General features: G+C 39.0%; 3 protein-coding genes, 2 long non-coding RNA genes and 1 other non-coding gene across 7 annotated transcripts; 3 read left to right on the forward strand and 3 right to left on the reverse strand.

The window, feature by feature from the left end:
• The first annotated feature begins 17,448 nt into the window (after positions 1–17,448).
• On the forward strand, positions 17,449–42,832 carry LOC124171317. The gene is made up of 3 exons (XR_006867675.1): positions 17,449–17,944; positions 18,362–18,547; positions 42,732–42,832. It is a non-coding gene; the product is annotated as an uncharacterized LOC124171317 (long non-coding RNA).
• Positions 26,988–27,981, reverse strand: LOC124171316. The gene is made up of 3 exons (XR_006867674.1): positions 27,830–27,981; positions 27,543–27,721; positions 26,988–27,454 (listed from the first exon to the last, which is right to left on the reverse strand). It is a non-coding gene; the product is annotated as an uncharacterized LOC124171316 (long non-coding RNA).
• Positions 42,833–120,361: 77,529 nt separating the features above from the next.
• On the reverse strand, positions 120,362–120,468 carry LOC124171944. Its single transcript, XR_006868022.1, has one exon. It is a non-coding gene; the product is annotated as a U6 spliceosomal RNA (small nuclear RNA).
• Positions 120,469–202,271: 81,803 nt separating this feature from the next.
• Positions 202,272–233,865, forward strand: LOC124171300. The gene is made up of 2 exons (XM_046550447.1): positions 202,272–204,039; positions 233,831–233,865. The coding sequence occupies exons 1-2, from the start codon at positions 202,272–202,274 to the stop codon at positions 233,863–233,865; spliced, it is 1,803 nt and encodes a 600-aa protein (XP_046406403.1).
• A 1,128-nt stretch (positions 233,866–234,993) lies between these two features.
• On the reverse strand, positions 234,994–478,350 carry LOC124170878 (A disintegrin and metalloproteinase with thrombospondin motifs 20-like). The gene is made up of 3 exons (XM_046549895.1): positions 478,078–478,350; positions 239,351–239,523; positions 234,994–235,569 (listed from the first exon to the last, which is right to left on the reverse strand). Exons 2-3 carry the CDS (start codon positions 239,513–239,515, stop codon positions 235,327–235,329), a joined length of 408 nt encoding a protein of 135 aa, XP_046405851.1. The 5' UTR covers positions 239,516–239,523; positions 478,078–478,350; the 3' UTR covers positions 234,994–235,326.
• On the forward strand, positions 402,219–404,800 carry LOC124170877 (lysine-specific demethylase 6B-like). Of its 2 annotated transcripts, XR_006867602.1 has the most exons (3): positions 402,219–403,174; positions 403,463–403,658; positions 404,424–404,800. XR_006867602.1 is itself a non-coding variant. In XM_046549894.1 (2 exons), exons 1-2 carry the CDS (start codon positions 402,369–402,371, stop codon positions 403,584–403,586), a joined length of 930 nt encoding a protein of 309 aa, XP_046405850.1. In that variant the 5' UTR covers positions 402,219–402,368; the 3' UTR covers positions 403,587–404,800. The 2 variants fall into 2 exon arrangements, 1 of the variants encoding a protein (XP_046405850.1); XM_046549894.1 differs by having other exon boundaries at positions 403,463–404,800.
• Positions 478,351–487,587: the final 9,237 nt, after the last annotated feature.

A 487,587-nucleotide genomic window follows, 5' to 3' on the forward strand; every position in this document is an offset into this window, starting at 1 on the left:
CGCACTCCCGCCAATCAAGCACGTCTTTGAACCGTGTTTCTACGATGAAAAATAACGATTTTGTTAACTCTTCTAGAGACGTGGCTGCGGACAACCGGAAAAATGGCCATTTTAGCAAAGTTAACAAAATCGTTATTTTTCATCGATGAAACACGGTTCAAAGACGTACTTGATTGCATGATTAGCGGGAGTGCGATGAAAACAATCATTCTTTCATGATCGGGTTGAGTGATTGATTTTCAACTTGCAGTCGGAGAGGTCACTTTTCGGGACGTAGGCTGCCTGCTCGTAGGGTCGAGGAGACGGTCCTGCGTGGGTGAGCTGGTCGCGGATTAGCGACCCTTCGAAGTGCTTCGGCGAAAGAACTGACCGCATGTCTCCACTCTGTCCAGAGCTCTGCCACATGTGCCGTAAATACTTTTTTGTATTGCTCTAGCTCTTTTGGGAGGAAACTCTTTTCGGAGGAAAGCCTTTTCATTCACCTCTTGACATATGCTGGAGGAGAAAAAAGCTCTGAGAGTTTTTTTATTTCCTCTGAACAGAGTTCTCCTCCCAAGAGTTTCGGAGGTAAGGAGTTTGGAGGAATACCTCCTGAGTTTCCCCCAAGGAGGACTCCCAAACCCTGGTGACAAGAATATAAAAAATTAAATTATGTCGTAAATTGTTTAAAAAAATTTAATTGAAGTATGTACAGTGTAAGTACACACGTACAACATTAGATGAAAAGATTTAATAAGTTATTCAATATATTAAATATAATTGATTGTTATAAAGCAAATTTATTTTTAAAATTATTTTAATTCAATCCTCTCTTTCTTTCTAATTATAAATATGTTGATAGGCATTATTTGTTCCCAGAATTTTCCGTAGCGTACGTAAATCGTAGTTGTCACTTGCAAAGCCGGCGCTGGACTTTTTTCCACCATCACAAAATATAAATAACACGAGAGCTGTCTGCTAAGTAAAAAATTATGCATTTATGAAATAACTAAATTACTTACCTAAATAATATGAATGCTGATTTGTTGACATCCCTTTTTAATAGCACTAGCGCGCAGTTCAATTTGCATCGCATAATTGACCGTTTAAAAATTACTTTATGCGAAGGCGTTGCCGCGTTACTTCGTGGACGACCGGCAAATTCTTTACACCATGAACCTTTTCCTTTCTAAATTTCCCCCCGTTTACAACTTTTGTGTAATATTTCATGCTTTTATAACGATGTTCTGAATGATGCTAGATCGCTAACGGGATAAGAAAAAAATCTGCGGAAGTTTACCAAGGGCTTTGTCTTCATTTTACTGCCACAATATTTTTTCGTCGCTGCCAATGCCGAAAAATGCCACTGTTCATTAATTGTAAGTCCACCAATCCAACCATGGCTGAGAGAATACTTCTCATACATAACGCAATAAATATTAGTACTTCTAATTGAAAAATCGCGAAGAAAATTGTCAGAATACCGCAGTGATACAGTGAATCCCGATTCGTAGCAATGCGCTACGACGATGAGCGTCCCAACCGTGTCGTCACGCCGCTTTAAAAGTGGGCGGGGAAGGAAGGGAGCCGAGGGGAGATGTTGGCCACACGGCGAGACATGGGTAGGGGTGGGGAATGGCGGGTCTAGTTCTTATATGGTCTAAGTGTCGAGCCTTAGACCATTTAAGTAAGTAGACCTGCCATTCGGGCGGAACGCTGTGGCCAACATCGCACGGCGTGGAAGTGGGTGGGATGAGGGAGCGTGACGTCACGGTTGGGACTGCAGACGATATTCCGTATGCGCGCTTGAGATATTTTAACGCTCATCCGCTGCAAAGTCGCTGAAAAGTGACGATATTGGGCACGCAAAATGATTATTCACTTAATAAATATATTTTTACGATGAACTAAGGCATTTAATAACATTGACTGTGCGCAAAAAGCTAAGTAAATCAAGATAAAGCGAGAAGCGATCGTATTAAATAAATTGATTAAGAATGTCATATGTAAACATGACCGTACCCAGCGAAGGGCAGGGGGAGCAGCTGTCCCCCTAGAAGCAAAAATCGCAAAAGTGTTTAAGCAAAATCAGTACTGAATTAAAACGAAAGTATTCAACAAATTTTCCTCAAACCATGAACGAAAAATGATATGTATTATTATAAGTTAAGTAACTGAAATAAAACTATTTTTTCAATGAAATAATCTCATAAACTAAAAAAGCGCTGTTATAATGTTCTTATAATGTTGGTTTAATTCATCTTTTTCATGCTAAAATGTCACAACTTGGCTTGCCCCCCCTCGTAGATCATGGCTTCCCGCCCTAGACCATGGCTTTCCTCCCCCTAGACCATGGCTTCACCCCCTCTAGGTAAAAAGTAGGGGTTCTGGAATGTATCACGTAATTTTTTCCGCAAAAACCAGTTTATTGCGATCTCGGTAATCTTCAATAAAAATAATTAAACAAATCGTTTTATTTATGAGCCCAAAACAATTAAGCCTAGATTAACGTATTTACACTGAAAATACGAATTTTGAAAAATCCTACGTGAGATTAGAAAGAAGGCGAGGAGTAAAATCCTACGATATCTCATATAGGATGAAGGGAGGGGTCCATAAAAAGGCAAAATTTTTTTAGAAATATTACTTATTACTAGTAGGTTAACCTAACGGTGACATTCCTAGAAAATGAATATTAAGACTGTCCCAACGGTCGTGTGTCATTTTTAACCCGTAATTTTAGTAACTTTGCATCGAGCAATATTCATGAGAATTGGCACACTTATACGGGGAAAGGTCCTAAGTTTTGTTGAGTTTAAGCAAAATTTTACAATTTTGACCTTTTGACCTCACAATGTGGGTCCAAACCAAAAATTTTAATTTGCCTTATGTGGTTTTAATGTAAAAAATCGATATTGAAAAATGTCTGAATTTCATTGACCAAAATGTTAATTCTTGGGTTTTCGGACACATGAAACCCGAAAAAAACACTTTCATTTACGAAAATTCAGCCTTTGACCCAGTAAGGTCACCGTCAAGGTCATAAGGGTGGCAAAAAGAATAGCATATACCAACAAAGGTGTCGATCCATGGATTTTATAGGGCACCCAAGTCATTGGTATTGTCCAAATACCCGTATTATTCACTAATTGACCTCCAAAGTTAATACGTAGGTCAAAGGCCATAGAGGTAAACGTCCGGCCATCGTGACACACAGGTTTCGAACCATATGTTTTGAAGGGTGCCAAAGTCGATTTTTCAGTTAATAGATCCGTATTGTTGATTTTTTGACCACCGAGGTCTCAATGGGGGTCAAAGGTCATAGAGTTAAATGTCTGGCCATCATGACAACCAACGTGTCAAACCATAGGTTTTGAACGGTGCCAAAGTCGGTTACGCAGTTCATTCTTCGTACAACAATTTACTTTGACCTCCGAAAGTCATATTGGGGGTCAAAGTCATAGAGATTTTAGTCGACCGCTTTGACTTTCTGACCACTTTTGATTAAGATATTTTAAACTTCATTCGCTACTTCGATTACCAAAATTTTATCACCCTCAATAACTTCAATAGCATTTTAAAAAAAGGTGATTGATTGTTTTTAAACTCTAGCTAAATTTGAGGATTCTTTTTCAAAACTCTCCTCTACAATTCTAGGACATTAAACCTGATATAGAAAGTAGGAATTCATGGTGTGGTATAATTTAAAAATTCTATCTACTGCTGACGAAAGAGATAACTAGCGCGTTTTACAGTAACCAAGTATTTTCTTATACATGCGACTTCCGCAGTTTCACAAAATTCTTTCAGCATTTGAAGACGCACAGTGTAATGTAGAAATAGAAATATATTTTAATGAAAATATTTTCCTCACCTGCGGGCAACAAAACAGCAGCTTTTTGAACGGCGTTGTTTATCATGTGCGCAGCAAAACCGTTTTGATAACTTGTGATGTACAGTAGGGCGGATCGCAAAAATCGATTTTTTTCAAATCCATCTGGCCCAATGAAAAAAAGTTGTGGGACCGATCAAAAATAAGGCCTGAAAAATTTGAGACCTGTACGTGAACCCCTGACCCTCGCTCAAATGCAATTTAGGGGGGGAGGGTCAAAATTCGAAAAATATAATATTCAATGGTCATTCCCTATAGATTTTGCCGAGTTACTGCCCTTCTAGGACAAAAATTTCGTGCACTTTGACGTATCTGCCACCGTTTAGCCACAAAATGCCTAATTTGAGTCCGCGTCCGCGAAGAAAATATTCCAACGCCCACGCAGCGTCGCGGATACCAGAGCCGCAGGCCGATCCCTTCCCCTCCACGCTCGCTTCTCCCCCTCCCACGCCTCTAATGCAGCAAAATTCATCCCGCGCATGCTGCTAGGAGGTATTTTATCTTTGATAATATAAATCAGAAGATGGTAGAAGGTAAAAAACGATGCGTAGTGAGACGACTTGTCCCTTATTTGGCGCCTCGTCGGCGTTAAACAAATCGATGTTACCAACTTTTAGAGAATTGATGAAATATTTTTAGATCTGCGCACGCAGGAAAGGAGACTACGGTGTATGAAGACGCCTCTCGAGTGGCTATGAAGGTTCGGGAACTTAGGTTATACACTTATATTCCGGTATTGTCCGACAGCTGTGACTAAATGGATTAATAAGGGTGAAGGCCACCGTCGTACCCTCCCCGCTACCCTCTCGAACGCCCCAGATGCACCAAAATTCACACCAAGTGCGTCTTTCTTCGTTAGTCTTACTAATATTTGATGTATCAGCATCGTCCAGTGAGGAACAATCACGAAGGAATTACTCAATTACCTGCTTTCCAGTCTGTATTTCTTATGTTAGTGTCATTCCTCGTCTTTTGCTGCTGTCAACAAAGTTTTGGTAAATTCTTTCGCGAATCTCTCGTCCGTATGAATAATTAAAGGAATATTGAAATTAAAATTTGAGCTTTCATCAATAGATTTTTAAACACCACAGCGCTAAGCTCAGATATAGCCGAAGGAACCGGAGTCTCTCTCCAATATATCATCAGCGGGTAGTCCTTTACATCGATATTAAAATCCAGCATTAAAAAAAATCTCGGATTGGTCGCCAAACGCATCCTTGCAGGAAATGCAAATTGGGTGCCTAGATTACCCTCCCAACGTTTATGTCGCAAATCCAAGTCAACATAGTGCAATTAGCAAATAGACCACTGTAAGGGATGAAACACGATTTGATGCTTTCCCGGCGAATGATATGGGTAAACTCTTTTCGGGGTTCAACAAAATTTATCCCTTAGGATGAGCCCCCAGTCGGAGCTTGAAATGTTGGCCATTATGGAAAAATTAACCCGGTGGGAATCCCGAGAAGACTCTACCCACACTGCAAGGGATGTTGGAATTATGCTTTTAGCAAAGGGATGATGCCTCCTTTTTGGGCGGTATTCGCTTGGTTCCATCACAATCAAATCCTTTTTAATTCTGTGTATCTAATTTTTACTCGTGTGGCTAAACGGTGGCAGATACGTCAAAGTGCACGAAATTTTTGTCCTAGAAGGGCAGTAACTCGGCAAAATCTATAGGGAATGACCATTGAATATTATATTTTTCGAATTTTGACCCTCCCCCCCTAAATTGCATTTGAGCGAGGGTCAGGGGTTCACGTACAGGTCTCAAATTTTTCAGGCCTTATTTTTGATCGGTCCCACAACTTTTTTTCATTGGGCCAGATGGATTTGAAAAAAATCGATTTTTGCGATCCGCCCTAATGTACAGGCCTTAGATCTGAAGGAATGACTCTGAAAAATGGCATGGAAAGACATCCTTCTGCTGATGCAAGTTTCTTTTCTTCGTTTTTATTATAAATTTCTGTATTTTGGAGGAAGATGCAGAAGTATTTAAATATCTTTTATGCTCTTGCGTCTCCAAGTGCTTTGAAATACCATTCCTACTGCCGTGAAAAATAGAAAACTACCCGTACATTTCACACATTAGACAAAGTAATCGCTCCTGGATTTTTTAAATGAAATGTGATTCACTTCTTAAATGATCTTTGAATTTGCATCCTCTTTTGTTACGCATTATGACAAAAATCTAAAAAATAAATTATGTCATAAAGAGTTTTTAAAAATACATACGTACAAAATTACAAGAATTTATTTATTAAGTTATTCAATGAATATATATAATTGATTTTTTTAAAGCAAATTTATCTCTAAAATTATTTTAATCCAATCCTCTCTTTCTTTCTAATTATAAATATGTTAATAGGTATTATTTATTCCCAGAATTTTCTGTAGCGTATGTAAATCGTGGGTGTCACTTGCAATGCCGGCGCTAGACCTTTTTCCACCATCACAAAATATAAATAACACGAGAGCTGTCTGCTAAGTAAAAAATTATGCATTTATGAAATAACTAAATTACTTACCTAAATAATATGAATTCTGACTTGTTGACATCCCTTTTTAGTAGCGCTAGCGCGCAGTTCAATTTGCATCGCATAATTGACCGTTTAAAAATTACTATATGCGAAGGCGTTGCCGCGTTACTTCGTGGACGACCGGCAAATTCTTTACACCATGACCCTTTTCCTATATAAAATTCCACCCGTTTACAATTTTTGTGCAAGATTTCATGTTTTTATAACGATGTTCCGAATGATGCTAGATCGCTAACGAGATAAGAAAAAAATCTGCGGAAGTTTACAAAGGGCTTTGTCTTCATTTTACTGCCACAATATTTTTTCGTCGCTGCCAATGCCGAAAAATGCCACTGTTCATTAATTGTAAGTTCACCAATCCAACCATGGCTGAGAGAATACTTCTTGTACATAACGCAATAAATATTAGTACTTCTAATTGAAAAATCGCGAAGAAAATTGTCAGAATACCGCAGTGATACAGTGAATCCCGATTCGTAGCAATGCGCTACGACGATGAGCGTCCCAACCGTGACGTCACGTCGCTTTAAAAGTGGGTGGGGAAGGAAGGGAGCGGAGGGGAGATGTTGGCCACACGGCGAGATATGGGTAGGGGTGGGGAATGGCGGGTCTAGTTCTTATATGGTCTAAGTGTCGAGCAATTCCGTGGTTCTCCTCCGCTTTGATCGCTCGCACAACGTTTCAAAATTCTTACACGGACGACTGAATGGACTACACACTTAAATAAAATCAATCATTTGATAGGTAATACTCTCATTTACGTAAATGCTATGATATATGCCATCGATAACATTGAACTTACCCGAGGTAGAGGGTTGAGAAGTTTCCGAGCTCGTTATATGGGGCTTGATTTTTTCCCGCCAAAAAAATCAATATCTGAATTAACCCACATATTTTTGTTCTGCAAAAACACGTTTATTGTTCTACGGCTCTTTTACCATCTCAGTGTCGCCCGAGTAATGAAAGAAAACAGCCAGTTTTGAATTCTTAGCTTCCTGTCATCTTTCACGTTCGACCTTCCTTGTGGCCTTAGAATAAGACACAAAAATGATATGATACGCCAACTATGGGTTAATGAATCACCTTAGTATGTTGCACCTCGGAATTAAATCACTTTCACCTACCTTAAAATGTACTCATATAGATGCTTGTAACGAACGCTGTCCTTCTCGGCCCACTTCTCTCGTAAATTGAAAAAAATATTCCTTCACGAGTGCCATATCCGAAGACTGGTTCATAGAAAATAAGTATTCAATTTTCACTGAACAATTAGAGGAATCTTAACAATAGCTGGAGTTGTCGCACACTGGAAGAAGCCTAGTGGCAGCCGAATTGTTAGTTTAAGCCGTGTCAAATGGGCTATATTGTTCCTGATATGGTCACTGAATCATGTAGTGTTTAGGCATGGATAAAATTGGTGCTGATAATGCTAATAAATGAACCAATTGCGTCTGATAGAGAGACTCAAAACGGAGGATTTTATCAGCGAAAGCGATTTGCCGAGAGATAGCGCGCCATGGCGTTAGGATAGCCAGGCGTCTCTGTAACACATTTCGGCTTATAAATTTAAAAAAGGCAACTAAAGGTAGATAATTCTTTCTAAATTGCTTCAAGGATAGTGTTTTCTTTGCATCCTATTACATGAGAACACAGTGGTAGAGCGTGGTTTTTTTTATATCTCTAACTGTGCATAATTAAAAAAAATATTTGCATATGATATTATAGCGCGCTATCCTGACACCCCGGACGCTTTCATAACATTAATAATTAGGTTTATGGATCATAAAAAAGGTGAGTTTGCTGAAATAAACTCAAAAGAAAACAAAAAAATGGCAATTGGTTATGGTATTTATCAAGTTAAAAAGCCGTCAAAAATTTGAGAAATTACACTCAAACAACTTTCGCTAAAAATCACTCCTGTAATTCGAAAAATGGGCAGTAAAGGAAGATATAAAGATCTATTCACAATGGAATGATGTTTTAGCTTCACATATTTAGCATTTTTGGATGGTTTGAACGCAATCGAAAAATCGACTTTTGTCCGCCGAAAAGGGCATCTCAGACCACTGTGCGGCGTATCGCTCGTTTAACTCAAGCGATGTCCCCTTAAAAGTATTCTATAAAATAGCTTAATACTCTAAATTAAAATGCGTATAGATGAGTATTTGCGACGCAAAATCCCACAATGACAAGTTATGCGAGTTACTGAATTGAACTTGTATGTTACCTAGGCATAGCCCAGACCTGGTGAACGTAGGTAGAGATGGGGCGGTTCTCCAAAACCTTGGTTGAGAGGTAGACAATTTATATTTATATTTTTATTAATAGAGCGCCAGGTGCATGCATTAGATGCACCACCAAGGAAGATAAGTCACCACCTTTTATGACGAGATGAAGTATAACAGATACAAGTTTTATTTTCACCAGGATTTAATATAAATTCACCAACATTCTGGGAATAGTAAGGAGTTTCCCCAATTCACAATTATGCCTCCAATCATGAAGTTTCCTCAAAGTTAAAACACGCTCACTCAGGTCACACTCCGCGAAAACATTTACTCTTCATCTTACCACACTTTGTAAGATAAAATAAAACAAAACAAAAATATAACTCCTGTCATTTCAAAATAAATATTCTGCTGCTTTCACCCATAAACTTGGGAGAGGAAGACAAAATCCACTCTGCAGCCATATGGCGATGTACGCCATCGAGAGAGAAACAGCTGGCTGCACTAAAATGGGACCCGATGCGGGCGAAGTGGGAGGCATGGCGGAGAGGACTGCGTCGGAGCGTGTCTGTTCAAACCAAGGGGGCGACAAACCCCTAACGATAATGGGTATAGGTTTTGATACATCAGTGCCATCTATGCCAGTGGTCCAAGGCTGCCGCGAAGTTTGAATGCCCATCTCAGCGCGTTTCAAACTTTTTTTACGCGTCACGATAGGGCATGCTGTTCAGGTTTAATAATGCTACTGCAATTGCGAGAAACTTAAAAGAAATGAATGTAGGAAAATCATCCCGATGAACTTCCCCAGGTTACTTAACTAGTAACCATAATATAAGATTAATGTACAAGGTCAACTGACGATCTGGTGGTTGGTAAGAATAATGATCATGGAAACTTAGTTCAGTGGACGTTGGTATTTATTGATACAATAACTGGTAAAAGAAATACAACAATAACAATTTAAATATGGCATTCTATAGATGAAATCTGTGGAAGTTAACAATTTTACAAGCACATGAGATTCACAAGCAACAAATATCAATGACAGCAGTACGTTGCAATAAGATATGAGCAGTCTTTGCGTAATAGGAGTAAGATTCCATTACTTAAGTAAACACACGATAGTTATAGACAATGAGGGTGACCCAATTTTCTTTGAGGTAGATGTATCTCGCAATAGCTCTGGTACAGGGAATATAATGCTAATTCTGAAACCATAGACCATAACAACACTTCACTAGAAATAAGTATGCAAGTTTGGATATCATTTCATGGAAGATAATTATTTAATTATGAAAGGACATTATTTCGTATAAAGTTGTTCATGATGAGTACCCATTAAGATATACAACATATCTTGGCAGAGTAGTCTTAAAATGAAAGGTTCTTATAAGTTAATAACCATCACTTATACGAAAGAAAGCATTCCAAATGTGGAAAACGAGAAAAGCGAAGAATATTTTACAACAATGTAGTATATAGGTTCTTACTTCAAAATAAAAGACATTAAAGTTTTAAGAAATGTAAATATCGTAGAACACTTAATGAATAATGCTCAATTAATGACAATTAAACAGTTGGAAGGACAGAGTTGAAATAGCAAATTACATACATAACCAACAAAATGGTAAGGTTAAACAAACCAAAGCGAAGCAGTAGCGATAAATGAGTAGTTTGAACACTACAAGTACTGCAAGTACAATGAAAAATACATTGAAATATAAGGAATACAAGACACCATGAAATTTTGAAAACATGAGAAAAAGTTAGCTAATCACAGGTTGAAATCAAAATGGAATAATGGAGGAAACAGAATTACTCACATTTTCATCTCCAAATACATTTCATACCCACGCAATTTAGCAATAGTCAAGATCATTGAGTCTCGTAGCCTTCTTCAAGCAGCTTCCAAAATCGTAAGGGACAATGTCAGCAATAAAAAGTCTGCAGTTAACACTAATATCTATCAATAAGCCTCAATACCACCTTTGTTTACAACGAGATTCAATATGGCAGCCCCCAGTTTATTACTGCCCAGCAGACTGCCCAGAAAAACAGGCTACACCAGCGCCTCTATGTTGGATAGGCCGTTGGACCACTGGGGCTCCAGAAAATCAAAACTAGAGGTTTTCTAAACGATATATTACAGTTCTGTCGCCCCCTTGGTTGTTCAGACTGCGCACGTCGCCGGGTTGGGAGGGCTCCCGGGAGGGGAGGCGAGGAGGGGGAGTAGGGGGTCAGAGGTCTGCGGGACGCCAGAGCCTGTTTTTTCGGACGCAAGTCGGATCGCGAAGAGTCCCTGTAACTAAAATTTTCCCTCAGCTGGTGGGCATGCACAGAAATCGCGGCGGAGACCGTGACAGATTTCTTAACACTGGAATGGTCAGGGTAATGGTTACCTGGATGCAGTGATACAATGGTAATTTTTGTTCGAACCCGCAATACTTCATCTGCAACTACATCTACATAATACCCCTTAAGCCGCCTAAAAGGCGTGTGGCAGGGGGTGTTAGGACACCAGTTTTTTACAGCTGCAAAAAATGAAGAACTCTAAAGAAGTTTGGACTAGCGTTTATTAAAGTCCTTCATGGTTCGGGGGAAACTCGAATTACCATATCTATCCGTTCAGCAAAACATTTCGCTTAATTTATCGCTTCTGTCGCACCTGGAAATATAGTGTGGCTCTAATATTATGTTCCCCATGTCGCCCTTAAAGATATCCATTCGCAATTGTTCAAGCTATCTAAGGCTATCGCGCAGCCTCCGAGTCTCCAGCGGCTCCCAGCCTCATTCGCATAAAATTTGGGTAACACTGTCTGTACGCCCCTTACAGTTTTTGACGATACGTACAGTCTTCCTTTGTATTTTATTCAGTTCGCGGATTAAGTCTTTCTGCATCCTGATTCAATCCATTCTGATCCCATACGCTCGCTGCATATTCAAGATGCAGTCGGACGAGTACGAAATCGCAACTTTCTTTTGCTTTTTCATGCGAAAATATTCCCACAATACGCTTGACGAATCCTAATTTCTTCAGGGCTATGCCGCAAATATTCTTTTTATGCGTTCCCCATGTGAGGTTCGAGGTTATCGTAACTCTCAGGTATTTCACTTCGTCTGTTGCCTTTATTTTAATACCATCCACTGCATAAACATGGTTAGAGTTGGGAAAATTCCGGAAGAAATGTACCGCCATGCATTTGCTCATATTAAGTTCCAATCCCCACTCCGGGCTCCATAATTGAACGTAGTTTAGGTCAGATAATAGAATTTCATTGTCAGAGTGATCACTAATTTCGCGATAAATGACCGCGTCGTCAGCAAATAAACGTATTTTAAATCTAATACGGGAACGAGATCATTAATGTATGTAATGAACAACAGGGGCCCTTTTACGCTTTCTCGTGGAACATCAAATGTAACATATACAACGTCAGAGGTAATACCGTCAAGAACTACTTCTTTTTACGATCACTGAGAAAGTATCCTATCCAGTTTAAAACTGTTTCGTTTAATCCGAATGGCTGTAATTTGTATGAAAGTTTATGTGAGGTACAGTCTCGAGAGCTTTCTTAAAATATAGAAAAAAACGTCGCCAGATTTTATAACGTCGCGAAGGAAGAACGCTATCTGTGGTTCGCATGATCTACCTTTTGGAATTCGTGCTGACAGTCATGGAGGAAGTTACGTTTGTCTAAGAAAGTCATCATATTGCAACATCAAAATGGCAAGACGTAAAGCAATGCAGTGATTTCTTGATAAAAAGCTCGCGTTACCATTACAAGTGAAATAGAAACGCCTCACCTGTCATTTTAACGGGCGTTGGTCTTTTAACACAATCAAGCCGGCGGACGCGAATACGCGTCCGGAGTGTTTTGCCAGGAAGCCTATGGACGCGCATTCGCGTCCCGTAACGATTCCGTTTCGTCGCCTTCCCCTACAATAGGGTTTTATTGTGTTCATTCTCTTCCGACGCCAGTTCCATAGTACCACTTGTGCCTTCGTGTTGGTGAGAATAGTTTTCGAAAATTACATTTTATTCCGTTCCTTCAAGGCATATTATGGTGAGCACTATTTGTAGCTTTTTTTCAATTTGCCATTACCAATTCGTGACATTACCGTTTTATTTTATATTACATTACGTCCCTGTTCTCTTTATTCTAGTGAGCACAGTATCTAACTTCTTTTCAATTTATCGTGACATTACAATTTTATTTTATATTGTATTTCGTCCATGTTGTCAATTTCTTACTAAAGGCATTTAACCCTCGAGCGGGCATGCCTGATATTTTTACACGACCGGGAGCGTGGCGTACTCTGTCCACGATGTATGCATTTATACGATAATACTTGATTTTTGTTGAAATTTATCTTTATTTGTAGAAATTAGTTCAAGCTCGTGCATTTATAGGTAATAAAAATTTAAAGGCACACTGTTGATACGAGGCTGGTTGTGCGGCGTAATGTATACGCCCCGGGGGTCGGGTTTCCTTGCCAATCTAAAAACAATTGCTGCAATACTTTTTGCTTTAAAAACTCGCGCTTTTGACAGAAAAAATGACATTGTAAGAATAAGCGAGGCCATTCAAGAATAGCAAAGGATGATATACACGGTCGCGCAGCATACTTTGTACGTCTTGACGTTGACGTAGTTCCTCTTGCCGATCTATATTTAAATTAGCTTCATTACCTAGACCTTTGAAAACTCGCACTATCGACAGTCAAAACTACATTGTAAGAATACACGAGGCCATTCCAGACAAGAATGTACGCACAATACTGAAATCCTTGGTTTTCGAAGATTGGCGCGCTTTATACGCCAACGTGCCCTCTCGAGGATATTCTAGAGGAGGAGGAGGTAATCAGAAATATTGATCGATCCGACGAAGACTCGGATGATGAAGAGCAAGTAAATACCCTAAGTGAGGGGGATAAGGGTATTTTTTGGTTCTTGGAGCCTTTCCACCGCGATAAGGTTGTAGCCCAAGGGAAAGGAATCTTTCCATTAAGGCAATAAAAATATAGGAAAAAACTTTATTGTCCTTTTCAATCTTTTTCGCCTTTTTGCTAATTTAACGTACGCAATATGCATTCTGCAATTTAGAAAACGGAAACAAGAATGTGAATATTATTACTATATCATAATTTTCTCTTGATACAGGTGGCTAAATATTCATAGTGACTACAATCAAGATCTCTTCAACGAGGGTACTAAAAAAAGATTTGCCTCTAGACCGCGAGCGGTAAGTATTATCAGTGCTTTACGCATCTAAATTGAGAATACACCAAATCATAACCAAAGATCACCAAATCTCGTGTTCTACCTCATAAATATCTAAGTCTTAGACAGAGTCAAAACTATTATGCTGCATGTGGGTAGAATAGGAACTTGTATGTTAATGTTTTAAAGAAGAATTGATACTTGTAAACACTGCCTGAAAATGATATTTGATACCTGTAAAAAATCCTGCCGGAAGACTGTATTCTGTGTTAACTAACTTTCACTATTATTAAAATATTCTACCGATTTATGTAGGTTTCCATGGAGTGATTAAGAAGGAATCATGGATCCTCCCCGTACATCATGCGCATCCCTCTTCATGCACAATAAGACCAACTACCTTTCATTCTATCCAAAAATCCTAATATCCTTCCCCTTCGTTTAGCACTAGCGGGTAATACGCTCGCAGCCACTATGGTTCAGAGAGCTGGCACGGGAGGGGACGCAATTTCACACTGACAATACCCTCGCGTCTTCAGCACTAGCGGCTAATACGCTCGCAGCAAGCTCGCGTCTTTACCACTAGCGGGTAATACGCTCGCAGCCACAATGGTCCAGAAAGCTAGCACGGGAGGGGACGTCATTTCACACTGACCATACGCTCGCGTCTTCAGCACTAGCGGCCGATACGCTCGCAGCAAGCTCGCGTCTTTACCACTAGCGGGTAATACGCTCGCAGCCACAATGGTCCAGAAAGCTAGCACGGGAGGGGACGTCATTTCACACTGACCATACGCTCGCGTCTTCAGCACTAGCGGCTGATACGCTCGCAGCAAGCTCGCGTCTTTACCACTAGCGGGTAATACGCTCGCAGCCACAATGGTCCAGAAAAGTAGCACGGGAGGGGACGTCATTTCACACTGACCATACGCTCGCGTCTTCAGCACTAGCGGCTGATACGCTCGCAGCAAGCTCGCGTCTTTACCACTAGCGGGTAATACGCTCGCAGCCACAATGGTCCAGAAAGCTAGCACGGGAGGGGACGTCATTTCACACTGACCATACGCTCGCGTCTTCAGCACTAGCGGCTGATACGCTCGCAGCAAGCTCGCGTCTTTACCACTAGCGGGTAATACGCTCGCAGCCACAATGGTCTAGAAAAGTAGCACGGGAGGGGACGTCATTTCACACTGATCATACGCTCGCGTCTTCAGCACTAGCGGCTAATACGCTCGCAGCAAGCTCGCGTCTTTACCACTAGCGGGTAATACGCTCGCAGCCACAATGGTCCAGAAAGCTAGCACGGGAGGGGACGTCATTTCACACTGACCATACGCTCGCGTCTTCAGCACTAGCGGCTGATACGCTCGCAGCAAGCTCGCGTCTTTACCACTAGCGGGTAATACGCTCGCAGCCACAATGGTCCAGAAAGCTAGCACGGGAGGGGACGTCATTTCACACTGACCATACGCTCGCGTCTTCAGCACTAGCGGCCGATACGCTCGCAGCAAGCTCGCGTCTTTACCACTAGCGGGTAATACGCTCGCAGCCACAATGGTCCAGAAAGCTAGCACGGGAGGGGACGTCATTTCACACTGACCATACGCTCGCGTCTTCAGCACTAGCGGCTGATACGCTCGCAGCAAGCTCGCGTCTTTACCACTAGCGGGTAATACGCTCGCAGCCACAATGGTCCAGAAAAGTAGCACGGGAGGGGACGTCATTTCACACTGACCATACGCTCGCGTCTTCAGCACTAGCGGCTGATACGCTCGCAGCAAGCTCGCGTCTTTACCACTAGCGGGTAATACGCTCGCAGCCACAATGGTCCAGAAAGCTAGCACGGGAGGGGACGTCATTTCACACTGACCATACGCTCGCGTCTTCAGCACTAGCGGCTGATACGCTCGCAGCAAGCTCGCGTCTTTACCACTAGCGGGTAATACGCTCGCAGCCACAATGGTCTAGAAAAGTAGCACGGGAGGGGACGTCATTTCACACTGATCATACGCTCGCGTCTTCAGCACTAGCGGCTAATACGCTCGCAGCAAGCTCGCGTCTTTACCACTAGCGGGTAATACGCTCGCAGCCACAATGGTCCAGAAAGCTAGCACGGGAGGGGACGTCATTTCACACTGACCATACGCTCGCGTCTTCAGCACTAGCGGCTGATACGCTCGCAGCAAGCTCGCGTCTTTACCACTAGCGGGTAATACGCTCGCAGCCACAATGGTCCAGAAAGCTAGCACGGGAGGGGACGTCATTTCACACTGACCATACGCTCGCGTCTTCAGCACTAGCGGCTGATACGCTCGCAGCAAGCTCGCGTCTTTACCACTAGCGGGTAATACGCTCGCAGCCACAATGGTCCAGAAAGCTAGCACGGGAGGGGACGTCATTTCACACTGACCACACGCTCGCGTCTTCAGCACTAGCGGCTGATACGCTCGCAGCACGCTCGCGTCTTTACCACTAAAGGGTAATACGCTCGCAGCCACAATGGACCAGAAAGCTAGCACGGGAGGGGACGTCATTTCACACTGACCACACGCTCGCGTCTTCAGCACTAGCGGCTGATACGCTCGCAGCAAGCTCGCGTCTTTATCACTAGCGGGTAATACGCTCGCAGCCACAATGGTCCAGAAAGCTAGCACGGGAGGGGACGTCATTTCACACTGACCATACGCTCGCGTCTTCAGCACTAGCGGCTGATACGCTCGCAGCAAGCTCGCGTCTTTACCACTAGCGGGTAATACGCTCGCAGCCACAATGGTCCAGAAAGCTAGCACGGGAGGGGACGTCATTTCACACTGACCACACGCTCGCGTCTTCAGCACTAGCGGCTGATACGCTCGCAGCAAGCTCGCGTCTTTACCACTAGCGGGTAATACGCTCGCAGCCACAATGGTCCAGAAAGCTAGCACGGGAGGGGACGTCATTTCACACTGACCATACGCTCGCGTCTTCAGCACTAGCGGCTGATACGCTCGCAGCAAGCTCGCGTCTTTACCACTAGCGGGTAATACGCTCGCAGCCACAATGGTCCAGAAAGCTAGCACGGGAGGGGACGTCATTTCACACTGACCACACGCTCGCGTCTTCAGCACTAGCGGCTGATACGCTCGCAGCAAGCTCGCGTCTTTACCACTAGCGGGTAATACGCTCGCAGCCACAATGGTCCAGAAAGCTAGCACGGGAGGGGACGTCATTTCACACTGACCATACGCTCGCGTCTTCAGCACTAGCGGCTGATACGCTCGCAGCAAGCTCGCGTCTTTACCACTAGCGGGTAATACGCTCGCAGCCACAATGGTCCAGAAAGCTAGCACGGGAGGGGACGTCATTTCTCACTGACCATACGCTCGCGTCTTCAGCACTAGCGGCTGATACGCTTGCAGCAAGCTCGCGTCTTTACCACTAGCGGGTAATACGCTCGCAGCCACAATGGTCCAGAAAGATAGCACGGGAGGGGACGTCATTTCACACTGACCACACGCTCGCGTCTTCAGCACTAGCGGCTGATACGCTCGCAGCAAGCTCGCGTCTTTACCACTAGCGGGTAATACGCTCGCAGCCACAATGGTCCAGAAAGCTAGCACGGGAGGGGACGTCATTTCACACTGACCATACGCTCGCGTCTTCAGCACTTGCGGCTAATACACTCTCAGCCACCATGGGTCATAAAGGTAGCACAGGATTTGACGAAGCCGCTCTCGCTCACCATGAAAAGAGTCGCCTTCTCCGACCTTTGTCCCCAAGACATCCCCATCGGGATCTCACATGTCCTCCTTTCCATCCAGCCTGCTCAACACGCGAGTCCAGCCGCCTACGTCGGAAGAGCCACCCTCCATGCTCCCTATCCCCCTTGATCCCATTACTGAGTCCAGGGCCCTGGGGATGGTCAGAGACATCTAGCCGCTGCCAGCGCTGCAACCGTAGTTCCAGACCCTGGCCCCAGGTCCAGCCACGGCATTCCTCTGACACAACATGAGCTGATATCGGAGACCACTCCTCTGGTCTCCTTCCCATCCCTGAATCCCAAGTTGTGCCACAGGACCACCACACGTTGGGGCCAAATGCTTCAAAGGTGATGTTAATTATTAAATTTCATGTAATTTGTTTGAATTTTGGAGTATAACAGTTTTCGACGTCACATATTCCGTACATAATATTGAAATATAAAGAAAACTTATATTTTTCCGAGAACTTGGAATTTTTGCGAAAATTAGACAGTAATTGTTCCTTATGTCCAGTAATTAGGGGGGATATTTTAATATATTATATTACGAATATGAAATTGATTTTGTACACGTTTTAAGCATGTATACATAGTTATGGCTTAAAAATATATCTAGGAACATAATAAGGTAGCAAAGAAATTATGAAACATTATTGTGTAACAGTCAATCTGTGTAGAATGAGAACAGGCCTACGACCACTGACTTAAAAAATGCTAACTCTAAATATAATCCGTCTCTAATTCGTGATTTCTCATATACAACAGTGACGACGAGGACACTGCTTCATTCTCAACTCAGCGCAGTGGATCACCCGTGGACCCTTATCACGTTGACGCCCCGGAGGACACCGTTTCCGGGGACCCGGATTCGGATACGTAGCTCCTGTCGACGGACCAGACACCCTTCCGCTGGAGGAGCTACTGGCTCGCCCTCCGTAACAACAGCTGGCGGTGAGTGTTGAATTCGAAATTTACCCAGGGTGAAGATATACCCAAATGGCGATGAATCAGTGCTTGATTTGGTATTGTCCGGTGCAAACATCCCAAAACCCACAAATACTCTTTGTTTTCTTAAGATCAACGCCCTCAGAAGAGTTAATTTCAGTTCTAGAATCAATGGTGTCCCGCAGAATTTTGATACGTGAAATACCGAAGTGTGGGTTTAAAGCGAATTTAATCCCTAAGTCCTCTGGTGGTTGCCGTTCAATTCACGACTTGAGTCCATGGACCGAATTTTATTATAGGCCAAAATCCCGCCTGAAATACGCCACCCAGGCGGTCAGCATAATTCAGTTAAACGCCTTTGTCTGCGAGCTCGACCTCTAAGACGCATTTTACCAGCGCTCTGTTCGTGCAGGCCACTGGCGGTTTTATGGAAATGCGTGCAATGATAAATACTTCGGTTTTACAAGGCTTCCTATGGGCCACTGTCTTGCTCCTGCTACCATGCAGCGGTGGGCGCGAGCGGTGGCCACGAAGTATATTCCTGGTTCCAGACTGTCCTCGTACCTTACTTAGACGACTGGTTAATTGTCTTCACCTGCGACCAGCATACTCCAAGGACCTTAGTGTTTGATATAGTGAAATTCCTGGTTGATGACGTGGGCATCAGCCTAAACAGCAGAAAATCATAATCAAATTTGTTTCAACTCCTGTAGAGGTCTTACCGTACCTCGGCGTGAAAATAGACAAGCATCAACTGTGCGACTGACGCCATGTCACACGCTTTCACGCTCGAATTTAGCAATTAAGAAAATTCCTCGCCTTCGGGAACTTGATATTCCTAAATTAGCTGGTTATATTAGTTGGATTGGTTATATTATGTATTTTCTTATTATTAATGTGTACCATCGCAAGACAATGTGGTTAGAAAAGTGTTACGAGGAAGGAATTTTCCATCAAGTGTGCCGGTGCCCGGCATTTAGTTTCTTCTTATGTTGGCTACGTCGACGCTACGCCCTTTCAGTGGGCTGCTGTATCCCCAATTGGGAATCGAAGTGATTGAACAGTTCTGAGCCCTGATGATATTTTTAAATAAACTGAAACGTTAGATAAATGCCTTATTGCATCGTATACATTTGATCTATACTCTGAGCAGTATTTTATCATTAATGGTGTTAGAGAAAGTTAAGGAAAAAATTTTTTGATACAGATAAGTGTGATAATACTCGGTGCAATTGCCATTTTCATTGAAAAATAAATGGACTCCTGAAGTGCCGGCATCGGTGGCGGCCGGGTATTGTCCACGACTGCCGAACATAAGGTCTTACGTTCGAGTCCCGCGTGTGTAAGTTTCCCCTATTCAGGGCATGGTTGTTCGTGTACGTTTAATTGTTAGATTTGTCGAATACCCTGATATAACATGGCCTAGGTGAGCTGTATTCGGTGGTTTGGGAATACAATTTAAAAAAATAAATAAAGTGTGGTTGCCAATAATACAAAATTTTATTCATATGTGTCTGATTTGGATCCAGGGCATATTCCATTGGAATATGCCCTGCCCTGGAAGTTTTATTTTTTCCGACGCTGCTATTAGCATTCTTACTCTTAGCCATTTTACACGTTACAGTTCCCCCGAATTTCCCCGGGTGAGATTTCGTAAACTACACTAAACGAATTCACACGGAGCAGACATCAGGTAACGCGGGGCAGTGGCGTAGCCAGGGGAGGTCCGGGGGGTCCGGAGCCCCCCAAAATATAAGAACAAAATTATTATCCGTCATAAAAGAAAATGAAAATTTGAAAAATCGTGAATTTACCACATATTTCTTTGGCAAATGGAGTTTTTTTGCATAAAATGTTAAAATTAGTTTAAACTCTCTGCTTAGTAGGTAGGGGAGACCGGGGCAGGCTTTCGCATTTTTTTATTTTGTTCCCCTGCATATTATATTAAGAAAGGTGTTTATAATGCCGCGTTTATGAATACGTCTCGAAATTCTTCGGATATGGCGTGGGAAAATATAACCTTACGGCGTTACGAGTAACAGAATCGTCTAGACCGTAATATTTATTAGCAGCGGATTTTCGAATAAAGTGTTGGCAACGACTAGCCTGTGCTCCGTGAAGAATTCCAGTAGCCTTTCTCCTCTTTCATTTCGGTTAGCTAACCCATATTTCCCAGTTATTATTCGGTCTTGACCTTCGCCGACGACGGCGTTCCTGTCACCTAAAATAATTAGATTTTCTCCCCCTCTTACCCGCTTGTTAACTTCCGCTATATCTTGGTAGACATCTTATACTTCTTCATCTTCATATTCTGATGTAGGCTTGTAAACCTGCACGACTACAGTAGCTACGTGTTTAGTATCTATCTTCATCATTACTATCCTTTCATTAAACTGCAGGTAGCTTTTAACACGCATCCCGGCACTCTTTCTAAGCATTATGCCTACTCTAGAATTACCATTTAGCGATCCTGTGTGTATAATTCTGTAGCTTCCGCTCCAAAAGTCTCCTTCCTGGGGCCATTTCATTTTGCTGATGCCTAATACATCGAGGTTCATTCTTCGCATCTCCACCTTCAAGTTCTCTAGCTTACCGCAGGTACGAAGTGATCTGACGTTCCATGTTCCTATCCGTAACTTTCTATCTCGTTTGACCGATGTACCCTCTCGAGTAGTCTCCGCCCGGAGATCCGAATGGGGGACTAGTTTACCTCCGGAATATTTAACCCGAGAGAATACCATCGTGTCATTATATAAATTGAGTGGAGTAGCTGTATAAGTAGAGTGGAGTACTAGTTCATATTCTGATATAGGCTTGTAAACCTGCACGACTACAGTAGCTACGGGTTTAGTATCTATCTTCATCATTACTATCCTTTCATTAAACTGCAGGTAGCTTTTAACACGCACATCGGCAATTTTTCTAAGCATTATCCCTACTCCAACATTACTATTTAGTGATCATGCGTGTATCATTATGTAGCTTCCACTCCAAAATTTCGCTGATGCCTAATGCGTTGAGGTTCATTCTTCGCATCTCCACCCTTTAGTTCTCTAGCCTACCGCAGGTACGAAGTGATCTGACGTCCCATGTTCCTATCCGTACTATTCTATCACCTTTGACCGATGTACCCTCTCGAGTAGTCCCCGCTCGGAGATCCGAATGGGGGACTAGTTTACCTCCGATTTAACCCGAGAGAATTCCATCGTGTCATTATATAAATTGAGTTGGAGTAGCTGCGACTCCTCGGGATGATAATGTGGTGGTTTCCCCTTGCCTTCCACATGGCAGTACTATAGCCGTTAAAGTAAATGTTACCACGCCCGTAGTGAAATGTGTGTCGCTGTACCGACCAGTATGGTCTCCACCTTCGCACATGTGAAGAAGAGCTGATGCCCTCTCCCCCGGGTGATGAGAGGCATAATTGTTGGCGGCTCCCAGTCGCCAAGTAACGGTATCTTAACAGGTTTCGGTATCATTTAAATGGTCTACCTTACCCAAAGGTAGCCGAATACCCACTCAGAACACCGCCGCTTTTTGTCCGTGACAGCTTTTTCGACGAGAGAACTTGCTCATCTCGCAGTTAACCTCTATATCAAGTTGATAGTCTGAGGCGTTACTTTATGGAAGTTGCTCATGATGAATGAAAAATTTTTTACTTTGTTTTTCCACATATTTATTAACACGCGACCATGGTTTCGACGCACTGCGTCATCATCCGGCGATGAGTACAATGAAGATTCTTCCTATATATAAACCAGAGTAGTGGGTGGGGGGTAATCAAGAGGTAGGGGAGAGAGGAAAGGATACAAAGGACATTAACCGAGTACAAAATTTCCCACGTTTGTGAGCATAGGCGGGGGTGGGAGTGGGTGACGGTTGAGGGAAAGGGAAACCACTAATTAGTAAGGGTCTCAGCACGATTAAAATGACTGCATGGTTTCTCAGATTGGAGGGATATATTCTCCATAAACTATATTAATGGTAACATTTATTCCTTTTCAGCTCATAGCGAATTTTTTATGGCAAGATCTGCCGGAATAAGTTAAAATGTGAGCATTTTGGCAATAAACTATCTCTCAGCACTGTTGCGAAACGGAAGTTAGTTTCGATAGGTGAGCGTAGAACTCAACACAGATCAATAAGCTGCAAGGCTAGTGAATTTCACGAATTCTTTTCAGGGAAATCTGTTCCTTCTTCTAGATCGCGTTGCATCGCATTTGTTTTTAATTTTGGGGCGTTCAAAGGCTAAAATATGATAAGTGTGTATCAACTAGCAAATCCGATTTTCGTAGTCTGCGGAAAGAAACGCAATGTAGTTCTTGGTATGTGATAAACCATACTCTTCAGTTGAATAGGGCACAAGTTCACCTCTATTAACCTTACTTATTTTTACGTAATTTTTTATGATATTAGATGAGAAATTATTTATTAGAAAAATTAATTCTAAAATTTTAATATTTGCTGGCCTTGATGAAGTCCTCGCCTGTCACAGAGGAGGTCGCGGGTTCGCCTACCGCCGACATGGGTTGCTCTTACACAGGACGTGGATATTCGTGCATGTTTAACTGTCAACTCATTCAAAAACCCCGATTTTAAGAGCCAAATTAGTGCGGTTTTCGGTGGTAAGGCGGATAAATGATAAAAAAGAGAACGAAATTCGTGTAATCAGTTGACCATGGTGATCGATCTCCATTCCTTTCGCGATAAGCTCATCGTGGCAATTGCAATCGTGATATCTTTCCGCATTTCAGTCACGCGTCGCCTTTGAACTGGACCCATTTCCTTCTTCCTCACAGTTTCGCTTACTTAACTTGCTAGACTTACGACAAGATTGCTTTCGGCAAGGAGGCGCGTGGTGGATGCTCTGAGGTCGGTAGTCTTCACGTTGTTAAGCAAGTGGACTCCGTCGAATTGGAGGTGCCACCGAAAAACTTATTCTTGTGTGTTTTGTTTTTACTGGAGTGGCAAGGCTTTAACCCTTTCACTGCTGTGGACGTACCTAGTACGTCCGCACGGTAGACTGCGGTGGACGTACTTTTTCTTCCTCCCTGCCATGCGGTCAGCACTTTCACCGAAGCACTTCGAAGGGACCCACTAATCCTCGACCCTTTCCTCGACGAATTCACCCTCGCAGGACCTTCTCATCGGCCCTACCAGCGGGGGCCCTACCTCCAGAAAAGTGACCGCTCGGACTGCAATTTGAAAATCAATCAATCAATCCGATCATCACAATATGATTGTTTTCATCGCACTCCTGCCAATCAAGCAATCAAGTACGTCTTTGAACCGTGTTTCTGCGATGAAAAATAACGATTTTGTTAACTTTGTTATAATGGCCGTTTTCCGGTGGTCCGCAGCCACGTTTTGTTTCAAAGTTAACAAAATCGTTATTTTTTATCGCAGAGACACGGTTCAAAGACGTACTTGATTGCTTGATTGGCAGGAGAGCGATGAAAACAATCATATTGTGATGATCGGATTGATTGGTTGATTTTCAAAATGCAGTCAGAGCGGTCACTTTTCGGGAGGTAGGGCCCCCGCTTGTAGGGCCGATGAGACGGTCCTGCGAGGGTGAGTTCGTCGAGGAAAGGGTCGCGGATTAGTGACCCTTCGGACGGTGTACCACACCCATCCTGGAAGTACCTGCTCCATGGGCCCAGGAAACGCATTTTAACATTTTCGCCGCATGTGAGGAGAAGGTTTCCGGAGATTGAATAGCAGCGAAAGGGTTAATCTGGGGTGTCATTAAAAACTTACCGACTTTTTTTTAAAACAATTAATAACATTTTCGTGTGGGTATTATGATCACTGTGTCTCCATGGTTGTGCGGCAATTTTCCTTGCTTTTACTGATGATGAGCTGATATTTATTCCCTCAAAGGCACTAAGGTGGAGAAACTGTAATTTCCTATTTTAAGAGTCACGTGCCTACAACAAAATCAAATTGGCACCGACCCTAGTTCGTGGAAATAAAAATAAAAAATTGCAGTAATTAAATGCCTGATATGGTTTGACGCTGTATGATCGCTGTTGAAACGATGGAAAAATTTCTTCCTCGTAAGCTGCTAAATTTTTTTCGATGTTAAATTTCCGTACTCAGGATAAATATTAAGAACAGGCAGTTACTGGTTATACATTCCTGAAAATTGCCTCATGATATTCAAGTTTCAAACTATTGATAGGTCAAAACTCACCAAATACTAGCAGTTTTGCGGGTATGTTGCGTTCTCTTTACCCATTTCACCCTACCATTCTGAGCATTTAAGGCTCTTGAAGAAAAACTGCTACTGTTTTTGTTTATTTTTGAAGCTGGTAGATAATAATAATAATCCCTCTTCCCTGAAAGAGACTAGTGCAAGTCGTAATATCAATATATACACCTAATGATTATGCAAATATTGTTTACCATGCAAAATTTTATTGAATTTTTCATGGTAAACATTCCCCGTTATATATTTTAATGCGTTCGTTCGTTCCCTCATTGACTGGGCTTTTGGCCCTTGCATTTAGCTTGCTGCCTTTGTGCGTCTTCAGACCACATTTTCAGCATTTTGGAGCGTGCCCTTGGCACTTAATTAGCATTGGAGAATTAGTCTTTAATTTGCATTGGAGAATAAATCTCGACATACGGGACATGACTTTTCAAGCGTGTAAGGGACCAGTATTTACCTTTCCAGTGTAAGTGAAGGAGAAAAGGAAAGAAAGTCTTCTAGTGAGCGTGTGCATTGCACTCTTAAAATTAGGAAGAATAAAAATTAATTACCTGATGATGAATTTCCCAAAGGTTTTATAGTTCTAAAATTAAACTTAAAAACTAATCGGCTTTACATGGCGCCGGCAGTGGGCATCTTAAAGCTTTTATAACGGGCAGTGCGAGGCCAAGAAACACAAACGCCCAGGATGAAGCCTCATGTAATCTTCGTCTAGGGCAGTGATCGTCAACCTTTTTTAATTCAAGGGTAAAAAATCGATTTCACAGCGTATGGAGGGCCATATTAATCCAATTAACATCATTGAAATAAATAAAAACGTGCAATTTCAACGTGCAATATTAATTATTGGTTAAAAATTTTAATCAATGAATTTGTCGATTTTTGGCATTTTTTAATTTTTGACGAGTGTGTCGATATACATTTTATATTCTGTGTGACTACATAATATTTTCTTTAACTCTTAAGGGCCGCAAATATTTATCCGCCGGGCAGCGTGTTTATGACCCTTGGTCTGGAGTTCGTTGCGCGAAGCATCTGCTCCCTATGGTGGACTCGGGGGGGTGTGCGGCAGCTACTATTGTGCGCTCCTCAAGGTCGTCCCTGGCGACAAGTCGAGTGCCTTCCAATCCCCCCCCCCTTTTCTCCACCCTTTCTCCCGGAAATCTTGGCCCCGAGTGCAACGCCTTGTCTTCCAGCTCCACAGACATCTCTTGCTTTCTCCGCCGACGGATCACAGACTCCGCACAGTGGGCTAGAATCAAAAAAAGCTGGCCAAAAGTCGCTAGAGTCCAAAGAATTGGAAAATGAACGAAACTTTTTACAAATTGTGTATTGTAAAAATACAACTTATTTAGGATTATTTAGGCCACAATATTGTTTAGAAGGGCGATAACAATTAAAATAGGCGAATGTGATACGGGAAGCAAACTCTACAGGGGCATGCCTACCTTCTGCTATGGAAATATCAAGGGAAAAACAGAATTTTTCTGCCGTTGAAGCTGTCAAATAGTTGTGCATAAGGTAAATTTTGAGTCCAAAAACAAACTTTTCTGGTATGTTTTTCCCGATATGTTATGGTCTTCTAACTTCCTCGTGTCGGGCTCCCAATGTCTCCTCGGAAAGCTGTCCTATAGGAAGAATGTAATGTTTCACAATTCCCGCTCCATGTATTAAAACTTTGTGAATAGTCCCCTCTCTATTTGCCAAGACCACATTATGTAAATCTTGACTAGTCACTTTCGTTGTATCCATAACTGAGCAACTACTCTGTGAACGTCATTCGGCAATTCGACTAGGAATACTGAAAGGAGACTGACTCGGCTAGAAATGAGCGAGCCAATCGCATAGGCGGCTTATTTCGGGAAAACTAAATTTCTCTACTGGAAATATTTGCACGTTTTCAAAGTAAAAGAACAAATTTGGGTGCACAAATGGGCAGCCGACGAGTGAAAAGGGCTTGGGGAGCGCGCGAACCGTTAGATTTCTTACCGTTTGCACGCGGCCTCCGCGCGAAGGCTCAAGGGTAAAACCGTCATGAAAGGGTACATACCATAAAGGCACCGCATATAATTAGTAGTTGAGTGCAATGCAACATAAATTTTAACCAGTGACAGAGACCATGATAATTTATAATTTGAATATTGAATAAATATTAGCCAATAATTTCATTGTCAAAAACTTGAATCAATATTTTTAATCAATTAATACATAAAATAAAAGTGGTCACTCATCCTCTGATGACTCGTCATCACTCTCATCTTCATATTCATCATTCCCGTTGTCAATAAGTTTTTTCACTTCTGGATCTAAATCTTCCTTCAATTTACTATTGCGAAATGAAATCGAAGATATCAAGGGATCAGAGGTGAGCAGCAACCTCCGAAATAAATCTTCATTAGTCGCCTCTCTTGATATCTTCCGCGTATTGTGTTGCCGGAATTTCCTAATATCTTTATTTCTCGATTCCAAGGCATCTTCTGAAAGCTGCCCGATGGGTAGAATAGCTTCCTTGGATATACCTGCACCATGAAATTAAAGCTTGTGCACCGTTGGCGGCATATAATACCAAGGGTATTTTTTCACATACAATTTTGCTGTCGCTAGACAGTATTTTCTGAACTCACTGTGTTTGAGTGCTCGACAGCTTGAGATTGCTTTCAAAATATTTGAAAGCCTTGAAATCAGTTGTTCATGTAGTCCTGAAAAATATTTAATTGACTAAAACATCTCTCTTAATTTCAGCACCGAAGATTTTCAAATTTTGTAGCTGTCGTCAGACTCTCTTACCGGTAATTTTTGCTGATAATTTTGGGTTCGAAAAGAAGCGTCTAGCTGTGTTACCATCGTTTGTGGTGCCGTATCCTGGTTTTGGTACATGTATTATCAGGCCCATTTTTTTTAAATAACCTCTGAATCCTTTCTCTCCTAGCCTGCATTTTCTGTTTACTCCCATCACTAACCTTTGCCTTAAATATGAAGTTTCAAAATGAAATCAGAATTAAAATACACGGACAGACACATTACTAATGTATTACAAGCAATAAAAGCTTCACGTAGGTTTAAAATACACTCACTTTCCACTGCTTTATGTCCAAGCGATAGGATATGCGTTAAAGACACTCCAAGCACCGAATATAGCAATGGAGAGGGGATAAGCCAAATGAAAATCTTAAGGTACTGATTGTAGTCCTCAAGTTCTCCAGATTGTTCATTTCGGATATCCTTGCCCCACAAATATAACACTTGATTGAACTGGCATTAGTAAGAGCATTGCACACCTAAAATAGATAATCATGAGCTCCTGTAGTACACTCAAACCAGGCCACAAGAGAAAAACAAAATGATGTCAATGATAGAGGTCTATTACTCGTACTAACCTTTCCGTCTATCATTGTGAGTACCATACAAAATTTTACTGAACATTTTTCAATCTCTAGATTCTTAAGCGTCTTTATTTGCCTTTCTATATACTTTTCTTCCTCAATTGAAAGCTTTTTACTTTCATTAGCCCACTGAAGACGAATCGGTCGGCAATATCTTACCGATGAAGGGCAGGGATTGGACCACAAAAAATTTCCTGGAATAAAGTCTTTCATGAAGGAGGTTTATCCGATAGAGCAGACTACATTATTTAAAGAAATAATTTCTCTTACCAGAAATATTGCTTTTCAAATGGAGAGGAACCAATGAACTTGCAAATAAATATTCATCATTCAGTTCATCCCTCGTCCATTTTTGCTTATATTGAGAATGCCCCGCACTGCCGTCGAAGCCGTACTTGCAGATCAACGTGCATTCATGTGGAATGGCGATATGTTCCATAGAATCATTTGTCATGGATTCAATGATCCATTGTGCCGTATGGTTAAGTAACTCTTATGTGCCCACCTCACACGTTTCCTCGCTGATATGTATTCCATTTGGATAAGTTGATTTTTTTGCGGAAAACACCTGATTGTAGCTGGGAAACAACTTATGCCCGTGATTTTTTGACACATGCCGGATGAGGTTGTACTGGAATTTTGCCATATTCACTGAAATAAAAAGGGAAAGTGCCGTTTCTGGTGTCATTTCCCTCTGAGAATGGTCCTTTTTCCTCCATTTGGAAAGAATTCTAGTAGCTCTTGTGGGAGTCGTCATTGTCACTTCTCTAATTTCTTCGGCAGTTGATTCCTCTCCTCGCTCGCGGAATTTCATGGACGCGGCGAATGATAACTCCTTTACTGATGTAACAGCTCTTAGCTGCTCCGTTTTCCTTAGTTTTGATCTTTCACTAGAAACTTCAAAGTGTAATGCAGGTCTACCAAACACGGTGTCCTGCGGTGAATCTGTAAAAATACGAATTAGTGACATAGAAAAGTGATTCTATCTAAAAAAAACTATTTATTAAACATTTTAATGAACGCACCGTAGGTAGCAGGAAGATATTTGTACACTACTTCAGGGAATTTGATTTCTTCCTCTAGCCATTTGCTATTTTTAGCTCTAAAGTAGCTTTCCCTTCGCTGCGCCTTCTTCCATTTCTCAAAATATCTTGCGAAAAAGTATGCTTGTAGGCACTTCGTCAAAATACCTTTTAAATTAGCATTCAATCGATATTTTTCAATCAAAAAATCTATCACAACATTTTTTATCTCACGTGCCGTGGTACTTTTTTTCTCTCCACAATTTTGTCATGAAGCTGTAACCGCGTCACTTCTCTACTCTCCATGGTTTATATCAAATTTAGTATCAAACACTACTATATGAAATAAAAAAATATCAGGTAATCAGTTCCATCGACAACCCAACTATCATCAGTCATACATGGGTAGCAAAAAAAAAATGCGGACTCTAACGAGGAATCCATTTTAAAAATGAACATTTTGCTTACCATTAGCACTCTTCTCACCACAATGGAGAGTAAAATCGTTTTCGATGGATGAGGAGTACACTTATTGTAGTCACAACGAAACGGAGGCGGGTGCAAGGAGGCTTTGCTTCCCAGGTACAACTATATCCTCCTTTGAAGTGCTTCTAACGTTGACAGATCAATCCAGTGTTATCACACAGCACAGTCACTTACAGTGGATGTTCACTCGACACTCTCTAGGACAACTGATGCATGTGGTGGGCAAAAACAACCGGAAAACCCCTAGGGACACTAACTGAGAATTCCATTTGTCGGAACAAGTGGCGGAAAGGGTCGGCAAGAGGCGAAAACGTGTAAAAAGCATAACTTGGGATAGCTACCATAGAATTAGGGGAAGTAGAAAAGAGTCATTACCAGCAAGGTTGTAAAACCAGCATTGCCGGGCCAGTAAGTACGGAGGGTCGCAAATCCTCAACCAGCCGGCGCGGGCGCCTGCCGCTGCATGTGCATGACCTTCCCTAAACCCCTCGACCACAGCCTGCTCATGATGCTTGAGGGAAATCCGAAATTCTGGAAAAATCTTTTCAAAGATTTTAGCCCATAACTCTGCTGAGAAACCTCCCAATTACCTCCTAATCGTAGAATTGCCAGTCACCAATTTAGCAAGAAACTGTTATCTGCGCCAAGATGTACGTTGAATTTAGCCATTTATAGTATAATATGCAAAAATCAAGGTTATTAGTATTCATAAAATATGTATTCAAGTGACTTATGTCATTGAACAGGCATTCCGTCGTCTTTATGCACGGATATCATATCCTTTCCTCGCTTAGTCCCGCCGCCGTTTCGTGGCCGCCACAGTGGTCCGAGTGGCCGGGGTGGATTCACATAAATATGGTTGTTAAAATTAGGATCGCAAGTTATCGCAAAAACTGCATTCTGTAAATTGTTCTACATGCTTTTTTCTATCTCACAGTATAAATAACTCTGTGTAGCCTGATGTACATATAAACGATAATTACCGTTAAACATAAAATTTCATGGAAAATCAACACAGTTTTTGAAAAATTATAAAAATATTAATTAGCAAGTAAAATCAAACAAAAACTCTCTCCATTCATTTAATAAAGATCAATGTTATGGATAAAAATACTTTGAAACCAATATTCTTAACAACGACTCTGTAATGAAGCCACAAATTTAGCTATTTTCAACGGAAAAAATCAGGTCACTAAAGTCTCTCTGACATGCTCTACTTTGACCAGCTGTAAAAATTATATTAACACATTCTATGCTCTGTATGGCACCCTATCTTAAAGAGTAAATGCTTAATAATAAATATCAACTGTTTTTGGTTGATTTGCGCTAACTTCATTTTTCGACTTTTGGCCAGTTTTTTTCGGTTTTGGCCCACTGTGCGCCGTACAGTGGTCTGAAATCGGAAAAAGCCGGACAAAAGTCCCAAATGGCTTTTATTGAGATAGGGACCTAAAACTTGGCACAAATACTCACACATGATGGTTAATTATGGACTTGTATGCCATTTTTCATAATTTTGATCCGTTGTTGAGATGCAGCAGCTCAAACATGACCAATTTCCAAAAACTCGGGCGAACTCGCTTTTCTCCGAAAATCTTTGAACTTATGCAGGTGGTGTTGCAGTTGTATGATATTTATGGAATAAAAAACACTAAATTCCTTTGAGCAAATGCTTTGGCCATATTGTTCATGATTTTTGAAGATTTTGGTTTACATTTACATGGTTTTACAACACAAAATGGCGTACCCATTTTTCGCGTGAAATTTCAAATATAGTAGATATTATCTTCCGTTTACGAAATATGGTAATCGGGAAATTTACATCACAGTGTGAAGTAGACATTTATTAAGAATACTGCGAAGAAATCTTGGAAAAATGTTTGCGACCACGAAAATGAGAGCGATTTTTCGATCGCGCGTCAAGTGAGAGCTACGCCACGCGGGACTCAGAGGCTCGGTAACTGCGGGCGATTTATCAGTTTTTTTTCAGAATTGCTTCTTAATAATCACCATTTGAAGCATGACACATAGTAAGCATTGACTTTAAACACTATTACCAAGATAATGGATCAATAGATTAACCGGTTAACGCATTACTCTAGTGAAGATGGTAAGGATTAGATTTTTGTCCGTACCATTCTACGTTCACGAAGTATGCTTCGGATATTGAAGTATTGTTAAGAGATTCAGTTGGCATGCGAAATAAAGAGAGAAGTAAACAGCTTCTGGGGAAGGCAACGACCTATATTCTTTGTCCCTACCACTAGCTACCCTCCCTTTTCAACCCTCGCAGAGGAGGGTCGCGCGGATAGTGGCGTTTAATGACCACGCAAGGCCTTTAAAGGCAAAGGTATGTAAAGGGTCCTTCTACACGGGTTTTTCCTTTTTGATGTCACCATACAATAGGAGAATGTTTGAGGGAGAAAGAAAAGATAACTTTTATCCTTGAATTCATAATTAAATATTATATTAATATGGTAAATAAAGAGTTAAATTGATTTTCTCAAATTTAACTTTTCATCCATCGTTATGCAGCATACAAGAAACACGTTTGATAAATGCAAAAATCATTATGAAATCAAACATTTGCGTTAATGAAGTTTGGAAACTGTTTTTTAAATTCGTAGTGGAATATTTCAATAATAAAAGAATGTAGAATTAGCGGATTACCAATCATTAGCTCTAAATCTTACGAATTAATTTAATGTGGAGTTATAAACAAGAATATAAAGAGAATACGTACTTCGGAATTCATCTTTTACATCACTTTTTTAATGAGGTTTTAGATTGTCTTTTTTCTAGAGATGTGCGAATAGTATCCGCGAATACTCGAATACCTCGAATACTAGAAAGTATTCGATATTCGAGATTTCGAATAGTTATGCGAAAAGTACCGCCTCGAATACCTCGAATACTTTGAATTTCGCGTCATACACTGTCGCACGCACGTCGTTGGTAGTGACTCGGAAAAATGTAGAGAACTGTAGTCATTTAGTGCTCGCAGCGCCGTTTTACGCAAGTTGACGAATTGCATCAAATTCGTGGATTTTAGCGGTGAAAAGTGTTCGACGAGGGGAACCGAAAATAGTCGGGTGAAAAAATCCGAAAATCCCCCATTCCCCCCACCAGGAGAAACTCAGTGCCGTGGGATAGCAACCTTAGGGCATTTCCCACGATCCTCTATCCCCCTCCATTCAGCACTCGCCTCAACCACTCTGACGCTTTCCTCTTCTCCGAAATCAAACATAAGGTCCCAGCTCGCGCAGGGATCGCATTACGAAGACCCCTGCTTCGAAAAAAATATCGAGTTACGAGAACAATAAAAACGTGTTTCACGCCCTCCCCCCTTTTCTCACCCACTGACCTTTTTCTGGCTACCTGCTTCGAAGTTCCCCATTTCTGGAGGTCAACTGCTGTGTGAGTACCGTGGGATACTTACATTAGCGCATTTCCCAAGGTCCGGTATCCCTCTCCATTCAGCACTAGCCCCCCTCTGAGGCTTTCCTCTTCTTCAAAATAAAAAAAGGTCACAGCTCGCGCAGGGATCATATTACGAAGACCTTAGCTTCGAAAAAATACGCGAGAACAATAGAAACGTGTTTCGGGCCCTCCCTCTCCTCCCCCACTGACCTTTTTTTTCCTACCAGCTTCGAAGTTCCCCATTTCTGTGGAGGTCAACCGCTGCATGAGTCATCTATTAGCACAAAGGGTGTCTAAGAATGACTTTCGTCAATTGATGTTACACCTTTATTGAATTGAAATATTAGTAATGTGCGCGTAATTTCAAAAAGAATAAGACCAAACACGACGTATTTCTGAGTTTATTTAAGCATTTTACGCAAAGAAATAAATGTCAAAACACGACGGAGACTTAGCATTCTGGCGAAACTCGATATGAGCAGCAGAGCTTCTCGGAAGTTGATGCGGTATTTTTTTCCAAAAACATATATCAAGTTACAATTTATGAGTGGTGCTATAAATCTTTATTGTTACAGTCACAGACAAAAGGATACTTTCTCAGAATATTTGGTTTTTCCCTGATAGCAATTTCAATTCATCTTCTTATCTCGTGAGAACTCCCAAAGATGGACTGAAAATAATTGAAGAAAATCCGGTGGAAAAGAGCTTGTATTTTGCAAAATGCCTCAGATTGTCAGCTAGCACTTGGCAGCAGGAGTGGGGGTAAAGCGATGTTAGTTGAATTAATTATATGCCCAATTGTTTCCATAAAATTAAATTATTCATTAATCAGCTAAATTCCTGTTCGAATCATTTTAAGGAAATCAAAATTACTCCCCAAAATCTTGTGTTGCCTGCTGCATAGGCAACCGAGTCAAACATTCCAGCATTCATCATTTAGTATTCGAGGTATTCGAAATTCGAGGTATTCGAATATTCGAGCTATGATTTAATATTCGAATTCGATAATCGAATTCGAGAAATCTGCTATTCGACCCATCTCTACTTTTTTCATTAACGGTAATTCAACTTTCAATCCCCGAATGAACTGTCGTCACTGATGTCTGAGTCCTCTTCTTCAACATCATCCAAAATCAGCAGATATCTTAAATCTTTTGGCATTTCTTTTGGTCTTCTCCGAGTTGATGTCAGTGTAGAGGAAAGAAACGGATCAGACGTTAACAGCAGTCTTTTGAATAGGTCGTCGTTTGTGGCCTCTCTGGAGTGCTTCCTACGAAATCTCATGCGGAATGTACGTGTGTTCTTATTCCGAGCTTCCAGTGCCTCTTCTGAAAGTTGCCCCAAGGAAAGAATCGCTTCTTTTGCAATTTCGCTTCCATGCAGCAGTACCTTATGCACCGTGGTTGGCATATAATACCACGGATACAGGTAAACATATAGCTGTGCAGTTCTCTGGCAATAGTCCGAGAAAGCTATATAATTTAGTGTTATGCCACTTGATACTGCCCTCAGAATGATGGAAGTTTTTTATTAGATCAACATTATTATTATTATTATAGTATTCTACCGATTAAGGTAGGTTTTCATGGAGTATCTCCCTTTCCTTCCAGCACTGCCTTCTTTAATTCACTGTAAGGCCTACTCTCCTTCAATCTATCTAAAAATTCTATTCTTTTCCTTCCCCTCCCTCGTTTACCTAACATTCTACCCTCTAATACCATTTTCAACATCCCCTCACCGCTAAGCACTAACTCCATCCATACCTTCTGTCTCCTGCGTATCTCATCTAAAAGCTGCCTCTCCTCGCCAACCATATCCAGCACTTCGTCGTTCCTTTTCCTCTCCGTCCATTTCACCCTCTCCATTCTTCTCCACACCCACATCTCGAATGTCTCCAATCTTCTCTCGTCTTCTTTCCTCAGTGTCCACGTTTCCGCACCGTAGAGAGCTACGCTCCAAATCAAACTCTTCACTAACCTTTTCTTTAAACTCTTACACAACGATCCTCTCAGAAGCTCCTTCCTGTTCATGAACGCCTCCTTTGCTAATGCTATTCTCTTCCTGATGTCCTTACTACTGTATCCGTTTTCCTCTAACGTACTGCCTAAATAGTTGAATTGTTCAACCTGCTCAAGTTTTTCACCACCCACCTTTATCTTGAGTCTCACATTCCTCGCTCGAGATGCTTTACAAAACCGCATAACCTTAGTTTTCTTGTGATTAATCCTCATCCCATACTCCTCGCAACGTTCGTATAACGCATCCACTAGAGCCTGAAGCCCCCTCGCTGACTGGCTGGTCAACGCCTGGTCATCCGCGAATCTCACTGATTTGAACATCATTCCTCCCACTTTTATCCCAGCTTCTAACTCATCCCACGCTTCCCTTACCATCTCCTCAGCGTACACGTTAAAGAGCAGCGGCGATAGAGGACAGCCTTGCCTCACACCTCGGCCGATGCTTGCCCACCCAGATTCTCCGTCCGCTACCCTCACTTGCGCCGTCTGGGCCATATAAAGATTACGAATCAGTCGTCTATCCCTCTAATCTACACCTATTCTCTTCAGAATATCCATCAACTTTGCCCAGTTCACCCTATCAAACGCTTTCTCAAAATCTACGAAACACGCATATACGTCCTGGTCGTATTCTAGGTTCCTCTCGACGAGGGACCTCATTATTGCTATCGCATCTCTAGTTGACTTCCCTTTTCTGAAACCAAATTGATCTTCGCCCAAATACTCATTTGCCCTCGCCTCCATTCGTCTGTTCAATATCCTCAGTACCACTTTCGCCGCATGCAATATTAGGCTGATAGTCCTATAATCTCCGCATTCCACAGCTTTCTTCTTTTTCGGAAGCGGAATTAAAACCGTCTTCACGAAATCTTCCGGCCAACATCCCTCCTCGTAGATCCTGCGCACTAGTTCGAAAAACCTTTTCTTACCTTCCTTCCCTAGATTCTTCAGAAGCTCACACGGAATATTGTCCACGCCTACTGCTTTCCTAGCCTTCATATCACGAAGTGCTCTCTCTATTTCTGAATCTAATATCTCCGGTCCAAGATTATCATCCTCCACTGCACTTTCCTCCTCTAGAGTCAATCTCTCTGGTCTGTTCGCTCCGTCATACAGGTCCTCCACGTATTCCTTCCATCTACTCTTTACCTCTTCTCGCTCGGTTAGCATCCTCCCATCTTTAGCCTTAATTTTAGACATGCCTTGTCCTCTTTTGCCGCCCAACAGCAACTTAACTTTGGCGTACAACGCGTCTACTTCTCCATCCTTCTGGAACTTTTCCATTTCCTCGCACTGTCCTTTCCACCAAGCCTCCCTTGCCCTCTTAGTTTCACGTCGTAATCGATTATTCAGTTCCCTGTACATTCTTTTTCCCTGTTCTGTGTCCACGTTCTTCCACTTCCTCCTCTCCTCCATTTCCCTTATCATCTTCTCCGTTATCCACGGCTTCTTTATCCTTCTACTGTTCACGTAGCCAATTGACTTCTCCGCCGCTTTGACTATTCCCGTTTTTATATTATCCCATCTTACCTCAACAGTCTTGGTGTTGTCAATGTCCCGCATACTAATGTCCACTAGTTCATGATATTCTCTCCTCATGCTCCCTTTCTGGGCTTCTACGTTCCATTTCTTCGTCTTCCTAACTCTTATAAGTCTTTTGAATCTTACGTTGCATTTCATGAGCACTAGATTGTGGTCCGAATCCGCATCCGCTGCAGGGAAGCTGCGCGAGTTTTTCACACTATTCCTAAACCTCTGTCTTACCATAATGTAGTCTATTTGATATCTCCCCGCATCCCCTGGACTTTTCCACGTGTACCTTCGCCCTTTATGATGATTGAACCACGTGTTTGTGATGAATAATTTGTTTCTCCTACAAAATTCTGCTGCTTTCTCTCCCCTGTCGTTCCGTTTTCCTAGACCAAAATCTCCCATTTCGTTTCCATCCCTGCCTTCCCCGACTGAGGCGTTCCAGTCCCCCATTACTACCAGATTTTTCTTACCCGGTGTGTCTCTAATTATTTCCTCGAGCTGTTCATACACCTCATCTACTTCTTCCTCCCCATGATTGCTAGTGGGCATGTAAACTTGGACCACCACAAGGTTGGTGGGCCGCGCCTCAATTTCTACCACCAGAATCCTATCGCTTACCTGGTCTATACCTACCACACGCTTACCCATCTTCCCGTTTAATACTAAAGCTACCCCCCGCTGGCTTTCTTCCCCTCCACTATATATAACCCTATACCCATCACTCCAATAGTCCTCGCCATCCCTCCACCTCACCTCGCATAATCCTAAGATATCTATCCTCCCTTTATCCATTTCCCTTTTGATATTTTCTAACTTCCCCGCCCTCATCATAGTCCTCACATTCCATGTCCCTATATTCATCGATGCCTTCTTCTTCCCCATCCACTTAGTCTTCTTGTCCTGCTCCTGGGATGCTACTGCTGATGCTGAAAAAGATGATGATGATATATTTCTGCAAGGATTTCGCATGATACGGACCCCGAGGACCTTGCCAATCTCGTTGCCACCTACGACACCCGCCCTTAAGGGCTGGGTCTCGCGATTAGACCATCCGGGGCTAGTTTGATCAAACTCCATGTTTTCAGGGAATAGATAGTTGGTAGGGTTTCCCACTTCCATTCCAGCAGTGTTTTTCACGTGACACCATCACGTGGACTACCTTTCGTCTGGCTCCTACCCTTCGACCTCTCTGGCTTGGGTGGCCCTACAGGGACTAATTTCGAATTAATCCCGCCAGTGCAGCTCTTAGGGTCATAGGAACGCACAAGCCTTTCCACCGTGACAAGGTTGTAGCCCAAGGGAAAGGATCAACATTGATACCTGTAATTAAAACAAGATAATTAATTTACTGCTAATGTCACATTATACTTTCCCATTTTTATATGCAAACATATGCGTGAAGTTATGCTATTACATATGTTTTCCTAATACAGAGCACGTTCACTCAATTACCTGTCAAATCAGCGGCCAATTCTGGGGAATCGAAGAAGCGCCTGGCCGAATTACCGTCATTTGTGTTACCAGATCCAGGTCTGGGAACATCAACGATTATCCCCATCCTTTCCTTGAAAACCTTCTGAATTCTTATTTTCCTCTTCGTAAGTAGCGTTTTGAGATTACCTCGAGCCTGTAAAGAGTTTTTTTCTCGTAATTTAATGGCATTTTCACCATTGAACTATATTCAAGCTTGTTTGTATTCTTTCTTACCTGCCACTTTCTGAACTCCAGCCTGTACGATATGTGTAGCAAACATTCAAAAAACCGGATATAGCAATGCAAGGTCAATATTCCGAAGGAATATTTGGTCACATATACAGGTCGATTCCTTAAATCCATCAAATTATTCATCTCCGCAGCTGTTGCTCCGCAGATGTAGCACCTCATACTCGGGTTGCCAGTCAATGCATTGCATACCTAAAATAATCGTCATTCATTAATTTTAATCCATAAACTTTAAAATATTCCAGTCTATCACGATATAAGCATGACTTTTTCTTACCTTTCCATTTATCACTGTTAGCAACAAGCTGAAGTTGACCGAGTAATTTCTATTGCTCCAATTTTTCAGGCCGTCAATCTGCCTTTGTATATATTTGCTTTCCTCAACAGCAACTTCCGTAGTTTCCTTCAACCACCGGAGGCGGATAGGCCGGCAAAATCTTGTTGACGATGGGCGAGGATTTTTCCATATTATTTCATCTAAAAGAGCAGAGTTGGAATAGAGTTATCAATTTTATTACAGTCTTATTTAACATTAATAAGCAAGATATGGAATTTAAAACGCCTTAAACTCATACCATTTTCGTCATTTACCAAACGAAGTGACACCACGGAGCTCATGAATAAATATTCATCCGAAGTATCCGCCTTTACCCAACCCTGTTTGTATTGGGAATGGCCCGAACTCCCATCAAATCCATATTTGCATATCAACGTGCAGTTCACCTTGCTGGACGCAGGAACAGTTGATTCGCACTCCAATATCCTCGATACTGTGTGGTTTAGCAAGGATTGTAGGCTAACTTCGCACTCATTCTCTGTTATGCGTATATCTTGTGGGTATGCAGCTATTTTTGCTGTCAACACCCGTGTGTAGCTGGGGTACAAAAAATGTTTGTGAGTGCGAGCGGAGAATTTTAACGCATTATATTGACTTTTGGTCAGCCCAATGGTGATGAAAAGAGATAATGGAGACATTTGTTTTTGCGCCTCATCACTTTTCTCTACTTACTTAGAACTTTCTTAGCTCTTGTTGGAGTTGTTGTAGTAACTTCCGTTATGAAATCCGCGGCTGCAGTATTTCCTTCCTCCCTTAAACCAAGGGTGATGGCTAATGCCAGCTCAGCTACCGAAGAAGTACTTTTTATGTTCTGAACTTTTCTTCTCTTGGATCTGTAACACGAAGAAGTAAAGTCTTTCTCGGGCCGCCCTAATGAACCTAACAAAGCAATAATAGTAGGATATAGAGTGGTATATAGAATGCATTGCATATGGAATAAGTTTAGATATTCAGAAATTAAATTTACTAAAAACGTTCAAAACATACGTAAATATAATACATACCTGTTGCCTTTGAGGAACCAGCAAAGTATTGCCGGACAGCTTCAAGGATAATTATTGGCTCCGCGAGCCATTCCTTACATCGCAATAAAAATCGTTTATTATTACGGTAACATTTGTTCCATAATTTTTCGTAATATAGCCAAAATTCCAACCTGAGAAATTCTCGGAGACCATCAACAGCTTCCTCATAGCTCTGGACATTTAGTCTCCGCGACAAAAAATCCAGTAAGAGTATTTTTTTCTCGCCTGATGTTTTACACTTTATTTCTAATATTTCATTATGCAACACAGAACGATTTATTTGATATGAATCCATTACCACCCTTGAAACCAAATCAAAATGATAATTGCCATGATGATAATCTAAAAGTGATATAACACATTGTTTAAGAAGTAGGCAAACACACCTATATTTGGTATGGGAATTGGTACAACTTACCTTAAACATTTTCAAGCTGAAGAATCACAGTTCCGTCCAACTCCGAGAAAAGATAGTAATTATTAGTGATAATTCAATAAAGGTCGAACGAAATCACTAGGCAAGATGAATTTAAGAATTACACTAGAGCACGACACGTCACTAGGGCAACAAACACGGCCTTTCTTCACCGATTCCAAAATAAAACTGCAAGTTGACGTACGTCTTTGCCTTGAAATTCACCCCACCAATGAATTTACTATAACCTAACACACAAACAGACTTCCGAGTCTCTTTTTTGCCTTTCAATACTATTGCCTTTTCGTAGGATCCCCAATTATAAAAAATACCACACACTTGAAGTACACCCGATGAGAATTTCAACACACTGCCTGAAAGAACACCACATAGCATGAATGACTCTAGTGGACTGAAGCTCGTGGTTTATAAGGCTCCTCAAGAGACGAGAAAATATCTCGAAGGAGTCCTGCTATACGCTGACTGTATATATGGAATCATATATTCGTTGATTACTGTCCAGAAAAAATAAAAAAAATAAATGCAGAGCGAAGCACATGGCCCCTTCGCTTAGGACGCTAAGGACTAATGAGGCGGACCAAACACACTTGGGGCTCGAGGTGACGACAAACAAAGAGAAGACGGAGAGAAGGCATTGAGCTTAGAAGATACCGTATCTCAAGCTAAAGTAGCTGACCTAGCTAAAGATTTAAGACTGCTAGATTTTGGATGATGTTGAAGAAGAGGACTCAGACATCAGTGACGACAGTTCATTCGGGGATTGAAAGTTGAATTACCGTTAATGAAAAAAGACAATCTAAAATCTCATAAAAAAGCGATGTATAATTTATCTGTATTATTTGTGTCTGTAACTTATTTTTATTGCACTGTTGGCGCAGTATAAGGGAGCATAAACGGAATGACAGAGAAATACCTTCTCGTTTTAATGTATAAGATAAAGGCATGTGAGCTCCTTTAAAGTAAATTTAATCCGACAGGAAAAATAGGCCAAGCGGACTGGAATGTCGCAGGAGTTGATGTGCTCTAGTCGGAGGACAGAACGAGAGAGAGCGAACGAAAGCTCGAAGGGGTAACTTTGCAGGTGCGCTAACAAGTTTCGCAGAAGACAGCTTCTCTAGCGGCAAGTGCTAGGACTAAAAGTTACGTAACTGCGCACATTAAAAAATATTCTCAACATTACCCATTACCTAAGGCAGTCATAACATATCTGATTTTTTTAAATTGGAGTGGCTGCGACTCTCCGGGGTAATTATGCGGCGGTTTCCCATTACCTTCCACATCGCAGCACTACAGCCGTTAAAGTAAATGTTACCGCGTCCACAGTGAAATTAGTGTCCTAGGACTAACCACTGTGGTCTTCTCCACTCATGTGAAGAAGAGCTGCTGCCCTCACCCCCGGGTGATGTGAGGCGTTATTGTTGGTGCCCTCTCATTGCCAAGTCACGGAATTTTCACAGGTTTATTGTAACATTAAGATGGCCAAATTTACCCTGGGATGGACCCATACCACTTCTGAATGCCATCGATTTTTGTCAACGAATGCTTATTATTTGAGTAAACTCGCTAATAGCGCAGTTTAGCTCTATATCTAGAGGTCGACTCACCATCCGAAACTGGTGGAGGCATTTGGTGGCTTTCAGCTCAGCGGATAATTACAGTCCCTTAAAAAACTTGGTGACCTCTGCACCTATGATAACGTATGGGTGTAGGTTAAATTTTTATATAAATGTCGAAAGAAATATTTTACTTGTAAAAATATTTCACGTACCTATTTCTTCCATTTTTGCTGTCCTGAGATATCACGCGATGATATCTAGTCATTTTCCGAAACTTCGGCAGGTATGGAAAGCCTAACCTGATGCATTGTTTGAGAAACATTTTTGAACGTTGGACACCGAAAAAATGTGTATTCTTAAATATATTCCCGGGGTGAGCTCTACCCCCATCTTCCCGATCCAACCCTTGGGTTTAATCCCTAAATGAGTGACTTTATGTGAAGTTTATGCAGGCCTCGGTGGCTGCGGGCTAAAGTCGTTTCATTCTGTTGGGCAGTTACTTCCCAGTGGATATTGTGATTTTTCTGAACACAGTGTTCAGCAATGGCCGATTTTTCAAACTGTCCGAGTCGGAGGTGGCGTCGATGCTCCTTCACCCTCGTCTCAATGGTCCTCTCCGTCTCTCCAATACACACTTTACCACATTCGCATGGAATGCGGTAAATGCCGGCTGTCTTCAGACCAATAGGGTCCTTAGCTCGGACTAACTGATCCCGGAGTTTGCCAGGAGGAAGGTGAATGCTACGAATATTGTGTTTAGCAACGTCGGCCTACACCATGCAGACCCTGACCCGGTTGGAAACCCGAGAAGCTTTCATCCACGCTATTCACCGGGAAAATCTCAGATTCTTCATTACCAAATAGCGTTGTTCTCGGGGGTGTGGCAATGAATAAATTAAACAAAAAAGTGATAGATTGCCCAGGGATCTGGATTTCCCCATTTCTTCCCTAACTCTGTGATTTCCATGCACCTTTGGCTTTGCTCAGGACGAGCTCTCCCCGAGCATTCACTGATGTGTTTCTCTTTCTCTCTTTCAGTGTCCACACTCTTTCCTCCGATGGGCATCGGACTGCTCGTGGTGAACACGACGGATGCCTCGCCTGCGGAGGTGCACCATCCGCAGTCGGTGGAGCTCGAGCCTCCCGCTCGGAGGAACCTGATCATCGGGGAGCCGTCCAGCAACCTGCACGTCATGGAGCACGTGCGACCCGCCAAATTGCCCTCGGCCACCGAGGCGCCATTGGACGAGGCATCTGCTAATGCAATGGACGAAACGATCGCCAAACTAAGGTTTGTACTACGTCTGAAAAAAACATGGATAAATGCACTGTATTCACTGGAATAGCTCTTTTCAGCATTCCTTCAGTAGGCGAAGTGCTTCCTCGGAAGGTTGCAGTGCTATAAATTTGAGAAAGAAGTCAATAATAGTGTTCGGAGGTAAATATATTAACGCAATAAAACTAAAATCTGTCCATTTGCGTCGCAAGATGTTTTCATCGTGGCAAAAGAATCGCCAGATAATTTGTTTTGCTCATTTTAGGTATTTTGCTGAAAAATATTAAAAATTAATTTTTCTCAATTTTCTAAAATTAGGTCATTATTAATTCGTACAAGATGTTAATCTCTAACGCAATCAGCTCCTTCATCAGCGTCCACGTTCCACGCTATAATCTTTTCCAGCCTATTCTTTTCAATTTTAACCTGCAATTCTATCAATAACTCTCTTCTGTTTATCAAGATCTCCCTTTACATTGGTATTCCCTTCCTTGTATCTTTATAGCTCCATTTAGTTATTTGTTATTCCTACATTGCAATTTTTAACGGGGAGTTTGCTTCTGATGAGTAAATTTGGTCGTTCTATATTAACTTCTTGGAAACAGTACTTCTCATTAATGTTTCTGCGGAGAATGGAAAGCTGCGCCTTATCCACTGACAACTGAAAAAGAGATACCTTATCCCTTATTCTTTTCCTCCCTCCCCTCTGTGGCGTCGTGTACAGGTATGTTTGCTAGCGATTTGTATGGGTGGCATGTAAAGACTACATTGTCATCACAGATTCATTAAATGCATTTAAAATCCATATTGACATGCTGTAGTGCCGACAAATTGATTTAAAAACAATGGCTGTGGTAATTCGCAAATTTCTCCTGCTCCCTGTTATCGTAATTAAATACGCAGTGCTATTCGCTTGCTTCTTTGGAGTTCATTGTTTGGAGTTATATCCTCTTAAGACCCAGTGCATCATATATGATACATCTGATTTAAAAAAATCATACCCTGATCTAAGAATGTCTCCAAGTGATCATTGCCGCTGGTATCGTATTCTACGCGTTGTTCGCTTGAACATGTTCAACTGTTTTCCATCTCTCTCATGAAACCCAAGCGTGGTTCATCACGAGAGTTTCTAGTTTTGGGGTTATTCTACAATGAGTGGCGTTAAGAGAGGTGCGCACCATTTATTGGTACTATTTTACTTAATTTCAATAATATGACCTTATGTAACATCAATACTATGCAATTTATTCTTTCATGCAAAAAACACTTCTTGTGATTACCTCATTATGTTTACGTACTGTAATTGATACGTTCATTATTGCTTAGTGATTTTTTCTAAAAGATTTTAATATAGTAAAAATCATTTTGAACATAACAATTTCTGAAGTGGATTAATATTTTTCGGTTCTATTTCTGTAGAAAAATGAGGAAAACGAAAATTTTCTGCGGAAAATACACTTTCAGGTCTGAGAAGGTTATCCTACCTCTGCACTGTGTCTTTCAAGCATATCCGAACGCCTTCTCACATAAAAAAGTGGAACCGTCCCGTGGAGAAATGAAATCGCTCTTGGCGTGATTTACAAGTTCCGTGATAGCGGATACCGTAACAATACCTTGATACTTCGAGGATAATAAAGGCATCGCGTGACATCACCTGATCGCCATTGAGTGGTCGGTTAGGTTATTGCGGCGGGAAGGTCGTTAATCTAGCTTACACCATTGAACATGGGAGTCATCAATCTTGCATTAAGCCTCAGTCAGAAAACCCATTCACCCGCCTTCGAGTGCTCATTTACTCTCTTTCAAGGTGGTAATGCTAGGAGCACTTAGTTGCCGTAAAATTGCTTCGATTCCGAACGAGAGTACCACCCAGGAATAAGACCGATCACCACACGGTGGCGTTTCCTGATTTTAGCTGTTGCCCGTTTCCGGTTCAGATTTATGAATGTATTTCATATTGCGAGCATTTATTATTGTTTCCAAAGGAAGAAAAGCTCTTTTATTGAGATGACTCCTCTCTTAAGACCTCTATATACAAAACGTCAAGTGTTATTTCTTTCCCTGGAATTTTCTTCGCTATCCCTTATACATATTTATTAACCTATATGATTTATTATTATACACTTAAAGGACACAAGTTGATCATCCCTTACTTTTAGTTGGAAAGAATTATCCAAAAATGTTTTAATAACAGGGAAACAGGTTGCAGTAATTTATCAAATAAAGTGATGAAAAATTGAAAGGGTTTAATTTTAATCTGAAGTAAATTCCTCCTCCTAACACTGTCCATTCTGTTCTTTTTCATCTCTAAAGACTTGCTACCGTTGACATTAGTTGGTCAGAGTGAGAATAGCAATCATTATTTCTATTGTCGTCAATGCTATTATTACCTTGAGTTAGCAACTACTAATGATGATTGGAATAAACGCCCGTTTGAAATAGCTGGTAACCTCTATCCTGCAAAAGAATGTTCTTTTTTCGAGTTAATACAATAAAACACGATCATGCACGTATCGAAATCCCACCTATAAAGAGGTGAGTTCACGGTCCATTTGGCTTTCCTATTATCGCCAAAAAACGACTTCGGATGATACGAATTCCCACCTATTACGAACTATTCTTTGTTCTTGAGGATTTATTTCCTCGTTTATAAAGAAATAAAAGCCATCTTCGTTACTTAACCATTACTTACCTTATTATCAGTTTTTCTCACGTGTGGCCATCACCACATAGTTTTCCGTTAATCTTGAAATCCTTCTATATACAACCATTTGATGGTAAGTGTGGGACATTGGTTTATTTTTACGAATTTTTTGCTTAAATAAGGACAATTTACGGAATATTAGCCGGCAATACAGTTATGGATACAGCAAAATCCTTTATCTTCGATGTACCGAAATCCCATTTATAACAAAATAGAAAGACGGTCCCCTGAAATTTGTTATAAGTGAGTTTTACTGTAGTTTTTTTCTGAATATTTGTATGAGGAGAGGCGTTTTCAAGTGGGTTAACAAAATTCAGATATCAGGACAACATCGCTAAGCAAGGTGACCGTGTCATTCGCCGCTCTTTTAAAAGGGGGAGGTGTCCAGCAGTTGGGAAATCTCTCCAGCCATAAATTGCCTTTTCTCCGTCAGAGAAGGATATTCACATAATTTGCCCTGTTTTTTGAGCCCACATTGTTATTTATTTGGACCTAGTGTTTCGGAGACCTGGTAGCGAGTGGTTTGCGTGACTGGAAAACTTGACATATTGTAATTGACGATCGGGAGTCTTTATGGAACGTTAGGAGCCGGAATGTCCCGAGGAAATAATTATATAACGCGTCGGGGATAGCGAATAAAATATGCTCGTGGATTTTCTTTTAAAGTGTCGAGACTGACCGCTGTGCCACACCTTGACATTACCCTTTGCCCGCCCAATAAGGAATAAGCTACTGTACTCGGCTGCACTTTCTACTAATGAGTGGCAAGTATATGCAAATGTATTAGATTGGGGTTGCGTAACTGACCGTCGGGAAATAAAGTAGCTGATTATTAGTTTTTTTTTCTATAGTCCTTTGGAGTGTTTTATTTAGCGTTCTAAGTCGGCAAGAATAAAGGACTCTGGAACCATCTACTTCTTCCCGAAAATGTGTCGCTTTTCTCTTACATGCATCGCTTAGCAACCCTGTGATTGGTTTTTCTTAGCTCTCCACAGAAGTGTCATCTAATCAAAAGCTCTGTAATGTCGGACATTATTTTTTTCATGATAAGCTATTTTTTCCCCTTACATTACTTTCTCTTGATATGTTGATAAATCGAATCATTTGTAATTAAAATATTCCGTCAGTTAAGCTACGTTTCCTTAAAGCATTTAACGATTCTCTTCCTCTTACCCCACATCTCTCATTGAACTTCCCTCTTCAGTTCACAATAAGACCTATTAAAGTATACCGGGACTAGCCACGGTGATAACTTTTTACGGAGTCACCCGCAATGCACAAATAGTGCGAAAAATCCACAGAGGAAAAATCATTCGCCTTGACCGGGATTCGAACCCGGATCCCTCGATTTCCGGCCGAGTGCTTTAGCCAGTTAAGCTACCGAGGCGTCATTCTCCCCTGTGGAAATTGGTGGACTATACCGGACAATGTCCGGTATAGTCCACCAATTTCCACAGGGGAGAATGACGCCTCGGTAGCTTAACTGGCTAAAGCACTCGGCCGGAAATCGAGGGATCCGGGTTCGAATCCCGGTCAAGGCGAATGATTTTTCCTCTGTGGATTTTTCGCACAATAAGACCCTTTCTCTTTCAATCTTCTATTTAAAATATCTCTTAGCTTCATCACCATACTCCAATAACTCAGGATTTCCTAATCCTCGTCTCTTTTCCTCTCTATGGATTACATACTTTCCACTATTCCAGTAATGTAGGCTGCAGAGTATTTATTTGATTCAATAAATGAAGAAAAAGATAGAATGAAGGTGCGTCCTTTGGGTCGACGCGTGCTAAAGGAAGATGCACGATTCCTGTGGAGTGGAGTGAGTTTTACTCTGTGGAGAAAGTGAGGAGAACTGTCGGATTTCAAGCAAGGAATTATTGAGCTGCTGATGAAGAGCACATTTTTTATTAGCACGAATACAGAAAGTAATTTATTACGCTTTCTTTGATAGAAAACATCAACTTCAAAGCAGGGAAACAAACAAACGTTTGACTTGCTTCTAGTGGAGGTCTACCCTGGCATTTATATTGAAGTGATAACTTGCTGTCGATGAACTGTGATATAAATTGTCAATGTAATTGGCTTCATAAACTCAGACCATAAAAGACATTTACACCGGCAAATTATATTACAATTCACTTGCAGCAAGTTACCGGCGCAGTTTATTTCTCAGAGTAATCTCTACCGTCTCGGATGAGGCCTTTCTAGGCTTATCTCGACTCCTTCGCCATGAATCAACAATGCAGCAATGTCAATTCCGTTTCATAATTTATACTTCCAATATATAAACGAGTCCCAAACAAAGTTATCGCGGTATATGCTGCATCACTGCATGTGTAAATGTCCTGAGATTTACGACGGAAAATCCCGCGGAGACAAAAGAGCTAAAAGAGCAGGAGCACCATCCATCCGCCTGCCAAGACCGAGGGAATGCTAAGGGTCGCTCATAAAATATTAAATCCGTAATTACGTGCTTATATAAGATCCCGCTATGATAGTCGAACCAGGTCGTAAATCGAGTCGAGCTGTTACCCTGAGATGTGCTCAGAGGTCAGGAATGTGATAAGAGTGAGAAGGAATGAATGCAGGGAGAAAGGGGCTCATCCGATCTGAGAATGGTAAACGTTGGAGATAATAGCTCTTTTTTAATCAAGTTTTCAAAATATCAGTCTACAAGACAATTCCATTGTAGTTTTTAATCGGGAATTTATGTATATAAAATGTCCTTTTCTTAGAATCTTGGAAATGACTTAACTAACTGGTAGCCATTTGCGAAATTCTCCTCGTTTACAGTTTTGTTTGTTCTCGGAAATAAATTAACATAATATTTCGAGTCGTGGCGCTAATGTATTCTAGTGATGTCTAACTTTTTATTTCCTTTAATGGCTTACTGTCAAGCTAAGTTTTGACTGTGAATAATGTGCTTATATAGAAGCTCTTAGGCTTCCTACATTAAAAGAGTATCTGCATTTTCAAAATGACTCTTCGATTGCGTAGCTCTATGTGAATAGTTATCGGAATACTCGTACTTGTGTAAAAACCTCCTGGATATTCATTTACTGTTATGATGAGTGGACCGACAGCTCAGGTTATTTGCGCCGTGCGTAAGGGTAATGGCGGAATAGAGAATGAGTAGAAACTCGGCGTCGGCCTAGCCTGCTCGTAACGAAAGGCACCGACCGAGAGGACCACACAGTGTGAATGACTCATTCGACGGAGCGCTGTTATAAGTGCCCTCCAAAAATCTCTCGTATTGAATAATCACTCCACAGCCAATTTTTATTCGATGTGTCATTAATTACGAATTTACTTATTGAATTATTTCGTAAATGTGATGCTGCCCTTTCATAAAATATTTCATTGTTAGAGTGTGCTTATTTTACATGATAAAGGTCACTTCAATGTGACGGCCTCGATGGAGGGTAAAGACCTAATCTGAAGGTCGCGGGTTAGAGTCCCGCTTGTGGAAGTTACCTTTATGCAAAGCATGGACATTTGTTTTTGTAGTGCTGTTCATTGATGACATCCTCCGGGTCAGGTTCTCCATGAGGGCCGACGTTTCGATGAACGAGTCGTTCATCGAAACGTCGTTCACACACAAATACGTGCTTCGTGTCGATCACTGGAATTCCAATTAACAGGGTTCCCACTCAACCGTGAAAACCTTAAAACCGTGAATAAGCCGTGAATTTCTTTTACCTTGAAAATACCTGGAAAAAGCCGTGAATTTCGTCATATGATCTTAAAAATTTCTCAAACTTCATTTCAGAAATACGATTGAAAGAGCAAAAGAAGAATCAAAAATGTGGATCATGTTTCAAGGTCAGTCATGCGCAGGCACTGTCCACACATTTATCTGCAAAAATATATTCTAAGCGCAGTTGTTGGTCCGTGTGCCATGGTTACGCATTGACCTTAAGCCTGTACCAAAGCCTGAATAATAGTAACCAAAAACCCTGTCGAAAATTCAGACACTTCTGAATTCTCCTGGCACCCTGGTCCCTCCATTTTCCCGCTCACAAACTTTACCCGGAGATGATTTTGTAAGCAACGACAAAGCACTTCCATTGCTGCGTTTGCATTCACAGCGTCTGTCGCGTTTGTAAAATTTTTAGTAAACATGCGGTCGATGATCGTTACGCGATCGATATATCTGCCTAAAATAGTTTATCTTAAAACCGTGAATTTGACGACATCTAGACCGTGAAAACCTGGAAAAAACCGTGAATTTTTTATTTCAGTTAGTGTGAGAACCATGAATTAACTAATCAATGATGAAGCGTATGGCTTGTTTAACGATCAAAGCAAATGAATGCATTAATTGACATGCGTTGATGAGGAGGGACGACTCGTTTATCGGAACATAGGCCGTGATGGAGAACCAGACCCGGTGGAAACCCCGAATATCCTTCTGCGATGCATTAATATGCAATAAGTATCCTAGATATAATCAGGGATGACAGTTTCTAATCGACTAATAGTCTCGTTAATCCACTATAAAAATTCTCTATGATAAAAATGGGTAAAAAATTCCCTTTGAGTGGTCTATGAAACAAGTGAAGGCAAAATTACGACTTCAATTGTATCTTGCCTATATTCTTTGGCTGAAAATGATCCAGAATGTAGTATTATGACGATTCATATTCATGCCGTATTTCTCCCATTGCCTACCCTTTTCGTTTCACTTTCAAGCACGTGAGGAACTCGAAGAATTTGGGTCCCGACTCGGCGCGTCTGCCTTTAAGGATTTTTCTCACGCCTCCCTTCCTTCGGCCAATGGTCGTGTGAGGTACAGCCGATTGCGTTGCGACACGATGTCTCCCGGACGTGCCAAAAATGATGCCGCGAATTAACGGCGACGCGGCTTTGTAATCGCGGACACCCTAAACCTCTCGGATTGGACAGTGGAGACATTAAATCCTACATGGGTGGCAATTTGGAGGGATGAGATAGCGATTATCAGATGGCGGCTTCGGATGAGGTGGGAAGGACCATGGGATGTGCCATGAAGACTCACGAATATTTTTCGAGTACCCTATCAAAATATTGCTCTGTCAATCGCAAGTCCTTAGTTACCTGTTGAACTATCGTGTTTGCATCCATGGGACGTGCCCCCGTGTCTTCCCTCCAGGATTAATTAGATAAGATTTTAATACGGTTTCCATGACGATCGTTTTATGTTGCTTAGTACGGAGCCTCAATCATTTAGTTTAATATTAATAACTTTTATATAAAAATAAAAATATATCATAGAGTAGTTGTTGTACTTCGTTTTTTATCACAAATACATGAGGACCTGTCAGGCCCCTTGTGCCCCCATAAAAAATCCTGGATCCTTCCCTGTTACTATATTATCTATCACTATTACTTTGGAACTGGTACCTCCTAAGTTCGTTTCCGTGTTAAAAAAATAAGGGTTGAGATAAAGACTGGATATTTCTATGCATACTCTATGTTGTCACATAGTCTTCCGTGACGTTATTGATTCGTGGATATCTCCGTCTTCCGGGTTTTCTTCACGTTGGTTGTCAGAGGTTTACAAACGTTTCGCCGGGATTCCTCCGGGCGTCTTCAGCTGGAAGAGCCAATGTTGGCATTTCCACCGCTTTTTCAAAACCATCGTCCCTCGCTGCTGTGCTGTGCAACGCACTCTTCAAAGTTTCTGCTACGCTCTCTTCCAAGCATTTGTCAGATGGAATCCGTCTTTCCTTCTATATTTCTTGGCGTTTTTGTGATTTCAATTGACTCTATTATCAATCTGGGATAATATCTTCTTTCCTTGGTGATGATTCTGGCTTCGCAACATTTTATTTCGTGTCCAGATTCGCTTCAGGCATGCCTGGCCACTGCTGATAGCCTGAATTTCTTATTCTGTGTGGCCGTCTTGTATATCAAATAAGTAATTTACAAAAAGACTGGAAAATTTTCAAATTTCAGGCACAGAAAATCGTTGAACAATGGGCACTTTCCGTACTTTAATTACCTTTTAAGACTGTGTGGAACGTGTAATACCTGGAGTGGAATAGAGGCACCACGCAATCGAAACTCAGGATTTTATTGCATCTTTCATTCCAAAGTGGCTGTTGCAGGTCACCTTCTTTGATTTCACCTTTAAATGCATTTCCGACACCGTACAGATAGGCATTTATGTTGGAAAAGAAAAATGATACCTTCACCCGCAACCTTTAACCGTATCCACACCTGCTTAAGTAGCACCGTTCGAATATCCATTATTATAAACTTTGAATAAAGTTGTTTATCGTACATATCGGATGTGTCTTTCAGGAAATCATTACTATCGTGCTTGATTCAATTAATTTATATTATATTAAGCTTATTTAATTAGTATTAAGCTTAATTTCTTTAAGACATGAGAATAAATTGAACAAATATTAAAAAAAAGGTGAACTTTCCGGGTGACAAGATCAAGAAAATAGCCTGACACAGTTTCGAATTTTTTTACTCGCAATTTTGTTTTGCAACAATGAACCTCTTAAGGGCCTATTACGAACGAGCGGGCGGTACGCTACCGCCGGGCGGAGTTTTCGTTCGGTATACGGTATCATACCGTCCCTTGCGATTACGAATGGGACGGTCGGAAAGTCACCGCTGGGCGGAGAGTACGTGTCAGGGGGTCGGTAAGGAGCGATGCGGCGGAAGTGACGTTTGTATGAATAATTCTGAGCTCCTTCAGCCCGAAAATGGTGTAGCCAATGGCAAGGGCGTGCGGTGTTCCAATACCGCAGCAACTGTTCCTAGCAGACGAATATTTCGGCAAGAGTTGTTGGCAGTGGATAAAGACAATCAGTGGTATTTATGGATTAATAAGGATGTGTTCTTCGTTGATTCACCTTAAAAGTTTGACAAATGAACGAATTTTGCTCCTCAATTCTTACTTATAGGATAAAAAGTTGAATAAAACAATAATTAGCAGTGACTTGCGGAAGATATCATCAAAAAATCACGTATGAGCAGACGCAGGTAATGACAAATTGCATGGCAGACCATCGAAAAATTACGATATAAGTACTTTTAGGGCCAACGGGCAAGGTGAACCACCAATTCCATTAGAGCTTTGACCGAAATGTCGATTCTTAAAAAATATATGAAAATCCACCACGAATACTTAGCTGGAGACCCTTAATCACAGACAATATAACACTCAACATCTGTGAAATGACAAAATATCTCCCACACAGCACAAAGTGAATAATATGCACATAATATTCAAATTTTATGCGAATATTATGCCACCACAATGGTATAAATGGTGCATAATATGTACATAATATGTGCATATAAATGGTATAATGTCCTCATAAATTGCGATATATGCGCATAATATGCGGAATATATGCACTGATGGAATGGTATAATGTTTGCATATATACGGAATATATGAGGATATTATACCATTTATATTATTCACTTAGAGCATATAAATGGTATAATGTCCTCATATATTCCGTATATATGCAAACATTATGCCATTCCATCAGTGCATATATTCCGCATATTATGCGCATATATCGCAATTTATGAGGACATTATACCATTTATATGCTCCTTTTATGTACATATTATGCACGATTTATACCATTGATGTGGCTATTAATATGCACATATTATACCCTTATATGCACCTTTTATGTACATATTATGCACAATTTATACCATGGTTGTGGCCTAAAATATATGCGCATATTATACCATTTATATGCTCCTTTTATGTACATTTAATGCACGATTTATACAATTGATGTGGCTATATATACGCACATATTATACCCATATATACCATTTATATGCACCTTTTAAGTACATATTATGCACATTTTATACCATCGATGTGGGCTGCCATATAGTTGCATATTATGCACATATATACCATATCTACGTACCTTTATCTATTCGAAAATTACATAAATAAAAAGTGATTTCTGGAAACGAGGAGAAATTTAATGAATCATTCATCTAGAGACAGCATAGGTACATTGCACTAAAACAGGGCACAATCCTCCTACCTTCATCGTTGTATCACAAATTTACAAATATTCAGTTAGGAGTCCTATATCATCGCAAATTTTGTTGAAATATCATGTGAATTACATCTAAAGACAAACATTCACCCTTCCATAATCGTTACTCATGAAATTGCGATTAGAAAGCACAAAGTAAGTCACACGAATGCACAATCACAACACTCGCGATGATTCCTTCCATGACATCCGCATGGTTGAACATCTACGGTCTTTTCTTAACGAATGTATTATAAATGGTCCAAAATGTGATTCCAAGCCACAAAAAGGTCTTCTAATCGCATAATTATCTCTGTTTTAGTCATAGAGTTCTGGCGCGCAATCACGCAAACGATGTAAGCAAGCCGTTCTTGAAAATGCACTCCGAAACAATAAAGATAATATTGTCATTAATAATCACAAATTAAAATAATTATATGCATATATGATCAAGTATGTGATATCTTCAGGGCGAAAATGCAGCTCACAACCTGGATCAGTACCTTAGTGCCAAAACTTCGTCTTTCCTTGGAATAGCCTTCCTTCACTATTCAAGCTGGGACTCTGACTGAAAAAGTACCGTCATAATATATACATTTAGGTAATTAGAAAATAATTAAAAACTGGGAATAACTCAAAATTACGAGCGTAATAATTTCAGATTTGCTTGCAAACCCTATGACAAACGACAACGACTCACGTGTACTTACTTTGATTTTAAATAAAGTCCTGTTCTTCATACCATGAAGTTTATTATTCCTTATCGTATATGCGTTACCAGAATAGTACTGTGACATAAAATAGCTCCGTAAACCCATCTTTTCCTCATTAATCTTAGATTTTTCAATATACGTTCAATTCACCCAACTACGGCAATAAGGCTACGGCAACAACTAACAATGACTAACAACTGCTAACAATGCTAACAACAATGCAACGTGACGCAACGGCAATATGGCTACCAAGCTGCCTACCTCGCGAGACCGGAGTATGCCGGTGTGGAAAATAAAAAAAATAATAATAATGATTGTGAAGTATTCATCGAACGATATAAAATTGTTAATGATATATTAAAACATAATTTTTCACATTTTTTTATACAGAGGATGTATGATCATCGATTTTTACGGATACAATCACAGTTTACGACGGCATAATATTTAAATATAATGTGCATATTATTCGCATATTATGTGCATAATCGACGGAATATTATTTGCATTTTATGCGTATCCATTTATGCAACTTTTATACTGAATAGGATTTTTGAGTTTGCTGGGTGGCCGCTGATTTATGATTCTTATATGAATCATAACGAACGATGAAATGTTACTAACAATGTAATAATATACATATTATTTCAATATTATATTAATAGTTTACGGCGGCATAATATTTAAATATTACCCAGACGGCACAGAACCCTCCGTATCTAATTCGTATGTACATAGTATCCATTGACTATGGGGATACTGTGCCGCTCCGTCGCTTTTCGTCAATGGATAATTTCCATTCGCGGCCTGTTGACAAAGCGCGTACGCAGCATGTGAATGTCCGCTACGAAGTACGTACGATAGGATACGAAGCGCGCAGGAACACAGCACTCAGTCTAATCTCAATCGATTAGGTCGAAAATTAGATATATATAGTAACCCGCACGATCGAAAAATGTGTCGAATGCAACACAATCGATAGCTACCGACCGTAGCGAGAACCTTAATACGAATCATTATGAATTGTAAGTTCTCAACAGGTAAATAATACTATATCATGGTATTTAGAATTCATGATACAGTATTATTTACCTATTGAGAACTTACAAAACTTATTCGGCCACTTAAATAACTGCGAAAAATGAGATTCTCAAGGCTAATTCACGCATCTAGCACTGTTAAGTGGCTCGTACTTACTTGGAAACCTTGAGATGTTAATAAGAGTAAATTCTTATTAATTTTGACACTAAATAAGACATCACATAGCCCACGAGCATTAAAATGCTTACCCTAAAGCCTGACGAAATAAAATTTTTAAATAAAAATTGCCGATGAAACAGGATTGCTGACACATCTGCTATTAGTACGATCGAATTCATCAAAATGCAAGCAAAAATTAACGTATAGTTCAGTCTCAGCTACTAAACTTACCCATATCAGGCGCTCAAGTATTTGAAAAATTATTTGGGATGAGTAAAAGTCTCTAGGTCACTGCAGTAAATGTATCAACCTATTAAAAATATGAAAGTCCTGCCAAATCACCAGCATAAACACTTGTAAAATAAAACATGTTATCTCTTAGATCACACCTCCGATTTTATACTTGCTTTGCATGAAGTCACCACCACAAGAAATTTTAACGAGGCAGGAAAGAAAAAACCCACAGAAATACAATACATATATTATGTATTTTCTATTGTCAACCACAATAATATTTCCAATTTTCTCTTCTATCCCACATCTAATTTAGCGAAACAATTACTCTTATTCTCTTTCGAATAGAAAATTATTTAAAAGAGGACTGGTCGATGCATAAAAACTATCTTCAATACTTTCTCCGATGAACGTCCACTATCACAGCATCAACTTGCACAAATCAAATCCACATCCACAAATATGTCACTTCTGCCACAATGTCTGTCTTCTTGGCGACAGGTAACAGTGAAGCAATGGTACCTTCCTCGAATCTGGGCACCTTCAATTCAGCAAGAATTTTCTCCTCGTCTTCTCGTCCAAGGCCACAGATTATTATCTGATATCACAAGGTGCGATGTGAAGCTCACACACCTAAAATTAATAAATAATAAAATACCATGTAACTTATTAGGTCAAATCATTTCCAATTTTTGGTATTTCTGCATGAGAAATCAAATTACTAGGCTCGTAAATATAGTAAATATTTGTATGCCTGATATTTTTATTGTTTTAAACTATAGCATAAGATAATTTGAAATGATGAAAGCCGACGTGTAATACACCATAGGGCAAGCTAAGAAGCAATATTCGATCCTATAAACTTGGCAGATTATTCCTAGTTTCTCCTTTAACCACACGTTTACCGAATGAATTAATACAAAAAGACAACTAAAATGCAAGAATTTTGAAAAGAAATGCTGCTACAATATTTTGAATCACCATTTTTAGTACTGAATAGTACTATAGTACTTCAGTACTGAATAGTTCGGGATGTTGATGCATCAACATCCCGAAGACACTTCTGACTTAAAATTACATCTAAATAATTACAGCGAGAAAGAGTACATACCTCACAGTTTTTCGTAGGGGTGAAATGTTTTCTTCTTATCGCCCAAATGCACTTCTTCTTCAACTCAGGATCTTTTGGAGAGCTAAAAAGTTGAAACATGTCCCGGAGTTCCCATTACATCCCGACAATACACACACGAAAGGCATTTTTAACAAAAATATCTCACAAACACGTTTCTGAAGCCCAGTGAATGAAATTTAAGAATAAGGGAAACTTCACCATTGCCAGACACTCTATTTTTCACAAACTTAACCACAAAAATCCCTGAAATGTGGTGGGACGTGACGTAAGCCATGCCATCTCCAACGGCTTGTGAAGGCATGTGATCTTTCTAGGAGGATATGGCACGATGGCACCAGATGGCACCACCCGCGAAAGAAAATAGTCCCAGACCGAATACAGTTTTATCGATGAGATACAATTTTATCGATGCATATGAATTTGCCAGTCCTCTTGCATCTTTTTTCGTCATTAAAGGAAATAAAGAAACAAAACCTTTTTAGTAACTTCCTAAGCGCGATTTTTGTATCTTGATGGTCCACCCTCGTATTCAGGTACGAAAACTTCCTGTGCCGTCTGGGTATGTGCATATTATTCGCACATTATGTGCATAATCGACGGAATATTATTTGCATATTATACATATCTATTTATGCAACTTTTATACGGTATAAATTTTGAGTGTACTGTGTGGGCTGTTGCTCTGCATTCATTTCGTGTTAATAACGGGGTTTGGAAACCTATTGCAAATTCAGAGAACAAGAAAGGCACTTTTGAAAATAATGAAAAATAACTTTTTGGCTGTTATCTATGAAAAGCAATGGAGAATTAAAAAAAACACAAGATATTCACTTCTGGTTACAATAAAATTTTATTTCAATATAATGTGACAGAGTTTCACCATTTCTTTGGTTTAATCACGGGTACACAACCACAGCAAAACAGTCTGCCCACAATAAACATGTGAGATCGCGAATCGGTTCCGCGGCAATCACACACACAGGCTACAACTTATTTCAATATTTCAGGTAAAATCCACAATCGATACAAGCTCACACCATTATAAATAATGGTAAATAGGCAAATACGATCATCAAAAACTGGAAGTCACTACCATTCTTATATTCATCACGTAAACATTACAATCAAGAGCTCGCTATGATGAAAACAACTATTTAATCACTGATTTTAAGCCTCACATTATCCTACGCAAGTGGCACAGGTGACTTTTCTCACTACAACTCCTTGGTACGAAATTGATATACTAGTATAAACAAATTTCACACACGGCTTTGAACTTGATAGCTTGATCGTGAAATGTTATCTCTGCGGTGAATGACGAAGGTATAAACGCCACTGAAAATCTTTACATTACTATGAGACACTTCTCGACAGCGTAAACCACTGTTTAAAAACCAACCACAATGGAACAGTGATAACTACAGCTCTTGGCAGATGTTTGTCAACCTCGTCAAACTTTGTGCATTACAACCACTGGCACTGTGATTAACGGTAGTTGTCAAATTGAAAATAACACTATTTTGAAACAAAAGATGTTCGTAGAAATCTCCAAGCAGCGAGAAAAAGTTACATTCAACTCTGATTCAACTCACAATTCAAGCAGTTATAACGTTGAAAATAACACTACTTTGGCACAGAAGATGTTCGTAGAAATCTCCAAGCAGCGAGCAAAAGTAGTATTCACCTTGCAATACAAGAAGTTGTCACATTGAAAAAATAATATTTTGCCACAAAAGATGTTCGTAGAAATCTCCAAGCGGCGAGCAACAGCTGTATTCACCATACAATACGAGCGCAGGCAGTCCTTAACGACGAATTTTCCGGCACCTATCAAGAAATGGAAGAAGTTTTTGCATATAAAAACATAGCGGACATTAAAAAACATCCAAATTGTTCCAATTAAATAAATGAAAGAGGGTCAACTTACAATCAACGTATCCATCTCCTACGGCCGTGGCTCAGACGGCTAAAACGTTGTTGTATGGGTATTATAAATTTTTTGTTCAACTGCTCCAGTCGGCTCCAGTTTTATATTTTATACGCTTACTCAGACATTAATATTGTAAATAACACAAAATATGATAGCTTCCGAGTTTCTATCGTCGGATATTTTGTTTTAAAAACGCCAGCTCGACCCGAAAAATGTAAACAGACGTCCGCCATTAGGGGGTCGGTATCTCACCACCGGGGTAGCTGGCCGTGGTATCATACCGACCCCTAAGCCGTGGTATGATACCGACCGGTGGCCACTCGTAATCGCTCAGGGGCGGTAAACGCGCTTCGGGGCGGTATCTCACCGCATGCGGTGAGCCGTTCGTAATAGGCCTCTTAGATTTCTTTAGGTATACTAGGAAGGTACCTGTCAGGTAAAATGGTGAATTAGCGTAGCTGTGAACTGGTAACACCTTCAACTAACCTGACATTAATAAATTACATCAAATTCCCCTATTTTTGTATTTAAGTTCTATAAAAATTTTAGTATCCCGTTTTTGCTGTTGAATTTGTATTGCTGCTTGAATATAGGATGTAATATAAATGTTATGCTTGCCATATGCCACTGTGTTGAATAACTTGACCCTTATGACAAGCCTTATAGTGTAGAAATACCAAGTTGTTTGTGAAATTAGGCCAATTAGTATTATGAAGTATTCTGGACCGCCTGGCCGCCACCGACAACTATGGCGTCGTGAACGCCGCGCCGCGCCGGCCCAATGGATGCCGCTCTCGTGTTATGGCGGCGGCTCTCTTGCCGCGATTCTCTCAGCCGATCTGCTCTCACTGCTCTCTATTCCCGTGTGTTTGCCTTTCTCGGCTTGAGGTGTCCCGTCGCCCAAAATAGGGAATTTGATCACGCCCTCCCACCCTTCTTTTGTTTCGTCGTTTGCGGACCACGTGACCGGCATTGTTCCTCACAGGCGTCGTCTCTCCTCCCTTTTGTGACGTCATCCGTGAAATGTACACACGATGGGGCTGGATAATAGATATCCGGGCCGGGATATTAAATGACATTGATATCCGCGGGTGATGTCAGATACGGGAAGAGAGCAAGCGAGGCCGTTGGGGGCGTCAGCTATTCTGGGCATGTGCGTCTGTCCTCCGCTGCAATGTTCGCCGTTGTCGAAGAAGTCTTCCTTCCTTCCTTCGTGGAGACGATCCCTTTTGGTTGGCCGGCCCCGATCTTCGGCGCTATTGATCTTGGAAGGCCGTGGCACAGCCAGAGGGCTAAATTAAGGGCGGAGCAGAGCCCGCTTTGGAACTTCAGTGGCCATAAGGCGGGGAACGATTGCTCGTCCCTTGCCAAAATTCTGACTGATAATGATTTATGTCTCATTGATTGATCTTCTCGCGAATATCGCAAATGAAGTTTTAGCATCGCGAATATCGGACGTATGATCCTCCATGAGAAGTGCGTTGGCCTAGTGGGTGGTGCGATGGGTTAGGTACAGACCAAAGGGTCCCGAGGTCTAATAACGGCTGAGACGCTCGCACACTTAAGAAAAAATCCTGCAAGTGCCACGGAGAGGAATTCGCTATCGCACCATGCATTTCTGGCTTTCGCGCACCTCTGCCATATGCCTATGTTCATGTAAATTAAGTAAAAAACCCAGATATTAAAGGCCAATGGTGCTATTTTAAGTGGTACAGGAATAAATAAATACATGCTGTCAATCTATTAACGAAGAGAAAGATGTGAATTATTAATGCCGTGCAAGGGTGAATGTAAGGAGGGACAGGGTCCTTGGCCCAAATGAGGACATTTATGAAGCAATAATAAAGTGACGTCTTAATTGAGATAATTAAACAAGTGCGTGGGTATAGCTGCAGATTACAATAATACTCCGTCATTTTTTTCATCTGTTTATGCATAAAATATCATAAGTTAGCAAACGAATACCAGGAGCGATAGACCGGGTGATTCGGACGGCGATATACCTCTACGGAATACTACATTTGTACTGAGGAAAGATCGTTTGCCTCGCTTGAGGTCGAACCTAAGTACCTACCCTCAATCCTCGGCGAGTGCTGTGGCCAAGTTCAACTTAATATTAACTTAAGTGGACGGGACTGATTATTAAGGCCGATTTACACGGGGCACGTACCTGCACAATCTGACGTGTGTTTGAAGGCGCAGTCGAAATTGCGTCGTGTAAAGCGGTGAATTGCTGAAACACATGTGAGAATGCGTGGACGTGAGATGGCAGAATAGCCCCTGTTCTAAGTTCGTTCATGCATTTGCGCAATTCCACGTCATTTTAGAAATTAATGCAGCTCAAACCTGCGCAATTCCGTGTCCCGTGTAAAACGGTCTTTAGTTCCTATCGTGCCGCCGTCGCCGAGTTTGCTGAAAATAAGATCTTTTGTCTCAAAAACTTGAACATTTGGAGTGATTTGGAGTATTCGCGAAAATTTTGAGTTTTTTTAATCCGAGTTTAAATTTGTAATTAGGGACCCCAAAAACCTGTACATGCATTACTACGGTTTCGACATTTTACCGTGCCGCACTTTCCAACATTCTGGTCTAGAGTGCGCTGTCCTCGTTGAATTTTCACTGCGTATGATGGAAGGGCGTGTGAAAGGGAAGAAGGGCAAGGGACGGCTCCGAATGAGTCACCCAGGACAGGCTGTAAATTATGTAAAAGAGAAGAAATGCGTCTCTAAGAAAAGTCTAGTGGATAGGAGCGAGGAATGGAGAGCTGCGTCTAACCAACCATAGGATTTTTGTTGATTTATGATTGTGACGCATCACACTTCTGGTTTGTACCAATTTAAAGATTGATGGTGTGGTCTATAACGAAGATAACCATTCACACGTACTGTGCCGTTACTCTTGGATGTTTAGTTGTAAAAAATGTAAATCTTCATTTGAATATTTTCTCTTTTTCGAGATTTGGAAAACGTTAGGGATGAGACGAGGTCATTGCTCTGCGACCGATCCATTGATTCCCCAATTCTCATTTTATTTCTGTCTTTTCACGCCTCGGAAGCGTTTGAATTTCCGTGTTTCCACTGACGACGCGAGGAGCCCCTTCAATGTTCTCTCCGTCACTTGACCCGTCCCGCCGTAAAACATGAGGGATCCGTGAATTTAGTGGAGTAAATTTTTTATAACTTGCCAGTTGACAGATGCGCTATAAAAGAGCCGAGAAAATTGCCCAAATTTCCAGATGGTCCATGTAGAGAGGACTCTTTCCACTCTTCAACGTTTGGCAGGCCATAAAACGTAAGTTCAGCCATAAAACGACTCTGTTCGGGCATCCGATTGCAGTTACTGTAATAAAGCGTTAGGGATGCGTCATCGCAGGATCGCTTGCTGCCAGATACGCATGAATTACGCTGATTCCTTTCTTTGGGTTGGTTTGAGGTGCGAAGTATCCTTATATTCATGAAAATACTAATATGAATAGTCTTCTGATTATACCGCATTTACTGGCGGTCCGAAAATATAAATTCACCATTTTATTTTCCAAAAATTGCATTTGTAATGGCAATTTTTATGCAAGCTTTCTGGCTTCTGCGGTACTTGTCTAAGGGCCGGTTGCAGGAATGATACATATGTATTCAATAAAGTTATGGGACTCATAAGCCATAGCAACCAAACAATTTGCGTTGCAGGAACGTTCAATAACTTTATGAGTCCCATAAACCATTTCATAACTTATCGGGCCGAATGAGCGGGGTTAAATAGTTATGAGTTCCATAACTCTTGAAAATGGCGGACGACTAATCAGCTGGTTGGATGATTTCTGAGGTAAGAGTAGAATTTAGCAAGAGAAACTGATTTTTACCATGCTCATAAAATCTCTAACTATCATTATATTGCAGTTTTTTGCTTTTGAATGAGTTTTGTCATAATAGAAGGCGTGTGGCGTACAATTTGAAATAAATACTGTGAGAAATTCTTGTAACTTGCAATATTACACTTGAATCTGCTGCGCTATGAAAAAAAGATAATCGACGTGTGCAAGAACGTATCAACGAGCATCGCCTGTTATTTGTCGTCTTTGTCGTCCGTGAAGGGATGTAATTTCCATTAATTTGAGTTAAACAGGGGTAATCTGTGTCCTGAATTGTAAATTCATCCTGTGGAATTGAGTTATTTTTTTATTGTACTTCGTCAGTTATCAGGTATGGGCAAGGCAAGGTTGCAGTATTTAGCTAGCATTCCATCATTTTTAGATTTTAAAGATTATGATATCACTCATCTTCTATTTGTATTGATATTACATATCCTTGAGATAGTCGCAGTGTTTTATGTTCACTTTATCGACTGTAAGTTTTACTATGAAGGAGGGCAAATTCAGTCAGAGTGTAAACTTTGTGGTATGAAAGTTGTCGTTTATTTTACGAACATTGAACATTAATTATCCGGGTCATCTCGAGTAAACTTGAAAAAGTGTATTTTAGAATGTTCCTGGAGCAGAATTTTGTGATAGCTGTGTGTAATTGAGGGATTACTTAACTTTGATAGAAGCATTGAGGACACACACGGAAAACTTCCTTTATTATTTAAATTTGGGTTGTCTCAAATTCTTTTTTGACCGATAAAGTTTACAATAGCAGAGTATGGAGAATAATAAAATAATGAAAGAGTGATTAACCTGAAAAACACGTTACAATTGGCATGAAATGTGACAATATTTAGTCCTAACAGTAATTGCCTCAGCTACACAATAATAAAGTATTTTATTTGGGCAGTGGCAAGTGCTAAGATCCAGGCAATCATATACTTATGTGAAGTATCTTCAATAGTAATAAATTCATAAGTGTTTGACGGAGCAGCTACAATAATTCTGTTGTTAGAGAACCTGTGAGGACAGAGTGCTGAAGGTGTATTTAGTGATTTTCAGCTAATTGGAATTCATTTGATTTCTATAGCTCCTGTGCTTAATAAAAAAATGATCATTACATAATTAGAAAGTAACCTTGTTTCATACTATCCATTGATGAAACTATCACAAATGTTAGAGGTCCTTAAATCAGCATTTCACTTTTAATTTAGTGTAATATACCAATGCCATGGATGCATGGAACTTATTCTCTTCAGAATAAAATAGCAATTACTATTGAATGATTGATTTTCTGTGTAAGTTATAGTAATGTTGAGAGGTATTTTCAAACACCATGCCGAATTGTTGTGCATTCTGTTTTCATCTTCCTTAAAAGAAAAGTCAAACATATTTAAAAAATACTCATGATGACTGGTAAAATCACATTCATCCAACAGGTTTGTAATGTTCCTTAGAATTTATCAGCACTTTTTCATGGTCTTCTAAAGATGATCATACAATTATATGTCTTGCATTTAGCATTTATGATTGAAGGAAAAAAAGTGTGCATAGAAGTTGGTGTACTACTATGAGGACATTAGTATTCATTCTTTTGAGTTGTAGCTACAACTGCTGCAATTTTGCTTATGCCTGTGGACTTTCTTAATATTTTTAAGAGTAAATATTGTGATAACTTTTTATAATTTCAATTTTGGAGAGAATATCAGTGATAAACCACGTTAATGCCTCTTGAAATTGCTGTGATAGTTTATGGATATGCTTCATGAATTTTCTGGTCGGAACATGTCACCTCAGTTACAGGATTTCATTTCCAAATATTTTTCCTAATAGCTTGTAATGCTGATTTAAAAAAAATTAAAATATCTCCATAGCCATAAAAACACCATTAACTATTGGTGCGTATGGGTTTCCGGGCGCTCCAGCCGCGTTCGTCGGTTTTGGGTGACGACGGTTTCGAGAGCCATCCTGCTCCCGTCTTCAGGTCGAAGTGGAGAAGCTTAATTTTCCGCCGAGTTATATAGGCAGGCCCCTGGGCGCTGATTGGCCAGGACCTTCTTCCATGTCTTGTCGATTGGGTAGCCGTGGTCTCTATTGAAGTTCTTCGTTTTGTATATCTCCAGGGCTTCTCTTATTTGCCGTGGGTAGTAACGGCTCTCCTTTACCAGTATTCTTGCCTTGTCGAACTCAATGGTATGTCCCGGCTCACTCCATGCGTGTTCTGCGATGGCCGACAAGTTGAACTGCTTCTGTCTCATGGCTCGGGCGTGTCCCTTCATCCTTGTGGCCATCCCTCGACACGTCTCTCCTGCATATGATTTCCCACATGAGCAGGGCACTTGGTAGACACCCTCTTGGATGGATCTTGGTCACGGTCATGACGCTGTGCCCGGGCCGAAAGACCAAATCCCACAGGAGCTATACGAAATACTATACGGAGCTATACGACAGGAGTCCCCTACATGCTATCTTTTGTTTTAGCGCTTAGGTGGTGTAAGGCTAAGAAATTAGCTTCAAATGGGTTGATATCAGTGAAATAGTCCTACAAAATTCCTTTTTATCTCTCTTTTGGTAATTATATCGATAATACTGCAATATTATTTTCTCGGCTTGTTGTAAGAAACTTGATCCAGGGGTTTCATCCCGCTGAAAAAGTGAGGAAAAATTTATGCCTTATTTCTACGCCTCAGAAGTTTACTTTGGAGGAAGTGTAGTGAATAATAATTTACAAGAGAGGTCGTTTATATTGTAAATTTATGGTTTTTAGGGAATATCCCGCGTCAGGTTATTAAAATGGCCGACGTTTCTTCTCCTATGAGAAAAAACGTCGGCCATTTTAATAACCTGACGCGGGATATTCCCAAAAAACCATAAATCTACAAACATGGACCGCGAAACCTTTAGTAATTTGTCGTTTATAATGTTTTCTAGACTTGGGAACTGCAATAAAAATTACATTATGTTAGTATTTCACATCTGGGTGTTTTCAGGAGGTGTACCACGGCCGAAAAATACTGGATGCAGTGGAATAACTTAGCGCAGAAAGTGATGAGGTCGATGCGTTGATACCGTTGATACTCTCCTCTGAAGTTCGTGACCTCACCGTCGAAGAAATACCGGCGATGGGGAGATAGTCATAAATGAGAGCGGTATTCCGCTACCTTCAGGCATTTCTGGGACTTTTGAAATTAATTTAAACGCGCTGAGATTGAGATCTTTCGCTTATTTCTCACTAAAGGATTACTTCAATTAGTTTCGAACTATTCTAATAAGTACGCTGAGGATAAAAATAAGCAAATGTATACTCCAAGTATGGCAGATCTAATAAAAATCATTGGGATCCTAATATTGTCGGAGTACAATACATTACCACGCACTAATATGTACTGGACAAAAGAAAGAGGATATGTATGTTCCAATTCTGAGACTTTGTATGACGTAGGATAGGTTTGATAAGATTAAAAAATATCTACGCCTCTCCGATGTTTGACAACTAGACAAAAGGGAAACATTTTCAAAAGTCAGGCCTTTTCCCAAAAGTCTAAACCAAAATTTTATTCACTTTGGAATTATTCAAAATAAATTGTGCATTGATTAGCAAATGGTTCCATATTTCGGGCGACACGCAGCTTAAATGTTCATCCGTGGGAAAAAATTAGACTTGGTTGTAAATTGTAGTGCCTAGCCCCATCTACAGACTATCTCCATCAGTTTTTGCCATATGGAGGCGCCGAGCCAGGAAGAGATAGTTCAATACCACTTGGAGAAAGGATTGCTCTAAACTTTTTGAATTTTTATAAATATCCGAAACACCATGCCGTGCATTTTGATAATTTCTTCACCAGTTTGTCTAATAGCCACTCAAAGTAGCAATGGTGTTTTTGCCATGGGAACAGATAAAGAAAATGAAACCGGACACTCCACACTCAAGTCTCCGAGGGATTGGACAAAAAACCTTGAGGATTTTGACTGTTTCTTGGGCAAGTCAAAAAATATTCTATTAGTGCGATAGTATAATAATTCTGTAGACGCCTTTGCTTCAACTTACGAGAATATTGAACCCATAGTAAGGACGAAAAGGTACAAATGGAGGCTGAATAAGAGTGATCTGATTCCGCAATCAAATGTCATCAACGATTACATTTAGGGAATGGTAGGGGTAAACGATAACTCTGTAGCATTTTTTTCAGTAGCCGTGAGAATGGGTAGCGAGTCGGTACCCGAAACGTCGGCGCTCTTAAATAATCTAACCCGCGCGGTATCCTGAGAAGATTTTTCTAAAGTTGTTCGCCGGGAAAGTGTAAAATCATATATAACTCTGTAGCATGTTACCTTATCCAGATTAGGGGCAATGGTTGTGGACTCTATTCATAAATGAGCTAGATAGAGCAATGGTGATTGCGTAACGATTTTACAAATTAGTCGCGGGTAAAGCCATTCCCTAGAGACTTCCGGTCTGAGATCGTAAGAATTTTACTGTAGCAGAAAGAAGTTTCCAAAATAAAGACTGATGAAGTTTGGCATAAAAATCGGAGCGCATATGCGGGACGCCCTCGGACAAAGGACAAACCCCAGCATGTTCGTCAAGACAGAATAAAGCATTTTATCAAAGGAATACTGATAACTCCCGGCGAAGATGTTGAGTATGCAAATCACGGTAAAAAATAAAATATAAAACCTAAGTTTTAAAAACCTTTTTGAATATTTTTACCGGAGTTTTCCCAGCGTTGCGTAAACGCAACATTATGAAAATCATTTAATATGTTGATAATAATTTATTTTATTGAATATATATCTTAATTAGGCCAAAATAAACTAGAAAATACGAAAAAACTAAAGTTAAAACCGCTACACACAGTCTGGGGAATAATGGGTTAAGTTACCTTGAATATCGGATCAAATCCTGGTTCTTGGATAATGTTAGCCCCAAATGAAGTCATTTGAAAACAGCCATTGTATTTTTAGGTGTTCGCAGGAAAACTCCGTGATTATGGTGTTTCACCGGAAAGCAATGAACGTAATGGCTCAGGTGGCGAAGTCAATAATGGGAGTTTAACTTTGCCATTAAGGCAGCACAATCCATGCGTTTCTCCAGCGAACTTTAAAGCACCACAATGCTCGCAAGCAACGTCCATTTGACCAATGCGAACGAAAGGATAATCAATTGTGCAATCGTAAAGAAACGCTGCTCGATTCAAATCAACACTCGAAGCAACTTGCCGAAGATTATGTCGCTGTTGGTCTCTACGTTGAGCTCGACAATTTCTCATTGCCATCCGGGCCGTTTCACGGGTCTCCTCTCGCTCCTCTTCTGTTTGAAAAGATCGAAGCCGGTCTTAATAACGCGACTTTCTTCGCGTGCGTTTTCTCTTTCTTCGGCGATGGATTCATTCATAATGTTTCGGAGCCTCATTGCAGTAAGGGTTTGCTGGGAAAGATGAGATCTTCTGCGTCGAGGCATTATAATACGCAGCAAAAAAACTGACCGGTAATCTAGGGTGCGTTCCGAAATTAACTGGCAGTACTGCCAAACCGTTCCGAAATAAACTGACATCACGGTGCAGTAATCGATGATGTCAGTCAATTGAATTACGTTTTCTACTATGAAATCTACTGTGACTACTGCAAGATTACTGATAATCAACAATTGCTTGGAGATTTGTTTACACACACGGTAGTTATGTTTTTGTTGGCAACTCAATTTGAGCTGATCTTACCTCTAATTAAATTATTTTAATATTACTTTAATATATTTAACATGTTTGATCATTGAATTTTTTTAAATATTGTCAAAAAGATCAGTCAATACATTAGTAAAAACAAAATAAATCACAAACAAAATAAATCTTATTTTTTTGACCGTCTTAACAATCAACTCCTAAAAACATATCTCAAAGATAAAGATGAATTTTTTTTTAGAATTTTTCCAATTTTTAATAGTCTATATGTTATCCGGCGCTGAGACGAACCCAAAGAGCCCAATATCACTAAGATCGGTGCAGCCGTTCTCGAGTTGTAAGTGTTCTAACCAACGCGATTTTCGACTTTAAGCTAATATAAGATGGCAAATCGATTGACTGACTGACTCATTGATACAATTTCGCAGCCCAAACTATGATAGGCGTGGGTATTTGGCTTAATGAACGTAAAAGTAAAAAAAATTCATCGGGACAAAAATTCTGAAAACTTGAAAAAGTCGATTTGTTTTCGAGATATATCGACTTGAAATAACATGGGAGCCTTATGGAACTAAAATATTTTCGCTCTTATTTTGTACTTTATCAAGTTTGAGGAACATGATATTCAATGGACGTAAAGTAGATTTTTTGGTCGATTTTTTGGTACGGTTGTCATAGCGACGAATTCATATTTAGTATTTTTTATAATTTTTTGAACGTTTTCTATGCTTTTCTTATGGAAAAAGTTTAGGAATTTTTTTGACCAACTTGCAATAATCGTAGGACAAATTCCTTGAAATATAAGGTGCAGGATTTTTGGTTGATTTTTTGGCTATCTTGTAATTTTCATGTGTCGAAACCATTCCGAGGAATAAACGATTTCGATTTTACATTGTCGTGATGGGCGAATTTTCAAACTCGGATTTTGGCCTTGAGACATGTGCCATGTGAAAATTTGGAATCTTCTAGAAAAACCGTTTAGGGTTCTTTGAACCCTAACGTTTCAGATTACTTTCTCCGTATCCCTCTTGGATAATTCATATTTAAATTCCGAAAAATATCCTGCTCGCGAAAAATCATTGTCGCCATTTTTTGTGGAGCATACAACCTTAAATATCTTAGAAATCATTTCAGCTAGATGAATGAAATTTTCAGGGCAATAGCATCATTACAATAGTCAACTTTTTTAATGGTGATAATTCCGCTCGATCGATTCATGTGCGAGTTATATCGATACCAATCTCCTTGGATACGCTTTAATCGCTAATAACTTTTTGTTAATCAAGTTTTGAACATGAAAGTCTTACACAATGCAACTGATAATGTCATTCATCCGACAAAAGTTAAATCAAGCGGGTCGATTGATTAGAGTCGAAGTTATGATCGATACAAGGTTGCATTCGATGGAGCCATTTTTCAGACCTATTTACATAGTTACGGGGATAAAAATTTTAACAATACGTAAGGGAAGGAATGAATTATGCGTACACATAAATTATTTAGATGAGTAATGTTTCCTAATGCAGACATATCAATATGAATTTAAATCTTTTTGTAATAGGCCCCCGTAAGAAATACTCGCATCGCGTCTATCAAGGTCACCAATATAAGAACATAGGCTAAATTTTGAAAGCTGGGATAGTAGAGAAGGCAGGGATAACAGAGTGACCATAGAATGGAAGGGATACAATAGGATTGCGGATTTTACAGTACAGATGTCAGTATAGTCGAAAGTACGATTCGATTAGTATAGCAAATACATACGCAAATTGGCATAACTTGATTAGTGTATACGTTGGACCAATGAAACTTGGTGAACGGGAACATCTTGGTATTCCTCACAATGGTCAATGGTAATATGTTTTGTATACAGTCTCACGTTCGATATATATCGAATCAACTATTTCTTAAAATATATCGAATTGCTATAACATGTAGGATTTTACATCCAAGGACATGGTTGACTAGGGATTAAATAGTAGATACCCATAGACTGGATTTTAAACCAATAGCATAGCGGATTTTACAGTACAGATGTCAGTATGATCGAAAAATTGATTCAGTTATTATAGCAAATACACAAATTGGTATAACTTGAAAAGTATACCCGTTGGACCAATGAAATTTGGCGAATGTGCACATCTTGGTATTCTTCAGAATGCCCAACAGAAAATTTTTTTGTACGTAGTCTAACGTGCGATATATATCGAATATGCTTTTTCTTCAAATATATCGAACTGCTATAACATATAGGATTTTATATCCATGGGCATAGTTGACCAGGTATTATATAGTAGATACCCATAGACTGAAAGTTAAACCAATAGCATTGCGGATTTTACAGTACAGATGTCAGTAAGATCGAAAAATCGATTTGATTATTACAGCAAATACGTAAATTGGCATAACTTCAATAGCTTTTCCGTTGGACCAATGACATTTGGTGAATAAGTACAGTCGGATTCAAAAGTATTGCAACAAATGGTGCGGCGCCACTTTCGCCACAGTTTTGAAATCGAGTTTCGGTATTTTCTATTGCACCAGTGGGAGGGAAATTTGAACAATACATGGCTCCGTAGCCGAGTGGGTCTATACTGTGCGCTGTAACTTAATGAAAATTTTGCGAGGGTTCAAGTCCGAAGTAATCAATTTTTTCTCTATCTCTCTCTCATATCTCTCTCAATTTGTCGTTTCTGTCGGACCCGGAAATGTAGTGGTATTCTAATATTATGTTCTTCATCCAACATCTATTGAGTGTAAGGTAAGGGAAAAAAATCAGCTCCTGTTCGAGAGCTCATGTTCATTTCCTATGGGGTCCTTCAGTCAGACCCAACATTACAATTCTACCAGGCAATTCTGTTCGTGGATGGAAAAGATAAGTCATGACAAAAAAGGTATTTCTCATTCAGTCATTTTCTCATAACTTTTAAGTGAAAAAATGCAAAATTTACCACTTATTTTTCATGAGTTAGTGATGTTGTTAAGCTCTGGTTCATTAATTCATTTAGATAAAAAGGTAGATTTTACTGTTAATTTTCATCCTTTTCAGTAAAAAGAGCGATTCTTGATGAACATATTACAGTTGAGGACCTCAAATCCGGAATCCAGAAATCCAGAACATTTGAAAATTCCTCTGCGTAGTGTTTTGACTTGCCACTCCAAGTGGCTTCACTTTATGACCATCAAATGATTCTAATATTTATGACGTGGGTTTCAATTCCACCTTCATCAAATTATCACTTTTACAATGTGTCAGTATTCTGTGAGGCAAAACATTCACTTGAGCACCGATATCTAGGTTAAATTTGACGTTTACACCATTAACATTAATAGTCTCAGACCAGACATTCGAATCATCTTTCATTCTTAAACTGTTCACAACACTTTCAATTACAAAATCATTAAGATCGTGTTCAACAATTACGTCTGGGGCAGATAAGTCAACTGATTTTACTTTAGTATTATTATACAATTTTCTAAATTTACATGCAATTGCAAAATGATTTTGCTTTCCACAATTATTGAAAATTTTACCAAATGCTCGACATTCTCCTTTTTTATGCTTAAAATTGCACGTTTTACACAAATTCACCACTGTCTCAGGTAGGTACTTATCAGTATGCCTCACTGAATCCTTCAATGCTTCAGCTCTCGTTCTTTTCCTGCTGACTGCATCCACGGATTTGGCTCCTTGCAGGGTCTCAGCCTGATGTTTCCCCATCTCAGCTGGCTTGCAGATCTCTTTTATGCACCCTGAAAATTCCAAGTTGGTACATGAGTTTTAAGCTAGTAATCCGTCACAAAAAAGACCGACTGAGCTCGAGGTATGCGTCCTCTTAAAAACTAAAACTGAATATCAGCGCTGATGTTGGGCACTACGTGATAGTTTTTGTATGAGCACATTTTTTTCGCATAATAAATCGAAGCTGTTAACTAGGGCTGGCAACTGATAAGCAACGGAGCTGTGGCAAGGCGACGTCACTGAAAATGAGTTCTAAGAGGTGTGTAAGGAATTGTAGAAGACCGATAGCTGCTTTGCAAAAGTTAGGCAAGGAAAACAAACCTGTCTAGAGACAAAAGAAAAACCAAAGCTTAAAATATAGGAGTTATTCGAAGATAAGATCCTAGTTTAGGCCGAGAAGTTCATTTCTTGTCCTGGTTGGTTAGTGCAGGCCGAAGCAAGGACAAGAGGTGGGATCTTAAAGGTTAGGAGGTAGAATGGTATGTATTGGTATATGGGCACTTTACTCGAGCAGAGAGGTTCAGATCCAGTTGAGTCTACCTGATTCACCCCAAAAAGAGGTAATGCGAAGTTGGATCTAACCGGTCATATCAACGTGTGGAAAATAGCTGGAGATTTATTGTGAGTGGTAAATAGGTCTAACGCCTCAACAGATGAAAGTTAGTAGGAAATAAGTTACATTTATAAATGTAACTTATTTCCTACTAACTACTGCATAAATACAAACTGAAGGTTTTTATTGAAGAAAATTGGCCACACCATTCCCCTGCAGTTAATTTCATGCCCTAGAGAAACATTTCCGCCCCCCAGTATTTACGGGAATAGCAATTGATATGCCATGAATTTTTCTCGGACTTCCGACATACTGTTAGTGAGACGCGTCCATCGAAACGTCGGCAGAAATTGGGGAGCCTAACCCGGACGGAAACCCAGAGAGAAAAAGACATCGCTGCAGCTCAACAGGAAAGCAGCAGCAGAAAAAATACTTCTCAGGCACTATAAATTTCATCGTTTAGCCCAACTTGTTGAAATTGTTGCGGTCTCGAAAATATTCACGCAAATGGCAGAAAATAATCATCAAGATGGACAGAGAATTTTGAATGATTTGTGGAATGTTATGTGAATTGGCATAGAAAATAGAGTAATTCGACACTTGAATAAACACTTGAAGAGGCATCGCATTGGTGTGAGCCATGCGTGAGAGAGTTACTATATTACCTTTACCGTTATTCAAATCTAGGCCGCAGTCGTAACATAGTGGGGATAGAACCACCCATGAAATTTCTGGGAAAATTGAAAATATTGCAATTGCTTTTAGGTGGCTTACCAATGAAAATTTTCGCATGACCAGATCATTGAACAATGTTTTAAAATAATTTATGAAAACCACAAAGTCACTCGTCAGCGTATATCAGGCTTCATACGTAATATCACTAACAGGTATTGCACACCACCAAGTCGCGGTATGGAAGTTAATGAACCCCCTAAACAACGATGTACAACGACTGCTCCAGCCATACACATAAAATTTCCGGGTAGGAGGGGTTCATTATGAGGGATTTCGCATATGATCATTCTCTCCTGAATTTCGATAGGAAGAGGAATTGAGAACTCCCTGACTTTCCCACCGCTACCACGCCAATGCCCTTAAGCTATTACCATTATTTCATTGAAAAAACATTACGAAAATACATGCAAATGCGGATGAGTTGATCTTTACCATTAAGTTCTTAATGTACTATGTGGAACTACCGAAACCGTAAATATATGGAAAGTGATAAGCAACACAAAAACAGCAATCCGATTGAATCTTAACGTACAACTCAACCACCCACTTAAAAGTGCGGCAAATTATCTCATTTAAATAATAATTTTAATGCTTTCAACACTGTCATGGAGATCAGTTAGCGACCGATTTTTACGTCCTTTAATTGCACTGCTATTTTGACGAAAAAATCACACCTCAAATAGCGAGATTTTACAAATGCCTATTACTTTTTTTTCGATTCTTCCCACCCTACAAATACAACCAGTAAAATAATTACGAACATTATCGTAAAATAGATCGCATGACTTTTTCAAAGTAAGTTTGTCCTATGAATTGTTCTACCGCCAGTAAAACCTTCTCGTACTCACGTAAATGGCCATCCGAAGAGTTATTATGTTTCTTTCGTAGTCTCCTTCGCACTGTCTTCTTACACTAACTTCGTAACTGCTGAGAAAGAAGGCGATCTTGACGAAGAGGGTTGGTTTGTATATCAGCTGTCTAATCAAGAAATAAGTTGCTTGAAATGGCACCAAGGTTTGTGACGAGTTAACTAGAGGGGGGAAAGACCTGATAGGAGGCGGGGTAGGGCAGTTACTGAGGCCGTCGAATTAAGGCAGGCTCGACATTAAACAGCCATGACTACTGCCCAATTTTACGTCGCGGAGCAGGCTGTTACGATAGGCAATGGAATAATGCAATACTTTCGTGAAATGATGATAATCTTGCGGATGACGTCTTTGAATGACCTTTGAAGCAGATTTTCCCCCTCCCACAATGGGATGATTTTTCTAGAAGGCGCGAAAAAAGGTTGGAAAAATTGCATCGAGACCCTCGCGGAAGGATACTGTTTTCCGCTAAAGTTATTCCGCGAAGACTTAAAATTAAATTCATTCTTCCGCGTAACGAATCAATTTTCTAATCGCACCTAAACGTATTATTAAATTAATAAGCAACATCAAATATTAAAATTAATAGATTTTAATATTTTATAAGTTATTTATGTTATGCTGTAGCTTGCTTTTTACTGTTTTTTTTAATTTATCGGAACTGTTTCTAGTGGTGGCTAGTTGTCACGTGACACTCGAAGAGGCCCACAATAGGGCGGATCGCAAAAATCGATTTTTTTCAAATCCATCTTGCCCAATGAAAAAAAGTTGTGGGACCGATCAAAAATAAGGCCTGAAAAATTTGAGACCTGTACGTGAACCCCTGACCCTCGCTCAAATGCAATTTAGGGGGGGAGGGTCAAAATTCGAAAAATACAATATTTTATGGCCATTCCCTATAGATTTTGCCGAGTTTCTGCCCTTCTAGGGCAAAAATTTCGTGAATTTTGACGTATCTGCCACCGTTTAGCCACAAAATGCCTAATTTGAGTCCGCGTCCGCGAAGAAAATATTCCAACGCCCACGCAGCGTCGCGGATACCAGTGCCGCAGGCCGATCCCTTCCCCTCCACGCTCGCTTCTCCCCCTCCCACGCCTCTAACACAGCAAAATTCATCCCGCGTATGCTGCTAGGAGGTCGTTTATCTTTGATAATATAAATCAGAAGATGGTAGAAGGTAAAAAGCGATGCGTAGTGAGACGACTTGTCCCTTATTTGGCGCCTCGTCGGCGTTAAACAAATCGATGTTACCAACTTCTGGAGAAGTTATGAAATAATTTTAGACCTGCGCACGCAGGAAAGGAGACTACGGTCTATGAAGACGCCTCTCGAGTGGCTATGAAGGTGTGCGAACTATGGTGACGCGCTTCTCTTCCATTATGAATGTGACTAAATGGATTTAGCGGTACCACAGGAAGTACTAAAACTTACGGAAAATCGTAATAGGCCAAAAGTGGGTTTTATTGAAGTATAAGACTCAAACAATTTTAAAGGAACATTTTAAATTGTGCGATATTTTTGCGTGTAAGTGCATGGAGGAGCATAAGGTTCCCCCAATGAGAGGTATTTTGAGAGACAATCTGACGAAAAGAAAGATGATGGCTGCTGGATTGAACCCTAAAGAAACTCGGCAACTGAGGAAAAAAGGGAATCAAAGGAGAGTGTTGAGTCGACATCGTCAATTCTTGTACGGGAAAATAGTATCAAAAATTTTCTTCATCAATTCATCCGAAGAAAATTAAACTGGCGAGAAATTAGCCGATTTGTATCTCTACTTTCCTCATGAAATAAACATTAAGGACTATAACCTCAAATTGGAACTTCTTCGGGGAAAATGCCTCTGCCAACTGTGATAGAGGTATATGCAAGAACTAAGCAACAGCAATGCTCGTTCCCGCAACTTTAGCTAACGCAAAAGTCATAACTTCGTAAGATACAAAGCTAGTGTACCAGAATTACTTACGTATACAGAAAAAGATGCTAAATCCTGTAAATAAGAAAAGAGGGGCGTCATCAAAGGGTTCCATTTCATTGGAATGAAAGACTATACTCTTGCCTGATGAAAAAAGGCAAGATGACTTATCAATACAAGTTTAGAGGGGAATGTGTGGTGTTAGTTGAAGAAACAGGGTCCCACTTTTGGAGGTTTGCCTCCCCCGTCGGAGGATTAGCAAAAGTTATAAAATCTGCGATTATCGATTCCTTTCAGAGTGAAAATTAGATACACAGAATTAAAAAGGATTTGATTATGATGGTACCAAGCGAATACCGCCCAAAAAGGAGGCATCATCCCTTTGCTATAAGCATAATTCCAACATCCCTTGCAGTGTGGGTAAACTCTTCTCGGGATTCCCACCGGGTTAATTTTTCCATAATGGCCAACATTTCAAGCTCCGACTGGGGACTCATCCTAAGGGATACATTTTGTTGAACCCCGAAAAGAGTTTACCCACATCATTCGCCGGGAAAGCATCAAATCGTATTTCATCCCTTACAGTGGTCTTTTTGCTAATTGCACTATGTTGACTTGGATTTGCGACATGAACGTTGGGAGGGTAATCTAGGGACCCAATTTGCGTTTCTGCAAGGATGCGTTTCGCGACCAATCCGAGATTTTTTTAATTGCTGGATTTTAATATCGACATAAAGGCTGATGATATATTGGAGAGAGACTCCGGTTCCTTCGGCTATATCTGAGCTTAGCGCTGTGGAATTTAAAAATCTATTGATGAAAGTTCAAATTTAAATTTCAATATTCCTTTTATTATACATAGGGACGAGAGATTCGTGTAAGAATTTACCAAAACTTTGTTGACAGCAGCAAAAGACGAGGAATGACACTAACATAAGAAATACAGACTGGAAAGCAGGTAATTGAGTAATTCCTTCGTGATTGTTCTTCACTGGACGATGCTGAAACACCAAATATTAGTAAGACTAACGAAGAAAGACGCACTTGGTGTGAATTTTGTTGCATCTGGGGCGTTCGAGAGGAGAGCGGGGAGGGTACACCGGCGGCCTTCACCCTTATTCATCAATTTATTCACAGCTGTCGGACAATACCGGAATAGAAATGCATAACCTAAGTTCCCAAACCTTCATAGCTACTCGAGAGGTGTCTTCAAGACCATAGTCTCCTTTCCTGCGTGCGCAGGTCTAAAATTATTTCATAACTTCTCTACAAGTTGGTAACATCGATTTGTTTAACGCCGACGAGGCGCCAAATAAGGGACAAGTCGTCTCACTACGCATCGCTTTTTACCTTCTACCATCTTCTGATTTATATTATCAAAGATAAACGACCTCCTAGCAGCATACGCGGGATGAATTTTGCTGTATTAGAGGCGTGGGAGGGGGAGAAGCGAGCGTGGAGGGGAAGGGATCGGCCTGCGGCACTGGTATCCGCGACGCTGCGTGGGCGTTGGAATATTTTCTTCGCGGACGCGGGCTCAAATTAGGCATTTTGTGGCTAAACGGTGGCAGATACGTCAAAATTCACGAAATTTATGTCCTAGAAGGACAGTAACTCGGCAAAATCTATAGGGAATGGCCATAAAATATTGTATTTTTCGAATTTTGACCCTCCCCCCCTAAATTGCATTTGAGCGAGGGTCAGGGGTTCACGTACAGGTCTCAAATTTTTCAGGCCTTATTTTTGATCGGTCCCACAACTTTTTTTCATTGGGCCAGATGGATTTGAAAAAAATCGACTTTTGCGATCCGCCCTAGCCCACAATGCTTCTCCTGAAAATCTTTCATCAGTCTGGCGGCAACTTGCATTGAGTTTAGAGGTGAGTACGGGAGTGTTCCCAAAAAAGTTAACAACTTGGATTTTGTAAGTTTTCTTCACTGTTGATTGTGTGTGATTTCGACTTAAGGCATGTGAAATAATTGTTGTAGCGACTGACTATGGAACCCGTGAAGTAAATTAATTTTGCGGAAAATCGTGTTCAACGAAGTGCTGAGAACCAGTGACCCCATATAGTCTTCAAGCTTATCAAGAGTAATTCTCATATATTATTCGATGTTTGAGGCTACGTAATGTAATCGTTATCGATATGATGGTCGTGAATATATTTTTCGGAGGAAAGTTTCCATCGTTCGTTTACCTGAACCGTTCTCGTTTGGTCATGATTTGGGACTTGCAAAATACTTGCAACGTATGAAATATCTATTTTTGTGTGTGGTGAATTTCTCTCGCCTCTCAAATTTTAAATTCACTATTTCTCGGCAAGCGTGAACCAAGGTCGTAGGAAGTGCTCCAGAAATTTTTAGACCGGGGTTTCAATGTAAGCTTTTGAATCGGCGATTCTCGGGACTATGCATTGCTATAAACCGTCATAATCAGTTGGTACTGACGTTGTCTTTTCAAGTTTTCACCGGTGTATTATATTGGTTGCGTCAAAAATTGTTAATCAAAGTATTCGTATATTCCATAACTATGTAGTGATGTTAATCAGAATCTGTGACATCATATATTTTGTCAATCTTAATTGGTATATTCCACCTTGCTGCCACTTATTCCACGGATTGGTCTAGGAAATGAATACATTTATACATAATGTGGAACGCTTCTTTGAAACTAAGGTTGGGCCATAATTCTGAGGGAGTTGGAAATAAGAATTAGAAATTAGACCACAAGAAGTTAGAAATTCTTTCCCTGTATCATTGGTTCCATCTGAACGGTTAAATTTACCGGAGATGTAATGACGTCATCAAATTGTGAAATGTGGGCGTTAGCTTCGCATGTTTTTCATTTTAAACTGAGAATGGCTTAGTTATGAAGATTATTATTCCTCGTAACTTAATAATCTTCGGACTTTCCTCTTAACTAATACAATGTCCCCACTTCCATTTACCGAATACGTATAATGAATTGCGGTTCGGGTCTTAAAAATCTACCCTACTGTGGCATTTTGCCTCCTAAACACTGCCACGAAATACATGGGTGACTACTGGTGACTACTAGTAGCGCTTGGTTCACTATTAGGCACGAATTTTTTTTAAATTCTCAGTCGGTAGGGATCGAATTCCAATAAATTTCTTTAATTTCGTTTATTTCTACTTGAAAAATGTATCAATATGGCTCACTCAGACATTCTCGCATATTTTAATTCTTTCTAGTGATAATATTTATGGTGTGGCTAGAGGTTTACAAAGGATAGTAATCGTTTGAATCGAGCACTAAGTCGAGGCGAAATTTAATTTGTTATTTTTCTTTCTTTACAGCAATTCAAATCCGTTGTCGCTGTCGATTGCGTGAAGTGAAATCAGATTTTGCGGGAAATCCTTACAAGATCACATGGGAGAGGTGTGCTGATTAAGATATGGTAAGTCAGTCAAATTTTCGTTCATTTTAATTTTATATATCCTTGGTTGTTCATTCGCTTCCTTTAGCCTTTGCTTCATTTACATTTTGCTTTTACTTCACATTGTCTCAATGCACTCGCAAAGTAGAACTATTTAACGACGTAGTGACCATTCATTTGGTGATTCACGGGCATTGTAAACTTTTTCTCGACATAGATTCCTCTGTCTGCTTTGTTCCTCCGTGAGGGAGACTCCCAGGAAAAAATATCCAAAATATACTAAAAAATTTTATGCAATGAGGTGGCATTAGGTAGGGTCATGTATCACGAGAACATTCAAGAAACCTTTTTAGAATTATGTTTCAATCATCAACGAATGAAACGTATGTTTCAGCTTCACAGTGATAAGTTAATAGTCGTCATGTTAATCCATTGCGAGGATTTACAGTTTTGTTCAGCTTCATTCAGATAAATAGGTTTACCTATAACCATGAATAATCATCATTATAGGTTAATTTTAATGACTTGCGCACTGCGATTTGCCCAGCTTACTTGTCCCCTTTGCCTCCTATGCACCATTCTTAATTCGATCTATTTCTCAGCTCGAGTGATACGTCTTTATTTGAGCTCACACTTGTTTTTGACACAATAGACCAGTTTAGGACTTTCTTTTATCGTCGATTTTGATAATGGCACGGACAAATTTTTCCGTTTACAACCCGTCGTCCACTTATCGAGCAATTCTCGGTGAAAAATCGAAGGTGTCGAGACTTTGGCAGAAAATTTAATACCGTCACAAATTAATGCGGAGCGAGTCACCGCCCCTAGATACTCCCAAGCATCTCTCGCGTAACAAGCGAAGTTAATTGCCGCTTATTTTAATTATTTCTTCCGACGATAACACTTTCATTACATGAATGAAAACAGTAGAAATATAGTAAGATGCGGATCAGCAGTGGCGGATCCAGAATAGGGAAAAGGGGGGAGGCTAAGTGGGGGTTAGCCGACCAGCAGTAGTGGGGGTCCGAATAAAATAACTATTTTATCTAAAGTGAATTGGACACCCAAGGGGGGGGGGCTATGGTCCCCTTAGCCCCCCCCCCCCCATAGATTCACCACTGTGCGTACAATTAAAATATAACTGCTTACAAAATAAATACAACAATTATTAGTCTCGCAAGGTTAGGCTTTCATTATAAGAGAGCAACTAGACGGTTCTCTAGTTAGAAATGCTTTCCCTCTCTGATCGGTTCTGATTTATCAGAGATGTAATGGCATCACCAACTCATGATATGTGGGGGTACCTTCTCGTATCTTTTCATTTTAAACAGAGAATGGCTGAGTGAAGAAAATCATTTTTCCTCGTAAGTAATCTTCCCACTTCATCAACCGAATTCTAATAATGAATTGCGGTTCCTTGTCTGAGTAATCGACCCTATTGTGACATTTTGCCTTCTAAGGGCTGCAGCGAAATACTTAGCGGCGTGGGTCTCTAGTGCTTGGTTCACTGTTGGGCAGTCCAGGCTCTCCTTTCACTTCGTGATAATTTTTTCAATTTCAAAATCAATTTCAATTTCAAAAAGTCAAATAAGTGTCTTAAGAGCCGTTTATTTATAATTGCCCAATGCATGATTTTAGCTTACTTCGACTGACTTGCGCACAACGACCCGGCCTGTTCTCGTATTTCTCATCGTGGCTAAAACTAAATTCCTTGTTATCATACACATGAGTAGGGTTCCTTTCCCCCAAATTAGGCGTGAAAATGCTTAAGACCTCTTATCTCTGCTGCCTAAGGGAATAGGAGGCAATCTATAAGGATATCTGTAAGAAAAAGAAATTCTTGATACTGATATAAATTCATTGATCTAGGACACGTCACAAAATACCAAGTACACTTCTTCCACATCTATGCAAGGATGCACAATAGTTTCCACCAATTATTAGCATGTTTCAATCAATTACAGGTCAACATTGACTAATGATAATGACTCGTCATTTTCATTTGTTACAAAATGTGATTTTCTTTTCTTTTCTCTCGAATGCCTGAAATTATAACTATGTCGAACCAACCGCAACTCAAATTTCGTTCTTTCAATAAATGCTAGCATAACTTTAGTTTTGAAAGACATATCAAATGAATGTCGTTTCAAAATCTTGAAAGGGAAGACTTAAGGGATGTAGTATGGAATGTGAGGTGAGGGTTGGTGGTGTGATGACAGGGGAGACCTTAGAGGCCTGGATTTGATCCCGTGAAACCAATCAGGAGTTTTCCTGTGAAAACATTTGTGGTGGTAGATCGGTTACTTTGCGAATTTTTTCCATTGACCTCCCACATAGGGTCTAGACTACGAGCAGACTTTCGTGCACAATATATTAGGCGAAGCTTCCCCCCTTTACTTCTTCTCAGTACCTACTCTTCTACATATGTATACTACGCAGGAAGCCGCGTCAATAAGCGTGTGGCAGGGGGTGTTAGGAAACCAGCCGTCAACGAATAAAAAGGAAAGGCTGTGACGAAGTCCTACCCAGAATTTATTAAATTCTTTTATCGTGCGGGAGGAAAACAAATTCAATTATTCATCCATTCGAAAAAATATCTCTTATTATCGTTTCTGAGGGAACTGGAAATACAGTGTTGTTCAAATATGATTTTCTCTGAGTCTTCCTCTTCTTGTCGTGCCTGTTTTCCAAAGTGGAAAAATGTCAAGCGAATTATGCCTACTATCTGTGGCCTGTCGCAACTAGACATTTACTTATGAAGCCAATTGTACAATAGTGAGTCGATTATTCAGTCATCTTTTTCTCCTACGGTTTTATTCATACCTGTCGCCATATTAATGCAAGCGTCTAAAACCCAAATGTACGAGCTCGTAATAAAACGTGTTTATCGTTTTTAAGTTTCCCGTTGATTTTAACCATTGGCTTTGACTTGCAATGGTGAAATGCCTACCTTTTATTTTTATCATCAGTCCTCCATAATAGTTACATGTATTTCTCCTTAAACAATTTAAAAAGTTAAATATCATACATACATAAATAATTTTGGAGCTATTGTTGACCTAGAGTCTATTGTCTGTTGGAGGGATCACCTTCAGAAATACAGTCGTAATTCTTTACATATTGCTGCGAAACAAGAAATGCCTTCCAGATGAACTTTTGATACATTATAAACACACAGTAAATATAAACTAAAAATGGAATTAACAATAAAAAAGGAATATGGTTTGAAAATAGTTCTATTTGATATCCCCTATAATATTTTTTTAGTATACAGCCAGGTTCACTTGCTTAAGGATGGTATATATGTTGTTACTCTCGTAGTCGTATACATGTTGTTACTCTCATTGATTGTTTTTCGCAAACTAGTGCAAATTTTTGGTCCCAAGAAAATAAAGCTGCCTTTAATAAAATAACATTGAGTTTGGGCAATTCATATGAAGTATTTGTTCGTAGATAGTATTATTGGGGCTCATCCAAGACTTTTGGACTACCTCCACCACCACGAAGGTAGAAAACCTTAGCATCTAATAGATGTATCAGTGTCTCAGGGGTAGTAAGTACCTGCAGTTTAAAAATTATAGGAAAAGAGAGTGAAAGGCCATCTGCTCCGGCTGCAGGAGCAAGTGTGATTGCTCTTAGAGCTGTATGTGTACGTTTGAGCGAATTTTAAATGCACTAGCCTAGCTCAACATACCATAATTTACCCCAGAATATACGATAGCATAATAAATACTGTAAATCACAGTTAAAGAACACTTATTACGAATAAAGTAGTGTTTCGTTCTACAATTTTTCAAACTATTTGCAATGTTATTTGTATAATGCTTCCATTTTAGATGCTCATCAATTGCTAATCCATGGTATTCCTCAACTCGAACCAGTGTGAAACTGTCAGCATGTCATTTTAGTACGCTTGGAAGAACGTTACACAACATTATTTAATGGGGAAGCTGTTGTATAAATTTTAACATAATTTAGGTTTTCTCGCTTAATTTAAGTTTTTTCGATGCAAACCATTGGTTGATATCGTTTATATCACATTTTATGTATGCTTTGCTGTAAATCAATCCGGTTCATACTTTTGTAAGACAGGACTAGGTTATCCGCAAAGGCGGTGAGTTTACCACCGAAATTTAGATTACACAGATGATTGATTTACAATAAAAATCATATTGGACCTAACGCTGATCCTTGAACCACTCCAGAACAAATATTTTCGGAACTTCTATGACTATTGTAGTACCTTAAAAACTTTAAGCGAGCAGTCAAGAAACTTTCGAAATGACTTTATATAAATGCTACGAATTTCTGCAAGATGTTGTTTATTCAAAAACATCTTGTATTTTATTGTATCAAAGGCTTTTTTATAACTATGTATACAGCAGTGGTCTATTTATTACATTTAATGGACTGAAAAATTGGAGTGATTAAGTTTTTCAAGCGTCCTGAGTACTTTTACCTATCCTAATACGAGGTTCGTTCTATAAGTCCTTAGAATTTCCGAATAATTGCTCTCTTAGTTTCCAAAATTAATATAAGTCAGAAATTAGCACTTGTGACTCGTCAACAGTTGAAGTTTGAACTTTATCCATCCCATAGTTTCTTTGTTGTTACCGATTGTAGAGAACAACTTTTGCTTACAAAAAAGTATAGAGCTGAAAGGAAACTAAAATCAAACATATATAATAATTGGTCCAATACAATTTGTTCTTATACCTTTTTCTAAAGACTTATTGAACGACCCTCGAACTATATTGATTGTCACACAACTACTTCCTATTCCGGAAAATTTACCAGTGTTCTTTTCACAAGTTTTTCAAGTACGTTAGAATAAATTTAGAGCAAAGAAATCGGACGGTAATTGTGAATACCGCGTAGTACGAATTTTTCGTGAACGGGAACAATAATTTCTTGCTTCAAGGATGCAGGGAATCTCACATTTGGCAAGCTTTCACTGAAGAAATGGCAGAGTACATCTGCAATGTCCTATATGATAATTTTATCAATCCAGCATTTATTTGATCCGGACGGGCAGCTTTTTTAAAGATTGGCTATTGGCAATTTTTAATACATCAGGCGTAGTGACTGGTTCCAAAAAGGAGTTTAGGCTTAGATGATTTTTACTATTTGATAAATTATCCATCATTGAATTATTTTTTACAAATGGATTCAATTTAGGAGACTCAAATGTGATTATGAACTCCTTCTTGAAGTCTATATCAATAATAACTGGGTCATTTAAGGTCCGATTTCCTTGTATTAGTTCATGCACTGTTCCTTTTTATTTCGATTTACTTTGTCCAATTGTTCCATGTAATAGGAGTTAGCCGCATTCCGGACACATATACACAGTTTATTCTTATCTTTACGTACTCTTTTCTCAAGCCGTTATTGTGCGGGTGATGGCGTAATTTCTTCCTATTCCGGAAAATTTACCAGTATTCTTTTCACAAGTTTTTCAAGTACGTTAGAATAAATTTAGAGCAAAGAAATCGGACGGTAATTGTGAATACCGCGTAGTACGAATTTTTCGTGAACGGGAACAATAATTTCTTGCTTCAAGGATGCAGGGAATCTCACATTTGGCAAGCTTTCACTGAAGAAATGGCAGAGTACATCTGCAATGTCCTATATGATAATTTTATCAATCCAGCATTTATTTGATCCGGACGGGCAGCTTTTTTAAAGATTGGCTATTGGCAATTTTTAATACATCAGGCGTAGTGACTGGTTCCAAAAAGGAGTTTAGGCTTAGATGATTTTTACTATTTGATAAATTATCCATCATTGAATTATTTTTTACAAATGGATTCAATTTAGGAGACTCAAATGTGATTATGAACTCCTTCTTGAAGTCTATATCAATAATAACTGGGTCATTTAAGGTCCGATTTCCTTGTATTAGTTCATGCACTGTTCCTTTTTATTTCGATTTACTTTGTCCAATTGTTCCATGTAATAGGAGTTAGCCGCATTCCGGACACATATACACAGTTTATTCTTATCTTTACGTACTCTTTTCTCAAGCCGTTATTGTGCGGGTGATGGCGTAATTTTAGAAAAAGATTTTTTTACGCGCAACTTTGCACATCGAGGAGTCAGTCATCCAGGGCTTTAATTTTACGGCACGTTCATTCCTGACCATACTTAAGACTCATTGACACATGTTAACAGTATCTTTGAAAATGAATTAAAAGTTTAGGAAATTTCATGTTCTTCATACAATACTTCCCAAGAATACAGTCGAACATTTTCATTTAATGATTTACGGCAGTGACATTAGATGGTGTACTTTCGTTTTCTTTGCGAGCAGAAAGATTGGAATTGGGTTGGACTCGAGAGTGATGCGTTATACCTATATGCATAAACTTGGCTTTGAGGTCTACATTAAGTGTGTTAAACCACCGAGTGATTACATGATCTGAACAGGTGGCTCATTGTCTAGTCATTCTGGTTGCTTCATTGATTAAGGTAGTCAAGCCACATCAACTCATGACATTTGTCAACTGCTTGGAGTCGCAGCTGGGCATTAGTAACTGAACATTCATATCACTGACCATTACTAATTTTTGATATATGCACCTTGATTAGGGTTCAAAATCGGAAACAAATTGATCAATAGAAATTTTGTCCCTGTAGACGACAAAGAGATGAAATATACAAAACTTGCATGAAACATTGATCAACAAGCAATCAGTAGGGTTTATATGACAAGGCCTCAGTACGGTTGTTATGTCATGTCTTATAAACGCTAACACACCTCTTGCTCTTTCAGAAGTATTACAACTTCCATAAGAATAGTACCTACCCACTCACTGTATATACATTAATTTAATCAGATTGTATTCCTATTTCATTCAAAGCTATAATATCGGGTTATTGTGAAATGCTATTTAAATGTGAAAGTAGTAAATTAAAGTTGCGTCTAACACTTCGGATATTTTGATGGACGATCAATAGGGAATTCATTCCATTAAAGGCATTTACAGTACTATTCATATCCATAAAATTGGCTTATAGTCAAGGTATACCTTCTATATCATTGAATTACGAATCACAAAATCAACGATCAAAGATGTTTTACATCATCCATGATGCTAACTACAAATGCTGGCTCCTTTTCTACTTTTCTCAAATAAATTTTACCTCCGCGAATCCATAGATGCTTACAGTGCTTATCATGCCGCGCCACCCCACCTTTCTACCAGCACAAAGGGTCTCATTGATGCAAACAAGTATTATCGCTTTCAATAATGTGCAGACACCTACCAGTCCCATTTCATTGATGGGGCCGTGTTGGTGACCACTTACGGGTTGGCACTCAATGCGAGCTGCTTCCTTTGCCTTTACGTCGCCGACGAGGTCGGACGCGGATGCAGCCTGGCTAGCGAAATGGGAGTCGAACTCCCGGGGCAAAAACCCTAGCGGTTGCAATGCGCTGAGGAAACTCACGCACACGTTGGGCCATCGGAGTGTTTTCTTTCGGGCTCAGCGGCAAGTACAAACTATGATGTGACTCACTTGAGGGGGTGTATATCGGCCACACTGGGAGGAACTTCTTTACTCGTGTGTCCGAACGCAAAAGGTGCTTGGAGAACCGTGACCCAACTTTTCAAAGCGCCGAATGGCACACAAACATGCATCAAATTTTCGATATTAAATTATTCAGTTCCAAGAAAAACGGCTTATTTTAGGTGCGGCCGAAAAGTGGGAAATGGTGAAAAAGAAAAGGAAGAAATATGACTTACTGAACGGAAATGGGTTTTTTAGTCACTCCCCCATCTTATATGTACTCCCCTGACTGCTACCTAACCCCACTTCCTTCCCCAAAACCTTTTTAACCACGTGACATGACGCAAGTCCGGAATTTAGGTTGTCTGTATGATGAATTCTTCTTGACTTACCGTCCTACAACCCCTCCGCCTACTTCCTTCTGATCCTTCACCCTCACTACTTTTCAGTTACGGATACAGAAAAAACTCAAGGGGGAGGGCAAAAGATATTTTGAGCCTCCTGTACTTTAATCGTAATGAAGAATAATCAAGTCACATGCAAAGATTAAGATAGTTTTATTCAAAATGATTATATGCACATATACAAGACAATGCTATCTTATGGTATAAGAAAGTTACAATTTAGGTTCTCGAATATTAGGCGATGCGGGCGGTCCCGTAAGGGTAATATGTTTTCGCCACTGCTACTTTTGAAGATATATATTTCTGTCCGAAATAGTAATTTGTTTGTACCCGATTATGACTATATAGAAATCGAAACACGTGCTGTGAGGAGTGGAATGAAATTAGTGGGCAGTACGATATCTTTGCATCAATTCGATATTTTGTTCCGCGATATCTCCCCGGAAAAAGGTTGACTTCGCGGCATGGTATATCCTCTTTTCATTTTCATACGTGACTCACCGTTTCTGACTTACGAAGTTGTGGCTCTATAGCTTGCATGTGCGCTCTATATATTACATGTGCGGTTGTTGCGGTGAAATTTGGGAGGGTTTAAAATGGAATTAATTATTCTCTTTTACATTTTATATAATAATAGAGTATACAAGAGTCAATACTACATTTATAAAAATAATGCCTCTATCTACCTTAACATATTTCTTTCTAAACAGATTAAATCACTGAGGTAAAATAAGTCGGGGAGGTGGCAGTGGTTGTATCTTAATTTCCTTGCGGCTAATCACTGTCAAATATCCATTGAGTAAAATCCCGACTTATAGTATCGGCAATACTCGGTAACTAACCAGCTACATTCGTAGTTGAAATCATTTTATAGCCCTAGGGTATGAAAATTATTTTAACTCACTAAAATGGGACACGTGGATGTGTATGATATTATTGAAAACGATTGTACATCATTAGGAGGTAGGATTACAAGGTCAAGAGTCGAATAGAAAAAAAAATTACTTGGCACTTAGCTAACAGCTTATCATTTACGTGCTGATTCAGAATTCGGAGTTTAATTCCTCCTGTTTCCCAACTAGATTTCGTCTTAACCGGGTAGTAGTGGACAATTAGGATACTATTTATTTCTGCATCTAATGCAGCACAAACTTTATTCACTACTACTTCCATATTTTCATCACATTGGCTGGGGATGCCATGAAATTTCGTCTTAATACTTAACATGCGTTTCGCAAGGCCATCAGAACGGTTTAGTGCGTCAGAAAGTTGCGTCTTCAGCACCACATTTTCACTTTGCAATTTGGATATTTGATCTAAAAATTTCTCTAATATTTTACCCTGCGATTCAATTAACTTCAACCTGTCTCCCAATTTATCGTATGGCTTATGAATAGTGTTCCCTAGTTTTTTTGATCCGTTACATTTAGTTATTTTATATTCCCTATGAACAAATAAAATATTTCCTGAAGGGATTTACCTTCCGATTTACTTCTGTCCATACGGGATGTCTTTCGTAAATTTTGGCAGTACACACATTTCAAGGATTGTCCTCTTGATTCAATCCCTTCGATGTCAGCGACTCCTGTAGAGAAAATCCATGGAAGGTTTAACGGCAGGTATCGCTATTGATGGAAGTTGTATTCCGTGTAGATGTGTTACACTTTGCACACGAGCTAATGCCAGAAAGATGTTGTAGGCATGGCGAATATAACTCCTGTAAGCTCGATTTAGCACACTTTTCTTTACACAAATAAGGCTTCCACTCAATGAAGGCAACTATTTTCACACAGTTAGCCGGAAACTAAATGGCTCGCAACCGGCGATGCATAGCGTTGAGTCAACCACACGGAGTGAGAACTCATCCATACCCGACGGGAGCGGAACACGAACTGAATGTAGCCAATCTTAGCACCGGACCTCGTTGCACTCACTGCCCTTTAGTTTACATCTACATACTACCCTGCAAGCCGCCTAAAAAGGCGTGCGGCAGGGGGTGTTAGGACAAAAGCCGTTTACACCAGAAAGAAAATGCTCTAACGAAATAACGGCTAGCATTTTTTTAAAGTCCTTTATGGTTCGGGGGAAAAACGAATTCACACATCTATCCGTTCGCCAAAATATCTCTTTTAATTTATTGCTTCTGTCGGACCTGGAAATATAGAGGGGCTCTAATACTATTATGTTCTCAATGTCACTCTTAAAGATATCTATTCTCAATTGTTCAAACAATCTTAGCCTATCGCGCAGCCACCGAGTCTTCGGTAGCTACTTCGCTGGGTAACGCTGTCTGTACGCCCGTAGGAGTTCTATTACGAATCGTGCAGCTTTTATTTGTACTTTGTTCAGCACGCGGATTATGTCTTTCTGCACCGCATCCCATATGCTTGCTGCATATTCAAGGTGTGGACATGAAGAGCGTAAAATAGCACCTCTCTTTCAGTTTTTCATCCGAAAATCTTCCCACAATACGCTTCACGAATCTTAACTTCTTTAGGACTCTGCCAGAAATATTCCTTATATGTGTTCCCCACGATTGTTGTAAGTTATCATAACTCCCAGGTACTTCACTTCGTCCGTTGCTTTAATGTTAATACCACAGTTTAATCAAGCGGAGGGGCACCGCGAAGTTTTCAGACACGGAAATGAACCTTTGATTACCGGAGTAACTAAAACAGTCGAACGTAATTAATTCCGTTACACAGAACGAAGGGAGTCTTATCAATATTAATTCGAGGCTGTAGAATCTCACCTGGTTAAGAAGCTCGGCTGCACGAATCTAGTGGTACCAAAATGACAATCAGCGAAATGGAAAATGAAGGCAGGTCTCACCAGATGTCAAATATTTCATATTGCTCCTCGGTAATCAATCACCTTCTCGGATGCCAGTGAAATTAACCCTCCACCACTTGCCCGTTATCGTATATTTATCCAATGGGCAGTGTTGGTAAAAGTGCTGAGAAAAAGAAACTCGGCTATATTGCAGTTACTTTTTAAAAGGTAATCATTCACGGGCATAAATTACTGATTTTAAAAGTAATCAGTAAAATCATATTAACTTCTTCTAAATTGTCCACTCTAAAGACCACTTGGCAATTAATGTCGAATATTGGAGTAAAAATATGGAAAACTAGAATCAGAAATGGCTAAAGTTGCACTTTAACTCGCGATGCATACAATGATAACTATTGTACCCATTTGTGTTGTTGGCTACAACATAAGAGTGGCTGAACCTAAGCAAGGAAATTATGACACTCAAGGATTAGAAGTTATACGTAGGCCTAGGCAAATCAGTAAAACCTATAATGTTAGCGTCGATTAGGAGAAATTAACGATTACATCGATAGTACCGATTCCTCTTCCAACGTAAGTAGTAAATTAAAAATAAAACTTGCATTTCGTAAAAGTAATTGCTACAATTTACTACAAATTACTGCAAAAGTAATCGTTTCAAGAATGCCGACGAGTTTTACTCGATTGCCAACCAAAAATTCCGATGAGGTACACTTACGGTAATTATTCCATGTTGGGTTATTCTCTGCATAGTGGAGGCATCAAATGAGATGAGACACGTTTTTCTCTGCCGTTCCAAGCACTCCAATACACACAATTCTACCGTTGAAACACAACAAAGTACTCTGTTAACATTAAATAGATTAGCTTAAAGCCAGAGGTATCACGCTGAATTATTTTTGAAGGCGGACGTGGAGATTCGCACACGACATACTCACCTCTCACACGCAACGGGCTGATAATGATTTTTCGGAGGACGAGGCATTCACACTGCGAATTGTCAAGTAGAAGAATGCTTGTGCCTTCATCCGTAAGGGCCCACAATTATTTACAGAATATTAAATGCAATCTCTAGAAATGCAGCTGTTTTTCAGAAATCCACCTTTTTTAACGAAGTTCCATGACAGGCTATAAAAAAATGATTTTTTTCAACGATAAAGTTATTTTAATTTTCTCTATTTCAGAGGAAATAATTCTTTATGTAAAAACATTATTCCGTTATCCGAAATGTCACATTCGGGGACTTTCCTTGCCCTTCTTTCCTTCCACCTGTCCTTCTAAGATCGTTTTCATCAGATTATCATGGCTCATATTATTGCCAACTCAATTTTCCCGTCTTATTCTAAGGGTTTTAGAATATTTCTCTTTTCTCCCACTTTTCTTGGCACTTCCTCATTATACTTAAGTCATACTCATAACATCACTCATATCTCATACTTATATCATACATCATATCATATACTCATTAGTCGATCCATTTCACATTCATCATTCGTCTATAGCACCTATTCGCTTCATCAACTTTATCTTTATCATTCTCCGGTAGCACCGAATTTCGAATGCTTCCACTCTTGACTTCTTTGCTGCTGTCAACGTCCAAGTCTCACAACACGCCATAACGACACGAATTTGAAATATTTCACGATTATTATCAATCAGCGATTGCTAAATAGAATAGGTATTTACATCAACGTCGTCATGTGTGTAGATAGGCTACACCCTTTTGAATTCAATTTCGAAATATAGATACCACGACTACCAACACATATTAATATATTTTTAATAAAATGAACGCTAAAGTGAGAGTAATTTACGGTTTTTATTGATAATAGGAATTTCTATCAACGCCGTCATATACGTAGCCAAGCCACAAAATTTCCAATACACTCGCGAATAATCGTAAGATGGCACTATACATTGCACAGAAAATGTTAGAGGTGGTTTACATTAGGATTCATTTGGTTATCGCGCGATTACTTTTCGAAACTTTTCCATTCTCCCCTCATACGTAGAATGTATGTACTATCGTTTTCCAAACATGTGGACACCCAGTAGTCCTACTTTAAACTGATGGGGCTGGGTCGGTGAAAACTTGACAGGTTGGCACATAGAGCGACCTGCATCCCTCACTCGTAAGCAACCAAGAGCCGACGAGGACGGAGGTGGACGCGACCTAGCCACCGAATCTGGAGTCAAACTCCATTAGCATTAGCCCAATCAGAATTAAGATTAGCGGATGGAATGTACCGAGGTAACCCACGTCCACACTCACGTTGGGCTGTCGCAGTGTTTTCTTTCAGGCTCCTTGGCGAGGTTCTGCCTATCTTTAGACTCAAATTTGGACTCAACGTTAGTCTCTTACCACTTCGTGGCTCCGTCGCCGAGTACATCTTTACTGTGCGTGGTCGTGGCGGAAAAGTTGTGGGGTTATAACTGAGCTCATCAGAGGCTCCGAAGTCTTGTACTGCAAAATGTTTTCGATGCTGGTTATTCTTCTGTTAACTAGAGTCGCGTTGAGAACTCGGAGCTGACAGCTGTTGTTGAGTCCTAGTTTATAACCGATTATTTATACGGATATCAGCACTCCTTTTTTAAACCTTATTTAGGCTTTATATGACAGTTGTTACAGTTTTTATAAGGTGTTTAAGTGGGCGTTGAATGCTGATACGCTGTAGTGAATATATTGTTGATGACTTTGTATAGTGCAAGTAATACTATCTTAATATGGACGGGCTCTAGGAACCCTTTAACTATAAATGAAATACGGGATGGACAGACAGGGGTATGCGTCATAATTTAATAAAATGTAATAATTTCAAAGGAAATCGGGAAGTACTAACCATTGCCCAGGAAAATTACTGGAATATTTGTTGGAAAATTGCCAAAAATTGATTCGAGTTCTTTGTATGCCGCCAATGAATAAATTCAGATTAATTTTATAGTGTCCGTGAGCGATAAATCATGCGAAGAAAGGAAGTTAGGACCCAAGGAACGCAGTAAATTACATTTTCAACGATAGTTTCATTTGAAATCACGGGCCAAACTCCTCTTACATTACTATCATGTTTCGTAAACATTTATGGAAGGTAGCTTACATGCTTGTGATAAACCAACCCTGCCAAACACCTTTTCAGTTTGCTGGCTGGATAAGTGTTTCTTTTTTTATAAGTATACCGGGACTAGCCACGGTGGTAACTTTACGAGAGTCACCCACAATGCACAAATTGTGCTAAAATCCACTGAGAAAAAATTTTTTTAGGGGGTATCTGGGTTCGAATCCTGGCGAATGATTTTTTTCTCCGTGGATTTTTCGCATAATGCTAGCTGGATATTATGCTGAGTTAGCATTTGACATAGGGATACATGTCTCACTCTCGTTGGCGATAATTTAACTAATCCTTCATAGGGCATCGGAAAAAATGTCACATGAAGCACAAATAAGCAAAGCAGCCGATAAAGTGTAGAAATAGTCTCTCACGTACAGAAAGCTAGAACGTGATTCGATTCAGTGAATGAGTCTTATCATTTATGACATAAGTTAGAGGATAAGACCGTGCTTTAATTATTTTTTAATCATATACTTCACCACTGAAGTTGAAACGTTTGAAAAATTATGATGTATTTATTCAATATTTATCATTTCATACTTTCAATTTCATAATTTTTTCGCAGATGGAGTTTTCACGCTTATCTTTTACGTGTCCGTACTCGATACACAGGTGAAAAATAAGAGATCCGAGTATTATTATCATATTATTCTCAAAGTTCCTCTCATAATAAATTTATAGACCCTCCACTTTCCCCTCGACTTGTAGGCACAACAGAGTCATACTTTTCGGACGTTAATGTCAAATAATGCTTCGTTGGTTTACTTCTCCACCTTCCTTATTTCCTGAAAGGATTTTATTTTCTTATTTTTTTCAACATTCAAGCAAAATATACCAGTTTCGTCTGTCAACTATATATTTACTTTGTATCATACAAGCTAATTCTTACGAATATTACATCTTTGTGGGTATCCATTAACCCTTTCGACACCGTGGTGTTGTTTCCTTACCATGACTGTTGGACTGAGCCCCAAGGGTCCTTCTCTCTTCCGTCCCCTCTGTACGGACCATTTTTGCAGGACATTGGTTAAGAAGGGTCTCACGGATAATCACACTCTCTCAGCGCCAACCTTATTCGACTTTTCCTAGCGGGGACTCCGCATTATCTCGGACTCAAAGTGTAATTGGTCTTCCTCCTTTCCGGGTTGACAGCCCTAGCAGCGGATTTAGTGCCGGGTCAACTCGTTGTTAGTTTTTGTAAATTAGCTACATGGATAATTGTTGTTTACCCGTATTTTGCAGATTTCGAATTCAATTCCTCGGTTTTTTTGTACATTGTCAACTTTTGAACGGAGATATACCGTCCTAATTAACGAATTTAATGCACCAACAATTTCTATGTTGATGTTTATATCAAAATCGAGATATAAGTTAATGATTATGGTAAAATTTCATTAAAAAATTGTAAGCGCTCCTTAAAAGACAAAAAAGAACTCAATAGGGTGGTTTCCTATTATTTTTTTATTGCCTGAATCGAAAGATTATTACTCCTGGGGTACGTATTTCACACTTTTAGATTTTTAAATGACGATACCTGTTTTTCGCGGTGAAATGAAAAGTGAAAATTTTCAAGCGCGCGAAAACGCGACGCGTAAGTATGAATGCCGGGAAATCTCTCCGTACGACGTATTTCAGGTTCCCGCTGCCGCCCTGTGAGGTGACCTTGAGGCGAGGCTTAGCGCTGATACGACGCAGGCTGCTAGCGGGTAGCTGAGTACCCTGCTGGCTGGTAGCGCTTGGCTTAAATAAGGATTATTAATACCTTATCAAACGAAGAAAACTTTCCGACCTAAGCCAGTTTTAATAAGTGATTACTGAGGCATGTTTCTCTGAGCTCTGCGCCTCATGCATGCAGTGGTAACCTCAGATGATGTATAACTCCTATCTTCTCCTATAGAAACTAGGTCCCTGTGATGTCACGTGGAGTGGCATCGCATGGGTACCAATCTGGCCCTTTTCAAATGAGGATAAAAATGGACCATAGCCATTCGTCTAAACCGGTATTTCTAAAACGAAATAATTTATATATTATGAATACACTAATGGTGGGTAACGAATCGCAATCAATGCCTTTCGTTTTCTTTGACTAAGTAAACTACCCCATTATTAGTTTATATTTTTTGAGAAAGGAACTCAATAGGATTTCAAAAACTGACTAAATGATCGCTATCCCTTACCACAAAAAGGGTAATAGAAGGCGAGGTGTCCGGGTACCTGCTCCCGGATTTCGACGGTACGGCCTATGTCCCCGCTTTGTTGGGTTCCGATAAGACTTCGCATAGCTGCGACCAGCATAAAAGGGCAACGAAAGAGATATTTGCGGCATTCATTCGCCTGCGTAGGAAAATGTTAGACGAAAATTTGTTGCTTTCGTCTTCCGCGTCAAAAACCGTCCGGGCGAATATTTACTTTGTTAGTAGCGAAAGGGTTAGTCAGATGTGGTGTTTAGGATGGGCGATGGGGTCAAGCCGATTCTTACCCAATCTCACGTCCTCGCAAGTATCACGTAATTTATTTTATAAAAAAATGATAACACATTGTTTTTTAATAAATCTAACGAATGAAGGTTAGATTAACGTGTTTATACTGAAAATACGCATTCAATTCTGTCGCGATAACAACGCATGCTTATGGGGCATGGTTTTAAGTTATTGATTTTTCATTTTACCAGTAAGATAACCCGTGAAATATAGAAATAAGGTTCACTTGACTGCCCCCTTTGTTTCCAGTATCAATTCCAACGATTTATATGAAGAGAGAAGGAAATTTTTGTATAAATATTGACTGAGATTATTGATTAAAAATGAGCTTCCATACTATGTATCCATAATAAATGTATCCAAAATAAACTAGATAAAGTTAAATCGTGATCTCGGTGGAACAAAGCGACTTTGAATTCCGATTTGTACAAATCCAATATAGATCAAGAATCTTGCTCAAGTTGTAATACACTAACATCAAGTGGTCAATAACTTCAATTTTTTAGTCATGAATTTAAATTTTGCTGTCTGCCTACTTTTTAAAACAAAATAGTTAATGCGATGTAATATTTCCCAAAATGTTTGTTTGCTATGTGTTTCTTGATACTGCTTATTCTACGAATTCCCTAGTGTTGCTATTGGAATAATTAAAGTAATATATTTCTAAGCCATTTTACATATTTATACAAATCTTTCACTGCTAAAATCAATTGGATATAAAGAATTTCACATTAAATTACAATAATTTAATCTGTTTAAGAGAGATTTTAATATACCTACCCTATTCAATATCACTTTAGCAAGCTCCCTAAAAAATAGCCTGTTGTTTAAAAGTCATTGAACAAATATGTGAATTTCTAGAGAATTTTTTGAGTATCCTTCTTTTTAAATAAACAGCCTTTGTTTTTGCATCCATTTCCACGAATTTTAAAGACAGACGGGTATAATAGTTTGAGTCATTCCACCTCAATTCCAAAAAAGCTTGTCCCGTAGGGTCTCAGATTTTGATGAATTCATGGTTGATATTTTATAGTTGACGCTGTAGGTCATACTACTATGATATAGACTACCAGTCTATGAGTGCAGGTCTGTAGACTAGTATTAAAAGTAATCGGAAAGCCGCACGGGAGAAAAAGTAAACGTTTTAATATTCTCAAAAAATATCATTCAGGAGGTGATTTAAATTTAATTTTTGTAATTCTAAGGTAATGAATGAGCCTACATTCTAAATAATAAATGCGTGGGCCAATTCTGAGATGGATTATTTTGAGAAAAGTTGATTAACAATTTTTTTAAATTTAAATATAACAATAATAGAGAAGTGCACTCTATAAATATTTTACTCTGAGTGACTGCCGAAAGGACTTAGCTGTAAAAAAAGCAATATAGAATGGCTATACGACAATTTGATAGTTAAATTGTGGGATTTATATGATTTAAGGCAATTTTTTGGAAAAAACCGATAACGTATTAAAACCACATAAAAAAAGATCTCAGGGTATTTAGTTTGAGGTTGATGTAGACCCATACAGATAACAAAATCTGAGACTCTTAGGGACAAACGCTTGTTGAATTTAGGTGGAGTGACCCTTATTTAATAATCTAACCCCCGAATTTAATTAAAAATTTTGCTCTCTCCTTAGGTGCAAGCCATCCCCGGACGTGAGGGGGAGAATGAAGGGTAGAGCAGGGAGAATGAAGAAGAGAAGAAGACGGTGGCCTCGCGGGACATCCAATGCTAATTCCTTCTTTGTTATTCGGAGAGATTTGACTCGAATTTTAATCCACATTTTTGCTTTTTCAATTTCAGAATGAATATTGAAGAATTGGAACATCATTCATCGACTTGAGTTGAATGCTGGGAAGAATGCAGTTTTCCTCGGACGTTGGTCATTGCCGTATCAGGTTTTCATCAGGTTATCTTGAACATGAAATGGTAAATTAGGGCCTACCTGAACCACACACCTGGAGTTATGAGAGACTCCTGGTGAATCCACACTCTATTATCAAAGCACGACCTCTAGGTAACAACAGTACACGAAAGGTAACGGCTCTAAGGAGCAAGTTCAAAAAGGTTTCGAAACACCGCTGAAACTAAGGTACCAGAAAGTGCACTTTAAAGTTATTTTCTACGAATGAGACTGGTCCTAGGAGACAAAGAATGCATTCTTAGGCAGGAAATCCATGTGGGTATTTTTGTGTGTGTAGTTTTTTTAAGGTATTTGGGTGGGTTTTGTACTAACACCATTTATTGCAGGAATTAAGAATGAAGAAAGAAGACGTAGCTGAGGCCCCGAAGATAGAAGACATCGCAGGGGGCCTCGAAGAATGAAGAGTGAAGACAATGTGCAGGTGTATATCGGGAATGAGTGGACATTGATAATCCCTCTCCTGAAATGAGTGTATTTTTTGTACTTCATTGTAACATGTCTGTAACTCTTACCCTTCCAGCCATGAAGAATGAAGACATCAAATTGAGCTCGAAGAACGGCAAGGATCCGATTGCGTGTGTTTTTTAATCTATCATGTGATTTCGTGTGATATTTTTCTGCGTGTGATTATTTATATTTGCGTGTGCTGCAATTATTTTTCCGTTGCGTTACGTTAGGGCTTACATGTTAGTGTTATTTATTTATTTGTTTGTGCATGCACTAATCTTACCTCTTCACAGATTGAAGCCATCGCTGGACTTCAAGGAAGGAAGAGTGAAGACTGCATGAAGAAGAGAAGATTGATGACCCAAGTATTCACAGAAGAAAGAAGAGGAGCATCGTAAGAAGACGTGTGCGATATTTGCGGTTTAGTTTTGGGCCCTTCTGGTCAATGAACAAAAATTTTCGTAAGGCTAGGCGTTTTTCCGTGCGTTAGTTTTAGTTTTTTTGTGCCTTGGTTTTCCATTACGGATTCCATTGCGTCATGCAGGAATGTGGCTGTGGCTAGGTAGGAAATCTGTGGTTTCCTATTGATGCCATGGTCACGTTCTTGTGTGCTGCTTTGGAGTGGTGCAAATCCTCGGAAGGGTTATTTATTTGTGTATGCACTAACCCGCTCTCTCCCTAGGTCCGCAAGCCATCGCTGGATGTGAAGAGAAGAATGAAGATTCATCGGAAGAAGAGAAGACAGAAGAGGATGGCATCGCAGGACCAGAAGAAGACGACATCTTAGCTTTGGGCCCTTCTGGCCAGTTAACATAAATTTGCGTAAGGCTAGGCGTTTTTTTTGCGCGTTAGTTGTAGTTTTTTGTGCCGTGGTTTTGCATTACGGATTCCATTGCGTCATGCAGGAATGTGGCTGTGGCTAGGTAGGAAATTTATGATTTCCTATCGATGCCATTGTCACGTTCTTGTGTGCTGCTTTGGAGTGGTGCAAATCCTCGGAAGGGTTATTTATTTGTGTATGCACTAACCCGCTCTCTCCTTAGGCGCGATTTATCGCTGGACATGATGATAAGGAGAAAGAAGGCACTTGGAAGAAGATTGGATGGTGCACATTACCGAGCTGGCTTCTTGCGGCTCTACATGAGTTGCAGCAGATAAGGAGCGGTATGATCTCAATACTCATTCAAATATGGTTCATTTTTCCAATGCAAATTTTTAACTTGACGAGTTGCTTGAGAATGTTCAATTTTGCATTCATTAACGGAACTCAATTGTGCTCATGCTTATACTGAACTTCTAATTTGCCCATAATGCCATCAAAATTAACAAATAAACTTAATATCCCCCTCAATTTAGTCATTGACTACTTAGTTTGAAAATTGTACTTTGTACTAAGTAACTGGAAGTGATATTTCATTGACCAATTAACTTCGAAATGAATTGAAAACTTATGAAATATATTGCAATGGGCAAAATATTTTTTTGTGCCAACATTTTTCTGGATGACTCATAATCACCTATTAGCGTATTTTCTTTACAAGTATTTTCAAGTCAAAATATCACCTCAACAGTTTCCGCAAAATATTTTCACATTATAAAGCAGTCCGAAATACTTTTATTTGTAATCAGTTTGTAATTATATGTTTATTCATTATAAATTTTATTTTGATTTTTCATTCTGAATTATTTAACCATTTTTATCCTGTGAAAGGTTACCCACTTCAAAATCAATCCTTAATTTTTCCTATTTAAACAAATATATAGTTCCATTTAATTGGAATTAATTTTTTATTTTAATAAGTATTATAAATTAATTGAATATTATTTTAATTTCCCCTGCACTACGGGAAATGTTATTTTTCACTCGAAGTTTTTTTAAATCTAATTAAAAGGTGAGCCTTATTACTCTCTAACGTCTATGCGCCATAAGAAAATTTATTGATTGATTCAGCCATGAGGCCTATTTTCTAGGACATTGATTTGTCTCTTTATGAGTGTTCGTTTTTTTCCATTGCAGAGTTCGTTGGATTGTCTTGTGTGAGTTGACTACTCGAGGCCTCGGTGAAAGCACGTGCAAAAAGATCGAAAGAATGCAACTCGTTGCCGCAGGCAGACGGTAAGATTTCATTCATTCCTCTTCCAAGTTTTGAGTTCAGTTCAGAACCATTATTTAGTGATCACAAAGGTATACTATAATTTTTACATTCAGGAACCACGATGATAAAAGTAATGAATGCGTAATAAAATAAATAAATAAATTTCACTTTTCCAACGCGAAAATATTTAATTAAACCGCACCAAAAATTAAGATCTAGCGCTATTTTTGCTACACTCACAACACTTAACCCATTAATGCCCAGACGTATCTTTAGATACGTCATACTTTAAAAATTCCTAAATACTCTTTAGTATGTTGTTTTCGCAATTTATTTATGTAATATGAAAAAAGAAAGTCTTAAAATGGTATAAAAGTGATTTCGGTTATTTAAGCCAATATTTGCAATTGTTATGCTTAATTTCACATGGCTGATCATGAACTACTCTGAAATCGCTACGCTATGGTCATGTGAAAATTTAATTTTCGTACAAAGTATTTTAGTTATCTGAATCCAGTTTTTACCTGTTTTATCTTAAATATATAAGAAATATTATCTGTATAAAGAAATTCATTTTTCTTTCAAGCTCATTAGAAAACTAATCAGTAAAGTTTTGACGTATCTAAAGATACGTCTGGGCACTTGTGGCACTAAAAATTCAAGTTTTGACTTATTGGTATGTTTCATTTTATTTATTGATTAAATAAATAAATAATTATTTTACAAGCCTAATTATGTGATAGCTTGAAGACAATTTTATATTTCTGCCATTTCATGAAGTATAATATTGAACAATTAGGTAAATACAGCAAAAACAGGTATTTTCTCAGAATTGTGGTGTATCCTCATTTGAATTGTGATAAATTACCTTCAATGGAAGCATGAAATGATTGTATTGTAATGAATATCAGTATTGAATTTCTGGAGGCGCAAATGCTTGCAATATCAAGTTGCCTATCCTAGCACAGTAGCGGAAACATAAAAAAAATTTCAAGGGGGTGCAAAAGATATCTTGAGCTACCTATACTTGTATCGTAACGAAAAATAATCAAGTCACATTCAAAGTTTAGGAAAGTTATTTAAAATGATTATACACATATATGTACAAGGTAATGCTATCTTATGATGTGAAGGAGTTACAATTGTAGTTCTGCAATGTTAGACAATGCAGGCGGCCACGTAAGAGGGGGGCGCGCGCCCCCTTCCCCCATGTTTATCTGCCACTGTCGTGGCATCACTTGTATTCTTTATCGCCGACGGTGGAATGGATTGATTACTTTGCTTCTCGTTAAAATTTCCGCTGGCAATGAAATCCAATTGGCAAGCCAGAAATCGGTGTAGGAAATAAGTAAATTTAGTGAACATTGGTAAAGAAACTATGTACCACGCTATGTCACCCAAAAGTTTGTATTTTGTATTCGAGTCTCCGATGGATACACCCGACATAAGGAGGAATCGGTGCTTTAAAAACTTCTCTACCATCTCTTTTGTAAATGATTTTTTGTTACTTTTGTTGCACACCCCTTGCTATGTGAGTCAGGAAAACATCATAGGGGCTGAATTGGATGGATGAGGCAGATACTTTGTGGAGATCCATTATGAAATATGAAGTGAAACACTTTGCACTTTCCACATAAAATATTTTATTACACACGAGTCAACATGTTTCACTGCACTGCAGCATTTTCAAGACTGACCAAGAAATTAACCATACCAATATATATAATTTGCACACTCGCAACATTTGAGAAATGGGGGTGGAAGGTGGGGTGGAAAGGAGGGTCTGGATTTTAAACCGACCGTTGGTCTGGGTTGAGGTAGGGGAGGGGGGGAAGGTGACTGTTTTCAGGTGCTCGGAGGGTTTTTTTCCCCGATTAGCTGAGGGAGGTCAAGGATCGGAGAATGGAAGGGAAAAACATGGTCATTAGTAATAACCTCTTTCCTACTAATGGCAGAAACGATGTACAATTGTTCCCAGATATCCATTTTTTTCCCTTTATTAACTCGTTGCAGCATTTCTGGGATGAAGTCAGCCCGGTGTCCATCTTCTAGGAGGTGTGCCGCGAACTGGGATTTTCCTTCCCTGTTTTCAAAGTCCCTCTTATGCTCTTCTGCTCTGACCTTCAGACTTCTCCCCGTCTGTCCAATGTATGACGCCGTACAATCCCCACACTTAAGCCTATAAATTCCACTTTGGTCCCTGATATCCACACGGTCTTTTACACTGGGAAGCAAACATTTTAGATTTTTTCTGTTGTGGAAAGCTGGTTTGATGCCAAGGTGATTAAGAAATTTACCTACTCTTAGGGAAGCATTTCCAATATAATTTATTTTTCTCCAGCGTTGAGCTTCTCTAGGGAATATATCTGCCTAAGGGAAATTTCTTTTTTCTTTTTCGCTACCATGTTGTCTATCATAGCAGCCGTGAAACCATTAGCTGTAGCTATAGCTTTAATGATGTTTAACTCCTTATGGTATTCCTCATTTGTTAGGGGAATGACAATGGCTCTGTGGACCATATTGCGGAAGGCTGCTAGCTTCTGACTAGGAGGATGTTTTGAATTAGCATGGATCACATGATCAGTGCATGTTGGTTTGCGATAAATACCAAACATGTGTTTACCATTCTGAATGGATATAGTTAAATCAAGAAAATTAATTTTGTCACTGTCCTGGATTTCCACTGTAAACTTAATGCTTTCATTTATCGTATTCAACATTTTCACGAAATTTCTCACTTGGCGCTTAGTCCCGTTCCATAAACACAAAATATCATCGACGTAACGGTACCAATATTGCACATTTCTCAAGAGCGGGTGATTGCTTTGAAATAATTCTTTCTCCAAATTATTCAGAAATATTTCAGCCAGTAAGGGTGATAGAGGGGACCCTATAGCCAGTCCATTATCCTGTTGGTAATGGTTACCATTAAACACAAAGTAATTCTGTTTAACACAGATTTTTATGAGATGCATTAGTTCCTTCACAATATTTTGGGGGGCTTGGGATTGAATTAACACTTCTTCTGCAAGCTCGACTGCTTTCTCCCTCGGGACACTGGGAAACAGACTTACTATGTCAAATGACACTAACACACCTTTTTCCCGAGTTTTCACTTCCTGTAATTTAGTTGCTAATTCAAAGGAATTTTTAACACTATGAGTGCTTTTGAAATTGGAATACTCGATGAATTTACATTTTAGCACTCTGGCAAGAATGTGCGCCGGGGATGAAATACCAGATATCACTGGGCGGATAGGGATATCCAGCTTATGCACTTTCGGCATCCCGTATTCTGTAGTGTTGATAGGATAATCGTGTATGGACTTCATTAAGGCTAATGATATTGTGTTACTGAAGGAGGACCCAACGGCTAAATATCAGAAGGAGTGTAAAAAAGCCCTCTCTAATGTTCGAGTCCTTTTTTCTCCAGAGGAAATTAGGAGGGTTATAGTGATGAATCCGCTAGCCCCTAGTTTTTACGGGATGCCGAAAGTGCATAAGCTGGATATCCCTATCCGCCCAGTGATATCTGGTATTTCATCCCCGGCGCACATTCTTGCCAGAGTGCTAAAATGTAAATTCATCGAGTATTCCAATTTCAAAAGCACTCATAGTGTTAAAAATTCCTTTGAATTAGCAACTAAATTACAGGAAGTGAAAACTCGGGAAAAAGGTGTGTTAGTGTCATTTGACATAGTAAGTCTGTTTCCCAGTGTCCCGAGGGAGAAAGCAGTCGAGCTTGCAGAAGAAGTGTTAATTCAATCCCAAGCCCCCCAAAATATTGTGAAGGAACTAATGCATCTCATAAAAATCTGTGTTAAACAGAATTACTTTGTGTTTAATGGTAACCATTACCAACAGGATAATGGACTGGCTATAGGGTCCCCTCTATCACCCTTACTGGCTGAAATATTTCTGAATAATTTGGAGAAAGAATTATTTCAAAGCAATCACCCGCTCTTGAGAAATGTGCAATATTGGTACCGTTACGTCGATGATATTTTGTGTTTATGGAACGGGACTAAGCGCCAAGTGAGAAATTTCGTGAAAATGTTGAATACGATAAATGAAAGCATTAAGTTTACAGTGGAAATCCAGGACAGTGACAAAATTAATTTTCTTGATTTAACTATATCCATTCAGAATGGTAAACACATGTTTGGTATTTATCGCAAACCAACATGCACTGATCATGTGATCCATGCTAATTCAAAACATCCTCCTAGTCAGAAGCTAGCAGCCTTCCGCAATATGGTCCACAGAGCCATTGTCATTCCCCTAACAAATGAGGAATACCATAAGGAGTTAAACATCATTAAAGCTATAGCTACAGCTAATGGTTTCACGGCTGCTATGATAGACAACATGGTAGCGAAAAAGAAAAAAGAAATTTCCCTTAGGCAGATATATTCCCTAGAGAAGCTCAACGCTGGAGAAAAATAAATTATATTGGAAATGCTTCCCTAAGAGTAGGTAAATTTCTTAATCACCTTGGCATCAAACCAGCTTTCCACAACAGAAAAAATCTAAAATGTTTGCTTCCCAGTGTAAAAGACCGTGTGCATATCAGGGACCAAAGTGGAATTTATAGGCTTAAGTGTGGGGATTGTACGGCGTCATACATTGGACAGACGGGGAGAAGTCTGAAGGTCAGAGCAGAAGAGCATAAGAGGGACTTTGAAAACAGGGAAGGAAAATCCCAGTTCGCGGCACACCTCCTAGAAGATGGACACCGGGCTGACTTCATCCCAGAAATGCTGCAACGAGTTAATAAAGGGAAAAAAATGGATATCTGGGAACAATTGTACATCGTTTCTGCCATTAGTAGGAAAGAGGTTATTACTAATGACCATGTTTTTCCCTTCCATTCTCCGATCCTTGACCTCCCTCAGCTAATCGGGGAAAAAAACCCTCCGAGCACCTGAAAACAGTCACCTTCCCCCCCTCCCCTACCTCAACCCAGACCAACGGTCGGTTTAAAATCCAGACCCTCCTTTCCACCCCACCTTCCACCCCCATTTCTCAAATGTTGCGAGTGTGCAAATTATATATATTGGTATGGTTAATTTCTTGGTCAGTCTTGAAAATGCTGCAGTGCAGTGAAACATGTTGACTCGTGTGTAATAAAATATTTTATGTGGAAAGTGCAAAGTGTTTCACTTCATATTTCATAATGGATCTCCACAAAGTATCTGCCTCATCCATCCAATTCATCAAATCAGCCAGCATAGCTGTACAGGCAAAGTTATACAAGAAGTTAACCGTAAAATACAGAATCGCAATGATAAACATCCATTTTAATAGTGTATGTCTATCAAGGAACCTCATCCCAAAATATGTCAACGTACGAATGAGTTCTTCGTCCCGATCGGCCAGACAAGCCCAGAAGGTTGCGCAGAAATCTTGGATCAAGGGAGAACTTCACGAATGGTATGCCAGACGAGACAACATCGCTCATCATCGGCACCTCCTCCACACGGAATTAGTACATTGGTTGCATGGTGCGGAGTGGACGGTCTTCGATGATAGTGTCCGGAGTTTGGCAAGTGAAATTGCTTTCAAGAAACTGCAAACGGTGAATAAGAAACTTGAAGGTCTACAACAACGTCAACTGCATCACAAAGATAAAGAAAATGTAAGTTTGGAATTACCCAACCCTTGCTCTTTTTATGATCGAGTTATCAACTTAAGCCAACATAATTTTCAGCCAGAGGAAATAGAGTTGTTAAACAAAGGTCTTAAATATTGCCCAAATTTCCCTAATGGCTCAGAGGACATTAATAATCTGTTAGTAGACTGTGAAATGGCGGTGAGAAGGGAGGACTATACTATTAAACATGTGGTGGCTCACACTATCGGCTCAATTTTTAAAGCGAAGGAGGAGGCAGTGACAAACGAAGGTGGCCGGCGCACGGGTGAAGCAGCTATTGTCACCTCTTTGAGAAAGTTTTTGGTGGATAATGGTCTATTAGCAATGAAAGCAGATAAAGGGAATTCTGTAGTGATAATGGACAGGCAGAGATATGTCGATAAGTGTATGGACTTCATTAAGGCTAATGATATTGTGTTACTGAAGGAGGACCCAACGGCTAAATATCAGAAGGAGTGTAAAAAAGCCCTCTCTAATGTTCGAGTCCTTTTTTCTCCAGAGGAAATTAGGAGGGTTATAGTGATGAATCCGCTAGCCCCTAGTTTTTACGGGATGCCGAAAGTGCATTAGCTGGATATCCCTATCCGCCCAGTGATATCTGGTATTTCATCCCCGGCGCACATTCTTGCCAGAGTGCTAAAATGTAAATTCATCGAGTATTCCAATTTCAAAAGCACTCATAGTGTTAAAAATTCCTTTGAATTAGCAACTAAATTACAGGAAGTGAAAACTCGGGAAAAAGGTGTGTTAGTGTCATTTGACATAGTAAGTCTGTTTCCCAGTGTCCCGAGGGAGAAAGCAGTCGAGCTTGCAGAAGAAGTGTTAATTCAATCCCAAGCCCCCCAAAATATTGTGAAGGAACTAATGCATCTCATAAAAATCTGTGTTAAACAGAATTACTTTGTGTTTAATGGTAACCATTACCAACAGGATAATGGACTGGCTATAGGGTCCCCTCTATCACCCTTACTGGCTGAAATATTTCTGAATAATTTGGAGAAAGAATTATTTCAAAGCAATCACCCGCTCTTGAGAAATGTGCAATATTGGTACCGTTACGTCGATGATATTTTGTGTTTATGGAACGGGACTAAGCGCCAAGTGAGAAATTTCGTGAAAATGTTGAATACGATAAATGAAAGCATTAAGTTTACAGTGGAAATCCAGGACAGTGACAAAATTAATTTTCTTGATTTAACTATATCCATTCAGAATGGTAAACACATGTTTGGTATTTATCGCAAACCAACATGCACTGATCATGTGATCCATGCTAATTCAAAACATCCTCCTAGTCAGAAGCTAGCAGCCTTCCGCAATATGGTCCACAGAGCCATTGTCATTCCCCTAACAAATGAGGAATACCATAAGGAGTTAAACATCATTAAAGCTATAGCTACAGCTAATGGTTTCACGGCTGCTATGATAGACAACATGGTAGCGAAAAAGAAAAAAGAAATTTCCCTTAGGCAGATATATTCGTTGGACCCTAGAGAAGCTCAACGCTGGAGAAAAATAAATTATATTGGAAATGCTTCCCTAAGAGTAGGTAAATTTCTTAATCACCTTGGCATCAAACCAGCTTTCCACAACAGAAAAAATCTAAAATGTTTGCTTCCCAGTGTAAAAGACCGTGTGCATATCAGGGACCAAAGTGGAATTTATAGGCTTAAGTGTGGGGATTGTACGGCGTCATACATTGGACAGACGGGGAGAAGTCTGAAGGTCAGAGCAGAAGAGCATAAGAGGGACTTTGAAAACAGGGAAGGAAAATCCCAGTTCGCGGCACACCTCCTAGAAGATGGACACCGGGCTGACTTCATCCCAGAAATGCTGCAACGAGTTAATAAAGGGAAAAAAATGGATATCTGGGAACAATTGTACATCGTTTCTGCCATTAGTAGGAAAGAGGTTATTACTAATGACCATGTTTTTCCCTTCCATTCTCCGATCCTTGACCTCCCTCAGCTAATCGGGGAAAAAAACCCTCCGAGCACCTGAAAACAGTCACCTTCCCCCCCTCCCCTACCTCAACCCAGACCAACGGTCGGTTTAAAATCCAGACCCTCCTTTCCACCCCACCTTCCACCCCCATTTCTCAAATGTTGCGAGTGTGCAAATTATATATATTGGTATGGTTAATTTCTTGGTCAGTCTTGAAAATGCTGCAGTGCAGTGAAACATGTTGACTCGTGTGTAATAAAATATTTTATGTGGAAAGTGCAAAGTGTTTCACTTCATATATCATAGGGGCTCCCATTTACCGCTGAGAAGAGAAGACGTAACTTCGTGTATGAGCAGAGGTGAAACATATCTGAAATAGCTCTACCATCAATGCTGTCAAAACAAAAATTCAAGGCAAGTTTTCTGAACAATTGTTAAAAATGTTAGTACATTCGAACGCACAAATCGAAGAAATTTATAAAGGAATATCGTTACTCTCAGGTTACCACCGTCTTCCTAGTCGATGGCTTTATCGGAGGTCATTTCCAGACTGCACCATTGGAATAGTTTCTCAATCAATGCGAAGGAACAAGTTTGAAGAAATTTTAAGGTTTCTGCATTTGTCAGATACTTATTATAATCGAAAGAATGATGGCAAGGATAGGCTACATAGAGTTCAACTTTTGTTTGAGATTTTAATCAAGACTTTTAAAATTGTAAGCCCTGGAGGATACTGTTTGGTGGATGAATCAATCAACCCCTACTATGGTAGATACGGCTGCAAGCAATGCATTAAAGGGAAAGGAGTAAGATTTGGGTTAAAATTATGGTGTATTTCTGAATCAAGTCAACCTTTACCATGCTGGAGCGAACCTTGAGAGAACAGATCTTGGTCAAGGATGAGATGTAGTTTTAGGACTCGTGGATGAGTGTAAATTACCACCAGGTACAAACATACTTGTTGACAACTTATTCACCTAAGAAAAGCTGCTTAGAAAGTTGACTGGAATGAGCTTGTGTGGCACTGGAACACTTCGTGAAAATAGAATCTATATTATATACAACCCGATGTGTGACAGATAGCTCACTGCCTCACTGATTCACGTATACAAATTCCCGACCACTTCCGGACGTGCTGGGAAGGCGAAATTTTTACGGGTCGTGAAGAAAAAATATTCATCGGGGGGAAAAGTCCGAAAACTCGAAAAAGTCGATCGGTTTTCGAGATATATCGATCCGAATTAACATTGGAGCCTTATGGGACTAAAACTTTTTCCATTTTTCGCCTACTTGCAAACGTAACGGGAACGTGAAATTTCACTGACGGAAACTAGATTTTTTGGCCGATTTTTTGATGTGAAACATTTTCCCATATTTTGATTGAAAGTATTTTTTATAATTTTTTTAAATTTCCAATGCTTTTCTTATGGGCCTATCTTTGGATTTTTTTAAAACCAACTTTTAGACGTTGTAGGAAAAATTCCTTAACGTATGAGATACTAGATTTTTCGGTTGATTTTTTAGTGTCGTTTCCTTTGCAATATTTTGATTTAAAGTATTTTTTTTAACTTTTTCAAATTTTCAATGCTTTTCTTATGGGCCGAATTTCGGAATTTTTTCACCAATTTGCAATAATCGTAGGACAAATTCACTTAAATGCAAGATACTAGATTTTTTATTCAATTTTTCGGCTATCTTCATGTATCCTTAAGACGAACGAATTTTGAGTTATTAACGATTATGTATTTCCATTGAAATTGCGACTCCTACAACGTTTGGTAACTTACAATACATCCGCCGTGAAGTTTGCATTCCCTCAACACACGATTTTAAATTTTTCGGAATTTTTTTCTGCCACTTCCCGACGACATACGGCCACGAAATTAACGTGAGTGACGTCTTTTTGTTGCCCCTACGTGCCGCTACCCGGAGAACGCAGAATACTTAATTTAAACGGATGACACCGTCGAAAAAGCATGCTTACACTACAGCTACAGAGCCGAATTTTTATCCAAGGTAAACGATGCCGCGTTATACAGAACAAGCACTTTAGGTCCCCCGAAAACCCCCTGTGAACCCCCCAAAAAAATAAAAATTACCTAATAAGTCGTATATTTCGTGTACCATTCATCCCAGGTGTATCGTTTTTATTGATTCCGAATGGGAATTGTGTCGGCTATATTTACGCGTCATGTTCAATTATCCTGCCCCAATTACTCACCCGCAATAAAACTTCAAATTTTTAAATGTACATTTCTTAACAAAATAGTAGAGTAATAAAAGGGGCTCATGGACATGGACACCTAAAGGCGAATTTTTTAAACCACTTCCCCATAAGGTACGGCTACGAAATTCACAGGAGTTATGCCTTATTAAAGCGCCTATGCACCGCTATGTGGAGAACACAGAATTGGAAATCTAAATATTAATAATACGGGAAAATTCATTGTTTCCCTACAGCTAGATCGCTGGAATTTTTATTGTAGGTAGACAAAGACCTTTTATGCAAGAAAACCCCTCTAAATTTCACGTGGCTTCCTAGAAGACCAGGGAAAAAATTATTCTTTTTCTGTAAATAGCATGTTCTTTGGTGTTTTAGCATATTTTAGCAGTAATTCCCTTCTCCTGGGACTCATCGCTAAGTAATTTCTTAGGATGATTGTGACCGTAGTCAGTACACTCACAAAAAAACCCTGGAAACTCCCAGGACCACCTTAAAAACATCGTTATAAATTAAAAAGATGCCACAATCACGGCTAGCATGCGTCTACATCCTCCAATATTATCCCCCGGCAGCCTTCGTAAACGATAGGGGATAGCCGGTAGTTCTCACTGCTTGGTAAGGAGTGAAAACCCGGGCGGCGAAGCTCCCCCAGCTCCAGGAACGTCGGACGCACTCCGAGGAGTCAGAGGCGAGGAAAAACTCCGAGAACCCTCGGGCGGCGAATCCGCCCCGACACGCGGAGCACCCGAACGTGTGTCTTACGAGGGGGGAGGGCGACGATACCCCCTGGGCGGCGAAGCCGCCCACGGGCGAGGAACGGCGAAGCCGTTCCGAGGAGTCGATGGCCCGGGGGTACACAGGTAAACCTTGGGCGGCGAAGCCGACCACGGGCGAGGAACGGCTAAGCCGTTCCGAGAAGTCGACGGCGCGGGGGGACCCAGGTAAACCTTGGGCGGCGAAGCCGCCCCATCACGACGAAGGGCGATGCCGTTCCCAGGAGCCGACGCCTCGGGGGAACTCGGGTAACACTTGTGCGGCGAAGCCGCCCTCCCACGAGGAACGGCGAAGCCGTTCCCAGGAACTAGCGGGTCTCCGTCACAGGGCTACCTCGATATCTGGGCGGCGAAGCCGACCCCTGACGAGGAACGGCGAAGCCGTTCCGAGACGTCGGGGGTGGGACGGCGAAGCCGTCCGGTGGGGGCAGCCGGCGAAGCCGGATTCGGGTCGCCGATAACCCTCGGGCGGCGAAGCCGCCCACAGGCGAGGAACGGCGAAGCCGTTCCGAGGAGGCGACGGCTCGGGGGGACACAGGTAAACCTTGGGCGGCGAAGCCGTCCACGGGCGAGGAACGGCGAAGCCGTTCCGAGAAGTCGATGGCTCGGGGGGACCCAGGCAAACCTTGGGCGGCGAAGCCGCCCCTTCACGAGGAAGAGCGATGCCGTTACCAGGAGTCGAGCCTCGGGGGGACTCGGGTAACCCTTGGGCGGCGAAGCCGCCCTCCCACGATGACCGGCGAAGCCGTTCCGAGGTACAAGAGGGTCTCCGTCACAGGGCTACCTCGATATCTGGGCGGCGAAGCCGACCCCTGACGAGGAACGGCGAAGCCGTTCCGAGACGCCGCGGGTGGGACGGCGACGCCGTCCGGTGGAGGCGACGGCTCGGGGGGACACAGGTAAACCTTAGGCGGCGATGCTGACCACGGGCGAGGAACGGCGAAGCCGTTCCGAGACGCCGCGGGTGGGACGGCGAAGCCGTCCGGTGGGGGCAGCCGGCGAAGCCGGATGCGGGGGGGTTTTAGGGGGCGTAGCCCTCTAACGAGCGCGCGCAGCGCGGCGAGTCCCATCTATATACAGCCCTTGTGGTGACTGACTGATGGATACAAATTCCCGACCACTTCTAGAAGTGCTGGAGAGCTGAAATTTGGCACGCGTGCGGGGAAACCGAAATGATCCGGAGGAAAAATCCGAAAACCGGAAGTTTCCGCCACGTGTCGTCGCTAGGACGACAAAATGGCCGAAATCGGGCTTTTTCCGGTGACCGTCTTTCGGTTTTTATTTTACTGCGCGCGAACCGTGCGTGCCACACGAGTTGTTAATGCATTTTTTGAAAGCTGATGAACGTAGGCACGTAATTACGTAAATTTATTAGTTTCCATTTGAGAAAATTACAGCCAAATCGGCGTCCAAAAATTGATTTTTCGAAAAAAATTTCAAACTTTCCCCTCCCCTCAACTTAATTTAAGGTGTTGGACAACGAAAATGATTATTATATATGCTGATAACATCGTCTACGAAATGTAGGTAACACTTTTCTTTCATCGTGCTTGGTTACTCAGAAAAAAATTAAAGTATTCCGAAAATCACCGAAAATTACGATTTCCAAAAGATTAACACAAGGTTTTGTCAAGTTTTACTCGACTGATTTCTTTCAAACGTTGTAGTTACATGCAACTATGCATTGTCTTTCAGAAAACATAAACATCTACTAAATGATTTAATGGGTTTAAACGCGAAAAAATAAAAATGGCGGGCACTACTCACTTTTTTCGGGGACTGGTTTCCTTTTTTTTGTATTACTCCTGAAATATGGAGTTCAAAGGGCACACTACTGTTAGATATGACAGTAAATGAATGTAGCCATATGGTATCGTCATCTTTAAACCCCCCGAAACCCCCTAAAAATTAAAATTTGCATATAAGTAGCCTTTTCGGGTATTTTTCGTCACGATTCCGCCACTTTCCCAAGCCTTGCCACTCATCACTACGGTATTGATGTGGACGACTGATGACCCCTGGTAGGACAAACCTATAAACCCCCGGTAAACCCACATACACCCCCCTAAAAATAAAATTTTGCATATTAGTCTACTTTTTGGGTACTTTTCGTGACTATACCACCGCCCCCAACGATTCATCCCCACGGAAATTATTTGAACGGATGGTGACCACCTGGAATACACACATAAACCCCCGGAATCCCCCTGAAATACCCCCCAAATGTAAAATGTGCCATTAAGTCTCCTATTTGGGACCTTCTCTCAAACATTACGCCGCACTTCCCGTCCCCTCTGAGCTCTAGATCCGAAATATTTGGTGAGGGCGAGCCACCGTAAACCATACGGGAAAAATACCAGAAAACCCCCGATCACCTCCTGGAACATCGCCAAAAAAAAATTAAAAAATTTAAAGTCGCCTTTCCGAGTAGTTTTCGTCACAATTTAACCAGTGCCCCCACCACTTATTAAAACCCCTGATAAGCCCGTGAAACCTCCCAAAACCATTTCCTAATAAATCGCCTCTCCGGTAAAAGAATCGTCAGACCACTGTTCCGCACCCCTAGGACTTATCGGCACGGAATTTATGAGAACGATTTCTGACCACTGGTTTAACACAAGTATAAAACCCCCGGTATTCCGTTGGAACCCCCGGCAAAAAAATGAAAAACTTGCCATTGAGTCTTCTTTTATGGGTACTTGTCGCCACTATTACTCCGCATTGCACTACCCATTACAATCATCGCTACGTGATCACTGTGGATGATTGGTGACCGCATGCATAACACATTAAAACCCCCCGAATCCCCCAGGGCACCCCTCTCGGTGGAGAAGAGCATTAATGAGGACTAAGCGGAGCAGCCGCGGGGGGCTCCTCAATCCCAAGGCGGCGAAGCCGTTCCGAGGAGTAACTGGCGTAGGCGAGAAGGAGCTTCAGTAACCCTCGGGCGGCGAAGCCGCCCCGATGTTCAAGCGGCGCAGAAGCTGTGGACTCCCCCCATGGAAAAACGGTGAAACAGCTCCGAAATGCCTTCGCCCTCTGGGCGGCTATGGCGACCTTAGACGAGGAACGGCGAAGCCGTTCCGAGTATTAAGCGGGGTAGCCCCGGGGGGGCACACTCAACCCATGGGCGGCGAAGCCGCCCTTCAGCGAGGAATGAGTGGGGCGCCTCCCTACCCCCTGGCCGGCGAAGCCGGCCCCTAGCTGAGGTGTAATTATTCGAACTTCAAAAGTCTTCGAATGACCACAAAAGTAGACGGCGAAGCCGGGATCGGGGTTTTTAAGGGGCGGAGCCCCTTAACGAGCGCGCGGAGCGTGCGAGTCAATAATGTATATAACCTACCAGAAAAAGCAGAATTTCAAAAATCAAAAGCTGTAAAATTTCAAAATGCAAATGCAAATTGTTCACGCAAGAATACTATAATAATACTCAACATTATATTATTTGATGAATAAAAATTAAAATTCACAATAATTACTTCATTACTATATTAAGAAACTACTGATGAAGGCATTAGTAATGAATTATATAGCAAAAACGTGCATTAACACAATTAAATGATAATGTACATTTTTTTGACCCCTTAAGTGCCCAGACGTATCTTAAGATACATATAGGATTAAGTACTATGCAAATGTTAGAGATTTTTTGAAACATTTTTTTCCCGCATCAAATATGATGTCTAATCATAATTTAAGCAAAAAAAGTAAAATATTTTGAAAAAAATCTCCTGGGCATTAATGGGTTAAATCCCGCGCTGAATCTCAAGGCATTGATTGGTTGACGACGACGATAGCGTTTGCTTTCATATATTTCGGTTTGATACCTCATTTCCATTAAATTTAATAATTCGAATGAAGCACAATTATGGGGATTTTCGTGAATCTATCATAAGTATTTACTTTTCTCTTTAATTTTCTCATTGTAATGTGGAGGTCGAGGTTTCCATATTGGCCTTGCTTTTGGTAACTCAGTGACCGTCATGCGCGCTCAAGTAATTACTTCCTCGGAGACCCTACCTGGGGGAAACATGAGATTCCGGTAATATTTTCTACCTTTCTGAATTTTTCCATCAATTTAATGAGTATAAGTGACATATTTTACAAAAAGTCGCAACAATAATGTTACAATGATTGATACTCTTTTGTGTTTAATTTTGGGTACTTAATTTCTGGTGACGCGTTTTTCCTTGCTATTAAATATTTATTAAGCCAATGGTGTCGGAAAAAAATCAGTATATATTTTTCATTTTTTTTCGGCTGTTTTTTTCTGAAGTGATACTTTGACCTCTGGCTCTTTGCATGATCTTGAGAATTAACTTATATTATTTCTTTCGTATCAGAAGACTTAATTATTAAATTACATCCTAAAAGAAATTATTAAAATACATCCTCCTGGATAGGTGTTGTGTCCTTATTATGGATGCCATATTTGTAACTTTCGTCTTTTTAAATAATTTCATCGTATTGATTTTATAATTTCATTATTGTTTTCCAATTCATATAATAGTACATATATTAAATGCAGAATGGTGTATATTTGCTATCAATTTTTAGTAATACCAATGAAGTCCAAGTAAGTCGTAAAAAAGGTATATATATATAACAGACTCAGCTCACTGTAATGATTTCCGGGAAAATTTTTAATATTGCTTGATCATATCTTTAAAATGTTTAAAGAATAATGAAAATACATTGAAATATCGCCAATGAGATAAGCGTCAAATAATTTGGAATTACCCGCTCTTGCATTTTTTTAATTATAAAAATTTCTTGACAATTACAAAGTTAATATTTTCTCAACGCCTTCCTCGAAATGATATTTCTGAGCTGAGAGTCAACTTTTTAGGTCTCCCCTTCGTTGGATTTTCAGATTTTTTTGTTATATTACCACAGGTCATGCTTGTGGACAACGACAGCGATTGCTTTTGGAGACAATTGTGGAGGTCCATGAAATGGACACCTGAAGGTTACTGCGCCGACAACTAGAGACTTGATTTATCGTGAGGAAGGGAAGAATGAAGATAGGAAGAAAGAAGACACCAAGCCTGAAGATAGTTGTTTTTTTTTTGCATTTTTTTGTTGCAATTATTGTACAGGGTGTTTGTATATTTTTTATTTATGCATGTATTTTTTCCAGCTATAGATAGGATTTGCGGCAGGAGAGTAGGGACTTTATATTGCGTCCTACCGTGGAGTAGAAATAACTCAGATTAGGCAGGTCTTCGTATATCGTGGCCACGATTCCGTATTTAGGCGTTTAATTAATTCAGGCGTATAAAGAAGTATTTAGGTAGGCAGGGCTGTGCGAATGGATGAATGTGACTTTATGAATGAGTGAATGGAATGTGATTTTATGAATGAGTGAATGGAATGTGATTTTATGAATGAGAGGGTGGAATGTGATTTGATGAATGAGTGAATGGAATGTGGTTTATGAATGAATGAATGAATGATATTAGTAGTAGTAGTGCTTGATTGTTATGAATTGCTCATTCTTTTTTGTGTAGTTTTTTTATTCTTATTAATTTTGGTCGTAGTGTAGTGCATGCCCCCCTCAAATCCAAACTGTTCCCTCATCGTGGGGAGGGGGTGTAACAGGGATAAGTCATTAATTTACGCCAAATGCTTACAAAATTGCACCCTTATTGGGAATGTTATAGATTATTTTTTCTTTCAAAGTTTATGGTTTTTCCGCATCAGTTGCAAATTGTAAATGTTATTTGATAACATGCAAATATGACTTATCCCTGGCGAAAACAGTTGGTGCATTTGTGATTTGTATTTAAATATGTGAAATCATTGAATATAATATATTATATGACGCTGTGTTCTTTATTCCAGTGCTAAGTACTATTTGCATTACTGTTTTTGTGGTTTTTCGATAATATTGTACAGAGCCTTCTTTTATTTTTGTAACTATTGCTTGTATTTTTGCCAGCTATAGTTTAGACTTGGGGCAGGAGAGTAGGGATTTAATATTGCATCTGACAGTTGTTTAGAAATGACTCAGAATAGGCAGGTCTTCGTATTTGCGACCATGAAAATATAATTAAGTAACACCTTGACCAGAATAAATTGTAGCCATTGCTAAGGTCAATTTGTATTATTGTTGTTGATAATTTGTCTCGATTTTTTTAATGATATTATTTTAATAGCATTTAAAATTATTAATTTAAGAATTTTAAATACTATTAAATTGTGTGCATGTAATTTCTCCCTACTACTTTGTACAAGTAAAGGCAATAAAACTATTTTCTGTATACAATTGACTATGTTACAAAGGAGATGTTGTAAAAATAAAATATTTTATTGTTTATAAAAATAAAATATTGTGATTGGTGACATAAAATATTTTACATGTAATTTTTGTGAAAATTAAAGTGCTGGCACAAATCCAGTAAAATGGAATGTCTTTAAAGCATTGACAAAATTTTACATTCGCCAGTTGACAATTAACCTAAATAAAGTGAACATTTTCAGAAAGCATCCATCAAGTGCAATTACATTGGGCATATATTGTGTGCATAACTATATTTTAATTCATTCAACTGTATGCAAATAGGCAATTTGTTAGCATTGTTAATCCATTTTTGTGATGATAATAGGACATTGTTACACAAAAAGAATAATAACATGTATTTTTTTGGCTACAGTTTAGATTTGGAACGGGAGAATATGGGTTATATATTAATTATATAATGCTGTCGATGGTAAATAACTCAACTAGGCAGGCCTTTGGACATCGTGCAATGAGTCTATATTATGGCGTTAGTTAGTCTATATTCAGGCGTGCATGTTTAGGTATTTAGTTAGGTAGGGCTTTAACAATGGATGAATGTAATTTTGTGAATAAGTGTAATAGTACTGGTAATGCTTGATCAGTATAAATTGATTTTAATAATGTATGTTTTAATTTTTTATAACCATAGGGGTGTTCTGGGGACATAAACATCCCTCATATTTCTCCCCTGGAGGTAACTGTCTGCAACGCATCTGCTGAAAAGACCACAAACCCTCCAGCACTCCAATTTTCAAATTATGTTGTTACATTTCGTATATGTAACGACTTATGTATTCCAGTAATCAATGAATTGTTATAATGCTGAAAGATTATTTCATCGTTAAGTAGCTGAAAAGTTTGTAACGAGTGTATCGTTGTCTGATACCTCCGAAGCGACAACGACAAAAGAGAATCAGTAAAGGCAAACCGCATAACACCCAAACTCTTAGTACCTTTCTGGTTATGTGGCTGATTGAGAACTCGGCAGCGATCTGCCACGTCAGTTCAACCATGGCAATCAGAGCCTCATTTGCATAGCAAATTTGTATTGTGTTTTTTTTTAATATCTAACACTGTTTGACAGTAAGATGGAGGGGAAGGGGCTTTGGGATATTAGCCTCGAATATTTATACATATGAGATGAAAATATTCCAGGTTGGGCACGCACAGTACAAGACAATTTAATAAAAATCTTAACTAACTCTGAGGAAGGTGGTAGTTGCCCCTGAAAATTTATTTATTTTCATCTTTAAGTGTGTATTTTACTGTGTGCGCCCAACCTGGGACATTTTTGTGTAACACACATCATAGAGGAATATCCTGAAATATTTATACATATAATGGTAAGCAGGGGCGGATATAGGAATTTCTTTCTTGGGGGGGGAGGCACAAGCGTGACCGTATTCAGGATTTTGTTCTAGGGGGCACAAGGATACTTCGTAATACAAAGCGAACGCAATGATAATGGGACCGTATTAAAAATATTGCAAATTTTTTTGAGGGTCTGGGGGGGCACGGGCCCTCGTGCCCCCCTATGATGGTAAGTTATTAGTTATATTTATATATTGTCACTTCTTGGTAGGGTAAGGTAGGTACCCCAAAAAACCAGATGCAGTAATATCCAGTATTATATGTACATATTTGAGTGTGCAAGAGCAATCTCATATGGTCACTAAGTGTCATACATCGCCGTCGAGAGCGGCGAGACAATTCCCGCAGCCGCTCCCGTGCGAACTCCCGTCCCCCATCCAGCGACGGGCTATGCTGTTATCACGCGAGGTTTGCGGAGAAGGCGCATCGCTGTGTCCCCATGTAGCTTCGCGGAAAACATGTAGGGTAGTTGGTAAACGCGGCAAGCGCCCTGCAGTCAGCCGCCTTTTCATCACTGACGCCACCTCTGAACTGCAGCATCTCATCGACTCTGGATCGGACTTGTAGAATCCTGGAGGGAAAACTTCGCTGTCGCTTATATCCTTCATAAGTCAACTCTCTGTTCCTATGACCATGTCTGCGTCCTGAAATTTACACCCGATTTTAGCACTCTTGTTTATAACGCTATGACAGTTAATTGCGACAAAGTTAATGTCATAGTCATAATGTCAAAGTTATGTCATATGTCAAAGTTAATGTCATATGTTAGATTACCTTTCGGTCGGTTCTTTTCTTCACTGTTCATAAGATGAATGTATCACTATGAGAGTGCTAATCAATTTAGATATAATAGCTTTCCCTGAATTACTGCTCCTAAATTTACTTCATGTGATGTGAGGATTTACGCATGTGTGGATCACCTCGGGGTCTACATTTAGAAAACTTTACTCCTTAAAAAAATCCAGTATTGAATTTTTCGTAGTCACCATCATTATTATGTTGATAAAATAAACTGCATTCTTTTGCAATAATATTGTTTAAAAAATGAAAAAAATTGATCACTTCGGACTTGATCCCTCGCAAAATTCTCATGAAGTTACAGCGCATAGTATAGACCTATGCGGCTACGGAGCCACGTATTGGTAACAGGTAAAAGGTGAGTCCAAATATGAATCCAAAGATAGGAAATGATATCTGCGGAAATCAAAAAGAGAATTTTCTCCATTAAAATTTTTATAACGACAGCAGTGTTAAATTAAGTTAATATGCGTTTAAATGGATTTAAAAAATTGTTACTGCCATCCCATGTAACTGAAAAAAAAAATTTTGCCGAGAGGTTCGAAACACCTACTTCGGATTACTACCGCGGTAAGTCTGCTCCTTCACCACTAGTCCATCTCACACGTTGACTCAGAAGCCTCGCCTCGCCGGAATTTCTGTTTTGATTATTATCACTAGCCCCAGCCTTCTGGCTGTCTCCAGTGGATTTCTGTAAATGTGGTTTCTGCTATTTAAATAGTCATTTTCTTTTCAGTATTTCTGATTGTTTTTTTTTTAATTATGGGGAAGGGATGTGGTTTGGGATTAGGGCCGAGATTGGCGTACGATGTCTGGAGCCTGGGTCCGGGGTATAGTCCCAGAGATCTACTAATTTGTCGTTTCCTGTGCGTGTCAGAGATTTCTTGAATACATGAATATTTGCTTAAAAATGTGGAACGCTTCACGATTTTGCGTGTCATCCTTGCGCAGGGTCCATGCTAATCTTCTCTGTATCGTTCCAATTTTAGTATATGTTCCGCCGAAGCGAGTACGTTGACTCAGAAGGGGATTCATTACGATCTTTGTCAGGAAAGGGAATGAACCAGTATTCTAGTGTCACTAAATCAAACTGAATTTTAACACTCAGTGGCATTATTTGCTGTGATATTGCGGCGGATATTTTATGTGTATGTTTTGTTCGCTATCGCTTATCGAAAAGCTTCAGCGTTAATTGTAAGACAACATACTTCGACGGATCGGCCAGCTTACGAGAGAAGGTAAATTGACTTTCTGGACGTAGATTTATTATCTAGCATGAGCTGCACAATTTATGTGGTATTAAACACTGCACATACCTCGCATACATTTCCCTTTAATGATGTTGTTATAAAAAATATTTCGGGAAGTGGGAATGTTGTTCAAATTTCCCTCCCACTATAGAAAATACGAAAACTCGATTTCAAAACTGCGGCGAAAGTGGCGCCGCTCCATTTGTTGCAATTCTTTTGAATCTGACTGTACATATTGGTATTCCTCACAATGCCCAATGGAAATATGTTTTGTATGTAGTCTCACGTTCGATATATATCGAATATGCTTTTTCTTCAAATATATCGAATTGCTAGAACATAAGATTTTACATCCAAGGACATAGTTGACCAGGAATAATATAGTAGATACCCATAGACTGGAAGTTACACCAATAGGATTGCGGATTTTACAGTACAGATGGCAGTATTTTCGAAAGATCGATTCGATACTTATAGCAAATACGCAAATTTGCATAACTTGATTGCTATATAAGTTGGACCAAAGAAATTTTGGGAATGGGTATATCATGATATTCCTCACAATGCCCAATAGAAATATGTTCTGTATATGGTCTCACATGCGATATATATCGAATCTTCATTTTCCAAATTATATCGATTTGCCTTAACATTTAGGATTTTACATCCACAAGCATTGATGACCAGGAATTATAGAGTAGATGACGATTAACAGGAATTATAATGTACAGCATTGCGGATTTTACAGTGCTGATGGCATTTTAATCGAAAGATCGAATCGATTATTGTAGCAAATACGCAAATTGGCATAACTTGAATAGTATATGCGTTGGACCAATGAAATTTGGTGAATGGGTACAACTTGGTATTCCTCATAATTCCCAATGGAAACATTTTTTGTATATAGTCTCTCATTCGATATATATCGAATCTGCTTTTTCTTAAAATATATGGAATTGTTATAACACATAGGAATTTACATTAACGGGCAAAGTTGACCAGGAATTATATGGTAAATGGCCATAGACCGGAATTAAAATCAAAAGCATTGCGGATTTTACATTACAGATGCAGTATAGTCGAATGATCGAATCGATTATTATAGAAAATACGCAAATTGGCATAACTTGATTCGTATATCCTTTGGACCAATGAAATTTGGTGAATGTGTACATCCTGATATTCTTCACAAACCCCAATCGAAATATGTTTTGCATGTTGTGTCTCATTAGATATATATCAATTCAGCGTTTTCTTAAAATATATCGAATTGCTATAACATGCAGGATTTTACATCCGCGGGCGTATTTGACCATGAAATATAGGATAGATGACCAAACGGGAAGATAAATCAATAGGATTGCGAAATTTTAATTTCACGTGTCAGTATACTTGATAATTCGATATGATTATGGTAGCAAATATGCAAATTTTCGTATCTGTCTAACTAATGATGTTAAACCGAAGAAATTTTATGAATATGTTTATTATAGCATTGTTCATGCTGCACCAATTAAATATATTTGCTTTCCAAGCCCCCATTCGACACATATCAAATCTACGTTTTTGTGAAATATATCATAGAATTTAACATCAACGGGGACAGTTGAACATTCTTTGCTTCTTTCTCCAATTCAAGTTTCTTAACCGTATTCATATATTTATTGTAATCAATTCGTTTTCTTGTTATAAACCTTCCTTAGATATAAAAAATTAGAGCATTGAGAGACATACATCGTCAGTGGAATCCGAACATTACTTCATTATTTGAGACATATATATTCGGATAATCATTTCATTAGTCTCTGTTCGTTTATTTTCTAAAAAGATGTTTTTAATTTCATTTAGTTTGCTGTATTCAAACATCATAAATAAAAAATGGGTGAGAAAATCACGAGGTGATACAATCCTACGGTAAGGGCAGAAATACGAAAAATCGGCTACATTTCATAAGTTCATCTACCATACACTATATTTTTCTACACAACGTAAATCATTCACATCAAAACGGTTTCCCGAAGCATTTATCACCGTGGTTACTAAGAAGGTCTTAAGTAATGTTGACTGTGAATGAGAGTATTGCCCGCCTATTTCACTCATTTAAACGTTATTGTGAATGTTTTATTAGCCATTTAAACCACTCATGTGCACATGACTCGACAACACTTGACACAACTATGTTCCCACCCCCCGTTTGATGAATTCAAGCGCCTATATACTCGTTCTTTTATATATCCAGATAGATTTCATCAAACAATAAAATGAGCCAGATATCGAATTTTTTTATTAATCAAGTAATGTAATATGATGAATTTATTGTGGAAACGTGGTGGAAGATATTTCTTTTTAAGAATGGCCCATATTCACAAGTTTTTGATATTACACGCAGTCAACAATTTTGTGTATGCCTGCTCTTTTTTCGATATATTTAATTATTTGGACGAATTAACTTAATTTTCAGTGCAATAAAGAGGAGAAGTAGTAAAAGAAAGCTGTCGGCGTAGATGACAAGTGCTGTTTGTAAAAAATTGGCGTGAATTGTAGCAGAAAACGAGAGAAATGTGCGGTTCGCCGTTTCAGCACGTGCGAAATTGTTCCTTTTTTTTCTCCATTCGCTTCAACCTCACGCCACACAGGTTCGAACGTCGACAAGTAGTAGAAAGGGTTAATATTTTAGGAAGAAACCATACCAAGGATCCCACTTAAGGCTTTGAAAGAGTTATTAGTAAAATTAGAAATTGCAATATTTCCACTGATTTTATTATAATAAAACTCAGTGGAAATACTGCAATGTTTTCCACTGAGTTTCCACTGCAATGAAACTTCCACTATATCTTGCCCAACATCATACAAGATACTTTGAAAGAGCTTATCGATGAAAAAATTTCAGTGGTCACTGATGAGCATGGAAAATAACGAATGGAATGGTGGTGAATGCGCAGTCATTTCCTGTAAATTCAACCTCATGAGCAAATACATATGTACACAGACAACAGCTTTCCCCAATAGCAAGCAAGAGTAGCCCAGCTGGCTCAATATTGTAAGAAATACAACTGACTCTGTCTACCATCTAAATGCTAAGGGAATGCTAAAATCTAAATTGTCTGCTAAGGGAATGTTTGAAACAATCAGAGGTTTGATCAGAGGAGAAAAATCAACAGTTTGAAACAAACAATATTGAGGTTCTCAAGCATTGTCTGCTAAGGGAATGTTTGAAACAATGCTTGAGAACCTCAATAAATATATTCCCTTAGCAGACAATGCTTAAGAACCTTAAAATAATATTTCTTTGATTAATCTGGCTTTGATGTTCCTCGGTCTTCAGGTGCAAGGGTCCAAATTCTCTCCTTGAATTAAGGCTCAAATGTGTGAAATAAAACCAATCTTTTTCAGGATAAAGTATCGAATTGTTTACTTTCACTATATTAAAATATTCAAACCTGAAATAGGATAAGTATTGGTAACAAAATTGGCACTCTTATATTTTAACATGAGGTATCTAGATGGGCACCACTGATTCTATGGCTCTGAAACAGCTTTTGATGGTAGATGCACCACTGATTCTATAGCTCTGAAGCTACTTTTGATGGTAGATAATTTGCTAGGAGGTTTTAATAGTACATAACCTGTGTTTGGCTACGAACAGCACTTAGGCAATAAAGTCGCAATTTTTTCCGTTGAAGGCTACACATCAGAACACACAGAGAAGAGAAGACTTCTCTTGCTTACGGTGCCTTTCCAAATCTTTTTCTATCAAAAGAATGAGAGGTCATTTTACTTTAGTCACAAAAAGTACAATGATTAGTAAACTTCCACATTCTAAAGGCTCATTTGCCTTACAAATTCATAAATATGTCATACCATCTTATGAGCAAATCAGTCATTCTCACTATTTTACCCACACGCGCTGTATTGGTTGCATCAATTTGCCTTTCTCAGCATCCAAAGAAAACTCAAACAGTATCTTGTATAGGGGAGACTGGGGCACAGTGGGACAGTTTTAGCATTTCATTTTTATTTCCCACAGAATTATTGGAAAATGGAAGATTTTGGTGCCATTGCTTAAATAGTATATTCCTCAACTTATTAAAAAATTCGCAAGTAATGCAACTAACTTAAAATAGTTGAAATACTCAAGTTTCTTCTTTGTTGAAAAGTGTCCCACTCTGCCCCAGGCTGGGGCAGAGTGGGACAGTGCACGGGGCAGAGTGGGACAGGCTTGCATTACTCAATAAAATACAAAGTTTAAATTAATTGAGGGTACAAATGAATTAATTAACATTAATAGGTGAAATATACATGCAAGCGAACATTTTAATCAAGAAATTTTTATTCAAGATACATGTGCAGATAAAAAATATTAAGTCATGTAATTATAAACTTTAAAACACTGCATGCAATGTTTTTCATCAACATTTAATTACGCTAATGGATGAAGTTCTGCCAACTGTCCTTGGTGGTAAATTTAGTCACTTTATTCTGAAACTGTAGCTATATCTTCCATTTCCAATCTTTTTTTTTTAGTTCTTTAATGTGAAAATGTTAAATTTTCTTGACATTTTATCGCTCATTTTTCAACATTTTCTTATGACCAAGCAGTTTTTTCTCTCTTTCCTTTGATGATATTATTTTATTTATTATTGATGATATTTTCCAGTCTCTTTTTAACTGGTGTTTCCGTAGGTATCTCCTATCTTTTCTTTTGTCTAGGATGTTTAGATATTAGCCTGCTAGATTTTGGACGTTATTCCTCAGGGGGGAAAACTCTGCTCTCTAAAACGAAGTTTCAACCCGGGTTGTCCTGGGCTTTCGAGATTTTACTCGGTTTCTAAGTGAAATTCTAAAGGTCCAACAAACTGATCTTTGACAGTTTCTTGGGCAAGGTCTTTGTCATTAAAAATACTTGGGTTAACAGGGCATATCCTGGTTGAACCGAAAGTAAAAATAATATGTATTATTAGATGTAAATGCTTTTTTATGTGCTGTATTCAACCAAGTTGCAAATTGTTATTCTCTCTCCTGGGTGGTTTATAGGCCATTTGCGGTCATTTCAATATTTTTTCAATAGGCCAAACAAACAATTATCTAATTGATTGCAGTGAGGTGACAAAGTAAAAAGTACCACCCATTCATTTTTACTAACTCAATAGTATCGGCAGAAATATATGATTCGTGGTTATGTAAAACTAGCAATGCAGGGTTTTCTTTAAAACATTTTGCGTGATCGATGAAATATTTTAAAAACAGTAAAAATAAATTGATAGCCATCCATTCAGAAGGACATGCGGCACCTACTGATCCTATGGGACACTTAAACAGTATTTTTTGGAGGAATTTCACTCTAGACAACACAAGAAATGGAGGAATTGTATTAACCTGAACCTTTATAATATAGCACAATGACATCGAGGAGTCTCTTTCAGAGGAGGTAACTTCACCTACTTGTTTTCACCTTTGAGGGCTATCACTTTTCCTGGAGTTGAACTGTAGTGGAACCACTTTCATCATGATTACACCTCCAGCGGAAAATACATGTTGACATAAAGAGCTGATAGATCGGAAAAAATGCACTCACAACCGTCCTATAGAAGCCCACGTCTCTGGCCAGTGAGGTTGCTTCTGGTTTTCGAAGGCTAATCGAAGGATTCCGCTTCAAAAAAACGTAAAATAAACCAACATCAGCGATGTCTTTCTGATCGTAAGATGGCGGGTATTTCTTTCTATTTCTCTGAGCTAACTCATATACTAATTTTTTCGTGCGCAGAGGAGACAGTCTGTGGTGCAGTCGTGCTGCAGTTTTAAGTCACAGTTTACTTTGGTGGTAATTTATTTTATAAGCTATGAATCTCAAAAATTCAATTTATAAATAATTTGAATTAAATAGATAATACGTAATAAACAATCTTGCCTCAAAATTCTCTTCAAAAATAAAGTTTTATTGCCTGTTTTTCTTCCTTTCACGCAAATCACTGAATGTTCCCAGAGCAGGCTTGTAGAAAGGAGGAATGTGGCAGCAACTATTGTTTATGAGACTCTCTCTTCTCACTACCTCAAGCTCGCTTCTGGCCAAGACTGAACTGTTCCTTACAAAGAGCACATCTATATAACAGATGTGGGATTCAGGAAATGTAGACAAATTGTCGCATACGATCGGGGTTCACACTAATTATTTACTCCGGCATTACTTTTCTCATGTTCATTGCTGTTGCCATTCTTTAGTTGCCATTCTCCTCACATTCACTAACTGAAATGTACTGCTTCAAATCCTAAAGCATCAATATGGAGCCAAAACATTATAAAGTAAGCATGATATGAAATTTGAGTGCGTTTAGGTAACGGATATTGATAGTACGAAGCTCCTGGGCTGTAATTCGGCATCAAACTGTGCCCCAATTCGAGTTGTCCCACTGTGCCCCAATCCAAGTTGTCCCACTGTGCCCCAATCCAAGTTGTCCCACTGTGCCCCAATCCAAGTTGTCCCACTGTGCCCCAATTTCAGATGTCCCACTGTGCCCCGCATGTCCTGAAGTCTTGTATTTGTCAGCAAAAATTTTAAACATGTTACTTTCGAAAAATATGTTTAGAAAAATATTAATAAGTCTCTAAATAATGTATTCACCAAGTCATTCCTTATGAAACTTGCTATAATTAAGAGAATTGCATAAATATTCATAACATGAAAGTTACGAAAATTATAGCAAAAAACATAATTTATAACATTTACGCGAAGCTACATAAGATTAGGAAATAAGATTTTTGTGCATTATTCCTCGTGATATGACTTCCTTAATTTTAATGCATTTGCCCTTTGACCGAGTAAATTGTTTAAATAAATCAATTGTCCCACTGTGCCCCGTGTCCCACTGTGCCCCAGTCTCCCCTACATTACGTACGAAACTTGCTAAATCCTTTCTTTGTCACGCAATCTTTCACTTGCCTCACTTATTCCTATATATTTATCTCGAAGAAATACCAAGCCGTACACCAGATATTGTTAATGGACTTACCTACAATTTTTATTGTAGTACTTTGACCAACAAATCCTTTGGAAAAGGAAATACGAAAATATTTTCACCTCATAACATATATCCTCAGAATTAATTATGAATTCTATAGTGACATCACATGCTATTTAATCAGAATGCAATCAGTAGGTACGATCTCTTTCTCTCTTTCAATTGCCAAATAAGAAACTTGGCTGTTCTTCTAATTCAAACTGTCTTTGTAAACACCGACACATTTTAAATTCGTTGATGAAGTCAGCAAAACCAGGTAATAACAGATTTTTATACCTACACTCCTGTTACACCTCCTTCCTTCCCTCCGATATGTAATTCTAGTATTTTTCATCAACTCACTTGGCTGGCACAAATCATAACAAACTCCTAACTCTGCTTTTGTCATTTCGTGAGGTGAATTCGTGTTTCAAACAAAAAGAAACTATATCAAACTCTATTATTTAATTTTTCATTTCGAGTGAAAGTTCGTTTTGGTAACAAGAATATTCAGATCAATCTCACTTTTTTAACTTTTGCTTTGCGAGTGCTGATATCGCGTTTGTAGAAGAAAAAACATGTAAAACTCACTTTTTTAATATTTTCATATGAACTCATATGAAAGACACTTTAATTTTTTTCATTTTTAGTAGTGAATTCACGTTTGTAACAAGAATATTCATATCAGACTCACCTTTTTAATTTTTTCATTTTGAGTGAAAAATTCGTATTTTTATCAAATTCACTTTCTTAATTTTTTCATTTCGAGCGGTGAATTTGTGTTTGTAACAAGAAAAACTCTATCAAACTCACTTTTATAAATTTTTTATTTTGAGTAGTGAATTCGCGTTTGTTACAAGAATATTCTCATCAAACTCACTTTTTTTAATTTTTTCAATTCGAGAGGTGAAATTGCGTTTTTAACAAGATATACTCACTTTTTTTTTACTTTCATTTTTAAAAATGAATTCGCCTTTGTAACAAGAATATCGAAATCACTTCTTTAATTTTTCCGTTTCGAGTGGTGAAATCGCGTTTGTAACACAAATAGTAATACCAAATTCACCTAAATGTTTTTATTTGGAGCGGTCAATTAGTGTTTGTAACAAGAAAAACCATATAAAACTCACTTTTTTAATGTTTTCATTTTGAGAAGTGAATTTGAGTTTGTAATAGGAATATTCATTCAATTTCACTTTTTTAATTCTTTCAATTCGAGTGGTGTATTTGCGTTTGTAACAAAAAAATATTGATATCAATCTCACCTTTTTAATTTTTTTATTTCGAGTGTTGAATTCGTGTTTCTAAGAAGAACATTCATATAAAACTGACATTTTTCATTTTATCATTCCCGGTAGAGAACTAGCGTTTATTAGTAAGAATATTCATACCAAACTAACCTTTTTATATTTTTAAATTTAATTTTTTAAATGACCTTGAACGGTCAATAACCTTGAATGACCTTACCCGGTTAAGGACCTTGAAGGACCTTAAAGAGTTAATGACTTTGAATTACCTTCAACGGTAAATGACCTTGAATGACATTGAACGATCAATAGCCTTGAATGACCTTGAACGGTGAATGACCTTGAATGACCTTGAAAGGTCAATGACTTTGAATGACCTTGAAAGGTCAATGACCTTGAATGACATTGAACGATCAATAGCCTTGGGTGACCTTGAACGGTTAATGATCTTGAATGACCTTGAACGGTCAATGACCTTGAATGACCTTGAAAGGTCAATGACCTTGAATGACCTTAAAAAGGTCAATGATCTTGAATGGCCTTGAACGATCAATAGCCTTGAATGACCTTGAACGGTCAATGACCTTGAATGACCTTGAACGGTCAATGACCTTGAATGACCTTGAAAGGTCAATGGCCTCGAATGACCTTGAAATGTCAATGACCTTCATTGACTTTTGTTCATGTCCTTCAGTGACCTCGCAAAGGGACAACAGATCGTAGAATATTTTAAGCTATTAAAGCATTAGAAATGAAACTTATCACCGATATCCAACCTACCCAACCTAACCCATTATATTCATATTAAACTCATATTTTTAAATTTTTCATTTCGAGTGAATAGTTGCGTTTGTAACAAGAATATTCATATCAAACTCACTTTTTTAATTTTTTCAATTCGAGTTGTTAACTCGTGTTTGTGACAAGACTATTCATATCAAACAAACTTTTTCATTTTTACATTTCGCGTGGTGAATTCGTGTTTGTAACAAGAATCTTAATATCAAACTCACATTTTTTATTTTTTCATTTCGTCTGAAAATTCAAGTGTTTAGCAAGAATACTCACATAAAACTCACTTTTTTAATTTGTCATTTCGTGAGGTGAATATACAAATACGTTGAATATACAAAAAAAACTATATCAAACTCAATTATTTAATTTTTCATTTCGAGTAAAAGCTCGTTTTGGTAACAAGAATATTCAGATCAATCTCACTTTTTAAGTTTTGCTTTGCGAGTGCTGATTTCGCGTTTGTAGAAGAAAAAACATGTAAAACTCACTTTTTTAATATTTTCATTTGAACTTATATGAAGACACTTTAATTTTTTTATTTTTAGTAGTGAATTCACGTTTGTAACAAGAATATTCATATCAAACTCACCTTTTTATTTTTTTCATTTTGAGTGGTGAATTTGTATTTGTAACAAATTCACTTTCTTAATTTTTTCATTTTGAGCGGTGAATTTGTGTTTGTAACAAGAAAAACTCTATCAAACTCACTTTTTAAAATTTTTTCTATTTGAGTAGTGAATTCGCGTTTGTTACAAGAATATTCTCATCAAACTCACTTTTTTTAATTTTTTCAATTCGAGAGCTGATATAGCGTTTGTAAGAAGAATATTTATATCAAACTTACTTTCTATTTTTTCATTTCCAGTAATGATTTCGCGTTTGTAGTAAGATATACTCACTTTTTTAATTACTTTCGTTTTTTAAATAGAAATTGCCTTTGTTTTCACCTAAATTTTTTTCATTTTCAGTGGTCAATTAGTGTTTGTAACAAGAAAAACCATATCAAACTCACTTTTTTAATGTTTTCATTTTGAGAAGTGAATTTGCGTTTGTAATAGGAATATTCATTCAATTTCACTTTTTTAATTCTTTCAATTCGAGTTGTTAACTCGTGTTTGTGACAAGAGTTTATATCAAACAAACTTTTTAATTTTATATTTCGCGTGGTGAATTCGTGTTTATAACAACAATCTTAATATCAAACTCACATTTTTAATATTTTCATTTCGTGTGCAAATTCGAGTGTTTAGCAAGAATACTTACATAAAATTAATGTTTTATTTGTCATTGCGTGAGGTGAATTCGTGTTTCAAACATAAAAACTTTATCGAACTCAATTATTTAATTTTTCATTTCGAGTAAAAGTTCATTTTGGTAACAAGATTATTCAGATCAATCTCACTTTTTATGTTTTGCTTTGCGATTGCTGATTTCGCGTTTGTAGCAAGAAAAAACATGTAAAACTCAATTTTTAATATTTTCATTTGAACTCATATGAAAGCCACTTTAATTTTTTTCATTTCTAGTAGTGAATTCAAGTTTGTAACAGGAAAAACTCTATCAAATTCACTTTTTTAAATATTTTCATTTTGAGTAGTGAATTCGCGTTTGTTACAAAAATATTCTCATCAAACTCACTTTTTTTAATTTTTTCAATTCGAGAGGTGAAATTGCGTTTGTAACAAGAATATAAATATCAAACTTACTTTTTATTTGTTTCATTTCCAGTGATAACTTCGCGTTTGTAGTAAGATATTTTCACTTTTTTATTACTTTCGTTTTTAAAAATGAATTCGCATTTGTAACAAGAATATCGAAATCACTTCTTTAATTTTTTCGTTTCGAGTGGTGAATTCGCGTTTGTAACAAAATAGTTATACCAAACTCACCATAATTTTTTTCATTTCGAGTGGTCAATTAGTGTTTGTAACAAGAAAAACCATATCAAACTCACTTTTTTAATGTTTTCATTTTGAGAAGTGAATTTGCGTTTGTAATAGGAATATTCATTCAATTTCACTTTTTAAATTCTTTTAGTTAAAGTGGTGTTTTTGCGTTTGTAACAAAAATATTGATATTAATCTCACTTTTATAATTTTTTCAGTTCGATTGTTGAATTCGTGTTTCTAAGAAGGACATTCATATAAAACTGAAATTTTTCATTTTATCATTTTCGGTAGAGAACTAGCAGTTATTAGGAAGAATATTCATACCAAACTAACCTTTTAATGTTTTTAAATTAAATTTATTAAATGACTTTGAACGATCAATAACCTTAAATGACCTTACCCGGTCAATGACTTTGAAGGACCTTGAAGAGTCAATGACTTTAAATTACCTTCAACGGTCAATGACCTTGAATGACATTGAACGATCAATAGCCTTGAATTGCCTTGAACGGTCAATGACCTTGAATGACCTTGAACGGTCCATGACCTTGAATGACCATGAAAGGTCAATGACCTTGAATGACTTTCAACGGTCAATGACCTTGAATGACCTTGAAAGTTCAATGACCTTGAATGACCTTAAACGTTCAATGACCTTGAATGACCTTGAAAAGTAAATGACCTGGAATGACCTTGAACGGTCAATGACTTTGAAGGACCTTGAAGAGTCAATGACTTTAAATTACCTTCAACGGTCAATGACCTTGAATGACATTGAACGATCAATAGCCTTGAATTGCCTTGAACGGTCAATGACCTTGAATGACCTTGAACGGTCCATGACCTTGAATGACCATGAAAGGTCAATGACCTTGAATGACTTTCAACGGTCAATGACCTTGAATGACTTTGAAAGTTCAATGAACTTGAATGACCTTGAATGACCTTGAAATGTAAATGACCTGGAATGACCTTGAACGGCCAATGACCTTGAATGACCTTGAAAAGTCAATGACCTTGAATGACCTTGAAAGGTCAATGACTTTGAAAACCTTGAACGGAGAATGACCTTGAATGACATTGAATGATCAATAGCCTTGGGTGACTTTGAAAGGTCAATGACCTTGAATGACCTTGAGCGGTCAATGACCTTGAATGACCATGAAAGGTAAATGACATTGAATGACTTTCAACGGTCAATGACCTTGAATGACCTTGAAAGGTCATTGACCTTGAATGACCTTGAAAGGTCATTGACCTTGAATGACCTTGAACGGTCAATGACCTTGAATGACCTTGAAATGTCAATGACCTTGAATGACCTTGAACGGTCAATGACCTTGAATGACCTTGAAAGGTCAATGACCTTAAATGACCTTGAAATGTCAATGACCTTGAATGACCTTGAACCGTCAATGACCTTGAATGACCTCGACCTTAAATTAGTCATGAGTTCAAAGTCATTCATAGTCAATGACCTTGAATGACTTTGAACGGTCAATGACCTTGAATGACCTTGAAAGGTCAATGACTTTGAAAACCTTGAACGGACAATGACCTTGAATGACATTGAATGATCAATAGCCTTGGGTGACCTTGAAAGGTCAATGACCTTGAATGACCTTGAGCGGTCAATGACCTTGAATGACCTTGAAAGGTAAATGACCTTTAATGACCTTGAACGGTCAATGACCTTGAATGACCTTGAAATGTCAATGATTTTGAATGACCTTGGTGGGTCAATGACCTTAAATGACCATGAAAGGCCAATGACCTTGAATGACCTTGAAATGTAAATGACCTTGAATGACCTTGAACCGTCAATGACCTTGAATGACCTTGAGTGGTCAATAGCTTTGTATGACCTTGAACGATCAAATACCTTGAATGACCTTGAACGGTCAATGACCTTGAATGACCTTGAACGGTCAATGACCTTGAATGACCTTGAAATGTCAATGACCTTCAATGACTTTTGTTCATGTCCTTCAGTGACCTGACAAAGGGACAACAGGTCGTAGAATATTTTAAGCTATTAAACCATTAGAAATGAAACTTATCACCGATATCCAACCTACCCAACCCAACCCATCATATTCATATCACTTTCACTTTTTTAATTTTTTCATTTCGAGTTGTTCACTCAAGTTTGTGACAAGAATATTCATATCAAACAAACTTCTTAATTTTTACATTTCGCGAGGTGAATTCGTGTATGTAACAAGAATATTAATATCAAACTCACATTTTTAATTTTTTCATTTAGTGTGCAAATTCGAGTGTTTAGCAAGAATACTCATATAAAACTGACTTTTTTATTTTGTCATTTCGTGAGGTGAACTCGTGTTTCAAACAAAAAAAAACTATATCAAACTCAAGTATTTAATTTTTCATTTCGAGTGAAAGTTCGTTTTGATAACAAGAATATTCAGATTAATCTCACTTTTTAAAGTTTTGCTTTGCGAGTGCTGATTTCGCGTTTGTAGCAAGAAAAAACATGTAAAACTCACTTTTTTAATATTTTCATTTGAATTCATATGAAAGACACTTTAATTTTTTTAATTTTTAGTAGTGAATTCACGTTTGTAACAAGAATATTCATATCAAACTTACTTTTTATTTGTTTCATTTCCAGTGATAACTTCGCGTTTGTAGTAAGATATTTTCATTTTTTTATTAATTTCGTTTTTAAAAATGAATTCGCATTTGTAACAAGAATATCGAAATCACTTCTTTAATTTTTTCGTTTCGAGTGGTGAATTCGCGTTTGTAACAAAATAGTTATACCAAACTCACCATAATTTTTTTCATTTCGAGTGGTCAATTAGTGTTTGTAACAAGAAAAACCATATCAAACTCACTTTTTTAATGTTTTCATTTTGAGAAGTGAATTTGCGTTTGTAATAGGAATATTCATTCAATTTCACTTTTTAAATTCTTTTAATTAAAGTGGTGTATTTGCGTTTGTAACAAAAATATTGATATTAATCTCACTTTTATACTTTTTTCAGTTCGATTGTTGAATTCGTGTTTCTAAAAAGGACATTCATATAAAACTGAAATTTTTCATTTAATCATTTTCGGTAGAGAACTAGCAGTTATTAGGAAGAATATTCATACCAAACTAACCTTTTAATGTTTTTAAATTTAATTTTTTAAATGACTTTGAACGATCAATAACCTTAAATGACCTTACCCGGTCAATGACTTTGAAGGACCTTGAAGAGTCAATGACTTTGAATTACCTTCAACGGTCAATGACCTTGAATGACATTGAACGATCAATAGCCTTGAATTGCCTTGAACGGTCAATGACCTTGAATGACCTTGAACGGTCCATGACCTTGAATGACCATGAAAGGTCCATGACCTTGAATGACTTTCAACGGTCAATGACCTTGAATGACCTTAAACGGTCAATGACCTTAAACGGTCAATGACCTTGAATGACCTTGAAATGTAAATGACCTGGAATGACCTTGAACGGTCAATGACCTTGAATGACCTTGAAAAGTCAATGACCTTGAATGACCTTGAAAGGTCAATGACTTTGAAAACCTTGAACGGAGAATGACCTTGTTGACATTGAATGATCAATAGCCTTGGGTGACTTTGAAAGGTCAATGACCTTGAATGACCTTGAGCGGTCAATGACCTTGAATGACCATGAAAGGTAAATAACATTGAATGACTTTCAACGGTCAATGACCTTGAATGACCTTGAAAGGTCATTGAACTTGAATGACCTTGAAAGGTCATTGACCTTGAATGACCTTGAACGGTCAATGACCTTGAATGACCTTGAAATGTCAATGACCTTGAATGACCTTGAACGGTCAATGTCCTTGAATGACCTTGAAAGGTCAATGACCTTAAATGACCTTGAAATGTCAATGACCTTGAATGACCTTGAACCTTCAATGACCTTGAATGACCTCGACCTTAAATGAGTCATGAGTTCAAAGTCATTCATAGTCAATGACCTTGAATGACTTTGAACGGTCAATGACCTTGAATGACCTTGAAAGGTCAATGACTTTGAAAACCTTGAACAGACAATGACCTTGAATGACATTTAATGATCAATAGCCTTGGGTGACCTTGAAAGGTCAATGACCTTGAATGACCTTGAGCGGTCAATGACCTTGAATGACCTTGAAAGGTATATGACCTTTAATGACCTTGAACGGTCAATGACCTTGAATGACCTTGAAATGTCAATGATTTTGAATGACCTTGAACGGTCAATGACCTTGAATGACCATGAAAGGCCAATGACCTTGAATGACCTTGAAATGTCAATGACCTTGAATGACCTTGAACCGTCAATGACCTTGAATGACCTTGAGCGGTCAATAGCTTTGTATGACCTTGAACGATCAAATACCTTGAATGACCTTGAACGGTCAATGACCTTGAATGACCTTGAACGGTCAATGACCTTGAATGACCTTGAAATGTCAATGACCTTGAATGACCTTGAACGGTCAATGACCTTGAATGACCATGAAAGGCCAATGACCTTGAATGACCTTGAAATGTCAATGACCTTGAATGACCTTGAACGGTCAATGACCTTGAATGACCTTGAAAGGTCAATGACCTTGAATGACCTTGAAAGGTCAATGACCTTGAAAGACCTTGAAATGTTAATGACGTTGAATGACCTTGAACCGTCAATGACCTTGAATGACCTTGAGCGGTCAATAGCTTTGTATGACCTTGAACGATCAAATACCTTGAATGACCTTGAACGGTCAATGACCTTGAATGACCTTGAACGGTCAATGACCTTGAATGACCTTGAAATGTCAATGACCTTGAATGACCTTGAACGGTCAATGACCTTGAATGACCATGAAAGGCCAATGACCTTGAATGACCTTGAAATGTCAATGACATTGAATGACCTTGAACGGTCAATGACCTTGAATGACCTTGAAAGGTCAATGACCTTAAATGACCTTGAAAGGTCAATGACCTTGAATGACCTTGAAATGTTAATGACCTTGAATGACCTCGACCTTGAATGAGTCATGAGATCAAAGTTATTCAAGGAATTGAATTGAATGACCATGAAAGGTCAATGACATTGAATGACTTTAAACGGTCAATGACCTTGAATGACCTTGAACGGTCAATGACCTTGAATGACCTTGAACGGTCAATGACCTTGAATAACCTTGAACGGTCAATGACCTTGAATGACCTTGAAAGGTCTATGACCTTGAATGACCTTGAGAGGTCAATGACCTTGAATGACCTTGAAAGGTCAATGACATTGAATGACCTTGAACGATCAATAGCCTTGAATGACCTTGAACGGTCAATGACCTTGAATGACCTTGAAAGGTCAATGACCTTGAATGACCTTGAAATGTCAATGACCTTCAATGACTTTTGTTCATGTCCTTCAGTGACCTCGCAAAGGGACAACAGGTCGTAGAATATTTTAAGCTATTAAACCATTAGAAATGAAACTTATCACCGATATCCAACCTACCAAACCCAACCCATCATTTTCATATCACACTCACTTTTTTAATTTTTTCATTTCGAGTTGTTCACTCAAGTTTGTGACAAGAATATTCATATCAAACAAACTTCTTAATTTTTACATTTCGCGTGGTCAATTCGTGTTTGTAACAAGCATCTTAATATCAAACTCACATTTTTTATTTTTTCATTTCGTGTGCAAATTCGAGTGTTTTGCAAGAATTCTTATATAAAACTCACTTTTTAATTGGTCATTTCGTGAGGTGAATTCGTGTTTCAAACATAAAAACTATATCAAACTCAATTATTTAATTTTCCATTTCGAGTAAAAGTTCGTTTTGGTAACAAGAATATTCAGATCAATCTCACTTTTTAAGTTTTGCTTTGCGAGTGTTGATTTCTTGATTGTAGCAAGAAAAAAACATGTAATGCTCACTTTTTTAATATTTTCATATGAACTCATATGAAAGACACTTTAATTTTTTTCATTTTTAGTAGTGAATTCACGTTTGTAACAAGAATATTCATATCAAACAAACTTCTTAATTTTTACATTTCGCTAGGTCAATTCGTGTTTGTAACAAGAATCTTAATATCAAACTCACATTTTAAATTTTTTCATTTCGTGTGCAAATTCGAGTGTTTTGCAAGAATTCTTATATAAAACTCACTTTTTAATTTGTCATTTCGTGAGCTGAATTCGTGTTTCAAACATAAAAACTATATCAAACTCAATTATTTAATTTTCCATTTCGAGTAAAAGTTCGTTTTGGTAACAAGAATATTCAGATCAATCTCACTTTTTAAGTTTTGCTTTGCGAGTGTTGATTTCTTGTTTGTAGCAAGAAAAAAACATGTAATACTCACTTTTTTAATATTTTCATATGAACTCATATGAAAGACACTTTAATTTTTTTTTTATTTTTAGTAGTGAATTCACGTTTGTAACAAGAATATTCATATCAAACTCACCTTTTTAATTATTTTATTTTGAGTGGTGAATTCTTGTTTGTAACAAATTAACTTTCTTAATTTTTTCATTTCGAGCGGTGAATTTGTGTTTGTAACAAGAAAAACTCTATCAAATTCACATTTTGAAATTTATTAATTTTGAGTAGTGAATACGCGTGTGTTACAAAAATATTCTCATCTAACTCACTTTATTTTAATATTTTCATTTCGAGAGTTGAAGTTGCGTTTGTAACAATAAAATTAACATCAAAGTTACTTTTTATTTTTTTCATTTCCAGTGATGACTTCGCGTTTATAGTAAGATATACTCACTTATTTATTACTTTCGTTTTTAAAAATGAATTCGCCTTTGTAACAAAATATCGATATAACTTCTTTAATTTTTTCGTTTCGAGTGGTGAATTCGCGTTTGTAACAAAAATAGTAATACCAAACTTACCTTAATATTTTTATTTGGAGTGGTAAATTAGTGTCTGTAACAAGAAAAACCATATCATACTCACTTTTTTAATGTTTTCATTTTGAGAAATGAATTTGCGTGTGTAATAGGAATATTAATTCAATTTCACTTTTTATATTCTTTCAATTCGAGTGGTGTATTTGCGTTTGTAACAAAAAAATTCATATCAATCTCACTTTTTTAATTTTTTCATTTTGTTTTGAATTCGTGTTTCTAAGAAGAACATTCATATAAAACTGACATTTTTCATTCTATCATTTCCGGTAGAGAACTAGCGTTTATTAGTAAGAATATTAATACCAAAGTAACCTTTTATTATTTTTTAATTTAATTTTTTAAATGACCTTGAACGGTCAATAACATATAATGACCTTACCCGGTCAATGATCTTGAAGGACCATGAAGAGTCAATGACTTTGAATTACCTTGAACGGTCAATGAACTTGAATGACCTTGAACGGCCAATGACCTTGTATGACCTTGAACGGCCAATGACCTTGAATGACCTTGAAAGGTCAATCACTTTAAATGACCTTGAAAGGTCAATGACCTTGAACGGTCAATGACCTTGAATGACCTTGAAAGGTCGATGACTTTGAAAACCTTGAACGGACAATGACCTTGAATGACATTGAATGATCAATAGCCTTGGGTGACCTTGAAAGGTCAATGACCTTGAATGACCTTGAACGGTCAATGACCTTGAATGACCTTGAAATTTCAATGACCTTGAATGACCTTGAAATGTCAATGACCTTCAATGACTTTTGTTCATGTCCTTCAGTGACTCGCAAAGGGACAACAGGTCGTAGAATATTTTAAGCTATTAAACCATTAGAAATGAAACTTATCACCGATATCCAACCTACCCAACCCAACCCATCATATTCATATCACACTCACTTTTTTAATTTTTTCATTTCGAGTTGTTCACTCAAGTTTGTGACAAGAATATTCATATCAAACAAACTTCTTAATTTTTACATTTCGCGTGGTCAATTCGTGTTTGTAACAAGCATCTTAATATCAAACTCACATTTTTTATTTTTTCATTTCGTGTGCAAATTAGAGTGTTTTGCAAGAATTCTTATATAGAACTCACTTTTTAATTTGTCATTTCGTGAGGTGAATTCGTGTTTCAAACATAAAAACTATATCAAACTCAATTATTTAATTTTCCATTTCGAGTAAAAGTTCGTTTTGGTAACAAGAATATTCAGATCAATCTCACTTTTTAAGTTTTTCTTTGCGAGTGTTGATTTCTTGATTGTAGCAAGAAAAAACATGTAATGCTCACTTTTTTAATATTTTCATATGAACTCATATGAAAGACACTTTAATTTTTTTCATTTTTAGTAGTGAATTCACGTTTGTAACAAGAATATTCATATCAAACAAACTTCTTAATTTTTACATTTCGCGTGGTCAATTCGTGTTTGTAACAAGAATCTTAATATCAAACTCACATTTTAAATTTTTTCATTTCGTGTGCAAATTCGAGTGTTTTGCAAGAATTCTTATGTAAAACTCACTCTTTAATTTGTCATTTCGTGAATTGAATTCGTGTTTCAAACATTAAAACTATATCAAACTCAATTATTTAATTTTCCATTTCGAGTAAAAGTTCGTTTTGGTAACAAGAATATTCAGATCAATCTCACTTTTTAAGTTTTGCTTTGCGAGTGTTGATTTCTTGTTTAGAGCAAGAAAAAAACATGTAATACTCACTTTTTTAATATTATCATATGAACTCATATGAAAGACACTTTAATTTTTTTCATTTTAAGTAGTGAATTCACGTTTGTAACAAGAATATTCATATCAAACTCACCTTTTTAATTATTTTATTTTGAGTGGCGAATTCTTGTTTGTAACAAATTAACTTTCTTAATTTTTTCATTTAGAGCGGTGAATTTGTGTTTGTAACAAGAAAAACTCTATCAAATTCACATTTTGAAATTTATTAATTTTGAGTAGTGAATACGCGTGTGTTACAAAAATATTCTCATCTAACTCACTTTATTTTAATATTTTCATTTCGAGAGTTGAAGTTGCGTTTGTAACAATAAAATTAACATCAAAGTTACTTTTTATTTTTTTCATTTCCAGTGATGACTTCGCGTTTATAGTAAGATATACTCACTTATTTATTACTTTCGTTTTTAAAAATGAATTCGCCTTTGTAACAAAATATCGATATAACTTCTTTAATTTTTTCGTTTCGAGTGGTGAATTCGCGTTTGTAACAAAAATAGTAATACCAAACTTACCTTAATATTTTTATTTGGAGTGGTCAATTAGTGTCTGTAACAAGAAAAACCAAATCATACTCACTTTTTTAATGTTTTCATTTTGAGAAATGAATTTGCGTGTGTAATAGGAATATTAATTCAATTTCACTTTTTATATTCTTTCAATTCGAGTGGTGTATTTGCGTTTGTAACAAAAAAATTCATATCAATCTCACTTTTTTAATTTTTTCATTTTGTTTTGAATTCGTGTTTCTAAGAAGAACATTCATATAAAACTGACATTTTTCATTCTATCATTTCCGGTAGAGAAGAAGCGTTTATTAGTAAGAATATTAATACCAAAGTAACCTTTTATTATTTTTTAATTTAATTTTTTAAATGACCTTGAACGGTCAATAACATATAATGACCTTACCCGGTCAATGATCTTGAAGGACCTTGAAGAGTCAATGACTTTGAATTACCTTGAACGGTCAATGAACTTGAATGACCTTGAACGGCCAATGACCTTGTATGACCTTGAACGGCCAATGACCTTGAATGACCTTGAAAGGTCAATTACTTTAAATGACCTTGAAAGGTCAATGACCTTGAACGGTCAATGACCTTGAATGACCTTAAAAGGTCAATAACCTTGAAAGACCTTGAACGGTCAATGACCTTGAATGACCTTGAAGGGTCAATGACTTTGAATTACCTTCAACGGACAATGACCTTGAATGGCATTGAACGATCAATAGCCTTGGGTGACCTTGAATGGTTACAGACCTTGAATGACATTGAACGATCAATAGCCTTGGGTGACCTTGAACGGTTAATTACCATGAATGACCTTGAAATGTCAATAACCTTGAATGACTTTCAACGGTTAATGACCTTGAATGACCTTTAAAGGCCAATGACCTTGAATGACCTTGAAAGATCAATGACCTTGAATGACCTTGAACGGTCAATGACCTTGAATGACCTTGAAAAGTCAATGACCTTAAATGACCTTGAAAGATCAATGACCTTGAATTACTTTGAACCGTCAATGACCTTGAATGACCTCGACCTTGAATGAGTCATGAGTTCAAAGTCATTCAAGGTCCATGACCTTGAATGACTTTGAACGGTCAATGACTTTGAATGACCTTGAAAGGTCGATGACTTTGAAAACCTTGAACGGACATTGACCTTGAATGACATTGAATGATCAATAGCCTTGGGTGACCTTGAAAGGTCAATGACCTTGAATGACCTTGAACGGTCAATGACCTTGAATGACCTTGAAATGTCAATGACCTTGAATGACCTTGAAATGTCTATGACCTTCAATGACTTTTGTTCATGTCCTTCAGTGACCTCGCAAAGGGACAACAGGTCGTAGAATATTTTAAGCTATTAAACCATTAGAAATGAAACTTATCACCGATATCCAACCTACCCAACCCAACCCATCATATTCATATCACACTCACTTTTTTAATTTTTTCATTTCGAGTTGTTCACTCAAGTTTGTGACAAGAATATTCATATCAAACAAACTTCTTAATTTTTACATTTCGCGTGGTCAATTCGTGTTTGTAACAAGCATCTTAATATCAAACTCACATTTTTTATTTTTTCATTTCGTTGCAAATTAGAGTGTTTTGCAAGAATTCTTATATAAAACTCACTTTTTAATTTGTCATTTCGTGAGGTGAATTCGTGTTTCAAACATAAAAACTATATCAAACTCAATTATTTAATTTTCCATTTCGAGTAAAAGTTCGTTTTGGTAACAAGAATATTCAGATCAATCTCACTTTTTAAGTTTTGCTTTGCGAGTGTTGATTTCTTGATTGTAGCAAGAAAAAAACATGTTATGCTCACTTTTTTAATATTTTCATATGAACTCATATGAAAGACACTTTAATTTTTTTCATTTTTAGTAGTGAATTCACGTTTGTAACAAGAATATTCATATCAAACAAACTTCTTAATTTTTACATTTCGCGTGGTCAATTCGTGTTTGTAACAAGAATCTTAATATCAAACTCACATTTTAAATTTTTTCATTTCGTGTGCAAATTCGAGTGTTTTGCAAGAATTCTTATATAAAACTCACTTTTTAATTTGTCATTTCGTGAGCTGAATTCCTGTTTCAAACATTAAAACTATATCAAACTCAATTATTTAATTTTCCATTTCGAGTAAAAGTTCGTTTTGGTAACAAGAATATTCAGATCAATCTCACTTTTTAAGTTTTGCTTTGCGAGTGTTGATTTCTTGTTTGTAGCAAGATAAAAACATGTAATACTCACTTTTTTAATATTTTCATATGAACTCATATGAAAGACACTTTAATTTTTTTCATTTTTAGTAGTGAATTCACGTTTGTAACAAGAATATTCATATCAAACTCACCTTTTTAATTATTTTATTTTGAGTGGTGAATTCTTGTTTGTAACAAATAAACTTTCTTAATTTTTTCATTTTGAGCGGTGAATTTGTGTTTGTAACAAGAAAAACTCTATCAAATTCATATTTTGAAATTTATTAATTTTGAGTAGTGAATACGCGTTTGTTACAAAAATATTCTCATCTAACTCACTTTATTTTAATATTTTCATTTCGAGAGTTGAAGTTGCGTTTGTAACAAGAAAATTAGCATCAAAGTTACTTTTTATTTTTTTCATTTCCAGTGATGACTTCGCGTTTATAGTAAGATATACTCACTTATTTATTACTTTCGTTTTTAAAAATGAATTCGCCTTTGTAACAAAATATCGATATAACTTCTTTAATTTTTTCGTTTCGAGTGGTGAATTCGCGTTTGTAACAAAAATAGTAATACCAAACTTACCTTAATATTTTTATTTGGAGTGGTCAATTAGTGTCTGTAACAAGAAAAACCATATCATACTCACTTTTTTAATGTTTTCATTTTGAGAAATGAATTTGCGTTTGTAATAGGAATATTAATTCAATTTCACTTTTTATATTCTTTCAATTCGAGTGGTGTATTTGCGTTTGTAACAAAAAAATTCATATCAATCTCACTTTTTTAATTTTTTCATTTTGTTTTGAATTCGTGTTTCTAAGAAGAACATTCATATAAAACTGACATTTTTCATTCTATCATTTCCGGTAGAGAACTAGCGTTTATTAGTAAGAATATTTATACCAAACTAACCTTTTATTATTTTTTTTAAATTTTTTAAATGACCTTGAACGGTCAATAACATATAATGACCTTACCCGGTCAATGATCTTGAAGGACCTTGAAGAGTCAATGACTTTGAATTACCTTGAACGGTCAATGAACTTGAATGACCTTGAACGGCCAATGACCTTGTATAACCTTGAACGGCCAATGACCTTGAATGACCTTGAACGGTCAATGACCTTGAATGACCTTGAAAGGTCAATAACCTTGAATGACCTTGAACGGTCAATGACCTTGAATGACCTTGAAGGGTCAATGACTTTGAATTACCTTCAACGGACAATGACCTTGAATGACATTGAACGATCAATAGCCTTGGGTGACCTTGAATGGTTACAGACCTTGAATGACATTGAACGATCAATAGCCTTGGGTGACCTTGAACGGTTAATTACCATGAATGACCTTGAAATGTCAATAACCTTGAATGACTTTCAACGGTTAATGACCTTGAATGACCTTTAAAGGTCAATGACCTTGAATGACCTTGAAAGATCAATGACCTTGAATGACCTTGAACGGTCAATGACCTTGAATGACCTTGAAAGGTCAATGACCTTGAATGACCTTGAAAGATCAATGACCTTGAATGACTTTGAACCGTCAATGACTTTGAATGACCTTGAAAGGTCGATGACTTTGAAAACCTTGAACGGACAATGACCTTGAATGACATTGAATGATCAATAGCCTTGGGTGACCTTGAAAGGTCAATGACCTTGAATGACCTTGAACGGTCAATGACCTTGAATGACCTTGAAATGTCAATGACCTTGAATGACCTTGAACGGTCAATGACCTTGAAAGGTCAATGACCTTGAATGACCTTGTAATGTCAATGACCTTGAATAACATTAAACCGTCAATGACCTTGAATTACCTCGACCTTGAATGAGTCATGAGTTCAAAGTTATTCAAGAACCATGACCTAGAATGACTTTGAACGGTCAATGACCTTGAATGACCTTGAAAGGTCAATGACTTTGAAAACCTTGAACGGACAATGACCTTGAATGACCTTGAAAGGTCAATGACCTTGAATGACCTTGAGAGGTCAATGACCTTGAATGACCTTGAAAGGTCAATGACATTGAATGACCTTGAACGATCATTAGCCTTGAATGACCTTGAACGGTCAATGACCTTGAATGACCTTGAAAGGTCAATGACCTTGAATGACCTTGAAATGTCAATGACCTTCAATGACTTTTGTTCATGTCCTTCAGTGACCTCGCAAAGGGACAACAGGTCGTAGAATATTTTAAGCTATTAAACCATTAGAAATGAAACTTATCACCGATATCCAACCTACTCAACCCAACCCATCATATTCATATCACACTCACTTTTTTAATTTTTTCATTTCGAGTTGTTCACTCAAGTTTGTGACAAGAATATTCATATCAATCAAACTTCTTAATTTTTACATTTCGCGTGGTCGATTCGTGTTTGTAACAAGCATCTTAATATCAAACTCACATTTTATATTTTTACTCGAAATGGAAAATTTAATTTTCCATTTCGAGTAAAAGTTCGTTTTGGTAACAAGAATATTCAGATCAATCTCACTTTTTAAGTTTTGCTTTGCGAGTATTGATTTCTTGTTTGTAGCAAGAAAAAAACATGTAATACTCACTTTTTTAATATTTTCATATGAACTCATATGAAAGACACTTTAATTTTTTTCATTTTTAGTAGTGAATTCACGTTTGTAATAAGAATATTCATATCAAACACACTTTTTATTTTTTACATTTCGCGAGGTGAATTCGTGTATGTAACAAGAATATTAATATCAAACTCACATTTTTAAATTTTTAATTTAGTGTGCAAATTCGAGTGTTTAGCAAGAATACTCATATAAAACTGACTTTTTTATTTTGTCATTTCGTGAGGTGAACTCGTGTTTCAAACAAAAAAAACTATATCAAACTCAAGTATTTCATTTTTCATTTCGAGTGAAAGTTCGTTTTGATAACAAGAATATTCAGATTAATCTCACTTTTTAAAGTTTTGCTTTGCGAGTGCTGATTTCGCGTTTGTAGCAAGAAAAAACATGTAAAACTCACTTTTTTAATATTTTCATTTGAATTCATATGAAAGACACTTTAATTTTTTTAATTTTTTGTAGTGAATTCACGTTTGTAACAAGAATATTCATATCAAACTTACTTTTTATTTGTTTCATTTCCAGTGATAACTTCGCGTTTGTAGTAAGATATTTTCATTTTTTTATTACTTTCGTTTTTAAAAATGAATTCGCATTTGTAACAAGAATATCGAAATCACTTTTTTAATTTTTTCGTTTCGAGTGGTGAATTCGCGTTTGTAACAAAATAGTTATACCAAACTCACCATAATTTTTTTCATTTCGAGTGGTCAATTAGTGTTTGTAACAAGAAAAACCATAACAAACTCACTTTTTCAATGTTTTCATTTTGAGAAGTGAATTTGCGTTTGTAATAGGAATATTCATTCAATTTCACTTTTTAAATTCTTTTAATTAAAGTGGTGTATTTGCGTTTGTAACAAAAATATTGATATTAATCTCACTTTTATAATTTTTTCAGTTCGATTGTTGAATTCGTGTTTCTAAGAAGGACATTCATATAAAACTGAAATTTTTCATTTTATCATTTTCGGTAGAGAACTAGCAGTTATTAGGAAGAATATTCATACCAAACTAACCTTTTAATGTTTTTAAATTTAATTTTTTAAATGACTTTGAACGATCAATAACCTTAAATGACCTTACCCGGTCAATGACTTTGAAGGACCTTGAAGAGTCAATGACTTTGAATTACCTTCAACGGTCAATGACCTTGAATGACATTGAACGATCAATAGCCTTGAATTGCCTTGAACGGTCAATGACCTTGAATGACCTTGAACGGTCCATGACCTTGAATGACCATGAAAGGTCAATGACCTTGAATGACTTTCAACGGTCAATGACCTCGAATGACCTTGAAAGTTCAATGACCTTGAATGACCTTAAACGGTCAATGACCTTGAATGACCTTGAAATGTAAATGACCTGGAATGACCTTGAACGGTCAATGACCTTGAATGACCTTGAAAAGTCAATGACCTTGAATGACCTTGAAAAGTCAATGACTTTGAAAACCTTGAACGGAGAATGACCTTGTTGACATTGAATGATCAATAGCCTTGGGTGACTTTGAAAGGTCAATGACCTTGAATGACCTTGAGCGGTCAATGACCTTGAATGACCATGAAAGGTAAATGACATTGAATGACTTTCAACGGTCAATGACCTTGAATGACCTTGAAAGGTCATTGACCTTGAATGACCTTGAACGGTCAATGACCTTGAATGACCTTGAAATGTCAATGACCTTGAATGACCTTGAACGGTCAATGTTCTTGAATGACCTTGAAAGGTCAATGACCTTAAATGACCTTGAAATGTCAATGACCTTGAATGACCTTGAACCGTCAATGACCTTGAATGACCTCGACCTTAAATGAGTCATGAGTTCAAAGCCATTCATAGTCAATGACCTTGAATGACTTTGAACGGTCAATGACCTTGAATGACCTTGAAAGGTCAATGACTTTGAAAACCTTGAACGGACAATGAAATTGAATGATCAATAGCCTTGGGTGACCTTGAAAGGTCAATGACCTTGAATGACCATGAGCGGTCAATGACCTTGAATGACCTTGAAAGGTAAATGACCTTTAATGACCTTGAACGGTCAATGACCTTGAATGACCTTGAAATGCCAATGATTTTTAATGACCTTGATCGGTCAATGACCTTGAATGACCATGAAAGGCCAATGACATTGAATGACCTTGAAATGTCAATGACCTTGAATGACCTTGAACCGTCAATGACCTTGAATGACCTTGAGCGGTCAATAGCTTTGTATGACCTTGAACGATCAAATACCTTGAATGACCTTGAACGGTCAATGACCTTGAATGACCTTGAACGGTCAATAACCTTGAATGACCTTGAAATGTCAATGACCTTGAATGACCTTGAACGGTCAATGACCTTGAATGACCATGAAAGGCCAATGACTTTGAATGACCTTGAAATGTCAATGACCTTCAATGACCTTGAACGGTCAATGACCTTGAATGACCTTGAAAGATCAATGACCTTGAATGACCTTGAAATGTTAATGACGTTGAATGACTTTGAACTGTCAATGACCTTGAATGACCTCGACCTTGAATGAGTCATGAGTTCAAAGTTATTCAAGGAATTGAATTGAATGACCATGAAAGGTCAATGACATTGAATGACTTTAAACGGTCAATGACCTTGAATGACCTTGAACGGTCAATGACCTTGAATGACCTTGAACGGTCAATGACCTTGAATAACCTTGAACGGTCAATGACCTTGAATGGCCTTGAAAGGTCTATGACCTTGAATGACCTTGAGAGGTCAATGACCTTGAATGACCTTGAAAGGTCAATGACATTGAATGACCTTGAACGATCAATAGCCTTGAATGACCTTGAACGGTCAATGACCTTGAATGAACTTGAAAGGTCAATGACCTTGAATGACCTTGAAATGTCAATGACCTTCAATGACTTTTGTTCATGTCCTTCAGTGACCTCGCAAAGGGACAACAGGTCGTAGAATATTTTAAGCTATTAAACCATTAGAAATGAAACTTATCACCCATATCCAACCTACCCAACCCAACCCATCATATTCATATCACACTCACTTTTTTAATTTTTTCATTTCGAGTTGTTCACTCAAGTTTGTGACAAGAATATTCATATCAATCAAACTTCTTAATTTTTACATTTCGCGTGGTCGATTCGTGTTTGTAACAAGCATCTTAATATCAAACTCACATTTTTTATTTTTTCATTTCGTGTGCAAATTCGAGTGTTTTGCAAGAATTCTTATATAAAACTCACTTTTTAATTTGTCATTTCGTGAGCTGAATTCGTGTTTCAAACATTAAAACTATATCAAACTCAATTATTTAATTTTCCATTTCGAGTAAAAGTTCGTTTTGGTAACAAGAATATTCAGATCAATCTCACTTTTTAAGTTTTGCTTTGCGAGTGTTGATTTCTTGTTTGTAGCAAGATAAAAACATGTAATACTCACTTTTTTAATATTTTCATATGAACTCATATGAAAGACACTTTAATTTTTTTCATTTTTAGTAGTGAATTCACGTTTGTAACAAGAATATTCATATCAAACAAACTTCTTAATTTTTACATTTCGCGTGGTGAATTCGTGTTTGTAACAAGAATCTTAATATCAAACTCACATTTTTTATTTTTTCATTTCGTCTGAAAATTCAAGTGTTTAGCAAGAATACTCACATAAAACTCACTTTTTTAATTTGTCATTTCGTGAGGTGAATATACAAATACGTTGAATATACACAAAAAACTATATCAAACTCAATTATTTAATTTTTCATTTCGAGTAAAAGCTCGTTTTGGTTACAAGAATATTCAGATCAATCTCACTTTTTAAGTTTTGCTTTGCGAGTGCTGATTTCGCGTTTGTAGAAGAAAAAACATGTAAAACTCACTTTTTTAATATTTTCATTTGAACTTATATGAAGACACTTTAATTTTTTTATTTTTAGTAGTGAATTCACGTTTGTAACAAGAATATTCATATCAAACTCACCTTTTTATTTTTTTCATTTTGAGTGGTGAATTTGTATTTGTAACAAATTCACTTTCTTAATTTTTTCATTTTGAGCGGTGAATTTGTGTTTGTAACAAGAAAAACTCTATCAAACTCACTTTTTAAAATTTTTTCTATTTGAGTAGTGAATTCGCGTTTGTTACAAGAATATTCTCATCAAACTCACTTTTTTTAATTTTTTCAATTCGAGAGCTGATATAGCGTTTGTAAGAAGAATATTTATATCAAACTTACTTTCTATTTTTTCATTTCCAGTAATGATTTCGCGTTTGTAGTAAGATATACTCACTTTTTTAATTACTTTCGTTTTTTAAATAGAAATTGCCTTTGTTTTCACCTAAATTTTTTTCATTTTCAGTGGTCAATTAGTGTTTGTAACAAGAAAAACCATATCAAACTCACTTTTTTAATGTTTTCATTTTGAGAAGTGAATTTGCGTTTGTAATAGGAATATTCATTCAATTTCACTTTTTTAATTCTTTCAATTCGAGTTGTTAACTCGTGTTTGTGACAAGAGTTTATATCAAACAAACTTTTTAATTTTATATTTCGCGTGGTGAATTCGTGTTTATAACAACAATCTTAATATCATACTCACATTTTTAATATTTTCATTTCGTGTGCAAATTCGAGTATTTAGCAAGAATACTTACATAAAATTAATGTTTTATTTGTCATTGCGTGAGGTGAATTCGTGTTTCAAACATAAAAACTTTATCGAACTCAATTATTTAATTTTTCATTTCGAGTAAAAGTTCATTTTGGTAACAAGATTATTCAGATCAATCTCACTTTTTATGTTTTGCTTTGCGATTGCTGATTTCGCGTTTGTAGCAAGAAAAAACATGTAAAACTCAATTTTTAATATTTTCATTTGAACTCATATGAAAGCCACTTTAATTTTTTTCATTTCTAGTAGTGAATTCAAGTTTGTAACAGGAAAAACTCTATCAAATTCACTTTTTTAAATATTTTCATTTTGAGTAGTGAATTCGCGTTTCTTACAAAAATATTCTCATCAAACTCACTTTTTTTAATTTTTTCAATTCGAGAGGTGAAATTGCGTTTGTAACAAGAATATAAATATCAAACTTACTTTTTATTTGTTTCATTTCCAGTGATAAATTCGCGTTTGTAGTAAGATATTTTCACTTTTTTATTACTTTCGTTTTTAAAAATGAATTCGCATTTGTAACAAGAATATCGAAATCACTTCTTTAATTTTTTCGTTTCGAGTGGTGAATTCGCGTTTGTAACAAAATAGTTATACCAAACTCACCTTAATTTTTTTCATTTCGAGTGGTCAATTAGTGTTTGTAACAAGAAAAACCATATCAAACTCACTTTTTTAATGTTTTCATTTTGAGAAGTGAATTTGCGTTTGTAATAGGAATATTCATTCAATTTCACTTTTTAAATTCTTTTAGTTAAAGTGGTGTTTTTGCGTTTGTAACAAAAATATTGATATTAATCTCACTTTTATAATTTTTTTAGTTCGATTGTTGAATTCGTGTTTCTAAGAAGGACATTAATATAAAACTGAAATTTTTCATTTTATCATTTTCGGTAGAGAACTAGCAGTTATTAGGAAGAATATTCATACCAAACTAACCTTTTAATGTTTTTAAATTAAATTTATTAAATGACTTTGAACGATCAATAACCTTAAATGACCTTACCCGGTCAATGACTTTGAAGGACCTTGAAGAGTCAATGACTTTAAATTACCTTCAACGGTCAATGACCTTGAATGACATTGAACGATCAATAGCCTTGAATTGCCTTGAACGTTCAATGACCTTGAATGACCTTGAACGGTCCATGACCTTGAATGACCATGAAAGGTCAATGACCTTGAATGACTTTCAACGGTCAATGACCTTGAATGACCTTGAAAGTTCAATGACCTTGAATGACCTTAAACGTTCAATGACCTTGAATGACCTTGAAAAGTAAATGACCTGGAATGACCTTGAACGGTCAATGACTTTGAAGGACCTTGAAGAGTCAATGACTTTAAATTACCTTCAACGGTCAATGACCTTGAATGACATTGAACGATCAATAGCCTTGAATTGCCTTGAACGGTCAATGACCTTGAATGACCTTGAACGGTCCATGACCTTGAATGACCATGAAAGGTCAATGACCTTGAATGACTTTCAACGGTCAATGACCTTGAATGACTTTGAAAGTTCAATGAACTTGAATGACCTTGAATGACCTTGAAATGTAAATGACCTGGAATGACCTTGAACGGCCAATGACCTTGAATGACCTTGAAAAGTCAATGACCTTGAATGACCTTGAAAGGTCAATGACTTTGAAAACCTTGAACGGAGAATGACCTTGAATGACATTGAATGATCAATAGCCTTGGGTGACTTTGAAAGGTCAATGACCTTGAATGACCTTGAGTGGTCAATGACCTTGAATGACCATGAAAGGTAAATGAGATTGAATGACTTTCAACGGTCAATGACCTTGAATGACCTTGAGAGGTCATTGACCTTGAATGACCTTGAAAGGTCATTGACCTTGAATGACCTTGAACGGTCAATGACCTTGAATGACCTTGAAATGTCAATGACCTTGAATGACCTTGAACGGTCAATGACCTTGAATGACCTTGAAAGGTCAATCACCTTAAATGACCTTGAAATGTCAATGACCTTGAATGACCTTGAACCGTCAATGACCTTGAATGACCTCGACCTTAAATTAGTCATGAGTTCAAAGTCATTCATAGTCAATGACCTTGAATGACTTTGAACGGTCAATGACCTTGAATGACCTTGAAAGGTCAATGACTTTGAAAACCTTGAACGGACAATGACCTTGAATGACATTGAATGATCAATAGCCTTGGGTGACCTTGAAAGGTCAATGACCTTGAATGATCTTGAGCGGTCAATGACCTTGAATGACCTTGAAAGGTAAATGACCTTTAATGACCTTGAACGGTCAATGACCTTGAATGACCTTGAAATGTCAATGATTTTGAATGACCTTGGTGGGTCAATGACCTTAAATGACCATGAAAGGCCAATGACCTTGAATGACCTTGAAATGTAAATGACCTTGAATGACCTTGAACCGTCAATGACCTTGAATGACCTTGAGTGGTCAATAGCTTTGTATGACCTTGAACGATCAAATACCTTGAATGACCTTGAACGGTCAATGACCTTGAATGACCTTGAACGGTCAATGACCTTGAATGACCTTGAAATGTCAATGACCTTCAATGACTTTTGTTCATGTCCTTCAGTGACCTGACAAAGGGACAACAGGTCGTAGAATATTTTAAGCTATTAAACCATTAGAAATGAAACTTATCACCGATATCCAACCTACCCAACCCAACCCATCATATTCATATCACTTTCACTTTTTTAATTTTTTCATTTCGAGTTGTTCACTCAAGTTTGTGACAAGAATATTCATATCAAACAAACTTCTTAATTTTTACATTTCGCGAGGTGAATTCGTGTATGTAACAAGAATATTAATATCAAACTCACATTTTTAATTTTTTCATTTAGTGTGCAAATTCGAGTGTTTAGCAAGAATACTCATATAAAACTGACTTTTTTATTTTGTCATTTCGTGAGGTGAACTCGTGTTTCAAACAAAAAAAAACTATATCAAACTCAAGTATTTAATTTTTCATTTCGAGTGAAAGTTCGTTTTGATAACCAAAATATTCAGATTAATCTCACTTTTTAAAGTTTTGCTTTGCGAGTGCTGATTTCGCGTTTGTAGCAAGAAAAAACATGTAAAACTCACTTTTTTAATATTTTCATTTGAATTCATATGAAAGACACTTTAATTTTTTTAATTTTTAGTAGTGAATTCACGTTTGTAACAAGAATATTCATATCAAACTTACTTTTTATTTGTTTCATTTCCAGTGATAACTTCGCGTTTGTAGTAAGATATTTTCATTTTTTTATTAATTTCGTTTTTAAAAATGAATTCGCATTTGTAACAAGAATATCGAAATCACTTCTTTAATTTTTTCGTTTCGAGTGGTGAATTCGCGTTTGTAACAAAATAGTTATACCAAACTCACCATAATTTTTTTCATTTCGAGTGGTCAATTAGTGTTTGTAACAAGAAAAACCATATCAAACTCACTTTTTTAATGTTTTCATTTTGAGAAGTGACTTTGCGTTTGTAATAGGAATATTCATTCAATTTCACTTTTTAAATTCTTTTAATTAAAGTGGTGTATTTGCGTTTGTAACAAAAATATTGATATTAATCTCACTTTTATAATTTTTTCAGTTCGATTGTTGAATTCGTGTTTCTAAAAAGGACATTCATATAAAACTGAAATTTTTCATTTAATCATTTTCGGTAGAGAACTAGCAGTTATTAGGAAGAATATTCATACCAAACTAACCTTTTAATGTTTTTAAATTTAATTTTTTAAATGACTTTGAACGTTCAATAACCTTAAATGACCTTACCCGGTCAATGACTTTGAAGGACCTTGAAGAGTCAATGACTTTGAATTACCTTCAACGGTCAATGACCTTGAATGACATTGAACGATCAATAGCCTTGAATTGCCTTGAACGGTCAATGACCTTGAATGACCTTGAACGGTCCATGACCTTGAATGACCATGAAAGGTCCATGACCTTGAATGACTTTCAACGGTCAATGACCTTGAATGACCTTAAACGGTCAATGACCTTAAACGGTCAATGACCTTGAATGACCTTGAAATGTAAATGACCTGGAATGACCTTGAACGGTCAATGACCTTGAATGACCTTGAAAAGTCAATGACCTTGAATGACCTTGAAAGGTCAATGACTTTGAAAACCTTGAACGGAGAATGACCTTGTTGACATTGAATGATCAATAGCCTTGGGTGACTTTGAAAGGTCAATGACCTTGAATGACCTTGAGCGGTCAATGACCTTGAATGACCATGAAAGGTCATTGACCGAACATTGAATGACTTTCAACGGTCAATGACCTTGAATGACCTTGAAAGGTCATTGACCTTGAATGACCTTGAAAGGTCATTGACCTTGAATGACCTTGAACGGTCAATGACCTTGAATGACCTTGAAATGTCAATGACCTTGAATGACCTTGAACGGTCAATGTCCTTGAATGACCTTGAAAGGTCAATGACCTTAAATGACCTTGAAATGTCAATGACCTTGAATGACCTTGAACCTTCAATGACCTTGAATGACCTCGACCTTAAATGAGTCATGAGTTCAAAGTCATTCATAGTCAATGACCTTGAATGACTTTGAACGGTCAATGACCTTGAATGACCTTGAAAGGTCAATGACTTTGAAAACCTTGAACAGACAATGACCTTGAATGACATTGAATGATCAATAGCCTTGGGTGACCTTGAAAGGTCAATGACCTTGAATGACCTTGAGCGGTCAATGACCTTGAATGACCTTGAAAGGTAAATGACCTTTAATGACCTTGAACGGTCAATGACCTTGAATGACCTTGAAATGTCAATGATTTTGAATGACCTTGAACGGTCAATGACCTTGAATGACCATGAAAGGCCAATGACCTTGAATGACCTTGAAATGTCAATGACCTTGAATGACCTTGAACCGTCAATGACCTTGAATGACCTTGAGCGGTCAATAGCTTTGTATGACCTTGAACGATCAAATACCTTGAATGACCTTGAACGGTCAATGACCTTGAATGACCTTGAACGGTCAATGACCTTGAATGACCTTGAAATGTCAATGACCTTGAATGACCTTGAACGGTCAATGACCTTGAATGACCATGAAAGGCCAATGACCTTGAATGACCTTGAAATGTCAATGACCTTGAATGACCTTGAACGGTCAATGACCTTGAATGACCTTGAAAGGTCAATGACCTTGAATGACCTTGAAAGGTCAATGACCTTGAATGACCTTGAAATGTTAATGACGTTGAATGACTTTGAACCGTCAATGACCTTGAATGACCTCGACCTTGAATGAGTCATGAGTTCAAAGTTATTCAAGGAATTGAATTGAATGACCATGAAAGGTCAATGACATTGAATGACTTTAAACGGTCAATGACCTTGAATGACCATGAAAGGTAAATGACATAGAATGACTTTCAACGGTCAATGACCTTGAATGACCTTGAAAGGTCATTGATTTTGAATGACCTTGAAAGGTCTATGACCTTGAATGACCTTGAGAGGTCAATGACCTTGAATGACCTTGAAAGGTCAATGACATTGAATGACCTTGAACGATCAATAGCCTTGAATGACCTTGAACGGTCAATGACCTTGAATGACCTTGAAAGGTCAATGACCTTGAATGACCTTGAAATGTTAATGACGTTGAATGACTTTGAACCGTCAATGACCTTGAATGACCTCGACCTTGAATGAGTCATGAGTTCAAAGTTATTCAAGGAATTGAATTGAATGACCATGAAAGGTCAATGACATTGAATGACTTTAAACGGTCAATGACCTTGAATGACCTTGAACGGTCAATGACCTTGAATGACCTTGAACGGTCAATGACCTTGAATAACCTTGAACGGTCAATGACCTTGAATGACCTTGAAAGGTCAATGACCTTGAATGACCTTGTAATGTCAATGACCTTGAATAACATTAAACCGTCAATGACCTTGAATTACCTCGACCTTGAATGAGTCATGAGTTCAAAGTTATTCAAGAACCATAACCTAGAATGACTTTGAACGGTCAATGACCTTGAATGACCTTGAAAGGTCAATGACTTTGAAAACCTTGAACGGACAATGACCTTGACTGACCTTGAAAGGTCAATGACCTTGAATGACCTTGAGAGGTCAATGACCTTGAATGACCTTGAAAGGTCAATGACATTGAATGACCTTGAACGATCATTAGCCTTGAATGACCTTGACCGGTCAATGACCTTGAATGACCTTGAAAGGTCAATGACCTTGAATGACCTTGAGATGTCAATGACTTTCAATGACTTTTGTTCATGTCCATCAGTGACCTCGCAAAGGGACAACAGGTCGTAGAATATTTTAAGCTATTAAAGCATTAGAAATGAAACTTATCACCGATATCCAACCTACCCAACCCAACCCATTATATTCATATCACACTCACTTTTTTAATTTTTTCATTTCGAGTTGTTCACTCAAGTTTGTGACAAGAATATTCATATCAAACAAACTTCTTAATTTTTACATTTCGCGTGGTCAATTCGTGTTTGTAACAAGAATCTTAATATCAAACTCACATTTTTTATTTTTTCATTTCGTGTGCAAATTAGAGTGTTTTGCAAGAATTCTTATATAAAACTCACTTTTTAATTTGTCATTTCGTGAGCTGAATTCGTGTTTCAAACATAAAAACTATATCAAACTCAATTATTTAATTTTCCATTTCGAGTAAAAGTTCGTTTTGGTAACAAGAATATTCAGATCAATCTCACTTTTTAAGTTTTGCTTTGCGAGTGTTGATTTCTTGTTTGTAGCAAGAAAAAAAATGTAATACTCACTTTTTTTATATTTTCATATGAACTCATTTGAAATACACTTTAATTTTTTTCATTTTTAGTAGTGAATTCACGTTTGTAATAAGAATATTCATATCAAACACACTTTTTAATTTTTACATTTCGCGAGGTGAATTCGTGTATGTAACAAGAATATTAATATCAAACTCACATTTTTAATTTTTTCATTTAGTGTGCAAATTCGAGTGTTTAGCAAGAATACTCATATAAAACTGACTTTTTTATTTTGTCATTTCGTGAGGTGAACTCGTGTTTCAAACAAAAAAAAACTATATCAAACTCAAGTATTTAATTTTTCATTTCGAGTGAAAGTTCGTTTTGATAACAAAAATATTCAGATTAATCTCACTTTTTAAGGTTTTGCTTTGCGAGTGCTGATTTCGCGTTTGTAGCAAGAAAAAACATGTAAAACTCACTTTTTTAATATTTTCATTTGAATTCATATGAAAGACACTTTAATTTTTTTAATTTTTAGTAGTGAATTCACGTTTGTAACAAGAATATTCATATCAAACTTACTTTTTATTTGTTTCATTTCCAGTGATAACTTCGCGTTTGTAGTAAGATATTTTCATTTTTTTATTAATTTCGTTTTTAAAAATGAATTCGCATTTGTAACAAGAATATCGAAATCACTTCTTTAATTTTTTCGTTTCGAGTGGTGAATTCGCGTTTGTAACAAAATAGTTATACCAAACTCACCATAATTTTTTTCATTTCGAGTGGTCAATTAGTGTTTGTAACAAGAAAAACCATATCAAACTCACTTTTTTAATGTTTTCATTTTGAGAAGTGAATTTTCGTTTGTAATAGGAATATTCATTCAATTTCACTTTTTAAATTCTTTTAATTAAAGTGGTGTATTTGCGTTTGTAACAAAAATATTGATATTAATCTCACTTTTATAATTTTTTCAGTTCGATTGTTGAATTCGTGTTTCTAAAAAGGACATTCATATAAAACTGAAATTTTTCATTTAATCATTTTCGGTAGAGAACTAGCAGTTATTAGGAAGAATATTCATACCAAACTAACCTTTTAATGTTTTTAAATTTAATTTTTTAAATGACTTTGAACGTTCAATAACCTTAAATGACCTTACCCGGTCAATGACTTTGAAGGACCTTGAAGAGTCAATGACTTTGAATTACCTTCAACGGTCAATGACCTTGAATGACATTGAACGCTCAATAGCCTTGAATTGCCTTGAACGGTCAATGACCTTGAATGACCTTGAATGGTCCATGACCTTGAATGACCATGAAAGGTCCATGACCTTGAATGACTTTCAACGGTCAATGACCTTGAATGACCTTGAAAGTTCAATGACCTTGAATGACCTTAAACGGTCAATGACCTTAAACGGTCAATGACCTTGAATGACCTTGAAATGTAATTGACCTGGAATGACCTTGAACGGTCAATGACCTTGAATGACCTTGAAAAGTCAATGACCTTGAATGACCTTGAAAGGTCAATGACTTTGAAAACCTTGAACGGAGAATGACCTTGTTGACATTGAATGATCAATAGCCTTGGGTGACTTTGAAAGGTCAATGACCTTGAACGACCTTGAGCGGTCAATGACCTTGAATGACCATGAAAGGTAAATGACATTGAATGACTTTCAACGGTCAATGACCTTGAATGACCTTGAAAGGTCATTGACCTTGAATGACCTTGAAAGGTCATTGACCTTGAATGACCTTGAACGGTCAATGACCTTGAATGACCTTGAAATGTCAATGACCTTGAATGACCTTGAACGGTCAATGACCTTGAATGACCTTGAAAGGTCAATGACCTTAAATGACCTTGAAATGTCAATGACCTTGAATGACCTTGAACCGTCAATGACCTTGAATGACCTCGACCTTAAATGAGTCATGAGTTCAAAGTCATTCATAGTCAATGACCTTGAATGACTTTGAACGGTCAATGACCTTGAATGACCTTGAAAGGTCAATGACTTTGAAAACCTTGAACGGACAATGACCTTGAATGATATTGAATGATCAATAGCCTTGGGTGACCTTGAAAGGTCAATGACCTTGAATGACCTTGAGCGGTCAATGACCTTGAATGACCTTGAAAGGTAAATGACCTTTAATGACCTTGAACGGTCAATGATATTGAATGACCTTGAAATGTCAATGATTTTGAATGACCTTGAACGGTCAATGACCTTGAATGACCATGAAAGGCCAATGACCTTGAATGACCTTGAAATGTCAATGACCTTGAATGACCTTGAACCGTCAATGACCTTGAATGACCTTGAGCGGTCAATAGCTTTGTATGACCTTGAACGATCAAATACCTTGAATGACCTTGAACGGTCAATGACCTTGAATGACCTTGAACGGTCAATGACCTTGAATGACCTTGAAATGTCAATGACCTTGAATGACCTTGAACGGTCAATGACCTTGAATGACCATGAAAGGCCAATGACCTTGAATGACCTTGAAATGTCAATGACCTTGAATGACCTTGAACGGTCAATGACCTTGAATGACCTTGATAGGTCAATGACCTTGAATGACCTTGAAAGGTCAATGACCTTGAATGACCTTGAAATGTTAATGACGTTGAATGACTTTGAACCGTCAATGACCTTGAATGACCTCGACCTTGAATGAGTCATGAGTTCAAAGTTATTCAAGGAATTGAATTGAATGACCATGAAAGGTCAATGACATTGAATGACTTTAAACGGTCAATGACCTTGAATGACCATGAAAGGTAAATGACATAGAATGACTTTCAACGGTCAATGACCTTGAATGACCTTGAAAGGTCATTGATTTTGAATGACCTTGAAAGGTCTATGACCTTGAATGACCTTGAGAGGTCAATGACCTTGAATGACCTTGAAAGGTCAATGACATTGAATGACCTTGAACGATCAATAGCCTTGAATGACCTTGAACGGTCAATGACCTTGAATGACCTTGAAAGGTCAATGACCTTGAATGACCTTGAAATGTTAATGACGTTGAATGACTTTGAACCGTCAATGACCTTGAATGACCTCGACCTTGAATGAGTCATGAGTTCAAAGTTATTCAAGGAATTGAATTGAATGACCATGAAAGGTCAATGACATTGAATGACTTTAAACGGTCAATGACCTTGAATGACCTTGAACGGTCAATGACCTTGAACGGTCAATGACCTTGAATGACCTTGAACGGTCAATGACCTTGAATAACCTTGAACGGTCAATGACCTTGAATGACCTTGAAAGGTCTATGCCCTTGAATGACCTTGAGAGGTCAATGACCTTGAATGACCTTGAAAGGTCAATGACATTGAATGACCTTGAACGATCAATAGCCTTGAATGACCTTGAACGGTCAATGACCTTGAATGACCTTGAAAGGTCAATGACCTTAAATGACCTTGAAATGTCAATGACCTTCAATGACTTTTTTCATGTCCTTCAGTGACCTCGCAAAGGGACAACAGGTCGTAGAATATTTTAAGCTATTAAACCATTAGAAATGAAACTTATCACCGATATCCAACCTACCCAACCCAACCCATCATTTTCATATCACACTCACTTTTTTAATTTTTTCATTTCGAGTTGTTCACTCAAGTTTGTGACAAGAATATTCATATCAAACAAACTTCTTAATTTTTACATTTCGCGTGGTCAATTCGTGTTTGTAACAAGCATCTTAATATCAAACTCACATTTTTTATTTTTTTATTTCGTGTGCAAATTCGAGTGTTTTGCAAGAATTCTTATATAAAACTCACTTTTTAATTTGTCATTTCGTGAGGTGAATTCGTGTTTCAAACATAAAAACTATATCAAACTCAATTATTTAATTTTCCATTTCGAGTAAAAGTTCGTTTTGGTAACAAGAAAATTCAGATCAATCTCACTTTTTAAGTTTTGCTTTGCGAGTGTTGATTTCTTGATTGTAGCAAGAAAAAAACATGTAATGCTCACTTTTTTAATATTTTCATATGAACTCATATGAAAGACACTTTAATTTTTTTCATTTTTAGTAGTGAATTCACGTTTGTAACAAGAATATTCATATCAAACAAACTTCTTAATTTTTACATTTCGCGTGGTCAATTCGTGTTTGTAACAAGAATCTTAATATCAAACTCACATTTTAAATTTTTTCATTTCGTGTGCAAATTCGAGTGTTTTGCAAGAATTCTTATATAAAACTCACTCTTTAATTTGTCATTTCGTGAATTGAATTCGTGTTTCAAACATTAAAACTATATCAAACTCAATTATTTAATTTTCCATTTCGAGTAAAAGTTCGTTTTGGTAACAAGAATATTCAGATCAATCTCACTTTTTAAGTTTTGCTTTGCGAGTGTTGATTTCTTGTTTGTAGCAAGAAAAAAACATGTAATACTCACTTTTTTAATATTTTCATATGAACTCATATGAAAGACACTTTAATTTTTTTCATTTTTAGTAGTGAATTCACGTTTGTAACAAGAATATTCATATCAAACTCACCTTTTTAATTATTTTATTTTGAGTGGTGAATTCTTGTTTGTAACAAATTAACTTTCTTAATTTTTTCATTTCGAGCGGTGAATTTGTGTTTGTAACAAGAAAAACTCTATCAAATTCACATTTTGAAATTTATTAATTTTGAGTAGTGAATACGCGTTTGTTACAAAAATATTCTCATCAAACTCACTTTATTTTAATATTTTCATTTCGAGAGTTGAAATTGCGTTTGTAACAAGAAAATTAACATCAAAGTTACTTTTTATTTTTTTCATTTCCAGTGATGACTTCGCGTTTATAGTAAGATATACTCACTTATTTATTACTTTCGTTTTTAAAAATGAATTCGCCTTTGTAACAAAATATCGATATAACTTCTTTAATTTTTTCGTTTCGAGTGGTGAATTCGCGTTTGTAACAAAAATAGTAATACCAAACTTACCTTAATATTTTTATTTGAAGTGGTCAATTAGTGTCTGTAACAAGAAAAACCATATCATACTCACTTTTTTGAAAATGACCTTGAATGACCTTGAAAGGTCATTGGCCGTTCAAGGTCATACAAGGTCATTGGCCGTTCAAGGTCATTCAAGTTCATTGACCGTTCAAGGTAATTCAAAGTCATTGACTCTTCAAGGTCCTTCAAGATCATTGACCGGGTAAGGTCATTATATGTTATTGACCGTTCAAGGTCATTTAAAAAATTAAATTAAAAAAAAATAAAAGGTTAGTTTGGTATAAATATTCTTAATAATAAACGCTAGTTCTCTACCGGAAATGATAGAATGAAAAATGTCAGTTTTAATGAATGTTCTTCTTAGAAACACGAATTCAAAACAAAATGAAAAAATAAAAAAGTGAGATTGATATGAATTTTTTTGTTACAAACGCAAATACACCACTCGAATTGAAAGAATATAAAAAGTGAAATTGAATTAATATTCCTATTACAAACGCAAAAACATTACTCAAAATGAAAACATTAAAAAAGTGAGTATGATACGGTTTTTCTTGTTACAGACACTAATTGACCACTCCAAATAAAAATATTAAGGTAAGTTTGGTATTACTATTTTTGTTACAAACGCGAATTCACCACTCGAAACGAAAAAATTAAAGAAGTTATATCGATATTTTGTTACAAAGGCGAATTCATTTTTAAAAACGAAAGTAATAAATAAGTGAGTATATCTTACTATAAACGCGAAGTCATCACTGGAAATGAAAAAAATAAAAAGTAACTTTGATGTTAATTTTCTTGTTACAAACGTACTTCAACTCTCGAAATGAAAATATTAAAATAAAGTGAGTTTGATGAGAATATTTTTGTAACAAACGCGTATTCACTACTCAAAATTAATACATTTCAAAATGTGAATTTGATAGAGTTTTTCTTGTTACAAACACAAATTCACCGCTCTAAATGAAAAAATTAAGAAAGTTAATTTGTTACAAACAAGAATTCACCACTCAAAATAAAATAATTAAAAAGGTGAGTTTGATATGAATATTCTTGTTACAAACGTGAATTCACTACTAAAAATGAAAAAAATTAAAGTGTCTTTCATATGAGTTCATATGAAAATATTAAAAAAGTGAGTATTACATGTTTTTTCTTGCTACAAACAAGAAATCAACACTCGCAAAGCAAAACTTAAAAAGTGAGATTGATCTGAATATTCTTGTTACCAAAACGAACTTTTACTCGAAATGGAAAATTAAATAATTGAGTTTGATATAGTTTTTATGTTTGAAACACGAATTCAATTCACGAAATGACAAATTAAAGAGTGAGTTTATATAAGAATTCTTGCAAAACACTTGAATTTGCACACGAAATGAAAAAATTTAAAATGTGAGTTTGATATTAAGATTCTTGTTACAAACACGAATTGACCACGCGAAATGTAAAAATTAAGAAGTTTGTTTGATATGAATATTCTTGTTACAAACGTGAATTCACTACTAAAAATGAAAAAAATTAAAGTGTCTTTCATATGAGTTCATATGAAAATATTAAAAAAGTGAGTATTACATGTTTTTATCTTGCTACAAACAAGAAATCAACACTCGCAAAGCAAAACTTAAAAAGTGAGATTGATCTGAATATTCTTGTTACCAAAACGAACTTTTACTCGAAATGGAAAATTAAATAATTGAGTTTGATATAGTTTTTATGTTTGAAACACGAATTCAGCTCACGAAATGACAAATTAAAAAGTGAGTTTTATATAAGAATTCTTGCAAAACACTCGAATTTGCACACGAAATGAAAAAATAAAAAATGTGAGTTTGATATTAAGATGCTTGTTACAAACACGAATCGACCACGCGAAATGTAAAAATTAAGAAGTTTGATTGATATGAATATTCTTGTCACAAACTTGAGTGAACAACTCGAAATGAAAAAATTAAAAAAGTGAGTGTGATATGAATATGATGGGTTGGGTTGGGTAGGTTGGATATCGGTGATAAGTTTCATTTCTAATGGTTTAATAGCTTAAAATATTCTACGACCTGTTGTCCCTTTGCGAGGTCACTGAAGGACATGAACAAAAGTCATTGAAGGTCATTGACATTTCAAGGTCATTCAAGGTCATTGACCTTTCAAGGTCATTCAAGGTCATTGACCGTTCAAGGTCATTCAAGGCTATTGATCGTTCAAGGTCATTCAATGTCATTGACCTTTCAAGGTCATTCAAGGTCATTGACCTCTCAAGGTCATTCAAGGTCATAGACCTTTCAAGGTCATTCAAGGTCATTGACCGTTCAAGGTTATTCAAGGTCATTGACCGTTCAAGGTCATTCAAGGTCATTGACCGTTCAAGGTCATTCAAGGTCATTGACCGTTTAAAGTCATTCAATGTCATTGACCTTTCATGGTCATTCAATTCAATTCCTTGAATAACTTTGAACTCATGACTCATTCAAGGTCGAGGTCATTCAAGGTCATTGACAGTTCAAAGTCATTCAACGTCATTAACATTTCAAGGTCATTCAAGGTCATTGATCTTTCAAGGTCATTCAAGGTCATTGACCGTTCAAGGTCATTGAAGGTCATTGACATTTCAAGGTCATTCAAGGTCATTGGCCTTTCATGGTCATTCAAGGTCATTGACCGTTCAAGGTCATTCAAGGTCATTGACATTTCAAGGTCATTCAAGGTCATTGGCCTTTCATGGTCATTCAAGGTCATTGACCGATCAAGGTCATTAAAAATCATTGGCATTTCAAGGTCATTCAAGGTCATTGACCGTTCAAGGTCATTAAAGGTCATTTACCTTTCAAGGTCATTCAAGGTCATTGACCGCTCATGGTCATTCAAGGTCATTGACCTTTCAAGGTCACCCAAGGCTATTGATCATTCAATTTCATTGTCCGTTCAAGGTTTTCAAAGTCATTGACCTTTCAAGGTCATTCAAGGTCATTGACCGTTCAAAGTCATTCAAGGTCATTGACTATGAATGGCTTTGAACTCATGACTCATTTAAGGTCGAGGTCATTCAAGGTCATTGACGGTTCAAGGTCATTCAAGGTCATTGACATTTCAAGGTCATTTAAGGTCATTGACCTTTCAAGGTCATTCAAGAACATTGACCGTTCAAGGTCATTCAAGGTCATTGACATTTCAAGGTCATTCAAGGTCATTGACCGTTCAAGGTCATTCAAGGTCAATGACCTTTCAAGGTCATTCAAGGTCATTGACCGTTGAAAGTCATTCAATGTCATTTACCTTTCATGGTCATTCAAGGTCATTGACCGCTCAAGGTCATTCAAGGTCATTGACCTTTCAAAGTCACCCAAGGCTATTGATCATTCAATGTCAACAAGGTCATTCTCCGTTCAAGGTTTTCAAAGTCATTGACTTTTCAAGGTCATTCAAGGTCATTGACTTTTCAAGGTCATTCAAGGTCATTGACCGTTCAAGGTCATTCCAGGTCATTTACATTTCAAGGTCATTCAAGGTCATTGACCGTTTAAGGTCATTCAAGGTCATTGAACTTTCAAGGTCATTCGAGGTCATTGACCGTTGAAAGTCATTCAAGGTCATTGACCTTTCATGGTCATTCAAGGTCATGGACCGTTCAAGGTCATTCAAGGTCATTGACCGTTCAAGGCAATTCAAGGCTATTGATCGTTCAATGTCATTCAAGGTCATTGACCGTTGAAGGTAATTCAAAGTCATTGACTCTTCAAGGTCCTTCAAAGTCATTGACCGGGTAAGGTCATTTAAGGTTATTGATCGTTCAAAGTCATTTAAAAAATTAAATTTAAAAACATTAAAAGGTTAGTTTGGTATGAATATTCTTCCTAATAACTGCTAGTTCTCTACCGAAAATGATAAAATGAAAAATTTCAGTTTTATATGAATGTCCTTCTTAGAAACACGAATTCAACAATCGAACTGAAAAAATTATAAAAGTGAGATTAATATCAATATTTTTGTTACAAACGCAAATACACCACTTTAATTAAAAGAATTTAAAAAGTGAAATTGAATGAATATTCCTATTACAAACGCAAATTCACTTCTCAAAATGAAAACATTGAAAAAGTGAGTTTGTTATGGTTTTTCTTGTTACAAACACTAATTGACCACTCGAAATGAAAAAAATTATGGTGAGTTTGGTATAACTATTTTGTTACAAACGCGAATTCACCACTCGAAACGAAAAAATTAAAAAAGTGATTTCGATATTCTTGTTACAAATGCGAATTCATTTTTAAAAACGAAAGTAATAAAAAAATGAAAATATCTTACTACAAACGCGAAGTTATCACTGGAAATGAAACAAATAAAAAGTAAGTTTGATATGAATATTCTTGTTACAAACGTGAATTCACTACAAAAAATTAAAAAAATTAAAGTGTCTTTCATATGAATTCAAATGAAAATATTAAAAAAGTGAGTTTTACATGTTTTTTCTTGCTACAAACGCGAAATCAGCACTCGCAAAGCAAAACTTTAAAAAGTGAGATTAATCTGAATATTCTTGTTATCAAAACGAACTTTCACTCGAAATGAAAAATTAAATACTTGAGTTTGATATAGTTTTTTTTGTTTGAAACACGAGTTCACCTCACGAAATGACAAAATAAAAAAGTCAGTTTTATATGAGTATTCTTGCTAAACACTCGAATTTGCACACTAAATTAAAAATTTAAAAATGTGAGTTTGATATTAATATTCTTGTTACATACACGAATTCACCTCGCGAAATGTAAAAAATAAAAAGTGTGTTTGATATGAATATTCTTATTACAAACGTGAATTCACTACTAAAAATGAAAAAAATTAAAGTGTCTTTCATATGAGTTCATATGAAAATATTAAAAAAGTGAGTATTACATGTTTTTTTCTTGCTACAAACAAGAAATCAATACTCGCAAAGCAAAACTTAAAAAGTGAGATTGATCTGAATATTCTTGTTACCAAAACGAACTTTTACTCGAAATGGAAAATTAAATTTTCCATTTCGAGTAAAAATATAAAATGTGAGTTTGATATTAAGATGCTTGTTACAAACACGAATCGACCACGCGAAATGTAAAAATTAAGAAGTTTGATTGATATGAATATTCTTGTCACAAACTTGAGTGAACAACTCGAAATGAAAAAATTAAAAAAGTGAGTGTGATATGAATATGATGGGTTGGGTTGAGTAGGTTGGATATCGGTGATAAGTTTCATTTCTAATGGTTTAATAGCTTAAAATATTCTACGACCTGTTGTCCCTTTGCGAGGTCACTGAAGGACATGAACAAAAGTCATTGAAGGTCATTGACATTTCAAGGTCATTCAAGGTCATTGACCTTTCAAGGTCATTCAAGGTCATTGACCGTTCAAGGTCATTCAAGGCTAATGATCGTTCAAGGTCATTCAATGTCATTGACCTTTCAAGGTCATTCAAGGTCATTGACCTCTCAAGGTCATTCAAGGTCATTGACCTTTCAAGGTCATTCAAGGTCATTGTCCGTTCAAGGTTTTCAAAGTCATTGACCTTTCAAGGTCATTCAAGGTCATTGACCGTTCAAAGTCATTCTAGGTCATGGTTCTTGAATAACTTTGAACTCATGACTCATTCAAGGTCGAGGTAATTCAAGGTCATTGACGGTTTAATGTTATTCAAGGTCATTGACATTACAAGGTCATTCAAGGTCATTGACCTTTCAAGGTCATTGACCGTTCAAGGTCATTCAAGGTCATTGACATTTCAAGGTCATTCAAGGTCATTGACCGTTCAAGGTCATTCAACGTCATTGACCTTTCAAGGTCACCCAAGGCTATTGATCATTCAATGTCATTCAAGGTCATTGTCCGTTCAAGGTTTTCAAAGTCATCGACCTTTCAAGGTCATTCAAAGTCATTGACATATCAAAGTAATTCAAGGTCATTTATCTTTCAAGGTCATTCAAGGTCATTGACCTTTCAAGGTCATTCAAGGTCATTGACCGTTCAAGGTCATTCAAGGTCATTGATCTTTCAAGGTCATTCAAGGTCATTGACCTTTAAAGGTCATTCAAGGTCATTTACCGTTGAAAGTCATTCAAGGTTATTGACATTTCAAGGTCATTCATGGTAATTAACCGTTCAAGGTCACCCAAGGCTATTGATCGTTCAATGTCATTCAAGGTCTGTAACCATTCAAGGTCACCCAAGGCTATTGATCGTTCAATGTCATTCAAGGTCATTGTCCGTTGAAGGTATTTCAAAGTCATTGACCCTTCAAGGTCATTCAAGGTCATTGACCGTTCAAGGTCTTTCAAGGTTATTGACCTTTCAAGGTCATTCAAGGTCATTGACCGTTCAAGGTCATTCAAGGTCATTGGCCGTTCAAGGTTATACAAGGTCATTGGCCGTTCAAGGTCATTCAAGTTCATTGACCGTTCAAGGTAATTCAAAGTCATTGACTCTTCAAGGTCCTTCAAGATCATTGACCGGGTAAGGTCATTATATGTTATTGACCGTTCAAGGTCATTTAAAAAATTTAAAAAAAAATAATAAAAGGTTAGTTTGGTATAAATATTCTTACTAATAAACGCTAGTTCTCTACCGGAAATGATAGAATGAAAAATGTCAGTTTTATATGAATGTTCTTCTTAGAAACACGAATTCAAAACAAAATGAAAAAATTAAAAAAGTGAGATTGATATGAATTTTTTTGTTACAAACGCAAATACACCACTCGAATTGAAAGAATATAAAAAGTGAAATTGAATTAATATTCCTATTACAAACGCAAATTCATTTCTCAAAATGAAAACATTAAAAAAGTGAGTATGATATGGTTTTTCTTGTTACAGACACTAATTGACCACTCCAAATAAAAATATTAAGGTAAGTTTGGTATTACTATTTTTGTTACAAACGCGAATTCACCACTCGAAACGAAAAAATTAAAGAAGTTATATCGATATTTTGTTACAAAGGCGAATTCATTTTTAAAAACGAAAGTAATAAATAAGTGAGTATATCTTACTATAAACGCGAAGTCATCACTGGAAATGAAAAAAATAAAAAGTAACTTTGATGCTAATTTTCTTGTTACAAACGCAACTTCAACTCTCGAAATGAAAATATTAAAATAAAGTGAGTTAGATGAGAATATTTTTGTAACAAACGCGTATTCACTACTCAAAATTAATAAATTTCAAAATATGAATTTGATAGAGTTTTTCTTGTTACAAACACAAATTCACCGCTCTAAATGAAAAAATTAAGAAAGTTTATTTGTTACAAACAAGAATTCACCACTCAAAATAAAATAATTAAAAAGGTGAGTTTGATATGAATATTCTTGTTACAAACGTGAATTCACTACTAAAAATGAAAAAAATTAAAGTGTCTTTCATATGAGTTCATATGAAAATATTAAAAAAGTGAGTATTACATGTTTTTATCTTGCTACAAACAAGAAATCAACACTCGCAAAGCAAAACTTAAAAAGTGAGATTGATCTGAATATTCTTGTTACCAAAACGAACTTTTACTCGAAATGGAAAATTAAATAATTGAGTTTGATATAGTTTTAATGTTTGAAACAGGAATTCAGCTCACGAAATGACAAATTAAAAAGTGAGTTTTATATAAGAATTCTTGCAAAACACTCGAATTTGCACACGAAATGAAAAAATTTAAAATGTGAGTTTGATATTAAGATTCTTGTTACAAACACGAATTGACCACGCGAAATGTAAAAATTAAGAAGTTTGTTTGATATGAATATTCTTGTTACAAACGTGAATTCACTACTAAAAATGAAAAAAATTAAAGTGTCTTTCATATGAGTTCATATGAAAATATTAAAAAAAGTGAGCATAACATGTTTTTTTCTTGCTACAATCAAGAAATCAACACTCGCAAAGCAAAACTTAAAAAGTGAGATTGATCTGAATATTCTTGTTACCAAAACGAACTTTTACTCGAAATGGAAAATTAAATAATTGAGTTTGATATAGTTTTTATGTTTGAAACACGAATTCACCTCACGAAATGACAAATTAAAAGTGAGTTTTATATAAGAATTCTTGCAAAACACTCGAATTTGCACACGAAATGAAAAAATAAAAAATGTGAGTTTGATATTAAGATGCTTGTTACAAACACGAATTGACCACGCGAAATGTAAAAATTAAGAAGTTTGTTTGATATGAATATTCTTGTCACAAACTTGAGTGAACAACTCGAAATGAAAAAATTAAAAAAGTGAGTGTGATATGAATATGATGGGTTGGGTTGGGTAGGTTGGATATCGGTGATAAGTTTCATTTCTAATGGTTTAATAGCTTAAAATATTCTACGACCTGTTGTCCCTTTGCGAGGTCACTGAAGGACATGAACAAAAGTCATTGAAGGTCATTGACATTTCAAGGTCATTCAAGGTCATTGACATTTCAAGGTCATTCAAGGTCATTGACCGTTCAAGGTCATTCAAGGTCATTGACCTTTCAAGGTCACCCAAGGCTATTGATCATTCAATGTCATTCAAGGTCAATGTCCGTTCAAGGTTTTCAAAGTCATCGACCTTTCAAGGTCATTCAAAGTCATTGACCGTTCAAAGTCATTCAAGGTCATGGACCTTGAATGACTTTGAACTCATGACTCATTCAAGGTCGATGTCATTCAAGGTCATTGACGGTTCAAAGTAATTCAAGGTCATTGATCTTTCAAGGTCATTTAAGGTCATTGACTTTTCAAGGTCATTCAAGGTCATTGACCGTTCAAGGTCATTCAAGGTCATTGCTCTTTCAAGGTCATTCAAGTTCATTGGCCTTTAAAGGTCATTCAAGGTCATTAACCGTTGAAAGTCATTCAAGGTTATTGACATTTCAAGGTCATTCATGGTAATTAACCGTTCAAGGTCACCCAAGGCTCTTGATCGTTCAATGTCATTCAAGGTCTGTAACCATTCAAGGTCACCCAAGGCTATTGATCGTTCAATGCCATTCAAGGTCATTGTCCGTTGAAGGTAATTCAAAGTCATTGACCCTTCAAGGTCATTCAAGGTCATTGACCGTTCAAGGTCTTTCAAGGTTATTGACCTTTTAAGGTCATTCAAGGTCATTGACCGTTCAAGGTCATTGACCTTTCAAGGTCATTTAAAGTAATTGACCTTTCAAGGTCATTCAAGGTCATTGGCCGTTCAAGGTCATACAAGGTCATTGGCCGTTCAAGGTCATTCAAGTTCATTGACCGTTCAAGGTAATTCAAAGTCATTGACTCTTCATGGTCCTTCAAGATCATTGACCGGGTAAGGTCATTATATGTTATTGACCGTTCAAGGTCATTTAAAAAATTAAATTAAAAAATAATAAAAGGTTACTTTGGTATTAATATTCTTACTAATAAACGCTAGTTCTCTACCGGAAATGATAGAATGAAAAATGTCAGTTTTATATGAATGTTCTTCTTAGAAACACGAATTCAAAACAAAATGAAAAAATTAAAAAAGTGAGATTGATATGAATTTTTTTGTTACAAACGCAAATACACCACTCGAATTGAAAGAATATAAAAAGTGAAATTGAATTAATATTCCTATTACAAACGCAAATTCATTTCTCAAAATGAAAACATTAAAAAAGTGAGTATGATATGGTTTTTCTTGTTACAGACACTAATTGACCACTCCAAATAAAAATATTAAGGTAAGTTTGGTATTACTATTTTTGTTACAAACGCGAATTCACCACTCGAAACGAAAAAATTAAAGAAGTTATATCGATATTTTGTTACAAAGGCGAATTCATTTTTAAAAACGAAAGTAATAAATAAGTGAGTATATCTTACTATAAACGCGAAGTCATCACTGGAAATGAAAAAAATAAAAAGTAACTTTGATGTTAATTTTATTGTTACAAACGCAACTTCAACTCTCGAAATGAAAATATTAAAATAAAGTGAGTTAGATGAGAATATTTTTGTAACACACGCGTATTCACTACTCAAAATTAATAAATTTCAAAATGTGAATTTGATAGAGTTTTTCTTGTTACAAACACAAATTCACCGCTCTAAATGAAAAAATTAAGAAAGTTAATTTGTTACAAACAAGAATTCGCCACTCAAAATAAAATAATTAAAAAGGTGAGTTTGATATGAATATTCTTGTTACAAACGTGAATTCACTACTTAAAATGAAAAAAATTAAAGTGTCTTTCATATGAGTTCATATGATAATATTAAAAAAGTGAGTATTACATGTTTTTTTCTTGCTCTAAACAAGAAATCAACACTCGCAAAGCAAAACTTAAAAAGTGAGATTGATCTGAATATTCTTGTTACCAAAACGAACTTTTACTCGAAATGGAAAATTAAATAATTGAGTTTGATATAGTTTTAATGTTTGAAACACGAATTCAATTCACGAAATGACAAATTAAAGAGTGAGTTTTACATAAGAATTCTTGCAAAACACTCGAATTTGCACACGAAATGAAAAAATTTAAAATGTGAGTTTGATATTAAGATTCTTGTTACAAACACGAATTGACCACGCGAAATGTAAAAATTAAGAAGTTTGTTTGATATGAATATTCTTGTTACAAACGTGAATTCACTACTAAAAATGAAAAAAATTAAAGTGTCTTTCATATGAGTTCATATGAAAATATTAAAAAAGTGAGCATTACATGTTTTTTCTTGCTACAATCAAGAAATCAACACTCGCAAAGAAAAACTTAAAAAGTGAGATTGATCTGAATATTCTTGTTACCAAAACGAACTTTTACTCGAAATGGAAAATTAAATAATTGAGTTTGATATAGTTTTTATGTTTGAAACACGAATTCACCTCACGAAATGACAAATTAAAAAGTGAGTTCTATATAAGAATTCTTGCAAAACACTCTAATTTGCACACGAAATGAAAAAATAAAAAATGTGAGTTTGATATTAAGATGCTTGTTACAAACACGAATTGACCACGCGAAATGTAAAAATTAAGAAGTTTGTTTGATATGAATATTCTTGTCACAAACTTGAGTGAACAACTCGAAATGAAAAAATTAAAAAAGTGAGTGTGATATGAATATGATGGGTTGGGTTGGGTAGGTTGGATATCGGTGATAAGTTTCATTTCTAATGGTTTAATAGCTTAAAATATTCTACGACCTGTTGTCCCTTTGCGAGGTCACTGAAGGACATGAACAAAAGTCATTGAAGGTCATTGACATTTCAAGGTCATTCAAGGTCATTGAAATTTCAAGGTCATTCAAGGTCATTGACCGTTCAAGGTCATTCAAGGTCATTGACCTTTCAAGGTCACCCAAGGCTATTGATCATTCAATGTCATTCAAGGTCATTGTCCGTTCAAGGTTTTCAAAGTCATCGACCTTTCAAGGTCATTCAAAGTCATTGACCGTTCAAAGTCATTCAAGGTCATGGACCTTGAATGACTTTGAACTCATGACTCATTCAAGGTCGAGGTCATTCAAGGTCATTGACGGTTCAAAGTAATTCAAGGTCATTGATCTTTCAAGGTCATTCAAGGTCATTGACCTTTAAAGGTCATTCAAGGTCATTAACCGTTGAAAGTCATTCAAGGTTATTGACATTTCAAGGTCATTCATGGTAATTAACCGTTCAAGGTCACCCAAGGCTATTGATCGTTCAATGTCATTCAAGGTCATTGACCGTTCAAGGTCATTCAAGGTCATTGACCTTTCAAGGTCATTTAAAGTAATTGACCTTTCAAGGTCATTCAAGGTCATTGGCCGTTCAAGGTCATACAAGGTCATTGGCCGTTCAAGGTCATTCAAGTTCATTGACCGTTCAAGGTAATTCAAAGTCATTGACTCTTCAAGGTCCTTCAAGATCATTGACCGGGTAAGGTAATTATATGTTATTGACCGTTCAAGGTCATTTAAAAAATTAAATTAAAAAATAATAAAAGGTTAGTTTGGTATAAATATTCTTACTTATAAACGCTAGTTCTCTACCGGAAATGATAGAATGAAAATGTCAGTTTTATATGAATGTTCTTCTTAGAAACACGAATTCAAAACAAAATGAAAAAATTAAAAAAGTGAGATTGATATGAATTTTTTTGTTACAAACGCAAATACACCACTCGAATTGAAAGAATATAAAAAGTGAAATTGAATTAATATTCCTATTACAAACGCAAATTCATTTCTCAAAATGAAAACATTAAAAAAGTGAGTATGATATGGTTTTTCTTGTTACAGACACTAATTGACCACTCCAAATAAAAATATTAAGGTAAGTTTGGTATTACTATTTTTGTTACAAACGCGAATTCACCACTCGAAACGAAAAAATTAAAGAAGTTATATCGCTATTTTGTTACAAAGGCGAATTCATTTTTAAAAACGAAAGTAATAAATAAGTGAGTATATCTTACTATAAACGCGAAGTCATCACTGGAAATGAAAAAAATAAAAAGTAACTTTGATGTTAATTTTCTTGTTACAAACGCAACTTCAACTCTCGAAATGAAAATATTAAAATAAAGTGAGTTAGATGAGAATATTTTTGTAACAAACGCGTATTCACTACTCAAAATTAATAAATTTCAAAATGTGAATTTGATAGAGTTTTTCTTGTTACAAACACAAATTCACCGCTCTAAATGAAAAAATTAAGAAAGTTAATTTGTTACAAACAAGAATTCACCACTCAAAATAAAATAATTAAAAAGGTGAGTTTGATATGAATATTCTTGTTACAAACGTGAATTCACTACTAAAAATAAAAAAAAAATTAAAGTGTCTTTCATATGAGTTCATATGAAAATATTAAAAAAGTGAGTATTACATGTTTTTTTCTTGCTACAAACAAGAAATCAACACTCGCAAAGCAAAACTTAAAAAGTGAGATTGATCTGAATATTCTTGTTACCAAAACGAACTTTTACTCGAAATGGAAAATTAAATAATTGAGTTTGATATAGTTTTAATGTTTGAAACACGAATTCAGCTCACGAAATGACAAATTAAAAAGTGAGTTTTATATAAGAATTCTTGCAAAACACTCGAATTTGCACACGAAATGAAAAAATTTAAAATGTGAGTTTGATATTAAGATTCTTGTTACAAACACGAATTGACCTAGCGAAATGTAAAAATTAAGAAGTTTGTTTGATATGAATATTCTTGTTACAAACGTGAATTCACTACTAAAAATGAAAAAAATTAAAGTGTCTTTCATATGAGTTCATATGAAAATATTAAAAAAGTGAGCATTACATGTTTTTTTCTTGCTACAATCAAGAAATCAACACTCGCAAAGCAAAACTTAAAAAGTGAGATTGATCTGAATATTCTTGTTACCAAAACGAACTTTTACTCGAAATGGAAAATTAAATAATTGAGTTTGATATAGTTTTTATGTTTGAAACACGAATTCACCTCACGAAATGACAAATTAAAAAGTGAGTTTTATATAAGAATTCTTGCAAAACACTCGAATTTGCACACGAAATGAAAAAATAAAAAATGTGAGTTTGATATTAAGATGCTTGTTACAAACACGAATTGACCACGCGAAATGTAAAAATTAAGAAGTTTGTTTGATATGAATATTCTTGTCACAAACTTGAGTGAACAACTCGAAATGAAAAAATTAAAAAAGTGAGTGTGATATGAATATGATGGGTTGGGTTGGGTAGGTTGGATATCGGTGATAAGTTTCATTTCTAATGGTTTAATAGCTTAAAATATTCTACGACCTGTTGTCCCTTTGCGAGGTCACTGAAGGACATGAACAAAAGTCATTGAAGGTCATTGACATTTCAAGGTCATTCAAGGTCATTGACCTTTCAAGGTCATTCAAGGTCATTGACCGTTCAAGGTCATTCAAGGCTATTGATCGTTCAAGGTCATTCAATGTCATTGACCTTTCAAGGTCATTCAAGGTCATTGACCTCTCAAGGTCATTCAAGGTCATAGACCTTTCAAGGTCATTCAAGGTCATTGACCGTTCAAGGTTATTCAAGGTCATTGACCGTTCAAGGTCATTCAAGGTCATTGACCGTTCAAGGTCATTCAAGGTCATTGACCGTTCAAGGTCATTCAAGGTCATTGACCGTTTAAAGTCATTCAATGTCATTGACCTTTCATGGTCATTCAATTCAATTCCTTGAATAACTTTGAACTCATGACTCATTCAAGGTCGAGGTCATTCAAGGTCATTAACATTTCAAGGTCATTCAAGGTCATTGACCTTTCAAGGTCATTCAAGGTCATTGACCTTTCAAGGTCATTCAAGGTCATTGACCGTTCAAGGTCATTCAAGGTCATTGACATTTCAAGGTCATTCAAGGTCATTGGCCTTTCATGGTCATTCAAGGTCATTGACCGTTCAAGGTCATTCAAGGTCATTGACATTTCAAGGTCATTCAAGGTCATTGACCGTTCAAGGTCATTCAAGGTCATTGACCGTTCAAGGTCATTCAAGGTATTTGATCGTTCAAGGTCATACAAAGCTATTGACCGCTCAAGGTCATTCAAGGTCATTGACGGTTCAAGGTCATTCAAAATCATTGACATTTCAAGGTCATTCAAGGTCATTGACCGTTCAAGGTCATTAAAGGTCATTTACCTTTCAAGGTCATTCAAGGTAATTGACCGCTCAAGGTCATTCAAGGTCATTGACCTTTCAAGGTCACCCAAGGCTATTGATCATTCAATGTCATTCAAGGTCATTGTCCGTTCAAGGTTTTCAAAGTCATTGACCTTTCAAGGTCATTCAAGGTCATTGACCGTTCAAAGTCATTCAAGGTCATTGACTATGAATGACTTTGAACTCATGACTCATTTAAGGTCGAGGTCATTCAAGGTCATTGACGGTTCAAGGTCATTGACATTTCAAGGTCATTTAAGGTCATTGACCTTTCAAGGTCATTCAAGGACATTGACCGTTCAAGGTCATTCAAGGTCATTGACATTTCAAGGTCATTTAAGGTCATTGACCTTTTAAGGTCATTCAAGGACATTGACCGTTCAAGGTCATTCAAGGTCATTGAAATTTCAAGGTCATTCAAGGTCATTGACCGTTCAAGGTCATTCAAGGTCAATGACCTTTCAAGGTCATTCAAGGTCAATGACCTTTCAAGGTCATTCAAGGTCATTGACCGTTGAAAGTCATTCAATGTCATTTACCTTTCATGGTCATTCAAGGTCATTGACCGCTCAAGGTCATTCAAGGTCATTGACCTTTCAAAGTCACCCAAGGCTATTGATCATTCAATGTCAACAAGGTCATTCTCCGATCAAGGTTTTCAAAGTCATTGACCTTTCAAGGTCATTCAAGGTTATTGACTTTTCAAGGTCATTCAAGGTCATTGACCGTTCAAGGTCATTCCAGGTCATTTACATTTCAAGGTCATTCAAGGTCATTGACCGTTTAAGGTCATTCAAGGTCATTGAACTTTCAAGGTCATTCAAGGTCATTGACCGTTGAAAGTCATTCAAGGTCATTGACCTTTCATGGTCATTCAAGGTCATGGACCGTTCAAGGTCATTCAAGATCATTGACCGTTCAAGGCAATTCAAGGCTATTGATCGTTCAATGTCATTCAAGGTCATTGACCGTTGAAGTTAATTCAAAGTCATTGACTCTTCAAGGTCCTTCAAAGTCATTGACCGGGTAAGGTCATTTAAGGTTATTGATCGTTCAAAGTCATTTAAAAAATTAAAATTAAAAACATTAAAAGGTTAGTTTGGTATGAATATTCTTCCTAAAAACTGCTAGTTCTCTACCGAAAATGATAAAATGAAAAATTTCAGTTTTATATGAATGTCCTTCTTAGAAACATGAATTCAACAATCGAACTGAAAAAATTATAAAAGTGAGATTAATATCAATATTTTTGTTACAAACGCAAATACACCACTTTAATTAAAAGAATTTAAAAAGTGAAATTGAATGAATATTCCTATTACAAACGCAAATTCACTTCTCAAAATGAAAACATTAAAAAAGTGAGTTTGATATGGTTTTTCTTGTTACAAACACTAATTGACCACTCGAAATGAAAAAAAATATGGTGAGTTTGGTATAACTATTTTGTTACAAACGCGAATTCACCACTCGAAACGAAAAAATTAAAGAAGTGATTTCGATATTCTTTTACAAATGCGAATTCATTTTTAAAAACGAAAGTAATAAAAAAAATGAAAATATCTTACTACAAACGCGAAGTTATCACTGGAAATGAAACAAATAAAAAGTAAGTTTGATATGAATATTCTTGTTACAAACGTGAATTCAATACAAAAAATTAAAAAAATTAAAGTGATTTCATATGAATTCAAATGAAAATATTAAAAAAGTGAGTTTTACATGTTTTTTCTTGCTACAAACGCGAAATCAGCACTCGCAAAGCAAAATTTTAAAAAGTGAGATTAATCTGAATATTCTTGTTATCAAAACGAACTTTCACTCGAAATGAAAAATGAAATACTTGAGTTTGATATAGTTTTTTTTGTTTGAAACACGAGTTCACCTCACGAAATGACAAAATAAAAAAGTCAGTTTTATATGAGTATTCTTGCTAAACACTCGAATTTGCACACTAAATGAAAAAATTAAAAATGTGAGTTTGATATTAATATTCTTGTTACATACACGAATTCACCTCGCGAAATGTAAAAATTAAATTTTTCATTTTAAAAATTAACTGACATAACTGACATTTTTCATTCTATCATTTCCGGTAGAGAACTAGCGTTTATTAGTAAGAATATTTATACCAAACTAACCTTTTATTATTTTTTAATTTAATTTTTTAAATGACCTTGAACGGTCAATAACATATAATGACCTTACCCGGTCAATGATCTTGAAGGACCTTGAAGAGTCAATGACTTTGAATTACCTTGAATGGTCAATAACCTTGAATGACCTTACCCGGTCAATGACCTTGAAAAACCTTCAAGAGGCTATGACTTTGAATTACCTTCAACGGTCAATGACTTTGAATGACCTTGAACGGTTAATGACTTTGAATGACCTTGAAAGGTCGATGACTTTGAAAACCTTGAACGGACAATGACCTTGAATGACATTGAATGATCAATAGCCTTGGGTGACCTTGAAAGGTCAATGACCTTGAATGACCTTGAACGGTCAATGACCTTGAATGACCTTGAAATGTCAATGACCTTGAATGACCTTGAACGGTCAATGACCTTGAATGACCATGAAAGGCCAATGACCTTGAATGACCTTGAAATGTCAATGACCTTGAATGACCTTGAACGGTCAATGACCTTGAATGACCTTGAAAGGTCAATGACATTGAATGACCTTGAAAGGTCAATGACCTTGAATGACCTTGAAATGTTAATGACGTTGAATGACTTTGAACCGTCAATGACCTTGAATGACCTCGACCTTGAATGAGTCATGAGTTCAAAGTTATTCAAGGAATTGAATTGAATGACCATGAAAGGTCAATGACATTGAATGACTTTAAACGGTCAATGACCTTGAATGACCTTGAACGGTCAATGACCTTGAATGACCTTGAACGGTCAATGACCTTGAATCACCTTGAACGGTCAATGACCATGAATGACCTTGAGAGGTCTATGACCTTGAATGACCTTGAGAGGTCAATGACCTTGAATGACCTTGAAAGGTCAATGACATTGAATGACCTTGAACGATCAATAGCCTTGAATGACCTTGAACGGTCAATGACCTTGAATGACCTTGAAAGGTCAATGACCTTGAATGACCTTGAAATGTCAATGACCTTCAATGACTTTTGTTCATGTCCTTCAGTGACCTCGCAAAGGGACAACAGGTCGTAGAATATTTTAAGCTATTAAACCATTAGAAATGAAACTTATCACCGATATCCAACCTACCCAACCCAACCCATCATATTCATATCACACTCACTTTTTTAATTTTTTCATTTCGAGTTGTTCACTCAAGTTTGTGACAAGAATATTCATATCAAACAAACTTCTTAATTTTTACATTTCGCGTGGTCAATTCGTGTTTGTAACAAGCATCTTAATATCAAACTCACATTTTTTATTTTTTCATTTCGTGTGCAAATTCGAGTGTTTTGCAAGAATTCTTATATAAAACTCACTTTTTAATTTGTCATTTCGTGAGGTGAATTCGTGTTTCAAACATAAAAACTATATCAAACTCAATTATTTAATTTTCCATTTCGAGTAAAAGTTCGTTTTGATAACAAGAATATTCAGATCAATCTCACTTTTTAAGTTTTGCTTTGCGAGTGTTGATTTCTTGATCGTAGCAAGAAAAAAACATGTAATGCTCACTTTTTTAATATTTTCATATGAACTTATATGAAAGACACTTTAATTATTTTCATTTTTAGTAGTGAATTCACGTTTGTAACAAGAATATTCATATCAAACAAACTTCTTAATTTTTACATTTCGCGTGGTCAATTCGTGTTTGTAACAAGAATCTTAATATCAAACTCACATTTTAAATTTTTTCATTTCGTGTGCAAATTCGAGTGTTTTGCAAGAATTCTTATATAAAACTCACTTTTTAATTTGTCATTTCGTGAGCTGAATTCGTGTTTCAAACATAAAAACTATATCAAACTCAATTATTTAATTTTCCATTTCGAGTAAAAGTTCGTTTTGGTAACAAGAATATTCAGATCAATCTCACTTTTTAAGTTTTGCTTTGCGAGTGTTGATTTCTTGTTTGTAGCAAGAAAAAAACATGTAATACTCACTTTTTTAATATTTTCATATGAACTCATATGAAAGACACTTTAATTTTTTTCATTTTTAGTAGTGAATTCACGTTTGTAACAAGAATATTCATATCAAACTCACCATTTTAATTATTTTATTTTGAGTGGTGAATTCTTGTTTGTAACAAATTAACTTTCTTAATTTTTTCATTTTGAGCGGTGAATTTGTGTTTGTAACAAGAAAAACTCTATCAAATTCACATTTTGAAATTTATTAATTTTGAGTAGTGAATACGCGTTTGTTACAAAAATATTCTCATCAAACTCACTTTATTTTAATATTTTCATTTCGAGAGTTGAAATTGCGTTTGTAACAAGAAAATTAACATCAAAGTTACTTTTTATTTTTTTCATTTCCAGTGATGACTTCGCGTTTATAGTAAGATATACTCACTTATTTATTACTTTCGTTTTTAAAAATGAATTCGCCTTTGTAACAAAATAGCGATATAACTTCTTTAATTTTTTCGTTTCGAGTGGTGAATTCGCGTTTGTAACAAAAATAGTAATACCAAACTTACCTTAATATTTTTATTTGGAGTGGTCAATTAGTGTCTGTAACAAGAAAAACCATATCATACTCACTTTTTTAATGTTTTCATTTTGAGAAATGAATTTGCGTTTGTAATAGGAATATTAATTCAATTTCACTTTTTATATTCTTTCAATTATAGTGGTGTATTTGCGTTTGTAACAAAAAAATTCATATCAATCTCACTTTTTTAATTTTTTCATTTTGTTTTGAATTCGTGTTTCTAAGAAGAACATTCATATAAAACTGACATTTTTCATTCTATCATTTCCGGTAGAGAACTAGCGTTTAGTAGTAAGAATATTTATACCAAACTAACCTTTTATTATTTTTTAATTTAATTTTTTAAATGACCTTGAACGGTCAATAACATATAATGACATTACCCGGTCAATGATCTTGAAGGACCTTGAAGAGTCAATGACTTTGAATTACCTTGAACGGCCAATGACCTTGAATGACCTTGAAAGGTCAATTACTTTAAATGACCTTGAAAGGTCAATGACCTTAAATGACCTTGAACGGTCAATGACCTTGAATGACCTTGAAAGGTCAATAACCTTGAATAACCTTGAACGGTCAATGACCTTGAATGACCTTGAACGGTCAATGACCTTGAATGACCTTGAAGGGTCAATGACTTTGAATTACCTTCAACGGACAATGACCTTGAATGACATTGAACGATCAATAGCCTTGGGTGACCTTGAATGGTTACAGACCTTGAATGACATTGAACGATCAATAGCCTTGGGTGACCTTGAACGGTTAATTACCATGAATGATCTTGAAATGTCAATAACCTTGAATGACTTTCAACGGTTAATGACCTTGAATGACCTTGAAAGATCAATGACCTTGAATGACCTTGAACGGTCATTGACCTTGAATAACCTTGAAAGGTCAATGACCTTGAATAACCTTGAAAGATCAATGACCTTGAATTACTTTGAACCGTCAATGACCTTGAATGACCTCGACCTTGAATGAGTCATGAGTTCAAAGTCATTCAAGGTCCATGACCTTGAATGACTTTGAACGGTCAATGACTTTGAATGACCTTGAAAGGTCGATGACTTTGAAAACCTTGAACGGACAATGACCTTGAATGACATTGAATGATCAATAGCCTTGGGTGACCTTGAAAGGTCAATGACCTTGAATGACCTTGAACGGTCAATGACCTTGAATGACCTTGAAATGTCAATGACCTTGAATGACCTTGAACGGTCAATGACTTTGAAAAACATTAAACCGTCAATGACCTTGAAATACCTCGACCTTGAATGAGTCATGAGTTCAAAGTTATTCAAGAACCATGACCTAGAATGACTTTGAACGGTCAATGACCTTGAATGACCTTGAAAGGTCAATGACTTTGAAAACCTTGAACGGAAAATGACCTTGAATGACCTTGAAAGGTCAATGACCTTGAATGACCTTGAGAGGTCAATGACCTTGAATGACCTTGAAAGGTCAATGACATTGAATGACCTTGAACGATCATTAGCCTTGAATGACCTTGAACGGTCAATGACCTTGAATGACCTTGAAAAGTCAATGACCTTGAATGACCTTGAGATGTCAATGACTTTCAATGACTTTTGTTCATGTCCATCAGTGACCTCGCAAAGGGACAACAGGTCGTAGAATATTTTAAGCTATTAAAGCATTAGAAATGAAACTTATCACCGATATCCAACCTACCCAACCCAACCCATTATATTCATATCACTCACTTTTTTAATTTTTTCATTTCGAGTTGTTCACTCAAGTTTGTGACAAGAATATTCATATCAAACAAATTTCTTAATTTTTACATTTCGCGTGGTCAATTCGTGTTTGTAACAAGCATCTTAATATCAAACTCACATTTTAAATTTTTTCATTTCGTGTGCAAATTCGAGTGTTTTGCAAGAATTCTTATATAAAACTCACTTTTTAATTTGTCATTTCGTGAGGTGAATTCGTGTTTCAAACATAAAAACTATATCAAACTCAATTATTTAATTTTCCATTTCGAGTAAAAGTTCGTTTTGGTAACAAGAATATTCAGATCGATCTCTTTTTTTAAGTTTTGCTTTGCGAGTGTTGATTTCTTGTTTGTAGCAAGAAAAAAACATGTAATACTCACTTTTTTAATATTTTCATATGAACTCATATGAAAGACACTTTAATTTTTTTCATTTTTAGTAGTGAATTCACGTTTGTAATAAGAATATTCATATCAAACACACTTTTTAATTTTTACATTTCGCGAGGTGAATTCGTGTATGTAACAAGAATATTAATATCAAACTCACATTTTTAATTTTTTCATTTAGTGTGCAAATTCGAGTGTTTAGCAAGAATACTCATATAAAACTGACTATTTTATTTTGTCATTTCGTGAGGTGAACTCGTGTTTCAAACAAAAAAAAACTATATCAAACTCAAGTATTTAATTTTTCATTTCGAGTGAAAGTTCGTTTTGATAACAAGAATATTCAGATTAATCTCACTTTTTAAAGTTTTGCTTTGCGAGTGCTGATTTCGCGTTTGTAGCAAGAAAAAACATGTAAAACTCACTTTTTTAATATTTTCATTTGAATTCATATGAAAGACACTTTAATTTTTTTAATTTTTTGTAGTGAATTCACGTTTGTAACAAGAATATTCATATCAAACTCACCTTTTTAATTTTTCATTTTGAGTGGTGAATTTGTATTTGTAACAAATTCACTTTCTTAATTTTTTCATTTTGAGTGGTGAATTCGTGTTTGTAACAAATTCCCTTCCTTAATTTTTACTTTTGGAGCGGTAAATATGTGTTTGTAACAAGGAAAACTCTATCAAACTCACTTTTTTGAATTTTTTCATTTTGAGTAGTGTATTCGCGTTTGTTACATGAATATTCTCATCAAACTCACTTTTTTTTAATTTTTCAATTCGAGAGGTGAAATTGCGTTTGTAACAAGAATATTAATATCAAACTTAGTTTTTATTTTTTTCATTTCCAGTGATGACCTCGCGTTTGTAGTAAGATATACTCACTTTTTTATTACTTTCGTTTTTAAAAATGAATTCGCCTTTGTAACAAGAATATCGAAACCACTTCTTTAATTTTTTCGTTTCGAGTGGTGAATTCGCGTTTGTAACAAGAATAGTTATACCAAACTCACCTTAATTTTTTTTCATTTCGAATGGTCAATTAGTGTTTGTAACAACCTTGTTATTTTTGTAATGACCTTGAATGACCTTGAAAGATCAATGACCTTGAATGAATTTGAACGGTTAATGACCTTGAATGACCTTGAAAGGTAAATGACTTTGAAAACCTTGAATGGGCAATGACCTTGAATGACCTTGAACGGTCAATGACCTTGAATGACCTTGAACGGTCAATGACCTTGAAGGACCTTGAAAGGTCAATGACCTTGAATGACCTTGAATGGTCAATGACTTTGAAAACCTTGAACGGACAATGACCTTGAATGACATTGAACGATCAATAGCCTTGAATGACCTTGAACGGTTAATGACCTTGAATGACCTTGAACGGTCAATTACCTTGAATGACCTTAAAAGGTCAATGACCTTGAATGACCTTGTAATGTATATGACCTTGAACGGTCAATGACCTTCAATGACTTTTGTTCATGTCCTTCAGTGACCTCGCAAAGGGACAACAGGTCGTAGAATATTTTAAACTATTAATGCATTAGAAATGAAACTTATCACCGATATCCAACCTACCCAACCCAACGCATTATATCATTTCACCCTCATTTTTTTAATTTTTTCATTTCGTGTGCAAATTCGAGTGTTTAGCAAGAATACTTTTATAAAATTAATTTTTTATTTGTCATTGCGTGAGGTGAACTCGTGTTTCAAACATAAAAACTTTATCGAGCACAATTATTTAATTTTTCATTTCGAGTAAAAGTTCGTTTTGGTAACAAGAATATTCAGGTCAATCTCACTTTTAAAGTTTTGCTTTGCGAGTGCTGATTTCCTATTTGTAGCAAGAAAGAACATGTAAAACTCACTTTTTTTTAATATTTTCATTTGATTCCATATGAAAGTCACTTTAATTTTTTTCATTTTTAGTAGTGAATTCACGTTTGTAACAAGAATATTCATATCAAACTCACCTTTTTAATTATTTCATTTTGAGTGGTGAATTCGTGTTTGTAACAAATAACCTTTCTTAATTTTTTCATTTCGAGCGGTGAATTTGTGTTTGTAACAAGAAAAACTATCAAATTCACATTTTTAAATTTTTTCATTTTGAGTAGTGAATTCGCATTTTGTTACAAGATAATACTCATCAAACTCACTTTTTTTTAATATCTTCATTCGAGAGTTGAAATTGCGTTTGTAACAAGAAAATTAATATAAAACTTACTTTTTATTTTTTTTCATTTCCAGTGATGACTTCGCGTTTGTAGTAAGATATACTCACTTTTTTATTACTTTCATTTTTAAAAATGAATTCGCCTTTGTAACAAGAATATCGAAATCACTTCTTTAATTTTTTCGTTTCGAGTGGTGAATTCGCGTTTGTAACAAGATAAGTAATACCAAACTCACCTTAATTTCTTTATTTGGAGTGGTCAATTAGTGTTTGTAACAAGAAAAACCATATCAAACTCACTTTTTTAATGTTTTCATTTTGAGAAGTGAATTTGCGTTTGTAATAGGAATATTCATTCAATCTCACTTTTTTAATTTTTTCATTTCGAGTGTTGAATTCGTGTTTCTAAGAAAAACATTCATATAAAACTGACATTTATCATTTTATCATTTCCGGTAGAACATTATTAGTAAGAACATTCATACCAAACTAACCTTTTATTATTTTTAAATTTAATTTTTTAACCTTGTCAATAACCTTGAATGAACTTACCCGGTCAATGACCTTGAAAAACCTTCAAGAGGCTATGACTTTGAATTACCTTCAACAGTCAATGAGTTTGAATGACCTTGAACGGTTAATGACCTTGAATGACCTTGAAAGGTCAATGACATTGATTGACTTTCAACGGTCAATGTCCTTGAATGACCTTGAATGACCTTTAAAGGCAAATGACCTTGAATGACCTTGAACGGTCAATGACCTTGAATGACCTTGAAAGATCAATGACCTTGAATGACCTTGAACGGTCAATGACCTTGAATGACCTTGAACGGTAAATGACCTTGAATGACCTTGAAAGGTCTATGACCTTGAATGACCTTGAAAGGTCAATGACCTTGAAAGGGCAATGACCTTGAATGACCTTGAAAAGTTAATAACCTTGAATGACCTTGAACGGTCAATGACTTTGAAAACCTTGAATGGACAGTGACCTTGAATGACATTGAACGATCAATTACCTTGGTTGACCTTGAACGGTTAATGACCTTGAAAGGTCAATGTCCTTGAATGACCTTGAAAGGTCAATAACCTTGAATGACCTTGAAATGTCAATGACCTTGAATGGCCTTTAACGATAAATAGCCTTGAATGACCTTGAACGGTTAATGACATTGAATGACCTTGAAGGGTCAATGACCTTGAATGACCTTGAACGGTCAATGACTTTGAATGACCTTGAAATTCAATGATATTGAATGACCTTCAACGGTCAATGACCTTGAATGACCTTGAATTTTGAGTAGTGAATACGCGTTTGTTACAAAAATATTCTCATCAAACTCACTTTATTTTAATATTTTCATTTCGAGAGTTGAAATTGCGTTTGTAACAAGAAAATTTATATCAAACTTAATTTGTATTTTTTTCATTTCCAGTGATGACCTCGCGTTTGTAGTAAGATATACTCACTTTTTTATTACTTTCGTTTTTAAAAATGAATTCGCCTTTGTAACAAGAATATCGAAACCACTTCTTTAATTTTTTCGTTTCGAGTGGTGAATTCGCGTTTGTAACAAGAATAGTTATACCAAACTCACCTTAATTTTTTTCATTTCGAATAGTCAATTAGTGTTTGTAACAACCTTGTTATTTTTGTAATGACCTTGAATGACCTTGAAAGATCAATGACCTTGAATGAATTTGAACGGTTAATGACCTTGAATGACCTTGAAATGTCAATGACCTTGAATGACTTTCAACGGTCAATGACCTTGAATGACCTTTAAAGGTCAATGACCTTGAATGACCTTGAAAGATCAATGACCTTGAATTACCTTGAACGGTCAATGACCTTGAATGACCTTGAAAGGTCAATGACTTTGAAAACCTTGAACGGACAATGACCTTGAATGACATTGAATGATCAATAGCCCTAAGTGACTTTGAAAGGTCAATGACCTTTAATGACCTTGAGCCGTCAATGACCTTGAATGAACATGAAAGGTCAATGACATTGAATGACTTTCAACGGTCAATGACCTTGAATGACCTTGAAAGGTCAATGACCTTGAATGACCTTGAACGGTCAATGACCTTGAATGACCTTGAATGACCTTGAAATGTCAATGACCTTGAATGACCTTGAACGGTCAATGACCTTGAATGACCTTGAAAGGTCAATGACCTTGAATGACATTGAAATGTCAATGACCTTGAAGGACCTTGAACCGCCAATGACATTGAATGACCTCGACCTTGAATGAGTCATGAGTTCAAAGTCATTCAAGGTCAATGATCTTGAATGACTTTGAACGGTCAATGACTTTGAAAACCTTGAACGGACAATAACCTTGAATGACATTGAATGATCAATAGCCTTGGGTGACCTTGAAAGGTCAATGACCTTGATTGACCTTGAGCGGTCAATGACCTTGAATGACCATGAAAGGTCAATGACATTGAATGACTTTCAACGGCCAATGACCTTGAATGACCTTGAAAGGTCAATGACATTTAATGACCTTGAACGGTCAATGACCTTGAATGACCTTGAAATGTCAATGACCTTGAATGACCTTGAACGGTCAATGACCTTGAATGACCATGAAAGGCCAATGACCTTGAATGACCTTGAAATGTCAATGACCTTGAATGACCTAGAACCGTTAATGACCTTGAATGACCTTGAGCGGTCAATAGCTTTGTATGACCTTGAACGATCAATGACCTTGAATGACCTTGAACGGTCAATGACCTTTAATGACCTTGAACGGTCAATGACCTTTAATGACCTTGAAATGTCAATGACCTTGATTGACCTTGAACGGTCAATGACCTTGAATGACCATGAAAGGCCAATGACCTTGAATGACCTTGAAATGTCAATGACCTTGAAGGACCTTGAACGGTCAATGACCTTGAATGACCTCGACCTTGAATGAGTCATGAGTTCAAAGTCATTCAAGGTCCATGACCTTGAATGACTTTGAACGGTCAATGATCTTGAATGACCTTGAAAGGTCGATGACTTTGAAAACCTTGAACGGACAATGACCTTGAATGACATTGAATGATTAATAGCCTTGGGTGACCTTGAAAGGTCAATGACCTTGAATGACCTTGAACGGTCAATGACCTTGAATGACCTTGAAATGTCAATGACCTTGAATGACCTTGAACGGTCAATGACCTTGAATGACCTTGAAAGGTCAATGATCTTGAATGACCTTGAAATGTCAATGACCTTGAATGACTTTAAACCGTCAATGACCTTGAATTACCTCGACCTTGAATGAGTCATGAGTTCAAAGTTTTTCAAGGTCCATGACCTTGAATGACTTTGAACGGCCAATGACCTTGAATGACATTAAATGATCAATAGCCTTTGGTGACCTTGAAAGGTCAATGACCTTGAATGACCTTGAGCGGTCAATAGCTTTGTATGACCTAGAACAATCAATGACCTTGAATAACCTTGAAGGGTCAATGACCTTGAAAGGTCAATGACCTTGAATGACCTTGAAAGGTCAATGACCTTGATTGACTTTGAACTCATGACTCATTCAAGGTCGAGGTTATTCAAGGTCATTGACGGTTCAAAGTCATTCAAGGTCATTCAAGGTCATTGACCGTTCAAGGTCATTCAAGGTCATTGACAATCCAAGGTCATTCAAGGTCATTGACCTTTCAAGGTCATTCAAGGTCATTGACCGTTGAAAGTCATTCAATGCCATTGACCTTTCATAGTCATTCAAGGTCATTGACCTCTCAAGGTCATTCAAGGTCATTGACATTTCAAGGTCATTCAAGGTCATTGACCGTTCAAGGTCATTGACCGTTCAAGGTCATTCAAGTTTATTGACCTTTCAAGGACATTCAAGGTCATTGACCTTTCAAGGTCATTCAAGGTCATTGACCGTTGAAAGTCATACAATGTCATTGACCTTTCATGGTCATTCAAGATCATGACCTTGAATGACCTTGAAAGGTCAATGACCTTGAATGACCTTCATATGTCAATGACCTTGAATGACCCCGACCTTGATTGAGTCATGAGTTCAAAGTCATTCAAGGTCAATGACCTTGAATGACTTTGAACGGTCAATGACCTTGAATGACCTTGAAAGGTCAATGACTTTGAAAACCTTGAACGGACAATGAACTTTAATGACATTGAATGATCAATAGCTTTGGGTGACCTTGAAAGTTCAATGACCTTGAATGATCTGAGAGGTAAATAGCTTTGTATGACCTAGAACGATCAACGACCTTGAATGACCTTGAACGGTCAATTACCTTGAATGACCTTGAAAGGTCAATGACCTTGAATGACCTTGAAAGGTCAATGACCTCGAATGACCTTGAAAGGTCAATGACCTTGAATGACCTTGAAAGGTCAATGACCTAGAATGACCTTGAAAGGTCAAAGACCTCGAACGTTCATTAGCCTTGAATGACCTTGAACGGTCAATGACCTTGAATGACCTCGACCTTGAATGAGTCATGAGTTCAAAGTTATTCAAGGAATTGAATTGAATGACCATGAAAGGTCAATGACATTGAATGACTTTAAACGGTCAATGACCTTGAATGACCTTGAACGGTCAATGACCTTGAATGACCTTGAACGGTCAATGACCTTGAATGACCTTGAACGGTCAATGACCTTGAATGACCTTGAACGGTCAATGACCTTGAATGACCTTGAAAGGTCTATGACCTTGAATGACCTTGAGAGGTCAATGACCTTGAATGACCTTGAAAGGTCAATGATATTGAATGACCTTGAACGATCAATAGCCTTGAATGACCTTGAACGGTCAATGACCTTGAATGACTTTGAAAGGTCAATGACCTTGAATGACCTTGAAATGTCAATGACCTTCAATGACTTTTGTTCATGTCCTTCAGTGACCTCGCAAAGGGACAACAGGTCGTAGAATATTTTAAGCTATTAAACCATTAGAAATGAAACTTATCACCGATATCCAACCTACCCAACCCAACCCATTATATTCATATCACACTCACTTTTTTAATTTTTTCATTTCGAGTTGTTCACTCAAGTTTGTGACAAGAATATTCATATCAAACAAACTTCTTAATTTTTACATTTCGCGTGGTCAATTCGTGTTTGTAACAAGCATCTTAATATCAAACTCACATTTTTTATTTTTTTCATTTCGTGTGCAAATTCGAGTGTTTTGCAAGAATTCTTATATAAAACTCACTTTTTAATTTGTCATTTCGTGAGCTGAATTCGTGTTTCAAACATAAAAACTATATCAAACTCAATTATTTAATTTTCCATTTCGAGTAAAAGTTCGTTTTGGTAACAAGAATATTCAGATCAATCTCACTTTTTAAGTTTTGCTTTGCGAGTGTTGATTTCTTGTTTGTAGCAAGAAAAAAACATGTAATACTCACTTTTTTAATATTTTCATATGAACTCATATGAAAGACACTTTAATTTTTTTCATTTTTAGTAGTGAATTCACGTTTGTAACAAGAATATTCATATCAAACTCACCTTTTTAATTATTTTATTTTGAGTGGTGAATTCTTGTTTGTAACAAATTAACTGTCTTAATTTTTTCATTTCGAGCGGTGAATTTGTGTTTGTAACAAGAAAAACTCTATCAAATTCACATTTTGAAATTTATTAATTTTGAGTAGTGAATACGCGTTTGTTACAAAAATATTCTCATCAAACTCACTTTATTTTAATATTTTCATTTCGAGAGTTGAAAATGCGTTTGTAACAAGAAAATTAATATCATAGTTACTTTTTATTTTTTTCATTTCCAGTGATGACTTCGCGTTTATAGTAAGATACTCGCACGCTCCGCGCGCTCGTTAAGGGGCTTCGCCCCTTAAAAACCCCGGTTCCGGCTTCGCCGTCTACATTTGTGTTCGCTCGAAGACTTTTAAAGTTCGAATAATCTCACCTCAGCTAATGGCTGGCTTCGCCGGCCAAGGGGTAGGGAGGCGCCCCACTCATTCCTCGAAACGGCTTCGCCGTTCCATGCTGAAGGGCGGCTTCGCCGCCCAGGGGTTGAATGTGAGTTCAGAAGGGGACACTACAGCGGCTGCGCCGCTTGAGGGTGAGGAGCCCCCCCGCGGCTGCTCCACTTAGTCCTCATTAATGCTCTTCTCCACCGAGAGGGGTGCCCAGGGGGATTCGGGGGTTTTAATGTGTTATGCATGCGGTCACTAATCGTCCACAGTGATCACGTAGCGATGATTGTAAAGGGTAGAACAATGCGGAGTGATAGTAGCGACAAGTACCCATAGAAGAAGACTTAATGGCAAGTTTTTCATTTTTTGCGGGGGGTTCCAACGGAATTCCGGGGGTTTTATACTTGTGTTAAACCAGTGGTCACAAATCGTTCTCATAAATTCCGTGCCGATATGTCCTAGGGGTCCGGAACAGTGGTCTGAAGATTCTTTTACCTGGAGCAGCGATTTATTTTGGGAGGTTTCACGGGGTTATCGGGGGTTTTAATAGGTGGTAGGGGCACCGGTTGAATTGTGACGAAAACTATTCGGAAAGGCGACTTAAAAAATTTTTTTTCGGCGATGTTCCAGGAGGTGATCGGGGGTTTTCTGGTATTTTTTCCTGTATGGTTTACGGTGGCTCTCCCTCACCAAATATTCCGGACCTAGAGCTCAGAGGGGACGGGTAGTGCGGCGTAATGTTTTCGAGAAGTTCCCCAATAGGAGGCTAAATGACACATTTTACATTTGGGGGGGATTTCAGGGGGATACCGGGGGTTTTAAAGTGTGTACTCATGGCGGTCACCATCCGTTCACATAAGTTCCGTGGGGATGAGTCGTTGGGGGCGGTGGAATAGTCACGAAAGGTACCCAAAAAGTAGACTTATATGCAAAATTTTATTTTTTGGGGGTGGGGGGTGTATGTGGGTTTACCGGGGGTTTATAGGTTTTTACTGCCAGCGGTCATCAATCGTCCACATCAATTCCGTAGCGATGAGTGGTAAGGATTGGAAAAGCGGCGGAATTGGGACGAAAAGTACCCGAAAAGGCTACTTATATGGAAATTTTAATTTTTAGGGGGTTTCAGGGGGTTTAAAGATGACGATACTATATGGTGACATTCATTTACTGTCATGTCTAAAAGAAGTGTGCCCTATGACAACCATATTTCGAGAGAAATACAATAAAAATGCAAACCAGTCCCTGAAAAAAGTTAGTAGTGTCCGCCATTTTTAATTTTTCGCGGTTAAATCCATTAAATTATTTATCAAATGTTTATGTTTTCTGAAAGACAATGCATTGTTGTATGTAACTACAAAGTTTGAAAGAAATCGGTTACGTTGAAATAGACAAAATGTTGTGTTGATGTTTTAGAAATCGTAATTTTCGGTGATTTTCGGAATATTTTAATTTTTTTCTCAGTAACAAAGGACGATGAAAAGAATTGTTACCATAATTTCGTAAACGATATTATGAGCATATATAATAATCATTTTCGTTATCATACACCAGAAATTAAGTCGTAGGGAGCGGAAGTAATGAACATATTTTCGAAAAACCACTTTTTGGACGCCATTTTGGCTGCAATTTTCTTAAAATGAAACTAAAAGCATTACACAGTCACATGAACATGTTTATCAGCTTTTAAAAAATGCATTATTGATTCGTGTGGCACGCACGGTTCCCGCGCAGTAAAATAAAAACCGAAAGACGGTCCCCGGAAAATGCGCGATTTCGGCCATTTTGTCGACCTAGCGACGACACGTGGCGGAAACTTCCGGTTTTCGGATTTTTCCTCCGGATCATTTCGGAATCCCCGCACGCCTGCCAAATTTCAGCTCTCCAGCACTTGTAAAAGTGGTCGGGAATTTGTATCCATCAGTCAGTCACCACAAGGGCTGTATATAGATGGGACTCGCGTTTGCTCGCTAGGGGGCTCCGCCCCCTTAGAACCCCCGGATCCGGCTTCGCCGTCTATTTTTGTTGGTGTCCGAAGAGTTTTATTTACGAATAATCTGACCGCAAATGGTGAACGAAAACGAACCTATGGCTACGCCACGGTTGGCTTTTGCGTCGCAATCTTCGTAACGGCCTCGTAATGTGTAGAAGCTCTGTCCACTAACTCCAAAACACCCGTTTTCCGTCCAGGAAGAATGTTGGCACCCGCCGCGGCCGCCTTCGTAAGGACTCGGTCGGTCGAAAGTACTAGATATGCTTTGTACATCTTTTATAAATAGAAATTTATGTGATTTTTGGCAGTTTTACTTTTACCTCTATAACATAGGGAGATGGAAACAATCTGTTGCCAACATCCGGTTGAAGATATTGACAGTATATATGGTAATCATTTTCATTTTTCAACCCACGAAACTACGCCAAGGGCAATGGAACGTATTATATTTTTCCATAAAATGTATTCACAGACGAATTGTCCGCCGGCTTCGCAGAAAAACCCCTTGGATGCTCCGTTCCCAAAATTACAGGGGTCGGGAAGGGGGGTAGGGGAGGAAAACGAACCCTCTGTTACACTACGGTCTGCTTCGCCGGCATATTCTTCGGAACGGCTTCGTCGTTCCTCGAAGCTCTGTGCAAAAAGTCCTCGGGGCCGTATTTGCCGTCCAGTGAGGAAGGATAGCGCACACCGCACCAACCTTCTCCAGCACACTCCTCGGAACGGTTTGCCGTTCCTCGTAGCTCAGTCCATATAGTTCTAGGCGTGGGCTTCGACGGCCATTGGGTAAGGGTAGCACCCGCCACGTACGTTGTCGCCAGCGAACCCCTCGTGACGGCTTCGCCGTTCCTAGAAGCTCCGCTCCCAAGTTACCATTGACCAGAGGGGAAGGAAGGCCCCCCGCGGCTAAGTTTACTTTTTTCTAACTGTAATGCATAATTTCTTGTAAGTGCAAGCTTCGTAAGAAATCGGTCGTACGATCTGCGTCCATTTATAACTTAGAATCCTCTGGTTCGGCTTCGCCATCTTGGTGTTTGTCCGAAGAATGTCTATTCGAAAATTCTGACCCAAAAGTGATAGGGGCCGGCTTTGCCGGCCAGTGAGTAGAGAAGAGGACCCATGGCTGCTCCACCTCCGGCATCATCGGCAAAGTCTTCGGAACGTCATCGCCCATCCTCCTATCGCTGGCCACAAGGTCCTTCGGGGCAGTAGGGCTCGAACCCCTGGAAGCCCCTTTGCGGCCAGCTTGATCGGCTGCCTCCCTGGACCTCTTCGCCATTCCCTGCCGCGGACGGTCGGAGGGAAGAGTCACTAACCGCGACCACACCGATATTCGTTTCAGGGATGGCATCGCCGCCCAGGGGCAAGGGAATCCACCGAAGCTGCGATGCTCAGATCTCTGGACGGCTTCGCTATTCCTCGTACGGGGCACCACGCCGCCCGGATATAAAGGAGTCTAACCGCGGCCGCTACGCTCATTCCTCGTGACGGCTTCGCAGTTACTCGTTTACTGGGAACTTCGCCACCCAGGGGTTGAGTGCGCCCCCCCGGGGGTACCCCGATTAGTCCTCGTAACTGTTTCGCCGTTATTCGTTAAGAAGCGGCTCCGCCGCCCAGGGAGGGTAAAAGCCCGAAGCGGCTGTGCCGCTAGTTCTTCGGTACTCCTTCGCTGTTTCTAGTAAAGGGTGGCTTCGCCACCCGGGGGTTACTGACGCCCCCAGCTCCTACGTCAGTAAGTCCTCGTAATGGCCGTCGCCGTCTAATTTCGTGGGAGTTTGAAGAGTTTTCATACAAGTAATCTGACCGAAAAGTGCTAGTACAGAGGGGAGGGAAGCGGACCGTTGGATGTGCCACGACCGACATCGCCGGTAAACTCCTCGGAACGCCGTTCCTCGTACGTCTGTCCGCTAAGTCCCAGGGGCCGATTTTTCCGGGCAGGCGGAAAGTGTAGCGCCCGCCGCAGCCAGCTTCGCCAGCACACTCCGAAATGACGTATAGAAGTACGCGGTACAAAATGCGTGAAATAAAATATTTTGTTAATTACAATAATGTCTTGATAGTATTATACTGCGATACGTTACATTGTAAGTTATCCAAACCATAATCTTAGTGTATATACAGGCAATGAACTTTCTAGGAGCGTTAAGTATGGCTAAAGTGCTGGTATTTACATTGCGGGTTCTATCCACGATTCCAAATATAAATATACGTAAATGGAATGTGATAAGAGTTATTCATTTAATAAAAGCTGTAGAGTGATGTGGAAATTGTTGGCGTTTTTTCTCAAAAATACGTCTAAACATGACAATATGGAGAAATACTGCAATTTCTCTCGTTATGCTTACGATTCAAAAGCTTTTCGAAATGACTTACATGAAAAACGAGTAAAATAAATTGCAGAGAGCCTGAAAACATTCATTAGCTTTCCTAGTAAACTGTAACCACCCGTTTAGCATCCCAAGGTCGGGATTATGAAATTAATAGCATGCGTCCCTTCGGAAAATGGTAAAATTCAGAGATGGTTTAATTATTTTCACTGCAACAAAGTTTGACGGAAAGAAATTGTTAGGAATGCATAATGTATTGTTTTACTTCGTCTTATTGTCACAAGTACGGGGAGGGGAGCACAAAGTATTGTAAAAAGTACAAATTCTGCGTTTGAATGATGCTATGTAAATTTATCTTATGCAGATATAATACTAACGCTGCTGCGTGCATCTGTATAAGGCATTATTTTATAGGTCGTAATAAGTTCAATTCCATTCCCAAGACTGATTAACTTCAACAGATGTATTTGATTATGTAGCCTACTATTTGGCTACACGAACGCGGAATAAAGTTAACCAGAGATATCACCAGACCTGTATGTTTTATTCTTATGTATGGTTCTTCTACGTTAGGCGAGAGATGGCAATAGGAAGGCGAAAAATCGAGACAGAAAACTATCACTAGACATGTAAATTATTTTCATTAATATTATACATAAGAATAGCTATTCTGAAATATGTTTTAACTGTTACGGGATGCATGGCTTCACGAACGCAAATCAGCGTTTAACGGTTGTCACAAGGTATTTTCACCATCGTTATCCACTAAAATTTAAATCCCAAAACATGTTGAATACTGTTACGCGAGAGAGGGCATCATTAAGGAAAAACAACGTTAGACGGAACCCGCAACCACTCACTAAAGATTTGTTCACAAAATTTTTCCACTGAAATTTTCTTTCAACAAAACATTCAACACTGCTACGCGGGAGATTGTACTAGGAAGGCAAAGGAAAGTACATGCGTGCGACAACAAGGAGGGTTATTTTTCTACAACATTAACAATAAAAATTATAGTTCAAACCATTTTCATCACCGCAGCGCGAAATATTGTGGTCTAAATTGGTCGTTTGGGGTTTCTGTTATATAGTAATGCGTGGAATAAAATGCTGTTATTCTGGTCGGAACAACAAAAGAGTGTATATTGCATTGAAATCAGTGTGTAATTTACCTACTTAAGTTTAATTAAGTTATTAAAACTCACCACGAAAAGTTACATCGCTACTTCAAAGTCGCTTTCACTTCCACTCCATGGTAAAAATCGAGCGCTAGCCTGAGCGTATAGGTGGCGTCAACGGAGAACTCCATACGTTTCGTGTGGCTTAATTGATAATCTGTTCACTCTCCGAAATTCCTGTACCCCAAACACTCTTCCCTAACTCCTACGCGTGAGTGCACGGGGAGTACCTTTCAGCACCGCTTACGCTTTCCAGACTGGCCCTTTTGCATTGTTGCTATGAAGTAAGGCGTGGTATAAATAAATAAACAGTTATTCCAGACGGAACAACAATAGAGTGCAAATTGCATTAAGCCGTGTCCCAACTCGTTAGCCATTAGGCATCATGTATTTAGCCAGCCAGATTCTGGGCAGCCAACCACAAGGGAGCATGAATTGGGACATCCTTACGGAGGTGCTGCCATCTACTGGGCACTAGGCCAATGCAAAACAAGAGATAATCGGAATGATTTGAACAAATGATGAACAAAACCCACCCTAAATTGTTAAAATGTGATTTTGAGTATTAGATGTCGGAGAAGAGTATTTAATCATAATTTTAGTATCTTAGACAACCTTTTTGTAATAGTAAAGTAGGGGTATACTTTCAAATTCGTATTTTTAGTTCCGTATGGTTTTGTTAAAGAGGTTTTAGCTAAGTTTGTGGCGAAATGTTAACGTATATCCCTTATAATTGGTTTGTAATATTTAAATCGTCTCTCAACCAAGTACTTTTTTGAATTCCTTACATTTTAGCAATTTAATTTTTAGTTTTGTATTATTAGAACAGGTCTATTTAGTCTATTCAAACGGTTACCGTCTGATTTGGGATTTATTTTCAAAATTTATTTAGAGTATGGTTTACGTACATAAATCAGGTTTCGGTATCATCTTTTAATCACCATACATTTTAATTTTTGTTACTTATTCCGATTCCAATTTCGGGACTTTGTCCAATAACATATAATAATAATTGTTTATTCTTACGGGTGTTAACCTAACGTACAAAAAGTGTTTAATAAGAATTTAGACATAGTGTTACATAATTAAGAATATATTAGAAGCATATAAACATCAATAAGCATTATTTAACACGTTAGAAAAGTAAACGGTAGCAAAAGATAACATGTGATCGGTATAAAAAGTTATAATAAAATAACATATACATACACAAGAAGCATATAAACATTAATAAGCATTAAAATTAACGCCGCCTTCTCTTTAACTAATTTCTCCGTAATTCTTACACTTCCATTAACGCAATTTCATTATTATAAACAAAATAAAAATTAATAATTATTCGAACAAGTCTCAAAATATCAACACTACTTGCAAACAAGTACTATCCCTGGTTACAGCCATGATGCCCTTTCTCCTGAAGACGCTTTGCACGCTTTGAATCATGGGAAAAGTGGGGCGAAGGATGCACTCCTCGATGCCTAAATCTGGCGGCCGCGTTAGCTGCCTAAATTCCCTCCCTTATGCTGGCTAACGAGTTGGGACATCCTTCCAAGATGGCGTCATGGCTAAATCCTGGAATTGGCATAGCCAAATGGCCAATTGGGACACGGCTTTAAATTCAGTGTGTTATAGAACTCTTTTATTTTAATTGAGTGGTTAAAACTCCCCTGAGTAAAAATTAGGAGATTGTATCGAAAATAATAGATAGTTGCATTCATATCTTTCCTTGTACAGTACAGCTTTCGATCTAATCTTTCATTTGCCGAGATTAGCCATATTCATTAATTGCATGATTGGTGGTAGGGGCGCAGCTAGAAATTAAGGCAAAGGGGGGGGGGGGTTACAGGATCAACTAATACTGGGGGATTTGGAGGTATTGCATGCCCGCCAGGGTAAGCGGGAGGTGCAGAGGCCTTCCGGCTGCCTTTGCCGAAAAAAATTAAGGTAAATGGTTGGAAATGGTGATTTTTACGGCCTTCTGAGGGATATTTTCTTATTTATCACACTATTCTATAAGCAATATTAATCCAATTAAGTAAAATAGATAAAACTTAAACATTTCTGTGAGCTCCTGGGTGGGGGATGTTATCCCCCAAAACCACCTTGCTGCGCCACTGATCGGTGGCACTCCTTGGCAGTGGTATACTGCACTTAATATGCATAAAATAGTATTAGGTACAGTAGTCCAAATTGATTCTATAGTGATTATTGGAAAGGGTAGGGCAATGCAGCGTAATGGCGTCGACAAGTACCGTTAAAAGAAGACCTAATGGCAAATTTTATATTTATGGGGGGTTTCAACGGAATACCGGGGGTTTTATATTCGTGATCAACCAGTGGTCACCAATCGTTCTCTAATATTCCGTGCCGATAAGTCGTAGGGGTCTGGAACAGTGGGGGAATTCTGACGATAAATACCGAAATAGGCGAGCTTTCAGAAAATAATCTTTTTGGGAAATTTCACGGGGTTATCGGGGGTTTTAATAATTCGAAGGTTTGAGAAATATGGGCTGAATGGTGACGAAAACTACCCGGAAAGGCGGCCTTAAAAGTTGTATTTTTCTGGGAGGTTCCGGAAGGTGATCGAGAGTTTTCAGGTTTTTTTCCCCCGCATGGTTAACGGTGGCCCGGAATTAGCAAATATTCCATATCTAGAGCTGTGAGGGGACGGGCAATGCGGCGTAATGTCGGCCAGAATGTCCCAAAAAATAAATGAAATATTTGTTATCCTAAACCTGATATTACGTCGCGGGGTTAGGGAGTTATGAAATTGTTCCAGTAAAGAAGAGTTGATTGGTTTCTTATTGACCTTCTTGGGCTCATGAGTCCCTGGAATGTGCCATGAGTCATTTCCATAAGAAATACATGTAAATTTAGATTTTAATGCCTGCGGACGTTTTTGCTTTTGCATATTTAAATTCGTGATAATGGTCACATTAAGTTAAGACACATATCATTCGAAAGAAAAAGAATTGCAATTTCTTATTCCTGCAGTTCCATTTCGTTTTATACCTGATTTACACTGAATTTAGAAATAAACATCCAAAAAATGTTCAATTTTAGCGTGTTTCGCTTACTGTCCCCTTGGCGACCGTCAATATTGTTTATGCCGTTTGAAATATCTTTCTATCACACTAAATTATAAATGGCATGTTCCAAGGAGATATATTACTACCACGAATCCCTATTATTCCGACAGATGTGCCAATTGAATACATACGGGTTCAATTTCTAATTAGATTGGCAATCGCAATGACAATAAATAAGACTAAAGTATGTCCTTTTTTGGCTTAGATATTGGAAAACTTAGTTTTTCACACAGACACAATTTTGCGTGACAGGTTTTATCGCATGGTAAACCATTCAGTTTGTTTGTGTTGGCTGAGGATGGATTTACTATAAATATCGTACATTTCATCGCAGTAATAGACAAAAAATTGGGGCAGGTACGGTTTATATGGTAGGAGAAAATGACACCTACTGATATAACTTCATATCGATATATCTTGATAAGAGGATGTAGTTCTGCATTGAATTCAGTGTGTTATTTAACTCTTGTATTTTAATTGAGTGATTAAAATTCCCCTAACAACCCTTAAGCATATGTAAGGAGAATGTATTCAAAACAGTAAATAGTTGCATTCACAGGGGCGGATGCAGGATTTCTTCCTGGGGGGAGGCACAAGCAAGGTCGTATCCAGGATTTTGTTCCGGGGGTCATGAGGATACCTCGTAATACAAAATGAACGCAATGATATTGGGACCGTATAAAAAATCTTGCATATTTTTAAGAGTCTGAGGGGGGGGGGGCACGTGCCCTCATGGCCCCTAGATCCGCCTATGTGCATTCATATCTTTCCTTGTACAGTATAGCTTTCGATCCTATCTTTCCTTTGCCGAGATTCGCCATATTCATTAACCGCATAATTGGTGGTACTCCTTGGCAGTGGTATAATACACCAAATCTGCGTACATCAGTATGGACACTGCAGAGGACAGGGCTATTTCCCTCTCAGTAGGTGTCTTTGGGGAGGAAGACGCAAAAAAGTTGAGGGTGTACCCCAGGAAAGAAAGGAAAGATGGTTGATTCATGTTACATTGACCTTCCTCACAGTTGCCAAAGGTATTGATCCGTGAAATTAACCTCAACTTCAACACGTGATAATGAATTTACTTAGATCTCAATATTGGCATATCATATTCAACATTCAATGGAATGCATATTATAAAAATTAATAAGAAGCCGAATGGAAGAGTGAAGTCGGCTAACGGTTGGAGGTAAGGAATCCATATTATTCCGACAGATATGTCAGTTGAATACTATCGGGTTCAATTTTCAATTAGATAGGCATTCGCAATGACAATGAATAAGACCAAAGTATGTCTGATCGTGGCTTAGATATTGGAAAACCATGTTTTTTTTACAACGAAAGAATTTTACGTGACATCTTTTACCGCGTGGGTAAACCATCCAGTTTGTGTGTGTTGCCTGAAGATGGACTTACTATAAATATCATACACTTCATCAAACTAAAAGACAAAAATTTCGGGCAGGTACGGATAACATGATAGGAGAAAATGACACTTATCGATATAATTTCATATCGACATATCCTGAAGAGGGGATGTAGTTCTGCAAAATATTTTATTCGTATGAATAGTAAGTAACCTTCTAGCATACCTTTTTAAGTCTTATCCCAGCAGCTATAGTAAAAGGTCTGCGAAAGGGATATATAAAATGTTCAACTTTATCGATCACAACTTCAACTGTAGCAACTGCATTAGTTGTATTTACCTTTTATCTTTTTTTTACCTTATTTTTATCTACCGGTAAAAGTTGCAGTCCTTTATCTAATTAAATATAAAAGATATAAGGGAAATATAAAACCAGGATTTTCTAATCGATTTTTCTTGCAGGGAAATGGATCAAGTGGAATGTCCATCATTGCTAAATGTGACCTCTATGGTAAGGATCATGTCCTTATATTTTTATAAATCTTTGATAAATCTTGATTAATAAAAGATGGCCGCCGGAATCCACCCACGCACTCCTAGGTCTAGTATAATAGTGGTGTTTTCAGTGGTAATTCTCTCTTTTGTGGTGCTCTCAGTGTGTGTATCGTCTTGTGTACCCAGCCCATTCCCGTATATTTCCGAAACGATTGGTTTTTCCAACAACTGTGTCAGATATGGTGATTTTCATTTCAACGCTTTCTACGCATGTGGCTTCAACGTCCGCCATCTCCAACTACGCCGGCAGCCGCTGGGCCGCCCGCCGAGACGACGCTCCCGTCGGGCTGCCTTGAGTAAGTCATTCTCTGTGTGGAACTTACTCGCCCTGCTTGTTCTCTTAGCCGGGGACGTCAGCCTCAACCCTGGCCCTGATATTCAATTATATTACCAGAACGTTCGGAGTCTTCAGAACAAACTCTCCATACTTTCCTCCCACTATTCCGACCTCTGCTTTTTTGACGTGATAGCCCTGTGTGAAACCTGGCTCAGCGATAGAGTGGGCGATAGTGAATTGGAATTAGCACACAGTCACCAGTTATTTCGACGTGATCGGTGCTCTCGTGGTGGGGGTGTACTTTTGGCGATTAACTCCACCATTCCGGCCACTCGACGTTTCGATCTCGAAACTGAGTGCGAAATAGTGTGGGTAGAAATTCGGCTTGAGGATGGTTGTGGAATCCGGAAGAAAAAACTCTTCATTGGTTGCTTCTATCGTCCCCCTTCAAGTGATGTATCAGTGTTAGAGGCATGCCTCGAGTCGGTCCTCCGCGTTCACACCCATGGTGACCTAATCCTACTTGGGGATTTCAACCTCCCGATCACATGGAGTTCCCAGACTAGTGGCATCAGTGCCGACAACAATGGCACGTTTCTTATAGATCATTTTATAGACGGCATGGGCCTTTTCCAGTGCAACCCTTTCCCCACCAGAAATTTGGCAACCTTGGATCTCATCCTTTCCTCATTCAGTGTAAACTCTCCCACCACATGCAGGAATATTTTCAACTCCGACCACTCCTCGCTCGAGTTCTCATTGCCCATGTCCCTCCCCCACCGCAATTCTGCCCAAACTTCGCCACCAGCGCGGTCAGTGAAATCTTGGAAGAAGGCCGACTGGGAAGCCATCAACTACACCCTCTCCCTCCTGCCCTGGGGTCTCCTGGAGAGCGGGTCCCCGGAGGACGCTATGGAAGTATTTTATGACTTTGTGCACGGTGTCACCAATGACTTCGTTCCCTCCCGAAGAATATCGAAGAAAAAACCCATGTGGCTCACAGCTGAAACCTCCCGAGTTCTTCAAAACAAAAGAGCTGCTTGGAAGCTTTGGAAGTCTTTTCCCAATCCCCACACATATGCCTCATTTTCTTCCCTTCGTAGAGTGTCGCGGAACCTCTTACGCCGCGATTACAGTAATAGCATCAAATCAATTACAGATGACATGGCTTCTAACCCTAAACGCTTCTGGTCATTATTTAACTCGAAACGGAAATCAACCCGAATACCAACCATCGTTAAATCAGGCCAAGAGTCTTTCTCGGGGGTTGAGCGACCTTCGGCTTTCAACAAATACTTTTCCTCAAACTTCACCCCTCCCACTCCACAGTTCGAACTTCCAACACTTAATCCGGTTTGCTCTCACTCACTTACCGTGGTCTCTGTTACGCCTGAGGAGACTCTACGCCTCCTTGAATCTTTGCCTTCCAACAAAGCCACTGGAGCCGACGGCCTCGGATCACTCTTTCTGCACCGAACAGCTGATACTCTCCACATCCCCCTCTGTAAATTGTTCAATCGATTCTTTTCAGCGGGATCATTTCCTTCAACTTGGAAAACAGCACTTGTAACTCCCATTTTAAAATCCGGCAAAAAAGATGATGTAAGTAACTATCGTCCTGTGTCTATCCTCCCTATTCTTTCTATTTTATTCGAACGTGTTATTCATGACCGACTTCTATCATTTACTATCGCTTACATCTCACCCCAGCAGCATGGCTTCCTTCCTGCTAGCTCCACTGTTACGAACCTATCTATCCTACATCAGCATATCACCGCTGCTTTCGAAGCCTCTTCTCAACTAGACGTTTGCTACATTGACTTTGCTAAAGCTTTCGACTCCGTCAACCACACCCTTCTTATCCACAAACTGTCTCATCGCTACAATATCCACGGCTCTTTCCTATCTATACTATCGAATTTCCTAACCGACCGCACTCAGCGAGTTGTTCTTGACGGAGCGTCTTCTCCGAGCATCCCCATCCTTTCAGGTGTCCCCCAAGGCAGCGTTCTCGGACCTCTTCTCTTTTCCCTTTTCGTTGACGATATTACGAGCTGTGCACTTACTAACGCATGCGGAATTCTCCTCTTTGCAGACGACTGCAAAATATTCAAAAGAGTTGAGAATACTTCTGACTCTCAGTCTTTGCAGTCTTCCCTTCATTCCCTCGAGGCTTGGTGCCTTCAGTGGCAACTCAAAATTAATACAAGCAAATCAAAATACATACCTTTTTCTTTAAAACGCACCCCCACTCCTCATAAATATACTATTTTTAATGGAATTGTTCCGATTGCTTCCTCCATCAATGACCTGGGTGTTACTTTCGACCCCAAACTAACTTTTCTTCCGCACCTTAACAAAATGAAATCCAAGGCCATGTCAGTTGTAGGAGTTCTTTATCGACTCACTTCTGTTACCGATCCAATCGCCATGAGAGCTATTTTCACCGGTTGCGTTCTCCCAATCCTCGAGTACTGCTCCGTCATTTACTCCACTGCCAGCCCCTCCAACCTTAAAACTCTTGAACGCCCAGTTAATTTCTTTATTTCAGTAGTCCGACACCGTGTTCCTCACCTCCGTAATTCTTCTCGCTCTGAAGTAATGTCTGCCCTATCATTGGTCCCACTATCCTCCCGTAGGAATTTCCATGATATTTCCTTCATTTACAATGCCTTAAATGGCAAGTTCCGATCCTCAGATATGATGCCTTTCTTTTCACTCCACATTCCCTCTCGCTCCTTCCGTAATAACCACCTACTACACCAACCTAAATTCCGTCTTTCTCTCTCTCAGAGATCACTTTTTTACAGACTCCCTACCTCTTTCAATGCCATTTCGAGTACTCACCCTTCCCTGGATCTTTCAATGCCCATCAGGTCATTCAAGAGGCAGCTTCGAAAAGCCATCTACTGAATCCATTTTTTTTCATTTTTTTTTTCTTTTTTATATCCTTTGTATATATTTTTTTTTTATAGTTTACATTTGTTAAAGCTGCAGATTTTATGTTTTGTATTCAATGTAAAGGCCATTTTGGCTGTGTTTGGATAATTTAATAAATAAATAAATAAATAAATAAATAAAAATCTCGCGAAAGAGGAAACTTGTATGAAACGATTTTGATATATCCCCATTTACTTTACATTGAAAATATATTTCGGCATTAACATAAACCAAGGTTGCCATGGAGACCAAAATATAACAAAAATCTTATATCACCATTCACGTTCAACCCTAAAAATTTCAAACTGGTACTCTCAATAACAATGGAGAAAATTAGACCTATCGATATTATTTCATTTCGATATATCTTCATTAGGAATCATTACTCATCAAAATAATTTACATGTACGTATAAAACGTTGCTGTCTTAGCAAATAATTAAAAATTGCATCCCCGTAACTATGTAAATAAGTCTGAAAAAGGCATATATCGAATGCACCCTTGGATCGATTATATCTTCGCTTCTAATTATTCGATCCGCTTGATTTAACTTTTGCCAGATTGAGCACGTCAACTTTAGTATTAAATTTGAATTTCGTAATCATACCTTGACTAACGAAAAAGTTATTAGCGAATAAAGCGTATCCAAGGAGATTGGTATCGATATAACTCTCACATGAATCGATCGAGTGGAATGGTTATCATTTCAAAAGTTGTCTTTTTTGATAATAGTATTACCCTGAAAATTTCATTCCTCTAACTTGAACGGTTGCCAAGTTATTCAAGATCGTGTGCTTCACAAAATAATGGCGACAATGATTTTCTCACGTGCAGGATATTTTTCGGAATTTTATTATGAATTAACCAAGAGGGTTATCGGAAAAACAGGGTAGGGCGTGAGGGTACGGAGTACCCTCTAAGGGTTTTCACGGAGATTCCAAATTTTCATATGCCGAAGTCTCAAAGCCGAAATCCGAAATTAAATATTCGTCTCCTCGACAATGGAAAATCGAAAATCGTTTATTCCTCGGAATTCTTTCGACTTGTGAATATTCCAAGATAGCCAAAAAATCAAGCAAAAAATCTAGTATCTTGCGTTTCAAGGAATTTGTCCTACGATTATTGCAAGTTGGTCAAAAAAAATTCCAAAGATAGGCCCGTAAGAAAAGCATAGGAAATTTTCAAAAAATCATAAAAAATACTTTTTATCAAAATATCGCAATAACAATCAATCAAAAAATTGACCAAAAAATCTAGTTTTTGTCACAGGAATCTCATCTCCCTGAAACATTAACAAATACGCAATAATTGGGAAAAAGTTTTAGTCCCATAAGGCTCCCATGTTAATTCAAGTCGATATATCTCGAAAACTAATCAACTTTTTCGAGTTTTAGGAATTTTCCTCCCGATGAATATTTTTTCTCCACCGGTGCAACAAATTTCAGCTCTCTAGCTCTTCTGGAAGTGGTCGGGAAGTAGTAAACATGAGTGAGTGAGTGGTTACACATGCGATGTTATATATAAGGAGAAGATACTCACTTATTTATTACTTTCGTTTTTAAAAATGAATTCGCCTTTGTAACAAAATATCGATATAACTTCTTTAATTTTTTCGTTTCGAGTGGTGAATTCGCGTTTGTAACAAAAATAGTAATACCAAACTTACCTTAATATTTTTATTTGGAGTGGTCAATTAGTGTCTGTAACAAGAAAAACCATATCATACTAACTTTTTTAATGTTTTCATTTTGAGAAATGAATTTGCGTTTGTAATAGGAATATTAATTCAATTTCACTTTTTAAATTCTTTCAATTCGAGTGGTGTATTTGCGTTTGTAACAAAAATATTCATATCAATCTCACTTTTTTAATTTTTTCATTTCGAGTGTTGAATTCGTGTTTCTAAGAAGAACATTCATATAAAACTGACATTTTTCATTCTATCATTTCCGGTAGAGAACTAGCGTTTATTAGTAAGAATATTTATACCAAACTAACCTTTTATTATTTTTTAATTTAATTTTTTAAATGACCTTGAACGGTCAATAACATTCAATGACCTTACCCGGTCAATGATCTTGAAGGACCTTGAAGAGTCAATGACTTTGAATTACCTTGAACGGTCAATGACCTTGAATGACCTTGAACGGCCAATGACCTTGAATGACCTTGAGCGGTCAATGACCTTGAATGACCATGAAAGGTCAATGACATTGAATGACTTTCAACGGTCAATGACCTTGAATGACCTTGAAAGGTCAATGACCTTTCAAGGTCATTCAAGGTCATTGACCGTTCAAGGTCATTCAAGGTCATTGACCTTTCAAGGTCATTCAAGGTCATTGACCTTTCAAGGTCATTTAAAGTAATTGACCTTTCAAGGTCATTCAAGGTCATTGGCCGTTCAAGGTCATTCAAGGTCATTGACCGTTCAAGGTCATTGACCGTTCAAGGTCATTCAAGTTCATTGACCTTTCAAGGTCATTCAAGGTCATTGACCTTTCAAGGTCATTCAAGGTCATTGACCGTTGAAAGTCATTCAATGTCATTGACCTTTCATGGTCATTCAAGGTCATTGACCGCTCAAGGTCATTCAAGGTCATGACCTTGAATGACCTTGAAAGGTCAATGACCTTGAATGACCTTCATATGTCAATGACCTTGAATGACTTTGAAATATCAATGACCTTGAATGACCCCGACCTTGATTGAGTCATGAGTTCAAAGTCATTCAAGGTCAATGACCTTGAATGACTTTGAACGGTCAATGACCTTGAAAGGTCAATGACCTTGAAAACCTTGAACGGACAATGAACTTTAATGACATTGAATGATCAATAGCTTTGGGTGACCTTGAAAGTTCAATGACCTTGAATGATCTGAGATTTAAATAGCTTTGTATGACCTAGAACTATCAACGACCTTGAATGACCTTGAACGGTCAATTACCTTGAATGACCTTGAAAGGTCAATGACCTTGAATGACCTTGAAAGGTCAATGACCTCGAATGACCTTGAAAGGTCAATGACCTCGAATGACCTTGAAAGGTCAATGACCTTGAATGACCTTGAAAGGTCAATGACCTAGAATGACCTTGAAAGGTCAATGACCTCGAACGTTCATTTGCCTTAATGACCTTGAACGGTCAATGACCTTGAATGACCTTGAACGGTCAATGACCTTGAATGACCTTGAACGGTCAATGACCTTGAATAACCTTTAACGGTCAATGACCTTGAATGACCTTGAAATGTCAAGAACCTTGAATGACCTTGAGAGGTCAATGACCTTGAATGACCTTGAAAGGTCAATGACATTGAATGACCTTGAACGATCAATAGCCTTGAATGACCTTGAACGGTCAATGACCTTGAATTACCTTGAAAGGTCAATGACCTTGAATGACCTTGAGATGTCAATGACCTTCAATGACTTTTGTTCATGTCCATCAGTGACCTCGCAAAGGGACAACAGGTCGTAGAATATTTTAAGCTATTAAAGCATTAAAAATGAAACGTATCACCGATATCCAACCAACCCAACCCAACCCATTATATTCATATCACACTCACTTTTTTAATTTTTTCATTTCGAGTTGTTCACTCAAGTTTGTGACAAGAATATTCATATCAAACAAACTTCTTAATTTTTACATTTCGCGTGGTCAATTCGTGTTTGTAACAAGAATCTTAATATCAAACTCACATTTTAAATTTTTTCATTTCGTGTGCAAATTCGAGTGTTTTGCAAGAATTCTTATATAAAACTCACTTTTTAATTTGTCATTTCGTGAGGTGAATTCGTGTTTCAAACATAAAAACTATATCAAACTCAATTATTTAATTTTCCATTTCGAGTAAAAGTTCGTTTTGGTAACAAGAATATTCAGATCAATCTCACTTTTTAAGTTTTGCTTTGCGAGTGTTGATTTCTTGTTTGTAGCAAGAAAAAAACATGTAATACTCACTTTTTTAATATTTTCATATGAACTCATATGAAAGACACTTTAATTTTTTTCATTTTTAGTAGTGAATTCACGTTTGTAACAAGAATATTCATATCAAACTCACCTTTTTAATTATTTTATTTTGAGTGGTGAATACTTGTTTGTAACAAATTAACTGTCTTAATTTTTTCATTTCGAGCGGTGAATTTGTGTTTGTAACAAGAAAAACTCTATCAAATTCACATTTTGAAATTTATTAATTTTGAGTAGTGAATACGCGTTTGTTACAAAAATATTTTCATCAAACTCACTATATTTTAATATTTTCATTTCGAGAGTTGAAATTGCGTTTGTAACAAGAAAATTAAGATCAAAGTTACTTTTTATTTTTTTCATTTCCAGTGATGACTTCGCGTTTATAGTAAGATATACTCACTTATTTATTACTTTCGTTTTTAAAAATGAATTCGCCTTTGTAACAAAATATCGATATAACTTCTTTAATTTTTTCGTTTTGAGTGGTGAATTCGCGTTTGTAACAAAAATAGTTATACCAAACTTACCTTAATATTTTTATTTGGAGTGGTCAATTAGTGTCTGTAACAAGAAAAACCATATCATACTCACTTTTTTAATGTTTTCATTTTGAGAAATGAATTTGCGTTTGTAATAGGAATATTAATTCAATTTCACTTTTTAAATTCTTTCAATTCGAGTGGTGTATTTGCGTTTGTAACAAAAATATTCATATCAATCTCACTTTTTTAATTTTTTCATTTCGAGTGTTGAATTCGTGTTTCTAAGAAGAACATTCATATAAAACTGACATTTTTCATTCTATCCTTTCCGGTAGAGAACAAGCGTTTATTAGTAAGAATATTTATACCAAACTAACCTTTTATTATTTTTTAATTTATATTTTAAATGACCTTGAACGGTCAATAACATTCAATGACCTTACCCGGTCAATGATCTTGAAGGACCTTGAAGAGTCAATGACTTTGAATTACCTTGAACGGTCAATGACCTTGAATGACCTTGAACGGCCAATGACCTTGTATGACCTTGAACGGCCAATGACCTTGAATGACCTTGAAAGGTCAATTACTTTAAATGACCTTGAAAGGTCAATGACCTTGAATGACCTTGAACGGTCAATGACCTTGAATGACCTTGAAAGGTCAATAACCTTGAATGACCTTGAACGGTCAATGACCTTGAATGACCTTGAAGGGTCAATGACTTTGAATTACCTTCAACGGACAATGACCTTGAATGACATTGAACGATCAATAGCCTTGGGTGACCTTGAATGGTTAAAGACCTTGAATGACATTGAACGATCAATAGCCTTGGGTGACCTTGAACGGTTAATTACCATGAATGACCTTGAAATGTCAATAACCTTGAATGACTTTCAACGGTCAATGACCTTAAATGACCTTTAAAGGTCAATGACCTTGAATGACCTTGAAAGATCAATGACCTTGAATGACCTTGTACGGTCAATGACCTTGAATGACGTTGAAAGGTCAATGACCTTGAATGACCTTGAAATGTTTATGACCTTGAATGACTTTGAACCGTCAATGACCTTGAATGACCTCGACCTTGAATGAGTCATGAGTTCAAAGTCATTCAAGGTCCATGACCTTGAATGACTTTGAACGGTCAAAGACCTTGAATGACCTTGAAAGGTCGATGACTTTGAAAACCTTGAACGGACAATGACCTTGAATGACATTGAATGATCAATAGCCTTGGGTGACCTTGAAAGGTCAATGACCTTGAATGACCTTGAACGGTCAATGACCTTGAATGACCTTGAAATGTCAATGACCTTGAATGACCTTGAACGGTCAATGACCTTGAATGACCTTGAAAGGTCAATGACCTTGAAAGGTCAATGACCTTGAATGACCTTGAAATGTCAATGACCTTGAATAACTTTAAACCGTCAATGACCTTGAATTACCTCTACCTTGAATGAGTCATGAGTTCAAAGTTATTCAAGAACCATGACCTAGAACGCCTTTGAACGGTCAATGACCTTGAATGACCTTGAAAGGTCAATGACTTTGAAAACCTTGAACGGACAATGACCTTGAATGACATTGAATGATAAATAGCCTTGGGTGACCTTGAAAGGTCAATGACCTTGAATGACCTTGAGCGGTCAATAGCTTTGTATAACCTAGAACAATCAATGACCTTGAATAACCTTGAACGGTCAATGACCTTGAATGACCTTGAAAGGTCAATGACCTTGAATGACCTTGAAAGGTCAATGACCATGAATGACTTTGAAAGGTCAATGACCTTGAATGACCTTGAAAAATCAATGACCAATTACTTTGAAACCCTTGAATGTACAGTGACCTTGAATGACATTGAACGATCAATAGCCTTGGGTGACCTTGAACGGTTAATGACCTTGAATGAACTTGAAAGGTCAATGTCCTTGAATGACCTTGAAAGGTCAATAACCTTGAATGACCTTGAAATGCAAATGACCTTGAAATGTCAATGACTTTGAATGTTTTTTAACGATAAATAGCCTTGAATGACCTTGAACGGTTATTGACCTTGAATGACGTTAAAAGGTCAATGACCTTGAATGAATTTGAACGGTAAATGACCTTGAATGACCTTGAAAGGTAAATGACTTTGAAAACCTTCAATGGGCAATGACCTTGAATGACCTTGAAAGGTCAATGACCTTGAATGACCTTAAACGGTCAATGACCTTGAAGGACCTTGAAAGATCAATGACTTTGAAAACCTTTAACGGACAATGACCTTGAATGTCAGTGAACGATCAATAGCCTTGGGTAACCTTAAACGGTAAATGACCTTGAATGACCTTGAAAGGTCAATGACCTTGAATGACCTTAAACGGTCAATGACCTTGAATGACCTTGAACGGTCAATTACCTTGAATGACCTTGAAAGGTCAATGACCTTAAAATGTAAATGACCTTTAATGACTTTTGTTCATGTCCTTCAGTGACCTCGCAAAGGGACAACAGGTCGTAGAATATTTTAAGCTATTAATGATTTGGAATTAAACTTATCTCCGATATCCAACCTACCCAACCCAACCCATTATATTCATATCACACTCACTTTTTTAATTTTTTCATTTCGAGTTGGGAAATCGTGTTTGGATCAAGAATATTCTTAATTTTTTCATTTCGAGTAAATTTTTGAGTTTGTAACAAGAATATTCATTTCAAACTCACTTTTTTAATTTTTTCAATTCGAGTTGTTAACTCGTGTTTGTGACAAGACTATTCATATCAAACAAACTTTAATTTTTACATTTCGCGAGTTGAATTCGTGTATGTAACAAGAATATTAATATCAAACTCACATTTTTAATTTTTTCATTTCGTGTGCAAATTCGAGTGTTTAGCAAGAATACTTATATAAAATTCATTTTTTTTTGTCATTGCGTGAGGTGAATTCGGGTTTCAAATATAAAAACTTTATCGAACTCAATTATTTAATTTTTCATTTCGAGTAAAAGTTCGTTTATAGCAAGAAAAAACATGTAAAACTCAATTTTTAATATTTTCATTTGAACTCATATGAAAGCCACTTTAATTTTTTTCATTTCTAGTTGTGAATTAGCGTTTGTTACAAGAATATTCTCATCAAACTCACTTTTTTTAATTTTTTCAAATCGAGAGGTGAAATTGCGTTTGTAACAAGATAATTAATATCAAACTTACATTTTATTTTTTTCATTTCCCGTGATGACTTCGCGTTTGTAGTAAGATATACTCAATTTTTTAAAACTTTCATTTTTAAACATGAATTCGCCTTTGTAACAAGAATATCGAAATCACTTCTTTAATTTTTTCGTTTCGAGTGGTGAATTTGCGTTTGTACCAAAAATATCTATACCAAACTCACCTTAATTGTTTTTTGGAGTGGTCAATTAGTGTTTCTAACAAGAAAAACCATATCAAACTCACTTTTTTAATGTTTTCATTTTGAGAAGTGAATTTTCGTTTGTAATAGGAATATTCATTCAATTTCACTTTTTTAATTCTTTCAATTCGAGTGGTGTATTAGCGTTTAAAACAAAAATATTCATATCAATAATACTTTTTTTATTTTTTCATTTCGATTGTTGAATTCGTGTTTCTAAGAAGAACATTCATATAAAACTGACATTTTTCATTTTATCATTTCCGGTAGACAACTAGCGTTTATTAGTGAGAATATTCATACCAAACTAACCTTTTTATATTTTTAAAAATTTTTTTAAATGACCTTGAACGGTCAATAACCTTGAATGACCTTACCCGTTCAACGATCTTGAAGGACCTTGAAGAGTCAATGACATTGATTTACCGTCAATGGTCAATGACCTTGAGCGACTTTGAACGATCAATAGCCTTGAATGACCTTGAACGGTCAATGACCTTGAATGTCCTTGAACGGTCAATGAGCTTGAATGACCATGAAAGGTCAATGACCTTGAATGACTTTCAACGGTCAATGACCTTGAATGACCTTAAATGAGTGACCTTGAACGGTCAATGACCTTGAATGACCTTGAACGGCCAATGACCTTGAATGACCTTGAAAGGTCAATGACTTTGAATGACCTTGAACGGTTAATGACCTTGAATGACCTTGAACGGTCAATGACCTTGAAGGTCCTTGAAAGGTCAATAACCTTGAAGACCTTGAACGGTCAATGACTTTGAAAACCTTGAACGGACAATAACCTTGAATGTCATTGAACGATCAATAGCCTTCGGTGACCTTGAACGGTTAATGACCTTGAATGACCTTGAAAGGTCAATGACCTTGAAAGGTCAATGACCTTGAATGACCTTGAAAGGTCAATGACCTTGTATGACCTTGAAAGTTCAATGACCTTGAATGACCTTGAACGGTCAATGACCTTGAATGACCTTGAAAGGTCAATGACCTTGAATGACCTTGAAAGGTCAATGGCCTCGAATGACCTTGAAATGTCAATGACCTTGAATGACCTTGAAAGTTCAATGACCTTGAATGACCTTGAACGGTAAATGACCTTGAATGACCTTGAAAGGTCAATGCCCTTGAACGACCTTGAACGGTCAATGACCTTGAATGACCTTGAAAGGTCAATGACCTTGAATGACCTTGAACGGTCAATGCCCTTGAATGACCTTGAAAGGTCAATGCCCTTGAACGACCTTGAACGGTAAATGACCTTGAATGACCTTGAAAGGTCAATGACCTTGAATGACCTTGAACGGTCGATGATCTTAAATGACCTTGAAAGATCAATGACCTTGAATGACCCTGAACGGTCAATGACCTTGAATGACCTTGAAAGGTCAATGACCTTGAATGACCTTAAACGATCAATAGCCTTGAATGACCTTGAACGGTCAATGACCTTGATTGACCTTGAACGGTTAATGACCTTGAAAGGTCAATGACCTTGAATGATCTTGAAAGGTCAATGACCTTGAAAGGGCAATGACCTTGGATGACCTTGAAAGAATAATAACCTTGAATGACCTTGAACGGTCAATGACCTTGAATGACCTTGAAAGGTCAATGACTTTGAAAACCTTGAATGGACAATGACCTTGAATGACATTGAACGATCAATAGCCTTGGCTGACCTTGAACGATTGATAACCTTGAATGACCTTGAAAGGTCAATGTCCTTAAATGACCTTGAAGGGCCAATGACCTAGAATGACCTTGAAAGGTCAATGACCTTGAAATGTCAATGACCTTGAATGGCCTTTAACGATCAATAGCCTTGAATGACATTGAACGGTCAATGACCTTAAATGACCTTGAAAGGTCAATGACCTTGAATGACCTTGAATGGTCAATGACGTTAAATGACCTTGAAAGGTCAATGACTTTGAATGACCTTGAACGGTTAATGACCTTGAATGACATTGAAAGGTCAATGACCTTGAATGACCTTGAAAGGTCAATGACCTTGAATGACCTTGAAAATTCAATGACCTTGAATGACCTTGAACGGTCAATGACCTTGAATGACCTTGAAACGTCAATAACCTTGAATGACCTTGAACGGTTATGACCTTGAATGACCTTGAAAGATCAATGACTTTGAAAACCTTGAACGGACAATGACCTTGAATGTCAGTGAACGATCAATAGCCTTGGGTGACCTTGAACGGTTAATGACCTTGAATGACCTTGAAAGGTCAATGACCTTGAATGACCTTGAAAGGTCAATGGCCTCGAATAACCTTGAAATGTCAATGACCTTGAATGGCCTTGAACAATCAATAGCCTTGAATGACCTTGAACGGTCAATGACCTTGAATGACCTTGAAAGGTTAATGACCTTGAATGACTTTTGTGCATGTCCTTCATTGACCTCGCAAAGGACAACAGATCGTAGAATATTTTAAGCTATTTATGCATTAGAAATGAAACTTATCACCGATATCCAACCTACCCAACCCAACCCATTATATTCATATCGCACTCACTTTTTTAATTTTTTCATTTCGAGTTGGGAAATCGTGTTTGGATCAAGAATATTCTTAATTTTTTCATTTCGAGTGAATATTTGCGTTTGTAACAAGAATATTCATTTCAAACTCACTTTTTTAATTTTTTCAATTCGAGTTGTTAACTCGTGTTTGTGACAAGACTATTCATATCAAACAAACTTTTTAATTTTTACATTTCGCGAGTTGAATTCGTGTATGTAACAAGAATATTAATATCAAACTCACATTTTTAATTTTTTCATTTCGTGTGCAAATTCGAGTGTTTAGCAAGAATACTTATATAAAATTAATTTTTTATTTGTCATTGGGTGAGGTGAATTCGTGTTTCAAATATAAAAACGTTATCGAACTCAATTATTTAATTTATCATTTCGAGTAAAAGTTCGTTTTGGTAACAAAATTATTCAGATCAATCTCACTTTTTATGTTTTGCTTTGCGAGTGCTGATTTCGCGTTTGTAGCAAGAAAAAACATGTAAAACTCAATTTTTTATATTTTCATTTGAACTCATATGAAAGCCACTTTAATTTTTTTCATTTCTAGTTGTGAATTCGCGTTTGTTACAAGAATATTCTCATCAAACTCACTTTTTTTAATTTTTTCAAATCGAGAGGTGAAATTGCGTTTGTAACAAGAATATTATTATCAAATTTACTTTTTATTTTTTTCATTTCCAGTGATGACTTCGCGTTTGTAGTAAGATATACTCACTTTTTTAATACTTTAATTTTTAAAAATGAATTCGCCTTTGTAACAAGAATATCGAAATCACTTCTTTAATTTTTTCGTTTCGAGTGGTGAATTTGCGTTTGTAACAAAAATAGTAATACCAAACTCACCTTAATTGTTTTTTGGAGTGGTCAAATAGTGTTTCTAACAAGAAAAACCATATCAAACTCACTTTTTTAATGTTTTTATTTTGAGAATTGAATTTGCGTTTGTTATAGGAATATTCATTCAATTTCACTTTTTTAATTCTTTCAATTCGAGTGGTGTATTAGCGTTTGTAACAAAAATATTCATATCAATCCTACTTTTTTTTTCATTTCGAGTGTTGAATTCGTGTTTTTAAGAAGAACATTCATATAAAACTGACATTTTTCATTTTATCATTTCCGGTAGACAACTAGCGTTTATTAGTGAGAATATTCATACCAAACTAACCTTTTTATATTTTTAAATTAAATTTTTTAAATGACCTTGAACGGTCAATAACCTTGAATGACCTTACCCGTTCAACGATCTTGAAGGACCTTGAAGAGTCAATGACATTGAATTACCGTCAACGGTCAATGACCTTGAGCGACATTGAACGATCAATAGCCTTGAATGACCTTGAACGGTCAATAACTTGAATGACCTTGAACGGTCAATGACCTTGAATGACCATGAAAGGTCAATGACCTTGAATGACTTTCAACGGTCAATGACCTTGAATGACCTTTAAAGATCAATGACTTTGAAAACCTTGAACGGACAATGACCTTGAATGATATTGAACGATCAATAGCCTTGGGTGACCTTGAACGGTCAATGACTTTGAATGACCTTGAACGGTCAATAGCCATGAATGACCTTGAACGGTCAATGACCTTGAATGACCTTGAACGGTCAATGACCTTGAATGACCTTGAAAGGTCAATAACCTTGAATGACCTTGAACGGTCAATGACCTTGAATGACCTTGAAAAGTCAATGGCATTGAAAACCTTGAACGGACAATGACCTTGTATGACATTGAACGATCAATAGCCTTGGGTGACCTTTGAACGGTTAATAACCTTGAATGACCTTGAACGGTCAATGACCTTGAATGACCTTGAAAGGTCGATTATCTTGAATGACCTTGAAAGGTCGATGATCTTGAATGACCTTGAAAGGTCAATTACCTTGAATGACCTTGAAAGGTCAATGACCTTAAATGACCTTGAACGATCAATAGCCTTGAATGACCTTGAACGGTCAATGACCTTGAATGACCTTGAACGGTCAATGACCTTGAATGACCTTGAATGGTCAATGACCTTCAATGACTTTTGTTCATGTCCTTCAGTGACCTCGCAAAGGGACAACAGGTCGTAGAATATTTTAAGCTATTAATGCATTAGAAATGAAACTTATCACCGATATCCAACCTACCCAACCCAACGCATTATATCATATCACACTCACTTTTTTAATTTTTTCATTTCGAGTTGGGAAATCGTGTTTGGATCAAGAATATTCATATCAAACTCATATATTTAATTTTTTCATTTCGAGTGAATATTTGCGTTTGTAATAAGAATATTCATATCAAACTCACTTTTTTAATTTTTTCAATTCGAGTTGTTAACTCGTGTTTGTGACAAGACTTCATATCAAACAAACTTTTTAATTTTTACATTTCGCGTGGTGAATTAGTGTTTATAACAAGAATCTTAAAATCAAACTCACATTTTTAATTTTTTCATTTCGTGTGCAAATTCGAGTGTTTAGCAAGAATACTTATATAAAATTAATTTTTTATTTGTCATTGCGTGAGGTGAACTCGTGTTTCAAACATAAAAACTTTATCGAACTCAATTATTTAATTTTTCATTTCGAGTAAAAGTTCGTTTTGGTAACAAGATTATTCAGATCAATCTCACTTTTTATGTTTTGCTTTGCGAGTGCTGATTTCGCGTTTGTAGCAAGAAAAAACATGTTAAACTCAATTTTTAATATTTTCATTTGAACTCATATGAAAGCCACTTTAATTTTTTTCATTTCTATTAGTGAATTCACGTTTGTAACAAGAATATTCATATAAAACTCACCTTTTTATTTTTTTCATTTTGAGTGGTGAATTCGTGTTTGTAACAAATTCACTTTCTTAATTTTTTCATTTCGAGCGGTGAATTTGTGTTTTTAACAAGAAAAACTCTATCAAACTCACCTTTTTAAATTTTTTCATTTTGAGTAGTGAATTCGCGTTTGTTACAAGAATATTCTCATCAAACTCACTTTTTTTAATTTTTTCAAATCGAGAGGTGAAATTGCGTTTGTAACAAGAATATTAATATCAAACTTACTTTTTATTTTTTTCATTTCCAGTGATGACTTCGCGTTTTAGTAAGATATACTCACTTTTTTATTACTTTCATTTTTAAAAATGAATTCGCCTTTGTAACAAGAATATCGAAATCACTTCTTTAATTTTTTCGTTTCGAGTGGTGAATTTGCGTTTGTAACAAAAATAGTAATACCAAACTCACCTTAATTGTTTTTTGGAGTGGTCAATTAGTGTTTCTAACAAGAAAAACCATATCAAACTCACTTTTTTAATGTTTTTATTTTGAGAAGTGAATTTGCGTTTGTAATAGGAATATTCATTCAATTTCACTTTTTTAATTCTTTCAATTCGAGTGGTGTATTAGCGTTTGTAACAAAAATATTCATATCAATCTCACTTTTTTAATTTTTTCATTTCGAGTGTTGAATTCGTGTTTGTAACAAATTCACTTTCTTAATTTTTTCATTTCGAGCGGTGAATTTGTGTTTGTAACAAGAAAATCTCTATCAAACTCACCTTTTTAAATTTTTTCATTTTGAGTAGTGAATTCGCGTTTGTTACAAGAATACTCTCATCAAACTCACTTTTTTTAATTTTTTCAATTCGAGAGGTGAAATTGCGTTTGTAACAAGAATATTAACCCATTAATGCCCAGAAGAATTTTTTCTAAAAAATTTTACTTTTTTTGCTTAAATTATGATAACACATTATACCTGATGCCGGAAAAAATATTTTAAAAAATCTCTAACATTTGCATAGTACTTAATCCTACACGTATCTTAAGATACATCTGGGCACTTAAGGGGTCAAAAATACACATTATCATTTAATTGTGTTAATGCTCGTTTTTGCTATATTATTCATTACCCATGCCTTCATCAGTAGTTTTTAATACTTGAATTTGTATTATTATGCATCAAATAATATAATTTTGAGTATTATTATAGTATTATAACATGAACAATTTACATTTGCATTTTGAAATTTTACAGCAGTGTGATACTGTATCCGAGTTTTTTATACCGTAACCATCCCTGTACAACTGATACATCCAAGTCTCATCTAAAATATTTGAACCACCATTTTTATTCCTGATTGTTGTCCGGTAATTTGCCAGGAATTGATCACACATGTCCACTCCACCCATGTGAGAATTGTAGTCCGCGATTGGCACTTGCATTTCGGAAACAGAATAACAAACAGGAGTTTTCATTTTTTTATGTATGCTAATAGTAATCAATTCTGATATGAATAAGTTGTCAGCAAATATGTTTGTACCTGGTGGTATTTTCACTCATCCACTAGTCCTAAAAGTAGTCCTTGACCAAGATCTGTTCTCTGAAGGTTGGCTACAGCATGATAAAGGGTGACTTGATTCGAAAATATACCATAATTTTAACCATAATCTCACTCGTTTCCCTCTAATACATTGCTTGCAGCCATATCTACCATAGTAGAGGTTAATTGATTCATCCACCAAACAATATTCTCCAGCGCTTACAATTTTGAAAGTCTAGTTCAAAACCTCAAACTAAGGTTGAACTTTATATAGCCTATCCTTGCCATCATTCTTCCCATTATAATAATTATCTGCCAGATGCAGAAACCTTAACATTCCTTCAAACCTGTTCCTTCGCATCGACTGAGAAAGTATTTCGATGGTGCAGTCTGGAGATGACCTCCGATAAAGCCATCAACTAAGTAGACGGTGACCGGAGAGAGGCAATATTCCAAACACTTCATAAATCACTTCGATTTGTACGTACGAAGAATGTACCAACATTTTTTACAATTGTTCATAATATTTGTCTTGAATTTTTTCTGCTGACAGCGCTTATGTTAGAGCTATTTCAGATTTGTTTTACCTCTGCTCCATCACTAAGGTACGTCTTCTCTTCTCAGCGGTAAATGGGAGCCACTATGCTGTTTTCTTGACTTATGTAAGTAGACGAGTTCAAAATCAAATAACAATAGCAATAAAAGATCAGACATCGAACACCTAAGCAAAATATATTATTATTTAATTCATCGAAATGAAAATTGTTTAGTACAATTTAGATACCATTTGTTAACAAATGAATCAATATTTATAAGTAACCATGATTAGCCTAGTAACGAAACTTTTCTATCACAGGTATGTTGTTTAATTCTGTACACAATTTTTAATTTACCAATGAATTTGTACTGCACAATTGTATTCAAATTTTTGTAACCACTTAATTAATTTATTTTCTTTATTTTCTTTGTAAACATTCATTATAAATAAGAGCCCTGAGGAAGGAGAATAAATCTCCGAAACGTTGGCCAAATGTGAGTTTAATTTATCATGACCTATACTCCAAGAGCATAAACATTACATTATTGTTATAATAAGGAAGGTCAGGAGAAGAAACTTTATTCAATATTATACTTCATGAAATGGCAGGAACATAAAACTGTCTTCGATCTATCACTTACTTAGGTTTATAAAATTTTTATTTGTTCATAATTCAATAAATAGAATGAAACATACCTATAAGTCAAAACATGACTTTTTGGTGCCACAAGTGCCCAGACGTATCTTTAGATACGTCAAAACTTTATTGATTAGTTTTGTTATGAGCTTGACAGAAAAATGAATCTCTTTAAAAAGATAATATTCCTTATACATTTAAAATAAAACAGGTCAAAACTGGATTCAGATAACTCAATGGTTTATGTGAAAATTTAATTTTCACATAACCATAGCATAGCAATTTCTGAGTAGTTCATGACCAGTCATGTGTAAGTAAGCATAACAATAGCTAATATTGGCTAAAATAATCTATATCACTTGTATACCATTTGAAGACTTTATTCTGTCATATAACGTAAAGAAATATCATTAACAACAAACCACAGAGTATTTAGTAATTTTTAAATTGTGACGTATCTAAAGATACGTCTGGGCATTAACCCCTCAACGCCGTCATGCGTACCCAGTACGCGCCCTTTAAATTTCGTATGCCGCCGTCATGCGTACCCAGTACGCTTCCTGACCTACTGTTTATAATATTTTTTCTCCGCCAGACATTGTATGTTAAATTAAAACTAATTACTCTATCTTTTGAAGAAATGTTTTTCCTTTTCAATAAAATATTCATAGCGGTTTTATGCCTTCAAGATTTTTAAAAAATGCTTCAATAAAATTCCGTTTTAAACCAGTGCCTTGACGACTTCGGTCCAAATACTCAACGCCTTCCTTCAACTGTTCTATCATGAAAACTTCCGCCTATTCTGCTTGAGAGACGTCTAGAAGGGTCAGCTAATTTAGCTTGAGATACGGTATCTTCTAAGCTCAATGCCATCTCTCCGTCTTCTCCTTGTTTGTCGTCACCTCGAGCCCCAAGTGTGTTTGGTCCGCCTCGTTAGTCCTAAGCGTCCTAAGCGAAGGGGCCATGTGCTTCGCTCTGCATTTATTTTTTTATTTTTTTTTCTGGACAGTAATCAACGAAGATAAGATCCCATCTAAACAGTCAGCGTATACCAGGGCCCCTTCGAGATATTTTCTCGCCTCTTGAGGAAGCTTCTAAACCACGAGCTTCAGTCCACCCAGTCCACCAGAGTCATTCATGATGTGTGGTGTTCGTTCAGGCAGTGTGCTGAAATTCTCATCGGGTGTACTTCCTGTGTTTTTTTATAATTGGGGATCCTACGAAATGGGAATAGTATTGAAAGGCAAAAAAGGGACTCGGAAGTCTGTTTGTGTGTTAGGCTATAATAAAATCATTGGTGGGGTGAATTTCAAGGGCCTGTTATTGCATTCGTACGTAATGGAAAGAAAACGCCATTACAAGTGATGTATGAAGTTATTTAGGAGACTATTGAATGAGGCAGTCCTAAATTCATATGTTGTTCACAGGAAAAACACGTCTAAAAATTTGACTTATCATTTCGCGTGCCATTGGGCGAGGTAATATTTTTGAAATATCCAACGTCATACGAACTGTTTGGACTTGGCCGTCACTCATTACACAATTTAGTACCAAGAATCACAAAAATAGATTTCCTAAAGACTATTCCTGCAGCTGGGAAGAAATCAAAGTCTCAAAGGAGGTGTGCAGTTTGTGCGTAACATTGGAAATGAAGAGTTGCGTGTACTGTTGTGAAAATGTGCAGTGGGATTGTTTGGATTGCTTCAAATCATGTCAGAGCAGATTTTCTAAGGTAAATCATTTGAATATTTGCATATTGACGTTTGAAACATTAGCATGTGATTACCTATATGAAATGATACGGTAATAATGGAGCAAAGTCAGAGAAGTGGGCGGAGTGGTAAATTTTCAAGTAGGCGAAACGGGTAATCCTATCGAAATTATCCAATCTGTTATGAAATTTTCAACCCCAAATAACTAAATAACATCATGTAATTGTATTTTTTAAATGCATGGAATGTTAGAGATCTCGTAGCTTATTCGAAACCAAATAAAAATCTTTCAAAATTGAAAATTTATTCATTAGTTCATAAAATGAGATACATAAAACAATAAATATTTTTTCAAATCGCTCGAAAAATTAATATAAAGTAGCGCATTATATTACGCAAGTATACAAAAATTTTCAACGATACTGATCGTATATAATGAAAGATATAAATTATTGAATTATAGTGTACCAAAAAGGCGAAGATTTTTAAATCTCATCCGGCCGCTGAGATGGGATTTAATTAAATGCCTGCCGCGCTTGAGGGGTTAATGGGTAAATATCAAACTCACTTATTTTAATGTTTTCATTTAGTGTAACAAGAATATTAATATCAAACTTACTTTTTAATTTTTTCATTTCGAGTAGTGACTTATTAAAGATAAGAAAGTAAGATTAAACCACATAATACTCACTTTTTTAAGACTTTCGTTTTTAAAAATGAATTCGCCTTTGTAACAAGAATATCGGACCAACTTCTTTAATTTTCTCGTTTCAAGTGGAGACTTACCGCTTGTAAAAAAAACACATTCTTCATGTTATTCGATTGAATTCGGATGATAAACAAGGATTTTGAGGTCGGAGGGTCCAAAGTTGGAATTTTACCTTTTTAAAATGATCCTATATATTTTCCAAAGTTGACGTTGCAATTCAATCATAGTATACAGCATGATGTTTCACGTAGAAACACACATTTTAAAAATTATTCGATTGAAATCGGTTGATTAATAAAGATTTTGAGGTCGGAGGGTCAAAATTTGGAATTTTGCCTCATTGAAATGATTCGTTATATTTTCCAAAGTTAACGTTGCAAGTCAATTTTATTCCGCAGCATGATGCGTAGCGTAAAAACACACAGTTACAAAGTTATTCGATTGAAATCAGTTAATTAATAAGGATTAAACGGTCGTAGGGTCAAAATTTGGAATTAAGCCTTTTTGAAATGATTCAATATATTTTCCAAAGATTATGTTTCAATTCAATTATAATCCGCAACATAGTGCTTCGCGTAAGAACACACATTTTAAAAGTTATTTGATTGAAATCGGCTGATAAATAAGGATTTTACGGTCGGAAGGTAAAATTCGGAATTTTGCCATTTTGAAATGATTCGTTATATTTTCCAAAGTTTACGTCGCAATTTGATGATATTATAAAGACTGGTTATTTACGCAAAATTAAATTTTATAAAAGTTGTTCCATTATAATCAATTGATAAATAACGATTTTACGGTCGGAGGGTCAAAATTTGGAATTTAGACTTTTTAAAATGATTCGTAATATTTTCCAAAAATTACGTCGCAATTCAATGATATAACACAGCATGTTGCTTCGCGTAAAAACACATATCTTAAAAGTTAATGTACTAAAATCGGTTCGCAAATAAGGAATTAAAGGTCGGATGGTAAAAATTTGGAATTTTGCCTTTTTGATGTGGTTCGTTTTATTTTCCAAAATTTACGTCGCAATTCAATGATATTCTACAGCATGGTTATTTACGCAAACATACAAATTATAAAAGTTAATATATTGAAATCGGTTGACAAATAGGGATTTAACGGTCGGAGGGTCAAAATATTGAATTTTGCGTTTTTGAAATTATTCGTTATATTTTTCCAAAGTTTACGTCGCAATTCAATGATTATTCAAAAGCATGGTGCTTCAGTTAAAACCACTATTTCTAAAAGTTGACATGTCTAGTTGACATGACAAGTCTACTGACATCGGTCGATAATGAAAGATTTTACGGTCGGAGGATCAAAATTTAGAATTTTGCCTTTTTTTAAATGATTCGTTATATTCTCCAAAGTTTACGTCGCAATTCAATTATATTCCGCAGCATGATGCTTCGCGTAAAACTACACATTTAGAAAGCTGTTTGAATGAAATCAATTGATAAATATATTTTTACGGTCGGAATATATTTTTACGGATTTTACGGTCGGAGGGTCAAAATATGGAATTTTGCCTTATGAAATGGTCAGTTATATTTCCAATAGTTTACGTCGCAATTCTATTATATTGCGCAGCATGATGCGTCGCATAAACAGACACATTTTACAAGTTATTTTATTTAAATCTGTCGATAAATAAGGAATTTACGGTCGGAGGGTCAAAATTTGGAATTTTGCCTTTTTGAAATGATTCGTTATATTTTCCGAGGTTTACGTTGCAATTCAATGATATTCTATAGCATGTTTTTTACGCAAAAGTTATTCCATTCCATTATCAAAAGTTATTCCATTGAAATCAGTTGATAAATAAGGATTTTACAGTCGGAGGGTCAAAATTAGGAATTTTGCCTTTTTGAAATGACTCGTTTGATATTCCAAAGTTTACGTCGCAATGCAATATTATTCTACTGCATTGTTATTTACGCAAAAATACACATTATAAAATTTATTACATTGAAATCAGTTGATAACTAAGGAATTTACGGTCGTAAGGTACAAATTTGGAATTTTGCCTTTTTTAAATGTTTCGTTATATTTTCCAAAGTTTACGTCGCAATACAATAATCTTATATAGGATGGTGTTTTAGTTCAAAGCACACATTTAAAAAGTTATTTGATTGAAATCTGTTGATAAATACGGATTTAACGGTCGGAGGGTCAAGATTTGAAATTTTGCCTTTTGGTTATGATTCCTTATATTTTCCAATGTTTACGTCGCAAAACAATGATCTTTTATAACATGGTGTTTCAGTTAAAATGACACATTTTAATAGTTATTTGATTGAAATCGGTTGATAAGCAAGGATTTTACGGTCGGTGGGACAAAATTTGGAATTTTGCCTTCAAGAAATGGTTCGTTATATTTTCCAAAGATTACGTCGCAATTCAATTATATTCCGCAGCAAGGTGCTTCGCGTAAAAACGCATATATAAAAGGTTATTTGATAGACTTCGGTTGATAAATAAGGAATTTACGGTCGGAGGGTCAAAATTTGGAAGTTGATTTTATTGATGCTATTTTGAAAAGATTCAATATATTTTCCAAAGTTTAAGTCGCAATTCAGTGATATTCCACATCATGGTGCTTGACGTAAAAACAAACATTGTAAAAGTTATTTGATTGATATCGATTGATAAATAAGGACTTTATCGTCGGAGGGTCAAAATTTGGAATTTTGCCTTTTTGAAATGAGTCGTTTTATTTTCCAAAGTTTGCGTTGCAGTTCAATAATATTCCACAGCATGGTGCTTAACGTACAAACACACAATTTAAAAGTTATTCGATTGAAATCAATATCGATCGAAATCGATAAATAAGGATTTTACGGTCGCAGAGTCAAAACTTGGAAGTTCATTTTATTGAGGCTTTTTTGAAATGATTCCGTATATTTTCCAAAGTTTATGTCGTAATTCAAAGATATTCCACAGCATGGTTCGTCAAGTATAAACGCACACGTTAAAAGTTATTCGATTGAAATCGGTTAATAAATAAGGATTTTACGGTCGGAGGGTCAAAATTTAAAAGTTGATTTTATTGATGCTTTTTTGAAATGAAAGTACGCATTGCAATACAATTATATTCCACAGCATGATGCTTCGCGTAAACACACACATTTTAAAAATTATTTCATTGAAATCGGTCGATAAATAAGGATTTTTTGGTCAGAGGGTCAAAATTGTGTGTTTCACAATAATACACACATTTTAAAAGTTATTCAACAGAAATCGGATGATATATATGGATTTTACGGTCGTAGGGTCAAAATTTGGAATTTTGCCTTTTTGAAATGATTCGTTATATTTTCCAAAGTTTGCGTCGCAATTCAATGATATTCCACTGCATGGTGCTTTACGTTACAACATACATTTTTTAAGTTATTCGATTGAAATCAATGGAATAATAAGGATTTTACGGGCGGGGGGTCAAAATTTGGAAGTTGATTTTATTGATGCTACTTTGAAAAGATTCAATATATTTTCCAAAGTCTACGTCGCAATTCAGTGATACCCCACATCATGGTGCTTGACGTAAAAACCATCATTGTAAAAGTTATTTGATTGATATCGATTGATAAATAAGGATTTTATCGTCGGAGGGGCAAAATTGAGAATTTTACCTTCTTGAAATGATATGTTATATTTTCCAAAGTTTAAGTCGCATTTCAAAGATAATACACAGCCTGGTGCTTCACGTGCAAACACACAATTTAAAAGTTATTTGATTGAAATCGGTTGATAAAAAAGGATTTCACGGTCGGAGGGTCAGAATTGGAATTTTACTTTTGAAATGATTCGTTACATATATTCCAAAGTTTGCGTCGCAATTCAATGATATTCCACAGCATGGTGCATCACGTAAAAAAACATATATTTAAAGTTATTTGATTGAAATCGGTTGATAAATAAGGATTTTACGGTCGGAGGTTCAAAATTTGGAAGTTTACTGTATTGAAGCTATTTTGAAATGGTTCGTTATATTTTCCAAAATCTACGTAGCAATTCAGTGATATTCCACAGCATGGTGCTTGACGTTAAACACACATTTTAAAAGTTATTTCATTGATATCGATTATTAAATAAGGATTTTATCGTCGGAGGGTCAAAATCTGGAATTTTGCCTTTTTGAAATGATTCGTTTTATTTTCCAGAGTTTGCGTTGCAGTTCAATAATATTCCACAGCATGGTGCTTAACGTACAAACACACAATTTAAAAGTTATTCGATTGAAATCAATATCGATCGAAATTTTACGGTCGCAGAGTCAAAACTTGGAAGTTCATTTTATTGATGCTATTTTGAAATGATTCAGTATATTTTCCAAAGTCTACGTCGCAATTCAAAGATATTCCACAGAATGGTGCATCACGTATAAACACACACCTAAAAAGTAATTCGATTGAAATCGGTTTATAAATAAGGATTTTACGGTCGGGGGGTCAAAATTTGGTAGTTGATTTTATTGATGCTATTTTGAAATGTTTCGTTATATTTTCCAAAGTCTACATCGCAATTCAATTATATTCCACAGCATGGTGTTTCACATTAAAAATCAAAGCATTCCATTTGGGTTGGGTTGGGTTGGGTTGAGTTTATATATTAAAAAAACACACATTTTTAAAGTTATTCAATAGAAATTGGATGATAAAAATGGATTTTACGGTCGGAGTGTCAAAATTTGGAATTTTGCCTTTTTGAAGTTATTCGTTATTTTTTCCACAGTTTGCGTTGCAATTGAACATAATTCCACAGCATGGTGCTTCACGTACAAACACACATTTTAAATGTTATTTGATATGCATCGGTTGATAAATAAGGATTTTACGGTCGGAGTGTCAAAATTTGGAATTTTTCCTCTTTGAAATGATTCGTTATATTTTCCAAAGTTTATGTCGCAATTCAATGATATTCCACCGCATGGTGCTTAACGTAAAAACATACTTTTTTTAAGTTATTCGACGAAAATTGGTTAGTAAACAAGGATTTTACCGTCGGAGGGTCAAAATTTGGAAGTTTATTGTATTGAAGCTATTTTGGAATCATTCGTTATATTTTCCAAAGTTTACGTCGATTTTCAATGATATTCAACTGCATGGTGCTTCACGTAAAACCGCAAATTTTAAAAGTTATTTGATTGAAATCGGTTGATAAATAAGGATTTTACGATCGGAGGGTCATAATTTGGAATTTTGACTTTTTAAATGCTTCGATATTTTTTCCAAAGTTTACGTCGCAGTTCAATTGTAATCCACGGCATGGTGTTTCACATAAAAACACACATTTTAAAAGTTATTCGATTGAAATCAGATGATAAATATGGATTTAACGGTCAGAGGGTCAAAATTTGGAGGTTGATTTTATTTATGCCTTTGGAAATGATTCGCTTTTTTTTTAAACTCTACGTCACAATTAAATCAAATTCCACAGGTAATAACACACGATTTAAAAGTTATGCGATTGAAATCGGATGATAAATAAGGATTCTACCGTCGGAGGGTAAAACTTTTATAGTTGATTTTATTTATGCTATTTGGAAATGATTCGTTATATTTTCCAAAGTCTACATCGCAATTCAATCGTATTCCACAGCATGGTGCATTACATAAAAGAAACACATTTTAAAAGTTATTCGATTGAAATCGGATGATAAATATGGGATTTTACGGTCGGAGGGTCAAAATTTAGAATTTAATTATATTTATGCTATTTGGAAATGATTCGTTAAACTATCCAAAGTCTCCATTGCAATTTAATCATATTCCACAGCATGGTGCTTCACATAAAAGACACATTTTAAAGGTTATTCGATTGAAATCGGATGCTAAATAAGGATTTTACGGTCAGTGGCTCAAACTTTGGAATTTGATTTTATTTATGCTATTTGGAAATGATTCGTTATATTTTCCAAAGTCTACATTGCAATTCAATCATATTCCACAGTATGGTGCAACACATAAAAACAGACATTTTTATTTTTAATCAATGTAATTTTTTAATGGTCCCCCTTAATTTTTAATGTTCAATGTTCTAAAACAAACATCAACCTAGGAAAGCATAAGCTTGAAGAGGTGAACGAGGTCTCTTACCTGGGAAGCCGAATTACCAGCGATGGACGAAGCAAGAAAGAAATACACAGTAGAGTAGCGCAGGCGAAGAGGGCTTTCTACAAAAAGAAGAATCTTTTTACAGCTGAAAATTACAGCTAATGATGTAATGTGGACAGAATAACTTTCTCCATGCATATTGCAATAATTATATTAACTATTAGAAATACATTATTTAAACTAGTATTATGTCAATGGCGGTGTGTTACGCATAGATGTAAGGAAACAATTCATCAGATGCTACATATGGAGTATGTTTCTCTATAGAAGCAAGGCTTTGTTGAGGAAAATCTGTGTTATACATGCGATCTCACTTCGAAAAGCGAAAAAAATTAAAAATGACATTTGTAGATGAAAATCGTTGTTGTAAACGCGAATTCACAGCGACGGATGAGAAAATTAATAATTGATTTGTAAATGAAAATCCTTGATGTAAACGCGAATTCACTGCGGAGAGTGGAAAAATTATAAATGTGATTTGGAAATGAAAATCCTTTTTATAAACGCGAGTTCACTGCAAAGAACGAAAAAGTTTAAATGTATTATTTGGAAATTTAAATCCAAATATAAAATTAGGAAATACGGCGGCGGCCTTAATGCGGCTTGCGGTAATTGTGCAGATGTAGACTGATTTTTACATCTTTCACGGTAAGGCTTATTTCCCCATCTTTATCCAGTGAGTAATGTTTATCCACATATTAATTACAATTTTATAAGCTTTGTACAAGAGTTTTTTACAGGATAAGAACATGACAATTGAGACAAAATATTTGGTGCTGTCATTTTGTCTCAAGGGTCAAGTTATTAGATCAACTACCTTTTTACACTTACTCAGTAAAAATGCCGGTGTGTTACCAGGAATTCGTAATGGAGATCAGGAGAGAAGAGGACCCTCTGGAAAACCTTAGATGGAAAACAGTGGAATATGACACAGAAAATTAAATATAATAAAAACATTATTTATTGGTATTAATATGTACACAGTACAAATAATATTAGCAACTCCGAAGTATAAGACTCGAGCGGTGTCCTTAACCCTTTCACTGCTGTTCAATCTCCGGAAACCTTCTCCTCACATGCGGCGAAAATGTTAAAATGCGTTTCCTGGGCCCATGGAGCAGGTACTTCCAGGATGGGTGTGGTACACCCTCCGAAGGGTCGCTAATCCCTGACCCTATCCTCGACGAACTCACCCACGCAGGACCGTCTCATCGGCCCTACCAGCGGGGGCCCTACCTCCGGAAAAGTGACCGCTCTGACTGCAATTTGAAAATCAATCAATCAATCCGATCATCACAATATGATTGTTTTCATCGCACTCCTGCCAATCAAGCAATCAAGTACGTCTTTGAACCGTGTCTCTGCGATAAAAAATAACGATTTTGTTAACTTTGCAACAAAACGTGGCTGCGGACCACCGGAAAACGGTCATTATATCAAAGTTAACAAAATCATTATTTTTCATCGCAGAAACACGTTTCAAAGACGTACTTGATTGCTTGATTGGCAGGAGTGCGATGAAAACGATCATATTGTGATGATCGGATTGATTGATTGATTTTCAAATTGCAGTCAGAGCGGTCACTTTTCCGGAGGTAGGGCCCCCGCTGGTAGGGCCGATGAGACGGTCCTGCGTGGGTGAGTTCGTCGAGGAAAGGGTCCTTGATTAGTGGGTCCCTTCGAAGTGCTTCGGCGAAAGTGCTGACCGCATGGCGAGGAGGAAGAAAAAGTACGTCCACCGCAGTCCGCCGTGCGGACGTACTAGGTACGTCCACAGCAGTGAAAGGGTCAATAGTGGAAGTGCTACGATTTTCATTGCTACACTTTAGTTTAAATTGAAGACAGTTATGTTATGTTACTCCACACCTTTTCATTATTACAACATTCACCGGACAGCTAATAATGTAATGGGGACAGAATAGCTTTCTCCATGCATATTGCAATAATTATATTAACTATAAAAATACATAGTTATGTCAATATGGTAGTTACATACCTATATGAAGAGACAACTTATCAAATTTCGACATTATCATGCATGAAGAAAAACTCCAAAGTACTCATAGAAAATTAACATTGTATGAAATTCTCAATGGGAAACTTGCCTCTGGTTTTTACTGTACACTTATCTGAACGACAGCCATCATAAATTTTAAAAATCTTACAAAAAATATACACCTGAAATGATCATTCTTTGCTTGTTTTTCAATCCAATTCATAGTCACTCTGGAATCATATAAATTTTAAATAATAAATATTATTAGCTAATATTCCCCAGCTAAACATTCCCAAAAAAGATAGATCACTTAAAAACAACCAACTAGCCACTTCCAACAGGTACTCCAAAAATTATTATTTCCAGGGCAATGGTTTTCAATGGATATTATCTTTGTAAGATGGAATAATAAGCATTGCATAGAATAAATATATATTGCAATTTCTTGGCTAAAAAAATTACCCAACAATATGCATGGAAAAAGTAAATAGGCAAAATTCTAATTACAATTTTATAAGCTTTTATAAGCTTTTTTATTTTTTTATTTTATAAGCTTTTATAACAAGAGTTTTTTTACAGGATTACAACATGACAATGATATAAATTAAACAAATTTATTTACAATTTAAATATCAACATATAATCTGTTCGACCTAATCTTTCACAATGGGACAGATAATAGACAGATAAAGACAGACTTTTTGCCAAATCTCCTTTCATAAATAGGAAATCACCACTTGAATTGTAAGTTCATAGTTGCAGATGCATTTTAAATATCAGTTTCCAACAGTGAAAACAGATAATTAGATATATTAGAGGAGGAGACAAAATTGATAAATATAGTCCAAAACAAATTTTCTACACAAAGAGAATCTTTCAAAATCAATTTTCTGCTGAAGCACAGACATTTTGTGCATGCCTCAGATATTTCAAAAACTCTACATGAACATCGTAATACTTATCAATAATAACAAATATGGCAATATTTAAATTCACCAGATACATTCATTTCAATGGAACAAACAGTAACGTTACTTAACATCATATTTCACAAAGACTTTCTTTAATGCATACCTATAATACAGTTCAATGATGCATGAGCAAAGAGTTATTTTCGAAATTTTTATAGTTCTATAAAAATGAATAAGCAGTAACTAACACATCTACATTTGAATAGGATAATTACTGCCCAGAAAGATGAAAAATAGGTAAAATAAAAAAGGTGAAAAGGATAATGAAATTTTTGCATACATGAAAATGACCTGTTGAACAAAGGAGGCAGTGCAATAAACCACGTGGGTTATAGCACTGCCTCCTTTGTTCTTTTGTTAAATACAATTTAGGATATTGAATTTAATTTGAAAGGAAATTTAATTTGAAGGAAAAGAACACTTCTTTGTAAGATTTAAAGATTCTTTTATAGTTAAATTATGATTTTAAAAATCACATCAATCTCAATTTGGCACCGCTGTCACAATAGATACTCAGCAATAAATTAGTATCAGATAAGGCCCTCTCTTATATATGTAATTTTATCAATGCAATTTGACTTTGGAATACATATCTCTAAAATGTTAAACACACAAATTATACTGTGATCCCAGATTTTTTTACATTAAGGACATGGCCTCAGCATTTTTTTAGATCAATATTCACAACATACAAAAATATTAATTCCCTGTAAGCATTCATGAGCTTTAGGCATGTTTCTTTGCTAGCAACGGCAATCAAATCAACGCTCTAAGTGACTGCCGTATAGTGATGAATGCCAGGGTTTCGTTGGCAAATTCGCAGGTATGCACTTAAAAATTAGTAAAACAAAAGCCTAATATATGCATTTTCTGAAGGTAATTATTTTTTTCAGGTGCCCTCAATACTAACAGGTATGTTAAACCATGACAGATACTAAAAAAATAGTTACAAAAGCTACATGAAGCAGAAAAAAGTAAAAGTGTAAAAAAACGTAGCTAATAGATTGGCCCGATGGCACTGTTTTAATGGATAAAAAGCACAGATGATTTCAGAATAAGACGTGGATCAATTTCATATCATAATTGAATCACACAAAGAATGCAAATATGCAAATATTTACAATCAATAGTTCGGTTACGCATTGTTTTGAGATAATGCTCATACCACTTGCCTGACTCCGATGAAAATTGTGCGTATGCACGCTAGGGAATCAATGCCCCTGCATCTTAAACTGGATTTTTACACATGTTTGATCATAGAGGCATAACTCAAGTGGACATTTTAATAATAACTGCCAAACATTAGGAATATTTTTCAACATAAATCAACATAAATATGTAAAAACCTTCATATGCTCAAAACAGTCACTAACACAATCACATCATGAGCTTAAGAATATACTTGAAATAAAACTTATGTTTGAAATTACATTTATGCTCACAAAATTTACTCCTGTGCTGCAATAGGCTAGTTTCCTTCATCAAAGAAAACGAAAGGCATTGATTGCAAATCGTTACCCACCATTAGTGTATTCATAATACACAAATTATTTGGTTTTTGAAATCCCAGTTTAGACAAATGTTAATGGTCAATTTTAACCTCATTTGATAAAAGCCAGATTGGCGCCCATGCGATTCCAGTCCACGTGACGTCACAGGGACCTAGTTTCTATAGGAGAAGATAGGAGTTATACATCGTCTGAGGCTACCAATGCATGCATGAGGCACAGAGCTCAGAGAAACGTGTCTTAATAATCACGTATTAAAACTGGCTAAGGTCGGAAAGTTTTCTTCGTTTGATAAGGTATTAATAAACCTTTTTTAAGCCAAGCGCTACAAGCCAGCAAGGTACTCAGCTATCCGCTAGCATCCTGCGTCCTATCAGCGCTCAGAGCCTCGATCAAGATCACCTCACAAGGCGGGAGGGGGAACCAGAAATGCGTCGCACGGCCTTTTTCCCATCATTCCTACTTACGCGTCGCGTTTTCGCGCGTTTGAAATTTTTCACTTTTCATTTAATCGCGAAAAATAGATATCGTCATTTAAAAATGTAAAAGCGACAAATACGTACTCAAGGAGTAATAATCTTTCGATTTAGGCAATAAAATAATAATAGGAAGCCACCCTATTGATTTAGTGGCAGTGTGTTTATTTTCTGATCAAATCGAGTATTCCAGTGAAATCAGCAAAATCAATTGAAATATATAAACATGAATTGATACCACCAATAAAACTGATATGACTAACTGCACCCTATAATAAGTTATTACGGAGGTGGAATTCTTTACAGATGATAATGTTCCTTCAAACATTCCTTTCACACCAAGAATTCCAACGAGGGGGTCTTGAAAGCTCGAGACCTGCTCGGCTTCACTTCATCTCCCTAACTTCATCTTTCACCATGCCATCGTTCCAATGGCGTGTGTTCATCGATCACATTCATGCATGACGACAATGATTTTAATGTATTTAGTGGCTGAGCAACATCTTCCTGCTGCCCCTGCCTGAAGACACAAGCGTGGATATTGTTTATTGCCCACGGAGGCCACCTCCATCTCATCGAGGCCACCTCATCTGCTGGGTGGCAGGCTCCGCATTTGCCACGACACCTTCCCACCACAGACTGACCATCCTGTGTGAGGAGAATCAAACACTTATTTCCATGTGCTTTTTACAAGTAGGCGTGCGAACCCTCCCCTATTTATATCTTTCACGGTTTATAAGTTTACTTTGTGGCACCTTACATCTGCTGGCAAATATCTTGGAACATAGTAAATTCCACATAATCATACTAGATAAACCTAAACCAGTTTCAGCCCTCACATATCATTCTCAAGATGAAACACCTCATGATAATGGCATATAATAAAAGACTATGGAATGACAGATTAATACAACATAGTAATAAAGTGTATAACCTCTTGAGAATGACATGCGACAGTTAAAACAAGGTTAGGTTTACGTAATAATGTTGTGTGGAACATACAAAGTTACAGAATATTTATTTAACCCCCAGAGCTTCTATTTTTTCTTAGTTCATCAATGACATAAACACTTTTCATGGTAGTTGAATCTTTGCTTAGTTAAAAGCGGTGAAATTAATATTAAGTGCAAAAGCACAAAATTCCCGGGTCCCACAAATAAAACCACAGATCTTTGGTTTTTCAGGCCACAGTGGCGACCCTGGATCATTGGGTTCCATAGCAAATTACCAAGGTTCATCGTACTAGTTGCTTCATTTGGGCCGTTGGGATCCATCAAAGATCAATGCAAGATGTCCAAAATTCAAAGGAATGTGGACTTCCAAGAAGCTACACCAATGGTGTAGTCCATTTCAGAGCTAACCCCACAATTCGTGGTTATCATTGAAGTTATCTACTGACTAAGTTTACATCAGTTCATTATCCAGCTTCTAAGAGGATCGTTATGTAAGAGTTTAAAGTAAAGGTTAGTGAAGAGTTTGATCTGGAGTGTAGCTCTCTACGGTGCGGAAACGTGGACACTAAGGAAAGAAGACGAGAGAAGATTGGAGGCAATCGAGATGTGGGTATGGAGAAGATGGGAGAGGGTGAAATGGACGGAGAGGAAAAGGAACGACCAAGTGCTGGATATGGTTGGCGAGGAGAGGCAGCTTTTAGATGAGATACGGAGGAGACAGAAGGTATGGATGGAGTTAGTGCTTATCGGGGAGGGGATGTTGAAAATGGTGCTAGAGGCTAGAATGTTAGGGAAACGAGGGAGGGGAAGGAGAAGAATAGGATTTTTAGATAGATTGAAAGAGAGTAGGCCTTACTGTGAGTTAAAGAAGGCAGTGCTGGAAGGAAAGGGAGGCTCCCAGATCACTTCTTGCGTACTCCATGGAAACCTACCTTAATCGGTAGAATACTATAATAATAATAATTCAAAATAAGGCAAACTCCCTTTCATTTTACCTAAACATATTCTTTGCTTCCTCCATCTCCCACATTTACACAGCATTCTCCCCTTCTCTAAAACTGTTTTCAACCACCCTTCCCTGCTTCAAAACTTTCACCATCCAAACCTTCTGTCCCCTCTATATTTCTTATGGAAGCTGCCTCTCCTCACCCACCATGACCAGCTCTTTGTCATTCCTCCTCCTCTCCGTCCACTTCAATTTCTCCATTCTTTTCCACACCCACATCTCAAAAGCCTCCAGCCTTCTCTCGTCCTCCTTCTTTAGCGTCCATGTTTCCAACTCGTAAAGCATTAGACTCCAAATCTCTCTCAAGACTACTCTCAGTTTCACATTGTAATCAATTATTTGTTTCCCCATTTTGCTTTTCTCCTTTCCCTTTTGCTTGTCTCCATGTCTCACTTTTCCACTTCCTTCTCTCCTCCATTCCTTCCATAATTTCTCTGCTATCCAGGTTTTTATCCTTCTACCATATTTTAGCCAACTGGCTTCTTGGCAGCTTTTATTATTGATGGTTACTAGCCTTTCCCATAACTTTAACTCAATCACCTCTCAACAGCACTTTCCCATTCGTGAATGTCTCTTTTGCTAATGCAGTTCTCTTTCTGGTGTCCTCATGCAGTGTCTGTTGCCCGCTAATGCGCAGCTCAAATAGTTGAATTGCTCTACCTGCTCAAGTTTTTGCTCATCTCCCTTGTCCCAAGTCTTACATTTCTAGCTCGTGATCCTATTCAAAACTGCATAACTACATTCTTCTTACCTACCGTTTTCTGGAGATTCATTATCATGCCATATACCTCACAATGCTTGTCAAACACATCCACCATAGCCTACAGCCACTTGTTGACTGGATAATGAACTGATTTAAGCGTATCTACCATCATATTAACTCCAGCTTCCATCTCATCCCAGGCCTCTCTTACCATTTCATGAGTCTACACATTAAAAAGCAATGACGAGTCTTGCCTCGCCCCTTGGCCAATTTCTGCCCACCCTGATTCTCCATCCTCTACCCTCATTTCAATAGTCTGGGCCTTGTACAAACTATGAATGAATTGCCTATCCCTCCAATCTGCCACTAAATATTTTCATAAGGATTTCTTATACAATTTCCATACATTCCACAGCAATTATGTCCACTATATTTAATCTTCCTGGCTTTTTCCTGCTATTTTACATATCCTCCACATACTACCTACTTCCATTTACTCTGACCATGGGATGCTCAGATAAGATCCTTCCATATATTATGCCTTAACTTTTGACATGGCTTGCATTTCTTTGCCGTCTGAGAATGACTTATGACTTTAACTTTGCCTCTTTCCTGCTGAAAATGTTTCCATTTCTCACACTGCCTTTTCCGTCAACTGCATAACTACTCTCAGTTTCACGTTGTAATCAATTATTTGTTTCCCCATTTTGCTTTTCTCCTTTCCCTTTTGCTTTTCTCCATGTCCACACTTTTCCACTTCCTTCTCTCCTCCATTCCTTCTAAAATTTCTCTGCTATCCAGGTTTTTATCCTTCTACCATATTTTAGCCAACTGGCTTCTTGGCAGCTTTTATTATTTATGGTTAACTCTAATCCCATCCTTCCTCTACTTTCTGCCTCCATCTCCTGTGCCGCAATGTGAAATTGAAACTCTAACATCAAGTTGAGTAAACACAGTCTGAAATATGGCTTAGTGGTATAACTGGTATCATATCTCACCTGCAATTGGGATATCTAGGTTTGAATTCGATAATCCAAATGTTTTTGATGGCAAATTTCACCCTGGTCCTCCTTTTCCTATGACCCAAGGTTTGCTCTTAAAGTTCTCTTGATGCTCTCTTGATTCATCACCAAGGAGGAATGCTTTGACACCAAACCATTAAATAGTAGAATATTATCCCTTTAAGTGCCAGCCTATTTTGTCTGGTAAGCTCAAGAGTACATGGTCTTTTTTGGCAAATTTGCTAGTTTGAACTTAAACATTTATAGAGAGCCTAAAATGCATTTTTTGCGGTACATGTCGTGTTGAAGCATGACAAAGTACTACAAAATAGAGACAAAGGCACAAAAAATAAGAGGCTTGGGTGCAAAAAAAAAACCAGCCCATAGATCAGTCCAACAGTGATGCAGCTAGGAATTAAGGGGTTTAGATGCCACTAATACCAGGGTGTGTGGGGTATGGAATACCCATCAGTGTAAGTGGTAGGTGAGAGGTTAATAAATTGCTAAATTTTAAGAAAAATTAATCAAAATGGTGAGTTTTACGGCTTTCTGTGGGATATTTTATCAATCCTTTCACCATTCTATTAGTAATATCAATCCAATTAAGTATAATGGATTGAAACTTCTCTGAGGCCTGGGGGGGGATTTTATCCCTCAAACCCCCCCTCACTGTGCCACTGCAGCCAAATATACTCTTTGCACATATCCCCCAGGCTGATGGTTGGCACCATATGGGATGAAGAAAAGTTAAGAGCCATGCACTCACGTCTTTCCTGCTGACATGAACAGCTGCTCCTGATCCACGTCCTATACTGCTATGAACCCTGAGTCCGGTACCTTTGAGGTTGATGCTGAAACGACCTTGAGGATAGTCTAGGGAGCTGTAGGAATAAGCTACTCTTGTACCATGTATCTGCCTGGCAAAGGTCATATCTTCAGCTGGAAGTTAGAACATAGCATTGCATGAGGCACACACACACATACACACACATGCCTTATTGTAAAATTTTCTCTCAGGGATGGGTCTCTCAGAAAAAGCAATGGCGGCGAAATTACCCACGTAAGTGGTTCAACATATGAATATCGGACTTTGTTCTTGTGTGATCTGGCGCTCGGATATCGTGAAACAAAACGTGAATGCATGAAAAAGCCAACTGTTACATGAATAGCCCACTGCCTTGCGAAATTCAATCAACATGCCGAGGGTTAGAGTGCGAGAAAATTACAAGGCTTACCTTGAGCCTGACTCGCAAGATTCCAACAGCACACCAGTTCCTCGATGCACTCGTTGAAGGAAAACAAATACCATTCATGCTAATGTGCAGTTCAAAGCTACAGTTGAAGACGGAGAAGTTTTCCCCGCTAATCCTGCGGACCTTAACATAACTTCTTCAATGCATAAATATCTGAGAACATTTTTACTTATCTATCCCCATCGGTAGATCTTTATCCATACCCATTTTCTACTCTTTATGTGTTCTGGCGATTTCACTATTTTTATCTGTTGAAAACGGAAAATGGTTGCATGATTTTGAAGTTTCATCTATAAAAAAATCGAGGTTAATATTTCTAATAATTATTTGATCGAATTTTATTTAGGTTTGTGGGCAAGATGTTAACGATCTGGAAGAGGTGGATGTCAATGTCAACCTTGCTGGTGGTGAAGTAGAGAAGGATGATGTACCATCTTTCACCGTGAATTCTGCTGAAGTATATGTAAGTATTTGAGGAAAAGTATTTCATAGAGTGGACTGGACATAATTATGGATATTCTCAAGAAAATAGGCGTCAATTGGAGGGATAGGCGACTCATTTGTAATCTTCATTTGGTCAATACTGCGCAAGTGAAGGTAGCGGACGGAGAAACTGGGAGGGCAAGCTTTGCCCGAGAAGTAAGGCAAGACTGTTCACTATCTCCATTGTTTTCTGGAGTATATGCTGAGGTGATGGCAAGAGAAGCGTGGGATGAGGTGGGAACTGGAGTCAAAGTGGGAGGAATGATGTAAAATCAGTAAGGTTCACGGACGATCAGGCGTTGATTAGCCAGTCAGCGAGAGGGCTGAAGAGTATAGTGGATGCATTAGACAAGAGATGTGATGAATATGGCATGAGGATTACTCACAAGAAGACTAAAGTCATAATTAAGTTAACCAAATTTCCAGGAAATATAAAATTATCCACGCAACGCTTTACTCCCTCCGAAGTAAATGTTACCATTGAGTAAGAATATAAACTTACTCTATGATGTTACCCAAAATTTATTAAAACAATTAATAAAGTGTCAGTACAATCATAATTTAACTACTTGAGAACATTCTGGGGAGGGGTATTAAAGTTCGAGCAATTGGTTGCTAATTCTCCAAAAAGCAATTGACTGATTGCTATAAAATATAATTTGAACCGTCCCACAGTGGGCTGAAATCGAAAAAAGCTGGACAAAACCTCGAAAATGGTTTTTTTGAGTATGGAAGTTGAAACTTTGCACAGTTGTTGCCAACACATTAGTGCATTTTTTGACGCAAAATATTTTTCTTAGGCTAATTTTTTATATAAAATACATAGCCTCAAAGTTGAACAAATTTGGCGGAAATTGCCCGCTTTGAATTTTTTTCGAAATTCTGCGAGAATAAGAAGAAAATAAGAAGCTCTTGTCAATTCTAGAACGTTTTCTAATTCTTTGGATAAGTATATGCGATTAATAAGTGACCTGAGTTTTTGCATTATCTCAATGGATTTAAGGGCGATTTTTTACTCACTTTGATCCCATTATAATCTGGTGGACGCCCGGAAAAAAATGACAAAGTTAGCAAAAGAACTAAGAGGAGGAAGACTGAAAGTCTTAGATCTTCTCACTCGGCAGCAACTTTATCATTCGCAGCATCGATGACAATTGGAGAGGAAGGAGAGCCTCCAAATTAGTGGAGGACATTAAAACGACCATTCCAAGCAGAGCAAGGAGAGTCCTAGCTAAATGGAAGACACCCATCTCAGGTTCCTCCATGATGTCAGAAGACGAGGCTCTTTCTGTTATCATATCGATGCACTTGACAAAAAACCACTACAAGTGTCTTCGGAAAATAGCTGAAAGCCATGGTCATAAATTATACCCGAACTATGAAAGAGTGAGGTTTGCTAAAAATACTACGTACCCGGATGGCATAGAGATTATAGAAATATCGTGCGAAGTCAATCAACAAACTCTCCTGTCGCACACTGCCTCACCGATTCTAGCTTGCGTGGCAACTGTTCCTGATGCCAGAAGTGAATTGAAGTGCACTCTGATTTGTAAATATGATTTCGACGGCAGTTATGGGCATTCGCAGTATAATCAAGTTTGGCAACAAGAGCCTAGGTCGGAGGAATATTTGTAGGTAGGAGTTCTATGGTGCCCCAAACCGTTCATAAGGTCCTAATACATGGAGCAGGTATAGCTACAGAGATGATTCTTCCTCTAGGGATATTATGTGAAGAAGCAATTGAAGCACGCAATAAAGATAGCAGAAAATATCGAGAAAGCTTTAGCAGGAAGCACTCTAGAATATATCTACCAACGATGACTTATTTCGTCGCCTCCTCCTGACCTCAGATTCAGTAATACCCAACGCCGCACCCCTAATTACAAAGAAATCCCGAAGAATGCCGATATAAGTGAGGAATTTACTGTTACTAAATGACGATGACCCAGAAATCCTGCAGCCTCAAAGTGAAAGCGACAGTTCATCAACCGACTCGGAGTGATGCTATTACATGTACATAGGGTTCATTTAAATATTCATTGATAACCTTTTATCAAAAATGGAAGGACTGAGAAAGAAGCCTAAAAGCCTATACAGTTAATAATAACATTAAATACATCCTCAGCAAAGGCTTTGCATTCATAGCGCTTTATAATGTACGCTGCGTCACGACAATCCATGAGCCCAGGGAGCAGCCGCGGACTGCGCGGCACGGTAAAAACATCGATTTTATTTAGTTTGTTGCCAACGGCCGCAGATTATTTCCGTGGATGACGACTCTAAAAGGCTTGATGCAATTACGATGTAAATATCTGAGAGCAACTCGGTGTCCTCCTTTTTATACAGTCACACACGGGCAAAAATATTACTGAAATTAGCGTCCGCCATTTTGTACTGCATCGGTGATAAATATGACAAGACAGTAAAGAAATCGGGTTACAACAAAAGGAAAATAAATGCAGTAATAATATATCATAGCTTTTATTCAATAAATTTATTTAAAATGATTCACTATCCAACATCCGTCGAGTACGGCAATTCCCGTGGCCAGCAGCCAGCTCCGGGCGGTGCCGCACGTTCGAAAAATCGATCTTAATTTCGGCGTCGCAGGTGGTCGCAGCTGTACTTCCGATTATCATAATCTATATACTTTGTTGTATATGTGGTGTAAATATCTCGAGGTAACTCGGTGATCCTTTTTTTAAAATCCTACATTAACACAAAAATTCGACGAAAAACAGGGTCCGCCATTTTGTATCGTATTGGTCACAAATACAACAACCAAGTCGTGAAAGTTGATGGTAATCGATGATAACAAACCGTTTAACAAATTTATAAATTTTTGTTGCTATTGAATTACTACTAAAGGTGTGACATTAGTTTAACCCATTACCGGCCGAGTAAAGAAATACTTGAAAATATATAATTTTTTCTTTTCAATTGACCTAATAACATGCTAAATAAGGTAAATTGAAAATATGGGCCTTCAAAAAAATTTGCTTATGGTAAAAAAAAATGTTGCGTTTTCGCAACGTTGGCCGAATCCGGTATCTGTATGCAGTTATGCAACCCGCATTACAATACATTGCCGCCTCATAGGAATATGCTGTTTTTACTGTCGGATATAATCCTATACCTTTTTATGCCACGTATATGACAAATATCGTCATATTGGATAAATAAAATCCTTAGATATTATGTTTCCAACGAGATGTTGTTGTTATTTGACCTAAATCCATTATAAAATAGACATGCTTTACGGTTTGAAAGAAATAAGTCAAAGCGAAAATTTTCTCAGAAGAGCATGTATTTCACATTTTTTCATTGACTTTAATTTTATCATTGCAGATTGAATTACAAAAATTAATGGCTAATTATGAAATACTCAAGCATTTTGGGTGCAATGGAACATAAAATTTCGTACATTCAAACATGGTTTGGCTTTTACACTGTTTCGGCAACTACTGAATTTTTTTTAACTCTCTGGCCAAATTCGTCCCTTCATGCTTCACGAATCCGCGATGAATTATATGGCCTAACTTTTTCTATGTTTATGGACGCGAATTGTATAGGGGTACGTCATCTACTGACTTATTCATTTCACTTTTTAGATGCGTCCCTGCTAGATACGATTTGGAGTCTACCAGTGAAATTTACTTCCGTTGCATAACCTGTACAATCTCCTGGCGTTAGTGCAAACGCCGTCCAGTAAGTTGATAAGCTAGGACCCTTTTTCCCCTGTATTCTAGTGCGGTAATTTTCATTTGCATTATCAAGTAGGTCCACACCTCCCATGTATTTACTATACTCCCCAATAACACGAATGGTATTTTCTTTTATTAACATAGAATATTATGTGAAATAGTATTTTATTTTTTTCTGCTGAAACTTTTCCCTGTGCCAAATGGAAGCGAAAAACTTTTATTGCTGTCTACAGGGACAATCTATTTATCATTCCATCGAACAATACTAAGACCTTGGGCTTTATCAAATGTTTATTTTCATGTTCCTCTCGGTTTCACGTCAATGGTTTTATTATATTCTATCAGGAACTCCTCCGTTATACGTATTTAATCGTATTTTCACGGACGGCTCCATTGACAAATAATCCTTTTTCTTTCAAAACAATAAATAGTCTTCAAGATGAAAAGAAGTTATTGAAAAACATACGATGGTTCGAGGGATCAGGGATAATCTTGAGAAATTCCAGAATAACACTTGCTTCCAAGCCTAAATTTCGATAGAAGTAATTTTCTATCGCCTGGTTGAACCCTAAAACCGTCTGAATAACATAAGCACCAAAGTTAAAAGCAAAATCTAAAAGGCTTGTTTTAAAAGAACATTTATGCACTGTAGTGACCAAAGTAAGGTACCATTTGCTCATTTTTTCAAAATTTATGCGCAAATATTCCGAATTGTAATAATTTTTCAAGTCGTCAAATTGAGGTCATAATTTACAAATCTGTCATTTTTGTCCAGACAGGAATTGTCTGATAAGTGTAGATTATTTTTTATTAATCTGAATATGTTTTGGTTCAATCATTGCCGAACCATATCTACGCCTTATCGTCTTAATTCACCCAATATCCTGTTGTGGAAGTCAGTGATATCGCTGAATCGTGAAGTAAGGAAGGACTAATTCGGATTGAAAGTACAAAGTTGTGTGTTCCATTGCACCCGAAATGCTTTCATGTAATCCATAAATAATAATAATTTGTTGTAATTCAATCCGTTGTGATAAAAATGTCTTTTTAAAAACTGGAAAATACGTTATCTTCTGTAAACATATTCGCTTTGACTCATTTCTTTCAAGCCGTAATGCATCTCTATTTTATATTGGATTTAGGTAAAATAATGCAGCATCTCATTGGAAATATAATATCTAAGAATTTTAATTATCAAATATGACGATATCTGTCAAATACGAGGCATAAAAATGCGTAGGATTATATCTGACAGTAAAATCGGCATATACTTACGAGACGGAAATATGTAGTAATGCGGGTTGCATAACTGCCTATAGATATCGGATTAGGCCAACGTTGCGAAAACGCAACATTATTTTCCGGATCTGATTTTCGCATAATGTTGACTCTCTGACGAAATATAAGCTTTAATATCTGTTAATTGAAATTTCTACGTCCACATGGACGAATAAAAAACTTAATAAAGGGAATAGTTACTCTTAGGAAAAATTATTTATCTTGCTTAACAGGAGACTCGAAAATTGACACATTTTGAGTATTTTTATAAATATCGAATTACTTATTAATTGTCATTATAATCTCACTAAAAATCAGTTTAAACTTATTTTTATAGAAAAAAGCGAATTCTAAATTAATAAAATTCAATTGAAACATTTTTTTTGCATTTCTCAATAATGTTGCGTTTTCGCAACGTTGGCCGTAAATGGGTTAAACATGCTGAATTTCGAAAAAAATTCAAAGCGGGCAATTTCCGCCAAATTTGTTCAACTTTGAGGCTATGTATTTTATATAAAAAATTAGCCTAAGAAAAATATTTTGCGTCAAAAAATGCACTAATGTGTTGGCAACAACTGTGCAAAGTTTCAACTTCCATACTCAAAAAAACCATTTTCGAGGTTTTGTCCAGCTTTTTTCGATTTCAGCCCACTGTGCGTCCTTCCCTATATTTGTAGATTTACAGTTCTCCCTTTACGTCACCATAACCTTTTCTAAGTATTCAAAATTTTCAACCCCATAAGAGGATATAAACGTAAAGAAGAAGCTGAAACCAATGCATTCAATTTAAGATCTACCAAAATTTATATTTTTCCGACGCGTAATTTTTCCGTTCAAACGCTCATTTATCTATGTAAGACGAAATTGTTTTCTTGATGGTCAGAAATTATAAGAGGATCAAATAGTTTAACATATTTTTTAAAGATTATGTAAGTGGTAACTTATTGTAGAAAATCCAAATAAATTAATTTGTTGATAGTGCGTTTAATGCTCAATATATTTTTTTTGCACGGCAGGCTGAGATTAAACAAAAATTGCTATTTTTTCGAGCATTTATTATGTTTCGTATCTGGTCTCAACTTACTAATTTTTGCAATACGTATTGTCATTTGTCTTGAGGTATCCTACAGGCAAGGCCTAAATGGGATTCCTACTTTATCCTAATTTATTTTAAATGTGCTTTTAATGATGATTCCACGGATAAATAAAAATAAATTGGCCAATTTATTATTTATGCGGTTCGTAAAGATTCACGAGCTACGATTGAGACACAAGATAAAAGTAAATGGACAAGAACGGAGAAAGTGAAGCGGGCGGAGACTAAGAAGAACGACGAAGTGTAGGACATAGCAAGGGAGGAGAGAAAACTGTGTTACAGGAAAGAATGTTGGGTAAGTGAGAGATAGAAAGGAAATAAGAGATTAGATGGAAAGGAATTTCATAGTGAATTGAAGAGGAAATCCATGATAGGAGGAAGTACAGCCAGAATGTTTAGTAAATACTCATTACAAACCTACCTTAATCGGTAGGTTACTTTAGTAATTATATGTAAATTTTGACACATATTTTTGTACGGATTATATTTATGAAAATTTTATAAGTGCCTAAAATACCATAGCATGCGTCTTCGTCATCCCTAACGTCCAGTTGCAGCCTTTAGGAAGAAGAAATTTCCTCCTGAGATTCTCCAATTGATGATTACTGTGAAATGCGATAAGGAAATATTTATCTGAAGCGAAGATCAAAAGTTATTTGAAATCCAGGGGAAACAGAATACTCCACGAAATATACGAAATAATATATAAACGCATTGTATATTTTTCTTTTGTACTCCACGTGGAATTAAGAAAAAAATTAGATGGACAAGGCTTTATGGGAAGACCTCATGGACGAGAAGTTAAAAACATTTTACCTTCTTCCAGAAATACTTAAATTGGAAAACTAAGAAATTAATATTTTTATGCATCGGGAGTTACGATTTTCATTGAAAACGAAATCTCTGAAACATTTTGACGGGTTGAAACACCATGAAGAACAAACGATATTCTCAAAAATGTCAAGGAATAATAAAACTGTACCTTTCAATTCTTACTTACCGGATTTTCACGCTACTACATGAGATTGCTTTAATTAGTAACGAAATGAATTATTAAATTTTTTTTAATACTTCCGGTTTTTTGGAGACGAAATCTCACCAATCTCTGTGCTCTACTCTTCCGTAAATAATATCCATTTACCAATCTTGAAGACCACCGTGTTGCCTTAAGGTACGTATACTTCCATGCGGCGCAGAGGGTGAGCACGGTGGCACTCGGCTGTTCAACAGTCGCAAACCCGAGCGAGAAGGTTCCCAAAATTTCAGTCATCTAAACCCCATCCCCTACACATCGCCTTCCCTCCCTTCCCTAAACACTGCCCCCCTATGTTCCCTGCCTCGAGTCCAAGGCCACTTGCTAGTCGGCTAGGCTCGCTGGCCACTAGGCCGAGTTTTTGAGGGTTGGGGGGAAAGATCCACAACTCGAAAGTGGCCGATGTATCCGGAAGCCTTCAGGATCAAATTCTAGGCTTAATCCTCACACCTTCTTCGAAAGAAAACTCAACGTTTATCGCGCGAGTAGATTGCTGCCGAAGGACCTAAAAAAAGTTACAATGACTGAGTCACTAGGAACATGTGAAAAACATGAATTATATCAACAGTTCCGATGTAAAACTCGAAAGAGCATTAGTAAGTGCATGGGTGTTGAGTCGTGACATCAATCGCGTGAATACGGATGATAAGAATAGAGAAAAAGTTTGACATAAAAAAAATCAAACAGAATTTCATCGCAACCTAAAAAATTCCATCAAAATCCTTTTCGTAACAAACTTGATTGAAATAAATTAATTGAAAAACTGATAAAAAATAATTTTTAGTCACTAAAATATCAAATTGAGCAAATTTGATTTTTCAACCAATTATAAAATTTCATATAATGTTTCTTGGTAAAATTTAGCGTATTGAAGGGCATTGATTAAAGCAAAATATGAATTCGGGATTAATACGATTCCATTTGTATGCAGAGGTCAGAAAGAAGTGACAGAAAACGGCCGGCAGCTGTAATATTGAAATGACGGTGTATTTATAATAAAAAACAATCAAAACCCAGTCAACTCTCCATCTTACTGCAAGCAATTTCGAAGTCACCAGAATTACTAAAAAACATTGCATAACATAAGTGTCACAATACTGGCAAACGCCCAGGTATTCGTGAGACGAATATCTAACGCTTTGAGACCACATTGAAAGTTTAAGTTACAGTGCTAACGCCTGTTATTTCTGCAGGAATGTTTCTCGGGTTTCCCACCGGGTGTCGTATCGGGTTGTAGTTCCCAACGTTTCCATGACTAAGTCCGTCATCGTCATCAGGGGTCATTAACGGAAAAGGGGGGGAAACGTTGGGAACTACAACCCGATACGACACCCGGTGGGAAACCCGAGAAATATTCCTGCAGAGCATACGCCGGGAAAAACTCAGATTCTACGCCTGTTATTTCAATTGTGACACAAATATTACACGACCTAATAAATAATTGGGCTCATTGGGCAATTGGCCTTGTGGACTTTGGACAACTTTTAAGCACCAGTAAAGATAAAATACCACTTCAAGAAAAATCCGGCTTATATCAGATTAATTGTAATTCATGCCCAGCTTCCTACATAGGTCAAACAAGACGCAACATTCTTACCAGATACAAAGAACACCTCTCATATTACAAAAACAACAAACCGGAGAAATCCAGCATTGCACAACACCTTACTGACACAGACCACGAAATAGGGAAGTGCACTAATTTTTTTTATTGCTGAATTTGAAAGTTTAGCCTAAAAAAGAAACATTAGTATAGTCACTTTTATTTTCTGCATCTGGGGTATGCACTTTAAAACGTTTTGAAAGTCGGAAAATTTCATGTTGCGCTGAAACACAGTGCCTCCATCTTGATTGAGATGTGACGTCACAAGGCAGTAGTCACCAGTGGAGTATCGCTGTATTCCGTCGCCTTCTTTAGCGCGGCGAGAGTTTCCGGGAATCGGTGGAGTTTGCTTCCTAAAAATGTCGTCTAGTACCGAAAATATGAATTCAAAATAGAATTATAAATGATTTTTTGTTCCAAATTTCATCTCGACGTCGAAACAAAAGCCTGGAGAAGATATTCATTCCCGTGCCTTAAGCACAAGCTATACGGAATAAATGGTTCAAGGCTGCTCCTGACTCTTACCTATCGATGATATTCTGTTTTGAAGATCATTTGAAGGTATTGTAAGATCAAATTGATATTTATATTATAATAATTTACTTAATAGGTACCTCAGTCACATCAGAAAGAGTGTTGAGTCAAAATATAGCATCTTCCGCATAGACCTACGTAATTTATAAACTGAAAGTAGTTTGGTTAAAGAATTATGGCGCGACTGTTTTTATACACGACCGGGCAAAATGCGCACTTTGCCCATGATATGTGCATATATGATAACAAACGATTTTTGTTAAAGTTAATCTTTATTTGTTGAAATTAGTACATTTATAGGTGATACAGATATAAAGGTACACGGCAGGTCGCGCGGCGAAATTTGTACTCCACTGGTGACGGGTTCATCTTGCTGATCTAAAAAATTAGCTACAATACCTCGAACTTTGAAAACTCGCAATATAGGCAGTCAAAGTACATTGTAAGAATACACGAGACCATTATAGCCCAGAATGTACATACAATGTCGAAATCCTTGGTTTTCAAAGATTGGCGTATTTTATACGCCAGCGCGCCCGGTCCAGGGTTATCAACTTTTATTTCATCCTATTTGTTAGTTGAAATTATATTTCAGAATGGTTCTTTTAGCACTGCTACTGAGGTAAACTGGTAGGTACTGAGTACAAGGTACTGAGGTATGTACTGAGTAAGTAAACTCCCTTTGGAGTAATGTGAATTACAAGTGTTCGAGATATATGGCATTTTATATTCGCTTTGTGTTCTTATTAATTATGCCTGTACGCATATTGTTGCTTGCCGCGAGCCTTTAATGGTATGTGCTCTTGCAAGAGTGGTTTTTATTTTTAATGTGGAAGTTGGTCAGTATAAGCAAAGAAAAAATTAACATTTTAGCGCACACCAACCCTTGTAGTCATCGTATCTCTGCGTTTGTAAAGACACTGCTAAAATACCTAAACGCCATAATGATGATTAAAAAATTGTCTCATGCCAATGATTGCTAAAATTATAATTAATGATAAACTAGACGCCGTATGATCACAATGAAGGCAACAAAAAATAATGCCATAACGTAGACTTGAATCACGGTCCTTCGGTTAACATTTCTCCTTTGACTCGTGCACTCTACCACTACCCCAACCGACCCATTGGGAAATTAAGGATATTTTGGATTTATATATATAACTTGTAAAAAGTAACGCATGAAAATTAATTAATTACAGCCTAACTAACGCCCTAATTGAAAAAGATGCAGCAAGGTACGCGGTCTCCCCTTGTTAGCCTTAACGTCTCGCATTTCTATGGAGCGTTGAACCTGTCCTCCTTATTCAAAAATTCAGTAACCATAAATACATCATAGTTTGGTATACCATTTATAAATCGTTGGAATTTTCCTTCTCCCAACCAAGATTACCTTTTCTTGAACCCATCCTGGACAGCGAACCATTGCAACAACCAGCCAGCTCGGAAATAAGGCTAACATCCCATGATTCTAGTTGCGAAGGGCGGACGTTCCGGCCGGCGTGAATACATACGCAACGAATAAGTCTTGCAGCAAACGTCTGAAATAGGTTTATTAGTTTCACTCGGTTCTTACAAAAAAAGTTTTGGCATGATAAACGGCATTGTGCCAAAATATACCCAGCGAAAAATAAATGCCATCATGCATTTATTAAAGATTCAATGTGCTATTCGTACTACTCTTTCCAAACTTGAAGTTGACACGTAAATGAATATTAATATATTACGCAATGATGAAGTCGTTTACTCAAAAGAGAAGCAGCCACATATATATTCTGAAGATATTTTATGACAGCAAAAAACGGATACCCTAAAATTCTGTAATTTTTCTATGCAATAATAGTGGTGGAACTAAACGGTGTAGAAGCTGCCTTCTGCTACTGCCTTGTGACGTCACGGCCAAAATTCAACATGGACACCCGTTTTCGCGGCCTTTGAATTTTTCCATATTTCAGACGGTCATCTCGAATCAACTATTCACTATTAGGATTTAAACTGTGGTTTTACGACATTATGTTATTCTGAACTCTAATTTTAAAAATGTGTTTGATGCATTTGAAACACTAGTGCACTTCCCTATTACCCTAGACAACCTTACTCTATTGAAACAAACATCAAAACACCTACTTGACGCATATGAGAGCATTTACATTTATAGAAACAAAGGGAAACTCCTTAATAGTGACGAAGGTCCCATCCCGTATTCTTCTCTATTTTCTCTATTGCACTAAGAACGTTACGCCCTCAGTTATTTTCCACTCCATAACGGTCATCCTTACGTCACGTTCCCTCACCCTCCTTCCAAGTTAAACCTTCCCTTTCCCCCCCTTCTCCGTCCTTAACAACTCTTCCCCTCCTATTCCGCCCCCCCATACCAACTTACGTCCAACCACAATTTTCCCCCTCTCCTCTTCCATCCTCTACACCACAACTATTCCCCTCCCCCTCACTCTCTTCATCATACATTTCAGCGGTGTCTATTGTTTTTTCATCACTCAACCTTGTTGAAGTGAAGCTTTAACCTCAGTTGCGTTGAGAAGGGAATCTTGGATTCCGAAACCGGTAGGCTTTTCCCGTCCAGGTGGCAGTTCCATCGCTCAGTTTTGAGCACATTCTCCCGGAGCATAACCCACGGAGTAAGTGTTGTTTGTGTGATAGTGTGTGTGTGTGTGTGGGTCTTAACTTGTGTAACCTTAGCGAGGCCCCCCAAAATTCTCGCGAAGGTTCCTCCATAGTTAAGCGAGTGATTGGTTTCAACGTGAGCAGCCTTAGCGAGGTCCCTCCAAACCCCTCGCGAAGGTTTCTACACTGTTGATCGTGTGCGTGTATGTTTCTTAACTTGAGTAACCTTAGCGAGGCCCCCCTAAAACCCTCACCAAGGTTCCTTCATAGTTAAGCGAGTGATTGGTTTCAACGTGAGCAGCCTTAGCGAGGTCCCCTCAAACCCCTCGCGAAGGTTTCTATACTGTTGATCGTGTGTTAGTGAAGGGTTTCCGGTTGAGAGGCTGGGGTTGGTCACTGCTGCGAATCCTCCCGTTCCAGCATACCACACAGTGTTTTGTTTATACCTGTGACGAGGTCCCTTGTTACGGCCATTGGAGTGTTACTTGGAATGACTTTCTTTTTCTCGTAACTTCGGGAATAAATAGCTACATCCCTAGTAAAACAGTAAAAGAAGGCAGCGAACCGAGATGGTACGACGCGGAAGTGAGAAAATCATTCAGGCGACAGAGCGTGTCATGCTAAAATGAAAAAAAGTCAGCACGGATTTATCCGCTATTGAACGCGAGCTAATAATTAAAAAATATAGGATGACTAAAGCCGCCACGAAGGAAGCGTTCAGGAATGCATTCACTAATTTTAAAAGAAAAACACTAGTAAAGCAGTTACGGGATAACCAAAAAGCATTTTGGCCATATGTTAGGGAAGTTCAAGGTAAACGATCTACCGTATGTTCGCTGAGAAACAAACGACAATGGAGATGAGTTGACAAGCAGTTACGATAAAGCCAATTTATTAAATTCCTACTTCAAGAGCGTGTTCACCGAGCCTTCCGAGAACTCACCCGAGACCGATGACAATCCCTGTATACATTGACATTAGTACGCTCGGAATAGAAAATATATTGAAATCGCTTAGTCCAAATAATGCACCTGGTCCGGACGAAATCCCTTCTCGCGTATATAAAGAACAAGCCTCAGAAATTGCCCCCTACTTGCAGGTAATATTCAGTAAATCTATCAAGCAACTAGAAGTACCTAAAGAATGGAAAATCGCTAATGTAACGCCAATATTTAAAAGTGGAGAAAAGGAACAGCCATCAAATTACAGGCCGATATCTTTAACGTCCATATCATGCAAGGTCCTTGAACACATCGTAGTCAGTTCGGTAATGAAACACCTAGACGCGCAAAACTTATTCATATGAACTCAACATGGATTCAGGAAAAGCAGATCGTGCGAACCTCAGCGCTTTTCGCCCACGATATTTTGGTCTCCGGGGAAGACACCATTCCAGTAGACGCGATTTTTCTTGATTTCAAAAAGGCATTTGATAAAGTACCCCACGGAAAGTTAATAATAAAACTGAAATCGTATGGTCTAGACGAAGATGTAATTTTTTGGATTAGAGAATTTTTGAGCGACCGCGTCCAAAGAGTAGTATTAGACGGTGCAGTCTCCAATGAGGTTGGAGTCACTTCTGACATTCCTCAGGATAGTGTCATCGGCCCACGCCTATTCCTTCTTTATATAAACGACATTGGCGAAGTAGTGCACAGTAAGTTACGACTATTTGCAGACGACGCTGTAGTTTACAGAGAAATCCGTTCCAGCAAAGATATAGACGAACTAACTAATGACCTTGCAGCTATCCAAGCTTTGTGCGATGCTTGGCAGTTAGAATTAAATTTGGGAAAATGCGTCGTAATGCATTTCTGGAATAAGAATAACTCCCTACAGCGTAACTTAATCATTCGGGGCACCCAACTAAAGGCAGTTGAATCCATGAAACATCTAGGGGTTAGACTCAATAATGATCTATCGTGGAATAAACATATTCGAGAAATAACCGATGAAAAAGGCTTAATAACAGAGTTAGAACGCGTGCAAAGAAGAGCTGCCAGGTATGTGAAAGGTCGTTACGATAGTCTTGTTAGTGTAACTGACCTCTTAGATAAACTCGGATGGGAATCTGTGTCGGACCGTAGATTGAAAAATAGACTAAACCTTATAGATAAATTCAAGAGCAGTGTCTTTTATGACGAAGTTAACCATATCTTGCGGACGCCAACGTACTACGGAAGATCAGATCATATAAATAAAATAAGAGAGATATACTGCAGAACAGACAGATTCCGAATGTCATTTTTTCCACGATCTATAAATGATTATAACGGCAGCAATAGAACTCGTAAATAGATTGCATGACTTGTAGTGTAGCCTACTAGCCTATGTAAAAATTAATGCATAATTCAATTATTATTTCTAATAGCATAGAGTAGTATAATTTGTTAGTATACGGGACGTTTTTTGGACGGTGTGGGGTGCATGTGGGACTTCAAATGCATGCTGCATGCTGGTGATTGATCATCCCCTGCCAAACACCCTAGAGGTGGCTCGCAGGGTATTACGTAGATGTAGATGCCTTCATCAGAACATGTTCAATGTTTAGTTAAAATATTTTTCCTTCGTTTCTATTTCGTTTTGAATTAAATTTAAGGTAAAGAGACAAAAGGACTGATTAACATATGGAATGAGAATCGATTGATGTGCACAGGGTTAAATTTTTCATTTTAAATTTTTGTTATATTCGATCGGTTGAGAGAATAACATTCCATTTCAGCGCATTCATTTTGGTGGAAGAATCCTGCAAAAACCTCAAAAAGTCGTCTTTTGGCTGTATTTGTAATTGAGTTAGGAGCTCATTCACCTAGTCCATTGTTTTTCGCAGTATCCATATTCATTAGCTGAGAGAGAGAGAGTGAGAGAGTGTGTTGGAGATCTCCGTGGAGAGAGAACCTTTCTTCCTTTGGACTTAAGTCCTGCTGCCGAGGCGAACCCAACATCGGAGCCGTAAAGGTTTCTTCCGTTTTAATTCGAAAATTTTCGCCATTTGATATGGTGTGCATTTGATATCGCCGAGGCACTTTTGCTCCCATTTACCGCACTCACAAGGGAAGAGAGCGAGTCAGAGAGCTTTTCAAGTGCGGCTTCGCTAAAAACAGTTCAACAAACGAACGGAAAAAAAGGAATCGGTTGAGGCTGTGACCTTCTTGATCTCGAAATAACTCATTCAAGGACCCTTTTTGCTCTTCATAAAATGCAGCGCAATATCATCAAAAAAGCTATGGCCTTCAGGGACTCCTCGACAGAGGATGTCGTAATTGGCGTACATATAAGGGGGCTTAGTCCAGAAATGAAGTTTTTCAATCAAAGCCAACTCATTTTCTATTGAATTATAACGTTTTTCACTTAATGATTAGCAATAGAGCTGAAATTTTCAGTAATACTCAGAATCAAATGGCAATTATTGTGTCAGCCACCCCCGGTAAACCCTCAAAAAAACCCCAAAAATTAAAATTTTCATATAAGTCTACTCTTTGGGTACTATTCTTGACTATTCCACCACCCCCAACGACTCATCCCCACGGAAATTATGTGATTGGATGGTGACCACCAGGAGTACACACATTTAAGCCCCGGTATCCCCCTGAAATCCCCCCAAATGTAAAATGTGTCATTTAATCCCCTATTCGGGAACTTCTCGCAAACATAACGCCGCACAACCCGTCCCCTCTGAGCTCTAGATCCGGAATATTTGGTGAGGGCGAGCCACCGTAAACCATACGGGAAAAAATTCCCGAAAACCCCCGATCACCTCCTGGAACATCGCCGAAAAAAAAATAAAAAAAAATTTAAAGTCGCCTTTCCGAATAGTTTTCGTCAGAATTTAACCGGTGCCCCTACCACTTATTAAAACTCCCGATAACCCCGTGAAACCTCCCAAAAAATTTCTAATAAATCGCCTCTCCAGGTAAAAGAAGTCGTCAGACCACTGCTCCTGACCCCTAGGACTTATCGGCACGGAATTCATGAGAACGATTTGTGACCACTGGTTTAACACAAGTATAAAACCCCCGGTATTCTGTTGGAAACTCCCGCAAAAAAATGGAAAACTTGCCATTAGTCTCCTTTTATGGGTACTTGTCGCCACTATTACTCCGCATTGCACTCTTCTTTACAATCATTGCTACGTGATCACTGTGGAGGATTAGTGACCGCATGTATCTATATAACATGAAGCCCAGTTACGACCACTCATTAATTCACTCACCTATACAAATGTTTGGAGTGAACGAGACGAGATACGGCAAAAAGTCTAATGAAGACCCCCTCTAAAATTGTCTGAAACCCCAGGAAAAATTATGAAAACACTAAATTTACAATTATTTATCTGTCTATTCATCTGAAATTGAGTATGGGGATTAGTTCAAAAAATGGCCACCAAATTCCAATGGCGGCGCGGCAGTCATACAAACGAACAGTCATAGCAACATATTTGTTTATGCAAACAAGAGGAGCTAAATTGGGAAAGAAGATAAAGGAATTAAAACGAAAAACTGATAAATATATGGAAGGAAATAAGGAAAATAATATTTGAAGTGTCTATTTCTTTGCGTCTTCTTTCCGCAAGAACCAACATCTGTTTAAATCAAAGCGCATTCAAATGAAAAGCGGAGAAATATAAGGTAGGAAATTATTGTTGTTTTTGGTATGTTACATCGAAAGTGTGGTGGTTATTAATATCAAAGTTAACAAGTGCACTAAATGCCATTTTAGAAATATGATTCGTGCTGTTGACTATAGTTCGTATCTTGTTGGAGATACACGATTGTAGTAGAAAGACTTTCAAACAAGTCTTACATAATATAGGTAGGTAAAAATGATTTTATTTTCATTTTTTGTGATGGTGATAACTTTTTATTTTTGTTTACGTTCTTTTTTCCGTTAATGTCCTTTTTAATGTACAATATGTAAGATACGTGCAAATGAATTTCTTATTCAATTATTTGTCTTGCGAAAATCACGTTTCCTTGAGTGACTAAGTTATTCAACTGTGTAAATTATCGAAAGCTTGACATTCACAATGTCTTGTACACCAAAGGCTGTGATCCGTTACTCACCAGATTTATTGCGCATTGCGTTGGATATTAAAGCTGAGATATTTGCGTATCCCGATTCATTAAAACTTTAAATAGAGGTACTTCTGAAGTGAAATCATTCGCGATCACGATAAATAATATTTCGATAAAATTCGTTATACTAGCCCCAATTCATGCTAAGGTACATTTGTTTCTAGATATTGATATTCAGTCCCAACGTAATTCGCTTACGAAGGGGAACAGCTGTTACATCTTATTCGTATATCAAGAATTTGGTTGAGTTTTGTGGAAAATAATTAATAAACGTGTTTTTAATTGTAATTCGTAAAGTCGTTATGTTATGATATTACGTATGCATTGGGTGTTACAGTGGAACGTGGTCTCAACGTTTTTTGTATTTGAATTGAATAAGTTAGAGATACTCGAAGAAATTTATTTTACTTTTTAAGCCCCTCAGAAAAAGTTTCTCTTTATAAATATTTACATTCATATTGTAGCCTACGTACCATGCGCTCGTTTTACGTGAAAGTGGAAATATTGCTTATACCTAAGCTAGCCTGCTCAAAAGTAAACGATCCTTAAGTAACAAGTAGCAAACAAAAAGTGTAAGACCCCCCACAGTGAGCATAACAGGCCGCCGGTCTTTTTCGGGGGGCCTTCAGAGCCCCCCAGCGAGCAAAGCGAGTAACACATTAAAACCCCCGAATCACCCTGGGCACCCCTCATGTATACTAATTCCCGACCACTTTCAGAAAAGCTGGAGAGCTGAAATTTGTTGCACAGACGGAAAAAAAATATTGATTGGGAGAAAAATTCCGAAAACTCAAAAAAATTGATTAGTTTTCGAGATATATCGACTTGAATTAACATGGGAGCCTTATGGGACTAAAACCTTTTTCCAATTATAGCGAATTTGTTAATAATTTAGGAAGATGAGATTCCTGTGACGAATACTAGATTTTTTTGTCAATTTTTTGAGTTGATTGTCATTGCGATATATTGATAAGTAGTACTTTTTATGATTTTTTTGAAAATTCCCTATGCTTTTCTTGCTGGCCTATCTTTGGAATTTTTTTGACCAACTTGCAATAATTGTAGGACAAATTCCTTGAAACGTAAAATACAAGATTTTTTGCTTGATTTTTTGGTTATTTGGAATATTCATAAAGTGAAAGAATTCCGAGGAATAAACGATTTTAGATTTTGCATTGTTGAGATGACGAATTTTCAAACTCGGATTTCGGACATGAGACATATGCCATATGAAAATTCGGAATTTTCGAGAAAAACCGTTTAAGGTGCTTCGCACCCGTTTTTTCGCAACGTTTTCGGCTACGTTCCCCGTAACCCTCTTGGTTAATGAATAATAAAATTCCGAAAAATATCCTGCACATGAAAAATTATTGTCGCCATTATTTTGTGAAGCTCACGATCTTGAATAACTTGACAACCGTTGAAGTTATATGAATGAAATTTTCAAGGTAATACTAATATCAAAAAGGACAACTTTTGCAATGATAACCATTCCACTGTATCGATTCATGTCAGAGTTATATCGATACCAATCTCCTTGGATACGCTTTATTCGCTAATAACTTTTTTGTTATTCTAGTTATGAATACGCAATTCAAAAAGTTTACTACTGCTAACGTGTTTAATCAGGCAAAAGTAAAATCAAGCGGATCGAATAATTAGAGGCGAAGTTATTATCGATCCAAGTGTGCATTCGATACATGTCTTTTTCAGGCTTATTTACATAGTTACGGGGATATAATTTTTTAATATTTGCTTAGACAGCAACGTACTATACGCACATGTAAATTATTTTGATGAGTAATGATTCCTAATGAAGATATATCGAAATGAAATAATATCGATAGGTCTAATTTTCTCCTTTGTTATTGATCGTACCTGACCGAAATTTTTAGGATAGTACGTGATTGGTGATATAAGATTTCTGTTATCTTTTGGTTTCCATAGCATAGTTTTAACTTTATGCCGAAATACGCTTTCAATGTAAAGTAAATGGGGATATATCAAAATCGCTTTAGGACATGATACTTACCATATAGGTCACATTAAGCAATGATGAACATCCCCCTTGACCCATTTTCTTACAAGAAAAATCAAATCGAAAATGTTGGAATTCGATTTTTCCCTTATATCTTTTTTTATTTAATTAGGTAAGGGACTTAAACTCTTACCAGTAGATAAAGAAATGTACAAAACAAGCTAAAAGTTGCAATAAACTAATTCGGTTGTTATAGTTGAAGTTATGATCGATAAAAATGTGTACGTTAGAGATCCCTTTTGCATAACTTTTACAATAGTTGCTGGGATAAGACTTTTAACGGTATGCTAAAAGGTAAATTAGTATTCATACATATAAAATATTTTGCAGAACAACATCCCCTTATCAAGATATGTCGATATGAAATTATATCGATAGGTGTCATTTTCTCCTACCACATTAACCATACCTGCCCGAAATGTTTGTCTTTTAGTGCGATGAAGTGCACGGTATTTACAATAAGTCCATCTTCAGCCAACACAAACAAACTGGATGGTTTATCCACGCGATAAAAGATGTCACGTAATATTGTTTCGTTGTAAAAAAAACATGGTTTTCCTATATCTAAGCCACGAACAGAGATACTTTGGTCTCATTTATTGTCATTGCGAATGCCAATGTAATTGAAAACTCAACCCGATAGTATTCAATTGACACATCTGTCGGAATAATATAAATTCCTTACCTCCAACCCTTAGCCGACTTCGCTGTTCCATTCGGCTTCTTATTAATTTTTATAATAAGCATTCCATTGACAGTTGAATATGATAGCCAATATTGAGACCTAAGTAAATACATTATCACGTGTTGAAGTTGAGGTTAATTTCACGGATAAATACCTTTGGCAACTGTGAGGAAGGTCAATGTAACATGAATCAACCCTCTTTCCTTTCTTTCCTGGGGTACACCTTCAACTTTTTTGCGTCTTCCTCCCCAAAGACACCTACTGAGAGGGAAATAACCCTGTCCTCTTCAGTTTCCTTACTAATGTACGCAGATTTTGTGTATTATACCACTGCCAAGGAGTACCAACAATTATGCGGTTAATGAATATGGCGAATCTCGGCAAAGGAAAGACAAGACCGAAAGCTATACTGTACAAGGAAAGATATGAATGCACATAGGTGGATCTAGGGGCCATAGGGGCACGTCCCCCCCCAGACTCTTAAAAAATATGCAAGATTTTTTATACGGTCCGAATATCGTTGCATTCGTTTTGTTTTACGAGGTATCCTCAGGACCCCCGGAACAAAATCTTGGATACGACCTTGCTTGTCCCTCCCCCCAGAAAGAAATCCTGCATCCGCCCCTGTGAATGAAACTAAGTACTGTTTTTTAATACATTCTCCTAACATATACTTCATGGTTCTTATAGGAGTTTTAATCACTCAATTAAAATACAAGAGTTGAATAACACACTGAATTCAATGCAATGTGCACTCTATTGTTGTTCCGTCCCGAATAGCTGTTTATATATATTACTTCATAGCAACAATGCAAAACTAGCAATCTGGAAAACGTTAGCGGTACTGAAAGGTACCCTCCATGCACTCACGCGTAGCAGTTAGGGAAGCGTGTTTGGGGTGCAGGAATCTCGGAGAGTGAACCGATTGTCAATGAAACCACACGAAATGTGTGGAGATCTCCGTTGACGCTACCTCCACGCTCAGGCAAGCGTTCGATCTTTACCATGGAGTTGAAGTGAAAGTGACTTAGAAGCAACGATATTACTCTTCGAGGGGAGGTTTATTATCTCAATTCAAATAAAGTAGTTAAATAACACACTGATTTAAATGTAATGTGCACTCTATTGTCGTTCCGACCAGAATAACTGCCTATTTATGTCACCAAGTTATAGCCAACGTTCCGAATTATTTTAAATCATCATCAGTGCTATGAAAGAAAAAAACATGAACAACATAAAATACAAAGATTAATACATACACTGCAAGTATTTCTCCCTTATATCTATTTTATTTATTTTCGTTAGGGACTTACACTCTAATTGGTAGATAAAAATAAGGTGCAAAATAAGATAAAAGGTAAAGAAAACTAATGTTGTAGTTACAGTTGAAGTTTTGATCGAAAAAAGTGAGCATCTTATATATCGCTTTTGCAGACCTGTTACTGTAGTTGCTGCGATTAGGCTTTTCACGGTATTTATTTATTTATTTGCAATAAACCCAAAAACAGTACATGAGACCTTTTACATTGTATTTTTAAACAAATGGATAAATAATAAAGTGGAACAAGAAACAACGACAAAAAAATAAAACCTGATTAAATACACTCGGATATACATAATACTTCACTTCTATGAACGCCTCATCCGCTCATATGCTATTTGGGAAGGGTGGACAAAGAAAGAGGGATTTAAAGAAGAAGTTTCCTGATGGCAGTCGTAAATGATGAAATTAATGATGTTATGTCAACAGAAGGAGCTTTGATGAAATTGTAGGTAAGAGGTAGCCGGTAGGTAAGGGATCTCTGGGTCACTGATAAACGGTGGAGAGGTAGATGGAAAAGGGATGAGTTCCGTGTTTTACGGGAAGGGACACGGAGGGAGAACATTGAAAGAATGTCGTTAGACCTGAAGTGGCCATTCATGATTCGGTGGAAAAACCTGAGGTCGCTAAGAGTACGTCTTCGCCCTAAGGGCACTATGTCAAGTTGAGAGAGGAGATCATCAGCAGTGAGATTACGGAGGGAAGGGTTACGGTTTTTCACGTTATTTACGAAGAAATTAACAGGTCTATTAAGAATTTTGACATTTAAGGGACAGGCTGAAGACCATATGGGCGAACAATAATCAATAAGTGGAAGAACACATCCGGAAAAGACAGATTTCAGAGCAAAAGGACTCCGTATTTTTGTAAATCTGTACAAAAGTCCAACTAGAGCCATCGCTTTGGTAGATATGTGCTTAAGGTGAGGGGTGAAGGTAAGCTTGGAGTCAAAAAGGACTCCCAAATCACTGTGGCATGTGTATGATAGAATGCAAGGTAGTATTCATACATATTAAGTATTTTGCTGAACTAAATCCTTTTATCAAGGTGTATCGATATGAAGTTATATCAGTAGGTGTCATTTTCTCCTACCCTATAAACCGTACCTGCCCGAAATTTTTGTCTATTGGTGCAATGAAATGTACGATATTTACATTAATTTCAATCTCTTGCAAACACAAATAAACTGGATGGTACACGCACGCGATAAAACATGCCACGTAAAATTGTGTCAGTGTAAAAAACAAAGTTTTCTAATATCTAAGCCACAAACAGACATACTTTGGTCTTATTCATTGTCATTGCAATTGCCAATCTAATTAGAAATTGAACCCGTATGTATTCAATTGGCACATCAGTCGGAATAATAGGGATTTGTGGTAGTAATACATCTCCTTGGAAAATGGCATTTATAACTTAGTGTGATGGAAAGATATTTCAAACGTCAGAAACAATATTGACGGTCGTCAAGGGGACAGTAAGCGAAACACGCTAAACTTGAACCTTTTTTGGATGTTTATTTCTAAATTTCCTTTCCCTTGGGCTACAACCTTGTCGCGGTGGAAAGGCTTGCGCGTTCCTATGACCCCTAGAGCTGCACTGGCGGGATTAATTCTAAATTATTCCCGGTAGGGCCACACATGACAGATAGGTCGAAGGGTAGGAGCCAGACGAAAGGTAGTCCACGTGATGGTGTCACGTAAAAAACACTGTTGGAATGGAAGTGGGAAACCCTACCAACTATCTCTTCCCTGAACACATGGAGTACAACCACATGAGCCTCGGAATCTCATCGCCCGGGACCCGTCCACAAAGGGCGGGTGTCGGGCACGGCAGCGAGGTCGGCAAGGTCCTCGGGGTCACCAACATGCGAAATCCTTGCAGAGACTTATCATCGTCATCATCAGCTGCAGCAGCAATGGAGAAGGAACAAAAGAAGACCGAGAAGATGGAGAAGAAGAAGTCGGCTATAAATGTGGGGACGTGGAATGTGAGGACTATGATGAGGGCGGGAAAGTTAGAAAATATCAAAAGGGAAATGGATCAAGGGAGGATAGATATCTTAGGATTATGCGAGGTGAGGTGGAGGGATGGCGGAGACTATTGGAGTGATGGGTATAGGGTTATATATAGTGGAGGGGAAGAGAGCCAGCGAGGGGTAGCTTTAGTATTAAACGGGAAGATGGGTAAGCGTGTGGTAGGTATAGACCAGGTAAGCGATAGGATTCTGGTGGTAGAAATTGAGGCGCGGCCCGCCAACCTGGTGGTGGTCCAAGTTTACATGCCCACTAGCAATCATAGGGAAGAAGAAGTAGATGAGGTGTATGAACAGCTCGAGGAAATAATTAGAGACACACCGGGTAAGAAAAATCTGGTAGTGATGGGGGACTGGAATGCCTCAGTGGGGGAAGGGAGGGATGGGCACGAAATAGGAGATTTTGGTCTAGGAATACGAAACGACAGGGGAGAGAAAGCAGCAGAATTTTGTAGGAGAAACAAATTATTCATCACTAACACGTGGTTCAATCATCACAAAGGGCAAAGGTACACGTGGAAAAGTCCAGGGGATGTGGGGAGATATCAAATAGACTACATTATGGTAAGACAGAGGTTTAGGAATAGTGTGAAAAACTCGCGCAGCTTCCCCGCAGCGGATGCGGATTCGGACCACAATCTAGTGCTCATGAAATGCAATGTAAGATTCAAAAGACTTATGAAAGTTAGGAAGGCGAAGAAATGGAACGTAGAAGCCCTGAAGGGGAGTATGAGGAGAGAATATCAGGAACTAGTGGACATTAGTACACGGGAGACTGAAAGTACTAAGACTGTTGAGGAAAGATGGGATAATATTAAAACGGGAATAGTCAAAGCGGCGGAGAAGTCAATTGGTTACGTTGACAGTAGAAGGATAAGGAAGCCGTGGGTAACGGAGAACATGATAAGGGAAATGGAGGAGAGGAGGAAGGGGAAGAACGTGGACACGGAACAGGGAAAAAGAATGTATAGGGAACTGAATAATCGATTACGACGTGAAACTAAGAGGGCAAGGGAGGCTTGGTGGAAAAGACAGTGTGTGGAAATGGAAAAGTTCCAGAAGGATGGAGAAATAGGCGCGTTGTACGCCAAAGTTAAGTCGCTATCGGGCAGCAAAAGAGGACAAGCCATGTCTAAAATTAAGGCTAAAGATGGGAGGATGCTAACCGAGCGAGAAGAGGTACAGAGTAGATGGAAGGAATACGTGGAGGACCTGTATGACGGAATGAACAGACCAGAGAGATTGACTCTAGAGGAGGAAAGTGCAGTGGAGGAGGATAATCTTGGGCCGGGGATATTAGATTCGGAAATAGAGAGAGCACTTCGTGATATGAAGGCTAGGAAAGCAGTAGGCGTGGACAATATCCCGTGTGAGCTGCTGAAGAATCTAGGGAAGGAAGGTAAGAATAGGTTTTTCGAACTAGTGCGCAGGATCTATGAGGAGGGATGCTGGCCGGAAGATTTCGTGAAGACGGTTTTAATTCCGCTTCCGAAAAAGAAGAAATCTGTGGAATGCGGAGATTATAGGACTATCAGCTTAATATCGCATGCGGCGAAAGTGGTGCTGAGGATATTGAACAGACGAATGGAGGCGAGGGCAAACGAGTATTTGGGCGAAGATCAATTTGGTTTCAGAAAGGGGAAGTCAACTCGTGATGCACGGATAGACGACTGATTCGTAATCTGTATATGGCCCAGACTGCGCATGTGAGGGTAGCGGACGGAGAATCCGGGTGGGCAAGCATTGGCCGAGGTGTGAGGCAAGGCTGTCCTCTATCGCCGCTGCTCTTTATCGTGTACGCTGAAGAGATGGTAAGGGAAGCATGGGATGAGTTAGAAGCTGGAATAAAAGTGGGAGGAATGATGTTCAAATCAGTGAGATTCGCGGATGATCAGGCGCTGATTAGCCAGTCAGCAAGGGGGCTTCAGGCTCTAGTGGATGCGTTGTACGAGCGTTGCGAGGAATATGGGATGAGGATTAATCACAAGAAAACTAAGGTAATGCGGTTTTGTAAAGCATCACGAGAGAGGAATTTGAGACTTAAGATAAAGATAGGTGGTGAAAAACTTGAGCAGGTTGAGCAATTCAACTATTTAGGCAGTACGTTAGAGGAAAATGGATACAGTAGTAAGGACATCAGGAAGAGAATTGCATTAGCGAAGGAGGCGTTCATGAACAGGAAGGAGCTTCTAAGAGGATCGTTATGTAAGAGTTTAAAGAAAAGGTTAGTGAAGAGTTTGATCTGGAGTGTAGCTCTCTACGGTGCGGAAATGTGGACACTGAGGAAAGAAGACGAGAGAAGATTGGAGGCATTCGAGATGTGGGTATGGAGAAGAATGGAGAGGGTGAAATGGACGGAGAGGAAAAGGAACGACGAAGTGCTGGATATGGTTGGCGAGGAGAGGCAGCTTTTAGATGAGATACGGAGGAGACAGAAGTTATGGATGGAGTTAGTGCTTAGTGGTGAGGGGATGTTGAAAATGGTGCTAGAGGGTAGAATGTTAGGGAAACGAGGGAGGGGAAGGAGAAGAATAGGATTTTTAGATAGATTGAAAGAGAGTAGGCCTTATTGTGAGTTAAAGAAGGCAGTGCTGGAAGGAAAGGGAGGCTCCCAGATCACTTCTTGCGTACTCCATGGAAACCTACCTTAATCGGGAGAATACTACAATAATAATAATAATAATTTCTAAATTTAGTGTAAATCAGAAATAAAACGAAATGAAACTGCAGGAATAAGAAAGTGCAATTTGTTTTCTTTCAAATGATATGTGTCCTAACTTAATGTAACCATTTCCACTAATTTTAATATACAAAAACAAATACGTCTGCAGGCATCTGCAGGGAAGCCGCGGCGCCATCGCGGGTAGCGACTCTCCCCTCCGACCGACCGTGGCAGGGAACGGCGAAACGGTTCGGGGAGGTGGCCGACCAAGCTGGCCGCGAAGTGGGTTCGAGCCCTATAGCGCCCGAGGACTTAGTGGACAGATGTTCGAGGAACAGCAAAGCTGTTACGAGGAGTAAACCGGCAATGGCGTTCGTGACGCATCCAAGGGTCCGCTTCCCTCCCCTCTGTACTAGCACTTTGCGGTCAGATTACTCGTATAAAAATTCTATAAACACCCACAAGATTAGACGGCGACGGCCGTATCGAGGACTAACTGGCCTAGGTGCGGGGGGCGTCAGTAACCCTCGGGCGGGCCGCCCTTTACTAGAAACTGCGAAGCCGTCCCTAAGAATAAGCGGCGCAGCCGCTGGGGGCTTCTACCTCCCCTGGGCGGCGAAACCGCTCCTTAACGAATAACGGCGACACAGTTACGAGGACTAAGCAGGGAACCCCGGGGGGGCGCACTCAGCCCCTGGGCGACAAAACCACCTCTCAACGAGGAACTGCGAAACCGTCCCGAGGAATGAGCGTGGCAGCCGCGATAAAACTCCTTTATCTCCGGGCGGCGTGGTGCCCCCTACGAGGAATGGCGAAGAAGTCCAGAGGTCTGAGTAGCGCAGCTTCGGGGGACTCCCTTGCCCCTGGGCGGCGATGCTATCCCTGAATCGAGGATCGGCGTAGCCGCGGTTAGTGACTCTTCCCTCCGACCGTCCGCTGTAGGGAACGGCGAAGCGGTCCAGGGAGGCGGCCGACCAAGCTGGTCGCAAAACGGCTTCTAGGGGTTTGAGCCCTATTGCCCCGGAGGACTTTGAGGACAGAGGTAGGAAGATGGGCGATGACGTGTTGAAGACTTTGCCGACGATGCCGGGGGTGGAGCAGCCAAGGGTCCGCTTCTCTCCCCCCTGGTCGGCAAAGCCGGCCCCTATCACTTTCGGGTCAGAATTTTCGAATAGAAATTCTTCGGACAACCACAAACTAAGACAGCGAAGCCAAACCAGGAGATTCTAAGTTAAAAATTGACGCTGATCTTACGACCGCTTTCTTATGAAGTTTGCACTTACATGAAATTATGTATTACAGTTCGGAATAAGATAACTTAGCCGCGGGGGGCCTCCCTTCCCATCTGGTCACGGGGAATTTGGGAGCGGACCTTCTAAGAACGGCGAAGCCGTTACGAGGAGTTCGCTGGCGACGACGGACGTTGCGGTTGCTACCCTTACCCAACGGCCGCCGAAGCCGACACCTAGAACTTTATGTCCTTAGCTACGAGGAACGGCAAACCGTTCCGAGGAATGTGCTGGAGAAGGTGGGTGCGGCGTGCGCTATCCGGCGTAAAACAATGCCAAAAATAACATAAATTTCGATTTATAAAAGATTCACAAAACATATCTAGTACTTTCGGAATAAGATAACTTAGCCGCGGGGGGCCTCCCTTCCCATGTGGTCACGGGGAATTTGGGAGCGGTAGTAGTTCATTTGTCATAATGAGGGGCGTGAGGGACAGCTGTGAGGCTATTTATCACACCCGAATTTCTTAAACGCGAGATAGGGCTTACAACATACAGGGTTGGCCACCTCCGGGGCAGACCGCGTCGGCCTCACCAAAGGCAGCGGTGTGAAAGAGACTGGTTAGCGTTACGATTGGTTACGCCGGATTCGGTCCGCACGCTCGTGAAAGGAGAGAACAGTTGAAAGAGGAAACGAGATGAGAACATATTGACACCCGCAAGGAGCGCATTACGGCAAGTACCTCACATTAAACCCGATTTGATTTCGGTGGTCTCCGTACGCGAAAAGGTAACTGTGACTGGTTCTGGCGATATTATTTTCTACATAAAGTCATCATCACCATTGGTCAACAATGAGAAAGCCTAAATCACACGATAATTTTATCCGTCATTCCCGAATGTTCACTATCGCGATCATTAGAGTGTTCAATCTCAATTGATCTTCACCGGCAATTGTTTTTCGCGGCCACTCTAATGATAAGGATTCCAATTACTTTTTTCACCACTTGTCTGGTCGCTGGTTCCGTCACTGAAACCGTCACTAAAACCTCATATCAGCCAATCAGAACGCTGCAATCGCTCCGTATGTAGCGATTGCAGCGCAACGTTTGACAATCGTGGGAACGACATAGATAAACAAGCACGCCATATATTTTCGTCCTAGTATTCGGGTCCTATGACAACGAGCTGTGATATTGGAAATGATGCGAAAGGCGACGGCGGGAGGGACCTTGTGATTCAGAAAAATGATCACTAGAGCGATCATTTCAATTCCCGTCGCGAAAAGCCATCGCTTTAGTGATCACTTTTCGCAACGAAAGAAAATGATCGCGTGACTCATGATTGGTTTGACGGAGTTCTCCATTCTTCTCTGCTATTCTCTAGCCTTATTATATCGAAGTATTTCTTCCCTTCTACATTTTGTCTTCTACAACCTGTCCTAAGTAACTCATTCCGGGCCGTCCCTCACCCTTCTTCCCTTCCACCTGTCCATCTGCGATTGTTTTCATCAGGCCATCATGTCTCATGATGTGGGCAAGTAAATTCTTCTGCTTGAGATAACACTCTCCTCTCCTCCCACTCTTCTAAGCACTTCCTCACTACTTACACGATTGATTAATTTCTATTGATAATTCCTACATAAGATACAGCGGATAATTTGGAAGATTGGACGGAATGAATACTGAAAAAGTTAAAAATCATATCAGAGAAAATAGTTTTTAAAACTCTTGGTGTAGGTAGTAAGATTATGGCATTTAAAAATGAAATAATGAGACGTATTCTATTTTTTGACTCACTCAATGCCAAAAACAATTATAAAAGTAATTAACTGGACGAGGCAAAATGTTTTTAATAATCCAAGCACTAAATAAGCAAGATCAGAAAAAGTTTGCAGAATAAAACAGTAGTGATATCTGTAAAAAAATTTCATACGGAAATTAAAACTTTCCACTCATCCTGCTGAAGACATAATGAGACAATTAAGGCAGAGAACCATCTGTTGTACCACATATGGGTTAAAAGGACTCCAAATGTAAAGGAAATTTTGACCTGCTTCCATAGTTATTTTTGGTTGAATTCAAGTTGTAAAAATTCGCAGGTGTTGCAGCGATTACTAAGGAGGAAGGTTGGCCAAAAATTATCTCCAATGTAGCCTTGAATTCAAGTTACCAGCATTGGACGCGTTAATATGACATTAGTATTCCAATTTGGGAGAGGAGATATGCCGGGATAGCTCGAAAAATGCTCAATACAAATCAACAACTGCAGGTTAGATTTGATAATTATAATGGGATAGCCTAGCACTAAAAAGGGGAACCTTACTCACTCAACAGACAGACAGTGTGAAATAATTTTGCTTTGAAGTGAGCCACCATTTTCATCCGAAATTCCAAAAGAGATACAGGGCAAATCAACAATTGCACTTCATCCCATAATTCGAAGATGCTCTCGATAAGATGTAAACTGAATCAAAATAGAAGCAGTGGGCAACGAGCCAGTCTTATAAATATAATAAAACATTGAATAACGGCCATACCCCATTTTCATAACTGCTGACTAAAACGCGATTCATATTATAAACGGCAAGGAAAACAAAACACTTGAATGACAACCAGCTTTTTTTAAAAGTACGCCAAACGTTGCAGTGTTAAAACAGGAACTCACACACTACGTAAGTATTTAGGAAGCAAATAAAAATTGCCATGCAAATGCACTATTTTACAAATTCGGATAGTTAGATGCCATACAAATGTCGTTGGTCGCGATAACATATACAGCAAATGAGTCTGTAGATTTTAAGAGTTTTCTTTTTTACCGCAGAGTGCGGAGAAATCAAATGTCGCTAGGGTAACATAAAAGCATCTATATCTACATATTACCCCACAAGCCGCCTAAAAGGCGTGTGGCATGGGGTGTTAGTACACCAGGGCGGTGATTCTCGTTCTCCTTTCGCCCGGGTCTTCGCTTCGCTACGGCAACTCGAAGTGAAGCGAAAATTTTCTCCGCGATTTTCTCGTTCGTTTCGCCCAGTCTATCGCTACAGTTCGGGTAACTTCGTACTCTTGGCGAAATACTGTGACGAAGGTAATAAAGAATACCGTTAGGTCAATAATTCTCATACCAGCAATTGAACGCGAAAAGTGAAACAAACGAAAGCCGAAATTGGAAAATCGAGTGTGGAGTATGGGGAAAGGATTATTTACGTTTGTTTTGAAGTGATGATTTGCCTTGAAAACGAAGGTGAAGCCAATACTTTTGGTTTTAATCGTTGACTATTAATATGGTCAATCATCTGTGTCTCGTCAAAATAAAAGTGCTCACGTCGATTTGTGAATATTTGGCAAGTACATGTGTTAATTGTATGAGTACTGCGATACTAGTAAACCATAAATTACACGGTGATAATGAATGACTATTTGTGAATGGATCGAATCAAAGTGGAGTCCCTTTGCAAGAAATAGTGGTATATTAACCCTGTTTGTGCTTATTACACTGGATCGAAGATTCTCATTTGTATTGTGAAACCAATTGAAATGGTTTTCTATTGAGTAGACCACCAGAGCGATTTTACGAACATTTTGTGGCTATAATCATTATGACGATAAATTTTAATCATATTTTTGCAGTAAGATATATCTTCTTAGCGTTATTATGGCCAGTATAAGTACGAGTAATACGAGTAATAGCCAGTATAAGTACGCTAGTATATCATCATCTCTGTGTTCCTTACGGAATTAGGAATAATTTGCAAATTGTGAATAATCAAAGCCTTTCATGTTTTCAAAGTACTCACCATGGCCATAATTTCAATGACAGAATTTATAACCAACCACCGTTTAATGGACAAATTCATCAGGGTTCATTATAAACGATAACGTGCAGAATGACTTTTGTCACACTGAAGATGTCATTGTTATTTATTATTATTATTAAAATATTTAGTTACAAGTCGACCATGAAGTCGGGTGGTAACATAGATTTAGGTAGTGCATTAAGACACAATTAGATTAGATTAAGCTATGAACAATTAATTCATAAATAATTCATGGTAATACCTTTAATGATTTTTGTGTTTTTATAGAAGTATGTTCAGTTTTATTAAAATGTTCACAATAAGGAGGTATCTTCTGCCATATGCCACTCATGTAACAGACACGAAAAGAATTGAGTCATATAATTGTCAGCGAGTCGCAGATATTTGATAACTTTATTATCTCATCTTATTTATGAATATTGATATACTGTTGAGAAGCAATATGTTTCATGAAATCCATAATCTCTGGCAAATAAAATTTCAATTAGGGACAGAACTAAGTTTAAATTTCTTCATTAGAGAGACAAAAACCTATTGCATGACACCAATTAGCCCTTACCATTGAAATATAAGGTGAAACACATTTTGATACTGGCTGTCGAAAGTGTAGTTGATATAGTAATAGGGAGGACTGTGAGTCTTAAAGGTGAGAATGTATTCATTTTCATCATAAAATTGAATTGATGTTCAGAAATCACTTATTGTGAACATAACTTCACTGTCTAATATTAAATTAAAGAAGAATGAAAAAATTAAAGTTGGAATACTTATGCAAAACCCTACAACAGTTACTTCAAGGGCTCATGGCCTAGTAAACTTGCCATCCAATTATTAAATAAATGTAAATTTTGCAGCAAACCTTTCATACTTTACAAGTAGGTTGCATGTTGTTACAACAATATGCATCTGTAACAAAATATTGCTAGTATTTTTACAAACCTTGTGTTGGAATATGTTATAAGTGCTATCGTAACTAGACTTTATATATAATCAACAGCAAAGGCTTGTATTCTATGAAAGATTTAAGGAAAAGAGATGGGGTGCAGAAATATTAAATATAAGACACGATCTCTGGTATTATTTTGTGGAATTGCTTCATTGCAGAATAAATTAAATAACTTTGTTTTATTCCACACTATATTTTAAATGGCACAACCTGGGTTCCAGCATCTAATGTTATCATCAGGTGAAAGCACCTGCTTGATTCTATAATCACTTCATAAATAGAACAAGGTGAGGAATTCATATTATCGCATTTATGAAAATGGAATCACTCAGGCCACTCAAGGCGGAGAATAAGCCAATGCTCAATTTTCAAGCATTTAGTATGAATAAAGTGGAGCAATTGCTTCAGAGAGTGAGCAAATGCTCAGAAATGAATGCATCTTCTCCGGACTAGATGCATCAAGGAAGTTTTTCGTGATAAAGGGCATTGTTCGATATTCGGCTTTTATGATAACCTTGTATTATAGAGGATATTATTATTATTTTAATATATTTTCACAGCATTTTTGCTGGTTTTAGGCGAGGTACGGGTATCACCAAGTACTCTCGTCTTTTTACTCTGTTTTGAAAAATTTTCTGACAATCCGGCAAGTATTTAAAATTGCTGCTTTTTGTTTTGTAATAAACAAGTTTTTCGGCAGTCCAATAGTTTGAAGACCTTGATGGAGTGAATGAGGCACTACTCCTGTGGCGGAGATAATGATAGGTATTACGTGTACTTTATCTGATTTCCACAATCTCTTAATTTCATTTTTAAGTTCTTCGTACTTTTCCATTTTGCTGATGTAGGCTATAGTTTTATTATGTGAATTAGGTACAGCAATGTCTATCAAGTATGTTTCATTGTGAGTTTTATCTTGTACTACTAGATCAGGTCTATTGCTATGGACTGTTTTATCGGTAATAATTGAACGGTCATAATAAATCTTACAGTGGTCGTTTTCAAGGATGGTTTTAGGTGTGTACTTATAATAAGAAACTCCATTTTCTATGAGTTTATACTTCAGGGCTAATTTCTGGTGTATGATGTTACATATTTGATTGTGACCGTGCAGGTAGTCTTTTTGAGATAAGTTACTGCATCCACTTGTGATGTGCTGTATCGTGTCAGAGGTATTACCACATTTTCTGCATCTGTCATCCAATAAATTTGGGTTTTTAATTATATATTTTTCATAATTTTTTGTTTTCACCACCTGGTCTGGTATTGCGATCATAAATCCTTCTGTTTCTGGGAAGAGTTGCCCATGCCTGAACCATGCGTGCGATGCGTCTTTATCGATTTCAGGGGCCTCCAGGGCATGAGAGTGTCTTCCGTGAAGGGATTTAGCTTTCCATATTGACATTTTACTGTCTATAGTAACAGTGGTTTCACTAACTTGCATACTTTCGTCAGATAGGTTTAACGGTGTGTATTTATTGTCTGCGTCACAGATAGTTCTCAGGAGATCCGAGGTAGATTTCTTGCTGAAAAAATATTTCCATAACTGAGAAAGTTGTGAGTTGTGCTGATTCTTGATGTCTACGATACCCCTTCCACCAAATTTTCTAGGCAACATGCTCCTCTCTATTTTCGAGTTTTTATGGAGCATATTTTTCTCTGTCATTTGGGATCGAATTTTTCTTTGTAGGTGGTCTAGATCTGTTTGTGACCATTTGATTATACCGAAGAAGTTTGTCAGGAGAGGGATGGCAAAGGTATTAATTGATTTAGTGAGGTTTTTGCTGTTCAATTCCGTGCGAACAAGTTTCTTGATTCTATTTTGGAATTCAGTCGAAAGTTTTTGCTTTATCGTAGAGTGGTCTAGTCGTCTTGCTTGTTGGAACCCTAGGTATTTATAGGTATCTCCCTCATCCATGGCCTCTATTATTTGCCCATCCTGTAGTGAAATATCATTCCTTTGTATTTTACCTCGGACTATTGTGATAGTTTTACATTTATCTATTCCAAATTCCATTTTTATATCCTTAGAAAAATTTCAGTTAAACGGACTAATTGATTTAGATTGTTATTAGATCCTGCATATAGCTTGAGATCGTCCATATAGAAAAGATGCGGTAGAGTGTGGCATCTTAGTTCTTTTCCTTTTATTTTCACTCCATATTGAGTATTACTCAGGTTTGATAGAGGGTTTAGCGCAAGGCAGAACCATAATGCACTCAAAGAGTCACTTTGAAATATTCCCCGTTTGATTTTGATATTATTTGTCTGCAAAAGACCCTCATCAGTTTTTATGTGCAAGATGGTGCTCCATTTTTTCAACACAGTATGGAGACATTCAATAACTTCTGGGTGAATTTTATAGATGTTTAGTACTTCAATAAGCCAGGAATGGGGAACAGAGTCAAAAGCTTTTTTGTAGCCTATATAGCAACTGAGTAGGTTCCTATTCTTTTATTGTATTTGTTTAAGAATAATTGAATCAATTATCAACTGTTCCTTGCAACCTTTGCTTCCTCTGCGACACCCCTTTTGCTTTCCCGTAAAAATGTGGTTCTCATCTATATGGTTGTTGATTACTTCTGTTATGCAAGAGGTGAAAATTTTATAAAATGTTTGTAGACAAGTTATCGGTCTATATTTTGATGGATCGTTACATGCGACTTCTTTTAGCAATAAATATGTTTTACCTTCCATTAAAAAAACTGGAATATTTTCTGGAAACTTCAAAAATTCGTTTGTATATTTCAGTAGATGCTTATGGCAGCTGGTGAATTTTTTGTACCAAAAGTTGTGTATATTATCCTTTCCTGGGCTTTTCCAGTTACGGGTTCGGCTAAGAATTTTTTTAAGAATTTCCATTGTAATAATGGGGGGAAGCATAGTTTCTATGTTTTCCGCTGCTGTTCTTTCATTTCTCATCCAGGTCGCATTTCCATTATGGGATGTATCATTCGACCATATACTTGACCAAAATTTCTCCACTTCCTGAGAGTAAGAATTACTCAGTTTTTTATTTTCACAAGAAATAGATTTCTTCTGTTTGTTATTGCCCAATGTTCTGTAAGAGTTTCCCTGTTTATTTTCAAATTGGGAATTCTGTTGTTTTCTTCTTGTGCATTTATTATATCTGATGAGTCTCATTTTTGTGGCTGGAAGTTTTTGCTTTTACCAATGTAACCAGCCCGTTCAATGGGTCCTCCCTTCCCATGATGCCTACGTCCCAAGGAAGTGGTTATTTGCAAGAAATAAAAAAAAATGGAAAATTTTGAAATCCCAGATGGGTGTTGGGGTTCGCCCACGAGTAAAATACGCTGATGATTCGGATGGAAATGACGGTTAGCCACCTTACAATACAGAAATAACAACTTATTATAACATCAAAAAAAATTGTTGAACAATGAAAGGACCAAGTTATAACAACCAAAGAGAAAAAAATCGTTGAACAATGAAAGGACCAAGTTATAACAACCAAAGAGAAAAAAAATATCCCTTTTCCCACACACGAACAGTGTTCACTGTATATGAGGAGGGGGGGTCTTCACTGGGGGGGGGATTGGAGTGCAGATACTTTACGTTCTGTCCTTGACGTTACTGCGTCCGTATGGCTCCGCAGTGTCGAACTTCCTTTCCTTGGTTTCAATTATTTCACTCACCACTCACTACAACATCGTTGCACTCCTTTTTCTGTTACTGTTCTGTTTTTCTGTTTCGATTACTGTTCACTGGGGGCCATGTAACGGTTAGCCACCAACCATTTTCTTTTTATGTTGTAATCTTTGTTTTAGACTCGCGGGCTATCGAATCGGATGATTCGATAGCATGGCTGGTTTTCGCAAGCCGCCGTCCCTAGGGACGGCATAAAAAGGTGCGGCGTGAGAGGACAAAGGACTGTTGTTGAAAATGTTGTTGTTGTTGAAAATGTTGTTGAAAATGTTGTAGGAAATGTTGTTGGAAATGTTGTTGGAAATGTTGTTGAAAATGTTGTTGAAAATGTTGTTGAAAATGTTCTTGAAAATATTGTTGAAAATGTTGTTGAAAATGTGGTGAAAAATGTTGTTGAAAATGTTGTTGAAAATGTTGTTGAAAATTTTGTTGAAAATGTTGTTGAAAATTTTGTTGAAAATGTTGTTGACAATGTTGTTGAAAATGTTGTCGAAAATGTTGTCGAAAATGCTCTTGAAAATGTTGTTGAAAATGTTGCTGAAAATGTTGCTGAAAATGTTATTGAAAATGTTGTTGAAAATATTGTTGAAAATGTTGTAGGAAATGTTGTTGGAAATGTTGTTGGAAATGTTGTTGGAAATGTTGTTGGAAATGTTGTTGAAAATGTTGTTGAAAATGTTGTTGAAAATGTTGTTGAAAATGTTGTTGTTGTTGTTGTTGAAAATGTTGTTGTTGTTGTTGTTGTTGAAAATGTTGTTGTTGTTATTGTTGTTGTTGTTGAAAATGTTGTTGTTATTGTTGAAAATGTTGTTGTTGTTGAAATGTTGTTTTGGTTGAAAATGTTGTTTTGGTTGAAAATGTTGTTGTTGTTGTTGTTGAAAATGTTGTTGTTGTTGAAAATTTTGTTGTTGTTGAAAATGTTGTTGTTGTTGAAAATTTTGTTGTTGTTGAAAATGTTGTTGTTGTTGTTCTTGTTGTTGCATTCAAATGGCAGTGGGTTACTCCCACTGACATTTTTAAAACTATCAAAAGCTTCAGTTGGTGCTACTTTCGATTGAAAATTTCTCTCAGCATTGTGGACGCCAATGGCCTGGTTAGTGATAGGTATGTGTTTATGATAGAGCTTCGCTACATACATCGAGATCCAAAATTCCATTAGGACACGTTCATTTCTTTCAGTAGTTGGTTCTCAAAATAATTTTTATGAAATTTCATAGTTTGAAAAAATTAGAAACGAAATCCATAATGGTCTTAGTGTACCCCAAAATTTAGTACTTGACGACATTTTCTTTACTTCTGTATTTATGAGATATAGTTATGCATAGCTTTCTACCGCAATAACATAGTTTATGCAACTAGCACATGTGCCTTTTGATTTTGATTTTCTAGTACATGTTCCATTACGAAGGCCTCGCTTTAAGAACTCTTCAGTGAATATTTTAGAAATGGGATTGGTGGATCTTAAATTGTCCTCCACCACACATTAGAACAATAAAAAAAGTGAAATAATTTACGTTTTCGTATAACCGAACCGGCAATTTCCCCCACTTTAGCAGAAGCTACGTGACCCTTCAATAGCCTAGGCTTCATCTCCTACAATACAACCTTCATTTTTGAAGACCAGGCGTTTGTAATCCACGGCCCGTATATGTCCCTTGACGCCATTTCGAAATGGCCCGCAAAACGATTAAAAGCAGTTAATGTTACTTTATAGATATTGCTCAGTAAGAGCATGGATTCCTTAAACTAAGTACACCAATATTTTACTAAGAAAAGTGACCTGATAAGGCTGTTAATTGCATCCCATATTGCCATACCAACCTAAGCCAACAGCCTGTGAGTAGAGTATGCGCGTGCGAGTTTTTTTTCCAACCCCTACTTTCTATGAAAAGATGGAAAACTTGCTGGGCATGAAGTGCCACGGGGCCGCCATAATATTGTACACAGCGTAATAATCACTAAGCTCACTACAAGTAATTTCTAATTTGTACGTAATAAATATAAATTAAAATAACCTTCGACCATCTACCTTCACGGAGTTCAGAAAACTACAGATACATTTGCTAGTTAATGAAATATGAATATTGCGGTTCCCTGCTCCAGACATTGAAAATAAAAAATTGAATCGATTGAAAAACAGGAATACTCCAATGCCACAAGTAAGTTTTTTTGTGAGCAAATTATCAATTTTTATTTTTATTTGAAAGTGGCAGACTCTTTTGTCTATTGATTTGCTATTGCACGCGGCATAGTTTTCTTCAAATAAGCACGAATGCATAAGATTGCACCAGTAGCGATAATAAATAATTGTGTGTGACCAATGTGTGTACCGCATGAAATGACCTGTTGTAGCATTAAGATCGAAAATAGGATAAAATAATTCCAATGTTTACAAAAAAAACAAAAACTAATTCTTTAAAATTCCCAATTTTATCTTTTTTACCCAAAAAACTCATGAAACTCTGCTAATTTATTCTACTCATCTAAATCCTCCATCGATTTAGAATTACTGCCATAAAATATAGACGTTACCACAAATATATACGCAAATAACAGAGGACTAAAATAGTTGACTATAGAGTTCGACTCATAATTAAGTACCCCTGTGTGAACGGAAGGGCTATTGTTGAGCGTAAATAGTAGAAATGAGTTGTTTAATGTATACCAAAGTGCCGTTTGTAGACGAGGCTGTTGTAGTACTGCAGCAGTAGCAGGGGAAGTCTGTCTTCAGCGAGCACGCCGTGTGCAAAATGTTGCGCAAAAGGTATTTAAACTGAGGCATTTGCTCCGGAGTATAAGGTAGAGGTTATTCATACCAAATGGAGCAAATGCTTATGCTCTTACCTTTTGCTCAAAGCAAATGCTCATGCTCCAAGCTTATGCTCATGAGCATTTGCTCAACTTTTATTCATCCCGCCCATTGTTGTAAGTGTTGAAGATATTATACCTAATGGATTTTTGAACTTTTACACTCAATAGTGATAGTCCAATGGATGGCAAATGAAAAAATTTATAAAAGCTATGTATAGGATTGAAATCCCCAAGAAACTAACATGTGTACCATATATGTGATGTAAAATGACTGTTATAGGAATATGTCCTCACTTATCCCTTTGAAATTTATTAAACATATTAGTTAAATCCTTTCCTTTGGGCTACAACCTGGTCGCGGTGGAAAGGCTTGCGCGTTCCTATGACCCCTAGAGCTGCACTGGCGGGATTAATTATAAATTATTCCCGGTAGGGCCACCCATGCCAGATAGGTCGAAGGGTAGGAGCCAGACGAAAGGTAGTCCACGTGGTGGTGTCACGTAAAAAACACTGTTGGAATGGAAGTGGGAAACCCTACCAACTATCTCTTCCCTGAACACATGGAGTAAAACCAAATGAGCCTCGGAATCTCATCGCCCGGGACCCGTCCGCAAAGGGCGGGTGTCGGGCACGGCAGCGAGATCGGCAAGGTCCTCGGGGTCGCCAACATGCGAAATCCTTGCAGAGACTTATCATCATCATCATCAGCTGCAGCAGCAATGGAGAAGGAAGAAAACAAGACCAAGAAGATGGAGAAGAAGAAGTCGGCTATAAATGTGGGGACGTGGAATGTGAGGACTATGATGAGGGCGGGAAAGTTAGAAAATATCAAAAGGGAAATGGATAAAGGGAGGATAGATATATTAGGATTATGCGAGGTGAGGTGGAGGGATGGCGGGGACTATTGGAGTGATGGGTATAGGGTTATATATAGTGGAGGGGAAGAGAGCCAGCGAGGGGTAGCTTTAGTATTAAACGGGAAGATGGGTAAGCGTGTGGTAGGTATAGACCAGGTAAGCGATAGGATTCTGGTGGTAGAAATTGAGGCGCGGCCCACCAACCTGGTGGTGGTCCAGGTTTACATGCCCACTAGCAATCATAGGGAAGAAGAAGTAGATGAGGTGTATGAACAGCTCGAGGAAATAATTAGAGACACACCGGGTAAGAAAAATCTGGTAGTGATGGGGGACTGGAATGCCTCAGTGGGGGAAGGGAGGGATGGGCACGAAATAGGAGATTTTGGTCTAGGAATACGAAACGACAGGGGAGAGAAAGCAGCAGAATTTTGTAGGAGAAACAAATTATTCATCACTAACACGTGGTTCAATCATCATAAAGGGCGAAGGTACACGTGGAAAAGTCCAGGGGATGTGGGGAGATATCAAATAGACTACATTATGGTAAGACAGAGGTTTAGGAATAGTGTGAAAAACTCGCGCAGCTTCCCCGCAGCGGATGCGGATTCGGACCACAATCTAGTACTCATGAAATGCAATGTAAGATTCAAAAGACTTATGAAAGTTAGGAAGGCGAAGAAATGGAACGTAGGAGCCCTGAAGGGGAGTATGAGGAGAGAATATCAGGAACTAATGGACATTAGTATACGGGAGATTGAAAGTACTAAGACTGTTGAGGAAAGATGGGATAATATTAAAACGGGAATAGTCAAAGCGGCGGAGAAGTCAATTGGTTACGTTGACAGTAGAAGGATAAAGAAGCCGTGGGTAACGGAGAACATGATAAGGGAAATGGAGGAGAGGAGGAAGTGGAAGAACGTGGACACGGAACAGGGAAAAAGAATGTATAGGGAACTGAATAATCGATTACGACGTGAAACTAAGAGGGCAAGGGAGGCTTGGTGGAAAAGACAGTGTGTGGAAATGGAAAAGTTCCAGAAGGATGGAGAAATAGGCGCGTTGTACGCCAAAGTTAAGTCGCTATCGGGCGGCAAAAGAGGACAAGCCATGTCTAAAATTAAGGCTAAAGATGGGAGGATGCTAACCGAGCGAGAAGAGGTACAGAGTAGATGGAAGGAATACGTGGAGGACCTGTATGACGGAATGAACAGACCAGAGAGATTGACTCTAGAGGAGGAAAGTGCAGTGGAGGAGGATAATCTTGGGCCGGGGATATTAGATTCGGAAATAGAGAGAGCACTTCGTGATATGAAGGCTAGGAAAGCAGTAGGCGTGGACAATATCCCGTGTGAGCTTCTGAAGAATCTAGGGAAGGAAGGTAAGAATAGGTTTTTCGAACTAGTGCGCAGGATCTATGAGGAGGGATGCTGGCCGGAAGATTTCGTGAAGACGGTTTTAATTCCGCTTCCGAAAAAGAAGAAATCTGTGGAATGCGGAGATTATAGGACTATCAGCTTAATATCGCATGCGGCGAAAGTGGTGCTGAGGATATTGAACAGACGAATGGAGGCGAGGGCAAACGAGTATTTGGGCGAAGATCAATTTGGTTTCAGAAAGGGGAAGTCAACTCGTGATGCAATAGCAATATTGAGGTCCCTAGTGGAGAGGAACCTAGAATACGACCAGGACGTATATGCGTGTTTCGTGGATTTTGAAAAAGCGTTTGATAGAGTGAACTGGGTAAAGTTAATGGATATTCTGAAGAGAATAGGTGTAGATTGGAGGGATAGACGACTGATTCGTAATCTGTATATGGCCCAGACTGCGCAAGTGAGGGTAGCGGACGGAGAATCCGGGTGGGCAAGCATTGGCCGAGGTGTGAGGCAAGGCTGTCCTCTATCGCCGCTGCTCTTTAACGTGTACGCTGAAGAGATGGTACGGGAAGCATGGGATGAGTTAGAAGCTGGAATAAAAGTGGGAGGAATGATGTTCAAATCAGTGAGATTCGCGGATGATCAGGCGCTGATTAGCCAGTCAGCAAGGGGGCTTCAGGCTCTAGTGGATGCGTTATACGAGCGTTGCGAGGAATATGGGATGAGGATTAATCACAAGAAAACTAAGGTAATGCGGTTTTGTAAAGCATCACGAGCGAGGAATGTGAGACTTAAGATAAAGGTGGGTGGTGAAAAACTTGAGCAGGTTAAGCAATTCAACTATTTAGGCAGTACGTTAGAGGAAAACGGATACAGTAGTAAGGACATTAGGAAGAGAATTGCATTAGCGAAGGAGGCGTTCATGAACCGGAAGGAGCTTCTAAGAGGATCGTTATGTAAGAGTTTAAAGAAAAGGTTAGTGAAGAGTTTGATCTGGAGTGTAGCTCTCTACGGTGCGGAAACGTGGACCCTAAGGAAAGAAGACGAGAGAAGATTGGAGGCATTCGATATGTGGGTATGGAGAAGAATGAAGAGGGTGAAATGGACGGAGAGGAAAAGGAACGACGAAGTGCTGGATATGGTTTGGTAGGAGAGGCAGCTTTTAGATGAGATACGGAGGAGACAGAAGGTATGGATGGAGTTAGTGCTTAGTGGTGAGGGGATGTTGAAAATGGTGCTAGAGGGTAGAATGTTAGGGAAACGAGGGAGGGGAAGGAGAAGAATAGGATTTTTAGATAGATTGAAAGAGAGTAGGCCTTACTGTGAGTTAAAGAAGGCAGTGCTGGAAGGAAAGGGAGGCTCCCAGATCACTTCTTGCGTACTCCATGGAAACCTACCTTAATCGGTAGAATACTATAATAATAATAATTAGTTAAATGTCGACAAGTAGTAGTAAGGGTTAATAATTTAGGAAGAAACCACGATAAGAATTACATTCAAGAATTTGAGAGAGTTATTAGTAAAATTAGACATTGCAATATTTCCACAGAGTATATTATGATGAAACTCAGTAGAAATATTGCAAAGTCTAATTTTACTAATATGAAGAACTTACACCATATCTTGCCCAACATCATACAACATACTTTGAAAGAGCTTAAAAAAAACTTCAGTGGTCACTGATGAGCATGGAAAATAATGGGTGGTGAATGCAGTCATTTCCTGTAAATTCAGCCTCATTAGCAAATACATAGGTATACAGACAACAGCTTTCCCCAATAGGCAGAGTAGCCCAGCTGGCTCAATATTATAAAAAATACAACTGATTCTGATTATTTCAAATATTCCATTAGCGGACAAGGATTGAGAACCATAATAAATAATATTTCTTTGATTAATCTGGCTTTGATGTTTTATGATTCTTCAGGTGTAAGGGTCCAAATTCTCTACTTGTCAAAACTTGTCATCCCGCCCATTGTTATAAGTGTTGAAGATATTATACCTAATGGATTTTTGAACTTTTGCACTCAATAGTGATAGTCCAATGGATGGTAAATGAAAAAATTAATAAAAGCTATGTATGGGATTGAAATCCCCAAGAAACTAACATGTGTACCAGATATGTGAAGTAAAATGACTGTTAAAGGAATATGTCTTCACTTATCCTTTTGAAACTTATTAAAGGCAATACATTAGAACAGAAAATTTGCATAGAAGGGAAGATTTTCTTGCTTAAGGTGCCTTTCCAAGTTTTTTTTCCATCAAAAGGATGAGAGGTCATTACTTTAGTCACAAAAAATACAATAATTAGTAAACGTCCACACTCTAAATGCTCATTTTCCAAACCAGTTCATTTATAATTAATATGTCAAACCATCTTATGAGCAAATCAGTCATTCTCACTTTTTTTACCCACACGAGCCGTATTGACTGCATCAATTTGCGTTCCTCAACTTCTAAGGAAAACTCAAACAGCATCTACAATAAACTACGTACGAAATGTGCTAATTCCTTTCTTTTTCACGCAATCTTTCACTAGCCCCACTTATTCCCATATATTTATCATCAAGAAATACCAAGCCGTACGCCACATATTGTTATTGGAGTAACCTGCAATTTTTATTTAAGTACTTTGACAAACATATCCTTCCGAAAAGGCATTACGAAAACATTTTAACAGCTTACACCCTTTCACTTCATAAAATATATCCTCACAATTAATTATGAATTCTATAGTTACATCTCATGCTAGTAAATCATTATGCAAATAGTAGGTACGATCTTTTTCTCACTTTCGATTGCCAATACGAAACTTGGCTGTTCTTCTAATTCAAACTGTCTTCGTAAACACCATCACATTTTGAAACCGTTGATGAAGTAGGCAAAACCAAGTGATATTAGATTTATAAACCAACACTCCTGTTTCACCTCCTATCTTTCCTCCCGGCTGGCACAAAGCATAACAAACGCCTACTTCGGCACAAATATTGCATAACTTCAACATTTTCTGGGGTTGAACACACGATCTCCGAATGCAGTCCACAAAATAGGCAATTATTTATTGGATGGTGATTATTATCAAAGTTGAGAGGCTTGTAAGTATCTAGTAGCGTATAACCGTAGCCACCGATACGGTATAACCCACTTAAGATCCCATCTATTGAATTACGTAGAACGACAAGACGGATTAAACAACACACAGGTTGTATGCCAAGCATTTGAATAACAATTAAACTAATTGGGATAAAAAATATTACATAATAATGGTGTATGGCTGTAATTAATTCACCAGTCGTTCTCTCACCAATTCTTTCGCCAAGTCGCTAGAGCGAGTTCATTGTCGTCGCTAGCAAAATTCGCTCTTGGCGAATGTTTACATTCGAAAATTGCTCGCCAGACAGAACGAGAATAACTTTTTGTCGCCAAAGGAACGAAGCGAAGCTTTTCTGGCGAAATGGCTAGCGAATGAAAACGAGAATACGAATTCAGTCCCCGTTCACCAATTTTTTCGACAAATCGCGGTTGCTATAGCCAGAAAGACCCAGAATAGACCCCCAGCTGTTTGCAGCTAGAAAAAAATGAAGTAACGAAGTAGAAAAAATGAACTCTAACTAGGTTGGTACTAGCGTTTATTAAAGTCCTTTATGGTTCGGGGGAGAAACGAATTCCCATATCTATCCGTTCGGCAAAACATCTCTCTTAATTTATCGCTTCTATCCGACCTGGAAATATAGTGTGGCTCGAATATTATGTTCTCTGTGACGCTCTTAAAGATATCCATTCTCAATTGTTCAAGCAATCTAAGCCTAGCGCGCAGCCTCCGAGTCTTCAATGGCTCCCAACATAATTCGCTTAACATCTGGGTGACTCTGCCTGTACGCCCTTAGCAGTTTTTGACGAATCGCGCAGCCTTCCTTTGTATTTTATTCAGTTCGCGGATTAAGTCTATCTGCACCGTATTCCATACGGTCGCTGCATATTCAAGGTGCGGTCGGACGAGAGCAAAATAGCAACTTTCTTTTACTTTCTCATCCGAAAATCTTCCACAATACGCTTGACGAATCCTAATTTCTTCAGGGCTATGCCGCAAATATTCTTTACGTGTGTTCCCCACGTGAGGTTCGAGATACGTAAACGTAACTCCCAGGTACTTCACTTCATCTGTTGCCTTTATGTTAATACCACTGCATAAACATGGTTCGAGTTGGACGAATTCCGCAAGAAATGTACCGCCATGCATTTTTTCAGATTAAGTTCGTGTCCACACTCTTGGTTCCACAAATGAATGTTATTTAGGTCAGATGATAGAATTTCATAGTCAGAGTGATCACTAATGACGAACTTGCATGGGTCTTCAATTGCAATAAAAACTATTTTGGACAGGTAAAACGGATATATTAGATCGCAAAAATACCTAATGTTTCTCCGTTTATCGTTAAAAAATACAAAGAAATAACTTAAAAAACCGAGCTAAATTTGGCCGCGCTCGTTTCGACATAGATAGCGCCATAGATGTCAATAGATGGTACTCAGATGCGTTAAGTCGGTGGCCCATTCTCGGAAGCAAGACTGGTCCGAATGCGTTCGAGGTGAATGGATGGCTTGATGAGGAAGGCATAACTATCACGCCATTCAAGTGCAATGCACTCTGGAAACTCCAGGGGTCATCTTTTTCGTCGCTTCCACCACAGCAATGTGGATTTTAGCTATTAATGTCGCAACATTCGTAGACATAGATAAATAATGCGATGGCTACGCCTGCTGTTTAGTTAGCCAGTAGCGCGATGGTTCAATGGATAGACGGTTGGCTTCTGATCGAAGGAACTCGGGTTCAAATCCCCCAGAAAAAGCGATTTTAAAAAGAGAATGGGACTAGCCACCCTACCCTGAATTAGGGGTATTGTGCAGCTGTGGCTTAATTCGTGGTGAACTCTACCCTCGCCAATCCAAACGAAGCATAGGGTTAAATCACTGAGCGACCACTTTCAGTGCACGGACCCAAACTATTAGCTCACATTATCGATACATGTACCTTTTTCTAGCGTAGCATAGACTAAACGCAGTTCCCCACAGATGTGACAATAATACTACGTACAGAAAGTTATTTTCTGCAACATTCGCTGAGCAAGAGAACAGGAAATTTTAATGTTTTTTTTTTTGAAATCCTTGGGCCAACTGTGAAATTCGGGATAACAGTGCATACTATTTTTCTGAAATTACGACTGATTTTTAGCGAGGGAGCAGCGGGCGATTGAAAATTAAATATTAGTTGCAGATACCATGGGCAGAACAGCGTGAACTTAATTTTTAGGAAGGAAAAATCATGCATGAAATTATAATCTCTTCATTGTGATACGAAATAAATTAAATTTACAAAAATAAATCTTTACTTTCTAATATTTTCGGAAAAAGTCTCATTAAAGGGAATTTCATGCATGAACTGCGTCGTTGAATTATAAAATTGGCTTTAAAATCTAAAAAGGAATTCATTTGTTCCAAATACATGACTTAGATCCCTTTTATGCATCCGTAGAGCTGGTTTAGTCACAACCCCCTTTATCAACGTTGCAGTCCTTACTTCCTTCACAAGAACTCCGTGAGCCATTGGTAAAATTTGTCGCTTACCCGCTTCCATTGATTCAACTCGTGAAAGGCATTAAGTACTCAAGACGAACTGACCATTGCTCTGTTTAAATGTTTGCAATGGGGCCACGACACGAATAAAGACTTCTTTCCATGAAGTCACCGGAGTCACTGCATCCATTACAGTGCTTTATTTTCCTTTATTTCACAGCCGGTCTTACGCCAGAGTCTAACCCTTGGCAGCACAATCACATCCACACACAAGTCACAGCCTTCATTTTGTCTCTATTACTTGCACTTGTGGAGGGGATGCATGATACAATGTCTTAGAGTCGCGTCTCGTGGATGTGAATCAGCACACGCCATTAGCCTAGTTTAAAAAATAACAGAATAAAGATCCCGTTTCAACCATGAGGAACTATTTTGTAATTTGTATGCCTCTACTGAGCCCAACATATCCCACTCCTTAATAAAATTATTGATCCAAGCACTTAGTTCCGGAAAGATGTTAATAAATATCTATGACCCGAATTACGAATTACAAAACGAGACTGAGGCATACACGCCTCTTCATACTGCGTCCCCGCATGACTTTATTGGAATATCTCAACGAATATGGAGATATCTCAATGTTGCTAGTCAATTTAAAAGGCATCATATTGATTGACAGACGTTATTCTTGAAAATATTACTACTATATACATATATACTACTTCATTCATTCACACGGCGCCTTAAGCGCAAACATACATATAAATTCAGAGGTAAGGAAAGAAAGGGATAGGAACATATAATGGAAAAAGGACGAGGACAACGGTGCTGTGGTAGGTGGAAAAAAGCCAGAAATCAGAGGGTAATAATGCGGCCTGACTGGGACTCGAACCCAGAACCTCCTGGTTGCCGGCCAGGTGCTCTACCAGTTGCGCTACCAGGACTCTTAGATTTACCATGATTTCGGCGGGCACCTCGTCCTTTTTCCATTATATGTTCCTATCCCTTTCTTTCCCTACCTCTGACTATATACACATATATATATATATATATATATATATATACATATACAATGTATTGGAAAATCCGAAATGCACGTGGCACGTAATATAAATAGTTTAAGTTAATGTCAATACACACAGAGACACAAAAAAGAAACACTCACATTGAATAAATAAACTTGTGAAGCTATCGAAGCACTTCCGGCTTCTTCGTCAGCTGAAGAATGAATGGTGAGGAAAGGAGAGGGTTGGAAAAGGGAAAAGAGGGGTAAGGGGAGAGGTGTATGGGGAGGGGGAGTTAGGAATAGGGGTTAGGATGCAACGTTGAGACCCGGGAAGCTATTGGCTTGAAAGTGCCAAATGCACGCCAATTCGAGGGTGTGGAGGTTGAGGGCGGAGTCGGTGGGAGGGAGGGAGGCAATAATGGATACTTTGTAGCATTGATTGAAAATGGAATCATGTGAAAGACAATGTGTGGGAACTGGTAGAGAGGAGTGGGGGGAAGATGGACAACAGGAGGCGCGATGATTGTTAATTCTGAGATTGAGAGGGGTAGTGCATAGGCCTATATAAAAAGCGGGGCAGAAGTTGCATTGAAGGAGGTATAATTCCTTCTTCAATGCAACTTCTGCCCCGCTTTTTATATAGGCCTATGCACTACCCCTCTCAATCTCAGAATTAACAATCATCGCGCCTCCTGTTGTCCATCTTCCCCCCACTCCTCTCTACCAGTTCCCACACATTGTCTTTCACATGATTCCATTTTCAATCAATGCTACAAAGTATCCATTATTGCCTCCCTCCCTCCCACCGACTCCGCCCTCAACCTCCACACCCTCGAATTGGCGTGCATTTGGCACTTTCAAGCCAATAGCTTCCCGGGTCTCAACGTTGCATCCTAACCCCTATTCCTAACTCCCCCTCCCCATACACCTCTCCCCTTACCCCTCTTTTCCCTTTTCCAACCCTCTCCTTTCCTCACCATTCATTCTTCAGCTGACGAAGAAGCCGGAAGTGCTTCGATAGCTTCACAAGTTTATTTATTCAATGTGAGTGTTTCTTTTTTGTGTCTCTGTGTGTATTGACATTAACTTAAACTATTTATATATATATATATATATATATATATATATATATATATATATATATATATATATATATATATATATATATATATATATATTGTAGCGAACCGTACAGATAGTATTTTTTTTTCTAATTATAATTGCCGATTGGGCATTTTTTGTTTTTGCTCACGCTACCGTGACGACTCGAGCAGGGGTTAGTCTTGGGGTCGGACATAGTGTCCTGCGACGTGGTTTGTGAGAGAGTGAATGAGTCATGTGTATGGTGGCCGGTGTGTTGGCCCCAGTTATCTAGGACCAGCTAGTGACCCATTTATTTCCGGCCCCAGTGAAATCACCCTCCCTCCTCACAACCATTTCCACCTGTGATTTTTCCCCTCCCAAGGAGTATAAATGCCCGTGAAGGGAAGGCGTCGCGAGCATAATTGACTGGACGAATAAGGGGAAAGTTTTTGATGTGCGTGATCGCCATCATAACGAGAGGAGTATTTTTGGTGGCCAACGCTGGCATCAGCCCGGACGAGTTACGGCAGTGTCCCACGCCCGGTGCGAGAGGAGTTACCTCGGTGCCGTGGATCAGCTGATCCACCTTCTTGTGCTACAAACCATTTCTCCGTTCCAGCCTCAACAGAAAACTGTAAGAAAGTTCTTATATCATCTGTTTATGGTCAGACGACCGTTAATTTCCCCTAATCAGAAGAGAGAAATTGTTTTCTCCAAGATCATAGTGCATCGCTTCCTTTCAAATAACTTTAAGAAGTGCTCAGAAAAGCCAAGTTCAAAGAGAAAAAAAAACTTTATCCAAGGATACAAGTTGATGGTGGCCCAAATAATTCACATTAGATTTTTGTTGTTGTATTGTAACTTGTACTATTTTGGAGGGTGGGAAGCATCACGATATCATCATAGTCATTATTTTGTTCCGAAGTGGAATCATTTCAATCATATCATCCTCATCAGGGTATTATTCTTATTGTTTTGTTTTGTGAAAAATGTAATAATTCATGAAGGGTAAAATATATCTTGTATGTTTAAGAGTGTAAGTTTAAGATTTGTTTGACTCCAGTATTCCTTTGCTCGAGACGATCGTGATTATCTCCCCCCAAATCACGTATGTGACGACGCGTCCGGTCACAATATATATATATATATATATATTTTTTTTTTTTCAGTGATCATTGCCACAACACCAAAAACCTTGATTACCAAATAAATATTACCTAAAGGTGTCTATTAAACAAGTATATTTTTCACGAGTTGGAGTATTTTCAATAAACCTCTATTCAAGCGTTTTTATCACAATAGATAAGCTTTCGATACATTGGGATGTGAACCGTGGCATGGCAGTCGTTTCCTAGATACTCTAGTAAAAATAGATTGCACTTAAATGTCGTCACCCGAGTGATCCCTTGATGAAGACACGCCATCAATCACAGCATGAACGTTGGTGTGCATATAAAATTCGCCGTCGAGCGACTCTGCTCGGCTTTCATCCCCCCCTAATCGCCAACAATATATATATGTACGTGGCCATGCGTGACTACGACGTCATCTATCGCCATCGTGTCAATCTATCGCCACCGGATCACGGGTATTCCGCTGCGTATACGATTGATTCCTTGAGAACGCTCCAATGATGTTTGCATGGTAGTGGAAGGGTGTAGGCAGGGTAAATACCCAGTGGTCACTTACCCACCGCCAGTGGCGAGGTCCGGACCCCCGAAAAATAAAAACATAAATCCTTTGTTTAGGAAAATATAACAAAATATTGAAAAAACCATGAATTCACAAAATATTTCTTTGAAGAATGAAGTTTTCTTCGATTGTGTAAAATGTTAAAACCCTCCACTTAGTACTACCATAGAGTAAGTATATTCTAGAGGGCTCACGGCATAGGCGGAAGTCGTATCGACAGTTTTAATTCTCAAGGAACGGAGAGATGGCTCCGGAGGTTCGACCGAAAGGCGAGAGAGACGTAGTCAAGGTCGTTCTTGCTGCCTGCCATCTTCCCCTTCCTTTCGGCCCTCCCCTCTCCTTAACTCTCGGTCAGTCCCGCAAGCATCGCCCCAGGTCGAGTGAAGGCGATCGTCGCCACGAGCTGAAATAATAGTCTCTTTCCTCCCAGCACGCTGAATCAGGACTGAAGGCGGCAGTGTCCTATTCAGGGATTTCTTACTCGCTTGGCGAGCTGTGTCTTCCACGAATCATTCCCTCTTCTCTTCCTCTTGGCTTTCTCTATTACTACTGAAAACAGTTTTACAACATGCAGCTGTGAGTAAGTGTTGAAACGGTCTCATGCACTTCAAATATTGCCGTCCGAAAGCCAAACAGAAGAGAGACTTGACTTGACTTCAGTTTATTTAACCTGGGTTGAATGAGGCCACAATCCGGCCCCCTCTTCCCCCAACCCAGTATTCTGGACCCCACGGATTTTGATGAAATTGTGAGAGGAGATAGGCTCCAATATGGAATGGACGTAGGAGGGGTTTTACATTCAGCAGTTTAATACCTTGCGAGACAGAATGATTCCTTTGACGAAGTACTGCAGCCTTCCGCAATGCGGTACTGGAAGATAAACAAATGTGAGAGATATTGGTATTTTGTCAGGAAGCATGATACTGAGCCACTTTGTGAAACCTTCTGGAATCCATTAAATAAGGTAATGAATTATAATCCGTGAATTAGTTCCACGATGAACATTTGATGCGAAAGTGGAGACACATTTAAGATAGTGGGAGTTTTTGGTTTGGAGTTTCTTATTTGAGGAATAAAGAGCGTATGAAACGTAAACATTTGTGAATAACAGCATGCAAAAATATACAAAAGAATTGACATTTATCTAAATTAAAGCTGGTTGCACTTTTCCTCAATCTATTAATACGTACGACGCGTTTCGGTTCACCGAGCCATCCTCGCTACGCTACGCTGTGTTGGTAACTGCATTGCAGTTATGTTTTCGATGTTCAGCCGTTGCTGGTAATCGTTGTTTTGGCGTTATTTTTGAAGTTGGCGGTTTTGTGTTAAGTGGCTTTTATGAGATTATTGCATCGGGTGTGTAAGTGCTGTTTTAGATCGTTGGTGTTTGAAGTGTGGATTGTCTGTGTAGTTCCATAGAGGAGTCAGTAGGTTGTTTTGTGTTTTATTGAGTGATTGTTCGAATGATTTTGCTATGTCGTTTAGGTATTGTGTCATTGTTTTAATTTTTAGGTTTTCGTGTATGTAAGAGTTTCGAACGAACCAGGGAGCTCCCGTGATTGTTCTTAATGTTTTGTTTTGTGTTACTGTGAGTTTATGTGAATGTGTTTTGGCTATGGATCCCCACGCTGGATAGCCATACGTGAGTATCGGTCTGATCATGGCCGTGTAGAGTATTTTCTTGGTGTGTAGACCCAGTTGGGGACTTTTGAGGAGTGGGAAGATGGCTGCAGACGCACTCTTTGCCTTTTGCACTGCTGCTTTTGTGTTTGCGCTCCATGTCAACTTTTCATCCAAGATAACGCCCAGAAATTTGGTTGTGTTGCTGCGTGGAATACGGCTGTTTCCATAAAATACAAAACACTGTATCTCATACAAGCATCACCATTATACCTTTGAGAAAGGGGTGGGGAGGATTTGACATGTGTCAAGAAGGGGTGGGAAACAGGCGTACTCAGTGGAGATAGTGAGGAAAGATACAAGTGAAGACGAACGGGAAACCCAAGGTGGAAGAAAGACTAGTCATAACTGTAGAATAACGACACGTGGGAAGAACCACAGAAAATGGGAAGGCCAAGGGGTTGAGAGGAGTAAAAAGGGGGTAGGGTAAAAAGAGAAGCGGCGTGTCTTTAGAAATGGAGAGCGAAGCAGGAAAGGGGCGGGGGAGAGGAGTCCCCGCAGAGTAGTTGAGAAAGGAGAGAGAATTAGTAGGGGTACATGGAAGGGATAGCCAGTTGAAGAAAATGCTCATCACAATGAGGAGAGGGGGTGGGCGGAAGGAAAAACCCTGTGGAGGTTGGGGTCGGTCAAGGCGTGGGTGAAGAAAGACTTTGACCATTTGTTTTCGGGGGATGTTAAGGAGAGGAGAGTGGATGACAAACACTCGTTCATTCATGAGCATATTTATGTCACTTTGTACTATTTCAAATTGCTCAAAAACATCAAGCCTTGTGCCCTTTCTTTCGAAGTGGAGAACTTCTGGTTGAAAATGACCAGAATGAAAAGTCAGTAGCAAGTGTTTGGCGAGAAGTAACGTTTCATCCCCATTTTTCCTGCACTTACGTCCTTTCATTCTGGTAATGAAACTTCTGTATGACCAATATAACAAATGTTGCATGATTCACAATTAACTTTGTAAATGCCGGATTGATGGATGGTTCTATTTTGTCTTTGATACTACACGGAACTTTACAGGGGTTGTAGAACGAAACATTGAATATATTTTTGGGGAATTTGCGAGCGAGCCTTTTGGAAAGGTCTCCCACAAACAATGACCGTCAATATTATTTAGAATTTTCTGTGATGGGGGAAGGGAGCAAAGCTGTGAAATGGCTCGCGTTATCAACTTTCTCTGAAGGATATTAGTTATAGTACTAAACCCCTTCCACTTCGATTAGTGTTTTGAATATCGTGCTCCTATTCTTCACTTATTATTTCTGTGGTTCTCTTTTAAATGGTGGGTAATGAAATGATATTTTGTAATTTGTAATCAACGTAGAACCGTGAAATAAAATATGATTATTAAACATGGAGAACACAGCTATCGCTCCCCGAATTAATCATTTTAATCCTTCCAGCGCACCATGTTTCATGAAATGCGATTTATTTATGTATACTATGTACGTTTTAAGATTCATAATCTTTCAAAATAATTATATTGTTCCTCAAAATAGTGCTAAACTAATGAAAATTCGATAACAAGATTCACTCGCCATTGTGCGGTTTGGCGTCGAAAGTTCATGACGAGGTAGACTCGTCATTACAGCGCAAGGGGTTAAGCTGCAGCCATTTGAAATTGCAATTGATTTTACTGTGGAAAGTTCATGTTCAAGTGTGGGGACCTCATGGTAAGGCGGTCTGTTGGGCGATAAACATTATTATTGTACCATAAATAGTTTTGGTTAGCATCCATTTCTATAGGCGATGAAGTTCACAAGCACACTGTTATCAATGTTGCCGTCTCTCAGTATGTCTCTCGTAAGTAACAAGGTTTTTTTGTACAGGTACAGAAGTAAATAGATTTTTTACACCAAAGGAAACTAGCTTGGAGTTGGATGGTAACTAAGTTTCTGTGACAAGATAATGGGGGTCTTAATACTATATTTTGGTGAAAAAACAGGCAATTGCCTAAATATGATATTTAATTTAGAAGCTAACTTATAGGAGGGTAAGACTATGCAAGAAATCACTGGGCGAACAGGCGTTATCTTTATGGATCTTCGGAAGACCATAAAATCTTGGTGGTTGAGTATTCATCTGAAGTAACTGCTTTTTCCCACTGTCACTGAATAAATTAGAGCAGGAAGATGAAGCTTTTTTAACACTTTTTATTGGAATCTATCTGTTGGATCACGGGGGAGAATCACAAATGAGGTATCCTCCAATCATTATCACATTTGGCGATGTATGAGACCTTATTACGGATTACCACACTGTTCCTTTTTTCTGCCTTGGAAATAATCAAATCTTTGTTTAACTTGTCATTGATTGATCAAAATTAACTTGGTTGTGATTAACTTTCATGCGATGGGATCCACTTGGATTAGCAAAAAATGGAACTAATTATATCTGCACAGTTGTTTGATGCCTACATTATCGCGCTGGAGGGCTACTTGTACGTCGACTATGTTGAAATTTTTTTGCTTTTGGTGGAAGATTTTCAACCTTCAGAAAACACATCATTAGTGTTTACTCGTGGGGAAATAAGTCCCTAACGTTGGGGAAAAATTACGGCTAAACCTCGGGAAAATCATTGATAGATGACGTTACAGCCACTCAGTGGAAGTGTCTTCGGAAAGGCTCGTCAACAGGTCGGTTGCAGTTCGAAGTTTGGGCTTAAAACTTTATGTTGCATACTTGAAACAAATCTCGAATTAGTGTTGAAAATCAATATTGTAATGACATTGATTGAATTTATTAATTGATAACAATTAATAAATGGATAACTCCATATTCTAACGCGATGGCCTACAATGCATTTTTTTATTATTAGCATACGAACTAGGATTTCCCATGAGGCGTGTGATGCAAATTTTGTTTGCAGTTTCCATTAACAAAACTGCATGATAGGAGGTTTAATTCCGAAAAAGGTATGGGAGGAGAGTTCAAAGATGAGGGCGAGGGTAAGGAAAGGTAGGCAAATATCTAACGAATTTGGAAAAGAAAAAATGGAGAGAGAGCATGAATAGCTTAGAGAGTTTCGGTGTCCCTTCGAGGGATTAGCAAGTGTCGGTGGTGAAGGATGGGTTGGGAATTTACAAAAGAAAACCACGCGGTAGGTGGAGCTTAACAGGGAGTAGGAGGAGAGGAATTGAAAACAGAACGGGAAATCCAAACGGTGGGAGAGAGTGCCGTTTCTTACTACGAGGGTGACATAGGGAAGGGTTAGTTTATAGAAGAAAAGAAACAGGTGTTGAGGAGGCGGGGTACATAAGTGAGTGTAGCTACACAAAGGGATCAAGATTTAATTGAGAAAGAATGTGGAAGATAGAGTAGTAAGGTTAGCAAGCAATCGGCCGCGTTAAAATTGTTATTAAAAAAATTATTTCTCGCTTTCCTAAAATTTCCGATATTATACCCTAGTTTTCAGTAATAAAGCCTCACATTTTAAAATGCACAATCAAAGGTAACTAGATTTACATTAGAAATCGTGCGAATAGTTTCGTTGTCCTACATAACAAATAGGAGTACTGAATCGATCGCAAATTTTTTTCTTTTTTGCCGAAACTGATAATAAAATTAAAAACATTTTATTTCCAAATAACGGTTGTAAAGGTTGAAACAGAGAAATGTTAAAAGTTATTGATTGCAATGCCTTTGGTATGAAAACTAGTTACATGCTGTTACAGCAGGATCTTTCAGCGCTATACATGGTTTTATGCTGGATTCCCACAGTTTTCTGGCAGAATTCAGTATGAATGAAATCCTTTTTCTTCTTTTTATTTGTTTTGTAATATCTTTTGGCTTGGGCTAATCGATTATTAAGGCAATAATTAGGTACTTTTTGAATCGTCATTTCAATGATATAATTAACGGCAAATTTACCTTAAATATCTTTGTTTATACTACTATTTGTACTTGATAATTAGCCGGAACGGTTCATGATATTATCAAGCTAACATTTCTGGCCTTCCAAATATGTAAATATATATGTTATTGCGGTTACCTCAGGGGGAAGACATGATCTTTGAGTTCTTGCTATCAAATTTTTATAATTCTAAAATTAAAAAAAAAGCCTTCAATCAGTGATTGTCTGCATGCAAGAGATAAGAAAATGTTATTTCCCGAGTGAGTAATGTTATTTCATTGTGCACTGTAATTAACTATATAATGTAAAAAAAATAATGAAATACATTTATTCTCTTGGGTGAGCTAATGCTTCAATACATGGTGAAATTGCATCGGTTGTCGGTTTTTGAAAGTTTGTTTGGTTTCGGAGGAGAGGCGAAAAAAACGGGATGAGAACCCCCGCCCCAACTCTGAGCGGCAACACCTAGGGTGATTCCCAGATACCAAGTTTCGCTAGGAATTCCGAGACCACCCAATTTCTCCCGCGGAGAGAGACATCGCTCAAAGCTACAGCTTAAACACGTCTATTTCAAAAGGGAGAAGCAGTAAATGTTCTCACCCAAGGAAAGGGTTTTTCTCGGGAAAGCTCGATGTGTGGCCACTCATGCAGCTGGATGAGAAACACCACCAAACACCAGCACCGGAAAACACGCCACCTAATTTCTGATTGGTGCTTGTAGGTACTTGTCAACAGAAGTCCTCCGATGGGGTTGACTAAAGTGAAGTAAGGGGTGGACCGTTGAAACCACCTCACAACTCCTTTGGTAGTCTCTCCAGAGTTTGCAGACATTCTGTTCGTCGGCATCGTGTGAGTTGGAGCTCGAGAAAACCAGTGCACTTGCGATTTCCACAGAGCATAGCCATACTATTAACGCGCTAAGGCGGAAGTACTCTATTAGACATCGGTGAACCGATATCCACGTCTAGTAATAATATCTACTAAGAAGATTTGATTGGAATACATTCCCCAAGAGAAGAAATGCTGTGCTACACCTGAAGAAAAGGCTGAAGCTTCCCCCGTTGAATCACCACGGAAGTGGCGGATGGAAGGTAAGTCATTTCATCACTATTCTTATTTTACTTATAAAGTGAACTTGGAAAGAATTCTGATGACATTTCAATAAGCGATTATTGTATGATTCTATGCACCTTTTCGCATGAGTTTCTTTCGTCTTTAATTATCATAGAAACTAGGCTTTTTCCGACGATTAGTGTTTGGTAAATATACAAGATGCCAAAAAACGTAATTTAATATTTATTTTTAATTTTAGCTATTGCACTTTGACCTTTCCATTATAGTAAGATGTCCGATTACCATTTTAATCAAATTCCACCATATTTATTTCATATCTCTATGTATTTAATTATTTTCTATCGACAATTAGAATTGTATTTATGAAGACGCGTAGTGTTAAAATAAATCAGGGAATTAATTTGGCCTTGGATTCAAATAACTAAATAGAAATATTTTATTAAGAGTTGCTTTATATCACATGTTTACAAGAAAGATTCCAATTATGTACTGTAGTTTTTTTTATTTTCCAGTATTTTTTTTAGAATTGAGTTTAATATTGGTGTGGTTTAATGACGCAAAATAGCGGGCCCTTTTTCAAGTAAAATCTGGCATAAAGTAGACAGTATCTTTAGTTTGAGAAATAAATGCTATTCCATTTTTCATCACAGTATTTACCAGAGATATTTTAAGAGTGCTGAGGAAAAATCTTGGACAAAACTTTTCGGCTGCAAAAATGTACGCAATTTTTCGATCACGCTTCACGTCCCGACTCAGAGACTAGGGGATTAGAGACTCAGTGACACCGTAGAGTGGGCTGAAATCGAAAAAAGCTGGTCAAAAATTGCTCCAGTCTTTAGTATTGCTAAATTAATGAAACCGTTGGTGAATTGTGTATTTTAAGGATACAATGAGACTTATTTAGGATTATGTAGTCAATAATAGTTTCAGGAGGACAATAAAAATTAATAATAGGTAAAAGTTATGCAGTTTCCAGGAGCAACTCGAAAATTTGATGCGGTAGTATCAAGGGAAAGATAGAATTTCTTCTATTGTTAACAGCGATTTAATGATCTAATAGATTTTCATAAGGCAAGTGATGATTGAAACTTGCTATAGAGTCTTTTAAACAATAGATTTTGGTAATTGAAGCTTATATAATAAGGAAGAATACCATTTACAAATATTTTTATTCCTACTTGATCAAAAACAAATGCGTGCCAATATATATCCCATTCTGAGTCTGATAATGAAGACTTATCATGTTCTAAAATATTTTCGCTATTAATTCCAAGATTTTTCACCTTCTCTGGTATTTTTTTTACTTTACGGGGAACCCCCACAGAGGAAGAAATCGAAGGATCTGATGTAAGCAGAAGCGTATGGAAAAGGTCATGGCTCGCGGAAATCCTAGAAACTTCCCTGATGTATTTTATACAATATCTTCTTATATCCTTGTGGTGGTCTTCCCATTCCCCTTCATAAAGCTTCCCAATAGGAAGTATGGCATTTTTCATAATTTCCGCCTTATGTATTAAAATTTTGTACATAGTTGATGGCATTTGTTACCATGGATAAAGTTTTACATATATTTTAGTAGTTCTAAGGCAGTAAGCTGAGGAAACCGTATGATTTACTCGACGTCCAATCGATGCACCTCTCAACATTACTGAGAAGCGGGTAATTAGATCCTCCGACATTCCTGGATTAGGACTATTTATGGCACTATATTAGGATTGTCGATTACTAATAGTTTACCAAATCTCGCAATAATAACATCCAAACTCATGATAATAACTAATGACTGGGCATTAATGGGTTAAGAATACCCACTGAGTTGAAAAGTTGACAGAAATCTACCATGCATTCTGGAGACACACCCCACTTTCGAAAATATTGATTAACACTAGGAATACCGGACTTGACACCCCCCCTAGAACTACCGAATGGAGTCATTTTGACTCCTACCTTATTATTGTTTATTTTTGCTGTTTATGTCTGTTTTTATTGATAGATTGCATTAGTTTATCATTTTTGTTAATAATTGCAATATTTCAGACGTCGTTTTAACAAAAAAATATATTTTTTTTAAATGCGAAATTCGACAGTGTTCCTTTGAAATTCTTTTTTCTTACATGTTATGTTGTTTTAATAGAATTATAATGGAGGAATTGGATAAAACAGCAAACGTAGACTTTTCAACACATTTTATCATATTGTTTGAATGATCAAAAATATTACTTAGGCTACATGGTAGTTGGGAAGATAATTAACTAAAGCAAAAAAATGCAGTTGATACGCCACGCATTTGCCTAAGATGCTTTAGAGTTCAAGCATTGTCGTTCATTTTCATTGCCCACACAAAGACTTTTGGCAGGTCTTACAATTCCCAACTGATAGATTATTTTTGCACTTTGGTTTTGCCTGGAAATATTTTTTTTGCAGAAAACCGTCAGAAGAATCTGCGGCATTGGACACGCAACGCTTTTATCTACATCTAACATGAGGATCAGCCAACTTTGTAACGAGCTTTTTCTAAAACGTCTTGCGCGAAATGTTTTAGGTAGTCTCATTGTACACTATCCATGAACACCTGCTAAGTCGGGAGTATTTTCCAACGAGTAGATAGGCTATCACTGAGTAGACGTTCTTATGGTATATTTGTGATGTCATCTCTTTTGGTTCTTCTATTCTCTATTATTTACCTTTCCCACACTGCTAGTACCCTGGATTTTTTTGCTGTTCAGCGAGTTTGACTGAGGTAAAGTAATTATATACAGTAACATTTCGCCCTTTTTCAGAAATGGTTGCATTGGTTTCAGTACTGCTAAACGGCAATCTGCATGAAGTGAATTACCTTTTCCAACATAAGGGAAGGCATTTGCAAGATATTTGCTCTCCTTGTCAACAGGTAGCCAATATTCATGGCCGTATTTGTCCGGATTAGAAGGAATGTACAGAGTGAAATATACCTAATTACACTGGGAAAAAGTTGTTCCTCAACTATAATGTACGGACCAGGTTTGTAACAAGCAATGTAATTCTCTATGAATCTATCGTACACTATTGAAAAGAGGGCAAAATTGACTGTTTTGAGCCGCTGGAATCAATTAGATTTCTCATCAACTCTTAGACATTGCAAAATGTTAACAAACCTAGTCGTTCGTTGTAGAAAATGGTATTCCCCAGTCGTTTGACCAAATACTCTCAATAGAGTAATCATTTGTACCTGGTATTCCTCGGGCATAAAATATGGCTATACATGCAACTAGCTTCACATCGGAAAGTGTAAAATCTTCGTAATTTTGCCTGCGTGGTTCCACAATTGTACATCGCTTTATGTGAGTCAGGATAAACGAATCGATAAATAATCGTATATAATACCTTTTTTTGTAACTACCCATGAAAGGGAAAGTAAACGTAAATTACTGCTTATATTTCGCACGCGTTTTGTCTGAATCTTCAGACTCACTAGAAACGTTTTGAGGAATAAAATCCTCGACTTCGTCACAGCCGAAATGATCTTTTGTTTCGCGTTCCGATTCACCTTCCGGTATAGAATTCAACATAGATAGGACTTCTTCACGCTTTCGCCTATTCTTCTAGCCATACTCCCAGTCAGGAAAAATGAAATCCTTGCTTCATAGGAGTTTTGCAGTCCACTCGATAGTTCACTGGATTCACTAATGCAAAGGACAGCGCACGGTTTTCCTGTGCGGCACCCGGCAGCCAGCGCTGTCAGAGCCGAACGTGCTAGGACAGTAACTTTATTTCATTCTACTGATTTATTTTCCTGGTTCATCAGTATATCAATTTTTCTGGGGAATCGGTATATCAGAGGTACTGTTTCATATTTGAAAATCAACTTCCACGCAGTCAAGGCTGAAATAAAAGTGCTGCAGCGCAATGCACAGTATTAGCAGGCGGCGGCGAGAAGGAAGGGGTAACGGAGGAGGGACAGACACAACGGATTCTAAACACATGGATTTGAAAATGCTATGAATTGCATATTCACCACTTTATCGCAAGGTAAAATAATATCAGGACATTCACATAGTTTGTAGATCCAAACACAGACCCGTAAAATAAGAAATGCTTTCAAAGTCTCGCAAATATGAGCCAAAAGGAAAATAATTGTATATTTAAGCCTTTGATTGATTTATATTAATTATTATTGACATAAGAAGAGATAAAAACTTGTATAAATATTACTATTTGGTGAAAAGACAAGCAAAATACATAAGGGAGTCAAAATGACTCCCTTTGGTAGTTAAAGGTAAATTTTGAAAAACGTGCACTAATTTATTTTCTAGAATTATTTTAATCGCACAGCCTTATTTTGTGTCGAAAATGAATAAAAGTCACGAAATTTCAGGCCGGAATTCGGAAAATTTTAGACAGGGCAGAGAAATAAAAATGGCGAGGAGTCAAAATGACTCCATCGGTAGTTCTAGTGTTAAAACATTTTTAATGAAGGTCGCAAGCAACGTTTTCATTTTCTCATCTCCTTCCAAAATAAGTTTTTTTGCGTCAAAACTCCAATTCGAATGATTTCTTCTACTTCATGGACTTCTACCCCTGTATTTACCGTTGCTTCGAGTAAATCTTAATGAGTCACATCCGTTATATTCATAACTTGGCAACTTCTCATTGAACGTCCTTTGGCACACACTTCAACAAGGAATACTAAAGAGAGACTAACGTTGACCTTTCGTATACAAATGAGCGATCCAATGGCATAGACATCATTTTTTGAGAAAACAAAATTTTTAGAATGGAATCATTTGCACGTGTTCATATTAAAATAACAAATCTGGGTGTATAAAGGGGTCTAACAAAATTTTGATTTTAATTGATTTAAAAATAGTACTATCATAGAGTAGGTATATTCTTACTCTATGGTACTATCTATAAAAATCCACAAATATTCGGAATTATTAATTGTAATTCATTGTTTGGGGATCAAATATCGAACTTTAGCGTACAAATCACATATTTAAGTTTTCGTGGATTTTTATAGATTTTGGCCTGCTATTATTATTATTATAGTATTCTACCGATTAAGGTAGGTTTCCATGGAGTACGCAAGAAGTAATCTGGGAGCCTCCCTTTCCTTCCAGCACTGCCTTCTTTAACTCACAATAAGGCCTACTCTCTTTCAATCTATCTAAAAATCCTATTCTTCTCCTTCCCCTCCCTCGTTTCCCTAACATTCTACCCTCTAGCACCATTTTCAACATCCCCTCACCACTAAGCACTAACTCCATCCATACCTTCTGTCTCCTCCGTATCTCATCTAAAAGCTGCCTCTCCTACCAAACCATATCCAGCACTTCGTCGTTCCTTTTCCTCTCCGTCCATTTCACCCTCTCCATTCTTCTCCATACCCACATCTCGAATGCCTCCAATCTTCTCTCGTCTTCTTTCCTCAGTGTCCACGTTTCCGCACCGTAGAGAGCTACACTCCAGATCAAACTCTTCACTAACCTTTTCTTTAAACTCTTACATAACGATCCTCTTAGAAGCTCCTTCCGGTTCATGAACGCCTCCTTCGCTAATGCTATTCTCTTCCTAATGTCCTTACTGCTGTATCCGTTTTCCTCTACTGCCTAAATAGTTGAATTGCTCAACCTGCTCAAGTTTTTCACCACCCATCTTTATCATAAGTCTCACATTCCTCGCTCGTGATGCTTTACAAAACCGCATTACCTTAGTTTTCTTGTGATTAATCCTCATCCCATATTCCTCGCAACGCTCGTATAACGCATCCACTAGAGCCTGAAGCCCCCTTGCTGACTGGCTAATCAGCGCCTGATCATCCGCGAATCTCACTGATTTGAACATCATTCCTCCCACTTTTATTCCAGCTTCTAACTCATCCCATGCTTCCCTTACCATCTCTTCAGCGTACACGTTAAAGAGCAGCGGCGATAGAGGACAGCCTTGCCTCACACCTCGGCCAATGCTTGCCCACCCGGATTCTCCGTCCGCTACCCTCACTTGCGCAGTCTAAGCCATATACAGATTACGAATCAGTCGTCTATCCCTCCAATCTACACCTATTCTCTTCAGAATATCCATTAACTTTACCCAGTTCACTCTATCAAACGCTTTTTCAAAATCCACGAAACACGCATATACGTCCTGGTCGTATTCTAGGTTCCTCTCCACGAGGGACCTCATTATTGCTATTGCATCACGAGTTGACATCCCCTTTCTGAAACCAAATTGATCTTCGCCCAAATACTCGTTTGCCCTCGCCTCCATTCGTCTGTTCAATATCCTCAGCACCACTTTCGCCGCATGCGATATTAAGCTGATAGTCCTATAGTCTCCGTATTCCACAGCTTTCTTCTTTTTCGGAAGCGGAATTAAAACCGTCTTCACGAAATCTTCCGGCCAGCATCCCTCCTCATAGATCCTGCGCACTAGTTCGAAAAACCTATTCTTACCTTCCTTTCCTAGATTCTTCAGCAGCTCACACGGGATATTGTCCACGCCTACTGCTTTCCTAGCCTTCATATCACGAAGTGCTCTCTCTATTTCCGAATCTAATATCCCCGGCCCAAGATTATCATCCTCCACTGCACTTTCCTCCTCTAGAGTCAATCTCTCTGGTCTGTTCATTCCGTCATACAGGTCCTCCACGTATTCCTTCCATCTACTCTGTACCTCTTCTCGCTCTGTTAGCATCCTCCCATCTTTACCCTTAATTTTAGACATGGCTTGTCCTCTTTTGCCGCCCGATAGCGACTTAACTTTGGCGTACAACGCGCCTATTTCTCCATCCTTCTGGAACTTTTCCATTTCCTCACACTGTCTTTTCCACCAAGCCTCCCTTGCCCTCTTAGTTTCACGTCGTAATCGATTATTCAGTTCCCTATACATTCTTTTTCCCTGTTCCGTGTCCACGTTCTTCCACTTCCTCCTCTCCTCCATTTCATTTACCATTGCCTCCGTTATCCACGGCTTCCTTATCCTTCTACTGTCAACGTAACCAATTGACTTCTCCGCCGCTTTGACTATTCCCGTTTTAATATTATCCCATCTTTCCTCAACAGTCTTAGTACTTTCAATCTCCCGTATTCTAATGTCCACTAGTTCCTGATATTCTCTCCTCATACTCCCCTTCAGGGCTTCTACGTTCCATTTCTTCGCCTTCCTAACTTTCATAAGTCTTTTGAATCTTACGTTGCATTTCATGAGCACTAGATTGTGGTCCGAATCCGCATCCGCTGCGGGGAAGCTGCGCGAGTTTTTCACACTATTCCTAAACCTCTGTCTTACCATAATGTAGTCTATTTGATATCTCCCCACATCCCCTGGACTTTTCCACGTGTACCTTCGCCCTTTATGATGATTGAACCACGTGTTAGTGATGAATAATTTGTTTCTCCTACAAAATTCTGCTGCTTTCTCTCCCCTGTCGTTTCGTATTCCTAGACCAAAATCTCCTATTTCGTGCCCATCCCTCCCTTCCCCCACTGAGGCATTCCAGTCCCCCATCACTACCAGATTTTTCTTACCCGGTGTGTCTCTAATTATTTCCTCGAGCTGTTCATACACCTCATCTACTTCTTCTTCCCTATGATTGCTAGTGGGCATGTAAACTTGGACCACCACCAGGTTGGTGGGCCGCGCCTCAATTTCTACCACCAGAATCCTATCGCTTACCTGGTCTATACCTACCACACGCTTACCCATCTTCCCGTTTAATACTAAAGCTACCCCTCGCTGGCTCTCTTCCCCTCCACTATATATAACCCTATACCCATCACTCCAATAGTCCCCGCCATCCCTCCACCTCACCTCGCATAATCCTAAGATATCTATCCTCCCTTCATCCATTTTCCTTTTGATATTTTCTAACTTTCCTGCCCTCATCATAGTCCTCACAGTCCACGTCCCCACATTTATAGCCGACTTCTTCTTCTCCACCTTCTCGGTCTTCTTTTCTTCCTTCTCTTTTGCTGCTGCAGCTGATGATGATGATGATGATGATGATAAGTCTCAGCAAGGATTTCGCATGTTGGCGACCCCGAGGACCTTGCCGATCTCGCTGCCGTGCCCGACACCCGCCCTTTGCGGACGGGTGCCGGGCGATGAGATTCCGAGGCTCATTTGGTTGTACTCCATGTGTTCAGGGAAGAGATAGTTGGTAGGGTTTCCCACTTCCATTCCAACAGTGTTTTTTACGTGACATCATCACGTGGACTACCTTTCGTCTGGCTCCTACCCTTCGACCTATCTGGCATGGGTGGCCCTACCGGGAATAATTTAGAATTAATCCCGCCAGTGCAGCTCTAGGGGTCATAGGAACGCGCAAGCCTTTCCACCGCGACAAGGTTGTAGCCCAAGGGAAAGGTGGCCTGCTATAAAAGTAAAAAAAATTATTTTGAAAAAAAATTAACTTCAGTTTTACATGCGCTGGGCATTCTGAAATGATGATATACTATTGCCAGTGCGAAATGATAAAGTCGAAATTTTGATTTTTGGACAGCTTTTTTCGATTTCAGCCCACTGTGCACAGTTGTGCACACGTTGTTTCACGTGTGTTTCACGTTCTTTGGAACTTAATCATTTAATATCCTCGTTATAAGCATACTACATAGTTTTCAATGACTCAAAGTACTTAATAGAAGATATTACAAGAATATTGCACCGATCTACTTGGCTACTGAACGCGTAACTCTAGTGAACATGATTTGGCGCATATTAGGAACACTCATACTAAGAAAAGGATTTAAGTTTTCTTACAAAGCTTTCCATGTACAGTTATAAGGAAAGGAGACAGACGGGATTCTTCTGCTATTTGTTTTCCTTTTTACCCTCATCGAGGAGGAGAGTGCGAAAAAGGATATTTCATGACACCGCGCAGCCTTTGTCGTTATTCAACGGGTATTTACGAAGTTATTTTTCCACTCTCTTTCCTTTTTACCATGCCATATTATCGCAACAAACTTTTAGTAAATACTTTAATAATTTTTGGAGAAAGATAATGAAATGTAAGGATAAAGGGTAAAGGATAATAGTTTTTCAAAATATTTATCTTTCGTATTTTATAATAAAGTGGACATTATGACAGGTAAATTTAAATTTGCTAATGAAATTTTTACCATTTTCCATCCCATCAGAGCACAAATTATTCAAAGATAATCCTTTTTCAATTTTAAATCAAAAGAAAGAATGATAAAAAGAGTGACTACAATATGAAGAAGGTGGATTTAAACTCATAAAACTTCAATAAATTCAATACTTCAGTCCTCCAAGTAACCTTGGCCATCAATACCATCTAATTCTCCGTCACTTCCATCAAAAACCAGATTTTTCCTTAATTCTTTCGGTATCTTTCTTGATATTTTCGGCTTTGAAGTTACGGTAAACGAAATAAATGGATTCGACGTAATCAATTATTTGACAGAGGTCGTGATTTGTGGCTACTCTTTAGTGTTTCCTGATGAACCTGTGGCCACATTTTTGGTTGTCCTTCCCCCTTCCCGTCGCTTGAACGATACCATATTAGCAAGCTTATTGTTGGCGACGCACACATTCTTGGTAGACGATAGATTGTTACGAACTACAGTCTGTCATTAAGTTTATTTTTTATGCGAATAAGTTTGCTCCGATTGATATTAATTGTTATTTGTAAAATCTATATATTTAGGGCTATATAAATTGGTAGGCAGGACATCGACGATTATAGGCATACATCAGGTAAGCGATAGGGTTCTGGTTGTGGAAATTGAGGCGCGACTCACGAACCTTGTGATGATTCAAGTTTACTTAACCACTAGCAATCATAGAGTAGAAAAAGTAGATGATATGTATGAACAGCTCGAGGAAATAATTAGAGAAACCCCGGGTAAGAAAAGTGTAGTAGTGGCGGGGGACTGACACGCCTCAGACGGGGAAGGGAGGGATGGATACAAAATAGGAGATTTGGGACTAGGAAGGCGGAACGACAGGGGAAAGAAAGCAGCAGAGTTTTGCAGGAGAAGCAAGTCATTCATAACAAACACGTGGTTAAATCATCATAACGGGTGGAGGTTTACATGGAAGAGTCCTGGTGAGATCAGATAGACTACATCTCGGTATCATATATACTGGAAGAGTGAAAAACTCGCGGAAATACCCTGTGGTGGATGCAAATTCAGACCACAATCTAGTGCTCGTGAAATGCCACAGATTAACGAATACAGAAAAAACTCGAGGGGGGAGGGCGCAAAAGATATTTTGAGCTATCAATACTTTTATCATAATGAAAAATAATCAAGTTACATGCACTGTTAAACATTTATTTAAAGTTTAATTAAAACTGATTATACGCTTATAGAAGACAATGCTATCTTATGATGTAAAAAAGTTACAATTATGGTTCTGCAATGATAGGCAATGCGGTCAGCCCCGCAAGGAGGGGCGCGCCTCCCCTGCGCCCCCATATGCATCCGCCACTGATGCAAGTGATATTTAAAAGACTTATGAAAGCTAGGTAGGTGAGGAAATTGCATCTAGAAGGAGAATTATAGAACGGAGGAAAGATCTACAGAAAAAAGTTTTGCAAACCAGCGATATTATCAACATAAATTGTAGAATTGTGCTGAAATGATGTTATATAACGTATTCTCCTTTTTAGAATCCAGCAGTAGCAGGGAAAGTCTTACCGGACTTACCAAACCCGGTCATTCTTGTGCTTGAACAACTTTTCCCTTTCTCTGGCGATCAACAATGGCTGGTTAAAAGTGGCATTACTATGCCTGCAGTTCCAAACGCTACAGTAACCCTGACGTTCGATTCTACAAATTTCCATTGACTGATAATGAAAGAAGAAGCAAATGGATCGTACATTCTGGTAAGTTTGCTATCCTAGCCGGCTATTTCACTACCTATTTCTTTATTGTACGAATAATTGCAATTCATGAATTATCATAGTTTGTGATTTAGAATAGTAGAATTGTATTAAAGTACAGTAATCCAGGTCAGAAAAAATTCCATTCCAGTTACTCATATCCTTTTGGCAATGCAAGTTGACGATGAAAATTTTAAGAGATGATAGTAAAATTATAGCTTACTTGGTTGAAGCGTCATCTGCCTTTGCCCTTCCTCATCCATAACAAAAGCATATATATTTAATTATGTCTTCACTGGGAATCAAAAACTCATTGCGTAATGACTGAATAAAACATCTTCCATTCATTTATCATGTTAAGTTTCAATGTTTTCTACCAAAAGTTTGCATGAGATAACTTTTGCTTATAATTCCTGATTTTTCCGCAGGAAATCCAGATCTGCTTAATTTGTCACCCAAGAGTCTGCATAAGAAGAATGTTTGTGGGAAGCACTTCTCCAGTAGGGATGTACTGCCTAGCGGCTGACTGGTGAAAGGAGCGATTCCCCTTCCCTGTGATCAGGGTCATACGGTAATTGCAGAGAAATATGAAGTTGGAGGAAGTCCCACTGTGCCATGTGCAGAGAACATTATCGCTTCCCCAAATTCCACTTCTATTGAGAAACAACCACTATGAACATTCAATGAGCCCACAGAACCTGCAACACCAAAATTCACAAGAGATACAGACACAATGATTCATTATGTTACACCTACAACAAGCCATTCAACCTCTTTGCGACCAGATTCAATGCGCAAATCACGAAAATCGTTGTGGGCTACCAGTAATTCACCAAAATATTCTCCGTCCATAATTACAAGCATAAATTCTATGTGGAACATCACTGATTCACCAAAAGCATCAAATGAAAATATCACACTTGAAAACACATTTCAGGCATCCGACCAACTTACATTCAAAAAAGAAACACCCAGGAAAAAGAAACTTCGAAGTGATATAGCAAAGTACAAAAAGAAGATAGCTCGCATGCATGCGTCAATTTCTAGGCTGAGGAAATATAAACGCGAAATGAAAAAGAAAGTGAGATCTTCAGAAAATTTACATCACCTTCTTGTGCGAGAAAACTTCAAAACGAAAGAGGCGCAGTTGTTTGTGCGAATGCAGTTTCGTCATGGCAAAAGGCAACCTTGGAAGAAAGAAGAGAAAGATTTGGCTATATCCTTGTATTTCAAGTCACCTTCCACCTACAGATTCCTTCTCGAAAGGTTGGAGCTTCCAGCTATCCAAACACTTAGGCGCTGGATTGGGGGCTCCACAAAATGCATGCCAGGGATGAGTTTTTCATTCAGCAGCTGAAACTTAAGGTTGCCACAATGACCGATATGTGTCGTGAATGTGTTATTCTTTTTGATGAAATGTCGATAAAGTCACATTTAGAATATTCATCTGCAATGGACATAATAGAGGGGTTTGAGGATATGGGACATCTTGGGAGAACTAAGAAATTGGGGAAGTTTGCGGGAGTGTTTTTGGTGAGGGGACTTATTCACCAGTGGAAACTGCCAATAGGATATTTCATATCCGAGCATGGACTTCGTGGTGCTACAATAAAGAAGCTGCTAAGTGAAGTAATATTACAACTGGTGTCCATTAAATTGGAGCCTAGAGCATTTGTTTGTGACCAGGCAAGTACAAACCGTAAGGCCATGTCCCAGTTGGGTGTTTCGCCTGAGAAACCTTATTTGAAGAGGGTAAAAGGAAGATATTTTGTATGCATGATGTTCCACATCTTGTAAAATCCCTAAGAAATGATTTCTTGACAAATGATTTTATACTAGACAATGAAATTCTCTCGTTTGAAAATGTTCGCCAGGTGTACAAATTAGATTCCTCTAGTTCCTCAACAAGAGCATTATGGTAATTTCTCACCTGCTCACATATGGCCTAATCAATTCCAAAAAATGGTTGTGCGGCTAGCAACGCAAGTACTAAGCTTTTCTGTGGCTGCAGATATCCGTTCAAGTGTGGCATTGGGTAATTCAAAGTTGGCATCTGCACTTCCAACAGCTGATTTTATTCATTTTATTAATGACTTATTTGATGCTCTAAATTGTAAATGTCTTTATTCAGAAAACCCAAATAAGAGGTGCCTTTATGCTAATATTTTCCTCATTTTGGAAAAGGGACTAAAGACATTCGAGAATTTAAAGAAAAAAGGTGCAACACGTCCACCTTGCTTAGATGGTTTCTGTTAACAATAAATGCCATTTTAGCTTCATATGCTAATTAACTCTCGATATATTTTAACAGCACGTCTTAATCAAGATGCACTGGAAAACTTTTTTTCATCTATTAGACAGAGGGGTGGATTCAACAGAAACCCCACTGTGAAAGTTTTTAGAACATCATACAGGATTCTGTCCGTGAAAAATATTTTAAAACCACCAAAAACATCAAGCTATGAAGATGATGATGACGCAATGTTGCACCTGGATGCTAGCACTGAACCAATAGTAGTATCATGCCATCAGCAGATCAAGAGACAGTGAAGGAGGAAGATGACAGGTCAAGTGGTTCGTCATTTGTCTCAGATAACACAGTGGAAATTAACGCAGATGCTTTGGAGCATTGCTCAATCGTTTACTTTGCTGGATATCTCCTTAAGAGGCTCCTGCTCAAAAGTGAATGCATTTACTGCAAAAAAAAATTTCTGGGAAGAAAACAATTGAGGACAGGAGTCAAATATCAATCCTGGAAAGAACATTTCCCGGAATACCTAAGGATGCTGAGGGTTTGCTTTGTCCTTCAAAGAGGTTCATCAAAATCTGTAAAAAAGCTCTGTTAATTTTCAGAAATCAATTCCGTGATGAACCTCATAAAAGAAAATTGAGAAAGTCGATGCTTTCAAAAGCAGAGCGGTTCCTTAATTTAAAGATGAAAATTGAGCCTGAGGAATGTAATGAACATTTAATGTTCACTATAAATTTACTTTTTCAATGTATGATAAAAAGGAATTGTTAGTGGCTGACCCCATCTGCTTCACAGGTGAAACAAAAAATAAACATATTGTCAAATTTATAGTAAATATGTGCAACAGAATCTTAATACGTGACTAAGTAAATAAAGCAGAATAAAAGAATTATTTAAACTATCAATTCATTTCTGAATTTCGATACAAACAAGCCCTAACCCCAGTATTTACTCAGTAATTAACTGATGATGACAAAAGGAAGAGAATCTCAGCTGCTGGATGAAATAGCGTAAAGTAAGTATGAGGAGCTCATGGCAATCAATAAATCAAAGGATTAAATGTGTCGATCTAAGGTGTGTTCTATTTCAGCTATTCATGGCCTACATTGCTATATTCATACGCGATGTATTGCCGCTAAATTTTCTATAAACTCCAAAGAATTAATTTCAATGAACATGATGTAAATGTAATATTGGTATGGCATGGTATTTGGAGGAGGCGACCGGCAGCTGAGGTCATTTGAGCCATGGGGGAGGGGTATGGAAGGAAGGGTGGAGAGGAACCGAACGTCGGCATTAGCCTTCTTTCTCTCAACGAACCAAGCCAAACCAAGAACGAGCCAAGGGGACCACGGCTTAGCGTCTCATCCGACGGACGGAGTATTTCGCTTGCAATATCCTCCACACTACATTGAAGCAGAGATCGGGCAGCCATATTTTTTTAGTGCCGCAACAACTTACATTCTGAACATACTAAAAATACTCCATTTGATATTGATGTGTAAATGATCACCGCGTAAAATGTATCTTTGGATATTTCGTTTTTCGGCCCCTGGCAGAAGGGATTTATTTCCCGACTGCAAGAATTAAAGCAATGAGTAAACCCGGGCGTGGTAGCAGCCGCTATTTGTTTTACTTTTCAGAACCTCAACTAAAAGTAAACCGACACAATATTAAAACAAAACTTTCCTCAAACGACCATGCATCTTGTTATTGACGAGACGACGATTATCACAACTATGATCAGAATTAAGTCTCAAGGAAAAACAAAAACATGCATTAGATGGTCCCTGGCCCCATACGTAAGACCCGAAGTAGAAATTTGGTAGAGCCAAAAGAAACCTTTCGATTTTCGACGTGGTAACAGAATGGGGCATTACTCATCCCGCTAGCGAGCAAACAAATCAAGGACACCGACCACCCCTATTCCTAAAAATTCTTCTGCTGATCCATGCCTCTTTGTGTTCGTTTGCAGCTGCGCGGTTAAGAATTCATTACAAAATACTTTTAAGCTTTAGTTACCAACTGTGGTGAAGAGGCTATGACCGTTAGCGAAAGGCAAACAGTGCATTTGTTGTTCAGTGTAGAGATCCAATCTCGCATTCCCTTTTTATTGTAATATTCCGGCACTTGGTGTTGTAAATAGCATTTACGCTTCACCAAAGTGAGGTATTTCCTAACTGAAGTTCTGAAGCACACTACGCGAAATGTATTTCATTCGATATGTTGATCGTTCAACGATGCGATGACCATCAATAAGATTTATATTGTCTCTTGAAACGAAAAGATCTTCCCTCACGGAAAATCTCTTCCTCGTCAAAACAAAACCCTCACCTCGCCAACCTATCTGATGGCAAAACGATATCCTTGGGAGGCGGGAGCTTTCAGCGTGGACCCAGGCCAGTAAGGAAAGCCTGACGAGGTGCGTTCATTAAAAATTCATAACTCCCGTTGTAATCGAGATAAAGTTACAATTCTTTCACCAGAAATAAATTTATAGTTTTTTTCCAAATTTAATACGCGGACCTATATCGTAAGATACGAAAGTTAGCAGGCGATTGATTTTTACCCTGCATAATTCCAGATTTTTCGTCCGAAAGATATATAAACACACATAACAACGTTTAAACTGAGTTATGAACAAATAAAAGTTTACCAGTACGGAAAAAAATCTGCTATAAACATTTCCTGCAAGTTTCAACTTTATACTAAGAACAGTCTGCCGGAAAATGGATTAGGAATATAAACTCGGAAAAGTCAAGTAACTAGCCGAAATTCGAGAAAATATTTTTTATAACAATTGTTACAAACAAAATCGAATAATTACTGTGTCCACTAAACGTATCAACCCTTTCTGCTCCAGAATATATTTTTAGACTTGTGGAACGAGCAAATTTAAAAAATTGCCTAAATTCTTCTAGTGACGTCTGGTTAACTGCTCTAGAACTACACCAAAAACGTATACGATTTTTGTACGTGCGGTGAGCCCTCTATATATACTTACTCCATGGTACTACCCTGTTTTTCAAATATTTTCACCGTGGTTTTCGACCCCTTCCTCGCCCGAACGAAAGTCCTGGCTACCCCATAGCCCACTTACTTGATTCGTCTTATCCAAATCGATAGCTCTCCGGAGTAGAATGTTTAATGATCATAGATGATCATACATGATCATATTTTCGTCTCTAATTTCAATAATGAAGAGAATGAGGGCTTACGGTCACGTTTCTTTACGACCTAACTGAAAACATTTTCTGACATATCAAAAAAAAAACATTCATAAAAGGATTGAGAAAGCTGTAATAGCAAAATTATAGCTGCATTAAAAATATAAGACGATATTTTATTATTTGAATCGATTGATTTTTTCCATGACCGATAGCTTCCCTCAAGCTAAAACTAGAGTGCCCCCTCTCAAACTTCTACTACAAAAATGAAAAATTTTCCTCAGTATTATTTCAGATATGTATTTTACTATTCCGACACGAGAAAATATTGACCAAGTTTCACTCTACATACCCTCAAAATCTGAAACAGAGATCAAGTAAGTTTTAAACCAGAAATTTGTCGCGAGAAGGAAAAACTACCATCGGTTGAAAAATAAATGTATCTTCATCACAATTTGACGCTGAACTGGGGTGGGAATGCTGAGAATATGTCAAACATACATTAGACACAGATGCCTTATTGAGGAAATAACGGATGTTAAATAGGGTCGAAGATGATTCATCTATAAGATGAAAAATACGAGAAAGCGCTATCAAGGATTATAACTGACACATCTCTTAATAATGGAGGTGTTATGACAATAAATAAGGAATATGCGATCTAAGAAGATCGATATTTATCCATGATTAGCGATTTCTACGTGAACCAGAGAAAGCACGGTCAATGTTTGAGGACAAGTTATGTAAACATGCAAAGTGGAACACCTCCGTCAGCATACACTAGCACTACATTTCTTTTATCGGGAAAAGATGTATTGAGAGTTAAGACCAAGAACAAATCCACATTGTGGAGCGAAGAACAGGGCATAACTAACTAATGGCAATAATACGGTTCCACTATACTTAAGAACCCGGCCTCAAGCATATCTTAGATAACCGTAAATGAACAGTGGAAACGAGACCCCAGGGCGGGCTCGCAAGGTTACACTCCTGGGGCAGGAACTGTAAGAGCTTGCTTTTCTCCTCTGCACCCAGGAGGGGAAGGAACAAGGAAGGAGGCGCCGCCGCGATAGGAGCACGATGACGCCTCCTGGGAGGGGATAGGGAAGGAAGGGATGGGACGAGGAATCCCGCTCCGTCACAAAGGCAGGCGGGTCCTACTATTAGCGAAACCAGGAAAAGCCATTATTTTCTAACAACCTTGGAGGATTATTCTATGAGGAAGAATAATCCAACGATCAGATCGTTAGATAACCGTAAATGAACAGCAAGCTGCGAGTATTACATAAAAATATACGCATAAAATATTCGTAGCGCCTCGGGAAATTAGGTTGGTGAGGGATCAAACATACGCCAAATTACTCACGAAATTTTCAGCTTTTAATATTCATGAATGGTATTTTTTTTATTCTTGAAATTCAAGGAGCCGTAGGGGAAAGCTTTGGGCTTCCTATCTTGAATGAATGAAATCCATACACCTGTGGCTTAGTATTGCGTGAGCTTTACCCTCACCTATCTAAACCAACTTTCGGATTGAGGCACTGCGAGAAAGAATGTTAAGAGCATTACTGTTCGTGACGTACGCTCAGAATGATGCGAATGTTACCAAAACCATACGAAAGATTTATGATTATGAATTTCTTCCTTTTAATTAAGTCAGAGACAAGATATTTTTTAAGATTAAAGGGGGAAAGACTTTTGCCAACCTTAAGATCGAAATTGGGGGAAAAAGAAACTACTTCCTTTGGCAATAACAACAACTTTAATAAAATCCTACTTCCTGCAGGAGAATACAAAGGTATATTTGTGGGTGTAAAACTGAAGACACCGCAAGATGAAGAAATGAATTTTGCAAATAAAATATTTTTTGCATAAAATTACAACCTGTCTACGTTTAATTTAAAATAACTTCGTCAAATCACCAATCGCCAATTTTGAAGTTTAAACGCTTTTTTTTCCTAGTTTAACGCATGGTTTCTGTCGTAAATGAGATTTATAAAGAGTAGAATATTATAACAATTGTATTTAACCGGTTGCTTACTTAATCTGTCATTGCGTCTAGTTTATTTAAATACATATAATTTCCTTTTGAAATGCTCGAGTTTGCAACTGTTGATAGGCTTTAAAATAGGCGCCTTTTCCTTCTTCCCTACCACCTATAACCCATACTTCTAAGAAGTTATTTTTTTGGATTTCCCACCAATCCAGGAGTTAAGCCTCATCTGGTGCTCAAGCTAGATCTGATGCACTCCCACGCATCACATCTAACCGCCCATCTCTAAGGAAACGTCCTCAGTGAGGGAATTGGGTTCCGCGGTGGGAAAAAAAATACCGGCTCTTCTCGCTCCACCTCCAAAGCGGGGTTGGGTTCTTTGACACGTCACTTATTATCCCATACCTTTTATATTTCAAAACCCATAAGACTTGATGTTTTTAATTGCAGGATATAAGCTCGCCGAATAATCGTAAGATTTGTCTTGATCGCCACAATCCTGTAAAAATCACGAAAGTACCACTAGTCTCTTCTCTCTTCACCTACAACTGTTCGATTATTTAAGTTTAATAGCTTATCCTTCTATAAACACTGCCAAGATATAACATATGGGTGAACGCAGCGAAGCAAAATTATGTCATACGGGGCATAAAAGAATTTTACTCGGTCCTCATTTTTAGTATTTAGATGGCTAAAAATAATAACAATATAAACATTAAAAAGCGGAGTTTTTCCAGCACTGCATATCAGGAAAAATATTTCAAACAACCATTACACACGAAATTAAAAATTTCATTTCAAAGAACCTGACAAAGGAAACAGAAATAGGGAGCATTACGTCAAAAAATAGAGAAGAATGCAGCGTTCCAGATTTGTTTTTATAACTTCCATAATATTGGGTTAAATCTAGAAAAATAGGGTGAGAAATAAAGATAATAGATGCATTTACCATTATTATTAAGAAAAATTGTAAATTCAGGCTAACTTTGGAAGATAATAACAAAAAATGACGCAGCGCCGCTGCGGCGCCGTGAATCCAACGACGTAACTAATTTTGTAAATCCATATGAGGGTTAAGAAATGCCTATACATAAATACGCAGCAGATCAAAGGACCACTAAACAGTACAGACACACAAACATTTATCCGCCTTTCCTCACATATTCTTTCGTAAAAAACTGTGAGATTAACAAAAGAAGAAGCCACCTTATTAAATTATCAGATAATATAGTTTAATTTTCCATGGTATTTTGCATAGAATGAACAAAAAATACCCTACTGTTTTGCGAATTACAATTCCATTAATTATACTCAAAAGTAAATTACATTGCGATGCGACGATGATTTTCTAGAAGCTACGAGGAAAAAGGAAAATAAAACAAAGCTGATATTGTTGCTAATCAGCCAAGGTAGCGTAGCTTAGCAAAGTAGATGGAGGCCTAAACATTACCATGAATACTACAAGATGGAAACTTAAAATATAGTGCATTAAAAAACTTTCTACGCACTGTAAACAATAAATATCATTATAATTACATTTAGGCATAAAAGTTTTCATAGAAGTTTAAAATTTATCGCTTTTCAAAGAAATGCTCCCTGTAAAATGTCTGCGAAAACATAACTGCGCTCCAAAGTATGCCTCATATACATACAGGTGATATATATGTTTTATGCTGAACTATATTTGCACCCGCATTGTAATGTTAGTGTCTACACGCAGGCTTTCACTACCATTTGAACCCAAGGATATATTTACGCGAAATACTGATGCTAGTGAAATTGAGGTACGTAATACACGAATTAATATAGTATGAACGGGAAAATTCCTTTTGGAGGTGAAAAAAGGAGCTTCCTTATTACACAGCTGGAGATTATTTACTATGAAAATTCGCTCAGAAGATTGGGAAGAATAATAATAATTCGATTGTAATTTATAGATAAAATTAAAGGTAGAGATGTATTTTTTAACCTCGGTTTTTCTGAAAATAATCATTTAACAGGTGCTCCAACTTAAAAAATGAAAATGTCCTTTGTACACGGTTATTCTGGGCCATTTCCGCAAATCTCCAAAGAAAAATATCGTCCAGCCGAAATCCTGGGGAATAGCATGCACTCTATGAGTCCGGCGGAGTGAAAATTAGAATGCAAGGACTTCTAAAGCAGATGAGGCGAGGGATTGGAGAGGCAGGGGGGACGACTTGAACCAAAGGGGAACAGCGGTGGGGGCAGGGACCCCCCCCCAACAAACATACATAAATACACGTCACCTCACCATGGGCACGTATAATAACTAAAAAATTACCATCAAAAATGACAAAATAATATATAAAAAATATAACAAAAAAATGACAAATGATAGTACAAAATTGTAAAAAAAAATTGAAAAAAATATACATATTAATAAAAACTACTGCAAGGGAAAAATTATTATTCCCATATATTATGCACTATTTTTGTATGTTTATCATAAATTGATTTTTGAATTGTTATTTACATATCTCGGTTTCGGGCTATCACAAAGACACAAATATGCTTCTGTTGTATTCATCATTTATTTCAAATTTTAATGCAATGTTTACTGTTTAGCTAGTAATCTTAAAATTAAGTTCAGTTTTTAAGTTTAACTTTCTCACAAACATAACACTAAACTGACAACGACACAAGCATGCCATTTAGTAATTTTCTATGTTAACTGGTTGGTTAGGGTGAGCAAACGCTCACCGGTACAGCTGACAAGTTCGCGAGCCTACGGCGCGGTCATTCCTGTGATCAAAACCATGGGCGCGCACGAGTCCTTCCGGTAACAGAGGGCGCGTCGGAGCATCGTCCCCTGGACAGGCAATTTTGAACGGGACCCTCACTCACCCAGGCGACGCATCTACTGCCTCCGTTTCTTATTCCTCCGAGACGCTTTTCTTCTTCATTACCTAAGCTGGCACCTAGCAGAAAATACCTGGGTTTGCAGAGTAAACCTTTCTCTAAACTCACGTGTATCTTTACCTCCAATTCCCAATTTTATCGGCGGCATTCTTTTATGTTTGAGATCCAGTCAAATTCGAAAAGGGTCCACACTACGTTCTCTGAATATGTCAATATGAGAGCGTTAGTTTTAAACAAGTAATACACAAAAAAATGATAAAATGTCGATTGATCGAGTAAAACTGAAGCGTTTTCACAACTGCATTTTTTCGCGGCGTATTACGAGTTTACAAATTAGCTATGAACGTAAGAATATAAGGGTACACACGTGCAACAGACCCTTGCTGATATTCGACAGTATATTTTAAAATTTTAATTTAGCATTTTCTCAAATAAAATAATTTCGCACATGAGTTACAGGCGAATTTTATCAAATGTCTAATCTATAAACTTACAAATTGCAATGAGATGGCGTTAGTTTTTTTCTAACAAATTCAACGGCATAGAAAAAGACACGAGTGACGCTTCTTCAGAGGTGCGAGGAAAATGAACTGATGCCGAGTGGGGCCGAATTGTGGCAGTGCCATTACCAGGGGGCTTAGGGCGTCAAAAGACCTCAGATGAAATGCAATGGGATTTCAGTTGATGCCTTGTTCAATCAAGGTAAACATCCAAGTCCGAATAAAAATATATAATAATGACTATCTTCATGGTCGTCCTTTTGATTAATGCATCCATTAAAAATACTGAGAGTATCACGATAGAGGAAAATGGATACAGTAGTTACGGCATCAGGAAGAGAATTGCGATAGCAAAGAAGGCGTTCGTGAACCGGAAAGAATTTCGAAAGGTTCGCTAGGTATGTAAGAGTTTAAAGAAAAGGTTAGTGAAGAGTCTGATCTGGAGTGTAGCGCTTTACGTTGCAGAAACGTAGACAATTAAGGAGGCCGAGAGAAAACTGAAGGCATTCGAGATGCGGGTGTGGCGAAGAATGGAGAAGGAAGAGAAACGACGAAGTGCTGGATGTGGTAGTGAGAAGGGGCAGCTTTTAAAAGAGATACGGAGGAGACATAAGGTATGGAAGGAGCTGGTACTTAGCAAGGAGGGGATGTTGAAAAAAGTGTTAGAGGGTAGAATGTTAGGTAAACGAGGGAGAGAGATAGAGTATGATATTTCGATCTAATGAAAGGGATAAGGTCTTACAGTGAATTGAAGAGGGAAGTTCATGATTGAAACGGAGACGCCCAGAATTGCTCCTTCTGTATTCCATGGAAACCTACCTAAATCGGTGGAATACTTTGATGATGATGATAATAATAGTAGTAATGATAGGTCACCAGTTTGGGTGGTTGAAAAATCATTCTTGGCCAACGTTTCGGAATCTAATGATTTCCATCTTCAGAGCCACAGAGAAGAATCATAAGAGGGCTTAACGCCTCCATCTAAAGAGTTATTTTTATCTTAAAAAATCCTTAGATGAATTCAGGGTAACTTTTAACTTCGGTCCCTGAGGCATGAAATCAGAGGTTGATATGATCCAATGTCATATTTTGCTATATTTCCATACTTTTCGGGCCCGGAAAAACCTAAATCGTGCATATAACTGATGATTTCAGGCTGAACAATTTGAAAACTATCCCGTAAAGAAAATAAAAAATTAAGAGCAAATTTTATTATTTCATTTTCCATAAATCGTGAATATTAATCACGGCTCTTAAAAGAGACTGATTTCAAAGATATGAATACCGAATCATCACATTTTACGTAGGTAAAACCTCGAAGGATATACTCATAGAAGTAAATTGTACCAATGGTAGTTATTATTTTAAGGAATATTAAGAACAACTATAATGAATTATCGAAGGTGAAAAACTAATTATCGCACACAATGCTTAATAATTACAAAATCACTATCAATAATACACGAGCTAGAATATTTTACCAAAATATTTGTCATTCAAACACTATTATATACTATAACATTATATAATTCAATTTTGTAATAAAAAAATATTATTTAATCATTTAATATTTGCACTTTAAATTGGCAGTCTCGCTGCATGTGTGCTTCTTTATTAAAATAAATTAATAAAAATAAATAATTTAGCGAAAAAATTAATACCAAAAGTAAATAGTAAATCATGATATGAAAAGCATCTTTATAATTTTTCACGGTGGAAAGCTCGCCGCTTTGCGAACTGCATGGGATGCCGCTCCCCAGATGTCGCTCAAGTTACCACATCTCAAAATTTCATTGAAAACACTGTGAATTAATGAAATGTTTAATTGGTCCCCAACTTTAAGATTGAGAGATGAACACTAAGGGACGCAGGCCGTGGGCACATTTCCTCGAGTTGGAGCGGGTTGACTACTTCTGCTCGGGTGGTTGGGTGATCATGGCTGCCAGCAGGGAGACGGTTGTAGGGGACGATTCTGGCCACGCCTGGCGTCGAGCGGCGGGAATGAGGACGAAGGGTTGGCCCCAGTAGAACGGACGATTAAAGAAGTTTGAGAACTGCGAACTATCTAAAAATTAAATCCTCAAAAAAAAAGCAAACTGAAGATGCAATAAATCTATCACCATAAGCACTGACATAGACGAGAACTGACGGCTTTTTTCTCATAATAACAAAAAAATAATCAAACAACAGACAAAAGCAAGAAAAGTAAAATTTTCCTGTGATGGTGTTACCGACTAAAAAACGCAGAATTTATGGCTGTGACAAGATAAAGGAAGTGCAATAAAACTTTATATAAAATGGAAAAAGAACAGCAAATTTCAGTTTCTCAAAAAATTTACATCCTTTCCTTCACGGAAAGAATAGTTCTGTAAACGAAAACTTTTTTCATGGTAGAGAACGATTGCAAAAAATTGTTAATTTATAAAAGCATAATGCCCGATAAAACAAAATAATTTCAAATCAACAGTAGTCGCATTATTTCATAAAATGTTTCTACAAAATTCACTATTTTTCCTCGAACACCGGCACCTCCTGCTTTTCAATAAGACTCCAGTCAACAGCTTATTTGGAGTGGAAATGAGGTGGGGGTTTAATATTACGTCAGAAAGTTTGAGGTGGCAGAAATAGTATAGATTAGTTTTCTTGGTGTGTTACGTATGAGAAAACAGGGTAATATTCATGACTGAAGGATAATAAATGCATGGAGGAAATGAGAGAAACCCAGTGCAAGTATTCATCACCTCTTAATGAAAAGCATCAAATGAAACGCTGCAGAACGCCCGATGCATTCAAACTATGATATTCCAGAATTAATTGAAAGTGATGTGGATGTATGCAATATTTGAACAATTTAGCACATTCTTTAGATAAAAAATTCACACAAATTCATTAAAATTGGACATCAGATTACACGTCGTTGAGGCAGTTTGCAAACATACTGATAAAGAATAATCCTCCCCATAGTTTTATAATAATTGAGGAAAACGCTCAATTTCTACTCGAACCTTATGACTACATAATTACTTGTATTCGACCTTTCGATGATTCGACTATTCAAATTTTCCTCAAGTCCTCCTATATCGATAGCGAGAAATAACGATGAAATATCATCGTTAAGTGGGAAATATTCACTAAATCAAAGAGAAGAAAATCATAAATTTGCAATTTTGCAAGGAAACGTTTGCTTACTCATGGTAGATTGTTGAAGTTTCCTTCGGTAAGTTAGTGACTCGTCACAATCCTAATTACCAAAAAACGAGTACGCGACACCTAAGCCATGGGCAAGTCTAGTGAATGGAAGCAGTGCTAAATGCAACTGTCGTTTCTTTCTTTCGTCGAGCGGTGCCCGTGAAGGAGGAAACCGCGACGAGAAATCACACGTCTTGTAAATGTAAATGTAAATGTAGTAAATGTAGATTCTCTTTCCTTGGGGAGTTATCCGACACACACAACAATCAGCCCCCTTTGACAGCTGTAAAAATCACCTAAGTGACATGGTGCATCAAAGCATGGAGATGAAATTTCAAAGCCTCACATTCCTTCACGAACACTGAGGAGAACCACCAATTATAGGTATCACATTGTCGCAAATACTCCAAATTTCCGAGATATACGGTCCCTAAGCATGAATAATTTCCTAACTTGGCGTAAGAATGTCGAACTCATTATGTTCAAAAGCAGTTTGCGAGCAACTAACATATACTCATACATTGATATTTCTTTCCAAGCAAAAATTAAACCATCCCTCGAGAAAAATGTAGTAATTTGTCGCATAGATATTGCTATAGTCCTAATACACATAGGTGAATAAATTATAAGTTGAAAAAGCTTCAAATTGAATTGCTAAAGATATATACATGTAAAATAAATTCATAGAAATTCCTTCGGTCCGCGATTTTTTCCTTGAAATTATACAGAAGATTGATCCGACCCAAGTTTAAGTAAACTGAATGTAGGGCGCCAAGGTATGTAAGATAATTTGGATTCAGACTAGCTCACAATGGCTAGAAAATTCAATCGTGATTCTCAGGTAAACCTTAAAAAACAATCATTTGGAATGGACTAGGAGCGCCCACTGCTTAGGCTTCGAATTAGTGTGTCAAGATAATTTAATGGATGTAGATTGCTCGATTTCCATAATAGATGGGATCTATGAATTATTTAACTTCCAGATGGATACTTCGAACTTCATCATGAATTTCAATTAAAATACCAACGTATATCCAATTAAAGGAGTCACACTGAATAATTAAAAGGGCATTCTAAGGATGAGAAATCAGTGTGTTAAAAACAATTTAAAAAATAAAATTATATGGTAATAAATTTCTAATTGGGCCATACTTGAGTACTCTTTTTAACCCGAATTCAGCAATACTACTGCCCAGATATTGATGGAACTTGATACTGGATGAAGGAAGCATAGGTTGTAGGTACTGAGGGATGATTTTATTGAAGAATCACGGGTATTAAAGCATAGAACTTAATGATAAAAGGGTAGCATTAAAGGGTAAAATATAATAATAATAATAATAAATTCGTTTATTTATTTATTTTATATTTTTTATTTTATAAATATAAGGCTGTCGCACGATAGAAAACTAAGAAAAAATTTAATAATAGCATCAGAAATAGCGCATTATCATAGATTTCATCTTATTCCCTGTTTCCCAGTCGATGATATAAAAAAGCGCCGAGTGAATAATGTCCTCCATAATAACCATCAAATGTTTGCGCTGCAGCTAAAAACGTGAGGATCATTCTCGGATGGCCATACTGGAATAATGTCCCAGGAAACCATACGCGTCATAGAGAAGTAGCGCCACATTTTAAACTCGTCACGGATATGAAGTGTCTTAGTGAAGGGAATACAAGACGGAAAAAATGACGAGGCAAGGCAATGGGGAGTGGGAAACACGGATCAGGAAAGTGCTCTTGGTACAAGTTAGCTCAAAGCAAGAGCCCACTGCAGGGAACAACATTATGAGGAAGAGCATGTATATATAATATTATCTTCGTAAGGATAAAACGAAAGCGACACAACCACTTTTCAGTGGAAGACGAGCATTCAGAGATCGGAAGAGAAGCCAGGGTGGAGTAAAAAATAATTTATCATAGAAATCGCGTTCCGCTGTAAGCTAAACGGTCATTTTCTGGACTTTGATTGGCTTCAGCTTAATTTAATTAAAAAAATATATTAGGTGTGATAAATTGGTTCCCCTGTGATAAACGGGGTTGGAAAAATCAACCTATTAAAGAAAATCAAAGAACGCATAGGGCTCAACACTATCGACTCTTCACATTGCCAACCATTGACTAATTTCTGAGACCAAGTGGAGTAACCGATGAATTTTTTTTAAAATGAAACTTTTTAGAGTTTAAATACATCAACAGAAGTATGTGCAAGTCCCTATAGTTATTTGATCACCCATAAAAAATACCAAATTAAGACTCTTTTAAGTGTGCATGAGTACAAAAAGAAGTATTGGTACATTAATCAACGAATTTATGCCTCTAGCTACGGATCTTAATGTCTTCCTTACTTCTTCCAATTTTTTTTAATTTTTCCTTGCTATTTCCAAACCGGTAACAGTCACTTCCAAGTATTTGTTAAAGTATATAGCTATAGTAAGCTCAGAGGAGCCTACTAAATAAGCAGCCAAGGCACCCAACCTGGATTACATCGACAGTGGAAACGAGACACCTCGGGCGGGAGGGGAAGGACGGGAAGGAACAAAGAAGGAGGCCCCGCCGCGATAGGAGCCCGACGACGCCTCCTGGGAGGGGATAGGGAAGGAAGGGAAGGGACGAGGAATCCCGCACCGTCACAAAGGCGGGCGGGGCCTACGAACATCGAAACCAAGCGTACGCAATTAATGTTCTAGCGACCTTGGAGGATTATTCTATGAGGAAGAATAATCCAGCGATCAAATCGGTAGATAAAGGATTACATCGACAGTCAACACTGATCAGCTCTATTGGAGATGTAACTCAAAGAGAACATCACCAACACTTTGTTAAAAAGGAACAAAAAAATGATTCACCCAGTAAAAATATCTGCCCCGTAAACAAATGGATTCACAATAATCAACAAAATAAAATACAAGTATAAAAACTGACTTATTTATATTGTTAATCACCTTCCCAATGGTATAATGAGTTCTCTTTTTATAACATCCTTTTTAATACTTGTTCCAATTTATAATACCAGAAAAAAAAATTATATTATCGATGCTTGATTAAACTGCTTTAATTCTAAATGCAAATCATATTCAACAAAAGAAACTAAGTATCAGCCATTATGGGAGTTTCATATCGGCACTTGCTAACGGTTGTATTCTTTCCTATACCATTTCAACAGAATGCTCTGGCTTTGGTAGGAAATCCAAACATATCCCTGAGATTACTCAAAAGGACTCCATTTAATGCCTTTGTCTCGGTCTTTGCAAGAACTAAGCTCAGACGAACTTAAAAAAGCTATCCAGCGATATCCCAACCTGCTTCGCCACGCGTCGTCAGTGGACACCCCCATCCAAATCGAGATGAAACTAACAGGGAACTAAAGACTCGCTGAGAGTTTCGTTAACAATGGTCTCACTAATTATTTCTCTCTCTCGCAGAAAGGCTCTTGACCTCGAGAAGTTAACATTACTATTATATGCCTTAAAAATCCTGGAGGAATATAACACCACCAAACTAGATTATTCCATCAGCCACCATTCAACAGTCCTGACTATCTTTCTTTTATAGTAACCTTTCTCTTTACAATACTTCTGCTATGATCTTACTGGCTATCATGCTACATTGCTAGAGATCTCTATGGTTTTTGGATTATTTCTAGCCATCGGGGGCTATGGGTCACTTGGCATTACTCTCTTTAATGCCTTTACTTCAAAGATCCCTGTTAAAAACCCTTAACATAAACAGAAGCGAACTTATGTCATGATAGTAAAAAACCTGATTTTAACGAATTCAAATTAATTTCCAAGCCACACCATTCAAGATGTTAAATCTGTAGCAATGCATCTTGATTTCTTTCATTAATCTTTGCCAAATAAATTGGTTTTGAATAGGATTCTCAGATTCCTCTTTTGGAGTGTTACGTTATTGTGTACAAACTTTTATTTAAAAATAAAACTTTGTAGAAATGAAATGATTTATTAGAAAGTTAAAGCTATTATTTTCTACAAAGCAAATCCTGAAGCTATTTGATGTTAAGCGGAATGTTTTTAAAGGGGAATGAGATACCAAAAGCCTTCTAAAAAAAGTGAGCCGAAGAAAAAATAAATAGGGGCGGGAAAGAGAGTTGGGAGAGCAAGCAGGCTGGATTAGGTCGTCAGTGGACACCGCCCCTTGCGATCGAGACGGAGCTTTACGAGAGTGAAGAGAAGAGCTTCCCGAATACTTCGTAGCTCAAGCGTCGAGGCAATAATTCGTGGTCGACGGAGGGAGGCCAGAAATAAGGGATTCTCGGGTCTTTAAAAAAAAAAACCTCTCGCATTGCCTGGCAACCACCTGCTCCGCCCATCCCCGGTGCTCCAAAGGACCTCGCCCCGGCGACGACACACTCGATTGCTCGACCGTGGGCGTCGCTTCTGCTCCTTCATCGAGGCGTTAGTGGAGGATGGTCCACGAAGCCGCTAACCCAGATCTTCACCTGAGCGTAGGACCCACTCCGGGGGGGGGGAGGAACGGGTGAATGAAATGTCGATCCCATTCCTGCGCACCCATTGACAGCGATTAAGGTGGCCGCAACGTCCCTCTGAATATCCACAAATTTGAGAGAAACTTCGTCATGGGTTTTTTAATCCTAGGATGAAAGTGAAAACACACAAGCCTCTGACTTCATTTCCACTGGTATTCAATCGTGCGTAGTCTAGATAAGTTTAAAAACAATATAAAAGTTATAAATTCATCACCCTCACATGGCAACGAGCGTAATTATAAAAATGTTCAATAACATGTTAGCTGACTTCACAGACCAGAAGCAGGTCTAATCAATTTTTAAGGAAGAAAAAGCAAGTGAATGTAATTCCATTTCAGAAAGGAAAGTAAGTCGCAAATTGCAATTATCAGTTTAGGTGTTATAATACTGAATTCTTTATCAAATTTAGAGAAACAATTTATCAACCTCAAGTATAAAAAAATTTTCACCTTTAAAAATGCTGGGGCAAAATAATCCCATTACACACAAAAGCATATGTTAACAGGAGCCTAAACTAAATATTCACAGTTAAATAAGTTCTAAACAAGTGATGCGTCACGTAAAAAGACTGTTCGAGAGCGTGTGATATATGGCATCTATGGACAAAAAATTTAGCTAATTTATTCACTGACTTGAACAAGCGATCGATAGTAATGTGGCATTTTTTAGTGTCCCCGCCCCCCCCCCCCAGAAGTTTGAGGGGAGAATTCTGGCTGGTATGCTGTTCACTCACACCCAGGGATATTGTTTTGCGGAACAGCCGGTCAACAGGAGCAGTGGCGCAGTAGTGAATTCGCCTGGAATACCCCCTCCGCCGCTTGGAAAAACCCCTCCCCTCAAATCCTGTCTCGTCTTGTCCTGCATAGGCAAGCTCTCTTGTGCTCGTGGCCTGGTCGTTGACACATGTCTAGTGAGACATGGCAAATTTAGTGCAATTATTCTGCTGGTTTTTAGCTGGTAATGTTTCCTTTGGCATCATGAATTACTATCATTGTTTTCTGTAATACTTCTGATTTTTTTGAATACTCTACTTTGAATAGATAGCGAACGGTAATAACTCGTAAATTATTTTTGGCTACCTTATTCTTGTGAGCTGTTTTTCTTGTTTGTGGAGTCTTTCCCTGATCCAGCTTGAGTCCGACGGTTGTAGTATTTCCCTTGTCTGGGCCTACGTGAAAAATCAACTAGATTTACGACGTAACGTCACAGTAATATCGCTCATGGAACCATTAAAATCGCTCAGTACTGCGTTTCTAACACTCACGTGCGATATAACCAATCTATTATGTCAGGCTAAACCCAATCTTGAGAGTCCAAGTCCCCAAGGTATGTGGAACTATTAAAAAGTTTATTAATTGTATCCAAAACAGAAAATTAAACATAAAAAATCCATAAAAAGCTTCAAATGTGCTTCAGGTTTAGCTGTGGAGGAAAAACGGAGGTGGGGCGGTTATGTATAATATGACGGGCATGAGCTCAAAATTGGAGTAACGAGACAAAACGTTTGAGAAAGGATGAGGACAAGACAGAGACTGTGGAGGTAAACAGAAGGGCGAATAGAAGATTTTGACAGTAGTACTTTGCTTCTACGGCTCGATTAAGGAATGCCTTTCATTTCGAGAAGGAAATGTTACTAAGAGGTTGAACAATACCTGAACACACAAAGAACATGCTCAAGGAAGAGGAGAAGTTGAGAAGCAGCGACCCTCTCGGCAGAAGCACGTGACGTCATCCACTCGGTGAAGGGGTAAAGGCTGTTCGTTTACCACATCGACTATCGCGAGAAGCAGAGAAGCGAAAACCGATAAATCTTAGGGCGAGCCTATTGTGAGAACATAAGGCACCCTTTTGGTTCAATTTGAACGGGAAACAAGCATCCAAAGTTAAAGGAGATGGTGAACTGTTATGATGTGATAAATTCCTAGGTAAAAGTAAGTTGGTAAATTAATTTTATAGGGGCAATATTGCCTTTTGACAGCAGCAGTGAAGTCAAGAGTAGAAGCATTCCAAATGTGGTGCTACCGAACAATTATGAAGATTAAATGTATCTATCGAGTATGTAGTGAGGAAATACTGAGAAGAGTGAGAGAAAAAAGAAGTCTTCTTAAAACCTGAAGGAAAAAAACGGGAAAACTCAGTTGGCTACTTCATGAGATATGATAGCCTGATGAAAATAGGTGGAATGGAAGAATGGCAAGGGGTGGTCACAAATGAGTTAAATGCAACAAGTTATAAGGGATGTTAAAGAGAAGAAATTCGTCGCTATGAAAAGGTTAGCGGATAGGAGAGAGGAGTGGAGTGGAGCTCCGTCAAACCGATCTTCGGATTGTCGACTGATGGTGATTAAGAACATTTGCCCGCATTGTATTAATGGTGGTACCCTTTCCTTTCAATCGGAGACGGAAATAAGCACGCCAAAGTAGAGGATGAGCAAATGATGTGGCAAGTAGGCGTTTGTCAGCCGATGTCGGGAGGCGATCCATCCGCACGGGTGTGTGTGTGTGTGTTGGGCGAACAGGGGGTGGGACGCGCGTAGGCGCCGCCAGACGGATTTAACATCGGCCGCGGCCGCATCGAACCTCCCGCTACACATCCTGACAACCACGCGAAATGTCTCGCTCGGAATCCGCGCCGTCACCAGAAGATTTGCACACAAATGCGAAGGATTCGCGAAGGAAAAGGAGGCCCATGACCCTCACGATGCCGCACACATAATTGTGCTTCACTTCGAACACCAAGCACATACACGAGACAAGTGATCAATGCACTCTTACCTTCCGAAGGAACAATTATGCATTGGGAATTCATAACGGAATTCAGCCTTCACCTGTTGATGCCTCAGCAGCCATTTTCAGTCCTAAAGGTGCTCGTACTTTAATTGTAATTTGGTAGAGTTATTTGTTGTTTGCTGCTATGTTGCGAGGGGATTTTTTTTACGTAAGTACCATTTTTAAGTATAAAATGAAACAGTAAACATTTTGCAATAATTGTATTTTTACATTAAACCCCACACCTTAATCTACTTTTCCACATAATTTCCGTTAATATAAAGACACTAATCATATCGAACAACAACCTTTCGTATACCGTCGTCAAAGAAAATTGTCGACCGATTTGACATACTCACATATAAAAACGCTCCACGTACATTGTTGCAATTAATTTTGGTGGATCATATTATAATAAATTTTACTTTCATATCTAATATCAGTTCTTTTATTGCAGCTTTTTATGTTTTAATAAATGAAAATCATTCCTATAGCTGACCTATTAGTTTAAATAATGTTCCCTACGAAAAATTTTGGTGTTTAAAAAATCGAAATGATGTTTATACGTTTTTTTTTGCGCATATAAATATAAATGCTCGCAATTTCTCAATGAATAAAGCGAAACGTTTAATCTACCCACCAGGAAGTGCATATGGTGATTTGGATGAGCCTGGAGAGAAGAATGCTGGATGTTAGCCGGGTAGCCGGATTAAAAAATTAAGATGATTGACCATATTGTTGGAAGAAACAGGGCTGATGAAGACAATAAAAATACGGCGGAAAATATGGGCGGGGCATTTATAAAGGAGGGGTGAAATAAGAAATTGATGATGTAGGCATTGGAGGGGAATGTGGCACGACAGGAAAAAAAGTTAATACAGAAAAAAATGAAGAATGGTTAATAAGAGGAGAACGGTCCATTTGTCCAGGGTACTCGCCGAATTCCTGGAAGTTTCACTAAGTTTTTCCAGTAGATTGAAGGTCTCAGATTGGTCCAGGTTTTCCCAGTTCCCCAGAATAGCTTATCTACATTTTATAATCAATAAGTGATGCTCATGTGCGCTCTTGAAAATGTTGATGTAACAAAAAATCGTACAGCTTGCAAATACTATGGCTCTTGTGGCTCTATGGCTGTTGCTTATAAATGTTACAGCAACATTTTCAAGAGACCAAGACGCAATTCGTTGTTTCAGCGACATTTTCACGTATGCTCTAGAAAATGAAGCTGTGACAACAAAACGCGTTCAGAGAAAATAAATTCAGTGAAAATATTATATTTTTTTAATTTTTATTATTTTGCTAACGACGATATGCTCAAGTATCTTGCTTATGATCGATGTTAATGAAATTGGACGGTAGTTGCCTGGGTCATGTCTGTTTCCCTTTTTAAATATGGGTGTAACGCTTGCAATGTTCCAGTCTAGCGGTAACTCTCCTTCTGATAGTGACTTCTTGAATATAATCTCTAAGTAAGGTGTGATTTGTGGAGCTTACACCTTGAAAAAGACGCGGGTATTCTCTCCGGGCCCGGGGATTAACTATTCTAAATCGATTGTAGTTGTTTAGTTATCCCATCACGCTGTAAAGATGTTTCTTCCATCGATTCCTCTGTACAAGGGATTTCTAAATTAAATCGTCAGAAGTGTAGACACACTCGAAGTGGGAGCTTAATGTGCTAGCTTTGTCAACATTTTCGGTGACAAGTTCACCATCTTTATCAAATAACGAATCAACGGTTGAGTGTTATTCCTGAAGCTTTCTCGAGTATGACCAAAAGGATTGAGGATTTTCTTCGAGTATTTCTTCTTGTACTTTTACTTGAAATTTACTTAACTTGAACGTTACTTAGAAGTACTTTTCTTGAACTTTCGCATTGATTTCTTAATTATTGAACGTTACAGCGTAATTTTCTTTAGCTTCAAGTGCCTTCAATTTATTACATGACGTAATGGACTGTACGCGTTGTATAGTTTTCTCTGCTTCCAAAGTTCCCTTCTGACGTCGTTGTTGAATGTATTATTAAATATATGAATTTTTGGTTTTGAATTCCAGTGTACAATTAAAAATATGAATAGTTTATTTTGCTCTCCCGAAAAGTAGTTTTTTTAGATACTTGTTTTTAGAACTTAGCCATCGCTCTGCATAAGTTAGTAAGCTACAATTCAAGTCATCTAACGTATTAGTGAGTCCTAACACTGCCGTTATAGTCTCTTTTTGATCGTGGAAAAGAAGAAATTATGAATGAGTCTGTCCTCCAGCCTATATCACTTTATTTATATAATCTGATCTTCTGTAGTACGTTGGCGCTCGTAATATGACTAAGTTCGTCGGAAAATAGACTGCTTTTGAATTTATCATATGACTGCTTTTGAATTTATCATATATTATTATAGTATTTTACCGATTGAGGTAGGTTTTCATGGAGTACTAAATAAGTGATTTGGGAGCCTCACTTTCCGTCCAGCGCTACCATCTTTAATTCACTGTAAGGCTCCCCTTCAATCTATCTAAGAATCCCATTCTTTTCCTTTCCCTCTCTCGTTTCTCGAACATTGTACCCTCTAACACCATTTTCAACATCCCCTCCCCGCTAAGTACTCGCTCCATCCATACATTCTGACTCCTCCGTGTCTCACGTAAAAGCTGCCTCTCCTCGCCAACACATCCAGCACTTCGTCTTTCCTTCCTATTCAATTTAACAAAGAAGGTTCTGTCTGCGGTGAAGGATTTGATTATCTTTTGTAAGTAGAAAGGGATGGGAAAGGAGGAAATTTTCAGGATAAGGCCCAAGGTCCAAACCCTGTCGAACGCTGCTTCTAAATCCAGGAAAACTGCCTGGGTGACGAATCTGGCGTTAAAGCCAGTGGCTATCTTCTCAGTCAGTCGCAGGATCTGGTGCGTGGTGGACGTTTTCGCTTGGAATCCGGTTTGCTCTGGCCTGATGCTACGTTGTACGGATAGGTGGTATTTGAGGCGGTTGTGGATTATGGTTTCAAATAGCTTGGATAGGGTGCAGAGGAGAGAAATAGGTCTGTAGGAGGCAGGGTTCGTTGCAGGTTTTAGCGGTTTTGGGAGCATGATCACTTTAGCACGTTTCCAAGCTGTGGGGAAATATGAAATGTGAAGTAGGAAGTTGTAGAAAGTGACAAGGAAAGAAATAGCAGAGGAGGGAAGGTTTTTAAGCAATTTATTTGATATAGCATCAGGGCCAGGCGCAGATTTCCTCTTGAGACCTTTGACGATTTCGATGATTTCTGTGTCGCAGGTGAGGGCTGGTTCATCATTCGGACAGAAGTTGAGGCTCAACCAATGTTCTTCCGCTTCTTCTTCCAGGTCAGATTCAAGGGTGTTGGTGAATCGTGCTTCAAGAATTTCTGAGAAGAGGTTTGCCTTTTCATCGTCAGTTGAGGCGGTTTTATCGTCGGATTTTAGAGGCGGTGTTTGGTTGAAGGGTGCTTTTAAGGCTCTTGCCATCTTCCAGATGAAATTATCTTCCGTGGATAAGGAAGCGACTTTTTTGTCCCATCGGCCTTGACGGTGGTTTTTGAGAAGTCGGTTTACTTTGTTACGTTGAATTTTGAAATGGTCGTGGTTATCTTTGGTGCGGAGTAATTGCCAATGTTTTCTAGCTTTGTTTCGGTCTTTGATAGCTCGAAGAATTTCGAGCGGTAGAGTGTCTGGGTCGTTGGTACCAGGAACGGTGAACTTGGAGGCATTGGCGCAGTCTCTGATCGTAGCCGTGAGGTGTTACACGCAAGCGTCGGCATCAGAACGGGTGAGTATCGGAAGTCTTTCAAGTTTATGGACGTTGTCAGCTACCAAGCGGCTGAATTTATTTAAGTTTATGCCAGTTTTCGGGATCGGAATGCGGGAGGAAGGGGAACAGTTTATGCAGTAAAGGAGTGGAAGGTGATCGGAGGCAGAGGAATCTAGGGTGATGGGGTTTTCTATTGCTGGAAGGTTGGTGGTGAGAGCAAGGCAGCGGCAGAGGAATCGGTTATGCGGGCGCGTCCAACGGCCGGCCGGCGAGTGGCTTCCGGTATTACGGCGGCGGAGGGTCGCTCGTCATCGCGAATGCATCTCCCTCGGCGGGGAATCGGGAGACACGTGTGAGTCCGACTTCAGAGGGTTGGGGGAGGGGGGGGAGCGAGTGGTAACGCACGGCGCACAGTGGGCTGAAATCGAAAAACGCTGGCCAAAAATGATTTTTTTTCTCTTTTTAATTAGGAAAAAACTATTACATTTTCAAATTATAGAATGATCAGTGACCACATTACTGAAATAATTTTATTTATCACTAATTTTTTTTAAGCAGGAGACATCTGTCAATTTAATGAAAAATGATCGCAAAATTTTTTCCCCATTTTTTGAAATAATTGACTGAAGTTTTTTTTTCTACTGTTGCGTTATGTTTAAAAATGCCTAAATTTAAATCATTACATATTAGAAATTAACATTTTTAAAATCCATTGTAGTGAAATTTTTAATTCTAGCGATAATATTTATAAGTTTTATTTAAATAATTAAAATGTCCTATTTTTCATGTATTTTTAACATAATGCAGAGAAAAACTTGATGTTTTTCACTTTGCTTCACGAAGTATTTAGCACCACATTATAAAACAAAGTGTCAACTTTAGTTATCAATTGAAAAATCCTGCCCCAATTTGCCACCCCGCCTCTCCCATCAAGTTACGTGCATGAATGTCCAACCGCCCGACGCGGTGGTTAGATACTAACCTTTGTTCAGACTTAGCTGTAGTCGACGATAATTCGCCAACAGTGACTTGAAATTACAGTTGTCTACACTTATATACTTTGTATACATTTAGCATGCCATATTAGTCTTATTGTTCCAATTTTTCCAAGGGCATATTACGATTTCCTTCATAAGTCATATAATGGACTCAACGATTGCGCCGGCAAGTCAGATTATTCTCCCGGGAAGCGGGCGGCTACAAAGAATTATACATTAATTCTTGGAAAGCCTAATTCTTAACACTATAAATTCGCATATTCTGCTATCCGTACTCTTCTAGGCCTTTTATAACTCCCATCAGCTCAAACACTGGAAAGGGCACACGTGTGGCGGAGCGCCGCCCGCGCAGTGGCGGCGGGCACTACCCTGCCGACCGCGTTAATCCCCATTGTACCCGAAAACCCAACCACAGTGTTATGATTCTTATCTGGCGCTAAAGAAGTTCTGTACTCGTTTCATAACTGTCCCTTTGTAGAAATGCCGCTTATTGCTTTATTGCCTCGATCTATGAAAGGGTTATTGCACTGTTGAGGATCGCATCCCTTCGCACGGGGTTTTCCACAAATGCTTCTCTCCAATTGGTTGAAAACTATTCTCTTCCACAATTTTACCGAGAAAATTAGTCAGTTTGTCTTCGTGAGTGCGAAAGGATGTGCGTGCTTGTGCTATGGAAGCAAAGAACGAGGATTTCTTTCCCTATATCGTGAAATTTCAGCGTTGAGGCTGAACTACCATTAGTGAAGGATATCTCAGAACGATAAAAAGGTACGTGTTCCAAGTAAAATATCTCTGTGACTGTGTTAATTATTGAGGAAAATATGTTCTAATTTCGCTTTCTTTACGCAGTGATTTATATTGTTAATATTTCCGACGAGATAAAATGGAGCGCTCGAAAGTAACCCGCAAAGAAATACATGACGTTATTGTTAGTGAAAGTGGAAATTCGCTGTCGTCAAAACGTGAATTGGCCCTTCAATATCTTTAAGATAAGTTAAAATTGGGGAAAGACGAGAATAGAAAGGAAATGTTGAAGAATGTCATAGATAAATACGTTTTCAATGGATATATTCAGATATGGAAAGAATGAAGGAGAACCAGTGTCAGGTTTGTAGTAAAATTTCGATGTTGTTTAGAGAAGGATATACCGCTCCCAACAGATGCATGAATCTCTTCTTGAGACTCCTTGTTAAAGCATGGTCAAGGCACGACTAATGATGGGAACACTGCCCGACGTTTTTTTCTGAACCTAAGCTAACATCATAAATTACCGATATGTTTACCATCAAAAATTCATATCATATAGATTTTTATTTATTTATTCCAAACTTTGTTATGAACGATTAAAATTTTTTGGAAAAAGGATTTGTTAAGGACTTTTTTTTTTCCTTTTTAAATAGGCATTAGCGAGGAACTCATCTCGAGGTTTGCCTCTATTTTAAAAGCTCTGATATCTGGACTTGAGATAGATTACGCCAATTTCAGCGAGTACTGCTCAGAAACTGTAACCCTTTTGTGGATATGTATCCGTGATACTACACGCCTCCCACGGTGCACAAAGTGCAGTTTCATGGAACATCACTTGCCAAGGCAGCAGTGCTTCCAATTGGCCAATTTTCTTAGGATGCTTTGGAATCTCTCCACAAAGATATCAGAAGATTCGGAGCGCACCACACGCCAAAAATTTTGCGCTTAGAAGAAATGGGAGATCTTTTCCGAAGGCTCCTCCTTACTTCGGATTATCTAATATCCAATAGTTATGTGTGTACAAATGCTAAAAGAAATGTTTCAAAGGATATAAGAACTTACTTGTATTAGAAGAGCCAACTTCTGATGAGGACAGTGACGGCTGGGAATCCGATGAAAACTGGTAGTGGGCTGGTAAATTTATCCCTAATGTTTTCTTATTTTTTATGTATTTATGTTAATATATTATGGTTCATAAATAATTTTATGATTTATATACCATAAACCAAATAATTTAATTTATTTGGTTTATGGTATACATTTTTTGCTAGGTGATTTCTTATGTGTGTCCTTTCAGACAAAATGCTAACGCAAAATTAGTTGACTAAATCAATAATAATTTAAAAAAAATAATTTATGTATTTTATATGAACATTTTTATTTAAATTATTAAATTTCATGTTAAACTACTTAATTTTTTATTCCTAACTATTAATTTCAATTAAAAGTTCCCTCTTAACTGAAGCGGTCCAAATAGTCGATTTTTTGGTTTTTTTCCGTCTCCGCGAATTTATTTAAAAAATTTCCCAGGTTCAATTTTTCGGCAAAATGTCTTTATATTCATGTTATATAACCCAAATATGAATAGTGGGAAAAGTTTCGTCGAGCTAATTATAAAAATATGGAAGATATGATTTTTGGCCAGCTTTTTTCGATTTCAGCCCACTGTGCGGCGGGAGCCGGTCGAGTGAACTGCCGAATGGCGAGAGAAATAGTGGTGATGATGGGAGAGAAAGGAGGTGAGGGGTTGCGATGTGAGGGGCGGGGGAGGAGTGGAAGAGAGGGGTGAAGGGCGGATAAGTGGGGAATGAGACGCAAACGCTTAAAAAATGCACCCCTAAGTAACTCGGCATATTCCCAGGCAGAAGACACGCGTTCACAGGAGAAGTCAAACCCACTTCACCCGTTATTTTTTGCAAAGAGTTCGCAAATTACACGTTTAAATCCAAACACTTTCGTCTTTAAATTTTCCGGATACCTCGCTAATGTTGACCCAGGTCAGTTTAAATTTTACTCTTCATTTTCTCGTGCGTTAAGCAGGCATAAAAAACTGCATTCATAGACATAAAAATTTCAGTGTTGAAATAACCTAAGATATTTCTACAAGGAATGAGTGAAAGACATGTATTTATGTAGGACCTGAATCAGAAAAACTGTTCGGGATTCTCTTTAAGGCATTTCGGGAAAGGTGGATACTTTTTTTTTTGAGAGATCAGATTCTATCAGTATCTTCTCATTTTGGGGAAGAAGGTTTCAGCCCCACACCCATTTGGTCTTCGGTCTCCAGGTCCGACAGAAGCGATAAATTGAGAGAGATCCTTTGCCGAACGGATGGAAATGGGAACGGATAGAAAATTAAATATGAGCAGCGGAGCTTTGATTAATTCAGTTTCGTGCTGAGAGTAAAGTTTCGTCCCGGGCGAAACTAAACCCCTTGGTGATTTTAATTCCGTGCGTGAACGAGACTAAACTTAGGTCTCGTATATTCGTTCGAAACGAGACATTTCCGTTTCGTTTCACTTACTATCCTTGTTCAAAATATTTATTAACTGTCCAATATTTTTATAGTATTTTTTAGAGGAAGCAAAACTAGTATTAACCTGGGTCTTAAAGTTTATAGTATACCGGGACTAGCCACGGTGATAACTTATACGGGAGTCACCCGCAATGCACAATCGTGCGAAAGATCCACAGAGAAAAAATCATCCCGGTCAAGGCGAATGATTTTTTCTCTGTGGATCTTTCGCACTGGGTCTTAAAGTTTGGGTAGAAAGAGGACAGAGGTCAAATGATAAAAGTGTAGGATGACGCATCCGCGGATGTTCACGATATTTCAAAATGTGTGCGAGCCATCTAACGGATGGGAAAAGAACGGAAAGGGATGAAAACGTAGGAGTAGTTCTGCTCATACATTTTCATCCTATGAAGTAGAAATGCTCTTACTTTGATAGTTCATTATGACCGAGTTAAATTCCTATGCCGGAATTATTGACGAAGTTAGAATGTTACGAGGAAAATTTTCTCAGAATTATTCCCATCCTACACTGATTGCATAACATTCTAACTCATGTGGCTTATGATGCCTTGATTAATAATGTAACCCATTTTTATCCATTCACCATTTGTAAGCGCGCTGGTCACCACAGAAAAGACGGCTCTTAACCTCAAATCAACCTTGATTTTCACTAGCTTTGAATGAATTGAATATCATCACACACAACCGAGCGGCTAGGAACAAATATTTACGGACGCAAGAGTCAAATTCATCTTTTATAAATCAATTTTTAGAAATAAAAATACTATGAGTAACTTCAACATAATATTTGAAAAATCTTCTAGGGATACCGTGCGAGTAAGATTATATGAGAGCGCCGAAGTTTCCGGATTGCAGTAGCTGCGAGAATGGGTAGCGAGTCGGTACCCGAAACGTCAGCGCTCTCATATAATCTTACCCGCGCGGTGTCCCGAGAAGATTTTTCAAAAGTTATTCGCCGGGAAAGCGTTAAATCATATATTCAACGTAGTAGTTTCCAAAGCGATAACGGATCTTTGCAGGCGAGAGAATTCATGTCAAAGAATTGGGCAGGAGACGGTTATTTCGAAGTATAAATTGAGGGAAATAAAACACTCGTCAACCTCAGTAGAGGGACTCGAAAGTGAGACAATGATTAAAATATTGAGGGGGGAAGATGACGCGTTTGGTTTTGACGAGGAAAGAGTGATTGGAGGTGGGCCAGGGCGGGAGCCTGGGGTCAAATATTTTTCGGGCCATCCATTTGGGGGTGAAAGGGGTTGAGGGGGGGGGGGTGGAAATGAGGGCCGTAATTGGGGGGGTAGGATGTATGGGTGTGGGGGAGGGTGGACTAAACTGACCGTTGCACAGTGGTCTGAAATCGGAAAAAGCTGGACAAAAGTCCAAAATTGCGTTTTTTGAGGTAGAGACTTGAAACTTGGCGTATATACTCACAAATAGTTGGTGATCACGGTATAATAAGTTATTTCTCCTATATCTAATCCGTTACTGAGATACAGGGGATCAAACATGACCAAATTTCCAAAAACACGCCCGATCTCGTTTTTCTCCGAAAAACTTCGGAGTTAAACTGCTGGTAGAGTTTTTGAAGGATTTTAATGCAGTAAAAAACATTATATTCCAAAAATATGGTACTTTATCTACATTTTCCATTATTTTTTAACTTTTTGGTTAGTATTGGTACAGTATAATGTCGCAAAATGGCGGACCCTTTTTTCTGGCCAAATTTGACATAAAGTAGACAATATCTTTAGTTTAAGAAAAAACATATCTCCAATTTTTCCTCAGAGTATTTAATAGACATCATTTAAGAGAATGGAGCAAAAATCTTTGAAAAAAGTTTGCCCCTTCATTAATGAACGCGATTTTTCGATCGCGCTGCACGTCCCGGCTCCGCGACACGGGGGCCTAGAGACTCGGGGACACCGTTGGATATTTCACTTTGTTTGGAACTTAATTATTTAAAATCGTAATTTTAAGCACACTATACAGTCTCTATTGACCCAAAATACTTAACTGAAGACATTACTAGAATATTGGATCGATATACTTGGTTACTGAACGCCGTAACTCTGGTAAACATGCTTTGGTTTCGAAACCTAACTGAATCATTACACTTTTTCTTTCACTACGGAAGCACATTAGGAACACCCTTTGGGTAGGATTTAAGTTTTCTCGCGAGGCTTACCATGCACAGTAACCAGGAAAGGCTGCAGCCCGGATTCTTTCACTAATTCTTTCCCTTTTCACCCACGCCGAGGAGGAGCGTGCGAAAAGGGACATTTTATGATACCGCGCGGCCGTTGAGGGAATTTCCGAAGGGGTTTTTCCAAAGGGGTATTTTTCTTTCCCCTTCAGAAATGCATCTTACAAAATAGTCTTCAGAAGGCGTTTAGAGAAAGGATGGGGCTAATTGTGGATGTGCCAAGGCCTGGCTCAGGAAACACCAACGATGGCAATACGGCAAGACGTTTTTTCGATTCTCCAGAGCTGGCCGCTGATATAACAGGTAATTGTATTAAGTGAACATCACTTCAGAGTAATAGCCACGCATAGGAGAAGTTACGTTTGTTTATACGCACGAACTGTGATAAAAATATCAATTTCTTATGTTTTTCGAATATTCTATTGTGGTTAATGCGAATTTATTCATATTTTCATTACAGGAGTTAATATTGACCTTATAAAAAAATTTTCAATAATTCTAAGGGCAATATCTAGTGGAATTAGTCTCAATCATGCAGTATTCTCGGATTACTGCCGGAGAACAGCGGAACTGTACGTGGACCTGTACCCATGGTATTATATGCCAACCACGGTCCATAAAGTGCTGATGCATGGAGGAGAAATTGCGAAGGAGGCAATTCTCCCACTAGGGCAACTATCCGAAGAGGCATTGGAAGCTAGAAATAAGGACTCCCGAAAATTTCGTCAAAGGTTCACTAGAAAGCACTCAAGAGTGGCCACTAATCAGGATCTCATTCAAAGACTGTTGATTACGTCGGATCCATTTATTTCATCAACCCTAACAGTAAAACAGAAAATATCAAGGAAAATGCATAAAGAATTGAGGGAACTACTAGATTTAGATGAAAGTGAAGGAGAAGAGTCAGATAGTGGTGATGACCAAGATTCTTCGGAGGACTGAAGTATTGAATTGATTGAAGTTTCAAACAATAATCATAATTACTAACACCCAGGGTGGTATTAGGCAACATCAAAATTGTACATTTTCTTATTCCTAGGTGTTTAAAATTAATTTTATTTCATTCGTAAGATTTATAGTTAGCATGTTTTCCTTATTTCATTGTACACATGTTTATTATGATTTCAAATTATTCCCTTCAGGAGTGTATATCCTGCTTTTTCTTCATCAAATTTGAAAAATATTTTTATTGGTCTGTCTTTTGATTTAGTATTAATTGAGGTATATTCTCTAAATAATTTACATTGGATGGGATGTTCAATAGTTAAACATGCAATGGAAGAATAAAAATGCTATTTCATAATTTCCATCTTTATATATAATACGCCATTTTATTAAAAAATAAGGTAAAAAAATCTATTTAACCATTTCAATCCCATCATTACTAAAACTTCCTCGTGGTAATATTGCATGGTTAAAAAGGAAAGGGAGCGGAAAAAACCCTTTTTAAAAAAGGGTTTTTTCCGCTCCCTTTCCTTTTTTTTCCCGAGCGAAAAAGGGAACAAATTTCCAACACTTTCCCCAAATATTCGATTCTTCTATTAAAAGTTAATCAAGTACCCACATAACATTGTATATTTCCGGGAAAATTATTGAACATGCATGGTTGATTTGAAGCTCGCTTGCACGAGACAATTTTTCGTAATTGTAAATGACGTGTGTTTTCCTTCAAAAATTATGGAGAGTCGTTGCGGTTGTGGAAAAAACGCCTTTTCTGCTTGTTCGTGGTGCCGCAAATCACTTTGCTTTGCATGGCTTGAGTTCCATCCTGAAAATTGCAAATAAAGGATTAACTGGAGTGGTGAGGCAGTGTACTGGCCTTCCACATCCAAATCTTGGTAAAGAATTAAGGGGCATTCCTAAATTCAATCCCTGCGTGTAATGTGGATTATTCTAGTTGTGCAGTACTCCGTCCGTCGGGTGTGACGTTAAGCCGTGGTCCCCTTGGCGCCTTTCGTTTAGAGCAGGCTAATTCCGTCGCCGGGTCTCTATCCACCCTTCATCCTCAGTTCCTAATCCCAAGCTGATCCATTCCTGATTTAAATATTAAAAAAACTCTTTTAAAAATATATTCCATAGTAGTAACGAAGATAAGAAAACGAACTTTAAAAATTTACACGCTAAAATTCTTAAAAATTAACACAAAAAAAGTTCCTTGAGTGAGCATCGAATTCGCTATCTTCTCCTCCACAGTCGGATACCGTATCCACTGGGCTGTCGCCCACGCGGTAAACATAGGTGTTCAAAAGAGGTCTTATATTCCATACGTTGGGACGTTCCATACGTTCCAGGTGGGACGTTAAGCCGTGGTCCCCTTGGCGCCTTTCGTTTAGAGCAGGCTAATTCCGACGCCGGGTTTCTATCCACCCTTCATCCTCAGTTCCTAATCCCAAGCTGATCCATTCCTGATTTAAATATTTAAAAAACCTTTTTAAAAATATATTCCATAGTAGCAACGAAGATAAGAAAACGAACTTTAAAAATTTACACGCTAAAATTCTTAAAAATTAACACAAAAAAAGTTCCTTGAGTGAGCATCGAATTCGCTACCTTATCCTCCACAGTCGGATACCGTATCCACTGGGCTGTCGCCCACTCGGTAAACATAGGTGTTCAAAACAGGTCTTATATTCCATACGTTGGGACGTTCCATACGTTCCAGGTGGGACGTTAAGCCGTGGTCCCCTTGGCGCCTTTCGTTTAGAGCGTGTTCAAAACAGGTCATATTGCGTACTTTCATTTTTTACGATTTTTAATTGCTTTTTTCTCGGAATTTTTACGAGAAGTGCGTAATATTAATGTTTTAATGTGCTAAAACTAAAGCTAGACCGAACTGTCGGTAAAAATTTAAAGAATGTAGGATTCATTATGGGAATCTGTCCAAAGTTTAACAATATTCATGCGGTAAAGACAGTAGATATGTCGCTTTGCTACGTTCCAAATTGGAATATATCAACTGGTCATATTATTACAAAATCGACTCAATCCGGCTTAAACGTGTCCAAAATAAATTTCTCAAATTAAATAATTACGATATAGGGATCTCACTGTCTGATTACAACACTTCATATCTTCAATCCGTTGTTAATGTGAAAACTCTTGCACGACATACGATCATTCTACAACGCCTTATTCCTCTATACAATTATCAATGCCAATTTAGATTGTTCTTATCTCCTTTATTAGTAAATTTGAATGGATCCCGTCATAAGTACACAAATCCTCACCTGCTCGTTTTTAATTACCATGGAGTAAATTATGTCTTCAACTCCCAGCTATTAAGAATGATGATATATAACTAACTATAAGTAGTCATAACAGTCCGTGAAGCCTATAAGAATCTAGACTCGCACCCTCCGCGCGCTCGTTAAGGGGCTCCGCCCCTTAAAAACCCCGGTTCCGGCTTCGCCGTCTACATTTGTGGTCGCTCGAAGACTTATTAAGTTCGAATAATCTCACCTCAGCTAGGGGCCGGCTTCGCCGGCCAGGGGGTAGGGAGGCGCCCCACTCATTCCTCGAAACAGCTTCGCCGTTCCTCGCTGGAGGGCGACTTCGCCGCCCAGGGGTTGAGTGTGAGTTGAGATGGGTGGAGTCTACAGCGGCTGCGCCGCTTGAACGGCAGGGCGGCTTCGCCGCCCGAGGGTTACTGAAGCTCCCCCTCGCCTACGCCAGTCACTCCTCGGAACGGCTTCGCCGTTAATCGTTGTGGGGCGGCTTCGCCGCCTTGGGGTCGAGTAGGCCCCCCGCGGCTGCTCCGCTTAGTCCTCATTAATGCTCTTCTCCACCGAGAGGGGTGCCCAAGGGGATTCGGGGGTTTTAATGTGTCATGCATGCGGTCACTAATCGTCCACAGTGATCACGTAGCGATGATTGTAAAGGGTAGTGCAATGCGGAGTAATAGTGGCGACAAGTACCCATAAAAGAAGACTTAATGGCACGTTTTTCATTTTTTGCGGGGGTTCCAACGGAATACCGGGGGGTTTATACTTGTGTTAAACCAGTGGTTACAAATCGTTCTCATAAATTCCGTGCCGATAAGTCGTAGGGGTCCGGAACAGTGGTCTGACGATTCTTTTACCTGGAGAGGCGATTTGTTAGAAATTTTTTGGGAGGTTTCACGGGGTTTTCGGGGGTTTTAATAAGTGGTAGGGGCACCGGTTAAATTGTGACGAAAACTACTCGGAAAGGCGACTTTAAAATTCATTAATTTTTTTAGCGATGTTCCAGGAGGTGATCGGGGGTTTCTGGTATTTTTTCCCGTATGGTTTACGGTTGCTCGCCCTCACCTAATATTCCGGACCTAGACCTCAGAGGGGACGGGTAGTGTGGCGTAATGTTTGCGAGAAGTACCCAAATAGGAGACTAAATGACACATTTTACGTTTGGGAGGGATTTCAGGGGGATACCGGGGGTTTAAATGTGTGTACTCCTGGAGGTCACCATCCATTTACATAAATTCCGTGGGGATGAGTCGTTGGGGGCGGTGGAATAGTCACGTAAAGTACCCAAAAAGTAGACTTATATGCAAAATTTTATTTTTTGGGGGGGTGTATGAGGGTTTACCAGGGGTTTATAGGTTTTTACTGCCAGCGGTCATCAATCGTCCACATCAATTCCGTAGCGATGAGTGGTAAGGATTGGAGAAGCGGCGGAATTGTGACGATAAGCACCCGAAAAGGCTACTTATATGAAAATTTTAATTTTTTAGGGGGTTTCGGGGGGTTTAAAGTTGACGATACTATATGGTCACATTCATTTACTGTCATTTCTAACAGAAGTGTGCCTTATGACATCCATATTTCGAGAGTAATACAATAAAAAGCAAACCAGTCCCCAAAAAAAGTGAGTAGTGCCCGCCATTTTTATTTTTTCGCGGTTAAATATATTGAATCATTTATTAAACGTTCATGTTTTCTGAAAGACAATAAAGAAGTGTATGTAACTACAAAGTTTGAAAGAAATCGGTCAGGTTGAAATTGACATAATCTTCTATTAGTCTGTTGGAAATCGTAATTTTCGGTGATTTTCGGAATATTTTAATTTTTTTCTGAGTAACCAAGGACGACGAAAGAAAATTGTTACCTTCATTTCGTAGACGATGTTATTAGCATATATAATAATCATTTTCGTTATCCTATACCTTAAATTAAGTCGAAGGGAGCGGAAGTTATGGAATTTTATTCGAAAAACGAATTTTTGGACGCCATTTTGGCTGCAATTTTCTTAAAAAGAAATTAACAGCATTACGTAATTACGTGCCCACGTTCGTCAGCTTTCAGGAAATGCATTAGTGATCCGTGTGGCACACACCATTCGCGCGCAGTAAAATAAAAACCGAACGACTGTCCCCGAAAAAAGCCCGATTTCGGCCATTTTGTCGTCCTAGCGACGACACGTGGCGGAAACTTCCGGTTTTCGGATTTTTCCTCCGGATCATTTCGGGTTCCCCGCACGCGTGCCAAATTTCAGCTCTCCAGCACTTCTAGAAGTGGTCGGGAATTTGTATCCATGAGTGAGTCAGTCACCACAAGGGCTGTATATAGATAGGACTCGCCGCGCTGCGCGCGCTCGTTAGGGGGCTACGCCCCCTAAGACCCCGGCTTCGCCGGCTGCCCCCGCCGGACGGCTTCGCCGTCCACCCCGCGACTACTCGGAACGGCTTCGCCGTTCCTCGCCGAGGGGGTCATCTTCGCCGTCCATATATTTAGGCAGCCCTCCGGCAGACAGCAGCTGGTTCCTCGGAACGGCTTCGCCGTTCATCGTGCGAGGGCGGCTTCGCCACCCAAGGGTTACCCGAGTCCCCCCGAGGTGTCGACTCCTGGGAACGGCATCGCCCTTCTTCGTGGTGGGGCGGCTTCGCCGCCCAAGGTTTACCTGGGTCCCCCCGAGCCAACGACTTCTCGGAACGGCTTCGCCGTTCCTCGCCCGTGGTCGGCTTTACCGCCGAAAGTTTACCTGTATCCCCCCGAGCCGTAGCCACCTCGGAACGGCTTCGCCGTTCCTCGCCTGTGGGCGGCTTCGCCGCCCGAGGGTTATCGGCGACCCGCATCCGGCTTCGCCGGCTGGCCCCACCGGACGGCTTCGCCGGCTGCCCCCACTGGACGGCTTCGCCGTCCCATCCCCGACGTCTCGGAACGGCTTCGCCGTTCCTCGTCAGGGGTCGGCTTCGCCGCCCAGATATCGAGGTAGCCCTGTGACGGAGACCCGCTAATTCCTCGGAACGGCTTGGCCGCACAAGTGTTGCCCGAGTCCCCCCGAGGCGTCGGCTCCTGGGAACGGCATCGCCCTTCCTCGTGATGGGGCGGCTTCGCCGCCCAAGGTTTACCTGGGTCCCCCCGCGCCATCGACTTCTCGGAACGGCTGCGCCGTTCCTCGCCTGTGGGCGGTTTCACCGCCCAAGGGTTATCTCGTCGTAATGGGGCGGGTTCGCCTCCCAAGGTTTACCTATTTCCCCGAGCCATCTCCTCCTCGGAACGGGGTCGCTGTTCCTCGTGATGGGGCGGCTTCGCCGCCCAAGGTTTACCTGGGTCCCCCCGCGCCATCGACTTCTCGGAACGGCTTCGCCGTTCCTCGCCTGTGGGCGGCTTCGCCGCCCGAGGGTTATCGGCAACCCGCATCCGGCTTCGCCGGCTGCCCCCACCGGACGGCTTCGCCGGCTGCCCCCACTGGACGGCTTCGCCGTCCCACCCCCGACGTCTCGGAACGGCTTCGCCGTTCCTCGTCAGGGGTCGGCTTCGCCGCCCAGATATCGAGGTAGCCCTGTGACGGAGACCCGCTAATTCCTCGGAACGGCTTCGCCGTTCTTCGTGGGAGGGCGGCTTCGCCGCACAAGTGTTGCCCGAGTCCCCCCGAGGCGTCGGCTCCTGGGAACGGCATCGCCCTCCCTCGTGATGAGGCGGCTTCGCCGCCCAAGGTTTACCTGGGTCCCCCCGCGCCATCGACTTCTCGGAACGGCTGCGCCGTTCCTCGCATGTGGGCGGTTTCACCGCCCAAGGGTTATCTCGTCGTAATGGGGCGGGTTCGCCTCCCAAGGTTTACCTATTTCCCCGAGCCATCTCCTCCTCGGAACGGGGTCGCTGTTCCTCGCGTGAGGGCGGCTTCGCCGCCCAGGGGTTATCGGCGCCCCCCCTCGTAAACTTCCTCGTAATGGGGCGGGTTCGCCGCCCAGGGTTTACCCCTGTTCCCCCGAGGCGTCAAATCCTGGGAACGGCGTCGCCCTTCCACGTGATAGGGCGGCTTCGCCGCCCAAGGTTTACTGTGTCCCCCCGAGCCGTCGACTCCTCGGAACGGCATCGCCGTTCCTCGTCTGTGGGCGGCTTCGCCGCCCAAGGGTTATCGGCGCCCTCCCCCCGTAACCTTCCTGGTGATGGGGCGCCTTCGCCGCCCAAGGTTTACCCGTGTCCCCCCGAGGCGTCGAATCCTGGGAACGGCATCGCCCTTCCGCGTGATGGGGCGGCTTTGCCGCCCAAGGTTTACTGTGTCCACCCGAACCGTCGACTCCTCGGAACGGCTTCGCCGTTCCTAGTCTTTGGGCGGCTTCGCCGCCCAAGCGTTATCGGCGCCCTCCCCCCTCGTAAGACACGCATTTTGCTGCTCCACGTGTTGGAGCGGATTTGCCGCCCCAGGGTTCTCGGAGGTTTTCCGCGCATCTGACTCCTTGGAATGTCTCCGTCGTTCCTGGGGCGGGGTCAGCTTTGCCGCCAGGGTTTTCACTCCTCACAGAGCAATGCGTACTACCAGCCTTCCCCTATCGTTTACAAAGGCTGCCGTGGGATAATGTGGCTGAATATAGACGCATGCTAGCCGTGATTGTGGCATTTTAGCTTATGACGATGTTTTTAAGGGGGTCCGGGGGGTTTCCAGGGTTTTTTTTATGAATATACTGACAACGGTCGCAATCATCCAAATAAATTCCTTAGCGATGAGTCATAGGAGAAGGGAATTACTGCTAGAATATGCGAAAACACCGAAGAACATGGTATTCACAGAAAAAAAATAATTTTTTCCCTGGTCTTCTTGGAAGCCACGTGAAACATCGACGGGTTTTCTTGCATAAAATGTCTTTGTCTACCTACAGTTAAAATTCCAGCGAACTTACTGTAGGGGAACAATGAATTCTCCCGTATTACTCACATTTAGATTACCAATTCTGTGTTCTCCACATAGCGGTGCATAGGCGCTGTAATAAGGCATAACTATTGTGAATTTCGTAGCCGTACCTTATGGGGAAGTGTTTAAAAAAATCGGTTTTAGGTGTCCTTGTCCTGGAACCCCTTTTTTACTCTACTATTTTGTTAAGAAATGTACATTTAAAAATTTGAAGTTTTATTGCTGGTGTGTAATTGGGGCAGGATAATTGAACATCACGGGTGAATTTAGCCGACACAATTCCCATTCGGAATCAATAAAAACGATACAACTGGGATGAATGGTACACGAAATATACGACTTATTAAGTAATTTTTATTTTTTTGGGGGGGTCACAGGGGGTTTTCGGGGGACCTAAAGTGCTTGTTCTGTATAACGCGGCATCGTTTACCTTGGATAAAAATTTCGGCTCTGTAGCTGTAGTGTAAGCATGCTTTTTCGACGGTGTCACCCGTTAAAATTAATTATTCTGCGTTCTCCTGGTAGCGGCGCGTAGGGGCACGAGAAAGACGTCAATCACCTGAATTTGGTGTCCGTACCACGTCGGGAAGTGGTAAAAAAAAATTCGGAAAAATTTAAAATCGTGTGTTGAGGGAATGCAAACTTCACGGCGGATGTGTTGTAAGTTACCAAACGTTGTAGGAGTCGCAAATTCAATGAAAATACATAATCGTTAATTACTCGAAGTTTGATAAACATGTGGATATCAAAGGATAGCCAAAAAATTAAGAATAAAATCTAGTATCATGCATGAAATTGAATTGGTCCTACGATTATTGCAAATTGGTCAAAAAAATTCCCAAATTGAGCCCATAAGAAAAGCATTGGAAATTTTAAATTGTTAAAAAAAATACTTTTAAACAAAAAATTGCAAAGGCAACCACACCAAAAAATCAACCAAAAAATCTAGTATCTCATAAGTTAAGGACTTATTCGTACAACGATTATAAGTTGGTTTTAAAAAAATCCAAAGATAGGCCCATAAGAAAAGCATTGGAAATTTAAAAAAATTATAAAAAATACTTATAAACGAAATATGGCAAAATGTTTCACATCAAAAAATCGGCCAAAAAATCTAGTTTCCGTCAGTGACATTTTATGTTCCCGTGACATTTTCAAGTAGGCAAAAAATGGAATATGTTTTAGTCCCATAAGGCTCCAATGTTAATTCGGATCGATATATCTCGAAAACCGATCGACTTTTTCGAGTTTTCGGACTTTTCCCCCCGATGAATAATTTTTCTCCACCCACGGCGAAAATTTCGTCTTCCCAGCACGTCCGGAAGGGGTCGGGAATTTGTATACGTGAATGAGTGAGTGAATCAGTGAGTGTGCTATCTGTCACACATCGGGTTGTATATATTATAGACTCGCCGCGCTGCGCGCGCTCGTTAGGGGGCTACGCCCCCTAAAAACCCCCGCATCCGGCTTCGCCGGCTGCCCCCGCCGGACGGCTTCGCCGTCCACCCCGCGACTACTCGGAACGGCTTCGCCGTTCCTCGCCGAGGGGGTCATCTTCGCCGTCCATATATTTAGGCAGCCCTCCGGCAGACAGCAGCTGGTTCCTCGGAACGGCTTCGCCGTTCATCGTGCGAGGGCGGCTTCGCCACCCAAGGGTTACCCGAGTCCCCCCGAGGTGTCGACTCCTGGGAACGGCATCGCCCTTCTTCGTGGTGGGGCGGCTTCGCCGCCCAAGGTTTACCTGGGTCCCCCCGAGCCAACGACTTCTCGGAACGGCTTCGCCGTTCCTCGCCCGTGGTCGGCTTTACCGCCGAAAGTTTACCTGTATCCCCCCGAGCCGTAGCCACCTCGGAACGGCTTCGCCGTTCCTCGCCTGTGGGCGGCTTCGCCGCCCGAGGGTTATCGGCGACCCGCATCCGGCTTCGCCGGCTGGCCCCACCGGACGGCTTCGCCGGCTGCCCCCACTGGACGGCTTCGCCGTCCCATCCCCGACGTCTCGGAACGGCTTCGCCGTTCCTCGTCAGGGGTCGGCTTCGCCGCCCAGATATCGAGGTAGCCCTGTGACGGAGACCCGCTAATTCCTCGGAACGGCTTGGCCGCACAAGTGTTGCCCGAGTCCCCCCGAGGCGTCGGCTCCTGGGAACGGCATCGCCCTTCCTCGTGATGGGGCGGCTTCGCCGCCCAAGGTTTACCTGGGTCCCCCCGCGCCATCGACTTCTCGGAACGGCTGCGCCGTTCCTCGCCTGTGGGCGGTTTCACCGCCCAAGGGTTATCTCGTCGTAATGGGGCGGGTTCGCCTCCCAAGGTTTACCTATTTCCCCGAGCCATCTCCTCCTCGGAACGGGGTCGCTGTTCCTCGTGATGGGGCGGCTTCGCCGCCCAAGGTTTACCTGGGTCCCCCCGCGCCATCGACTTCTCGGAACGGCTTCGCCGTTCCTCGCCTGTGGGCGGCTTCGCCGCCCGAGGGTTATCGGCAACCCGCATCCGGCTTCGCCGGCTGCCCCCACCGGACGGCTTCGCCGGCTGCCCCCACTGGACGGCTTCGCCGTCCCACCCCCGACGTCTCGGAACGGCTTCGCCGTTCCTCGTCAGGGGTCGGCTTCGCCGCCCAGATATCGAGGTAGCCCTGTGACGGAGACCCGCTAATTCCTCGGAACGGCTTCGCCGTTCTTCGTGGGAGGGCGGCTTCGCCGCACAAGTGTTGCCCGAGTCCCCCCGAGGCGTCGGCTCCTGGGAACGGCATCGCCCTCCCTCGTGATGAGGCGGCTTCGCCGCCCAAGGTTTACCTGGGTCCCCCCGCGCCATCGACTTCTCGGAACGGCTGCGCCGTTCCTCGCATGTGGGCGGTTTCACCGCCCAAGGGTTATCTCGTCGTAATGGGGCGGGTTCGCCTCCCAAGGTTTACCTATTTCCCCGAGCCATCTCCTCCTCGGAACGGGGTCGCTGTTCCTCGCGTGAGGGCGGCTTCGCCGCCCAGGGGTTATCGGCGCCCCCCCTCGTAAACTTCCTCGTAATGGGGCGGGTTCGCCGCCCAGGGTTTACCCCTGTTCCCCCGAGGCGTCAAATCCTGGGAACGGCGTCGCCCTTCCACGTGATAGGGCGGCTTCGCCGCCCAAGGTTTACTGTGTCCCCCCGAGCCGTCGACTCCTCGGAACGGCATCGCCGTTCCTCGTCTGTGGGCGGCTTCGCCGCCCAAGGGTTATCGGCGCCCTCCCCCCGTAACCTTCCTGGTGATGGGGCGCCTTCGCCGCCCAAGGTTTACCCGTGTCCCCCCGAGGCGTCGAATCCTGGGAACGGCATCGCCCTTCCGCGTGATGGGGCGGCTTTGCCGCCCAAGGTTTACTGTGTCCACCCGAACCGTCGACTCCTCGGAACGGCTTCGCCGTTCCTAGTCTTTGGGCGGCTTCGCCGCCCAAGCGTTATCGGCGCCCTCCCCCCTCGTAAGACACGCATTTTGCTGCTCCACGTGTTGGAGCGGATTTGCCGCCCCAGGGTTCTCGGAGGTTTTCCGCGCATCTGACTCCTTGGAATGTCTCCGTCGTTCCTGGGGCGGGGTCAGCTTTGCCGCCAGGGTTTTCACTCCTCACAGAGCAATGCGTACTACCAGCCTTCCCCTATCGTTTACAAAGGCTGCCGTGGGATAATGTGGCTGAATATAGACGCATGCTAGCCGTGATTGTGGCATTTTAGCTTATGACGATGTTTTTAAGGGGGTCCGGGGGGTTTCCAGGGTTTTTTTTATGAATATACTGACAACGGTCGCAATCATCCAAATAAATTCCTTAGCGATGAGTCATAGGAGAAGGGAATTACTGCTAGAATATGCGAAAACACCGAAGAACATGGTATTCACAGAAAAAAAATAATTTTTTCCCTGGTCTTCTTGGAAGCCACGTGAAACATCGACGGGTTTTCTTGCATAAAATGTCTTTGTCTACCTACAGTTAAAATTCCAGCGAACTTACTGTAGGGGAACAATGAATTCTCCCGTATTACTCACATTTAGATTACCAATTCTGTGTTCTCCACATAGCGGTGCATAGGCGCTGTAATAAGGCATAACTATTGTGAATTTCGTAGCCGTACCTTATGGGGAAGTGTTTAAAAAAATCGGTTTTAGGTGTCCTTGTCCTGGAACCCCTTTTTTACTCTACTATTTTGTTAAGAAATGTACATTTAAAAATTTGAAGTTTTATTGCTGGTGTGTAATTGGGGCAGGATAATTGAACATCACGGGTGAATTTAGCCGACACAATTCCCATTCGGAATCAATAAAAACGATACAACTGGGATGAATGGTACACGAAATATACGACTTATTAAGTAATTTTTATTTTTTTGGGGGGGTCACAGGGGGTTTTCGGGGGACCTAAAGTGCTTGTTCTGTATAACGCGGCATCGTTTACCTTGGATAAAAATTTCGGCTCTGTAGCTGTAGTGTAAGCATGCTTTTTCGACGGTGTCACCCGTTAAAATTAATTATTCTGCGTTCTCCTGGTAGCGGCGCGTAGGGGCACGAGAAAGACGTCAATCACCTGAATTTGGTGTCCGTACCACGTCGGGAAGTGGTAAAAAAAAATTCGGAAAAATTTAAAATCGTGTGTTGAGGGAATGCAAACTTCACGGCGGATGTGTTGTAAGTTACCAAACGTTGTAGGAGTCGCAAATTCAATGAAAATACATAATCGTTAATTACTCGAAGTTTGATAAACATGTGGATATCAAAGGATAGCCAAAAAATTAAGAATAAAATCTAGTATCATGCATGAAATTGAATTGGTCCTACGATTATTGCAAATTGGTCAAAAAAATTCCCAAATTGAGCCCATAAGAAAAGCATTGGAAATTTTAAATTGTTAAAAAAAATACTTTTAAACAAAAAATTGCAAAGGCAACCACACCAAAAAATCAACCAAAAAATCTAGTATCTCATAAGTTAAGGACTTATTCGTACAACGATTATAAGTTGGTTTTAAAAAAATCCAAAGATAGGCCCATAAGAAAAGCATTGGAAATTTAAAAAAATTATAAAAAATACTTATAAACGAAATATGGCAAAATGTTTCACATCAAAAAATCGGCCAAAAAATCTAGTTTCCGTCAGTGACATTTTATGTTCCCGTGACATTTTCAAGTAGGCAAAAAATGGAATATGTTTTAGTCCCATAAGGCTCCAATGTTAATTCGGATCGATATATCTCGAAAACCGATCGACTTTTTCGAGTTTTCGGACTTTTCCCCCCGATGAATAATTTTTCTCCACCCACGGCGAAAATTTCGTCTTCCCAGCACGTCCGGAAGGGGTCGGGAATTTGTATACGTGAATGAGTGAGTGAATCAGTGAGTGTGCTATCTGTCACACATCGGGTTGTATATATTATAGACTCGCACGCTCCGCGCGCTCGTTAAGGGGCTCCGCCCCTTAAAAACCCCGGTTCCGGCTTCGCCGTCTACATTTGTGGTCGCTCGAAGACTTTTAAAGTTCGAATAATCTCACCTCAGCTAGGGGCCGGCTTCGCCGGCCAGGGGGTAGGGAGGCGCCCCACTCATTCCTCGGCTTCGCCGTTCCTCGCTGGAGGGCGGCTTCGCCGCCCAGGGGTTGAGTGTGAGTTGAGATGGGTGGAGTCTACAGCGGCTGCGCCGCTTGAACATTGGGGCGGCTTCGCCGCCCGAGGGTTACTGAAGCTCCCCCTCGCCTACGCCAGTCAATTCCTCGGAACGGCTTCGCCGTTCCTCGTAGTGGGGCGGCTTCGCCGCCTTGGGGTCGAGGAGCCCCCCCGCGGCTGCTCCGCTTAGTCTTCATTAATGCTCTTCTCCACCGAGAGGGGTGCCCAGGGGGATTCGGGGGTTTTAATGTGTTATGCATGCGGTCACTAATCGTCCACAGTGATCACGTAGCGATGGTTGTAAAGGATAGTGCAATACGGAGTAATAGTGGCGACAAGTACCCATAAAAGAAGACTCAATGGCAAGTTTTTCATTTTTTGCGGGGGTTCCAACGGAATACCGGGGGGTTTATACTTGTGTTAAACCATTGGTCACAAATCGTTCTCATAAATTCCGTGCCGATAAGTCCTAGGGGTCCGGAACAGTGGTCTTACGATTCTTTTACCTGGGGGGCGATTTATTAGACATTTTTTGGGAGGTTTCACGGGGTTATCGGGGGTTTTAATAAGTGGTTGGGGCACCGGTTAAATTGTGATGAAAACTACTCGGAAAGGCGACTCGGCGGAAAAGCGAAAGGTTTCTGGTATTTTTTCCCGTATGATTTACGGTTGCTCGCCCTCACCAAATATTCCGGATCTAGAGCTCAGAGGGGACGGGTAGTGTGGCGTAATGTTTGCGAGAAGTACCCAAATAGGAGACTAAATGACACATTTTACGATTGGGAGGGATTTCAGGGGGATACCGGGGGTTTAAATGTGTTTACTCCTGGCGGTCACCATCCATTTACATAAATTCCGTGGGGATGAGTCGTTGGGGGCGGTGGAATAGTCACGAAAAGTACCCGAAAAGTAGACTTATATGCAAAATGTTAATTTTTGGGGGGCTGTATGAGGGTTTACCGGGGGTTTATAGGTTTTTACTGCCAGCGGTGATCAATCGTCCACATCAATTCCGTAGCGATGACTGGTAAGGATTGGAAAAGCGGCGGAATTGTGACGAAAAGTACCCGAAAAGATTACTTATGTGCAAATTTTAATTTTTTAGGGGTTTCGGGGGGTTTAAAGATGACGATACGATATGGTCACATTCATTTACTGTCATATCTGACAGAAGTGTGCCCTATGACATCCATATTTCGAGAGTAATACAATAAAAAGCAAACCAGTCCCCGAAAAAAGTGAGTAGTGCCCGCCATTTTTATTTTTTTTAGGTTAAACACATTGAATCATTTATAAAACGTTCATGTTTTCTAAAAGACAATAAATAAGTGTATGTAACTACAAAGTTTGAAAGAAATCGGTCAGGTTAAAATTGACATAATCTTGTGTTAATCTTTTGGAAATCGTAATTTTCGGTGATTTTCGGAATATTTTAATTTTTTTCTGACTAACCAAGGACGACGAAAGAAAATTGTTACCTACATTTCGTAGACGATGTTATGAGCATATATAATAATCATTTTCGTTATCATACACTTGAAATTAAGTCTAGGGGAGCGGAAGGGATGAAATTATTTTCGGAAAACCAATTTTTGGACGCCATTTTGGCTACAAGTTTCTTTAACAGAAACTAAGAACATTACAGAATTACGTGCCCACGTTTATTAGCTTTCAAAAACTGCATTAACCATGCATGTGGCACGTACGGTTCGCGCGCAGTAAAATTAAAACCGAAAGACGGTCCCCGGAAAAAGCGCGATTTCGGCCATTTTGTCGACCTAGCGACGACACGTGGCGGAAACTTCCGGTTTTCGGATTTTTCCTCCGGATCATTTCCGGTTCCCCGCACGCGTGCCAAATTTCAGCTCTCCAGCACTTCTAGAAGTGGTCGGGAATTTGTATCCATGAGTGAGTCAGTCACCACGAGGGCTGTATATAGATAGGACTCGCCGCGCTGCGCGCGCTCGTTAGGGGGCTACGCCCCCTAAAAACCCCCGCATCCGGCTTCGCCGGCTGCCCCCGCCGGACGGCTTCGCCGTCCACCCCGCGACTACTCGGAACGGCTTCGCCGTTCCTCGCCGAGGGGGTCATCTTCGCCGTCCATATATTTAGGCAGCCCTCCGGCAGACAGCAGCTGGTTCCTCGGAACGGCTTCGCCGTTCATCGTGCGAGGGCGGCTTCGCCACCCAAGGGTTACCCGAGTCCCCCCGAGGTGTCGACTCCTGGGAACGGCATCGCCCTTCTTCGTGGTGGGGCGGCTTCGCCGCCCAAGGTTTACCTGGGTCCCCCCGAGCCAACGACTTCTCGGAACGGCTTCGCCGTTCCTCGCCCGTGGTCGGCTTTACCGCCGAAAGTTTACCTGTATCCCCCCGAGCCGTAGCCACCTCGGAACGGCTTCGCCGTTCCTCGCCTGTGGGCGGCTTCGCCGCCCGAGGGTTATCGGCGACCCGCATCCGGCTTCGCCGGCTGGCCCCACCGGACGGCTTCGCCGGCTGCCCCCACTGGACGGCTTCGCCGTCCCATCCCCGACGTCTCGGAACGGCTTCGCCGTTCCTCGTCAGGGGTCGGCTTCGCCGCCCAGATATCGAGGTAGCCCTGTGACGGAGACCCGCTAATTCCTCGGAACGGCTTGGCCGCACAAGTGTTGCCCGAGTCCCCCCGAGGCGTCGGCTCCTGGGAACGGCATCGCCCTTCCTCGTGATGGGGCGGCTTCGCCGCCCAAGGTTTACCTGGGTCCCCCCGCGCCATCGACTTCTCGGAACGGCTGCGCCGTTCCTCGCCTGTGGGCGGTTTCACCGCCCAAGGGTTATCTCGTCGTAATGGGGCGGGTTCGCCTCCCAAGGTTTACCTATTTCCCCGAGCCATCTCCTCCTCGGAACGGGGTCGCTGTTCCTCGTGATGGGGCGGCTTCGCCGCCCAAGGTTTACCTGGGTCCCCCCGCGCCATCGACTTCTCGGAACGGCTTCGCCGTTCCTCGCCTGTGGGCGGCTTCGCCGCCCGAGGGTTATCGGCAACCCGCATCCGGCTTCGCCGGCTGCCCCCACCGGACGGCTTCGCCGGCTGCCCCCACTGGACGGCTTCGCCGTCCCACCCCCGACGTCTCGGAACGGCTTCGCCGTTCCTCGTCAGGGGTCGGCTTCGCCGCCCAGATATCGAGGTAGCCCTGTGACGGAGACCCGCTAATTCCTCGGAACGGCTTCGCCGTTCTTCGTGGGAGGGCGGCTTCGCCGCACAAGTGTTGCCCGAGTCCCCCCGAGGCGTCGGCTCCTGGGAACGGCATCGCCCTCCCTCGTGATGAGGCGGCTTCGCCGCCCAAGGTTTACCTGGGTCCCCCCGCGCCATCGACTTCTCGGAACGGCTGCGCCGTTCCTCGCATGTGGGCGGTTTCACCGCCCAAGGGTTATCTCGTCGTAATGGGGCGGGTTCGCCTCCCAAGGTTTACCTATTTCCCCGAGCCATCTCCTCCTCGGAACGGGGTCGCTGTTCCTCGCGTGAGGGCGGCTTCGCCGCCCAGGGGTTATCGGCGCCCCCCCTCGTAAACTTCCTCGTAATGGGGCGGGTTCGCCGCCCAGGGTTTACCCCTGTTCCCCCGAGGCGTCAAATCCTGGGAACGGCGTCGCCCTTCCACGTGATAGGGCGGCTTCGCCGCCCAAGGTTTACTGTGTCCCCCCGAGCCGTCGACTCCTCGGAACGGCATCGCCGTTCCTCGTCTGTGGGCGGCTTCGCCGCCCAAGGGTTATCGGCGCCCTCCCCCCGTAACCTTCCTGGTGATGGGGCGCCTTCGCCGCCCAAGGTTTACCCGTGTCCCCCCGAGGCGTCGAATCCTGGGAACGGCATCGCCCTTCCGCGTGATGGGGCGGCTTTGCCGCCCAAGGTTTACTGTGTCCACCCGAACCGTCGACTCCTCGGAACGGCTTCGCCGTTCCTAGTCTTTGGGCGGCTTCGCCGCCCAAGCGTTATCGGCGCCCTCCCCCCTCGTAAGACACGCATTTTGCTGCTCCACGTGTTGGAGCGGATTTGCCGCCCCAGGGTTCTCGGAGGTTTTCCGCGCATCTGACTCCTTGGAATGTCTCCGTCGTTCCTGGGGCGGGGTCAGCTTTGCCGCCAGGGTTTTCACTCCTCACAGAGCAATGCGTACTACCAGCCTTCCCCTATCGTTTACAAAGGCTGCCGTGGGATAATGTGGCTGAATATAGACGCATGCTAGCCGTGATTGTGGCATTTTAGCTTATGACGATGTTTTTAAGGGGGTCCGGGGGGTTTCCAGGGTTTTTTTTATGAATATACTGACAACGGTCGCAATCATCCAAATAAATTCCTTAGCGATGAGTCATAGGAGAAGGGAATTACTGCTAGAATATGCGAAAACACCGAAGAACATGGTATTCACAGAAAAAAAATAATTTTTTCCCTGGTCTTCTTGGAAGCCACGTGAAACATCGACGGGTTTTCTTGCATAAAATGTCTTTGTCTACCTACAGTTAAAATTCCAGCGAACTTACTGTAGGGGAACAATGAATTCTCCCGTATTACTCACATTTAGATTACCAATTCTGTGTTCTCCACATAGCGGTGCATAGGCGCTGTAATAAGGCATAACTATTGTGAATTTCGTAGCCGTACCTTATGGGGAAGTGTTTAAAAAAATCGGTTTTAGGTGTCCTTGTCCTGGAACCCCTTTTTTACTCTACTATTTTGTTAAGAAATGTACATTTAAAAATTTGAAGTTTTATTGCTGGTGTGTAATTGGGGCAGGATAATTGAACATCACGGGTGAATTTAGCCGACACAATTCCCATTCGGAATCAATAAAAACGATACAACTGGGATGAATGGTACACGAAATATACGACTTATTAAGTAATTTTTATTTTTTTGGGGGGGTCACAGGGGGTTTTCGGGGGACCTAAAGTGCTTGTTCTGTATAACGCGGCATCGTTTACCTTGGATAAAAATTTCGGCTCTGTAGCTGTAGTGTAAGCATGCTTTTTCGACGGTGTCACCCGTTAAAATTAATTATTCTGCGTTCTCCTGGTAGCGGCGCGTAGGGGCACGAGAAAGACGTCAATCACCTGAATTTGGTGTCCGTACCACGTCGGGAAGTGGTAAAAAAAAATTCGGAAAAATTTAAAATCGTGTGTTGAGGGAATGCAAACTTCACGGCGGATGTGTTGTAAGTTACCAAACGTTGTAGGAGTCGCAAATTCAATGAAAATACATAATCGTTAATTACTCGAAGTTTGATAAACATGTGGATATCAAAGGATAGCCAAAAAATTAAGAATAAAATCTAGTATCATGCATGAAATTGAATTGGTCCTACGATTATTGCAAATTGGTCAAAAAAATTCCCAAATTGAGCCCATAAGAAAAGCATTGGAAATTTTAAATTGTTAAAAAAAATACTTTTAAACAAAAAATTGCAAAGGCAACCACACCAAAAAATCAACCAAAAAATCTAGTATCTCATAAGTTAAGGACTTATTCGTACAACGATTATAAGTTGGTTTTAAAAAAATCCAAAGATAGGCCCATAAGAAAAGCATTGGAAATTTAAAAAAATTATAAAAAATACTTATAAACGAAATATGGCAAAATGTTTCACATCAAAAAATCGGCCAAAAAATCTAGTTTCCGTCAGTGACATTTTATGTTCCCGTGACATTTTCAAGTAGGCAAAAAATGGAATATGTTTTAGTCCCATAAGGCTCCAATGTTAATTCGGATCGATATATCTCGAAAACCGATCGACTTTTTCGAGTTTTCGGACTTTTCCCCCCGATGAATAATTTTTCTCCACCCACGGCGAAAATTTCGTCTTCCCAGCACGTCCGGAAGGGGTCGGGAATTTGTATACGTGAATGAGTGAGTGAATCAGTGAGTGTGCTATCTGTCACACATCGGGTTGTATATATTATAGATTCTTCGGGAGAATACGTCAAAAAATTTAAGAATATTCACGCATTAAAGACAGTACACATTGCACTTAGTATTTAACAACAAAAGGCTAAGATTTCGTCTTAATTCGGCACATGTATTGATTTCTCCATGTCTTCGTCTAAATGTTATAGATATATGTGGCGAATTTTATCGTGAAACCCTGTATACATCGATTTCAATCGGTTAATATTTTGAGTATGTTTGTTATTTTACACCATCTGTGAAGTATAATGTAAGGGTCAATGGTTATGGGTTAACCTGTAAATAAAGAAATACATAAAACTGGTATAGTATAGAATATCCGATATCATTTGCTAAATAGAACAGCAGAAAAAACTTTCCCCACACGTCCTTCCATTACCTGCTCAATAATGTCTTCAATCGTTGCCATATATCTTAGATATATTAGAGTTAATTATGAAATATCAATTATTGTATCAAGATTGCAACGGCTCGAAAGAATCGTATATGCTTCGATCTTCATTTCCTAACTTTTTTTCTTGGCACACTAACGCTAACCATCGTAAGTTCGGCAGTGTTAGGTACTAAGGCCTACGATGGTAACTCTGCGCGTTTACACGACGTTTTGAGGTTACGATCGTACGGATCAACGTCACGACGATCGTTGTGTAAACGGGGCATAAGCTGACCTTGGGTCCTCTCCCTCCCCTCTTTCCCATCCAAAAACAGTCGACACCGTCGACACCTCTGTCCGACGGGAGATGAAATCAGATCGGGCTGTGTGTGGGAGAGAGCTGTTGGGACAAAAGAAGCGTGGATAGGAGGGATTTTTTTATCGCCAGGCGAGCTGTGTCTTCCACGAATCCTTCCCTCTTCTCTCTGCTTGGCTCTTCCCGTTACTACTGAAAACAATTTTACAACATGCAGCTGTGAATAACTGTTGAAAAAGTCTCATACAGTTCAAAGAATGTGGTCCGATGGCAGGAGAGAAAAAATTTTCATGGCACCGGGACCCCCAATTTGATGGTTACAAGTGAAAAATGAAGCATCCTTCATTATTGAAAACTCAAAATTATGTAATCTAACCTTAAATTAATCATCGCGTCCGCAAAAATTTTATCCATCAGTCCGAAAGAACAAATTCTTAAATTCTGAATGCTTCTCCATTCCGGGTCTTATTCCTCCAGGGAATTTTGTTCTATATTGATAAACTAAACGAATACGCTATCAGTGAGAAAACTTCAGGGAAGTATCCACTCGACCTCCAAGGATTTTGATGAAATTTTGGGAGGAGATACGCACAAATATCGAATGGACGTTCAGAGGATTTCAATATAAGACAAGGTCTCAGGCGTTATTATATGGAATTGCTTCATGTTAAATGAAATAAAACATAGTTATTTTATTTCATTTAACAGAGAATTTTATTAATAATAAAACGTTATTGTACTTTTCCACACGATTTAATTAATACGACCGGTTTCGTCGCAGAGGCGACATCATCAGGTACAGAATCCGTTATAATAACAGTTATTTTGTTCTTGTTTATCTGGTTGCTATTACGTTGGTAGGGGAGGGTTGCGTTGGGGTTGGAGCGTCACTCAGCTTCAGGGGAATCTCCAAGAGCGGGGAATAGTTTACAAAAATATTTTCATTTGCTAAAATTCCATTTTTTAAATGCTTCCTTATCTCCAACTCCTTCAAGCAGTCCATCCTTCTTCCCTTTCCCTCAAGGTGGAGAATTTCCGGAACAAAATTGCTCCTGTGGTCACTCTCCCATAGATGTTTCGCAAAATGCGATTTTTCTAACTCCCCGTTTCTCAAATGCCTTCCGTGTTCCTCTGCTCTTACTCGGAACGAACGTCCAGTCTGGCCTATGTAATAGGTCTCACAGTCACTGCACTTGAGTCTGTAAATGCCACTTCTATCATTTAAGTCAATTTTATCTTTTGTATTGCATAATAACGCCCTTAAATTAGATGTGTTATAATATGCTATTTTAAAGTCTTCTCTGGGAAAAAGGTTTGCGGTTGCCTGTGAAATATTTCCATAATAACTCAGTTTGCACCAGCGTTTCTTATGCTCATTATGAATGGATGAATGGTATATCATTTTCTGTGCCCGGAGGGAGTATTTCTTCCTTAACAATTTATCTATGACACTTTCTTCGTATCTGTTTTTAACTGCAATGTTTTTGATGGTTTTGATTTCCATGGCGAGGTTCTCGGCAGAGAGGGGGATGTTGAGTGCTCTGTTTAACATGGCATGAAAGGCGGCTAGCTTATGAGAGGGGTGGTGGCGGGAGTCGGAGGGGATGACATGGTCGGTGGTAGTCTCTTTCCTGTAGATTTTGAAGTCGTAGCCTTTTTCCGAGGTTGAAATAGTGATATCGAGAAAGTTGATACTATGGTTGGATCCTTTTTCACATGAGAACTTTATGTTTTTGGCTTGTGTATTCAGTTTATTCAAAAATATGTCCAGTTGCCTCATAGTACCAGTCCATATGGCAAACACATCGTCAACGTACCTGTACCAGCAATGGATAAAATTGGTGTTCACTGAATCTTCACTGAAAATTTTTTCTTCAAACTTGTCCATATATAGTTCCGCTAAAAGCGGCGATAGCGGAGACCCCATTGCCAAACCTTCTTTCTGTCTGTAGAATTTGTTATTAAATTTAAAATAATTCTCTTCCACACACACTGTCAGCAATTTCACAAAATCGTCGAGGAAGGGTGGATCGGCTCCGGCTTTCCTCAGTGTTTCTTCTGCTATTTTAACAGCCTCGGAAATTGGAATGTTAGTGAATAAATCTTTCACGTCGAAGGATACTAACGTATGTTTGGATGGCGGGGGCTCTCTTTGGGTGAGAAGACGGCACAGTGCAGTTGAGTTCTTCACCCCGTATCTTGGCTTGAATCCGGTGAATTCTCTGAAGATTGAATTGAGGTGGGAGGCTAGTTTTCTTGATGGTGCAGCAACACTTGAGACTACGGGTCTGATTGGAATGTTTGTTTTGTGTAACTTTGGAAGACCAAAAAATCTTGGTGCCTGCGGGTTCATCACTGTTACTTTGTACATCTCATTTGTTTTAATGATACTTGGGGCAGAATTTAGGGCTTTTTTCAGCAACTTCTGAAATTTGTATGTTGGGTCATTAGGTAGTTCCACTACAGGGTTGTTCTCAATGAAATCGTTGCACTTTTTCGCGTACTCAACTTTGCCCATCACAACAACTGCGTTGCCTTTGTCCGCTTTCTCAATAATTAAATTTTCTTCCCTTAACAGTTTTTGGACGGATTTCAAGGGTTTCAAGTCACTGGAAAATTGTTTTGCTGTGGGTTAATTCTCTGAATTGCGTTGGAAATTTTATGAGAAAACACTGATTTATGTCCCCTGTTGCTATTAAATAGGGCTGCGTCGCAGTCTATGATTAAGTTTTCAAGCTCTCTTTTGCCTATGGGAAGGTCGGGAACGTATTTAAATCCTTTTTCCAGGAGTTGGATCTCTTGTTCATTAAGTTCAACGTTAGATAAATTAACTACTCTGTTATAAAAGCAGTTGGCTGGTACATCTATACGGGGCTTTTGTGGTGGAACATGGTTGTCTTCTGTGAGATTTTTCAATTTATTCATTAACACCAACCTTTTCTTGTGCGCAATTTCGCTGCTTCGTTGGCGAACGTAGTCGTCAAAAATGGTCCATTCCGTCCAACTTAGTTCCCTGCAGACTCCCGCCCCCACCCCTCTCATAAGCTAGCCGCCTTTCATGCCATGTTAAACAGAGCACTCAACATCCCCCTCTCTGCCGAGAACCTCGCCATGGAAATCAAAACCATCAAAAACATTGCAGTTAAAAACAGATACGAAGAAAGTGTCATAGATAAATTGTTAAGGAAGAAATACTCCCTCCGGGCACAGAAAATGATATACCATTCATCCATTCATAATGAGCATAAGAAACGCTGGTGCAAACTGAGTTATTATGGAAATATTTCACAGGCAACCGCAAACCTTTTTCCCAGAGAAGACTTTAAAATAGCATATTATAACACATCTAATTTAAGGGCGTTATTATGCAATACAAAAGATAAAATTGACTTAAATGATAGAAGTGGCATTTACAGACTCAAGTGCAGTGACTGTGAGACCTATTACATAGGCCAGACTGGACGTTCGTTCCGAGTAAGAGCAGAGGAACACGGAAGGCATTTGAGAAACGGGGAGTTAGAAAAATCGCATTTTGCGAAACATCTATGGGAGAGTGACCACAGGAGCAATTTTGTTCCGGAAATTCTCCACCTTGAGGGAAAGGGAAGAAGGATGGACTGCTTGGAGGAGTTGGAGATAAGGAAGCATTTAAAAAATGGAATTTTAGCAAATGAAAATATTTTTGTAAACTATTCCCCGCTCTTGGAGATTCCCCTGAAGCTGAGTGACGCTCCAACCCCAACGCAACCCTCCCCTACCAACGTAATAGCAACCAGATAAACAAGAACAAAATAACTGTTATTATAACGGATTCTGTACCTGATGATGTCGCCTCTGCGACGAAACCGGTCGTATTAATTAAATCGTGTGGAAAAGTACAATAACGTTTTATTATTAAGAATGGATTTTCACAAAGTAAATCCAGAAACAATCAAGTTTAGAGAATTTTATATTCAGCAATGTGAGACTCAATGAGTCCTTAGACGAAGTTCCGCAGCCTTCCGCAATACGGTACTGGCACAAAGGCAAATTTGAAAGATAATAACGTCTATAGTATTTTGTCGGAAGAGGTAAGCCACTTTGTGAAACTTATTGGGTTCCATTAACCCTTAGGTGCACGCTAAGCGCGGATTTTGCTGCATTTTTCAAAAATTCGAAATAGCGCGTTTATTGCGCATGGATCACTGGTGGTACATTTTGGTATTCTATTTCTGTGCTTTTCCCTCTAACAAGAACATATGTTTGCGTCAGTGTGACGACCAACTATTGCGTTAGAATCTTACAAAGTGAGAACGACGACAACTTCGGGTGATTTGCCGCTAGATTGCGTTCACACGATACTAAGGAAATTATGATTATCTGTCGCTACCGTGGAAACTTGGAAGCATAATTCTTTTTTCAATAATATGTTAATATGTTGTTTCGTATTTATTATATTTTTTGTAAACATCTGCAGTATTACTTTGCTGTTATTATTATTTATATAACATATCTCAACCTCAAACCACATGTCGTAATTTAAAAATTTCATCTTCATACTCAAATATGAATTACATTTGTGTAAAAATGCGTTATTTACACTTTACTAGTGACCGAAAAATAAGTTATGCACGTTATTTATAATGTATTATGCATTGGATTTTGAAAGCAAAGAGTCGGCACTTGGTGTATCTACCCGCGGGAAAAGAACATAATGCTGCAAAGGCATTATAAAAAGATTTAGGAATCGTAACCTCCTTATGGGCGTAAATTGTATTATGATTTTATTGAATTCTGAACAAATTGAGTCGGTGGTGACTAATGTAGAGTATATGATATTCTGAGGTTAGAACGTATTTATTACCCTGATGAGTTCAAACGAGTGCTTCAAAAGCTTGATAATGAAGATGGGAGGGAAGGGAAGGTCAACGACGATATGGAGAATATTTTTTTGATTTCTCACATGAAAGTAAAGGGGAGGAAGAATTTTCTTGAAGATGCATTACAATTCAGCGATAGTTAGCAGTCTTATGATAATAATATTGTTAGCCACCCACATAATTTCAACGTCTATCTAGTTCAACGGAAACGGTTAAACGTTTTGGCTGAACTCTTAGATACAATTTGCTAACACCAAAACAAAAGCTAAAGACATTTTTCGTGTTTCACTAGGGCCAACATCATTTCCTAAGAATGCCGCAACTGAAACCGAATTGTTGCAGAAAATGATTTCACTGAACGTGATTGAAAAAAGTGTCGAGAATACCAAATTGTATATTGAAGGAAAACTGGTATCTCATATGTACTCGAGAATCAGATATTGCATCAATACTGCCCGTGTAGAAATAATATCTTTATTTGGAATTAACACTCTCTCTGTAAATAAAAGTTGCTAGACAGATGCTAGAGAAGAGCCTGTAAAACAGATGGAACAGGCCCAATTATTTGCAGAAGAGCGTTCGGGTTAGCAACGGGAATACAGGAATTCGAATGGGAAAATAACAGCACAACATTACTATTCAAGCCTTGATTTAGATATATATTTGCTATAAAATGGTCTAACTTTCTTAGGTACCGTGGAAAAAAAAACCTTAAATCCGCAGAGAGTTTCTACCCTGCAAAATTCTATAGGCTGGAACTTCATTTCTTGGTTTCCAGGATACCTGCACTTGTTTCGTACTTCACTAAACCAAACAAATGTGAAATTCTGCTTTCTATGTTGCACTGCAATGTGGACATCGATCTAGAAACTGCGAAACCTGAAATGATCCTGAGCTACAACTCAACCAAGGGAGGTGTCGATTCCGTGGACCAGAAGTGTGTAAATTACTCCCCTTCAAGACGAACACGAAGGTGGACTCTATCACAATTTCTCCGGTTATTTTATATGGCTACTCTTAGCCTACACGTGATTTTTGTAGCTAATAATATTGAAAAAATCCATCGAAGATCAAGAATGGAGTTCAAGGAAGCTCTCGCGTTAAGCTCTGTAGATGACCGTCTGAAGTCCAGGGTAAAAAGGTAATCTTCCAGCAGACATAAAGGCTTTTCTAGCAACGAGACTTGGGAAAATTCCTGAAGTATCTGCTTCTACAGGTGAAACTCAATGTAGGGCGGGTGATTGTTTTAAACGTGGAAAATATAAAGTTTATAAAACAGCAAATATACGAATGTTTTCGATTTATATGCAATAATCATTTCACCTGCGTCAAAAAATGCCATGAATGTCATTACAGAGACAGTGATGGTCAATAAGGTTGAAAAAATTAATTTTTTTTCTAAAGATTGTTATTTTTATAATTTTAATAATTGCATCAACGATTTGGCATATCAATTTCCTTTTTTTGTGTGTTTTTTGACTTGATAGTGTCTAGATTATCGTGTGCAATTCCTTTAAAAAATTATTGTATTTATCAAGAAATTTTCATATAATTATGCCATACTTTTGTTTATAAATGAATGGAAAAAATATTTCAAGTGCTTTGATTTATTAAAAGTTACCCAAATACGTTAAAACACCCTCAAATTTGAATGTATATTTAGAAAAATCAAAAATGTAAAAGTGCGGCAAAAAAGCCGCTAGCGTGCACTGGCGCTATACTTGCAGGTGCATGCACCTAAGGGTTAATTGAGGCAATTAAATATTACCCGCTGATAAGTTGACGCAAAAGTGGAGACACATTTATGAAAGTAGGAATCTTTCGTTCGGAGTTTCTTATTTCAGGAATGAAGAGCATATAAAACGTAAACGTTGGCGCACAACAACATGTGAAAAGAATGACACAAAACAGTTTTCCATCTCAATCCGTTTGATTAACTCAAACATTCTCCTGCGAACAGATGTTTTTTATACACGCTGAAAATAGGGTATTTTCGGGCAAATTCTAAAATAAACGATCACACACACTCTTACAAAATGTTTTTTCTATATTAGAAGTTTTTTTTAACGTCTGAAAACATTTTACTAGTTTTCAAAAAAGTCCCTAACAATGGAGGAAATTGAGGGCTTTCCTTCGGGAAAATTATTTACAGATAATGGCCCCCTTTTCTCCAATGTATTCATGAGTTACCTACTCCCGAATTTGCAGTGAAATACGTTCAATCACTGACGACGCTGTCACCTATTTCGAAATTTTACAATCGGATTAAAACAACGTTCATATGATTAGCTATAACTGGGGACTGGAACTTACTATGAGCGAATAATCAGAGGTACATGTCCTCCGCAGGACGTTGAATAAACTCCATTTATAAGCTGTCGTGGGTGTCAAAAATAAAGCCATGGATTGCGAAAAATACCTCGCAATACATCTACATGATACCCTGCGAACCACCTATAGGGTGTTTGGCAGGGGGTGACCAATCACCAACATGCAGCATGCAAGAGGACCGCCACATGCACACCGCACGGTCATAGAAATATTACGCACACTAGAAAAATATACATGCTTATTCATAAAAAAATTCCAATGGTTAGTAATTCCTAGAGCAAATACATGCAAGGTTAGAACGACGAAAAAACATGCAATGGGTGATCCTAGCGAGCGTTGCCATTAATCCTTTCAATTGAGACAACGTTGCTATCCTTAATAGTACGAGGGAAGAATGACATTTTAAATCTCTTTGTTTTGCAGTCTATTTCTTTTATTTTTTTCTCATGATCGCGTCTACTATAGTACGATGGTAAACGAAGGATATGATTCACGTCTTATGAGAAAATATCTTCTTCGAGTTTCCTAAGTAAGTTAAGCCTATGCTTCGATCTTCGCTCCTGTAAATATTCCCATCCTAACTCGCGTAACATACTTGAAACGCTGCACTTTATGTCGGAACAACTCATCACAAATCTGGCCGCCCTGCGCTGTACTCGATTGATTTCACCTATTATTTTTGAACGTAGGTTTCCGCAGCGAGGGGCATCGTTAATAATGGCTTCCGGGTGCAGCTGCGTGTTGCGCTTTGTCGTGCGAGCTTTCGCGACCGTTGCAGGACGCATCATCGGGCGATGAATGAAATTACGGAATTCGGTGGTCAATTAATATACTCGTCCACCTCCCCCATCCACCGGAGTAGTGGGGGGAGGGGGGCGGAGTTGACGTCAGCAGAACTCTCACCCCTGTCCTTGAGCGACGAGCGGACTCTTCTTGTCTAGCGAATAACCTTGCTGGTAACATATTTGTCGTCTTCTCTTTCGGAAAATCGTTTTCCACGTCTGGCTAAGTTTAACGCCGTCCACTCTGTTGAAATTTTGGGGGCATTTTTCAATTTCAATAGCCTCCCGAATTAGTCGTCGATGATAAAATTTTTCTTGGGCTAATACCTGCGTCTCGTCGATTAAAATTCGATGTCCATCTTCTGAGTAGGCATGTTCCGCTATCGCCGATTTCTCCGTGTCACGATGTAATATCGCCCGGCTGTGTTCTTTGAGACGAGAAGTCACGGAGCGCCCTGTCTGCCCGACGTAAGATTTCCCGCATTACGTCGGGCAAACAGGGCGCTCCGTGACTTCTCGTCTCAAAGAACACAGCCGGGCGATATTACATCGTGACACGGAGAAATCGGCGATAGCGGAACATGCCTACTCAGAAGATGGACATCGAATTTTAATCGACGAGACGCAGGTATTAGCCCAAGAAAAATTTTATCATCGACGACTAATTCGGGAGGCTATTGAAATTGAAAAATGCCCCCAAAATTTCAACAGAGTGGACGGCGTTAAACTCAGCCAGACGTGGAAAACGATTTTCCGAAAGAGAAGACGACAAATATGTTACCAGCAAGGTTATTCGCTAGACAAGAAGAGTCCGCTCGTCGCTCAAGGACAGGGGTGAGAGTTCTGCTGACGTCAACTCCGCCCCCCTCCCCCCACTACTCCGGTGGATGGGGGAGGTGGACGAGTATATTAATTGACCACCGAATTCCGTAATTTCATTCATCGCCCGATGATGCGTCCTGCAACGGTCGCGAAAGCTCGCACGACAAAGCGCAACACGCAGCTGCACCCGGAAGCCATTATCAACGATTCACCTATTATTCCTACCTCGTAAGGGTCCCACACGCTAGCAGCATATTCCAAGTGAGGCCTCACCGGAGTCAGGTAGCTTATTTCTTTCACCTTTTTTGGGTATTTACCGAGAATTCTTTTAACAAATCCAAGTTAACGGTTACCTTTACCGCATACTTCACGTTTGTGCTAAACACCTACCTACTCGTATTGAATAAAAACTGGGTCCCTGTGACGTCACGTGGAGTGGCATCGCATGGGGGCCAATCTGGCCTTTTTCAAATGAGGATAAAATTGATTGCAATTCGTTACCCACCATGTATTCATATTATACAAATTAGATGTGTTCTAGGAATACCGGTTTAGACGAATGGCAATGGTCAATTTTTATCGTCATTTGAAAAAGGCCAGATTGGCGCCAATGCGATGCCACTCCACGTGACGTCACAGGGATCCAGTTTTGATTCAATACGAGTAGGTAGGAGTTTCACATCGTAAAAGATTACCAATGCATGCATGAGGCACAGAGCTCAGGGAAACATCTCTTAATAATCATCCATTATAAATGGTTAAGGTCTGAATGTTCTTTTCTTTTAATAAGGTATTAATTATCCTTATTTAAGATAAGCGCTACCAGCTAGCAGGGCACTCTGCTACCTGCTAGCATCCTGTGTCGCATCAGCGCTCAAAGCCTTGCCCCAAGGTCACCTCACTTGCGGCTGCGGCAACCATAACCACATACTATACGACGAATTCTCGAAGGAGACATCGATTCTTACGGCCGTTTTACACAGGGCACTGAATAGTGTAGTTTTCTTCATAAAAGAAAACGAAAGTCATTGATTGCGATTCTTTACCCACCATTCCTGCATACATATTATACAAATTGTTTGGTTTCAGAATTCCCAGTTTAGACGAATGACTCATTTGAAATAGTCCAGATTGGCGCCCATGTGATGCCACTCCACGAGACGTCACAGGGACCTAGTTTTTATACGAGTAGTCAGAATTTTTACAGTCTGAGGTTACCAATGCATGCATTATGCTCAGAGATCAGGGAAAAATCTCTTAATAAACACCTATTAGAATTGAATATGGTCGGAATTTTTGTTTTGTTTGATATGGTGTTAATAATCCTTATTTAAGCCAAGCGCTACCTGCTGGCAGGGTACTCTACGCTACCGCCATCCTCGGCACAAGCAGCCTGCATTGTAGCAGCGTTCATAGCCTCGCACCTGCGGTAAGCTACAGAACTTGAAGGTGGAGATGCGAAGAATGAACCTCGATGTATTAGGCATTAGCGGAATGAAGTGGCCCCAGGAAGGAGACCTTAGGAGTGGAAGCTAAAGAACGATACACACAGGATCGCTAAATGATAATGCTGGAGTAGGTATAATGCTTAGATGGAGCGTCGGGATGCGTGATAAAAGCTACCTACAGTTTAATGAAAGGTTAGTAATGGGGAAGATAGATACTAAACCCGTAGCTACTGTAGTGGTACAGATTTAAATTCCTACGACAAATTCTGAAGATGAAGAAGTAGAAGATGTCCACCAAAATATAGCGGAAGTTATCAAGCAGGTAAGAGGGGAAAAAATCTTATTATTTTAGGCGACTGAAACGCCGTCGTCGGCGAAGGTCAAGACGGAATAATAACTGGGAAATATGGGTTAGGTAACCGAAATTAAAGAGGAGAAAGGCTACTTGAATTCTGCACGGAGCACATGCTAGTGGTTGCCAACACTTCATTCAAAAATCCCCTGCGAAAAAAATATGCGTGGAAGATGCCAGGAGACCTTGGAAGATTCCAAATCGACTGCATTCTAGTGAAACAAAGATTCAGGAACCAAGTAGAGGACTGCAAAAGTTATCCAGGGGTAGATATCGATAGTGATCATAACTTAGTTTTGATGAATTGCTACCTTAAATTTAAAAGTTGAAGAAAGCCGTGAGACACATATGGCCGATTGAAAAATTGAGGGAGGTTCAGCATCAACTGGCTTTAAAAGTGGTTGTATAAAATAAAATAGGGGATGATACGACCAACAAACCAATGGAAGAGAGTTGGAAAATTATTACAAGTGGTCGGCAGGCAGCAGCTGAGGAAGTTCTTGGTAAAAAAAAGAGTCGTTATGAAAAAACCATGGAACACGTAGGAAGTATTAGACCTCATTGAAAAAAGAAGAAAATACAAGGCTGCGAAAACAGAGGAAGGACAGAATCGTTACAAAAGGATAAGGAACGACATATGTCGTAAAGCGCGGAAGGCTAGAGAAACGTGGATGAAAAGCATTTGCGAAGACGTGCAAAACAATCTTAAACATGGAAAAGTAGAGGCCGCGTATAGGATAGTGAGGAACCACTTTAAGGAAACGGGCGTAAGATGTAATACCCTTATGGACAAAAACGGAGAACTATTGATGAAAACGAAGAAAAGGGAGGATATGGAAGGAATATCTGAATATTTGTACAAAGGAAGCAGCCTCAGAACAAATGCTATCGAAAACGAGAGGGAAATGGATGCCGATGACATGGGAGCCCCAATATTAAGATTGGAATTTGATGCGGCGGTAAGAGACCTCAGGATAAATAAAGCGTCTGGCATTGATGACATTCCTGCAGAAGTAATTAAATATTTTGGAGAGAAGACGTTGAACAAGCTATATAAAATCATTATTGAAATGTATTCGACAGGTGAGATACCAAAGGATTTTGAGAGGAACATTATAATCCCTATTCCTAAGATGAAAAGAGCGGAGAAGTGCGAAGATTTTATCAGCATTAGCCTTACTACACAGGCGTCAAAGATACTGCCAAGGATCATCTATAAAAGAATAGAACGAAAAACGGAAGAGTTCTTGGATGAGGACCAATTTGGATTCAGAAAAAACAAAGGCACAAGGGAAGCAATATTGGCTCTAATGCCCCATAGAGAAGAGAATTGAAAAGGACAAGCCAACGTTCGTTGCGTTTGTGGACTTAGAGAAAGCTTTTGACAGCGTGGATTGGAGCAAAATGCTTGGAATCCTAAAGGAAATTGGGGTTCTTTATAATGACAGAAGAAACACACACAATCATACACAAAAACCAAGTAGCGGTGATAAAATCAGGGCCCAGTTGTGAAGAGGCAAGAATTAGGAAAGGAGTGCGACAAGGCTGTTCATTGTCACCCGTAATTTTCAATCTTTACATTGAGAAAGCCATTAATGGAATCAAAGAAAAGGCATTGGGAGTGAATATTCATGGAGAAAAAATTAGCATGCTAAGATTTGCCGATGATATAGCCGTTATAGCAGAAACAGTGACGGATTTGAAAAATATTCTGGTTAATATGGATAGGGTAATGGGTAGATATCAACTGAAAATAAGCAAGAAGAAAACCAAGATCTTAGTATGCAGCAGAAGAGAAGAAGTCAAGACTAACATTAAAATAGGGAAGCAAAAACTGATAGAGGTGGATGAATTATGTTATTTGGGAAGCAAGATAACTAGTGACGGGAGAAGCAAGAAAGAAATTATCAGCAGAATAGCCCAGGCGAAGAGAGCATTCCACCAAAAGAGAGACCTGATTACAGCGGGAAACTTTAATATGGAAGTAAAGAAACAATTCATAAGAACCTATTATCAGGAGTATGCTCCTATACGGAAGTGAGGCATGGACAATAGGGCGGATCGGAAAAATCGATTCTTTTCAAATCCATCTGGCCCAATGAAAAAAAGTTGTGGGACCGATCAAAAATAAGGCCTGAAAATTTTGAGACCTCTAGGTGAACCCCTGACCCTCGCTCAAATGCAATTTAGGGGGGAAGGTCGAAATTCGAAAAATGTAGTATTTAATGGTCTTTTCCTATAGATTTTGCCGACTTACTGCCCTCCTAGAACAAAAATTTCGTGCATTTTGACGTATCTGCCATTGTTTAGCCACAAAATGCCTAATTTGAGTCCGCGCCCGCGAAGAAAATATTCCAACGCCCACGCAGCGTCGCGGATACAAGAGCCGCAGGCCGATCCCCTCCCCTCCCCGCTCGCTTCCACCCCTCCCACGCCTCCAATACAGCAAAATTCATCCCGCGTATGCTGCTAGGAGGTCGTTTATCTTTGATAATATAAATCGGAAGATGGTAGAAGGTAATAAAGGAAGCTTAGTGAGACGACTTGTCCCTTATTAGGCGCCTCGTCGTGGTTAAACAAATCGATGTTACCAACTTTTAGAGAAGTGATGAAATATTTTTAGATCCGAGAACGCAGGAAAGGAGCCAATGGTCCATGAAAAGGCCTCTCGAGTTGCTATAAAGGTGTGCGAACTATGGTGACGCTTCCCTTCCATTATGTGTGACTAAAGGGATTTAGCGGTACAACAGGAAGTACTAAAACTTACAGTAAATGCGAATAGGCCAAAAGTAAGGTTTTTGCTGAAGTACAAACCTCAAGCACTTTTGAAAGAACATTTGAAATTATGCGATATTTTTGCGTGTAAGTGCAAGAAGGAGCATAATGTTCCCCCCAATGAAGAAGTATGTTGAGAGACCAGCGGACGAAACTAAAGGTGATGGCTGCTGGATTGAATCCTAAAGAAACTCGACAACAGAGGGAAAAAAAGAGAATCGTCGTTGAGTGTTGAGTCGACATCGTCAATTCTTGTATGGGAAAATAGTATCAAAAATATTCTTCATCAATTCATCCGAAGAAAATTAAACTGAAGAGAAATCATCCGATTTTTATCTCTACGTTCCTCTTCAAATATTAATTCAGGACTAAACTCAAACTGGAACTTCTGCGTGGAAAATGCGTCTGCCAAATGTGATAGAGGTATATACAAGAACCAAGAAACAGCAATGATCGTCCCCGCAACTTTAGTTGACGCAAAAATCATAACTTCGTAAGAAACATCCAAGGTATATTGCAAGAATTACTTACGTAGACAGAAAAAGATGCTAATTATTGTGAATACGAAAAGAGAGGTATCAAAGGGTGTCATCAAAGGGCTACATTTTTATGGAGTGAAAGACAATACTTTTGGCTGATGAAAAAAGGCAAGAGCACTTATCAATCCAAGTTTAGAGGGGAATGTGCGATGTTAGTTGAAGAAACAGGGTCCCACTTTTGGGTTTGCCTCCCCCGTCGGAGGATTAGCAAAAGTTATAAAATCTGCGATTCTCAATTCTTTTCCGAGTGAAAATTAGATACCAAAAAATAAAAAGGATTTCAATGCGATGGTGAATACCGCCCAAAAAGGAGGCATCATCCCTATGCTACAAGCATAATGCCAACATCCCTTGCTATGTAAGTAAACTCTTCTCGGGATTCCCGTCGGGTTAATTTTTCCATAATGGCAAACGTTTCAAGCTCTTACTCGGGGCTCATCATCAGGGATAAATTTTGTTGAATCCCGAGAAGAGTTTACCCACATCATTCGCCGGGAAAGCATCAAATCATATTTCATCCCTTACAGAGGTCTATTTGCTAATTGCACTACGTTGAATTACAATTAGATTTGTGGCGTAAACATTGGGAGGGCAATTTAAGGACCAAATTTGCGTTGTTGCAAGTATGTGTTTGGCGGCCGATCCGAGATTTTTTAAAGTGCTGGATTTTAATATCAACTTTAAGGACTACTCGCTGATGACATATTGGAGAGAGACCACATTACCTCCGGCTACATCTGACCTTAGTACTGTGGATTTTCAAAAATCTATTGATGAACTTTCAAATTTGAAGTTAAATATTTCTTTTTATTATACATACGGACGAGAGATTCGTGGAGAAATTCACCAAAACTTTTTTGACAAGAGCGAAAGACGAAGAATGACACTGACATAAGAAATACAAATTGGAAAGCAGGTGATTGAAAAATTCTTTCGTGATTGTTCCTCCACAGACGACACTGAAACATTAAATATTTACACTAACGAAGTATGACGCACTTGGTGTGAATTTTGGTGCATTTGGCGCGTGGGAGAAGCTTGCGGGGAGGGGACGCGAGCGGCTTTCGCCCAAAATCCATTGAATCCCATCTGTCCGGCAAAGCCGAAATTGGAGCACATATCCGAAGTTAACACACCTTTATAGCCACTCGAGAGGGCTTTTCATGGACCGTAGGCTCCTTTCCTGCGTTCTCGGATCTAAAAATATTTCATCACTTCAGTGAGATTCGCGGATGATCAGGCGCTGATTAGCCAGTCAGCGAGGGGGCTTCAGGCTCTAGTGGATGCGTTATACGAGCGTTGCGAGGAGTATGGGATGAGGATTAATCACAAGAAAACTAAGGTTATGCGGTTTTGTAAAGCATCACGAGCGAGGAATGTGAGACTCAAGATAAAGGTGGGTGGTGAAAAACTTGAGCAGGTTGAGCAATTCAACTATTTAGGCAGTACTTTAGAGGAAAACGAATACAGCAGTAAGGAAATCAGGAAGAGAATTGCATTAGCGAAGGAGGCGTTCATGAACAGGAAGGAGCTTATCAGAGGATCGTTAGGTAAGAGTTTAAAGAAAAGGTCAGTGAAGAGTTTGATGTGGAGTGTAGCTCTCTACGGTGCGGAAACGTGGAAACTGAGGAAAGAAGACGAGAGAAGATTGGAGGCATTCGAGATGTGGGTATGGAGAAGAATGGAGAGGGTGAAATGGACGGAGAGGAAAAGGAACGACGAAGTGCTGGATATTGTTGGCGAGGAGAGGCAGCATTTAGATGAGATACGGAGGAGACAGAAGGTATGGATGGAGTTAGTGCTTAGCGGTGAAGGGATGTTGAAAATGGTGTTAGAGGGTAGAATGTTAGGGAAACGAGGGAGGGGAAGGAAAAGAATAGGATTTTTAGATAGATTGAAAGAGAGTAGGCCTTACTGTGAGTTAAAGAAGGCAGTGCTGGAAGGAAAGGGAGGCTCCCAGATCACTTCTTTCGTACTCCATGGAAACCTACCTTAATCGGTAGAATACTCTAAAGTTGGTAACATCGATTTGTTTAACCCCGACGAGGCGCCTAATAAGGGACAAGTCGTCTCACTAAGCTTCCTTTATTACCTTCTACCATCTTCCGATTTATATTATCAAAGATAAACGACCTCCTAGCAGCATACGCGGGATGAATTTTGCTGTATTGGAGGCGTGGGAGGGGTAGAAGCGAGCGGGGAGGGGAGGGGATCGGCCTGCGGCTCTTGTATCCGCGACGCTGCGTGGGCGTTGGAATATTTTCTTCGCGGGCGCGGACTCAAATTAGGCATTTTGTGGCTAAACAATGGCAGATACGTCAAAATGCACGAAATTTTTGTTCTAGGAGGGCAGTAAGTCGGCAAAATCTATAGGAAAAGACCATTAAATACTACATTTTTCGAATTTCGACCTTCCCCCCTAAATTGCATTTGAGCGAGGGTCAGGGGTTCACCTAGAGGTCTCAAAATTTTCAGGCCTTATTTTTGATCGGTCCCACAACTTTTTTTCATTGGGCCAGATGGATTTGAAAAAAATCGATTTTTCCGATCCGCCCTAATGGACAATGACCGCAGCGGAGGAAGAAAGGATAAACGCCTTCGAAATGTGGTGCGACAGAATAATGATGATAATAAAATGGATCGACCGAGTTAGTAACGAGGAAGTCCTGAGAAGAGTAGGAGAGAAGAGAAGCCTCATGAAAACCTTAATAAAAAGACGGAACAACCTTATAGGCCACATCTTGAGACATGATGGCATGATGAAGACAATCGTCGAAGGACAAGTGGATGGCAAGAATGGAAAAGGAAGACCCCGAACAAAATATGTGGAACAAGTAAAGAGAGATTTGAATGAGAAGATATACGTAGGTGTGAAATGATTACCTGATAGGAGAATAGAGTGGAGACCTGCGTCAAACCAATCCTAGGATTGTTGACCAATGATGCCGATGAACCTGCCTTAATTTACATGGCCAAAAAACTTTGTGGAAACCTTTATCTTCGAAAATGTGTAACAAAGTTACTTAAGGGTGACTTCTTCATCGAATTATAGCAAAAAAATCTTCAGAATGAGTAATTTAAAGATACAAAATTAATGTAAGGGATAAACTTATGCAAGGGTAAAAACTTTGGACATAACCTTCCTCCTTCCATTTTTGTGCCCAAATACTTTCATTTTCGAACTGTTATCATCGATAAAGGGTTAAAAAAAATTTTATGTAGAAATGACTTATCCTCAGAAGTTTTAAAGGGTAGACAAATAAATATTTTCTGTAAGCCAAGGAATAGATGCAATTTCGTAATCTTTAATTCTCGTTCGACAAATACGTCGTTCAATAAGTCCTTAGAACTTCTTAGAGAATGCACTCTACAGATAAAAAAATATTGTTTTCTTCAGAAAGCAGCACTTTTGAATAGTCAGCTGTCATTGTTTCAGCTGTATCCATGCGATAATTTTATTGTTGCTGCCGATTGTTGTGAACAGCTTTCGTTCGTTTAGAAAAATGGAGGAAAGCTAGTTTTGTGAGGTGATCAAACAGTTGTTTTAAAAGAGGTTGATGACAAAAAGGATTAAATTCTGAGTATTATAAAGTTCACGCCACATCTGCTCTTGTGCATGAAATAACTATACAACAGGGTGCTTTACTATTATTTTTTTCACTGCCTAAATCGAAGGATTTCTTCGGGAATACTTATTTCTTTCTTTTAAATACTTACATGACGTTATCTTTTTTTCTCCATTTAAGGAAAAGTGAACATTTTCAAGTGTACGATAACGTGACGGCTAAGAATGAATAATGGCAAAAGCCTGTGTGACGTCATTTTGGTTCCCGGCATCGCCATGTGAGGTGACCATGGGGCGAGGATATGTGCGCCGCTTTGATGCAGGCTGCTAGGAGGTGGAAGAGTACCCTGGTAGCACGTAGCGCTTGGATTAAATAAGTATTGTTAATACCCTATCAAACGAAGGAAACTTTCCGACCTTAGGCAGTTTTAATAGGGGCTTATTTAGAGATGTTTCCCTGAGCTCTGTGCGTCATGCATGCATTGGTAACCTCAGACGATGTAAAAATCCTATCTACTCGTATAGAAACTATGCCCCGTTTCTACGAAACGTGGAGTGGCATCGCATGGGCGTCAATCTAGCCTTTTTCAAATGAGGTTAAAAATTCACCATTAACAGTCGTCTAAACTGGGATTTCTAAAACAAAATAATTTGCATTTTATGAATACACTAATGCTGGGTAAAGAATCGCAATCAAGGTCTTCAGTTTTCATTGATGGAATGAAGCTACCCTATTAATAAAATTAATTACGTCACTCGCTACGGCGTAGTTTTTCTTTTACCATTGTCATAACCTTGCATAGATATAATGTAGAATTCCTCCGTTGACAAGTTTTGCAATTTCGTGAAGGTGAACGTATTTTTTAGTTGTTAAGGCTAGCTTTTTTATTACCATGTGGTGTGCAAGAGGTGGTTATTTGCATCCTGCATATTGGTATTGATCACTCCCTGCCAAGCACCCTAGAGGTGGCTCGCAGGATTTAATGAGGATGAAAACAATTCCACTATTTACCACATGAAAATTAAATGCAATCAAATTAGTAATGCCTTCTTTGCGGCTGAATGGCTTTAATTGTCATTAAAATGTTTTGGCGAAAATAATTTATGGTATTTAATTACCACATAGTTCCCAAGTGATAAAACCTGTTACCTGTTTACCTGTTAAAAAATTTGGCCGGCAGTTTATCCTTTCACAATTTCTCGCATCCTTTGCGAAAATAAAAATGTTTAAATTGGAAAGTTACCAGGATTAAATATGCAGAAATTAAAAAGGAATTGGGATAGGTTATATCCAAAAGTATTTATTCTGGAGAACTTTATCTCTTGCAGAAAATCTTCGCCTTTCCATTTATTCATCGGAAGTTATTCTCAGACTGTCCTGTTTCGTACGTCATTCCAAAAGGACTCAATTCAATTATACAATTTTCATCCACACATTAATGTAAGTACATAGGAAATCTTCCTGTTTTACTGATAAAGAGAAATGATTATACAATTAATCCTAATCAACTCAAATTAAAGTAAATGGTGATACATATGTTAATATTATCGTCAATGGTTGTCAAGGAAGTAATGTTTAGTTTATTTCAGAGCAAAATTGCGAATTTTCCGTAACAATATTTAGGGGAAACAAATACATTGATGTACACATCTATCGATTTTCAGACAAACCTTACGGGGTAAAACCGAATAACAACTCATTTTGGGGACAGAACGACCCCACAGGACATAATCAAATACTTGTGTTGAAACAGAGAAGGTAAAAAATGCTCCTTCAGCGTTAAACTTGGACTTGTAAAAGTAATGCTTGATATTTTCTTCTATTTTTCTAACAAAAATGATTAAAAAATGGAAGTTCTGACACCCAAAAATTACCATCATTAATTAAGAAATGGTGGTAGGTAATGTTCCAAGTTTTCAACCCGGAAAAAATACATCCCTTGCATTATATATTTATTCTTTGAATCATTCGAACGTATTCTATTTTCTAAAGCTGATAATCTCATATTTTCTGCATCTTCTTTCAAAGTGACCCACTGTATATTTTTAAGCCTTCGATTGTGCGAAAAATCTACAGAGGAAAAATGATTCGCCTTGACCGGGATACGAACCCAGATCCCTCGATTTCCGGCCGAAAGCTTTAGCCAGTTAAGCTACCGAGGCGTCATTATTCCCTGTGGAAATTTGTGGACTATACCGCACATGGTGATTGATTTTTCCACTGTGGATTTCTCGCACAATTTGTGCAATGCGGGTAACTCCGTAAAAGTTATCACCGTGGCTAGTTCCGGTATACTTCAATAAAATTAATCCTCCTTTTTATGTAAGGGACTTGAACGAATGGGATTGATTTCAATGGAAATTTAAGATATTTTATCCATAATGTTGACTTTAATAAAAACATAACACTGATCTACACATCCCATTAGGATGGATATGGTGTCGCACACACTAATATTAACCGGGTATCAAGGAATTCACACTTCGCTGGTATTAAAGTAAATTTGAGACTTAGTCTGCTAATATGGTGATACTAAGGGAAACTAATGTTTTGATATGCCGTTAGTTTGACTTTATGACATAACTTCAACGGTATAATCTGAACACGAATGCATAAAAATTGGACCAATGACCCTGTACGACTTAACAAAAAAGTTGTGAATCAATGTGAAAGATAAATGAAGCTCATCTATTAGTTGTTTTCCAAAGAAAATATATCTTCCCTTAAACAGTTGGAGGAAGAACTCACTTTGCGTATATTTCCTACACTTTATAGACGATACAAAGATGAAAAATGAAAGTTTTTGGAAGTGAAAAGTACCTTAAGTGAAAATAATGAAAGAAGAAACTTAGAGGAATTGATGACTCATGCTTACATGTCCGCAATTCCGAAAGCAACGGGACAAGAAAAAAAGGTCAGGTGGTGGAACGAAGACCTTGACAGCGAGAGAAGAAGACTGCGAAAAAAATGGAAGCTGGTAGGAAACTTAAAAAATCAGGAGAAACTGCCATGGTCCGAAAACAAAAACTAGAATTCGCCACTCTACGGAACATTTACAATAAAATTATTAAAATAGCGAAAGAAAAATATGGATCGAGACAATCGACGATTGCAAAGATGATCCCTGGGGCAGGGCTTATCAAATAATTGCAAATAAACAAAAAGCTACCATACCAGCCACTCTAAGGTTGCCTTATGGTGAGTTTACAACAAGTCTCAAAGAAGAGGCTAACTTACTTCTTAATACACTACTACCCGACGATTGTATAACCTATGAAATGGATTTACTCGGTAAAATCAGAGATAGAATTTAAAATTCAACGACGCCGACAGAAATAAATTATGCAACCGAATCTGAACTGGATGCTGTCGTTCACAATCTTAAAAATAGAAAAGCGCCGGGACATGATGGAGTTAAATCGTAGATGGTATAAAGGGCTTATTCCAGAATAAATAATAGGCTATTGAATAAAATAAACGAACTTCTAGAAACGGGCCTAATACCAAAGGAATGGAAAAGAGGAATAGTAAAAGTATTTCCAAAAACAGGGAAGGATCCCTGTAATCCCAAGCCGTATCAGCCAATAACTCTACTACCGGTCCTTGGTAATATCTCAGAAAAGATTATTTGTGACTGAATAACCTTACACTTGGAGGCAAATAATCTACTTAATAAACACCAATACGGTTTCGTAAAAGGCAAAGGCACTACAAACGCCTTAATAAATTTAAACCAAAAGATACTTGAATGGAAAGATAAATCCGTACTTGGATTATATCTGGATATTGCCGGTGCATTTGACAATTCATGGTGGCCCGGCATATTATTAACACTCCAAGAGAGGAACTTTTCCAACTACCTATTCAACTAAAGTAAAGACTACTTCAAAGATAGAATTGTCTCCTTGGATATGGCAGAAGTAAAAGCAATAAAAAGAGCAACTATGGGTTGCCCCCAGGGTTCAATACTTGGTCTTACCTAATGGAACATTTTGTTCAACAAGTTCCTTGAAATAGACTACGGGGAAAACACCTCCACGGCCGCATATGCGGACGATGGTATAATACTCATCACGGGAAATAGCCGAAAAGAACTTGAAACTACTGGTGAAAACGCAATACGAAAACTATTAAAATGGGGCCAAGAAATGAAACTTACCTTCTCCGAAAATAAAACAACTATAATGCTTATGAAGGGAAAACTAAAGCGTAAACCAACCATCAGAATGAATAATCGCAATGTTAAATAACTCGTATAACTGCTTCTAAACTGCTAAAAAACCTATAACTGCTTCTCATAAGTTTCATTTCTTGGCCCCATTTTAATAGTTTTCGTATTGCGTTTTCACCAGTAGTTTCAAGTTCTTTTCGGCTATTTCCTGTGATGAGTATTGCATATGGATGCGAGACATGGGAGAAGGAGTTACAACTTAGAAAAAAATCCATAATGTCGATAATAAGAGCTCAGCGAATTGCCTTACTGGTAATAAGCAAAGCATATCGACAGATGGCCTTTGTGTAGTAACTGGAGCACTCCCTTTGGACTTAGTCATTAATGAAAAAATGCAGATCCACCATCTTTAAGTCCAGAACCAGAATACGAAGAATAAAAGACAGGAGATCAGAGAAAATAATCTGACTAAATGGCAACACCGATGGACCAGGAGTTCTAAAGGAAGAATAACTCATCGGTACTTCCCTAATATTAAAGATAGGCTAAAGATGAGATACAAAGATTTGGACAAACATACCGTGCATTTCCTAACGGGGCACGGAAATTTTGTACAAAAATTACACCAATTCGCCATTACTGATACGGAAATCTACCGACACTGCCTACGAGCAGTAGAAGATTATTGGTACGTATTAACTGAGTGCAATACCTTTGGACATGAGAGAAAAAATTACTAACAAAAATTAAAAGCTACGACTTAACCTTAAGCAAAAGAACTATGGTAACGAAAGAAATGTGGCCTACGTTTAAAGAAACTGCATGTTCAATATTGAAAAGAAAATATGAATTGGAAATTAACATCTCAAATAACAAGCGAAACACTCATTCCGATGATACTATCCACGGGTAGAGGAGGGTACAGCTGGGCAAACGATTGCGGTCATTTGGGCAAACAAAGAGTGTGAAGAACGCAAAGAGATACACAATGAAAAAGCGGCCCCCAGGAAACAAGCCAACACTTTAATCCTGGGGGGGGGGTGGAGGAGGGTCCGTGGGGGCTTGCCCCCAAACCAGCTGTCGGAAAGTTTCCTTTGTTTGATAGGGTATTAATAATCCTTATTCAAGCCAAGTGCTACCTGCTAGCAGGGTCCTCAACGCTACCACCATGGTCGGTATCAAGCAGCCTGCATCGTAGCGGCGTTAATAGCTTCGCCCCCAGTTGGCCTCACACAGCATTAGCCAGACGTCACACGGCCTTTTCCCAGCATTCTTACATAGCCGTCGCATTTTCGCGCGCATGAAATTTTTCACTTTTCATTTAATCGCTAAAAATAGATGTCGTAATTTAAAAATCTAAAACCGTGAAATACGTACTCCAGGAGTAATAACCTTTCCATATAGGCAACAGGGTGGTTTCCTTTTATTTTTAATTGCTTAAATCGAAAGGTTATTATACTCCTGGAGTATGTATTTCACTACGAATTTCACGCTCTTAGATTTCCGAATGACGACATCTATTTTTCGCTATTAAATGAAAAGTGAAAATTTACAAGGGCACGAAAACGCGGTGGCCAAGTAGGAATGATGGGAAAAGTCCGTGTGACGTATTTCTGGTTTCCGCTACCTTGAGGCGAGGCTTTGAGAGCTATGGGCGCCAATTTGGTCTTTCTCAAATGCGGTTAAAAATTTACCATGAACATTCGTCTAAACTGGGATTTTTAAAACCAAATAATTTGAATATTATGAATACATTAATGGTGGGTAACGAAACGCAATCAAAGGCTTTCGATTTCTTAGTTAAAGGACACTACCCTATTAAATAGAAATAGGAAACCACCCTATAGACATCGCCGTTATAGAGTTCCCCCTCGGTTTCGATATGGCGTCCACCGAGCCGTTGTTTCAATCGGGGGACGAGGAAGTAGTCGCTAGGTGCAGGATAAAGACTGTACGGTGTGTAGTCAAACAGTTCCCAACGAAAATCTTAGATTTTCTTTTAAGTTTTGACAGCAGTCTGAGTTTTTGGCTTAATCCAATTGGAGAAAATAGAATCGAAGGTGACGTTGAAAGGCATACGAGTATCAACCCTGTTTCGCAAGGTCGAGAAAAAGTTGGAACCGATGTGTCAGCATCTACGAAGAGTACTTCAAAGGTGCCCGACGTTTGTTACGCAAAAAACAAAAATTGAAGAACCCTTTCTACAAAAACAAGAACCTTCCAACAGTTGAGAATAGAATCATAGAAGTAAGGAAACAGTTAATCAGATGATACTAATCGATGGCTACGTTCTAACAACACGAATCTCAAATTCGGCCGGTTTGCGGTAGGTATATTAAACGAAGTGAAATAACATTTAAAAAATTACAATACAACAAAAAAACAACCCTTGGTTAGCAAATGAATGCTTGTTTTTCAGTTTTATGAACTTTTGGTTTTAAATTTGAGTGTACAATTAAATGAAATTAATTGCCTTTTTTTGTTCTCCTAAAAAGTTGCCATTTTTGAGATACGTGTCGTTAAACTTAGCCATGAATATGGAGCATGTTTCTCAATGGAAGCGAGGCTTGGACGTTGACAGTAGGAGAGACGTCAAGAGTGGAAGCATTCGAAATGTGGTGCTATACATAAGAATGATGGAGATAAAACAGATCGACCGTGGAGTAAGTAATGAGGAAGTGCTAAGAAGAATTGGAGAGAAAAAAGAAGTCTTTTAAAGAACCTTACGCAGAAGACGGGACAACTTAGTTGGCCACATTATGAGACATGATGGCCTGATGGAGATAATCGTAGAAGGACAGGTGGAAGGGAAGAAGGGCAAGGGACGGCCTTGAATAATTTACATAGGACAATGCATGAATGAATAAGGCATGATGAAATGAATGAGGTGCATTGGTTAACAAGTTATAAACGGTGTAATAGAGAAGAGATACGTCGCTATGAAAAGACAAGTGGATAGGAGAGGGAAATGGAGAGCTACCTCACACAAATCTTAATATCGCTGACTTATGAATATGATGATTTTTTAAAAATTGGGTGGGGTTATTTTTGGGATACTCTTTAGGATATCGTGATACAGATGTAAATAGTATCCTCATCCTTTGTAAAGAATATCAAATTTCGTCGATTTCAAATGATAATAGAATTTTGGTTAACATGGTGATTTTAATGGAGAAATATGGATAGTGAGATAGATAGAAAAATATTTACTGTTCAGGAAACATTTATTTTAGTAATATAAACTTTCAAAAACGACAAAATTTGACAAAATACAAAGAGTTATTAAGAAATTTAAAAATAATCTGGTATGTCCCCAAGCCAGTGCCAACCGCTCAAAAAACCGCGCCAGCAGTTAAGGGCTAAATAAAGGATTTAATTAGGTTGATCTATTCCTTGCCATCGATACTACAATGATAAAGATATTAAATTGCAATGGATTTTTGACATGATATATATACCTATTCCTTGATTTCCAGAGAATATTTCTCGTCTCTTTATAAGTTTGGTACAGAAGTTATCCTTGCATAACTTTCTTACCTCTTAACGAAGATAAAGATTTCCACAATGAAAGTGTTTTGGGCATAGAAATTGAGGAATGTTACGTCAAAAGTTTTTAGCCTGGAATAACTTAATCCGTAGCAAAAGTTATTGGATTTCTTGCTACTATCACTTTTTACGAAATGAAATTTTTATTAGTATTTTACTCCTTACGTTGGAAGAAGAATAGTTAATTCCGATGTAGCCGTTACTTTCTTTGTAATTTATAAGTCTTTTCTCAAGCTATCCTAGAGATAGACTATACCAGGTCCATTATGGTCCGTGACTGTAAGCGGAAAAGAACATCGCATATCTATTGATTATGTAGTCTTATTTCCCAATCTTATCTTATGATTGCTTCTACTTCAAAATCATTAGGTTCCATCTTAAAATAAAGGTAAAATTTTCGTACTAACTAATTGCAGGGAATAACAAATATAAATAATTTTGTCGCTGATTGTTAAGGAAGTCATATTTATTTGATTTTAATGTAAATTACTGATTAAGGTCGTGACTTTATGTTAAACCAAAATATTAATATTAAGCTCTAGAGTTTTAAGACAATTCTAACTCGGTAAAAACATAATACCATATTATTCAACGTCCTATTGTGACTGTGTACGACAAATACAAGAGGATTTATTGAAATATTAAGGATAACAGTAAATCATCAGTTCCTTGGTTTTCAAAGAATATATCTCTTTCCTTTAAAAATCGGCGTAGAAGATTGATTTGCATAATTTTTAACCCTTTATCCATGAGAAAAAGTTCGAAAATGAAAGCTTTATGGCATAAAAATTGAGGAAGGATTGTCCAAAGTTTTTACCCTGGGATAAATTTATCACTTGCATAAATTTTGCGCCTTTCAATTACTCCTTCATAAGTTTTTTTCCAATGTTGATAAACTGCTCTTTTTAATATCTTCTTCCAAAGTGACCCGATGTTACTTTTTATCTTTCTCTCGACTTTTGTCCGGGACTCAACAAGTTTTGTTTTGGGAAGAGAAAGAAGTTACAAGAGGAGTGGTAGGTCAATGATAAGTTCTTTTACACTTCTTTTACGTTCTTTATTACACACTTTTTTAAGGTCAAGGTGCATATAAGTCTAAGTTCGGCCGAAAATTTGCGATCCATATGGGTGACTTTACTGTCGGAAAATATCCCTTAAAGTCGCAATATTATTCCGAACGTTAAAAAATATGGAACAATATTTTATAGTTAACCAGGGTCAAGACCGTTGAAGATTCACTAAACGAATTTTTGCAAAAATATCTGTTGGTTAACTACAACAATTCCAAATATTGTAATTAATATATCACGGTAAATGGCATACATAAAAAAGTATTTAATATTCATGATATTTGATAATAAAGCTAATAAAAAGTTAATAATAGATAGCCATTTTCTAATGAGGATAAAATTGACAATTACAATTTCTCTAAACTGGGATTTCTAAAACAAAATAGTTTGTATTAAATGAATACACTAATGGTAGGTAACGAATCGCAATCAATGCCTTCCGTTTTATTTGATTAAGGAAACTATCCTATTGTTTTATTCCGTAATGACCAAAACTCAAGGACTTGAACGTTTAACATTGCACACAAAAACTGTCCTCGGAAAGCTTTATTAGAATTTAGTATTAAAGACATGACTCAGAATGTTTTTTAAATTCACTTTTGTACACCACTGTCGTTGGCTCTGAAACGTAACCCATCAGCAATACACTCAGAGCATTTGAATTGAACAATCTTCCAAAGTCTCCTATGGGGAGAGAAAAAAATTCATCAGATGATTCATATGAAATATGTTTCTCTATGGAAGCGAAGCTTGGACGTCGACAGCAGCACAGAGAAGTCAAGAGTGGAAGAATTCGAAATGTGTGCCACCGAACAATGATGAAGATAAAATGTATTGACAGAGTAAGTAATGAGGAACTAATGTTTGAAAGTTCGGCAGGATGTCGACCACAATAAGACTCAGGTCTAATCTAAAGACTAAGGCATGGAGCAAAATAGAGCAGGCTAGGAAAAATGTTACTTTAGGAAAACTATATGCTTCAAGAGGTGAAAGAGTTTTTTTTTACCTACGCATAGTAAACGTCTAATCAGTAGCATTACTATGGGGGGATGAGGGGACGTATACCCTGAGGTCTGAGTAGCAGCGTGAAGAAAACCTCGAGAACCCGCTGAATTGAAAGTTGGAAGGGCTACGTCGCACACAAAGGGGAGTAAGTTCGGTGACAGACATAAAGCCAAGCGCATGAGTCCCACGCTAGAAAGCGCAAAGGACGACACACGATCAAAGAGTCCAAGCCACGAAACTCGCCATTTTATTCTCTCGTATAGCAACTCGTTTCAATGAGGACTATACCAGAAGTCTCAAACAGCAGCGAAGATGCTCATGCGCCTAATTGTCAACCACGCTTATCAAGGTGTGCTCACGGATGCCTATTTAACTAAGAATAACGACAGGTAACACGACGAGAAAGCATTGAAGAAAGCGTCACACAATTCCCAATGGATTGGGGAAAGTGAAGACCAATAGCATCCGCACTAATAGAGAGAAAAATGTTGCAGATTAAGATTAGTAAAGAAAACAAGACTTAAATAATTGTCTCCTTCTGGAACTCAGAGATGTAAGTGGATTATCTATCCCAAGGAATTTATGAAAAAACAACAAGACTAAAACAGAAGCATTGCAATGCACAAAAATCCGAATTACACCTGACAATATTGACAAGAGGGAAATAAAGTTAGGACATTACTGGATATAATTCAAGAATAGGATTTATTTACAAACCCTGAACGTGGATGAAGCGATAATAATAGACCAAAGATAGGAGGAGAGAAATTTAATTTGATAAAGAGAAGGCCAAGAAGTCGGTCTCTGCAAATAAAACGACCGGGCACCGGCGGAATGCGGTGGATATTCAAACGAGGATGGGAGAGGGAACCAATAAGTGAGTGGCCAAACGGAAAAAAAGAGAAAATTACTCAAAGAGAGATACAGGCAAAAATGTGATCCATAAAAAAATCTTTCGGCTCAAATGGCAAGAGAGGAAAGTGGCGATTAAGAAGCATTTGGGAGCTGTGGGGATCGAGGGGAAAGACGAATAAGAGGCTATAGCGGAGGAGAGTGAGAGATGAACCCCTATTACATACCCTTCAGTATCTTCACCCTCTCCCTCCCTCCCCCAAAACACAGCAGAGAGAGGAGAGTAGTATTACTGTGGGGAGGGAGGAGGAGAAGGAGGGTGGGGAAAGCAGAGAGGGAGAAATCCTGCGAGAAATCTACTGCGGGGTGTGGTTCAGTTACAGGGCAAGTGAAGCGAGTTCTAAGTAAAAATGTTATTTATCTATTCCATTAATTACCCGTGCACAGTGCTACTTCAAAAAATATACTCGGTAAAGTAGGTTTACATCGATAACAATGCACATGATTACCTATAATCACCACCCGTATCCATCTTCATATGGTCATTCTTTTCCCTAGTTCCGCATAAGGTGTGTTACGCTCCACCCACAAACTATAGAAAGAGGGTTATAATTGTATCTCATTATCCCACGACTGTGAAATAAAGCAAATATTGGCCCAAGCAATGAGTAAAAATTGATTTGCTTGATGCCGGTGTATTAAAGAGGACATTATAGCTCGACAAAGTATTTTAATAAGCCGCATAATCAATTTCAAAACATATTATCAGAAAAAGTAGCTGCCATTCAGGAAAAAGACCGGAGAATGATAGCAAATCAGAAAGATTTTTTGCTTCGACGGGTAAAAGTAGATAATGGTAATACCTTCATTTAATAAAAGATTACTACCAAATCCTGATCCGCAAAAGTCCAAGCTGGTCAATTTACAAGCCCGGGAGAATGGAATTTCAGGCCCTAGCTCTTCTGCAAACATCGCTGAAGACACAAACCACGGCTCTCGGCGATCAATACTGGCAGTTGTTGATACTGAAAGATATGAAATGAGGCCTCAATAACTTCCCTCCACGAATGGGTAACACTCCTCATTCAATCGAGGTCACCCATTTATGCCAGATTAACTGATGTGATATGCAAAAGAAATCGGCAATGTGTGAATATCCCAGACAGTAATAACCACCTCACGGTCACTCGGTGCGCAAACCTACCACCCACCCCCGGAGGAAATACTCATTTCTCACGGAGTAGGAAGACAATGGGGATCTGTTGACCAAAGTTTTACCCCTTAAATCGATAGATATTGGCGCATCACAAGGTTGCACACACAAACGTCAAACACAAAACAAAGCCACTGCCAAATGACCCTCTCTCCCAGCTGAGCTTTACGCGCCGTCACCTGATCCTCCTTATCACATACCCCACTTTCGATTCTCGCCGCTCCCACCGAGACAATGGTTCGCAGGGCGGAGTGAAGGCAGCCGGCGGGAGATTGGCAGGGGAGGGTCATATTACTGTTCTCTCGGTTAGGGATTACGTCCGTCTGGGATGATCGATCATTGCTCACGTGGACCCCGTTGCCCAAGTATGGGGATAAAAAAAGATCTACCGAGAGAACTGCTGGCTTTGGAGTGAAAACCGTGAAATTCGTCCATTCTTGGCACTTCAAGGACTTTTAAGGCGACACAAAAGGGACAGGAGGTCCCGGCTGTCAGACCGATTTGCTCCCGGAAGTGCTAGATTGTACGCAAAAAATTCTTTCGGCAAGCGGTAAAAATACCGAAAAGGATAAATACCGTATCAAAGCGTAGAAGACAGCGCCGAGGGCATTATATTTCTTCCTCTTACCCAACCAAAGCGGCGTAATAATCCGTGGACTGAGCTATTCAAATCAAGCAAATATTATTTTCTTTCGTAAAAGTACTTATCAGGTGCTTAAGCGCGCACTGCAAATACGATTGCACAGTTTTGACTAAAAATTAAATTAGCCTACATTTCCGAGAGCAGAGAGCTCAATACTTAAAATGACTTAATCTTCATTCTTTCCCACATTGCCATCAATATCCTTCTCTTATAAATCAGAGAATTATTTTACATTTGACAATTCTCTCCCACAGAGACCACATTCGGCCAACTATATACGGCTGTTCTACTTTCTTTGAGACTTCTACAATGAAGCGACTCGCACAGCAATTACTTCCTAACTTCACTAATATTCGACCAAAAAATACAGAACACTTTTTTTCATGACCTCTTGGAAATACCAAAACGACGTTCTTGCAAGCGCGTGATGTACACCGTAACTTTGTAATACAATATTGAAGAAAACCTCATAAAAAATCAATATCATTCAAATCGAACAGGAAAGACGCAATAAAATAATTTTTAATATAATATTTTTAATCACGCAATTGTAGCGGAATGTCTCCTGAGAATAGAGGTCAGTAAATACTGAATATATTTAAGGGCGAAAAAAATGTGAGACGGGATGTGCGGTCGTATTCAAGAAACTGCAGAAGACGGGGAGAGGAAATAGGAAGACACAAGGTCAATGGCGGTCAAGTGGAGAGGGGCGGGATGACGATAAAGTGAAAACATGAAGGGAGAAAAGCGCGCGGCGCTCGCATCAAACGCGAGAGGAGGGAAGAGATCGGAATTGAATCAAGTGATGCCGTCGCCGCCGCGGTTATACAAAACCGTAAAATTGCGGACATTACGGATTAGTCCGGATGCACCCTAAATGTAAAACACTCGCTGAGGCGGCAGAGTCGTTTAGAAGGGTTCTACTTTATCTCTCCTCCCTCTCTTCCCACCTAAATACGCATATGATTCCCAAAAAAAAGAGAAAAAGCGGAAAGAAATGTGGGCGGTGAAGACTCCGCCGAGGCGGGTGCGGACAGCGTGATTGCCGGCAATCCCTTCGACGCTCCCGGGAGAAAAGTGTTGATCCGGGGAAGGGAATGAGAGAGAGAGAAGGGTTGGAAGAAGATCATCATCTCCCATAATCACTGTGGGCGGGGCTGCAACACAGGAACGCACTTATTCAGCGATATCGGAAAAAGGAAACACTGCATCGATTGAGTTCTCGAGATGGCTGCTTCCCTCCACGCGCCCCCACACTCTCCAGAGATTTCCTCCTTTTTATGCACATATCGTGGAGTACCAAGATAAAAATTTGAAACAATCAACAAAACGAAACATTTTTGCTTAATTTAATGCGTCAGTTCGTCATTTTACTCCGAAAAGTCGAAAAATGTTTCAAAGAGGGAGTAATAAAACAAAATCCAAATAAAAAACTTAAAAGTATAATGACGGGATTATGCTAGGGTCACTAGCCGATTTATTCAATAGCGCTGTAAATACCACCCACGATAAATGAACCCAATGCGAAAACATTTCATCGGATGAAAACAAATCCACATATAACGTAACTGTAAACTGCTAATGGAACATAGTCTTGAAGCGTAAATCACGAGGGGGAAACGTTTTACGCAGAGACGAGAGAAAAACAACCCAAGAATAACTAGAGATCTCATTTTAAAGGACGACAGGACAAATAAAGAGGACCCAAAAATCAGCACGGCGCACAGCTCGCCACGTAAGTAGACGTAACGAGAGCAAATTTTTCGGGAGGAGGGGGAGAATCGATTTAAAGCAATTTACAACCATTTACAAGAGCAGGAGGTAGTCGACTTGATGGGAGAAGGAACTCTGGTTCAATGACGGGAGAGAGAGAAAAAGAGAGGGCATCTGCCTTGGGGTGCTAAGCGACGAATTGCCATAGTATTCCTCGATAAGGGAAAATGGGAAGGAAATAGGAGGAAGATGGAGGGAGGAAAGAGGGGAGGATTGTGAAGGGGGGCGCCAATGGAAGGTTTTCGACGGATGAGAAAATACGGCGGATGGAGGCGAAGGAGAAGGGTACTTAGACTTGTAAGTCGGAGGAGGGAACCGGGCCGGAGGACGAGAAACGAATTCGGCTCTCCGAGGTCTAAACGCTATAAAAATAACATTTTCCCAACTACACTCATACTCAGATCAGCCATGGATAAACAGAAAAGAGTGAAATTTAATGACAAAAGCGATAATATCCCATTGAAATTGCAACATAAGCGCAGCCCGCTCTATCACAAGGGTGTCAATAGTGTATGAGGGTATTAATTAAGCATTTATTTCAAGCTCATCTCACTATCAACTTTAATACTAGCATGGGGATAGGTGAGAAGTGATGAGGTAGGAATGGAATATGCCACTGGGACGAGATAAGTTAAGAAAGAATAAGGTATGAAGTACTAAAGGACTGCAAAATCGTAAGTTCGCACTCAGGGAAGAATAGGAATATCGCATTTTTTTCATGAAAAGTAACCTTATCCAGCAGTCTTTTGAATAAATTATTTATTGGTTGAAACTACATACTGAAGGCACGAATATTACGGGCGACCCTTTGCCAATCACTGTGCTAAGGTTCACTCCCACCGGAAAAAGCATTTGGAGAACTTTATCTGAAAGGGTACCGTCGTGATTTCACAACGAAGACTTGACGGTCATGTCTCCGAAGTGAGATAAATGCACAAAAGTCAAGGAATGGCGAAGGGAGAGGTTAGAACAGACAGATGAAGACGGTGGAGCACATAAGCGCGGGTGAAGAAGAAGAATGAAGAAGCAGGGGGTGGGGGATGCGATCGAACGGGACGGGGAGATGGCCTTCATTCGGAACGAGTACGAGGGACGGGATGGCATAATTTTGGAGAATATGGTCGTCGCTGGGTGAAGGGAAGGAAAAAAAATGGAGACGGAGCAGATCGAAAGGCAAAGGAAGGAGGATATGTATGAGGAATGAGGGGGGTGGAGGAGGATTCTTTTTTATTTCATTAGTCCGCGGGAGGAAAAAGGGGTAAAAGTGGCCGAGCGGCGCGAAATGATGCAAGGGGGAGGAGGAGGCATATAAAGGAGGGAGGGAAAAATATGGAGTGGAGGCCGAGAGGGGGGAGAGTGTGTATGGAAATGATTGGAGCGACGATAAAAATTATGGTAGGGGGAGGTGGAAGAATGGTGGGCAATCAGGGGCGGCGTTGCCCCCTGCGAAGGGCACGGAAGGATGATGCAGTGAAAAGGGCCGAAAGCGCATATCAGTGAATCGACTGCCGCCTCACTCCATGGGCCACAACGCTCCATCGCTAGCGGCGCTCAAAGCTACGACCGTCATTAACTTCAATGCTGTGCGGAGAGAGACTGCAAAGATGAGAGGAGGGGCTGCTGAGGGTAGTTAGAGAGCGCCCGCTCCCATTCCTGTGGCCCCACATTCTGAATCCGGCGTGAGCCGAAATGTTTCTGACGGAAGTCGATCCCCTACTTGCTACGAGGTGAACGCTTAATAAGAGTCCCCACTCGCGCGACCGATCAGATGAGCAAGTTAAAGCGAGGACTCTTAGCCCACACCCTTATGGAGACTTGACTTAGGTTTTTATTTTATCTGGGACCGGATTAGACCACAAATCGGTCCACTCCTCCCCCGGGCCAGGGCTTATCCAGAGTTCAATCGTTTATTTAAATTTCAGGCTGCTAACTAATTGGTGGAGCAAGGTCATCTAGTATCATAGATGGTGAAACAGCCAAGTCAAGTCAGGAGGTCAGCAAGGCGTAGTTTCCGCCTTCCCTCACATCATGTGATAGGTGATGACGTCGCACGGGCTCCTCCAAACATACATTCCCCAAACCGCACTCTCTCTAGAGATATACACAAATGCTACTGTAGCAAATAAATAAGTTTTTAATTTGCTTTGAATGCTCATCTTTGCTGGACTGTCGTGCACCAAAATTCAGGAAATATAGAACATAGAACCAGCCAAGAGTCGAAAATAGAAGATTTTCGCAAGATGAACAGTAATCAAGAAAAATTGGGTGAGGAGACTAGATAAAATCGCACGAGAGGTACACAATTGAAAATAATGTCCGGCCGTAAAACACATGGGGGTATAAAAGTGTTTTAAACGCCAAATTTTCTCCTTTCCTCAGAGGAAAACGATGGAGGGGTGTTAAAGGTACCTTGTTCTTTCCCTCTTCCCAAGTCACGAACAGGATTTTTGAATGCGAGAGGAGGGGCTCGAAATGATTAAGGAGACGACCCAAGGCAACACAAAACAACACCCAGCAGACTTTAATCAAAGTCTACAGCGGCAAATTCAAAAAGATCATTAACCCACAACTGGAGATAAAAGGTCAACCAGATACGAGGAATAGCACTTCTATGCATATCGAGTCATTCCTTAATCCTTCAAAACATGTACTTCATTACTCATTCTGATTCCCACCCATGTGTGGTTCTACATGCTCCTCCGGGTCAAAATTTCATATATTCTGGAGCTTGCTATCACTATTCGTCGCGAAGTCACGATTTTCGCACGATAACGATAACCTCGAACCTCACGTGGGGAACACATATAAAGAATATTTGCGGCATAGCCCTGAAGAAATTAGGATTCGTCAAGCGTATTGTGGGAAGATTTTCTGATGAGAAAGTAAAAGAAAGGTGCTATTTCGCTCTCGTCCGACCGCACCTTGAATATGCAGCGAGTGTATGGGATTCAGTGCAGAAAGACTTAATCCGCGAACTGAATAAGATACAAAGGAAGGCTGCGCGTTTCGTCAAAAACCGCTACGGGCGTACAGACAGTGTTACCCAGATGTTAAGCGAATTAGGCTGAGAGCCGTTGGAGACTCGGAGGCTGCGCGCTAGGCTTAGATTGCTTGAACAATGGAGAAAGGATATCTTTAAGAGCGACACAGAGAACATAATCTTAGAGCCACACTATATTTCCAGGTCCGACAGAAGCGATAAATTAAGAGAGATTTTTTGCCGAACGGATAGATATGGGAATTCGTTTTTCCCCCGAACAATAAAGGACTTTAATAAACGCTTGTCCCAACCTCGTTAGAGCACTTCTTTTTTTTAATAGCTGTAAACGGCTGGTGTCCTAACACCCCCTGCCACACGCCTTTTAGGCGGCTTGCGGGGCATTATGTAGATGTAGATGAATAAAACGCTAAAGAACACATTAAAAACTTGGAAAGTCCTTCTATTATTTCAAATGTATTTGCAAAGACGATAAATTATTCTCTCATGAAATTCACCATGCTTTGAAAACCACTGCGCAGATGACAATAGCAATGAATATCCTTCATTTAAATGCCCACACTCATAGAGATTTGTGATACTTAGAGCCTTTAACTGCGCTCCTCATCAGGCTGGTTTTCACCAAAAATCATCTTACTCTAAAACGATCTTCGCTGCAGCTACTCTGTTTCATAAACTTCTATTCCAACGTCACTTTTTTCTCCTACCACCGCATTACCCTTATGACCAAAATCTCAACAATTTCATTAGTAAAAAAGTAATAAAAGAAAGAGGAAATTCCACTTTCACATCTACTATCGACTTTTCCGGCCACAATCGGATTACCTAAATCCCTTGACGGCTGCACTCACCAGAGACACCATTAAAGTCTAACGATCCTCAACTTGAGGCCAATATGCTTTCATTAAGTCGCACCACACTTCCAACACCCACCTCATTTCCCTGATATCTCCATGAGCGTGAAGGGCGTGTAAGGTTTCACTCATGGAGCCCGAGAAGAGGTTCACCCTTCTCCGTTTCACTCAGCTGCCTCTCTGTTTTGATCTCTAGTGTGGCTCGATCGACCACTGGATTCCGGGAAATCCGTCAACGAATGACACGGCAGATTCTTGACGCTCAAGTGTCCTCCTCGTCGTCCATTCACCGAGCGCACCCCCCCCCTCCCCTCCGCTACCCACTCAAACTCCCGACAAGATGGCCTCCCGCGCATTCATCCTCGAAGAGCGAACATTTCTCAGCACCCCGTCGTCCTTCGTCTCCCTCACCCCCCTCCCAAACTCTGTTTTCGCGCTAACGGCTCGCGCACCCGCCTGCAGGGAAAGGGAAAGAGTGGCCCCATCCTCCGAATAAAAGCAAAAGAATCATTCTTGCCGTCATCTTGAGCCCTTTACCCAGCGTCCCCCCTTCGCTCCTCGCCTGCCAGCCGTATCCCCCTCCGACCACCACTCAGCACTAGAGGCAGCACCATCCACGAACCCAGCTCCCTTCAACGAGCCCAAAAAAACACATTCCTCCCGGAGTCGGAGGATCAGATTAAGTTATGAAATTTGCGATTAACGATTCCTTTCCGAGTGAAAAGTATACACACAAAATTAAAAAAGATTTGATTATGATGGAACGAAGCGAATACCGCCCAAAAAGGAGGCATCATCCCTTTGATATAAGCGTAATTCCAACATCCCTTGCTGTGTGAGTAAACTCTTCTCGGGATTCCCACCGGGTTAACTTTTCCATAATGGCCAACGTTTCAAGCTCCGACTCGGGACTCATCCTCAGGGATAAATTATGTTGAATTCCGAGAAGAGTTTACCCACATCTTTCGCTAGGAAAGCATCAAATCGCATTTCATCCCTTACAGTGGTCTATTTGCTAATTGCACTACGTTGGATTAGATTTGCGACATAAACATTGGGAGGGTAATCTAGGGACCCAATTTGCGTTGCTGCAAGGATGCGCTCGGCGACCAATCCGAGATTTTTTTAATGGCTGTATTTTAATATCGACGTAAAGGACTACCCGCTGATGATATATTAGGGAGACACTCCGGTTCCTTCGGCTATATCTGAGCTTAGTGCCGTGTAAATTAGAAATCTATTGATGAACGCTCAAATTTGAATTTAAATATTCCTTTTATTATACATGCGGACAAGAGATTTGCGAAAGAATTTACCAAAACTTTGTTGACAGCAGCGAAAGACGAGGAATGACACTGATATAAGAAATACAGACTGGAAAGCAGATAATTGAGTAATTCTTTCGTGATTGTTTCTCACCGGACGATGCTAAAACATCAAATAGTAGTAAGACTAACGAAGAAAGACGCAATTGGTGTGCATTTTGGCGCTCCTGGGGAATTTGAGAGGGGAGGGGGCAGCGGACGCCGGCGGCCTTCACCCAAAATCCATTTCGTCAAAGCTGTTGGACAATACCGGAATAGAAGTGCATATCCTAAGTTCCCACACCTTCATAGCCGCTCGAGAGGCGTCTTCATTGACCGTAGGCTTCTTTCCTGCGTTCGCAGATCTAAATATATTTCATCAATTCTCTAAAAGCCGTTTTACACGGGACACGTACTTGCACAATCTGACATGCGTACGGAGGCGCAGTCGAAATTGCGTCGTGTAAAGCGGTGAATTGCTAGAACACATGCGATAATTCGTGGATGTGAGATGGCATAATAGCCCCTGTTCTAATTTCGGGGCATAACTTTTAAGGCCGTTTCACACGGTCCACGGAATTGCGCAGGTTAGAGCTGCATTAATTTATAAAATGGCGTGGAATTGCGCGAATGCATGAACGAAATTAGAACAGGGGCTATTTTGCCGTCTCGCATCCACGCATTCTCGCATGTGTTCTAGCAATTCACCGCTTTACACGACGCAATTTTGATTGCGCCCTCACACGTACGTCAGATTGCGCACTTCCGTGTACCGTGTAAAACGGCCTTTTAAGGCCATCTCATCCACTCGCGGCGGTGGCAGTTTTTATCTCCTAGAAAATAGTGCGGATACATTTTCACTTCGCCTGATACATTCGCCTCGCTCCGGGGGATATGCAATGGGAAATTTTCATTGAAGATAACTGCCTCCTTTCCTCTCCCTCGATATAAAATCTTTCCCTTCTCTCCTTCCACCCAAGCGCGTCGCGTCGACCTCCACCGTAAGTCCCACTAAGTCTTCCAACCAAATGCCCCTCTTATTCTGTCCTAGCCCCGAGCACGAGAAAACGATAATTCATTCTGTAAGGCTACGTGGGTTTAATTTCGCCAAATGCCTCCAAGGTTTCAATTTCATTTCAGTTCATCTGAATTAGGTGGAAAATTAGATGTTGCCGTACTAATTTAACTAATGACTTTTGTTACCATCGATTTGGAAGATCAGAGCTCTTTATTAACACGAACCAATCATGACAGTGACAATACAACGGCGCGTGGGTGCATGTAATTTAATGACGGACAAATCTTCCACTATATTCAGACATAACTTTATTTAAAAGTAGGAGACACCTGAGAGCAATATAATTTTTATATCGAGGAGAGTTTCTTGAAAATTTCAATGACAGAAATGGGCGGAATGGCTGGAAATCAATTTCATATTTTTGTACTATTGTACTGTTAACACCTGCAAAATGGTAAAAACTTAACTTGCGTAGCCAAATCCATTTAGGTCCCACACACTTAACATCAATCCACACCACGAATGACAAATTAAATCTGGAGATATAGACCAAATAATCCTTCAGAAGTGAAGTAGAGCAATTCCGAAGTACTGTGACCGAACTTTTACCAAACTTTTACCCCCCCTGTCATCTTACTTTCGCCAGTACATTTATTTGCTAAGCTTTTTCTTCCTCATTCCAGGCAAACCTTCCAAAGCTTTCCCTCTAAACATGGCTGGGTGGCAGCGTTTCCTCCACGCGTCCCCTCGAGACAATCCCTCTTCCGTCGCGGCGGAATCACAAACAAACACGCAGGACAGAACACTAGGAATGAGTGTCTCTATGGATTCCGAAAGTTACCCTCAAAAGGATTCAGCAAACTTTATCCACCAATTAGCCAACTACCTCAAGCACTTCAACAAATATTGCACTTATCTTGAGACCCATCTCCCTAACTTACCCTGCCGAGGCAGTTTTGAGGACGTTGAAGATCTCCCTTGCTCTACGGGACTGACTGAAGAGCAGTGAGCGATAGGAGAAATCACTATCGTGGCATGAAATTCCCCGAATAAAAAATCAAAGAGAGCTAAGCCTAAGACCCGAAAAAGAATAGTTATCTTAAATCGGGTAACATGATTAAAACAAGGTTAGCGGGTAAAGATGGGTAAACGAGGGAGAAGACGAAAGATAATAGAATTTTTAATAAAAAATAAAAGGGAAATACACGATATGATGAAGTTCGCCATGAAAAAATTTGACTTAGCCGGGATACGAACCCGGAACTCCCGTATTGCCAGCCAGTTACCCCATCAAGCCATTTTCTCGGGGTTATCTTCGCGTGACTGCGTACAAAGTCACTTTTTCCTGCAGTGCTTTGAGAATAGAAGGGGTTAGGTCTTACTATGAATTGATGTGGGAAGTTCCTGATTGAAGGTGGGACTGCCATTGTGCTTCTTAGATACTCCATGAAAACCTATCTTAATCGGTAGAACACTCAAATAATAATAATACTTTCATGACATGATTGAAATAAACTATGATGATGTCATCAACTTGATTATAGCGTCTCACAATGGTAAAAGTACGTATGCGGTTCCCATTTGTTAGACATGTATTAATTTGGGGGTCCAGTACACATCAAACGCACCTGTAGTACTTTGTATCGACAAATAATGGTGCAAGAGGAAATTCTTTAAAAGTAAGATGTAATAATGCGCACGTGAATTCACGTTGATCACCTTAATCAGAAGAACGGCACTCAGAAAAAAATCAAAACCCATTGCCATACTTCCTTGTTTTTAAGATTGGGAACTCTAAACTACACGATTCTCTCATTCAAAACACACTGATTAAATGCAAAGAAGCGGTAAAAAAAAGCCGGTGGAGGCCACCACGATTAAATGAAACACGAGGATTTATTTTAACGCGTTTTGTTCCATAAAGCCGCTGGAGCCCAATTTGTTCGGCGCGGCCTGGCTTTCACGATTCCGGGGACTTCTCCCCCTTCCCCCACCCCCAATGACCTGCAGAAACCAGTTCGGACTTCAATTCAACCCCTCGCTCCCGTAACGGACACAAACCGAGGCGACCCTTGGCGTATGCACTTGACAAATGACTCGCGCTGACAATAATTACGGACGTGGCCATTACGACGTGCATGGTATCTCTTGTTCCCGCGATTACGACATCGAACCTAATGGAACGCAGAGGGAGTTTTTAATATGATGGACAGGCTAGAATGCCGATCACAATCTAATGCTAATTTCCAGCCGGCTCGAAATAAACGGTAGACCAGTGACGGAAGCGCTATGAATATAGACAAATCGAAGATCGTGAGATCACAAATAATCTTCAATTGTTGTGAAAAACTTACGATCACCAGCAAACCCTTGTGATATTCAACCTAGGCTGTGTGCATAATTTCCCATCATTACTCACCTGAAAAGAAAACAAAACATTAGGTCCAAGGTTAAAGATGTTCAAAACACAGAATTTCATACCAAATTCGAATTATTAACGATGTTAACATATCAACCTAATAATTTAAATTGACAATACGTGCGTTGAAATAATAATTCAATGCCAAAAAAGGTCTTTTAAAAATGACCTTATAATTCATAATTACGAATGCAACTGCAAGATGGCAGATTGAAAAAAGAGAATTGCATTACATACAATACCATGATTTGGTCATGAAGGATATTGAAGTGAATTAAGTTTCGCAGGTTCCTAAAATGAAAAACATCGTATATTATTTTCAAAAGGGAGATAAGGATAAAATGGAAATGAAAATATCTGGAAATACGGCAACCAGGTTGAAGCTGAAAGATTTAGTGCTTCACCGGCGTAATAACTATGATTAATTCTCTCAGGTTTTTACCGGGGGATTCTTCTATAATTTCCGAAGTCTTAAGGTCCGAACCGTTCCTCGTCCTCTGGGTGCTTGTTACCCGATTGCAAAACCAAGAGAAATACATTAATATTTACATTTTGATTAAAACATCAATGATTTCGTTCAAATCAGATTCTTTTCCTTGCCTACTTGACAAACATATCCGTCTAGCATTTCGCTGTCCCCTCACAATGACACTCTCTTCCTCACCATCTCCGCCCACCACGCCGAGAACTTTCTCATTCGTCCTCCTTCATCTCACCTTCTCCGTTCGTTCCCCTTGGGGGTTAATAGGATACTAAAAAGGGTCCAGGAGAGCCGCGGAGGAGGGTGGGGGAGAGAGAGAGGAAGAGAATTGAAATGCCAAGGCAACTGGGGACGGAGGTTCCCAACTTCCCGTGAAGTCGAGGGGCGGGCGGGGGCAACATACGAGGCAGTGGCTGTGGGGGCGGAGAGGCGGGGGAGAGGAGATCAACCAACCCCCAGGGCCGGCGCTGCACCTGGCTCCTCGCCATGCTAATGCTAATTGTACCTTTAACTTGGACGTTAATGTCATCAACAACAAATCGCCTTGCCATGTTATTCGCCCATTCAACCGTAACGGCCAATTTTTATGTTAACTGCGCCGAAGATTGGCCGGCAAAACCGAAACGCATAATAAGGCATTTAGAGGCAATGAAATTAGCCTTTACGAATATTAGGCCCAATTTAAAAAAAATATACGGCAGCAAGGCTTTATTTATAGCACTGCTCGATAACTAACAAGTAGATGATGGTGCTATTCCTCGAATAAAAAGTCTAAAATAATACTTTCAGATGAGAATTTCATCCTTAAAAACAGAATTGCATAGGCACTTGGTATGTCAAAATAATACGGACAAAAGGTTCAATTACTGAACACGTACTCGTACAATACACGTGGATTACTAATTCCTCCTTCGTTTTGCACTAAGATTTTCAAATGCTTACAGGTTTACATTGTAATAACATCACTAGAGATCTCTTTTTGTATATTTTATAATTGTACCTTTGATAATACATTCTATTTTGTTATTCTATTCTGCGATGAAGTGTGTTATTTTTATGGACAATATAGTTTAATAATCCGCTATATAATTTAATAATCCTAAAGCCTTTGCTTTGTTTCACTCATAGGCCTTACTTCCTTGTTTATTTTTCAGAATATTACTTGAATTTAGCATGAATTTCTTGCTTCTACTCCCCCAGCCGAAATGTAAGCAAGTGTACGGCAGGGCATTTTGGTGGACAAAACATACCCCGCTAAGACCGTCAAAGCCTCCGCTCCGCGGTGTCATAAAACGACCGTTTTCGCAGTAGGATTCATGGGGTCAGAGAACGGAGAGTGAAGAAGGTATAAGGGTCTCAGCTGGTGTCTTTATGGGAGGTCTTTTTGTATGAGTCCCAGGGAAACAACTCACTTTTTCGAGGTTTGAATGCTTTTAATAGAAGCATGGTCTTCGATCTTATCGAAAGAAAACTAAATGAACTTCAATGAAACGTGCGCTTACGTTGGCTGAAAATTCTCCACACTCTTCACCATAGACTAATTGAGAATCGATGTCTTGAAGCAAAGCTTAAAAACGGTGAATACTGAGCGTTAAAACCCATAAGTACACTTTTAAAAATCTTACCGCGTCGCGGCTATTCCAACTCCAGACGCGCGGAGACGAACCCGGCCGCGTGATCGAAAAATCAATGTAATTTCCGGCGAAGCAAACTTAATTCAAAGTTAACAACTCATTCAACAATTCAAACAACTTAAACACCTCAAGAAATCTTCCAAGAATGCTCTCGTATAAGTTACTTTGCACTAAGCTTTTTAAACTTGACGATCAGACTAAAAAAAGCTGAAATTTACACGATAAGGTCTCTAGCGATAGCTTTTGAGAAAGATAAATCATGCAGCAGACAGCGTTAACGTTAGTCTCCACTGCAATTCGTCCTTTCGAACAAATTATAAATAAAGAACATGATGTATTGGTTATTAATACCAGACATTACTAATTATGGATACAGGCGGAGATGTCAATCACAGCGTTACTCTCTCTATCACTTCAAGCAATGGAGGTAGAGATAAAAACGATGCCCAGCTTACGGTTTCAGAGTCCAGAAATCATATATATTCATCCTTTTTTCAACTTTTGACGGACGGACGAAGGAAGCAGCCAAGCAGCCTACCAGCCTAGGAAGGAAGGAAGGAAGGAAGGAAGGAAGGACGACCTCGACAAGGACAAGACCGATGAGTAATCCAGGGCATAGCCGGAGTGAGGCGTCTAAGGACCCTTACGATGGCGTGTCGTGGATGAAAAATCGGGGCAGGAAGAAGAAGGCCGTCGTCACCGGAGTGGTGAATAAGCCGCCCGTCAAGCCCGCCAACCCCGTTCCTGCTCCGCCGCCGCAGCCAAGCCCACCCCCGGACACGCCATCGGACGTCTCGTACCAATCGGACACGGCGTCCGACACCGAACTCTCACCCTTTCCCTCCCCCTCCCAAACCCCAACCCAACGACATCCGACTCCTTCAACCTCTGCCGCCTCCAAACCACCTGCTAATGACACTTCGGTGTTCGTTAGCAATCTTCCCGCTTCCATTACCCAGAAATCCTTCTTCTCCGCCTTGACCTCTACCTTCCCTTCTCTCCGCACGGCAGAGGTCTCCGTATTCTCGCAAGAGAGACGCGCCATGCTCCGCATTCCAGCGGCGTATGGCAGCCTCTTCGAGAGTGCGGAGGAGATTAAGAAGCTGAGCCACCGGCTGGGCGAGCCGTGCGCTGCACTCGTGCGGCGCTCGACCGCTCGGCCGGCAACAACTAACCGCCCCTCTCTTTCCTCCTTTTCAGTTGTGGTGCGCGGCGTGGACAGGACGACTACGGAGGCAGACATCAAGGAGGCACTGGGCTTCGCCGGTCTTCGCCGGTCTTCGCTGCATCCGGGTGATGAGGATCACCGCCCGAAGGACCGGCCAACCAACCACCTTGATGAGGGTCATCACGAGAGACGCAGACACGGCGCAGCGGCTCCTGCACGACGGACTGATTGCCTTTGGCAAGCGGTTCCGAGTAGAGCCCTCCCATCCGCCACGCTGCCAACCCGCCCAATGCCGCAGGTGTCAGGGTTTCGACCACCCGACACACAGGTGCACGAAGGACCTCCGTTGTGCAAGGTGTGGAGCGAGCCATCGCTCCGCAACTTGCGAGGCGGAGTGTCTGAAATGTGCCAACTGCGCAGGAAGGCATCACGCCGGGGACTGAAAATGCCCCGTGCGACCGGCTAAGCCGGAAGGGTTGGCGCAAACTGTCCCACTAACGTCTTGCGCTTCTCTCCCCTCTCCAGGTCCGGCATCCGAGTCCCTCGTCACCAAGGACGACCTCCTGCGGCTCCTGAGCCTCCTCGTGGCCAACCTGCACCCGCAGGAGAGAGCAGAAGTGGCCAACATCCTAGACAACGCGGCGCGTGATGTCCTTGGGTACTCCGTGAAGACGGTCTACTCATGGAATCAGCAGCTGGCGGCGGTGCAGAAGATAGACGGATGAGCAAAATTCCATTTTCTTACATAAATTAATTTTAAATCCTATCGCACTGCTGGCCCTTACGGCAAATCAGTAAACTTGCTCTCTATTTGAATATCAATTTTATGTGCTATTAAATTCAATTTAAATTAAAGTAAACTCAGTAATATGAACATCTAAGGTCCTCAATTGTGGTGAACTATCTCAAATTTAATCTTTAATCCAGGAACCAATAACTTCAATCAAATACATCAATACTTAAAGTTAAATTTCTATGCACAAATTTCATCTTACAAATCCTGCTTTCAATTCATATGCATGACCTTTGACTTTATCTGCATTACGGATACCAAGAAATATCTGTTAAACAAATTTAGTTTCACCTAGTCAATAATATCAATTTGAATACTTTACTTAATATGAACCTAAATTGCATAAATTTAACGCCAATTTGGCCCAGGACTTAACTAACTTCCTTTCCTATCTTGTCCTAAGTAATTTAAAGTTAAATATCCTGAAATAAAGCTCATTCATCTATTAAAATTAAATGTAAATATGTAAAGCAAAATAAAGCCTGATAATTATCTTAACTCTGACGAATGGCATGTAAATAAATATACAAATGAAAATGACAATGACCATAAACGATTTGCTCATCATGTAAATAAATAATATATTTATCCACTTGTATATAAACTTGTATATATATCAAAGTGCCCAATAACAACCTAGTGCTTGCTCTATTGTATCATATTGTATATTAATTCCGATCTGTAAAATTACAGCACTCCACACCGGCTAAGCAAAGGACACCAGGATAACGCCTTCCAGACACCACTTGACTTCTGCTGCAACATCAACACTCATCAGCACCATGTACACGGCGGTCTACGTGGGGTTTTGCCGGTTTCCCTCACGTCTCGGACGAATGTCAGACCAAAAGCCATCCCGGAGGAAAAGAGTTCCAGCAAAATCTGTATGACAATGCTGCTACAAGCTCACAAACATATGTAAACTAAAATACCAATGACAAGCCCTGAAGAGGAAAAATGTCCTATAACGGGGTTCATGCTGTAAATATGTCTATATATATATTACCAATACTATGTAAATATTCATGTACACTGGCAGCATTGGAAATAAACGCTTTTTGAAATTGAAATTGAAACATTTGACTTACGAGAGGTAGAAAGATGATGGAAGGCGAAAACGAAGCCTATTCTGATTTAAACGCCTGCGGAACATGCTCGAAAAGAATAGTCAATTTCTTAGCGCTTGACTTCTGTCTCCAATACTTCGCATTAGAAAGGGCACCGCATTAAACCGGGTTCGTTCCCATAAATCTCTCTCCAATATTCATAGACGATAAAATATAATCGGGTGTTTTCCCGGCGTAGGTGTTGGATGAAAAGTTCTCGGAGAAGGATTTTATTACCCGGTGGAAAGCCCGAGAACTATTCATCCATTCATAGGCGATGATTACGGCGAAAGTAAAATGAGGGATTAATAATTAATTTTCCTCAATCCCAACCGATTGCAATGAAGAAGCCATTTCTTATCCTATAAACTATGGAAAGCTTACAAATATGAGCGTCATGACTGCTGGCAATCGAAAAACTGATTATAGAACATTGCCAATCAGGATTGAGTTGAAACAGACACAAATGAAGGGGTCTACAAACTCGGCGGAAACCATACCAAAGACCATCACAATAGCAATTCTCTTAGCTTTACGCTGGTGAAAGGGAAACTTCAATTTAAGAAAAGTTCTTCAAAAGTTCTCTACTGACGGCGCCAGATAGATGTGCCGTTTTACTTTGCATATTTATAAATGGGCTTGTACGCAAAAATTATTTATGCCTCATTCTAAAAATAATTTTTTCTTCATCACTTTTTATGAAAATTTCAAAAATGTGGACACGCCAGTGAAATAAATGACTCCACGCACCGTAAACTTAGTCGCTTTGTCAACTTCATGAAGTTTGCAACTCAACCTAGGGAATACTAATACGTCTACAGCATTCATCCTGCACAATAAGAGGCAGAAATTATTTTATTTTATTTTTATAGCGTATGTTTTGTTGTCACTTTAAGAAAACGTTTAAACGTTATCTAGTCCTACAGTTACCCCGAATTAAAAAGAAAACTGAGAGAGACATTTTTTTATTTATTTGCAATTTTTCAATGAGCCATAATGAGCATATAAAAGTAACGATATGAGTGAATGTTAATAAACTCTATCAACAGGGAAGCTCACTAATTATTTCATTGCCGCATTTGAAAGTTTAGCCTAAAAAAGAAACATTAGTATAGTCACTTTTATTTCCTGCATCTGGTGTATGCGATGCGTTTTGAAAGTCGGAAAATACATATTCTTTTTTATTTTAAGACAAATCAAGGTTGATTACATTATTTTTGATACATTTTAAAATTAATATCAGTCTCGATTGTTTACATTCGCTCAGCGCCGAATAGCTGGAAACAGTTTTGAGGTATCGTTAAAATTTATGCTACAGTTGATCGATAACTGCAAATGTAAAAAATGTCGGCTCACCATGCCTCAGAAATAGCATAAAAATGTCCTTATCTTCTGGCTTTGATCTATAGTACACCGGGAAGTGGTTTAATTTAAGCTTAAAGATAAAAAAGACAAGAAGAAACAAGCATGCAAGAGACTGACCTAATCAAAACGTGGAAAAAAAAACAGAAACTGAAGAAGAATTGGGTGGACACAAGGAAAACGAAAGCCTTTAGTGTTGAATATCAAGCCAAGGGCCAACGACCAAGAGGTTAACACACAGGAGGGTGCGAAAGGTCATGAAGCGGTGAGATCTATTAAAAGCTATCGCCAAATGACTAAAGACAGACAGTACGCAATTTCACATTGCTTTAAGAAATTCAACTCGGCTCCATGGCCAAAATGGATAAAAGCAGCAACGTCGACATTGTAAAAATGATAGAAGCGGCACAAAGGTTGGTGAATTTACAAAATACATTTTATGGCCTTTCACTTCGTCTCTGAAGCATCTGCTTCTTTTACCTATGCAACAGTTGCAGGTGAAATAGAGGAAAATTTATTGTTTAGAATGTGGAATACATGAAAAATCTTTAATTTAGTTACCATCAAACAAGACTTGACGAAATAATAATACAGCAATGAGGCATGTGATATTGCTAGGGAACTGAAGATGACCATAATAATAAATTATGCTCTCACCGGTTTCCTGGCTGAAGTTTTCCAAGTATCTAATGGCTGGCCAACAACCACAGCATCGTCCATGCACTCCAGCGGTATGCAGACTTCCGACAAGAAGCACAATGCATAAACTCTCACGTGGATAAGTTAAGCACGTAGACAGCCGCAATATGGTTCACAGTGGAATCACCATCAAAAGATATAAGTAAATCCGAATTGCGATGCTGGTTGAAGGGTAACCTCGCTAAACCGAGTAACACCATCCGGAAACATTCACTGGCCTGGTAATTTCACGTTTTATTTAAATTATAAGCAACACTACCACCAAAATAGTCTCATACTCCAACCAAATTAATTGCCGGCAACGAAAATACAAAATGTTGAACTTGAAAAGTAGCCCATCACTGCACGCGAACAGATGCACTGATACAAGATCTTAAGCGAGCATATCTGCATAGCGACACATGGAAAGCATTTTGCTCCACGCAAAAAATAAATATCCACAAAAAAAATGTCCCGGTAAGCAACAGGTATTCTTCTCAGGTTCTCCATCGCGTCTGGATATCCGTGACCCACGTTTTGATACACGAGACGAGCACCGAAAACTAGAGGTAAGAAAAACCTGACCCGGAGGAGAACCAGAAGAGAATTCATGGGGCGAGATCGTCGGGAAAGCTTTTTACCGTGTATCTAAGTGAATACTATTTTATTAACGGCTTTAAAAGTAAACGCTGTCCGTTCCACTATTCTCCCGTTGTTGGACCGCAAAGAACAAGTATCGCTTATTGTGAACCGTGCAAAACTTGGCAAAAATAGCACGGCTATGCACGAGATACCAAAGCACCGGATTGAAATTGCTACGGAGGCGACCGCGGTGCGAGAGTCTTGTCTCCGTGACAGCGAATCCAACACTGGCGGTCGGTGGAGTCGACTCCCGGGAAACGCGTGGCCCATTGAACTCCAAGGCCCTCCCCCCCAAACGACCTGCAGCATAAACAAAACCAGCGGGAGCCGTGGGCTTCCTGGCTTCACGAGTCCACAATGGAGGAGTGACGATGACTCCCTTAGGTTTGATTAGGTAGTTGTCGGAGGGCTCCGGATTTTGAAAAGTTAGCTGGAACCCCCTCGATCAGCAGCCAAGCCATCTACCCTTTAGACTACCACACTCAAGTGGCATAGACAGGAATTTCGTAGTGGGAGAGGGTCCAAAACGAGGTGGGAACTTAGTTGAAAAACAGGGTACCAAGAAATGGGTTTTAAAATAATTTTATCACCTTTCATCAACGATAAACTTAATTTGTTGAAGAAATATTTTGTAAATTCATGATTTTTCAATAATTTGTTTTCTTTTAAGAAAGAAAATAACTTTATTTCAGGGGCGGGTCCGAACCACCCCCCACCCCCGCCCCGGCTACGCTACTGACTCATTTTTCTCACTAATACTACCTATTCTATTATTTTACGACATTCCTTTGAAAGAAATTAATTTCTTTTGGTCTATTTCTTTACTTCATCTTTTTCTTAATGAGCCTACACTCACAGTCAGTGTTTCACTCCAAATGCGAACTCTGATAGTTGAGGGTAGGGCTCAACCTGGAGTAAGCCAGAGGCGTGCAATTCTTTGGTATGCAGAGAAGGCAGTGTACTTCCTTAAGTCACCTCTAACCGAGAGGATTTTCGTTTGGTTTGTCCAAAGATTATATCAGGGATTTAAACTATCAGACATTCTTCCGACAACAAAACGATCTGCCCGTAGTGTAAATACGCCAACCAAATCTTCTGCGTCAAATATTCCACATGATATTCCTGTATGACCAACAGTATAAAATAAATTAAAAGAAATTATTTTCGTACTCTTTAAACAACTCTTAAACCTTTAGAGATAGGTTAGTGCATAGTAAAGCTTTAAAATTGAAGTCATAATGTCAAAGTGAAAAAGTTTCACCAGCACACGGTGAGTGGAGCTAAATTTAATTTCAAGTCTTCCATTCTCCAAGAGTTGGAACAAGGACGCAATGAACCAGCCGCCATGTCAGGAAAGTCAGACTGACGTATGCTTCTGCGTTCGCCGTTTGTAATCTCTTGCAGCGATTAACGGGCAGGAATTAACGGCACGAAAAATTTTCCTTTCCCGGAATCTGCAACATGAGCCATCGGATGATCATTCAAAAGTCATTGAAGAGAAAGAGTAGGGATCTGCGAGCGGCGTGCCTATGATCCCATGGCTAGCACGGCACGCGAACGCATCCATGGAGGTCAAGGAGAAGTTGAAACGTGAATCCCTCTCTTCAGATTTTGCCTTCAAAACTGTGAATTATCTTCTCACAGGCAAAGCTCTATATATTTTGCAGTTATTTTGTAGTTCGAGTCATTTAAGAACTTCAAGAGCACTTCGAGTGCGTTGGAAGTTAAATTAATAACACAACGCCGAATGAAATTTTAAATTGAGGAATACAATAGAGAAGAAAAATCCCATCAAGGTCCTGAAAGAAGAGGATTTCCTTTTTCGGAAGATATGAACATAAGCCATTTTCAGTTTAGTCGGTTAACTGCGCTTTAAAAAAATTAAATTCACGCAATTATCGTTCAGGCAATATGGAAGATTACCATCGCTCAAAGAGTTTGGTGTGCGACTACGTTTTTACCATTTTTACATTGCCTTCGAATTCAGCCGGGCGGCCAGAGAGGTCAAAATATCCTTTCAGTAATTTGCATAGATCTCTAGCCTTTTTTTCAGCTACAGCAGCCACTCCATACATAGAAAAGAGTTTGAAAAGTGCTTTTGTGCCCTTATAATTTGGATTAAAATAAAAAATAATGTGTCAAAAATGCTCATTTTTCTGAACTTGATAATCCATTTTATCGATTTGAAAAGTAAAGGTAATTTATCTTCAAAGATCTTAGCCTACATTCCGGGAAAAATTTTTCCTTTCAAATTTCTTAATACATTGAGCTACAATTATTTAATGACAAGTGGAATGTTACAATAAAAAAGGCGGGAATTCAGTTGACAAACTAATAGTAATTTTTCTTTTGTTTTTATCACATTAAAATTTGGATAAAAGTATATATTTGCTTTCGCAAGCATTTCTAGTTTTCGGAGGAGTATGTTCGAGTCCATTCATTTCGTATATTTAAAGATGTCAGTGAATCTTACCCCGTTCAGTAGAACAGATTAATAACATCAAGATCTCGTCTTCTGCGGAAGGAAGGTATGTCACCGCAAATCCTGCAGATCCACGTTCTGATCCGTGGCTTACAACTCTCAGCCAAATATTTCTTTTCCGTCCTCGGCGGCGGCAGGGTGAAGTCCTCGCCTGCTAATTCGAAGGACGCGGGCTCGAGTCCCACCTTACCTCTATTCTGGGAATTGGAGTTTGAAATCGTCTTGCAATCGTAGCTGTAATGACCTTAAGTGCGCTTTTTCGTGGCTGTGAAAATAAGAGAATCAATAAAATAATTGAAGTATGCAATTATTCCACATTTTTTTCTGGAATTTTCTATTTACCTATTCCATCCCACCTTCCTTTAACATAACTTGGTTCTCAGTAATAAAACGTAATGTCGCAGATTATTCCCGGCTTTGAAGGCTAAAATTCTTGCATCCAGGCAGTTGAATTTAATAGTGTATCATTATATCTTAACAATGATATCGATATTGGCGAAATATGTTTATAACTGGTAGAGAAACTGTTTCTGAACCATAATGAAGTAGTAATCGAAGGAAATGTACGTAAGGGAATACACGATAAAAGAACACTAACAGTTTATTCCACGCTTTATAATTCCAAAACTCAACAACTGACCATGGTTTCAACACGCCGTCATTTCCAAGTACATGTACAATGTGTTCAAACCACGGTCGGTTATTGAGTTTTGAAATTATATTGAATTAAAATAAAATAAAATAGAATATAATAATATATAATATAATAATATATAATTTATTCCATTTACAATCAAATATTACATTTTAGAACATACTTAAATATTTTGGAATATATAGGTACCCCTTTTAGTAGTTTTGGGGCTACCATCATAAACTTTTTACATAGGTCTGGTGCTAGCACACATGAGAAGTAAAATTTCTTTGTATTCAGTTATTTGTTCTATTGCCGATTGCATTCATTATTACAAAACGTATTTCAAATATTTGGACAAGGATAACTATTTTTCTTATTTTTCTCATATAAACGCATAATTACATACATAGAATATACAATATACCTTTTATTGTAAACTTTTTTAACCCACCTTTCTTAGTAGAAACTCTACTTCCTCACACATCATAAGCCATTTTTTAACGGCGGATTTAAATCCCCATCTTTTTTCCGAGTTTGCTACATTACTCGGCAACATGCTAAACAATTTAGGCCCTAAGTAATTGTATGACTGTCGATAAATTTCGGTCGTCGGCCTAGGTATATGGAAGTTTCTCCAAGCTCTAATATCATAGTTTTGTGGTCGGGCCTTTTCACCACTACGGTTATAGAATATTCTAAGGACTTTATAAATGAATAAATGCCTTAGTGGGAGGACATCTAATTTTTTGAATAGAGGAAATGAGTGGCTTTTCCTATACGATCGTGTTATAACCCTGATAACCCTTTTTTGCGCCACTATCAATGGTTTAATGTTGATAAAATATGCTCCACCCCAGCAGGCTATTCCGTATTGCAATCTTGAATTAACGAGAGCATAATATACCATTTTTATTACTGATTCAGGGCATATGTATCTGAGGAAGTAGAATTTTCTTACAATAGTAATCATTTCTGATTTTAATTTATTTATGTGAGACTTCCATTTACAATTTTGGTCAAAATATATACCTAAATATTTTATGTGACTAACCTGTTCGATCAAAATACATTTATCACAGGAAGTAACATTATCTTTTATACAATTTGCACATTGATAGTATAGTTTACTTTTGTTTGAGGTAGATTTACTCATGCTAAACATAATATATTTCGTTTTTTCACTTAACAACATATAATTAGCCGAAAACCACATATTGAGTGTTAATAGATCACTTTGTATGTGTTCATATAGATCATCAACACTATTAACAGAGTAACTTAGTGCAGTGTCATCTGCGAATGACGTTAATTGACCTTTAAACCTGCCAGCACATAAATTGTTTACATATATTAAAAACAGTATGGGTCCCAACACAGAACCCTGTGGGACACCACAGGTGAGTCGAATCTTTTCACTGTAGCAATTTTTGAGACGCACACATTGATCTCGATCACAAAGATAACTTTGAAACCAATCATATGCGGTTCCACGTATACCCGCTTCCCATAATCGATTCATTAGTATGTTATGATTAATGGAGTCAAAGGCTTTGGTAATGTCTACAAATAAGCCAGCAACTCTACAGTTCTTATTCAGTCCGTCGTTCAGCTCTGAACAGAATTTTAATAATGCATCCTCTGTACTCTTACCACTCATAAATCCAAATTGGTTTTTATTGAAAAAACTATGCTGATTTAGAAATTTAAGAAGTCTGACTTTAACAACTTTTTCTATTATTTTAGCAAATACAGATAATAGGGATATTGGTCTGTAATTATTTACGTTCATTTTATCACCTTTTTTAAAAATTGGTATCACTATTGCAGTTTTTAATTGTTTAGGAAATATTCCAGTATACATACTTAGATTAGCAATATGGGCAAGGACCTCCGAAATATTTGCATTTACTTCTTTTATAACTTGTGTGGAAATATTATCAACACCTTTAGATTTTTTAGACTTTAATTCCTTAATAATGCTGCTAATTTCTTTCGCATCAGTAGGAACAAAAAACAGTGAGTCAATTGAATTGGAGGTTGGGAATATTTCTTTGTATTTATTCGTATTACTTTCAAAATAATTGTTCTGGGTCAATTCTTGAATTACTTTACCATAATGTGAACTAAATTCGTTTACAATGTCCTGGCACTTAGTGACAACGATACCATTACTAGTTCTAATTTTTACACAATAGGGTGGTTTCCTTCATCAAAGAAAACGAAAGGTATTGATTGCGATTTGTTACCCACCATTAGTGTATTCATAATATACAAATTATTTTGTTTTAGTAATACCGGGTTAGACGAATGACAATGGTCCATTTTTATCCTCATTTGAAAAGGGCCAGATTGGCGCCCATGCGATTCCACTCCACGTGACGTCACAGGGACCTAGTTTCTATACGAGAAGATAGGAGTTATACATCGTCTGAGGTTACCAATGCATGCATGAGGCGCAGAGCTCAGGGAAACATGTCTTAATAATCACCTATTAAAACTGGCTAAGGTCGGAAAGTTTTCCTCGTTTGATAAGGTATTAATAATCCTTATTTAAGCCAAGCGCTACCAGCCAGCAGGGCACTAGGCTACCCGCTGGCAGCCTGCGACAAATCAGCGCTAAGCCTCGCCTCAAGGTCACCTCACCGGGCGGAGGGGGAACCAGAAATACGACGTACGGAGAGATTTCCCATCATTCCTACTTACGCGTCGCGTTTTCGCGCGCTTGAAAATTTTCACTTTTCAATTAATCGCGAAAAATAGATATCGTCATTTAATAATCTAAAAGCGTGAAATACGTACTCCAGGAGTAATAATCTTTCGATTTAGGCAATAAAAAAATAATAGGAAACCACCCTATTCTCATTTCCTTGCTTTCCTCCCGTGAGTGAATCTAAAATGCGCCATTGAGCAGCGGTATTATTGACATTACTATCAAATAGGTCCCTGTAATACTTTTCTTTGCGCTTTTTAATATCATATTCTAATCTTTGCGTGTACGATACGTAGTACCTATTTAGCTTTTCATTTTCAGGGTGTTTCCTCATTTTTTTATACAGAAAATTTCGCCTAGAAATTCTCCCGCACAAAGCGTAAGTCATCCATGGCCTCTTCATTCCTCCCGATCTGTTACTGTCTGACACGTATTCAGCTTTTTCAATGCAGCATTTCAATTTATTTATAAATATTTCATAGGCTTCATTGACATTTTGTTGTGAATAAACATCATTCCAGTCACATCTTAGCAAACTATTATTTAGATGGTTAAAGTTTATCCGGCAATGGCTTCGATAAACTCGTTCGTATATATTAATGGGTACATTAATATTTAAAGAACATGATACAGCATGATGGTCTGTTAAACCCCAATCGTCCGCTCTTCCCTCATACTTATAGTTATCTCTACTTCTGCAAAAAATGTGATCTATACATGTACTACCCGTTTTGCTAATTCTAGTTGGTACTCGAATAAGCTGGTCCAGTCCATGACTAGCCATAAGGGTTTGATATTCAAAGGAAATATCGTTGGGTTGTAATAAACATAAATTAATATCACCAATTACAATTAAATTCCTCTCACTAGAGATGGTTAATACATTCTCCAATTCACTCAAAAAATGTTCAACAGGATTAAAATTAAGTCTATATACACCAATAATGCTTATCCAAGAAGAATCATTTATCCCTACTGATATTTTAACCATATCAGCAGTTTTTAATTCACCCAGATCAATAGAAGAACACTCATAAGTATCTGCTACATATGCAATAACTCCTCCAGCCCTATAGTTATTGTTACACACATCAAAACTCCGATAGCCAGTTATTTGATACATAGATACTTCAGTGTCATTGACCCAAATTTCTGTCAAAACAATTACAGCGGGTTTTATATCGAGATTAATTAGTTGAAATACAAATTTATCAAAATTAGCTCTTAGACTTCTTATATTTTGATGCAAGACAAGGAACCTGCCACCATTAAATCCATTATCATTAACAGTACTCTGCATTTTGTTAGTAAAGATAGGTTGAAGACATACATAACTCACTCACAGAATGCTTACAGTTTCTCCAGGTCATCAGAGGATTTCAGAGTGATTACTTGATCATTCTCCTTCTTCCTCATGAGTATTGTCCCATGCCTTAGCCATAAATATTTGTATCCCTTTTCTTTCTTCGCAAGACGCGCAGCAGCGAAGAGTCTCCTCCGACCTGGACTCAGGCTCTCGTTTATGTACACCGGAGTATCGGTCGCCAAGCCCAGGTGCCGTGTGGAGAAGGTCCTTTTCACTCGCCTCTTTTGAAGAATTTCTTCTTTTGTATACCTACGGACGAATTTGACTATGATACCTCTCGTTCCGCCTTCGTGTCCCTTATTTCCCAATCGGTGGCATGTGTTCACCATATCGTCGGTTATTTTAACACCAAGGGCGTCCCCCACACTTTTCACGATTTCTAAGGTATTTTCATTTGGTTGCTGGGGAATGCCGTGTATTTCAAGGTCATTAACGCGAGAATATTGCTCTTGGTCGTCTAACCTCTTTTCTAATTCACTCACTCGAGATTTTAAGCCAACATTTTCTTGCCTAAGTAAGTCTATTGTCGCTAAATATTCAGCAATCTGCGTTGAGTTTTCTTGAAGCACTTTAGTATTTTCATCTAATCTATTGTGCACAAACTCAATAGCCTTGTTCAAGTTCAATTCCATGCGTTTCCTGTCCTCTTTAGCTTCTTCTAGAAGGTTTATAATATGAGAGATACTAGCAGTGTCCGTATCCGTCAGTGGAACTACTGACATGCTCTTACGTTTTTCCGCAGCACAGGTAGGACAACGCCAACTTTGCTTTTCAGCGCCAATATACTCGATATCCTCTTTGGACAAGTGAACACAAGTAGCGTGACACTGAGTTTGACATTCACTGCAGGTAATCCTTAGCTGGCGCTTAAGAACATTCACATTACATACACTGCAATTAGCCATTTTAAACTGCGGTTTCCACTTAATATTAGTAACTCGAGCTTCTAAATTGAGTAGGAAGTTATCCTCGTAATTGAATGCACTTATACTCTGGACGCAACTGAACACATCACTAAGGCACCTGCCTGTCTCGAGCGAAGCACCAGCCCACGTCTGTCTCGCGTGGAAGCTCAACCATGACTGCTCAAGCATGACCATGACTATTGAAAATAAAATTGTTGAGTGTGGAATATACTTTTAGTGTTCTTTTATCGACTTCCACCAAATCAAGCCAGAAAGATTTTATGCGTAGAGGACTACCATAAGAAAATAAATTCGGCAATATAAGTAGGATTTGGGTAAAGAGAGCTCTGAGCAAGTATTATGGGAGTGGCACGCGATTTGAGGAAATGGAGTGAACCAGTACTGGGATTGAAGTAGCGGTTAAATCTAAAGCATTGCTTCCCTAGCGAGAGACGCTAAGTAGTCAATTGGATTTGAAGTGAGTGGAGTTGAACTTTAGGGTTGGGTTCAGAAGAAAACGACCGATAAAAAAATTATTTTGATCGGAGGGTTTGATGGCTTAACACGAGATTAAATCCGTGAGGGATCTGCCGACGGCCAGAACACCAGATGCTGATGGCAATGGTCACGGCTTGAATTTACATTTTTCTGGCCTCATTTTCAGTAGGTTAACGTCCTCGCCCGATAAAACAACGATCGCGGGTTCATATCCCATTTGAGCGCTCACTAAGTAGTTAAGCTTGAATTCGGCAAACTTTTCCATTAGTTAATTTAAATAATAGGTAGGTAAAGCATTCTAATTTCAACAGTCACAATTGCGTTACTATACGTGTTCATGTGTGGCGAAAGTGGGTGTGTCTCCGCCGCTATGGGGGAAGGGAAGATGTGGCGGGAAGATGTGGCGGGAAGATGTGGCGGGAAGATGCGGCGGGCGGAATGCGAGGAATGTTCCGCCCCTCTTTCCCCACCGACGACCTCCCCGTCCCGTAGACGACGCGAGCAGACCGATAAGCAGGTGCGTTGCGCGTGGATCTGGGGAGTTTCCTGCCTGCCTCCGCCTGAGCGGAGCGATCGCTGGTGGAACGCGGCTTTCCACGCGCAAGGCGCATTGGACGAAATCAACCTCACACCACCTCCTCCGCTGACTTGGCCGCCGCGACGGGAGGGGTACATCCCCCTCCCCCACATCCCCCATCCACTTCTTCCCCTTACTCGGCTGCCGCGGGAGGGGTACCGCCCCTCCATCCCCCATCCACTTCTTCCCCTCACGCCACAGCCGCGGGAGGGGTTTCAATCCTCCAACCCCTCTTCGCTTCTTTCCCTCTCACCGTGACCAGCTTTCCGCCGCTTGCAGTGCCTTCGACGCGGCCGCGAACTTAGGCTCGTGCGACGCGAGACAAGGCTCCTGCGTGCGAGATCTGACGAACATCCTTCAGCGGAGAGAAAGACAGTGTTTGCTTTCAAAACAAAAAATATCACGCCTTTCACTGCTGGCCCTAATAAAGAATTTGTAATCATTCTACCGGCGTTGCCCGATACGCCTATACATATTTATGTACTAAAAGTCGGAGGTGGGAAATCCATCTCGCATGCAGCCCCATTATCTCATATACGTATTTGCAACTACTTAAAATCAAAAGATCTGGTTGAAACATTTTTGGTAGGCCATGGTGGTATTTCAATAAACAATAATTGGGTCGAGGCCAGGAGAATGGTCACCAAAACTGAAAAAAATATTCTCAACAATGTCCCCCCGGAGGTAGGCGATGATGATTTGGTAGAGATATTACGTCAAGCTGTCGTATCCCGCTCGTCTTCGAACGAGATATTAGCGACAATACGAACGTCTCTCGAATGGAAGGATCTGGTGCCGGAAATAAAAGGAGTCACTCTGAATAAAAAAGCAGTGACTTTATTCCCTTTTCTTATGAACAAATATGTCCCCAGCCTCCTGGCCGGTCCAGCTCAGCCAGTCGCCACGCCACAACTCAGCCCCAAGCCAAGCTAGGGATACCCTTTTAATCTTCCCCCACGGGAAGGTCCAAAAAAACCCTCTTATCTACCCCTGGACCGACATCCGCCGATCACGAGCGGGTCCTTTCGTAGACTTGCACTTTGGACCAGCAAGCCTACGTGCCAACTCACGAGTAGCAATGGCTGCTGGATGGTACACCTCCCTCCTTAGAAAGAGAGAAACACGACAAGTTGTTTCTCTCGAACCCATAATGTGTAAAATAACTGCAAGTACACCATACACCACAAATTATACCCTTTTGAAAAAATGCGTAAAAGAACAATGACCAATAATATAAAGGTCCTTTAGAAGTTTGGATTACATCACAATTTTTAACAATGCAAAAACACTTTGGCAACTAATTGTCTTTCTAAACATTTCACTACCAATAGTTTGAATTGCTTAATTACCACTATTATTTATTAGGCATCAGATAGCAATCTGGTGTTTATCTCTTATTAAGTGAGGGCTCTCCTGACTCATAACCTTGCAGTTTTAATTCCTTTTGACTCAGGTTCATCATTTCGGCACTTTCACCACTAACACAGTCTTTAGCCCTATTTGAGGTTGTGATATGTTCCACTGACCCTCGAATGTTACTCACAATCTTGGGTTTGAAAATTATGCACAAGTCCTTGCAACTTTCACCTCTTCGTCCTCTTGCGTTTGGACAACATTTTTTCATGCAACATTTACATAAACAGCAATACACAGTTAAGCAAAATATGAATCCCAAACACAGATAGCTCAGTACTGACATATTAAAGTGATGTTTTACGTTACTTCTTTCACGACTCTCATTCTCAATTATTTTTTCAAGGTCCCTTACTTTAGTACTAGCATAGTCTAAATCATCCACATGTTGTACCAAATTAATAAGGGGCAAATGATCATGTATTTTATCCAAAGAATACCCGTGCTCTGGATTACAGCAATCAAATGTTAAGGAGAGTGGGGGAATGAAATCGTTCTTAGCGCGATTCATTGTAGCTATCATTTCTCCTTGGAGGACAGTCCCCGTCCCATAACCCTTGCAGTATTGAAGAAAAGTTAACCTTCCCGTTCCGTTCACCACCACGTCATACGGATCTTGTTGATTGCACAATATAGTCACACTCTCCGGCTTTGGAGCCGTGTACAACCACTCATTTGCGTCTACTTGTACCCATAAAGTTTGGTTTAACCCAAAAAGTCGACGCTCACAAAGAGAAGGAATCTCATTAATAAACTGCATCATTTTAGCTTCGCAATCTTCGTGAAGCTGTAATAATTGCAATGGATATAATTGCTTAAAAAAAAAAAAAAACGGCATTTAATGGAAACTTTCCAGATGAACGGCTTCCGGCGAGAAAACATCTTGAAGATTTTCCACAAAATGGAACGTAAGCAGTCGCGGATGGCCCCAAAAAGGACCAATGAAAAGAGCCCTACTACAGAAAAGGCGAGGGCACACGCTATCCTACCTTACGTCGCCGGTACCACGGAAAAGATCGCGAGAGCTCTCCAGAAACACAACATCATGACCAGATTCAAATGCGTCACCAAGATGTCGAATATCCTCGTCAACACGAAAGACCACCACCCTAATGACATCTGTGGAGGAGTATATCAAATTAAATGCAGCTGCGGTGAGTCCTACATCGGCCAGACATCACGAGCACTGAAATGCCGAGTCCAAGAGCACAGAAGGGCAGTAAAAAATAGACATTTCACTCAGCGGTGGCGGAACACCAATGGAGTGGACCGACACACAATATTGATTTTGACAACGCCTCTCTTCTGAACAAAGAAGGCCGCTACTACCCGAGAATAATCAGGGAGGCAATTGAAATCGCCAAAACGACAAAGAACTTCAACCGTGAAGACGGCTACAATCTCGCCAGCGCGTGGAAAAGGGTCTTCAAAGATCCTGACCAATCAGGGCACACCTCGAGAAAAAAGGCGGCAAACGGGGTGTATATAAGATGAACAAATTTCTGCATCAACACTTCAGTGGACCTGAGGAAGCCAACTGGAACGTTGGCGAAATATCGTCCTACAAATGGATAAACGCGGAAGAATACCCGAAAAAACCAGCAGAATTCATCATAATCTCCGCGGAAGCCTACTTGGAAACTTATTAGAAGTTCCATTTACCAAAGTGGGTAAGGGTAAAACACGATATACATTAAATCTCAATGAATTGCAAAGAGGTAAATACAGCACATACCCTAAAACTTCCTTAGACAAAAATACATCTAAAGTTAACAATTTTAACATAGCGTTACTGTAAGCCACACTTGGCGGGAAGGGAAGGGACAGTTCCTTGGGCAACTTCGTCTCTTCCTTCTTGAACACACTGAAGATCTCTCCTGGACTAACTATCTGTGGCTGTAACACTCCTTGTCGCGCGTTGATTATAGCGTCCAGTATAATCTCGTAATTACGGGTCACTTCCTCTATTACAAACGCAAGTTCTCTCACATGTTCCTGACCCGTTAGTGCCAGCTTTAAGTAGTTAGTCTCGTTTATTAATTCTCCAGTCGCTTCATTCACGTATCCCTTCAGTTCGTTCAAACCTTTCGATAATCTTTCTTCATTGGTATGCACGCCTGCAAGTGTGCTATTCACAGCGCCTATAGTCGCCTTTATTAGGGTCACATGTTGCTGCGCAATAGTCAGATATCTGACTCATCCTTCTCTAATTGACTAATTTTTGTCCGTATAATCTGATGCGTCTTTAATGCCCATGCCTATTTAATATCCATCTAACGTGCCAAATAATACCTTACTCACATCACTCAAAATTGAAGAATCCTCTCCCTTTTCTCGCATTGCTCGCAGCTAACTACGAAATCAACCCCTTTAGTCTATCTAAATTTAACACTTTTATCTTTTTCCAGCGTCGACATAGCCCTAGAGTTCGTCTATATTTCTCTAGGAGATAATCTGCTGTCATCGCCCCTTCCACTACGCATAAAAAACAGGAAGGGTATAGTGGTAATCTCCTCTTGCCCTGCGAAGAGTTAGAAGAACAACTTCAGACGATTAGAATGAACCTTAACCTCCTTTCCTTTCGCCTTTTTTATGATCACATTTACTCCGTCAACACCTACTACCGAGAAGGGTCCTACCCATTGAGAGGAAAGCTTCTTCGACCGCCCCCTCCTCACCGTCTCGTCGAACAGTAAGACTTTATCACCCTCCAAAAACAGTTGAGGATTGGAATTCTTATCATACTCCGTCTTGTTCTTCTCCTTCGCTTCCATCAATAATTTTCTGACCTTAGAATGACTTTCCTGCATTCTCGATTTCAACTCCTTCACGATCTTGGATCTGGATCTTCTCAAATCATCCTGAAACGTCAAGAGATACTTGTTTTCTTGCGACGTCACTGGAAATGGCCCCACTATATCCAAATTACACTTTTCGAAGACTGTCTCTGGCGTTTGAGTAATTAGCATTGGCATCTTGGTTTCGTAAGTTTATTCTTTTGGCACTTATCGCACGAGCGTATGTATTTCTCCACATCGCTCTTCATCCCTGGCCACTTATGATACAATTTCACTCTTTCATAGGTTCGATTCATTCCTTGGTGGCCGCTCACGGGTGAATCATGTATTTCTCGCAGAATTTCTTCCTTCCTCTCCTTGCTGATCTGCTCACGAGTCTCGACCTCCGATGACTCGTTCTCTGAGGCTTCTATCGCCCATATGCGACTTAGTGCATCCGCATTTGAGTTCAGCTTCCCTTTCTTGTATATGATTTCATAATCATACTCCTCCATCTTAATTCGCCATCGCATTAACCTCGAACTTGGATCCTTCACATTAAAAATCCAAGTCAACGGCTTGTGATCAGTTATTATTGTAAACTTTCTGCCGTATAAGTATGGCCGAAAGTATTGTGTTCCCCAAACAATAGCTAGTAACTCCTTCTCAATGGTGGAGTAGTTTTTCTCTGCCTTGTTTAATGCTCTTGATGCATATGCAATCGGCAGGTCTTTTCCCGGCGTACCTTGTGATAAAATGGCTCCTAATGCCTTATTGCTGGCATCCGTAGTCAAGAGGAAAGGGCGAGAGAAATCCGGATACTGCAATATCGGTTCCGTCATCAAAATTTCCTTTAAATTCTGGAAAGCTTCTTCTTGCTCCCCTTCCCACTCGAACTCCGCGTTCTTTTTCAGCAACTCATGCAAAGGCCTCGCAATTTGACTGAAATTGTGGATGAATCGCCTGTAGTAACCGGCTAATCCCAGGAAACTCTGCAGCTGCTTAGTATTTTTCGGCCGTGGAAACTTATGAATCATTTCCACCTTTCCTGGATCGGGTTTCACGCCCTCTTCCGAAATTACATGCCCCAGATAATTAACTTCAGTTCTTAAAAACTCACATTTCTCAGGCTGCAATTTAAGTCCATATTCCCTCAATCTCCCAAAGACTTCTTTTAACCTGTCATTATGGGAGTGAAAATCATTGCCAAAGATCACAATATCGTCCAAATACACGAAGCATCGTAAGCCTTGCAAGCCACTTAGGACGGTGTTCATTAATCTTTGAAAAGTAGCTGGCGTTCCCTTTAATCCGAACGGCATCCTCTTAAACTGATAGTGACCTTGAAACGTACTGAAAGCCGTCTTGTGTTGATCATCTTTTGCCATAGGGATTTGGTGGTAGCCACTAGCAAGGTCCAATGTACTAAAATACCTGGCCTTTCCCAATTGATCCAATATTTCCGTAATGAGGGGCAACGGAAATGCATCTCCCACCGTCACATCATTTAATTTGCGGTAATCCACCACAATTCTCCATTTCTGCTTGCCGGAGGCATCCTCCTTCTTAGGAATTACCAGAATAGGTGAATTCCAGGCGCTCTTACTGGGTTCAATTATTCCATCTCGCAGCATGCCTTGTATTTGCCGGCTAACCTCCCTTTTGTGCACTTCCGGGATGCGATAAGGGCGTGTATTAATGGCATTATTTCCTTCACGCGATGGTGTGGGAATTTCATGGGCCACTGCCGTAGTAGCGGTTAGTTTATCGCCCGGCAAGAAAAATACATCACTATAATTCTGACATAAGTCCAAAAAATCTTCCAATTCCCTTCCACAAAGGTGGCTTAATCGCAATTCTCTCTTTAAAATTTCATTTCTCCTGGCGCCTCCCTCTTTTAGCTTTGATGAAGCGTCTTGGGAAGTTATTTCAATTTTTTGCAATACCCTTGGAGACAATTTACACTCGACGTCCTTATCGGTCGTGTTCATTACGCTGGCCGTACATTCTCCGTCCACCCCAATGGTCAAAACTTCAGCCAGATACACACCATCTTCTAACTTCTCCTTTGCTAATACTCCATCTCCTTGGGATGTAGTAGGTACTTTTACTATGCATTCACAGCGAGCGGGGATTCTAATCCTTCGCTCCACAACGGGATCACATTCCAATTTCTTTTTCTTATCCATCTCAAGTTGCAACCCTCTCATGAAAACCTTTCTTTGCTCAACGTATATTACAGCTCCTAATTCCCTCAGTAAATCTCTTCCAATAATTCCATCAAAACTCAGAGAGAAACGGGAGCCATCAATGAGTTGAAAATCTAAAATGGCCTCTTTATTTTGGTCTTCTAGCGTTAAAGTCACTCTTCCTTCTGTGGCAATGAGATCCTCTGTGATGCCTTTCACCCTCACTTTCTCAGCGGGATAATAATTAGTCCCTCTTTTCAATACTGACGATTTTATTAAACTTACGTCAGCACCTGTGTCCAGCAAAAGACACAACTTTCCGCTTTTACTTTCAGGACAGTGCAGCGTTATCGAATCTCCATCGCCGACTCCAGATATGCTGCCGACGTGTATCTGCTTAGGCTTTTTCGGGTTGAAACCTCTCTGGCCCTCTTTTATCTCTTCTTTATCTCCTGCGGAGGAGGGCCCTTGCGTGCTCTCTTTATAACGGCACTCTCTCGCCATATGCCCCTGTTTCCCGCACCGAAAGCATTTGATTCCCTCTAGTTTCCTTATCCCCTTTTCTTCGCAGGGCTTCTTATTTTTATAATAGCACTTGCTAGCTAGGTGGCCCCGCTTTCCGCAATTATCGCAGTGTAACTGACTTCGAGCATCAGATGATTTTCCTCTCTCAATGGCAGACAGTATAGCGCTTTCTTCCTCTAGAGCTACTTCTACAGCTGTTGGCAATAGCAGCGCCTCCCCTTTACTTCGCACTATGGTTTGGATCCGCTCATTCTCCAGCCCCTGAATGAAGCAGGCCTTGGCTAAGTGATTCACCAATGCTACGGCACCAGCCTCTTCGCTCTCATTCGACACTCGGCGAGCTGCATCACGCAATTCCGTTTGCATAGCATCAATGCGCGAGCCCCAAGACGCAATACTCTCCCCTTTGTGCTGCTTTGCATTAAACATGGCACAAGCATAAAAGTCAAGAGTCCGCCTAACTGCATAATTCTCTTCTAAAATCGCCTTAACTTGCGCCCATGTATGAGTAAGGTCTCGCGCCATTAACTTTGATCTCGCGTCACCGGTTATTCTCGCCTTTACAAATTTTAGAAGTCTATCATGCTGAGAGGGATTTACTAATTCAAACACTACATCCACATTTTCCACAAACTCCCGTAATTTACTTTTATTTCCATCAAAGGGTTGACTAACAATTTTCATCGCTTCTGCGATACTGCAATAATCGCCATTTTCAGAAGATTGCACCGCATTGGCCATCTCAACACTTTTATTTACTTCACTTTACACAATGAGGGAATTGGGGGGGGGGGGGGGGAATAAGAGGACCAAGTGTGGCTTACTCACAATTTTTTCTCTTCTGGTGAGTCCGGCTCTTTCTGAAGGTCCCCTCGGTGACACAGGCAACGCTCCCTCCTGGCTGATAGCGGGCGACTCCTGTTGATCCTTCCGTGTTCTCCAAAGACGACAGCTCTCAGGGAGTGATGGAGTCCTCGACTGCGACGCCAATTAAGACTGCCAATCAATCCGCGTACCCGAACACCTGACACCAGTTTTATTATGTCGTATCCCGCTCGTCTTCGAACGAGATATTAGCGACAATACGAACGTCTCTCGAATGGAAGGATCTGGTGCCGGAAATAAAAGGAGTCACTCTGAATAAAAAAGCAGTGACTTTATTCCCTTTTCTTATGAACAAATATGTCCCCAGCCTCCTGGCCGGTCCAGCTCAGCCAGTCGCCACGCCACAACTCAGCCCCAAGCCAAGCTAGGGATACCCTTTTAATCTTCCCCCACGGGAAGGTCCAAAAAAACCCTCTTATCTACCCCTGGACCGACATCCGCCGATCACGAGCGGGTCCTTTCGTAGACTTGCACTTTGGACCAGCAAGCCTACGTGCCAACTCACGAGTAGCAATGGCTGCTGGATGGTACAAAGCGGTGAGAGTGGTTTCCCCTATTTATCATCTGACTCTGGGTATAAAAGATGCAGGAACATCAACTCATGGTAGAGGTTGGCTTACGTCGTTAAACGCGATGGTGTTATCCTTCCAGACTCATTCCAGGTCGAGATTGGAGATGACCCGTATCGCATATTCATCGAGTCTAATGATGAAAAATGTACCTTATGCAAGAGACGAGGCCACACCTCGACAGACTGCACTCGCTCCCTTTCCTCTTGGGAGATTTACTCCCTGAATCGACTCGACAAGATCGAGATCACGCTGGACCGCCACTACCTCCTCCTGCTCCACCACCACCCCCTCCCATCCTCTGCACTGATTTCGATGCCTCTGCCTAACCCTAATACTGAACATCAACCCCTTGCCTCTTCACAGCCCATCCAAGCTACAACGATGGATGATAAAATTCCACCGCTTAACCCATCGCAAAAAAATCTTGACCTCTTACGACCTTATCCCCGACTCCCTCAGTGAATCATTAGATGGTGACTCTGAGATTCAATCACCTACCTCTGACGCATTACACACCAACACTGACGACATCTATGATTATATTATAGCCGGGCCATCGACACTGGATAGGCAAGGCAAACGGAAGATCTTCGAGGATGAGCACCACCACGACACAATTCAGTCACCAGAAAGAAAGAGGGGGACAAAACTTAGCTCTTCCGATTTGGACGGGTTACGCCAAATCGAGGACTTTTATGCAAAAAACCCAGATTATAGCTCGATACTCTTCGCAGTGCTAAAAGCTTACTAATACGATGTTAAATGGACCCACATAAAAAGGCGAAAGAGCTTCTAATAGATAGCTTCTAAAAGATCTTCTAATAGATTCCCTTCACGAGTTACATGACAGCAAAGTTTTTAAAGTATGTACGGGCTCTGGGAATCAGGTAACAGACGCTGTTGAATACCCTCCACAAACGGAGAACAGACTCTTCTGACAAAGACTGATTTTAAATATTTTGTAAATAATTATTTTAAGTCCTTCCTCTTTCGTCAAAGTGTTGAGCATTTTCTACACGTGTTTTATTGCGAGATTGCCGTCTGACATTTTGAGAATAAGGCTGCATGGGCTTGTGATCTCTCAAACAATTATCACATTCATCAGCGAAGTGTTTTATATAATAAACTTTACTATTAATTGGGTTTTTAGCGTCATCTCAAGCATATCTTATTGACGAATTTGGATTTTTAAATCATTTATAGACTATTTTATTGGTTCACTTATAACAAATTAATTTATCTATTTATAGTTATGAGTGATGTACGGGTGATGACAATAAATGCTTGATCGGTACGTAGCGAGTTGAAATGGGCTCAGATGTCCTTGTTTCTCAGGCGATATGAGCCTGATATCGCTTTTACTCGGGAAACAAATACTGACTCACCTACTATGCGATCCCGACCAATGCATGATTTTTATTTTACCCCTCCATATGCTCCACTCCACATGCAGGGACCGCTATAGCAGTGAATAGGAGTGTTCGTGTCTTCTCTGTGTCACGTCAGATGATCACACCAGGCTATGCATTAGCACTTAGTTAGAGTTCAACTAATTACCCTGACCGACAAAATTTACTTTTTAACACCATATATGGCCTTCAAATACAGGATAATGCAGTTGAATTAATGCATGTAGTTAACCTGTACATTACAAACACCATTTCAACTCAGGGAATTCGAAATACATGGGTAAATGTTGGTAGTGATTTCAATTGCACTCTTGTTCCCAGAGCTAATAGAAAAAATTGGAGTTGAAAGATACCCAAGGTATGCTGACGTTTTAAGACATCTTGTTAATCAACATCGTCTCGTTGATGTTTGTAGACGCTTTGGATCCAATGATCCAGGATACACCCACCTGAGCCACATGGGAATAGTCACTGCTTCGCGATTGGACCGCTTTTATATCTCCGAGGAGAAAATTGAGCGTGTCCGACTGGTTGAAACATTGCCTTCATTTTCTGATCATAAAGCCGTCATGATGTGGCTGGCAGTATCACACGCCACTCGTAAGTCACCTTACTGGCGTTTTGACAACACACTTCTTGAAAATGAAGAATATTGCAAACACGTAAAACTATTACTTTCGCCCTTGCCAACAGTGCGGTCTTGTAGTGGACCTATTTCCACTGATGTGATGCGACAATGATTTCTCTTATGAAGTACTTCTTCGATTTTGTCCTTCAGTATGAATGAATGCATCAGTATTTGGAAACTCATTGGAGGACGTTCAGACTAAAAATGTAGCATTACCAATGTCTGGATGTGAAGCAATAGGTATGTTCTGGGACCACTTCACTGCAGACGTGTAAATATCAACTCTCGAATGTAAGCTCACAGTGCCTAAATGAATTAGGGTGCTAAATTAATTAGTTCGGATGCGTCGACTGTAATAGCGGGTCTTTGTTTTCTGTTACTGCCAGCCATTTGTATCCACAGGACATGGTTCAAAACTAATCTGAAGTTAAAAACAAAAACGACTTAAGCTAAAGAGAATCCAATCCATAATTCGCGGGTTCAAATACTGGCGGTGGCAGAGATTTTTCGATTTCACTGTCAGTCCAAGCCATCTCCAAATAGACACCTAATCGTACAGTAAGTGAATGAATAAAAGTTATGTGGTATGGGCTTACTTCTAGAATACTTCCTTGGATCTTTATAACGATCAAACGAGTGCCATCTGCGTGATGACTGAGATGGCCCTCCTCAAATGATGCGAAATCCATTCTACCTATCTCATATTATATACATAGAACTGAGTTGTTCCTATATTATATAAAAACCTTATCTGACGTAGAAGTATTGCCTGAATTAAGTATATCTAAAAAAAGTCTTTCATATCTATTTTTTAACTTCTCAGGTACTGTATTAATGGCTGGAAATTAATTTAGAATTCTTTTGTACGTGTGTTTACAAAAAAGTAGCCTTCGTTTTGCAGGAATTGCCATTAAGACCTTGACCTGGAAGACGAAACAGATCACCCCGGTAATTGATTTTTGCCTCCGAGAATGATTGGATGTAGTATTTCATTTTTCACTGACCCTTTTTCCCATTCCCTGGAGTAGTCTTGATACATGATACTCTTACGCCTAATACTTTGGCCCAACAACATAGTAATTTAAACGACGTTTGGAGTGGATTCCTCTCAGAGATAGCGTTTTTATAGCGCCATCGAGTTTGAGTTTATCGCGGCGCGGCCTGGAAATTGATTCCTAAATTCTTTGCGTGTTCTCCTCTCGCGCGCCCCTCTGACATTATTCGTCGAGTCGTCAATTATCCTTTCAGGCGACAGCCAGATACATTCCGAGGCGGAGAATTCGCCCACGTTCATCCATTGATTCGGTCGCGAATTGGAGAGAAGGCAGTACCCACATCTTCTAATTCTTTGCTGTTTTTTTTCCTGGTGGCATCGGTCATTTAAATGACGGCGATCATTATTCACTCATTCCCTTGAAATAGACAATCGCGAATAGTCGATTGTCAGTCACTATCAATGTCATGTTTATGTCAATCACGACCGATGCTGGTCACGATATTTTGAAACTGTATTTCCTTCAGAGCGACATGGAAAACATTATATTAGAAACATTAATTAAAAAGAATTTATTAAAGTCGTTTATTATATTAGAACGTCACGGTATTTCCAGGTCCTTCAGTAACGATGAATTAAGAGAGTAATTTTTCCGATCGGATAGGTATAGGAATTTGTTTTTCCCCCAAAATAAAAAGGAATTTAATAAATGAGATACGGGAATTAGTTAGGGAAATTTAAATTTTATTTTCGAGCGACTGTTGTTCTAGAAGCATATGCCATATAGAGGCGGCTATTGGGAAAATATGCATATGTGGATCCATATTTTAAAAAATTTTGGCACTAACAGTGAACCAATTATATAAATTCCATTTGACAATAATGTATATTTATAAAAAAGATAAAGGCTCCTAAATAGAACTCCATCATTAGTTCTTGGATGTCACTAATACAGAAATACACGATTAGCTGAGGCGTCGCCCTTGATAATTTCAACGGCCGTTTCCGATTACGAATGACTTCTATCGGTCACAAGCGACAGACCTGACTTCGATCGCGAATGATCGACCATCGACTTCAAATGCGAATCGTAACGGAATCGGTCGCTAGGGAGCGTCGACCAACTTCGACTGCGATTGATAGACGATCGGCATCGTTCGCGCGCAGCAAAGAGATTGCGTCGTTCGCCGGAGTGATCCCGTTCATCTATTCATCATGCAAAAAGATCTGGACGCTCACGACCGACTCATCAGGAGTGGGCGATTATTTTTGTGGAGGCGAAGGTTTGAGAGGGACCGCTGACCTACTTCATTCGAAACAATGATTCACCCGCCGCCTTCCCTTGTTTTATTCCTTCCAATGATTCGCTCGGATCGCCGGAATCGCTACTTATTGGTTTCCTCGCTCCGGACGTGGCTGAAATGAAGGCGGCCCCCTCAACCTCATCCAAATGCATTTCTTATCGCTCACTCGGCGAAAATTAAACTTACAATTTGCTCCCAATACAACCCTGCGTCATTGCATTGATTATAACCGAGTTAGCGCTTCCTGCTAATTAACTCAGGACTGCATTCTTTAAATTTAAGTATTTTAGATTCCCAAAAGTATAAATAAGCCCAACAATTACTTTTTATGATATTTTTTAAATAAATATTATCACATGGACCTACTAATTTCCTTTCATTTCATTTCATTCGGCAAAAGGAGACGGGGATGAGATGGTTCCACGGACTAGCGGTCACATCGCCAAGAGGAGAAGATCACTGATCAAAGAGAGTCCATCCATTCGGCGTCATAGCAAAATCTACATAGAAGTCAATCCCAGTAATGTACCCCGCTTTAAAAAAAGCTTAGGCAATCGCCCCATATCTCCGGTTCACCCACGCCACGTATTTTCACTAAGGGCAATAGACATATCTTTTCGAAACAGTGGTCGTTTTTTTCGTAATTTGTTGACGCGTCACTCGTTTAAAACTTAAATTAAATCAAGAGAATTAGGGTCTCGGCCACCTGAACCTCGTTTTATGGCGATAGCTTGACAAACATTCTTCCGAATGACTTCCGCCATAGCATGGTGACTGACCCTCGATGATATTTAACGCTGCATGCCAAAATACGTAGCACTGCTGACTTATCCCGGCCCTAAACATTTCTTCAAACTAGGTCTTAATATGGTTGATTGAGTATCTAATGTAGATTTTTTCAAATTTGAAACCAGGGTCATGCAATGCACATTCACAGTCGAATGGACCGATTTTCTGGCATACCACAAACCAAAAACGTATGGCAGAGTTTTAAAAGTATTTAGAGGGTATTAACAGCAGTGAAGAAAAAAGTTTTCACTAGATGAACACAGGAGAAGAAGGCTTACGGCAAATATAAGAATCTACTTGAAGCAGACAATACAAGAATAGAAGTCAAGAATCCATTCTCCATATGCTGCATGATTATCTATGGGACATTCATCCGTGATGGAAACATATTTCGCTGCCGTCTCAGTCACAGCGGTACTGATCCATATCAGAAATATCACATTTACTTCGGATTTGAAGGAGCCACTTATGACGCCAGCGAACCATGCCGTCATCACAGATAAAAGCACGGGAAAGAGAACCCGCAAAATTAAATTAACCACTTTAGGTAAAAGGGTCGTTCACTCAGACCCGCACCCGCAGTGTGATTGCAAGTTAGGACGAAAGAAAGTCCCCCCACTCAGCCATCCACTTGCAAGTTTAAAATGAGATCAAGATAATACTCCGCCCACTTTTCCCGAGTTGGTGACGTCTAAACAGTCCTGGTCCATTTGCTAGCTAAGGGAGATGTTTTCATGCAAGGATCGAGGGATCGTTTAAAAAAACTGTGAATACGAAATAAACACCGAATTGTTATATATGTTGCCATGTTATCGTACTTTTTTCTAATTTGGTTCAAAAAATAAAAAAAAACAACTTTTTTAGTTTTAGAGTCAATCGGATAAAAGTGTCATAGATATTAGCATTTAAATTGGACGTGGTGACTCACGAAGTGCAAAGTCCACCCACTCCCTGCGGTGAACGAAAAAGCTCTTTTCACTCGAAATAACAGAATACTGGAAAAGACTGACGAGCAATTTGCGAGCCGGGGGCCAAGCGATTGCGTGAACACGGAGGGAGGGTGGGAGGGAGGTTTACAGAGGGGAGAGAGGGGGATAATCCGGTTGTATGGGGGAGGTTTGGCGCCAAAAAAGCACCCTTTCGTCCTGTGGGTTCCATATCACTTTCTCCAACAGTTACCGACGGCCACCCCTCTAAACGACTGTGCTCGTATTAAAGAAAGCAAGCGACGCGCAAATCGTGGGGAAATTTCAAAATCCAGTGGAAGCCTACGGTGAGATACCTATAGAAGGATTTCTCATTATAAAACTAAGTAAATACTCCGCTGGTACACATAAAAACAATCTATTCCTTTAAAACTATATCCAATGTTATTTGAAACATTGAATTTTCTTGCAGCAATATTTTTTAAATAAAATACCATTCACAAGGAAGCAAATATTTTTAGTACTTCGTGACGATATTGGCTTGCCGCCCTAATCAGTGCTAATGCAGCGCTACGGCTCCATAAAATCTATCGATAATACAGCGTATAGTCTGCTAGGTGAGCTATCTTTTTCGATTTTTAGTTGCATTGGTAAATAACATCTAGTGTTTCATGCTAATCTGTATTGAAAACCAGTATAAATGAACGCTTAAGTAATACTTTCACTTCTAACATATGTAGAAAGAGTGCCCACACAAATGCCTGAACTAGTTTGAATGGAGATATGCTCTCTGATCTCGGGTAGTACGAACGGGAAATATTGATATGCGAAAGGTTGAAAGGAGACAATAGGGTGGTTTCCTATTATTTTATATTGCCTAAATCGAAAGATTATTACTCCTGGAGTTTTCACGATCTTAGATTTTCGAATGACGATATCTATTTTTCGCAATTAAATGAAAAGTGAAAATTTTCAAGCGCGCGAAAACGAGACGGCTAAGTTTGAATGCTGGGAAGACCCCGTGTGACGTCATTCTGGTTCCCGCTGTCGCCGTGTGAGGTGACCTTGGGGCGAGGGAATGTGCGCTGCTGCGATGCTGGCTGCTAGAATGTAGCGCTTGCCTTAAATAAGGATTATTAATACCCTATCAAACGAAAGGAAACTTTTCGACCTTAGGCAGTTTTAAGAGATGAGTATTAAGGGATGCGTCCCTAATGTCTGTGCCTCATGCATACTTTGGTAATCTCAGACGATGTAAAACTCCTAACTACTCGTATAGAAACTAGGTCTCTGTGAAGTCACGCGGAGTGGCATCGCATGGGCGCCAATCTGACCTTTTTCAAATGCGGTTGAAATTGACCATTGCCATTTGTCTACACTGGGATTTCTAAAACAAAATAATTTGTATACTATGAATATACTAATGTTGGGTAACGAATCGCAATCAATGCCTTTCGTTTTCTTTGATGAAGGAAACTACCCTGTTGTTAGACATTCAACCCGAAATGTTGGTTTGAATAGATGAGGATAGAGTCCATCCCTGGCTAAGTCACAGACGCGTGAGCGGTACATAATCAGGTTCCTTTCCCTTGGCTCTTTCTGCATTTTAATTTTCTAAAATATTCACTTGGAATAAAAACGTAAATTAATTACGAACCACCCGAATCACATACCGAGTGCATAGGGTGGATTCCCACCTCTTGGGTCCGGGGCCATACCTCCATACAAGGCAGTGATCTTTTTCACTGAAGTCCCGATATGTAATTGCGTGCTGCATGAAGACAGCTTTACATATTGGACTCCGTCTGTATGATGCGACGTTAAACTTTGATCCGTCTCCCACGATAAATTTCTTATTGCTGGTTACCTGAATGGGAAACTTGGTTAATGGGAAACCGGTCAAGCTAATCGTAAAATGGGTTTTGTTAAAAGAATATTAGGAAAGTGCGACGACAAAGTCAGAGAAATTAGCTACTTTTCCCTTGTTAGACCACATTTAGAGTTCGCTGCCAGTGTTTGGGGCCCTCATGAAACAGGCTTAATAACAGAATTATAACGCGTGCAAAGAAAAGCTGCCAGGTGTGTGAAAGGCCGTTACGATAGTCTTGTTAGTGTAACTGACCTCTTAGTTAAACTCAGATGGGAATCTCTGTTAGACCGTAGATTGAAAAGTAGACTAAACCTATTACGTAAGTTTGAGGGCAGTGTCTTTTCTGACGAAGTTAACCATATCTTACGGACGCCAGCATACTACGGACGATCAGATCATATAAATAAAATAAGAAAGATAGATTATAGAACAGATTGATTTAGGATGTCTTTTTTTCCACGATCAATCAGAGATAATAACGGCAGCGATAAAACTCATAAATAGATTAAATAACTTGTAGTGTAGCTCGCTAATCTAAGTAAAAATAAATGCATGATTCTTAATTTTAATATTATTTCTAACAGCTCATGGCAGTATAATTTGCTAGTATACGTGACGTTTTTTGTACTACATGGTGTGCATGTTGGAGTCCAATTGCATGCTGCATGCTAGAGATTGATCACCCCCTGCCAAACACCCTAGAGGTGGCTCGCGGGGTGTTCGCGCCATAGGAAGTCCTATGCTGTAATCACCACTCGCCTGATTGTTGTTTGTTGGGCGCCCGTGTGGGCAAGAGTCTAATTCTTTTAAGTATTGTTTTCGTGCTTGTTGGCCGTTGGATATAATGCCTATACCTATCCGTTAGGCAATATATCTCTTAATTAGTCCTTTTAGTGGGAAATAGAAGCATAGGAAAATACAAAGATGATTGCAGGATTTCTTTTCAGGGACTCCACCGAGTCCGGTTATCAATGGCCGATGCCTCGATGCTCGACTCGCACGTTCGGTGGTGAACCCGATCAGAATTCTCATTATCAGTGGACCGGGAAAGTTTGCGATCATGTCTCTTACAAGATAATGCTCTCCGCGTCACTCTTAGAATTATTATTCTCTATAGGGTGGTTTCCTATTAGTTTTATTGCCTAAATCGAAAGATTATAATTCCTGGAGTAGGTATTTAACGCATTTGGATTTTTAAATGACGATATCTAATGTTCGCGATCAAACGAAAATTGAAAATTTTCATGCGCGCGACAACACGACGGCTAAGTAGGAATGATGGGAAAAGTCCGTGTGACGTATTTCTGGATCCCGATGCCGCCTGTGAGGTGACCTTGAGGAGAGGCTTCAGCGCTGATACGACGAAGGCTGCCAGCAGGTAGCAGAGTACCCAGCTAGCAGGTAGCGCTTGGCTTAAATAAGGATTATTAATACCCTATCAAACGAAGGAAACTTTCCAACCTTAGCCAGTTTTAATAGGTGATTATTAAGACATGTTTCCCTGAGCTCTGTGCCTCCTGCATGCATTGGTTTGCAATCTGCATCCCCAATCCAATCCAATCCAGAGTCCAATCTCGGACGCCGCCCCTCCCAAATATTTGAAAAAGTAAAAAAAATAAATATCCATTAATTTGTAGTTATGCATCTAATAAATCAAAGCGTTTTTTCAGTCCCATACGTCGAAAGTGTTGGAAAAACACGAAAAGAAATAGCGAGAGAAGTTCGTATTTGTAGCCGTGGGGCGCTGGCCAGAACGTCCCAATCCATCCCCATGCAGTTATATGGAAAATGGTAGTGGTGGGGGCCGCTGGTGCTATGACGCGTCTAACGTTGTGTCTTATGGAAGTCTTGGGACGTCGTCCGAAAATGCGCAGAGCGACGAGTGAGTTGACATCGCTGCGCAGGCCGGCGGGCGTATAATCTGGCGTCTACTTGGTGCTGCCACAGAAAAGGGACCTACGGAATCAGAATGGTCACTGTACTGGGTGTAGTTATACGATTTTAATTTTTAATTACTGGTAGGTATTGCTACAGCAAATAAATTATATTATTATGATTGCGTTTTTTGGTGTTTGAATTCCGGAACACATAAAATCCAACCAGTTAAAGGCCGTATTGACGAAGGAAAACTATTCTCGAGTATTTGACACAGTTATGTTATGATTACGAATTTCAAGAACCTTGGGGAAACTAATATTTTAATATTTAGGCCTGAACAATGTATTCATATCTTCCCGATGATTAGAAATGCGGTACCTATTTTTCAGATAAATTTATCAAAAGACCTGCAGTATTAGGAAAAATCAGTTAACATTCCCCACTAATTTATAATTTAAGAAATAGTTGCGTGCGTGATAGGGTGAAGGATTAAATATGATTTAAATCGTTAAGCGCGACTTTAAATAGAGTCATTCAATTAATGTCATGAAGTGCCGCGTACAATGCACCTTTTGTGCGTAGGCTCATCATTTTTCTACCCGTCCTTGTTGTATTAGTTCATGATCACCTAATTCCTCAGCGGCAGAGCGGTAGCTGTCTGACGGAAAATGCCCATTTGGGTCTGATTTAAGTGGCCTCGAAGAGTTCATATCAGTGCGGAAATCCTTACAGCTCCCATCTGTGGCTCAGTCAAGTTGTCTTCTTTTACGATCTAGAACTTATTTTCTATTATATCATGGCAATGATTTCGAAGACACGGTTATTCCAAATGCGACCCGTTGGCGTCTCGTGTGTTTACCACATATGAATCTTAGACTCAAGGAGATGGTCCGTGACGTCCTTTGTTTACTAGAATGCCTTTGCTGACCTTAAATTCGTCCCTCAGCTGAATCAGCATTAATGGGCCACGACTTCTATCTCCCTTGAGTCGTCCTTATAGTAACGGCAAGACTCTCGGAAAGAACGGAGTGAAATGAGTTCAGACATCATTTTCGAGGAGTTAACTGTGCGTAATTAGTGCTGTGTGTACATTCAAGAAGACAATTTTGATTTAATCAACAGTGCTCGTTTTTTTAAGGGAAATGTAGGGAAAAATTGTTCCAATTCTGTGTCCAGTCACCTTGTTCTTTTTGGTCGAATTTTTCGTAGGCCTATTTTGTGTCGTCCCATGTTTATTAATAGACTAGTGCCCTTGCCGCAACTACACATTGCACATGAACTCATGGAGGAAACCAGATTTAAACAGACAAATGTCATCATCGTTACACAAAATGCTGACAGTTTTCTATCCTCAATACTGACGATATCCAAATCTTTGAACAATCACGATTAATTTATTATGTTATTCCGCATAACTACCAGCTTTGCAAAAAAATATCGAACCGATGGATCAGGCGCGCAGCTAGGAATTAAGGCAAGGGGGGGGTTTCAGAAGCAACAAATACTGGGAGGCATGGAATACGAGAGTTGCGGGATCCTTCCCCCAGAAATATTTTTAGGATAAATGGTTCAAAATGGTGAGTTACGGCTTTCGGAGGAATTATTGTTTTTAATCCTTACTCTATTCCGCAAGTAATATTTATCCAATTAAGTCAAATCGATAAAATATAAAAATTTCTCTGAGTTCTGGGGGTGTTTTATTGCCCAAACCCCCCCCCCTTCCCTCGCAGCGCCTTTGCGATGGATAGCAGAAGAAAATTCCTTTGCGGCTCGATGATGTACTAAAATATTCTTGTAGTAGAGAAGTGAGAGCGCTTGGTAACAAAATGAAGATGGTTAAATGTAAATGATAAAATGCAAAGCGTCTACTTTTGCTTGAAGCATATGAATTAGCATATCGTACAAGAATTTGCCCAATTAAAACATAAATGCTTTTAAAAATTGCTTTAATTGTTGCTGCAAATACAATGACTAATTGACCAGAAATACGATAATTTCTTTTCCCAAGAATACGCACTAATTTGGCTTGAAAAGTCGCACAGGGAGATGCAGGTTGCTCAGCGACGGTTTTGACATCAAATCGATGATAGGCTGATGTATTTCAAAATACGAGCATTCAGTTTCAATGCCATTCACATGTGATTTTAGCTATTTTAATATTTATTGGGAAGATATTTTAATTGGGTCACCCATCCACCGCAATTATGCCGATGTTTGCGCCAAATTGACACCGATTATTGAAATACAAGAATGTCAATCATCAACCAATGAATTGATGAAATGGGTGTAAATATAAATGGGAAGAATATAAATGTTAAGCTAGCTTTGACTCAATGAAGTTAATGGTTCCTTGCGATACTTTATGGAATGGGAACAAATTTTTACTTCTCATTCAGATTGAGTAGATTTGACTCCCCAGAAATTGATTTAATTTACCTGAGGAATTACAATATCACTGGTAAATTAGGTGTGAATATGAAATTAAATAATCCGTTGAGTGCTTTAAGTTTACCGGGACCAGCCACGGCGATGACTCTTTAACGAAATGCACAGACTGCGCGAAAATTCCACTAGAAAAAATCCCGGCCAAGGCGAATAATTTTTCTCCGTGGAATTTTCGCATAACCATCGAGCATTAAAAGTTTGGTGAATGCTTTGTTTCATTGACTTCTAATATTTGCACAGAATTTGTTCTTAGAGAATAGCAGTTCTTCATTCAAATTTGTCCCATAAGAAGAAAGAAGCATCACGTGACATTGATCAAAATTTGATCATTGATCACTTCCATACATGTTACTTGGAAATATAATACTGCCCTACATCGAGTCACCCTCTCTTCTACTCGTATTCATAGAGTGGCAACACATTTACTCATTAGGCATGTTTCCATGCCAACGTAAGTAAAATTACTGTAAACATTTAATTTACACCTCTGATGAGCAGCGAGCTTATGCCGACGCCGGGTTTCTCTCCACCCTTCCTTCCCCGCTCCAATGGCACATTCTCCCTGATGTAACTCGAGTATCAAATACTGTTTCTTGCAAACCACTACCGATTGCGCTTAAGTACAATTTAAATGAAAGGAAAATTATTCATAAGTTTCCTCAATATTATCACAAACCCATCCTCAAGAAACAATTTTTTTCATCCGAATCCTTAGGAAAAAGTAACAGCTATTGCCCCAGGCAAATGCCACTTTTAAAGTCGTTTTTCGTGAATTCCTCCTTGTATTGACAAGAGAGTTCAAAATAAAATCGAATAGTCGAATCCGTTAAGTGCGTATCAAGCGCAGAAACTTAACTTAAATGATAGGATCAGAGACTAAACTTTTCGTGGAAGAAAATACTGCTCTTTTAAATATTATGGTTGCTGATAAACAGAGGATAATAGAATAAATAAAGTAAATAAAATATCACTTGAATTATTATTAACTGAAATATATTCTTTCTTTTCCCGTCAATCTCACTACAATCCATGCGTCGGTTGCCGAAGCACATGCTAGATACTCGGGCACCTCGACTTTCCGCTAAGCTGTTGGTTACATCCAACCGACGTGAAATATCATTTGTAAGTATTCGTGATGTAGTGTCGGCCCCTTCGGCCATTCCCAACCCAAACGTGTTCACTCGGCCACAAAACTCCACACCCATCGCACTCAATCGCCTCCATTGGCCTCATCTCACAACCCCAGATATTCACATTCCACGCACCGCTTGCCACTCTCTACGCTGCGCCATTTCCTAGATCCGCACCATCCCTTGATTGACGAAGAAGGGAGGACTAGCATCTAGCCCACCCATCGCAATACCTTCTCCTCCACTATCCTAAAATCAAGTTTGTTTATGTTTGCATTGGAGGCTTCCCAATATCTACCACGTTTCCATGGAAGTGGTATCTATTCAACGGAATTCTATGAAAGTTTCATTGGTCTAAAGTATGCGGGGGAATCTTTGTGAAAATAGGCAACGAACCATTTCAAACAAGACAGTACTACAAAACTTTGGCTCGCCACTTGCGTTAGAGCCAAGCGTTCAAGAATAATGCAGCTTCGGTTCTTTTAACATTTGCCTCCATGAACTTTGATATCACAGCCATTTAAATTTGACAATTCCTCCAATAAAATGCTAGGTTAGAACTGTTTCTAAATTAAGACATAAATTCAGAATCTCCATTCGCCATGCTTTTTTCCCAGAAACCCTTTATCTCACGGCTAGCAAACAGGGGTAGTGGGCCATCAATTGCGATACCCTCTGCTCTATTGTCTGTGAATGAACGCTTATTCATGCTGAATAAAGAGGCATCTCGATATCACAGAGAGGTCCCTGGAAACGGCTCCTATGCAACATTAAAAATCTTCGTCGAAAAAGAAGCCCGTTCTTCAGAAAATAAGCCGCAGCATCTAGACAGTTAAGCTAGCAGTAACACGTTACTTCCTTGCGAAATAAACTTAAGCTGCAGTTCTATTTGATTCATTTTTTGAGTAGAAAAAATCGGATCTTGAATTTAATTATCATATACCTGTGTTTCACCTCTATGACTATAAATCTTCCAATATGGGCTATGATTTACAACTAAATTTACCTTTGAGATGATCAAAATTTTTGATCACGATATGATTACTGATTTTCTGATTTAAACCCTGATCGAGTGTTGGGATCGCCCCTCATATGATCAGATCTAATAAGAACCTCGATCAGGGGCCGTATTCTGTATTTCGTCGGTACCGCACCGGTCGGTTTTCCTTCCCAGCCCACCGACAGCACATCATTCCGTACCTACGACGGTTTCCATACCGACGACGGCAAATTCAGCGATTCAGTATGGTCGTCGGTATCAATCCAGTCGGTACGATTCCCTCTCCTTCCCAAACAGGGAAAATCCGAATATATCCGAAGTTAAACGTGTCTCCACCAATGAAAGAAGGGTAAAAACAAGTGAAGACTCATTGGCACAGTTTGCTGTCGTCATTATCAATCTTTTTATTTGCGGAAATTACGACTTATTGCTAGATTAAGATAATCGATATTGGATAAGTTGTTAACAATGCTTATATAATGTGTGGTAGTAATGCTGTACCTACAGAATCGAAGGAATCAATATTACAACATCACAATAAAGTTTGTATGTGATGGAGATTGTCGTTGCTGGAATGAATTATTGAAACTATCCTTGAGATCGTAGTTTCTTTTTTAAAATATTGGTTCCGTATAAAGCTATTTATTCATGATTTTGTAATAAAGTTGTCATTAAGTAAGTTCCGTCCAAATGTTATCAACGGAAGGTTACGCCATTGGCAACGTAGCAGACGAAAATAACATACCATGGAACGTGAACGTAGGATTCAAATGTAAATGTCATATTAGAGGAACAAGTTAGGAAATTGTTATAAAAATATGGAGCTAGGTGTAGTTAAAAGAATTGTAATGGCGAGGAAGTAAATAAATTGTGATTGGGTGAAATACATACCTATGTATAAGTTGCGCATTCCAAGTGAGAGAAAATGATAATATTGCGGTAAACCTCATACTTATTAACAAATATGTTCTTTTATCGTCAAGGGAATCAATGGCTGACGATGAAATGAAATATAGTTGCCTGTTACAAATGAAAGAAACTGATACCGTTGTGGCAAACTTCATTCTTAAATAAAAAGATCTTATTTCTATGCCGAGAGGAAAGCGAAATTGATGATTGAGTGAAATAACAGGCGCCTATTCAGAGTAATATAAAGTGATAACCTTGCGGCAAAACTCATATTTAATCAAAAATATCTTTTTATGTCAAAGGAGCAAATAAATGATGATAGAGAGAAATAAAGCCAATTACAAGCGAGTAAAATTTCAATCAAGTGGTAACATAAATGAGAGAAAGTCATTATATGTTAACAAACCTCATGTTTATTAACCATTATCTTATATTTCTGTCAAGGTAATTAATATAGATGATGACACAGTGAATTATAGAGGCGTATTCGAAGGGGCAGAAAAATATAACATTGAAGAAAACCTCATTGTTGACTCGGTGATGAGGTAAAAACAAAATAAAACGTACAATGCGCACTGGGGAGTTCATGAAACCCACTAGTCGGTGGCCGTATCGACACCTTTCTGCTGTCGGTAGGGCTACCGACGATCTCCCGTCCTCTCGCCGGTGCCGCATCGATCGGGTTCGTACAGAATCGCACGACTTCTTACCGGGAGTCGGTGTGACGTCGCACCCGACGAATCGGTGCCGCACCGATCGGTTTGGAGTTACAGAATACGCAAGGTTCTTAGACGGTAAGGTTGCCTCATTCGTAACTGCGCATGCGCCAGCAGAAGTCCCGTTTCGTCACTGTAGACCCTGCATCCCAGCTGATCCTAGCCATTTCATTGTTTGCACGCTAGAAATTGAGAGAGAATAAGTTCCTGAGACCTTGCGCCGCCTTGGGTTTAACGCGAATCTGAATACATTTCCTGCAATTTCACTGGAAATCGTCTTTGTAATCCACTACTCGTAAGACGAACTTTTTGTTGGTGAAGAGCGCCATTAATCGTCGGATATGCCAGGCTGCCGTTGTACTGTGGCAACGTGCTCCAACAGCTTGTCGAAAACGAAGAAAGCTAGACGGAATGTCTCATATCACAGGCGGATGCTTAAATTGAAAAATCTTTTTATTGTATATATTAACTAATCGAATAATTGACCGTGTCTCGCCCCCCACACATGTGAAGAAAGTAGTGAAAGTGAATCGGTCAGACAAACTAAGTGGATATGCTAAAGATTTCGTAATCAAGAACTTAGATGCCCCTATTGCATTGGAAAATCTGGAATTCTTCCCTTTTAAGGCAAATTGAACTTAATATTTTGCGCACTCATTCATGCAGGGACTATTTTGCAAATTCATTGTTTAACTCGTATGCTATGAGTAACATCGTGTACCAATGGTAAGATATCAGGTAAACTAATTTCTAGTACTAAGTCTATAAATTTGAGTCCTTTCGCATGCCTTAGAGAGCTGTTGAGAAATTTTCGAAATTGGCATATGTACTTATGGGAAAAGGTCCTAAGTTTTGTTGAGTGTAAGAAAAATTTTAAAATTTTGACCTTTTGACCTCACAATGTGGGTCCAAAGCAAAAATTTCAATTTGCCTTATGGGGTTTCAATGTTTAAAAAATCGAGATAGAAAAAAGTCTGAATTTCATTGACCAAGATGACTATTCTTAGGTTTTCGGACACGAGAAACCCGAAAATAATACTTTAATTCACGAAAATTCAACTGTTGACCCAGTAAGGTCACCGTCAAGGTCATAAAGGTGGCAAAAAGAATAGTATACCAACAAAGGTGTCGATCCATGGGTTTTATAGAGAGCCCAAGTCATTGGTAAAGTCCAAAAACCCTTATTATTCACTAATTGACCTCCGAGGGTCACAATGGGGGTCAAAGGTCATAGAGTTAAACGTCGAGCCATCATGACAACCAACGTGTCAAACCATGGGTTTTGAAGGGTGCCAAAGTCGGTTAGGCAGTTCATAGATCCGTAGTGTTGATTTTTTGACCTCCGAAAGTCATAATGGGGTCAAAGGTCATAGAGAAAGTATGCAACGCGCTTACCATCCCTTCCTTCCGAAATTTTTCCATTTCCTCGCAGTCTTTTCCAACAGGCCCCCCGTGCTCTCTTACTTTAACGCCGCAGTTGATTATTTATTTCTGTAAATATTCTTTTTATTTGTCGCCCAAAGTGTAAGACAAAACTCCGTTTAAAAAGATATTGGCTATGTCGAAAACCTTAAGGTAAAAAATAAAAGCAAAGGATGAATCCAGCTTTTATTTTGATTTTATCAAGCAATGTGATAAAAATTTGACGATTTAAGAGAAATATCATAAAACGACAACATTAATAGGATAGTAAACTGAAATGTGAACATGGAGTTTTCATTGTGCTAGTCAACCATCCAATTGCAGATATGGTTTCGATTTCCATTTCTTCTTTTGAAGCTCCTGCACCATTGCACTTTCTAGGTCTTCCAGTTTAGAATTTTTAAATTCGTTATAACGCACACCTGGAATTTTCCATTACACGCTGCGCGGACAATAGTGCGCGGACCCAGAGTCGGGAAAAAGGATGTCTAGGGAAATAAATAATCAACAACGGCTCGAAACTAAGAGGGCAGGGGAGGCTTGTCGGAAAAGACAGTGGATATGTGTACTACACCACTCACTTGGTCACCCTTCTAAACCTTTGGCTGGGGACATTAGTTTTCCTATTACTTCAAAACATACCTCTATGACCTTTGACCCCCATTATGACCCTCGGTGGTAAAAAAATCGACAATATGGATCTACGAACTGCAAAACTGACTTGGGCACACTTTAAAACCCATGGTTCCACACTTTTGCTGTCATATAAGCCCGAGGTTTAACTCTATGACCTTTGACCCCCATTGTGACACTCAACAGCAAAAGTCTATGAGCGGATCTATGAACTGCCAACCGACTTTGGCACCATTCAAAACCTATGGTTTGACACGCTGGTTATCATGATTTCCCGACGTTTAACCCGATGAACTTTTACCCCCATTGTGACCCTCAGAGGTCAAAAAATCAACACTACGGATCTATGAACTGCCTAACCGACTTTGGCACCCTTCAAAACCCATGGGATGACACGTTGGTTGTCATGATGGCTCGACGTTTAACTCTATGACCTTTGACCATTGTGACCCTCGGAGGTCAATTAGTGAATAATAAGGGTTTTTGGACTTTACCAATGACTTGGGCTCTCTATAAAACCCATGGATCGACACCTTTGTTGGTATACTATTCTTTTTGCCACCTTTATGACCTTGACGGTGACCTTACTGGGTCAACAGTTGAATTTTCGTGAATTAAAGTATTATTTTCGGGTTTCTCGTGTCCGAAAACCTAAGAATAGTCATCTTGGTCAATGAAATTCAGACTTTTTTCTATCTCGATTTTTTAAACATTGAAACCCCATATGGCAAATTGAAATTTTTGCTTTGGACCCACATTGTGAGGTCAAAAGGTCAAAATTTTAAAATTTTTCTTACACTCAACAAAACTTAGGACCTTTTCCCATGAGTACATATGCCAATTTTCATGAACATTGCTCGATGCAAAGTTACTAAATTTACAGGTCAAAAATGACACACGACCCTTGGGTCAGTCTTTATTTTCAAAGCCCGGCGAAGAATGAAAACGAGCATAATTTCTATTTAAAAAGTTGTAGAACTGTAATTTTTTGAAGCAACTAATTTGGTTTTTGCGTATTTTACTCCCAGCCATATTAATCTAAGTTTAAATTATATTGCGGAAGTAGCAAGGAAAACAGTGTTTTGAGAGTTACAGGAAGGAAGTGTGGACACGGAATCAACTCGCACACCTTCTCATTTCATTACTTCATCAGGAAATTATGGCGTCTGAATACACGAATTTATCTTTTTTTAAACCTTATCATCATTATTTTCATAAATCGGCCTTCAATTTAAAATTCGGCTTATAGTGTTCGATAGAGGGTAAATTCAAGAACTCGCTGCGGTAAGCAGTTAGGCCCGCGGAAAGGCTAGAATTTGAAATGGCGCTGGAAGTTGGGTCTACAGTGACGTCAAGCCAATGGGAGCCCGAGTCGCGAATGAGGCAACCTTCACTCTAAGAACCTTGCAGAATACGGCCCCTGGCTCGGCATTATCGGCATCTAGATAACGAAATTACCTGATTAGGATTTTCATCAGATAATTTCTTTATCTAAATTTTAAATCAGAGATGGTCAAACATTTTAGTAAGGTTGAGGTTAAGGTCACTATGGTTGTCATGAAAATCACATTAATTATCATACCAAGTCAGCTATTCTTACATCGATTCAACACAGCTCTTCATGCATAAAAAGTAGCACTGTGTACACCAAAGTAAGTTCCACACATTGGTACGGAATTTGAAGTAAATTGATGCATTTTTACACGATTTTCCGCTCTCAAAGCTAAAACTTCACATTTCAAATAAAATATTCTGCGCATCTCTTTTAAGTTCATTTTCAACGCTGGTGGTGGTTACATTTTTAAAACAGAATTCTCGTAATTTCTGAAGAAAGCGGATGTTATACTACCAACACCCTTATCATTAGAAAGGGATTAAATGTAGGTCAAGGAGAGAGAGACAGTAAACGAGTAAACTGGCGACTAATTGGGCGAAAAACAAAAGGAGCGGGAGGGGTTGGTGGAATGGAGAGTTGGGCAGAGCGAGCAGCTTGTTGTATAGGGGCACTGGGAGGCAGAGGGATGGGGGAGGATGGTGAAATGCCAACGGGTGGAAACGAGACGTCGCGCGTCTACCGGCTATTTTGTTGGTATGTGTGGTGTAAATATCTACAGGAAGCTCAGAGACCCTTTTTTATCATCGTGCATAAACAGAAAAATAAAGTCGACGAAATACAGGGCCGTCCTGCCGGATCGTATCGAGTTCAACAACCATGTCCTAAAGGTCGATGATATTTAATAATGACAAATTGTTTAATAAATGTGTGCATTTTTTGTCATTTCGTAAAGGGGCACCATTAGCTTTATTATGCTGAAATTCGAGAAAATATGGCTACCTTTGGCGTTCTGACCAGGTTGGCTGGTCGCCGAAGGCCCTGAGCTTAGGAGGCCCCCATCAACGCTCGCGCAGGTACATTGTTGAGCTGGGGCGCTAGTGTCGCGTCTCGTCTCTCTCTCTCTCTCGTCACGTGCTTAGGCCGCATACGGCGTCGAGTTGGTGTCCATCTCTCTCGTTAGTTAGGAACACGGTCGCGGCCGCAAGTGACCAATATATCAATATATTTTAGTCCGTAATCAGCTTATATAATTTTTAACAACTACGATTGATGTGGCAATCCAAGTCTTCCTCCTCCGCTCACCCCATAGCCTCCAGTTCCCTAGCCAAACCCCGGTATCCCCGTAACTGTGTTTCTGGGAAGTTGAAACCCCATGAAGTTCACCGAGAAAAATATCAGTTTACACTATTTAGGTACTGATACGAATCTCACTTGTCTGGTTCGTTCGCAAAATACGCCATTGAGCTCAGTGCCACGGACGGAAAGTACGAAAGAGAGGGAAAGATGCAACTGTTCTGTCTTTTCCCTCACACGCATCGAAAACTCCGGCATAGATCAATGATTGCTATAGTGATAGTGTAACGTTAGGACTTACTAACGAGTTATATGTCTTGTAGCGTACCCAAGTAACACTGTAGTTTTAATCCTACATTGATTGCTGGTTTGATTAGTAGGGGAGTTTAATATTTTTTTAAGTGTTAAGGAGAAACGTGTGCCCAAAAGCGGTAGATAAGGAGTGAGAAGAAGAAAAACTCTTATGAGCTAATAATATCTAAAAAAAAGTCGGGTCTTGGCCGAACAAGAAAAGCGGCTCCTTTACCAATACGCAGCGGAATAATCACTAATCACTACACATTAGTAATTTAGGTACATGGTTTGATACGGTGGAATATTCAATTTTTCATTTTAAATGTGTTTAAAAAAAACACTGTCTTTTAACGCGCCTTTAGTTGACTTGCCCCGCTCTTCTCTTCTTAACCAAGACTATTTTTTGTTTGTTTTATACACAAAGTTCAATTTTTTGTGCGCTCATTTTCAATATAATGCGCCAAACGCTCGCTAAGAAAAGAAACGATTAACTCCTGCAAGAGCTGAAAAAGAATTGCTACGCCTGACACCAGCGGCGGATCTTGGTTTGAAGACTGCGCTACAGTTAATTGGAAACAACCAAAAGTCTTTATTTGGCCATAAAAAATGCTCTCATAATATTTTACACCTTTACTTTAAATAAAAGGACACACATTACTTTAACCAATGTTTTTCTTATGAAATCCTATAATTTCATAAATTCCTTTATTTTCAACGCACTCAATGTAACAGGATTACATAAATATGAATAAATTAAAGGTGTCAGAAGATATGTACGAGAATCTGATAAATTTTGGAAATGTTATTTGAAAAGATTATTCTATAGGTTTTTTTAAAATTTCAATGCAGTTGAAGGAACATATTCACCAAATAGATAATTGAACTATAACACGCAATTCAATTTTATAAGCAGTGAAGTTCTCACTTTTCACAATATTTTTTCGTACGAAATTGTAATTTTTTTAAATTTTATCTGTATAGTTTTTAAGAGCCAGAAGAGCATCAACATCCAATTACCTAAGGGAATACCGATTTTCAAGGGAAACAGATAAGATTACACCCATAAGATCCTCCAATGAGGTGCATCAACGTTCGCGAAAGAGGGCGCTACAAGCTTTAATGTGGGCTCATTTGGAATTTTCGAGCCGAAAACCATAATGCATGGTTGAAAATTTTCGTGCAATTAAAAATCCATAGACCTAGTTCGGAAAAATATATTTTAAAAAAATATTGCTAACCATCTCCTTTAAAAATTCTTCTGGGGAGAATTAATTGTTTCGCGTAAAATTCTAATTTCTCTGTTGACCAAGCCACTGCTATTATGAAAAGTTGGATACACAGCTTAATGGAGCCTTAAGTTCACGTAAATCATTTACGTGAATCCGGTTGTTTCAGCAGCAGAACATCATGAATAGAAGGTACTTGGCGATAGAAACCTAACTCTCCCGGAATGAGTAAATTCGTGGAATAATTGAAACACTCTTCTCGTGAGGAACTCTGAAGTAGGTACCTTCAGGCTTCCTAGCTGCTGATGAATTGCAACTTTCACGTCTTTTACTAGTGGAAACAAGTTCAGTTTACGTGTTCCAAAAGATCTCCTACTCCTAAGCATTACAGCGCTACAGCATCACAGCGTTTAATACGATTATCTCTCGCCGGGGAAACCAATTCACGAGACTATGATGAATTAGAAGCTGCGTAATACTGCCCTGGGTGGGGTTCCCCCGTCATTCGACACTACTAGCAAAACTTAACATATGTTATTCTGCAAGAGTGATATAGTTCCTTAGCCCAGTATGTTTTTAGAAACACTATCAGCAAAAGGGAGTTAACTACGGTTCATCGCTCAATAAAATTCGCAAGAAAATGTTGTTAAAATCAAAGTCATGTTCCATATGTTGTGCTGTCATTAGCGGCTGTCAAGAAAATGCATTATATTCTGATTTAAAACATAAGCGGATTTTTCAACTAAGAACAAGATATTCAGAAAAAAAGAATCGGATAGGATAAAAATTGGATGACATGTAATAAAAGGCATTAATTCGGCCATCCTTTTAAAAAATCTAGATTTCTATTTAAATTTAAAGGCCCTTTCAAAAGATCAAAAAATATAACGGCTTTGCAGAAGCTAATCACATGGTCCAATACAGGGGTTCTTCAAAGCTCAAAGTGTCCTCTTTTTCATTTTTCATAAAAAAAGAGCGTTATCACTGATAATTTAAGATAAAATGGCTAAAAGTCCGCAGCTGAGAATAACGTCACGATATGAAAACGTTGCTACAATATACGTGCACTTGTCCATTTTTTTAAAGAAGATATTTAGGAGTGTTTTCATAACTAATATTTCAAGATAATTTTAGTCATGACTTCGGACGGTCATGCGTCTACTTGCATTTGGATTTCCTATATCGTTAGTTTCACATTAGATTAACATGCCTTTCAAATAGGGAAGACAAAATCTCGCAGACTGAGGGAGGCGGCACAAAATTTGTCAAATAATCATTTCTTCCATTGTACGCAGCATGTGGTTCGCTCACTTTCTCTCCCTCTAACCCCCCCTCCCCAGATTTCAAACCCCCACAACTCCACAACAGCTTTCAGAGAAGGCCTCCCTTTTGCTTTCTCTCTCTCTCTCAGCGCTATTCATACCTTGAAGGCCCCTTATCATGCCCTTTTCATTTTCCTACACTTCATTCTGAGGGCGCCACACACTTTTACCGAAATCCATTTTCGCGCTGCAATATGACGCCGCTCAACAATTAAAATAACATTGACACTTGTTTTGGCTCAGTGCACTCATGTCCCATCAACCAGATTTTAATCCAAGAACTCGTGCGTAATTCTTGGAAAGCGTATACTGCTCTTTTCTCGGAATATGAGGAATTTATTATAATATTCCACCGTCGAAGTTTTCCTCATTGAGGGGTTAGGTTTAAAGGAAATTTTATATTTTACAACTAAATTCGACTGTGGCCTTCAATAATCAAGATACTTAATCATAACCTGGGAGAAAAACTAAATTAGTTCCAATTGAAAGCAACAATTTGATGGGTATAATGCAATTTATTCAGAATGATAAATTGTGATATTAATTATTACTTCATTACCCTTACGCTTGCATATTTTTAAGTATTGACTGCAATGTTTACCGTAAATTTAGTCGTTTTAGATTTAATTTATACTTAGCTTTGGAAAAAAATTGAAAAAGCACTTTCATTCGTTGAGTGGATTAGAAGCACTAGAAATATGGCTCACGTCTTGAACCGGGGGTCACAGCGACCGCCTAACTTTTTTAAGCAGTAGAAGGTAAATACATTTTTTTGGGAAGTTAAGAGGAATTAAAGGGGGATGAGAATAGGGTAAAATGAAACTAATTTAAGGTTTCCGGGTGGGCTTAAACGATTAACTACCTGAGCGCCGCCAACTTTTAATTGAAAAAGATATCGCTCTCGTTTCATGAGGATTAATCACAAGAAGACCAAGGTTATGCGGTTCTGTAGAGCCTCAAGAGCGAGGAATTTTAGACTTAAGATAAAAGTGGGTGGTGAAAAACTTGAGCAGGTTGAGCAGTTCAACTATTTAGGCAGCACATTAGAGGAAAACGCATTCAGTAGTAAGGATATTAGGAAGAGATTTGCACTAGCAAAGGATGTATTCATGTACAGAAAGGAGCTTCTGGGAGGTTCGCTATGTAAGAATGTAAAGAAAAGGCTAGTCAAGAGTCTGATATGGAGTGTAGCGCTTTACGGTGCAGAAACGTGGACACTTAGGAAGGAGGACGAGAGAAGACTCGAGGCATTCAAGATGTGAGTGTGGCGAGGAATGGAGAAGGAGAAGTGGACGGTGAGGAGGAGGAACGACGAAGTTCTGGACATGGTGGGTGAGCATAGGCAGCTTTTAGATGAGATACGAAGAAGGCACAAGGTATGGATGGAACGAGTACTTAGCGGGGATGGGATGTTGAAAATGGTGTTAGAGGGAGGAATGTTAGGTAAACGAGGGAGGGGAAGGAAAAGAATAGGATTTTTAGATAGAATGGAACGTAGTAGGTCTTATTGTGCACTGAAGAGGGAAGTATAAGATGTAAGGGAATTCTTCGTAAGCACTCCATGGAATCCCACCTTAATCGGTAGAATACTTGGAAAAAATTCGGATTAACCTTCCTCCTATTAACACCTTTACCCTTACCTAATTCTCTTCTTACATAGCTCTCTTCCTAATATCCTCTCATCCTTCCCTGAACCACACCCCTCCGCCACCCTCCCCTCTCGTGCAACACAAACAGCCACCCTCCTCCCAATGTCCCGCAGAATGCTCATCTCAAGCCCAGACCACTCATCCCCCATTCCACCCTTATGCTGCTCCTACCCACCCTAAGACCCCCCCCCCCTCACCCCGCCTCCGCCCCGCAATATAATCTTTCTCAATTAGGCGCTTTATCGCTCCATCCCATTTCCGACCCGCACCGCCACTCCCCTCCCCTTGCACGAGTCACCCGAACCAAAAACGCTTCCTCCGTTCCCACACCTTCCTCCGCTTCAATTCAAATGTCATCGCCATTGGAAGCGGGAGTACCTAATTGAAAAAAAAACAATCACGCATTACTGAACGAATATGCGTGGTATTTCCCTACCGATATTCTCATCTTACTCACAAAAAATATAAAAAAATAAAATCAAAATTCTACATCTATATAATAAAACGCCTCAGAAGGCATTGAACGCCAGGTGTTCGGAAATACACAGGTAGGGAACAATGAAAATGGAAATGCTCTGGCGAAATTCCGCTTCGCATTTATTTTAGTTATTTATTGTTTGGGGGAAAAAAGAATTCCCGTAACTATCCGTCAGGCAAAATATCCGCTTGCTCTTAATTAGTCGTCTCTATTGAACGTGGAAATATTGTGATGTTCTTAAACATGATATTCTCTTTTTCGCTGTGAAAGATCTATTGAGATCTAAAGATCTCTCTATTTTCAATTACTCTAGCCTAGCGTGCAGCCTCCGAGAGACTAGCGGCCACCAACCAATTCGTTTGTCATCAAGGTATAAGATTTCTGCACACCTGAAGCAATTATATGGTGAATAGCGCTGCTTTACTTTGAGTTGTATTGAGTTCCCGGATTAGGCCTTCCTGCACCAGCTCCCTTATGCTCATCTGCAGCATTCGGAAAAACAAAAGCTATGCAAACAATGAAACATCATGGACCACAAGGGCAAGTTTTAAATAATAAGATAATACTAAAACCCACTTCTATCCAATTATTATGTCAACTTCAATGGCGATAGAATGAATGGTGTCGAAACGAATGATTTACAAATTAGAAGTAAGTGTATAAGTTCGCTTCTATGGAGATATAAGATAAAACTAGCCTACCTGTGGAAAGCGAACTCATATAAATGGTAGTTTGGAATTCAAAACAAAAACGAAACGACTTTGCAATTCTACCATACCCGAAATTTGCATCTGAACGCCAGAACATTCTTTAAATTCAGGAAACTATTTCCTTCATTGATTTTTTCAACTCCTTTCTTATAAGGAGGTAATCCTCCATTCTTTACTTTACTTATGAAATTATTTGCCAAAGCCTTTCCTTTCCATTCATTTCTATGGGCCATTAGTTACAAACCGAACCTTACTGTTTTTACCGCATAAATTTCTCCCTCTTTAATAACTACCGAATATACCTATAGCGGCTAAAAGATCCCTTTAATATTCTTCCCTGTATCTCTTTCATTCTTACTTTCCGTTGATAGTTTAGCCAGTGGACCACAACTGTCACACTCTCAGATGTTGTTCCTCCATTTCCCCTTGGCTTTCAATATCACTCAACCACTCTTTAGGCTTCTTTAGCCGTTATCACTTTTTACAAAGAAAACATATCTTCAAACAAGCCACTATGTGGATCCATGGTAATGGTATACTATGTGGATCCATGGTATACCTTCTTTGAAAATATTATTGAAAAGAATCCAAGAAAATGTTTTCTTGATAACTGGAAACTGGCTGAAATAGTAGAAAATTGTGTCTGGAATAAAGGAATGGTGGAAAAGTATTGGATTCGTCAGAACTAAGAGGCTTCCATCATTAATGAAACAGGTATTTTATTATTTTTATCACAACCTGTAATTATTAACAACCGTTAATTAAATCTGGTAATTTATTTCACAAAATATATTTTTTAAACTTTTAAAAATTTGTAAATAAAAGAGTAAGTCGCTTCAAATTCCGTTCCGGAAAAGAACTGTGGCTGCGTAATGGATTCAAAAGATAGACTCAACAACATGAAAGCGATAAAGATGAATTACCAAAGTTATTGTGCTATAATTTAATATTTTTTTAAGTTTTATGGTTTAAGTTTAGATAAGTTAAAAAAAATAAATTTAATAAGTATATTTAAAGTATTGTTTCCACAGTACATAGCTCAAACCTATCCTTTCTTAACACTATATACACTACTCGTAGAACTTAGACTACAAAAACAGAAGCAAATAATGCCAATTAAAGCATGTACTTATTTCATAATTTAGAGAGCCTCTGCCAACATTAATTCATAAAATATATTACAGTTTTAAATCCTATGTCAATAGTGTATGTAAAATACATCAATTACATTCTGTAAAAAGTGCAGAAAACTATGCAAGTTATTGGTTATCGGCAGCTATCACATAAGAGAAAAAAAAATTTCAAGTCTCATGTAAACATCTCTGAATGCAAACGTAGTATTATAACATGAAACTTATAATCAGATTGCAATGTGCAACGTCGAATAGAGATTAGGTTGTTTTTATGCACCAAATATTAAACCAGAATTTCAGACGGTTCCTCCCTGGTTAAAAAGAAGGACCCCTATCATGCGGGCGGAATCTAAGCGCACTTCTCCAATGGAACTGATTCCAATATTATTATTATTATGGTACAGGTATTCTACCGATTACGGTAGGTTTCCATGGAGTACTGAAGAAGTGATCTGGGAGCCTCCCTTTCCTTCCAGAACTGACTTCTTTAATTCACTGTAAGGCCTACTCTCTTTCAATCTATCTAAAAATCCTTTTCTTTTCCTTCCCCTCCCTCGTTTCCCTAGCATTCTACCCTGTAACACCTTTTTCAACATCCCCTCCCCGATAAGCACTAACTCCATCCATACTTTCTGTCTCCTGCGTATCTCATCTAAAAGCTGCCTCTCCTCGCCAACCATATACAGCACTTCGTCGTTCCTTTTCCTCTCCGTCCATTTCACCCTCTCCATTCTTCTCCATACCCACATCTCGAATGCCTCCAATCTTCTCTCGTCTTCTTTCCTCAGTGTCCACGTCTCCGCAACGTAGAGAGCTACACTCCAAATCAAACTCTTCTCTAACCTTTTCTTCAAACTCTTACATAACGATCCTCTTAGAAGCTCCTTCTTGTTCATGAACGCCTCCTTCGCTAATGCAATTCTCTTCCTGATTTCCTTACTACTGTATCCGTTTCCCTCTAACGTACTGCCTAAATAGTTGAATTGCTCAACCTGCTCAAGTTTTTCACCACCCACCTTTATCTTAAGTCTCACATTCCTCGCTCGTGATGCTTTACAAAACCGCATAACCTAAAATACCGCCGGATAAAATCAAAGCATCCCTTGGAGCCATAAATTAGACACGCTTGCATAAAATTTATTGCCAAATATCACCTCAACGGGTGTGCGATAAGTAAATAAGCGGGAAACATCTTCGCAAAAACGCGCATTATTCATATCAACTTGACTTAATTATTCCACCGAATTTCCACGAAACTCTAGAGCTCATTATTCATTTTCAATATGTTTGCACTTCATTAATCTCTTTTTTTTTAGGTACCGCATTCCCAAATGAGATCTTGAATTTAGCTATTACTCATCCATGAACCCTCCGAATTTACAGGGAACTCCAGGGTAAACAGGGACAGTTCCTAGCCAGTCAGGCAACTTGAATATTCGTTCGTCGAAACTTGAAAAACATTCTGCTATAAATGAATATAGTTAAGTCTATTTTCATTCTTTTATATTGATCATCAGAATGTGAAATGTGTAAAGCATAAATCGATGTAATTGTGTGAATAAATATACAGTAGAAATACGCTGATAACAAAGGTGCAGTAAAAATGAAATTCTAATGTTCTAGAAAAAAGTTCTAACGACCATTATAGCCAGCCAATTAACCTAAAATCACACTAGAAATCATGAAATATCGTAAATCAAAAACATCGTAAATCTCGAGCTAACATCTTCATAAATAATATCCCCTAGTGAATTTTAAGGGTCACAAAATGTGAAGCAATTCCTTCCCGGCGAGTTATTTTGTGTTTAGTATTCTAAACCTAAACCAGGGCCGTTCTAGCGCGTATGCCAACTGTGCGTATGTTCTTTATACCCAATGTACTCGATAGACACAGCGTAGATACGATGCAATAGCCAATTAGATTACGGAGACGCCAAATTTTGAAATTGACAGATCCATTAGGCCTAACGATCCCTGGCGTCTACCAGGTTTCCTGCGAATGTGGCCAAATCTACGCAGGAGAGAACGTTACCAACCGGCTCCAAGGACTATGGAAGGCATTTTAGGCTAGGGCAGCCCAATAAGACTGCTCTGACTGCATACCATCAATAGGGACTAAAAGATAAGTCGGAATCAATCTGCCCATCCAACAACTTCTGTTACAAGCTTTTTTTGGAAGACATTGAGATCATACACAATAGTTCACATTGAGACACGGGGAATACACTTAGCACTGCGTGGAATTCCACTTTATAGAAAATAAAAAATGGTATAACTCCTGCTTTTGATCCGAAATACCCAGATATTTCCGGCCGATCAGGTTTAACCTTCTTTGTAGCACATGTGTATTGTTACGTACCAACGCCTTATGCTCAATCACATTTGTCAATTCGCCCTGATAACGATGGATGACTCGTTCGATGAAACATTGGAGATACGCAGCTGATTAAACGGGTGGAAATCCCGAGAAGTCTCCAAACATTTTCAATCACATACTTCATCTGAAGTGTAATCCTCTTTTACACGCTCGACTGAGGATCACTTTGACTGAATAGATACACTCACACGCTAGTATGCAAATATGCACATTTGTGCACGAGTTATTATTTGTCTTTTTCTCTCATTTATTGGTGGCTCGTAGAGTATAATGCTTATTTATGTCGCAGTTTAATGCTATGATTAAATAAAATGTAAATAAAAATCAATTAATTTTCTTTCCCTCAAAGGAATACTATTTGACACGAATTAGCTACGACAGACAGAATGACGTCCTTTAAGGAAAAGCTTTTTCGTAACCCCCGATTAAAATCCTCGAAGTTCGAGTTAATCCAGGGGAAAGGAGCTGGACCCTCTCAATCCTTGGTGTGTGAAACATTAAGGGAAACATACTTGATGTGTGGGTCCAGCTCCTGTGTTCAAACACCGGCGGCTAACAACTCTGGGGTGAGCTCTACCCTAACATATACAAATTTACTTTCGGGCTGAATCACTGACAATGAGTGAATTATATAGAGGATTTTCAGATAGAATCTGCAATACTTCATGAGGCGGTAGGGGAGACAATCGTGAGAATTATTTGTCCATAAACAAGGGACAGCAACTCCTTTGTTACTCAGCCATGGTAACCCTAAAAATTTTTGGATGCACTTCGCATTTACCATGGAAACCCTGGCTACGGCAACCCAAATTTTTTTAGATGCACTTTGCTGCTACCATGGAAACCCTGGATTTTTATGGACATTAAGTAATTAAGGCCGGACGAAAATGTGCATTGTAATTGTCTGAAACTATTGAGCTCAAAATTGGTGAGGTGAGACTGTGCAATAGTCTTGTTGATACACTCTCCAAACTTTCGTTCAATTATGCTCAAAGATTGTTTCAGACAATTACTATCGCACATTTTCGCCGAAACTGAATTATGAAATGCCCTAAAAATCCAGTGCATAAAATAATGTTGAAAAGGCTGAATACCCAAGAAAAACAGTTTCCATGGTTACTGAAAAGTGTATCCAAAGAAATGTTTGCGTTGCCTTAGCTCAGTAACTAAGGAATTGCGACCCAATATTTATAAACAAAAAATGCTCGAGAATCTCTCCCCTACCACCATCGGAAGCATCGCACATTCCTCCAGAAAAAAACCTGTCTTACTGAGTGCCGGGGACCATCCCTTGCCAAAATTTATATGCGGCTTCAGAGTGATGTGATTGTTTTTTTAACAATGCAGTGTTCCATATTCCAATGCGAGTGTTAGGACCCAATCAGTGCACAATGGCTTGATAGATTATAAATCGATACGAGCCAGCGGACGAATCAATCAGGCCGAGTCTCTTCCAAGTCGGGCGAGCTCTCTTCGCTTCTCCCATTCTACCTGCCGCGCCTCGCCTCTTTCTCGCCGAATCCTTTCTCTTTCACACACCCCTTGAGTCCTCACCCAATGACAGAGTCCCAATCATTCCAATCCAAAGCATCTGTCTCAACCCGTGTCCCCGGAAATGACGGAACTTACCGTACTGCCAAACCCCACCTCCCATCCCCCAAATGCCTCCTTTTCCTTTCTCATGAGACGAAACCTCTCCCCCAACCATAGCAACACCTCAGAAAATTCTGCTTTCTCCGACAAAGGGAGGATAAAAGAAATGCAAGCGGGAAAGGTTTGTTGATATAACTGCGAGAAGGGTACACTTATTGGTTATTACTTTCACAATCCGTACTGTTCAGCGATCTTGTAAATTTATTTATCGATGTTCTTATTTATATTATTTATCTTCATCGCCCCAAAAACAGCGCATTTAAGGCCTATACAGCGTGGAATTGTGGCAAAATAACAACCGATGACGATCATAAACAAAAACAGTGTTCGATCTACCGAGGCCGGATTCGTACTCGAAAACTTCGCTCTGTCAGCCTAGTACTTCTCCCAACGCCAAAGAGACCGACGAGAGGCCGAAACACTTAAGATGAGTACTAGGTATAAGTGCACAGAAGTACTCAGCTTAGACCCACGTCCGAGTTTACAAGTAATAATAATAATAATAGTAAGTAATAATTGTTTATTACTCCAAAAAATAAAAGCACAGAATAGAAATAATTACATAAATGGAGTAACTTTAGGTAGCCATTAAGGACAACCTGTTTTTTCGCTCATAAAATATCTAACAATTATTCAATCTCCGCTGCTAGAGACTTTCTTATAGTAACGATGATTTTTTATTATATTAATTTATATCATTATTATATTATATTATAATACAATACAAAGCTGTGTTATAATTCTATAAAAATCTGTACACCAGCGATAAAAAAATCAACATTACTCTTAGGAATTCTCCAACACCAGGGACGAAAATGCTGGAAAATATTCAAAAGGTGTTGCGAGTCTACCTAAAATGACAAACAGGCATTCTTATCTTTTTTTAGGCTAGAGGACTTCTTGGTATGATGGTCATTGGTCATGCTTTGGTTATGAATATTTCAAAAGTAGCGATATCAGTAAAGCATGATAATTCAACAGTTGCAACTGAATCCTAATTACTGAAATGTAGCTCACTAAAAATGCATTTGTTCCTTCAGCCAATTGAAGTTTACAAAAGAGTTTTGCCTGTTGAGAAGCACGGTTCGTATACTACAGTATAATGTGCAACTCATGGAAAACATTGTACCAAAGTTATCTAATCGGGATATATTTTCTTGCATATTTACCCTACTGAAATTGATGCAATTTCTGATGCGAGTTCAGAAATTTATATCACGAATTCCACAACTTTCACGGTCCTCTACAGCCCAATGAAATAATATCTCAAACATCTATTCCACAATGTATTTTACTTACTCTATCAATGCTAAATACATGTATTTGGGATGTTCTGAGCCCTTCATTGCCAAATTTAAATTATCGTTAAATTGCAACCACCTCATCTCCCTTACGGGTGTCGGCCTCATTTTTTTATAGCCAAAGTTCTTATCTCTTGGCCTTCCTCGGAGAAGTTCTCCTTTATTTTTTCCCATTCACTGCATTTTCCAATTCCTGTGTCTGATTACATTGCCAATTCACAGTGTTCTTTCCATGCGCATTTTTCTCCACACATGAAAACGTTAGAGCAGGTGGTTGTGGGACATATTTCGATGCAATTACTGTATAATTCTCAGACAAACGAAAACCTGCAGATTCACTGGCGCATGATGTCAATACATTTCTGTCACTTTACAGCCGCGTCGAGATGCCAATTGTTGCCAAATAATGCAACGCGGACACGAGCAGCTCGAGCAACAGTGGGTATCCTGACCACGCTGCAAACACGACAGAAATAAATCCATAAACCGAATGTAGTTCAAGTAATATTCAGCAATGAAGTTGGTATCACTGGAGAAAAATGAATGCAAATACGTGACTGTATCCATAAATTTAGCGCTTTACTAACTTTTACTTACAGTTACCACAAAGTGCTCACTAAAAGACGCAAACTCAGACACGCAGGGAATTTCTTGTAAATCACACTCACCTGGAAAAAGAAAGAGAATATATTAGTAACTCAAGTACTCGCAAGTAGATAAATAATATATATTATCGATTCTTAAATTACTTTTAAATACCATGTTCATTGCACAGAGCCTGATGGCAATCCTTCCTCACGTATATGTTTTTAGGGAAACCATATCCTGAATAACGTGAATAATTGTAGTCCTGAGAAGAATCGTGTTGGTGTGGTGGCTATAGAGTTGGCTTCTCATCCCATGGGCTCGGGTTCAATTTTCAGACACTGCCTGATCTCTGCTTTAATGTTTTGTGGAAAATATTTCAAGCGCAACGCTCCGTCTGTCGGATGAGAAGTTAACCCGCATTACTACGAGGCATTACTGCAACGTACGAAAATACATGCTTTCTGGCATCAACGCAGACTGATTACTCAGGAATTTACCGCAACCCGGGAAAGAATGGAAGTAAATTAATAAATTTACAGAAAGAAAAACTCCGCTTTATGAAGCCACACTGAATTATGCTACGGGTAGAAAGTAATTATAAAGGAATACATAAACCCCCAATTAGCTAACATATTCGACCGTTATGTCTCTATGACGGAAATATGATATAATTACAGTGTTAAATGTCACATAATAAACTGGACATCGGTCTTAAGATTCGATTTCCAAGTGGTTAAGGCATTTTAGTCATAGTTCTTATGTGTTTTTGAGTTTTTGATATTTACGCAAGAACTTTGGAAATCAAAGGAAATTAAAAAATAATAATAAACTTGGAGGGAATATTTTTTCACAAAATCACTTTCGAGGGAATAGACGGCTCGAACCACGGAAGTAAAAAAGGGACTGTTAACTCCAACAGTATTTTGTCAGATGGAAATTAATCGGAGAAGAGGAGGATAAAAAAACCGTTTTTTCAAGGCTTATAGATGGCGATTGTCGAAGAAATTGGTGTTTTGCAGTACGCAGATATTAAGACGCCACGGAATGTCGATGAAAGCCGCTATCTGTTCACTCTTAGCGCAGAACCTTACCTTCAAAGTCCCAACTTCACCATTTAACCAGCTCCGGATGGTCACTACCAATTCCATGAAAACTTGAAAGGAACAAGGAAAAAATAACAAGTTTCCCTCATAGCTCCCACTTGCTTATGGCTGCTCCCAGTCACAACACCTCACTCACACCCCTCACTGCGAAGCAAGTCGACTGAGCCCACGCCATTATTCCTTCATTTTTCCCTCTCTCAGTCTTTAATATTTTTCTCCTTTTTTGCATTTTCCTAGTGGAAGATGTAAAAATCTCTCCCAGCTTGGTTTTTTTACCACCAATACTTATATGAGCGCTTCTTCCAACCTCTTTTAATTCCCCCCCCCCCCCCCGCCCACTAGTTCCCTCTCCCTCCAACATTAATGCACTGCTGTTCTATATCTATAACACGCGAGCCTTTTCACCCGCCCAGCTCCACAACCTGCCTACCTAGCTCCTTAAGGAGGAGCTTGTTCCACTTTCCCAGCGTAGCTTCGGATCCGTTACCTCGGGCGGTGCAATACGAAATGAATAGATTGAATAAAGCAGCGGGAGAGTAAGGGAAGCCAGACCGAGGCTCCTTCTTTTGTGGCTGATTATATTAAAATAACTTATCCCTTCCGCCGAACACAATAAAGATAACATACAAGCAGAAGCGAGCAACATGGAAAACGGAATGAATGAATGTGGATTCTCTCGACGCGAAGGAGGGATGGCTACAATTGTACACGGACCACAGCATACTGAAAAGACAGGAGAATGCATCAATTTAAAGATTGCTTCGCTGCATCGCTGCAGTCCGTGTATGAAGGCTGATGCTTCCTTCTTATATCGCGTATCCTTCCTTATTTTACATCTCACATAATTATTCATTACATCCTCGGTCTTCGCGAGTGATAATTCTAGGCCTTCCCTTTACTTCTGTAGCTGCCTTCAAGACAATTATGTGCAGCAGAACGCGGTAACAATTCCCTCTTTCTCTCATGCCTCACATGATTAAAAAAAAAAAAAATTTAATTCATTCTTTCCCATGACTTTTTAGAATCACCGTTCTCACTATCTTTCCAGATCCAACAGAAGCGATGAATTAAGAGAGATATTTTGCGAAAAGATAGGTATAGGAATTCGTTCTTTCCCCTAACAACAAAGGACTTTAATAAATACTATGAGGGAACTTTGTATGCGCACTTAATTCTTATTTGTTAACCTCTGGTGCCCTGTGCCACAGGCCTAATGAGGCGGCTTGCGGGGTAGTATATAGATGAAGATTATTTTCCGAAACCACAGCGACACGTATTTTTTTCGGGGAGAACGGAGAACATGGGCGAGGAGTGCTTTTCCTTCCCACCGATAGCAGCATCCAACCCCCCCGATCGGTCCCGACGCCAACGATATTCACGGTTGCCATCACCACGGAGACGCGAGACACATCATCAATCGCGACACGCTACAATGAATGACTGGCTCGCCTCCCCGCTCTCCTTCACAATAATCGCGTTCCATCAGACACGACTGCACATGCACGCCACACGTGCACGCGTGATAATTTCACCCTTTTGTCATCACTGGCGGGAGCAGCCGCGAACCCGCAACGACGCCCAGTCGGGTGAAAAATAAAATGTGGAATCAATACTAGGGTTCGCGGGCAAAGTGCAAAAACCGCACGCAAAAGTGCAATGTTCTTGGACTTCTCCTGTGTTTTTTGAAACTAATTTGCGTTTACAAAAGCGCCATCCTTGGGTCGGCAAATTCAATTCGCGATATGCAGAAATATGAGAGTCAACTGCCCTTCGCAAACTTACAAAGAAGCGAATCACGAATGCGGGTGGAGCAAAGATTCGATGAAGCAATTCAATGAAGGACAATATTTACTATAATTTACTGTGTTTATATGCAACCCTTCATCAGTATAACAACTAAAGCAGATGCTTTTCTTTTGCCAGATTCAATTTCAAGCCAATTTACCTCATTTTTTAATTTTATATGAGATCAAACAATTTATTTGATTCAGGTATTTTCACAAAGATCGTATTCAATCTAACAGTCTGATGATTGAAAAAGTAATTCTGCTTGAAAACTTCAGATATTCACAAATGAGTTCTCAACAATAGCCCAATATTTAACTAGTCATCGCATTGTCATCGAGAAATAATTATATTTTATTCTGCCCCCCTGACGCATGAGACATTAGGATATTAAAAGAATAGGGTGGTTTCCTTCATCAAAGAAAAGGATAGGCATTTATTGCGATTCGTTACCCACCATTAGTGTATTCATAAATTACAAATTATTTTGTTTTAGAAATACCGGGTTAGACGAATGGCAATGGTCCATTTTTATCCTCATTTGAAAAGGGCCAGATTAGCGCCCATGCGATGCCACTCCATGTGACGTCACAGAGACCTAGTTTCTATACGAGTAGATAGGAGTTATACATCGTCTGAGGTTACCAATGCATGCATGAGGCGCAGAGCTCAGGGAAACATGTCTTAACAATCACATTAAAACTGGCTAAGGTCGGAAAGTTATCTTCGTTACAGAAGGTATTAATAATTCTTATTTAAGCCAAGCGCTACGAGCCAGCAGGGTACTAGGCTACCCGCTAGCAGCCTGCGTCGTATCAGCGCTAAGCCTCGCCTCAAGGTCACCTCGCAGGGCGGCAACGGGAACCAGAAATACGTCACGCGGAGAGATTACCCGGCGTTCATACTTACGCGTCGCGTTTTTGCGCGCTTGAAAATTTTCACTTTTTTTAATCGCGAAAAATAGTTATTGTCATTTAAAAATCTAACAGCGTGCAATACGCACTCCAGGAGTAATAATCATTCGATTTAGGCGATAAAAAAATAATAGGAAACCACTCTATTATTCACAAGAAGTTCCGAAATGGCCGAAATTTTACTTCGATTATACCTTGAGATTTTTAATAACAACTATATTAGAGGAAAGAGGAGAAAAATCTTGTACCATGGGGAGAAAAGTGTAAAGGATGCAAAACACGCGGACATAGGAGAAACCTGTCGCTTCCTGATATGGGCCAGTCCTTAAAAGCGATTCCTTGAAACAGGATGGGGACAGATAGCCGGGATAAATGGAGGTGTTGATATCCACTTCTCCACTTGAAGCCGGGAAGGGAGGAACGAGAAAATAAATGTAAAAAATACCTTTGAGCCGGAAAAAGAGGAACAGTGGTTAAACGTCCGAGAGGAAAAAAAGATGCTGGATAGGGTAGTTGGCTAGAGGGGTGGGGGGCCCGAAGGGGTGTTTCCCAGGGGTTGATTCAAAGAAAATAATTGGGATGGGCGAAGGTTGGAGAGAGCGATAACTTCTGTATATCCCTCCTGTAACTCCCTGGACCGACCAACGACTCCCTTTCCACCACCACCCCCCTATACCCTTCCCCCATCAAGAAACCGTCCCAACCCATTCCCCCAGAAAAACTCCCGGCCCACCCCACCCTTCCGCTCCCCTTCCCATCCCACTTCAAAAAATCCCGAACGGGAAAAGGGACGTAACAGGTGTCGAGAGTCGTGTGGCTGGGATCGTAAAAAAAACGAAGGGGAGGAGGGGATATAAAAAAAGGAAAAACGGGAGACAGCGTCGGATGGCGCTTTGGAGGGGAGGTGGAAGAAGCGGAGGGGAGGGAGCGAGAGATAGAGAAGCAAAGAGAGAGGTTGCCGCGGGCGAGTTGTCGAGGAACGCCATAAGCTCTTGCCCCGTTTACACAACGATCGTCGCGACGTTGATCCTTACGATCGTAACCTCAAAACGTCGTGTAAACGCGCAGAGTTACCATCGTAGGCCTTAGTACCTAACACTGCCGAACTTACGATGGTTAGCGCTAGTGTGCCAAGAAAAAAGAGTTAGGAAATGAAGATCGATGCATATACGATTCTTTCGCGCCGTTGCAATCTTTATTCAATAACTGATATTTCATAAATAACTCTAATATATCAAAGATATATGGCATCGATTGAAGACATTATTCAGCAGGTAATGGAAGGAAGTTAGGGGAAAGTTTTTTCTGATGTTCTATTTACCAAATGATATCGGATATTCTGTACTATAACAGTTTTATGCATTTCTTTATTTACAGGTTAACCCATAACCATGTATCCTTACATTATACTTCACAGATGATGGAAAATAACAAACATGCACAAAATGTTAACCAATTAAATCATTGTATACAGGACTTCACAATAAAATTCGCCAGAAATAACAATAACATTAAATGAGGACATGGAAATATCAATACTTGTGCCGAATCAAGCCGAAATCCAAGCCTTTTCTAGTTAAATTATAACAGCAATATGTACTGTCTTTAATGCGTGAATATTCTTGAATGTTTTGACATATTCTCTCGAAGAATCTAGTTTCTTAAAGACTTCACGGACTGTTGTGACTAGTTTTAGTTTAATCTCATCATAGCTGGGAGTTGAAGACATAATTTGCTCTATGGTAATTAAAAACAAGCAGGTGAGGATTTATATAGCTATGACGGGATCCATTAAAAGTTACTAATAAAGGAGATAGGAACAATCTAAATATTAATTGATAATTTTGTAGAGGAATATGCCTTTATTGGAGGATCCTTGGTCGAGCAAGAGTTTTCAAATTAACTAGGGAAAGAATATATGAAGTGTTGTAATCAGACAAAGAGATTAATAAATCGCAATTATTTAATTTGAAAAATTTATTTTGGACACGTTCAATCCGGATTGAGTCGATATTATAATAAAGTGACCAGTTAGCAAAATATTCCAATTTGGAACGTAGCAAGGAGACATATCTACTGTCTTTACCGCATGAATATTGCTAAACTTTGGATAGATTCCCATAAAGAAACCTACATTCTTTAACGTTTTACCGATAGTTCGGTCTAGCTTCAGTTTTAGCACATGAAAACATTCATATTCTTTTGCTTCTTAATTTCCAGGATTTCAATTTTCTCACGCAGTGTCGTCGTCAGTTGTTATCTGACACAATTCCACAACGAGGACAGCACTGAGTTACGATGGTAACTTTTAGACGTGTAAACGTGCAGTAGTCGCGATCAACGTCGGCACGATCGTGGTGTAAACGGGGCATCTATGAAGAACGCTGTCCGCATGTCGTTCGTCGGATGTTTCGGAGCGCGCTGACTCGGACTTTCCCCGCGTACACTACGAGTGTGCGCTCGACGCCGACGCGGGCATGGTGTTACGGGCTCCTCCGCGGGAAAAAGGATTTAACGCCGAGAGGGGGGCGGATTGTTCAGCGAGAGAGTGGGGCGGGGGCTTGTCGCCGGTTAGGCCATGTGCATTAGGGTGGGCCAAAAAAGGTTTTTTTTCCTGATCAAATTTGCCCTATGCGGGAAAGTTGCAAAATGATATAAGGATCTCGCACAGAAATTTATTTTCAAATCGGATAATATTAACCACTGCCGCCCGAGCTCTTAAGTTTAAAATTTTGCGAAAAATCAGGCTGATCTCAGAATCAAACGGCTATAAAGACGAATTTTATGAAAATATGGGATAATGGATAATATCAAAGAGTGGATACATGTTTATAGTTTATGAAAATGAAATTTGAAGTTTTTTTGACAAAATCTATGGTTAAAAAAATGTCTATGAATTTACAACAAAATTAGAGTATAGACCATTTCTTATCAAATAAGTCACTATATGGTAGTAAATAATCCCACAAAAAGTAATAATAAGGTAAATTATTTTAAATTAACGTCAATCATAATGACGAAAAACGTACCTGTGGAGCTATTTTCAACAAGAAATTCAGCCAAGGCTGAGAAAAAAAACAGAACCTGATCACAAAGCATTTCAGTAAGTAGCTCTCTGTTACTTTCGTAAAGAAACTACCCAGAAATCACCACGAGGAGGAGACTACCATCGAGTTCCACCCGTGTCCCCCAACCAACCTGCCATAGGATTATGGGAGGATTGACGCAATGGTTAGAATAGAGGGAAAGCGTACCAGGTGTGGAGTGCAGTGCGTGATATTTGTTGCACCTGAAAATTTCACGGGTAATGATTTTCCCACTTATGAAGAGATAGTGAAAATGTTTTTGTACTCTCGGTACATTGAAGAAGAAAGTTAAAATACCATTATTTCTCTACCGGGAATCGCGGAGACAGTGGCTTATGCCATTGAAGGCATTGATCCTCTATCCCTGTTGTTGGATATAGCAAATTGACGAATTTTCAATATCATGGAAATAATCGCAATATTCTTCGATCTGTCAACAAGAATGCTTTCATTGACCTTATGCAAGACTTTCTTCGTCACGCACGTCAGCTTTTTGATGTTGCGGCATGTAAATTGCTTTAGTGAGACTTATTCTGTTTGTGATATTCTTTCGAAAATGCCTAGTTTAGAATGGGAATTCCCTAAGGACAGAGAAGTGGCAGGAAAATGAAGATAGGCGCCATCGATGTGCAGGAGACCAAAAATAGGAAGACGAGGCTTAGCAGGAATGAAAAAAGGAACACCCGAATGTTCCACCCTATTTTGTCATAACACTTCTGTTCGGAAGACTCAAGTGATGAAATGACATTAAACGGAGAGTTATGTATTGCAAGTGAAGGAGAGATTTGCATCATCCTGTGAATAATTCTGCATATCAAACCATACCTCTGCAGCACTTGCATCTGCGCATCTAATAGATATCGGGTTGGTTACCCAAGGAGTCGATGTGCTATTTGTTGACAAGAACATGGTTAGAAGGGAAAGAGAAAGATTGCGCACGTCTCTTTTGAGGAACGTGGGAACTGTTTAACTGCAAGCGCTTTACTTCGACGAGAGGAAAGACTTTGATTGACTATGAACGAAAGCAAAGTGAAAAACAATAGGTGAGGAGCATGTAACTCTAGTTCAAGAGCCCGGTTCACGATACTTATGGCATGTCACCCCATGTGTCAGCAAAGCTATTGGCCTCTAAAGTCCGCTTTACACGGTACACGAAACTGCGCAATCAGACGTACGTGCGAAGGCTCAATCGAAATTGCGTCGTGTAAAGCGGTGAATTGCTAGAACACATGCGAGAATGCGTGGATGCGAGACGGCAAAATAGCCCCTGTTATAATTTCTTTCATGCATTCGCGCAATTCCACGCCATTTTAGAAATTAATTCAGCTCTAACCTGCGCAATTCCGTGCCCCGTGTAAAACGGCCTTAAGATTCCATCACGAATTTTCCAGGGGAGGAAATGATCATAATCGATGGACTCCAAGCAATCGTGTGCGATGGAACTGAGGTTAACACCGGAAGCCATGCCGGAGTAATCAGGAGAATGGAAATAACCCTAAGAAGACCTTTGCATTGGTTTGTTTGCCTGCTTCATTGCAATGAACTATCTTTCAGCACCGTCAAAAGAACTGATGAATGACCCTGGCAAAATTTGTTATCGAAGTTTACGCTCCAATTCGGTTTTCAATAAAATTGAGACAATATTGAACAGAAGGCCCGAAGCATATTATGAAAATGATTCTTCATTTGAAATATATAGATAGAGACATCAAATTACGCCGCTACTCTATGATTCAGGGAAATGTAATTTTGCTCACCCAGAGAATATTCCGCTTGCAATGTTAGCCGATGAACGCAGACAAATTCGCGCAATGGCCATCAAAAAATACATTGAAATCGAGAGAAACTCAGCAGGAGGAATTGAGGAAATTCGAATTTTCCAAAGCTAACCTTCTACGGAGTGAAGAGTTTTCGGGATGGCCACCGGGACAGGAACTCCATATCTGCCGACGTGTCGATGTCCGACTCGGTCATCGTCCTCAAGGCTGTGAATGAACTCTTCACTCAGTCCATTCACCGGGAAAGCACAAAATCCTTCTAAACTTCGACGCTCGAAGTTATATTGACTTGGTTGACTGGGAACCAATTGAGGTAACTCGACCACCAATAGTAGCTGGGATGACAAACAAAAACTTGGAAGACCTTGTTACGGAAAGATCTGTATTAGAGGTACCTTTTCCCTTCCATACACAAGCAGTTGAAAGGATGGTCCAAATGATAATGTTAGCATCAAAATCCGTGTGCAGTATAGAACGCAGGTATGGATGGGCATTATCATGCATAAGAGACGGAGAAATTCAGCCAAAATTTGAAAAAAGTCACAAAATAATTTTGTCAGAGTAATTGAAGTGCTTTCACAATCGTGTCCTTCGGAAGGTTGGCTGGGGGGGGACACGGGTGGAACTCGATGGTGGTCTCTTCCTCGTGGTGAGTTCTGGGTAGTTTCTTTACGAAACTAACAGAGAGCTACTTACTGAAATGCTTGGTGTCCAGGTTCTGTTCTTTCTCAGCCTTGGCTGAATTTCTTGTTGAAAATAGCTCCACAGGTACGTTATTCATCATTATGATTGACGTTAATTTCAAATAATTTACCTTATTATTACTTTTTGTGGGATTATTTACTACCATATGGTGACTTATTTGATAATAAATGAAATTCAATCGAAATAAATATTATTTTACGTGCAATTTAGCCCCCAAATGGAATTTTAGAAATGTAGGCAAAATGAGTTGGGTTGTGCGGGTGGTCTATACTCTAATTTTGTTGTAAATTCATAGACATTTTTTTAACCATAGATTTTGTCAAAAAAACTTCAAATGTCATTTTCATAAACTATAAACATGTATCCACTCTTTGATATTATCCATTATCCCATATTTTCATAAAATTCGTCTTCATAGCCGTATGATTCTGAAATCAGCCTGATTTTTCGCAAAATTTTAAACTTAAGAGCTCGGGCGGCAGTGGTTAATATTATCCGATTTGAAAATAAATTTCTGTGCGAGATCCTTATATCATTTCGCAACTTTCCCGCATAGGTCAAATTTGATCAGGAAAAAAAACTTTTTTCGGCCCAACCCTAATGTGCATCCTCCTCCTCTTCCAGAGGGCGGGAGAGAGGATGTTCGGAACAATACACGCGCTCAAGTGATCCTGGGGGGTGTTTCAGAGTCTCATAGGATTGGTGGCGTCGGAAACGGATTCATTCCGAGTCGATCGGTAACCTATCCTACGCTCGTCTTCCGTGCGTTTCACACATACTATCGGAAAGCGTTCCGCTTTTGGTATGACGTCAACAGTCATCCTAAACGGGAAACGAGAAAACGTCACAATTTTCAAGTGACAAATGACCAGCGAAAATAACCTCCCGCAAGATTTGATACTTGACAAGGGAGGCGAAAGGTATATACGTGCATATATAAGTGCTAATTGATGCATTGTCACACAATTGACGTTGTTGCCGGGAAAAATTATTTTAGAATTGTTCGTCAGTAGTTTTTTTAACGTAATGCCATGTCCTTTTGAGCAAATTACGGGAATGAAGGAAAATTTTTAACGAGTTAGTTCTTTCATTTTCGTGAGAGCATAGTTGATTGTTCTTAAGAACTAAACTACAGGTAGTCGCGAAATCCATAATTCTTTCCAACAACATGTATTTTACTTACTCTATTTTTTAACCAAATTGTCAGATTTTCATTCAGAATCTGAATTAAATATGAATATTGATCATCATAAATGATGATATGGCCTTCTTGATATGCCGTAAACGTCTTACAAATTTTCCGTGCAAGTGGAGGTACGCTGGAAGGAAATACAGCGATGAAAATAGGTTGAATAGTGTCCATTATTAGTAATGGCTTGAGTTATGTACGTTAAAAAAAGCAAAATAATTTGGTTTGTTGGTTAACTGTTTTGCACGTTCTCGGTTATTTTTATAACACCATCTTATTTGGTACGAAAATGACAAACAGTTGCTATCAATGCACGTTTAAAGATATCTTCTAAATTATATTTCAGTGTGCGATAATTCAACAAGGAAAAAATTATTCGCTGCAATAGGGAATCGACCTCATGATCTCTGCCTCACTGCATCCTACCTTATCCCACTGCGCCACCTTGCTATTGGGTCGAAATTTGTGGCGTATTAAAAACAAGATGGTATGAGGGAGCTTCCGTATAGTTGTTACCGCGGCTATTCTCGTTATGCTTGGACTAATATTTCATATTAAAATGAATATTTAGAATGTACACCATGGAATCAACTGAATTAGGTACATAACCACGTCTAATTTCGATGTAACTACGATGCCAAGTCACACAGACAATCATTTCAAACTAGACAAATTGTTATACTTCCTAACCCACGGACACGTATATTCAATGCATATGCTACCTGCATATTGGTAAGTCATTACGCCATGCATTCCAACTTGTTTCCCTTTCTTTTTGCCAAATTACTCGTCCAAATAACAATGCAAACGACCTTGCACCGTCAGTGATACAGTCTGCTCATTTATCGTCTAATTTACACGAGAATTAAAGTCGCTTACACCTATATTACTCTATCAGAATATCCACATATATCAGAACTCATGAAATAAAGTGGTAAGATTTTATTATAGATACTATGTTATAATACTTCATAAAAAACAATATTATAACATATCTCCACTCGCCACCGGAATGAATTTCCGGCACCTCTAGCCCACTCGACTTCTATCCGATCGGAAAGCCGGCCTTGAGTCGATAGGAGGCCAGTCTGAAACGCACGGATTGCCTGGCCGATAGTAAGTGACGTAGAATCCGCGTCAAGTCTCCCGATCCGCTCGGAAAGGGAGACTCTGAAACACCCTGCTGGAATGCCATTCCGGAGTGGGAGGGAGGGGGCGTAGTCCGTAACGCGCGGCCGTAATGCGCGGCGTGTACTTTGTCTCGGACGCCATGTCCACGGTTTAACCGAATCAGGGCGCATCTGAAGAAGACACCGTGGTGGACAAGCCAAAAAATTGTATAAAAGAACGAGGAGAGTCGACCGCGACTGAAGTTCGCAACGGCGCGGAGAGAGGGCGACATGTTTTACTAGCAGCGAGTATTTAGAAATAAGTAGAACCGCAAGGAATAGTCGAAATATTTAATAACCCCAAAAAATTAAGATTCTAATTAAAAAGCAGAAAAGATTCATGATATATTACTAGCAACCAGTATTTAGAAAGAAGTTGAACCGCAAGAAACAGTCGAAACGAATTTCCTCAAAAAAATTAAGAGCCAAGCCAAGCGGAGATTTCTTTAATACTGGTGGTCGAAGCTCCCAGCCAATCAGCTGTCTTCTTCGGCTTTCTGGAGTTGCGGTGGTTTATATACTATACTTGCATTTTCGTTGAAGTTTCAATCCGGGCATTGCGGGGGTTAATTGGGAAAAGGGATATGGCAAGGGATTAGGGCACATTTAGGGGTTCTGTGAGTAAAGGTATTAGGAATAGCATAGTCCCATAAGTTGCATAATAATTTGTTATTTGTTTTTGCAAAAGAATGTTGAAATTTCGTAAGAGCAGATTTTAAGAATATTAAAATTGGAGATAAATTAAGATCATTGCGGATTTGCCTATTGCTTATAAACCATGGAGCGCCTATAATTTTACGAATTATTTTATTTTCGCACGTTTGGATTTTCTTCAAGTGCGTAGCACTTGCGTGAAGCCACACTGGTGAGGCGTAGGAAAGCAGAGGTTTTATGGTGGAATTGTAAAGAAGCAATTTTGTTTTTAATGCTAGAGGGGAATTTGCCTTCAATAGCGGGAATAGAGCTGCATGAACTCCGGTTGATTTATCCGTTTGGGATTTAATGTGGCTAGCCTACGTCAGTCTTTTGTCTAGAAGAACGCCTAAGTATTTTGTTGTTTGGCTCTTTGGGATTCGTATGTTTCCGTAGAATAGTTGATGGCCTTCGCCGGCTTTCGGTCTTCTTGAAAAAACGACGTGTGTACATTTTCCAGCATTCACGCTCAGCTTCCAGTCTTCAGCCCAATCTTCATACGCGTCTAGATGTTCTTGGATGGTATCAGCAGTCCGGTGCGGATCTGAACCTTGAGCCAGGATGGTTGTATCGTCTGCGTATTGATAAAGGTGGGTTTGCGGATGGGTTGGGGTATCGTTGACAAACAGGTTAAATAAGGTAGGGGAAAGGATTGCTCCTTGCGGAACGCCGGAGGAAATGGGATGGAATCGGGAGGGTGAGGAGTTAATTTGGACGAAAAAGGTTTTATCTGAGGAAAAGGATTGGATCAGTTTAATGAGGTATAAGAGAATTTCAAGGGAGGAAAGCTTATAGATTAGGCCCAAGGTCCAGACCCGGTCGAAAGTGGCTTCTAAGTCCAGGAAGACGGCATGCGAGATCAGCTTGCTGTTGAATCCAGATGTAATATTCTCGACCAATCGGAGCATCTGATGCGTTGTTGCGGAGTGTTGTCGAAAGCCAGTCTGCTCGGGCCGGATAATTTTATTTTCCTCGAGGAACGTACGGAGCCGAAAAATGAATGACAGATTCAAAGAGCTTTGATAATGTATTAAGTAAACTAATCGGGCGGTAAGATTTGGGATCGGACGGCGGTTTGTTCGGTTCTGGGAGCATAATTACCAAAGCTAGCTTCCACACAGTCGGAAAATAGGAAATATGAAAGAGTGAATTGAAAAATCGGCTTAAAATCGTAACCATTTGATTGGGGAGATTTCTGAGTAGACGATTATTAATCCCATCAGGGCCGGGCGCAGATTTTCTCTTCAGATTCTTGATGATGGTTGCAATTTCGGCCGGAGTGGTGTATTCAGGCGCAGAAATTGGGGAGTACTGAAGACTCATCCATGTGGTTGAGCAGTCATCTTCCAGCGATGATGGCAGGTCATTGCAAAAGCGGCATTCTAACATTTATGCAAATAAATTTGCTTTTTCAGCGTCCGTGACTAGTCGGCCTGCTGCAGATGAAAGAGCGGGAATCGGTCGGCGAGGTTTTTTCAAGGCTTTTGCGACGCAAATTCTTTATTCAATTTGGTTTTAACGATGCACACAGTAAAAAGAAACTCGCGCGCGTAAGCACAAGGTAAATTCACGAAATTCGCGGCGACTGTCAGCAGGGCACAGTAGCGGCAGCTTCCGTAACGGGAGATGTCGAGATCGAAACGTCAAAAAAATTAAGATTCAAATTAAAGGCAGAATATATTCATTCTATTTTACTAGCAGCGAGTGTTAAAAAAGAAACTGAACTGCACGAATGAGTCTAAATGCATCATTCCCCCAAGAAAAATTAAGATTCAAATTAAAGACCGAATATATTCAAGTTGACATCTTCACATAAAGATCATGTTTTTAATTTGTTCCGCGGGCCCAAGATGCTAACAGGTGACTTTTGAATTCAAAAAAGAATTTATAAGAACATTGCGTTATTATTTCGAGGACAATTCATAAGTAACAACAAATAAACTATTTCCGATACAGCATGCTTCATTTAATTCTGTTCGTCTATTCAAGAAAATAATATCCAGAAATTGGTATACTATCTTCATCAAAAGCAACACAATAATCGTCATATTTTTTGCTTGACGTAAGGACGTAGACTATTAATTTTCTTGACTTCTACTTACAATTCATTTACCAATTGTAATGTCGGTATTGATAAAGAATACCTTATTAGATTGAAATTTAGTATATAATGTATTCACAGTGAATAATAAATTGAAAAAATTACAATCAAAGTTTTTAATAGGAGTAATTAATGCGAAAAAACAGCATATTATTATGGAATATTAGTTTAGATGTGAGGTTCTGTGCCGGGGAATATAAATCCGGGTTGAAATTGTATAATTAAGTTATTCCCGCGTGAATCTGTCGGCAACGTAAGGAGTATTACCAGTGTACACAATTTTAAACGATGGACAACCGAGGTGGTGTAGGCGACGTTGTTTATATTTCAGCCAGCTTAAGCGTACGCATGACCTTGTAATCCGATCCTATTTTTACATGATGTTGCTCTTAAGCGCGCACAAATCTGTGAAGAGAAAGTCAGTCACGAAGGAACCTTGTAACACGACCGCCTTGACGACTCCCAGCGGCTACGAGAAGGGACTCGTAAATTTTTTTCTGCCCGATCCGCAAAAATCTCCGCGCCCGGAAACATTTTTTTCTCCGTGGGCACGCGCCACACCGACAAAGCGGGCGCCGAACACCCTCCGGTTACAGCACTTCGGGGAGTATCCGGCTGAAGAGGGAGGAGGAGGCCAAGAATGGGAAAGAGGGCGGAAAAAAGGCAAAAATAAAACGACGTAAAGGAGCGATCTAGCGGGGAGGAAGACAAGGGCTAGGTTTAAGTGGCACAAGTGCCTTTCCCCCATTCTGTGGAGTGGCGAAGACAACAGGAAAAGAGGAGGAGGAGAGGAAGAATGAAGAAGAAGATGGGGGAACGAGAGGGGATATCCAATCCTCGACTCTGCCCATTGCGGGATGCAGCCCCCAAAGGCGGCACGGAGCCAAAAAGGAGTTTGTTAAGGGAGGGGGGGGGCAGGGGTGACCCTTGTCAAAGGGAAGCACGAGTGATGTTCTCCAAAGGTCGACTCATCATAGCCCCCCTTCACCCTCTTGCCGCCACTATGCCTACGTGCATTCGCTGCGATGTCCCCGCCGATATTCACAGAGGACTCTGACGCTTTCGTTCGAGACGGGAGGCATGCTCTCAGATGACAGTTGCCATCATGCATTATTTTCGTGACCCTAGTAACTTGAAACGAGTGCGCGGGCCGGATGAAAAACCTTAGCGGGCCGGATCCGGCCCGCGGGCCGTAGTTTGGAGACCCCTGCTCTAGGTGGAGCTCACAAGTCAGTCAGAAGGTGCTTCGTCCCTCCTTTTTTAATTGTAAACGACCGGTGTCCCAAAACCCACCGTCAAACGCGTATTTAGGCGACGAAGTGTAGAATGTAGCTGTAGATATGTAACATTGAATAAAAAGTCTTTACCCAATTCAATTTTCGTAGGTTTCTTTCTGACTCGGAATTAATTTTTAATGTGGTTATTTTTATGTTTTACCAACATATGTAGGTTCTGTTTAATGGCAATTTTATGTAATGAACTGTTTTGTTATAACAGATTGAACGAGAGGTTGTATTATTTTCACAACGACATTTAATTTAAGTCTATTTTACGCTCAGTCATTCGCACAATTTGACGCATCATGATGACAGTTCCCATATTCAAGAGTTCAAGTAAGAGTTAGTCCAAAAATGGTGTGTTTCACCTAGCGAGGTAAACTCCTCTATGCTTGGCGGAGAGAACCTCAAGCCATGAACTACCAAACAGCACAAATACTTCCATTCAGCAAGGCTTTAATAAACTCCACTAATGCTCTATATAGGTCGGGTTGCGGGGAATCTATGTATCATGAAAGCTGAGAGATGCGTCAAAACAAAATATTTTTCGGTCTTAAAATAATCACGTTTTTCATCGGGACAGACTTTTTTCAGTCCCAAAAAAACTAAACTTGGGTTTAAACTACTGAGGGCTCTCGAAACTCCAGTTACTTGAAATTGACCTGTTTATAGCACATGGATATGAACTTCATTTTAGTTGTTTTGAGACAAGTAAAACCTAACTCTTCCAAATTTTGAAAAATTACGGCCGGCCTGCTGTACATCAACATTCCTCTGCCAAAGCCATCACGAGGTAATTTCCCCAAAAATAGGTTCGTAGCCATATTTTTATATCCGTTTATATAATAAAAATCAAAGCAAAACAATTGTTGCATCATATAAATTAAAAGAAAATATTAATTCCAAATTTGACTATGCTTTAGTCGTTTTGCAGATCAGTTTCATTCAAGAAAATGCAATTACGACATTAACAGCACACAAGCTTCCACGCATCTACGTATCATCCACTAAACTTGGATTCGTAGAGAAGAGAATCATCTTTTAATGCAGAGGAGTCGGAATGCCGCGGCTTCCGGGAGAATTAACTGCGTTTTTTCATTTGTTAGTATATAAAGGCCGCAATTAAAGCTAAATTCCATCAATTTCACGAGAATGACGCAAATTTTGGCTCACGAAACTCCCAAAAGCATTATAATTCATAGCAAGAACAATGGATCGCCAACATTATGAAACATTAATTGGCTCTTTAATGTCGGAGTAATGGATTTCTTATATTTGAAAATAATAGTATTTGGCTTTCCAATGCTATTAGATGTTGCTATTGAAAACGATGCAGTTTTTAACAGGGTTTGCGAGAATAGATTGCTTTATTATTCATTCCAGATGAATATCTCTGTATTTACCATTCAGAATTTGACTGCAAATCACATTTACTCGCACACTTAGTCCCAACTAAAATAATATTGCAGAAGAGGGATATTTAGTGCACCTCTAGATGTGTTTTGACTCGCAGTGCATTTCAATTGGTTGAGAAAAGTCGCCACTCGCGTCGACGACGGACAAGTTATTCGAATATCTGGAGGAGCTATTATTACGTCTCTTAACCAAAATTAAATTTGAGATCAAGTAAGATTCATGTCCGTTCAATAGTATTCCTAACGAGAGTAAATGTCATGCAGTAAATACGAGGCGCGTTTTTTCAGTAGGTACCGCTTTAAAATATAAAATAAACTGTAACGAATTTAAAATTTTGTTTCTTTCATCGTCATCACGGCGCTGACCTCTTAGATGTTTCTAGAGACAAAAAAGATAAGTGGTAGTCACTTGGCAATTTTCTACGACGACGGTATTCAATGGCTTGTTGTTCCAAACGAAAAGTGCCTTCATAGTGACGAAAATCATGTGGAAACGTATTTAAAAGTGTGGGCTTTTATCTAAAACGCTTCAAAACGGTACTTGACATAAAATATGCGCCTCGTACTAAGAATTATTGGGTCGCTCTTTCCGCTGTTCTTTAATAAACTGCACGGGAAGGGGCAGCGTAAATGAAGCTTCTATGTAGGGAGCGGACAGGTGCCTCCTCTCATGAAGGGCCAACAGTTCGGATTTCGGGCGACCACCGCTCTCTCCTCTAAATCATGTCTTAATCGCTCCGATTCCCCACGCAGAAGCGTGCGTTGCTATTGTACTCTGCGACGACTAAACACACGAAACACGCCAGGTCACACACGAAACGCACGAAACACGCCCACGGCTGTAGTGTGTCTAGTCCGCATTCCCACAATTCGGGAGAGCATTTGTTTGGCGTTTGACGGCGCAGACGAGGAAGAGCGGCAATGTGAATTGAATGCAAGCGAGTGGGTGCGCGGAAGGAGACGACGCCGCATCCGACCGAGCGAGAATGTTACGGCTGCCACGGTTGCTCGCTGCACTCACACCCCGCGGTCAGCATCAAGGGTTCCCTTACTTCCGGTCGGCCATTGGAATCTCCTCATAAGGAAAATTCTTTGCCCAAACCTCAGAATAAATATACTCTAAACTCAAGCGGGACGCGCACGGTATATATTAGCTTTGCAAAATTTTCGAAGTTAATTAGTGGTTGTTAAAGATAAGGTGAAAGAGTACGCGTTATGCAAATTAATTCAATGATGAGTGCTTCATTTAAAATATTTTTCAGAATTCAAATATCAACGCAGTGATTATATTGTTTACAAATTTCAATCGAATCGGAATATGAATTTCAGTAGCCAATTTCAGCATTATTTGATTCTAAAATTCTTTGTTAGAACACCTGTTCTAACGGTAAATAATTCCATATTTCTGATACTATCCATTTAGGATGGGTACCTATGAATTACGGGAAGGAATTGATACAGTGTTATATCTTCTCTGTTGATCGACCGAAACTATCTCATTTTGCCGCATTCAGAACTACTAATGAATTTTTAAGTTAAAAAATGCCTTTCATGGATGGCATTTGAAATTCTCAAAATATAAAAATGTGTTGATTTCGCATTTCCATAAATATTTCCGTTAAATTAACGCAGCAAGGTCACTTTTAAGTATCATGGTGGCTGGGAATTTCCCCTTCTCGCCTGCCCTCGTCTACTCTACCTTAAAAGGGAAATATTTTGGATGTCATTGATAGCTTAAACCATTGTCATTTCTTTGCCAATTGCTCAACTTATCCGTGCCGTGAGAGCGTCAATGGGGATAAAGAATAAATTAAATTTGCGATTAATACCCTCAATGCCACTAAAATTACGGACATTCTTTTTCTTAATCAAAATGAATTGGTTCTCTTCCTTCCTAAAGAGTGTCTTCCAGTGTTTAACCTATTGGTCTCGCCGCCTAATCACAGAGCGATATCTCCCCACCCGAGTCTACAATAACACGGAGGATTCACCGTTTCTATCACTAAAAAAGACCATTCTCCAAATCCTTTCCAAAAAAATATTTGTAACCTCTTCTTGAGAGCTCTTGAGTTAGTAAACGTAGTGATTTGTTGACAGTGACCGTCAACCGAAGCTAAACATAAAATAGTCTTCATTAACGTATCCTCCTCAGTCCCGGGACATATCTACAATTATTTTAATCTGAATTTATGTTTTCTAGTTAATTAGATGATACCAAACAACATAAGCGATTTCTATGAAAGATTCTGTCATCCGTCAGGACGCACTGAACTAGATGCATTAAAACATTTCACTTGGCCAAGTGGTGAAAAAAACTCAAACGTGGATGCATTGTTTACAATACGCCAGGGCCGAGGAGGATATACTCATAAATGATGTATGCAATACTACTCACCCTTGCCGCTGCGTGAAGATTTCCTTCGCTGCAAGCGACTCCTGTTCACATCACCTGACCTGTTGACCCACACACACGGATCCTCGCCACTTCCACATTCAATACTCCTCTTGGTCTATATAAACGTTCCAAACCGCGAAGGCCCCCACAGGTACACGCGCGTGTTTCACCAGTCACTTCTCCACCCACCCTGGCCTGCCAGCCATACCCTGTCGTCTTCCCTCCCTCGCGAGGTCCTCCCACCGTGAAACTCAGCGGCAGACTGCGAAAATGCCCGTTCTGTGGAGAGATAGACAGGGAACTTGAATTTCGCTCACTGTCAAATGCGATGCTCTTTCTCCCGCACCACAAGCGCGATTGTTTACCACATGGAAAATACAATGGCACTCTTTGCATGATCATAATTGCGGCCATGAAAGTTGACAGAGGACGACAAACAAATCATTATATTGCGAGCCTAAACCAGAGGGACCACATAGGGAAGGTCCCAAACTATTCGGCAAAAGGTTGATTCATGCGTAAACGTGAATGAGACGAGCTTTGTAGATTTCCGTACTGCTTCATGCGCAGAGTGAAGAAAAATTATGTCATGACATTTTAACACTGGATAGCAGTAGCAGGTAGGAAACAAAATTACTACAAACACGCGCCATTTATTAACTACCGAAGTTTTGCACCAAGCGCTCCGATTGGCCGCGAGTTTGCCCTGTTTCAAGATGCTCTCGTTAGCTCATGACTTCGAATGCTTTGCCTTCCATGGATCACGATGCATTAGAGGCATCCGGCAACAGGGTAAACTTTAGGCCAAAGTTTCTTTTGCTACAGATGGTGAGTTTTTGACCAAAATATCATTCGTTATTTTAATTCCTGGAGGTATCACACTGTCTAGGGTTAAAATTTCGTGACACAATTTGTCTTCATCCTGAATATATTCCCCGATCAATATCGAGGAGTAAACGTCATCCTCAAGGAGAGCGGGGGAGCCAAAGTGCTGATTTATTAAATTTCTAGCTTCTAAATCGGGCCTAAATAAAAATGCCCTGCACGTCGATCTGCGCAATTAATTGTCTTACAATTTAAAATTTCATGTTTTCCCGGCGCATAGATCGAAGAAAAAATTCTCGGGATTCCCACCGGGTGTGGCACTGGGTTAATTCTCCCAACGTTTCAATGGCTATGTCTGCCATCGTCTTCGGGGGTTAACTTGTAATGGTACTTTTTACGGTACTTATTTATTTATTGATATCCCTGGTTGCCGTTATCGCTACATCCGCACTCAACAATAACGGCAACCAGGGATATCAATAAATAAATAAGTACCGTAAAAAGTACCATTACAAGTTAACCCCCGAAGACGATGGCAGACATAGCCATTGAAACGTTGGGAGAATTAATCCAATACCACACCCGGTGGGAATCCCGAGAAATGTTTCTTCAACTTCCAATTTATTTGGAAATTAGACTTTTAACCCGTGGAGTCAGTTCGGAAGTTAAGAATAGGATTGATTATATCATCACGAATACATATTTCGGTAAACATTCCTATTCACAGCTCTTATCTCCGGGAAATCCGTATCGCTCTGCTCGCAAGCGATACCAGTGGCGCCTTTTGCAAACCTATTTGAAATCGTGGTGTGTGACAGCACATATTGTCGTCCTTCCTCGGAAGAATCCTCCATAACCATATTCGCGGCCCGAGCATTCCACAGCGAGCAAATAACTGAAGTTCAGTAAGCATCTCTGCGGAATGACGGGGATCCACCGCGTAAAATAGTTTCAAATGTTGAGGGAAGCATTGATAAGATGTTTTCACCCGCGGAGCGGCGGTACATTGCACTGGGCTGTGGGATGTGGGGGTCTTCCAGATTGAATAGCACACCATACTATAGGAAATAATACACAACATTTTGCTACATAACTTAATTACATTTTAGAAGTGCATTGTTAAATTAATATTTTTCTACAGAAAAAATGCAACTCTCTCATTTTGTGCCCAGACTGAAAGCTAAATATCATAAAAGGTGAAACGAGTGTGCTAGGCGAATCCTGGATCTTTTTTTCCTTCTCATATTAACAACAGCTACGCCACTGCTGTCGAACCAAGTTGAAAAACCCTCGCACACCCCCCTACCTCGACGAAGAATGCGGCAACAGAGGCCTGCAACAGTCTATCTGATTGAGAGACTGGGCCACCCGATTAAAACGTCTAAAACAATGTTACTGACCATTTTTATGTGTTTTAACGTGTAGTTATTTTTTAAAAATTATATGGTAATATTTGAATTTCACATGAATAATGATTATATTTCACTCTAAAGGCCGTTTGACACGGGGAACGTACTTGTGCAATCTAACGTGTGTACTAAGGGGCAGTCAAAATTGCGTCGCGTAAAGCGGTAAATTGATAGAACAATGCGTGCACGAGAGATGGAAAAATAGCCCCTGTTCTAATTTCGTTCATACATTCGCGCAATTCCGCTTCATTTTAGAAATTAATGCAGCTCTAACCTGCGCAATTCCGTGCCCCGTGTAAAACGGCCTTAAGAGGGTGCTTACAAAAACTTAATCATCTTTTATTGTAAAATTTATATAATTACATTAGAGGTTTTTAGCCACTTAGTTATAGAGCGTTCCACATTTAGTTGACAGTATGGGCTCTTATCGAGAATCGTTTCCCATGTTAATCTCCGTAAGGCCAGGAGCCCGGTGTTGTCAATAACAACACAAAAATTAATGTTACGTTATGCACTGATTAAAAATTGCATTCTAATGTAGAAATAGATGCTGAATTCATTGGTGCCAATAGTTTTCCGATAAAAATTACATAAAAAGCTATAAAAAACATTTCCTTAAATTTCCGTCAGGAACGTGTATTTTTTTACTTTATCTTCTTCTCGCAATTTCTGCCTGACCGTTGTCTGTATTCAATTGAATCTTCTGCACAAAATTCTTCACACTATTCTCTCATAGAAAGTTTTCATCAATTGTACAAATATTGAGTTAAATGTTGTTATGCCGACGTAACACTCATTAGGACAAGAAAATTTTGATTTGTGCAAGGTAAAAAGTAGTCGCTTACTAACTTATGATTCTTACGTCGTAGGTCCCCATACTCTGCGTAACAAATGGGGACAAAACTGCAAAGTTATTTTTGGTGAAAAAATAAATAACTTACATCAATTCTGAAGCGAGTTACAAGGTTTTGATCTTAAGAAAAAATATTACGGCGCCGCTGGGCCGGGCTTCTTGCTTAATCTTGCGCGTAGAGGGAAAATTCTCGGGAGGAAAAGGAGTTTTTTTGTCAATGCATTCTATGAAATGTATAAATCTATTCGTTTGATATCCTAAACAGAGAATACTAATACGTCGTAACAGCAGTGTTTTAATCTCAATGGATTGATACACGAAAGTAAGCAAGCGGCTTGGAAATAAGATGCTTTCGCCTTGGGTGTTTCGGTCCCACCGCGGAAACCAAGAAAGAGAATATCTCATAATCTGTGCGAAACACTACCCCATCCAGTGCACGCCTTTTACAAAAAGGGGCTTGGGTTTTTCCTGAAGTTCCTTTCATACGGTTTCATAAAACGTCTGCACCAGAAGCGACCCAATCCGAAGGGGCCGTGGGAAGAATTTACGAAGGCGTTCAGTTTGTCATTGCATTTTTTGGAGTGAACAAGCGTTGTGTAGCCTGCTGAATTTGAGAATTGTGAAGTGTTTTTTACACTTATCTCTGCTGTAACACGCCCAACCAATATGTCCGATACAAAGAAGAGGAGAAAAGGTGAGAAGCTCATAAGCCGCGAAAGACGGTGCTCAAAGTCTTCTCGTACTTCAGAAAATCACTCAGCATTAGTGAGGCCTGCCGAGAAGCTAGGAAGGCTACTGGGTGCTCGAAGTCCACTGTTTACAAAGTGAGAAAGGACCCGTGGACGTACCCAGTATCAAAACTATGGGGGGGGAGGGGAAGTCATGGTTGTTCAAGTTGTAGGTAAGATTTAAGCATGGAAAAGGTGAATGAAATTAACATTTTAAGGAAACTGTAACAATCTTTATTAATTTTTAAAATTATTAGCTTGAAAAAATATTATTTTCCAAAAAGACATTTTTGATTTTTGCTTCTAAGGTGGGGCAGCTGTATGCCCTCGCTGGGTATGCCCATAGTTTTGGGGTGTAGAAACAGAGGTTTCCTTCCCTCTCCATTGGACTAAGAATGAAAAAAATACATCATTGTGACTACTGGGGTTTTACACAAAATTTCAATTATATTCAAAGAGAAGGTACTCATTCAAGATGCCGATGTGAATCTTCATTAACCCTCGAGAGAGGGATCTACAGGAGCAGCTGTTTGACTAGCCTTAATTAATGGCATACTTTTATGAGTTTTCTTAAAAATAAATTCTTTTTTCATGATAACCATTTCATGGTTCCTCATGGTAAATGGTTTTCTCTCATTTTTACATTTTACCTGAGCATAAAAAATTAAATGGTAAATGCCATCTATTTTAAACAGTCAATAGCATTTTAAACCTGCAGATGAATTACAGAAATAATTTTTTACCTCAATTCACGGATAGTATTACTTGGAATTTAGATTTGATGACATTATTTAGGATAAAAAAACCTAGGATTTGAGAAATATTATTTATTTTCCATCACTTTGGCTAGGGTAGCCTATTTTATCTCAATTTCTATTTTTCTATTTCCCAAAGCTAGTACACTATTTTTCAGTTCATTATATTACGCTTATGCTTTCCATGCTTTCTTCTCCTCATTGCATGTATTAGCATCTGTTCTTTTGTTTCATATTATATTTAAATGAGTTTCTACGAGATGAGATTCCTCCAACTCTGAGAAATTATTCGCTTTTGCTTTTTTTTAAACTTGAAAGTTGCGGTTTTCACGTAGGTAATAACAAATGCCGTTGTAATGCGCTGTAGACAGCCAATAGGAAAGCTACTTACAAATCTATGAGAATAATAATGCTACGCGATTGCCGATCAAGTGATTTTGATTGTTGATCAAGGATCAGATTGGTGAAACGGATGCGAGATTTGATCTCGGATCAGGGAATTGATGCCGATCAACTGATCGCCGATCAAAGAGAGGTTGGTGAAATCGGCCCTTAAAGTTGCTAGGGAATTTATTTATTTAAAGTCAACACTTTGAATATTTTTCTACATTTTCTTCTTGAACATCCAGCTTATCTTTACCAATATTATTACTCATAAGACAAAAGGTTAGTCCTGAAGAAAAGGTCATTATCATTAGTCAACAATCCTATACTGATTCCCATAATAATTTGTTTCCGGGTTAATTCCGCGTTAACTTGGAACCAATCATTAACCCGGAAACCAATCATCAATTTAATCACCGCTGAAGCCTCCATAATAATCCTAAGATTTCTTTGGCGCAGCTCTTCATTCCTCTGTCCTATCCTGTCCTGGCTTTTTCATACCCACGTATTTCTTCTCTTTTACATCCTTGATAACCCTTTGTCCTATGTAACTCGTTTGGGGCCGTCCCTTGCCCTTCTTCTCTTCCTCCTTCTACGATTTGTTTCATTGTCTCCCATGACGATGTGGCCAACCTAGTTTTCCCGTCCTCTGCGTAAGGTTTTTAGGAGGCTTCTCTTTTCTCCCACTCTTCTTAGCACTTCCTCGTTACCTACACGGTCGATCCATTTTATCTTCATCATTCTTCGGTAGCACCACATTTCGAATGCTTCCACTCTTGACCTCTCTGCAGCTGCCAACGTCCAAGCGTCACTTCCATAGAGAAACATTCCCTATATGTAGCATCTGATGAATTGATCCCTTACTTCTATGCTTGTATTCTCAGCTGTAAGAAGATTATTCTTAGTAGAAAGCTCTCTTCGTCTACGCTACTATACTATTTCTTTCTTGCTTCGTTCATCGTTGGTAACTCAGCTTCCCAGGTTAGAAAACTCTTTTTCGTCTCCCAGCTTATACCTCCATAGGTCAATATTTGTCTTAGCCTCCTCGCTTTTACTGCACAATAATACCGTAGTCTTCTATTTATTGATATTCAGCTTATATCTGGCCATTATCCTTTCCATATTTGTCAAAGTATTCTTCAAATCCTTTTCTGTCTCGGCTATGAGTGCTATGTCGTCAGCAAATCGCAACGTGCTAATTTTTCCTCCGTGGATATTGACACCCAAAGCATTCTCTTTGATTCCATTGATACCTTACTCGATGTGAGCTCTAAAAATTATTGGGGAAATTGCACACCCTTGTCTCACCACTTTGCCTTTTCTTGTTTCCGCACAGATGGGTCCACATTTTAGTAATATTTGGCATAATGCTACTCAGAGACCGAAAACAAGGAAACTGATCCTTCTAGACGTAAAACGTAAACAAAGCCAAACATCTATATGATTTTAGAAAAAAAGGTTTATTAATCTATACATCTAGGTTTCTATTTTTAACTATCTTTGAAAACGCCCCTCTCTGGTGCAAGCCATGTTACAGTTGAAACACTTTTAGAACACTAAAAAAACACGTCTATTTCGTGGAATTTGTAAAATAATTGCTAATTTACCAGAAGGTATCACGCAAGCCAGTTGGTATATGAGCATGTACATTGTACAAGTAGGGTAGAATGCCCTATTGTTGGCACCCCCCCAGTTGTTGGCACTCTGTAATTAACTGTGTGATATTAAGAGACAGAGATGCATTGCATTTTTGATGTTTCTGTATTTAGAAGCAAAGGAGTTTTACTTAATATATATCAGCAGTTCCATCCACCTTACACCATTTGAGAAGTGACTGCGGACCATATAACCAAGTGCTGCATTTTCTTTGGAGAAATTGGAGATTTCCTTAGCGGAATTTTAAGAATATAACTTCATCTGGATGCGTTTTTTATTAATATCAACCCATTGAATAGTATGAAACTTAGATATTTGTAATGATAGTAATACCTCAATGAGGTTGTTTTTTACTTAGAGCCTGTTATCGAAATTAAAATTGATTTTTATGGGGTGCCAATCACTGGTATGTAAATATTGTTAATTTCCAGTGATTGGCATTGGGTGCCAAGTATTGGAAATTTCATCAACTACAGCTATATATTTATTTTGTACGCCAAATGCATTGTACTGCTAGTATAAATGCGTATTTTATATTTTGGCTCATAGAAATGAGTGCAACCAGTACTTGGCATGGGTGCCAATAATTGGATATAGTCAAACTAATAATTTCAAATAATTCCAAGCAAAACAATTGATAAGTGATAATGTCAAAGAATTCGAGCGAAATAATCGCGGAAATCCTTTTAAGGGCAATACTCCCGAGAATAAGTGGTTTTTACGCAGATATCCTGAAATTTCTTACCGTTCATTTGAAGGAGTAATTGATGCAAGTGCATGCGTGAGCGATATCCTCTATATGTCAGAGGCTGGTTTAAACCTGTGGAGGACATTCTTAAACAACAAAACAAGTTTGTGATACCCTCTCTGATCTGAATAGCTTGTTAATTGGCGACTAAACTAATTTCATGTGATGCCCTGAAAAGAACTTACTCAAGTAAAAATTTCTCCTTTGAAACAGAGCTGATTCTGGTCTGAAACTCCACTGAATGCGCTCAAACTGCCTTGAAACAACCTTGTCACTGCACTGCACTGCCCTGTCCTCAACAAGAAAAAGAGCACTCAACTGAAACTCTGATGCCATTATCCCTTGCAAGTCCATTGAATTTGAACTGCTTCTCCCTTGTTGCATATGTGCCCCACTGATACTGAACTGGACAATAGGCTCAGGCCAGGCCGAATTTATGACACCACTGCGTCTCTCTTGCCGCATGTATTTACTGCCTTGCCACAGAGCTGCGGCAGCATTGGGTATCCCCTCTCCCTCATGGATTTGAACTGCTTCTCCCTTGCTGCACATGAGCTCTACTGGCACTGAGCTGGACAGTAGGCTCAAAGGCCAGGCCAACTTAATAACTCCACTGAATCTCTCTTGCCGAATGTCTTAACTGCCCTGCCACAGAGCTGCTGCAGCATTTGGGTATCCCCTCTCCCTCATGTATTTGAACTGCTTCTCCCTTGCTGCGCGTGTGCTACCCACCGTAAGATTTGCCAACATACGGAACACTTCTACCGGACATATACGCGACCCCTGTTTCCAGCGGCAATGTATTTTTTAAATTTAGCTTTTGGTAGAGATGGGCAAAAATAATCGATTATACGTAATAATCGATTATTTTCTTTCGATTATTGCGATTATTGAATCGATTATGGACATCCGATTATTTTGCATAATCGATTATTTGAATATAATCGGCGGGAACAAGAAGCGTGCTCACTTGCGAGAAACGAGAGCGAGCATATACTTTTCATGACAATCTATCCTTATATCGTAATTGGTGATTGAAAATTTTGAAAAAAATCATAAGCAATGAAACAAATTCTAAATTTTTGATGGGAGAAAATATCTATTGTTGAAGGAAGAAATCATGAAAAATTAGCGAAAAAAATTATGGCCGCGTTGAGTAACTACATGATCATATGGAATATAGGGCCTAATTGGTCAAGGACGAACAATTTCTTTTCACCGCCAATAAGTAATAAAGCTAATTGGGCAACTCTTACCTAATAATCAATCGTAAATAAATGTATAACACCTCGTAAGTGGAAGAGCCCAGACACCTCATCTGAAGCCGATTCACCCATAAGTCACTAAAATCCTTTGTTCGGTGTAAGCTCAGAAACGAAAGTGATATGGCACCAGTAAAGAGTCACTTGTGGAAGTACTTCCACAAAAATTTGAGTGAGGGTAAAGAAAAACAATCTCCTAGTCATGTACTAATGGCATGAAAAACCTATTGACGATATCACTGTCAAGAACAAGACAAAAACTTAGCTACTTTATTACTACCACCAATGCCTTCTTAAGCTTAAGAAGTTCTTCAGCTTAATGCCTTCGTAAGCTTAAGAAGGCATTGCTACCACTCATCATCCGGATCTAAGATTGTCAGGGATAAAATAACTTAATATTACATGTTCAAAAACGAACTAAATTATTTGACACGCATCATGACACCCACCTTCAAAATACCACCATTACAGCATCCGCACAATCTCAAAATACGACAATAAAACCGATTCTTTGCATTTTATTTTTCACTCAATACAAATGAGACGGTGCGCACCGATATCTTTAGGACTTTAGCGTTCCTACGAGACGATTATTCTACCACGCCACAAAAAGAATCGCTTCACACTCAAATAATCGGTAGCGCACGGTAGCGATTCAGGACAGAATAACAATATTCCTAGCTTACGCAGAGAATCGGTGAATAATCGAAAGCCAGCGCACGATTCTTGAGACGATTATGCACCGATTATCATCATACGATTATGGGGCGATTCTTTGGGCAAAATAATCGTGTGCTGAAGGTTAAGCGCTCCTGATTCTTTTGTCCATTATCGTCAACAATGACGCTGCGATTCTGTGGGTGAGGAGAACCCACCCACCCGCAGAATCG

Source organism: Ischnura elegans, chromosome X (assembly GCF_921293095.1).
Source record: "Ischnura elegans chromosome X, ioIscEleg1.1, whole genome shotgun sequence".
In the NCBI taxonomy this organism is placed as follows: domain Eukaryota; kingdom Metazoa; phylum Arthropoda; class Insecta; order Odonata; family Coenagrionidae; genus Ischnura; species Ischnura elegans.

What these genes read in the sequence shown, in the direction of transcription:
- LOC124171300 (XM_046550447.1), top strand. Translation starts at nt 202,272, where the DNA reads ATGGCCGCCGGAATCCACCCACGCACTCCTAGGTCTAGTATAATAGTG. An exon ending in TACTCTCCACATCCCCCTCT is followed by an intron (nt 204,040 to 233,830) that starts GTAAATTGTTCA and finishes TATTTTTTTCAG; the next exon opens with GTGCCCTCAATACTAACAGG.
- LOC124170878 (XM_046549895.1), bottom strand. Translation starts at nt 239,515, where the DNA reads ATGACCTTTGCCAGGCAGATACATGGTACAAGAGTAGCTTATTCCTAC. An exon ending in TTCATGTCAGCAGGAAAGAC is followed by an intron (nt 235,570 to 239,350) that starts GTGAGTGCATGG and finishes CTCCTCACACAG; the next exon opens with GATGGTCAGTCTGTGGTGGG.
- LOC124170877 (XM_046549894.1), top strand. Translation starts at nt 402,369, where the DNA reads ATGAGTAATCCAGGGCATAGCCGGAGTGAGGCGTCTAAGGACCCTTAC. An exon ending in CGACGGACTGATTGCCTTTG is followed by an intron (nt 403,175 to 403,462) that starts GCAAGCGGTTCC and finishes TCCCCTCTCCAG; the next exon opens with GTCCGGCATCCGAGTCCCTC.